This window comes from Fringilla coelebs, assembly GCF_963513975.1.
Source record: "Fringilla coelebs genome assembly, chromosome: 1".
In the NCBI taxonomy this organism is placed as follows: domain Eukaryota; kingdom Metazoa; phylum Chordata; class Aves; order Passeriformes; family Fringillidae; genus Fringilla; species Fringilla coelebs.
In genome coordinates this window covers 99040710-99617425 of record NC_140028.1, presented here as the reverse complement: position 1 = coordinate 99617425, position 576716 = coordinate 99040710, and the positions used below count along the sequence as shown (strand labels likewise).

General features: G+C 39.9%; 2 protein-coding genes across 6 annotated transcripts; one reads left to right on the top strand and one right to left on the bottom strand.

Moving 5' to 3' along the window:
* Window positions 1-121164: 121164 nt before the first annotated feature.
* SEC61G (SEC61 translocon subunit gamma) lies at window positions 121165-124122 on the top strand (the record flags this gene model as incomplete). 3 transcript variants are annotated; one of them, XR_014616338.1, is made up of 4 exons in its annotated part: window positions 121165-121269; window positions 122017-122116; window positions 123075-123177; window positions 124013-124122. XR_014616338.1 is itself a non-coding variant. In XM_084210249.1 (2 exons), the coding sequence occupies 2 exons, from the start codon at window positions 121999-122001 to the stop codon at window positions 123179-123181; spliced, it is 225 nt and encodes a 74-aa protein (XP_084066375.1). The 3 variants fall into 3 exon arrangements, 1 of the variants encoding a protein (XP_084066375.1); XR_014616339.1 differs by having other exon boundaries at window positions 121180-121297; XM_084210249.1 differs by lacking the exons at window positions 121165-121269; window positions 124013-124122 and having other exon boundaries at window positions 121999-122116; window positions 123075-123181.
* Window positions 124123-125514: 1392 nt separating this feature from the next.
* TPK1 (thiamin pyrophosphokinase 1) lies at window positions 125515-435824 on the bottom strand. Of its 3 annotated transcripts, XM_084212076.1 has the most exons (8): window positions 435482-435824; window positions 378433-378507; window positions 319900-319969; window positions 291104-291176; window positions 252208-252303; window positions 233768-233914; window positions 191962-192073; window positions 125515-125725 (listed from the first exon to the last, which is right to left on the bottom strand). In XM_084212076.1, exons 1-8 carry the CDS (start codon window positions 435522-435524, stop codon window positions 125607-125609), a joined length of 735 nt encoding a protein of 244 aa, XP_084068202.1. In that variant the 5' UTR covers window positions 435525-435824; the 3' UTR covers window positions 125515-125606. The 3 variants fall into 3 exon arrangements, with proteins under 3 accessions (XP_084068202.1, XP_084068203.1, XP_084068204.1); XM_084212077.1 differs by lacking the exon at window positions 378433-378507; XM_084212078.1 differs by lacking the exons at window positions 291104-291176; window positions 319900-319969; window positions 378433-378507; window positions 435482-435824 and adding an exon at window positions 266519-266653.
* Window positions 435825-576716: the final 140892 nt, after the last annotated feature.

Sequence of the window (576716 nt, the reverse complement as noted above, 5' to 3'; positions counted from 1 at the left end):
TGCAGCCCAGAAAACCAACCTTCTCCTGGTCTGCAGCAAGAGAAGCAGGGCCAGCAGAGCAAAGGAAGTGATTCTTCCCTTCTGCTCTGGTCTCCTGAGACCCCACCTGGAGAGCTGTGTCCGGGGTCATCAGCACAGGAAGGACATGGACCTGTTGGAATGAGTCCAGAGGGCTGGAACACCTCTCCTAAAAAAACAGGCTGAGAGAGTTGGGGCTGTGGAGCCTGGAGAAGTGAAGGCCCCCTGAAGACCTTACTGTGGCCTTTCAGTACTTAAAGGAGGCTTAGAGGAAAGATGGGAACAGATCATTAATAACGGGGCCTGTTGTGATAGGACAAGATGTCATGTCTGTAGACTGAAAGACTGCATAGATTCAGACTAGATATAAGGAAAACCAAATTGTGATGAGTTTGGTGAAATACTTGTACAGGTTGACTGAGAGGTTGTAGATATCCCATCCTTGGAAACATTCAAGATCAAGTAGGACTGGCCTCAGAATGCCTTGCAGGGTAAGAATTTGGAATTGACAGGTCCTAATAAGTGTACAAAGCTGAATAAGTCAAGACTCTTATAAAATAGGTGTTTAAGTAATCTTGAAGTAATTTTAAAATTTGCCTGACTTGTGGTAAGATCTGCAGAGAGTGTAAGAGAGATGTTCTACCCCTGCTTTGGCCCACCATGAGATGCTTTAAGGGAGGCTATTCTTCCATGTGTAAAAAGGAAGCTCTCAAAATAAGTCTTTAACTTGTATCAAAGGTGTTCTAAAAAAGAACACCAGACCCAGGAGCAGCCTGAGCAAGGAGACCCTGCACACAAGCACAGCACATCCTCACGGAGGGTCAGAAAAAGAACAGACAATGCTGTGTCTCAAATGCTTTCAGGTCTGCCTGGCACAAAGTTATCTCCAGCCTGAGGTGCAGACAGTGATATTAACCTCACTTGTGAAGTGTGTAAGACAGAGAGGCTCAGACAAGGCCTGAAGTAAAAGCTGTGGATACATTTCCTAAGAGACAAGTGTAAGAAGTGCCAGGAGCAAACCCAAGCAGCAGATCCTTAGCATGGCTCTGTTTTGTTTTACTGCAATCGGCTGTCCCCAAAGTTTGGGGCAGGGGTGTCCCCCACAAGCTGGTATGTATTTGGATGCACTAATTTTGATCCCTTTCACTCTGCACTGTGCTCCCAAACTATCCCAGCTGGTACCTTTAACTGTTTTATTGCATCCCCATGCCATTTATCAGGGCATGAAAGAAGTGCCCTCAGATGGATTACTGCTCTGGAGGAGTACAGTGCAGTCCTCACATTACTTCATTCCCTCTGAACACAAAAAATGACAGCCTGCAGTCAGGAGGGCATTGAATGATCTGCTGACTGAGAGTGTGGATGTCTCCCCACATCTGCACCTAAAACAGGCACAGGTGCAAGAGTTTCCCTTTGGAAAGAAGACATGCAAAGTTGCAGGGAGGTGGTACAACCCTCCATCAGTTCTGACTCTCTCCTCCCAGGGGGCAGGTGTACTTCCTGCACCTTCAGAGATTCCTCTCCTATAAAAAGACATCAAAGTTGGTAATTCAGCCCCATGTTTTCTAAAAATAATTTAAAGGAATTACTTCCCAATTTTTCCTTTTTTTCTTTATTCCTCATGCTCTACATCAAGTGCAGCACCTTCAAATGGTGGCAAGTCAAAGGAGACACTGTCAATCTTCCTGTTCTAAATGGGGAGAACCATTTCTTTAATGATGACCAGAGTGGGCCCAAGACCAGCTCCTTCCTTATTTATTTGTCACTGAGTGCAGCACTTGGAAAACATAAGTTGTGATGCCTGGTGCATTCCTGTGAGAGGTATATCCACTCCCAGTCACGGGGCACTAGCTGTGCTCAGAGATTGCAGTGTATGTGTTCTGAATTGCATTATTATGCACATACTCACACATGTAAATACGTTGCATTGTTTTTGTGATCATAATCAAGATATCTATGCAAAGTAGATATTAATCTCACATTCAGGCACTGGGGCAGAACTTCCATTGCAAAAACAGATCAGTCAGGTGTTGCACTGGGTTGCCAGGTTCCCAAAAGGCTGTAGCTCAAACAGTTGGCACCCCAGAAACATCCTTTTCCTGTTTGCTTCCCCCTCTTGTGCACTGCTGCCTGCATGCGTGTTTATGTGCACAGAGCACGTCCTCTGTAAGCAAACCCTGAGAAAGGGAACAGATCCATGACATGGGTATGTGCATGTAAGTGCAGAGGAAATATTCTCTTTTTTTCTCTAGAAAAGCAAATATCATAAGGGCCACTTGTTTCCTTTGGACTGTAACTAGTAAAGTACATTTATAATGTAGCAAAAGTACTGGAGGAATTTCTGTTTGGTGGCATGGATAGTAACGCATTTTAGATCTTTCTATCACTCATGCAAGAAACTCTAATGGTGTCTTCCTAAATACATGAATTTAAAAAATGGTAAAGAATGCTTAATGGATAATTCTTTAATTTCTGTGAATTCTAAATGAAGATTTTTGCTTGTTGAGGTTTTTTTCTCCTCAGATATACAGGTTTCTGAAATATTTTGCTAAAATCTGTGCGTAGTTTCTTGTAGCAAAAATACTGACTGCTCATCTGCTTGCAAACTTTTAAGAGATGAAAAGTCAGTAATTTAAATTTACTAGAGCTGAGTGAAAAATATTTCCTTGAGATTTTCTTTTTCTTTTTTATTTAATAGAACAGCTAAGGCCATGCAAACACACATGAACTTAATTATATGTTTAACCCTTTGCAAAAGAAAAGATTCTGCCTGTGAGAGCATGAGAATCCCATACAGTTCATTTTTCTGTACATGCATATATACTCACCAGAAGCTTTGGCTCTTCCTCCTTACAAGAAATTAGTTATTTGAGCCTTTTGAAATGATCTGTGGAAGATCAGTGTTCCAGAAACTCAAAGCTTTAATAGCTATTTAATTGTATCTTTTGGGTAAGTGACAAAGTGATGGATGGAGTTACCACAAACTACATTCTCTTCAAGTGAAAACACCATCTTTTGGGTACAGTAAGCAGCACTAATTTGGCCAAGTAATAGTTAAGTGACTTTATAATAAAGAAGCTGATACAAGCAAAGTCCCCAAAAGTACTGAGCTTTCATTTGCTTTTTGGGAGGACAGTGCAGAGACCAAATGTTTGAGGAGATAAGCTTTAAAATATAATCAGGTTGGAGATATTATGCTGGATATTTCTGGTGCAAATCAAAGGGAATTGTAAAGAGCTCAATTAACTCTTCTGTCCCAGCATGAAGCCTGTTCTCACATAAAGAGAATCGGGTGGAGTGGTGTTTGTTACACCAAGGCAGTTTCTTTTTAATGGCTGGTGCACAGCCACTGCTGGGGATGTGCAGGAAAGCCCATGAAACACGGATTATTTTGTATCAAATTGTAGTTAAATTTTTGCAGAAGGTATGTGCTGCCCAGAGAGCCTGTCCTCTCATCTTTGAGGTTGTGGCTCCATGCTTGCTACCAACCACAGCTCTGCTGAGCTCTTGAGGCAGGACTGCCCAATGCTGTACTTCAGGAAGGCTCATTCTGCCTTAAAAAGATGCAAATTAGTTAATCAGCATTGTAAGTTGGACAGCTACTTATAAACTTCTTTGCATACTCTTTGACCATCTTGCACTGTCCATGTGATACAGACAGATCTATGATAAAAATAAGGTCTGATCAAAGATACTGCTAGTGAGTGAACTAAAGCTGGAGTGTCAGAGGGAGTCTGGGGTGGGAGGAAGGTGGCAGGAGCTGTGTCCTCAGCTGCTGTCACGTCACTGAGCCCGAGAAGAAAGCCTAGTTCTCTTACAGCTCTTTGTACAGGCAATCTATAGCTTCCAGCTTCAAATCCCAAGGATTTATTTAAACTGGCTCTCCCTTATTGCACGTTCTGCAGAGTAACAGTCTGTAATGGAAACTCCAAAGGGAGAAAGATTCCAGCGTATTTTTGCTTGTATTCACAGAATGGGCAGAGACCAAGAAGCCCATATGGTCTAACTTTGACACCTCTCATCCATCAAATCAGTTAGTCCCTCTAGTATTTAATATACAAATCAGAATAACCACAGGCTGGGCAGACATGAACCTTCCTGCCCAGGAATGTTTGTGCTGTGGAGGAATAAATTCTGGCAGTGGACAAGAAAAGAAAAATCAGTACTCCAACAGAAATTGGAGATGTGGGGCTGCACTTGTCTTTTTAAGAGTTTGGTGTTTTCAAGAAGGTCTGAGAAGAAAGACTGGCCAAACACCTTTCAGATGCACAACACTACTGCCAGCCCTGGTTTGCACTGCTGGAACCAGGAACAACCTTCTAATCACACATGCTGAGGAGTGTAACAGAAGGCATCTCTCATCCTCACTGAAAGTTAAAGACCAGCAGAAAGGTCTGTCTGTTTCCAAATGAGATGGGCTTTCTGTGTTACTTGTCATCACATGTAAGACTGAATAACAGAATTACTAATTTTTGCAATTATGATACTACCATTTCACCTGAAATTTCTTAGAGGCCTCAAGCTCTCAACTTACTTTCTGGTGAAGAGTCAGTCCACATATTTTGATGCAGTTCATCAAGGTAGAAACTGCTTTTCTTTTCTTGTGTTCACAGCCTAAGATTATAATCAAACATAGGTGGCAAAAAGTTCTAATTAATTGCTTTGAGGTGCCTTCATTTAGCAGTTTGCATGGTATATCCAAATAATGGGGTACCTGAATTTTTCCCAGAACTGAGTTATTAGAATGAAGCCAGAGTTAAAACTATACAACAAAATGCTACCTAGACTATTTTTCTTTTTTTGGACTAGATAACCTCCAGAAGCCTGTTCCAATTTAAACTATCCTGTGCTAATGATTTGTTCCATGAGGTTCATTTTGTGCTTTCATGCACATTCAAAACACAGGTGAAGAATCTGTATTTTAGCTTTACTTGTGTCCTTTAGTTCCTTACCCCAAGAGCTCTGTCAAAACTAGCAAGACTCTTGATGGAGTAAAATCCTACTCCAGGTGAGTAAGACTGCCACAGGATCTGAGATCTGCTGTTAAAATGCAGCTTTGCATATTTGTGCACTGCTCTACACAAGCACTCTGTGTTTGGAGGCTGGCAGGATGAAAGCAGGTGTCTTACCTTCCAGTTACTCTGTGACTAAACACATTCTTTCCCCAAAGAATCCAGTCCAGTTTGCCATGAGTTTGTTATGACTATGAGCCATGACATCAGCACAGACACATCTATTTGGTTTGATCTAAAGTATGTGGAAATTAAAAATGTTTTTTTCAAAGGTATTCTGTTTTTTGCTCCTATGTAATATAAATAGTATTCTGTTTTGTTTTATTCAAGTATCACTCTTGTGGTATACAATCATTAGCACATGCATTGCTTTTTGGGCTGTACAAGAACAACACAATACTTTGGTATTCATTTGATAAAACTTATCTGGGTTGGGGGAGATATGAAGGGAAGGACACAAGGAAATACTGCATGGAAAAAGTAGTCAAACATGCAGAATTTCTCAAGAGAGGAATTGGAGCTTCTTTTTGCATATCAAGATAAATTACCATACTGTTTTCCCCCTTGTGCTTCTGAAGAATTCCCTTCAAAATGCCACTTACCTCAGAAGGGAGACATGATTCTTAGGAAAAAGTCAGGACCAGCATGAACAGGAAATTAGGTGAGAATGAGCAGGACCAGTTGTTCAGACTTGCAGAGCAAAAAACCCCAAACAAACCCCAAATCAGACACCCAATTAAGTATGTGAGAACTGGCTCAGGTCTTTAATGGGTTGTTTGGATTAACATACCCCCAAGAAAGAAAGAGACACCATTCTGTGTTTACAGTCCAAGTGCTCAACCCTCCTTAGCTCTGCACTGCTTTCACAGAAAGGATGTCTCCAGAAAAACTCAGTCTGGATGGAGATTGAGGGAGATCTACCAAAATGAACAGGCCTGAAAAACAAGGATGAGAGTTTGTGAAATATGCACACTATGTGAAACCTGTCCAGCTGTTAGAGCCATTTCCCCCAAATTTCTTCTTCGAAGCAGTAGAGCATGCAGGTCAACTTCTGAGTCAGTCAGCACCAAAACAATACAAAAGAGCAAGTGGGAAATTGCCCATTTCAGCAACCACTTTAAAAAGGGATGGGCCTTTAACTCTTCTCTTCAGAGGCACCTCTCCCTTTTGTGTAGTTTTGCTGTGACTACACACACTTATCAAATCTGTTGCTCACCCCAGTCATAACAAAATTGTCCTGTCATGCCAAAACCCCAAATCTCTGCCACCTGAGAAGGCCCTCCACAGGCAGCAGTTGTCCAACACTTGGCCATTCAGGTCTTGGAAAAAATCAACAGATAAATGAACATCTGGACCTGCCCTTGGATCAGCTTTTCCCAGTGACTCCCCCTGTCTCTCTGGGGTAAATCTGACTGGCCAGGTGCTGCTGAGCACTAACCAGTGGTGTCCTTGTTCTACAGGTCCTAGAAAGCAAGTGAAATTGTAGGTGATATCTCCCTATCTGCTCTCTTCAATTGAAGAGCAGCAAGAGACTCTGCTTAAAAGTTAAGGGGCTGTCTGAGGGAATGTGATTATAATTCAGTATAAAATCTATAATTCTTCAGAGACTAGCCATGAATATCTCGACATATGGTATCAAAGACTGAAGCATTATTACTATGAATCTTCTAATTCTGCAATCAGATTTTTTTTTTTTTTTTGTCAGTAACTATAAGGTGTGCTATGTTTTCTTCTCAACTTCATGTACAGGAATCCGACACATTCAACCTTCCACCGTGCAGAATTCAGAGATACTAAAGAAATTGTATGTAAAACCCCCCAGAATACATTATGTCTGCTATTTCTTCACAGCTCCCAGCTGTGTTGTTGAGAGTCCAGCTCTACAACACCAGAGCCTCTCCAGCTACCAGCTACAAGTGGCAGTACATAATTTATTCCCAGAAGTCTCTTCATGGCTGAGCATATCCTTTTTTCTCACCTGTCCTCCAGTAAGAGTTAAGGTTTTTAACTTCCTGATCAGAATTTCAGAGTTTCTTCACAGCATATTTTCACCAGAGTGTTTTTTCCTGCCACAGAGCAGTTCATCCACCTATTCCACTTGGATTTCCCTTTTTCTGGACTATTGTACCAGATGGAAATGATCACCAAGCTTTGTTAGCTCAGGACAAAAGATGACTTTGCTCAGATACAAAGTGGCTTTGGGGAGGAAACCTCTGTGTGCATGTTTACAATGCTTTCTGACGTTGCCTACAGAGTCACAGATTGAGAACTTCTTTAGCATCTTGAGAACTTCTTTAGCATCAGCAGTCTGCAGAAACAAGCTCCTCAGGCAGTGATGGAATTTTGCCTGCATTGAGGACAAGAATATGATTAAATATATTCCTGGACCACTGTGGATTGATTTATTTTTTCCCAGAAAAGCAGCTAATGATCATGGATGTCCCATCTGAGACATCTGACTTCCAGAGGAGAATGTCAGGAATTTCTGAAGAATCAAAACCCCATACCCAGCATATGTTTTGAACTGGGCACCCAAAACAAGTGGACTCTTGGAAGGAGGCTCCTGTTTTCTGAACACTCCCAAATAACTTTGAATACTTTGTTGAAGAAGTGAGGTGTCCACTGGAAAATTGCAAACTACTTAAAAATGCCAAGCACCAGAAGGGAACAGTAAGAAAAACCTATTTGGTATCTAATGGTAAATTAAAAAAATAATAAAAAATAATAAAAAACCCCAAACAAACAAAAAACCTCCACCAAAATAAAACAAAATAAACCACATCATTATTAGCTCTTAAAATAGTAAAAAATTCTGACTCACATTGTTCAGCAGCATGCCCCTGGCAGAACTGGGGTTAAGAGTGGCCCAGCCAGGGGTACACCACCAGCTCTCAGCAATCAGCCACTTCAGTATTTGCTGCCAAATGCCTCCTCTGGGATCACTGGGGCTATACATGTGCTATTCTTCCTAGAATGCCCCCAGGAAAGGACTGGGATAGAGCAGGAGAGAGGGGAAGAGGAGGAGGCGTGTCGTTGACTCTGGGGCCAGGACACAATACCTGGGCTCCACCAGCTGGTTACGGGCTCTGTGAAGTTTGACCTTTCATTTTGGCTCTCCCTGACTCAGACTGCACACTCACAGCTGGGCACTGGGCGAAAGCAGGCTCTGGACTGTGTGAAAGCTAAAACCGGAGCAGGGGAATTCTTGCCCTTGGCATGAACAGCTACCACAGCAGCTGGCTGAAAATGTTATAATACATGGGAATCTGGCAGGTGGCTCAGGGCTGCATAGCTTTTGTGGAAACATTCTGTATTTCCCCAGAAAGCAGGAGTCAAGAGAGAATGCAATTTGCATGTACTGCAAAGTGATGAATAAAAGATTTAAATAACTCAAAAGATACTGTCCATGTTTAATATTAAATATGAAGCCCACAGATTCCTATGAAATCTTCCTGTGTTTTGAACTCTCTAACTCTCAGGGAAGGGATGCCATGAACATACCACAAGTTCTCTGGATGGCATAGCAGTTCAGCAGGCCATCATGCTGCTGCAAATACTAGGAGAGGCACGTGGGGATCTGTAGGCTCTGAAGCTCTCTTAACAAGTGCTGTGTGCTGTGCAGGAATCACAAGGAGGAAATTCTGCACGGGCAGGGCTATCCCGAGCCTTTGCAATGTGTACAACAGGATTTGAAGCCTCACCTGACTTCTTGGGCAAATCCACTTCTTCAGAACAAATGTGGCACTTGCAGATGTTGATCTAGTTGAAGGTAATATAACAAGCAGGACTAAAATTCCCTGAGCTGAAGGGTCGAGTACATCATGGAAAGGATTCACTGTTTTTTTTCCCACCCTGCTACATACTTCTTCCAGAGAACTGTGAGTGATTTTGAAAGAGAAGTAGAAAAATAATGATGAAAGGTTTTGAATATCTGTACAAGTCATTAAGTTCTGAAGAATTCTCTCCAGAACAAGTTCTCAGATATTTTGGGATATTTTGCTGGCTGTGAGGATGTGATGCTCATCATTTAATACAACGATACTCATGAAATCAGCATGGTGTCATAAAGTTTTGTGCTGGTATAAGCCCCAAGAAAAGCCAACATTTTACAGAACATCCTTTCAAACAGAACTTAAAAAATACATGAATTTAATTCTGTGAGTTTGTCTGGGATCAGCAATGGGAATAAAAAAGGTAGATAGAACAACAAATTTAAACTGTGTCCTGGAGAAATGTACTCATATGCATCCTTAGGTTTTTTTACTCTTTTTTTTTTTAATTTAAGTAATCTTGTTAGGTTAGAATTAATACCAAATCAAATTCAGTAGTAGTTCTGTGACTAATCAGTGTACATTTCCTATATATCAGCATATATGAATTTTTATCCATCCATTTCTGTAGCTAGTCAGTAACTTCAGGGTTCACTTTTCTGTTGCATAGATGATGCCTGCAAGGCTCGAGTCCCAGTAAGTGCTTCTGTATGTACATTTATTGGCATGTGGGGGTTAACGTTAAGCAATTTTAGTGAGACTTACAGCTCTCTTTTATTACCCCATTTCTTGTTTCTGAAAAACGTGGTGCAGGAGTAGAAGAAAGACCAGATCCCCACCCCAAAAGGGGTGGAAGCAAGGCCAGTTCCCAGTGTAAAGTTACATGCCCATTCTCCTTGGCCATCATACCTGCAAGGTGGAAGACACTCAGTCTTGCCAAAAGCTCTGTTTTTAAATGGTATTTGGGTGCCTCATGCTTCTGAGAGTGTGTGCCTATCATGAACACCTAAGGGACTCTCACACATCATGTAACACTTTGTGCACGTATGTGAAAAATTGGACGTTTTGTTCTAGTTTCATGTACAGGCTCTGTGGTTCTTTTTTCCATTTTCCCCTCCTTTTTATTTTTCTACAAACATTCCTGCAAAACCAATGCCTTTAATATCACCATGTGTTTAGCCACGAAAATTGCCAACTTTTGTTGGAAATGCTGCTCATGATTCAACTGTTTGCCAATTATTTCCTTTAATGTTTTAATCCTATGTGGTTCCATAAAACAGTTTTGTGCGAGTTTGATTTTTTTCAGACATTTGATCAGTCCAGCTTGCCTGCTAAAAATGATGCTTGACTCATATCCTGGCAACAGTGTTTATTTGACGTGCACTGGTGAAGCACTCTAGAAAACTCTACTCAGTCTATTCCAAATTTAGCCTCCTGCATCTGTGTGTGTTTTGGTGTTTGGGTGCGCCTGAGTTATCGGCTGCGTCTAGTGGGTGACACAAGCTGATCAGTGCACCTTTGTTGTTTAATTAGAAGTTCAGTGTTGAAGAAGCCTTGAGAGAGAAAATATCTGCGTTCCTTGAGGACTTTTTTTAGGTCTGTTTATCTTGGGTAGCTTTGTGCTATAAGAAAATCCAAGTCGCCTTAGACTGTGTCTATCTTCAGCCAAATTCCAATTACTTTTGTATTTCTGTCCAAATAAAACTACTTGCCCTAAGTCCAAACTATGAAAAATGTGCAGCTGTGAAGTTACATCCATTCCTATGCTCAAAAATGTAAAACAATGGGACCAAAGTGCTTTTTAAGAGGGAGGCACACCTGAAGACTAGGCAAAGAGAGAGGCTGGCCACACGCTGGGTTTCACGTGGGAATACAGGACAGTAAAGAGGGGAATGTCTCCTTAAAAGTAGCTGGGCTAAGTTGGCTGAGTTGGTCTTCCTGTGCAGGAGGGGTGTCAAACAATGTGAGCACCTTGCCAAGGAGCATCCTCCCGGATCACAACATCTGTGGTGGAGTGGAGGCATCAGGCCGAGGTTCCAGCCAAGCCCCAGGCTAGGACTGCATGCTGCTTACTGAAAACTTCTTCCAGTTTCAGTTCAGTGACATATTTCTTACTCCTACTCCAAGAGATGGAAAGATCTGGGGGCTGGCTAGTTTGTCCTTCAAAAACAGGCTTAAAATCCTCTTATTCCTGTTTACATGAAGAGAGCAAACATGTAACTGCTCCAATAACCAGGCACTAAATTCACTTCACTGGCACCTCCTCAGCAACTGCACCACCCAACACAGACCTTCAGAGCCTGTGGTGCTGCATGCCAGAGCTAATTGGGTTTGCTCATCAGGGGAAGCAGCAAGCACACAGGGGCTGGCAGTGGGAGAGGGCAGGTGCCTTCACCTCCAGCCTTCCACCACTGCAGCTGCCTCAGACACCTCAGAGCACCCCTGGGTGCTGCATCAGTCACACCGTGGGTTTGGGGTGCAGACATCTGAGGAAGGCTGAGCACATCTCCTTTCTTACCACATCTGTGGTAAATTAGGCTGTAGTTTCACTGAGCAGAGGTGTCCCTGCCCGTGCTAGGAGGAGAAGGCAGCACCCTGTCCCAAGGAGCCTGGTGGGATAATACTGCTCCTTCAGGAGACCTGACTGTTCCTGTTTGCAGGGTATGCAAAGCTGTGGAGGATGACGGGGCTGCTAAAATTCCCTTCTGCTGATTCATTCCCACCTGAGACTGTTCACCTTCAGGGCTCAACATCAATCTGGTTCTGGAATGTATCAGATTGTGCCAAAAAAGAAATGATGGGGAAAAGGCAGGGTAACAGCAGGAGATTTTAAATCAAGCTACCTGCGGCCAGCCCTGCCTCTGTGCATGCCCTCCATTTCACATCACACAAGCAGGGTGACACACAAAAGCCTTAATGCATCCAGAATATTTCCTTTCAGGATGAAAGTTTTCCAGCCAGCACAGCAAGCTTGGGTTAGCTTGCCAAGATTTGCTGCATTTTTCTTTAATTACAGCAGCAGCCAATAGGTTTAAATTTGAGACCCAATGAGCAGAATCCCTGCCTCTCCTCCCTCTTCACTGATTGTTTGAATCTTTAAGGAACAGCTTCCCAGTGTCTTTGGGACAGTCGGGAGAGCCTTTAAGCACATGCTGATCTTCAGCTAACGCATTGCACTCAGCTGGGTGGTACATGTTTGCCAAGTTTAGTGTGTGCTGAAGTGCTCTCTGGGGTGGAGGCTGGAATACACTTGGTTCACAGCTCTGAAAGCATGGGATTGCAATGAATTTGTCTTGCATCAGAGAGGAATTTTTTTGGAAGGTGTCCTGTTTAAACAACAATCCACTGGTGTTTTTGAGGCTTCTAGAACAAAGTTGGTATTAAAACATGGAAGTATTTCAATGTTGCACATATGTAACATTATGTGTTTTATATAGCTTGCAAAGTGTGGGAGACTTCTGGTGGAAAAGTGGTCTGCACATAACACATCACCATCATCATTATGAATGCATTGAAGGCAGAGAAGCCTAAGCTGATCTATTATGGGCACCTGCCCTCTATAATTTTCTAACACTGCCTGCCTGGCTGAACTGATGAGATCTCCACTAAATTGGGGTAGCCTGTCTTTTTATTCAGATTGAAATGGATTTTCTTGCCTTGAATTCCTGGCAGAGAGAAAACAATCAAAAAATAATGGTTCACAGATAATAAGGCTGTGTGTCGAGCTAGGCATAACAGATACACAGCTGTCAACACTTTTCCTGCGCACGTTTACATCGTTTCATTATGAGCTGAGCAAGCCCAGGATGAGAGGCAAAACAGAGCCAGGGTGTTTACCATTTGACCTCCCTCCCACAAAAACCAACTTGGGATCCTCCTAATAAACCTGGTTCTCGTAATTTACAACAGCCAGAGAGACGGGCTCCCTGGCAGAAGGGTAGGCAAATAGTTTGCCTTCCTTCAGATAAGCAAAACTGATTATGTTCCACTGAAATGATATCTAATACTGGCTTTTGTATGTTTTGGCCCTCAGCATGGCACCACTTCTTCTGCTCTCATCTCTGGAGAGCTCTTAAAGTCCAAGTGACGCATTTTGTAGAGATTTCAAGAAAAGTACAGGCATTCTGGACAGCTTTCCTTTTCCAAGGCTACACGGGAAGATGTAAGTCAATACATAATGGCTTGTCTTGGCTGTCAACAGAGTCACACTGGCCCAGGACAAAAACCTGCTTGAGCCCTATGACTGCATTATATTACTGAGGCCAAGGCACACCAACTTCACAGCAAGCAGCAGACAGGAGAGGGATGTTGCTCTCACACCAGGCTGGCTCTGATGCCCCAGACTGGACAAAATAGTGACCCTTTGCAATGGGATGTGCCTGCAGTGTCTCGGTTCTCTGGTTCCAGAGCCAACTACTTCAGCTGCTCTACCATCCTGTCCATGTCACGTCCTTTTCGCTTACCTGATTCAGCCTGATAAACTCAGTTTTGGAGTATGAAAATTTATCTAAAAGATATGCTTGATTTGTCCCTTCCTTGCTGTGTCTGAGTATGTACTGCAAAACTGGAAGCAGTGGAGTTAGCAGCAGCTGCCTGCAGCTCATCTGTTGGCAAGGCTGGAGCTGAAATCACATTCTCAAAGTGCCAGAAAGATAGACCTTCTGAAGGGAAATGTCAGGTGAAAGAGCAGGAAAGCAAGTTTGCTTCCAAACAATAAACATGCAGATCGGAAATAATTGAGGCACTAGAACAAGGAGAAGGGAAAACAAAACAAACCATAACAACAGATCCTCAGATGAACTGGTTTTCCTTGTAGTAGGGAAGAAGGACAAGGGAGAAAAGGAAGAAACCAAAACCATCCAGCTTTAGGTAGCTCAAAACTGACCAGAATAACATTTTTCACTTTGTGGTAAGTCCTGAGGAGCTGCTATGTTCAGTGTCACAATGATAAGCTGGCATCCTGGTGGTTCTGACAAAACAGACAGTCTTTCAGGACCGGTCTGCCTGCTGGCTGACCTGCTGATGAGCCAGGAAACTACTTGCTGTGGCTGGTTTCCTTAAAAACACTGAAAAAATTGACCTGTTTCAACAGTTCATGTCAGTTCTACCAACTCACTGTCTTTCCAGCAGACTCCTGTCTGATGGGGAGGTTTCCAAACTGCTCCATGATACCAGACAATTACAGTTATAAATATTTTTATTATGGAATACAACAGTATCATTCTGCAGAAAGACATAAAGAACTGAATAAAAGCTAATTTCCTTTACCTCTAGACAGCACTGAATCTGTGTGAGAATGATCTCTCCAAGCTCCTAAGCAGATGGCCTGTGGGTCACTCGGGGTCCGAGGAGAGAGGGACAAAGGATTCTGGAAAGAAGGGGAGCACACACACAAAATCTAGGGCCAAGTAGGGTAAAGAGACTTTTTTCATAGCTACATGGGGTACAGTGTACAGATGTAAACGTACGTGACACAGTTTTCTACAGCACAAGAAGGATTGCTAAAGCACTGAATTTAGGCACCCAGCCTAGCTGGTTTAGTTACCTGGCTTGCCTCCCTGAATTTCCTTAATAGAGAAGCTCTCCCAGAGGCAATTCAGAACAGAAGCCTGACACAGGCTTACTGAATTGCTCCTGGAAGTGAGTCTCTCTCCCCCTGTTTTTCCATTGACTCCAGGGGGAACCTGGAGAGCCCAGCTGGCTAGCATAACCAGCCAAATTGGGTGGCTAAATTTGGGTGGTCTGAACACCTACACTTCTGCATGAGGCCTGGATTAGGCTTGGACCTTTAACACCTGTGTTGCTAGAAAAATCCATTGTTGCTCTTCAACCTCATGCTGCTATGCTTTAGATGGACTGTATATTTATGTTAGACATTGCTTTTCACTTGTACATTCACTTGTACATTCACTTGTACTTGTGAAAGTGAAAATCTAGTGGTGTGTTGTACTGAAGAATGGGAGGACTGGGGGAAGTTGATAAACAGCCTGGAAGCTATGGGAAGTTCACATTCACTTTGGGACACTGCCTCTACTGAAGACAGCATCTTCCTGCTGAGTGACAGTAGTGGATGGTGAATATCAGTGAGTATCAGTCCTGAGTGGCTGTATGAGCAATGTCCTGTTGTTCACTCCTTGCTCACCAGCTTTGTAATGAAATCTAAGTGTGTCTGCTCTCTGTCTGGTTTTTGCAGCCTTCCAAATATGAGCATGCCTACCCAGCTTCAGCCTGCATTATTGCATTCCAGCATACTAGCTTTGCGTGACATACCAGTTACCTTCAAACAAACTTTGGGCTAAGTTTGCACAGACCAATTCAAAGGGTGCCATTTAAAGAAGCTGAGCTCTCACCACACATTTAGTCAGATATTTCTTTCAAGCCATTGGAATAATATGCAGGCAGCCACCTCCTGCATTTCCAAAGTTGGCCTTCAAGAGTGCAGGCTCAGACCAGATTAGGAAGCTGAATTGTAAATTATTCCTTAAAAGAATAAGACAAGTCACTTTCTGTGGTCCCAGGAGCCCAGTTCTTACCCATGTGTGATGAGCTGCCTCTCCTGTGACAGAGTTTACAGTTTGAAAGTGGCAGTGTCTGCAAACCCTTGGCACACAGGAGGAAAAGCACTGGATAGACCTGGGCCTGTCAGTCCAAGCAGAAGCTTGGGAGAATGACATGGTCCTGCTCTGGAACATTGTTCCTTCCCCAGGTGATGCACAATCACCCAAAGGGTCACCTTTTGTGGCCCAGACCTCTAGTCCCTTTCTGAACAGACAAGAGAGAAATAGATATTTATTATCAGAGTAGTCCAAGCATGAACCTAATAGGCCAGAGGGCAAATCTTGTTGACAAAGATGGAGCTATCATTACTGATACATTTTTCAAAGCAGAACCACAAAGATTCTGTGTCATACATCTAACTTTTCCATATGGTGGGGAGGAGAAGTGGTGTGTTAGGAGGGAAGACTGAAATGTTTTTCAGTCTTGACATTACTGCTACTGCATATTGCTTCTTATAGTTCCTTCCAGCTGAAAAGGCATTAAAGAACCCATATATGTTTGGACTCATGAAGACAAACATCAGAGGAGAAAAAAAATTCCCATGCTCCTGTTGCCTGATTTTCACTATGCAGAACACAGACTTGGAATTGTGCTATTATATATTCCTCAAATAAGGGTAGGTCTGAAAACATCTGCCCTGGTCACATTGTGCTTGGCAAGGATAAAAGTTAATATATAAACTCTAATAACCAAGATCTACTGATAGGCAAAAAATGCTGAGATTTTGTTGTGTATACTTTGGGAGAAGCAATTACATTTTGTTATATAATCAGTTATACAACAGAGATTCTCCTCAAAGTAAATGGTAGCTCCATCCATGAAGACTTTTGATGTGTGTTCCAAGAATTTGTAATAAATCAAAACATAAATAGACTTTTTTTGGTGGCACAGATTGGATAGCTTACAAGGAAACAAAAGTTCCCTTGAATAAAACACGGCTTTTAATCAAACACTTCGTTTTCACTGAATTTCTACCAAATCCAAGACTTTGGGTCGTACATGTGTCTAGGGAGAGTTTGCTTGGGGCCAGTGGTCTTCAGGGCCTGGAATGCCTTGGCCTCACAGCACCTCACACGTGCACCTGGTCTGCAGCCACATCCCCATCCTGCTGCCAGAGCTGCTCCTGACACCTGAGTGCTCCTGGCTCCAAGGCTCACTCCTCCAACAGCTCTGCCTTAGGAAAGGGGGATGTCTGGAAGCTGCTTGCAACCACCCTGGGAGAGTAATGTTCTTGAATATTGTGAAGCCAGCAGAGCTTCCAGCTTGATTGCAGAAAATTAAATAAAAGTTGGATTCTCATCAGAATCCAGACGAGTTGAATTAAAATTAGAAATTATCCTGCAAGCCTCGGCATGGTGTGTGGCACTCTCAGTATTAAATGTCTTGATTTTCTCCAGACCTGTAAGCAGTTTTGTCAGCACACCAGGACAAACTATCAGCTGGTTCTCATGCAAGTCAGAGGGGACTATGCCTGATCAAATCAGTCAAGGGAAGGAGAAAGTAAGCATAAAGTTCATTTTTTGGGCTCATTAGTGCTATGTAGAAGTAACTTTCTCCCATCACCACAGCACACAAGATCTCACATTTCAGTGCTGCAAAGCATAAATGAGCAATGTAAGAAAGAGATACCGAATCCTCCTGGTTCAATCCAAAATCTTGTGTCTTCCTTAAAAGAAAATTCTAAATAATGAAGAAAAAACCTGGAAGCGTTTAAAAGAGAGTGTGAAGAAGGAAAAAAATGAGGGCACCTTTCTAAACTCTAGCACAAGTAGCTTGGCCCATCTTGTGTTACATGCCTGCAGGAGCTGGCCAGCAATAATCTTGGTATTTGCTCCTCAAGGCCAACAGTCAGGCAATCGCCAGAAATATTAGGCTGAGGGATTGGTGGGGAAATTTAGGCCACCTGACTTGACCCCCCCAGATTCATGCACAAGATTTTAATTAATTTCATTGTGGTTATCCTGACATTCTATTTCCTTTATTACTATGGCCTGAAGACAGTAATACACTTGAAAGTACATGTATATCTTTACCATAACTTTGAACTTTTGAGAAGCCCCATTATCCTCAATGAACATATGTGAGTACTTTCCTGGAGACTGGGCATGATTTTACTCACTGGTTCAGCAGGGATAGCCAAAAGAAGAGCCTCAATTTTTATTTATTTTTTTTTAATTAAGTAGACCATGACAATAAAGATTCTGTAAATTATGTCCCCCATTAAACCAATAGAGGTGTTCATTTGATGCAGTCATTATTTCTATTTCACGGCTCCAAACTGAAGCAACAAAGGCTCAAAATGACTTTCAGAGTTTTACACAACTCCACATGGTGACCTAGTGCAGCTGCAGCTGTAACTCAGAGATGTATTTAAGGTATTGCCTTGGTTTGGCTGTTCAGCTATGTCACTGCACAAGTTCAGAAGGTCTTTTATCAGGAGATTTTCTGCCAGTCTGTCATCCATGGATGTCTCTCAGGACTCAGTAGAACTGAAAATTTTGGTTGTAGCAATCATATAAATTTCCCCCAGTGCCTTTAATGTTTTTCTCAGAGGAGTGTTTTGTGGGTTATCCCCTACAGTCTGTCCATTAAAAAAAAAAACAAAAAAAAAAAAAAAAAAAAAGGAAAATCCCATTGCCAGCTTCAAGTTTGGATCCTTATGGATTAATGCAGCAAACTCAAACAGTGTGAAAATGTCTAATTCAGTAGACATGTTTGCAAACAGGACATTCTCCTTTCCTGCCAAAGTAATAACAAATGCATTTTCTTGCTGAATGACCTCTGCAAAATGGGCTACATTTATTTATGTGAAGTTAATTAGGTCATAACATTTACTTTTCCTGTCCACAGATTAACAACTTCTTATAAATCAAAACTGGAACTTTGCCTCATTTCCGTTATGCAATTTTTCAAATACCTCTGCTGACTATCATAATTATATTTTTTAGATTTTGAGATACTATTTTTATTACAATATTTACAATGGGAAATCTAATCAATTAAATAGAATTGTAGCTTTTCAGGCATCACACTTTTCCACATGGCAGGTCTCAACTCTTTTTGATGCTGAAACATCATTTTAATTTTTATTGAACCTATGTTAGAGATTTTTCTAAGGATTAAACCCACGAATTTATAAGTATGCATCCTGTAGTTAAGGTCATACTATCGATTTTCATCTGTATGTAAATATATTTATTCAGTGGATCCTAAGTCTTCAGTAAAAAGACTCTTATGAACATGTTTTCTTATAACAATTGGAATCCTGTTCAAGAAAATACCTTCAAACTCACCAGTTAAATGCATTCCCAGATATGTACATATTTATACATATGAAAATACATGCCCATGTATGCATGTAGATGTGTATTGCACTGAATAGCATTTGAGAAAGTGCCAATCTTTATGGGGCTGCTCTCTATGCCAAGAAAATAATTAATGGACACTTGCAATACTTCTGTAAATTATACTTACAATAATAATATATGGGCTCGAGAAGGGGCCACAGTAGCATTTTTGGCGCACTGTGAAGCTGTTCATTTCTATTTATGTCTCTGCAACAAAGTAATTAAGCACATGCATAAATCCCCAATAACCTGAGTTGAACTTCAAAATATTTCAAAGGGCTTTGCATAATGGGCCTGGGACATAAGAGGTCAGAAAGTGAACAGTTCTACTTCCCAGCAAATACTGATATTTTGACTCTTTTCCATTTTGAAATGGTGCAATAGGATGAAAATATTTTGCAAAAAGAACACTCCATAATTAATTTCTATAGCAAAGGTTAGCAACTTCAAAGAGATTTGACAGGTAAACCACTACAAAATAGTAATACATAAATTAAAAGAAATCCATGCAAGATCAATAGAAATGGAAAAAAAAAAAAAAGAGCAAAATATGTTGGTGCCCTCCAAAAAAAAAAAATTAATTTTCCATCTAAATATCTTCTGTTCTCAGCACTATAAAACCAAGACAATCCCTAGAAACACTTCCAGTTTCAAAAAAACTCAGATTACAATAATTTTGTTTTTGAGCTGTAAGCCAACCAAGCTGTACTATTTGTAGGTGCAGGCACATAAAATGAATCTTGATGTCTAACCTGCCTTCAGCATTCTGTTCAGTTTCTACAATGCTGCATAAATTGATCTTTGTGTTTCTTATACAATGACTAGAGCCTGGGTTGCATGTTCCATGGTTCCAGGTTATGAAGCAGCAGCTGGGTATCTGCATAATGGAATTTCAGTAAAACCACTCCTAGAAATAATGCTCATCATTTTGGGAGTAAATGAAAACTGGAAATACATCAACTCTTCCCCCTGAAAAGCAATGAAAAGACCCACACTTTAGGCTGGGGAATAGAATGTTCTCAAAATAAGATGTATAAAAAAATATGGCCCACCCATAAAAAAAATCTTAATTTAAAACCAACCAGTCTTGCTCACAGCAAGATATACATCCTCCTGTTATAATTCATGCTGCAGTAGTTCCTAGAAGCCCCGAGTCCCTGTCATGCCACACACTGCACAAACATTTATTTATTTATTTATTTATTTATTTATTTATTTATTTATTTTTAGGGCATTAGATTTACCTGCTCTTGAGTGAACAGGTAAAGCCCTGATTACTGAGGACACCACATACACCCAAGCAGTCAGCCACAGAAAGTAATTTCAGCCTTTGTTTTAAATAAACACCTGGATTTTCATATGGAGAAAAGAATTTGTTTCACAATGAGCTGTCACAGCATGTTTGCCTGCTAATGAACCAAAAGCTCTTTGAATTCTCTCTCCCATTCTTCCCACACTGCAATTTTGCCAGCCCTGACTATCCCTTTTAGTGCTTTTTCTTTTTCTTTTTTATTTTTTTTAATTTTTTTTTTCTCTTGAACAAAACATTCCTGCTTAGGCCTGCAGTTACTTTGTAATTCCCATTTCATTTACTACAGGGAAGGGCCTTGTTTCCGTTCACAGACAAAAGAAACAGATCCTTGTCACTGCCCTGTGCAGACAGGTAGTCTCTGGCTGATGGTATTTCAGTGGAAAAATATGTTTGGAAAAATACATTTATATAGACAGGGAGCTCAAGACAAGGTTTCTCATGGCACCCAGGATCATGGCATGGGATACTGTGCCACATACAACCCAACCTAGTCCCACAGTGCATGGAATCCAAGGATCAGGCCCTCCTCCAGTGTGAGAGTGTCTGGCCCGTGTCAAAGCACACGCTGCATCCCCACAGGAGCCAACCCCTGCTTCTAGCACTGTAAAACCAGACCCAGCCTCTGCTTCTCTCTATCATATGGAGCAGGGCTCCAGTGGGACTTTACACAGAAAGTTTGTTTTCTTTGGGCTCCTGGCTCAAGGCAGGTCCTTTGGCAGTTATGGCATTTAACCTTTCTGCCCCCCCAGATGCTCACTGGGGAGAAGCACATATTGAAGAAGTGATGTTATGCAAGCACAAGGCTTTTTTAACCCTGGAAATTTCTCATGGGGCCCATTATATCATATGAGGAAGAACAACTGAGTCATTTTTAAGTATAGGAGTTCAACATAAAAATAGCCAAGAAATCCTTAGCTGGAGCATCCGTCCCAAACTCACCCCTCCTCCCTTTCCTTCTGCCTTCCCATCAGGCGTGGGCTTTCCCTGAGCTCATTCAGTGTTTTCCTTGCCTGCCTTACACTACTGCATGTACCCCACCTAAGCTTTATTTCATGGCAGCATGAAAGGGGCTCCAAAGGTGCTCCCTTCTTCCCCAGCTTAGCAGAGGACAGCCTGCCTGGACAGCCCACCAGAGCGCTGGGAGAGTGGGGTTAAAGAGGGGCTCCTCTGGCAGCAAGGGCTGGGCCATGGGAGTGAGAGAACAGCCCAGGGAAGGGAGGGAAAGGAGGTGTGGGAGCTCTCTGCTGTTCAGAGGTGTGGTGATGTGTGCACATGTCACCATGGGACATCTTCACAGGGTGACCCCAGTCATCCTCAGCACTTCACTATTGGAAAAGCCTCTTTTTAAGCTCCTATTTTCCTCCAAATCCTCCTTCCTTGAGCACCAGACCCCACAAATCACACACTTTATTTTGAAATACACACAAATAATAAATAATATAGAAATAAAATGTTCAACAACGCTGTGGCACCTTTTGCAAGATAAGTGCTGAGAGTGGATAAAGGAAGGAGATGGGATGGCTCACCAAACCTCCCCCTCTTCCTGCTCTTTACAGGAGACAGCTGGGCTGTCCTTAGGGGCCTGACATGCACATCCCAGGTGCCTGGATTTGTTGGCACCAACAAAATTCCCCTGGAGAGAGGACAGAGTCCCAGCCCTGCCGTGCCTGTCAGGGCTAGGCCGGGAAGGTGAAGCACCTGCTGCCTGCAGTCCATATCCTCATGGCATGGTGTCACCCTGATTTTTTAAGATTTTCTAAACCTTCTGATGCTGACATTCTTGTAGCGAACTTTCTCACACACTTTCTGCAAATAACTCATTGTTTTGCATTCTTTTATGGAGGAGGAGAGATTTGATGGACTGTTGGTTTGTCCAGTGTCATTGGAGAGGTGGCACTGTCACCCTCCAATCCACTGTCACTTTTGGAAAGCTATAAATGTTGAAGTCAGAAAATAAACTTCCTTTTTTTCTCTTCACCTTGAGAACAGCCATGTGCACCTATGTTCTTTCACGCCTTATAGTGACAGCATGGTGGTGCTTCCTCCAGTGTCTCATCTTCCTCTGGTCTAGGGCCACCAGCACCACCTTCCAAAGCAGCCCTTCTTGGGCTGGCACACAAAACCAAACATGTTTAAGCTGAGGCTGTAGCAAGCTTTGCTCCTGTAGCAAATTCCTCCTCTCAGCAAAGTCACCCTCTGCTTTGTCAGCTGCACCTTGAAATTAGAAGTACTTTATAAAAACAAAATATAGGGAATATAGCAAGCAAGAATTGCCTAGGTACTGCACATCATATTCCCTGTGAGGCTGGGCTGCTGTTCCACTGTGCTGACTGAGGAATCAGAATAAAACCTGTGTTCATGTCACAGAAGATGGGGAGGGAGGTGCTTTTGGCCGGGAGGCAGAGGATGTGGGGCTGTGACCCGGTGCTCCTGCTGCCCCTCTGCCAGCTCTCCCTGGGTCCACTCCCTGCCTTCCCCTCCAAGTCCTGCAGGTGGACCTGACACACAGGGGTGCCCAGTGTGGCCGAGGCTTTGAAATTCCTCCTCTGCATAGGTAAGAAATACAGGAGAATATTTCCCTTACTCCTTGCCACGAGCCAGACAGAACTAAGGCAGATAGATATCTGATAAGCCTTCTCAGCTGGAGGTCTTTTAGACCCTTTTTGCCGTATGTGCTGTACTACACACCTGTTTTACTCTTCCAGGCATATCCAGCAGTTAATGCGAACAGAAAATCGTGTACTATCCCCACAGCAAAGTTAAACTAAGAAATTAAACAAGAATCTACCTGGCTTTGAATTGTGGCTGAATTTAACTGAAGGATGTCAAAGTCAGATTGAATTTAAAAAAAGCAAAAAAAGCAAAATTTCCTTATTTACAATTGCATATGCACAGTTGGGCTCACCAGGATTGAAAGGACCGGAGTGGTTTTCTTGCACCTTGATGAAAGAGAATCAACAGGCCAAAAGACCATTTTAAAGCTGCCTTGAAAGACAAACTTAAAAGAAATACTTTATAACCAGAGGGTAAGGTGGTAGGAGGGGAGAGCATTTTCTTCTCCTGTTTATTAAAAATACACCTTGGGCATGATTCTAATCTGATTTAAGCATCACGTGAGGTGCATTTATTACATGGGAAAATTGCCTCAGTGTGTTCACTGACACAGTTTGGACCCAGCCTGTAGGAGCTCCTCTGCATGCAGAAGACTCTCCAGCACACAGAGATGAAGTGCGGGGGAGGGAACAGCAGCCAAGAAGTGAAAATGGAATATCTGCGGGAAGGCCACCTGAAAAATGGCAGCAGGTTGAGTGAGCAAGGATATCCTGCTCCTGAGACCTGCAGGGCAGGGGCAATCAAGAAGGGTGGGACCACTGGCAGAGGGAAGGGAGAGTGTGTATGAGGAGAAGCCAGTGGAGTCTGAATGGTCTTGGAACCACACTATAAAACTGAGCAAATTATAGTTGGCAAAATAATGTGTGAAAAAGCCAGCTGTTCCTGAAAATGCTGGAGTCCTGCGCTGCAAGGTTTCAAGGTTTATAGCCTGGAGGCACAGAAACCCCAGAACAAGGAACAAGTAGTAAGACTCTGGTCTTCCAGATGGACCAAAGCTCATCTCTGGGGCACCCACTTCACAATACAGGCAACTAGAAAACAATTTAGGGTGCAGGCAGTGAATAAAAGTGTCTGGCCATGACAGCAATGGGGACTGATGATCTGAAGCACCTGACCAAGGGTGCAGTGAGCAGAGAAGAGCAGCTTTACACCACAGAGTTAACAGGCATTCCTTTGGGGAGGGCTCCCTCCATGCAGCCCAATCTTGTCTCCACCTCAATGGAACCCTTGGACTTGACATCAGCATTGCCATGTGCATGGGATAAGGGAGGCAGTCAGAGAGAAACAGCCAGGGTCTCATTATATAATCATGCATCTCTGCTCCAAAAGTACGACTTATAATTCAAAAATAGCCAGTTTCCTGGGCAATAGCCCAGGGCAGTACTTTGCCAGAGGTCTGTAGAAACCAAACCCATCCTTTTCCCTTTGCTGCCAAAGGAATTGTAATAGGCTCCCTATATCACAGCCACTCCTCTCTCCTAGAAACACAGTTGGAGAAATCATCACAAAGGTCTCCAGGGTTAAATTCCAACCTCTCAGAGTAAATCAGCTGGTTCCCAAAAGACTTCAGCGGGCCCCGGATAGAACTGCAACATGACCAGTAAGTCTGGAATGACTGTTTCGAAACTGAAGTGTACTCCAGATCCTTAAAAACAGACACTTCCTTTGGAAAACTCTCCCTACAAACCTCTGACTGCACAGAAAAGCACATTTAGCCCAGTCTCATCCTGACTCTCAGCTGGAAGAAGCTTTCTGAACTTTCAGAGTCCTGTCATATGGAAACTAGATGTGGAGAGGCTGAGGTTCTGCCTACAGCAGCTAGAGAAGGACGGGGGTGATGAATGTTTTTGCGAAAAATATCATAAAAGTATCTTTAATTATTAATATTCACCAGACCTTGTGAGGGCTTAGTGGGAGTTAGGACCCCAGAGTGCTGAGCACACCACAAGGCCTTTATCCCTGCAAGGGGATGGGTCACTATTGGAAACCAGGGCACCCGCTGCGCGGGATGAATGACAAGGAGGGCTCCATGGATATCAGAAGGCTAAATAATTACTTTATTATATTATTTTATTCTATACTATATTAGACTATATTACACTACATCTAAACTGAATCGGCTCAAGCACTCAACTCAGCTGAGCAGAATCCTGTGCCTGTCTGCTGACCGACAGTCTGCACACACGCTTGGCCCTGAGAGCCAAGGAAACAAAACCCCATCACTTTGGGTAAACAATCTCCACATTGCATTCCACTTTGGCACAAACACAGGCACACCAAATGAGATAAGAATTGTTTTGATGATTCCTTCCTATGCTTCTCTCACTGCTTCTCTCAGGTTCAGAGAACGTGAATCCCACAGGTCACTACATAGAAATCCCTGTGGCAACAGAAACCATGCTCTCGAAGCAGCAGCATCCTCTCAGTCAGCCACTGAAGAGCTCTTGGTTACCTTGGGCAAGGCACGCTGCTATGTGTCTCCAAAGCCCTGTCTGGCACATCAGTGGCTGAAGCCCTTGCCAAGAGTATCCAGCCTGGAAAAAAGCTGCCAGGAGCAATATCTTAAGATGCAACATTTGGATTTAACTCCAGTCCCACTCTCTCTGCCCGAGTCCAGAGCCCTGCAGCACAGCAGGTGCTGAGGAACACACCTGGTGCAGGCAGCCCAGTTTGCGAGCTGCAGTGTGAGATGCAGATCGAGCTCTGGATGGGAGCCCAGAGAGACAAGAGGCCGTGAGCTGCCAGCACTTCTCATAAGAAGGGCACAAAGGGCAGTGGCAGCCATTGAACAGATACTGAGAGACTCGGGAGGAAGAGCAAGACTTGTGAGCTGGTAGATAACAAGGGGAGAAGAGCCCAGGGTTCCTTTGCTGGGGATCCTCCTCAGAGGCACCAGCTGGGGCTGTTTGTGTGTTACTGTGCCCTGAATAAATGGCTTTATGGAATGAGACACCTGACACTGCCATGGGAAACCCAGGGTCAAACTGGGCAGCTCTGTTGAGTGATGGTATTAAGATCAGACCAGGAGTGATGAGACCCCTTTCAACATGGCATCATTCTGAAGCTGACCAAATTATTCTGGAACTTGGTTATTAAGCACAGGCAGTTGGATTTATTAAGAGTAGGTTTTCTACACCTGTACTGTCCGTTTTTCAGGATCAAAACTGCATAATGTCAATACACTACAGGAAATGCTTCATCCCAGACCGCAGAAAGCAATTTCAGTAGGTGAAACTATAATGGTAGCAGCATTTTCTGTCAGTCACTGACATAAAAAAAGCCACTCCTGTCTACTATCTCCTCAAAGTGACCCTCTGTTTTTCCTAAACTAGGTGTGAAATGTACAGTACATGCCACATTAGGATATGAGCTTCCTACTTCAGGGATAGAAATGTGCAGTCAAGCCTGCAGGTGACCAAAGCACCATCTCTGGCAAGCACAAACACATGCTGAAGGTATGGGTCATGATATCTGGTTCTGAGTTCCAGTCCTGTACATAAATTCTAAAGGTGAATTCAGGGCAATTACGTTTGCAAAAGCGTCATTCTCACTTCAGAAGCCACATCCATAGAGGAAATCATGGAAAAGTCAGTTGGGAAGGGGCCTCAAGAAGATTTCTGCTTTACCCCCCGTGCTGAGGACAATCATAGGTTCCGAGTTGGGGTGGTGGTTGGCTCTGTGACTGCGACAAATGCATAGTAGTGTGGAAGAAACCACATATTGACTTTTTACCATACCAGGTTACTTCTTAGAAGGCTGCATGGTCCAGGAGGGTAGATTGTGGTCGCAGCAGTGGGATTTGTTATTAATTAGATCTTTGGCTGCAGCTTAAAGGCTGCATTGTATCAGGTCAGACTTTCCTGCTGCCAGTGCCATCAAAGAATTTGTAACTGAGTCCTTAATTCACTTAAATTTTTCAGGCACTACATCGAGCACTACCTGACACTCCTTTCTACATAAGTTCCTCACAGTGCACACGGTAATAATGACTTATTTAACCCTTGCATATATGTATTTTATTTCCCATGCATAAAACATCTGTTGAAATCCAGATGATTATTTTTTTTATCCATAGAAAGCAACTATCTCATATTTCACATGGACTTCCTTGTGACTGCAAAGACATCCTGGAAGAAACCAAGCAAAGCGGGGATACTTGCAGCTCAGCTTTCCTTCTCTCTTGCCATAAAAAAAATTAATGATTTATTAAGAAATTGGTTCTGGCTCAGTTAATCTGACTGGCAAGGTCAGAACGGTGCCTTCCTGCCCGCCTATCCCATCCCTAATTAGGTACTCCTAATAGTTGCACTTCATGGGAAAAGACCTATGGTTTCTGCAGCTACTGTAGAAAACTCACTCATGAGCTGTCTACTGCTCCACCAGGAATTGTGGCTGGCATACACTGTGGTATAAATTCCATGGCTTAATGTCTGAGCATTTAATGGCAGAACTGCATGAAAAAGCAAAGAAATGTAATAAAAATAATTAAAGAGAAGGAATAATAATTAAAAAGAAATCCATATATGGTAGTTCAAATGTACATTACTACATGAACAAAATGAGTTTTCTTCAGATTCTTCTTCTCAGGCATGAATGAGTATTCCCCTTCTGATCAGGAGCAAGTACACCTAACATCATAGCAGGGCTTTATTTTGTTTCAAAACCAGCAATGTTATGTGACTACAGAAATAGAAATTACAGCTCCACTATGGAAGTACTCATTCCAAAGGCTGCCATTGTCTCTCCACAATGCAGCAGGAAAGTGGTCGTGTAATGGGAAGTGAAGTTGTAAACACTGTGCCAGATGTGGCTTTGATAAAACATTAATTCACTTCAGCTGATTTGGTTCACTATCTTAGACTCAGCTACTCTGTCAGCTTCCAGAGGAACAGCATGGATCATGAAGAGTTGTCAGTCACTGTTAATGCTCTAACAAGGAATACATAAGAGAGAGCTATGAGTTCCTCCCACTGTCCATGGGATAAATGCTTGATTGGTTCCCTGGGCTGGAGGATGTCAGAAGTGTGCTTTGAGGTGACCCTGCTCCACAGTATCACCATATAACCTTTCTGGTTTATAGGGAAGAAATCAAAGTAAAGTTGACTTGTCTGACATTACATGGTGCTAAAAACAAAATCTGGGTGTCCCAAATTCTGGTAGAACAGCAACCTTTCCATTTAATACCAACCTATTTCACCTCCAGCTCAGCAATTCCAGGAGCAAGATTCTGTAGTTGGGCTTTATGAGCTACTGGCTCCTTACTTTTAGTTTAGATGAGAAAAAAATGCCATGGTCTAGCCCTGAAAAAACTCAACCTTTCCCACCACCTGCTATTCTCCTACACACTTATATTAGCACAGCATTCCCTGGGTTAACAATTGGCAACTAAATTCATTCTCAGCCTCTTAACATTTTTTTTTTAGCCCTATGATGAGTGAAATTTCACTTTATTGACAACTTGATTTCTTGTTGACCTGTCATTCATGTCCTCAGAAGCACCTCATGGTCTGTGAAGGCTCTGGCAGACACAGACTGAAACCACTTCTCTGGAGTACTGCTTGTCAAGGAATTTTATGCCCTGGTCTTTTACACTGCAGCATAAATCCTACAGTAAACATAACACAAAATTTGTATTCAAGTGGACCAGCTTATTTCCAGAGTTTATTACTTCCTATCTTGTCACATCTTCACCTCCTTTGATTTACATAATACTTGTCATTCCTAAGGGCTTCAGAGGCTTGTGTCTGCTGCAGGCATTCCTGCTTTCCCAGGACAAAAACCAGAGCCACCCTCTCCCTTCAAACTCCACAACACAGAGGAAGGGAGTTCTGCTCTCCACTAAGGTCACTGGTTAAAAGCCATGCTTCAAAATGGCAAATACCACAGGCAGATTATATCTGTCACAGGCTCACATGAACTACAAAGTAGTAACCAGTAAGCAAGATTTCTGAGCTGATACCTTGAATGTCTTAAACAAATGCCTTTCTCTCCCTGGCACAGGCTGCTGCAGAAGGATGTCTCTGCAGGATTTCACTCAGAGAGGCAGCAAATCTCTGATTCCACCCACGGCTGAAAAACAACAGAGACATTTGGGAGGAGCTGAGCTCCTGGGCATGGTTTGCACCATCATCAATCTCAGCCCTGCACCAACTCCTTGAGCAACCCCAAGAAAAAAGCAGCAAACAAACCAACAAAAAATGACCCTTCTCATACTGCTGTCTGCATTTCATCTGCAAGGTGAAGAAAATAGTAACTTCTTGTCAATGTAAAACGTCTGTCAATCCATGAGGAGACCTGCAACTCTACAGATGTTACCACAGACTGCTGAACAGCCATTGGCTACCATCATTAAAGCAAAACTCCTCTGGGAGGAAAGCCAAAAATAATTGTAACAATCAGAAAATGCATTTCAATATAAATAGATTATGTATGACATTATTATTATTATTATTATTATTATTATTATTATTATTATTACTATTACTATTACTATTACTATTACTATTATTATTACTATTACTATTATTATTACTACTACTACTACTATTACTATGATTACCATTATTATTATTATTATTGTTAACAAAAGCAAACTGTAGTCATTTGATGTTTGGATTTTGTTCAAGAAATGATGCAAACTTTGAGGAAAACATATTTTGCTCAAGAAAAGAGGAAAAATTTTGCTGATTCTCCCCCTCTAAAGACATGCTCATTTTGGAAAAGAACAGGCAAAACTGACAATCTCCTGAATGCCAAGCAATAGTCTCATCCCTCTGACATTTCATCTTCTTGAATTGTGGCATTTCCACTTGTGATAAAGTATCACAGTCTCTCCAGCTTTGGGATCCCAGGCATCAGGTCTGGCAGAGCAGCTCCAATGAACCAGACATCCCTGGCACCTGTGGGTCTGGCCCTGCCCACAATGGACCAGCGTGTGCCTCTGAGCAAGGCTCCTCTTGGGAGGCACATGCTCCTGATGGCAGCTCCAGCTGGCATCCCTCTCCCTGCAGCAGGACCTTGAGGGCTCCTCCCAGGGGCAGATAAGGAGAGAGAGGCTTTCTCTCCCTTTTAGGAGTCACTTGCAGCACATGGCATGGAAGATGGTAAAAGCAAACAAGTCTTGAAAACGCGAGTCTGAAGCGCAACCTTGCTTGAGATAAGTGCTTGGATGTCTGGGTCTATTCAAACTCTCTTGGGTTTGTGGCAAATGGGCTGTGAAATTTCCAAGGCAATTGCCTGGTATGAAGTTATCACTACTACAGGGAGTGTAGGAAGGAACTCGGAGTTGTTTTTCCTGACTCCCTATGCGCAGAGAAGTCCAGCAGACAGCTACTATTTGATACACTGACTGCCATCAAAAATGTCTATCCTTTTTTCCCTGCTCCTTTCACTTTTTTCCTCCTCCTCAGCTTGGTGCCTTATGCTGACCTTTGAACTCCTGTGCAGTGAATGTGCCCCTGCAATCTGGTAGTGCTGTATATCCACTTTGCACAAGCATAAATTATTTAGCAGTGTTTCAGACAGAAGCAATTGGGCCAACACCATCCACCTTCTCACAAAAATGCTTTTTGCTCTTGTCTCATTTGCTTAATCTGAAAGGTCACTGCAACTGGAAGCATATGTTTATTGTTTTATATGGAAAATATAATACTACTTATTTCCTTCCTGAGAAGCCAGAATTGCTGGAATAACCATTTCTTTCACAGCATTACTGCACTTCTGCTTCTCGTCCTGTCGTAGAATTTCGAAAGGGCATAGCATAATAGAAAAGCTATGATGAACACTTCTGGAAAATAAAAAAGGGAAATATTGATTTGTCTCTAAAAGTACTAATTATTATGCATTTCTAATCAGTTCATCCCCTTTGCCTGACTTCGTGTTCCCAGGGGCTGTCAGCCAGAGCAATTGCTAAGGCTTCCCACTCTTTTGAAAGGATGCACTTTCTTTTTTCATCATCAGCTTTGTCTTATCTGCAAAATGATAAAGAAAGAAATCTATATTAATGGTGTGTACCCACACAATTAATCCATCCTTTACTTTTAATTTAAGCTGTCAGAGTTAAGTTGCAGAGCAGTAAGCAGTTCTATAAATTCTGTAATTCTGCAGTTCTTCCCTGTGGATCCCCTTAGTGGCTTTGCCAGAGCTGAACCTAAGCTCAGCTGCTAAGGCAGAAATTGCACAGGTCTGTGAAACAAAATTTCCTGGTGTGTGCCAAGCAAATACTTTGATTCATTAACAAGGTAAAAAACCAGAAAAATTACTTTATTTATGTAGTAAATGGTCTTTATTTATGTAGTTCTGCAAACTACACTTTGAATTTCTCAAATGTTTTCTGCATAGTTTGAGCTTTAACTTATTTTAGCTCTGAGTCTCTTATGGGGAATGCCTGGTTATTCTGAGAATTTCTGATGGGTAAAAACCTTGGCATTTCCCTGATTTCCACATTAGTCAGTGACCAGGAGACTCACTCTTTAAAAGCTCTGTGCTTTCTTGAAAATAGAAATGATATTTGATGCATGTGATACCTGGAGACCAAGGGTGAAACTCTGCACTTGGGAGTCTTCGTGGAACTTTGCTCTCAGTGTTATCTGTGTGATCAACAACGTTCCTACTCAGGAGTGATAGGTGAAAGGAATGAAAGGCACGAGGAAAAGTCTTTATAAAGTTTTGCTCTTTCACGTGACTTCTAGCATGCCAGGAAAAAAACCAACCAACCTTCTCTGACTCTTCAGACATACTCATTTTAGTATATTGATAATAAATGAAAAAAAGCTTTATTTTGCTTTTCCTGTTTTCTTTTTTCCTCAATTAAAAGCTTAAAAAGATAAATTCTTCCAGACAAAGAAATAATTCCTCGTTAAAGTGCAAGAGAACTCTTGCAGAGGTACTTCAGGTATGCCTGCTGTATTCTTACAGAACAGATTCTTCTTTCTCTTTCTTGTGCAGCATATTACTCCACAAGTTATGCCCTGAAAATGAGCATGAAATGAAGAGCTGGATGCTAGCTGGGTGAACAGCAACAGCCAAACTAGAACAAGAAGCTCAGGCACTTACAGTGCATTGTAAGCAGGTTTTTTTTTAACCTCTGGCAGGAGCTTGCAGAGCAAGTACCTAAGTTCAGTTTGAAGAGGAGTGGCAATGTACTTAGCCACCAAATAAAAACCACTAGATAGATCAGTAACTTGTAAAGATGCTGTCCATGGGACCAAGACATTCTTTTTACCTACATATATATGTACACATACATACATATATATATATATTTAATTTTTTTTTTTTTTAGCTAGGGATGTCATTATGACAGAAGGGTTTTTTTCCCTCCTTGGGAATTATATGAAAAAGAAATTAAATCTGTCTTTATTCATTATTTTTACATTTCTCTTAATAAAGAGGTCATCTACTATTCCTGCTTTTATATTTTTCATCCAAAGAAAATCACTTACAAGCCACAAAGAGATGACCTTGGAGGTCCATAAATCAATGTGACAGGTGATTCAATCAGCTGCATGCCTTCCCTGATTTAAGCAGCTGCTGACTCTCCTGGAGCATGCTGAGTGCAGGTCCCAGCGGCCCCGCCAGTGATGAAGAAAGCAGCAGGTTTGCACTTTTAAAACCACTGAAGCCTGGCTGAGGAAATCACTGACACAAGTGAAATAAGAGGGACTGAATATTTAATTTGCATGATCTGCTGGCACCGCGCACACCTCCACACTGCGCCTTCCATCCTACGTGCGCCGTCGGTGTCGCTGCAGAGACTGCCACTGCCGTGGGGATTTTCTCTCCACAAAGGGATGCTTCAAGTTCATGGCTACAATTTTTGTGCACCTCCCAGGCGAGCACTTTGTGAACTTTTAGAGAACTGCAACAAGGGTAGGGGGAATACTGCTCAAACTCAAATGGGAGATGCAGAACTGGACAGGCTGCTGAGTGCCAGCAGGAGGCCTTCACCTGGCTGGCCAGCCACGTTCTCCTTAAATTCAGAATGGCTCATTATATTGGAATGACTTACTGCTAAGTTTTTATGGCATTCCTTTGGATTTTTTCAGATAGATAAAATAAAAGGGCTCAACAGAGTTGCTGGGGTCTAAGCAAAGATATAGTTTATTCCTGAAACAAAAAATGTATACTTCGTCTACTCTGATAGCCCATATTTTTCTTCTCACTTAAAATTTATTTGCTATCTCAAAATACCCTGTAAGTTCAACAGTTCACAGTGCTTTCCCAGGAATGAAACCTGTCTTCTCAATTTTACTCCTTCAGGACACCAAAGGAAGCACAAAGAAAGACTCAGGAAGATGATCTATGAGTGCTGAAAAACCTCATCTTTGAAAGTAAGCTGCTGGTATACTCCTAACTTTGTAAAATCTACTTTGAATGAGTATTTAGCAAGCTTTTGGAACCAGGAGGTTTCATACAGTTACTCAGAATAACGTCACTGAGTCTCAGTACCATGGTTTTTTAGCAGAGGATATTGTACAGATAAATTCACTGAAAGAAAATGAAAATATGGAAGAAAAACCCGAAAACTGTCAACTTATCTTTATAAAACTTGCAAAATTAATCTCTTTCTTGAGGGGAAAACAATGAAAATGTTCTGAAATGTATGTGGAAGAATTCCTCTAAATCCTGGAACATAAGATCTCTCAGACTACCTCTGATGAAAGATCTGTCTAGCCCAGTGTCCCGATTTAAAAGTACAGACAGTGGAAGCTCAAGCTAAAAGACACATGAAAACCAACAGATAGTTGGTTAGAATAGCAAAACTATCCTTTACCTTACCACCTCCTGTCTCACTGCCTCAGCATGTGGCCACCATCCTGAGTGGCAACAGCCTTGCCAGGGCTCTGAATTGCATCAAATTCAAGCAATAGGATGGACCACGTGCACGTCGCCGAGAAAGAACCGCTGATTTTTCATGGGATGGCTCCTTTCTTTCCCTCCTCCACACATGGTTTTGATCAAAGCTTAATTTGGGAAAGTTTTGTGGCTAATGTTATGAAGGAAATCCGACTGATTTACTGCAATGGTCCATTTTGTCCTTGAAATGGAAAAAAATGGTGCGCAAAAAGTTTTGAAGGATGTACTCCCTTCCTCTCAGGAGGGAAAATGAGAAAGGCAAGGAAAGGGCTCTAATCCATTTCTCATATGAATTACTTTCCTTCTACTCACTGTGTTTTCCATCATCATTATTTTTTCATGGATCTGCTTTCTCCAATATCTTATTGTCATCTTTCCTCCCTCAAATAAGCCCATTAAGCATGTTCAACTTCAAAAGCTAATAGGCAGAGGTGCAAAAAACCACTGACACAGACATGATCATTAATAATGAGCAATGGTGAGCATGGTCTCATGCTTTTTCTCTTTAATTGCAGTGCATCAGCTGTATTAATGTATGTTGCCTAAACTCTATCCCACAAAATAATGCAGGCTTAGGGGAACAGTAGCCCGGTCCTGATTGTTCAAGGCAGGCTTCTTGTCGCCTTCAAATTGCAATTTTCTACTGAATCCTCAGCCAGCAGTAAGGAACGTGCAGGTGAGAAAAGTAAAATACTGAGACAAAGATCAGACCTTCCTTTGGCATTAAAGTGAAGTACACAATCCTTGCAAGAAATCCCTGAAACTAATCTGTGCTCAGGCAGGTTGCATGACAACTCTATTTCATGTTATTTTTACTTAGAAGAGATGACCAAAAGGTGCAGAAAATATTTAGGAAGAGAATACAGACCATGCCTCTCAGATGGAAAGCTAACCTCTGTGAAGACAAGGGGAATTTAAGGCTTGGAGAATAGAGACTACTGGTTGCATTAGGGCAAAGAAAAAATAAAAGAGAGAGGGAGGAAAGATTTATGGTACATTCACACTTAAGTCGATCTGAAACATAGGCAATAATTCTTCATTTAGAAGTTGAAGAACAGATTAAAGCCTACTTCCTTAGTTGAAGCAAATTACTTTAGTTTCATGAATATGAATAGAGGTTTACATAAGGCTTTGTATTTTTCCCAGTGTGTAGTAAATTTGCTTATTTTCATTATAATGCTAGCAATGAAATAATTTGAGGGAGAAAAAATTTCTTTCCATGGAAGAGTTAAAGGAAAAAACATAACATGGGAGCTTGTGCCAAGGCTCCAGCTGCTCTGAAATGACAAGTTCTGAAAGTTCTTGCTGAAGCTACAGTGAAACATCTCTGTCTATCATTTCATCTGCTTCAAGGATTTTCAAAGAAATACATCACTACATTAAAAAAACTCAGTCCTTTGCCTGGTATTGCTTCACTTCCTGGAATATTCTTGACAAGTCTCCCTCATGAAGTAAGTCTGAGAAAATAAGCAGACAAAAAAGAACAACTTTCTAATGAGTTAAATCATCAAATTATTCTTAGAACCACAGAGATGACAAAGACTAGGTTTTCTTTTATAAAATCCATAAAATATTAGTTACAAAAAAATTATAGTAACTTTATTATCACAATGAACTGTCCATGTGTGGTATTTTCTCCCTCTCCCTCTCTCTTTTTTGTTTTTTACCAGTAAAATCCCCAGTAACTGGGGTACTGCAATGTCACATTGTGGGACCTCAGCCCCCCCTATGAAGCTGCTCCTCCTCTGCTGGTCACTGTAGCTAATCTTCTGCTCCTCTGCACTGCCTATTTCTCCAGGAAGTGTGGAGTCAAGACTAAGGACAGGCATTTCAGAGAGGCAACACTTTGCAAGTGCTCTCTCATCTCAAAGATGTGACATTTTACAAACATTATCTTTTCTCTCAGGCTCCAGTTTTTGCACTCCAAAGGTGTAAATTACTGCCCTGCATTAAGATGACCCCAGAACTGCTTAGAAGTGCTTGCTTGACTGTCATTTTTACACTTGATAAAATTGCTGTTCTTTAGGATAGGCTTATATTTATTACAGAAATGCTGCAAGTACAAACAAACACAAATTAGACACTTAAGGCAAATCCACTAATTGTATTCATGCCCACTCCTCTCAACAAGACATCACTGGACTCTTCCCCTACTTTACACATCAGGAAACAAACTTTGGGCTACATTTTTTGTCTGAAATGTGTCTTTCATCAAGATAAAGGCAGCAGACAGAAGGGCAAAATGAGCAACCTATGCCACTCCACCTGCTACTGTAAAAGTCTTGTTCTGATGACTAGTAAGTCAGATGGATTTTTTTTTTCCTAAGTAAAAAAAAAATTAACTCTTCCATTATAGGAAAGAAAAATATCTTTATTTCATTGACAAAAGCAAATACTTCCAGACGCTTGATCCTGACTCTTACAGCAAGGTGTGTATGGAAAACAGGAATGGATTTCTATCTAAAATTTCTAAGGCACCTTGAGGATTATGTTTTCCATTCTTGGTCTTTGCTCAAAAGTACAAGCACAGATCTGTCAGCTCATAAACAGTGTAATAAAAATGAACAAGAGACAATGGTCCTGCAAATTAAGCCAACGATGCTGGAAGAAGAAACCATTGAGTTTTTAACTTGGCTTGGATTTAATTCTCATTAACGTCTTATTTGGTTTGGGTGCAGTAAGAGGCAGGAGTATGGGAACAAGGAGAGTGCTGGGGACATTCTGATCACCTCTTCTCATTGGAAATGGTAAAGTTCACTTCTGAAGGTGGATATTTTGAGCATCGGTAGACAGCAGATAACACAGCCTGCTTTTCAGAGTTGGATGAGAAATGTTAACAATAATTCCACTCTTTTGCATGACATGCTAAAAACCGTAGATTTCTCTGAAATTTTAAAGACGTTATGCTGACCCATTTTAAGGAGGCTTATATTTCTCTGTTTAAAAACTTGTGTGGGATATTTTTTTACTTTTCTTTCATTCCTTAAAAAAAATATGAAATGGGGGAAAATAATGGCAGTAAAGGCCATCTCTGAAAGCTCAAGTGACCAGGAAATGCAGTGTTTTTTTAAATCATGTTGAGGGTTTTGGAAGTGAGCATAAATCTATTTATTTCGATACAACCACTGTTAAACATGCCACACTTCTAATATTCAGAGTATTATTTTGGAACTCTATAGTTTCTCAGTTCAATTTTATCACCCTCGTATCAGTTTGAGAAACCTTGGCCTTTAGCAGTATCAGCTTTTTAACCCCTCAAACATCTCTGAGAGGTGGATGGTCATGTGCAAGGTCTTTTGGCTTTAGAGAGAAGCACAGTAGGGACAGGACATAAAACAATCTACTCATGGGCTGGTGGCAATTCAGAGCAGTCCACAGCCCTTGCCTCATGGATTTGGTGCCAGCTAAGGGCGTTCCTGGTCTTGCTCTGTAATGTGACACTTCTAAACTCAAGCATGCATGGGCTGGGATCAGAACTGCGTCAATGAACCATACTGCAGAAGATTTAAAGGAGTTTATTCCAGCCCCTCTCTGAGCTGCAACTGGTGTTGAAAAACAAATGTGTGCATGTAAGGTGAGGAAGGATAATGTGGGAAGAACCAGCTGGAATCAGCTATGACAGAAGGGAACAGTTTAGACCAACATAACTTCTGAACAAAAGGTCTGAGTTGGCAGAGCCAGAAGTAGAACATGTATCTTCCTGACATTTATTTCCAGAGGCATGTGTGATACATGTCATGTCTTGTTTCTCCCAGTTTACCACCTGAGTTTCCTACTCAGTTCTTAAGATATCTCTCCAGCACTAGATTTTCTCTTCCAGTTTTCTGCACAATATTTTCCTTGTTTTCACCAACAGCATCCAAAGGAGGCCTAAAAATGGTGACACAGAGCTCAAGAAAGGAGGGAGGAGCAAAAATGCCTCTTTGTGTGACAATTTACACATGGATAATAGTATGCAGTGTTCATCAGCTGCAATTTGAACCAGGTCTCTGGAGTTCTTGAACCAACCCAGTAAACTGGGGCCAGGTCCTGACCAAATCTGGGCTGAATTTCAAGTGATGTCACTCCCTCTCCATGGGCTTCACACAAAGTTTACACATTATTTCAGTATGATTTGGATAGATACTATGAAGGTGTGAGCAGATGCATTTTATTTTGTTTTTAAGTTAGAAAATATCTTAATGGATTTAAGTTATGAATGGTCCAAAGTGAATGCCAGCCCACAAGCCTCAAACTCAGGTTTTATGCAAGAAATGGTGCAACACTTATTACTATGATATTTGGGTGGCTGGTTTTTTTATCATACAATACACAAATAGTGCTTAGAATAGTCTTCCACACTAATACAGTGACAACCACTAGAAGGCCCCTGTTTCCTAACAGTTGTAAGGGTTACCATGAGTCTTTTGTACCTGAGTAAATGTGAGGAGACAACACATGAGATGCACACACAAGGCCCATGTGTAGACTGAACATTCTTGTGCTGCTTGGGCAAGGACATGGCTAGATGATATAGCAGGCAGAGAGGTATAATAACATTTTCACGTTTCTGAGAGTTTCAAAAGCAGAAACTAGAATAATCCATCACATGCATTCCAAGGGGGGCCACAGCAGAGCTATCTTTGGATGGGCCATGGCTCCCACAACCACAACTTCACACAGACTAACTACTGATAATTAATTAAGGATTATGATCCTCAGACAGGGACAATTGTCCATCTCCTGAACTTCATTCAGGGTCTTAGTCTCATGACTGAATGCAAAGAGAATGGTGGCTACTTCCATGAATCCACCTGCTTTCACCCTTTAGCTTAAAAAGCTCCCAAACCCAAAGCCAGTTATCTGACTTTGGATGTCTAACAAATTAGAAGTTCTACTGCAGAGCAGCATCACTGCACCCTTCTATAAATGTTCAACATTCTTGCAGGGATATGAGCAAATGCAGGGGCTGAGAGAAATGAGGGGAGGGTGCAACAACACCAGGGTGTGGTGCCTGGGATTGTTGAGGCTGAACCATTGGACACTGCAGAGATGGAGCCACTGACCTGAGCAAGACAAGCTGCAAATCCTATGCATGCAAAAAGAGATTCATGGTATGCCCTTTTTTCCTCACCTGACCAAATGACTCTGCTTCCCAGGACTGCCTGGTCGGAGATGCCAAGCTTGGTCTTTCTGCAAGGGCAGCCATGGTTTTGGGGACTCCCTCAGAGCCTATATGCTTTGGCAAATTCCCCAGTTTTATCAGGGACTTTTGTGGGCTCAACAAGGGAGGCAGAGAAGGTACTCCAAACCTCAAAATGGCCTTCAAGTAACAGCTGAGAAATTGGGGCAGGGACCAAAATCAAACACGCTCAGAGTTCTGGAGAAAAGAGTCACTCCTTTGACAGCTGGCAAGAAGAAAGCAGAGGGGACTGCAGCACTGAGAGGAAGATGACCTGCAAATTTCCAATTCAAAAAAATCCCTCAGAATGCATTTAAGCCCTTTGAACTGCACTCAGTTGATGATCATAAACAGATTGCACCTCAGTTTTCTATCACATTCCACAAGGTTTAAAAAAATTATTTCTATAGAAAGCTATTTATTTTATTCTTTTAATCTTTTGAAGTATATTTTCTGTGTCTGTTATTCAGTTCTGACCTTTAGATCTACGGGATTAAATTTGTATTGCAGAAGAGCCTGGGGTGTTTCTTTTCAGTTTTATTTATTGAGGGGGAAAAACCCCCCAAGTTTAAATTACTGAAATAAATATCGAATGACCCAAGCAGCTGTTCATCAAGTTCACACCACTACAAGTCAGAGCAAGCTATGGATTTAGAAAGCATGAACCATGAGAACAATTGCAACATAGATCCAGTGAAAACCCCAGTCCCTAAAGGATTGCACTGCTGTTTTAGGCGGTCCACATCTATCTTCCCTGGGTGTATGCTTTGATCATTTTCCCACAATGACATTTATTTCAGATTTTGTGACCTCTTCCTTAATTCTTTGCTGCCTCACTCCTTGAATGCCTGGTTTCTTCTTGTGCCCTATGCAAAGTGAGTCTGGGGTGGTTGTAAAAAGTCACTGAATTGAAACTGCTGTACAGCCCATGGGACATTCACTTTGTATAGGAGTGCGCAACTCTCTCTGTAGTTCTAGGAGGCAAAAAAATAGCGGCTCTTGCTGGGTGGTTTTCTACTCTACCCCTCCCCTGCCCTGTTTCAAAATCAATTTGTAATATGGTTCATGGCCCAGCCTCACAAACAGCTTTACTGCTGCAACTCAGGGAGCAGCATGGGAAAGCTGTGGCCTTAGCAGTTAAAGGAATCTGCTGAGTTACACAAAATTTCTTTTTAAACTACAAGGAATAAAAGGATAACTATCCTGACTTCAGCATGAGTGCATTCTCTAGGTTCAGTTTCATAGATTGTATATATTATATTGGCAAGAACTAAAAAAAATCCCCCATCCAAAAGAGGAATTCCTTGCCATGGGAGAAGAGCAAGTTCTCTGTACAAAAGGCCAATTTTTATGAGGCGACATGCAACTCTCATTTCAGTATCTTCTATCAGTATCAGTCTGTGAGAAAGTTCAGGATAACCCATTGAAAATGTGAGGGGAAAGATGCTTGGTGACGTTTCTTCTCAGCAGTTCTGTGTTGGCAGTGAATGAGTCCCCCTTGGCAAAGCAAGGAGATAAAAGGTCACGGATTTTGCCCGGTATTTTGCAGGTAATCAGTTACCAGCCCAGCTGACAGGATGTAACTCCCTTGCCCATGAAATACACCTCAGCTGACTCACACCAGTGCCTGATGCCACCAACCAGCTCATACCTTACTCATGCTCAAGTCCCACCAAGACCTTGTACCTGTTACCCTGACCCTCCTGTCTCTCATGGCTCACTCCAACCAAGCACGGCTAGAGGGAAAGAGTACACGGTGATTGTGGGGGTGATGTTCCCAGGCCCTGGTAAAGCAGCAATTCAACACTCTGACAACCTGCCATGTGACAGAACCAGGTTCAGCTCCTTCTCTGAAGAGTTGTGAGACTGCACCTCCTCTTAGACAAGGAAATATTTTAGCCCAGACCAAAAAGTTGCGGGCTTGTCCCTCAGTCCTCTTTGCTGAAGAGGACAGACAGATGATGCAATTATTGCAATTATTAACAAAAAGTACCAAATACTTCTAAATCCATAACTGCTGCAGCTCTTAAAAACAAATGCACAACTCTTGGCCTCATAATGAAAGGATACAACATAAGGATACCTGCTGTAACTGGAAGGGTGGCCTCTCACACACGTACTTGTTCAGCAATCACAGTTCTTTTTGCTGGAAGGGCTTGGATATTTGCTTTGAAGCTCAGCATGGAGCTAAGGGGAGCAGTTATCACTAACCATGGTTAGTGATATTCTTTTCTCATTTTTGTTAAATCCCTTTTATAAAATATTTCATTCTCTTGTAAGCTGCTGCTCTAGTAAGCTGCAGCAAGGTTTTTGTGGATGCATGCTGTGCTTTGAATACAGAGTAAGCAGTGAGGTTGCTGTGTCAGTGTTTGCCTTGTGTGAAGTAGCTCTTACTGCGTTTTCAGAGTTTGCTTCTTCTGTTTTCAAAAGCTTAATAACTATGGTAACAAGTGTTGTTTGTTTTGTTTTGTTTTTATATAAAAAAAAGATGGCACCATTAAGCAAGAAAGCAGTGTGTAGTGCCCTAAATAGGAACCTCTGAACTATACACAGTTTAGTCTAGCTACTCAGTTTAACCTGCTCTCCATCACAGGCTCTGTGAGAGGCACTATTTATCAGCAGTATTTTCAGTTAGGACTCTGAATGTGTATTGACATTATCCCTGGCAGCTTGACTGGAAGAAGAGGTCTTTTAAAAACTGCACTAACACATTAAGGTACTCAATAAACACATATGTGTTTTGACAATTGTAGAGCCGTATAATTTAACTTCAAAACTATCTATCCTTCAAAAACTTGAAGGAGCCCATTTTTTTTCCTCCTCAAAAGTACAAGGAGGTTGGGCAGTAATTATTAAAAGCACCTCAATGCACATTAAAATACTTCATTTCTTCTTAAAATCCATTCTAGAACAAACCCCCTCCTCATCAACTGTATGGATAGGTGAAGAATTATTCAGAAGAAAGGGAGAGGAAGAGCACCTTTCAGCAGGATTTAAACCTCACACTAAACACCTGGAAGCCCCACCAGTGCTAAAAGCCCCTCTGAGAGCAAAGGAAGACAGGCAGCAGAGGACACTTAGCAAATGCCCAAAAGACCTCCACTATAGTGGAAGGCTGAGTACAGACAGTTTCTCAGATGGATCCCAGCTCACAGACCACCTGGAAGTCCTGAAACAATGCCTGCAGAGATGTGCAGTGTGAGAAGGACAAGTGCCTAGATGCCCCTTAGAAAGAGATGCAGGGTTCCTTGGCTGCCCAGGCTAAGGAGAGAGAAATAGCAGGACATGGAAATTAGGAGCCATCCTGGAAAACCATAAAGACTATATTCTAAATCACCAGAGTATGAAGCCATTGCATGTAAAAGAATAAATTTATTTGGTGACAACCCCTCTGCTGCACTCCCCTCTCCTCACAGACTCTTGTGGATATTCATGTGTAGGGCAGGGTACTGGGGCAGGAACATAGAAGAGATGTAAATTTCACAAACCTGGGAGCATTTGCAAATGGTGCAAGTGTTTGCTCCCTTATTTGTACAACTGGGGTGCGTGGAGGGTGTTGCTTGATCCTCAAACACCACTGACTTACTGTCTGGAGTTTATGACCAGTGAAGACTTCTCTGGCAACCAGCAATGCTACAGCAAGATGAGATGCAGGAGAAAATGCTGTCTTTTAGATAATGTTTTTTTAAGTGATTGAGAAAGAAACTGTAGTTCACAAACAAAGTGCTCAGTCTTTTTTTGGTGAGAATGTGACACGGAGTGGTTCAGCTGAATTAGGGCCGTGGGGTTTGCCCTTCAGTGCTGCTCTGAAAAAATTCTTATCAAGAACTGAGCCTTACCATTTGTATTGGCCCAGCTCCTCCTGCTTTTCAGAGAGCAGTAATTGCACACAGCTTGCTTTACTTTGCTTCAGCTCTCCCCTGGGGAATCAATACTTCTCATTTCAGTGAACAGACCTGAAGCTGAGAAAACTAAGCCTATTGTTACTTGAGCTTAAGAGGCAAAAGTTGTTTGGAAATTTTATAAATTTGGCTTAGAAGACAAGAGTCTTTCCTACCCTCACCATCCACTGGGACTAGCTGAGCTACAGGCTCATGTTTTGATAATATGGAAAAATGCTCTCCCACAACTGCAGGGGCACCACCCTTCTCCAAACACCTTTGTCCACCGAGCAGACCTCTTTGGCAGCTCCCTCAGTACAATTACAGTCCATCTCAAGCACTGCATATATCATGTATCCTGATTTCCCCTAGGTGTTCAATTCAGATTGAGCATAAATGAGCTGTAACTACATCTCAGATGGGAAATAAGGCTTCTAACAAGCAGAGCAGAGAGGATCTAAAACTGGCATATCACTGGAGGAGTGAATACAGAAGGCTTATTTATTTTTAATACAGAACTTGATCTAGCATTCCCTAGCATTATAGGGAATAATTCTCCACACAACCATGAGGTTACTGCTCATGGCATCCCTTCTAGGCCCACAGTGTACCAATGAATTTGCATGAAGCTACTAAACCAGTGGGCTAATGCTCTGTGCTCTGAGCTAGCTAGCACTCACTGCAGCTGCATCTCCATTTCCCAACAACTAGCTTTGCACATACTAGACAGATCTTCTTAATCCAGTGGAAAGGTGTGCACCTCAGAGACTACAGAATTCCACAAGATATGCTGGCAAGCCTGTCTTCTGTTTGTCAGAGAGGCATCATATAGCTTCTGCTGCAAATCTTCTTCTTTGTACAAGCTAAGTCACCTTGAAGCTGCAGGACACCCTCCTCTTCCCTTCCTGTTAAAAAGGCATGAGCTGAGCCTTCTCTCTTTGCAGTCCCTACCACTCACACCTCTCATAGAGCTGGCTGTGATCCTGTGAGACTTACAGCAGGTGAAGGCAGTGTGGGCCAACCATCTTCTGAAACCAGGCCTTGCTATACTCCATCTAAGCACAGGTCTGGGGTGGACTGGTGCCTCCTAAGTCCAGTCTCTCTTTTCCACAACCTTTCCTACTTGGGAAAATTCAATAAGGACTTTCCCCAAGGAACAGCACAATGGGACCAAAGGTATTCTGCATTAATGTCCTAGATCCTGTGAAAGAAATCCCCTAATTGAAAGTTGATTTAAGGTGCAGGACTGGTTTTAAAATATTCCAAATATTTGATGCTTATCTTCCTGGCTTGGTGTGAACCTTGCAGACAAATAAATGATATTAGCAAAACCTAGAGGTGCCTTGACTGCATAGAGTCTTAAAACCTCTAAGTGTTTCTCACATTACTGTAGGTCATTCATCACTCACATTATCCTCCCACACAGAATCCCCAGCACCTGGGACTCACCTCTTTGGTGACTGATCCACCAAGGTTTTCAGATGCTGTATTCTACCTCATAAATACTCAATAAGTTTGACCAAAAAATGCTTAGGAGCTTCGTGTAGCACAGCTGAACCGAAGGGATCCACGCCTTTATAAGCTCCAGAAATGGCAAGGAAATCAGGCACCATAGCAGCACAAGCAAAATGTTGAAAATGGACCCTATCATGGCATTTCTGCTTCTGCTGCAGGAAGGCACCATTTTGCAAGTTTTTGCATTTGTAAGGGATTGAATTTTTCCAAAAGCTGCTCAGGAAACACATACTGCCAAAAAAGTCCTAACTTAGGGATTTTGCAAAACATTTATCTGCACATGGTGAAGTTTGGATTTCTGACAGCTCGTACATCAGGCAATTCTAAGCCTAGAGGTCCATCTTGTAAGAATTGTTTTTGTTTCCTTTTTTGGCCTTATTATTTGGCTTCTTATTCTAGACCTGTGATTTTAAACAAGCCTTTCTTTCAAAACAAGACATATTTCCTGCTGGAATTTAAACAACAGTCCTACAGTGCTAAATGAATTATACCCCTTAGACAAATGTCAAAATATATAGCAACTCAAAACAAAATAGTGTCTACTGTCTTCAGTTCAGGCTTACAAGCAATAAACTCCAAGAAGCTTATGTAAAAGAACTTGTAATTGTGTATTTTATATGAAATAGCAGAAATACTTTGGCACTAGAGTGCTAGCATAGAGAGTAAAAGTATACTTCTCTTGTACTTTATAGAGATCAGGCAAATGGGCAAATGGATGAAAGCAAAAAGTTTATTTTCTATGGAGAATTCTGAAAAGCTGAAATAATTCTCTTTTAGACATTTTAAACTTAAGTGTCTTTGAAACTTTTATATATGGGGAGGTTTGTCCAAAGCTAAAATCTTTAGGCTTTTGAAATGTTTAGGTCCTTCCCAAAGAAATAAGTCATCAGCAAAGCAATTATTTACTAAAATTTTGCTTTAATTTCTTTTCTTTTTTTCTTCACTTATTTTGTGAGAATGGCACCGATGAGAAAAGTCAAACTTCAGTATGTGGTGATTTGTGTTGTTATTCCATGTTTCCTATAGCTTCAACAGGCTATAAGATATAGGATTAAAATTATGTTACCGAGCAAGCACATTCCCCCTGAAACCATTGAGATTTAGGTTGAAATTCAAGAAAATGTCTTTCAGTGTATAAATCAGAGCTGTGTATGTGAGGAAGTAAAAGTACTGAGCTGACTTATGGCATTCACTGACTTCCGTGAGTGGCTTAACATTTTTTTAAAGTCTGGCTTCTCTTTTGTGATCCTGAATTTTGACATAGAGTTTTAAATATCCAGGCATTAATTTCTGTGGCTATAATAGCTTGTACATTTCATTTTAATTGTGAAGGTTTTGTATAGCTTTACACACACATATAGAAAATGATATCTTCAATGTTACCAGAGAATATTGTAGAAATTGAAGTTATATTTCCCTTTTCCAGACAGTGTAACCTCCAAGTACCATCACTGAAGATGAAGTTCTTCACAGTGAATTTCAGTGTAGCTAGAAACACAGCTTGGTCCACTCTCTCTTCAGGGAGTTGCAAAATGGCCCTATGCTACACCTTCCCTGTAACACACTCATAATTACTCTCTGGCCCTGATTTGGTCCTTGGAAACTAAGCAGATGGTCCTGCCACCCCACTGCCCCCTTTTCCATGAAAGACTGGTGTTGGCAAGTGAATCCTTTGTAGATGGAGCCCAGGAGAGGCACTCACAGTGACAGCTGTGGGACCAGCTAACCCTTGACTAATGGGGCATTTGTGATGGCTGTGCTTTCTGAAGACATTGACAGTCTTGGAAGCACACTGCCAGCCCTAGAGGGAGGTCTGGTATTTCACACACACTGTCCAGTACGTAATTTGTACATTTGGGGGTTATGCATGGATGCACATGAGCTGGCCTCTCCATTTTGAACTAGGTTCAACCATTTTGAACCTTCCTCCTGCTTGGCAGTGCAGGTGCATTTTCTCCCTATTCCTTAAAAAGAACCAAAACCAAAACACCAGGCTTGGGAGGCCAAAAGCAACAAAGCCACAGTTTTGACAAGTGATTATTAAATTGATGTTCTGGGATACTGTAATTTTGGGACAGGAAAGTTTATGATCATCACTCTTCTTGCTTCCAGGTCTGTGATGACCAAAAGCCAGGTCCTTCTGTCTGGCCACCTGTCACGAGGTGCTGCAGACTGAGTGGTGGCCTCAGAAGAACTTGTTCACTGTCACTGAATTTGTAGATTTGCCACATGGAGCTGGCTAGAGTTTGGGAGTCAGTGGTTTGCAAAAGAGCTGCTGGCAGTCAGCAGAAGCAAAGTGCACTTCTCAGCAGCAGACTCAGCAGGTAGGACAGACGGCAGCTCTATCAGATTAGGAAATATTGCTTTAAAACAGGCACTACTTCAGGGAAGGACCCATTTTTTAGGCTTTGTGTAAGGGCATTTTGATATATGTGATGGAGAGAAAACCTGGAGGTCTCTCATTTAATCAACCTATTCCAGCTGTTGCTGAGCTTCATTTCCTGACCTCGGGGACCTAACATTTGACACCTGCAAGACCATTTTTAGCCTTGTACCAGAAACTGAAATAATGGCCTTGTTCTGATGGGAAGCATGACCTCTGAAATCCTGCCCATGTGTAAACACCCATCCTGACCCAGTTTGTACTATTGACACAGCACAGCTGTGTGAAGCAGCAAATGAAGCTTCCTACACCTACAATACTCTTTCTACATAGAGTCAATCGGTAGTTGAAGCCTGTCTCATCTCTCACCTGCCAGCTACTTGGCTTGGGGTGCTAGTCAAGTGAGCTCTCTAATTCATCAGATGCCAAATCACCGAAATAATCTCCTTCTTAACAAGATCTAAGCTTAAAGTAAACGTATTTTGCAAGTTATTCTTCAATGTGTTATATCTGTTATTTATCAAATGCTGTTCCATTGGCTTACTTTATCTTCATGCTTTTCTGCTGCTCAACCACAACTCTTGGCACTTTAGCATCTCTTGCACTTCTTCAAAATAATGAGTGAGTTTTCAGAACAAGTGTTCAGTTAATTATCTTTCCAGTGCTATTCTTTCAGTTTCTATCCTTCCACTCAAACCAGTATGCAGCCTATCCAACTACTATTTAACATTCAAGGGAGCAGGGGTAAGGAATTTAAGGCTTTTACTCAAGACTTACTGGAAAATAGGAGAGGCCATTTTTTTGCTTCCTTGATGCATTTTTTTCTCCAATTTTTGTGTTATTCAGGGGTCCTTCTCTAAAATCTCTGAAAACTACAATCATCCAGACAGTTCTAAAATCTTCTAGGGTTAGAAGATAGGGATGAGAGATGCATACTGCGGTCTTTGAGCCACATAAATATATAGCTTCCCTATACCCAAACTAAAGAGAAGCTTTCTTTAAGGTTAGGTTTGAACAGAACTTTCTGAAATCAAATTTTTAGCTCTGAACTTGTTTAGACAGTCCTAATGGCTTGGCACCTCTTCCCAAGCTTGTCACGTGCTCTACTTTGGTGAAGGAGAGTTGATCAGCATAATTAAGTGCTTATAACAAAGATTCCAGAGCATAGGTCTCTAAAGAGGCATCTTCTCTCTGCTCACAAAAAACATGGATTACCTGACATACACACAAACTGCACTGCTAACATTTATCCTGCCAGTTTTTCTCCATCCTGAAGGGGACACACAGATGCTCTTGAACCCAACCTACATCTAATCTGTGTCACTCCAGATCTCACTCTTGGCAGAAAGCAGAACAAACAGTTTTAAAAAGCACAGTACTGCCATCTGCTTGATTTTATTTGGAAAAATTTGACCTAATGTTGATGAAAAGGCAGGAAGTTTCTCAACCTATTGTTAAAAACCAAATAAAGTAGATCTATGGATGTTTGCTAGAAGGGACAGGAGATCCATGTACATGGGGATCATGAAAGGATTTGGGAGATCAGATGAGAGAAGAAAAGCAGTGAATGGGTGAGATGATCGGGTGAACAATGCAAATTATGAGCACTGAGGTGTTTCCTGAATGTTCACATCCTGAGTAACGAGAAGACTGAGGCCCCTGGATGGACCAGAACCATGGCTCAGTAGGTCAGAGCACAGCAGGAACCAGATGCCCAGGGCCTGGAACACTGCTCAGTTTGATATACCCGGAAAGGAGATGAACCATCACTTGGACTTGCAGTAGAAGACACCAAGACATCAACAGCAATTCACTGTGAATAGTTTAGATGAATAAACTGGGTTAAGGGGAGGGAAAGTGGAAATGGTAGCTGATGGGGAAAGACAGACATGCCTCCCTTGTTTTTTTTGGTTTCTGTAACTCTGGAATAAAATGGCTAAGACTGGGATACAGCCCAAGACTGTGATTCCTCTTGGTTGGTCAGTTACAAGTGACACACACACAGAGTACTTTAAAGTACAACAATAATCTCCATTTAATGTCAAAGGGTAAGGGACGGAGAGGGAGAAGCAGATAAAGCAATTTAGTTTCTAACCATAGTAGTGTCTTAGGCAGATAAATTCATTTCCCATTTGGCTGTGAATATTTTCCCACGGCAAGAGGTTGTCTGAGGGCTATCACTGTTGCCACCTTTGAGAGGAGGCATCTGGAGCTCCTTCACAAAAAAAGGCTCCCAGGGCTCTTTGTTCACATGTGGCCAGGTGAGGCAGCAGAGCTCTCCTGTCTGGCACAGAAATATGGCTCAGCCACATCTTTTCTTGTCATAGCTAAACTGTGCTTCCTTATAAGCACAGCTCTCTTCTGACTAATACAATGGGTACAAGCACACAACCAATGCAGAAAGTTGCCACTGGCTCCTGGTGGCTGCAGGGACAGGGCAGACGTGGGCTTCAGCCTGATAGGGGCGTGATAACAGTTTTGTTATCTAGGGGTTTTCAGAGAACTGATCCTGAAACACGTAACTTTTCCACCACTCCAAAGGCGAGAGGTGCGCTGGACAGTCGGTTTCAGAAGGCAGTGAAACACCATGGGATCTCCTTCGCTGCTAATGAAGTCGGGTGCTAAGGAGCAAAGCTCTGAGGTGGCAAGATTGAGTTGCAATGGCAGCTGTACTCCTTGAGCCCTCAGGAGAGGTACCGTCTCTGCCAGCTCATCCTTGGCTCCTACCACTCCAGAGGCCTCACTTTATTAGCAGGAAATCACATCTGCTTTGCCAGTTTCCAGAGTCAGTTATTTTTCTCTGCTGCACCAGCTGTACCCTCCATGACACCAACACACAAGTGAAAGTTAGCTTCTATTTCTCTTGTAATTTATTGATGGTGTATCCATTAAATGGAAAGATAAGCACTGCACCTGGGAGGGCTGCCTGAAACCCTCATGCACATATGGCTGCAGGTTGGCTTACACTGGAGTCTGCTTGTGGTAATTCCTTCCATCATTTTGTTTACAGTTCTGTCTCTGCATTTTGCGTAACAGGCTGCGCTAGCAACTACTGCTAGGGATTCTCAACATGTGTCTGATTTAAGAAGACAGATACCAATGCAAAAGAAGCCAGAAGTGGCAGCAGACACTGCTGGCACTGCTTATATATAACAAGAGTAAAAACCACTGCTGCTTCTTCTGCTGCGCAGGAGAAAATTCACATAGGCAAATCCAAAGTACTAATCAAAGAACAAGGACAGACTGGACTGATGAGGAACTACTGGGCAAAACTAAAGCTTTTTACCCACTATATCTCTCTCTGTTTCTTAAGACTGTTTGTCCACATTCAAGTGCTCCATGAAGCCTTAGACCAGCTTATAATTTTCCCACATGTCTCTTTATTAGGGGGCTTGCACCGAAATACTTGTGATTTCTGGCTTCTCATTTATACCCACTTCAAAGCTTCTTAATAACAAAATTATTCTCTCTGAAGAGTTGAATTTTGCTGCATTTGAAAAGAATGAAAAATAATTATATATCAAGTAATGAAGGATTGGTCCTTAGACTCTTGGCCCCCGAAGAAGTACATGGTATTCATTCTGTCATTGAGACTAAAGTATTTTTTGTTGCTCTGAGTTTGGTATAAGCAGCTCTCAGAAATCCTAGTGGGAAGAAATAATAAGGGAGGCAATCAGCATGAAATGCTGTTGATTAAATCAGATTAACAGAGGCTTTTGTGAAGCTGAAGAGCAAAACTGTACACTACCAGCTTGGTCCCACTGACCCCCAAACCCATAGAAGATAAAAATGCCTGCAGATGTGGGGAGGCTTCTCTGGACCTCCTCTCAGTTCCTGCTACAGGCATTCTTCAGAGCCATTGTCACCAGATGTGGGTCCCAAACGCTGTCACTACACAGAAAGACACATCTCCCAAGTGGGTAACATGAAGATGGGAATTACAATTTATTTCCTATGCATCTACACAGTTCTGGTCACAAAGGCAACCATGATCAGAAGAGGGAGGCTATATTTAATGCTCAGTATGAAAACAGACAGACCAAACTGTTCCTACTCTAGCTGATGCTTTAGAAAAATTTGGCCCACCAAAGAATTACAAATTCCAGAGCGGAAAGCTGAGAAATCTCTTGGGTGACCCTTTTCTCCCCCTCAAATAAAAGTCAGAATTTAAAACCTAAAGCCATGATTTGCTTACAATTACTGTGAAGACCTTTCTGGGATTTCCAGGGAACTCTGCCTTACAATCCTCTCCTCTACAGTGAGAGATTGAACAATTCCCAGGATTATGAAAACAGAAGGAATTTGCCGAGTTATATCATATCCAAATGATAATGGAATCATTTCAGTTCAAGCGAGTCAATGTTTCCATTTTAGCATTCTCTTTAGGACACCCCACCCTTTTCTGCAGACTTGCTAAAATCTCATTCCGTCCATCTGAACTGCTCCAAGAAAAAAAATGGAAGTAACTATTTTCCTAAGCAAAAGCTGACTCGGGAGAAAACGTTATCCTTTTGAACATAGCACACAGCATGCTATCTTATCAGAAGCTGCATGAAAATATCTTGGAGGCATTTTCTTTGTTCAGCGCAGTCACAGGGAGCTTTAAAACTTTTCAGTCACTGACAGGCCATTTCTTTTCAGAAGGATTTTACTATCTGCCTTCCATTTGATCCCACACTACTTAGTATGTGGATGTTTCTGCACGTCCAACCAAGATATCTAGACACAGATGGCTCTGTCTCTAGGAACTGTGGTGGTGGCAAGATGAAAAAAGGCAAGTCATTAATTTTATTCCACTGTTGCAACTCTGTGTGCAACTCAGTGTAGAAAGCAGGGTCCATTCTGAAAGTACTCTTAAAACTGCCATTAGCTCTGGCATCTTCTTTAGAAACACATCTGGCTATTAAGCCTCAGATCTCTTCTTGCCAGGCAAGCTGCGGTGACCACTGCAAAGATTAATACATCTATTTGGGGGAAGCCATTGCCAGGTCAATCTGTATAACCAGATCTTTGGAAGAAGATTTTGGTTGTGGGGCTTTCCCCTCTCCTTTTCACTTCCGCAAGCCCTGTAGAAGGAATATGGAGAGTGCCTGGCAATGAATGCTTGAGCAGCCTGAGGCACAGTCCCTCCATTCCCATCTTCTTCTCCAAGATGGGCGTCAAAATGTGGAGCCTGACTCTGAACAGTTATATCATTTTTCCACATACTTCTGTAGGAGCCTTTACTGCTTTTCCAGGGACAAAGTTGATGGTGGCCTAAGAACAAGCTCATCAGCTGTCTTGGATGTCTAGAACATGTTAAACAAATTAGCTCATCTGATATCTGTCACTGTAGAAATTGTTGTCTGAATAAATAACCTGTTTCTCAGATGTACAAAGCAGTGTACCCCTGCTTTGAGCATCAGCTGGAGCCTTGAGAAACAGGGACCTTGGAAAATTAGGGCATTCATGGCGACTCAGAGAGCAGAAAAAATATTTGCAAATAGCAGCCAAGACTCCAATGCTTACTCAGTACTGGCAATGTTGAGGCTTGTTCATCTTCCTATAAACATTAACAGTGCTAAAAAATATCTAGGAGGGCTTTTTGCTTGGTTTGTTTTGAGAAAGAAGAAGAAAGAGAGAAGAAGGAGGAGTTGAGAGTATGAATACTTGTTGGTGCTTGTTTTCAGCATACTAACTGAACCAATTTTAGTAAAATTCCTCATTATCTCAACAAATGAGACTAGAGATACTGTCAGCTGATAGAATTTGTCAGGACCCACCCTAAAAATGGCAAGTGTTTGGCTAAGCCTCTTATTAAAGCTTCCTTAAATGTATATTCTGCTGTTTGTGAATGTTTGCTAATGTAAGCTAAAAATACATGCCATTCTGAAATGGACACTCTCTTGCAAATTCTGTGACTGGTAAAGGGAGATTAATACTTCTTTGCTAGAGATTTGTACCCAGATATGGAAATGTGTCTGCTTTGGATTGCCACCCTTTCCCCTACTGTGGTGTGCAATCCCTGCCTGAGACATTTCTTGAGCCCTTACCCACATAAGTACACAAACACTTTATAATGCTACAACCAAGCATCAACCTACACAAAAAGAACAGGAGCATGGGTTAGTTGCAATATTGGCACGTTTGTTCTTGTATCTCCATTTCTCTGAACCCCTGTAAAACAGAATAATAATGCCTTCCCCTTGCCAAGCTGTCTCTACGACCCACATGCACTCCTGCCTGCACCCCCCTGCTCTGCTGTAGTTTGGCTGGCATCTTTGTCCCCTGGACCAAACCCGTCACACACATTCCTTTTGGGAGTGACAGTCATCTGTTCTTCTCCTTCCAGTTACTGAAATCTCCTCCTGGTTCCATAGCCCTGACAAATTCAGGCTGCCCTACATGGTCTGTGATTTTGTGATTTACATATCATATGGCTGTTCTTCACACATGAATGACTTTCATTTTACTTCAGCAAAATTCATAGGTTAAACCTTGCCCTTTTTGTCCACGAAGGGGGAAATAGATATAAATACTCAGCAACTGAGTGGAGAGGGAGAAGAGGTTGAGGGAGGGGGAAAGAGGAAAGGCTTTATCATTCTTCTCTCATGCTGAGGTGTCTGTCTGATGTAAGGAAGTATCCAGCCAAGACAAAAATTAGGATAGAGTGTTAATGAATTTTATTCTATTGTTGCAATTTTTGTGTCCAATTTAACTAATGCATAAAGCAAGACCCTCTACAGAAAGTACTCTTAAAACTGCCATGAGGTCTAGCATCTTCACAAGAAATGCATCTGCCTACAAAGTCTCAGGCCTCTTCCTTTCAGGGAAGCTGCCGTAGCTGCTACAAGGAATGATACATTTTTGGAAGGAGGCATTTTCTTGGTCATAGACTCATGATCCTGGTTATCTGGTCTTGTTAGTCCACTGGGAACAAGATATGTTCAGAATGAGCATTGAAAAACAATTTTTTTTTCTTTTTTCAGTAAAATAGGTGACTATCTTACAGTCATCAGCGCAGCCTAAAGGCATTGAAGGTTGTTTAACAGCCTGGTAGCTTTCCTCAGTCAGCAGGGGCTGGAGTGAGGCATCCCTTTAGGGTTTGCCTAGCTGATGATGTGCACATTTTGACAAGCCCTGCTCTGCCAGCTCACCCCCAGCCACCTCTAGCTAACCTGCTCACTGGCCTTTCCAAGCCTGAAGTGCCAATATAAACAACGGGATGAGCACTTGCCTTGTGTCTGCTGGTGTTTCAAAGAGGAATGAAATATCATGACATGAATTAGCCACAAGCCAGAATTCATTGTTTTTTTCAGCTATTTATTTTTTTAAATAAAAAGTGGTGCTTCATTTCAGGAAAGCATCTGGAAAAGCATTTGGAGACCTTGTCTCCAAATAAACTGCTTTTAGACTAAACTTTGAATGACAAGCTTCTGAATGAAGTGAGCTCTTCTAGCAATGTATAAGAAAACTGCCAGCAAATAGCAAAATATATTGTTCAGCTATAATTAGAACAGCAGACTTTAACAATAAAGTTAGAAGTATTTGGGCTATGCCTGACAATTTAGAGGGACATTCAATCAGAAAAAACTGTTTCAGTGTGAGGATGAGTGAGGGAGTACTGATAAACCCATGCTACATTCAAACTAAGAGTATCTACCCAGCCTTGTTAAACAGAAAATTCCACCCCAAGTGGAAAGGAGCTTGTAGTACTAGGGCCTGTGTTAATGCTAGTGAAGTTAAATCACACAGACAGATACTACACATATGAGCAGCAGTATTGAAAACTCCAAGCTTCAGCTGGACTACAGCCATGAGCCAATCTGACCTGCTGAGCTATGCCTAAAATGCCACTAACCCACTATTAGGACACCAATGCCATTGTGATGTTAGAGGGCAATTAATTCAGCCTTTGGTTATCAACAGAGAGTGCCATTATGCCAAATTCATAGACCAAGCAAAATCTATAATGCATAACAGGAACATAGCTACTTGTGCCACTGTGGAGGTTCACTTGAATCCTGTGTGTGGGAAGGCTCTGCATCCTTTCAAATCAAGACATTACTCATGACTGTTTCCTTCCAAGTAGTTCATCTGCATGAACCACCTCTGATAGGTGTTTTTGCTTGCTCCTTCCTGCTCTGTCTTCCCCACAAAGGCTTCACTGACTGATTTTAAGAGGAAATGCTTTTTGGGGCTGCACAGCACAGCCTTCTGGGGCTGCTTTATCCTAGGGCTCAGCTCCCCTTGGCTTTGCCCGGCTGCAGGCAGATGGCAGTGGGGGTCTCTGGCAGATGACAGCTCCGGGTGTGCTGTCTGTCCAGCATGCTGCAAGGCAGCCAAACTGAGCTCCCCAGGGCCAGTCCTGCCGTGGTATTCTGAGGACTGCTCTAAATCTGGGAAGGACTTAATCAGACTCTAGCTGCCTGTGATGTGTCTGCAGCCTTAGAAAGCTGATTAGCATTTTCTTCAGCAGTAAGACCTCAATGTAGTCACTCCCAGCAACCTATTCAATTATTTTTTAAGGGCTTCAGTATCAGATATCTGGAGCATACAGTCTTACATTAACCAAATTTTATTATTTGTAGAAGCAGTGAAGAAGCAGTGAAATTAAAAGATACCATAGGCACATCAAATTGTAGAAGGTACCAAGCCATGAACTGCATTTTGTGCTGGTTTATATCCCAAATTGTGTCAAATCACAAGACCTTTAGATATGTAAGAGCAGGAATGGCCCCACTCTGGAGAGGCATGGGAGTTGGTTGCAGCAAAGGGATTTTAAATCTGTTTCCCAGAAGTCTGGGGATTGTGAAGATTAAATGTTGCTTTGGAATCATCTTTCTGTTGTCTGAGGCGTTCAGTCCAGTGCCTTGACCAGACACCACATGCTGCTCGCTCCCTGTGGCAAACCTTTCACACTTGGCAGCTTGGAGAAAAAACAGAATACATTTGCTGGAACTTTACACATACATTAATTCTTGGCCAGAGTTAAAGGAAAATCAAAACAATAATTTCATGGATAAAATGTTAAACCATTGAAAAGGGGGGCTGCTAATAAAACTGATGATTTAATCCATATCAGCAAATTGCCCATAGCTGGACCACAGAAGTGTCATGGCAAATAGTCCAGTGTGAAGAATTTAGCTTCTGGGTTAAAAGCACTGGTGTTTCCCCTCACCCTCAGAAGCACAGTGCATGGCTCAGAGTCTGTGGTAATAGAAGGACCAATCACTTCCAGGTGAGGGCATAAAGCACCTCAGCTTGCCTGCAACAGGGCAAAGGGAGACAGCACCCACTCAAAACCGGCTGCTAGTGAGGAATGCAGTCTAAGATACCCTGCTGTGAAAGTGGTTTGTTTGCACAATAGTCTTATGAAAGATGGCCTACTATATAGCTGTTGGGATTTCATTGTTGGTCTTCTACAGCCAGTGGGGATTTAACCTTTAGGTCCTCAGATACTCCCTAGTTCAGCAATCTTTGTCCTCAGTAACCTCACTAGCCATCACACTTCTCATCCAACAAACATTTGGAAATTCCAGCCTGATTTCTCAAGAACTCCTAAAAAGTAACTGAAGCTATGTCCCCAAGTCAGAGATAATCACAAATGCCTTCCTGCTTGCAGAAAGGAGCTTTAAAACTTAGTCACACAATAGTTCATGTAACTTGGCTGCTGGTGGGAGCATTGGGAAGGGACAGCCAACCTAAGTAGTGGTTTATTGTGGAAAGGAGGAGGAACTGTTGTAATCCATCCCAGAAAATTTGTGCTGCCTGAGTGGGGTCCTATGCATGAACAGACTCCCATTGTTAAGCTCTGGGGTGAAAAGCACTTTAACCTCAGGCAGACAAGGGAAAAATGCTAGACTGGACCTTTCTGCCTGCTGGTCTATGGGGTGAGATTCTACACTGTGTTAGCTAAGGAATGTTCTCAACTTGGGTTCATCAAGCAGAGATGAATCCGTACTATAAATCTGAGTTCATCCCAGACAAGATGACTTAACTCCTTTAGAGCTTGCTGGTATTTCTGGTTTTTATCTACCAGAGAGCATCATTCTTTCAAATTCCAGGCAGAAGTTTCCCAGAATCTCATCAATATTTCCTCCTTTCCACACTAGTAAACTCAAACAAAAGTATCTTCCCACATGTCTAGGTGCAAGGAGAACCAAGTGTTAAGTTGCTCAGCCTTCCAGCTCTGCTCTTACACAGCTGAACATGTGCTGTAACTGCAGATACAAACATCACTTCAACACCTACGTTCTTCCCAGATTCAAAAGCCATTCATAGTGGGGCTCAGAACAAGCCTGTGGAAGTTTGCCAATGCTCAGGTAAAATTTAAGTGAATTGAATAATGTTTCTTTGGGGTGCTTTGAAAGGTTTTGATTAGAACTGCTTAAACTAAAAGGATCTTTTCTTTAACTCTTGTGCATTGCTACTTCCTCAGGAGAGATTTGGAACACATTTTCCAGATATAGATGGTTATGTTTGTATTGGAGTGTTACGCATCTTCTACGTGGCTAAGAAGCGTAGATGTAGCTGGCATTATTTTCATTCTCCAAGCTGTTAAATACATCAACTTCTAGACAAAAAAAAAAAAAAAATTGGTACTTTGCAGCCCCTGTGTAAAAATAATCAGATGTCTCAACCATGAGAAAGAACTCAAGGCCGCATCCAAGTCTGAATTTATGCTGCAAATTATACTTGAAACTTCATGGTGTTGGGATCCTTATGATGGGTTCATTCCTGCTAGGCAGAGGGCTGGCTGCAAAGGTCATTTGTGCCAGGAGCTGTCAGAGCTCCCAAGTGGCCTTGCCACCCAGCTTGGAGGAACTAAATTGCACCAGGGGTAAGTTGGGAAGATGAGGAGGGATGACTGTTGTGGCAGAGCTGTTAAGCAAGAAAACTCAACACTATCAAATCCAGACAGCCAAAGTGGCAGAATCTGTTCAAAATGGGATTGATTTAGGAAGGCAGATAAAAGTACGAAAACATTTCCTTCTAACTATCATACAAGTAAGGCCTACTTCTGGGAAAGATTTCTCTTCACCCAGTCTAGAATTCAGCCCTTGTTTTGAAATGTAAAAAGAGGTGTTTTCTCACTGTCCAGGAATATTTTGCCCAGTCCAGAATTCAGGAAATCCTGTTATACAACACTTAGAAGATGGGTGTCCGTCTGACCTTTAGGAGGCAGAATTAACAGAAGTCATATCAGTCAGAGGTATTTAAAAGTAAAATTAGCAGCATGGAATCCTGTGGAGTGACCTGATAGGGCAGCCTGTGTTTGCTTTACAGCTTGACCTTCCGGCACTAGAAGTTTAAACAAATTCAGAGATTTTCACTGGCCTTGGTACTCAGCTTCTCTTATCCTGTGCCACTTCTCACAATAATTATATATGCAATGGAAAATTGCAATTTTTCTTCCCTGTGACTATTTCCCATAACGTAAATCTACTATTTGCCTAAAACCAAACAGGGAGCAAAAGTTATTTAAAGTTAGATTGTATTTTTCTTCTGTTCAGGGTAAATTAATTATCAATCAGAAAAACCAAGAGCATATTAAGTGAGTTACTCCTGAACTTGTTTTAACCATAATCACACATGGCACTGTAGGGAATTGCCAAAACTAGACAAGTAAATAAATGCACAGAGCTTTCAGAAGACAGTGCAAAGCAAAGGCATAAAGAAAAAAGAGATTAGAGACACGGTACCAGCTCTCCTGGAAAACTTATTAATGAAGGTGATAGGATTAAAAAGAAGAGAAAAAAGAATCTTAATGCTTACTTTTCACCCTCCCTCTCCCCCAGACTTCTTTAGGGAAGGTTTTTGAAAGTTTGAACACACTCAAACCTAAGGGGACAGAGTTAGGAATCTGATCTGGCATCCTGTTTCAGGGACTTTCTATGATCTATGGAGCTGACATGACTGCTCTCACACATTACATCTTACAGTAATATTATTGCAGCTGTGAAGAAATCCCAGTGTCTGTATTTCTGGATGATTACAGATGGACATCATGCCCTGGATATAACCTTTTGGTATGGCATGTAGTAAACTGTAAATTTACCATGACAATCAGGAACAGAACAAATCAAAAAATGTTGGTTTTAATTGCTCAACACCCAATGATACTGATAGGAATGTGGCAGTCAAAGCAGAATATAAAGCTCTGAATACATGCCAGTCCTCAAATCCTCACTATGCCAAAATCATCCCATTTTACTGAATTTGGCATTGGCATGGACAACCAAAACTATTTAGGCACACACACTCAACTCCAACTAAATCTTAGAGATGACTGCTGTCCAATCCATAGGATTTCCATGAAAATGCCTTCAAAAGATAGGTCTTTTCTCTTTCTTTGTTTAGCAACAAAGCTAGACATGACAATTTAAAAAATGCATTTGTCTCACTAAAATATTCTCAGATACAGTCATAATCTAGTTTCTTAGGCTGTGCAATTAGCTGGAAGAAAATAGTCTTTAATTCTCACCATTATCTTTGGACCTTCTCTGGGCACCACATTTGTCACAAACACTATTCTGAATGCGGCAGAGACACCGTTAGAGTACTTCTGGCGAATAGTTAACAATACCAAGAATTAATACTAGCAGGGATTTTTTCCCCCCACTGTTAGATCACAGATTGATTTTCTTCTTCTGCCTTGACTTTCTTCCTTTAATAAATATTAACAATTTTGAGCTACTGGGAAAATTGATTGGGAAAAAAAAAATCAGTATCCCCTATTGATGGCTTTGTTAGGATTGATAACCTCTCAGAGTGCAATTACGCAAAATTCAGACAAGTAATGAATAAGTAGGGGAGCTGAGAAGACCTTTTTTCTCCCCACAAAGTATTCGTGCACCCACAAATACAGAGAGTAAAATGTTCATTGCTTATCTCTTCTGCCTTTCTCATAAATGTAATTAAATATTTCCCTCATTTGTCCCTGAGAAAGATTACCTTCTCAGGCAGAAAGAGCAAAGAAGAAAAGCATGGTTGTACTCTTATATCTTCTAAATGCCTGTTATTTGAGCAGCTTAAAATATATGGAAAGGTTTTGTTTGGTTTTCTTTTCCCACTGTACTTCTGGCACCATCACTGTGGTGCGTCATTTCCACTCATCTGCTAAAACAGACACACAATGTGCTGCACACTTTGTGTGTCTGAAACGAAGGGCTCTGCTGGGCAACAAGGACACAGAGTACCCAGCACATCTATCCCATGCTCCCAGGAGAGGACAAGTGATACAACAGAGTTTTTCAATCCAGAGATCTAATTTCATCACTCGCTATTAACTGTACAGAGCTGATCCCTATTGTGTAATTCATCAATTACAATAATCATTCATTGAATTACAATAATAGTTCTTGATCCTACTCTCCACATCCCTCCCTTTTATTTTACAGCTAGAGAGTCTACCTATCAGCAGTTTTGGGGGTTCATTATTATTCAAAGTGAAGTTTAAGATAGAAAGCTGTTTTTCTTTTTGAATCAAATCCGGCTGACATTTACTCAGAAGTTTCTCAGATCTACAAGTAAAACAAGAGAAGTAGCTTTGTTATTTCAGCCTGCTTTTATAATTTTTCTAGTCCAGCTTGAATTAAAAAACAAACAGGAAGCCCATCTACTGGGCTTTGCAAATGAAAAGACCTTTGAAGAGCTAAAATGATAGACTAAATTCAGGGGTTCATATGTCAAGTGGTTCAAGATTTTCATCAGAGATAGATACTAGAGTCTGAAGCTAAAATCCCAGCTCTGCTTAAATTACAACCAAAGACTCATGATCATTTCAGCCCAAGATCGTGTAAACCAGTCAAGAAGAAGGAGGAGCTCATCTGTAAGTTAAGTTGGAAGGAGTCTAAATTAAACATCCCTGTGTGATAATTTGTTGTGAAAGATGTCCCCAGAAGGCGACAAACAACCCCAAACAAAGCTAGGGCTTTAGTGAGATCAAAGGTCTATGGAATTTGGTAGATAATAATAATTTTATAAAACATTAAAGTCATTTTTAGAGCACAATGAAAATTTCACCCTGTTACTATAATCTACAGATGGATTTAAAATTAATGGAATTAATTCAAGAGTTTTCTATTACATGCTGTAATTTTTCCACAACACTGTTGCTATTATCTAAGACTTGGCTGGATGACTCACAAATACTGGAAGTGACTCATGCTTTCCACTGAGATCACCATTAGGACAGGTAAACCCTGAAGAAAGGTGCTTCTGGCAGGTATGCAGAGACAGTGATTCATGCATGAAGGCAGGAGACAGATGTTTTCCCAGCTGAACGCTCCTGGTCATTTTGGCCATGTCAGAACAAGGCAATTGCAGCGATCGTGGTGCGGAGACCAGCCAGGCAAGGCTCCAATCTGTTTGAGGAGGCAAGGGTTCCTCATTTTTGCTGTTCTACCATAGCATCCAATATCACTTTGACCTTTTTGATATCTTTACAGAATCACTGGCCACTAATGATCTTGCTATAGGCATCAAAATTTTACTAGAGAAAAATGGTTGGCATTACCTCCAACTATGAGGACATGGTAGATGCAACAGAGAAAAGAGACTCGTGCTCACCTGGACATCATACTGGAAACTGACCAAGCCTAGCACGCTGTGCTAGCTCAGAAAGATGCCCTCCTTTCCTCTTCTCCCAGTAATTAATGCAGAAGGAGGAAAATAAGGACATGGATTATGATGAAGCCCCATGAGTTAAAATATGGACTCTATGGAAAGGGGTATAGCATAGAGGATCTATAACTTGAGAGGCCTTTTGTCCTGACCAGAATAAAACTACCATCTATGCAAGATGGCAGAAAAAACCCTTGATGTCAGTTGCTGGAACATGTAGAAGAAGACAGATACTTTCCTGTGGTGTAAATGGGTACTTCCAGCACCTGTCTTGGATTCCCAAATGGTAGTGGCTCAAGTGAGTTGCACCAGTGGTACACCACTTATAGATTTTGCCATATAGTTTTATTTTCCTATTGGCAGTAAAATATTGGTAATATAGATTAAAAACACAGTGAAAATATTCTCACATAGAAACTGAGAAACTGAGAAAGAGCAAGGCACATAGAAGACATATTTTCTGCATGAAGTAACTGCTCTTTCTACTTAAAAAAATTCTTTGGGGTTCAATGAGGAATTTCAATAGGAATCCCAAATGTTTGATTTCCCTTGAGTGTGTTCATTAAGCAAGTACAGGCAGACTTTCAACAACTCCTATTAAGAATAATGAGACTTGCTGTATGCTAAACAAATTTAAGATGTAGCAGGAACAGGATAAGGAAGCAAAGCCTTCACAAACACAGCAGTGCCAAGGATCTGCCACCGAGCTCAGCAGTGCCTCTTCTTAGCCTGTGTCGGTGCTACTGGAAACCGTTGTCAGATGAGGCAAACATTGTGAGCTGGTTTCTCATTGCAGTCATGCAGCACCTAACCCTGAGAAACTATGGAAAACTATGTCATTATTTGGCTTCATCATATTTACATTGATCTGACATGCACACAGAGGAATGGGAACCGGGCCCTGAAACTTCACATGCCGTGTGGGGAAGTAAAGTCACTTGTTGAACACCAACAGCACGTGTGATGAGTGCCAAGAATCACAATATATTAATAATATTTTCTCTGTGGCATTAAAAAGCTTGGAATTAGATCCAAAAGAGCAAAGAAGTTGCTTGGAAAAAATGTTGTGCACTTTCGCTGCTGTCGTATGTCACCCTGCCAGCATGACTGATCTTACAGAAGATGAGCCAAAATAAAGAGTGGGTGATTTCCTTTGCAATGAGGACAATAAAATATATTTGCTATTAGACACAAACCATAAAGATGAAAAGAAATGTGGAATGAAAAAAAAAAAGAAGAAGATTATGAAATATTTTAATTTCTTACAAATACTCAAAAATATAATGAAATAATTAATCTCTGATTGAAATTATCACCATAAATGGTGGGTAAGGCAGTCTGCTGACAGAAACTGTTTTCCCAGACTGACAGAGCTAAATTGATAGATGCCTCACTTAAGTCAAAACAATGCCCACCAAAAGTTTTGCATTATCGTAATCGAACTTGGTACAAGGGGGGAAGGGAAGAGCAGAAGAAAAAGAAGAAAGGTGACCACACTTTAATTAAATTGACACAACTATGCTCTTAGAAACGCCACCCTGAGGTCCTGGATTTAATAATCCTCCTTGTTGTACCTGAGTTTAGAAGAATACATTCATTTATGCCACCCAATACCCAGGCACAGTTGCTGCCGAAGCTCTTTAATGGACAACCTCAGAATGTTACTCAGTGCATGCTCCAAAGTGCCAAGTTCAAACAGGGTAATAAACCCTGCAAATGGGCAAAGGAGGAAGAGAGTAAACAATATTTTAAGTGATTAAAGGGAACAACAAAAAATATTTCAGATCAAATAAAGACTTAAATACATAAGAGAGGAGCCAATAGTGACAATGAATGGCAGTAATAAGTTGATCTCTGTGATCCTACTGGGTGTATCTTTGGGGAGATGGGAATATAAGTATCCCTTCACATCACAGGGTGGCTGTGAAGATAAGAATATTGCAATCTGCAAGGCATTCAGCTACAAGGATGATGGAGGCCATATTAACAAACAAAGATAAAAGTGTGGTAACCTAGAAAGTAACCCAAATAAACAAAAAACAGATCTGTGGTTGCAGCTGGTATGGGGCCTCCTCTGTAGCTACAAACTTTCTGCAAAAGAGTCCAGTCCCATAAGAGTGCCACCAGCTAATGTTAGCAAACATCCACTCTGTCCTTTACATTATGGATACAGGTGATTATGAGGGAGCAAGTTGGATCAGCAGTACTATCTAGTTCTTAGCTAGGCTCTGCAGCCAAAATAAAGCTTGTTAAAGCAGAGCTGCTTCAGCAGACCATGAAATGTGGAGTAGAAATTTTTTTGTGCTCCAGGTACTGGTACCTTCCTGATAGTTTGAACTCCTGGATTCCACCCCGCAGTGCAAAACTGGAACCAGTTTAATAAAAGCACTGAGTCAGTCTCATTGACTGAGCTGTTGAATGTGCAGTTTAGTGCTGTAATTACCTACTGATGCACAAACTTTCTGTAAGGTTTTCCTGGAGATCTGTAGGCTTGCAAAGACTGGTGTATTTTACACATATATGTAAATATGGATAAATACACCGGAGAATCCATTTATAGAATTTGAATTTAACTGGCAGATCCAATAATCTGGGAGAGGTTCTTTGGTTTTGCCATTTTACTTCTTTTACTGCTTTTTTGTGAGGGACACCCTAAAGTTGTGTACTAATTTCAGCCTTCCTTTATTAATTCCTATGTTTTATCTTAGTCCTCATCCCTGTTGCATAGAGAAAAAAAAGGACAAACATGTTAATAGCACTGAGAGATACTGAACGGATATTTAAGGTGATTAACAGGCACACACAGCTGGTCCCTCACCTTAATCCATATCACCATGTTCCATGAGGTCCCATTATACAACATTCCATAAAACAAGGTTACCAGGCCAGAACCCAAATTGCTAAACATTTAGGTCTGATACCCAGCTGTAACTCATACCAAGTCAAAATTCATTGCAGCAAGATGAAGTAGGGGAAAAGAATAGGAAAACCAAAGCAATTCAGAAAAGACACTAATTAGCTTTTGCAGTCCAAGCAGGGGAGATGCATAAGCAGGGAATTATCTGTGTTACATTCAGGGACAGTTTGGATTATAACTTTTTATATAAAAGGCCATAAGTTACTATGAAAGAAAATCAAGTAAAGAAAAAATCCATAATGAAGCTGCAATTATATTCTGGTTTGACATGGGTGTGGAATTGGGGAGAAATTGCTCATGGGGAGTTTTGGCATCTGTCTCAAAAATGTATTTAAAACAAAGATGAGTTTCAGCTGCAAAGCATGAACTTGGATTTCCCCAAAGCTCACAGATGTTTGACTCCAAGGTTTGGTTCAAGTGCATCTGTATGTAAAGAGTTGAATTAACCCATTAAGATTCACTTTAGCTGCTATTCTAAGCCTGTTTTGAAAAGTAACATAAAAAAGGAATTTGAGCATCTACAGTTTAAGACAAATTGTTGATCTCTAAATCAAATTGAGGTACATCCAACCAGGTCTGAATAATTACAAAAATTTGCACCCCTACCTCCCAAAGTCAAATAACTTGGCATGCAGTCACTGATTATTTTAATTTACACATTAAGATTTCCACAGTTGCTTAGGGGAGTGACAGTTCCTTTGGCATTGATTTGCCCTCCCCACAACACTCTTTATCTTTTGTTCCCCATATCCACTCTTCGGAGTGCGTTCAGTCTGCTCTCTGCTTCTTCTTATTTGTACCTTTCTTTGATGTAAAACGGGAGCAAAAAGCAACTACCACAAACATGTTTGATGTTCTGAGGAACAGAGGGTCGCACCTAGGAACAGCTGGGAAGGAGTGAGGAGAAGATGTCTCAGGGAATAACAAGAACAGTATTTCTTTTCAACCAAGCCATTGTCAGAGGGACTCACAAGCCCAGGAGTGTGCAGCAGCTGATGAGGGTCAAAGCTACTGCCATTCAGAATCCCAACCCCACCCCAGTGCTACAGAGATGATGGGGATTTCTTGCTGCTGCCCTCAGAAAAACAGTGTGTGCTGTGTTCAGAGACAAGAAATCAGGATTATAAATCAGAAATATTTTGAATAAAGCAACTGTTGCTTGTTCAGCCATATGGAGTTAAAATCTCTCTCTAGGTAACCATACAAACAGCTTATGGTTTTTCCTTCAGGTAATGGAGCACAGATCCATTTATACTCTGAACTGTTTTGAGTCACAAAGGCCTAGAGCCAAGGATTTCTCTTCCATTAGCCTTATCGTGGATGCAGGTCACAGCTCTGCTCCAAACATGACACTCCCATTACTCAAGACATGCCTTCCTCATGCTCCCATGGAATGAGTAAAAGCCTTTTCTTTAGCTGCCATCAGTCAACAAACAGCTGCAGTTTGCCATTCTTTTCTCATCTTACCATTTTCTTCTTTCATTTTGGCACAGTTCGGACCTTAGATATCCTCAAGGCCTCCATATGTGGCAAAGCGTGTGGCCTAATCCTCCTCCTGCTGCCCACATGCTGTGAACGTCCCACCATGGCATTTCATTTCTGCTCCTGGTACCATGTTCCTATGAATCACCCCTCTGAACACCTGTGGTCCATCTGCTGGTGGCCATTTACCCTGTAGATTTCTAAACCCAGAAAATATCACCTAAACATCTCACTGCTTGAGAGATTTTTAAGAAAACAGCATGGCCTCTGTGGCTACAACTACTCTAGGTAAAAAAAGATCATAGGGTCATTGGCTAAATGAAGTGTGGCAGCCTATTACTGAGTTTCCAGTGGATCAGTCCTGTCTCAGCATCAGGATACTTGGCATCTCTTATCAGGAAGTGGCAGAGAGCATTCAGGGAGCACACTCGATCCCACACACCAGCTCCAGCAGATACAGCTTTCCTCTGCAGCTGGACTCTGGTAAGCCCTCTGCATCTTATCCCTCACCTTCTGCTGTGGGACAGCAAGGATAGGCCTCAATCCCAGGACTGACATCCCAAGACCAAGAGGTCCTGGACGCTGGCACAGCCCTGCTCACAGGGTGAAAGCCATACAGGCACTCCCCTCATTGCCAAAGAGGATGGGCTGAACCTGTCAGATCATACTTCTCTGATACCACCACTCTCAGAGGAGTAGCCTTGACTTGTCACAAGTAAATAAACCTTGAAGAACTAGGGAATGGCCAGATGTGAAGCTTCCCTGCTTATTCCAGGCTCCATTTGTCTTACAATCTCACCAAAGTGTTTGTGGCAGCTTTTTCTGCACAGTACTTCTCTGCTCCAGAACTATTTGCTGTTATCTCATCCCAGTCCTCATGGCCTGCATAAGTAACTTCCATTAGCAAGGATCACTATCTTGCTTTGACACCTGACTGATTTTTTTTTTCAGTTTCTTCATTCAGTATTAGACAGAGATGTTTAGGAGCAGTACTCAATTAGTAGAGCTGTGTCAAGCTCAAATTCTTCATGACAGTCTTTATAAGTCACCTCTTGGTAATACTGAGTGTGGCATACTGTCTCAAGCACTCTGAAGAATGCAAATATGTGGATCATCTCCAGAGAAAGAAAAGATGACTGGTTACTTGTAACTTGAATTCTTTGAGGTATGCTATTTACATGTTTGTTCTTTTTCTGCCTCTCTGTCCTGGACTGCCAAGCAAATTGTATTCTATTCGCCATCTGTATGGCAGTTTTCTTCTCTTAAGTGGGCAGTTTTCCTTATCTCTTCCACAACCACTCCTCCCTCCAGGGGGACATCTGATGATAACAGGCTACTGAATGTCACTGCATGGCTGATAAGAACTACAGCATCCCACTGTGAGATGCTCTGCCCAGAGGGAGGAGCCAAGCATTCATACCCAGATATAATCTGGAGGTTCTGGAACACCAGCACAGCTTCTCCACTGGATTTCCCAGAGGAACAACTGCCTCTTCTGCTGGATCTTCAGAGGAAGACTACACCCTTCTACAGGATCCCTGCTCCAGCAGAACCACACCTGACACTCCAGGAGGACTGCAGCCACAGTTCCAATTGGACTGCTACCAACACTCTGACCAGCAGGGAGTCAGGTTGTGTTCTGACTCTGTCAGTGCTATTTTAGTTTACTGCATTGCTTATTTTATCTTTTTATTTTCTTCCCTAGTAAAGAACTGTTATTTCCTACTCCCATATATTTGTCTGAGAGTCCCCCTTAATTTCAAATTTTAACAATCCGGAGGAAGGGCGTTTACATTTTCTCCATTTCAGGGGAGGCTCCTGCCTTCCTTAGCAGACTCCTGTCTTTTCAAACCAAGACACTCTCTCACCTCACTCGTGACTATTTCTGCTTGACTCACACTTTCACAAGAGCTGAAGCTCACATGTACATATAACAGGGGGACAGAAACTCAGTCCGCTATTGCTAAAGAAAAAGAACAGCTTGAATGCTGTGTCTTCTTGACTCACAACCATGAACACACAAAACAGACACGGCATCTTAAGCAATTTTGATTACAGGAAAGTGGCACCACTTGGGCTTGAGAACATGTGATTTGCAACACACAGAGTTGATTAAATATCCTCAAATTTATTAAATATTTTGATTCCTATCCTACAAGAAGGAGAAATGATGCAAGGTTGTCTCAACTTTTACCACAATCTTTCTAAATTTGTCCAGTGTGGCTGTAAATGTCAAAGATGTTGCATATTTGATAAGATAGCTAAGATATTCCTGGCTTATGTAGCTATGTAAGCACAGATTTTGAAGAAAATATATTACATTTGGAGTCACTTCAAGTCTAATTTTTCAATGGAATGGTTATTTCTGGGTGAAGGAACTAAAATAGAAGAGAGGGCACAAAGCTGGCAGCATTGCTGACCTGTCATACCTATGCTTATGATTCTTACATATTTACATTACAAATATTTTTAAGTGCTCCTGTTGAAACCTTGTGTTTTGGAAACATCAGTACATCTTTACATTTTGAGTGAAAATAGAATCCCACTTTGACTGAATAAGTAATGGAATTACAGGAAAACAATCCTCTATGTCTCCTTTAGCTTAACTGACCAATTGCCAGACTTTTAACTTCCAGCTTCTCCTATTGGCATGGATGACACGCTGGGAAGTATAATTAGGAAAATGCTCCTGTGGAATAATTTTGGGTACAGCACCCTACTGAAAAATACCTCAAGCTTCTAAAAAAGTAACAAAATGGCATTTTGGCAATACTCTGTCTTAGGTATTGCCCTCCTTCCTTTTTTTAACCTTATCATAGGTAAGTACCTCTTCTTAGGTATTATATTACCATGCTTTCCCCCTTTCCCACTGATCTTGGCAAGAAAACATAGTTAATCCAGGCCTACAGCAAATCTTGAGAGGCTCAGACATTTTCCCAGAGGAACAACACTCTAATCTGGCTGCAGCACATGAAAGTTTGGGTATTTCTAGGGTCTCTGCGTTCCAAAAAAAATAAAGCAGCAAACTCTTACACACACCTGCTCCATTCAAGTGCAGGCAAATCATCAAGAATCTATTCTTGTAGGGAGACTTGGATAAGCAGCAGTCTTCTTTGGACTCCAGCTGTTCGTCAGGTAGAGGGTAAAGACCCAAGCACCCTACCTAGCTGCCAGTCCCAGTGCTGCGACCTCCAGTTCTATCCTGGAAACCTGCACGGAGAGTTTTTCTGCCTGACTATAGGTTTAGTCATCATCTTATTTATACTGCTGATGAGTAAATGAATTTTGTTTATGTCAGCGCCATCTCCCTTGCCAAGAGCAGTAACAATACACATCTATTGGAAAATAAGGACACACATTTCCATGGAAAGAAAAAAAATAGCTTGCTGTTGGCACCTCCTTATAATTTTGGCTACTTCATGGTAAATGCCGCACCCAATAATATGTGCAATAGATTTTGCCAGTTCCTGATCTTCAAGTTCTTGTAAGATATAATGTCCACTTGGAAGTTAACCCCAACTAAAGATATGCAAATAAATGGAATCTTCATTTTAATGCCTGCTTTCAGTGCCTTGCCCTTTGTTAAAAAGAAAAATAAAGAAAATAAATTCCTCCAGTAGCATGTGAGTTAGAAGGAAATATTTTGTTGCTTTTTCTGCGTAAAATTTTCCTGAGAAATTTTGAAAGAAATTGTTCAACATTTTAATTTTCAATAAACTGAAAACACATTTTGACTTTTGAGATTTTTATTTTCTTTTTATTGCTATCAAGTCCTTTTAATGAATAGTGAGAATCCTGTTTGAAACAGTACATTTGTTTCAAAACACAATTTATTGGGGATCACTTTCCCATGTGCAAAATTGCCTGGTGCAGACTTTTGCTCAATAGCAGCCTCCCAGTGGACCATACTGACTGATTCTCCCCAGTTCATATAGATACTACGGCAGAAGCTCACTATTGACTCAGGAGCCTTTTAATCTCTTTGTTCTGGAAGATTGTTTTATTTCCTTGTTGATCATGGGGTTAGTTTAGATGCATTCAGAAGTGTGGTAGCATTTTCTTCCTCTCAGTTTTCTAGACCAGACATAACCAAATAAATCACTGCTGAGAAGAGTTTGATATATTCTCTGTAACAGTCAGACAAGACTTACTAGAAAGGTTAAATTCTGTTTTCTCCCCTTTCAATAAGTATATCCCCCTCTTGTAAACTACAGCTTTTAATCCTTCTCACCCCCATGGGCTTGTGCACAGAGGGATGTACACTTTGGAGCATCCAACCAAGGGGGGCCAACCTTCTAACCTGAAGTCAATTCATTGCTGTTAATATCAAAGGCACTCAATGAAGTGAATCCCCCAGCACTGAATGCTAATTACACCCAAACCCCTCAGTTTCTGTTAACCATAAAAGCAGTTGTCACCTAGGTAGTGTAGCACTTGACCAAATTTCCTTATGAAGAAATAGATATACAATAAAATCTTCTGCACGCTTTGCAGGGCAACTTCCCTGGCAGAATAGGTATCAAAGATGAGTTATGAGATTAAATAGACACTAGCACTGTCATATACTTTCCTTTGCTGCACAGCCAAATTCAATTTTGTGTTGTTGACCCTTGCAGCCAAAATAAATGTACAGCTGGGATGAAGTTGGCTGGCGACTCCTGTTCACTTAGCTTTGCTGGGGTTAAGGATGCTTGGAGTACTGCAGAGGCGTTGCCTGCAAGTCTCCAGGGCAAATGCCTTTTGCAGAGGCATACTTGAGTGACAAAGTACACTGAGCATCAAAGTAAACAATGCAAAATAACTATAAAACAGACACCTGGAAGATGGGGAACAGATCTGGACCTGAAAAGAGACGCCCTTTCCTCCTGTATCCTTCCAGTGTCTGTGGTGTTCTCTCCCTGCAGTGGCACAGAGCTGGGTGTAGCAAAGCTGAAACTATGGATAATACCATGATTGTTAAAGTTCCCGATACTTGAGAAAACCTCATGCTCACCTATAGTCTTCTCATTTCAAGGTTACAACAGAGCTAACATCCCCACAGCACTGGATCTTAATTCTTGGGAATATATGCCTCACTTTGGTCCGTGCAGCTTTCAGCAGTAGTATTGCATCCCTTTCATGTGCCTCCTCTTCTCTAAAGGCAGATGGGCATGAGCCCCAAACCAAACTCAGTTTTCAGGCAAGGCATTTAAATTCACGAGAAGCAGCTTGCTTAATTGTTCCTCCTCATGCATATTCCAACCAGTTCTGGGAGCATCAGAAAGCTGGAGCCACCTGTGGTTTAGGTGGCCAAATAATAAAGGCTCTCTAGTACATTTCAGCTTGAAGAGAGTGCCAAAAAGAAAATCAGACAAAGACCAAGCTGATCTCATGACACTGCATCCCTCTGTGGTCTAGATTAATTCCTCACTTCCACTCTAGCCCAGAGCTAACCTGTCCACTTAGGTTGTAACACTCTGCCAGTTTGACACTGCAATCACAGATACAGATGCTTCCTCCTTCTCCCTGGCAATTTTACAATAGCAATTTCCCTTCAGCTGTTGGTATGGCGAGCATATGAAGAATACTTGACACAACAGGTTCTTTAGGGTGGATGATTAGAAACACAAGTGATGCTGTGGGGATGCCCTGAGACTCACTGCCTCAGCTTCTTTGAAAAGACAGCACTTTCCTTAGATTGCAATTACAAGGTACTCAAAACAGATAATGGGCAACAGCGCTGCACACAGCAGTAACTCATTTAGAGAGCACTCTTCCTTTCCCTGGAGCTAATGCCGCACAGAAGTTGTTCCATCCTTCTTTTGGATTGGTTTATTGTAATGCCCTTTTCTATTTTGATCAAGTTTATTGCCACAGAGGTAAGTTATTGTCTGAGTTATTTCACATGCCTAGTTTATACAGCACATGTTGAACCATGTCTTTGTTAGTGCTCCAGCATGTAGAAGCTTAGCTACAGCCCCAAGTGTTGCATCAATTGTTGCTATGAATTCTTTTGATCCAAAAGAGCTCAGTGTGTGCTCATCTCAAATAGCAATGTCATTGAAAATAGATAAGTAATGATATTTTGTGTTGCTCTTCCTTCCTCTTTGCTCTCCTTGGTGCTTTGTTTTGAACAGGTACAGTTACTCCTTTTTATGGTGTTGAGTAGAGACTGAAATGCGTCACCATTCCACCTGTCCCTCCTGAAGATGGAAGTCAAACTCCTTAGATCAAAGAAGCCTAGCAGAGAAACAGAGCTCTCAAATATCTTTTATTAGAAAGCATGGGGTACTGTAGGGCAGATTTGGCTTCAAAGAGATCAGTAACAATGGAATCCAGTCCAGAGGCTCTCTTCTGTTGCTCTTCCTGTGATGCCTACCCTTTCCAAGATGCCTAGCTACCTGCCCTGCTCTGACAGTGAGGAGCTCCCTGAGCACCATTAGTTTGGCCTCAATACCATCAGACAAGAGCACAGCCAAACTTTCTCATAGTTCTGAGCACAAGAGCAACCAACACAGGAGCCAAAGGATGTTTAGCCCCATAAAAGAAGCAACATAGCAAAGATTTTCATAAGGTCTATGTACCATTGATGAATAGTCTCACCAGGTTATAGGCTGAAGCCGGTGATCACACATGCAGGAGCAAGAGCTCCCAGAAGCACAAGCATTTCCCTGGCTAATTGTATTTCTATTATTACTCCAAATATTACTGAATTATTAGAGTCACTAAGCTTAATAGTCATCTGCAAAGAAAGACAAGCTATTAAGGCAAGGTGATCACTATTAAGTACCTTACAGCAATGCTTTGAAGGTTGTCATTGGAGAAGCAGAGCCTGGCTAAAGGTCCTGCTGAACTGGTTTCAAGGAACAGGGCAAAATCCAGAAAAGCATAAAAAAAAGGACTCTTGCTTCAGTGAGGACATCAGACTCTTGGCCAAGTGCAGAAATTGTGTAAATGTTTTGTATTATGCCAACATAAATGGAAGTCCTTGCCCCTCTTTATCTTGACCAGAAATGGTACAGCAAGACAAAAGTTCTGACAGATCATGAGGAAAGGAATGCCCTGATTTAAAATCCAATGACTTTGTATCAGATGATGGAGAGCAAGTTTGATACATGCATTTTTTAGCATAGGATCCCACCTTAAAGGACCTGCACTCAAATTGTTGGTCCTCTCTTCAGTCCCTCTGTGATCTTGGACTAGTCAGACACTGTGCTTCCCCTCTGGAAAAAGCAGCAGGCAGTGCTTCCCTGAGTCCTTCAGTGTTTGTGAGGATGTGTTCAGGCACAGAGCTACAGGCTGTCAGTGCTGGGGGAAGAGACACTTGTAAGGCAATGGATCTGGGTGTTCCATGGCACCACCAGCCTGTGGTTCCAATGCTCCCTTGCCACCTTCCACTCTCCAAGGCCCTTCTTAAGTGGAGACAAAAACCCCTTCTCTTGTAGATCGGATGTACTGATTACTTCAGGAGTTTTCATCCAGCATTTAAAACTCTGTTATCTGTCACTCACTAAAATCAAAAAATGAAATTTTAAGACCAATATTTTTAGTTATCTAGAAAAGCCAAGTAATTTACCGGCATTCTCAATACGACTTACGGTAAATGAATGTATTTTAACAACCAACATCACTTTACATTTTCTGTTGCAACTTGGTACATTAGTGAGACAGTAAATTCTGGAAATAGAACAGGCTAATCACAAAAGGCACTGTGATGTATGAGATTTTAATTAATACCAGTAATTGTACCTCACTCCTAGGTTACATGTGTGCTTGCTGAGTTCAGAAGCAAAAGTGTCACCAAGTGTAATGACAGCTGGTCTGGCAACCATTCACTGGTTAGTTGTGAGCCAGTACTTTGAGGGTCACAGCTACAGAAAGCCCAGCTTTCTGTGGAGTCCTTGTTCTTCATCCTGAAATGGTAAAGCAGGAGTAGTTAGACAGTCTTGCTATGCTGCCAGAGATCACTGGTGGAGACCAAGAGCACTGCATTCACCAAGCTACAAAAGCAACTTGCCACGAAGAATCAATGGAGTTTGTTTGTCTAAGCAAGAGTTTCTATGCTAATTAAAATGAATACATGCCATCCAGATCTGAAATTAAAAAGCAACACAGAAATCCAGTCTATCATTATATTGCTTTGTTACTTCTGAGAATGTATTCCCATTCATAAAAGAGTCTTTGACATGCACACATATCATGTAACACTCTCAAGAGGAAGATCCTGTCTCTTCAGAAACTGGTTGAAGTACTTAAGGATGCAGAAAAGTAATAAGTTCACCAAAAAAACCTGCTTTCTGCAGTTGTCTATGCATTAGCCTGGAGTAAAGAAGCAGGCATTCGATATTTGGAGCAATTCATCCCGGCAGGACAAAATTAACTTATGTGGAGTACGTGGTCTCATGTCAGTCACCTTCAGATGCACGTGATGGATAAACCCCTCAGAAAGGCTTATATGCAGTGAGGAGGGTATGAGGAGTGCAAATGTTAGGTGTGTTGATCAAACAGAATGCCCATTATAGTAGATGAGGAAGTTCTGAAAGCAAGCATTTGACAGACATCATTTTTTTCCTAAAAATTGTGGTTCAGCCATAGTTGGTCACTGGCTGGCCCACTTTGCCTGTGTGTTATCCAGGCCCTCAAATTAAAGGTTGTGGTTCATGGCAACACAATTGGGTGGGAAATCAATTCACTAAAGGGGTGAATCTTATCTTTAGTGTCTTAGAAACACACACATTTTAATCCTGGGCATGTTAGGACTGCAGGATATGGGCACAGACAGCACGCTGTCAAGTAGCTTAGCACAGCAGCAATGGCCAGCTCTCAAAAATGAAACAGCCAGGCCATTTACCCCGGCCAAGGAGTTGGTTTATTGAGGGTACAAAAGCTCTCTGCTTCCAAGCATGGCTCTTCTCTGCTCTCCTCCTTCAGAGTTTGCTTGCACACACCTCCAGTTTATACATGCCAGCCACACAGAGAGGCTGGGAGGTGGCAGGGAGCCAGATCTCCCTTCTTTCCTCCTGCACCTTCATCCCAGAGATGCCAGTGCAGGAATTCCTAAACTTCTGCTGAGCAGCTCATGCTGCTCACAGACCTCAAACACTGCTTTTATATACAAAGATGTTTGTTGGGAACTGGTTAGCCAGCATGAACTATGAATCAGCTTTATGCTGCTGTGTTTTCTCCAGAGGACTCACCTTTGGGGCAAGAACGCCATTCGTGTGTCTTGGCTTTCAATCCACACATTTGACAAGAGATGATGTATGAAAGCAGGGTTCCCTTGTGATAATGCCACTTTTTCCCCCTTCCACAGGACATCTAAGCTCTCAATAAGAGCTAATGCTCATCCTGCAAGTATATCGACGTGTTAGAAAGAGAAAATACAAATTTAATTTTTTCATTTTACAAACTTAGTTTTCTCATTTCTTGTTTGCACATGCCACAGACAAGAATAATTTTCTCCCAGCTGACACCACACAGGGTTTTTTATCTCTTTACACATATAAAGACCCAAGCAGTTCAACCATAGCTAATTTCCAGAACTGCAGGTGCAGAACCAGCCAGTCAGTACAACTAAAGCAGGGCTGTAAAAGCCTGTAAATTATATACATTTAGAGTTTTTTATATCTTTCAAAAAGCAGCAGGTTGTTTAAGTAACTTCTATCTAATCCCCTGGCTGTTACCTCCCACAAAACATTAAACAAATCCTTTATTAAAGAAGAAAAATCTCTTTTTTCTCTAAATGGCTTTTTTTTTTTTAAGGTGCTTCAGTTCACTGTATTTCACCTTCTGTATCTACTTAACAAATACTTGTATTTTAATTTTCATAGTGTGACCTTTCTTATTGTTAGTTGCTTCCATGTTAACACTGCACAACCCAAAGGCCTCTTAGGAAAAGTAGATATCGAATTGAACTTTGGCATACTTACAGAGAAGAAATGCTCTGGCTTACATTGTATGGATCTCTGTTGTACCCTCAAGAGATGCTGTCCATCAGTTCCCTCACCTCTCCTCCATCTTTCTGCACCAAAATCTATAGGTAGAAACCATTTATCGTTGGCTATGTCTGTCATATTGTTTCTCATGTCAAAGCAGGTCTTGCATGAAATCAACTTGATGTGTTCTGTCATTAAATAATCTGATGTTTATCCCATGCAAGAGAGGAGATAAAATGGAAAAGGTCATTATTGATCATTAGGCTTTTGGCCATGATTCCCTGCCTGAGCTAGAGCAATTGGGCTTTATTAATTTTTTAATTTATCTGTCTTTTTATTTACTGATGCAAGGTGCATTCCTATTAAACTATATAATCTGTGACAACACAAACGTATTACATTGATATTATAATACAAAATGAACAGACTATTTGATGAGTAAAAATTGCATCTGAATAGATGCAAGAAGGCACAAATCAAGGGTCATCCTTTAGATCCTTCTGAACAACTCTAAGCAAAGTTATGTTCACACCCCTTTGATGTTCAAACACTATCTGTACTATATACTATGCAGCACTATGGCCTGGGGGTAATTTGGATTTATGCAGTCTGCTAACATCTTCCAGTGCGTGTCACCCTAAATCTGAGCTATATAAACAACCAAATGTTGTTACTTTTTAAGCAAGGGCTATATCTGCTGGGTTTGTTGTCCCAATGCCTGTCTCCTGCCTGTAGCAAGAAACAAACTGTTGGTGTCCCTCACATAGACACAGAGGGCTTGCTTTGGGTTCTGAGTGCAGCAGCTGGGAAAAGGCAGTATCTGTTAACAAAGCAAATACAGATATTTCAATACAATCCATACAGAATACATACAATTATTTCCAGTATCGTGGGGACTTTGGAATTCATCACGTGCAAAGAAGAATGAAAATGCTTTCTGGTTAGGAGTAGTATTTGCACCATGTGAAGTTCTGACATCTTTGTAGGTACAGCAGAATTTTTAGTGCAACTAACTATATGCAAGACTCTACAAGTTAACACTGCTATAATTTCTTCCTAAAATGTTGCATTAGCTCACTGAAAACTGACTGAGAGCAAAGAGACAAGAAAGAAATAATTTCCCAGCAAATTAGAGTGTAAGTAATATGAAATATTGATCTGAAGTCATAAGCTCATGAGAATCTTATTTTAGAAAGCTGCCTGAACTGGACAACACAGCCTTCCACATAAAGCAGTACAATTTTTTCTATGATACCTGGTCTCATCAGCTCCAGTCTGGTTTATTATTAATTACTTCTTAGAGAAGCAGCTGTAGCTGGGAAAGCTAAATGTGGTGGTGTCTGGTAGAGATTTTTCCTTCATATTAATCCCTTTTATGTCTGAATTAAAGCCAGAGGCTATGGAAGTTAATTCTATGCTGGCCATGCTAGAACTGTAATAACCTGTGAAAACTGCAACCTTGACAAAGAGAATTAATCACTGCTTACATGTATGGGCTTGTGAAACCCAGCAAAGGTTTACATCAGTAGGAAATGCATTTTTCTTTCACTGATTGAAGGATGTGAATCTACGTGCTCATTCCACATCTTGGCACCATGAAAGAGGGATTAAAAAAATAAACCCTTTTACCACTTTTACAGAAGAAATTGGATTTGCCAAGACATTTAAAAATATAAAGTTGAAAGATTTATTTGTGCAGGATTAAATGAGACAGCTGAGAAAGTGAAGGCTGGCAGCAGGGCTGGCAGTGTAGTTACCCCCAACATGCCTGACTCAATCAGTGCCATTAAATTTAACACGGAGACAGTACAGAGCCAGAGAAGATTGTTGGTGGTCCAGGAAGCTCACAGTATGTCCTGGAAGCTGGTTACTAAAAACTTCTGAAGCTAGGTCAGGATTGTAATCTTTCTGGCATGCAGGTTCCTCCATACAATCCCTGATCCAGAGCACGAAGCCTGGCTTGGAAAGCATCCATCTGAGCAACAGACTAGTCACTCAATGTTAGTCGTAAGATCATAGTGGCTAGATTACCTAACAGGGGATCCAGATACAGATCCTTCTGCTGCAGATTCAAAATACTCTCCCACTTCCTAGGAATGTGCTTTCATCCACATACTGGTGGAACCATTCCTGTTTCGGTTGTGGGATGAAATCAGGTTGTTGTGCAGCTGGCAGGAGCTGTGGGGCAGAGGAGGCTGAGCAAAAAGGGAGACTAATGATAACCTGGCAGTGGCAGCACTTGAAGTCCTAGGGGGTTCATTCTGAGCTGTTGCTCCTCATACAGGTATATATGCTTAGCTTGCTTAATCCTAGGTAGTCAAACATTGAAGCGGCACAGTTCCAGGCAGCAAGCACCACCCGGCTTTGCACCTACGGTCTTTGCCTTTTCCCCTCTCCTTCCAGCTCCCTGTTTACACCCCTTGCTGTACATTAACCAAGCACAACCTGGAGGTGAGGTGCCTCTTTCAGGGTGTGTGGGATGTGCAGGAGTAAATCCCTTCGCCCTGAGACAGGAAGTGATGCAGATAGCTCCATTCATAGGTAAAAGCTCCAAGTATTAGACAATTGTACAAATCACAGGAAATAGAGCTCCTGCCTCGTTTTTCAGGCAAGAAGCTGGTTGCTGAGCTTTGTTCCCAATTACTTTCTGCCTCTAATGACATTAAGTCTGTTCAGCCTCATTAGCCCAGACCCCTCTCGGTCTCATTTCTGAACTGCTGTAGTGCTACATAAGGTGCTAAGTAGGCAGACCCTAAGTTCTTTGCAGAGAGGCTTGCCTGTTGCTCTGTATTTGGGCTGCCTCCAGATAGAGACATTTAAATCCCCTTGAGGATCTGATGAATCTAAGTTCCTGTTCAATATCCCAGAAGAATTCTCCAGTGAAGGAAAAAATCAAGTGGATAAATTTTCAGTCTTTAATACATTATTAATCTGTAAGAGCATCTACTCCTAAGAGTACCAGTCTTGTACTATGCCCAGGTTCTTATCTTTAATAATTCACTTTGGACTGAAGAACCCTAAATTATTAAGACGGGACCCACTTTTAATGCTCTGTATATCTATTGGGAGTTGCTTATCTTTGCTATGGCTAAAAATTATTTTATCTTGTTTTCCTTTAGTTATGCACTAAGTTAAATAGTTTATATAACCTTGATCTTTGCCCCTACATTTCCATTCAAATTCTGCTAAACATTCCCCATACTCAAAAAGCAAGCAAGGGCATGCACTTTTTTTTTCCAATTAGGAAAACAAGAAGATACAATCTTGACAAGAAATTATATTTCTATGACAGCACTTTCTATTTGCTACTGTGTAAAAATAATGTTTGTTAACCCTGTAACCAGACAGCATTTGCAGGTATTTAGAAGAACAGACACAGAAAATGTGATTGTTCCAATTCTCAGTGGCAGGTCAGGAAACTGCCACAATGTATTCCATGATGAATTAATTGACACTTCAGTAATTTTAAAGAAAGATTCCTTGCTTGAGCAACCCTTAAGTGATAAAACTCCTCAGAACACTTCCATGAAATCTCTCTCTGCCTCTGGATTTTGGTGACAGCAGCGTTTCCCTGCTCAGTCTCACTGCATTGGACTGCACAGGGATTTTTCTACAAGTCATGAGAACCTGTGTCATTCTACAACATGACAACCATTGCAGTCATGTCTCAGTGCCATTGCAGCACGCAAAGGAGGACTGGAAATCATCTCAGGTTAAACTGGCAAGTTTCTGTGGGCTAAGACTCAAGTTACATACACAGACCTCAGCAGCTTTGATTCATAGCCACTTTCATGAGCTGTTTTCTGTTACTGGAGTGACTTCCCTAAAGCCAGACCTTAAGTTCACATCACACCAGTCACAAGGGAGAAAGTTCAGTGGAGGGGGTTTACTCACCCTCCCAGGGCTGTCTGTACTTTCCACAGCCTCTGGGACAGCTTCATTTCTGGACAAGGGACTGAGATGTGAGTCACAGGTGAAGCACTGCCAGCTTGTGAATGGCCAAGGAATGTTCAGGATGAGTAAGAGTGCAGACAATGAGATGAAAGGAAAGACAGACAGAGGCTGAAGGGACCTGCCCCCCAGACTGAACAACTACATTAGGACACAAAAATCCCCAGGATCTTTACCAGACTCTTCAATAAATGGGCATGTAAACTTCCTTTGCCAGTCAGAGTAAGTAATAGAAATGGCAAGCAAACTGCAAAGCCAGAGAGGGTCTTCCTTCTATATAGGCCCTTAGCAAAAAGTGGGCAATGCCACTTGGGAAAAAGACAACCCAAAATCTCTTTTCATATTCTTATGAGAACACACACACAAAACCCCAAACCCAGTTTCTTTTTTTATCTCCAAGTGCTAGCAGTTGCCTCATGCCATGAGAATGAGAGATTATGCCCTTTCTATAAGTAAGGAATAACATTATGGGTTCTGTCATTATCTGTATAAACACCAAATCCTCTTCTGACCCCCACCAAAGTATTTTCTTCGTTTCAGGCTCAGGGCTTCCTGAGCCTGAACAGTGTAGTTGATTTCCATGTTGCACTTCACTTGTAACAGCTCATGTTCTGTCAGGGAGATATTATTTGGGACAGGTATGTTCTGACCATGTTAAGGCAACATTAAGCCTCTACATAGACTGAACAATATTACCTGCATTCAGATACAGCAGCAGGGGCCCCCTCTGCCAAAATGCAGAGACAATGCCGCATGACCCTCTCTCTTTCTTTAACTTCAAGTTCAGTTTTGTTGAGTGTTGAAAAGCTTCATTTTATTCCCCAGGGTTGATTTACATGGTGTCTGTACTTAAGAACCAGACTCAGAATATGCCCCATAGAAGTAAGATCCTTGATGTGACAGATCAGTCAAAGAACAGGAATCTGAAGGATTACTAAGAGGAGCTCTTAAGGATTACAAAGCACTTCTCAAAAAATCAGCATTTATTTGAAGAAGGTGACTTTCTGGAACTACACTGTCTTTACCCTTCCCACAGTGGATACTACTTTTCTAAATTAATAATTTCTACATTTTGAACTCTTTCCTAATACTTATTCTTTGTAGGCTGATCTAGCATAAAAAGATGAGTCAGTGATCAAAATTCTGCCTGAGACTCAAGACTCACAGGGTCCCCACTTTGAGATGGCTTCACCCTGGATTTTAAGCAAATCATGAATTTTATTTCCCTATTTGCCTTAAATGCATTGTGATGATAAAGTATCTAGTAGATAGGGATGTTAGAAAGATAAATTATTTGTATCAATGTAGTGATGTAAACCTGTAAGATGAAGGTAGAGAAGCTGTAATAACATTGTAGAGAAACCCTTCAGCTCTTCACACACCACTGAGGTGCACTGATTACTGGATATTGAGAAAAAGCCACAAGGAAAGAAGTTCTGATCCATCTGAAATTTGCAATGTGACTGAACTCACTGCAATAAGGATTAACTTTCTGTGTTTATAACAGGAGTAGTACAGTCTGAAGCAGGTTTTGAAATACTGTCCTGGGGACAGGGCTGTCAATTGGCAGGTGTGTGATAAATCTGCACAGCCCCGAATTATCTTATGCTATTATGTAACATCATGAAGCATATTCACCTTTCCACTCCAGAGCATGGAGTTATACAAGAACCCCTCCCCCACTGCCAAGGCATTGCCTTGTTAGTAGCTGGGATCATCTTTCTGTTACATGTCCAGGCTTTTCCTTTCTGATGTAGACTGGTTTGATTCCCACAAATGAGCCTGCAAGCAAGTGATTACACTCTTTACATTTCATGCAGAGGTATGGAAACCAGCCCGTTCCATCAAAAGTCTGGATGCTGCCTGGGGAATGTGTGGGAACTGGGCAAAGGGGACTTTTCTCGTCCTTTACAAAAGTTAGTGCTGGGTATGGTATGAAGCTCCTGGAGGAAATATGCCAGTAAAACCACACAGGCCTGAGCTTGATTAAAATCTGAGGGTTTTTTTAGCATCTCAATTGTCTTTTTATCAAAATAGAATGGATTAATTTACTTTTTTATTTATATTAAATAAGCAAAGATCAATGGCACTTGGGAGAAATCTAGAGCTTGAGCAGTGACCACAGAGTGGTCACTTCCAATAAAGTCAGAGCACAGTGAGGAAGTGCACACCAGGACACCATCTCTGACATGGTCTGCTGGCTAACAGATTTTATTTAGGGAGTATGGCATCCAGTCTTCTCAGATTTCTGTTTCTTTTAACCATTTATATACTTGGATCATCTTTATCCTTGCATTACTCGGTTGCATGCATTCTACCTACCCTGAATGCCCTACCTGCATGGCCTCATGATAACCTCTCAGACACTTCACAGCCCCAAGGCCTGCCTTGGTTAAGTGAACTTAATCACCATCAAAATGAGAAGCTGAGCAATGCTTTGCTAGATGTAGCAGCACTAACTGTTTAGTGCTAATTTCTTTTCCAGATTGTGTTATTAAAACACAGAGTGAAGAGTGTGAGGCAAGTCAAATAATTTCCATCCTACAGAAAGGTCAGAGCTGAGAAAAGATCGGCTACAGTGATCTGCGAAGGTTATTGACCCAAATACAGTTTGCTAATTAAAGATGTGGGGCTTGTCATTACATCCACTGGAACAACTCCCCTGATGCTGGGAGGTGTCAGGGTCATAAGACAATCTCACTCTTAACTTGGGCAAGCAGTCCTGGAAAGAAAGGGAAACCTTGTTGCATGGAGGATGAAATTGGCATGGAAAGCATCGATGTCTCCAGTCCGGAAGGTGGAGGTGGGACACCTCTACCTTACCCCAAGGCAGGACTGATGTCAGTGCTAATCTTGAAAAAAAGTCATGAGGAATTCGGTCTTTTACATATGAGAATATTCTCATTTTCTCGCAGGCTTTTTTGTTGGTGTTATTTTTTAAGAGTGAAGGGACTTAGTGTGTTTTTCTTAAAGCCTCAGCTCCAGGAAGGAAGTGATTATATGAGCAATTCAGCCATAAATTGAAATTATAAGGAACAGTTTCTAGCCTCATAGCTATACAGAGAAGAAAAATGGGAGGGAGAAAATAGAATCCCTAAGGTTCAAAATCAATAGGGCAAAAGGTCCAATCCCAAAAATATGCCTGACTCTTCAGTTTTTACATCTGTGATGGATAAACACTGATAACATAAAATTACAATAATGCCAGCTACAATCAAGATCTGTACAATACCTTTGTCAAGACAAAGGTATTAACGCAGCTGTCTTGGCACATTTACTGGCTTTTGTCTTCTCAGTCCTCAGCAGTTAAATACTTTCCATTAGAAACAGCCTTTGTCTTCCTTCTGCCAACAGAGACTGGAAGCTGACTTGGCAGAGCCCAGCACCCACCATGCTCTCTCTCCCTTTTGGCTATAGGTGAAGAGACCTCTTTACATACAGAGCCAACTCCTCCATTCACTTGATTTTCCACGGGTTTAAGTTACCCTGCATTCTCCCTGGTGAAAGAGCAGATATTGGCACAGGGCTGGGAAATGCTTTGCAACTCCTCAACATGAAAAATACAGTTAAAGAGGAGGTGTAATTATTAACGCGTGAGCTAGAGGAGACTGTCTGAGAACTTGGAAGCAAACCTAAAATTACAAGCAAGATCAAACTAGTCACCTGAGGGAGGGTGGAGGGGAACAATAAAAATTTATTTCTCAGGGCAGAAAGGCAACAGCAGTCTTGTTCGTGCATGCTAGCAAATGTACCCATTTCTCTCATTTCCTATCTGAAAATTAAGGTTATTATAAGGCACATATATCCTTTGTCACACTTCATGAAAACATCTGGAGCCAGACTCTACTAAATGATACTCTGCACCTCATAGCTTGTGCCTCTAGGTATGCCATTAAAATAGGTCCCACGTTTATTGGTTTATGCTTGCTGAGGTGTGAATGGCATGTTCGTGCATATCTGACTAACAACTGATAAACAATGTGAACAGAGTGAGCCTTTGTGGATGAAGACAATTTGTTATTTATCAGGTACATTTATCTCCAGTGTTTCTTGGAGCTCAGTTGTTCTCCCCCGGGGCTCAGAAACAGCGGTTGGGTGCCTCAGGGCTGGACCAGTCCTCCTCTGAAGCCTCTGTCTCGCAGGCAAGCTTCCTCCTTATGTTTTTCAGCATCACCTCAAAGACCCAAAGAGGATCAGCATCAGTTTACACCTTATACAAATTAAAAGGCACTCCTCAGCTTGAATAACCAAGGTAAACACCCCCTTCTTCCTCCACTATAATTTGCCAGCCTTCCAGCTCTGTGCCCACCCTTGAGCTCCAGAGAGCAGAGCAATGGACGGGCTTTCCAATGTCTACCTGTCCTAGCTGGATTCATAGACCCCTTCCCTCCTGTTCCTGCTCCTCTTCTGCACATACTCCTGCTGCTTCTCTGCCGATGAAAAATTACCATACAGGCTCTACAGGACTGAAAAACAGCCTCTTTGCCATGACCCACAGAGCAGGAGGCACATTTCCAGCAGGGGTGTGCAGGATAATGACACAGATTTGATAAAAGACCTTTTTTTTTTTTTTCTTCAACTTAATCTTTAGCAAATCTAGAATATCCTTTCCCACAAGAGCAATGCCTGTGCCTGCCATGGTGCCCTGTGAGACCCACAGCAGAAATGGCACATCACTTAATGAGGCATAATCAGCATCTGGAACACAGCTGGCCATGGCTATCCAGGTGGATGTAGACTGAATTTGAGCAAAAACATTTCAAAAAACAGATGAAAGGAGTGTACACTTTGATATAAAATGTAAAAAAAATGTAACAGAATTTCCTGTTAATTAACCTGTCATAGTAATGTTCGCTACGCCTTCTAAAGTAGCCACACGGATGAGTAAGTAGAAAAATAAAGAAAGGAAAAAAGAGATAGAGTAAACCACAAATCACATTGTTCAGATTTTACCTTAAGCAAAACTTTATGGAAATCTGACCTGTTTCACCCTAAATATTTTTCCTGTGCTTCCTAACAAATGGGAACCAGATCTAATTCCTTTGCAACACAGCTCTGATCTAGGATGAATTATAATTTTAGCTCCGTTAACAGCCTCAGCTACTACACTGGGTGGCAAATTATTCAACCATACTGTACTTCAATTCCTTGGTCTGTCCAATGATGATACTTTTCCCAGCCTTCTCTGAACAAGTTCCTCACAATGTCTTTCTGAGAAGGCTCATTTCAACATGAAGCAGAGCCTTCTGCCCCAGTTGCAAGTGGCACATGAAGGTTACATACTGTGGGTTTGGTGGCATTATTACAAAAGGGCACTGCAGAATTCTGAGATTATTCTATTCTAGACCTGCCATTAGAGAGAAAATGGGCAGTTGAGTGTGGTACAATGAGTGTATCTGAACTGATGACGAGTTCTCCCTTTGGAGCAGCAGAGACCTGCCCTTTCTTCTATAATTGGGAGCAAGAATGTCTCCTATGGTTACACTGAAATGGACCAAATTAAATAGCAACCCTCACTGTTCTTCATAATTAATATTCTTCCCTCACACTGCCTCTGCCTCCTTTGATGACCTAAACTCCAGCTGTAATGAGCCATCCTCTATGCTTAAGTTTCTTAGTCATAGCTTCAAAAAAACCCCAAACTATTTAGTCTGTTCCATGACTTCCAACCATATTCTCCCCCTTCTACAAAGCACATATAAATCAGTCAGAAACCACGATCGGCTCCCTTTAGGATAGAAATTTTGTGTCGTGACACAGTTACAACAGACTTGAATGGCTCTTTTTACTCAGTCCTTGGACTCAAAAAACACTTAAACATGGCACACTGGGGAGCAGATCACTAGAGGTGGTGTTTTTGTTTTCTGTTACCATCCACCACAATGAAAGAAGCCAACAACACACTGACAAGAGAGAGGGAAGACATTAACCTTTTATCCCCACCAGAAATGCTTCCTCCAGCAGAACGCTTGGAATGAAGCCACTGTTGTGTCCCTATCACCAATGCAATATTACTTAAAAATAAAATAAAAATCCCACCCACTGGACAAACTCCCTTAATGGGAACCTCTGTCCATCTGGATGGAGCTGCCTCCCAGTACAAGCAGCTTTTGTTTTACAGAGGCTGCCAGGTATTGCAAAGCTGAAATTCCTGTTTGGTCTTATTTGGATCACAAGTCCCAAGACAGCAGAGAAAAAAAAAAGAAGTAGCAAAAATAAATACTCCAAGGGTGACGTAAACATGCACTTATTACTGTTTATTAATAAACAAATCACAATAAATAATTACTTTTCCAATTGTTTTTCTTCTGAGAAAATAAAAAAGTTATTCCGTTACTCAAGCCAAGAAGCTATTACACTAAGTCGTCTTCTATTGTAAAATTCTGTTAGCTTCCCATACCCATCTCCCTTATTTTTCTTGCACCTTTTGAAAGCTGTGTCATGAATATTGATTGAAAAACCTTATAATAGTTATACAGCTAAAGAACAAACCAAGCAGGAAATACACACACACAAAAGAGTGTTTTGGTAAGCAGTGGAGATTTGTTGAAGAGTAAATGAGGATGGGTAACAGCAGTGTGCAAATGTGATGCTCAGACAAAAAGAGTGCAAATATTTTGGCACAGAAAAAGGTTCACTTCCTAGGAGATGTACAGGAAAAGAGAAAAGCACAAAAAAGCATAAAAAGAAATTCCAGGCTACAAATAAATTAATCTCACTTGCCTTTCCAGGTTCATTTCTGATTCACCAGAAGGCTTCTCTTTTTTATATCCCTATTTTCATTAATTTTATCTGCCCTCTTACTGTCTGAAACCTATGTTGCCCTTCACACTTTCATGCCTGATGAATCTCTCTGTAATTCTGTGGATTAACTGGTCAAAAAGAATGAGAGATTCAGGACATTTTTCTCTTCTGTGGAACACGATTACTTTTAAAAAAGTCTTATTCAAGGACATAATTGATTGCTTTTGAGCAAATAAGTGGTAGCTGCCTCTCAGGTGTTTCATGGAGAGGTATTTATTTCTGAGTGTTACAAAAAACAAGAAAAGCACTATCAACCACCAGTACACCCAGACATGAAGAAGGATATGTTGGCTTGCTCTGCAGGTTTGTACTGAGGAAGAAAGCTGTTCTGTTTACATGAACACCTCATCTGGTTTATCCAGGCAAAGAAATTCTTGACTCATGAATGCCTAAAATATTTCTCTCCCTTTTCCTACAAGCCAGATTAGATCAAATATACACAGCTGCCATGAATAGATGAGTCTCCTTCTACTTTTCCTAAAACGGAACAAAGAGACATTTTCAGGTGTCTGCATCCACTAACATCTAATTTAGTAGTGGTACCTTCTTCCTTGAATTACTGGTATGGGGTGCAAGGTGTTTAAAAAAAAAAAAAAAAATTTTAAGGGGGTTGAGTGCTCTTTTGTTCTTTACATTAAAAAACTGATAGAAAAAAATTGCAATTGAACTTTTTTTTTATTTAAACATACATGTTACTCAAATCTGATGGCTTAATGACATATCTTGTAAAATATATATATATATATAAAATATATAAATACATCATTTAGCAACCACAGGTACCCATACATGTCCAAATATTGTGACAGATACCGTCTATACTTTTACGACGTATATCATCACATCCTAATGAAGCTATCTTTAATATTCCAAATTTTCAAGACTGCTGTTAAAAATTAGGAAAGCTCTCAACAACATTTAGGAGAAACAAATAGATCAACTAGGGTGTTATCTAACATTCCTCAGAGCTTGAATTTCTTCTCCCTGTATTGTGTTTCTCCCAGATAAACAATGCTGGGAAACTGGTAATGGCAGATGAGGAGAAGGCTGAGGTACTCAACAATTTTTTTACCTTAGTCTTCAATGGCAACCTCCCTTCCCACATTTCTCGAGCTGATGGACAGAAGGAGGGACTGGGGGATAATGTGCTTCTCACTGTAAGTAAAGACCAGGTTCATGACCACCTAAGGAACCTGAATGTGCATAATGGACCTGATGAAATATATCCCAGAGTCCTGAGGGAACTGGCTGGTGTAGTTGCCAAACTGCTCTCCATAATATTTGAAAAGTCCTGGCAGTCAGCTAAAGTCTCAAGTGACTGGAAAAGGGGAAACATTGTACCCATGACTAGAAAAGGGGAAACACACTATCCATCTTTAAAATGTGTAGAATGGAGGTCCCTGGGAACCACTGACATGTCAGTCTCACCTCTGTGCCTGGGAAAATCATGGAACAGATCCTCCCAGAAGCCATGGAGAGACACATGGAGAATGAGACATGATTCAAGACAGCCATCACTGCATCACTAAGAGCAAATCCTGAGCGACCAGCCCGGCGGCCATCTATGATGGAGTAACTACATCAGTGGACAAGGGAAGAGCTACAGATGTCATACATCTGGATTTCTGTAATGCCTTTGACATGGTCACCCTCAGCATCCTTCTCTCCAAACTGGAAAGAGATGGATTTGAAGAGTGGACTGTTAGAGGAGAAGAAAGTGGTTGAACAGTCATGGTCAATGACTCAGAGTTGACCAACCTGATCTTGTGAAAGGTGTCTCTGTCCATGGCAGGGCAGTTGGAACCAGGTGATCTTTAAGGTCCCTCCCAGCCCAGGTCATTCTATGATTCCCTGCTTGTACATCAAGAAAAGGTTTATCCTGAATCAGTACAGATGTTTATTGCTCAGGGTCTTACAAATCTCCTTCAGAGGTGCTTGTGCAACTCAAGTGGTGAATCAGCTTTCAAATTCCTATAAAACCAGCCTGTTCCCATATAGAATTTTTGAATGTCTTTCCAATGGTATTGTTTTAACAAAAGATGTGTTTCTCAAAACAAAATAGCTCTCTGAAAGGATTTAGTGGAGATTAACCACAGTTCATTTCTACCTCAGTCAAGGCAGTCACCTTGAGCTGTACATCTTCAGCAGGGGAGTTCTCAAAAGCTCTAGTACAGCAAAATGGGCTGGGATTTATCTCTGCTGAGATTGTCTATCAAGGAGGTCATCTTCAGCTTGTTATTCTGTTATCAAAGTGGTCCTGTAGCACCACATGGCTGAGAAAGCACCTCAGATGCTGACGACATGGTTCTTCTCACAAGAATTTAGGTCTCATGTGATAACAAGAATAAAGCTTAAGCTGTGTCCATGTTCTTCACTTTGATAGTAAATAGAAAATGGTATGCAGCCAACCATACAACTGCTGTCCTGACAGAGAAACCCACACAGCAGTGAGCTGAACCTGAGGAAAGTCTGTGCTTCTAGATGGACACAAAACTCAGGAACAGGGGGGCAGACTGGGAGAAGTGTTACCCATAAATTTAATGCCACTAGAAGGATAGGGCACAATATATGCCAGTTGCCTTGCTAGGACTGGGCCATTGGATTGGATACAAAAAAACCCACACAGTTCTGTACATAAAAAAAGAGCTAATCCTGGGATTGTTAAGACCTTCAAATATGCATTGCTGATGACTTTTTCCTTCTTAAGAGTTCAGGCGATAGTCTCATCCTGGCAGTTCTCTACAGTTTAACAAGTCTAAATTAATTTTTATTTGTTTGGTAAATGACCCTTAATAAAAAGGCTATAAACAAGATGAATGAATATGGCTGAGGAAACTGAAAATCACATGCAACATGCTGTCAAACAAATGCACTCTAAAAGACCTCTCAAAGGAAGGCAAACCTAGAACAGCATGAAAACTCGCAGCAGGACAGACGCTTAGTATGGGGTATCTTCTACTGGACTAATGGAAGGCACTAAAATATTTTAATTGGTGAACTGCTCCCTTACCCAATGTGAGCATAGCAAGAAGTCCCTGTTACCAAAGAGAGGACTGAGACACACAGGTTGGCCTTCATTTGCTTTTCAAAAGAAAAGAAAATCTGCAGACTTTGGATGCTTGCAGACCTGTTGGTTAACATAGAATTTGTAGTCACAGAAATTGTTACATAGGATTGTCTGCCACTGTCTCCAGAAACATCCTCTGTCAGCAACACCCAGAAAGATGTAGACACAGCTGGTGGTACTGAACCCGAGTCCCTCATCCAGCATCATGAATCATGCTCAGATAAATCCTTTTCATCTCATTAGGTCATTAGCAAATGCAAATTGCTCAATGTGAACACAAATCAAAATGAACATACACAAAACAATAGTAGAAGAGTTAGAAAACCTTTCCAGCCTCAGGGCAAAGCAAGGATTTGTTTTCCCAACACTATCCACCGGCAGTTAATGAGGAGCTGAGCTGTGTTAGCTATGGCTGGGTTTGCCTCTGCTCACATGCTCTCATTTGAGCCAGTGTTTTGAGTATCACACTTCCCCTTCAACCCCGTGCTCGCATTTTAGGATATGCTAAAACACGCGAAGTGTTTTTCTGCTCATGTATTTACAGGCACTGGGAGAAGGGCAGCAGTCCTCTCAAGAGGCAAGAGGGTGAGCACTCGAGACTGCTTGAATGAAGATTATTGCCGTGGGGTATAAACGTCAGGTGACTGCTCAATTGGCTCAAATTATATTGCCCTGCAGATAGAGGTGAATGTGACAACCTCTTCCTTGGCACCTTGACCTCACACACAAGAGAAGCAGCAGCCAGGTCTGTTCCAGCATGGTCTGCCCACAGAACAACCTTAAAACCTGATGCAGAAATCCACACTATTTTTTGTGTTATCTGTTGAGGAAGATGAAAAGGTATCTGTTGCGTTAATCAGGAAGTCTTGGGTGATTTTTTCATTTTGTCATTAAAATTCAATTAAGCTTCTTTATCAGACCACAGTCTCTTGATTTTTTTATATAGAGAATTCGTATCTCACTCTCGTGCTACAGGGATGAAAACACAGAAACCTAGCTTGACTGAAGGCTTGACCTTTAAAAGTTTTTTAACTGTATCTAGCAGCATGAATCAGCAGTGCTCACCCACCCTCTGAGGTGAAAAAAGAAAAAAAATCCCAAATCCCACATTAACAGCTCCCCATCTTCCCAACCCTCAATGCATTAACCTTTGACAGAAACTCAGCCTAGACACTGAAACAGCTCTCAGTTGTGGAAGAAATTAGCACTGCTTTGCTGCACACAATACAGAAATATTAATATTTCTTAATAAAGCAACAAGACTGTTAATGTAATTCAGTATATTAATACATTAAATTAGATATGGAAATTAAAAAAAATATAGTGCTCACACAGCAGCACTGTTATGCGCCATATACATGTATATATGTATATATAACAAGAAACATGTCAATGTATATCCCTACATAAAAAAATACAGACCTTTGCCTGTGGAATTGCACACTAGTATCTGTAGGTCTTGCACTAGACTGAGCTTTATGGCATGCCTGGGGCTACGCAGGCAACATGGAATCGTGAGTACAGCCCAGGGATCCAGTAACTCCCAAGGCAAACACCCACGTCAAAGGAAATAGATGGAGAGAGTTCCTGGTTTGCCTAAAGCTTGTGACTGAATGCTGGAAAAGACAGATTTAGAAAAGGCCTCTATGACTGTGGCCTGTTATTATAGTCAGTAAAATACTTATTTTTATTCAAAACTGTGCAAAACAAGCAATCCATATTTTCCAGCTGAGGACAAAGGTAAGGAGCAGCACTTGTGGTGAGATCAAGGTCCATTTGCAATTTCAGCTTGCATTTTTTAAAATTTGTTTTCAGAAAGTTAGGGCCCTTTTTACTGATTGTTGGCAGGTGCTACTAGCAAACTGCAGTACCAGAGGGGGAAATAAACCCTAAAAGATTGGAGAAGATTTCCTAGGTCTATTCAAAATAATTTCAGAAGAGATGCTTTGAAAAAGAAAAGAAACCTTAAAATAAAATTTCAAACTCTGGCAAGTGCTTAAAATTTGAATTTGCTGAATATTAGGTATTCTTTTCATTATATGAGTTTCCATTTGCAGGTTTTATTTTCATAGTCTTCATAGGGTCAATAAAAGAAGAGTTATGCAAAACTCCCAACTCATTTGTTGTCATACTGGGGGTATGACATTTTTAACTTTAAGGATCAGGAGGAAAGGGTTGTGTCCTCATGCTAAAGAAGCTAATGAGGCCCATGGGATCACAGCTCTGCTGACTCTTAGTGCTATTTACATTGGAGTCACTCTTAATTTCCTGATCTTAGCAAGACTTGAAAAGAAAAACACTGCTGATCAACAGAGTTTTATCTTCACTCAGAGATAATACACACATCAATACATATTATAATTTGACACAGGACATGGCAAAACCACACACATTCATACACATTTATACACATACACATTCATACACATTTATAAAGATACAGATTCTGATAAATAACTTTGTTGTTTTAGAGAATGCCAAACAGCTAAGTGAAACACAGACTTTTGCTGCACCTCCACAAATATCTTTATGTATTTTTGTAGATTACAGTGGTTACATAAAACTGACATTAATGAAAGTAGTTTGATGAGGGTTTGACTTTTCCTCTTTAGAAAGGCGAGTGAGGACGACTTCTGATTTTGGAATACTGCAGTAGGGTAGGTATGGATAAACTTTCAGCTGAGATAAAAGCAGCCTGAAGTCCATTTTACAGAGGGAAGTGAAAACAACAAACAAAAAGAATGAAACTCAGTAAATAATGATTGGTTAGAACAATAATTTCTGCCCTGTTTGGGCAGAAGAAGCTGTGGGGAGGGGAAGTGTGGTGGAATTTGGACCTGAAAAGTAACAGATACGGGCTATAACAAGTCTGAGGGGAACTCCTGACTGCACAGACAAGAAGGGACAGTGCAGGGAGGACTGCTGGTTTTAAAATCCTTTATAAAGAGCACCTCTTCTAGGGAAGTACAGCGGAGCAATGAAACACTTGTTGTAGTCAAGGACAACCCTGTATTATATATGCATCTCACAGCACACACACACACAGCCTCTGAACCTGCTCTACCTGATCTTTGCAAATCTGAACAGCTGCCTGTGTTATCATAATTTTTACTCTGCCAGGCACGTATTCATTTGACCTTTTTTGGGAATTTCATGCTAAGGCTAGGCACTGCAAAAATGGGATTTCACGGTTTGGTGAGAAGATCTGCTTGTCTTGTCTCATCACCTAAAGGAAGACATGAAGTAGATAGGTGTGGAACAACAACAGCCAGACAACAAAGATTGGATGTCTTTGGCTAGGTGAAATATGGGACCAAAAATAAAGCCAACACACACATCCTAAAAGCATGAGCAGGCATATCCTGGGCTCAAAACCCAAAGGCAGATCTGCATATCTGAATCTAGGTACACATCAAGCTTGCAGAGGTTTAGAATAACATAAGACATTGCTGAAATACTTCAAAGGGCTCTGCAGTGCTTGAGAAGAATAGCAATGGCATAGCACAGCTGTGACCACAGGGGCTTTTCCAGATGCTAATATGAGACTTGCTCTTTAAAAACATAAACCAGAAGGCAGACAATATTTGGCAGGGATTCATATACTCTCAGAATAAGAAATACTTATCATTGGTTCACAAACTTTAGAGGAAAGTAAAAATGAAACAGAAATATTTAGTGGCGTTTGCCATTTCCAAAATGGCCTATTAAGATATTAGCATAAAAATTATATATATATATATATATACACATACATACATATATACACACATATACATATATACATATTTTTTAATATATATATATATATATATATTTTATATATATATATAAATGAATGCAGCATTGTGAGTCTTCTCTGGTGTAATTTAATATCACATCGTGATTTACACTAGGAGACAAACAGTCAGAGAAATGGTTAAGCAAAACAAATCAATGCCTTTTATGAGGCCTGGGAATTTAATAAGCCACAGGATAAATATTGACAAGCTGCAGACAGGTGGAACAGGTTTGTAAAGACATAAAATGACTGTTCTAAGGTTCAAGAAACCTTGAAGCTTACTAACGGGTTGTACAAGATAAGTTCCTGGCGTGTTCTCCTCCTGCTAAGTAAGGTCAATCAGGCTCAGTCCATGCAGAACTGGATGACTTTTAATGCTCTCCTGAAGTAACACTGCCATCTAGATGTAACCTCCTTAGCCATGCCTGCTGCTGCTGATCACTTCTAATTGAGGAGATGCTGCCAATCTGATTAGAGCATAACAAAAGCAAAGCATGCATGCGCATATATCGGCAACTGGAGGTCTGGGTTCAGCCCCAGGCGTGTGCTACTTCAGAAGGAAACCAAATAGTCTCAGATTCTTCAGTCTGCTAGGGCAGCAGAAGGGTAGGGTACCACACTGCCGTGGATGTCAGAGGAAAGCTCTAAGGCAATCTGAGTGGTGGACTGAATCCCATTTCATACTAACCTTCCATGAGGCTTTCCCCACACTACTGCCATTAGCAGTTGTAGACGTGCACTTTGGCATATATGTATAGAGACTGTGAGGTGCTTTGAGTATCAGTAGAAGCAACCTCTTTTGTGAGCAAGTACTTCTGATCCCGTGATCTAACAAGGGAGACAAGGGCAAGGAAATCATTGGTTCACCTCGTGAAAAAGCAAGTTCAGATAAAGAAACTCTGATATAACTACATGAAAATTAAACCAACACAGTTCTAAAGATTTGAGTCCTGTTTGACCCACGAGGTCTGTACAAGAATAGAGATTATATATATCCACTTGTGAGCTGAAACACCTGCCAATGAGACTCTTCATATTTACATAAATTGTAGCTTTCCACTACAAGCTGTGAATTTTATGGATCCTGAGAAAGTGCAGATTTGATTCCAGCATGAGTTTAAGATTTCTTAGAGTGTCTTTATCACCATAGTTTTAACATGCTCTTCCAGAAGTCAGCTGTTTTCATTCCAGGCACATGCACACTCCCTATATAGGCATAGATCTAGATCTAGATGGGAGAAGGAAAAGGTCACATTAATTTTTAGCCCTTACCCTTTATCTAAAGGGCATTTAAGATGACAAACAGCCAAGAACTTCTATTATGAAGCCCTGACACTGAATCTTTTAATGCATGTTTGCATTTTCTCACTTGCAATATGGAAATTGTGTCTAATCCTTTCAAGCCTACAGAAGCAGCTCCAATTTGCATTGCCTAGAACAGGGCGCTGGCCCATCCACAGGGTCCCACGCTGCTTGCACGCAGAAGACAGACTGGAAATGTAGGACCCTTTTAAAAGAATACTTCTGTTCCATGTACACAAGTAAGCAATGTATCTGGCCATTCTATTATGTTTATTTATTGTGGCTTATTCAAGTGCGGCTGGATTAGTACACCTAAGAAAAAGTTCTTTAGAGTTCAGAAAATTAGCAGATCAATCTCCAAATGTATGACTTGCATTGGCCTAAGATAGAAACAAAGTGTATTGATGAGAAAATCCCAGGCTTAGCTTGAATGGGTAACAGTTAGGAAAACCACCATAGTGCAGAAATTGATTTAAATGCATAACAGGATAAGCATACTGTCCCCAGAAAGCAGGGTCATTCTCCCAGAAAGCAAGGTCATTCTCAAAGTCTATTTAAAGGCATGTCCCTTTGGATGCACAGCAGAGTTCAAAATTGGAAAAAAGGTAGGAAACACAAGAGCAGAGTTTCAGAGTTGAATGGGAAAAAACCACACTAAAAAGGGGATGGCAGGCTGGTTCTTCAGCACCTCACAGCACTGCAAATTTGAGAGCAAAAATATTAGAGCCACCATGAATGCATTATTCAGGGTTAGTAGCATCCTTGTAAATAACACTGGAGCTGCTGAATGAGGCAGAACAAACCCACAGGCGAGCAGGAAATCAAAGAAGGAGTCTATTTGTTACTGGTGGTAGCACCATGTGGTTCTGCAAGTAAAAAATCCCCTGCTCCCCTGAAAATGCCAGTCAGTGCTGCTACCACTTTTTTTTGGGCATTCAACAGAAAGAACCCACAACAGGGCATCCCTTTACAGACAATGTGTGAAGTTTGTCCCTCTGCTGCGAGCAGGGCTCTGCATCTCTCCTCCTTCAGGCACTGCATTTATTTCCCAGCCACTGCTGGAGTGGGCTTGCAGGCAGATTTCCTGCCAGCATGGTCACACTCAATGTGGGAACATTGGATGCAGACAATGAGTGTTTAATAGAAGCTTACAAGAGTTGGGTGTTTTTTCCTTTTTTTTTCTTTTTTTTTAAATTTAACTTGAGCTTCTTTCATTGCTAATGCAATAATTGATTGCAGTTAAGCCCAGTGCAGTCAAAATTCAAATAAACCTATAAAAGCCCTTTCTGGGAAGTTACAAGGCATCTGAGTGACCAAAAAAATTTAAAGAATAACCCCCCATGTTTCTCAAGACAAACAAATAGCTAGCCCAAAGGTTGCTAAAGAATTCAGGGCAAGGCAGAGCAGAGCAGAGGCAGCCCAGGGCAGAGACAGCTCAGAATTGTGGTGAAACAAGAGCTTTGTCTACTTCTGAGCAAAACTGTGCCCCCAGCCAGCTCACTGCTGTTATCTCCCACCTGCTGTGACTATCTCCTGGCAGGGACCATCTAGAGGAGAGCCTTCTTGTCAGCTGTCTGTTTTCCTGAGAGAGGTTAGAGAGAGAACTGAGGCTAGCACAGGAATGGCACCCATCATCTCTCAGCATTCACCAGGGCAAGAGCCACACAATGTCCTGAGCAGTGCAACACTCTGTGTGTTGTGAAGCTGGTGCCACTGTAAGCTACAGGGACAAAAGCAGATTTCATGCTTCAGAGGGATTTCTTTCTCCAACTCCCTGTCTGGCTTCAGTGAAACTTTAGGGATTTTTCTCCTTATTTGGGGTTTGTGGTAGTTCCTTCCCTCTGTTTTAATTGCCTCCAGCAAAGTTATTTAATCCTCTACCTTCCTTCCCACACATAGAAATATGAAATTATGCTGAACACAGCAAACATGCATATTTTTCACAAGTTTTAAGATTAACAATTTTCCCATAAGAGAAAGGAAGCATCTGTAGAAGTCTTGCAACACCTTTTCTTGAGGTTATTTGAATGTTTTCAGATATTTTAAGAACATGTCTTCAGAGAAAGCACATTTCTCAGGTTTTCCTGTCACCACCTCTTGTTTCAGCAATTTATATTTTTCATGCAAGTAATTTCAGTGACCACTGTTAAATTAATTTAGGACTGCAATTCCTGTGAGCAAACATCCACATCACTAAAGTCACTGCTGTGACTAGTATTGACCCACCAGATGGGAACACTGTTTATAAGACAAAGAGTAATGCAATGCAGAAATTAAAATGTGGTCTGTCCAGAAAATGGTTAAAAACCCCAACAATGGTAGGGCAGTGTAGAGAAGTCTGTATTTTTACCATCAAGATGCATCTCTTCTTTGGGTAAATAAAAGGACAAACGGTCTAAGTCCAGCAGCCCCAAAGAAGGGCTTTGCTCAATTGGCAAAAACAGAACACAAGTGTGGAAAAATGTTGTATGAAATGGTATGTGTGTGGCAGGAGGTTGTTTTTCCTTCTATCAGTTAATTTGGGAGAAACATTCTTTACCTTAATATCAAGGTAACTCCACTCAAGCTGGCAAGTTCCTACTAGCTGGAGATGCAAACCTCTGGAGCCCCAGCAAAGGCGTGCTTCCGTCTGTGGCACCGTGGTTATTTTCCCAACAGCCTACCAGTAGGATGAGCTGTTTTCTTAATTTCCACCTCCCTTTTACCAGTTCCTGTGGTGAGGTAGAAATCCTGTGACTAGTGACCAGTTGCTGAGGCTGGATTTGCAGAAGTGATTCCATTAAACCTGACATGTTGCCGAAGTCCAGGTTCATGCATCCAGTGAAGATTTAGTCTACATACTCTTACCAAAGATTCAAATATTAGGTAAAGGTAGAGAAGGGCAGAATAAAAACTGAAACCAGAAAATTTCTTTGTGTAGAACCAGTACTGAAGTCAGTAATGTTATGTTCCTTTGATCATTTTCTTTTCCCAAAGACTGTGTGGAAATCCTTTCTTGGCATTCACCTACACACTCCTCACCACTGAAACTACCTGCTGCTACCTCTCCTCAAGCAAGATTGTCTCATATTCCACCCTTCCAGATGTTCTTTTGTGCTGTGACTCTCACTACTTTCATCAGGATTTTGTCATTGCGCATTTCCAGCAAAATATTTTGCCTTTCCAGCAAAGCAATACTCAGCATAGAAAACTTAGTAGATATGCAGGATCTACCTTAATATTTATTTATCTCTAGTTAAAAGAGTATCTCAAATGCTGCCTGTGCACCTTTCCCAGCTGATCCATCCCCTCAGCTCACCAATGTGAAGGGCAATGTGGTACCCATCACATTTTTGGGCAACTGGCATCTCACTATGAAGGCTGAAAAGATTTTCTGCTGCAAGATCCACAAAAGACAATGCACACACATTTTATAGAACATATTGTCCTTGCTCGTGACATTTTTCTCTATCCAAACCCAAAGCACCAAATAACAGATGGTAATGATACAAGCTGGCACCAAATTAAGAAGTCAGTTGATGTGGTAAAAGCACTGGTTCACAAAAGGACCCTGGATAATAAGACCATGAAGAGAGAGTGAGCTTGGGTGACCGCCCTGGATTACATCATACTCAGTGCATGATTACACCTGACATTTCATTTAACCTGTTTAATTCCTCTACTAAAGTAGGCTGTCCCCATGACTCAGGATCAATTTTTCTTCTTATTAGGTATTTTTTCCCCTTAATATTTAATCCAAAGTCTGTCTTACTCTTGTCACTACAATGATTAAAACCCCTGCTGCTATTGTTGCAGGAATGCAGATTCTTTTGTCCAACTGCAGTTATAGTTTAGAGATTAGGATGTCCTACCAACCCAATGTTCTCTTCTGCTTTCAAGGCAGTACAGTGCTTTTGTCCCAGGGCATGATGTAGAGCTGTATTACATTGCTTGACACAGAGATGCTGCCTTATAAAGTCAGAAGGCTATACAAATAATTCACGATGAAGAGAACAGTGTGCCCTGAAATCTGCCATACATTACAGTTAGTGCTGTCTGGGGGAATCAAAGAAAAAAACCCAACAAAAAAAGTTATCTGCAGAATAACTAGCTGGGAAACACCTGCCATGACTTTCCTATCTTAAGACAAAAATTTCCAATTAATTATTAGGTATAAATTAAAAATCTATTAAGCTTTCTTAGAGGGAAAATCTTTTAAATTTAACAAAACTTTCATTTTTCATTATCTAGAGGAGCCCACAAGTTAGATGAGGGGTCTATTTAATTATCCTTAGATGTGGCACTCCAGTTCTTCATCCTCTCTGGTAGAAATGGATGTGGAACAGGCTGGAAGACCAGGAAAAGAGGAAGTGGAAAACAAGTGTTTCCAAGAGGTGGCACCAAACTTCTGCCTGGGGATCCTGGGAAGGAACATGAAAGGTCTCTCCTTATACTCAGCCCTTCATAGGTTCCTCACTTAAAATCATCTTCTTATTTACAGCACATGGAAAAAGTAATAGGAGGGAAGGGCCAGTGTTTAGCATGCAGAGAGTTTCTGCGTAAAATCTGAGACACTTTATGGGCAAAAGCCTTCTTGGCATGCTCTCAATCTTAGGATTTTAACCTCATGTGAGTGAGTAATTTGCATGCCTGTGGCTGGACAGGCTGGCTCAAAAATTCATTCTTGTCCAAGTCAAAAACACAGAAGTGTTCTAGATTAGGTCTAAACTGAGTAGAATGAAAATTCAGTATGATTAGTATTTTAATCTACCCAAGTTTTGATGTCTCGGTACAGAAAGGAGACAGAAGATACCAAATCACACAGCTGAGAACATCAGAACAAACTATACTGAGGAATCTAATAGTTATTTCTCCCTTTTGTGGTGGGGAAATATCTAAATTAGGTATTTCAACTGTTGACAGAGTCAATAATTCAGATCTACTTCAACAGTGTATAGAAGTCATGACTTCGTGGTGATGTCCTTCTTCTTATATGAACAGTATTAGTTTACATTTTCCAATGCAAAGCCAACCAGCTGTTGGTTTCTGATGCAATTTTCTAACTCACAACATGAGCTATTATTCAGCAAGGCAGCCAAAATCCAATTGTTTCCATGATAAATCTTACCCACATCTGAGATTACACATCACAGTTGAAACTGTGACTTTATAACCACTAAAAAGCAGAATCAGCTAATGTGGTCAGAAGCTCAGCAGTGTGGTCTCTGTTCTCACAGCAGTATCTGTACCCAGCCCCAGGCACTACTGTGCCATGGGAGAGATGCTGGGCAGGCATCCTGCAGACCCTCCAGAAAAGCCAGCTCTGCCAAGGAGCACAGCTGGTTTAACAGAGCCCCTCCACTGCCTTAGCAGGATTATGGGATAATCCTTTTCCTCAGGGGTCACAGTTCATTTTGCCATCACAGACACATTACTGTCAGTCTAAGATGCTGGATTTACTGCTGCCTGTATCATGCAGCTTGTGAGATCTGACAAAGCACAGATCAGAAATTATAAGAATCTCCCAAAAAAAGCATAACCTAAAAAGGGCCTGTTTCTATCCAGCCAGACCACCCTCCTGACAGTTCAATTTAACTGCTCCCAAGGTATGCAAAAACTCTGCTCCATTGGTAGGATTGACTACAGCTCTCCCTTGGACCCTGAAAGCCTGAAGAAATAAATCGCATTTGCTTCACTGGAAATTCAGTTGTGTGCAGAGCTGCAGCTTTATCAACAAGGGGTTTTCCCCAAGACAATCTGTTAACCACAGAAGGATTAGAGCTCATGGGTGGAAGCAGAAAGGGGAGTGTGGGAAAGAAATGAGAAACTTTCTTAGTAAACTGTGAGTGTAAGTTGTCCAATACTACTAGGTCTGTGAAAGTCTCTAAAATGTGCACTGGCTGACTTGCTCCTAAAATTTTGTCCTCAGTTGGTCAGGAGAATTCTGATTCACTGATTGCTCATGGTATGGTGGTTACCTACAGGCTGCTTGAGAAAACTGACGCCCTACAGCCTCTCAAGATGTGCCTCTACAAGAGACTGGCTTCTTTTTATCCCACAGGCAGGAAGAGGTAGAGACGATTCCCTTCATCCCTCATTCTGGACTAACAGCAATCCAGATTGAAGCAAAAGGACGTCATATAATCTCACAAGTTCCTGTGAACATAATAATTATTCTACTCTTATTCTTCCAAATAATTCTAATAATATTCTTAATAGGTCTAAATTACTGCCCCCTGTACAACAGCTAGTACTACTGTCGCTATGGAATACGAAAGAACAAGCGCACACCGCTGCTCTCAAGGTGAAGAGCAAAAAGGGGAAGTTTATTTTCTGACTCCAACATTTATAGTTTTTTAAAAGTGACAGTGGATTGGAGGGTGACAGTGCCACCTCTCCAATGACACTGGACAAACCAACAGTCTATCAAAGTTCTCCTTGTCTATAAAAGAATGCAAACAATGTGCTATTTACAGAAAGTGTGTGAGAAAGTTCTCTAAAAGAATGTCAACATCAGAAGGTTTAGAAAATCTTAAAAAATCAGGGCGACATACTAGTGTATTACTCCTATAGTTATCTTGGCTTTTTCCTTTCCTTCCATATGAAGTGTTTAACTTGACACTGCTTCAGCCCTCTTCATTCCCTCTCTAGAGAGAGGCACGGTACCAGAACTACCAAAAGCAATATCAGAAGCAGTGCTTTATCTATGTTAATAAGGATGATTTGGCAGTGAATATTACACACATTTTCCTCTCTTTTTTAGTCAGACCACAGGTTTCATCAGAGGATGTCAGCAATGCAAATTTCTACCAAATGCCAAAAAACAATTTCTGTCTTTTTTTCTCTGAAGGTGGTCTTTCATTTGGGCTAACTCCATCTGCATGCCACATCACAAAGCCACACCGCAATCTGGAATCCAGACTAACAGTGAGTAACATCCAGGCAGTCATGGTATTTTTGGAGCAACTCAACGATATAGTTGCCTTACATCTACTTGGGGCCAACCACAGCCACAGCCCATGGCCGCATGCAAATCTTCTTCTTTGGTGCCCTCTCATCCCATCCAGTGAGCACCTAAGCTTTGGTACATAAAACGGTAACACCCATGTACAGAGTGGGTGTCAAGGAAGATACCTCTCCTTCACAAACATAAGAAAAAGGAAAATCTGTGTCCTTGATCAGGTATCTGCTTTCTCCTATCCTTTTTAAATGGTAAGATAAATGTCAGACTGCACCTGATACTAAATGCAAGGTAAAAATAAAAGGCTTCTGCTACATACCAGACTGATTATAGATCAGGGACTGCTAGTGATGGTGATTCGTTGCCTTGCAATGATTGTCTAGGAAAAAAACAGCAGGGATTATTCTCTGGCCCTGAGCATCGAACTAGATTGTCTTCCTCTCCAATAAAGTCCCCAGGCTCATACGAATACAAGTTTTCTCAGGTACCACACAGTCACACCCCAAAACCCAGTACCCTCAGCTAAGAGATATTTCGGTAATTTATGGCTTCACCTCAAGGCCTTTCACCATCCTTGTAGGCCTGTCCTGGAAGGTCTCTAACAACTTTATATCTTACTTCTGTTTTAGCACTCAAAAATGCACACAATATCCAAAGTGAGGCCACTCATGTGAATGACAGAGAGGGACAATCCCCTCCTTTGCCAGGTCAGTGTTTCTAGGTCTGATGTTGATACTCCTCGGGACACGGGTGGCACTCCCACCTGCCAGGGCATGGCTGACATTTCCATGTCAGTCAGCACAGCAAACTCAGACTTTCTAGACCGAGCCCAGACTTCTAATTTCCTCTGTTTCTCTTCCATCTTGTATGTATTTGTGTTAAATCACTTCAAATAAGACAATGGGCATGGCAGTGGGAAAGAAAACGGTCAAGTTCTCCTTGTCCTGCTGTCCTTGGGGGCACTCCTTTCCTGTTTCCAGTAAGTGACCTTCCTTTGAAGAGTCTCCAGGAAGATCTGACCAATTTCTTCCTGCACCTTCTGAGCGCTTCAAAGCCGGCTCTCCACCTTGCACAGGTCAGTCCACAAGTGCTCAGAGCCTCAAATATGAGATGTGTCCCACTAAATGAGGAGGCCCCCACCAGTGACAGACCCAGGCATAAGAGAGCATGTACAGCCTGAAGCCCCGGCAGACTTGAGAAGCTCCATCCATCCTTGCAGGGTTCTGTGCATGGCTCCATCTCCAGCAGCTGCTGGCACCAAGACCCAGGGCACGTCCCTGAAGTTGCTGGGAGACCTCAAGCTGGGCCATCCTTGACTGAGCACTGTTTTTATACCTCGGCCTGCACAGAGTGCATTCCAGCTCCCCAGATCCCTGGGAACCAGACCTCTTCTTTTGTTGCACTCCTCTGTTAGACAACTCCTCTCAAGGGGCTACAGAGGCTTTGGCCTATGTTCCAAGTTTGTGTTGCTTTCCTTCACACACTTCCTCAGACCTGTCTCAGCTGACTGCCTGCACTTGTTCTCTCCCTGTTCTTGTTTCCTGGGCAAGTTCCCTTGGATCCAGTCCTAGCCTTCAGAGATGAGTTCTGTCCCTTTTGAGTCCCATTCTCCTCTGCTTGGAGGGCTACAACACTTGAAGACACCTTGAGATTGCCCTGTTGTCACAGCAGCCACATGGCAGAACTGCTTTCCGTGTGCTGCTGACTGAAAAGCTCTTCCAGAATCCTGTACTTCAGGCAGCTACCAGTCTGCTTCAAATTTCCAGCCTCGGTCTTTTTCCCATTCTATTTACGGACACTTATTCTGGTACCAAGTGCCTCTTAGATGGAGTAGTTAGTTCCTGGAGGGATGCTTTCTTCTTTAAGGCAAATATACAAAGAATAAGGAAAGCAGCCCATTGCAATGGACCAAAAGTTGAGCAACACTTCTTGGCAAGGCCTCTGTTCCTACGTACAGGCAACTTACAGATGAGGCAGTGCCAACCTTCTCAGAGGTGGGCAAGGACAAGAGAGAGCAGATGGCAAGAAGAGGCTTAAGTTGTGCCAAGGGATATTTGGGTTGGACATTAAAAAGAACTTTTTCCCTGAAAAGGGGGATTCCATATTGGAATGGGCTGCCCAGGGCTGGGGTGGAATCGCCACAGCGGGACATGGCCAGGAAAGGAGAGCCCGGGTGGGACACTCAGCCCTGTGCTCCAGTTCCCATGGTGGGGCTGGGTCACAGGTTGGACGCCATGGTCCCAACTGGGCTCTTGCAAGGCGATGGATGCCGTACTTCTGTGACACCGCAGCCCCTGTGCAGTGGCTGGCATCCGCTGCCAGCCCGTGCCCAGAGCCCGGGCACAGAGCAAGGCCAGAGCCTGTGCGGAGCTGGCGGCTGGTGGCACAGCAGCACCATGGCCGGCCAGGGCTTTCCCCAGCTCCTGCCGCTTGCGCTGCTGGTGATCTTGGGCCGCCCCCTGGACGCTTCCAGCCGTCCTGCCGGGGACACGAGCACCTTGGCTGTGCTTGCCGAGGTCCCGGAGCAGTGGGATGTGGGCCCAGGGAGAACCCCCTTGGAGCCGCTTTCTTGGAGCTGCGCGGCCGTCTCACTCAGCTGGTGGCTGCGCAAAAGGCTCTGGAGATGCTGGTGAGAGGTCAGGGATGGAGGGAAGTCTGGCAGGTGGGATGGGGCCGGGAGGTGGGGCCGGGAGTTGTCCAAGGCCTTGGGCCAAGCCAGTGCCGAGCGAGACCTGAGCATCCCCATGGGGAATGTTATATATGTATGATTAATTCATGCTGTTAGTAAATATATGTATGTATAAAATATTACATTAATCCACCACATGTCCTTGACCACTCCGGCCAGGAGCATAGTCTCATTCCTATTCAAACACGCTAAAGATAATATCAAGTCTTTAGCCTAAGAATGGAGTCTTCTCGGGCCATGAATGTTGTCTTCCTCCCTAGACTATTCACTAAGGCCCAGGAGCTGATTACATCGGGCTTCCCAAACACCCGAATACATGTGAAAGACAGCTATACAGACATCGAGGCACGCCTTTTGCATCCGTATGGACTTGGCCATCCATGTGAAAAGAACATCCAGGAAGGACATAGAGGACTGTAGAAGCACCAGGACTGACTCTTTGCATCTCTATGTTTGAACTCTACGTATGAACAAACACAAGAGACATCCTGTCTCGGGGAGAATATAGAGTATATAAGCGGGCTGCATGAAGCGATCATCGGGGTGAACCTCCGGGGAAACACTGGCACTCTGTCAGTTGGATCCAGGTTCACCCAGCGCCAAATTCTGGAATTGACGCTGTCTTGGCTGTGGGGGATTTTTTTTCAATTTGTAACTAATAAATCTTTGTCAATTTTTTTTTTAATTTGGCTGCGGAGTCAATCATTTATAACAGGGAAGAAAAGTTGGGCAGGTCCTTGTGGTCCTGGGCCTCTTGGGCAGCCCTTTGGCCAAGGCCCGGAGGCAGCGGGATGGGCTCAGCCCCTGGTGCCAATCGGGCCTGGGCTGAGCCCCAGGGACACCCAGCAAGAGCCTCCGCCCGGGGCAGCCCAGCCAGGCGCGAGTGTCTCCTGCAGGGACCGAGGCCAGCCCGAGAGGCCTCAGCCCCCCGAGACCCCTCTGCCCCCTTGCATCAGGCTCCCTTGGCTGTGCCCTCCAGCAGAAGCACCAGGGCCCCTCGGCATCTGCAGGGACGGGCTGCCAGGGACATGGCTGCTGCAAGGAGCTGCTCCAGCTGCTGAGGGACAACCGTGCCCTCATGCGGCTGTGCTTGCTCCACCGCCCTCTGCAGAGGCCCGGAGAGAAGAGACCAAGGAAATGTGGCATTTGGAACAGGAGGAGACTCCACTTGTCCCCTTGAGGCTGCCTCTCCAGCCCAGCTCTCCGTTTGTAGGCCTCTGCTGGGGATGCATGAGCAGTGCTCAGCCCGGGCGCTGCAACATCCCCCACCACAGGTGTTAGTGAAGCCCCCAGTCTTAGGTATAGGGTTCCCAGCAGTCTGTTCCCCCAGAAGTTGTAGTTTCTCACAGAGTTCGAATTGACCAAAGCTGATGTAGTTTTAGGCATAAGGTTCTCTGCCCTGCAGTCTTTGCACCCCCTAGCTGTAGCTCTGAGGAGAAGTCCAAACCAATAAAGTTCACCTTTTCTTTACATTGTTGCTGTATAGTCTTTTATTGCTGCTGCATCTGAGAGGGGACAGCCATTGCCTGGTTTTGCACCTGTGCTGCAGAGCAGCTGGAATGGGGAGGCTGGGTGTAAGAGCAGTGCTTGAGAGAGAGTTTGGAGGGCAGGTGGGAAGAAGACTGTGGGCAGTATTCTCTTGCCCCCATCTTCAAAGGAAGCTTTGATTTGATCAGTGTCTGCACTGCGCCAGGGGGTCCCCAAAGGCACAGGGAGGTGTTGTCTGGGTAGTGTGTGCTGGGGAACTCCAAATAGTCATTTAGCAGGCAGAAGGTTGAGACACACACAAGGCTGCCTGGCATTTTTTCTATTCTTTTTCTATGTTTCTTCCTTTCTAGGAAGCCCTCCACCCGCTTCCATGCTAAGTAAAGAAAGAGAGGAGCAACTTTCTGTAAAACAGAATGTCCATTCTAAATTAGGTCCTTACTGCTCATAAATATTGAATAAAACAACCCTTAAATTGAACAGATGTTAGTACTCTACCGAATTACTGCAGCAGCTCCTATCCATTCCTTCACCATTCACACAGCTTCAGAAAATTCCATCCAACCCAAACATCTTTAATTCTCATCTCCACTTGAAAACAGCCTTACTGCTCCTTTCTCTTCAAATCTCCCTCCTGCTAAAAGGCATCATTTTAAGGGGCATCCTGACACAATGAACCAGTAGCTGGAGCCATAGTACCCGAGGTTCTGCTTTCCATGTGTGTTTGGGTATCTGATTATTCCCTTGGTTTTATTTTGAGCTTCTCCATTTATAATGCACCCAATAATATTTTCAGTCAGCTATTAGAATACTTGAAGTTTATAATATCCACCTAGTCTCCTGAATCCTTAATCCTCAAAATAAATTGCATTAGATGTTTCCAGCACTTACAGCTCAGAAATTTGAAAATAAAAAGCCATTTTGACTAAAAGCTCAGAATTTAAATAAATAAAGACAGCCAAAAACCAGTTCACAACACATGAATTTTAATTAATTTACAACTATCCCATTATTTGATTGGATTTACCAGAAAGGCTCCAATCCTGTTTAGCTTTTTAGTGGCTGCAGGCCTCAGCAACTGACTGTTCAGTAGGCATTTTAAGAACCAAGCCTAGAGTTTGAGTGTCAAGCCACTAACACAATGCGTGTACCCCAGGTGGCTGAAATACAGCACTTACAAAGGGACTTGCTGACATCAGAATGTCCTCCCTCTGCAGAGAGCAGTTTGGACAAGCAGGAATCCTTTTGAGAGCACAAGCAATTCAGTGATCCCCTCAAACTACCCTATGTCAGAAGCAATACACAATTTCATTTTTCCTTCACACCATGAATTCACTTTGCCATTTTTAACTGTCCGTTGAATGCCCATTCTTTTCCTTCAGCAATGATTCCTGACTTTTATTTAATGCCTAAATCTCTCATTCTCCTGGATAAGGAGCCAAATACAAACACAGATAGAAGGCAATTGAACCTGCACAAGAATTGAACCTCAACAACCGGGGTGTTTTTGGAGGGTCTCATGTGTGAACTTGTATGTGGGTCAAAATACTGTATGGGAAATGCTACAAATATTTGCTTAAAGAAACACATTTTAAAAGAAGCACCAATTCTGTGTGTGCCTTTGGAATTTTGCTTTAAAGGAAAGTGCACTTGCAGATGACTCCAAACTGAGTTCAGCTCTTCAACAAATATTTTTTGTTTGTTTTTTCTTTGGGTCAGACAACAAATCATACCTCTGAGAACCACTCTGATTTGGAGGAGTTCCAAAAGGTCTTTGCAGGTGGTCTCAGTGCACATTTTGGTTGGTCTGTGCTTTCCCCAGGGCTTAGCCCTTTCTCCAGGGCAGTTTTTGGGCCTCACATTCTGTTCCTCTTTTCCTTTCTCCCAGTCTCTCTCCAACTGCCATGAAGACAATTGCTCGTTCTTTCAGGTCATTCCTCTGAGATAATTCCAGTTCTCCAGAGTCCATATATCTGACAGATTTGAAAACAACCCAAACCACATGAACTTGAGACTACATTACTTTTATTTCAGTCCTTGAACCACCTTTCCACCATGCCAATTTAGAACTGGGTTTACACAATCTGTGCAATATTATTAGTGTGTGGATAGGAAAAACCAGCAAGCCTGGAGCAAAACTGAGCTGTCCATATAGGCTCAGGAATTAAAACGGAATCAACAGGAATCTGCTTAACCTGCCTCATCTGCAGGACCCAAACAAAGCACGGTTAATTCGCATAAATTGAACGAACTCTTTGGAAACTTCACCTAAAACCGCGGTCTGTGGAGGACCCTGTTCAGAGGGCAGCGATGCCATCTAGCGAGAGGAAGGACTCGCGGCACCACTTAGGTCCTGCAGCAGCAGCACAGATCACCCGGATTTACCTGCTGGAAAGGTTGAAATGTTGAAAAGGTGCACTACGGGAAATAAAATGCCTTCTCATGACGCCATTTTTCTGAAAAAGGAAAGAAACAGATTTTTTAGCAACACCTGAATATTCATTTATATGGGAAGATTTCTTTATGTCTTCTTGTCTTCCCTATTATACATATATATTCAAAATTACTGGAAATATTTTTAATTATGGACTTTTTTTTTTTTTAAATAAGCAGTAATTTTTTTCAGTGCTTTGCCTTCAAGAACTTATATGACAAGTGATTACAATGACAATTGATCAGATTAAAACAGGTTTCAAAGTTCATTTTAATCCTTTTGCTTTGTTGATTCCAAAGAAGTCTGACAGATACCCTGTCTGCCTGTTCGGTACTTTTAAAAATTCTTATGTATGATTACACACTGATGAATCTATGAAAATATGGAAGATACATTTGTATATTCAGGCAAGAATCCCAAAAGATGTTAGACCAAAGCTGAAAGGGCCCAACTTCTACAGAGAAAAAGTCCAGGCAAAAGAACAGAATATGTCTGAAAGAAGAAAATATGAGATGCCTTAATTTTCTGTAGAGGACAGACCTCAGACAAGTCAGATGTTGCTCATGTAACCCCTTTGCACACCTGTGTCTCATAGCCCAAGACTCAGTACCATGGGGGTGTACTGTGAACATCTTACTGTGAATATGTGTTCATGCATGAGTTTAGATGAGCTGCAGAAAGGTGTTTAGAAACCTAAACACCTTTGTGGCTCTTTATTCATGTTTTGCATCTGGTTCACCTGTTGTATATTGATCCCAAAAGTTCAGTTCACAGATTGCCACCTCCTTGTCATTATTAAATCTCAGTAGACTGAGAGATTTGGGAGGAAGAGCAAGACTTGTGAGCTGGTAGATAATGAGGGGAGAAAAGCACAGGGTTCCTTTGCTGGGGATCCTTCTTGGAGGCACCAGCTTGGGCTGTTTGTGTGCCCTGAATAAACGGCTTTATGGAATGAGATGTCTGACACTGCCATGGGAAACCCAGGGTCAAACTGGTGAGGAATCCTGGTCTGACCATGTGAGTGGGTGATGTGGGGAGTCAAGCTGGGCTTCCACTGGAGCCACCCGCTGTGGAGGGGCTTCTGTCCCAGTGGTGTAAGTCTCTGGCCTTGGGAATTGGACCAACAGAGAGGCTTGAGAATGGTGAGATCAGGAATTTTCCTTAACATTCTTTTAAGTTTTAAACCATGTGAGGTGACGAGTTTTTCCCTGAGACAGTGATACACTGTTCACCTCTTGACTCTTCCCAAGCAAGGTCTTCTGCATCTTCTCAGATGAACAAATTGTGCATATCTGGACGCCTTCAAGTTTGTTGTTGCAGCCTCTACAGGTCATGGTATTTGGCTCCATGAAAAGAGCAGGTATCAGCAATGTCTGAAACAAATTTTTGGCAAATACATATATATTTGTCACTCAAAATTTGCTCTTTCATTTTGACAAGCTGTAGGAAAGATCCCCTGACAGAATTATGACTTCACAGATCACAGCTGTTATTTATGCTCCATAAAATGTCACCAACATCTGCTATCGTAGTGAAATGCAAAGCAATCTGAAGTTCAGATGTAAACAAACAAAACCATTTTCCAAACAATGGTTTTAAAGGCAATAATGCTGAAATAGCCTAAGTATTTTAAAATCTAAAGGGGTATCAATCTGTTGAATTTTTATGGAATGAGATGCATATGAGAATAGAAAACTTCAGTTTCCCAAATGTAAATCGTATGGGACTCTCTGGATAAAGCCAAGGTTTTCAAAGGTTGTTTTCTGTGTTTCTGAGTCTGCTGTGCTGGCACTCTTGGTCCTCACATTTAATATTCACAGAAAGACAGGTGCCCCTTTACAAAGTGCCTTAGGATGTATCACTTCTGGGCAATTCAGAAGTGCCACAGGCACACTGAAAGGCACATCAAGAAAAGGATATCCTGGGACACTGAGCCAGACCTGCACGCACCTTTTCTGAGGCCTTCTGATGCACAGCAGCCCCCCTGACCTGGCTGGGAAAAGGAACATGCAAATTATTTGCCTTAGGGCAGCCAAATTGCTCCAACTGTTCTTTCAAGCATTTGGAAATGGCCCTGATCAGTGAAAAAAACATCAGTTCTTGCAATCCAAATACCTGAAACCTTAGAAATACCTTGTGAAACACTTTGTGAAAATATAACCCCTGCCACCAAGGATGCAAACCTAAATGTACATTTGCAAATACCCACAGTCCAATTTTTATGACATACAATGGATCTCCACACCCCATCTTTAGAATCCTTTGGTACAAAGAACTTGCTGACCCAGAGCAAAAGAACCTGTCCTGATCTCCTAAATGAAGTACCATCTTCACTTCTTGGGCTTTACTGAAAGGAGGCCCTGCAAAAACAATCAGCAAGGGACTCTGGAGAAAGCATTGGAAAGCTAAAGGCTGGACATCCAAACTACTCTGATAGTTTCTTGGGATATACTGACAGCCAGTCTCCTAAGCTAGATGATGAGACAATGATGAGAATAAGACAATAATGAGAACTTTTCCCAAATGTGCAGCTCCATTCACACCCCCAAGCTGTAGGCTGATTTCAGAAAAGCTTGAATCCAACAGACCTGCTCTTCCTGGAGTCATGTAAACACTAGGTATAGGATGGAGCTGGTGCCAAATGTCATCGAGATCTTGCAGGTGTTAAAAGAGACCACTGAGAAGGTTTTCTCCACCTATGGCACATGGAAGGACTCCAGGGATGGGAGCGGGTGGTGGTGGGGTGTGTGTGTTGCAGCCAGGGAGCCTTGCACAGAATAGAAGCAATAATAGACTTCCTACCCTGAAACACACACATCTCCACCAATGCTTTGAGATAACAAAAGGTGCACCTACAAAATTTCCTCCCAGGATCACAGTTTTAGCTTGGCATAGGCAACCTATCAGCAGGATCAAGGAAGTCACCATTGCTAGATGACCTTTAAAAAGTAACATTTTGTAAACTTCAAATTTTCAGAGAAAAGTCCAGACAGAAACAAAACCCTGAGGACTCACGTGGAAAAGCAAAACTTGAAGGTGCACAGGGGCTGATAAATTAACCTCTGTATTGCCTGTGTGTTCATAGAGGTTAGAGCTGTTGGATGCTCTGAGGTCGTCAGTCACCTTCCAAGGCTTTGACTCCCAAGCCTGGCTAGGACAACACTGGAGCTGGGGATAGCCAGAAGCTGGATTTTGAAAACAGTACTAGCTGGGGATAGCAGGGTAGCATTTCCACCTAAGGTTTGGGATTAAGGAATGGAATAAAACATTCTCCACTCCATGGACAGTTTCAAGGACTTTAGTGAGATATTTAATGAAAGTGCTAAGATTACAAGCAGCTTCAAGAAAGCTCAGGAGTCTAAGGACAGACAAGTAAAGATTATCCTGCTAAAAAACTTGTAGAGGCAATTAAGAACCAGACCACACTGAAGAACCTTTGCATCCTATGTGACATTCAAGGTGTGGCAGATAATATGACACCATCACAGACAGTACTGTAAGTGATTTAACAAAGGGTGTCTAATAAGAAAAAAATGCAGATACACTCTGCTTGACAACTAGCAGTAAGGTAGGCCAAAGCCACTTAACGGCAGACAAGTGGCTGAGCCAGGATCTAACACCCAGTAATAACATGGAGTCCTGGGAACTCTCAGAAAAGAAACCAAAAATGCTCCAAGAAAATAAGAGGAACTGAGGGAGAAGCACATTCCCCTCTGTTTCAGCTGCATGCTGGGTGGGTGCAGTTTCAGATCTAAAGGACTGGCCTCATTATTGCAGCCAACAAAGACACCCTGGCTCAGTGCTTATATGCAGGTAGCCCTATAGTGCAATGCATGGTGTCCAGAATTCAGCTGCATGCTGGGTGGGTGCAGTTTCAGATCTAAAGGACTGGCCTCATTATTGCAGCCAACAAAGACACCCTGGCTCAGTGCTTATATGCAGGTAGCCCTATAGTGCAATGCATGGTGTCCAGAATTATGGATGTTTAAGATTCACTTCAGAGGAAAGACAGGAGTTACGTATAAAACCTTTAATCTTATACTCTTTCAGTCTACAAGTCAGGCCAGACAAAATCATATTACAATTTTTCAGTGTCTTAACAATTGCAAGACTGGAGCAAGCTGGTATTTGCCATTTATTTCCAGAGTACATTGCTAGTCACAGGAAATCTTCAAGTGACTCCCAACTGTGATTCTTCATCATCTCCTGCAAGAGAGGACACGGAGCCTAAGACAGCTATGGAAGAGCCCAAATTTCTCAAGTCCTCTCAAATTCTCTATTCAAATCCTGTTCATCTAGAACAGCTTCACTGGATTATTTATGCTATAGTTCACATCTGCTGGCCTTCTCTCATATAGTAACCTCTGAGAAGTGAGGCATTCACTGCTCTAGGGTAAAAGGACAGAAAAAGTAATCTTGGGTGTTTTCTGTGAAACACATTTTACAAGTATTTTAAAAATCAGAAGTTTTATTAGCATCACCTCTCCCAATCCATGACAAACTACAGACCACCAGTAAGATTAGCACTGAAAAGCTGCTGATGCAATAAAAGACCATAACTTATGTAATTGAAGCTGTGTATTTTAAAGGCCAAAGGCATCAATAATGCTGAACTGACAATAACAAAGATTTGTCAGCCTTTAAAAGCCTTAAATCTGTGTGGTAGACAAGCCATAGATTTTTCAGCATTTAATATAATTTCAAACAGCTTAATGATTAACTGACAGTTGATTGGAGCATGTTCAGTGGTCAGTATGTTTTACAGGTTCATGCCTATAAGCTATTTGTAGGAATCTAAATACCAGTTTATCTGGACTGTGGCCCCAAAGGAATAACAAGAACCTCTGCAATGTACAGGTCAGACCCTGTAGATAACACAGTCAAAGCTGGAATACTACCCACCAGGTACCTTATCTTGCACCCAAGGTAGAACAGGAGCCATACTTCTGCCAACTGAGCTACCTAAATAACCAGAGGAGATAGGTTTAAACAGGTAAATCACACTTTTGTCCCTCGAGTCAAGGGATGTTTAGTTTTGCAATTTAATTGCCAAAGGGGCTTAATACAGAAGTGTATCAAGAAGCAGCAGAAAACAAAAAACAAAAAACCCAAAAAAGTTCTTGCACTTTGACAATGTAATCAGTCCATCACTGCTTTACCTTGCCTTTTCTCTGACTCCTCAGTTCATCCTTCCCTTTAGTTCAGATCTTTCACACCACAATGCCACGTCTTTCCCCCACTACTTACATTATGCACCACACCTGAATATTCCCTGGCTTCATCACTGCAGGGAAACCCAGAGTAACACCTCCTTATCCCCCTCCTACAGGTAGGATGTACTAAACAAGGTTTTTTCCCTAAGCACATGAATTCTCAGAAACTAAGAGTAGTTATGGGCAGACTATTCTTTTATAGTGAAAATCAGGCTTAGGATTCAGCGTGGACAAAGTCCTAAAGGAATGGTTGCAGAAAGGAGGGTCAACAGCGATTGAAAGACAGACCAAGGACATTTATTGACAAAAGGCACAGATATTTGTACTGTTTTAGCCACTGTTTTAGCGTAACAATTTCCAGTTATTCTGTCCATGTGTGATTTAGTACATAGCAGGCCATAACGTATGCTTGCTCTTCTGCACAATTACCTACCACATCAGGCTGTTCTGTTCTTTGGGAGGGGGACACAGTTTCTCCAGTTCCTTCTTTATGTATCTTTCTCAGTTTCTGCAGTTCCTTCTCACAGCTCTTGCTGTACAACCTTCAGCAATTTCAAGTGTACTGTTCCTGTCATTTAATTCATTCTGCTCTGCAACAGAGGGTCATAAGTGAGTTGGGATTGAACAGTTAAGAGCCTACTCTGTGCCTGGCATGGGTAAAAATGTAAAGAAACTATTTATAGGCTCCTCAGCCAAGAGAAACCTCTCAGGTGATGTTTATCAGCAACACTGCTGCATAACATACGTTTACTATTTCACAATTGTAGGTTCCTACAGGTTTATTTTTATGCAAGAAGAGTGAAATATTAAATCCAAAAGAACTCCAAAGATGAGGACAAAAATGCCTTTTTCATGGCTTGACTCAGCATTAGGTTCTAATCAGGATTACAGCTCTTAGAGGCCCAAAGCAGGCATCTTTACTTCAGCTGCATAAATTCAGTGTAATGAAAATATATTATTTACACTTATGAAATACATATGAGACAAAGTTCTCGTCAGGGAAAGTGCTGTGACTACTGCTGTTGACTTGAAAACTGTAATATTACAAAGGCCAGAACCAAACAGCTGGCAGGTGCTTTACAAATGAATTTATGATGGTGACCCAGATATCATTCAGATTACGTATCATGAATTTGCTAGCAGATAAACAATTCAGTAAATAGCATTACCAGAACAGCAGGGTGTCCACACATTGAGACAGATGCAAGGTTCAAAACTGCAGATATCATTTGGGGAAGACTATTTAATACTTCACTAATTTAGCAAACAATTTGAAAAAGGTGCTAATTAAAACTTGCCTGGGGCTGTCAGCTGCTGCCAAAATTGCAGAGATGCTCCATTGAAATGTTTCCACTTTGTTATTAAGACAAGTGCTTGGACTGGTTCAGGCAAACAGACACAAGCTTACCATGATGTTAGCAGAACTTTCTTTTGAAACTTTCTATATCTGATTATTGCAACATTTTGGACAGTTCTGCAATACTGAGTCCACGATTAAATGGAAGTGACGCCTGGGTAATAAAGCTAGCAGAAAATGCTAGATCTTCAGGTATTTATTTTTTAAACCAACACCGCCTTGCAGGATTCTATCTATTCAGCAATAATGGAAGTAATTGATTTTTATCTCACTAGGAGAGGAAGTGAGAGAAATTAGATTTACAAACATTTCATTGTCTGTTGCAGCAGTTACTGATAGGACTCGGGAACACTGGCAATTTTGTGTTGAAAAACTGCTGATATATTTGTACCACTTGAACAGGTGATTCCCCAAATTCTTTTCACTAATGCAGAGTTGGAGCAGTACTGGTGAGACAGAAAAGCAGAATAATGGACAGAACCTTACTATTCCTTCTGCAGGAACAAAACAAATCTTCATGAGAATGCTGCGGATTCAGACAATAGCAAGGAAGGCCTGCAGCATCTTCAGGTTGTGAAAAGCAGCTTTGTCCTGTTCCCACTTGCATATGAGGAAGATCATGCACTCAACCAGTGACCAAGAAAAACTGCTTCTCTAGTGACCATCCCTTTCAGTTCTCAAACCACTTTTAAAGCTGAACTGTCTGCAGTTCAGGGACACTGTCTCTGACTCGCTGAACAGCAGAACCTATCAAGGTTCTTCAGCAAGACCGGAATTTAATTTTCCATTTAAGTTTCTAACAAAGAGAGCAAAGATTTCTGAGGGCAGAAAGGAGGAAAGGGGAATCATTTAAAAATATCTTCAAAAGAGTAGTGAAAAGTACATTAAAAAAAATAAAAGAAACTTAGCAATTCTATCTTTTTGAAGTTCAGGAATGATTCCCATCCCTGTAAAACCTTCCATTACCCAAACTCCTCTGGATTCTTTTACACTCAAGTTATTACATATTTAGAATATGTTTCCAAGGCACCCTTTGAGAAAGCACATGCCGCCAGCATGCCTGAAGCACATGGCTCCTGTACAAATCAGTGACATGTCTGCTTTAGCACAGGCACTTGGCAAAATTCAGGAGACCTCAGCAGTATCAGAAAAGCTTAACCTGAGCCAAAGGGAAATGTCCTATTTAATCTGAAGGCATGAACAAAAGACAACCAACTCTATATAGATCAACTGGGGGAAAAAAAAGTTTTAAAAAATAGGGCCAGTAAGTTATTTTGCTTTTCAGTAGTAGGGTCTTTTCTGTCTGTCCAGCTCCATCCTTTCAGCTGCTCAATTTTCCCTACCCCTCAAATGGTTCTCACCCTTATAAAGCAGTGTCTCTCAACTTCCCTCAAATTTTTAGAGTTTTACAGCAGGAAAAAGATGAAGAAACACCTTTTAACTCACAAGAAAAAGAGCATTCTGGCCCACACTCCTAGCCAGCGCGGATCCTGGATCTCAGTGGGCAGAACCTGTAATGAAACAGCTTTTGCATCAAAATGCATACAATGATAGTGGAACTGGGGTCCAGCTCAGCCAACCCCAATCATGGGTCATGATCCTGTTACATGGAATGGAACACATATCCTGAGCCACTAATGGAGTAGAAGGTGTGCTGGAACATCACAGAAGAGAAAGGTTTAGTTTGCTCCATGTCCCAAAAAGGAGCATGGGCCATACTTCACAAACTAAGTGCAGATTTGCCAAAACAAATTAAAACAAGAATTTATCATGAAAAATTATTTTAAGGTTAAGAGTATTTCCAATTTTAATTTCCCCCCCCCTTTTCTTTTTTAATCTGAAGTGCTAATTAGTATTTCCACAACCACTTTTAAATAAGGATTCAGTGATTTATTTGTTAATATACACAAAAATTTTCATGTGGAAATGACAAAGTAAGGGACAAGGCCTGTATCATCTGCTGCTGTTTATTAGAGCAAGACGAAACAAATCTTTACAAGCACTGCATCAGAGAAATAGTAAGCATTTGATTTATCTTTATCTCTCTGACCTGAACAGCTGATGGAGGAATTATTATTCCTCTGTTAACTTCTCTGTATTTCTTTTGCTAGATAGAAACCTTCAGACATTTTTTTTAGTCTGAAGCATCATTTAGCAATGTCATTTTAGTATACTGCCCTTGTTTCTCTCCTATTTTGTCTATCATTATACAGTCAGAAATCTCCCAAGTGCTCTTTCAAATAAAATGGAACACAGGCTTTTTTTAAAAAGGTCATCTTTAAAATTATATACAATAAATTCAACACCGGGAAAAATCTATTTTGACAGCACTTCTCCCTCATCCCACATTTCATCTCCATTGAATATTAAGCAGCACAAATCAAAAGATGAGGCTTGTTGGCTGCTTTAGACTAGAGACATTCCCTTTCACAACCACAGCATTGAAGTGTGATCTAGTGGCATTTCTATAATTATCAAGGCTAAACCCCAAGACATGGACCACAAGCACTTGCTCATTTTCTCCTGACCCCCAAATCTGAGCTATCGTTTTCTTCTTAACAATTATTTCCCATTTATGTTCTTCCCCAGCATCTGAACAGATACTGAAGAGGGAAATAATCTTTCTTCCTATCGTAAATCATGCAGATGAGCTTATCAAGTCCAAACAGAGTCTCTGGATTGTTTAGGGGAATGAAAATGTAAATTTAATTTTTAAATGTCAGAAGCACATAGATATTCCAATGGCTTTTCAAGATATAAATTAATCAAACACATTTATGATAATGTAGAATTAAAAAATAAAAAGTCCCATATATCATTGCAATTTCAGAAGACTGAATTTTATAGTTATTTAGTTATCCAGCAACACTGACAGTCAAGCAATGGAGCATTAGCACGACTTCAGTCAATGGGGCTACTATGCTGCTGCCTCTGAAAATCTGAGAAGGCAGCTCCCTGCAGCACTGTTCAACAAGATGTCCCTTAACCTTTCCCAAAACATCACCTTGTTTCTCCTCTCTTTCTTCCTTCTCTACATTATTCCATTGTCTGGGCTGTAAATCTCTGCTATTGCGTGGTCTTTTTTATCTGCTGCTTTCTGACCCAGAGCATCCTCAGATTCCCACTGACCACAGTGACTAACCTTCCTTGCATACATGAGCCCACAGGAGGCCCCCTTCCCTCTTTTCTTAGTCTTTTTCTTTGCTTTTGCTGTCCCTCTGGATAACCATTTGCCCTTTAAATTCCAAAAGGAAAGTCAGATTGTCCCCAAATGCTACTCCTGTTCAGACAGTCCATCCGTCCCAAAAATTCCCTTGGGGAAGAAGCCAATGTTTTGCCTTGCCTCCTCCAGTTCAAATGCCTTATGGCCTGCCACAGGCTTAAGAGACCCTGGGCACAGCACTGGCTGTGCCTCCTGCCCACCCACTCATCCCTCTGGCTTCTCCTACACAGGAGCAGCTCAGTTCCTGCTGTCCGTCATGGGATGGCTTGGGATGGGAAGGAGATAGCTCAGCATGACTTCATATCCCAAAGTACCACTTTTTGTGCAGCCACAGGAAACCTGACGAGACCACTGCAAGTAGTTTCTTCTAGCACGTGGGGAGTAATCTTTCAAACAAGAGAACCAGACTGGCAGGTCTCTCCACTCTGGGACGCAGAGAGTAGAGGGCTGCCCCTGCCATCGAGCTGCTGCTGAGGCCAGGCAGCACCAGCCTCATGGGAACCTGAGCAGGACCTGCCTGGGGCTGGAGCAGAGTCAGGGTAGGGAAAATGGGGTTATACCCCACAGGGGAACAGAGAGGCTCGGAGACCTGTTCAGACAGAGCTACTGCTCTGTTTCCCACAACCACTTGGGGATCACACATGTGCCATCCTACCAGACAGAGGCTGAGCTGCCTCTCATACTGAAGTCTGTGTCTTTTCTCCTCTCAGCTGATCCCAAAATTATGTTTGCTGCAGCTGCCAGCAGCTCACTGGCTCCTGGCATCCCACCATGTTCTGCAGGCTGCAGTGGGATCTGTGCTGTGGCAGGCCGGCAGCATGGAATGGGAAAGGCTAAAGATGAGGCTGATCACACTGTCCAAGTGTCCAGATCCAGAGGGATGGATGTCATCCAACAGTCTAATGTGCCAGTGGTTAAAAGCAGAAATTTATTTTGCATGTCCTCAAAAGGACAAACTACAAACTACAAACTAAAATGTGCAAATATGCAAAGTGAAACTGTTATCAAAAGAAATCTCTCATCCTTGGAGCACACAGACAATGAAAACCTTCTCCCCCTGCCTCTTCCCCCAATGTGGCTCCAGCTTATGCAATATTCAGAAGCAAATCAGTGCTAGCACATACTGCATAGGATAACAATGGTCTTTTTTACTGTTGAGGCAATGGTTATGTACTGCTTAGATGTTGCCATAAAAGCAGACTTGAAAAACTGACATAAAAATTCACCTGTGCAAGCACACCACTTTCCTCCCCAACCTTGCAAGAGCCATAAAGAAGTAGAAACAAAACACCCTAGTAGCAGTCTAGCTTTCAATGAAAAAAATTTACACATGCTGAGGAGATGTAAACCTTTTCTTATCTTCTGTAAGTGAAATGGCTCTTTGTACATTTATTTAGAACAGTAACATAGTTGCCATGAAGACCCAGCGTAAGTAACCGTGTATTAGTTCAAGGACTAAAAACCCCATAAATGCTGGAAAATCCTGTGAGGAGAACAGCCAGTGCTTTCTGTGCATGAATCAGGACACTGCCTCTCTCCTAAGCTGCTGAAGCCCAAACTTGCAAATTGGCAGGAGCTTATCACGGCAGAGTGAAGAAAGCTAAGACAGGACAATGAATACCTTCTACCCCACCCTAGAGAACCCGTAGCACAAACTCATGAGAAAGCCATATTGTTAAGACAGGCAAGTTATGCTATGTTTCTCCAGAACATTTCTCCACAGGAAAAACAACTTAAAATAGAGCATTTTGGGGGAACAAAGATTTATTTCAGTAAATGCTTTTTAAAATAAAAATCGAATCCAACCAGAAATCTGTGTTATGAATTGTTTCATACACGTCTTCTTTTTTCGGGTTAAATTTTTTCCCAGTCAGTGCCTTTTGGATACACCCACTGTGGAGATGGTTCACAGCAAGGCTCCTCATGCAGCACAGCTGGAAATGTGAGTTTCCTCTGTTGATAAAGTCTCTGGCTGTGATACTGAAGGGAAAAAACCCAAATAAGTCAAAGCCCACCAAAATGCCTCTACATATGGAACCTCATTCAAAGGTTTAGCAATCTACTTTGTCCCATCACACACCATGCACTATGGCTATCAGGCCCTTTGCTGCTTTCCTTAGGGATCCTCCTTTGCTCTTCCTTCCATCCTGGCAGACTGCAGACTGGCATCAAAAACAACAGCCAAGCTATACACATATCTGCTGTGGGAGGCCTCACTGACACTCTAATCTTTCTGTGCTGGTGTGCCAATGGAAGAGGTCCAGCAGAATTTGGCCACCAAAATTATGGCCTCATCTGAGAAACAGTGCTGCAGGAATTTTCATTCAAAACAAAATCCAATCCAAGGCAGACTTTTGGAGAAAACGTGTAGAGGACATCAAGCCAATAGCCCTCCAATGCCAACTAGAGAGCTCATCTCGGAAGGAGGTCAGTAATACTGAGGGACCTGCCCTGTGGCCAGAAACAAAAACTCCATGGAATGACCAACAATTCCCTACTGTGATGTGATGGTACTTTACCTGTAGTGAAGGCTGTCAGCAAAAATTTAAGTCCAGAAAATATTTTGTGCACACTTAGTTGCCACAGGGAGTTGAGATCAGCAAAGCATTTGCTAGACTGGCTGCAGAGGCCCCACAGTCCAAAGAATAATTAATAAGCTTTGGAGACCTACTATAAACTCAAAGGTGGAGTCAACTCGGAACAGAGCTCCATAGAAAAATCAGTAACATCAAAAGCAAAGTGAGGATAAAAACAGTGAATCCATTTCGTCTTTGTTCTTCCTTTATCTGCTACAAGATGAAGCAGCAGGGAAGCGCTCCCTTCCCTCATGCCTCTTTTCCCCCTCGTTCGAAGAAGTGCCCTGTGCTGCAGCCATGGAGCTGAAATGGACGGAGCTTTCCCGCCTTTGAGACTGCACTCTTCTCTACACAACAAAAATCCTGTGCTTTCAAAGGTGACCAACTCCCCTAGTTCACAATGGCTCCAACATTCCTGAAAACCAAGTTTTACCCTGGGGTTTTTTTGGTTGGTTGTGTTTTTTTGGTTTTTTTTTTGGTGTGTGTGTGCGTGTTTTTGCCATCTTTTCACCGAAGAGCATTTGTTACAGGCATATCTAGAGAATCAGTTAGGTTGGAAAAGACCTCTGAGATCATTTAGTCCAACCTATGCCCTAACACCACCTTGACAACTATTCCACGGCACATGGAGTGTCGTGTCCAGTCTTTCCTTAACCACCCCCAGGGACAGCGACTCCACCACTTCCCTGGGCAGCCCGTTCCAACATCTAATCACCGTTTCTATGAGGAAATTCTTCCTAATGTCCAACCTAAACCTCCCGTGGCACAGCTTGAGACTGTGTTCTCTCATCCTTGCCCCTGGCTGCCTGGGAGAACAGTGGCACCTTCTTCCCTTTATTTCCCGCTGGGACGCATTGTCACCGCACACGGGACACAATCCCAAGGCTCCAAGGGCATGGGAAGCGCCTCCAGAAGCCGCAGAGGCGCGGCGGGGGCGGATGGGCCCTCACGGCTGTGCCCGCCCCGCCGGCGAGGAGGGAGGAGCGACAGGCCCCGGAAACCGGAAGGGGAAAAAAAAGTCCAAGTGCAACCCCGCCCTCAAAACCCTTCAATTTCCACCCAAAACCCGCCCCGCCGCCGCCGTGACGTCACGCGCTCCGCCGGTCAGTGCGACGTGTCCCTCGGCCGGCGGTGAGGGCGGCTCGGGGGGCCCGGGTGTTCTCCGGCCTTGGGAGACAGGGATAAGGGCTGGGCAGCGGGGATTGGGATGGGGCCAGGGATGGGGCCAGGGATGGGGCCGGGGATGGGGGATTGCCGGGACGGCGGCAGGCAGGGGGACCTCGGCCGCAGCGGGGGGAAGGGGGTCGCTGGGGAGGCGAGAGGGGCCGGCATCACAGCGGGAGGCTCCGACCGGGGGGTCCGTATGGATTAGTGCGAGCAAATCCCCCCGTTGTGTCCCGTGTGCGGTGGCAGTGCCGGCACACGACTGCTGTGTGGATAAGGCTCGGCCACAGCCTTCTCTCCGTGCTCACCAGCCCCCGGCAGCTTTTGGCATGGGGGTCTCCTCAAACCGGCGACTTTTGTCCATTTAGGCGCCTTTGGTGGTGTTCTCAGAAACACGACGTAGGACGTGAGCTGAAAGCCCAGCTGTGGTGGAGCTGTTTTCCTCTTCTAGGCTGAAAGGCACAATTTTCCATATTTTTTTCTTCAGCAGTCAGAAATAGGCCCTCGTGTTTATTTACTAAACAATATCTTCATTTCTTGCAAAGTGGAATCATATTAGGTTGGATTGTAGCACTTCTCTTAAGCCTTTAACAAATTTTGTAGGTGACTGTTAATAATGTAATTAAAAAGTCTGATTTTCAGTATATATGTGGAACCATCAATTCTAAATGTGTATGTCTTTGCAGGCAATCATGGATCAGGTAATGCAATTTGTGGAACCCAGCCGTCAGTTTGTAAAAGATTCCATACGACTTGTTAAGAGATGCACCAAGCCTGACAGGAAAGGTAAAGCACACAATGAACCAGAACACAATCCTTATTTTGTTTTGTATCTTAGCACATGCCTTTCCATATGTCACTTCTGTTGATTTGTTTGCTGTGGATGTTTCTCAGCTGCCAATATGAGATTTAAACTCGACCTTTAATTGTCTAAATGTCAGTGTGTTTAAAGTTCTGGCTATAATAAACACACGTATGTAGGTGTGTGAGTGGTACTAAAATTCACTTTAGGAGAGAGGTTAAGTAGCTGAAATTCAGTGCTCCACAGTTGTCAGTCCTTTTCTGATTGGGACAGGAGCAATTTTGTTGTTGGGAGTATGGAAGGGGAGGTTTGGGACTAGAGAGGCCCTGGAGAGAAGCTCTAGAACTAGAATGCAGCTGGTCCTCTGCAAGTTACAGTGCTTTATTCACATGCTCAGAGTGAACAGGTCTGTGACTTAAGTTTGCTATTGAGATCCATAAGGAACTTAATTCCTTGTCAGACTGGCAGGTTTCTGAGGGGCTGTTGACCTTCTTTGTCAACTTCATGGTTGCTGTCCTAAAGTAATTGAAAATATCCCAAGTATTCGATTTTTGTGGAGTCTTACAGTGCTGTCCTCCTGTGACAGACATAAATACAGATTTTCTATTTTTAATGCTGTATTAGAGATTACTTTCAGGGCTTGTAGGGATGTAAAGGAAACATAATGGGATAAATGTTCTATGAATTGTCATTGTGGGTATTTTAAATTCTGCTTATTTAAAAAAGATTTTGATCAACCATTCTTTGTGGAAATCTGCATCTTCTCTCTGAAAATCTCATCTGTCTTCTAAAAAAGTGGATTTGTTTCTCATGTGCAGACTTTGAAGTGTTTCCAGTATTAGCATGGTTCTGTAAAGAGAGATCTCTCCTTTGGTCTCTGCAGTGCACATATGTATGCCATACATGAGACATCCTAACAATTTTTTTTTGGTTATTTTGCAGAGTTCCAGAAGATTGCCATGGCAACAGCAATAGGCTTTGCGATAATGGGATTTATTGGGTTCTTTGTCAAATTGATCCATATCCCAATCAACAATATAATTGTGTAAGTGAATGTGGCCTTCAGTTTCACTAAATTTTTACCTGCTCAGTTTTAAACAGAGGACGTTAGTGCGCCCTGCGGGACCCATGCTGTTTTAGTGTCTGTGCATGTCACCTGTTAGTGTAATATGACAAGTAAGATTCAAAGGACTTCATGAGCAATGTTAATGAACTTTATGTTAATTCAGCATGCTGCAAAGTATTAGAACCATAGTTCTCAAGGTTTTTCCTGAGTATTCTGCTTCAAAACTGAATGTTAGATATTTTGATTTCCAGTTCCTCAGTGTATGTTTGACCACAGAACATTTACCCTATTTGGATCTTAAATGCTCTTACTGTTTCCAGTTGATAGTCTGGGTATCCAAAGTAAATGGATGGATGGTAAGGTAAAGAAAACTGAGTAGGTATGCTGTAGGATGACAGGGTACAGGACAAGGTTGGTCTTGTTTCATTTATGGAGCGCTAGATATGTTTGAAACATTGTTTTATGTGTAATGCATCCTGTAAAATCCCTTTTGGAATGAACACTACATCATGAAGAATTTGAACTTCAGGTTGACTGGCCTCATGGTACTGACATACTAACAGTACCATATTCTCCAAAGCTAATGTGATTCCCTCTCCAGCACTGGAAGAGGTTAAAGACCATTCTGTGTCCACAACATGTGACTTCCTTATACCTGTAAGAGTGGTCATCTAGGCAAGGGGTGTTTGAAAATGGGAGATAAGCTGTAATGGTTGTCCTAGCAAGGCAGTGCTGGGAGGATAAGTAAGACTTTAGGTGCGATCACTTGATCACACTTCATTAGTTGAAACTTATTACTTTGTTCTCTCAACAGAGGTGGCTGAATATTCATCATGAAGAAGACAGTTGTGACACCTGCTACAATGATTTCACAGCTTTAATTTGTTTGATATTAAACAAGCTCAGTTTGCGTTTTCAAACATTCTTGTCAACTTATTACTTTTTTAAAGTGTGTGTGATCGTACCTGTCTGCAGTCTTGCTTTTTTTTTTTTTTTTTTTTTCCCCTGTAGTTGTGTGCTTGTTTTGTAACTTCTTTTAACCATGGTAGAATCATCCAGGTGGGAAGGAAGCTTGGAAGATCTCTAGTTCAGTGTCCTGCTTGAAGCTGGGTCAGTGTTGCATTCTGATGAGGTTGCCTAAGGTTTTCTCCAGTCAAATACTGAAAGCTTCCATGGGGACACTTGTACGACGTCTCTTCAGGAGCTGTTTACAAAGCAGTAAATTAAGCTTTGGAACAGCATTGTTCTAGCAAAAGCAGACTGCAAGAAAACAGCCTTTCTCTATTCTTTCAAGTGGTGTAAAAGTGTGGGGGAATTCCTGTCACTCATTTTTGGAATCACCATAATTATCATTAATTCCTTTCTGCATTTGGAAGTCATGCTAGGTTATAGTATGTACTTGACAGGAAAAAAACCTCATGTCAAACAAAGACATTACATTGCCAGTCCTTATTCTGATGGCATAATTAAAAAACCCAGACATAATTGATTACTGAGATATGCCATTTGAGGATAATTTAGTTGGCAGAGACGCTAAGGAGTCCTTTAGCAAATCCACAACTTGCTCACACTATTGGATAGGATATATACCCATTTTGGATCCTGTTCTGTACATAAAATTGTATTGGCCCCTGCATGTTGACCTGGAAGTTTGTATTATTTTGTGTTATTGCATATTTTGATTTTAAGAACTAAGCCTGCAAAAACTCTGGTAGATGCAATGCTCTTCCTCCTCAGATTTAGATAGACATTTAATTCACTTCAAAAATATTACTGTAAGCTTTTGGTATTTGCAGAAGGTACAATGGTGCTTCTGTTACAGACTTTAAAAGCATTTAATACTGGGACATCTGATCCTGGTATTACCACAAAACTGAAGCTTCTTCAGTACACTAACCTGCTTCCTAAGTAGAAAAGTTCAGTTATTATTCTTGAGAAATCTTCACCAGCACCTACATATGTTACAAACCAGGAGAGAAAAATGAGATTTGTTAATCTTCATGCTATCACCTTGTGATACAGTTATACTATGTGCGACTGGATACTGTCTTTCCTTTTGGCAGGAGAGGAAAAATAGTTTAGTATTGGAATAAAATACTTTGTAAAAGTCGCCTGAACTAACCAGATAAGCAGCAGCAGTTTCTTTACACTCATCTCGGTTTGTGGTTGTACTGTGTGGCTGCTCATGCATCTTCTGATTGAGTAGTGTGATTTACCAGAATGAAGTACTCTATTACAGCAAGTAATTTTGATTCAGTCTCAAGTGACTTTTATTTCAGACTTGTTTTTCATTCAATACAGAAAATCAGTGCCTGCTTATATCTTGCAGCAGCTTTATTGTCTTAATTCAGTGAAATTTTGTAGTAATTTGAGTAGTGTCAGATCAGAAAATGCAGCTGTAGCTGATCTTAGCTCTTGATAGCCATTGTCCACAGCAAAGGTTTGTCTGTCTCGATGGTCACAATCCCGGAGTCGTCATAGGTGTTGGAAGTACTGACACATGTTCCAAACTTCAGCACCTGGTTAGCTGTGAAAAGTAAGGAAGAGACTGAGTGGTTCTCTACAACAATAAAAGGACATCAGTGCCTTTGATTTGAAAGACTACTCCCACAAGGAACAAAAAAGTAGCTGAATAAATTTAACCCAGATAAACATTACCTAGTTAGAAGGCTTGTATGAGATTTTTCAATGAACAGGCAATAAATTAATCTCCAAATTAACAGTCTGAGTTTACAGTAGGTTATTACAAAAGCAGTGTGTTTGGATAATCCTCAGCTTCACATCTGGAAATTTGTATTTCATTAGAATCAGTTCAAGTACTAGTGCTAGAAAAGGTATTTAATGTAAAACAAAGAGAATCTTACTATAGTTCTAAACTAGGGATTTGCTTTAGCTCAGCAACAAGCCTATAATCTTCTAAAACATGAACAGTTCTAGAACAAAGGCCAGCAGTTAAAAGTGACATTATTTAGTAACTTTGAATTAAGGGACTTGAATCTCTTCTTCTATTGTGTGTGAGGAAGGTGTTTGTGTACACTAGAAACCAAGTGGCATTACTCTAACAAATAGCAAACCATGCAGGTTAAGTTCTGCCTTTCATTTCTTCCCTTTTTGAGATAGCATTGCTTGCACGTTGCAAACATATCAACTTCCTCAAAGGTACTCTAGAACTACTCAGTTCTGTGGTAGTCCTTGCTCATAGAAAAGTTCAGAGTAAGAACTCTAATACTATCCTTTGCTTTAGCTTGTAAAACAAGCCAAATGACAGCTCTTTCCCACTGGCAGCTCAGAAAACATTTCCATGGAGGATACAATGACAGCTGCAGCTGGGGATGATTGTTCTGGAAGATCAGCAAGGCTGTGTGACCTACTAGAATTGCCAAATTGCTACCAAAGTAAAAATCCTCTGGATTTGCTATTAAGTGACCTAATGCGAAGGAAGATCTTGTGGTCAAAAGGAGTGCAAAACAACTTAGTAAGGTCTGTTTTGTGATTTGCACAGGAGACACATTTTCCAGTGCTGGATATGAATGCTGGCTGTAGTAAACTAGGGTGTAATGCATTAGTACAATGCATGCACTGTCTGCCCCTTGCTGGAAGCTGCCCAGGAGGAACTGATCTTGTCAGGCTCTACTGCTTTAATAGGAAGGACGTTGGAACAAAAGCCAGGATATGTAGTTCAGTGTCTCTTTTGCCAAATCTGTTCTTGCTCTACTTATTCCTGCTCCTACGCTTGTTACTAGCTTGACGTGAACTGAAGAGGAGGTTTCAGCTGCTAGCTGAATTTGTTGGCATGAGAGTAACACCCAGGTTCCACTACTGCAAATGGAAGAATCCTGCCATTTCAAGTTCAGGATCTGGGAGCGTAACTGCGATGCAGTGCAGAAATTCAGCAAAGAGAAAAGAAAAAAACCCAGTACTACTGAACTGTATCAATTGTGTACCTAAAATAAAGGTGCTAGATTCTGTCAGGATGCTTTTGGACACACAACAGTACCAGACAGGCTCCTAGACAATTGCCAGGATGGATGAGTTCTGCTGTTTGCCTTTGGAAGACACAGCAGAGGCCACAGGGGCTGTGTCTTGCCAGAAAACATAGATTTCTCCATTTGCAGGAAAACAAGTAATTTAGTGCTGAGGTAACACATGGGTAGAGTTCTCTGAGTAAAAATATTCCCAAAATACTGTGTTAAATGCTGTGGTCAAGCTATGAGTGTTTCCATTCAGTTTTACGTAGGAAAGAAGTTTGAATACTTTAAAACATTTGCTGACACACAAATTACCTTCTTTTGGTTACTATATATTTAAACTTGAGGGGAGGAAGAACTTTTTTGATGAACTGCTGCATAAACCCACTCATTTAGTATCATTTATTGCTTCTTGCTCAAGACTCAGAATAATACTTAATGTTTCACAGCTTTGCATATAAAATAATGGCTCTGCAGAAGGCAAGAATTAACAACAACATGGCAGCTTAATGAAACAAAATCTAAAGCCATATTTCTTAGTGCATAAAATCAAGTGAAAATGAGAGCTCTTTTTTTTCCCCTTTCAATAGAAAATTCTAGCCCACTAGATGGAGCCTTTTATCTTTATCAGGTTTTCTGCTGGGTAAGGATCGTAGTGTGAAATAGAGAAATGAAAAAAAAATGCAAAAACTTAAACAGTACTGCTGATTCACGTGGCTCAAATGGACCAATTCCAAGCACTTTATTTCACAACTAGCCAACATTTCAACTAACATAATTAAAAATGCATGTTTTCTACTCAGTAATTAATGTAAAATCCTAGGTTTCAGCTGGTAAAGGAAACAAGAGGATGTGCAAACTTCCTGCTGTGTCATGCATTATGATGGAAGTTTACAAGGTCAAAGAAGGAAGTTTTATCAATACACACCTGATCTATTCCCTTTTTTAAAAAAATTAATTTCTGTTTTATTTGTGAAGTCCTACCAAGAACTTAAGTATGGGGGAAAACCCCCAACCTATTACAACACCAATTTTCACTATTGAGATTACTTTTCAAGATGCAGGTTCTGAAGAAAACCACCATTTTTTCCCTACTATTTATAATTGGGAAGCAAATCCAAGTTTAATAAAGGATTCCACACTGCAATTAAAAAAAATCCAAAACTCAAACCCCTTGAAAATTCTGTAATTTTCTAATTAAAAGAAATCTTATTTTGGATCATTGAAAGCTTTCTTTTTGACCAACAGTAGTCTCTTTAAAGACTTGATCTGGATAAACCAATAAGTGATTAACTGAAATACCCCTCACCATTAGAAGTTTTGTTTAGTGCTTTGGTTCCAAGCAAACTGAGTTTACTGATAATGGATTGTTGATGAGAAAAATACCCAGCTTCTCCACTGTAGGTAGACCATTTTTCCATTACTCTCCATTTACCAAGTCAGCAAGGATTTCCAATACTAAAAGCAAATGCTGTTCCTGCCTTTTTTTGGAGGGGGAGAAAAAAACCCCATCAATATTCCACCCACCACCCATCCTGCCCCCCCAAACTCCCCACCCAACAAAATCTACCATGAGACAGTTTTTAATGGTGTGCCTTATGTTCTTACCAGTTACAAATTTCTGTCTGATGGATTGCAGCATACCACTTATTCAGATCTAAACATGGGCATGGAGAGGACTGAGTTTGATGAGGTAGTGAAGGAATGTTTCTCTAGCAGTTTTTGTTTTGTTTAGATGGTGTTTCAATCTGCCGGGTTTGAGAATGTTAGATATAATTTAAGAGAAGAAAACTGAGGGCACGTAGGTGAACTTCCCAAAGGAGCATAATCACAAAGATCATTACTTCTTAGACATCTGTTTTGCTGACCAAATTACATGACAGAAGAGATCTCAGTAACAACTAGACTGGCAATTTCCACTATTTTATTGCTCTTACTCTGATAATTTTAAAAAGATATACAAATCCTAGGATGCTATATGAAAAATGTTAATCTCAGAGGTAAAATTTTGAAAATTCATTAATCTTATGGATGCAGAACAGCATTTGGAAATGTTAACAAAATGCACCCTATAGGTAATTAAGTTACAGAAATAATAAAAAAGCCCAAATCGAAAAATTTATTTTAAAGTCTCATCCTATTTATCCTTCTACCACAGTAGGGAGTTATTTTTGAGTAGCTGGTACTGAAAATCAGTTATTTTTGAGTGGCTGGTACATAAGCCTTGCTTGTAATCCTTGTGCTGCTGGCTTTCAGCCTGGAAACTGAGAAAGAGTGTGGCCTAGTTATAACTAGATTGGAGGTCATCATGTCAAGTGCTGCAAAAATACTCTCAATATCAGGTAATTCCTCTGAATGAATGTATTCACAATCTATAGTAGACTTATAAACATAATTTCTATGTTCCATTATACTATTTAGGACACTTAAAGTTCAGCCCAGAAAAGAGAGTTCATCTATCTAAAAAAAACAAAACCATCAATCAAGGTTTCATGTACATCTTAGAAGCTGCACTTAAGCAGTGCTTGAGGGAGGCAGAGAAAAACTTCATCCTAAACTTGTCATATATGGCAAAACCAAATTGTGTCAGGGTCTCACTACTGTCACCACAAATGGCTAAGGACCAAAGACTATCATGTTAAGCATGTCCCACACAGACACTGTGATACTTATGCTATGCTGCCTTTTCTCAGCTGTGTCTCAATTACTTCCTGAAATATGTAAAGTCACACCTTGCTGGTTTTCACCACTGAAAATAGAAACAAGGAAAGGAATACAAGTAGATTGCTACTGCTGGCATGAATGTGGGGAATATTAAATTTATTAATTATTAATTAAAAGCTGTATTATAGTGAATGTAATACTCTTCCCCCTAGGCAAATGCTGCATCAAAATGATAGAAAATTAAGATCAATAAGCTGAAACACAAGCTAAAGTGAAATATTGAATCACCATTTGGTTTCCTATTACAGTTTATCTGGAGAGGATTTCCCTGAAGTTCTGTTAGGAACAAAAATCTGCATTTAAATGGAGATACATTAGTAATGCATGAGCTAGTACTTTGCAGGTCACCCTGTGTCTGCAGAACAGCAGCATTAATTTTGCTATTTACAAATAAAAATCCCAAGTAGATTGTAGACTGATCTTCCTTTCATTCCTCCTAGGTTTACACTTGTTAGGCTGACTTCACTGGAGTTAATCTTGATTTACACTGATGGATACAAAGGAAAAATTGGGTGCTTGATCTCTGTGCAGTAGGAACTGCGAAACTGGAAGTTGCAAATAACAGTAATTTACAATAAAACATGAACTATTTTCAATAGTGATACAACAGCAGTACCATAAAGGCTTGCAGGGTCTGCTGGGAGGGGCTGACTAGCCTGGTAGTCAGATTCCCTCAGGGCCAAGGGGAGTCTGGAAAAAGCAGAAACTGCATTGGGCATTTTTTATAACTACTGTAACTTTGGGTACCTGGCTTTGTGGCACAGAACAATGGGTTTATAATCTCAATGCATTCATACAAGCAGACTTAAGAAAGGGTTGAGAGGATATGGGAGGAGGGGGGTCCAGCAGGCAGGGCCAGGGGGTTTTTCCACTGGTTCAGGTGCTGGCAAAGACTCTTGGCCAGGGCTCTGCAGCACAGGCTGCCTGGCCTCACACTGGGGGGAATTTAGGAGGTTGAAACAAAAGTTTAAAGGCTGTCAAATCTTCACAATTTCATTTAAAAAAAGAAAAAAAAATATATTAACAGAACCGTGTGTTCTACCCTGGATAGAAACCACCCATGTTGAGAGAGCCTTCAGAAATGCAAATGAATGTCAGAAGTTTTCAAATTTATTTCCAGCACACTTTTTTCCCCACATATTTTTTTCCAGCTCGGTAATAATGGTGGTACTGCAAGAATAGCTCAAAGTCTTCCTGTCACATCACCTGCTTGGTGGCAATTTAAAATGATTAGCTGATAAAAATGATGCTAAGAAAGACTGCTTTTTGCACTAAGCTCTCTGCTGCTACTAATGCTTCACCAAGATCAACAAGAATCATTAACTGTATGGAGTTTCTACAGCTATTAGTAGGATTTTAGCACTACCAACAAGATGTGCTTCTGTGTTTGTTCAAAATCACATTAGCATCTTAACTTAATTAAAGGCGCCTGGAAAGTTAAACAAGGAAACTCTACATACTGTTCTCAGTAGTGCCTTTCTGGTCTAGATGTTATGATAAAGTTGTAACAGGAGTGATCTAGCAAAACCATGAAGTAAGTCAGATAAATAAGTGTCTGGAAGTCTGTCTCACTAAGCTAAAGGCAAAGCCAGGCTACAAAGTAATTTTTAGAATTGAGTTTAGCCAGTAAGAAGTAGGGTGTTTACTTAATTTTTGATGCTTTCCACTAAGTTTGTATGTTTTTCAAACTGCTAACAACTCTGAGGTGCTGTACAGGTGACAGGTACTATTAATAATACTGTTAGAGCACTGAAGAAACAGCTGCAGAAATAAAATGTAGCTTCAGTTTGACAGTCGCTGCCGTAGAGATTTTGCATATAAACTAGACAAAATAACTTGTTGCTATTTTGGTCTGTCTCTACTTTCTTGTTGTGAGATAAAGAACACTATTCTCATGAGAAAAAGGGCAAGAGTGGTACTGAGATGCATCAGCTAATGAATTGTCTTACTGCTAACTTGTCCATGAGACACCTCATAGCACACATCATCCTATTACATTGTCATCTTTAGAGGCATTACTTAGTCACACAAAGCTGAGGATGGCAATCTGGTGCAACACTGAAACCTGAGATTAGCTAAAAACAATGGTGTTCTGTCACAGCATTTAGGTCTGAAGCTCTGGTTTGACATGACAGCAAAGAACCTAAAAATACTTGCTATTTTGAAAGCTGCTAGACTGTCAAGTTGATATGATGCATGTAGCAGTGAAAGCTACTGAATTTGTTAGAGAAAGGTATCCAAAGGATCCTAGCAAGTGACCACAGACAGCGCTGCAGAAAGGAGTGAAATTCCCCCTACATTTCTCATGACTAGGCTGTTGGAGACAGGGAGGAGAGATGGGAAGAGGAAGGAGAGGGAATCTTCCTCACCCAAATCTCAGGTCTAGGTGACTACATCTATGTACTCAGGCTTTGAACAACATAGCACCCGAAAAGTGTTTCAGTGCAATCAGATCCAGGACTGACCAAGATCAACAAGTCACCACTAGCTACAGTAATTTTCCAGCTCTTCCTATACAAATTAAAAAAAACCTCTCTCACAAACCCCTATATATCCTTCAACAGGTTTTCAAGTGTGGTATTAGTTATGAACAGAACACAGTGTTAATTACTTTCTCTTCTATTCTTTGGACTCCTGCTAAGTCCTGTCACATTTAGATTACTATATTTGCAAGAAGAAACAGTAAAAGAGGTTTTTAAAACACATCCATAATACAAGTTTTTCAGCTTCTGTATGCATAACATTGTTCCTATCGTTTGCAAAATTGTGCAGACACAATGATTATTTCTGTATCAATCAAACTGGGCCTGCAGGTGAAATATTGGTATACGGATATTTGCTCAGTAAATACCTATACATGTTGGGTGAAATGGGGATCTCATTCAATCACTCCATGGAGGAGAACAGCAGCAAAGCCATAAATATTTCACAACAGTCTTGGCCAACTGCTTATGTCGCCTACCACTGTGTAGGATGAGTCCCCAACAGCAAGTCTCCCAAGAATTTAGCACTTCTCTGCTCTCTCTGATGGGGATATGATTTTCCTAAGGGAATTGATCTAAAGCCAGTTCCTTAGCCAGCCCTGAAAAACAAATTTAAGCAGGCTGTCTTCTTATTGCTGCTGCCAGCACTAGCTCAGCACCATATCCAGAGTCCTGTTCTGCTGCACACATTGCTCTATCACTGGGATTCAGTGCCAAAATTAAATTAAATATGATTTGACAAAGCTCTCTAAAGTCTCAGTCCTGCACTCCAACATGCAAAGTTACAGTGACAAAGATCAAAGTAGACCTTCTGAACTCCGGGAAGATATATTGGGTTTGCATGGCCAGATTTTGGTAGCAGGAGGCTACAGGGGTGACTTTGTGAGAAGCTGCTGGAAGCTTCCTCCACGTCCAACAGGGCCAACTCCAGCCAGCTCCAGAACAGATGCACTGCTGGCCAAGGCTGAGCCAACCAGAAATTATAGTAACACCTCTGTAACAACAGAGACAGGTTAAAAAACAGTTATTGCACACAGATATAATTGTGGTCAGAGAGGAACGAGAATGTGGGAGAGGAACAACTTCAAAGACAACAAGGTCAGTGAAGAATGAGAGGGAGGAGGTACTTCAGGTGCTGTGCCTGAGATTCCTCTGCAGGCTGTGGTGCAGAGCACAGTGAGGCAGCTGTACACCTGCAGCCCATGGAGGTCCATGGATACACAGAGATCCATCTGCAGCCTGTGGGTGAGTCCCAGGCCAGAGCAGGTAGTTGATCAGAACAGCCTGTGAACCTGGGGTAAGCCCATGCTGGAACAGGCTCCTGGCAGGGATCTGTGGACCCATGGAGAGGGGAGCCCGTGATGGAGCAGGTGTCCTGGTAAGGCTTGTGACCCTCTGGGGGACCCATGCTGGAGCAGCATGTCCTTGAAGGACTGCAACCTATGGACAGGACCCAGGCTAGGGCAGTTTGTGAAGAACTGCAGCCTGTGGGATGGACTCCTGGAGAAGTTCGCAGAGGATTGTCTCTGTGAGAAGGACTCCATGCTGGAGCAGGGGAAGGACTCCTCTACCTCAGCAGGGGCAGAAAGAACTTGTGATGAGCCAGCCATAACCACCATTCCTTGTGTCCCTGTGCTGCTAGTGGGGATGAGGTAGAGCCCAAGAAGGATGGAGGGGTGGGGAGGAAACAATGTTTTTGCAATTTATTTCTCAAAATCCTGCTCTGATTTTTTTAGTAATAAACAAAATTAATATCCCCAAGTTCAGTCTGTTTTGCCCATAACAGTAATCAGTGAATGTTATCTCCTGGTCCTTATAAATGAACCTTTCACTATATTTTCTCTCCCCTGTCCAGTTTTGGATGGGAGTAATAGAAAGGCTTTAGTGGGCACCTGGCATCCCGCCAGGGTCAACCCACCACAGAGGGGTCCAACACATTGCATATTTAAACCCTTCCCCTGCCAAGTCCAGCTCACACCAGAACTGACCTAGTTCACAGCTGCTCCATTCAGACTCCTGGGTGGCCCTCAGGAGCTCCACACTCTCTTGACCACCAAGAGTTACTTGCTCCAAGACCTCAGTCAAGCTGCCAGACCAGAGAGACTATTGAACTGTGCCAGAATGGTGGAATTGGTGCTCAAAGAGCTCCTCTGACCACAGGGAAGCAAACAGATGCCTTCACCTCTGAGCAATGGTCAAGGTGCAAAAAGAGATCCATGCCCTGCCACACTGAATCCCAGGACAGCTGTTTGCATTATGGCTTGCTCAGGGCAAGGGCATCGCCAGGCTTGAAAGCAAGCTGCAGCCCCTCTGAGCTGCTAGCACAAATAACAAACTTCAACCAAATTAAATCCCTGACAAACAATTTTATTATGCAAGCTTTAACAGCGAATGGCACCGTTTCCTAGCAGAGTTTTATGTAAATATGGTATTATATTTACACAAAAAATGAAGAGAACAAACTGGAATATTCATCCTTATGCACAAAAGGCACCCTTAATAAAGCAGCTGTGCTTTTGTCTAAAATATTTCTCTGGAAGGGGGTAATTATTATTTAAAAAAACCCACACTGATCTGCTTCTGACAGCTCACAAGGTACATGTTCATCTACTTGCTCTCCCTGACAGCTGATCTATTCTAGGCACACATAACTAACTAATAAAGAGTATTATACTTCTGACAGAAAAGTAATTCCATTTATCTTTACCCTTCCTAGCAGCACTGCTTCCTTTCAGTGTTGGGGAGGGATGCTGTATGAGGTTTCTAAAATCTGGTTATTTTCACCCCTACTATTGCTGTATAGTATATTCTAAGTATATATCTAAATATAATTCTAAGTATATTCTATACTTAGAATTTTAGATTGCTCTGCTTCCTTGAGAAAAAAACAATTCGACACAGATAGCATCACCCTGGGGATGAAGCAAAAAGCAATTATTTCTGTTACAAAATGTCCCCCTAGATCTGCACGTGAACAACGAAGCTTTTTGATTTTTCACTTTATTACTTTGCCTTTCTGTTAACAAATAATTAATATGATTACTAACACCCTATGTACCTCTAATGTCTATATGATTTCAATTACAAAGCCATTACTGCTGCCTATTAATTCGATTCCATTTATCTTCAAACTAGCATCTTAAACTTACAACATTTGTTGACATTCATGGAACTGCAGCTCCTCCAAACTTGCTCACTGGAGTCCAGCACCATTTATGTGTTGCAACCCTTGAGACAGAACAGAGATTCAACAGGACACTGCAAGTTACACTGTTTATAGTTCAGAGGCACTCAATTGGATTAGATGGCTCTCCATGTCCTCCAAAAATAAAGGATTGCTTTTGAAACAGTGCTGCACATTGCATCTTTCTTTCTCCCTTCTTTCTAAGCTTTAAAGTCAGCTTTTTCAGAAAAAAAAAATCCAACAAAAATGTAACTTATGGCACAGCACAGCCTATTTTAGGTAGTATTACCCACTTCTTACACTTCACCTACCATTAGAGCTCTTTGCTTCAGGAAGGCCATGGGAGGGGTATCTGCCCTGTATATGAATTAGTAAGTCATTGCATATGGCTCATTTAATGTTCCTGGCTGTTTGCTTTTACAGTGGCTTTTTTTGTGGATGCAAGGTTAAGATTTGTTATCAATGCTGCTGAATACAAACAGCACCTATATAATGTTTGTCCCAAAATGAAAAAAGAGATTTGTCATTGGAAGCAGGTCCTAAGTCATTGACTGTCAAAAACTTCATTCAAGTGGAAAACTCGCTACTGAGAATCTGTTAGCTGGCTGTGCACTCTTGAAAAAATCTGATTGATTTCCAGTAATGATTTCCAATATGAACAGTGCTCTTCATATTGGTGTGCTTCCTCCTCCTGACCTGAAAAGCCTTTTTAGCCCTGCCCCCCACCCTCTTCTCCCCACTGCAAACCAGCTCAGCTACTCATCCCTTTCATTCAGAAACATGCCGTGCACTTCTAGACCCCCTGCAAGAATCCAGTTGCTTGGGGAATCTTTTCTTTGGCTTCTTCTCTAGAGAGGAGTGCCTCAGCAGGCTGTAGCAGCTTTCTGCCCAGGCTGAGAGGAAGGAAAGGCTTCTGCATTAATCACACAGCGCCGTGTCAGGCACTGCCCAGCCAGGTGGTGGAAACCCTTGGACCCAAATTGCAGAGGCCGAATGCACTGCTAAATTAATGCAGTGCTACATGGTGCAGTCAAAGACATTAAAGTTTTAAGAGTGCAATTGATTATATGTAGCTCAACCTTCAAACACACTGGTCAAGATGGATTGCAACAGTCATGCCATGGCACAGTGATGCATGTCAGCAGGCTCTCAGTTTTACTGTACAGAGGACTTGACATTGGCTTTTAACTTACCAATAAGCTACCCTAACACACTGCAAGAAGTGGGAAGGAAAAGGAACTACAAATCCAACAGTCACATGTAAAATAAACGACTACACCAACTACAGTACAGCTTGTCTGCTGCCAACAGCACTTGGTGTTAAAAGAACATGATGGCTGCAATTGCCAAGAAGGGAAATACGTCCTCAAACAGGCTATTTTTTTAGGCTCTTGGAGCTTCCACAAGGTAAATCTGTCTTCAGCCTAGAACGTTCCTTATCTTACCTGAAACTACTGTCATCTTGAAATGTTTCTAATTCCTCATTAACTATCAGTGTCTGGGACATACTGTAGGAGAAACATTCCTATCAACATCTAAGAAAGCTACCCGTCTGAATTGTATTTTGAACTCAAAATTAAGTGGTGAGACACTGGGACAGGTTGCCTAGAGAAGCTGTGGATGCCCCATCCCTGGAAATGTTCAAGGCCAGGTTGGATGGTGTTTTGAGCAACCTGGTCTAGTGGGAGGTGTCCCTGCCCACAGAAGTGGGGCTGGAACTAGACAAACTTTAAAGTCTCTTCCAAACCAAACTGTTTTATGATTTTATGAAATATGATTGAATCTTATTTGACATTGTTTTTCCCATCCTAGCCATATGTCGCAGTCAATATTTTCCTTTTTGTTTGTTTGTTTTTTGTTTGTTTCGTAGACACTTCACAAAAAAATATCATACATAGCACAATTTAATTGACATAAACTATTTCAATGATTGCTTAAAATCACTATTTTATTTTGCAGATATGGAAAATTTTCCTGACAGCAAAATTTTTTCAGAGGAAAAGCAAACTTTAAAGTACTATTACAGATTTCTGTTCTGTTAATTCTAGAAACAATGCTAGCAGCCTAAATTCCTCTTAAACTGATATCTTCCTTAAAAGTATTGAAAAGGATAAAAAAAATAACACTTCTTTGCAGTACTATTCTAAACAATCTACAACACCCAGAAAACACCCCATCTTTGATGTCTACTTGATTACAAAGTAAACAGAAATACCTAAGAACATAGTGACATATCTGAAGATTAATCCTCAGATATTTCAAGCAGACTAGACACTTTAGCCAAATGTAGAAGTCTCGAAGCAAGTGAGCCCTACAGCTCTATTCCACCTCTTGGAAGATGTGAATATAGACACACATTCTTCTTAATATCCCAGTTTTAGAAGGACATTGTTACATACCACTACAAGACATCCAGTGACAGGGAAGAAGTTGGTGTAACCCTGAGATAAGCCTCAGAACCTAGAGATGTCTCATGCAAGCTTTGAACCCAACATCAAGCCTGGTGATCTCTGAACAGATACATCTACTTTGTAATTTAAGGCATGGCCACCAATCAAAAGGTGTGTCTGTTCCAGAATAGGCAGCACTGCTCCTCTAGAAAAAGGCAGGTTTGTTTCAAGACCATCAAAACAAAATCTCACACATGCCCACTACAAGGCAGCCTTCATGAGACCAAGGGAAACTCTTCACCACGAAGCCCAAAATCAGAAAGAAAGTCTGATAAGAGCTTAGAGCTTACTGGAGGGTGGGGGTTTAGAAAACACCAAATTAAACACCAACATTTCTAGGAAGAACTGGAGAACCTTGCAAATTCTGTACAGAACTGATATCAATGAGCCTTGCAGCACTGAGGTCAGGACACAGCAAGAGGTTTGTCATGTCACGTGCAAGAGTGGAACCTGGATGATGCAGATTTTGCAGGGCTCATTTATAGCTACTTAAGCATAAAAGAGACCAATAAAGTATCATGTTTAAAAGCTGTGAGCAAAAATGTAATTATACAACTTCTAATATCATTGGCAGCCGGGGAGATAAATCTCTGCTGCTCTGAAAGGGTACCCATAAATAGCCATAGCATTCACCAGCAAAGCACAGGACCTTTAAGGAAGGCCAGAATACTGCAGGAAGCTCTTACTCAATTATACTTGAAGTCAGTCAGTCATGAAGGACGCCTTACACGAGTCTCACACAAAAACTACAGTGGAAATGGACTGAGAGCTTTGAAAACAATGCTTCAGAACAGAAAAGTCCCTCAAATTTATCATTTTGGGAGAGGGAAGGAAAACTACCAAAGATTTAACAGTAGAAAAAACATGCCTTGGAAAGCTTGCCTTGCTGTAGCTGTCTAAACTCACTAAGTGCAGCTTTCGTAGCCTGACCTCTGCTGCCCACAGGTAAACACTCCTGTTAAGAAGTTTTGCTCCCTCTCTTGAATCGTGGGCTTCAGAAGGCAGGGGATACTGAACGCAAGACTGTGATTTGTAGCCCACAGAATGGACAATATCAGTGATGCAGTGTAATGAGCCATTCCCCCCTCCCTGCTGTGATTAATGGTGTGGACAGGAGGTCTGCTGGTGGAGCTCACGCACGATTCTGGCCCTGGAGGCATGGCCTATATAAAGCAACCTGCGTATGCTTGCATGAGAGATTGGCAGGCAGAAGCAGCTCTGGGAGCCTTTGTTATTGTCCAGTTTACTCCTTCCTGAGCTCCTCCAGCTTGCACAATCTGTGTAGCCTCTGGGAAGGCAGCTTTAGAATTGGCTTACTTGATGGAAAAACTTTGATGCATATGATGCAAAGTAATGTGACAAGTGATTGACGGCGAGGGGAGAAGAGGAGGGGAAAATTGAGTTAAGTTGGGTATTGTGTGAAGAAGCAGAAGGGAGAAGGAAAAGAAGGAGAATTCCTCATTACCACAGGAAGTGTACAGTGGGGGAGATAAGAGTTGCTGGGTTTTATAATAATGATCATTATTAAAGTCAGTTAAGTTGACACAAGTTTATGATGATATAAATAGTACCCCAGCAATTACTGGATGTTTTTCTTCAAAACTTAATCTTCCCCAAACAGAAAATAATTAATAAGTGTAGGAGGCTGACAATGTACTCCCACTTCATATTTGTGAACAGGCCATGTAATATGAATAGAAATCCCAGGGTCTGGTCCTATCTGCACTTCCACTGATACATTCCTCATGTATACATTTTAGGTGAGTCAGAACTTGCCTGCCAGCTTCTCATTTCCTTCTCCCTTACACTGTGAAGTCACTTGTAATTTTTAGTGAATGATGCAATTACATAGCCAGGTACCAGGCAAAAGTGCACTGATGCTTTAGTGCTTTTTGAGTTTGGGTCTGAAAACAGAAGAAAAGGCTGCAATTGATTCCATCAGCATGGTGGTTTGGTTTTTTTTTTTTTTTTTTTTTTTTTTTTTGTATTTGAAATGAAAGTTGAAACCCAGAGAAACTTCCTTCCACTAGAAAAATGAATTCAAAATGTGAAGTCTCTCACTTTTTTGCTTTAGGAGAGGTACATGCCCAAGAGACAGCCTATCTTAGTTTATATCTTAGTTTATCTTCAGCAGACTGTTAGGTTCTGGACCACTGGTATGGAAAGCTGAAATCTTGGGAGGAAAGAAAAAGGGAGGGGCAGAAATTATAACAACTTGAAGATGCTTGTAGCAAAACTAGAGATAGCAATTATATATGAAAGAGGAAAGGGCTTATTTGAACAAATCCCAATTGGCTCTTATTCTTAGTTATGAGTAAAAGACCCTTTTCCAGAGCTCCAGAAGGCATGCTAGAAATCACTACTTGTTGCTGCTTTTTGGAAAGTTTTGCAAGTGTCTCATAAGATATGCCATGCTTGCATTCAGCCTAAGGGAACTCCCATCATTAGTAAACAGGTTATGCTGTAGTTTTCCTCCTGCTGCCTCTATGCAAGCAGCTCAGTACAACAAAGTCATAGGAGATAAGGTTAGGAAATTACATGCACAGTAGTTGTCTGTCTGTCAATACAGAAACCTTTTCTTCCAGAACACGAAGAAATGTTTTGGGATTTTTTGTTTAAATCCCTATCTTCTACAGTTACTAATGTCAGACCACATGCCACAGCACACTCACTTTGATGTAGCATTAATATCGGTATTTTAACAAGTTCTGTCTGCAATCATAATGCACTAAAACAGCAAAACATCTCCTCAAAACCTTTTAATTGATAAGGGGACTAATTTCAGCATCTATCCCTCTGAAAATCTTAGAACTCAAACCTCTGTAATCCAGGGTCATCTCTGCAAAAGATCTGCAAGTCAAGATGGGTCATGACAGGTCAAACTTTGAATATATTTCCTGCTTTGAAAACACCTGGTGGGTCTCTCTATCATTCATTAGGGATATGGGGTTCAAATAGTACAAATCTTCTGGCCACTTGAGTACATTCACTACCATGTTCAGGGACAACTGCAACTGCAAGACACATGCACACATCTTTAGGGTAAATTCATATCTAATTTGGACCTTACCTACTCAGTCTATTTCACTGCTCATTTCTGCAGGCTACAATTCAGAGAGAAACTAAATCATGTGCTTAACTCACACTTATAGAAACATCAGCACCCCCACTGTGCTGTACTGAATCCAAGTCCAAAGAACTCCTTTTAAATCCAAGTCCAAATAACTCCTCTTAAAACTTCTGACCCTATAACATAATGGAAAAAAGACAGAGAAATTTGCAACCTCTCAAAATAACATATGGACCCTGCAGTGTCTTTAATTCTTGATATGAAAAGCTTTACATTTTGGCTTGCATACAGAACTTCCAACACCAAAACACCTCTGCTGAGAAAGATCTAGTGTTCAAAAACTACTCAGTCTTGACACTATATGGGCTCCTTCATTTTTGCTGCAACTTCATCATGAAGGAAGAAAGTTCCTTGTCAAATTAAGCCAAAATTGCGTTGATCTGACCCTAATGGCAATGAGCTGATTTTAGGAACACATGAAAGTCCCTTGCTAATTTTCAAGAAATAGTACAAGCAAGAGTTATCTTTTCCCCAATTTCTCAAGCAAATACTCTTTTTATCCATCCACTGCTAAAATGAGAGATGTATGCTTAGAAATTCATCCTATGAAGTGTTTAAGACATTCTGATGGCCACAATTTATCAACATAAATTACTGTACTTCACAGCAACACTCCTGTCATAAGAAAACACCATGTGCCCTAAATTGTCTGCTGCCCTCTCCAATAATCAGCCTACTTTTTAAGATCTAGAGATTTGCTGAAAAAGGACACTTCAGTGCATACAGCGACAAAAAAAAAAATTGAGATTTATACACATCACTGGAAATGTCCACACACTGCTCTATTAATCTTTAGATTGGGGTCATTTTTCTCTTGAGATGTGGCAATAGATTACTTCAAGAGAAAATGGGGAAGAGCACCCAGACAGGGGCCTACTGAATACTAAGCAAGTTTGCCTCCTTCCATCTTGGTCTAATCCTAAACTACATCTAATGAGCAAAGCTGCTGTTTACTCTGTACAACCAAACTGATGCAGGAGCACATGATGTTTAGTGCCATCAGCCTGCCCCTGCACCTCCTCAAGCACCCTCTGCTGTAAGACCTGGCATTGCTCCTCTTCTCTCTGTGATCACAACACATTTTGCTGGTTCCAGCATCATCACTCACCTGCCCTTGAGCTCCTGAAATCCCATACCCAACCTGCTTTGCAGTTCTTTTTTTTAATTTTCTCTGGGAATCAAAACCTACTCTCTTCTGGATAAGCACTCTGATCCCTTGTCTTTTCTCCTGTAGCAATTCTGTCTCTAAGTTATGGCATATAGCAAAGACTTTACCTCGTTCCTCAATCCCTCTGGATGAGTCCTCTGCAAGCTACTGGACATTGAGTCCCATATTTAGTGTTCTTTTGTTTCAGGACATTTAAAACTGCATGAGGAAAAACATACATGAAAGTGCCTGGGAGTAAATTATGAAGAGAATGGCATCATGTTCTTCAGCACCTAAAAATCAGTCTTGATTTTTACAGTATTCTTCCCACGTGTGGAAATTGTGATTACCAGCAGCATAGGAAATGCCCATCATTGTCTTTAGAGGCACACATCTCCATCCACAAAACAGAAATCAGTGGAGTGCTGTCACTATAGGACACAAAATAACACAATGCAGACACACCGCTCTTTTCAAGGTAGAAGAGACTTTTTAATTTCTGACTTTAGCATTTATAGATTTCCAAAATTGACAGTGGATTGGAGGGTGAAAGTGCTACCTCTCCAATGACACTGGACAAACCAACAGTCTATTAAATTTCTCCTCCTCCATAAAAGAATGCAAAACAGTAAGTTATTTACAGAAAGTCTGTGAGAAAGTTCGTTACAAGAATGTAAACATCAGAAGGCTTAGAAAATCTTAAAAAATCAGGGTGACAGAGTGCCCTTTGTGCAAATCACAGAATCACAGAACAGTGTGAGTTGGAAGGGCCCCAGATGGATCAATCAAGTCCAACTCCTAACCAAATGGCCCATATGGGGATTGAGCCCATGACCTTGGCATTAATTGCATCATGCTTGCACCAAATGACCAAGAGCAAGGGTGTTGTGCCTTTGCTCCTGAGGTTACGGTCCTGTATCCTTGTAGGATCCCTGCTGGATTCCTTCTCTCACTATTTCATTCTGCAGCCAAGTAGATGGTCCACCAGGCTGGAAGAAGCACATTGGGCTTCACCACTCCTACTCAGCTGAACTGCCTGTGGGGCTGTGGCTAGAGGCATAAACTAAAGCAGTTCCAAGCTGCCGTGTGGAATGCTGGCATCCAATCTGCCTCCTGAGATGGCTCAGGCACTCCTGCACAGGGAAGGACAATCAGTGGTTTAGTGACACCACTGCCTGGCATCTCTGCAGCTCCTCTGGTATGTTTGCACCTCCAGGTAGCCTCAAAACGAAATGGAGCTCTTCTGTTCTACTTCTGCCTGCTCATGGTAACCTCAGAACGCCTCCTCCTATGTAACACAGAATGCTCCACCCATGCAGAGGTTAAAGCTTTGTTTGGATTTCCCCTGCACCTTCCTCCTTCTAAGATATCAATGTAAGAATTTCTGTTATTGCCTGTACAAGTTTCCCAGGACACACACCTTTCAAATGATGACAATGTCTTTAAAGTTTTAGGCTCTGCATTATCAGCTAGGAAAATCTATGAAAAGGGTAGACACATTTTGAGTTTTTTGGGCCAATGAAGACTGGACTTTATTGAGAGAGAAGAAAGGTATTCTATGAAGACCAAGCTAAAGTATTACCAGGTAGGCCCATATATTATTGGACTGTATAACACCAACCATTTCTAATATATTCTCTAATGGTCCTGCTCTGTTTCAGTCTTGAATGCCTAAATGTCACTTGTCCTGTGAGAGACTGTTAGAGACCCTCTGTGATATTGATGGCATCTGCTTCACACAGCCAACAAGTCCCCAAAATCATGAGACAGATCTTTAGAAGAGGAGATATTCTCACTATAGTTAATCACAGACAATGTGAACTTCTGCCTCTCCACACTCTGAGAACATCACCCCAACTTCACACCAAGGATGACTTACTCACTCTTGCTGTTTAGATGCTACACACCTTGTTTTGCATAACCTTCCCCCTCCTTTTCATGGCTTGTGCCAGTATCATAATTTCATGGAGGAAAAAGAAGTTTGCTTCTTGGAAGAAGCTACACAAATGAATAATAGAAGTCCATTCTCTAAGCACCTTTCAAAAATAGACACTGAGAAAGATCCAGCACATATTGGTCCTACTTGGATGCTAAACCATAGGCAAAGCAGTTTTTGGCTGGCAACAGTGGTGTTGAGTGTCTGCACACAACCCTTTGAGCACCAACTTTGAAAGTTTTTTTTACACTAAGTGGGTCATAATTTTAGTTCCCAAGTCACTGTGCAGAGAGAAAGAAAAAATCACTGGGGCATCCCGTGACATTATGGGGGATAGGATGAAGGTAAAATGACAGTGCTTATTTCTTCATTAAAGCAAAGCATCTGCCACTTTGTTAATATTCCAGTATGCCCTGCTCCCAGAGAACTGTGAAGGCAGCAATGATTAAAGGCAGATCCGACTGGGGAAAACGCATGTTACACTGACCTCAAAAGTGTAATTCAAAATTTATGCTGCTGAATGGTCTACACTCTAATCTGAGGAACCATCTGTGTAGATGTAGGTGCAGTACATGCACAGTCTCAGGAGAGGCATCCCAGACTTACTGTCAGCATGACAGAGAACAAAAGATGACGGTCCACTGCCAACACCTCTTGCCTAAAAAAATATTTAGAGTGAAGCTTATGACCCAGGAGGTAGAAGGTTACTGAACCTGGTCCTCAGAGAGGCCAGTGCCCTGACCCATCAGCTGTAATTGCTCAAAGAAGCCACCACAGGCTGCTGAGGGCCATTTTGCTGTAAATAGGCAGCTGTGAACACAGGAGACTACAGTGGCTTCCTGCCAAAAATCTGCATTTTAATAACTTTGTAATTGCATATTTTTGCAATCTGTTGACTCTGACTTATTTAAGAACATCCAAAGAGTAAAACAGTATCACCACCAGATTTTCTGGTACTTTAAATTTCACAATGAAGTTGCATCAACTCAGTAATTACTGTGAATAATTCATAATAAAGGTTATAATGATGTGACACATTCTAGTGAATCCCTGAAATTTAGGATGTTGAAGTGATAAAAATAAAATAAAAATTAAATTCAATAGTAAATATTAGAAGAAAAATAATTAAATTCCATAATTAAAAAAAACAGATTGCAAATCCAGCCTGGGTGATGGTGTCGCTATCAAGCTTATGTAATTTCATTAGAAGTGATTTGCTTTAGAGATGAAAAATAATTTTAGCAAAAAGGGTTGTGATCCTGCAAATGCCAGCATCCACAGGCATAACCACGCATGTGAATAGTCTAATGCACAATGGGACCACTTGTGTGGAACTGTTTGCAAGACTGAGGCTCCAGTCAGAATTTCCGCCACAAAACACCTAGAAAATTATCATCTAATAAAAATAATGTGGAATTAAATCCACTTTTACTTGGTTGTGCTTTTCAGATTAGTGCTATCAACAATATATTGCATACAGGATATGGAAGAAGTTTCAAATTATCCAAATCCCTTTGCTTAAAGAAACAGAGTCAAACGTGTTCTGGCTCACCTTAGCTCACTGTACCCTTTCCATCCAATATTCTGAAACCGTGATCCCTACAGCAGACTTCCAGGGAGGGCCACAAGACACCTAGATGCAGTACTTCTTTCATGTACTTACAGGCTGAAATTAAAATTAAATCTATAACTTCCAGGACTATAAGCTATGTAAGGAACCACCTCATAATAAAGCAGACAAGTAATTGTAACTTGGAGTGTACGTCTCCAAAGGTTGATCAGGCTGAATGGGCTCTGACTGGCTCCTTTTCTTCCCTAATCCTAAAAAGTAGCAACAAAAGCCCCCAGTGGGGCAATTTGCCCCAGTATATCCTGGGAAGGACAGTGAGAGGCTGACAGAACTATGATTGAAGGTTTAGCTACACCAGTTCAGCCCAAGAGGTGTTGGGCTTTTTGTTGCCATCCTTCCCTCCGCCCCCGAGTTGTCATTCCTTGTCATTAGAGCTTATTTCCTCAGAAAAGGTGTGTTTGCTAGCAAGAGAGGGAAAGTGCTGGGTGACAGATCCTGGTGACAGCTTTGCCACATATAATGATATACAGATGTGATTTTCATTCTGATTTGCAAAAGGAAATGCAGTGTTTTTACCCAATTCTGAAGTATGTGAAAAATGCAAGGATTTTTTTTTTTACCCTGAATTTTTAGCAATACTTTTCTTGCAAGCTTGCTGCGATTATTCCTCTGTTTTCTCATTAATTTTCTTCCACAGCCACTACATGTACCTCAGCCTTCCAGTTTGAAACAGTATCGTGTAGCCCCAATGAATACACCAGTTTTTACCAAGAGTGAATGAAGTATTCAGAGAGAATAAACTAGAGTTGCAAGTATTTAACACTGGTCACTAAATGCAGAAGAATAACTATAAGATCCTAGAAGGATGGCAGCCATCATAGATGAGACAGATTCATGATATATGTGGAGTTAAAACTCCCCCACCTTCCAAATGCCACAACTTGTCTAGTGGCAAAGGAAACAGAGCAGTTGTTTCATCCCCTTGTCAGCTCCAAGAAGCAACCTGAAGAGCTTTATTCACTTAGAAATGTAAAGCAATACACACTGAAAGACCACACTTGCAACGTTCTCCATCACTCAGCCACTATGAAACCTTCATTGCCAGGCAGCAACCGCAACACTTTCTAGCAGGGGCCTCCAGTGGCTGCTTCGAGGCTCAGCAATGCCATAGGAGGAAAGTAACACTTAATTTTACTTCTTTATTGGTGGGTGGGAGGGATGGGAATGTAACAAATGACCCCTGACATAAGGCATTTCATGGAGAATTGACCAGTTGGGATTAATGGCCCTTGGCTGAATCTCAGCTATAAAATTTTTCAGGCAGCCATTAATTTTCAGGAAATGCTCTATCCCTCAGCCATTATTACTTAAATAAAAACATATATTGTGTATATGGTCAAATCAAATTACCACTAGAATTTTGTCAAGCACAGATAAGGGTGTAAATTTACTGTGTTATTAGGGTTTTTCCTTTTATGCTCAAATAACTATAGTTTGGTAGTGGGAATGACTCTTATGCATGCTCAGGGAAAACACCCTTGCTTTGTCCTTGTGTAAAGTGATCACGGGATTAGAAGCTGGGATAACTAATTTAAAAAAAATCATCATCAATTACCTCAATTTTTCTGTTATGATCATGAAGAAAAGCCGTGTACATATACTCACAGATGTTCACTGTAATTACACTCAATGATATGTATATTTATCACACAAAAATATATACAGTACATCAAACACATGGAAGGTGGCGTGGCATTTTTGCGGTGAATTTGGGCTGAATATATTAATCATGCACATGAGAGCTGTAATTGCATAGTGCAGATCATCCTAAAGAAAAGCTAATAAAACTATCCTACCACACATAGGAAACTGCACAGTGCAGGAGCACCAATTTGTGGAATGGAATTTAGCAAAACTTTATGGAAGCTATCTCTTGCAAGACTGAGTCTGTACTTCAGCTGCCACTGGTGAGGCCATACAGTGATTTGAGAAGGAAGAAGACTATCACCAATAAAATTTTAGAAGCCTTTATAAATGACTGAAAATAGATTTTCTGTGCAAGTGCCTTGACTCGAAAATGTCATGGTAAGGTCTGGACCCATGACAGGTATACAGTCCAGTATAGTTAGTATGAATGTATTATTTTACCAGTAGAGAGAAGGAATTTATACGCTTACAAAACATCTACGTAGGGCCAAGGATGACCCACAGATGTATGACTTTAAAATCTTGAATGCTTTTTATGTATACAGAAGTGATGTTCTCATCTGGAGATGTTTTACCTTTACGAGTTGCTCTGTTTTCCTCCCAGAGAGCCCGTCACAGCATGCCTCAGGCTGTACCCTTAGGGGTGGAGGACACAGCAGAGGGTGGACTGGTTTTGAGGTGACAAAGCTAAGAAAGGAGTGGTGAAGCTTCCATCGTCCCAGCAGGGACTAATGCCATTCCCTGTCTTTGAGAAGCAGTAGGGCTGGACATCCAGCCCCGTGCTGTCCCTCAGTGCCTGGGGCTGACAGAACCTCTGCAGTGCATGCCAGTGCCCCCAACACACCGGAGGGGAGGTGCTGGGTTCTGCACTACTTTTACAATGCCACTTGCAGAAAATAAAGGACATTCTAAATCCACAGCACAGAAGGACAAATATAGATCTTATTTATTCTGAAATGTGCACTACTGCGTGTCAGTTTGTGGGTGTGCAGTCCCTGGCCCTTGCCCCTCACCTCCCTGCAGCAGTGCTGAGCTCCCTGGCACCCCCTATATGGTGCCCTTGAGGTGCTCTGCCCATTCCTCTTCCCTCTCCCACGCACCTTTGGTCTTCCCCTTGTCTCCTGGGAGGGCTGGACAGCTCTTGCTTCATCCAGTAACTGCATTCAGCCACGTCCCACTCCCTTTCCCACACCAGGAAGGGCTTTGTCTTTTAGGAAAACAACAACATGAATCTTCCAAGCTACTCAGCACCTGCAGTTTGTCAAGTGAGAAGGAAGTGTGCCCCAAGCATGTGCAGACAGGGCTGTTCTAGAAAGAGTTTCAGCTTTCCAAATCATTTGCTATTCCTAATGTCTTCCACAGTGGTCTGCCTCATGCCTTGTTAGTTCTGTAGATTGCAGAAACACTTCCAAGAAGTGTGATATTAAATGCTCTAAAAGATGACAAAACCAGGACGGGGCCCAGTGTAATGTGAACTTTATACTAATACACAGTCAGTGAAATAATGACTTACTGCCTCTGCACTGCATGGCAACATTTGAAACAAAGGAAAATTAAGCTTGCACGTTCTGATTCACCTTGGCCTTCTTCAGTCTTGTACTTAATGTAGTCACTGATATGCAAACCAATTTTATCAAGTCTCGAGAGATTATTCTGGCTGGTACTAATAACTGAGCTAAAAAAATCAGGTTTGATCAGGCTCTGATGCTGAAGACTTGCATATTCAACTCTAAATTTGTATTTCCTGGCATTTACTGCCCATTTTCTGTGAACACATACAGCTGAATAAAAAAAGTGCTTTGTAAGGACATAACTCAGGACAAAATTTACTCTCAAATCCTGCCCATATGAGAAGGCAGCCAAGATCTTCTTTCTTTTTTCACTCTTTGTACTGAAATGAAACTTTTTTACCATACCATATTAACCTATAAGAGAATCAGAAAGCAAATATTAATTTCTGCCGTAAAAGCTACGAGCAAATGTAGCAAATATTTTATATTGTAATTTCTGTAATCAATACTATAACAGTTGGTGAAAAATGCACCACCACCTAAAAACACATTGAAACCTGTAATGAAGTTTAATAGTAATCATAATGGTTAATTCACCAAATGGATGGAGCATAAGAGATCATCCACTGTGAAAAATACAATTCAAACATTCTTAGAGCCCTAGAATAATGCAAAAACAATAGAAAATAAAAGTATATTTATATGCCAGAGATTGAAGTTCTTTTCTGGGTAGAGAAAAGGCAGGAAGACACCGTGAGGTGATATTGCCATGTTCCCTTGGTGTACAAACTACTTAAAACCAATTAGGTAAGAAGATTCATACTTTCTTTTTTCCCCCCCACAAACCAGTATGTCTTATCAGCATTACAAAGAAAGGTATCACCTAGGAGACAGAGCAAACAGCAATGCTGTTTAAATTAATAGTCCTTTTAAATTTTTAAAAGGAAACTGTTTTCCCTAGCTGTGACCCTTGGCTAATGCAAATCCACTTGCTTCTGTTGCTTCATTCTCCTTGCTTTATTTTCCTATGTCATTCAATATATTCAATTCTTTTTGTAAGACTGAGAGCCTTTAGAGGCAGGTATTATGCATATGTTATATGTTCATAGAATGCTTCTTTAAGCCTTTTTTATAGCTTCTAAACAAGCTTCAAAGCCTTGTTTATAGTCACGGCCATGACTGAAAACTGAAATTTCATCAGCTCAGAAATATAATCCATAAGATGCAACATAGATAGGTACCCAAGTAGATTGTTTGATTTTAGAAGTAAGAATCCAATACTTCCAAAAACTTCAGTAGATTTTTTAGTAATCTGTGCTACACCTAAACAAACTATGAGTGGATTAAGGGGTGATATTTTCAGGACTTTTGGATATTTTTATCTGTAATGGTTGCTAAAAATGGTTAGCAGAGGGAATTTGTTAGGTATTTCTGAAAAATCAGGACGCTTACTACAAGGCTTAATTTTGGCTTGTAAACATTTTGGTCACAGTGGCATAGAAAATGCATAATTAGGGGAAAAAAACCTACTACCTTTTTCAATTTAAAACCACTGTACTGTTATTCTCCATTTCAGCCAAAACTACTCAAACTTCCTTATGCACATGAAAAATAATACTGGACACTGAGAAGCAATTACCAGTGTGATGAGTCCCTTATGCTTGTAATTAATGTGTTTTAGCTTAACAACAAAACAAATCTGAAATTAGTGAGTATATTTTTTCACTTTCTTTGCTGCACAAATAAAACTCACCTGGCAGCCAAAGAAGAGCTATATCAACATATCTTCTCATAGTTTTCAAAGTTTTTTGGTATAGGTTATAAAATAGAGATGGTGGAGGAAAAGAATTGCCCATAATGCTTTGAATGGCACAATGATGTTGCCAGCTTGAAATGATTAGCTGCTCATTAATACAATGCTGAAGTGATTTTCCCATGTCAGTCCTCACATACGTGGATTTTGCATACACAGATACAAGATATGAAAGCATATCACAAAATAAACCAAAAGCACCATTAACAGTATCATCTAGGCACATTCAACTGATGCTAATGAGAATTAATTGCCTCCTTTTTTACTTGTACATTAAGATACGATTTTAAACACTCACACAGGAGCTATTTTTCCTCCATTTCCTGCCTCTTTGATACTGAGGTGTTTTATTCAAACCCTTGAATTACAATTCTGTGAGTGGTTTTTCCTGTGCAATGTTCTGGACCTGATTTTGTATTGTGTTTATTTCAGCAGTGATGAGAGGTTTTTGTCCAACACAGCTCAGGTTGTGGCGATGCTTGTGGTGATCCAGCCCTGGTGTCTGAATTGCTTTGAAATCTCACTAGGTGAGAAACAGCACAAGCTTGTTTGATCATGGTATTCAGGCCTTTTGTTCACCCCTGACTGAACAGGCACTGTGGGTGAGGATTTTGATTGGGAAAGAGAAATTCCGGGCCAAAGCCCTACAGTGAGATGTGGTCTCCAGAAAGGTTAACAAGTTCTTCAACACAGCAAAGATAGATTGCTGCTTGTCAGCAGCACTGTGATCCACTTAGCTGAGGCATTAAGAAAAAAAAAAATAAAAAAGAAAAAAAAATTTACTCCTTCTGCTTTCTGATGCCTTTCATCACTCTTTATGTAGGAAAGTAAATAGCTGATGCTAGCCCAGCACCTGGCCAGTCATTGCCCTGTTCATAAATCAGGATAAAGCAAACATCACTTTCTCCACAGTGTAATCAGGACACAAGTTCCCAGTGTAGGGTGCTTTCAGCTGTCAGCTTTCCGTATTTATCTTGTTTTTTGGAAATCAATCCTACGCAATGTGAACATGGAGAGGTGGAAATGAAGAAATTTGCACAGTATCACTCCTCAAATTTACTTATCTTGTAAATCCATAAGGCACCTCTCATGTCCATGTAATGAGCATGTTATAAATAAAAAAGAGAAAGAAATCACCTCTGCAAAGTAAAATCAACAATTCTAACACTTTCCCCCTAGTAAATGCTAGAAAAATGCAAGGAAAAGAGATCACTCCTTCTTAAATATTTTAAGGCAATAAATTTATGAGAGCATAATTCATTGAGTATGCTTCCAGTATTAATGACAAAACCAGTTTTCCTTAAAAGTCATGCTATACTGGAAAAGAAACAACAAAAACGTTATTTATGGTAAACCAAAGGGTTTCCCACATGGAATCAGACCTATAAAGATAAAATCATTGTATTATTGAGTATTAACTCAGTCGCAACTTTGCCTGTAACTGACATGTAGAGCAATCTATTTTCAAAGATGGTTTGCATCAGTTGTGTCTGACTACTTCCAAATGATGAAACTTATGGTTCAGCTTCCTTTTATGTGGCTCAAAGAAGATTTGGAGATAAGGCAAAGGAAGGACTTCAGGACTTCAGCCGGTGTCAACAGACAAAAATGTGTATATATTTTATAACACTTTTATAAACTCTTTAATACTGTTTTAGCTTTTACTTGGATCATGCTCTAGCACCTCACAAACAAGCACAATGCAAATGCATTCAAATAATGAAACTTCCTCTAATAGTCCCAAGAGTAAATATTCGTAAAATTTTCTTTAGATATCTAATTTGATGTCTAAATAATTCTGGAATTGCACAGAAAAACCCCAGCACTGCCTTGCACCATAGAGGAACTGAGCTGCCTAAATAAAAGCTCTTAAATCATACCTAAACTGGAAGCATAAAGTGATGCAAAACAGGTAGTGGAGATGCCCTAAAAGTGGTTTCTGGAGGACACTTCTAAGCCACTGATGATTCACCGCTCACGACCTTCTTTAAGACCATGGATCAGGAGCATATGGAAATGGAAGGCCCAACAACAGTGACACAGAGAATTGTAAATAATTGCAGTGTCCATCTTGAAAGTGAAGTAATTCTCTTCATAACCTTTAAACAGACCTGAAACCTGTATTCCCAAGAAGGATAGGCCAGAAGTGAAGAGGGTGACATTTTCTTTTCTGTTGCAGCTCACGTTTCTCATTTCAAGAGATTTCAGCTTGGTGTCATCCAGAGGGGCAAATTTCTAGGGGAGGCAGACCACTAAATATCTTGTGGTAAGAAATACCAGCTGATATTTGCTCTTGCCACCTCACCTGGAGATGCCGTGGAGCAGAAAAATGAAGAGAGAGCCAAAACATAAGTGAAGTTTAAATGAGACTGCTGTGAATCATGACTGCAATAACCAGCTCACCTGGGGCATGTCTCCTATGTGTAGGCAGGAGCTCAATCAAAGCAGTCTGGTATAAATGATGTGATTTTAGAGAGAATGACTTAAGCTAACTCAACCTGGTATGTGAACATTTTGTGTTGATCAAAACCTGAAAAAAAATCAATACAAAATGAAAATTCCACTGGTCAGGCTTTGAGTAGTGGCAGACTCTGACATTTAGATCCGAGCACCGCGGGCAGACATCTCTTTTCAGGTACAGGGCTGTCTCCAAATCAGATGCTCATTTCACCTGCTTGGCACAGCAGGCCTTTAAATTGACTGTCCCTTACTTCCTCTGGACACAAAAATAAATCAGGTTAGCTCAGCCTGACACCTGGAACTGCTAAAGCCATCCTGGCCAGCAGCAGATCAGGAACTGTTCAGATGCCCGGCTCTGGCAGCAGAGTGATGGAGCAGCAAGTCCTGCAGAGGAGGAGGAGGGAGTAGTGATGCACCTCTCTCATTAGGTTGCATCAGGTCCACAGGGGCCACAGCCTCAGGGAAAATGCAAGGCTCCACTTTAAGAGCCTGCTGTACCAATCCATCGTGATGGGACAACCTCAAGACTTCTCCTTCCTTGTTTGCATTTGGAGCCTGGGTAAAGCAGACCAGCCTTAGCTCCCATGCACACAGTCCAGGTAAATCCTTAAAGCCTGCAGACAGCCTTTAGTGAAAAACTCTTTTTCCAAAAAAACACAGAAGTACATAAGCAAGGAGCTCCAATTCAAATCAGCAGGCTGCTTCATATCCTTATGATAGGTGAGCAACAGAGAGACCCTGAGCTACATATGCGAACTTATCTAACATCACTTTACTAATCCTAGCAGGTAGGGTACTAATTACACACAGAGGGTTTTAAAAAAGTCTTTGTTAACAAAATGAGCAGCATATTTCCTGAAACAAAGGGTCTTTCAATACTCTTCATGTTCACATCACACTACCTGAGTTGCTCTTATGCTTCCCATCTTCTTTTCTCTCCTACCCTCAATCTATAGCTCATGGAGCTTTGGCTCTGCTCGGGTTAATGGACTCCATTTTCAGCCATCTTCTCACTTGCCAGGCAGAACTGAGCTACATCTTGGGGAGAACTGTACAAATACAAACAAAGTGAACAAAATTAAACAGCTTTCCTTTGTTTGTAAAGGCTTACATAGGATGCTACAACAGGTATTATATTAAAAACTAAAATAAATAAATGTAAGCTGTTCCTAGCATAGTAAATATGACATTATTTTCCATGTAACCCAAGGACTGAAAAGAGAAGAGGAAAAACCCAAACAAAAAAGGTGATAGACCAGAACAGTCACTACACCTTGGTAAAAGCGAAGTCCCACTAAAACCTAAAGCAATATTTGTACCCTTTGTCCTGGGTGATCAACAAGCAGTAATTATTTGTTCATTAGCTGCTCAGATCACCGTAAGCTGGTGATGTGCTCAGAAATGGCTGGGGAGTAGACAAAGAAATTTGTCTCCCAAGAAATCAATTTGGGTCCTTCAAGAAAACATGATTAATGTTTTCTCGGGATGCTGCCTGCACCGGAAGGGCAGCTATGTCTTTAGACATTATTAATATAGAGTGCACTCCTGCTATAAAACTCTCTCAGGTAAAGCCAGCTATGACAGAATTACCGACCTGTCAAACTTCACCAATTTGCTTTCTAACCCTGAGACCATCCAAACCATGTGAGGGCTTACCAAAGCTGCTATTTCTCACGACTCCTGCCTGGCAAGGCCAGCTGCCCACTGAGAGGCATGGGGAGGTGGACAGGGTTTTTCTTTCTTCTGCATAAAGGTGTGGAAACTTGGACAGCGTGTAACGAACCACAATCAATTAGGTGGTGAACACACTCTTACATCAGACATGTAAACTGCTCCAGGATGAGGGAGATATTTTGGTTTTCCTCTTCATGGTGAGAGCTAAGAATCACTGCATTTATCACATGAATTTACTGCTTTGGAAATGGCTATTTGAATAGTTTCCTTGGGTTTTTTTGGATATTTCTAGAAGTCTTCTCTCATTAAAAGCCTACCTGACGGCATGATGAAAATGTACATTTAAACCTTCTTAGTCACCAAGACATATACCTACACTGTACCTAGAAACGTTAGGACCTGAATGTGCATTTTAATGTATGCAAATATCCACTTATGTATAACGTAAGTGATCCTAGAACAGAGCACCAAGCTTTTTTTGTGTGTTAAAACAGAAAACCCCCACAAATACAGACCTCACAGCTTTTCCCTATGAGAAAAGACACTGCAGATGCCTATGGAAAAGTTTCTTACTACTACAAAAAAAGACAATTTATTCTCAAGATGTCAACTGAGCAGTAAAGCACAAGTAACCATAAAGTATTCTGAAACTTTTCTGCAGTTTGCTGTACTTCTTTATCCAAGATATTTTTATGTGTGTGCAAATGAGCACATACATTATCTGACTTGTCATTAGCTTATCTAAATCTTGACACGAAGTATAAATTGTTAATGATGTGCAGCTGAGAAATGTCAAAAGTATATAGCAGGGCCAAAAGTCAGCACAAAAAGGTAAACAGGAAAACTTTCCATGGCATCTTTTTTCCTGCTAAAAAATGTATAGTAATACCAGTTAAGCAATCTTCACACAGCACTAAACAGGCGAAAGAGTAGAAAAAGCCTTCTTTCACAACAATGCTTAAGGGAAAAAATAAAATTCCTAAAATGAATCCTGGAATTGTCAGTCCTAATTCTTTCATCAAAGAAACCTTCAGATTGCACTCTAGTGCCGTCCTTGATTTTATACTGCATTTGGATACACTGGTTCATTTAAACAAAGGTTTCCTGCTTTTGTTATTTATTTATCTTTTTAGTTAACTGCATGAGGAAGGGTGTGGGAACTCAGCGCACTTCTCCTGAGGGCCAGAGCTACCGAGAGAACCCTTGGGGAGCTCGGGAGCCTTGGGATGTTGCAAAAAGTACCTGGTGGCTCAACTTTGACCCTGCAAGAGATGTTCCACCTATATGTGGGGACATAAGAATCACTGGCGTGTAAAAGATATAGAAATAGAACATTTATAAGCTTAAGCACAGTTTTTAAGATTTGGTACAGGGGGGTTGGAAAAGAACAAGATGGAGGGAGTTAGGCCTGCCACATGGCTTTTCCTCCTTCTTCTTGTCTTCCATTTTCCGGGTGACGTAGGTATTTTTGATAGGTTTATAGTAAAGGTACACTTAGTAATAAAAATTATAAGTATTGGAGACAAAAGATAAATATAGTCTACGTAAACTTTGTTATAAAAGGAGGTGGCCGCCCTGTGGGCGGTCAGAGTGCCTTTGGCTGCCTTGCTGGTCAGACCCCGGCTGGGCAGAAAGAAAATTTTTGTAGATAAGAAATAATAAACAACCTTGAAGACCGAACCTGAGAGTCCAGCCTTGTTTTTGGAGCCCGAAAAGCGAGCCCATCTCACCCTTGTCTGGGCAGAGACAAATAACAGCCCGAACCCGGACATCTGGCGTCCCTGGGTGGGCTGCAAGGCTCCCACCGAGCCCTAGGGCTCTCGGAAGAGGGTCCGAGGGCTCCCAGAAGAAGGCTCCCAGAAGAGGACTCTCAGAAGACGGCTCAGGAGTCCTGAGACGGGGACCACAACTGATAGCCTGAAAGAAGCGGAGATTTCCCGGCCTGGGACGTGTGCCAAGGTCACCGCAGATAATACCTTCAGAAGCCAGCCAGGAGTTTGAAGCGACTGCAGCCACTGATAATCCACCTCACTCCACTCTCTGCCGAAAACACCTCGTATCAGGACAGCCTGAAACGGAACCAGAAAGGCGCCTCTGATTCCACCTCCTGAAAACTGCTGGCCAGAATCCAGGACATTTCCGGCTTCCCTGACGACGATTTCGGTGAGAGAATTCTTAATAATATACACGAAATGGGGGTTTCATATTCAAAGGATCAAATACAAATTTTGTCAGATTTAAAAAGGGTGGCAGATACATACACATTAGGAATATCAAAGTCAGATCTTAAACACCTGCTTTTGTGGACAAGGTGTAATTACCCTTCTGCAGAGACCCGGTTGCTATTTGAAGTGGGTTTCTGGCAAGAAGTGAACAGACATCTGTATTTATTAACAATAAAAAAGGATGAGACAGCTTTTAGATTGCTGTCTCCAGCACGCACTATGTTAGAAGCAATCATGGCTAAGTCAAACACAGTAGCCAAAGAGACACGTGATACACCCTCAGAGACCGAGGGAGGGGACAATGGCTCAAGACAGAGGCTGCCTTTAAGCCCTGTCGGCCAAGGGGACACACTTCCTGAAGAGGAAAAGCAGGGAGAAATACAACCTCCAGTCCCACCAGCCCAGCTGTGTGAGGGACTCCCGGAGTGCCCTGAAACCTCAGAGTCAGAAAGCGATTTAAACCTCAGCTCAATCTCTGATTCAGGCAGTGGAGTCGAAAACACGGAGGGTGGGGGCGGAGCCTCGCTCTCCCGCGGCCGCGCGGCGCGGGGGGGCAGCCAAGCTCGCAGCCGTGCCACTGATACGGGGGGCAGCGGCGGGGTGAGCGGACCCGCGGGAAGCGGCGGGAGGAGCAAAGCCGCAGTGAGCGGCGGGAAAAGGACCGCAAAGGACAGCGGACCAAGGGGTCATGGGTTGGCAAAGCCCGAGGAGGCGTTTGCAAGATCCATGGGGACAAAGGGGGAAACGGGTTCTGGGGAGATTTCTGCAAGCGAATTACCGTGCGAAACAGGGGTCCCCGGTGCCGCCGCGCCGAAAATAATCAGCTCTGGCAAGGGCTCTGTTGTAAATCCTCATGTCTCTGACCGAAAACCCAGAGATCGGGACAGCCCGGATCGCTCTGGAGTGCCGGTGAGGAAACATAGGGGTTGCAGAGTGATGACGTCAGAGCAGGAAATGCAGCCGCGGCGTTCGGCTCGAATAAGAGACCGGATGAAGGCTCAGGCGGGACGGGGAGGGGTCGCGCGGACAGGAGGGACGGACACTACATCAGAGGAAGAGGCAGAATGGGGGACAGACATTAGGGAAGAGAGTTCTGAGACGGAGCAGGAGGGAGACAGTGACGTCAGTTTAGGAGACACAGGGCTCCTGGGGACTGCGCATGCCCAGAAAAAACGTGGTCAGGGGCGGGCCCGATCTCCCGTGGCGTCAGGGGTGAGGCGGAGCCGTGCCCGGAGTTCGGCACGGCAAGGCACCACCCCCTCTCTGAGTTCGGCTCCTCCACTCCCTATCCCAATGGTTCAAAATACCCAAGCCTCAAAAAGATGCTTAGATGTCCAAACCCCATCGCTAGGATATCAGAAATCCACTCAAACCCGACCCCGAAAGGCACAAAAACCACTTTTAGCCGACACAGCAGACGAGCAGACCGAGTTTGTGACCTCATCAGAGTCAGCACGGCACGTGAAACCATTTCGGACGCAAGAAGAGAGCACTGATCCCAAGAGCAGCGAGGCGAGCACTCAGACAGAGGAGAAGGCTCAAGCTGCAAACAACGGTCCAGAAGAAACAAAAGAATAAAGACTTTGGGGATTTTGGTTGGGAATTTACCACAATGTTTCACCTCAAAGGGGAGGTCATGAATTTTGTAATGTTTATATGTCTTACATCATTATGCATTGTCTCAAATGAAAAAACAAATTTACCGGTTAACCAACCAAAAAAGAACGTTTGGGAAGCTTTAGCCCAAGCAGCGAATTTAGATAGCATCTGTCTAATACATTCTAGACCAGGAAAACCATTTTCAGTCTGTATGGTTGGGATGCCAGTGAATGCATGGCCAATTCCAGGACACACTCAGGTTGAAATCTCACAGGTCGTTAAGGATCCTGTGAATGAGTGGTGTGCTTGGACACATCTTCTTCCTGTGGCTTCTACCGAACCTCAGGAATTGGAAATTTTTGGGTCCATGACAATGGAGATATGCATACAGTTTCAGATTCAGGATGTGACAAGAACAAACAAAACCATCGATGTCACTCCGAATCGTGAGTTCTATAGAAATGCATCAACATGGTGCAAAACCACAATTACAATAGACAAAAGGTCACTCCAAGTACCTGTGCAATTGCCAAGGGGACTTTTCTTGATTTGTGGGGATAGAATTTGGTATGGTATTCCTGCGAATACCCAGGGAGGTCCATGCAGCATCGGAGAGATTTCAATGTTGTCACCAGATTCAAAATTGATGGGAAAACAAAAGTATAAAGAAAAAAGATCTTTACAACAATATGGTCCAAATTGCGATGACAAAGTGTACACTTGGGACAAGGCAAGAAGAATTGCAGTAGCAATTTTTTCACCTCAAACAGCATCAGGGGTAGCCTTGACTCAGCTGGACCATATGGGTTGTTGGTTAAGCAAACATGCCCATTCAGTCTCTCTTGCACTGAGCGACATGTTAGAAGACATGAGCGGTGTAAGACAGGCAACACTTCAAAACAGAGCAGCAATTGATTACTTATTGCTTACTCATGGGCACGGATGCAAAGAGTTTGAAGGAATGTGCTGCATGAATCTCTCTGATCATTCAAAATCTATTCACGAGAACATCAAAAGAATAGAAGATAGTATTAAAAAACTTGGCGAAGACACAGGGTCTTGGATCGATGACATGGCAAGATTTTTTGATCTTTCTCCTTTATGGAAAGAGATTTTGAGGATAGGGTTCATGGTTTTAGTGGTTCTTATAGTCCTCATGTTTGTTACACCTTGTATTCTTTTGTGTATACGACGTGTCATAAGTTCAGTCACGAAACAGGTGCTTTTGTGCAAACAGAAGGGGGAGATGTGGGAACTCAGCGCACTTCTCCTGAGGGCCAGAGCTACCGAGAGAACCCTTGGGGAGCTCGGGAGCCTTGGGATGTTGCAAAAAGTACCTGGTGGCTCAACTTTGACCCTGCAAGAGATGTTCCACCTATATGTGGGGACATAAGAATCACTGGCGTGTAAAAGATATAGAAATAGAACATTTATAAGCTTAAGCACAGTTTTTAAGATTTGGTACAGGGGGGTTGGAAAAGAACAAGATGGAGGGAGTTAGGCCTGCCACATGGCTTTTCCTCCTTCTTCTTGTCTTCCATTTTCCGGGTGACGTAGGTATTTTTGATAGGTTTATAGTAAAGGTACACTTAGTAATAAAAATTATAAGTATTGGAGACAAAAGATAAATATAGTCTACGTAAACTTTGTTATAAAAGGAGGTGGCCGCCCTGTGGGCGGTCAGAGTGCCTTTGGCTGCCTTGCTGGTCAGACCCCGGCTGGGCAGAAAGAAAATTTTTGTAGATAAGAAATAATAAACAACCTTGAAGACCGAACCTGAGAGTCCAGCCTTGTTTTTGGAGCCCGAAAAGCGAGCCCATCTCACCCTTGTCTGGGCAGAGACAAATAACAGCCCGAACCCGGACAGAAGGGACTCATTCATAAGCATTGTTACATATTTATACACCAAGATTTGAAGAACAGTTGCCATAGGCCTGGAGTTTGACAGGGATTACACATCTGATGAAAGAGCAAGAAAACTGCACTCTGTAATACCAAGGTATATCCCAGGCTGGGAGGGAGACTGCCTAGGAGGGAGGCTGGGAGGGATACCGCCTAGCTTCTTCCTTGTGACCCACTCAGATGTCACAAGCTCTGGGACAAACAGGAAGGTGTTGGTTTCCACTTTGTGTTGGTGATGTATCAGCAAGAGAGTGCTGCTCTTTCCTTCTAGAGAAGGGAAGGGTCACCACACATCTCCCTGCGTCAGGCACGCACGGATATACAGCCAGCACAGGTGCTCTTGAGCTGCTGCAGTTTAAACACTACCTCTTCCTCAAGGGTGCATAAAACAACGTCAGGCTCATCCTGGCTTCTCGTGGTTACAGCATAAACCCAAAGGTACCCTGCTGAGGTGAAGTGAGTCATTTATGATTTGTATCAGCTAAAGCAAAGCAAAGCAAAGCAAAAACAGTAACCTCTGTAGCCCACAGCTTATGTACTCCTTGTAAATACGTGTGACTCTGAAAGCTTATCCAACCTCTTTGTCAGAGGAAAGATTTACTTTGTGAACTGCATATTTCAAAGTCACATTTCACATCTAGCACATGCTCATGCTGAAGTCTGTACATCAGCAGACTTCCCCAGGTCTCCTACCTGCAGCATCCAGCTAGCAAAGCTGCCCGGCTTCCTTAAGGCTGTTAGGCTTTCCATCCATTTTATAGCTCTCTGACTGAGGTTCAACACACTGTAGAAGCTCATGCAGAGCATCAGCTGGTTTTTAACTGAGGAAGACATTTCACATCAGCAGTTTTCATTCAGTTTCCAGGAATGCCTAGATATCCCATGATAGTACGTGTTGTGTCCTCAGCTATGGACCATTGTCATTACCACTGAAAAAGTTGCTCACTAATACTTCATGAAAAAAATGCCTATTTTACTTATCCAAGGATTTCTAGAGTACTCTGGTACTCACTGGAGAAATAGGGAAGCAGGAGCACAAAGAACAGGGCTGAACAGCCAAACTAGGTGGCATCAAGCCATCATAAGAATATGTGGAATATGAAAATAGTAGCAGAAATAGAGACTTTCAAGTGCCAAAGTTTGATGTCCTGGAGTCTAAATTAAATCAGAACCAAATTTCTGCATTAAGGGAAAAGAACAAGAAATTTGTCCAGAATGTTGGATTTGGAAAACCTGCTGATGCAGCAAGTTAGGGTCTGTCAAATGATTGCTACACATAACATCAGTAATTAGCCTCCAGATATTAAACTTTTTTTTTTTGTATTTGCTGCCATTCAAATGCAGACGTGCAGAGTGCATTTTTTCTACTTCCTCTGAGGAAGCATGCTTAAGAAATGCTTAAGAATGCTTAAGAAATGAAAAGATTTGGTCAAAGGACAGGTTTAGGGCACAACATTTCATTTTATTTTAAAACTAGAATCTTGAAGTTTTAAGGACAGATTTGCCAAACAAGCATGGAAATTTCCAAGTTATCATGTAATGATAACTTAAAGAGAAAAAAAGATGTTGAAGAATACAGTGACATCTACTAATCCTGACCAGAAATCAGGATCATCAAATTACCTAAGTAAAGTAAGTATTCTTTTTGGTCCAAAAAACCTCAGAAAGCTGAAACTATAACTATGGCAAATGACTAACCCTAACATTTTGATAGCTGACTCTATCAGTAGTGTTGGTAGTTCAGAAACAGAAAAACTTGATATAATCCAGGTTATGGTGCCTAATAACAGCTTTTGTTCTTTAAATAATAAAGCTGCTAGAGAGACTGAGTTTCAGGGAAGGGGATTAAATTACTCCCTTTACTTTAAACTAACTTTGAGGACTGTTCCTCACCTCTCTAAGGAGGTGGAGCAGGGCACCAAACAGTGCTCATTACTTTCCAACAAAGCTGAAAATGAGGAAGGTGCTAACAGTCAGATTGCTAAATTAATTCTTAATTCCCTGTTCACTGGTCTAGTGCTCATTCTCATTATGCCCTGGATTAAAACAAACAAACTAAAAGAACCTACTAAAAATAGAAGAAAAATTACAATGCAGCAACTATTCATTGTAAGGAAGAAAAAGGCTTTAAAAAAAGTTGGGAAAAACAAGGGTCGGTCCCCTCCACACTTTTCATACAAATTATATAATTATATTTTCAAACTTTATCCCAGATTTCAATGCAAAAATCTTCTGAATTCAGAAATCGATTTTTCAAAGATTGACAGCTTTAATAACTATTCAAAATGACGAACAGCGCTGAGCTCGGAACAGAGGGGAGTCTAAGCAGGGCTGCTATTAAGCTTGAGCAATTAATTGACCTTCTGTTCTATAAAAAAATATTAAAAATTCAGAGGAATAAATTTCACATTATCTTGGAGTTTTTTTGTCTTTTGCAAGAGCGATCTTTAACATTTATTTAAAAGGCTCTTGATTAAATGATCTGATTTACAGGCAGAAAAAAAACATAGAAAAACAAGTGCTGTATCTTGGCTAGCATGAAAATGCCACAAGTGCACTCATTTTTCAGTTTTTTGACTTGCACCAATTATTAATAAAACACTTCAGAAAATAAGCAATTTGGACTAAGAAAACATTAAGAAAGAGTTTTTCATCCCAGTAATGGTCATCTTTAGAGTTCATCAGATGTATGAGACAGCAACCATTCCCCAAGCAGCCAATTTCAAATTCTACTGAGGACAGGAGAAGGAAACAGTTTGACCTTGGAAAAATCTCTAAATAAAGTACGGACTTACAAACATGCACATTTGCATCTGCAGTGAAAATCCTCTGACCATACAAAGAAATAAGAATGCAATTCATAAAATACTTCTCCTTCTGAAAAAAATACTTCACCCAGGAGAGGAAGTGGGGGTGAGATTCATCTAAGTAAACACAAACACCTACAATGCCCTAAGGCTGGAACTGTATAGGGGGTGTGACTCAAGCTAGACTTGGGAAGTAAATCAAATAAATGATACTTTCAAACTGCCCACTCATCTTCTGAGCTTAAAAGGAACAACTGTGACTTGCTAGCTGCAGAAGTACAATGTTTGGCAAGATGAATCATAGTTTTCCTAACTGCATCACTGAGTACAGACAAATTTGTCCCTTAATCCTCTGTACCTTCTCGGCTTGCAAATGTTATATTTCCTACATATTTTCCCAGTTATATTTCCAGAGAAATGCAATAACCATTACAAGTCTGAAATACCTACATCAAAATTGTTTGTAATGGATTATGTATGTGTGGATAGATGGATCTCTGGATCCTCTGCTGTGAAGTCAAGGATGCAGTAGTATTCCACCTGATTATACATATATCACACAAATGTCTAAAATATTGTTGAAAGCAGCCTGCAATATTCTGAGTAACATAAACTACAGCTGCTGATTTACATCCATCCAAACAGCTACTGATGGTTTGTGAGCTGTGTATTGATAGCCCTTTTATTAAAAGAGTGACCTCAGTTCCCAGAGAGCCCCTTTGTGTCTCCCGCACTAAGAATTACAGGCTCCTCCATTGGAAATGTCATTTCCACTTGTTCACTACATTGCTTATGTAGAACAAGTCCACAAGAAGTGTTGTGGGATCAGTGCTATGTCAAGGAAGAACTAAATCGTCCCCCAACTCTGCTGTTACCCTGGGAGCTCATCTGAAATTCAAGGAGTAAAAAGTCAGATTAATATCATACAAATGAAAGGAGAGTGATTACAGTAAATGTGACATTTGAGAAATTGTATGCTAAACAAACAGAGAAGGAAACAGAAGGCAACCCAAGCTGTTTTGCTGACCCTCACGTGCACATATATTTAACTCTCAACAAAACATTTTTATCATAATTCTGCAGCAAAGCTGTCAGCTAATTCTCAAACAGACTCCCTACCCTCCTTTTTCCTAACCCTGCCTGGTTGCAGAAGCACTTCTGCAGCTGGCCAGCTGCTTGCTGATTCATGTTGTCATAGGGAAATAATTATATTAAAATGCACAGGCCAACAAGAAACGGTGTCAATGTTGCTGAACATGTTGGAAAAGGGCAAGTTCCCCTGCTTCTGATGTAGCAGAATTTTACAGAGAGTTAACCAACTGCCCGGGAGGGCAATAATAATTACTTGGGAAAATTATAATAGTATGGGTAGAAATAGGAGAGTGCAATGAACACTGAATTGTCAAACTGCTGGCCGATGTTTCCCATGGTGACTTGAAGTCCCATCTCTCATTAAGTTGTGCATTGGCTTCAAAGAACACCACAGCACTACACAGGTCAATGTATACGTCTGTTAAAACCTGTGTCAAGAATGAACCTCTGGAAGGCCCTTCTGCAGTTGTCAGATGCACCCACAGCTGCACAGCCCTCTCCTTTTCCTTGCTCCCCTCTCTAGTCATCACAGTTAAGAAGACAGCTTAGAAGAAGTGCACAGAGTGAGACAAAGTAAATGCTACCCAATGCGACAGACGCCTCATCAGTCACAGTGACTTGTTAAACTATTGAACATAAAAGGTGACAATTAAATATCAGCACAATCATTTAGCTGCTGATCGTTTAGCAGAAATATCAAGTCTGTCCTACAATCCAAACTGCCTCCCACACAGTGCCAGATAGAAAATTGAATATTGCAACAACACCAGGGTAAGAATGTCTTTTTCTAGTCTGTGCTCTCATCTTCCCCCCTGCTAAAAGATTAAATTAAAAACTTCCTTTTCTTTTACAACTTGCTAGTATGACAAAAATTATTTAAATAGAATAGGAACTTGAACTAATACAGTTATTCTTACATAATTCTGCATATTAGCTGAAAGCACCTTCTCAGATTCAAGTCTGCGTGTGCTAGGACATAAGATTAGATTTAAAAGCTGCAGTTTGAAGGAATAAAAGCACCTAAAGCAGCATTACATGAGCAGTTTGGCTGTAGTGATATAACGAGCGAATACAGATGTTGAACAGACATGAAGTAGGAAGCCATGAAAAAGTTCTTAGGGTAGAAATTTGACTGGTATTTATATAAGAAGATTAAGTACAATAGTTGAGATTCAGAATTAAAGGCCATTTAGATCTAGTGCTTAGAGACATGGTTTAGTGGTGGTGTGAGGGTTATGGCTGAATTTCGGGATCTTAAAGGCCTTTTCTAAACTGAATGATTCAATGATTCTATGCAAGTGGTTAATGACACAAGTAAGAGAGAAGATGTATCTCCTCCCTATAAAACGGAGACACAAAAGAACAGGATGCTCCTTCCAAACATATCATGTCAGGTTTTCTTCCCAGGAGTGAGCTGGATACAAGCAGCAGCCAAGGGCCTTTCCAGGACCACTCACCTGGCAGTCCAAAGGCAGGAGCTCCCCAGCACCTCCTGCCTCCCACCTCCAACCATCCTCATCCCCAGTACAGTTCCTTGCCATCTCTGCACTGATCTTCATCTTTCCTCCAGCCTCGTGTCAAAACTCTACTCGTTACTCTCTGCATACTGGCAGCTTATCACTGCTTCTTTTGCTGACTGCATTTCTTCCTTGAGAGAAGCTGGCACCTGTGACAGCAGCTGCACTAGGACCACCTCTTTTGTGTGCAAAAATGACAGGGATGGGAGGGGCAAATCATTCAAGGAAAAGACTACTACAGCTTTTCAGGATGAGGACTAAAACACAAGATCTTTATTTTTTTAAAAATTTTTTTGTTATTTAAAAAATTTTTTTCTCCCCAAAATACAATTTAACAGTTATCAAACATTTCAGGTTCTAATGGTCAGGCACAACTGATGCCCAGTACAGAAGCTTAGGGCTGTCCTCTGAGCAAACATGTTGATTATTAATGCTGCTTTCTGTGTTGTGCTCCCCAAGAACACAAGTATCTTTGATGCTTTGGCAAGACTGCAAGTACAGATACCTTATTAAATAACAAATGGCAGAGCAGTCTTGCAGTCTTAAGAAGTACTTGACAGAAGGAAAACCAGAGTTGTATTATTTGTACAAGCAGCTACAAATGGAGATCCACCTGTGATCTGAGACAGCTGAGAGAGTAAAAAACTGTGAAAAGTCAGGTTCTTAACCCTGCAACCTTCATTGCTCTGTTAAAGCCCTTTATGTTTCTTTTTAAATGACATTTCTCCTACATATTTTTTGACTTTCAAATGAAACAATACCTCCCCACCACATTCAGTCTTGTCATTGAAAGATTGTGTTACAGCTGTTGCATCTCACTGAATTCAAAACAGTCTAGGTAGAAGCAATGAGAAAGAATTTATTTTTTTAATGCTCTGATACAACCCACTGATTGTGCCATCTGTCCAACACATGATGAAGAATCTCTAAACAGAGAATAGCTGTAGGGGACATAGTACAGTATTTGCAGATCTGTTCTTGGTAAGAGATAAGAGCTTGTATTAAAAAAGGAAATTCTGCTTTTTTTAACACAATATATTAGATATACAGTATGTTTCTGGCATGAAGTGAGGAAAAAATAAAACTGCAGATCTGTCCAGATGGAGGGGGGAAGTACTGCCAAAGGCAAGACAAGGAAAAGGTGCTTGATCCTGTGTGAAGACCATGTCAATGCAATCTGCCTACCACGAGTTCAAAAGAAGATGATGGGAGTTCTATGGATGCCTTTCTGCAATGCAGGAAGTCACATAAAGAATGAAAAATGCAAAGTTCAAGTTACATGGCATGAGTGTGCAAAAGTATGCTAATAAAAGTGACAGCTCTAAGTGCTCCAGTTAAGTATTTAATAGGATTGTAACAGCCACACCCATAAATCTGCCCATACCAAATATCAATTATGTGGCATCCATCTCACTGAAATAATTTCTCTAAATTGGCTCCTCACTGGCAGCTCTCCAATTATTCTTAGTAAGGATAGTATGTCTTTATCCTTTTGACTGGCATAGGAAAACATATCTTCAGAGAGTCTGATATATTTATAGCTCATTTCACCTCAGAAAAACCTGTGTGTGTCACAGGAATTTCAAAGACTCAGGGAATAGCAGCAGAGATCAGAGAGAGGCGAATCTTCTGCCCATTCAGCAGCTCTGCTTGGATGCCCCTTTGAAATGTCTCAGGCTGTGCTCAGGGCTCAGTGCTGCCACAGAGAAGGGGCTGGGGCAGTGCCAAGCACTGGGACTCCCTGGAAATGCAGGGCTGGGTGAGGAGTGCCCTCCCCCTGTAAGTGCAGAGCTGGCTGAGGGCTAGAGGAGTAGCTTCTAGGCTGTGGAGATTGATGGTCTGTTCAGTTTTACTGCCTGCAGACCCCATGGGCTTAATATTCTCCCTTCTAAAATTGCATACTCCAATCCCAATCCCTGGAGTTTGCAAGAGCCTTTCAGGAGCACTGCTCTTAAATCGGATGAGAACTGAAGCATTTTAAAATCATTATATAAATACCTGTGTAAACAGTGAACAGAAGAACTCTTTCATGTATGCCTACTTAATATATTCAGTGGCAATTTTTTTCCCCTCCCAGAATATAAATTATACGTAGGAATTGGAAGCACAGCCCATGCAAACACTGCAGTTTAAATAAAGAACAAGGTGGCTGTGGTTTGATTACAAGGTCTTAAAGAGTTTCACTTCAAAAGGCAAAGAAGCTTGTAAATTTAGCAAGACACACTGAGAAAAAAAATACCTAAGACCAGCTTTGTGAAACCAATGGAATCAGTATACTCAAAAACTGACCTATAACTACTGTGTTTTTTCTCCAAGTATTCCAGCTTCCCTAAAAATCAGCAGTTTCCATTCTACATACGAAGAAAACCTGCAAGATCAAAATGTCTTAAGTACAAAAATTCAACAAGTTAAGAGTGATCCAGTTCTGCGCAGGAGGGATTTACAGGCTATTAACATAATAACCACCCTGTTACAAGCTATTAACCTAACCATCTCATCAGCTTACCAAATTCAGTTTTAATTACCAGTGTAATAGCAGTCATTGCCTTCAGACTTCATTATGCTGGGCACTGTGCAAAGAAAAACTACACAATTGTCCCAGTCCTGAAAAAAACCCACCAATGTGAGGAACAGAGACAGTGAAATGCTGGGAAAAGAAACAAACCAACAAAGAGAGCAGCCTTCTGCCACAGTAACAAAGCACATCCAGTGACCCAGGCAGGAATATCAGTGGCACCATCAGCTCTGCAAAGAAACATTTACCAATAGATCTCACAGCACTTAAAGGATGGCCAGTGGCATTGCTCCTGTTTCTGAGCTGCAGAAAATGAAGCACAGAGAAGTATGCTTGGAGTAACCCGGCAGAACATGAGAAAATGCCTGTCTAGTCATTCCTAGCTCAGTTCCCCATTTCCTGGACTAAGATGTTTCTAATCTAAAACATAATTGAAAACTTTATTGGAGTATAAGAGAAAGGTCTTTTTCTTAAGAGGTCAAGTCCAGATAGAATATTGGAACAACTATCCAGAATACAGGCAGTGGACACTCATGACAACAGACACTCGTGTTGACATCAGCTCATAAAAATTGCAGAATTTTATGATTGCTTATGCTGTTAAACCCTTTGTACATAATGATGTCTGTCTACCCCACTTCATAACTGTGAGATGTATGGGAATAACCCAGTGCTGCAGACAGTACTACTTCAAACTGAAGGATCCTCCATAACTCATAATTATCAGAGCTTTCCCTCAGGTGACAAAACCACCCAGCAATTCCCAAGCCTTCAGCTGCCTAATTCTGGCAGTAATTCCTTCCTCCTGCCTCAGACTGTAGACCTGTGTCACAAATTGATTGTTAGTATCATTAACTAAGGAAGTTATACCTTTGAATATGTGTACATGAAACTCTGTGTGCAGTGGCAAATCATAACAAAACCAGATTTAAAGGTAAAGCTGTTGGTTTAAAACCAAAGCCGAACAAAAATGTCAGGCTGACTTTATATATGAAAAACTAATCTTCAACACAACCTAATCCAGATACTGTCTTTTTTTTTTATTAAATGTAGCTATAACAAGGAAAAAAGTATATAGATTTAGATAACTTAAAAAGGATTTCCTGGGTTTAAAAATATTTTGTCACAAATGTGAACCAAAGATAAAATTAACATCTATGCAACACAAAAATATACCTGCCTACTACTGAGCCATCCTGTCTGACATCTCTGTCCCTCTCCCTTACACACAGTGATAAATGTTTTAGATTCTCCAGTTAACTGAGGATGTGGTCTAATTTCAGAACTGATTAACAGTTCATCTTTAAAATAGCTAATAAACCAGCTGTGATAGCAACCTTTATGGGGATCTCTCTTGCTCCCCAATCTCCATTCCTGCTGAATACCGAGGCTGTGCAATGGTTTGCTTATTTTTCCTGCAATACTTCCTCTTGAAAAACAACATTCTGTAATGAGGAAATATAAACTAGGGAGACCTATCACAAGACTTTTAACAATCTTCCCACTACTTAGGCTGCCCTGAGTACCACTCTATTGCATAGTGTGAATTTATGTTAATACTGTCACTGAGGTTGGCCGTAAGTTTCTTTAAGCACTTCTGATTTATGCCTACTACTTCTGAAGGAAAGTAAAACAAACAAGGTTAAGGAAAGACCTGGTATTTACTTAACATTAAAACTTATTTTAAATACATGCTTTGGGTTTTAGGCAAACAGCAACCTTAAGTGTTGATTCTAGGAGGTGGAAAATCTTAAGAAAACAAGAAGAAACTAATTTTATGTGAATGTAAAATTAAAATGGAATGCTAACAGACATTCTGGATCTCTGAGATACCAGGTTTTTCTCAAAACTGCTTAAAACAGCAGCAGTGATACAATGTACTTGGAGTTTTATTCTCATCCTAGAATTTCAGTGCGCTTTTCTAAATGCTAATTAATTAAACTTCAAAAGGCTCCTGTGAGATACAGTAGGTAAGTATTATTGTACCTATTAAGCACATATAAACCAGAGTTACGATGTTTAATTATATTCAGAGTTGTTTCTTTTTAAATTGATTTTCCTCTATAAAAGAAGATGCTGATGGTCTATTACTTTTAGGACAGGTTTTTATGAGTTTAGTTTTTAATAGGCAACATTTCACTGCACCTATGCTTGCACATGCATACATTCATTTAGAGTTTAAAAATACACAGCCAACCAAGAGCTGGTAACAGTCTATACAATTGGTTTGAGAGATAAGGCTTAAACCAGAACTAGGAGCAGTTATGGGAAAAGGCACACTGATCTCACCAGAAGCCTCTTTTCCCCTTGGTTGTAATTTTGGTAACTTCCCAACCAAATTCAAGGGTAACAACAACACCTCCCCTCCACATAATCTAGACAGTCCTGACACAGCTAGAGTATTTCCCAAGGGAAATATTGCTCTTACCTCTAAAGAATGACTACAATCATGGAAACACAAAACTTCTGAAAAGTATTTGTGTTTATCCCATTTTAACGTTCTGTTACCCAAATAAATCATTGAGTTTCTTCCATCATTCTCACATCAGGAGCATTCAGGAGGGTTTGTGTCTGGGGTGGATGTTGCACACTGCATGTTACTATGCTATATGCAGCCAAGGACAAAGCAGTCAGGCAGGATTACCTGCTGCTGCTGAGGCACTCACTTTGAAGGAACACACAACCAGTGCTGGACAAAACCTGATACCACCTCAGCCCATGTGCTCCAAAGTGAAATTATGCACTGCAGAAAGTGGTGCCTCCTCATCAGTTTTCAATTTAGTTTGAAGTTCAGTTTTGTTGAGTATCCCCTGCTGGCTCCCAAGTCTGCGTTCTATTTAAGTTCCAGAAGGACAGAATATATTTAGTAATTATCTAATTGTAATAACCAATTGCTAAGCCCTTCAGGAGCAGATGGAACAATAAATATGTATGTGTTCCAAAACTAAAACACACAAGGCAATACAATTCCGCTAATAATTAAGTTTGCTTTGATACAATATGTCATCCAATAGTACCAGACAACCTGCATCAGGAGGATTTGATTTCTTGCATTTGGTTGTTCAAGAAGCAAATTCTCTGTGGAGCAGAATCTCAGAATCTGTTTTGCTTTGCCTCTGAGTCTCCAGAGGATCCAAGTAATTATCACTGTGATTGTCATTCCCAGCAAGATTAGTGACAGTGGAGACTGAAGTGTCATCTGCAGGCTATGGCAAAAGCTGTCTATTTGAATCAGCCTCTGCTAGCTCTAGTGAACCTTGATACAAGAAGGCAGAAGGTCTAAAATACTTAGCACCATAATGTAATGCATTTTTCTTTCCAAGACAAAACACCGTGTTTTCAAGAAATGGGATGATTTTTCGTTTTCTGAAGCAATACAATCAGCAGCTTGGAAATTTCCTGTTAGTGCAGCACGTTAGCTGAACTCCTGATTAGGAGGCAGGAACTTCCACATCATCTCTTCCCATCAATTTCTTTTCAATTCATCACATGGGAAAAATCACTTTTTTCAGGCCATTCATTGCATATCAATTTTCCAACAGGGTCAACTTGATTCCTGAAACCCAAGACTTTTCACTATCCTGCTGAGCAGAGCACTGCCTTTATTTCCCACAAAGGATCTCCTAACTTTCTGTAAGGGGTTCATGGGACTGAACCGTTCATGTTTGTTTTGTGACTTGCAAGTCACGGGCCATTTCTCTTCCAAGACAAGATTGTACCTAAATGGTGGCTAGACAGAGTAATTTAGGCTACAGAAGCATAAAGAACAGGCAAATATGTGCTGAGAATGGTGTTAGCCATGCAACTCGAAGTAACACTGCAAAAGGGCAGTTACATCAGAAGCACTACTTTTGGACTAGAGACTGGATCTGCTCAAGGTCAGCCACCACTCTACTTCCCACCTAGGTAGAATCACCATCCCTGAAAGTACTAAAAAAATGAGCAGATTTGTGGCCCTTTGGGATTCCATTCAGTTGGCACAGTGGTATTCAAAGGCTGGACTTTATGATCTTGGGCCTCTTTTCCTACCTTAATGATTCTATGATTCTGTGATGAGGCATTTCCCCTCAGGGGCTTAGCTTTGGCAAATAAGCTTTCTGCCAGAATTAGATGTTGCAAACAGAAAAAAAATTAAAAACACTATTATCTACTTCAAAACAATATTTAACATTAATTATGTGAAAGCACATTACTCAAAATATTATATAATGAAATCACCCTGATAATCTGTAACTCTGTAACTCTCATGCTATTTATATATATATACACACACACATATATATATATGTTTCCATCCACAAGAGACTATCTGGGTTTCTTTTCCTTTCGTTTTTCTTTTTGTCTTTTCTTGTAGATAACAGACTGCTCACATTCCAGACTGAAGGAAAAAAAAAAAAAAAAAAAGGCAGAACTCATATCCATAACACTTCTCTTCTGCATACAGGAAAAATTCACAACCCTTTGCTGGATATTACTTCAATTAATTTCTACATTAGCTCAGTAATGCTTTAGCCAAACCATCTGAATGAAAAATCAGGCTGAAGAGAGAAGGTTGTCTTTTGCATGGTGATGGCTACCCTTATTGATGTGAAGGATATCATCCACCTGATGTTCCCTAGAGACAAGGTGCTAAAAAGCAGGCTCCTTTAGAAAGATGTGAAAAATTACACACTTTGCTTTGTATAGCATAATTCAATTACCTTTCCAAATTTGAAGTAGAAATATTTGACAGATTTAGATGTAAACTCATGACAAGGAAGTTCAAGACAAACAGGATCTTGAAATTTTGGTCATAACACAACAGGCTAACAACCACAATGACCAATCAAGATGCAAATTAGGACATCAGATGGCCCCCCCCAAAAAAAGTGGTATTTCCTTCAGAATAAAAGAAAACCTGCAAATACTGGATATTTTTAGTAAAATGTGCAAAGATGTTTCACTCACCTTCCCTTCCCATTACCCTGTATATAAATGTTATGTAGTAACATAAAAGCCACAAAGTTATAATGGCAGCCATAAGAATTCTGGAACCTTATGCTCCTGCCAGCTGCTACTGTATCTGCAGCTAAAGAAAGAGACATTACAGTCTTCAGAAAGCACCATCAAGTGGCTATTATACTGTAGTTTTACCTTTCAAGTCAGTGATGCAACATGCCAAGAAGGTTTTGATGGAACTTCCAAACTGCAGTTTCAGTCTAAAACTGATTCACATAAAAGCCACAACTCTAAAAGCAAACATGGGCTAGTCAAGAGCCTAGTTGGTGGCTATATTCTGCCCAAAAGCATTCCCTTTGAGCCAGCAGAGATTATATATATATCAGAGAAGATACAAAAGGGATGAATTTGAAAAGAATTAAAAGTAATTTAATTCTTTCACAAAGAGGGCTTAAGGAAAGCAGTGAGGAGTTTCCACCTGTCAGGCAAGCTGCTATGAATGCACTTATGGTCAGCAGCCACAGCTTAACAAGAGCATTTAATGAAAAAGCAGCAGACAACTGCTTTCAGGTAGATGGACCACTACTCTTACAGCTCGAGACCTCAAGCACTCTCGTAGCTTCATACTCTGTGACATGTGCATTTACTCACAAGCCTCTGGCAGGGAAGCAACAACTGCACCAGTTTAAAAAAAGCCCAACCAAACAAAACCAACCAAAGGAACGCAAACACTTTCCCTTCTTAAAGAGTCTGAACATTCAGGAGAGTGTATGAAGGGAAGTCATCTTGTTCTCTACTTGAGAATCCACACTTCCATAAGCCTATTTCCACTGGTGCCCACAGATCTACAATACCGCCTTTAGAAAGCCTAACTAGAAAGCAGCTTTCAAGTAAAGGAGAATAGTCCTACTCTGAAACCTCTGTAGCCAAAGCCCATTTAAATGCCAAGGTAGACTCTCAATTGCCAACTGAGTTTGACAATTTAGCAAGCAATCAAAGGCTGTATTTTACAGCTGCACGAGCAGAAAGAGCCTAGAGATGGTAAAAAACATGTAGCTGGCTAGATGTTTTCAGCAGAGATAAACACATATTATTGCCACAGTACAGGTGGTACATTGTACAAGGGAATGCTCTCTGACATAGGGCATATAATTCCAGTCCTCTGTCTAAGGAAGGAGAATTTCAATTTAAAAGCTAAGTCCCTAATCTGGGTAGAGGACAAAACAGCTTGGAGACAAGCCCATATGGAAGAACATATTTGTGCTCTCAGAAGGGCTCTGTAGGTCAAAAGAGCACAAAAGCAGCCATTGTTGTCATCCCAAGGATTTATCTTGCTAGGACAAGAGGACCCTCAGACAATGGTCCATAAGAGGCATTTAGGAAAGAATTTTAAAAGACCAGGCAATATGGAGCAGTATTTTTCTCAGCGCACCCTTCCTCAAAAACCTGCAGCTTAGGGATTTCTTGAAGTGGAAACTATACCACTGTTTGCTGTGGTATAGTTGAACTGTGGTTCACAGCATCCTGTGGCAGTGCTTTCCAAAGCCCAGCTGAGCCTTGTGCAGTGGAGTATGGCTGGGCATTGCACAGCATGCCTCCCTAAAGGAGCAGAGACTTGAACCAAATGAGTCATGGACCTAAATTTCCCTCTAGGAATCCCCAACCCAAGATAATTTCTGTTCTTGGGCAACGAGTTATCTCAAAGCCTACCTGAGAATATGCTGGTAACTAATGGTTAAAGTACTGTTGAAGTGGAGACCAAATACTATGTTTGGCTGTTCAGCAAACCAATTTGAGCTCAATTTTAGACACCCTCTTTATGTTCAGGGATGAACATGCACAAAATGAACAACAGCGGACCAGATAGTCTAAGAGAAAGGCAGAGTTCCCAAATATGATTTTCTTAGATACACTTTGAAAATATCCAATATTACAAACATATAAGAACACCCCTAAATATGAAAGAATTAGTTCCTTTGTCATAATTTATTTCTATCATGATAACAAAATAATCCCAAAGCCCAGGATACTCAGATTCCTACATTCTGATTAGCTTCACTTACAATTTTGGAGGAGAAAAATGCTCTGCACCTCAGTTCCCTCAATCAAGAGATTGGGAATGGAGCAGTTTCTCACAAAGAAATGCTTTCCACTCAAGGCAGTGCACTCACTATTGGTAAAGTGCCTGTAGAGGTGGCTGGTGCAGGTGCTATGTAAGTGCAATGAATTACTTCTGTTTCTCCACTTCCTCCTCTGCAAAGGAGGAAACTTGTCATTCCTCCTTTTATGAGCAAATGCAGCTGGGAGCTAAATACTCTGGTGACTCCAACTGACTGATTTGGTAGTGTTTATGCAAGTAAGCAGCAAGAGGCACTAAATCAGAGCACAAACAAATCTTAGGCTAAATGTGCAGATGAAAACCTCATACATACAAAAAATGGTATGTTCCTGAAATTAGTATTCAGTTGGCAAAGATCTAAATTTTATTTTCCTGTTTAATTTTCAAATAATTTCAGTACTAAAGTATAACTGCAGACTGGATGGGGAAAAATACTCTAATGGTTATTTTCCCCAAATTTAGAAACCATCTGTTTTGAAGTTCTGTTTGGCTAAGCACATTACAGGACTCACAGACCAGCTAAGTAGTTAAACACATACAGAATACCTTTTCTTCAGCGCAGGAGAAAAATGCCTTTAGCTGAGCTGTTTTGCATGGCACCTCCATCCAATTTATCCCTTTTCAGTTCTCTCTGACATCTGTGTCTGGTGCCAGGGTAACGATCACATCGGGGTGCTCCACAAAGGTTAACACAGACAACAGCCTGGCAGCATTTCATGTGTAAGGAAACAGAACTACCATTTCTCTTGCATCTAAAAGGTCAACAAAACACAACCTAATTCCCTTCTTTTGTACAAGCCCAAGGGCAGGCACATGACAGAAAAGATGGCAAGTTCATTGTTAGTTCTACAACACCACAGGAAAAGTAACAGATGGATTTCAGCACTGCCAGTGAAATGAACGGAGCAGGGAGTAAAGACTGCTAATGATCTGGGCCTTTTCTTTGGTAATATCCTGCTTATTTTTTTCCTCAGTGAATAGAATAATTTACGTAGAATGAAGATTTAGCCTGTAATTTAATTACCACAGGTTACTTTTTGCATTGTATGATACACAAAGAGCTGATATTAAACTCAAGCTGCTGCAATAAAATTCCCTTTCGATTAATGTAACTAACAAATGTTGTTATTGTGATTAATAATTAGCAAATGGCAGGCGGCAAACCAAATAGAATTATAGCACCATTAACAGTGCACAAACCTCTTATCCCATCCTGTTTTTCTAGAGACATGCATGTTTATCTCCTTGTACCCATCAACTTCCAGTGATCCAAACACACTTGTTCTGTCCCAAATGGCTCCTACAACGTGGGTGTAACACAGTCACTCTGTGGCTGTCAAATAATACATTACAAATGTCTCATCCATCCACATCCATCCCTTCTTGTGAAAGAAGGCAGAAGCCATGGGAAGCAACAGAAAAATGAAGAGAAATGGCATCTCCTTTTGAGCAGAGGATCAGCGGGTCTTCCACACCATCATTCAACAGTGCTCAGCCTCCTCATCTCTACTTTTAGGCTCTCTCCTGTAAACCTTGTATGCAGGCTCTGTATGTCAGCTGGCAGATGTTTGGTGCTCAGCCCGATGATACCAATGGCAAAAGGGCACCAGTTCCTCAGGTAACAACTCTGTATTGGCCCTGAAATATTGGCCCTCTATACTCTTAAAAGCACTACAGTTTGAATCCATATTTCACCCATCATCAATTTTCCTCCAGACTCCATCCTCACTGAGTAAAAAGTGTTTACAACAGTATATAATGATAAACACATAAAGCCATCATCAATCATTTATCAGTTACAAATACTATTTGCATCTGTTTATCTAATCACAGTCTGCAGTAACTGCTGCACTTATGCAGTTCAAAACCGCTCTAAAGATGGAAATGTTGAGGATAACTACTACATAATTAACTTCACATTTTGTAGCACTCTGCTAACTCATTTTTCTATCCCTTTTCAGTTTTAATGTATATTAAATAAAGAGGAATTATTATTTACATACACCCCCATTCACCTACCCAGTCACATGTGCTGACTGTGACAGTGCAGGTGACAAATGGCAGACTAGTCTCATAAACTCTATTTAACGTGCAACTTCAGCTGTCTCAGACACTCAGACTCCCAGCACATCTCTGCTGCTACTCTAAATTCACTGAATTTCACATGTAACTATATAAGAAAACAAAGACCTTTCTCTCTTTTCCTCTCCCTCTTCACCTGTGCAAGATCATCTGCCAAAAAATTATTTTGTCTCAGCCCTGGATGTCAGAATCCATTCTCAGCCCTCCCTTCCCATTTCTGCTTTTCAAACCCACTAATTTGGAAGTGGCAAAAAGTGGGTCCTGAGCTAGTAACAGGTTAAAGATCAGATAACTTGATATGTTCAGGAGCCAAAAGAGGACAGACAACAGTTTCTTCAGCAGTGACCACAGGAACTCAATTTGCTATGTTATGTAAATAATGGATTCCTGAGAGTGGAAGGTGCAATACTTTGGTGCTCTTTTACTTCTTCCATCTTTAAAAATAAATCCAGTTCTCTGCATCAAAATTAACATTTATCTGAAGATCACTCTGAAGACTTTGGGGGTTTAATCCAGCTCTTCTTGCACTGTCATTCTAACCAGTGAACATGCAAACACACGACCACTGCTTAACAGTTTTCTCTACAGCATGTGCTTAGGTAACAATATGGGGAGACCCCCTGCCCTTGACCCCCACATTTAAAGTGACTCTAAACAGAGAGGACAGTTGATAAGGTGCCTTTACATACTTCATGTTCACACAACAAGATCATAGATGGACTTTTTCCTCTCTGGCCCCTTTCCTCCTTTTTCCACGTCTGCCTGCCTGTCGGACTGCTGGGGTAGGTCATGTGATTGCCAGGAAGGTTGGCCACAGATGCAGCATTTCTAGAAATAGTTGCATTTCAAAAAAGACACCCCCTCGCCCAACAACGTATGCTTCTGGGAGGAGTTAGGAGTGGCTATTGTTGCTGAAGCCTGGCCCATGGATATTGCTGATTATGACCAAAACAGATGAGAGCACAAACCCCTCTCATCCTCATCCCCCAATGCTGCCAGCATCTGACAAAAACTCTGCATACACTCTCTAGCCATTAATGCCATCTGGACTGTGACAAAAATAATGAAAGAAACTCAACAAAAACAACCCAACCAAACCCCCCCATATAATGTAAGAAGTGTAGGTTACAACATACTCTGTAGATGGCACTGTATGTTAAACAATGATGTTCTTTTTCTACAGTACCATAGTACCAGAAGAAGATAATAATTCAGATGCAGTCTCTTACACTCACAGAATATGCATTTATTTTAAATCAGGAACCATTCCATGGTAATAGCTTTCAACTGTAACTCCAGAAGTCACCTCCCATTTGCAATTAATTATGTTTATCCCTGTAGTATGTGACTAGCAGTAAGGACAGAGACCCTGTGTAGTCCCTGCCCCAAGGAGTTAACAAGATAAGCAGTAGGACAAGTGAGGCAGTACACTACTGAGACATAATGATGTATTCCAGCCACACTGCTGGATCCCCAGCCTGGTGTGCTACCCACTGAGTCAGCAAGTGGTGCTGTGCCATGACAACAATATAAGTTTTTGGGCTGATTTTTTTGTTTGCTTGTGGGTTTGTTAGTTTTTTTAAGAGACTGTCTTCATTATTTGTAACTTTTAAAGGATTTGTTGAAACTGGCATGAGAGCAGAGAGAACACAAAATTGGCAGAGGAACTCAGGAAGCATGGGTACAAAACCCACAGTGACAAACATCTAGGGAATCATTACTCTGGGAAGCTGGAGAATGGCATAAACTGGAAAGAGTGAATCTCTTCAGTAAAATTCTTTTGAGATTATGTCAGCTGGGAAACTAAAGTAATTATGGTATTAAAAGGAACACAAGCTAATTTACAAATTCACTGACAACAATGTTTTCTTGAGATATTTGGGATGTAAAATTAATTGCCAGCAGCAGAGCTCTCAAAAATCCAAGGCAAGTCTTAAATGGTCCAGAACTATGCTAACATAAACACACAGGCTAACAAAAGGCAGCAGCAAAAACAAAGTGGCACATACAAGCTCTGAATAACTAACCAACCTTCCTACTGTACATTGCAAATGAGCAGTATAAATCTCTACAGCAGGAACAATACCAAATTATTCTACTACAAAAAGATTTATGTCATAGTATTTCACATGATGGGGAAAGCACTCCCTGTACCCTAGCAAGGGCCTTGTATTGGCTGGATACATGGTTTTAATGTGGAAAATCTTGCTTCACATATGGCAGAGAATAATACAAAAGTGTGGCAAATTTGTATCACGGCTAAAAAAAAAAAAATTTAAAAAATCTCATATCCTCTGTGGTTGATTTACTCCATCATGAGTGTTTAGTTCTCTTACAACTACACGAGACATGTACCATATTCTAACATTTTTGGCTATTTATGAAAAGTTTATTATTTTTAAGGGTTCTGGTAGGTATCCAGAAACTCTTTTCTCCAAAATTCTCTTATAAAAAATTTACTTGATACATGGACTTGACAGCTGTACTGGTAGGAAACCACAACTGCTGAATTACAGGTAAAGAAACCAGATGTGAGGAATAGTTCAAAGTCATTTGTCTTTCCATATCTTCATACTTTGCCCAGGCATTCAACAGTAAAATCAGGAGGAATTTGTGTAAATTATTACAGTCAACCATCAATACATAAAAAATGAGCAGAACTAAAAAAGGGAGCTTTATAGCATCGGTGAGTGAGAGATTAGAATAGGTACAAGCCCAGGCAGCTAACCCTGGAAATCGAGATTAAAGTCAGTACCACCTTATTATACATACAGAAAAGCCTTTCAGACATTTTTGAACTTCCACTTCAGAGTCTGACTTGTAGTAAGTACTTCTGCATATTTAACTCTATCCACTGAATAATCCCTTTATATTCAATGGAACTAGTAACATGTATAAAAATGCATGAATGCCTAAATCTTCTGATGAATTCAGGGCTTAAGTAACTCTAGTAAGGAAGGGACAGAGGCACTTCCAGATTAAAATATTAATATTAAAGTCAGTGTGCAATTCTCCCACTAATTCCACAAGCTTGGTATTAAGCTCTAAGATTTTCATAAAACATGAATTTTTCAATATATACTGGATATACAGCCTAAAGAACTGTGTTTACAAGGTGTGTTTACAAGGGTTTTAGAATGATTACTCGGGGATAAATCTGGAAAATGTACTTTATTTGTGCTGGTCAAAACTATTCATAAATTTGTCAGGTCAAATGAAGCTCATCTTGTTAAAACCTCTTAGATCATATAATGAATTGCTTCCATGCCAGACACACTTGACCCAGCTTACACATGATTTAGATCATATTTTTTAAATGAAAGCTTTTCTATTATGGAACAAAAGAATGAAGTAGCTAGGAAGAAAGCATGGATATAATAATTAATTATTCTTTGAGTGGAAAATAAATGTGAAATAAATGGAAAATTAACTGTGCCTCCATTTCAACTGACTAGACCCAACAGAATATCTACTAGATCACGTATTCATCATTAAACAATGATTGGAAATGTAACACCTGTTAAAAACAAGAATGTTAATATTTAAGCTATCATTGTCCAGTTTCAAAATGCACAAAAGAAATACCTTGATGAAAGCTGATTCATTCCTGCCACAGCTTTTAATTCTATATTGAACTTCTGAAAGCATAATTCAGATTCATGAAATCAAAGCTTTCTATCTTTGTGTCATTTCTCTTTTTAATTTGCTTTTTTCCTGGTTTGTTTTTATAAGCAAAACAAACGCTATCTCTCCAATTCTGCTTTAAATCAAGAATCAAGCTCCTGATGAGTGTACACGAAGCTGATTAGAAAATTGCCTTATAAACAGCATCATTAAGTGGCCTGTCAATCAGCAGTGATACAGTGGTATTGCTGGTGCCTCGGTAAATTACAGTTATGCCCCATGCTTGGGAAACTTAAATGTACAATTCTGGGATTTCTCATTGGCAATTAGATGATAAATGCTGTGTTATAATGCTTATCAGCTTGAGAATATATTTATCACATACTGTATCTGCAGAATACAGAAAGAAAGAAAAAAATTCATTGAAGCAGCGTTTCTTAAGGTGCTGTTATAAAGGAATCCCCAAAGCTGAACTGAAAGCTCATAAAAGAGGAGCCTTTTTCAGGTTTTTCAGGAGTGATGCCATAGGAAAGCTATGTAGGATTGTAGGATCTCTTACATTCATTCCACTGCCATTTATTTGTAATTACTGGTTGGTTTATGACTTGTATTACACTTAAAATATACTAAAAATACCTGAAATTTTTGAAAGATTTAGGTTTTTTTTCATATTAAATACAAATAAAAGCTTCAAAATGTAAATAACAGGAAAGTCTGCTGCCACATGCTGACCTAAACTTCTATAGATACAATGGGACATGCTACATATGCTTTACCTGTCAATTGTATATGAACCCATATTCACCTGGAAATAATGGAAGGCAACTCTTGAAAAATGCTGAGGCTGCAAAATCATGGACTTGAGAACAAGGGGATGCCAGAATTAATGTTTGCCTGTGCAATTTTAATGCAGTGTCTTTGTCCTTCATCCTTTAACACAGCCCCATTAACCAAGCAGGCCAGATTGATTTTGGCAAATAGTTTTCTCTTAACTGACACCCTCTGAGTCCTAATTAATCATAGTGCTCCTATGCCTTATTTACTGTACAAACTGCATTGAATGCATGCATGCTGAATTCCTCAAGGGTTTGTGTTGCTCATTATGACAGAACTGATGATACCATTGGCCCATGTGAAACTGTTCAAGAGCAATGACACAGACACACTAACAACTCATGCAGTATCTTAAAGATGATAGTACAGCTTTCACTTTGGAGAATCCTGTGCCTTACAGAACCAAGGAGGAGCTCTTGGGAATGTTAGGGTGCTGAAAACACAGCTTGAGTGCTAAGAGAAATGCATAGCTAACTTGCAAGTAGATAAAGTACCTGCAGAGAGTAAACACTCCAGACAATCACCTGCCTGAACCACAAGAAAATCAGCAGTGCTTCACCTTATTCCTCCCAGGTGTCTCCATTCCTGCAGGGGGAAAAGCTGAGGTTGTGCACACCGGCATGTCTACTGTGACTGCAGATTCACTGCTAGAGAACATACCTGGGACACTGAGTGATGCCAGTGTCTCCAATCTGTAAGTACGATGACATCCAAACACTAATTCATTTTATTTCTCTGTTTCTGGTTTTTCCTTAGTTTCAGTCTTGAATTTATATCCATAGGTGTGCAAGCTGTTTTCAAATCAAATGTCTAATGCCATCTTTTGCTGTTGGATCAATAGCTAGGCAGATCCTAGGGACACTGGGATGCATCACTTGAGCTTACCAGTTTACTGACAGTAGAAGTAGGTTATAATGCCTGGACAACAGCGGAAAATGAGAGCGATCACAAACAGCAGAGAAATAACAAGACAAATTTTTGTCTCAATTCAGTGCTGCAAAAAGGAAGAAGGCACCAGTCTACTTAAAACACCCCCATTCTCATTTTCTCAGTCTCTATATTCATGTCTTTGTGTATTTTGATGTTATCTGCCTTTTCTCCAAAACATGTTTCTAATCCTGAATGCAATCTCACATTGCTATTCTGCCACTTTTTCTTTTTTCTTTGCCTTGACTTGGCTTGACTCCCCCCTGGCATATGAATTTACTGTCCCAAAGAAGTCACAGCTGCTTCCATGGCAAGACATAGAATCATCTATCGATAATTTGTATTTCCCAACTCACCTGAAAACAACAGCTTTGCTTAGTGATGTGTAATTGGTATGCATGTCTAAAATTAATAGTTCCACAGCACACTCACTACAGTCAGTTGTTAATGGCTTATAAATTACACATTAGGATGCCATAAACAACTTACAGCCAAAATGTAAGTTTTTACAACACACAACAAAACTCAGTGATGACATCCACCAGACTTTCATCATCTATGGAACTTGATAAAACAGCAGGAAAGAAACACCTTTTCCACAAACATCTAGAGCCAAAAACTGGGAGAGAGCAGTGACCCCTCAGATACAACATGCAAAATGTTTACAAAGGGAACAGTGAATGAAGAATTGAGACACTGTAGAAGAGATATTCAGGACTTTTTTGCCATTAGGGTACAGGAATAGATCACTGCAGAGAAAATAATTTCCTTCAGTGTCATATTTTTGAGAAGAAGAGATCAATCACATACACTAGTATGTACTAAAAATGTAAACAGAACCAAAAGGTCTACAAAAAACTTGCAAAGGAGGAGTCAATGCTTAGTGGCAATGCTTACTTACTTGAACAACACCCCAAAAATCTAAATAGCACACATTCATTAACTGAGTCGTCACAGATAAACACATTTCATTTTTTAATTCCAGAATACTCTAGCCAGATGTGATTGATTTGTCCTCCTACTGGTTCTTGCCCTTTTGTGGTTCTGCAGACATTGGGAACTGGCAATAACTCACCACATGCCTCAGAGAGCTTTTTTGTTTTTGGAAATTTCCAGGCAGCGTGACATTTACATTTATTATGGCTGGTTCTGGGCATTTAAGGATGAAAACAATTAAAGTATATTTGCAAGGGATGTGACAAACGGGCATTTGTACTCTGGCCAATTTTTCACTGACTTTCATTGAAGTACACCATTACATTCCAGCTTTGACTCTGCTGTTGTCTAAAAGAGATGATTTCCCAGTATCCATGTGGGCAGGTTGACTGATGAGAATGCCTTCAGGGTTAAATGTCATCAGTGTAAACTATGAGGTCTCTTTCTTGGACAAATTCAGCCCCCACACTCACTGGTGACAATTCAGAGTCAGTGCTGAAATCCACAGAGATAATTTGGAATCCAAAAGGCAGCTTTCTGGCTCTTGGCAGATCTGCCTCTTGCTCAGAAAGGTGTTCTGACTTTACAACAGGCATCCTTCAGTAGCAGCAGGTTGCTTTTGATTTGCATGTCACTTTTTGTACTCTCACCGATCTACAGCCCCCAGAGTGACGAGGATCATCTGCACCAATGCTGGGCTGAAGCAGAGCACCTATCTCTCTATACCTCTGGGTTAGATTTCCATCAGCAGAAGCTGATGGAAGGGACTGAACTAACAGAGGGGATGCAAGGGAGAGAGCAGCATTTTGCTCTCTTGACAACCCTCCCCCCTCTACATTAATAATGAAATTAGTTTCCATAGTTGCAATGTGCCACAACAACGTAACTGCACATATATAAGTGCTCTGGTTGGGGGAGGTGAGGTGAGTTAACTGGGGACAGCCGGGGCTGCAGCGACCACACACAGCTGGAGTTTGCAGTCCTGAGATGTACAGGTCAGGCAAGGAGTAAAGTAAAGCTCTGAACTTTAGGAAGGCAAAATCCCAGCTCTTCAGAGAGATAGTCTGTGGCAGATCTTTAAGGAAGTCTTCCATAGAGCACAAGAGCTGGCAATCCCCAGGAGCAAGAAATTAGGCAGGAAAAACAAGAGGTGGGCATGGCTGAGTAGGGAAATGTTGGTCCAATTAAAGGGAAAAAAGCAAATGCACAGGCAGTAGAAACAAGGACAGGAAACTGGGAAGAGGACAGAGATGAAATACAGCTGAGGAAGGCCAAAGGAAGCTGAACCTGGCAAAAGATGCAAGGAATAACAGAAATGGCTTCCACAGGTCTGTTAACCAGAAAAAGAAGGTCAAAGAAGGAGCACCCACCGCCAATAAACAGTGGTGGAACACGTAACAATGGATGAGGAGAAGGCTGAGGTACTCAATACCTCTTTTGCCTCAGTCTTTGTGTCAACCTCTCTTCCCACTCCTCTTGAGTGGATGGACAGCAGGATGAGGACTGGGAGACAAAGTACTTCCCACTGTAAGTAAGGACCAGATTCCTGAATATCCAAGGAACCTGAACGTACATAAGTCTACAGGACCTGAAGAGACACATCCCAGAGTCCTGAGGGAATTGGCTGATGTAGTTGCCAAGCCACTCTCCGTGATATTTGAAAAGTTCTGGCAGTCAGGGGAAGTCTCAGGTGACTGAAAAAAATGGAAACATCATACCTCTCTTTAAAAATGTAGGAAGTAGGACCCTGGGAACTACTGACCTGTCAGCTTTACCTCACCTCTGTGCCTGGGAAGATCATGGAACAGATCCTCCTAGAAGCTGTGCTAAGGCACATGGAGGACAGGGAGGTGATTTGATAGAGCCAGCACAGCTCCACCAAGGGCAAGTCCTGTCTGAGAAACCCCGTGGCCTTCTATGATGGGGTGACAACATCAGTGGAGAAGGCTCCCCAGAGAAGTGGTCAAGGCTACAGGTGTCATTTATCTGGACTTCTCTAAAATGTCTTGGACATAGTTCCCCACAACATCCTTCTCTCCAAACTGGATAGGGATGGATTTGATGGGTAGACTGTTAGGTGGGTAAGGAATTGATTGTATGGGCACATTCAGAGGGTGCTGGTCAATGACTCAGAGTCTCAATGGACATCAGTGACAAGAGGTGTCCTCTTGGGGCTCTCAGGGAGCCCTATGTAACTTTGATATTTAATGGAACCGTTGCTATTTAATGCCTTCATTAATGATGTAGATGAAAGGGCCAAGTGCATCCTCTGCAAATTTACAGATGACACCAAACTGAGTGGTGAAGTTGACACAGCTGAGTAATGGGATGCCACCCAGAGGGACCTAATTATAGCCTTCCAGTAGAAGCCCACAAGAAAGATGAAGAGAGACTTTTTCCAGGGTCATGCAGTTCAAACATTACTTGGACAACACTCTCAGGCATGGTGTGATTCTTTGGGTTGTCCTGCACAGGGCCAGGAGCTGGATTTGATGATCCTGATGGGTCTTTTGAGCTCATAACATTCTCTTATGTCTTCAGTTTACTTCAGGATGGTATTACGCAGGTTTTGGAGAGTCATCTACTCTGTGTACAGCTGTGCTGGAGTCTCTCTGGGATTTTTTTATTCTACTCCTTCCTGGCAACTACTGCCTATTAGTGCTGCATAGAAGGATCATATATACATTCTCTAGATCCCATTAAAGATGGCTTTCCAGCTGAGCTAAACTTACCACTGGAAGTGGCTTGAGCTTGTTCAGAACTAAGGTACTCATAGGAATCTTTGTGTAAGTGGAGTCCCACAGTTGTGATGTTGCCCCAACAGTGTGATCTAGAAAATCCTATCTGTTTATCCCCTTAAAGCAGCCTCTCCAAACTGAATGCCAGGGACCCTGCTACCTTGTAAAGATGTGTGGGATCTGAATCCCTCTCCCACTAATTCCAAACATTTACTGAACTATGGGGAAGGGAACTGAATGTGTGACCTCAAATCCCCATTTCAAGCCTTTTCACAAAGTCTGACTGAGTTTTCAAGCTGCTGTTCAGCAAAAAATGCAAATACAGGCTTAGAGGCCCAGCACAACTGAGCTCTGTGTTCATCAGTCATTTAATGTACACCAAATGGTCTTTGTGGTTCAAAACAATTTTATGCAATGCTAAGCAAGGCCCTCATTTTTGCTGACTTGCAGTCAGCCAGTCGGATGCCAGGCTGCCACCATCAGAACATCTGCTTCATTGGAAAAGGATTTCAGCAGGCCATGCCTTGTAATAAATGATATGACCCTGGAAGGCTGACAGCAGCACTCCTGCGGGCAAACAGCTTGCCAAAGGTCAAAGCCACCCAACACTTTGGGACTAGCAACATCATTTCTGTCCACTCCACCACTACCCAGAGTCTTAGAGCTGCAATGGATAAGTGAAAAAATACATCACTGATAATATATCTCCTGCCAGTAAAGAACAAGAGAAGGGAGGGAAAGAGAGGAAAGCTGAGGAGAATGGGAATCCAGCTGTGAAGCTATTTACTCTGCCACTGAAAACAAAGCTATTCCCAGAAGCACCACTTAGTTTGCCTCACTCAGAACTGGGGTAGCAAAATGTGTGATATAAACTATTTCAGTTATGAAACAGGTTAGAGAGTGCTTATACAAACAGCCTCACTAGCACAGATACCTGCCCATTCTAATTTACAACCTTTCCCAGAACAGCCCCTGACTCTTTTTCTTTTTTTTAAGAAGTTATTAATTTTCTTTCATCTTTTAGACTATGAATTCTCCTACAACACAAACCACAACTGCTTTTTGTAAACTTTTCACTCAATTCACAAAGCAACATCAATAAAACCCCAGTGAAGTAAAACAATGCAAACATTTCAACATTTTACCAACAATGTAAACAGCACCAAAAAGATTTGGGATCCTGTTCATCTACCTGTGACATTAGCAGTCAGTGGATGCTCTGTTGCTACAGTTAGAGAAAGGTCTTGCTCCCATTGTTGTTGCTATTGCCTTTTGAAGTGAAATGACAGTGGCACTCTTTCGAATGGCAGCATTTTACAGCAATTTCACTTCCTGCCTAAAGAAGGCAAACTGGCATGAAAATTATCTGGAAAGCACAATCACATATACACAGAGTTTATACAGATAGATAAAGAGGTTGATATAGATACACACACACACACACACACACACATGCTGGCATTTTCAGTACAGGCATCACATACAGCATATCAAAGGCCACAGGGATGAAGAATAAATTACTTGGCAAGATTATTTTCTAAAGTAACTTCACAGAAAAGGAACCATTTCCTAAAAAAGCCTACCATTACCCTCCAACCTCTTCTATGATAAGCACCACAGCTGATTTCTGCCTTCATTTTTATTTACCTTCCATGAAAGCACCACTGAGGACCTAATGAAGAATGTTGGTAGTTCTGGCATTATTGGATTTTTTGTTATTTATTTATTAGACATGAGAGCTGTTATCAGCAAGCAGTCAGGTGAGTCAAATCAGACAAAGCATTATCTGATTCCTGTGCTGTAAATCAGATTTTAATAGAGAAAAGATCAGTATCCCTTTGGGAATGGAAAGAATATGTTTATAATGTGTTCTGAGTATGTGCTACACAATAGCAAGTATGAATAAAAATATTTTTTCTAATCAATTTTCCACTTTCTACTCCAAATCCTTTCACCCATAAGATGAGAACAAAAATAAATGAAAATTCTGCTTGTGGCAAGTGCTAGCAAACAACGAAGATAAGCATGCATAAAAGCATGCATACATGCTGCATTCTCAAACAGACATACAAAAATAGTGAATTAAAAGCCATCATTGTTTCTCTGGCAGCAGAATAACTTCCAGCTTTCAGGTTTATCTAATTCAGCCATTAAAATGAGACTTTTGGTAGCTTATTCTTAACCTCAATACAGCTTTTGTCCTAGGTATTTATTCTTGTCTTTTCCTATTCAGAACCTATGAAGTATCATGACAGCACCTGCACATTGGACACAGATAATGTTTGACTACCTCTTGAAGGCTTTACAAATTTTAATTGGCAGAGTAATCTAGATATGCTCAGGCAGAAATTGGTGTTAAACATCAAAAACCTTGATGCAAAGCCAGCTCTTTCTTGTACTGCAGTGTTATTTGATTTTTGATTTGCTGGAAATTACTGTTTGCAAAAATGAGGGCTTCCCTACCATCTAATGCATCACTGTTTGAACTAAAATTCTGAAATTAGTTTACTGCCCAGATACCTAAATATCCTGAGAGCTCAAAAATTGCTTTTTAAAACCCAACTTGTTAGGTCACATCCAATTAATTCCATAACAAACTTGAGGAATAGGCCTTTCATGTCATGCTCGGCTTAAAAATTTAATTCCTTTTATGATTTAGACATGAAAATGAATTTATAACCACAAAAAATTATTCACTGAGGTTTGCAATATATTTACATGGAGGTTTACAAAGGTGTGTGCTCAGATTGCTGTTAATGAATGAACAGGTAAAGCTCTGCCATTGCCAGCCATTAGCAGCAAGGCTGACATCCATATCACACTTCAGTTTCCATTCTTATTATTCCATTTCCTCCCACTTGATCCTCTGCTTCTCCATCCCAATTTACAGAAGGATTAATACTTTTTGAAGTAAGTGCAAAATTTCAGGCAGCATAAAAGTCCAGCATCAAACTTTAACTATCAGGATGTAGATCCTATTTATTAGGGAAACAATTCAATCAAGTCACAACTAAATACATGCTTTATTGAAGATATTGGTTTCCCTTTTGGGAAATGTAATTGCACTTCAATTTTTTAATCAGTGTCTGAACAATAACCTAATTCAATGGTTATTCTACAACTGGATGAGTGATAAGGTTAGCTCTAGTGGCTTGGGTAAGAGAGCAGTTTCAGGTTGTAATGGCCTTTATGTCTCAGATGGATTGAGGCTCTTCAAGGAAGACCAGATCATTTTTTGATTTTACATATATATATCTATGATTAATATGGAGAAATAAATGAAAGAACTACAGCCTGGGAGAATCATGAGTACTGAGACTGAAAATAGCCTGTAACAGGATGCAATACATACATCACTAAGAGAAACACTGTAAAGGTCTGCTCTCTTTCCTCCTGGAAAATAACAGTAACAAGGGCAGGGAGAAGGAGAGATGATGGTGTCATCTTAAGATGAAATGAGCAGGAAACAGTCACATAAATACTTTTTTGCCACCCCCAGAAAAACAAACAAAAAAAAAAGATGACATTAACAGTATTAAAATCCCTGTAGGTCCAGATCCAGCTATGACCAATATTTAAGAAACTGATGTCTTAACATAACCCTAGAGAGAAAAAAAATATTTGCTGCCATATCATCTCCCCCTTGCATCCTCCTCCAGCTGGCACAGCTGACTTGCAATCCCTTTCTCTTCAGCAGATCAGGCAATCATAATTCAGTAGTAACAAAGAAGCAGACCAGAAAAACCATCTTTAAAATTACCAACTTTCTAATGAGCACCTCGTATATCTGATGAAATTTATGGAATTAAACTGAAAAAATTATGTTGTATCTGAAAAATGGCTTTTTCAACTAATAAAAATCAGAATAAAAGGCTGCAACCTCATTGTATCTACCATATTTTGATCCACACAGAAGCATTTTGCAATACAGCAAATTCAGAGACGCTTCCTTCATTAAATTGAGGCTGGTTTGAGCTTCTTGCACCTCATTCTGAAGGACAGAACATGTTCTGAGAAATTAGTACCTCAGTGCAATGGGCCACAGAAGTTGCTGGACAACAGGAAGTGAGCAGATGAAAATTCAGTATTGTATATGTCAACTGTATTTATACATACAAATGAAAATATCTGACTCTTTCAAATTAAGGGAATGTCTCTCATGCAATATATTCAGCTCTTTCAATCCAGTTTAAAAGGACAGAAATATTGCTAGCCAGACAGCCCTTCATCTGGCAATTCTCTCACAATCCAAAACTAATGCCACATTTATATATTTTATCATTAATGAGCTACTAATTCCCAGCACCATCCGAACTGCACGTGCTCAAGCTCTCAGTGGAGCCAGCAGATGTTCTGCTGGCTGGCACAGTGGGTCACTCACATTATTTCTCAGCCAGTGAAGGCACTGCACTGCAAACTGCGAGAACAGCATGCCCTTTCTGCATGGAATGGCTCATGTCAATCAGACTGAGACTAGAGCCTCTCAATTACTGCTTTCTCTCACTTAAGTTTTAATGAATGTTCATTGAAAATATCCCATTACTTTCCTGCGTAAATACATCCCAAATGACTCAGTGGGGGAGGAAGAGGGAGGAGGATGAAAGTTGTTTTGATTTTTTGGGTCATAAAACCTCCTTTCTCTACAGATAAATGTCCCTGGTTCTGGATCAAATGGACTCTTCTCCACTTTAAAGTAAGAAAAAGGATCTATTCATTCAGGCTTGAGAAACAGACAATACACATGAAGCAGTTCAGGCGAAGTGAGGTAGCTTTGCTAATCTGTATCCCGTTAGTATTTGTCTGTTGTAACTTTATGGCTTATAAGCAGGAGTTTAGACACTCATGGCTTCTTCTCCCTGGAGGGCAATGTATCAAGATGGTAATGTATCATGACCTCAACAAATGTTCTGTTTGAAGAGCACAATGAGTCCCAAATGGAAAATGTGTTTCTGCCTGTGAGATCTCAGGTTTAAACGCATCTTTCTTGCTTTATTTTTTTTTTTAAAAAAAACCCCTTCATTTCTAGGAAAAAACAGCCTGGCAGGGATTCAATGCCATGCTTCACCTTCAAACTTGTAAGGCCCTTCATGACTGGTCTAAAGGGGGGTCAGGAGCCCAGCAGAGCCCCTGTCCCAGAGACATCTCACTTACTGAGGTTCCACTTGAGCCCCGTCGTGGTCACGCTCTCGCAGGGGTTCCCGATGGGGATGAGACCGCACCAGGGGCCCTCCAGCCCCGTGTCCACATGCAGCTTGTGCTTGCCCTGCAAGACAGAAGTGTTTCTGCTGTCAGTGCTTGCCCAAATGGCATTTGATCCCAGGCCTTGCAAACAAAAGAGGAGGTACTTGGGGACAGCTCCAGAATGTCCCCCAGGGGCTCAGGAATATTTGGTTGCAGCAGGAAGTCAGGTCATTGATGTTTACAGAGGGAGGAGAGATGTGTGCTTAGGTTCCTGGCCTTAGGGCTTTTAAAAGGTTGTTTCTAGGCTTTTCTAAGCAGAATCTAGCTTTGCTCATTCTTCCCTGGCATTATTTGAATAGGTCCTTCTGTCAAACCTAGGCTCTATTCCTGTGAAATGAAGGCATCCTGATCCATTCATGCATCTTTTCCTCATCTAAACAGCTGTGTTTCACTTCCTAAACAGTGCTAGTCAAAGCACCACTGAAGTGCTTCAATTATTTTGACAACATCTCTGAAATTTCATGTACTTCTCCAGGCATGTATTCTACCCCGAAGGAGAAATACATGCAGAAATTTAACTAGGCACTAGAGAAATGAACCTAAATATTTAGAGTAACCTGCTCACACTAAATAATGAAAAAACAGAAATGAAATTTTTTTTTTACATCCAAGATACATTTATCTAGTAACTAAAACATCCATGGGATGCAGGAGAAACAGCAGCTATTAATGATGATGTATTTGTGATAAATCTCTTAATTAGCACTTACAGCACCTGTGTGAACATCCCATGAACAGTTACAAGGAAGAGTAGATGTGGAAATCTTTAACAGAATGAAAAGTGCTGAGTGTTACAGTTCTAGCACAATCTGTGTACTAAGAAACTAAGAAAGTGTTGATGGAAACTAGCTACAAGAAAGCAGCAAATAAAAGTAGTGACAAGATCAGTGGAGAAATCATCCTCTGGTTTCTTCTACACAGATAATTTATTCCTCCAAATGAGCCTGGGCTTCATGTGGGAGAAGCTTCTTTGAAACAGAGGATTTTTAAAATTTCATTTTATTCTCTTGTGGATGCAGGCAAGCAAAACTCTTGAGTGTGTCTTTTACACACAAATTCTTCATCACTATAAATAAAATCAGATATGCCTATTTATAAATATATGGACTTTGAAGCCCTATGACTATTCAGTCAACACTTTGTTTAGCATGAAACCAAGGTTTTATACCAAAAGAAATGAAGAACAGTTGAACCATAAAAGTCAACTAAATGTCCCGAGCAGCAAAAATAGTCCCACAAATTTTCTTAGGAGAATGCAGTTTTAAGCTTTTTCTCCTGCCCAGTCCTGTCCTATGCTCATTTCACATGCTCTTGCCAATACAAAGTCACTAGTTAGAAAGTCAAAACTGTAGGAAAAATATCTTATTGCTGAGGCATTGATGTCTGAGGCATTCTACAGCTTCTCCTGCTAATGCCAAATGCATTATGAAGAAACAACTTCAATACATGTCATGCTCTCAGTTAACAAATGAACCTTGGAAAAGCTGTCAATTAGGGAATATCAGATTGCATAGCTTAAGTCTATTTGATTGTTTGCAGAGCAATGAGAAAACCAATCCAATATTATCTGTCTTCTCAGGGTGTCCAGCTTCACGTGGCGATGAGCCACGTATATGTGTAGTGGTTGTGAATGCTTGCCTGCCAGATTCAGAGGTGTAACAAATTCAGGCTTGATAAGCTTTTAGCTGTGCAATATGCCATGCCACCTCTCTCTCACAGCATGGAGGGAGGAGGAAAGGAAGAGGAGAGCTGCAAGTACAAGCTCTCTCGTTGTGTGGTTATAGATATTGTCGATAATGAAGCTGATGATGAGTGAGAGATGAAGGGGTGGGACTGTCTGACCCCAATGAACCCACATACTGCTGCTCAGAGCTGCTGGAGGAGAGGAGCACACTCACCATATTAATCAAGCAGTAAGAGAATATGAAAAGCAGATGAGAAAGTAGCTGGCCCCACAGAGAACCGGACTGAGTTCCATATTCTCAAAGTCTGTGTCTAACTAATATCAGGTTTGCATTTCCTATTTTATGACATTCTGGCCCAGTTTGCAGATAGGGAATCAATTCAGTAGAAATTTATGCAGATAGCTGTCTTTCTGTGCCCATGAAATAAATCTTTAAAACAGAAGATGCCAACACCAGAGGCTCACCAATACCTAGGATTTTATCAGGAGTCTTTTAATGTCTGATACTTCATGAAAATCCCACTTCACATGTTCCAGCGATTCTGTGAGCACAATGATTTTCTTCCCTAAAAGGACATTTTCCATCACTCAGTTGTTAAGAGAAATTTCAAATAAAGAGCCCAAATGGCTAAACCCAAGTCAGTAGGTAGGTGAACGGGTAAATTGAAATGAAAATAATTATTTTTAAAAAAAAACCCCTCTCAACTGTCAGGCCAAACTTATGTTTTAGGGATTGGTTTGATAATATAACGGAAGTCAGTTTCTAAGGCTTTTCTTTAAATAAATCAATAAGGGATCTTAATATTACTGGGGATAGTGGGAGCAGAAAAGAGAAATGAATGTTGGGAAAAACAAACAAACAAACAAACAAATTACAAATAACCCACTCATTTTTGCCAAAAACCTTTAAACAGTCAGTGCATTTGTACAGTAAAGCTCTAAATTCAAAGCACTGTGAGCCTGCCATGAGGGAAATTCAGTTCCCAAGCTTATCTCCAATTTTTCAAGCACAGATCTCTCAACCAAGCAAGATGGAACTGATATTTGCAGGAGGAAGGGAGGATGAGAGCTTGTAATTTGCAAATACAAGTAATAATTTGTTCTATTTAAGTCTGCATGATTAAAGGAATAATTATATACCATCACTTAAAATATCAAACTGTTTTCAGTTTTTGCAGAACTCAAATTTCCAAAACTAGGTTTAAAAAGAAAACTGAACTTTGACTAAATAAGTCCCTCATTATATTTTTTTTTTGCCTCTGTAGGAGGTAACTGAAATATTTTCACATTTAACTTAAAAATCAAATATTACCATGTTTGAATGTTCCTGGTGATAAAAGAATGACAAATAATACAGCTGCATTGATTTTTATCTTATTAAGTCAGTTTTGAAAAACATTGATCAATCTTCAGCATTGATTTTTTTCCCCTTCATTTTGTTTTGATGCTGGAAAATAAGATCAATTTTTTGAGTTCAGCAATAAGAAGAAAATGTCAGAAGATATTTTTAAGAATGCTTTATCTACATAGGTTAAACTTTTCCTTTTGATTCTAATGCCTTGTGTTATAAGAAAGCATTTAAGAAGCAGTGGTTAAATATACACCCACTCCAACACTCTTTTTTGCTGAGGAAAGACCTAAAGACATAGTTGTTACTTGCCACAGCTAGCTGAAGTGAATAGAAGTCTGATTGCCAGGAATGCATACACCTCACCCCATTCAAAGCTGTGAGATGCTAAAATCCTTAGTCAGAAATCTGCAAGCTGAACGCACATGAACAGCACCAAGATAAAAGTGGGGGCTTCCCTATGTGCATGGATACCCCAGTACAGAGAAAATTACTTCTTCCAGTGCTTTTCAGACCTTCCTGAATAGATGTGTTGCAATAAATGTACACTCTAAATGGGAATCAAGGAGCAAAATGTTATGAGAGACAGAATGGGGACTAATCTTCAGTAATGCATGCAGAAGGGACCTGAAGGAAGGAAACCTGGAACTTGTCAGACTGAAGCTAAACACTGAGGAGAAGCATAAAGTCAGTTAACAAGATGCTGGGGAAGGATAAGGAATTAAAATTAAGCTTTGAAAAACAAATCTGGAAAGATATAGTACACAGATCTTGGAAACTGCTGAATAACTAGGACATATGAAAGGTAATGGGGAAGGAAAAGAAAAAGGAATGAGTTGCCAGATTGAAGGACAAAGCAAACTTACTCTGATTTAAAAAAATCAACTGAATAACTTCATTACTAGAAATCATTTATTTTCTTAAAGGTGTACTTTCAGCCATGCTTGATGTGAGATCTGGGACTACTGGGAAACAGGATTTCTGGAGATCTGGCCAACTGCTCTACGATACCTCCCCCACTATTCTAGATCTTGTTTTCCATGATCTTCTGATAAAACATCTTTTTTATACGAGCTTTATTTCTATGATTACTCCATAGATGGCAGCACACACTTGAAAGCAACAACAGCATCAAAAAACTAAATACAGATGTCATAGTGTTACCCAGGGAAAAGGCAAAGACCACAATCTGTTTTAGTACATAAACATCTGGGTGCAGAAAATGGAATGCAGAAAGAAGACTTAGGGAATGGGTGGAAATCAACACAATCACCAAAGACAGCAGCAGAAGGGAGGAAGAAAAAAGGAACAAGGATGAAACAAAGTTGAGAACATTTACATTTAAAATCAAATATGACTGGCAATAAAGTAAAAACAAAGTTCCAAAAATATATCTACTAATCATTAGTTGTGTAAAAGCTTGACTTAACAATAATAAAAGCTGTTAGGCTGAGATTTTGAGCAAGACAAATACAGCAAATTTTTCTCAAGGGATGTACTTAAGAAGAACCATTTCATTATAACCCTAAAATATCATCAATTGTCTTTTCACACAAATACACACAGTGCCAAGTAGGTATTATGTGAACACTTTTCAGAGAATGTTTTCTGAGCAAAACCAGTTTTTGGTTGCTGTTGAAAATAAAAGTATCCACAGTTCCAGCAAAAACTCATATGTCTAAAAGCTCTCATATGTCATATCAATGACTGCTTTAACACATAGAGAAAAACCAGCAAATTTATTATACTTCAAAATAATATTGAAAACAGTTGGACCCAGTCCTGCCAATCCCTACTCTCAAAGTTTAGATTGTTCCTGTGCTGAAATGGATAGATTTCAGTGTATCAGTTATTTGCAAGACAGAGCCCCACCAAGGCTACCCTTCAAGAGGAGCGCTTAATAAAAAAATGACTTTACAGTGAATAAAATCCCAGGTAGGGAAGACAGAATATATTATAATCATTATTAGACCAAATTAATGAACACATCTGTTTCAAAGCAATTTATGATAAGGGTACAGAAGGAATTCCCTGTGGAGGTGAGTGCCAGTAAACCAAATGTATACCCCGAGGTTATACATTTAAATGGTTGCTACTGTATATCTAATGTACAAATTATCCACAGAGAGCAAATGGTTCCAGAATTTCACACATTCCCACATGAACATCTACAGTCCTAGCAAAAACCAGCCTGAGAGAACATTTCTCATGTCTCTGAGCACAGGGAGCAAATCCCTTATTTGCCCATCACTTGTAGCAGCATGAGCCTGTGCAGGGCAGTCTATATGGGTGGCAAAACCCCAGCAATCACAGGTGCAAAAAATGTTAAAGTATATTTCCCTCAGAATGCTGCAAGCAGTTAAAAGTGACAGCAGCATGTGTGCTAACAGGCACACAAATAAAGGAATGAAAACACTTTTTCAATCTAAAAAGATATCTAGGAATACAAAAGACAGTTTAAAGGGGAGTTATATTAGTTTAATTCCTTTTCACAGACATATCTTAAAGATTGACAAATGTCATAAACACTAATTCTTGTTCTATTCTGAACACCACCAAACTCATTCTGTTTAAACTTCCCACCTGCAAATGAGATTCCACAACATTTTCACCAGTTTTCCACAAATCATGCAAAATACACCACAACTACAGAGTGAAACTACAATGACCAAGAAATTCCTGGTCCTTTTCTAAATTCAAGCAAGCATTAGACTGGCCCAGTGTGACATTTTATCCTTGAGCTTGTGCATTTGGTGCCCTATCCTCAGCAGGCTCATCATTATAGGCTTAATTAGCATTTTTAGTGATGCCTTAAAAAAATCAGAACCATTTCTTTATATCCATTTATGAGACTACAGAGTATAATAGATTGCAGATAAGAGTGAAAAGTAGACAAGCAGCTGAAGATTTCATATTGCCTGTATAATTATTATGCAGTGTTGCAGTTAAATTGTCAGCCTAGAGGGGCCTTTACTAAGGGCACTAATACTCTGCAATTCTTAAGTGATAAAAATGCAGCATAATCTTTTTCATTATGAATCAGTTCATAATAAATTTAGTGTCACTGCCCTTCCTTTTTTTGTGTTTTTCTACAGGGGAAGAGTCTTTAGGATTCCTTCGATCTAGACTATATTATTTTTCTAGGTATTACAGAAGTGTGTGAATTAATTTAAAAGACAGGTAATGTTCACCTAACTTGTGGCAAAGAACAATTTCTTCTTAGCACCGAATCTGACTGTCACAGAAAGGCCCCTTTATGTTACATAAGACTACACAAAATTAAAATCTGTTTATCTGTTCCTTGGAGTCTTCCCAGGCAAACTGGCAAATCTCTGTAGCTCTCCCACTCCAAACTCTCACTTGGAAATCTTCTATAGTGCATAAATAAGAATAATGATCAACAGGCCAACAAAAAAGAAGGTGATCAACACCTTCTTTAGTTTCTTGTACTTCTCAGTCTTGTACTTCTCAATCCTTATGATGCCTTTTTTAAAAAATGTTTTATACAATGGCAGCAAATCATGAGCCCACAAATCCTCTCATATACCATCATCCTTTCATCCTTTTAGTAGAACTGGCTTCATATTTGGAAGTTTCATGTTAGGATTAGGGCTTCATAAAAGCCTGGCCTCTCTAATTTCTTCAGTGCAATCAAACTGATGAACAGAATTCCTTTCATGAAAGGAGGGAATCTCACAAATGCTCTTTTCTCCCTTTTGTTTCTGACCGTAACTTTCATATACCTCTAGGCAAGAAGGATAGAGGCTGGAAGTAGCAAAGAAAGAACTTAGGAGACAATTTTACATTCCTTCTTGAGCTCTGCTACAGGAAGAAATAATTTGCTGTTATTATAAAGATAGTCATTGACCTAGGATAAAAAACTATATCTACTTTCAGTAGACAGGAAAATGGCTTCTGCTTGGTAACAGCAGGCTTTGAAGATATGTTATGCCCCAGATCTGGTGCTAGCAATGACTGACTGCTCCTTTCTACACTGATTGATTGACTTCTTTCTACACCTGTGAAATTCAAAGACATGTTTCTCAGATCAAGAAGAACAAATTAAAAAAAAGATTAATTAAAATTAAATTAAAAATTTTAAAAATTAAAATAAAAAAATTAAAAATTAAAAAAATCTAAATAAAATTCAAGTTGGCCATTCAAATATATTTTTGGTTCCCTCTTTTTTATCCCCACATTTTTTCTTTTCTCTTGTAAAGCTCAGTGTCAGTTGGAGATTACAGTTCTCACAAAAATCTATTATTTTGTTGAAGGACGTGGTGGGGAATGGAATGAACTTCCCAGAACTTCTGGCTGGTGACTGGTGACCAGTGGTGTTCTTCAGGGATTAATTCTAAGGCCAGTTTGTTCAATATTTGTATTGATGACTTGGATACAGGAGCTGAATGCACAGTTAGTAAGTTTGAAATGATGAAATTGGGAGGTGCTGTTGGCTGTCTCAGAGAAGAAGAGGCCCTGCAGGGGTATCTGGGTAGATTGGAGCATTGGGCAACCATCAACGGCATGAAACGGAACCAGTCCAAATGCTGGATTCTGCACCTGGGATGGAGCAATTAGACTAAACTGGGAGAGACATGAGACTGAACTGGGAGAGGAGTGGCTGGAGAGCAGCCCTGCAGGAAGGGATCTGGGGGTGCTGGTTGGCAGGAGGCTTGACAGGAGTCAGCAGTGTGTGTGCCCTGGCAGCAAGGAGTGCCCCAAACACAGCATCACCAGCTGGTCAAGAGAGGTGACTGGATGGTCACATCTGTATTTAGTGCTGGTGCAGCCCCATCTCCAGTAGCATGTGCAGTTCAATTTAAGAAGGATGTGAATGTACCCCAAGGAGGGGAGCACAGCAGACATGTCCTTGAGGTCTTTATATTTGTCTGGTTTGGAGAGAAGGAGGCCAAGGGGTGACCTGACTGCTCCCCACAGCTTCCTGAGAAGGGGCAGTTGAGAGGGAGGTGCTGAGCTCTTCTCCCTGGCACCCAGTGCCAGGACATGTAGAAATAGCTAAAAGCTGCTTCCATCAGGGAAGGTTCAGACTTGACATAAGCAAATATTTTCCTTACCCAAAGGATGGCAAAACCCTGGACCATACTTTCTTGAGAAGTGGTAAGTGCCCTGTGCCTGCCAGTGTTGAAGAGGCATTTGGACAATGCCCTTAAAGCCATGCTTTAACTTTTGGTGGGTCCTGAAAGTGGTCAGGTAGTTGGACTAGGTGCTTGTTGTGGATCACTTCCTACTATAATAGCCGACCTATTTGATTGTGTTCTATGAAATTCTTCAAATTTACTGGCTGGGAATAAAATAGAACTTGAACCCATGAAACAGGACCACAGCAGAACCAAATACAGGGCAGTATAACACAAGATGAAAAGCGCTGACAGAAAAAAAACCATAAAATGAGGGTCAACAGAATGACAGGTTGCTGTTAAAACTCACAGCTCACCCTCACAAAAGCAGAAAGGCTGGAACAAGTAATGCTGCAAATTTAGACCCCTTGACTTGTGCATATTGTTGCATTTTCTGTATATAAAAGTTTTCAGTCTCTTTCACACAGTATAAAATCAGGATGTATCTTCTGAAAAAAGAACTGAACCCTTCCATAAAACAGAAACTTGCTAGGTCAGAACTGTTTGTAGGCTTTATTAATGAGATAGAAGAATAAAAAATCTCACAAAAGTATCAAAAAGAATCAAAAACAATCAAGAAATAAAACATATAGCCAAATACTTGAAAAACCTAGAAGCGAAACTATCAATTTTGAGCTATTTTAAGTAGTAATGAACTTAATACATTATCAAAGATTGCTTAATGAATTAAGTGCATTACTCTTGCATCCTGGATTTCTTACCTTCCTAAACTTCTCTAGCTACATTTGCCTTTTGGAAAGCATGTGCTTTCATTGCTACTCCTGCTCCATGAAATGAGATGCTGTCAGGTTAGTACTAGGAGAGAATTGCAATCAAGACATCAAAGATTTCAGAATAAAAACCCTTATTCTTGCCTGTATTGGTTTAGCATGGCCTGGTTTTGGCAGAGAGAAGCTACAAGGGTGGCTTCTGTGAGAAGCTGCTGGAAACCCATGATGGTAGTATTTGATGAGTGATCTGTCTGGGTCCTTATCTCAAGCCATGATCCCTTCATTATATTTTTCTTTCCTATGTCCAGCTGCAGAGGGGAGTGTGAGAGAGGCTTTGGTGCGTACCTGGCATCCTGCCAGCATCAACCCACTACACTTAGCTCAAACCATTACCTGCCACAAAAGTGGAGTTTTGCAGAGCACGAGAACCTCTCACAGAATGGGTCAGGTTAGAAAGGAGCACAGTGAGTCTTCAAGGTCCCTGCTCAAGCAGGGTCATCCTAGAGCACATGGCAGAGGATTGCATCCAGACAGTTCTTGAATACCTCCAGTGAGGGAGACTCCACAAGCTCCCTGGGAAATCTGTTCCAGTATTTAATCACCCACATAGTAAAGAAGTTTGTCCCTATTCTGGTGGAACTTTCTGTGCTTCAGTTTCTGCCAACTGCTACCTAACAAGTTCTATTTCTCTAAGAAATCTACGCAGTAGCTGGGGAAGATGTTGGAAAATTCTTCTGACTTTAGCACAATAGTCTATAATCCCTATACTCATCATTAATGCTTAGAATTTACCATACGGAGCTTAGTACAAATACCAGAGATTAATGTGGCCTTGTGCTAACTCTCTACATCTGTGACTAATAAGTCTTGTGCCAGCCCATGCTTCCTTATTTACTTATATTAGTGATCACTATGCACTAGCAGATATCTTAGTTTTTAGAAAAAAATCAGATTGTGTGTCACAACAAAGCATGGTAAAGGAAATACATTACAACCTGATCCCATATTTGGAACAGTCTCAAAGAGAAAAGATTCACCAGAAGATCCAGAACCATATTAAAATAAGTCCATGGAAACAATTAGCATATATGCATGGTTGAGGAAATGTGATGAACATGTGCTAGTTTCAGGAATATAACCTGGTCTGTTGAGGTACTAGGCACGCACACTTTGAGGAGAATTCCCCATGCATCCAGTGCTGCCAATAGAAAGGTTGTCTTTCTAACCTAGTAAATTGGTTAGACAGTTTCTTTCTTGGTTTCTGATGACACTGCTGCCTCTTGTCCTAGCGCTTGGCACCACTGAGAAGTGCCTGGCTCCATCCTTTTCCCATGCTCCCTTCAGATACTGATAGGCATTGATAGAGTACTGCAGGCTCATGGACAGCTTGTTGTCCACCAGCACCCACAGGTCCTTCTCCACAGAGATGCTTTCCAGCAGTTTGGCCCCAGCCTGCACTGGTGCAGGGGGTTATTCTGCCCCAGGTGTAGGACTCTGCAATTGCCTTTGTTGAATTTCAGACAGTTCTTCTCTGCCTGCCTCTCCAGCCTGTTAAGATCCTTCTGAAGGGCTGCACAGCCCTCTGGGGTACGACCACTTCTCCCAGCTTTGGGACATCACTGAACTTGCTCAGTCATTGATGGATAAGTTAAACAGTTCTGTGCTCGTACTGAGCCTTGGGGACACCACAAGTGACAGACCTGCAAACAGACCCCAGGACACTGATTACAGCTCTCTGGGATCTGCTGGCCAGTTCTCAATTGATCTCACTGTCCACTCATCCACACTTCCTGAGTTTGTCTATGAGGATGCTGTGAGAGACAGAGTTGAAAGCCTTGCTGAAGTCAGGCAGACAAAGTCCACTGCTCTCCCTTCATCCACCCACATACTTGTCTCATCAGGTTGGTCAAGCAGAATTTCCCTAGAGTGAATCCATGCTGACTACTCTAAGCACTTTCTGGCATGCATGTGGACAGGCATGGTCTCCAAAATGAGGTGCTCCATCACTGACTGGTCAGTAGTTCTCTGGGTCCCCCTTCTTGCCCTTTTTAGAAGGCCAGGGTGACTTGTTCTTACTTCCAGTTCTCTGGAAGCATCCCTTCTGATCTCCACGGCCTTTCAAAGAGTGCTGTTATGGTGTCTGCCAGCTCTCAGCACTCGTAGATGCATCCTGTCAGGTTCCATGAACTTGTGGATGTCAAGTTGGCCTAGGTGTCCTTTAACCCAATCCTCCCTGACTAAGGGAAATTTTCTACTAATAAAAAATGGATTGTCTACAAAAAATCTCTGAGGACTACACATGGTACAAAAAGGAATTTGACAGTGCATTTTTGTCTGGTTTTGAAAGAACTAGCTAATTCTTGGGAACAGGAAAGGGAAAAGCTGGTTGTCAAATCTTCAGTAGCAGAGTTAGTATCCTCTTAAAAACATGTGTCTATTTCCTAGTGTTGATTTTGGATGCTCAAATATTACCCACTTAACTCCTCAATTTAAATGGCACAATATGATGAATGAAATGCAATACATACAGGTGTATTAATTTCCTCATGTTTGCGTATGCTTATGAACATTTCAGTCAAATTTCATGCCTTGAGAACTCTTTTTGGTAACAGCCATCTTCATAATATAAAAACAACTAAGCTTGGACATCTGTCAATGTACCTATCCATTTGTTCATGTCTCCATCTAATTTACAGAAAAAATCTAAATCTACCTTCTTCCGCTTTAGGCCACTATCCTTTGTCCTGTCACAAAAATCTTTGGAAAAACTTTCTCTGCCTTTCTTATAAGACCACTTATATATGGAAAACACCACAAGAAAGCCTCCCCACAGCCTTCTCTAGGGAGAGGTGAACAACCCCAACTCTCAGCTTTTTTCATAGAGGATATATGCAGAAAGCCTTTTAGCTCAATATGATCTGAAAACATCTAATGAGGAAGAAAGTTTTGAACTTTTCTCTCCAAGCCACTTAAACCCTATTAAAAAAAAATAAATTAATAGACAACTAAATCACAACTGATTTTGCAAGGACTCCGTAAAATCACAGCAATGAGAAAGCAAAAAAATTTCATTACTCTCAATTTTTTCCCAACTTTTCATTTCAGACCAGGTTTAAAACTATCTAGAGTACGTTGCAATGTTGACTTGGTCAAGTGAATTTCAATAAAAGCATCTCTAAAAACAAACAAACAAAAATCCTAACAATTTTAAATGTGTTATCCTACATCTTGAAACTGGCAGAAATGAATATTCCTGGCTCAAAATAAGCAGCCCTTGTGCAGACACTCATGCTCACACACAGGATTTGCAGAGGGACTCTTTCCAAAATCAGGGTAAGCAGAGATTACTGTTTCTTACAAATGAGAAGCTCAGGACATGAAACTCTTCTGAAAGATTTTTATGATGTGTGTCTTAGTCCCTTCCTGATCCCCAGCCACTCTTCCAACTCAGCAAAGCATTAAGAATCTGCTTCTTAACAACCATGACCTGAGACAGCTGTAGGGAAGCCTACAATGGTTCCCTGGAAGGAGAGACACTCACATAACCCTCCAGATAAAAACACAACCACTTTCATGGCTGTCTTCCTCAGGAGGTTTTGGGAAAAGGGTCAGAATCATTCCTGACAGGTCCCCAGAGTGGGAAACATTCCTGTAAGCATTCAGGGGCCACTGCTGGCTGCATGACACCCCTCAGAGCTGGGGACATGAAACCATCATCAGGAAACCTTTGCACTGAGGTGACCAGAATGAGCTCCAGCAGCTCCTGCTGCAGGCCAGGCTCTGCACAAACACAAAGCAACAATTCACTTTCCCATTTAAAACAGAAATTAAAGCCCTACAGTAGAGATACAAGACAGGAACTGACATATGACAGGCAGCTGTCAATCACCACAGCACTACAAAACCTTTCAATGGATGTTTCTCCAAAAAGTTAATAGCTAACAATCCCTGGATGGCACTTCAGGAGGGCTGAATGAAGATAATTAGCCACAGGTAATTAGCCACACGTTCTGGCTACAGGGCCAAGCACAGTGGCAGGATGAAACCAGAGAGAAATAATCTCAAGAGAAATCCGTTTCTTCTGGGGTGTTTTGGAGTTTATTAGCAAGAAGCTAAATGGAGACAAATGCAGTTTCAGACTTTGTTGAAGACTATACTGGTTAGTCAATATGGCTAAGAAATATTGAGCACATCATATTCTTAAAATGCCCTCAAGACAAAGAGAGAAACATAAGACATTTTAAAATGTAATTCACCTTGACTGGTGGGGAAAATAGTGTGTTTTTGTTAACAGACTATAAAACAGGCACTCCAGATTTCTTCTGGAAGTGAATGGAAGACAACCCCTCTCTAATCTGGTATTACTCTAACAAAACACTCATCCAACAAAATAAAACCTATACATTGAATCAATGTAATAATTTTAAATAGCAACAATACCCTTGGTCAGTTACTTGAGAACCACTTGCTTAGATAATTACTGAATATCTAGAGTAGGTGAAATGCACAAGGAGGTTTTATATGGAAAATTTGTAAAAGAATATTTAAATATAAATAATTTTAATAAATAAGGCAAGTTAATTTGGCTTTGCTTTAGCATGGTTAATGCCAAAATAGTTAGCTAATATGTTCTCTCATTCACTTGGGGCTGCATACTTCTGTATATTCTACAATATGTTACTAATTTAAACTACTTTTGAAATTTGAGCTTAATTTAGAAAATATATCTTGCTAAGTCCCCAAAACCGTGTCATTTCAACTAATAAATTAATCTCCATTAATGTTTCATATTAATAAGTATTTTTTTTAAATGAAGTTCATCAGAAGTTAAATCTGAGATTACATACAACAGGAAATGTTAGTGTCTGGACAATAATTTTTTATGTTCTTGTCTTAGCTTGCAGATACAATAAGTTTTGGAAAAGAAATATTGATGGCTATGTTCAAATGTGAACAACAACACATTGCACCAAAAAACTGTAACTTGACTTTTTGGGAGACAAGGAAGGAAAAAACCCCAAAAAAACCCCAGGTCTGTCTTCTAAATTCGTACAGCCTGTTTTTCTCAATTTCTCCTTCTTTCCTTTTCCTTTCTCAGGATATTTTCAGGACAGCAACTTATCACCCTCAAGGACTAATAAATTCCATTTTAATATTAGTGTTTTCTGTTAAACTTCAAGAAAACATTATTTTTGACAAAGGTGAGTCATTGCTGTCTTACCAGTAGTGGTGGATGAGGAAAACATTTTACCTGTTTGCTCTCAGCCACCAACCTATGAGTGCCCAGAGGTCCTAAAAGTGCCAAGAGGGCATCAAAAGCCAGTGAATTTTCATTTTCTTCATTTAAATACTTCCCTAGTGTGTTGGTAAAGACACTGTAAAAGCCCATGAATATGCATATCTGTTTAACTGCATCATTCCTGTTTTCACATCTGGTCCTTGAGTGCCATGCTAAATTTTATCCAAAATCCACAAATTTTCAATTTTAGCTAAGGTCCCTTTTGGTTGTGAAACTGGAGATGCAGTTGTTTCCCCCATCTACTTTATGTCAGTCTAACTGGAAGCTTGCACTCTGATTAGATGCAGAAAAAAAAAAAAAAGAAGAACTCAGATGTCTGAAATGCTTCCCATTGCAAATACAAACACAGACAGCAGAAATTTCAGACCTGACCAGTTAAGTAACACTAGAGGACTTAAAGCAGAGTTTATTGGGGCATCAGAAGTTTTGGACCAGCAGAACTTTTATCCAACTGGAGTGAAACTGCTGGCAAACAAAAATGAAAAAGCTTTTGAGAATTTAAACAAGAGTGAGAAAGAAGGCTGACAGGTGCTAAGAAGCACACAGGTCAGACAAAGACATCTGCCAGAGACTTCAACAACATAAAAGTAACTTTGAATCCAGTAGTGGAGGACAAGACAAAAAATTAGAGTTGAAATGGAGATGGTGCAAGCTGAAACCATAAAAGTAATTGACATAGAAAAAAAGCATCCATCAGGATTTAAAAAAATTCATTAGTATTATAATGAATTTAAATAAAAGTCTACCTACATGTGATGCTGTTTTGGCATGTATAAAATAAGAGAAAACTTAAAGGGGTTAAAGTTGCAAAATAGGAAAAGCTGTAAAAAAAACCATACAGACTAATAGGGTTTTACTATTGACAATTTACTGTATGTTTACTGTAATATTTTTTATTAATTTTTTAAAATACTTTGGACTGTCTCCACACTGGGATCCGCAGTGACTTGAGCACACACAGAAAACTCCTTCTGGACACAATTAAACTGTAAAGTCTCTTCAGAAGAGCACCTAAAGCACTCTACCCACTAATGGGCATTCACAGAATCACAGACCCAGACTAGGACAAGTCTGAAATAAACCCCTGAAAAGTGTGCAATGTGGACATCAGACACCACAAAGTGTTTCAGTACTAAGAGCCTCCTTCTACTGGTCTGCACTGCTTTTTATCAGAGACACAGGGTCTGGAAAGGTCTAAAACAAGAGTGATAATAGAGGCTAACACAATGTGTCTCCATAAAAAATGGCAAACTATTACATTCAGCAAGATTTTCGGAAGGCAAATTCTTGAAACTCCTTGCTGTCCTTAGCAACAATTTTTCAATGCTGTATAGTCACATGATACATTCTATGAATACTGTTGTTTTATCTTAGTATTTTTTACAGAAACCTAATCCACACATTGTATTTCTCCTCTATTTGATCTGTTCTCATCCTCTCCATATAAACAACTTTCTTCCCAAACAAGAAACAAAGTGAAACTAAAAAATATACTGACACACAGAAAAACCTCCAGTAATACATCATTAGATCTGCAATCTCTCTGCTACATAAGGTGGTTCCTCTCAAATTTATTACTAAAGCTGTGCACGGCTACTAAGACATGTTGCAAAAAGTAACCACTGTAGTCTTACTTACAAGTGTATATACAGATTTAAATAACACAATTACTGTTATTCTACATTCCAAGTTTAACTAAGGATCCAATAAATAACCGGATTAAAGAATAAATAAAGAGCTTCTTGTTTACTAAACTTCTACCCTCTCCTTTTCTCCTGAATTGTAACTGTATAACTTTCTTCATTTCAAACATAGCATACATAGTACTGACTTGTTCCAGAAGCAAGCTCATTCTTGTCTTAGGAAATGCCTATACCTATGTGTAGGGGAAGAGAAAGGAAAATATGGTAGAGTCAAAAAGTTCAAATCCAAATCCAACCTTAAATCCAAGCTTTCCCCAAACTTTCAATCCTAAAATACAGTTTTGGTTTTCTATTACTCCCAAACATGACCCATGACTGAAACCTGCTCTCAGAGCATCACAGAAGAAATATCTAGAAGACATTTACATCTATTTTAATTCTAGAGTAAATTAATGAAACAGAAAAAAAAGTGGGGAAAACGTCAGTGGTCCAGATTTCCATGCACAAAAATAAAATAGACATTTCTGTCCTACTGCTCCCATACAGCCTCTTTGTTATCTGCTGGGTATATGAGTAGTCCTTTCATTTCTTTAAACAGCTGCTGAAACTGAAACAACACCTGTATTAGAGACTGCCTTGCAATTTCCTGAGGTGATGGACTGCTCTCAGTTTAGACATCACTCATAAGAGACAGCTCTGAGGGCCCATTGGCATCTGGGAATTCCAGCTCTAAACCTAGTGATGATTCTGTTTTGCAAAGGGGTTAATTTTCCATACATCAGAATTACTAGCTGCTTCATTGCTTATGCCCCCTCCACTTGCTGTCTTTGCAGTTACACACCATGTGATCATTAACTTTTTCTCCACAATACATAAGTGGTAGACAGTTTGCATCAGAGCAGCTTCTCTTTTTGCAATGAATCTGAAAAAAATCCAGGTCTTTTTTTTTTTACCTTTTTTTTTTTACTTTAATCCTGGAAAACAAAGAAAGAGCAAGATCTAACAAAAACATAAATTTGAGTTATTACCCCTAACCTAGAGCTACTGCAGATACATCCAGAAGAAATGTGGCAGTAGTTAAAGCTTCATGCACAAAGCAGCAAGTTTGCTTTCAGCATTGCATCTTATATTCCTAATGGGTGAAGTCAAAAATGCCACTCTGTTTCCTGATGTCTGCAGCTAAGGCAGCCTAAATTCACTCTAAGTTTGGAGAGTTTGTTTTAAATACCAAGTGCTTGGGGCACAACTTTGATGCCTAATCTTTTTCTTTTCTGTGCTTGTGTACTTTGTGTCAATATGTGTAAGTGTATAGATAAGATTTAAATATTTTCAGACTCCATATATCTCATTTGCATGTTCAATGAAATGTCTATGTCGCCAAAACTTATGTTTGTTTTTAGAATCAGAAGAATCAGAAAGAGCTGCAAGTAAACATTTGCCTCTCATACTTTCCTTTGAACTGTTCCAACTGTCACAGAAGGTAATGTCACCTACAAGTTTATATACCAAACCTCTGGACAACTGCTATTGTGCTTTCAACTGGAAAGTTTGTGCACATAAGCACCTTCCCTTTTGAAACTTTCCAAAAGCAGACAGGTTTTGTGAACAATTACCCTCTTTCCCTGCATTCCAAGATCAGAAGTAAATGCATCTAGTGGAATGCATTACCTGAAATTACACTGCATATTTTCTGAATCACTCATCTTTCCACAGTGTATGCAGGTATGACACAGAAATGTGATCACATGTGTTTACTACCATAAATCTGTACAATCCATTGAATAAGGTATTTTTTTAAATGTATTGTCCAGCTCTGAACATTCAACAGCCCATTCTATAAATTGAGGGTAATTAAATCTGGGAAGGCAATCTCTCTAAAACCAAAGGCCAACTTTTGTAGTACAACTTTTCTGCACCATGGAGTAAGAGACCAAATTTTTGTCTATATCCCAAAAAGGACATGTGATAAATGGTACACTACCAAAATATGCTTTTAAAAAATTGCAAATACAGTTAATCTGCAATTTTAAATATTTAAAGATATCTGGAATGTCATTTGAGATTCTTATGAAGTCTAAAACCCTTAAGCATCTGTGTCTTATGACACAGATATAAATCTATAATCCCATTCACATTGCACACAACTACTCCCATGATGAAAAGAAAAAAATCTCATGCTCAGAAAGATAAATTCAAACGCTTTCTAAGTTAAAGATAAGCTGCTATGCTGTGCAAAAAGAGGAAATTCTGGTTACATCTTGAACTGGTTCACTGTACACTGAAGCTTAACCTGAACACAGATGTGGGCTGAACAATAAACACAGGTTATTACACTGGGGATGTGTAATGTGAAGCACAAGAGGATAATCAGGCCACCAGCTCATCTACAGACCTGAGAGACTGTAGAGGCTGGAGAGCAGCCAAAGGTAGAGTTTACCATAGGAATTTATTAAGATAAGCTTGCCCAAAAATTTAAAGTATGTTCTGCTTCATGGGTAAACAGGACATTGTTATTGTACTTCAAGAATTTCTTCTTCATTGCTGCTTTCATATCATCATGCAAAAACATTTCAAGACATTTCCAAAAATGCATAATCTCTTAATCTGCCATCTGCAGAGCCAGAACGAAATGAACAAATATGTCCTGACTTTGTGAATGAAAGATTCTATGTTTCAGTGACAAGACTATGCAGTAAACGCCCATTAACCATCCATCTGATCACGTTTAATTTTCAGCATTTCTGAAAAAACCTCATTAATGACTTCTGCAAATTACTGACATGCAGTAGGTCCCAGTTCATGTGACCAGTATTGCGTGTAGTTATGTAGCACAACTAACACCCAGCAGATTACAGGCCAAACCTTCATTTCATTGCAAAGCAACATTTCACCATATGTTTAGAGGGCTGAAAGATAGGGAGGTTCTTTTGTTACTTCCACAGATGTATCCAGCAATCATGGATTTGAATCACTACTGAGATATGCTGCAGAGGCTCCAGCTAACTTGAGGAGAATGAGGAAATGAATGCATCCTAGACCCTTATAGGGTATTTACATTTCTACTTTTGGCAGCCCCTGCCTAGCCCAAAGAAGAGTTGCTTATTGGTTTTGATTAAAAACCAAAATCTCCTTCCCTCAGAAAAGTCTCACAGGGATCCCTGGATAAACAAGAGAGTCAGCTGATATGTGGAGAAGCATTCAATCCCTTCCCACTTTCAGATTAGCTAGTATTACCGAGAGGCTGCAAACAGGCACTCCAGGCTGTTGCCTAAAGATCAGCTCCACAATGCCTGCCTGATGGGGGGAGCTCCCTTAGTCACTGGGAAATGAGACACACAAAACCCCAAACCTACTCTGAGAAACATGAATGACTATTCATTTTCATACTCAAATAAGATTATTGGTAATTGCCTCTGCATGCCATGAAACATGCTACTGCTGCTGCACCTTCTGCTTCCACGCAGAGCATGGGCCTGCTCAGCTTTAATCCCTTGCAGAAATAACTCTTTTGACCCAGGGCCTGCATTCCTGACAAAATCTCCTTCCATTGTCTGAGAAACAGCAGGTTTCATGAAACTATAAGCAAAAGAAGCAAGGAAAATATCAATCAGCAGCCTGACAACGTACTTGCTGTCAAGGCAATGCAGCATCTCTCACCAGCAGTCACGCGCCTTGTGCACGTTCTGTCCGCCTCCCACAATATTTTGCCGTGCTCCAGTGCCCAGCCCTTGTTTTAGCACCAAACAGCAGTCACAAGCACACCCTGGGCTGGGGGCCTTTATGGGAAAGCTGTCCATGCAGAGGGGAGGGCCTGATTCACACAGGCAGCAAAAGCACCTGGAACTCCCTCTCAGGTGAACTCACTGGCAGCCACAGCAGTAATTTTAAACGCTAAACCCTTTCACATCACCCTCTTGGTGTCCTTAAGGCGGTGCCACCTCTGCCTGTGCCTGCCCAGCCCCTTGGGGCTCCCCCTTCTGCTTGTTGTCCCCCTGGCCCTGCCCTGCTGGGCTCACAGCCTGTCCTGTCCCCATCCCCATCCCCATCCCCATCGAGGTGCCCAGTTCTTGGGGCTTGGGCTGCCAGGTCCCCCAGTCACCTCCTGGTGTCCAGGGAGCCCGAGCCACTGCACCTTGGCTGTCTGCTTTCATCTTACTGCTGAGTGAAAAAGGCTCAGGAAACTGGGACATACAAGGGGGGGAAAATTGCCATTCAAACTTTTACATCTTCCTGAGATCTAATATTTCTAAAACAGAAGATAAAAATAATTCAAAAACTAAGGTTCTCTTAGCAGTTGAACAGAAATAAAGGTCACAAAAAATGATTTGTTTTCTCTACTAGACCAGTTATCAGTGATTATCTAATAGAATATCACTATTTTATTGAAAAAGGACACCTCCCAAACCATCTTTTATTCATTCTTTGGCAGAAGTTGTTTCATTTTTCCTAATTTTTCAATATGAAAATGAAGGTCAAAAAGGACCATCTCTTGTCAGTTACAAAATTTTTCAACCAAGTCCATTGCCTTAATTACAGATTCTATATACTGCTTGAAATAAGAATGAAAGAGGAAAGCCAAATTAATGTGCAAAATGCTTATCTGAAACTTAGATTTCTCTTGAAACTAAGAGATACGCCTTAAGACGCCACTCTAAGAAAATCAATTTACAAAATGCAATTGTTTCTTCCTACAGTGAAAAGTAAGCAGCCAGCAGTATATTGGTATTTTATTGATGGGTACAGTAAAAGAACATATAAAAACATTTTCTGTAGACTCGTTTACACATGTTTCTTCATGTGCTGTTTCTTCAGTTGATATGAGTCCCACTTATACTTTCTAAAAATACTCTTTGTCTTGAAAGGTCTGCCTTGATTAAGACATCCTTACTTTTACTCTGCCAAAGTTAGGATTCCACTTCACCATGCCACAACTTTTTTTTTTTTTTTTTCACCCAAACCCCAGAATCAACTAAATTAAAAAGACATTCTTCCCCCAAACTCAGGTCCATGGAACTATATCTGCAGGTGCCTCAGTTTTACTAATCAATGCAGATGCACTGAAATGCAGAAATTAGCTTTCAGGTCACCATGTACACACCTTCTCCCTTATGCACCACACATTTTAAACGTCTGACAACAGTTTTATTTTAGGACGGTTAATCATCCATGAGTATTTACTTATAAAAGCCTGTTTTCAAGGGAACCTAACTAGACCATAAAAATTTGCTTTAGGCAGAGACAAGTACAAAACAGAAGTTAATGCTTTTAGTTTGTTTCCAGAATAATAAAAACACATTTGAGCACTCCTAAGTCATTGACATCAGTGGGTCCAACAAAAATTGCTTTCATTTTTAAGCCAAGTTTTTCTAACCAGAGTGTAAAGATGCCTAACTGTTCTGATATTTATTTGAGCTCTAAGATACTTCAGAGAATGGCAAAGTCTGGCAGAAAAGGCTTTTCTTGAGAAGGGAGGGGATGTTATTACAAAAGATTCCTTTTCACAAATCTCGCAGAGCAGAGCTGCCACTTGGAAGAAAGTTTGTTGTAGGTCATGCTATCACAATGTTTTTCTTGCACTGAAAAGTCAGAATAGCGTTTTCAAGGGCACTCAGTGCCCACCTACTTCTCCTCTCACTAATATTGATGCCTCAGGTTTTAGCTTTTATATTTTTCAGATTATGTTCTGCTTTAGTGTGTAAGTCTAGGCTTCATATTAGGAGACAGTAAGCTCTCCCTACAGAAGAGATAGACAAAACAATTCCTTCTCCAGCTGGGGACCCAAGGACAACTGATCCAGATCCCAGGCCCAAGAGCACAAACAATGGTGGACCAAAGAGAGAAAACAAGAAGGATGGGACTTCTTGGGCTAAAGCTGTGGATGGACAACTAGCTCCAATATGCTAATGGACCAAAACTCATAAAAGTGAGAGACCCCATGACGGTCGTCCATTTTTGTGGCCATTTTGGGTTGTGCTGCCCAAGGTGGATCTGTTAAAGTCTCTTAATAAATACTATTTTATTCTTTAGCTCCATCTAGTCTCTGTTCTAGGTCAGCCTTCACAAGGCATCAATATCACCATCACTAACATTCCCTGGGGTCCAGTGGGAGCTCAGGTGAGTCACACTGAATACTTGCTGAAAAGATGTTAATAATGACTTCAGAATATTGTTTAAAAATAGGAGCGTTCATCTTTCTAATGCTGCATCAGTCTGCCCTGTATTTTTCTTTCTTATTTCAGATGTATTGACCACCTGTCTAAACACTGGTTTCCTATTTTGTCCAGTACCATTATCTGTAGACAGCTACAACAGCGATCTTTAGAATCAAGCAGAATTTTTGTATTGTAATGTTATGCATACAGGGTATTTACATAAATGTATGATACACTAGCCTGCCTGCAAAACATTTTCTCCATCTATTTCTATCCCAAACTCAATCCTACCAAAATTCCTTGAAGAGCTTCTTTATATTCTTTAAAAATTAAGAAACTGCCACAATCAAAGTTGATTTGCTAGAAGCTGGTACTTACTTTCAATATCTATAAAGCATCCCTATGCACTGCTGGCAAATCCTACAGGGAATTTAGTCTATGCACAAGCACACAGGCAATACTGTTCCCACACCTTTAACCTCTCTTTTTTCCCTTAATTTTTTCTTTCTTTGTTTTTTTCACTATGCTCACTCCCCACTTTTCCTTTTTTCACTGTCTTTATTCTAAGCATATTTTTCTATTTGTCTGTAGAGTCAAACCATGCTAAGACTCAAGCCTACACAAATCCGTCTTACTCATAAATAAAAGAAACAGTAGGGATGGTCTTGGACTAAGCCTCTAAGCTGACCTCCCTGGAAGTTGGAGAAAGCTTGGATCTAACTTGACCTTCCCTAACCAGGACCATATATATACATGGAAACTCCAAGGAAACTCCATCACATTTTAGATGAGAGTTACATACAAAAAGTATGAGATTTGGAAAAATATATCAAGAATGAAGCACATTGGAGACAAACATAGAAGGGACTTTAAAAATGTAGGGATTTTTCTTGTCTACTGAGAGTACTAGAAGTGCCAATAAGACTTGCTATGCTACAGCACATCAAGGCAATGTTTTTCAGCTTGGCACATAACATTTTGACAAGTCATTTAAGGCCTTAAACTTTAATGAATATGGAAGCAATAATAAAAATGCATGACATACAGTGTGTGTTTGCTGCCTAAGAGAATGTTTTTCTACCAGAATGCGTTCTGCCTGTACCCGCTCAAAATGTGGCTGGTTATGCTGATGAACTCACAAATGCTCTTAAACTCAATGCTTTATTATAAAAGTCTATATGGTTTTGTTACTTGTGTACACAAACACACCCACATTCCCACCCATCAGAAATATCAATCAGGAGAGAAATAAGGAATTAAAATTCCTCCTCAGCCATTCCTAACAATAACCTCATTTTCAATGCTGTAATCTCATTTTCACCATTCAGTGCTCACACATACAGAAATGCAGGTGCTTATTTCTAGTATTGCTAAGATAGTAAGGTACATCAGTTGAGGGGTCAGGAACAATGTTTGGTAATTCAATGTTCGATAAAGGGTTCAGGTAGCCTTTTGAAAAATTAACTCCTGCAAATGAGGTCTTGTCCCCCTGCAAAGAGCTTCATTCTTCTGGGCAGTACAATTACGCAAGAGTCTTAGAGAAATGTAAGATTTCTCATCTGCATGGGCACCAAAGTTCAGATGGTGCTAAATACTCTCCTTCCACTTTCCAATTAGCTCTCTCATAAACACATGCATTTTCTTGCTGATGCATAAAACATGTCTGTAGGTCTGAGCAATGCCTTAGATCCAAAGAGTGTCAAACACGGAACAACTAAATCTTCTAAAAATTCTAATGAACTAACAGGCAGAGTACACAATTCTGAAGTTGCACATATATTTCTAGGATATATGTCTTTGGGATATTTCTGTTCTAAAGTCAATATTATATTTCTTTTTTCTCTTAAAAAACAGAGACAGATATTTGGAGAAGACTCTGAGAGTGTTTTAGTTCTGTTACTTTACAGATTGCACAAACAGACTCATCTCTGCATTTCCATCAAGATGAAAGCTGGATTTTAAAACCCTTACTCAGTTTTTACCTAATCTGTCTTAATATCTTAAAATGGAAACACCCTTTTTAACCAGCAGGAATATCAATCAATTCAGAGTAGCTTTGAAATAATTTCCAATAAATATCAATATATTGCTTTTTCTCTCCCATAACAATAAAAATAAATGGCACATTTGGACACACCATCCCCAAATGACTTACAATAATATACTGTCCATCCATCCATCCATCCATCCATCCTGGAAGCATAACAGTTATAACACTACGATTAATAATACCCCCTTCAAAAATCATATTCCATTTTTGGCAACATATTATGGGTCTATAATGAAACTAGGCTAAATGTTCTTTATTAGATAGCTTTCAATTTTTAGAACTATGTAATTTTCTCTAGGTACACAGGAGCCCACTCACACAGCAGAAAGAAAAGTCAGGAGTTTTGGAAGGGGAAAACACATGTGTAACTGTGATATATTTATAGTCAAACACACACAGTCCTACAATCTTTAAACCAAACTCTCCTCATTATGTATTACATGATATAATCATGTTTATGTGATGATTAGTCACAGAAATCACATCAGTTCCTCAGATACAAAATTACTTCTGAGAAGCTCTGCCTTTTACTCTGCATTTGTTTAACCCTCACTTATGACCAGGGCCATTCAATTGCAAGGAACAGACTGGAAGCAATTCTCTATTTCCTTGGAATACTTCTTAGGATGAAGAAAAGAAATCACAGTTATCATTTGCCCCTCAGTTACAGGTAATGACTATTAAGGCTCTAGGTAGTACCAGGTAGAGCCCATTTTGAAAAGGCTGGCATGCCTTGCATGACCTTCCCTGTCCTTAGAAACGGAAGAGTTTGTTTAGAACTGATTTGGGAAACTCATTGCTTTGTGATGCAGAAACAGAACTCAGGTAAGAAAAATGCTCATCCTTCCAGTGTATCTCCCTCTGTTTTCCAACTCCTTTCCAATCTTTTGTGGCTGTCTCCTAGCTGGCTGTATCTCCACCTGCCACACCACCTTGTCACAGGAACTTGCACAGTTCCTGGGCTCCAGAGTAGTGTACTATGAGTGTACTCATGAATATTTGCACTGGTCTAACATAAAATCACAACCAAAACCCAAAGCAATGAATCTCAAAGAATCACTCCCTTTGTCTCAAATAAATCAAACAGAGAAGAACTTTGTCCCTGACATGAATAAATTCTGCCTTGGGGAGCAGTCAACCCAACAAGCAGAGTGAGCGCATGTTGTGTGTAAACTTGCAACAGATACTCTTCTATGGACTTAAGAGACCATTTCAATTTCCTTTTCAATCTACCATGGATCCAATGCTTATGAGCATCTCTTGAAATTTTTCCTAAATGACAGAATAGGAAAACAAATGCTTCATATTTTTATCCCAGTAAATGATCACCATATCCTTACTCTGTTAGTTCTTCAAGTAATTAATTTCATGCTCTCCTTTTATAGCCTGTCTAGAGTCCATAGCACTCTCCAGTCCATATATAATTTGCAAGATCTGCATTGCCTCTTCTCTTTGCATCTTTTCACCAATTTCACTCCTGCAGTACATTAAGTACAAATGCTTTTGCTCCATTTGCAAAGTTATTGCTTAACTTGGCCTAGATTACCTAACCAAACACTTAAAAACCTTCTCCCTAGAGAAGGACAGGCATGATTCTGATTTTCTCATGGTGCATTCTGTTGCTTCCCTGTGCTGAATGCTACAATTCAATACTTTATTTGCCACATAAATTTTGAAGTGCCTTAATTTCAAGAAAAAGAAAGATAAAGAAATGTATATCAGTTCCGCACAACTGTGGTGAATAAGCATTCAATCACATATTTTTGAACGAATTTCAAGAAACTTGGCCTCCCTAAAAATACAGGCCAGCAGCAAGAAATGAAAGAATCAGCTACTTGCTTAGGGATTTATACATCTACATTTAGAGATTAGTTTGGATAAGAGAGGGGGAAAACCTGCCTGTCCATCCAACCACTAAAGATTGTCTGGCTACATACTAACAGAGCTACAACTTCCTGCTATGCTTGAGTAAGCTGTGCCCCTGACAGCTCATTGTGCTGGGACATGATATATGTATTTTACAGACACCTCAGAGAATGAGAACAAATCTTGCTGTAAGCTCTATTATGTGATACCCCAGGATTTTCTTTTGCTCACTCGCCTATGAAAGACTGTGATAGCTATACGCATTTTCCCTTCTGCATCTCTAACCTACACATCTCTAACACATTAAAAAAGGCAGGGGGTGAAAAATATTCATCCTCTGATGTCTCCTGTGAGCTGCTTTTTCTGATGGCGATTGAAATAGAACTTGTAAAATTCTGATGAGATGAGAAATGTTTTATTGCATGGCACAGTGGTCATGCACAGGGGCAGAAAGCTGAAAGATGTTAAAATGTAGAAGTTATTATTTCTAATAATTGTCTGCCACACTTTGGCTAACTCTTTGTTTCTTCTTTTCCTGGATAAATTGTTAATTAGAAATAATCAGCTGTTATAATTGGCATGTATATATTTGGCCACTCTAAGCCATGGCATTCTTAGATTCAAGCATAAGATTTTTTTTTTTCAGGCTTCTTAAGAAATGAGATTATTTATACAAATCCATCTCTTCACAATTTCTCCTAAGGAAGTTTAGGATGCATTTTACTATAAAAAAGTGAGCTTCTCTGATTTTTCTGAAAGGATTAAGCACTTTCAGTAAAAATCTCCCTCATCTCTAAAGGTCATTCTTAATAAAGTCACAAGGACCGAGGAGGTCCCAGTTGACAGGTTACTGGAAATAGAAACCTGGAAAACTGGATTCAATTTTCAGTATGGTATTGACTCCCTGAGTGCCTGAGCAAATAATTTCACTTCCTCATGCCTTTGTCTCTCTCTCTGCCCATCTGTAATATAGGAGTAATATACCCTGAGATCCAGCTAAAGAGTGTGACATGACATGTAGTCCAAGATTCACCAACGGAAGATCAGAGCCCATATGAAAAGCTAGGCAAGTTATTATTTGTCATCTTATGGATTCTTCTAAAAATAACTATTTCCACCAAAGACTTTGTACATCAGTTACCCTGCACAATAAAAAATGTTGAGAATACACAGCCACAGTAACCTGATTTCAGGAGTACAGGCTGAAGGAAAGGATCATGGTATGACAGTTCAGTACAGTATAACACTGTAGAGGCCACTATCAAGCATGTCTAAATACTAAGCTGATTTCCAGGTTTACTTCACTTTCCCCCTCTGGATGGCTACAAAGGAGGAGTTATCAAAACAATCAGCTTTTGCTGACTCAACATTGGATTTTTATCCCTCAGATGGGAAAAAAATAAAAAGTCCAATTATAAAACAGTGGCATTAAAATCACCCTGCATTTCCTGAGTTCCATGGAAAAATACTGCCAAACTTCAAGGAGGGACAATCTTGTTCTCACTCCCCCAGCTGAAAGTGAAGTTTGCATGGGAGCAACCAGATGCAGGCATTTGGCAGGCAGGTCCTTCCAGGAGGAGACACCAGCAGGGAGTCAGCTCCACTGAACTGCAGGGGTTGACTCAGGCTGTTTCAGAAACACGACCTCCTGCTGCCTTTCAAGATGAGAGATTTGAACATCATCACACATGGGTTTCCAAGGGCTACAGAAATGACTGATTGCATTCACTTCATTATCTGAAGGCTGTGCTTTGGGCAGGGACACCTTTCACTAGACCAGGCTGCCCAAAGCCCCATCCAGCCTGGCCTTGAACACTTCCAGGGATGGGGCACCACAGCTTCTCTGCCTTTTAACAGACTGCAGGAAATAATTGAAACTGCTTCACTTTCTCAGATGATTTGGAATAAAAAAGAAGGTTTAGTATATTATCTCCTTAAGAGTTTTTGAGGACTATGTTTGACAGTTCAGTGGGTTTCAATACTAGAAATACTTAAAAATTCCTACACTATTGCTAGAAAACTTGTTTTCTAAAACAATAGCTTCATAACACCTCTCCCCTAAGGAGACACAGAATGTATTTAGTACAATAATCTGGAACTAGGTTTAAGTAAAAAAGAGAATTTAAAAACAAGAGAGATGTTTATGAAGGGCATTACTATTGATAAACTGGAAATCAGTTGTTGCCCTGATATTTCTGCAACTTCACTGTGTGCTTGTGAACAGGAGAGGAGATCCAGAAGTCAGACAGATGAAAGACCAAGAAACGACACAAGCATTACTAATTCAGTTATATCATCAGGCTTACAGAAAATTGATGAAATATGTGTAATAGGGATGGTGAGCTCCTGCCTTTATCTGCACAGGTTCTGAAGTGCATCTCTTTAGTGGCATACACCATCTGGCACACCAGAATGGCTGGATTTGTTTATGAGAACTCAGGCTGCTGCTCAAGAGTAGTTCTGCCTCTGGCCATCCATCTCACTCAACAGGAAAACACCAGACTCTCCACATTTCTTCAAAGATTTCAAGAACCATTAAGCATGGGTGGGTTAAGGCTGCATGTCGTAGCTTACACACCTACAACATGTGGAAATAACTCCCACAAAATCCTGAATAGACAGGAGGGTCTATGACTTTATGCAGAGATATACCGGCCCCTCAGAGACCTACTGAGTCCTCTCTTGGTGCTCTTCTAATTGATTTAAAGCTTCAGTCAATACCCTGGGCAGAGTTAATATCTTATCACTTTTATTCTCAGTTCCCAGCTTCCTCTAGCATAAAGGAAACAGGCAGCTCTTCCTTAAAAAATCACTAAGCTTGCAGCTAATGAGACTGTCTGCCTGTGGCATCATTGCCACAGAAGACTAATTCCAGATCTTCAGCTGCTCTTGCTTCACTCTGAAGTGTGTCCTCCAGTTGAGGAAAAAGTGCTGATGGTTAACAATAGAAGAAAAATAGACCTCTCTCTCTCTCTTTTTTTTTTTTTTTTTTTTTTTTTTACCAGAGAGTCTTCCTCTTTTCTCTGCCCTAAAAGGAAAGTGATATCTGAGAATGAACTGAATAAAGAACTGAATAGTGTGCCCCCATTATTGAGAGATATATACATACTGCAATGCAGCTTTTAAATGCTTGCATCTAAAAACCTTTGAGGTATGAGGCAGAAAGATCTCAGACTCCTAACACAAGAGTACATTTCATTGCCAACACTGTGGTTTGTAGAAGAGAATTCTGCAAGCTAATTATTCTTCAATCTGATAATTTGTTCTTTCACCAGAATAAAAGGATTCCCCTCTGGGTGCACCTCCTTCTTTTCCCTCAGGTACCTGACATTGCTGAAATTGAAGGCCATAATTCAATTAATAAAGGATGGGAACTCTTCATGAAAATTAACCACTCAGAAACAGATGTTGATGACACAGAAATGTCAATACTCCCCATGAAGCACCACTGGCTGTCATGTGGGTGGGAAAATGCAGAGACATCTGAACTTGGAATTACATACCAGCTGAGGTAACTATATTTACATGCAGACCACTGTTCAAAGAAGTGCTTAAGCACAGATTAGATTACATTAATCTGTTTTGTCATATGCTTACATTTATTCTGTACAGGTAACATCATTAGCCAAAATGTATACAATTTCACAGTAGTGCTTTCTCCCTGACTGCTAAACCACCTTTGGATATCTGATTTCTTATGGCATACATGAAAGCAATGCCTAGATTTCAGAATTTCCAAATTTTTAGGGTTGGAAGGGACCTCTGGGGATCATCTAGTCCAATACCTCTGCAAAGGCAGGGTCACCTAGAGCAGGTTACACAGGAATGCATCCAGGAGGGTTTTAAATGCCTTCAACAGAGGGAGACTCCATGACCTCCCTGGGCAGCCTGGCCAGTGCTCTGCCACCCTCAATGTAAAGAAGTTCTTCCTCTTGTTGAGGTGCAATTTCCTGTGTTTTAGTTTATGGCCACTGCTCCTCACCCTGTCACTGGGTACCACTGAAAAGAGTCTGGCATCATCCTGTTTGCATGTGCCTTTGAAATATTTATAGGCACTAACAAGATCATCTCTCACTCTTTCCTCTAAACAAGCCCAGCTCCCACAGCATAAGAGAGATGCTCCAGACCTCAGATCATCTTTGTGGCCTTCACTGGACATTCAGTAGCCATTTGTCCAGACACAGCAATTCAGAAGTGGCCTCACCAGGGCTGAGTATAAGGGCAGGATCACCTCCCTTGACCTGCTGGCCACACTCTTCCCAATGCACTCCAGGACACCACTGCCCCTCCTGGCCACAAGGGCACTGCTGGCTCATGCACAATTTGCTCCCCAACAAGACTCCCAGGCCCTTCTCTGCAGAGCTGCTCTCTAGGAGTTCACTCCCCAATCTCTGCTGATACTTGGGTTATTCCTCCTTAGGTTTGGGATCCTAGACTTGCCCTTGTTAGTTTTCTCTCCACCCAGTGCTCCAGCCTATCAGGATCCCACGGAGTGGCCGCCCAGATTTCAGGTGTATCAGCCTCTGCCCCCCAGTTTCATACCACCAGCAAACTTGCTGAGGGTACATTCTGTCCCTTCATCCAGGCCATTGACAAACAAGTTCAATAAGACTGGACTCAGCAGATTCCTGACCACTGGCTCCAGCTGAACACAACCCTCTGAGCTCTGACACTCAGCCAATTCTTGGTCCACCCCACTGTCCACCCATCTAACCCACACTTCCTACAATTACCTGTGATGATGGCAGGGCAAACGGCGTATTTCCAGCTCGAGTAAATAAGAGGCCAAAGGAAGCCACATCTGTGAAAAAGGCTCCATGGGAGGGGCTGGAACTCCTGCTCACTGCTTACAAACCAGCACTGCTGAAAAGCTGATCACTGATCAGTACAGCTCATGTGACTCAAGGTTCAAATGGATTAATGTCACTTTCAAGCTTCATGTGTAAAAAGCAGCAAATTAAGGACAGGTGGAAACACAATGCCTACATATGAACAACTTTTGAAAGTTTTGTGTTCGCTTTTGGTGGGAATAGAGTTGAGGATGTAAAATCAGCATAGTGAGCTCTGATCATGCTCCCTCTTCCACAGTTCTCCATTTTGTAAACCTCTTGTGCAATCTCACAATCTCACCCGAAGAATGAGTAGGGACTTTTCCTTCTAATTTCATAGAGTCATAGAATCCCATGGGCAGGGGATTCTGCCATTCACTTCACCAGGTTGCTCAGGGCCCTGTTCAACTTAGCCTGGAACACTTCCAGGGATGGGGAAGTCCACATCCACAACTTCTCTGGGCAACCTGTTCCAGTATCTCATCAACCTTGCGACAAAGAATTTCTTTCTAATAGGAAAGAGAGGCATTTCCTTTCCTCTCTTTGAGCTTAAAACCACTGCATCTTGTCCTGTCATTATCTACCCATGTAAAAAGTCCCTCTCGCTCCTTTTTATAAGCCCCTGTAAAATACTGGAAGGGTGTTCCAAGGCTTTCCTGAAGCCTTCTGTTCTCCAGGCTGAATGACAGCACTCTCTCAGCCTGTCTTTATAGGAGAAGTGCTCCAGCCCTCTGAGCAGCTTTGTGGCCTCCTCTGGACTCACTCCAGCAGATCCATGTTGTGGACCCCAGGGCTGGATGCAGCACTGCAGGTGGGGTCTCACCAGAGAGGAGCAGAGGGGCAGAATCCCCTCCCTCACCCTTCTGGCCACGCTGCTTTGGAGGCAGCCCAGGACACGTTTGTCCCTCTGGGCTGTGAGTGCACATGGCTGGGTCATGTCCAGCCTCTCACCCAGCAGCACCTCCAAGTCCTCTCAGCAGGGCTGCTCTCAATAATTTCTTCTTCCAGCCTCTACTTTCGACTGGGACAGGGGCACTTGGACTTGTTAAACACCATGAGGAAGACTGTGGGCCCACTTCTCACGTTTGTCCAGCTCCCTCTGAATGGTATAATTTTTGATGGAAATGTATCCATCACTGGTTTAAAGGAACTTACTCTTTTGCTAACATTGGGCTTGAGCTTAACCAGTCCTGGTTTATCTCCCTGGCATTTACTCAGTGCATTCAGAGACAGTAATCATTTCTCCTTTCAGCATTTTCTTTTTTGAGGTTACATGAGAGTCTACAACACTTCCCCTTCTAAGGTAACAAAAACATAAAGAGATCAGAGTGGACAGAGCCACTATTTCTTGATGTGGTCACAGCCTCCTTCTGTATCAGGAGATTACAAATTCTTCTCAATAGATACTTGTACAATGGTTCTAACACACCTAGTCACCCTGCCTGTGTCTCTACAAGTGTCCCAGGATCACTTAGGTGGGAGGGAGTCTCAGGGGTGCAGCCTTCCCATCAGGCTTTGAACACTGTCAGGGACAGAGAGTCTCTGGGCAACCTATTCCTGTATGTAATTTGTAATTATTTCAGAGTAGAAACTTTTCTTTATAGTTACCTTGAATCTTCCATCTCAGTTTAGGGCCACTGTCTGCCATTTCTCTGCTGTGCATCTCATGAATAAGCCCAGCTGCATTCATCTTCTGAAACCCCCTTCACAGATCCTGGAAGATTGTTTCCAGACTCCTTTTCTTCCTTTAAACAGAAACATATTCACTCCAAATCCCTTGATTTTAGGATTAAGAGTAGGAAGCCTGTGCACTGCCCTGAAGGTCACTGGCCCAACTGCAGCGCTGACAAGTATTTTTGACTGGAGTTGTCATGAGAGTGACAGACACATTACAGCCTTAAAAGACAATGAAGAATTCAATCCCTGATCCCCATCTGCTCTTGGGATGTTCTTTTAGAGCATAGAGAGTCCTGAAGTAATGTAATCAGTTCTTATCAGCATGAAGAAAATTCAGATTGCCAAGTCAATCACTTCCCACGGCAAAGCTGAATAGTTCTACCTAAATCTTGTTTATCAGTGTGGTACAGCATTTTCCCCAGAACCTCTGATATTACCAAATATTATCATTCTTCTGCCCAGACCCTTTTTTAATATTAAGAGTAAATGTTGAAAATCCATACAGTTGACACCACTGCCCTGGCAGATGCAGAATTAGCAGTGATACTGTAAGGAATTTCATAAGCCTAAGCCATTTCACAAAGGGATTGAATTGAAGAGGTAACACATTTTCAAATATAACTGAGGCCAGAATACAGAGGCTCACCTTTTACAACTTTAACTATTACCAGCACTCAGATATGAACAGAAATGACCATTATTAAATTCACCTCTAAAGGATTCTATAAACCCTTCAAGTCAACAATTAAGAGTTCAGCATTTTTATTTTTTTGATTTAGTAGTAGAAAATAATTTATCACCTACTATCACTTTAATTTTGGCTGTTACTTACATTCAGGATAGGAACAATAATATTGATTTTCCCTGCTATATTTTTGATTGCATGAAATAAAATATTTTCCATAATTTTCTTTCCAGATAAGGTTCTGTCACATATTACAGACTTCTGATGCTTTTTAGTTTCCTTACAGAACTTTCTATAACTCAGGCAGGAAGTGAAAAAAATTGCATGCACCTAAACTATCACTGAAATCCACTTCAGAGGAAAGCTGCTACTGCAAAATTCTGGTGAAATTCACCTCAAGCAAGGCAGTAAGGTGCCCTCAGAAAGACACTGCCACTGAGCGGGTAGAACAGAATCTCAGGACTTGAGAAATTTGGGCTAGCACACTAAAGCTGAACAAAGACTTACAGCAGAGCAATTTCAGGGTGATGCAAAGGCACACTGCAGCAGGTATCACCCCAGCAGATTTCAGAACTAAATATGGGGCTGCTTTGGTCATTGGAACAATGAAAAAAAGATGAAACATGGTGAGACCCAAGAGGAATATGATTCTATGATTCTATTAATAGATGAAGTCAGAATGACTGGGCATTGATGAATTAATGCTTCATAGCACACAATTGTGACTGCTGAGAGGAGATAAATCCTGGGAAAAATCTTTAGGGTAGCAGTGGCTGCTTAAGTTAAAGACAGAACAGATTAGACAAAACTGAACTAAAAAATTAAGATAAGATGATGTGCTGAGAAAAGACAGTTGATAGGATTCAAGGAAAATCCAGACGGAAAAGAAAGGGAAAGTGGAAGAAACAAGATTCGATAAAGAAAGTAAGATCTTGCAGTCTAATGACTACTTAGTAAGGAGGATGGCATGTGATAAGGCAAGGCACTGAAAGTGTTAATAATTATTCCTCTGAGTTCTCTTACTTCTTCATGTCTAATAGTTGACCTTGAAATTCAAAATATTGCATTACTCCTCCCAGGTGTTAGATGATAGATAAATAATTTAAACCATAATCATAAAAATACAACAAAATCAAACTGCAAAGTACCAGTCTATGACACCTTCATACAGACAAGCATTTGCATAATGTTCCTTTTTCAAAGTATAAAAATATGGTACCTTGTAGAAATAGAAAGCTTATTGAATTATGTACAAAATATTTAAATGTTTTGGTCAAATTTTGAATCCATACCAACAGTCTTTTGAAGTGCTTTTGCCTTTTTTTTTTTTTCCTTTGGGCCAAAAATCTACTCACAAAAAGCTTAGAAATTCTGTAGCTTGCTAAAAAAATCCCCATATAGGAGTTAAGTCCTACCTGGGAAAAAAACCCAAACAAAACTGGAAAGAACACACACACATTCTCCAGCTTTGTTCCATTCAGTTGCAGAATAAAGATAAGGGAAAATACTGCTGAGATCTTCCTCAGTTTACCAATGTTGTCAAAACAAGATAAAGTTTTACCAGCTTCCTATTGATCCCAGTTTATGTATCAGCTCCTACCAATAAGCAAATGGCAAAGACAAACATTTTGTATTTTGCTGCTGACCATTTAATGGAAAGCAGAGGAATTGTTTTATAGTACACAAAATTATTACTACCACATTGCACACAAAAGCCCAAAGTATCAGGCCACTACAAAAAGACGTAGTTAAGGGATGGGATGAAAAGATGGATTAAGATTTTGAAGGAAAGAAAAGTAATTGACAAGTTTTGGAGAAAAAAACTCCAACAAAGCAGCCCTAAGATAATCAGCTTTGTAGCAAAAACTTCTTGTGGTTTCCATAAACCAACAAAATAGATATTGGTATATTGACAAGATCATATCACAGCAGCTAGGGGCAACAACAGAGAGCAGGAATCTCACTGGAAGAGTTTTATTTAGGGCCAAGGTTCTCCTCAATGATCATCCATCAGCAGCTGCAGTAACTAATTGAAAAAAGTTGCAAGCAGAACTGTTGACACTTACCAAGTGCAAACTATTGATTGAGAATCACACTGGATGACTTCAGAATTTAGAAACACCTAAGTAATCCAATTAGACTCCTTACATCATCTTCTCTTGCAGGCACCGTTAAGATGTGAATTCAAAAACAGCTGTGTGATTATCATACCCTGCTATAGAGTATGACTTGTTTCTTAACAATTATGAACAGATGAAAATTTCATTTAATAAAGACTATTTTTTTCACTTAGTAATGATGTTTTGGCACTTTCCTTTCCTCTCTGAATGATAGGTACCTTATTAAACTGGTTACCTGCAAGCTAACAAATTGATTTATGAATTTTTTGTTATCAGTTTGTCTTCCTTATAAAGAAGAAATCCATATTTATTACATGTCATCCATAAAGCTGATGCAGGTCACACTTTTAACTGATGTTAAATAAACTGTTTAAAAGGATTTGACTATTTCGAAAGGTTCTATATAATCTTGGTTCTATATAATCTTGGTTCTATATAATCTTTCATATTACACATCCGCTAATGCTGGAATAGAACAAAGTTACAAAGAATGTAGCTGTTAAGAGAAAATCCACCCAGAAGTTTCCTTTTGTAGCAGTGAGAAGCAAGATAGCAAGTAGATATTTTCCACGTCAGAATGTTATTGACAAATAGGAATTAATTTTGGATCACTAATATTCAGTAAAACAGAGAAATCCTGTGCAAAACCATGAAGCAATACCACTTCATAGCCATGAATTACCATGAAATAAACCTAAGTCCTTTAGACCTGTGGCCTTTTGTAGGTCACATTTAAAAAGGCCTATTACATTACCACTGGAAAAGAATTAATTGGTCCAGCTGGATTTTCCCAGGAAAGAATAAAAAAACAGGCTAGTTTAAGTCTTATTTTAAGAACAGAAGTTGAGCTGTAACCAAGTCCTCAAATTTTCTTTCCAAAGAAGGAAACTAAGGCAGCTAAACTGCCAACATAGCAAGGTTTTTTTATTTATTTGTTGGTGTGTTTGGAGTTTTTGTTTTGTTTGTTTGTTTGCTTGTACTTCCAGAGGTTTAGTATTACATTGAAGTGGCTTCTCAGCCACTTCAATGTAATACTAAACCTCTGGAAGTACAAAACCCGTTTCTGCAAGGTTTTCTGTGAAGGACTCAGGCTCCCAAAGAAAGGTTGGATTAAGACTTAATTAATACTTTTCCTCAGGTAATATTTTTGACATTGCAGTGTTTCTCTCCAGCTGAGTGGCTGGCTTTCTCATAGAAAGAATCACAAAAAGAGGTATTTATCAAAGAACAAGGAGTTGTATATTTGTGAATTCCACTAGGAGCTTGAGGCACAGAGACTGACTGCTTTGTCAAGTAGATTGAGTTCCAATAGTGTTCTTTGAGAGAAGGAATCAAACAGGGGAGAGAGTCTTTCAGGACAATAAACACTGTAAGTATTAAATGCATGTTTAAATATTAGATTTATGTTTAAAGGCCTTCCTTTACAACTGCAATGTTTTTGAAACTGAATTTACCCATCAAAAATACATATCTAGGAAAAGGAGACATTAAATTTCCAGATCCAAAATTATCCCCCATTGGAGGCCCATTCATCAGGGATTTTCTCCACTGAGCGCTAGCCAGATCTGCTTCTTATACACATGAGGCAGTACAGAACTGATTGGATAACTCATTCTTGAGGTTCCTGCAAATTTCAAGAACTGGCTGCCAGGGAAAACTCACAAGCTGAAGGTATGTAACCTGAACTTCTCATTAAACTTTACAAGCATGGACACAAACCAAATCAATAACATTGGCCCAGAGAATTGCAGCAACAAACCCCAGCAAACTTTCTGCTCTTTGTGCCTTCTCTCACATCTGCTGCAGCGTCTCCATCTAGGAGCACATCTCCACGCCAAGTCACTCTGTCTGCACCTGTAAATCAGTTCAGGTAACAGCTCTGCAACTCAAGCCAACCAGCACATCAGTGCTCATGTGCATGTGGCTGCTCTCTCTTGGCCCCATGACAAGGTGGTCCCTTCCAAACGCTGGGAAGCAGCTCCTGGCCTGTGCTAAACCCAAGGCATGCCCAGATGCCATCTGTGAGAAGGATGGCTGGCTCCCACTGAAGCTGTGCTCAGGACCATGCTGACTAATTATCTGCACAGCCTCCTCTATGGCAATACTTATGTTAATTAAAGGCCTTGCTAATACCATGATATTAGTTCCACCCAGTGCAGGGCAGAAGGTGTAATGGCATTTTGTAAATAACCAAAGGAGCCTTACAGTACCCACTTAGAGAAGGACATGGTTTTTATCTCATTTACAACCTACGAGAGTGTGGGACCAAAAGACTGCCCAAAATACTTCTCTTCAAGGAAATGATGGTAAAGAGCCAAGAATAAGGGATGGAATTCCTGATTCTTATTGCTCACATTTAGCTGCTGGGCCACTACCTATGATGTTAAATTATTCATTGTTTCTCACAGGGAAGGCAGGCATGCACTCAAAAGAGAAGCCGGGCACAAGAAAAAGGGTTATCAAAGTATTCACACACTCTTTCAAAAGAGTTAGTTAACTGACAAAAATATGCTGCTGTAATGCATTTTCATGTGCAGAGGAGCAATTCTCCTCTACATCCTAGGGCTGGAATCCTGTGTGGGGAAAACTGAACTGCTCAGTATATGTAAAAGACAGGCCTCATTAACTCTTGGACATCTTCTCATTTCTTGGTCATAAATCCTATTACCTTGTATTACAAACTGCCATAAAACTTACAGATAAAAGATAATTTATGCTCAGTGTACAGAAGCTAATGTTTCTGTACTCCTGAGAAGCACACAACCAGAAAATGAGAAAGTATGTATGTGAAACCTTAAGCCATTCATATTGAGCATGGCTAGCATGATAAACATGACTCTAAGGGAATTATGCTCTTCAGCCAGGGTATAGTCTAATGGTAATTGATATTACCAAATTTCTAACATAAAATGTATGAACTCTTGCATAAAATATCCTGCTTATAAAGACTGATTACTCCTTATTAAAAATTCAAGCTTTCCTCCCTCCCCTGCTACAGAATGAAATATGATATCTATTCAGTACACAGGTACATTTTTTTCTTTTTTTTCAAACTCCAATCATCAGATAAGAAAATGCTTCATAACAAGCATCACATCCTAGAATTCTTACAAAGTTTCCCTATTTCTGACTCCTATCTTAATTAGTGTTGCATGGCACACAAAAAATAACAGCCTTTGGAGTTGGCAGAATCAAAGGCAGCTCAATCTTTTATTTGCTTTTTCTCTGAAGCAATTTAAATTCCTTAGACTTTGGCACTGATTTTAACTGTATTGGTTATCTGCTCAAAGGAGTATTTTGCTTTAGTGAAGACTGAGCAAATGTCCTCATTTAGGATGCTTGTCATTAGTTTTCCTTTTCCATTCAGACAAAAGAAAATCTTTCACTGTCAATTTATAAATTCTGTAGCTACAAACTATGTTCTCATTGTGTGGGCCCTTCCACAGCTGCTACTCATTTCATGCCTGCTTTCTTTTCTTCAATATTTTATTAGTGGTTTGACATATATTGGAATTAATTTATCTAAATTTACATACTTACAGTCTATATATCTACATTTCAGCCTCCCACCCAGTTTCTCCACAGAGATCATGTAGACAGGTATTTATGGGATGTAATTATTCCCATCTTTTTCCTCATTTCCTTGCAGGAGCTCATCCTTAAAGGTCAGAAATGAACATGAGAGATTTTACTTCCTTGAGGTCTTCTTAGCTTTCCATGTCCAAAATTTTTATCTCTATATTTCAAAAACTTGCACTCTCAGTCTATTTCCCCAGAAATGCCTCAATACTCTAAGTTCTAATTACCCGGATAATGTGCTTGGATTCAGTACTTGGATAATGTCATTGGCTGATGAAAAAAGGCACTGTTTACCTGGTCCACCTTGCCTGGTAGTCTGCACTGGATCCCAAATCTAGCATTGTCCTTGCTGTCTTCCTCTTCCAACCCTGAAGACTTCTAGCAAGTCCATAATGTTTCCTGCAACACCGTGGACTCTTTACAAGTGTGTTAAATATTGATGTATTTCTTCCACCATAACCTTCTACACCAAAATTGTAACAGTGTGAAATCTCTCTCTTTCAAACAATTAATAGATTTTTGGTGGCTTTAGATATCTACTCACACCATCCTCCTCTTAGTTTCTGCACTGGTAACTATAAATTCACCAGCTTGACTTATTACTCCTCTTGTTATCCTTCCTAGGGCTCCTAAGGAATTATCAGTCTATGTACTGTATCAAAAATACTTTAGAATCTGCCTAGGTACACATGACAGAGAACCACTCTCCTGCTGCAATGAACCAAAGGCTAACATTATTAGCAAACAAAACCATAATTATGTTTTGCTCATATATTTTATCCAAAGAATCCAATTCTTCCCAAGAAAGAAAATTTCTGTTCTACATTTATAGAAATGTTTCTGCTCTACATTCATAGAAAAAGCAACATGTTCTCAAGTTTATAATTTGCATCATCCAAGATTTTGAATCTCAAAACCTTGCTTAATTTATTGCACAGTTTCCAGACTTGCATTTCAAACAGTCAGTGGGTCTCCCACTGTGTTAAACTCCCTCCTACCTTGATTCTAAATTACAAAGGGAAGAGAGGGAAAAGAGAGAATGTCATGATTGTGGCTGTTTGGAAGAGAAAAATATCAAGCTAAACTCCATTAGAAAAAAACTCAAAAAAACAAAAAAAAAAAACCCCAAAAAACCCAAACAAACAAAGAAAAAAACCCACCAACCCCCATCCCCCTCAAAAAGCCCCAAAAAACTAAACCAGCCAAAAATGAGAGAGAGTACTTCCAAACTTAGGATCCTTCTTTCTCTCAGCTTTTTAAAAGAAAAACAACTATCAACTATGCAGGATTAATGTTATTATCCACAACAGTTGACTGAAAATGCCAACAGTGACAAGTTTAGACCAACAATGGAAAGCGATTTTGTGTCAAAGTTAGCACTAAGGTTGATTAAATGGCCTGCCCCTATATCTGCCCCTTATTTCTGTATGCTAGAAACAACCTGAAGTTTCCTGTGGAACTTTGCCCATCTACAAAAAAATATTAAAAGCTTTTTGTACGGCATTATTAAAAATAGAACAAAGAAGTTTTCAGAAAACAAGACAATTAGCAACCTCCCATTTCTATTTTAAATGCACAGATGATGTTTTTTTTTTCAAGTTGGAAAGGCTTTTATTATTCATGGAAGACTCATGAAAGCAACCTCAGGCATTGCATTTTAAAGCTGCTTATGGAAAAGATGAATGAAAATAATTATAAATCTTTCCAGTCTTAGCAAGAATTTTGTAAGTTAAACTGTAAATTGTCCACTTTATTTCAGCTCTTCAACATGTTCTTAAAAATACCCTTAAAGAAATTTACAGTTGTCAGCAAAGTACTGCACTCACAGTTCAATTACAAGCAAGTTATTCCTGACTGTTAGATTTTAACCACAGTTATCCTTTATTTCTCATTCTCCCTCACTCTGCTGCCTCCATCTATTTAGTTGTGCAACTAATGATCAGAGTAATTCCTCATCATACAGGCAAAAGAGCTCCTGTGCCTACTACCTTTCCTGCAGACACAGTACTTCAAATTGTTAATAGAGCACCTGCTCCTGTGGCTTTAAATCTATAATCTCATAGAACTTTATTAATGCTTTTCTCAAATTACACCGAAGCACATCTGGTGCAAGGTTGTGTCAAATTTACCTGTGAATGTTATTTATTTTAATAGAATAAGCTTTCCAAGAGAAACTGGGAAAGTTAGGTAAGCTATTAGAAACCTTGCCAAGGGGAAAGCATATTTTCAAAAAAAATAAATGAATTCTTTTAGAGAACAGCGTTTGATGTTTAGATTTGCCTTTAATTTAAATCTCAGAAGCAGAAGATCAGCAAGATATTTTGTGTGTGTTGTTTTATGAATCAATAAATGCAATAACAGATCTGAAAAACCACAGAAATAACACATCTCAAATAAATTCCCTTGTTGATGCTAGATGGATTCCCATCATAATGAACTGCGCCATTCAGACCGCCTGGGAGCTCTGCTTGATGTGTATGTCAGGAACTCCCTCACAAACCCTCTCACATCTTTTTTTTGTTCCTCTTATTGAAGACATCCGTATTTCTACCCAACATGCAAAAGGGGTGTGTGCTAAATTTAGACTTACTGGAATATAATGTAAAAGGTTAATTTTATTTTTTCCTGTTTATAATAAATATTCTATATTTATCCAATTCGGTTTTTGTACTTTCTGGTTTTCTTGTTTCTCCCCTTTAAACAAATTTATCATGAGCAAATTAAACATAATCTTTTCCAAAGGAGGAATTCAGAGCCCATCATTTGCTGTCCACTTGCCTGCAATGTATTTTATATTTCAGCTCTGACCCTACAGAACACAGCTGATAAAGTGAGCATTTAATGGTACAAGACCTATGGTGTCAGGGTGGGTGGAAGGTCAGTTTTATTACAAAGTAACTTTTCCCAACACTTACGGGTTGAAGCAGGTAAATCAGTGAGCTCTCCTGGATAACTATCACTGGAGAAGGAGTGATACTTGTTGCATGAAAAAGCGTTTCCACCGAAGCCATTGTTTGGTCAAAGCGTCCTCCAAGTCCACCCAGAGCCACAATCACATCGACCTAAAAGACAGAACAAAAAGACTCACCAACAAAAGTCTCAGGAATTATCTTTGGATGCTGAAAATCCACAGTAAAATCATTTTGAGATAAAAAAAAAAAAAGAAGAAAAAAACCCCAAAAAACTACTGACTATAGAAAAGCAAATGTAAAATACACTTATTTACTCCCATTACTGACAAACACTGTTATGTGGTTTTTAAGGTGAGTATTAAAGCACCATAAATCCATGGCCAACATGCGGCACTTTTTAAAAGGACATAACCATTCTTCCTGAAATACAGGCCAGTCTTTGAAGGTACTAACCTGTCTGTCCTGAATATATAGTCTAGGATATATCACTCTACATGGAAACTCTTTGGGTAAGCTTGGTGTATCTGAGCCACAGAATCCCCAGTTCTTTGCACAATTTCATGACTATACTCACAGTTCACAAAGCAAATAAAGGAAATACCAGGTTAGGCCATTATGTGTCATTTTCATTCCTGCCATATTTCAATGTACAAGCAACACCACTCAAAGGCTGGCCCTGCTCAAGATTAAAAGTAGTTCTGTATAGAAAGTTCTGCCCCGAGTGACCAGGACATCACCTCCCAGCTGTCAGGGACAGACAGCCTCAGGAGCACTCTCCAGTCCCAGTCACACAGAAAACACCATCTGACAGCTTGCAATATGCCATGGAGTGGGACTGCTCCTGCTCAATTCTCTCACACAGGTGTTCCAGACTCTGAACACTTCATTTCCTATAAGCAGAAAAGTGGTATTCAAAAGGCTTGGTTAAGAGCTTTTAGGTACTTAAATAAAAGGTCACTGAGTGAAAAGTATTATTATTATTACTTCCATAATGTAGATCAGTTATGTTCAGTAATTGTATTTTAAAAAGCTAATGCTAAGTCATATCTAGGGCCCTAGGACATTGCAGCTCTGAAGTCTCTAGAAGCTGCTTTGACAATGGCCATCTGGTTAAGTTTCCATCTTTACAGAGCTTAAGTCTATGGTTTCTGTGATTAAATGAAATTTTACTCAACCCAAGAGCCACATAATGGTGCTCTGTGTATCTGGAATGATGTATTAATAGCATCAGCTTCTAATTTTATTACCAGGTCTGAGGCTTTATGATTCTGTTGAATATTGTTTTGCATGAAAATTAAGGTTTTGAAGATATATACCATCTTTTCATCACTACCTGGAAAATTCTTCAGAGGCCAGAATGGATCAATATAACACATTACACTAGCAGCAAACCCTGAAACAAAAAAAAACTATCCTTGTACTGCTGACAGCATGTATTTTCTGTGCAGATTATGGATAATACAGACCAAATGTACAACCAAGAGAATAGGGATGGTAAGAAAACTTACCCTTAAACAGAAGATGAAATAGCAAAAGGTAAAAAGCATTGTGTTTCCAGCTAAGCCATAATACCATAATATATTTTCTCTTTTATTGATTCCACTTTAGAAACAAACTGCTTTTGTTCGACTGGTGATGACTGTGAGTTAAAAGGGTGGATTGATTCTCTGAAAATAATACTACTAACATGACCCACCAACACCCATCAGTTCCCTACCAGACAGCCAGCAGTAAAACGCTCCTCTCCTTCCCCAAGGGAGGCCATGGAGAAAATCAGATTTACTAACCTGAAACCACAGTGAACTTAAGGTGGCTTGACAAAGGATCAGCATCCACATGTATGCTGTTTTTCTACTACACAATAGGACTGAAGCTCAAATATTAGCCTACATTAGTCTTCAAGTAACCAAGCAACTACTGTATAGTTTCTTGATGTATATATGCCTCACCATACATGAACAGGTAATTTTGGACTTTGATGATTGGTACCAATATAAAAGGAAATACAGAGTTCCTTTGACTCGGAATTGAAATGATGCAACAACATTCTAGAGGTGTCCTCTTTCCTTTGTAAACCCTTCTTTGTTATTACCACACATGTGCTTCCCATGAAGTTCAGTACCCAGCTCAAGTTATGAAGTGTGCAGAACTGCAGAGTTCTGTGGCAGAGACTGCCAGAGAGCTGCAAGTTGAAGAAAAATGTAGCAAAGAAACCACTTCTTGTATTTTCAAGTAATACAGAATCCTGCTCAAAGTCTTATTCCTTATTCAGTTGGAACGGTGCAGTATTGTGGATGGGTTACCAAAAAGTAAGAAAAAGCCCCCAATATAGCATGGAGTGAAGGCATGTTGAAAAGGCATTCATAAACCAGAAGTAGGGGGTTGAGCTGTGTTGGGAGAAGGATAATAAAGATATCTGAAAAGGGAATGTATCTATTATTTAGGGTTTGCATGGACTGTGAAAATGAAAAACAAGCATATGCAAACAAACCCAGCTGGAGTGTGAGAGGAACAGACAGAGAGAAAAGCTAAAATTCTGCATTTCTATGACAGTTCACAGTACCACCTTTCACTGGATAATCTTGGCAGAAGTGACAGGCATCCAGACGCCGTAGGACTTCTAGAGTCTTTATTTGAAGGTCTAGGCATTCACACTTTGCTTATTGAAAAAAACCACAAAAAGGCTAAGTGCAGCCAAATCCTCAAAAACCTTTTCATTCTAAAGCTACCACCTCTGTTAAAAAGAGAAAAACAACCTAAAAAACACAACACAAAAATCACAACCTAACAAAACAATCAGTTCCTTCCCTGCAATCACTGCTCTTGTCACTCTGCCAAGAACTTAAGAAAATAGATGTGCCACGAAAGCACGTACACAGCTCTGTGTCATTCTAGAACCTAAGAGAAAGTGAATACTCGAGGACTGGTGCATTTAGATATTCCCACACTACAGAGAAGAAAGGCCATTCATTTTTGCACTATGATTTCCTGCATACCACAGGCCACAGAATTAATCCTGTTACTGCTAATGAGCCCAGCAGGCAACATTTGACTAACATGCTGTACTTCAATTGAAATGTTCATGCTTCACATAAATGTCCCATCACCAGTCCCCTTACTCAATTTGTTTTCACACTGTGCCATTCATTTCCTAAAAAAAAAGGACATAAAATCATAAATAACTACAGAGAACAGCTTATATCATTGCAGGCACATCCTCTTGGGCTATCTATAATCTGAATTAAATGCACAGTATCTTTAAAGGCTATCAAGCTTTAACTTAGAAATAGTGGAAGATCTAAGGGTAGGATCCAGTCATCTTTAAAAGATACACCCATATGTTAATATGCCTTGAGAAAGTTTTAGAAGTCACTATCAAAGAGCAGGGCAGTTAAAAGGATAAGGAAAGTACAGAGTAAAACTTTGTGCTGGCAATTTAGGGATGCATTTTTTTGTTCTCCTGTAAACTGTAATTTAGAGGGTGCAATAACCAAGGGGAGCTGAGGCTCTCACCACGTCAGAATGAAGTTGCTCAGGTTTCTGTTTCCACTCTCACAGAGACTACCGAAACGGACAACCTGGTGTAAACTCTTTGCAGGCTTGCTGAATTAGACACAGTGAAAGCTGGCCCAGCTAACATTCCTCTTTCTAGTATAAATCACTTAAATACAAAGAAGATTTTCACTTTGTGACTGAGGAACATGCATTCAAGGACACAGGAAGCTGGGAACTGCCGGGAGTGGGAGAAAAGAGAGCAATACCTAGCTTTGAAATATCAGCATCTCCATGTAAGAGTGAAGTCCAACGCTCAAACTGACAGCGAATGATGCACACTCTTTTCAAAACCATGCTCATTATCTCTGATAAGAAATCCTCTCCCCAGGGAGAGGACAGACAACTCAAAGGACTTTCTTCACCATGAGTTCACTTTTAGCCAGACAACTTGCAAACAAAAATGCCTAAGTCTCAGGGAGGTGGGTAGATGAAAGGAAACAAATTTACTACCAGCAGTAAACAACTACCAGCAGCACTGAACAAACTGCAAAGAAAATCTCCCCTAAAGGAAAAAAAAGAAGGCAAGAGTAATCAAGACCTTGTAAAAGCTCTGGAGTCATGACTAAACCTCCCCCTGCTCTGAGATCATGGAGACCACCCATTACTAATATCCAAGATATTAGTATGCCAATTACAGGTTAGATATCTGATTGGAACATAGTGGGGTTTTAGCACCTTCTCACTTCACTGAAATCCTTTCATCTCCACAACCTTTCTTAATTTTCTAGAACTCATAAGATGATTCCTTTAATTTAATTTTTAAAGGAACATGACATAGACAACAAAATTATTGTAGTAATATGCATAGCATGTTGGAAGTTTATTATATGCTGATATATACATACACACATATATATATGTATCTTGTGTTGAAAAATGAAATGTTGAAAATGAAGTAGTAGTGTGAATGTTACATTTATTATTGCTTTATTGGTTTGTCACTTCATCAATTTTGGCCAGTTTACAAGAAAAGCATTTTTTTTTCTTCATAAGGCAATTTTTCAGCTCAGGATGTGGTTTAAATTATTTTCTGGTCTTTGCATCAGCTTCAGTACCAAAGACTAAAACACACCCAGCACTTCCCTTGATAACAAATGGGCCAGAGTAGTTTTTAACTCATTTGCCCATAGCAGTGCCAGAGCTCTAGTGCTGGTCAGATAAGTAATTTTTTATATCATCCTCAAAATTGCAATGTAAATTTCATGGACTACTAAAATCTAATAATCCAATGCTAAATAAGTAGCAAGATATTGTCCACTAGAGTTGATTATATTGGCTCCCTAGCTCAGTGTTTTACATAAAAGTATGCCATTCATTTCTGTAGAAATGAGATGCTGAACCGTACAGCAGCATCAGAACTTTGATCAGGTAGAATCCTCTTTACTTTAGCCAGAATTTTCTTGTTGCTTCATCCACGTGACTCTTCCTGGGAACAAGAGCTCTCAGTCAAAGACTACCATCCTGTGTGTGTACCTGAGATGATAACCTTCAATCAGCTTCATCCTCACCTCACTGACTCCACTAATCTATATATTATATTGTTCCAGCTCCCTCACAAAGCATTTCTTGATTTTTATCTTCATTTTCTTCCAGTTTCACCCAAGTGCTTTCTCTATTGGTAATGCTTTTTATTTTGAATAAGAGGTTAATTCTCTCTGGTAATGACAATAAGTATGCAAACAGATTGCACTTGTCTGCTTAAAGCAAGAAACATGTATGATGGTAAAATGAGAAAGTTAATCTCAAAATCCAGAAACAGACTTGAGTTGCTGGAAACATTTTAAGGTTGGTTTTACTATCGATTTGTGTTTACATTTCTGGTTGAATAACTATTTCATCTCAAAAAAAAAAAAAAAAATGAAGCTTTGGCTTTGCCCTCTTCTGCAAGTAAATGGAATGTCTGAGAGTGTATATGACATAAACCAGCATTAGTTTTGTGGAACATGAATTTCATAACTGACTTAATTCTTTATTACTCAAAGAAACCTAATCAACAAAATCCTTGTGGACTGCTGGGTTCCAAGCAATCTGAATTTGACTTCCTGCTTTCCTGCTGAATATTTGTGTCTGACCTTGGTCAAACAATGCTCGCTGTGCCTGAGGTAGAGAGAGGACACCAACAACTCCTCCTTTCCTACTGCTGGTCATCTGGAGCAAATTCTTTCTGCCTCTGAGATCAGGGTCAGTGGAATTCCTTATCGCCTAAGATTTTCTGTGTGAAGGGTTTGTCTGTACTCCTGACTGTTACCATGCTGCGCTGAGTAGGTAAAAGCACTACAACTCGTCAAGCAATCTGTTTACTGATGCTTTGGAGGAAAATGTGTGCTGGTTTTGATCCAGACATATTTATTTTGTGAATGAACAAGGATTCCAGGACTATCAATCACTTGTCTTCTGAAAAATCTTAAAATCTTTTCATCTTTTACAACAGTATGAAAAACATTCACAAGCTAATCTTTCTCTTCCCATAACTGAACTAATGTAATCCACAGTGTGCATTGTGGTATCACCCATACGGAAATGTGAAATCAATGGCTAAACTGTCATATCCCTAAGAAAGGAAGTCCTGGATTTGTATTAGGAGCAATGCAAAAGGCTCTTGAAAGATTATACCAAAATGGTCTAGCAAATATCTTCCATGATCTAATAGCCACAATTCCAGTCCCAAAAGCTGTGTTTGGCACATGCTGTGGTTTTAGTCATTCTGAATCCTGCCTCCAGGAGTTAAAATAAGATAATAACTAGAAACCCTCATCAATGAACAATTTAAGGAAGGAAAAAAAATCTTCTTCAAGAGAATCTGTTCAATGTGAGCTTTGTATCCTTCTTAACCCTCGCTCTCAGTCCTTACCATAGCAGCCTTCCTCCCTGTCCCTCCAATACATTTCCATGTTGTCACAAGATCAGCAGGGCAACACAAGCACAAGCCACTGCTTCTCAGGCAGCAGAGCCCCCACCCCCTGTGCTGATGCCTCATCCTCTGTGGATCTCACACTCCTCAACAAGAGGCAGCCTGCAGCCTGTGCTGGAAGTTAACCCAGTCCTGCAGCAGCAGCAGGTGGGAAGGACACTGCACAGGGAAGAGGCTCTTTGTTGCAAAGAGTCTCTCTTGAAAGCCTCTGTTCTTGCCCCAGTGGGTACAGATCATGATCCAAACCAGGGAGCCTTGCCTGGGACTGTGGCTCCTGCTGCAGCCTGCTTGGCACAGTGCTGTACAGGGAGGTCCCTGGCTACTCAGGACCTGATGGATCAGACACTGGAAGTTCTGCCTGCTGGCCACAAACACCATCTATTATCCTGTATCAGTGAGAGCGTGTGCACCTTTGCACATCTCCATGAGCCCTGACAACTTCCCTTCAATTTCCCCTACAGTTCAGTGCTGGGTTAATCTCAGCTGGCTGCCAGGCATTCACCCAGCCTCTCTCACTCCCTCTCCTCAACAGGACAGGGGGAGAAAATGAGACGAGAAAGCTCATGGGTCAGGACAAGGACAGGGAAATTGTTAATTATCAATTACCATCACAGGCAAAACAGACTTGACTTGGGGAAAATTAATTTAATTTATTGCCAATTAAAAATCAAATTAGAGAGGTGTTGGAAAGATGAAAGTTTGACAAGAAAGTCTCACAGATATGTAAGCTTGGCAGAAAGATTTTTGAATGTGGAGTTTGATGAAGGAATAGAGTTGGAAGCAAGTTTTGATATAGAAGAAAATGATTGCTGAGCCAGTCTTGCTGGATAACCAAGGAGGCAAAGGGTATGTTAGTTAGAAGGGGTTTTTATGACTTAGAGCAAAGGATAAACCCACCTCAAACAAGAAGATGTTTTTACCAAGCAGAAAGATAGCACAGGCAAACAAGCCTGCCGATGTGGCAAGTAGAAAAAAGGTCTCAGAATTTTCCACTGCAAGAAAACTGAATGACAACTTCTGGCTTAAACTGTAATGTACTGACTTTTAGTGATTGGAGAATAATAACATGAATATGGTAATGATAGCAGTTATGATAGGCTATAGATAATAGTCAAGGGATAGATTGGTTCTACTGTATTAAGATGCTCAGCAAAGAAAAGTATATAATGCATTGTAACAAAACCAAAGGGTCTCCAGGCCTGCCTGCAGCTGGAGCTGACAGCTGTAGGCACAGGCTCTGTCACCCACAACCCTGGAACTGCTGTAACCTCATGGATGGAATAAACTGCATTTTGGAGACGTGCCTGGAGTCCCACATCCCTCATTTCAGCTCTTACATAGAGGGGAAAAAAACCCCAAAACTAAACCCACCCTTTCATCACCCATCTTTTTTACAGGCCCAGCTTCACTCCTTCATTCCTTACTCCTCTATCTCACCATTCCCCTGAGTGACAAAGTGAAACAGGGGACTGTGGTCAGTTCATACCAGCTCCTCTCTGGGGCTCCTTCCTTATCATGTTCTGCTACAGTTTGGGGTTGTCTCCACAGAATCCAGCCCCTCAGGAACAAACTCTTCTGCCATGAGTGTGGGCTTGTTTTCACAATCTGCATCTTCCTTCAGGGCACATCCTCCCTGCAGGATGGCACAGGGCCCTCCACTGCCTGCAGTGTGGATGTTTGCTCCACCACGGTGTTCCATGGGTGGATACCTGCTCCAGCACGGGCTCCTCTGCACAGGCTGCAGCTCCCTCGGGAGAGATCCACCTGCTCTGCCCAGGGTTCTCCAGGGGAATCTGAGGCTGAAGCCCCCCCTTCTGCTCTCTCCTAGGCGCTGGCACAGACATTTTGTCCCCTTTTCCCCTCACCCCTCCCTGCCTGGGCTGAGGGGCTCAGCTGTGCCTCTCCTCATGGACACCTGTGCCCTCCACCAGCACCTGGGCACACAAACCTGACAGCTCATTATTATGGCTGTTCCTCTACTAGAAGGCTGAGCTGAAGAGATGATGTGCATTTCCTTTCCCACCACGACTTCATTGGTTCTGTTTCAGCTCCTGTTCAGATGCTGGTCCAGGACCCTTGGAAAGCCCACAAATGAAGCCAAACAAACCCATGATATTGTGAGGCAACGGGGTAGAGTTTCTGCAGCCAAGGGTGTCCATATGAAACAATGCCAGGTGCCCACAGACACATTCCCATGAACAGGGAATGCTCACTTCAACACTATTGAGAGTTGTGACCTTTTCCTGTCGCTCCCTAGACCAGCTGTGTCTTTTCTTTAAAGCTAACTTTCTGCCTGGTTTTGTTTTCAATTTTGTCATATTAAGTTTAGGTTTCAAATTTTAAGGAAAGAAGCATAGATTTTTAAGGAGAAATTTAAAGAACCTCAATTCCCTTTATATATATTTGTGTGTGTGTATATATATATACATACACGTGCACACACAGAGACACACTTTTTTTTTTGTTTCATCTGAGTTCAGAGTAACAACTCAGGCACTTTCTCACTGCAACATTTAGCAGTGAAGTCTGTATAAAAGATGTCACAAGTGAGGCAGAGCCTTGGAGGACCTTCACTCTCCTGCAGCAGCATCACAGAGGACATAACAGCCTGAGGCACTTGTGTCTAGCTAGGGTGAGCTGTTAGCTCTGCTATTTAAAATGTTTCAACTCAGGTTCACACAGGTCTGAAGATCTCCCAATAGGTCCCAAAAGAACAGTAATATTTTCAGCTGGTCTGAACATTAATCTTCATGATGAACAAGGGGATAATAACCTGTCCTATTATACTCCAGAGACGAATAGAAGACCTGAAACTAAAGATGGAAAATTTTTCCTGTGTCTCTCAGGCCCCATTCTGTGAATGGTTCCTCTTTTGAGTGATTTCACTGAATACTTGGGCAGTACACAATGACTTTTTTTTTCCTAAGGGAGTGCAGACTTGCAGAGAGAAGTCTTGAATTTATACTTTTGTTTCAAAGAAGCTGGACATATTTTTATACTGAAGGAAGTACATTATGATCTGGATGTCAATTTTCCTCGTCAGCGTATTTTCAGTATTTATAGCAGGTAAGTTAAACATAGCCAGAGTAATTATAGAATGTATTTTATTTTTCTACACTGTCCTCTAGAGCATATAAATTTAGCCACACACTTAAAAAGAAATGAAGCATGATTTCTTTAACTGGAGGCGCTTGTAAAGCTGTAAACATTTTATGCTCACATTTAATTTGCAGAAAATATTGAGTTTTAATTGTTCAGTACTTAGTTCAGTTGTTTAAAAGGGAAACTCGATGGGTTCTTTAGTCAAGTTGAAGAGACCATCCCCTATCAGTGGCAAAGTAAAAGGCAGGTGATTTAATAAGGAATAGCTCGAGCATCAGAACTAGCAAAGCCTGATTGCCAGGACAGCTCTGCTATGAAGATGCTTCAGTCAGTCCCTACTTTTGTTGAGCTTGTGGAGCTGCCTTATTTTACTGTGGGAATACTGTAGGGGCCTTTCATATGTTACCAGGCTGCCTCATTTTCTCAATATTTGCTAAGAGTTAAGTTAGTCTACACCCCTCTGCCCCTTCTTGAACAGCATTGGTATCAGCAAAGAGGTGTAGAGATAAATGTCAGGAAAAGCCAAAGGACTGCAGAAAACAATGAGGTCTCAGACTAAAACATTTCTGTGTAGCACCAGCCACACACTTTTACTTTCCAATGGTCTTAATACCTTCCTCTCCCCTCTGTGCCAATACTCCTTTCTAGGTAAGGGAAGCAAAAGAAAAGAAGAGCCACCACTGCTTCAAAAGATTTTACCAATATTACAATTTCACTGTTTCTCTGGGCTGTTCAAAGGCTAAACAACAAAATTATAAAAAGATGGCAAAAAAACCTGTAAATAATCCAAAACCAGTAAGGAAGAATTCTTTTATACATTACTTAGTTTATTTGAATAGCCATTTATATGAATATAGGATAAAAAAAGAAGCCACAGGAAAAGTTAATTTGTTGACTGATTCACCCTCTGCTTTAAGGACCAGATCACTGCAGCTTACGAAGTTATGAAAGTGTGCTCTCTAAAGCCAGTGTTTCTTAAACTTAGCAATGTAGAAAACTGCTAGAAGCTTTTATGAAACTACCTCTGCAAGAGCCAAAAAACCTGTCATTCTTGACAGGCATCTCAATTTAGTAAGAAGAAACCAATTTGAGTTGTAAACAATGCTCTATTTTAATCTGCAGTTAAAATTTACCATACTAGCTCAAATTTCTTAATATGCTTAACAATAAACTTACATTCCATTAACTAAACAGAATCTAATAAAAACGGTCGTAACTTATGGGAGATTTCATAACACCACAGCATTCATTTGTCAAGCAAAAATAAAACAAACAAACACAAGTTATTTATGAAAATCTCTGGCAACAAACTGAGGTCTCAGTCCTTGAACTGCAAAAAAAATTCCTGGTGTCAAAAGATATGGCTGTTCAAGATCTCCCTCTACAACACCCACGATCACGGATCATGACCGTGCCCATGCAAGTATGACAGTCTTTTGAGGATAATGACACGCCCTTGTAGCCCAACCACTTTCCCAGCACGAGGGCAGTTAGATCAGCAATAGCTGCCCTCATGGAAACTGTGCTCCTGCAAAGCAGAAGGGGCTGAAAGGGGGAGGAGAATCACGTCTCCTGTGAGAAAGTTACAAACAGACCAAATTTGGTGGTTGCAAAGGGAACAGTACATCGCCTGTAGTAACCACACGCTTTCTGCTTCAAATATATTTAGCCTTTAACTAAGTTGAGAGAACAGTTGCGGGCTTCCTCATTAGCTTCTGCAGTCTGGTTAATGAGCACATCCTTGATCTCTTGAATCCCTTGAACTGCCTAAATAAACAGTATTTTTCCCCTTGTTCTTCCTCTCCCCAAAGCTTGATATGGGATTTAACTTTTTCAAGCAAACAAACTGAAATCAGTGTGTTCTCCAGAATCCCTGCCCTGTTTGTGTCTTAAAAAAATTATCATCACAGGTCCAATACAAGACCCAGTAGAGCATACAAGGATTGCATAAGAAAATTTCTTGGTATGTGATGCACTGTGTTCTTGCAGACACCCATACTGCATAAAATTATCTGAAGGCAAAGATATTCAGTGTCTCTTAAAGCTCACAGCTACAGTGCAACAGGAAGACACCTTACATGATATTAGGGTTTCTCTTTGGCAAGTTCTGATATCCTGTATTATAAGAAATGGATTTTTCCATCCCTTTACAATGGGAAGCATTAAAATAATTAATCAGTGGGAAAGATGGATTAGATACTGCATTCCTTCAAGGTAGACTTGGACCTTAATAGTTAAAATAGTCTTCAAGGATATGTCTGATGCCCTAAAGGAGGGATTTACTCCTGTTGAAAACTATTAGGAAATTCTACATTTTAGAAGTGGAATTAACAGGAAACACTTCAGATTCATTTGTTTCTTTTGGACAGGAAAGGTTTATGAAGAAGATTACTATTAATAACTCATGAAAAATCTTTTGATGCAGCACTTGACAGAATAAGAACCTTTTCATTACACATATTTAACTTCCCCTAAAATATATCTCATTTGCATTTTTATTCTCCTGTGAAGCATTAAGAAGAAAAACTCAGTAGTGCCACTGAAACAGAACAGGTTTATTCTCAGCCCTTGCTTCTGTATAGGATTTGGTGATAAATCCACAAGCTTCAGTGTCCTTATGGTCCTTCAGGTCCAGTGGTGAAGCACTGGAACTGGTTCCAGGCAAAAGTTATGGGTGCCCCCTCCTTGGAAATGTTCCAGGCCAGGCTGGATGGGGCCCTGAGCAGTCTGGTCTAGCTGAAGGTGTCCCTGCCTGTGGCTGTGGGTCAGAACTAAATGATCCTTAAGGTCCCTTCTAACCCAAACCATTCTGTGATTCTTACAAAAGCTTCACATTTCAGCGTCATATCAGCTTTGGGATTTTCCAGTCTGCCTCTCCCCCCAGTTTGGTATTTTTGTAACTTCCCTGTTCTCAAATCCTGGTAACTGACGATCCTCATTCCTAGGCTTTGCTTTAAGAGCCATTCCTACTACTCTTCTGGATACCCAAAAGTCTTCAGAAATGAAAAGAAGTGGTGTTCCATCTTGAAATTACCAACTACCAATGTGAGCAGCAAAATTGTGATTTAGTGAGGAAATGAAAATGATCTATTTGCTGCTAAAAAAAGCCACATAATCAAGAATAACCTCAGCTGATAGCCAAAACCAAAACTAAACCAAACAGAGCCCAGTATTTGCAATAATTATATCCTTTCTGTGTGGGACTTGTCTTTGTGTAAAAAATTACTCTCTTTTAAAGGATCTTCTGATTTTTGTTTTAGGGTACTTTGGGTTTTCCTTCAGGGCCTTTTTTTCTCATATAAAGACAAACCAGAGAGGGCTTAGTAAAGTGTTTCAACACTGCATAGCTGAAGGTGATATATGAACATCACTATCTTCTCTTTGGCACTTTATAAACACAGGACTTCACTAACTTGTTTAGCCTTGCTCAACATAAAAGAAAATGGACTGATTTGACACTTTTTTAAAAGTAGAAAGGGAAGAAGGCTTGCATTCACTTAAAAGAATTAATACCCTAGACTGCTGACTGATTGAACCTCTGAAGCGTAATTCTAAAATGGAAACGTTAGTAGAGTATTCCTTTATTGCCAAGGGTTTTTAGCAAGAGTTGGTTTGGATATTTTCCCTTTTTCATACTGACACTGGTGCTTTTATCAATTTAAACACACTAACACTAAACCACTAAAAGGCATGTGGGTTTCAATAAAACTAATTTTTTATATCTTCAGCCCATATAACCAAATGAGCTGCTTTAACTTTTTTTAAGCAGAAAAGATAATAAAGCTAAATGAAAAGTCCCAGAGCTTAGTTTTAAGACTAAATGGTATTTTAGATGAAACAGTTAAGGAGAGTACAGTTTGTAACTGAGATAAAGATAATGGCTTAAATCTATCTTTATATTATGAGTATTCTTTTTGGAGCTGCAAAATTGATAAACACACTTTCAGTTCTCACTGGCATGAGCTGCTACAAGCTGAGACCAGAGATGCTGTTATTGAAAGAGCATTTGATGAATATTGGGAACTGGAGGATCTTTCCCAACTATACCACTAGCATGCTGGTAGGCTGTGGACAAATTGCTTTTGTACTTCCCCTTTCCAATCTGCAAATCAAAGATAATAGCATACACTTCTAATGCAAGATCTGTTGATCCCTAAATAAGAGATATTGTAAGCTTGCCTATCATTTTGCCTGTTCAGTTGGTTTGTTGAAATAGCTTATGTTAAGATGAGAGAAAATTAAGAACTGAAAGTAGTACCAGACAGACATAAGTTTATTTGAAGGTCTTGTAATGAGGAAAGGAAAGTACTCACATAACTACAGAATGAATAAAATAGTGATTAAAGCAGTAAAGCAAAATGTGCACACCTAATAGACCATAAACAATGTGAAAGACACACACAGCAGCAATAAAGACAGAGTTATTAAGACATTTAAAAAGCACCAATTAGGGCCAGGAAGGAACACTACCAGAAAATATGTGCATTTATATACATACGTGCACGTGCACGTGTGTCACAGACATAGTTTATGAAAAATCCTTTTGCCAGGATCTTTTCTCCTGAGAAGCTGAGAAGCTTCAGCTTCTCCCTGTTTTGCTGCTTTGGAATATGATTTGGAGAATTGTTTACCCAGCATGTGAAATTGTTTTTACTTGATGACCAGTGACAGCCACCTGTATCGAGGCTGTGAGCAGTCACAAGATTTTATTATCATTCCATTCCTTTGCTAGCCTGCTAATGAAATCCTTTCTTCTATTATTTTAGTATAGTTTTAATATATCATTTTCTTCTAATATAATATATATCACAGAATAAAAAATCAGCCTTCTGAAACATGGAGTCAAGATTCTCATCTCTTCCCTCATCCTGGGACCCCTGCGAACGCCACCAAATTTGGTGACCCTGAGTGAGGAACATCACCACACATGTGTGGGCATGCATACTCACAGCCATGCAGAAAGGGAAAGAAAAATATCTAACAGCCTTTAGGTTGGAAAGAAACTTCAGGAGTCAGATTCTCTTGGTGGTACTTCATGGCTTCACCCATCCAATAGAATGCAATCCACAAATGAATTAGGGCTGTGGAGAGGGAAGATTGAGACTGATTCTAGCTTGCACATATAAAGGGTACTGCCTTTTCTAAAATTCACTGCAGTATGTAATTATAAATACATATAATTAGGTGACTGAAATCTCACAAAATGACTGCAATGCTTCTTTCTGCATGACTTGGCTATGCAACCAAAATATGCAATGTAAATCAGAAATTTATTACCCTGAGGATTCAGAAGCTATTCCAAGACTGTTTATTTGAGAAATAAGGAAAAAAAAGTCATGAATTTGGCTTGTTATTCCAGAAGACAGATTTCCTGCTCTTTATATTGAGCAAGGAGTTCAAAAACTAACGAGATATTTTCTCTCCCTGATTTGTATCTCAGCTGGCCATCAACTCTAGCTACGTATTCCCTTGCGGTAAAGAATTTCTAAGGCTCTTATCAAACTAACTACTAGTAAAAATATAAGCTAACATTTTTTTCATCCTTCTTTACAAGCAGGGGCACTGAGTGTCTACCTCACCTGCATTCTCACTCAGCTTACTCCAAGAAAGCTGTTTGACACCGTTGTCTTTCAATATGCTATTCCTCTATTCAAAAGTTATTTCTTCAAAAGCTATTTGGATGAACAGGGAGAAAGAAAAGGAGGAGGATAAAGGCACAGAGACATGGAAAGTAAATTACACAAACCTAATCCCTTTGGAACAAAATATCACCTGCATATATTCAAGTGAGCTCAAAAACCTCCACGATATAGAACTTCCATAGAGGTGACTGATAAATCAGAGCAGAAATTTTAATCCATTCAGAATAGCAGGTAAATGCTAACTTATTCTCTCACCAATGGAGGGAAGCCTGCTTTAAATACCTCAGCTATTCACAATTGAATTTCATCCAGACAAACTACCTTGTGGGATTGTGGATCCATGGTATGCATTGAATGCAATTAACTTCCCAGCTTAACATATTGCTACCCAGAAATAGCAACAAACGCAGCATGACTGTGGCATCAATTTTTTAAAGATACTGAAGAGATACCTTCCTTGTTTTGTAACTTCAACTATAAATCATGGGAAAACAAATTTGTAGTGTCTCTTTGTCTTATTCCTCTTTGACAAGTGCTTTAAATAGAGTGGGGGAAAAAACAAAGCTGGAGACAAACATATTTTTTTTGGCACCAGGAAGACATATTCCACCTAGTTAATACTCTCTGCTAAAGGAAAAGCTTTTATGACATTTTACAGAAGGAAGATAACTCCACTTTGTGGCATGGAAGTTTGTCCTTGAGGTAAAAAAACACAAATGCAGATGAAAAACTCCTTCTTTATCCACTTCTAATTTTCAGACCCTGGACTCCCGTTTCCTCTCAGCTGTGTGCACCTCCCAGGTAACAACAGCAGCTTTCTTTGCAGAAAATACTTGCATTCTCCTCAAAGATTTTAGGTCTATGGCTGGAACAGTCTCTTGTCGTACTTGATATTTTTTCTGGCAGAATGTTGCCCATAAAGAAACCTAAATTAAGTGCAAATTTAGGTTTTTAAAGAGGCTAGAATTTCAGAAGAGCCAAGAGGTTGCAAGTATAAACCGAGGCCAGTGTATTTTGCAAATGCTCAGAATCTCTGTGTCATTCAGGGACCAGACATCAAGTTACTCTCTGCATCATCAGGACATTCTGAAGAACCAACAAACCTCAACTAAAGAATTACAATGCTTCTGAACAAAGGGCAAATTAGAAACGGAACTAATAATTTATAGAGTTCTGATACAGTTTAGTTTTACATGCTTAAGTTTCACTTTTTATTTCCCTAAGTGGAGCCAATGACTTCTTCAAATTCCTTAGTCAGAGAATGCAGAAGAGCAGAAGTAGAAATGCATTATGCTTCATCTAGAGTGCATGAATAAAGCAGCATCTTATTATGTTTTATGGAACGGGCACAGCAAACAAGAAGTAGCTAGCATTTAATGAACATGGTGCTTAGTTTCAGAAAATTTATCTGTGTTACTTCTTTCACCTCTGAAGAACTCAGTTTGTATTTAAAGCACATCTCTTACATGTAACAGCATACAATTATAACTGAACTGAAATTTTAGATTTAGTGCATTGGCATGAACACTGCATGATTACTGCAATTACACTCAGGCTTGTACTTTACAAAATATCCTCAAAGATCACAGTGTGGTATCCTTTAGTCAACTAAACATGGCTTTACTGTGAGAGTGATCACAGAACTCAAACTTTTACAAATAAACTACTTATTGTTTAAACACACCTGCTGTAGCTGTCATATTCCCATTGCTCTTATTTGAACCACACATTGATTATTCATAAAACATCTTGTAATAGCTTAAAAAATTTCCCTCTCTAGCAATAGCTGGGATTGGATAATAAACTGAATCCAAGAAGTGTTTAAATTCTTCTTTATTGAAAGACCATTTCTATTAAGAGAAAAGCACCTTGCCAAATTCAAAACAAATCCTAGGCATAGGTAGCTCGTCTGTTCCAACGGCACTCAGCATTCCTGTCCTAGATGCAAAGACACGCCTCTGAGCTCTTGTGATGATAAATTATAGGGGGAAAGAAAATAAACTGTTTTATAAAGAGTTTCCTGGCTCACAACCAGACAGTAAGACAAGTCTATAGTGAAACCACCCCATCTCTGTCTATACTGATGGGGGAAAAAAACCCTGATGAACAACAGCATTATATTGAGATGCAATTGCAGATGGGTATTGTGTGACAGCATTCCAAAGTGTCCCATGGTCATTTATTGTCTTTAGAAGAACAAGAAGTTTTAAAGCAGCTAAAGCAAAAACTGGTACATTTTTTATCAGCCTGGAGTGAGGAGGGAAGAAGGAGAAAAGGGTATTGGCATTTCAATCCCTTGCTGCTTTGTTGGAGAATGGTGATCTCAGGAAATAAGGCAACTTTCTTATCCTTCTACAATGAAAATGGGAAAAGAGGTTTGCACGTCTCTTTCTATGTTGTGCTATTGTTTTAATTTTCTTACAGGCTTCTTGTCCTCACTGTGGGTGAAGGATGCAGCAGCTGCTCACTCTCTTCACTCATACATGATGAGCAGAAGAGAGAGGTCAGCTCTTATGAATGACTGTTCCATGAAGAGGAAAGAGCAGCAATCCCAAGAGCTCATCTGCCGCCGACTCTTCCCATCTGAAATTCCCAAGGAATTTCACGTGCGCATCTCAGACACAAAACAAGGGGGTCTCAGAAATTCAACTGTGGAAGGGGAGAGGGAATGTTGCCTCCCTTGCCCTTCATGAAAAGAGATGGACAACTCCATATGGCTTCTTTTAAGTTTAGTGCACTGGTTGCTCTGCAAAGTCTGCCTTTGATTCCAAGGGAACATTTTGCAGAAGGAGGTATTGCTTACCATTTGTAATGTTGGTAGGACAAGATTTCCCCTCTCCATTTCACCTTTGAAAGGTGAGAGAAAGGGGAATGAACCTGAACATCAAGGCTTAGTGTGCCAAGACTTGAAAATATATTTACATGCCAGAGTGGAACTCTTGCTTTGTACACCAGCCACAACAGCCTTCTGCACTTTGGGTAGTTCATTAACAGAAATCAATACAAGCTGCCTTTTAAGAAAGCTAACACTTGTTCATCGACACACTTTGTAATTCCTTTTAGCAGAAGCATCAATGCTTACAAATGTGCAGTAAATTATGGCAAAACTGCAGAATGTCAAGGCTCCTGAAAATAGTTTCATTTCAGTGCAAACTTGAAAGATTAACCTAAATACAGTGAGAAAAAGAGTAATTACTAAGAAACACAGAAAAAAAAAAAAGTGTTGTCTTTACCTGGAGGCCCTTCTTCTCTATCTTTTTCTGGAGTATTTGAAGGCACTTGGTGAAATCTGTGAGGTCCTGATCCATGGTCTCAATTAACTCACATCCCTAGTGAAGAAACAACAAAACAGAGACAGAGAGGAAAAAAAAAGTCAGTCATTTTTCAATTTTGACAACTAATGACATTTTTGGTGAAATTAACAGAAGACAACCACTCAAGAGTCTCTGCACAGAGATGCAGGATTAAATAAAAGGCCCTGACAGAGCCCAATAACTGTAGGTCCCAGTTGAACTGGTTACTATGAATCAGCAGTTTGATAGGTCCAGGAGTATATACTCAAAGCCATTTGAGTACATCAGTGAGTTTGGATAAGCATGTTTTACAGTGGTCTGATGGATGGGCAAATTCTGGTGTAGTGAGCCCTGGGTGATTGGTAATTTTCAGGAAAATGACTGTCCTCTCTGGTGCTGCACTTACTGTGTCTCTGCTACATACATTCCAACCTGCATAAATGTGAGCACACAAAAGTGTTCAAGCACCTCAGAAACAGGGCAGCTGTACTGCAGTCAATTTGCAGTGGTTCAACAGCAATTTCCTTGCACTGGGGTATTATGGCTGAGAATATGTTAGAGAAGAGCAGGAGTTCAGATTTCTTAACTGAAAGCTAAGGCAATTTCTAAGCCTCTGACAAAAAGCTGAGTAAGGAAAAGTGAAGTGTATCTACCTCATAAAGTCACCATTCAAAGAGGTTTAAAGAATAAAAAATACCTAATACAGCATTGTGAATTAAAGTTAGAATCATACACATTGGATTTAGAAATTCCCTCTCCTACTACTTCAAGGTTTCCTTAAAAGCCTTCTGGCTTTGTCTTATTTGACAGATTTTATGTTTCTGCTATACACAATAACAACTGATAAGAGAAAAGCATTCAGAATACAGAACCTTTGTATGTGTGCCTCTGTGTATTAAGTACATTGCTCTGTTACATCAGAAAAAACCCCAAACAACAAAGCCAACATAAAAATGTTAAAGTTGCCTTTACCTTGGTGATAAAAATAAAGGTAGAGAAGACAAAATTTCCAAGATTAGCGAAGGCACGGAGTTTAATGAATAGCATACAACAAAGTAACAAGCCTCCAATAGGAAGACATTCACTACCACTGAAATGCTTCCCCACACAGCCAGAATGCATATAAAACCAAATAAAGTCATCAGGCAGTAGGGGATTTGGATAAAGTAGAAGGGAAAAGTGAGAAGATAATAATAGGTTTTCTATTACACTTCTCAAAAACTTCTGAAAGAAAACTGGTCAGAAGTAGCAGCCTTTCTGAGACCTGATATTGCTCTAAATATTTTTTCAGTAGTAATAATAGGCTTGCCAAGATGAAGCACCATGTAGCTGCAACACCACATGTAATCAGAGACCTCCACTGCAGAAGCGATGCTGCTTCCCCCGCAAAGCGGTGAGGGAAAAGGTACTTGAATTCTGCACTCAGTGCGAAGCACAAAACTCTCTGAAGAGCTGCCACACCTTCACTTTTCTCTAGAAAATACCAAAAATGTAAAATTGGCAGGGGTAGACATGACACAGGCCATCTGGAGACCATAATGAACATGTGAGTTTGGCAACACCAGCCAGAGATTCCCAGGGAGCCCAGGAAAGGTAGAGGGTTGTTCAGTCCCACTCAGCAAAGCTCAGTCAAATCTGAAAACTACTGAAGGGAACTTGTTTATCAAAGCTACTCTAAATGAAAAGGTGTCCCATTCACTAAGAATGGGGTGCTCTCAGACAGTCTTGATATCAGCACTGATAGTGGGAAGAGAGACCAAGCTGTGAGAAACTGTGAACAGACAGCACCTCAGTATTTTTCAGACAGCCTCTGAGCAGCTTGAGAGCATGACAGATGAAGACTAAATCAGTGGCAGGGACAGCTACTGCTGAGTATGGGAGAAGACACAACCTCAGCTGCCAGCTCTTAAATTAGCAGTAGAGAAGTCAAGCCTTTTATCTTTTGCCAGAGCCATTCCTTGGCTTCACAGCATTGGCAGAAGTAAGCGGTTTACAGATACCAATTTATGAATGAAAAATTTAATCCTCACTCTCCCTCAGCAAAATACTCCTTCCGGCAGTCATGAACAAATTAACAAGCCTGGTCTTGAACAGGCAGGTTTGTCAGCAGAAGGTAGGCTGCAATTCTACTTTCCACATAGGGAATATCAAAGTCTCTGAGGTTTTTTGCTTGTTTGTTTTTGGTGGGTTTTTTGTTGTTTTTTTCTTTTTTTAAAATTTCTTCTAAATTTAATTCTTGCCTAGCATCTCAGGACATTCTTTGACAAAAATTATTCTAGAGAAACTGCAAGGTACTACCAAGGCAAGATAACATTAACATAGTGATTGAATGGCACCGAAGGTCATTCTGCTCCAGGAGAAAACTGTGCTGCACCTTGCCTAGACAACGTATGTTCAGCCCTGCTACTGTCTTCTGTGCAAATTCACAACAAAAGGCCTCAAACAGATATCACTGGATGCAGTGTAAATAAATATGTGATTGGGATGTCAGATGCACCATTCATTAAAGGCGGTACCTGTGAGTACAGTAAGAGCTGGTGCTTGTAAGCGCCTGGAGCTGTTTACTCACTGCCCAGACCTTTAACGCTTTACACAAGTACTGCTGTAGATCATCATATCAAAAAATGTTGATAGAGTGCTACCATTAAAGCCACCACTTTCTTCAAGTTATACTGTGATTTCTCATTCTCTTTCCAAATCAAACAGATAGCCAGTTGTAGAATTGGCAGAGATTTTAGCGCTGCTCCTTTTGCCACAATGTCAGAGAGACTGGCAGGGTCAGATTAAACAGAACTGGAAGGAGCAGAACTGGATCCTCCATCCTCTTTACAGTCTTGATGAAATTAATGTCTGTGCAGTTCATGTTCACTGATGGTATAAGAGCCTCTGATAAATCTGCTGCTCCTGACATATCAAGTCCAATATTTTATGCCACAGAATTGAATGGCAATTGTAATGCAGTTCCTTTCAACCTTCACTGCATTATTCTGGAATGACAAAAATCTTCAAGACAGAGCTATCCAATGCAGTCAGAGCTTAATGAAAGGACAGTGCACCAACACAAGATAGGCAATAACATATGTAGTTTTATAGATACCCGCTCAACTTAATGACATTAACCTTTGGTAAGAAAGTTTAAAAGCCAAACAAATTTAACATTAGGAAAGGTTAGAAAAATCAATAGCACTCAGCAGGAAAGAAAACAATAGATTTCATCTGATGACGATACAGCTTTGGTGAAGGATAGGATGAGACACAGAGTATGAGGCTTTCGCTGTTCTGTCTTAGTACAGCAGCTATGGGAGGCACTTTGCTAAAGAAGGAGGAGTGTGTCAGACACAATAGGATTACTGAACCCTATATTTCAGACAGACACTGAAATGTCAATCTGAACATCTCGGCATTTCTCCGCATTTTTAGAAATGTTACACATCACAGGACATTGTGTGTTTGTAGGAAGCAGGGTGTAGTTGCCCATTCTCCCATGTTCTTCTTAATCTTTTATTAAGAGAATTTAATGCTTTTTTCTTCCTGTAACCTTTCTGAGTATGGGAACATAATTAGAACAGAATACATAAAATATCCTAATGTGTACTTTATCTCCCAGGTCTTCCTATGGCAAACCATTTAACACTATCTTTTGAAACCTGTATCTGGCTATGCTCAATGGGTGCACTAGTGGCATTCAGTTCAGTCTTTTAACAATACCTGAGCACAGAGGCTCAACTTTGAGCTATCAAACTAAACAGATGTGCTTGGGTATAGTGTTAATGCCACACATCCTCAAGCAAAACAAGGAGAAAGGAGACAGCCTGTAGATTCTCTCAAAATCACAGCACTGACAAATAAATTTTAAGAAACCTATATAAATTAAATGTTATCTCCAAACATTCTCCTTCCCCTAGACTTCACCTTCACAAACAGTAATGTACCCACTTTATCCTAATATTTCACTGACCAACTGGGTAAGAGCTACAGATTCTCAGAACTACTTCATTTGGAAGGGATTTTTCAAAGTCATCCGGTCTGATCTCTTGCTAAGAGTACATTAGATTTGCTCAGGTTTCTCAAGGCCCTTTCCAGTCCAAGTTTAGCTGGAAATGGAGTCCCATCTCCGGAAATGGAGATGCCACTTCCCTGGGCTACCTCTTCCTGTGCTTGACCACTCTTGTGAAATTTTCTTTCCCAGAAAGGAACCAAGAGATCCCAAACAGGGATCTCTTGTATTGCAAATTGTGGTTGTTGCTTTTTCTCCTACCTCAACTTCAGGAAGAATCTCTTTTTGCTTTCTCTCTGCCCTTCCATTAGGAGGTTTAAGACAGCAACGTGATCTGCTGCTCGCCTTTTTTTCTGGAGGTTCGAACAAGACAGTTCACATCAGCCTTTTCTCATGTCATATGTTCTAGATTTCCCTAAAATTTATTTCCCTCACTTGTACTGTATTGGCATGCAGTATTTCCACCTTGGAGAGCCTGAAGAGGTCATTTAAGAGCAAGGAGGCAGAAGCTTCCCAGATATCTCTTCGTTTTAAAGTAAATTTCTGTCCACAGGGAATTTCATTTTGCTCCTCTGGTATCCTTCTCCTCTTTAGCCCACTCAGAGAATGACTCCAACCTTCACATTCCTCATACACTAGCTGCAGCCACCTGAAAGTTTTGGCCTCCCCAACATTTTCATACACAAATGTGAAGCAGACAAGCACTTACATCCTGAATTGGACCTGATGCAATTGATACTGAAAAACGACTCTGCGGCATTCACATTCTCTGGGAAAATCCCTCCGCCCAGGATTTTTCTCCTGGGAAGCTGAGAAGCCTCAGAGAAAAAGGAAAACAACAATTATCTTATTTGCTTCTCCTGTGTTTTGGAGATTGCTTATCAACAGGCGGTTGTTTCATTTGTTTCCGCTGTGAATTGTTTTCACTCTTTGGCCAATCGGTGCCAAGCTGTGTCGGGGCTTGGAGAGAGTCACAACTTTTCATTATTATCTTTTAGCCTTCTGTAAGTATCCTTTCTGTATTCTGTATTCTAGTTTTAGTTTAGTATTCTTTAATATAATATAGTATGATAAAATAATAAATTAGCCTTTTGAGAGCACGGAGTCAGATTCATCATTCCTTCCTCTGTCTGGGGACCCTGCAAATACAACACAGCTCTCAGAAAAAGCATATATGGATTGAAGCAAAATACTGCTCTATGTACAGAAAGAGGAACAGAAATGGATTGCAGGATCTGACTGCAGGTCTTGGACCAGGCCTAGCAAACAAGATACAACATGTGGATGCATAACCCTGCAAGTTCAACAGATGACAGACACTATGTTCTACCACCTCATCTGTAATAGGAGGGTGGTTTTTGAGGCCAGAGCATTCAATCAGTATCAAAAAGAAAACAAAAAACCAAAACCATAGTTGGGAAAAATTTGTTTGCAGAGATGTCAGAAACCCAGACAGCGGTTGTTGGCCCAGTATTCCACAGCTGATCCAAAACACCTCTACCAGAATTGAAACCAAGTCTAGCATGGGATGAAGATGAGGCAAGCTAGAATGTCACTTCAAACATTCTGAAAATGTTTAAAGATACAGGATTGTAGAGAGGCAGGCAGAACCTCTAATTTGAGCTACTTCTAGCCATAAAAGTTCCATAGATTTCCTATAGGTGGTAAGATGGAGCTAGCATGATGACCAAATTAACATGGCTGGTTTATCTCTAGGAATTACAACCAGCAGGAAATTAGGGAACTGAAGCCTTTTGCATTTGGGGAGTAGGATAAAAGTAAGGAAAGCAAAGCAGTTAAGTTCACTGGCTTCTTTTGGGAATTTCAAATACTGTTGAACAAAAGTGTTTAACAGCTTCTCTTTAACTCAGTTTAATTGTGTGAATTGTCTTTTCATTTTTGAAATGGAGAACAAACCAATTGTTGAAAATTATTTTTGATATTTAAATAGCCAAAATACTTAATTAAGTGAGATTAATTTTCTTCTAGTTTTTGGACTCAAATTTGGCTGACTGCCTGGCATCAGTACAAACCTAGTACTGGATGGATTGCTTTGCCCCCAGTCCTAGGGTTCATGATGTTTTCACTCATCCAATTGCACATTAAGGGTCACTGCTATTCAGATTGACTAAAATAGTTAATTAATCATATTGAAACCTATGCTCTGAAAGCCAAAAAACTGAAATTTACATTCAGGTGAAAGCCCCATTACTAAAAAGCAAACTAAGAATGTCCAGGTTTGACTATTACTTACAACCTTATATAACATCACTTTATTTATTAAACAAGTACTATCTGGTGGCAGAAACAAAATCAGTAAGTATATGTAAACATATGCACAGTTCCACAACCCAGAAGCTACATGAACTTGTCAAATTTGACAAGCATTTAAAACAACAAGAACAACAACAGCTCTGTAGTTGAAACTGACTGCAACAGCTGCAACCTCTCCTCCCTTTCCCAATTTCTATTTTGATGTGATCTTTTTCACAGCAAATAAAATGTTTCCTGTTTTTGTTTTTAATAAGGCAGCATGTGGCTTCTGGTGGAGGATGTTTTTGGACATCATACATTTTATGTTGAGATCATAGGAATGAAAGAGTTCATCTGCATTAATAAGGTTGTCCCCTTTCAAAAGAAAAGTCTATTGTTCATGAAATAGCAATTACTTAAAATGAACAAAATACGAGTCAGTTTAGTTGGTATCTGACCAATACCAAAAACCAGATAACCAAAATACCAAAAACCCAAATGTTTCTAAATCTAAAAAAAACAAATGGGAGCAATCTGCCCCCCTGTTCCCAAAATTTAAAAAAAAAAAAGTAAACCAACAAACCCCACAAGCAGACAAAAGAAAAAAACCAAAAAACCCAGCACATTTGCTGGAAAAATTCCCAGGCTTTATCCATACTGGAGCAAATTCTTCTGATGTATGAAGTTTGGTGAATGAAAGCAAACAAATTCTCACAGGTCAGAAAGTGCAGTGATATACACATCACTGCAACACCTTTATCAGAAGGCCACTAACATCTTTTAAAACTTTTAAATAACTGAGCAGAGAAGTAAGAGTGTTGCGTGAGAAAGGTCTGTCAGGAGTTGCAGTCTCATATTAAACCCATATCTCTTCATGCCCATTTCTTGCATTTAAACAGCAGACCTACTTTTGTACATCCCTGTGCAACCCAAACATGTTATTTTTTCAATCTGATGATTAAAACTAAGCACAGTACAACAGTGACAGCCACCTGCTATTTTTGGATCTTCTCTGAAATTTCCCTTATGTGCCCTTTTCTGAAAAACAAAGGTTCAGAGAGAGGAGTTTTAATTGATGGTCAGTCTCTCTGTGTACTCAGCACTGTGAAAAGCTTTAGTCTATGAAGATGGCTTGGCCCTTTGGACCCTAACCTAGTAATGAGTCTGATTACAGTACCTTGCTTTTCTTGGAAAATAGCTTGAAAACAGTAACTGCCCCTCTGTGTGCATTTACATACTAAGATATGAGGTAGCTCTTGGAAGGGAAATCAGAGGGCTGGAATTGCACCAGAGTCTGACAAAAGGGAAGCACGTGCCACTGATTGTAGACAGCAAGAGCCACTACCCAGTTGTGCTGATGCCAGTCTTTTCTGTTGACTTGTATGCACTTTGAACCAAGACAAAGAACTGTATCATTTTCAAAAATAAGACAAATTCACTTAAAAACATGCTAAAACTGTTTTTGGCACTCACAGCAATGCATATAAGAGTCAAGCACTCTTCTGAAATAAAGAAGGAAAAAGAAAAGCTGCCTTAACCACAAATCCTATCTGTGCCCCACAAAGCTGAAGAAATAGAGCATGCAGTATTCCTTGCAATTCAGCCTTTTGAACTGGGAGGGAGCAAGAGAGGCCATCTACATTTCAAATATCCCATACCAACTTAATTGCAGTAACCAAACAAGTTTTTGTTTTGGCTTTTTTGATTCTGTTGTTGTGGTGGTGGTGGTTTTGTTTGGTTTTTCTTGTTTTTTAAATTAAAAGGGCTTCCGGTTAACAATTCTTGCTTTTTACCTCATAGGATGACAGACACTCTACAGAAATGAAGTTAATAAGCAGACACTGTATTTTAATCAACTTCAGTTTCCAGACTAATTGCCAATTCTCAAGAACATCTGAAGGTAAGAAAAACAAGGAGAAAACAGCATAGCTTGTACTTGGGTGCTTTCAAAGATCTGGTCTGATAAATTTTAGACATCCTAAACCCTATCTTAACATGTTCCTTTGCCGGCAGCCAAGAAACCCAAGAGCACCATGACTGTGAAAAACACATAGAAAATAGCCAAAGAGATGTTAACTTGGAACTTGGATGCCATAAAATTCCCTGCAAGGCATTTCTAATAATTAATCTTAATTAAATATATATGACTAGTACACCTTGTCTCTCTCTCTTGCATTTGAACAGACTTTATGCAACAGAATTTTTGTTCCTTAGCTAGTATTTCCCAGTATGTCCTTACTTTCAAAGGTATGTAATTGTTCTGAAAAGAATTTGGATTTTGAGAGTAGAGCTGCATTTTAAATATTGATTACTGGACAGATTTTATTGAGACCAGGCTCCAAATGTGTGCTGAGGGCAAAAAAACCCATAAGGGTATTCTTACACAACTCTGTCTATGAGTACAAGATGAGTACAAAGGGATTTGAAGATTTTGATTATCTGAAGACAGCAAATTGAAAGGAGAAATATTCTCCTGTCATGGATAAAAGTCGAAAAATTGTGTTATCAAGATGATTCTGTAGCTCCTCTTTTCTTTTTGGTATTGGGATATTAATAAAACCAGCAAAATTAGTCTCAAGACTGATCCATCAGGAAAGATGCTAATTACTTCCCACTGCTTGTTGGTTTTCTTATGAATTGCTGCCTGCTTTTAATTTGTGTCTTAAGCTCTAACTTGGCTAGATATGTGACTAGATAACACTCTTTTCTTTCCCTCTTATTGTTCTGTCTGACAGTCTTTAAAACCTCTCAGCCTCAGTGTAAGAGCTGCATATCACAAGGAATAGAAGAAACTTTCTGTGAGGAGAGTTTATTCATTGTCTGTAATACCCCATCGTTTCAGGATCATTTAATATAGATCAAAAGGAGAATGCCAAACTCTACAAATCCTCAACACAATGCAGGTCAACTTCTGTGTTCCAAATTTTAAATTATATTCCTGTCCTCTCTTCCTCCAGTTTTTCTTTCCAGTCTTTTCAATGAAGGGAATGGCTAATTTAAACTTATGGAAATCTCTCTTGCTTTCTCTAGGCAGATCATGTATGACAGGCAGATTATATACCATTTCCAATAACTTCTGGTGCCTGAGAGAGGCAGGAGTTTTACATTGCTGAAAACTGGGCATCTCCCCACACTGCCACACCAGGTCTACATCCTGCTTGCATATGTATAGGATACCAGAAAAAGCATGGCAGAATGAAGAAATATTTGCTGTTATCCATACATACGCCATGTTAACTACAGGTAGAAAATTAACACACCAAAGAGATGTTGCTTTTGGGAACTTACTGGAGGAAAGTTTCTAGCCATACCTCCACAGCTTCATGTCAGAAGTAACAATGTTGTAAATAATGCCAAACTCAAAGGCACATTGCTATTAATTTAGTTATATCTTCTGTATTGAAAAGAATTTTGTGGCTCCAAGAATGAGAATGGCTACATAGGTTTGGCAAATGCCCAATCTTAACGTAGAACAGTGAAAACAGGTTTCACAAACTCAAAATAAAATTAAATTGTTCAGTATTTTAACAACTATAAATATTGCAAAGCTAACAGCAATGAAAATATATAACAATAATAATTATAATAACAGCAGCAGCAGCAGCCACCACTCAGCTTTACAATCCTTTTCCATCAAATCAAAGATCATCAAATTATCTAGGAGCAATGACCAGAAATAATTGACATGCTGACATTTTGACAGACATAAGGGAAAGCTTGGGAAATTAAACCACTGCCCAGCAGAGCAGTTCTGACTTCATCACTAGCAAGTGTTCCACTGAATATGAACACATTTCCAAGTGAAATGCAGGCTATTTGCTGTATTTCCACAGAACTGAGGTCGATTCTTGAATAATAATAGGTCACACATCATATTCACACAGTTGCTGCATTTTCTATTTGTGGAGGATTTCAAATCTCAAGTGAAATTGCTGAACAAATGTTCAGTACTTAGATCTGAGAGCACTTGATTACTTGCTAAGTTGGACACCAGTTTCATCTTCAAGGCTTGCTTTTTGATAAGCAAAGGTCATGAGTTTAAAGAGAACACCTAGAAACTGGGCTGTATATCCTTCTCCCTGTCTCTCTTTTCCACATGAAATATAAACAACTACTCAGGGGACTGTTCAATTAGAAATCAGAAAATACAAGCTTAGTGTACTGAAAATACTTCCATTACATGACATGCTTCAAGCTTTGAACGGGTGACAAATATGACATCTAATAAAATAAATAACATATGTCCAACTAACTGCAATTACTCTGCAAGTAATACAGAGCTTTGCAACACAAGATTTTGCATTGGTATACCTTAGATCTCTCCTAGTGGGATATTCCTTTGCTCTACATAGCAACAGTGATTCCTGAAGTGTCACTTCTAGCTCTTCTTACAGACTGCTATGATCCCTGGAAAAAAGCAAGCTAGCACAACAAAATTACAAAGGCACTATATTGTCAACTTCTTGTTCTAACAGGTTCTGTTCAAAACCCACTCCACTAACTATTCTGTGAGCACTGATCACAATCCCCTGCACAGCCTATATATTAAAGGGATAAATCACAGAGCAACAGAATGTTCATCTCCAGAAAGCAGGGGTCCCATTCTCATGTTTATTAATGCTCTAGGGTATGCCTAAAGCAAATTACACTGAACTGAAATCTATATGAAAAATCAGATCCCATGATCTTCCCCTACATGACTGAGAACAGGATTTGGCCTCCTGCATCTTCTGTTGACAAAGGGCAACGAAACAGTCAGGCATATTCACAATACAAAATGCAAACTACTGCTGTTTGTGCAAAGAGCTGGAATGGGTTTGCAGTAATTGAATGCAGCAAAAAAGCTGAGTGTCATATCGTGCTAAAACAGAAATGAAAGTGAGAAAATGAGCTGGGTGCACACACAGGGGCAGCCTGGTCTAACAAACTACCTGGAAGATGCAAGGATGCAAGACATTTCCCTGACTACTGCCCAGACAAAGCATAAGGCTCCAGAGCATCCAGCTGTGCTCTGACCTTCTCATCAGCTACCCAGGCTTACATGATTGCTGAGTGAACCTGACCTAACACTCACTGATACCAGTACTCAAGACAGTAATTCTTTTTGTATTAAAAATAAATATAATTTAAAAAAATTTCCATAACGCGTTACTCTAACACATAATCAGATCTCTAGGGATCTGGGAGCTTCTGCTTTCCTTCATTCTACCCATACTCTATTTTAAACTACTGCTGTTAGAAAGAAAAGAAAAAAAATATCAAGACATGCTTGTGCATTTTGATCAGAGACCTAGAAAAACCTTACAACTTCAAAAAGCTGTGAGAAGATGCATCAGAAGCTAACCAAGGCTATATGTGCACATTTAAAAATTTTTGTTTTAGCTCAATCAAGTCTTCCAAACATCATATTTTCACTAAATTCTGCCTGAATGTTAAGTTGGAAGCAGATCCACATGGAGATAACAAGACATGAAGATACACAGTCCCCCATATTATGAAGTTTTCACAGTATTTGGCACTTTACTAACTGGGGTTTGCAGACAATGGTTATGTCTCCACCACAGCCAGTGCTGGGACTGGAAACTGTAGTGGACCTAACCAAGCTTTAGTGGACAACAGAGCTCAGCCTAGGTTGTGCCTGAATGCCTCTTGTCTTCTCTGGTGGGTCTCACAATCTAACCAGGTCTAAATCCTGCCACTACTCCTGGGAGGCCAGCTGGCTGGTTCAGAGCTAGGAAGGCTGGTCTTGATGCACTGCAAGGCAGGTTATGTCTGCATGAGCAGGCACAGAACAGCCTTATGAGCCCTATTGCCACACTTTATTCTACCACTGAAAAAGCTCTCCATGCACAGCAGTTTTAAACAAAGATGAAAACTAGTGACTGCCCTTAAAACCATTCTGTTGAAGATCTGTCAGACCCTTCTGAAGATATGACAGTTGCAAGGAAAACTCTTCCTAACATTCTCCAGGGTTGGATTTCCTGTGAGAAGGCAATATATACACACTAATCAGATGATAAATTATGGAGATTAAACTAACCTTCAAGTTATCCTGTCCATACCTCTAAAGAGAAAGTTTTTCTCTATTCTTTCTCAAGTGTTGTGTTCAGTTTAATTAAAAGATTTTTCAAAGCCTCAGAAGCTTTACTTCTTTACAGAAAAAAACCCCAAACTACCACACCACAACTGATCTCTCTAGGTATTTTTCCTGATATTTACTAAAAAGTCTTTTATTCAGCCATATCCCTCTTTGCACACAGGTATTACATATCTCCCCAGTCCATGTGATGCCCTGTTATACTCTCTTTCCTAATCTTCCTTCAAATTCATGCTTTAAAATCCCTAGCACCCACACAAAATATAAAGGTAAAGCAAATACACAAGCAATACCTGCTATATAGAAAGCAGCCTTTCTCTACTGACAAAAAAGCATGAGAGCTGCTTTCCTTTTTGCAGGAACTCATTGTGCTTTTCCTTACGTATTGGAATGGCAATCCTGTGCCTGAATTGTACTACAAAAATTATTTTTTAAGAGGCTTTGCTTTTCAAGCTGCAGATCATGTTCAAAAAAAATTCCAACAGATTATAGCACATTCAGACACTTAATAGTTTTCCCTTATACATGCAAAAACTCACCCAACACCTTTCATTCTATATCTAATTAGCAGACGTCCACACGCGGCTTATGTAGACAATGCCCTGCTTTTACCACACATTGCAGCCTGCGGCTTTATAATCCACATCCAAAATGTTCTCAAGGAAACTGCCCTGAGATCAAGGCAGCAACAAAACATTCATCAGGTAAGGGATCAGGCACTTAGGCTGCCATGAGAATCTGGTGTCACCTGGGCAAGCAGTCAGTGACATTTGGGCACTAAATGGTTCCTAGCTTCTGTGGGTCTTAGGTTTGATTTTGGCCTCTCTTCACCTCAGTTCTGCAAGGTCTGGTCTCTCTCCATCTCAGGCTTGCAGGTTTTGGTCTATGTCAGTCCTGCTAGTGTGCAATAAATTAATACTTTTGGCATGCACTAAGTGAATAAGCACTCAAGAGGCAATCTCTGGCACATACATGTAAAGTGGCCGTTTCCTAATTGGGTAAACAACTACTTAATGCAAACACCTACCTCTTCTCCACAATTTCTGAACACATAGCTATGCATATACATCTGTGCTTTCTCTATACTAAAATTCCTTAAATATTTAGTTTCTTAACCTTGACTTTTGCAAAAAGAAGTTAGGCTAAAGAGGTAGCAATCGTCATCTGTCCTGCCTCCTCATTTTATCTACCACAAAAGCTTTTCCTTCCTTTGGAAATTCAAAAACTAAGCGTTCTAGAATTACATGCTGCATCAAGTAAAAATAAAAATATCACCACAGAGGAAGTATGCAACACACTTATTTCATTTGAATGAATCACATTGGAGATGCACAGTGGAAATTATTTTGCAGCAGATTTAAAGCAAAAGCTGAGCTTTTTTGATTAAAATATATTATTACTAAGTAAAAGAAGACAGTTATAGTTATTTAATACCTTCTTGTAAACTTCACAAACTAGTGTTATATTTCCAGACATTGTATGTGGTCAGTATTTCTATTCCCTTTAACTTTTTTCAACTCTTTTGCATGTAATACAAATGAAATTCAAATCCACACCTTTAAATCAGGTTTTTTTGAATGTGGCAGTCTAAAGGTAAGACAATAGCATTAAGAAAAAACTTTGTGTTCAGTATGTATTGCAAAAGACCATAACACATCTCTCCTGACAGTAGAGCATTTTCCTTTGCTCTCAGCAAGCTCAGCCAAAATTTAGCTAATATTAAACATCAGGCAGTGTTATAGTTCCAGACATTTTAATTAATGACTTATTTGCTCCTAATAATTTGTCTGATAGTGAACAGAGCTCATTTTTAAAGGAGCCAAGATTATCATGTGCGAGAAGAAATAGAATTCCTCATTCAAGAAGAAATAGTAGGTCACCATAAATGATATCTGCATACTTACTGTAAATAATTTTGGTGACAGAAGGTACTGCCATGCAGTCTGATTAACATTACCAATGAAGCACAGCCAATTTTGATATGTTTGTATGACAGATTGCTGTTATTAGTCAACATTAGGATGTTTGATGTAGTTGCGTAGGGCTCTCAGCCGCCAAAATTCTTGTTTTGTATTCTCAGAAAAGCATCTCTGTAAAAAAATTAAATCGACATAAGAAATGGAGACAAGGATTTTATTCACTTGTATACTGTAAAGTTCAACTTCAAGCCACATCTTTTGTAACTCATCTTGAAAATCAAATTCTCGTGCCGTACTCTGAGTGCCTCCAGGGTCTGCAATCAGAACTCAACCAACACCTATGCTCTGCATGATGCAACATTGAACTGAGCCCTTCTCCTGCTGAGCTGGAATAACTAAGAGCAAGATCTCCTTTTGCTTTAGGAATTTATTCCATTTTCTCCAAGTTTCTTAGCTAACAAAGTAGAGTTTCTTTATGTACAGATCATCGCAAGGAGGGCACAGTAATTCTGGTCCCATTCAGTTACTGGTCTTATGCCAACACTGATGTAAAGAGCAGGCTCTAATCTGGGAGACGTGAGGCATCCATGTTCTTTGAAAGACCTACTTAGACTTGAGGGCCAAAGAGCAATATTTCAAGGAATTCAGCCGCTTCTTTCTGAAGACATGGAAGATTAGAAACAGTGTATGTAAATAAAGAGTGAGTCAGTAAGTATACAATAGCTACATGCACTGGAAGGCATTGCTGTGCAGACTTTTCTAGGGCTGGCAAAGCAGGGGACGTTACCACGAAAGTCCAAAGGCAGTGTGAGTTCTGAGCACTACAGCTGGATTTGCTACCAAGGTTTACATAATTCCACATTCTTCTTCTACTTAATTTTTCATGTATCACCCCTGCTTTGAATAAATAATGAATTATTGCCTCAGATAATTATTTTTACATATCACAGTCCTCTCAGTAAGAGTCCTGCAAGTGCTCCCAATCACTGTAGAGCCCATCTCCGAGAAGGCTGATATACTGTCTGCTTCTCTTACACAAATTCCCTTCCTTTAAAAGTCACAAACCTAATAGCTATTTAACCCCTTATTGCCCTGGAAATCTCCAGTGACTAAGACAGAAATAAAATTATCTGAGTGGATATTCCTGCCACACCACCCAGCACTTGATTTTTCCTCTTCTGTTCCAAACACTCAGTAATTTGATTCTCCTCATTTTAACTCACTAACCACCTTTCCAGATTTCTAGCTCAGAAAAGGAAAAAAGACAGTATAAACCACAAATTGTTATGAAAGTAGCTTGTAATTCTTCCCAAAGAGGTTCTTTCCCTATTCACTAGCAGCTCATTTCTGTTTCTCATAATTTAGTTTTGTTATAGATGGATAATGAGATGATTGGCTCTTGCAATTAAGGGATAACTATTATATGTTATTGTGTGAATATTAGGAAAAGCTTTATTGATGTACAGTTATGTTATTGTATTTGAGATGTCCTCTGTTCTCCCCATAGTTCCCTTCCTCCCCCGTATTGTGACCGTCAGACAGCCGGGTTGTCCTGGACAGGTGAGCAGGAGGCTGCACACGTGTCCCTTACCTGGGGCAGTTGGGAATGGAAAAGCTGGGGGCTTAGGGGGTGCGGCATGGCAACACCTGGCCTCCAATCAAGAGTTACAAGAAAGCAGTTTGCACCGATAAATGGCAAAGAAGAGCTGACTGACAGACTTTGGGAGGGGCCAGGGCTGGCTGATGCAACCCCCAGGGGTATAAAAGACTGAGCACCCATCTTGAAGATGAACTTGATGACTGCTTGGTACGCACGAGGGACAGTCCCCAGCACTGCAGCTTTTTCCTTAGTTAGTCCTTTCTTGTATTTTTGTTAAGGTCTAATAAACCTCTTTACATTTTCAAAGTGAGCAGTTTCTCATAGTTTCTCTGCCTAAACCTTTTGGTCACGGGCTGCTGCAAACAGGATCCAGTTGCTGTACTTCAGCCCTCCAGCCAGGCTGTGGATAAAGCCAGCCCCTTTGTCAACAACTGCACTCCAAAGCAAAACAAAACATCATTAAAATGACATCCATTCTCTGTGCCCTGGCTTCCAGTTGAAAGCTGTCCTTCCAGCCACCCTTCTGAATTTCCCATGCTGGTGCCTCTTGGCCTGACAAGTAACTGGGATAACCTAGATTCCCAGATTGCTGTCTCTGACAGCAGGAGAGTCACATCCTCACAATAAGCTCTGAAACAAGATCAAGCTTTTTTAACACTGTCCTGGTTTAGGACAAGTTAGGGGAAATCTCCAAAAGGGAGTCCCCTAAAAACAAACCTCCAACCACCCCTCCCCCAATACCGGGTTCGGGAAGGAATTCCTCGGAGGAGCAAAGTGGAAAAAAAACCTATTTATTGACAAATAATAAAGAAACACTCCCCAACACAAGAAAAGAAAAAGAAACCAGGCGGTGCTGTGGAGGGCGCTGAGCTTCTCTCGCAGACTCCAGGGGTCCTGGACGTCCCAGGTCAGGTCCGGAGCCGGTACAGTATCTTCAGGGGAGGGTAAGAAAGAGGGAACGAAGGAAAAGAAGGAAAAAAACAGCGCAGAAAGCAAGCGAGCAGCGGCCGGCCAAGGCAAGCAGCAGGAGCAAGCAAGCAAGCAGCTACGCTAGCAGCCACAAGCCAAAAGCCAAGGTGCCCGGTCACCCTCACCCCCTCCCTCCCCGCCCCGCCGCAGCAAGACGGCCGGGGGAGGGAGGGGGAAAGGCGCAGATGCCAGACACAACACACGATATTGGGATAAAGGCTGTCACCCCACGACACTCCACCCCTTATCCCATATCGTGAACATACAGTAAAAACTTTCATTTCACTTACTCACACCTTTGACACAGTTTCCTTCTGTCTCACATTCAACAAATAATGACATTCATCCATGAGTCTCATCCTACAATCAGGTCTCCCTGAGGTACACACCGTGTTGTTCCATCTTTCTGCATTATCCACCATGTATAACCTGGTCCTTGAGCAAAGACAATCCCACGGATGGGTTTGTCTGTACTCGAGGCAGGGTTGATCCATACTGTCTTTCCCAACAAACCTCTGACATGGGCCACTGGGGCTTTATCCCCATCTACTATATTAAGGAGCTCAGACTGAGCAGGACCCGCTCGGTTGGTGGAACCTCGAGTGTTAACTAACCAGGTAGCCTTTGCCAAATGCTGCTCCCAGTTTTTTAAAGACCCCCTACCCAATGCTTTTAAGGTGGTTTTTAACAATCCATTGTACCTTTCCACTTTCCCTGCAGCTGGCGCATGATAGGGGATATGGTACACCCACTCAATGCCATGTTCCCTAGCCCAAGTATTAATAAGATTGTTTTTAAAATGAGTTCCATTATCCGACTCAATTCTCTCAGGAGTACCGTGCCTCCAGAGGACCTGCTTTTCCAGGCCCAGGATGGTGTTACGGGCTGTAGCATGAGACACAGGGTAGGTTTCCAACCATCCCGTGGTGGCTTCTACCATGGTTAGTACATAGCGCTTGCCTTGGCGGGTTTGAGGCAGTGTAATGTAATCAATCTGCCAGGCCTCCCCGTACTTGTACTTAGACCACCGCCCCCCATACCAGAGGGGTTTCACCCGCTTGGCCTGCTTAATGGCAGCGCACGTCTCACAGTCACGAATAACCTGAGAGATACTGTCCATGGTTAGATCCACCCCTCGGTCTCGTGCCCACTTATAGGTGGCATCTCTACCCTGGTGGCCTGAGGCATCATGGGCCCATCGTGCTAAGAATAACTCTCCCTTATGCTCCCAGTCGAGATCTATCTTCAACTCCCCTATCTGTGCAGCCTGATGTACCTGCTGGTTGTTTTGCTGCTCTTCATTAGCTCTACTTCTGGGGACATGGGCGTCTACATGGCGAACCTTCACAGGTAACTTCTCTAACCGAGTAGCGATATCTTTCCACTCTTCCGCAGCCCAAATTGGTTTTCCTCTGCGCTGCCAGTTCGCCTCTTTCCATCTCTTCAGCCATCCCCATAGAGCGTTTGCTACCATCCAAGAATCGGTATACAAATAGAGCCTTGGCCACTTCTCTCTCTCTGCAATACCTAGGGCCAGTTGAATAGCTTTGATTTCAGCAAATTGACTGGATTCACCCTCTCCTTCAGTAGCCTCTGCAACCCGTCGAGTGGGACTCCATACAGCTGCCTTCCACCTCCGTTTCAGCCCTATGACGCGACAAGAACCATCGGTGAATAGAGCATAACGTGTTTCTTCTGCTGGCAACTGATTGTATGGCGGGGCTTCCTCAACCCGGGTCACTGGCTCTTGTTCCTCATCCGCGACACTAAAGCTTTCACCTTCGGGCCAATTTGTAATTATTTCCAGAATCCCAGGGCGATTTAACTTCCCAATTCGAGCACGCTGCGTAATGAGGGCAATCCACTTACTCCAAGTAGCACTGGTGGCATGGTGGGTAGAGGGAACCTTTCCTCTGAACATCCATCCCAGCACCGGTAGTCGGGGTGCCAGAAGGAGTTGTGCCTCTGTACCAATAACCTCCGAAGCGGCTTGGACTCCTTCATAGGCGGCCAAGATTTCCTTTTCTGTTGGAGTATAGTTATCTTCAGACCCCCTGTAGCTCCGACTCCAAAATCCCAATGGTCGGCCTCGGGTCTCGTCAGGCAGCTTTTGCCAAAGGCTCCAGGACAGACCATGGCTCCCAGCTGCAGAGTAGAGCACATTCTTCACATCTGGTCCCGTCCTGACTGGACCAAGGGCTACAGCATGAGCGATCTCCTGTTTGATCTGGACGAAAGCTTGCTGCTGCTCAGGGCCCCAATGGAAATCGTTCTTCTTGCGGGTAACCAGATAAAGGGGTCTCACAATCTGACTATACTCAGGGATGTGCATCCTCCAGAAACCTATAGCACCTAAGAAGGCTTGTGTTTCCTTCTTATCAGTTGGTGGGGACATAGCAGTGATTTTGTTAATAACATCCGCAGGAATCTGACGCCGTCCGTCTTGCCACTTCACCCCCAAGAACTGGATTTCTCGGGCAGGTCCCTTGACTTTGCTCTTCTTAATGGCAAATCCGGCTTTCAGGAGAATATGAATGATCTTCTCTCCTTTCTTGAACACTTCTATTGCCGTGTTCCCCCAAACAATGATATCATCAATATAAATGTTCTGGAGCCTCACCCTCTTCTAGTGCAGTCTGGATCAGTCCATGGCAGATGGTTGGACTGTGTTTCCACCCCTGGGGCAATCGGTTCCAGGTATACTGCACTCCCCTCCATGTAAAAGCAAACTGAGGCCTGCATTCTGCTGCCAGAGGAATGGAGAAAAACGCGTTAGCAATATCGATGGTCGCGTACCACTTTGCTGCCTTGGACTCCAGCTCGTACTGCAGTTCCAGTATGTCCGGTACAGCCGCACTCAGCGGTGGAGTCACTTCGTTCAAGGCACGGTAGTCCACAGTCAATCTCCATTCTCCGTCAGATTTTCGCACAGGCCAGATAGGGCTGTTAAAGGGTGAGTGGGTTTTACTGACCACCCCTTGGCTCTCCAGCTCTCGGATCATTTTGTGGATGGGAATCACGGCATCTCGATTCGTCCGGTACTGCCTGCGGTGCACTGTTGAGGTGGCAATTGGCACTCGTTGCTCCTCTACCTTCAAGAGTCCTACTGCAGATGGGTTCTCTGATAGTCCAGACAACGTATTCAATTGTTTAATACCCTCTATCTCCACTGCAGCTATTCCAAAAGCCCACCTGAATCCCTTAGGATCTTTGTAATAGCCATTCCGGAGGAAGTCTATGCCCAAAATACACGGAGCCTCTGGACCAGTCACAATCGGATGTTCCTGCCACTCCTTCCCAGTCAAGCTCACCTCAGCTTCTAACAAAGTCAACTGTTGTGATCCCCCTGTCACTCCAGCAATGGAAACAGGTTCTGTCCCCACATGTTCCGATGGCATTAAGGTACACTGTGATCCGGTGTCAACCAGCGCTTCATAGTCTTGTGGCTCTGATGTGCCAGGCCATCTGACCCACACCTTCCAAAAGACCCGGTTTTCCCGTGCCTCTTCCTGGCTAGAGGCAGGGCCCCTCTAAGCCAGATTGTCCTTCTTTCCTTGGGCGTATGCCTTAGAAGTTCCTTCGAGGGGATCGGACACGTCATCGTCATCATTATACTTAACATCTCGGCCACGAGCAACCGGAGCTGCTCTCTTTTTGGTGATACTTCCTCTTTCCTTCAGATCACGCACCCGTTGTGCCAAAGCAGCAGTGGGCTTTCTATGCCATCTCCTCATGTCTTCTCCAGACTCGCGCAGAAAGGCCCATAACTCAGCCCGTGGGGTGTACCTTCTCTCCCCATCAAAGGAGTGCCAGCGTTGGATACCAGGGCTTCTAATTTGTACAGCCGAGATTTGAATAAGGTCCTCCTTAATCTCTTCCCGGAGTTTCTTATGATTCTCCTCTATTTTATCCTCTAGTTTCTGCAATCGGGTTTCCACTGCTGCAATTCTGGCATGAGTTGGGCCATGCACAGAATCTGCATACGCTCGAAGCTTCTTTGACATATCGAGCACAGTCTCATATGTATCATCCCGCTTCATTATTGCTAGGGCAGAAGCATATTCAGGTGGCCCAAGTCGCACAAGTTTCCTCCACATTACAGGTGTGCATGGTACCAGGTCCGGATTCCTAGTGGTTATATCATCTGAGAAGATGAGCTCTGCCACCGCCATCTCTCTCAGGCGTTGGATTCCCTGTTCTATGGTCTTCCAACGTGTCTGCTGCATATAGAGATCATCTGCACATAGGTATCGTTGTGCTACACTATCCAGGACCCGTTCCCAGAGGCTGTGAGGGCTAGCCCTGCTCATCATACCTTGATCGATGACAGGATCATGTGACAGGGATCCCAAATGCCTCGCTTCAGTACCATCCAAAATCGTAACCTCCCCTGCAGCATCCCAAAGGCGGACTAACCAACTAATGATAGATTCGTCAGGTTGTCGTCTGTAATCCTTTCTTAAGCCTCTGAGGTCCTTCAGAGAAAAGGAGTCAATATTAGCTCCAGAATCTGTGCCCCTTGATGTGGCCTCTGATTTTGGTGAGGGTCCTTCTCCTGGATCATCATCATCATCCTCCACCTTTCGATCGGTCTTGCCTTTACACTTTCCACCTCTTGTATTAGCTGCAACAGCCATAGGTTGAGGCCTATTGTCTGATTCAGCTGCTAGCCTGGAGCCTGGGATGTTAGCTGTAGCCTGGGTCACTGGGATAGTAACTAACTTATCTCCCTGTTCCCTTTCTGCTATCTGCTGCTCCACAGTATCTAGCAGAGTACGGTAAACAAACGCCAAGGCCCAGCTCACTGCAGTGATCCTTTCCTCCTTAGTATTACCATGGCACTTCTCCCTCAAATACTTTGCCACCTCGACTGGGTTCTGAATTTGATTAGATGGAAAGTCCCAGTCTATAGGGTCCGAAAATTCCTTTAAAGTCTGGCCCATATCCTCCCATTTTCCACTCCAGTCAAGATTTTTCCTGCTTTGTTTTACTCCTGAATCAGGAGTCTCTCTAACCCCTCTCGAAATCTCAGCTTTCATTTTATATACACTCCAGACAGTATAGGAAAAGCTTAATAAATTAAATGCCAGGAAGATGGTTTCTTTTAAACTCAGGGGAAATTCAATATTTTCTAAGAGAGATGTCAACAACTCAGAGGAGAAGAAGGAAGACGAAAGCTGAAAAGCGCCTTCCCCTTCTTCTCCCCAAACAAACTCAGTACACAGCCATGACAACAATCTATACATTCCTGAAATAAAGTCCAGCATTTTAAACCCCCGACAAATCATCACACATAAGGCCAGCCCACTGACTATTCTGGTTAATGCCCCTCTCCTACAAAAATAACTTATTAGAGATAGCACCAGAGCTATTTTTGGGTAAGGAAATAACCCTAGGGACCACAAAGGTATTAACACTTCAAAAACCCCTAGGGACCAGAAATAACGGCAGGCTTCCACCCCAAATGACATTATGAATTACCAATATGCCCACAAAAAACCAAAACCAAAATATTATTGTTATAGGTTTTTTTCCACTGTCTTTGGCCTCCGTTTCCCGGCCAACGCACCAAAAAGTTAACTGTCCTGGTTTAGGACAAGTTAGGGGAAATCTCCAAAAGGGAGTCCCCTAAAAACAAACCTCCAACCACCCCTCCCCCAATACCGGGTTCGGGAAGGAATTCCTCGGAGGAGCAAAGTGGAAAAAAAACCTATTTATTGACAAATAATAAAGAAACACTCCCCAACACAAGAAAAGAAAAAGAAACCAGGCGGTGCTGTGGAGGGCGCTGAGCTTCTCTCGCAGACTCCAGGGGTCCTGGACGTCCCAGGTCAGGTCCGGAGCCGGTACAGTATCTTCAGGGGAGGGTAAGAAAGAGGGAACGAAGGAAAAGAAGGAAAAAAACAGCGCAGAAAGCAAGCGAGCAGCGGCCGGCCAAGGCAAGCAGCAGGAGCAAGCAAGCAAGCAGCTACGCTAGCAGCCACAAGCCAAAAGCCAAGGTGCCCGGTCACCCTCACCCCCTCCCTCCCCGCCCCGCCGCAGCAAGACGGCCGGGGGAGGGAGGGGGAAAGGCGCAGATGCCAGACACAACACACGATATTGGGATAAAGGCTGTCACCCCACAACAAACACTTGGAAGATGCCTCAAACCTCTGGCTTGGCTTAAGAAGATACAGCTGGATGAAGTAGACTGGGCCAGATGCTGATTAGTCCAGTACTGAACCTGTACACCCCAGTGCAAGGAAGAGCACATACAGACAGTTACACTCCACATAAGCCCTTAGGAGGTCCTTTGCTCAGTTAGTCCAGTGACTGTGAAAGAACATCAATGTGTGAATTGAATCTTAAGAAGCACTCAATGCAGCAAACAAATGGTAACAATACAGGGAAGGCAGAGTGCCTGACCAGCCTTTATAAACCTCTTCACAAGTAGTCTTGTGGAAGCCAGAGCCTTCACCTGTATGAGTGAGGAAGAGGGGAGAGGCAGGGAATAAAACCTAAACGTATGGGGCTTACAGGTGTGACATCACAAATGATTACAAAAACATCATGTATTTGACTCCTAAAGTGCAGGATGCACAGTGAAATCAATAAAGCAAAAGGGATGAGGGAAACAAAGTATTCAGAAACACATGGACATGGATCAATGAGTTAATAAATTTGCCTTGGAACGTTGGGCAAAGGTTTTTTGCAAAGCATCTCTGCTAAACTGAAATGCTAGTGAGAATCTGCACTATCCCATTTCCACTAACTGTGCCTAATCCCTAAACTAACACCATCCCTTCCTCTGTTACTGATTTTTCTTGGGCCATCCTTCTTCTGTAGAGAGATGCAAAATAGCACTGACAAGATTAAAGCAAGCACCTGCTTTTAAGTAAGCTATTAGTAACACTCAAGGGATGCAGGGGGCAGGGAGCATAAACACTGTCTGATTGTAGTACAACAGTAGCTTTTCTTCTCAGTAGTTCACTTACAGAGATGGCTTTTCCAGATGAAAAATTAGACACAGCAGATTTTATTACTTTCCATAATACAGAGTGATAAAGACGACTATTGGAATAATTACATTATGCTATAATTACATATAGCAGCCAATTGTCAAGGGCATGGCAATGCTCTGGAAGTACTTTGAATTCTAAACACTTTGTGTATTTCTCAGGCAGCTGTTAAGGGTTTTTTCCTTCATTGATAATTCCAGGCCTACGAGTTATCAGCATATGACAAGTGAAACCCAAGCACACAAGCAGTGATCCCTCCATGACAGCTCAGTGGAGAATTGTTCCAGAGACAATTCTGAGAATTGTCATTCTCGAGGTTGGGAGCACCCTGGGTCATGCTGCAGAGGCATTCAGGTCAATCAGGATAAAGACATCCCAGGGGACACCTCAAAGTTGGCCTCAAAGTTGGAAAGGAAGCCTGCGCTGGCAGCAGAAGAGGAGTCAGGAGGAAAGACAAAACATCATAGTGTCTTTGAGGGAATTTAGCCAGGAGCACTGCAACCTGCAATTCAACCAGAAACCAGACACATCAGACTGACTTGGTTCTGGAACCAGCATGACAAGGAAACTATATTTGCTTGGGTAGAAATAAAAGGAAACAAAAGGGAAAAATCAGTATTTCTGTCATTGTCTTTCTTATCCTCCTGACCACTCTTTAAGCAAGTCCTGCCTTAATTAAGGAAAACCAATTCCCTCTCTTTGCACTGTGTTTTTACAGTGGAGAAAAATTAACATCAATTATAAATGGCATTAAAATATCAGTCACAACTGCAGGCTTGCAACCCACTCCATAACCACAAACTGGATGCTTGATGTGGAAAGCTGCTCGATATAGAAGGACACAAGAGAGCAGATAAAAATCTGCATCTCTTTACACCAAAGATGCATCTCCACTTAATTTTGAGTACAGTCTGCTCAGGATACTTATCTAGAATAATCAGATTAACGTATCTATGGACTGTCCTGTATGATGGATTGTCTGAATTTCTTACCTAACATTTGCATGAAATGTAGTGGCTGGTTTGTCTGGAGGTCAAACAGGAGATTTGATCTGAAATTTTGTTTGTACTTTTTGTAGTTCAAAGGCAGAAATGTTGGAAGTTCCTCTGAAAAGAACACATTCACTGTAATAATTGCTCACCTGGATTGGTACATACAGCTAAGGGAAAAGCAAGCTTCAGCTCTGTAAATATAAAGATTCTTATTTTCCTTGAAAAATATAATGTTATATCTTGCAATGCACATATCAGCAGTTTGGAAAATGCAGGACCAATTATTAAAAAGAAAAAAATAGTGTAAAATTTAAAATTTTCAGTTTATTGAATATACAGAAAACAATGCCGAAGATGTCAATCTATGAATCAGATATACATTATGTAAAAAATTAGGACATTTTTTTTTTTCCTATTATGTTTTGCTTTTGCTGTATTCCTTAAAAATCACCAAGAGAATCATAATATGGTTTGGATTGGAAAGGATCTTAGTGACCATCAGTCCCAACCCCTCTGCCACAGGCAGGGACACCTTCCATTACAGCAGGCTGCTCAAATGCTCATCTAACCTGACCTTTAACACTTTCAGGGATGGGTCCTCCACAATTTCTTTGGACAACCTATTCCAGTCTTCACCACCTTCACAGAAAAGAATTTCTTCCCAATATCTAATCTAAACCTGACCTCTTTAAAGCCATTTTTCTTGTCCTATGAATACATGCCCTTGTGAAACTTCCTCTAGAGAGGAACTTTTCATTTGGAACTTTCAAGAGGCCTGGATTTGGGGGGAAAAATCCTGGAACAGTATTAGTGACAACAATCAACTCAATATGCCAATACTGAAGAAGGAACATTGGTATCAAGATTTGATTTAGGCCCATTCTTATACCATATTTAAAACCAAGATTTAGTCTATCAATTGTCAAATTTACCAATGAAGTCATTAATATGAAATACAAGCTCTCTCCTCAACAGATGCAAATCACATCAGGTCACATTAAACTGGCTATTAAAAACAATCATAACCAATGATTGTAAAATCCAGTTTTGCTTCTAGACTATCTATTATTGCAGATTAAACAGGTTTAAAAAGGTAGCAAACAAAACAATCACCTGTGCTCTTTATGTCTAATCATTAGAGTTACAACTTGAGAACCATATGCTTGGGTTCTTTCTTCAGAGTTGAGCTGGTTTCATTAACTTTACAGAAGTATCTAAACTGATCATCCAAAAAGGAAAACAAAATATCATCTAAAAGAAAAGCTTTTTCTCAGTAGGTACTCAGCATGAGCTCAACGCAAAAAACAATTTTGTTATTATTCTTAAATGACACATTTACCTTTCCAGAAAACTCTAAATATGCTTCTAGTCAGTTTTTTAATTTTATGCATATTTTTATTCTTTTAGAAAATGGTGAATAATGCTTCTCAGTTTTTGGAGGTTTTTTTTTTTTTTTTTTTAAATCAAGCTGCTTTCAGATGGAAATTGGAACCAAAATAAAATGCCACAACCACTATTTCCTGTTTTTAAAAGCAGCTAAAGATTTTAGTTAGTTAGATTTTAGTTTTCCTTGACTTCCCCTCTTATTCTCTTTCCCAAAGCTTTAGGCAGGTTTTGTTTTGCCATGGAGTGTTCTCTTCAATAACCATGCTGCCCTCGTGAGTCAGTTTCACTTCACCTTTCTGCATTTTCTAGGTAACTGAAGTACCCATTGCTACATGTGGAGCTGACAGAAGAGAGCTCTAATTCACCTGTATTTTTGCTCATCATCCCTCCTCCTCTTCCATGCTTCACACTTCTTTGTTTCCTTTCAGAGTTCACATGGTTATATTGAAAATCTTCCTTGTCCTTTACCTTTTCATTACAAACCAGTTCCAGGTAGAAGTTGTTGAGACAAAAGGAATGAAAATTTGCCTTCTTTTTGTTTACTGCAAAAGCTCCTCTACAGATGGCCTTCTGTTTTCAACTTCTCAAGGCATTTTCCTTTTGAAATACAGTTAAATAAGATTTATAAATAAACCCCCAAAACTGAAGTACAGTACAGACCTCACAGACTTACTGTTCATCTCCACACTTCACAAACCAACTTCTTATCATTCTGTCCAGAAATTACTTTGGTCCCCAAATGTACCAGAACTGTTTTACTGTCTACCAGAACAATACTGAAAATACCACTAATCTCATTTCTTCAGAGACTGCATGCTGAAATATTATCTGCCATCCACCAATCAGGTATACCTGGGTTTTACCATTTAAATTGCATTTTTTCCCCTCATGCCCATAAACATGAGTTCAAACCAGCTGACCTGATTTTTAGTCCATCATAAACATGCAAAGTAATTTCACATTAACCTTCTTTTCTTTTTAATAACGTAATATCTCTATTTAATCCTTGCCTGCCACTTCACCGTATTTCCAGTAAAGATGTAAAAATCTATCTGCATAGTAATAATAATTGGCTTAGTAATTCTATTTTGCTGCCAAGTTTCTTGTACAATAGCCAACAAAGCATTGTAGTTAGTCCTTGCTGACTTCATCCAATTTTCTAGCTGGGTTACATATACTGAACAACTACCACTCCAATCCACATATTAATGTACTTCCCTCTGTTCTGTGCTCTGGCCCCCAGTTTGGGTCTTTACCCTTTACTAAATAAAACAATTTTATATCCTACAGAGACATAAATATGCTACAGAGACACAAATATGCTTATCTAACCACATTTTGCATTTAAAAAATAACTGATTTACTGGTTGAACTCAGGAGCTAGAGATAATGTTGATCACTTCTCATCACCAAGTACTTTATTATCATCTCATAACTCATTTTTATTTATACACTGAAAGAGAAAATAAACCATTTTACTTTTTTTCAAAACTAAGCATGGAACTGAAGTTAAATGACTACAATAAAATAATAATAAAAAAAAATCTTTGACTCTACAGTAATCCCCCATCAAAAGCTTTTTTACCTTACTCTATGTTCAAATGCTGAGATAATAAGGACGCCAGTTCTGTCTGTCCCCCTTAACCTTCAGTAGTTCACATTTTAAAACGCTTTTTTTACTTTGTATGATTTTAAACCAAACTGACATATTTATCAAGAAAGTGCCACATTATTAATTTCAATTAAGTCTACCTTTCCAGAGAAATGCATGAATGTAGTGAAATATAAAACCTGTGGTTTTATCTTTCAAATCAGGTTTGTTGTTTTAAATTTGTGATAGTAATACAAAAGGCAGTGGCTACATATTTATTAACTGCTGAAAAGTAGGTAGATGGCACAGTATGTTTCTAAATCAGATACTCACAAAAGTGTCTGACAAGCAGACTTCAACAACTGTCTTATCTGCCAACACAGCAACTGGAAGAGACCTTCTGTCCCATCACACTTGCTGCCTGCAGTCCTGGTTAACTGCATCCTAAACACCCTTCCACTGAATCATCCAAGCTGGGCTCCCTACTCTCAGGCACACAATTTGGGGTTGAAATGTCTGGGATTTCATAGCCTCAGCAATATAATTTTCAAGGATGGGAGATGTTTAGAAAGCATGTCTGTGTACTGGTCCCCTCATTATTACACAAATACTTTCAATGAATGCATTTTTGACGGTGCAATTTAAAAGTCTGGCTCTCTTGTCATGTTTTAATTCAGATTTTGTTGTCCAGCTATAATGCTTTTACTTTATTCATACCTCAGACAAAACTCTCAGCAAGAGGTCTCAGGATCCATAATTTTAAACTAGGGAATCATTGGAAATAGTGAGGAAAAAAAAAGTTGGAGAGTGAGATGGCCTCTAGTGAAAAGAAATAGTCAATCTATTAACAGATAACAGGATTGAAAGGCATTGGACCTTGCAGTACCTTTTGTGCAACTTATTTAAAAGAGAATTTAACTAAAAGGCAGTGTAAACACCAGTTATATGATATGGGAACACCTCATCTTTACAAATTTTCCCAGAATTTATCAAACCATATAATATTTACCCTAACCCTTCAAAACATCTTGAGTTTGCCACTAAAAGTACATCACACAAGTGATAAATAGTGATCCCTAAGGGACCTTAAACTTTTCCTACTATTTCATTGCCAAATCTAACCAGTCCACCACACTCTCCCTCCTCCTGCCACAGGGAGTTCTGAGTTATCCCAAAGCATCTATAAGCTGTCAACCCACACTTATATTTTTCACACTATATAGAACCAAGTTCAAGAAGAACCTGTCAAAAAATGTCAAATGCAATTACTCTCTCTACATCACTTTCATTCTCACCCTATGAATCTGCTCAAACTTAGGTCTGCAAAGGCATTCAGACATGGCACTGACACATCAAAATGTTACACAGGGCTGTCCTGTATTCTGTACAGGAGGACACAACCACTGGAGAATCACTGACTTTCACTCTAAAAGCTGTGTAACCTATTTCCCTGTACAAAATCCTGAAAGCATCACCATTTGTCATAAATCTGTCTTAAATGATTTCTTCTTAATCAGCTGAAAATTTATCAGTTACCTCCTTTTATTAACTCTAAGAGATGATCTGAGATCTCACCATGGCTTTTGGCTTTCTCTCTGCATATGGCTGGCTTGGGGAGGGATCCATCCTGAAAATCCTGCCACAATCAGAGCACTGGCATTGACATGGATGGGAACAGCCCTTCACACCAGGACACTGCTGCATGGCATTACACTTGATCTGGAAGCCTGATGCTAAGGAGCAATGAACACTTCATCACAAATTGCAGTCAGTTGGAAGAAAATAATTAATTTTGATGAAAAAGTGTTTGGAAAGACTGTCCAGTAAAGCAAGAAGGTTGTTTTGCATTCATTGCACTGAAACTCGGATGGCTGACAGCTAGAAGTGAGCTTTTCTACAGAAGGGGAGCAAAGTGAAAAGAAACTGAGTCTGGCCACAATGAGCTATTTGCATTTCAGGATATGTGAAAACCCATAGAAATGGTAAAATGAGAGGGGAAGGCAGTCTCTTTTGGCTGGACTGTTTCTAAGTGTTCCTGGATTGCGGGAATGCTCTTTGGCAGTCGCTGTGTGCAGCCCAGAGCTGCAAACCACAGCCACAGCAGTCCCACGAGGGCAGCACAAGGACTGGAGCATACAGAAACTCAGCAAGCAAAGGAAAAGCATGGGCTTGACTCTGTACCTGCCTGCAGAGAGGAGGAGCTGGCTTGTCCAAACACAACCAATTACAAAAAGTATTGGAAAACCCCTGTCTGAGATCAGGCCAAACATATTTTTAAGCTGGAATATGGGACTGTGTGTGAATTGATTCCACTGTTGTTGAGAAAAGTGTTCCCTGCAACACCCTGCCCCTTGCATCACACACACGTACCTCAAGATCAGGTGGGACAAGAGCTCTTTTGGAAATCTCAGTGGAGCTCTTAAGAAGGAAATACACCTAGAGGAGTGTCACATCTCCTCTATCTTCTCTCTTGTTTTATCTTATGAGTGGGAGACTATAACAGAACTTGACCTGTGATATTCACAGTTTTCTCCTCCCCTATGGCCCACTTCTAGTCTGGGATGAGCTCAAGATATCAAGAATATAACCTTATTGAGGAAAAGATTTTGTTGAATCATTCTAGAGTGCTTCCCCACATTCAGCTGTAAAAGTAGCTGCTGCCAGACCAGAAATGCACTTCTGCAAGTATGTTAGATATTCATGAGTACATTTATTTGCTCCAAAAAACTTGCAAAAAATAGAGGATAGAGAACATGCTCTGAGGCTTGAGTGTGCTCTACTACTGTAACTGTAAATATTTCCACTAGGAAATGTATCTTAAAATCCCAAAGACTGCTAACTGGTTAACCGAGTTCTGGTAACGTTAACCAGCAACTTCTGGTGACTTGACAATTCCTTACTTGAAGGGTTATTATCAATTAACTGCAAAATAAATTTACACCTGTAAATTTACTGTAAATACATTCAAACTTTCATTGTAATTTGTTACATTTTTAGCTTCTTGTAGGATTTTTTATTCTTCACAGCTAACTCTCCCATCAAAACCTAGTCAAGGGTGGAATAAATATATTTAAATTCCTATTTTAACTTCAAACAAAAAGATTTCAAAAACAAAAAACAGCACCGCCCCAAAAAAAACCCTGAAAACCAAAGAAAACCACCAAAACCAACCACTCTGCACTCCTTTCTAATAAACTGAAAACCTTACTTTTAGATTAAAAAAATATGGTGTCCATGCGTGTGTGCTTATTTTATCCCAGTCACTTCTTCCCAACTGTAAAAAAGTGACAGCAGATTTGATTTGTTGATGTGCCTGGGAATTTTTTCTATTTCTATCCAGTTCTGTTTCCTGCTCTCTGCTCCTACCTTTATTTTTCTCTCTTAAAATGCTTACCTTCTCCTAACTTTTTAAAGAGTCTGGTTTTTTCCTCAGTTTTCATTGCTCATTTTCCTCTCCCCAACATTATTTTTCTTTCTTAACTCATGTCATCACATAGGGGACTGTTTCCATTTCTAATTATAACTCCAAATCTATTTCACTTACAGAACTTTTTATCAAAGACCGTCATAGCTTCTTCAAGGGAAGGGAATCCAACAGCACACCAGAATGCAAACTCACTTAGTCTTAAGACTGGCCAGATTTCAGCTGATTTTCCTGCACATCAGCTTATCAAAGCTTCATCCAAGAGCTGTTTACTGGACTCTGCTGAGCGCTCAAGGAAAACAGGAGAATTGAAGCAGACAAACAGAGCTTCAAATGAGCTTGCTGATGACAGGGAAAACAGCAAGGGTCCAAAAGTATATTGCAGTCAGAAAAATAAAAGGAGAAAGTACCACGAAAGGTAAGTATGAGAAATACTCCAATTTGCAGAAATTTCCCTGCCAGCTGTAATTACAGCTGCCAGAACTGAAGTTCTTTCCTTCCCCTCCACCCCCTGTAATGGTATTTCTCTGCCACTAATATCTTCTTTCAAAAATTACATCTTAATTAAGTTTCCTCCTGGTATGTCTGAATGTAACTTTTACCATCTTGCACTGAGTGCAGCTATAAAACAGACCTCGTATTTTGCATGTTTTTGACCAACTCAAAATTCAATTAGTAAACATAACTATCTGTGCTCCATTACCTGCACTTGAATTTTCCTGTTGGACTCCACCTCTGTCTTCATTTGTAAATAACCTTAAACTTCCATGGCTTGGTGAACTAACACAGGTAAGTGCAAATTTGGCAGCTTTAGGTCACTCTTTGTCTCACTGTAAAGCTACAAAGCACTTCTCTACTTGGACAATACACATAATTTTCTTTCTTTTCCATTTGGTGGCTGGTAGAGCACTCATCATCTGTGCGAACACAACCAGAACAAATCCAACCTTATTCCAGCTGGACTGTCATCCTTGAGGTATAGTAACTGTATTTCTGTATGTGAAGTACAAGAACACTTGGGCAACCTCATGGAAAGGTAAGACTTGCCACCCCTGGGTCATGTGTCCCAATTTATGGGGCTTTTTAAGTTCATAGTTGCAGCAAAGATGAAGAAGCAAAGGCTATGGTGGCCTTGGTGAATCTGCCTCTGGAGTCTGGGGGTGAGGGAGAATGATCCTGAGTAGCCCACACTCCTTTTAAAGCAAGGGAACTCACTCTCCACCACACTTACTACAGGTCCCTCAAAGCATGTCAGAAGCATTCCTCCTCATCTTCCTCCTCCTCCAGCCCACCCCCAAACCTTCCTACTTCAAAATGAGCAACAGATTGCATCGTTTCACTCTGCTCCTGAAATGAGAGCTGACTGCTCTTTGACAAGATGCACAATGGCATCATTTGCACAGGCTGACAAGCTGCTTCTAAAAATACCTAAAAATGGGAACATCAGGATTTTGGGCATCGCTTTTCTGGGTTAATGATCACGTTTGAGTACCTGTGTCTGGCCAGACTTGTGCTTTGGCTGGCTCATGAGCTGCCACACAACAGAGTGAAGCTCAGAAATCCCACAGGACATTTGGGCCCAACTTGAGCTTGCAGCAACATTTGATGAGCTATGAGGTTGTGGGTTCTGCAGCTTTGCTGGAGTCTGGTCTAATTAGGAGTCCATAAGCAAGGGCACTGAGCCCTGTGCTCTGGGAACAATTTTCTCTTAAATTCTCTAAAAAAAAATAAAAAAAATAGATGTATAAATCCCATTTACATCTAAAATGACCTGTAATCTGAGTCTTCAGCCTCTAGTACCATATCAAAGTTGTCTCTTTTGTGTGAAGAGGCTTAATCACAAAATAACTGCTCAATTTCCTTCTCCAGATTAAGCTGTCATTGTTTAAAGTACCTTTTTTATTCCTTGCACTGAAAATGAAGTTCATTCAATGCATTTCTATTTTTTAAACTTTTCTGTTATTTTCTCCATCACAGGCTGACAGATCAGAGTAATGACTTCTTTCAGAGATTAACACCAGATTAAATTTTTTAAAACTCTTGAAAGTAACTCAAATGTCTAATGCAATATAGATCCTACCCTTTCCCTTCCTCGGGCCATAACCAAGGGAAGGGAGAAATAAATCTTATACTGCAACATAATATTAAACTGAAATTGGATGCAAGACTAAAATACCACCACCATCATTTTTGTTATATGGTGCACTGTTTTCTTCCATATTCTACTGTCAAGCAGTTGAACTCCAGCTGAAGCACTTACAAGAAGAAAGCAAGCAACTTGTAATGAGGAAATGATTGTCATTTCAAACCTAAGCAAAAGAAAGACAAACCATCTCAAATAAAAGTTTGATCTCTTAATTTCTATATACTGTATCCAAAAACTAAATTACAAGCTGCAAAATACTGCAAAGGAAAATAGAGTAATACTTTTTTTAAGGAGTGAGAACTTGGCCAAATTAAATTCTCAAATCTCCTGTGTAAATTAGACTCAGGCTCTAATAAACATATATAGTAGCTCTCAATAACCTCAAAACTATGAGAAGCTCACTGATATTACATCTTACAACAGAAGTAGGACTTAGATATTTCTTCAGGTTCAAAAGGAGCGATGTGAAGCTCAGCTAGAAAGAGCATACATTACTTAGAAAGATGCAGGCCTGCATAATTGAATTTATTTTGACTTCCCCACCCACTCCTCCCAAATCTCATCTGCATTTAAACAGATACAGCTTTTTGTAAGCTGCTACCTTAGCAAAAGCATAAAGAGTGATCTAGAACTGGACAGATATTTTTGGAGATTGTTTTTTAAAGGCACATAAAGAACAGCTCAGTGCAAGCTGAGAGTCCTGAAATCCTTTGCTAAAAGAAATATTCTTTTCAACAGGACTTTCCAGACATTTTATGTATATTAACTCAGCAGGACATAAAATATCTGTACAAGCTGTACTTAATTTTCAGCTGTAAATTTGATGGCATATGCCATATTTCACTGGCTTAGTTGTGCACACACCCCTACATACCCAAGGGAATGCTAGACACTAGGGACAATCATTCCAATACAAGCAGAACTGCACTGAAAAGGTGGTTGATGTATATTTGTCCACTCTTTAGCACAATACAAGAATTCAGGATGCTCAAATATAACTATGAAAATGTAAAGCTCAGAGCCAAAAAAGCATCCAAAAGACAGAATTTTCTTAACTGCAAACAAACTAGGGAACACATTGCCAAGGGGGTTTATTTGTTTGGTTTTTTTTGGGGTTTTTTTTTGTTTGTTTGTTTGTTTTGGTTTGGTTTTTTTTTTTTGGGTGGTTTTTTTTTTTTTGGGTGGATACTTGCATTCTCATGAATGTAGTGTGAAGAAAAGGGAGTAGACTAATTTTGGGGAAATTTAAAGCAATCTATGAAGCTATTAAACACAAAGACGTAGGAAATCTTTAGGCAATACATTAGAGCATGATGAAAAACTGTACCAAAGTAGCCCCACTGTGCATACTTTTGCTTTCAACAGTTATCTGTTCTGGCCCAGCTGAATGAACCTTTGATCTGACCTAGTGTGACTGTCTGTCATGTTCACCTTTACAAAAATGGCACCAAGCACAGAATCCCGTACAAATTTATGACATATCTGGAACATTGAGATATTGTTACTTTCATTTAGCATGAATAAGAAATCCACATAACCAGACTCACCTAGACAAGTCACTTGAAAACACAATCTTGACAAGACCTCTGACATACTATTCAAGAATGGAACCATTTGTGAAGGCTCCTGTTGAATAATTGCATGACTAAGGCATCCAGAAAGCTTCCAGTCTAAAATCCTAAATTGCATAGACAGTAATATACAGTTTGAACTATTAATAGCAGGACCATACCAGATTTACAAATAATTTTGATTTGATGGACCTCTATCGATATTAAGACACTAAGACTCTTTCAATAAATGAAGTGTATGTCAGTAGAAAAAAACTACCACTTGGATCTAAGTCCAGGTGGCACTAGGCACACTCAACACATCAGAAGTGGAGCTGAGGTAGTCACTTTTTGTGCTTGTCAAAGACGTCATCAGCAGAACATATAAACCAAGGGATTGCTTGGAAGCTTAAGTAGTGAATGGCAAGCAGAAGTAACCAATACAACAGTAAGACTGAATTGTTTCAGATCCACTTGCACAAATTTTAGAGTTCCTTCTAAAACCTTAAAACATTTCACAAAGGAACCAGGCCCTAAAATAAACTATGTTTTTCTTTGATAACTGTTCAGTCCAACAAGAATGCTGTAAATGAGTCAAGCATTTTAATATCTCAAGTCTCATCCTGTATTAAAAATTTGTACTAGAAAAAAATGTAACATTCACGGATAAAAGATAAATTGAAATAGACACATAAAAACTTAATGGCTTTCTTTGTTTTAAATTATAGTAATATAACTCAGGCAAATGAATTAACACTGTGATTTCATAAAATTATTAAAACGTTTGGCCTTGGAAAGCAAGCAGGAAACATGGACTAAAATGTGCAGTTTATCCAGAAAGTATAGAAGTCAGAGAGACATAAAAACACTACATCAGTGTTACCAATGCATTTTGTAAATCTAATTATAGGTGCATCATCATAGAACAAAAAATACAATACACACCCTACCTTTTTACAGCCCTGATAACCATTAGCCCTGGAAATGAAAATAGGAAAGAGAAAGTGCTACAGCTGCAGAACTGCCTGCAAAAATAAGCAGCTCTACTGGACTTGAAAAGAAAAAAGAATAGGAAAAGAAGTGGATTTGTAAATAAATTCACAGCATTTAATTACAGATCTGAAGTAGAGCCTGTTAAGTCTGCAGCACCCTTCAAGGCACACGAAGTTTGCTTGGTGGGAAAGCCAAGCTGGATTTTTAATAAATAGCATAGCCTGGATTTCAAAGAACATTGGATTCAACCTGCGGCTTCTTGGCATAAGTACAGATTTGGTGTAATTTCAGATAATGTCTTTGGACTTATAACTTCAGAAACAGAACCTTGTTTGAGGCATAACAATACAAATGGCTGCTTTAACTTCAAAGCAATGTTTAAAAGGTTTCAAATAACAGAAACATTCAGCTAAAGCAAGAAAAGGATGAAACTCCAATGACAGAAATATCACCACAAATCCCCCCTGCTTTGTGCAGTGTCATTTCCAATGCACTTCAGACTATACAGAGAAAGAATGCCAGTGCATCTATTATGGGATCACATGAACATGCATATTTATCATGAAAGTTCAAAACCTCTTTTCAATTTCTATTTTTAAAATGACAGAAAATACACAGAATAAAGAACTCTAAACTGCTATTCTTTATCCTTCACTTATAGTGCAATATGATTTTAAAAAGAAATTTTAAATATGACATTTAATTTTCAGTTGTGGTGCAGTTTTATCCAGTTTTTACATTATTTAACTCTAAGAAATAGGGGGAAATAATCTCTAATATTTTAATAAATTTTAATAGAAGACTACAAGTATATTGTTGACAAGCCAATGAGGCAAAACCAAGACCGCAGAAAATAAAAAGTAAAGCTGAATAACCTCTGACACATGCTTACTTATTCTCTCCCAAAAGGAATGCCTAACTCCTCACTTACACATCCCACTCAGAAGTCTGGTACACAATTACTTTCCAAAACAGAACTTTTGCCTTTAGGTCTCTTCACTGTGGCATATGACTCCTAACAGAGATAAAACGGATTTATTTGTTTCATGCTTATGAACTTTGTTTAAATAAGGTTCCCCAATACAATAGTGATTGTCCTCCTAAAGGGAAAATGCAAACACTTGTCTTGTAATCCCTGCTCAAATAAAAACACCAGAGCAACTGGTTTAAATATGGCCCATTCAGTAAAACCCCTTGGCTTTGGAATCTGTATGTGATGTCTTCCTGCAGTGACAAAAATCTCCTTGCTTTCATCACTTCAATGAGGTAGAAAACTTTCCAAGTCCAGCAGCAACATTCTGGCATGAAGCTGGTGTGATGAAGAGTCAGGATGTTGCTGTGTCGTGATGATGACACAACTGCTACGGACAACTCTTCCCACAGCCATTAGTTTCATGCACTGAGTTTAACACACCCCACTACTTACCCAGCACTACACTGGGCTGTCTTTGACACAAACCCTTGCACATGATTATGTTTTATAGCTCAGCAGTTAACATCCATAAGCTTTACTACGAAAAACTAACTCTTAAGCAGTGGCAGGATATCTTCAGATAGGCAGAAAATGTCATAATGCATTAATTTCTGCCAATATAGGTACCTTTTATAAAATGATAAACAAACAATTGATAAAAGAGAATACTTGAAACAATACAGTAATATTATCTAATGATAGTGGCTTACTTTGGGTTCTGGGTGTAATCTGCACATGGGTAAGGAAGGACGGTATGGGAAGCAACCCTAATTGACAACATGATGCTTCCCTAAAGTCAATGGTGCTACACTGATCTATTCACCTGAAGGTCTCCCACAGCCTGTTTTAAGCAGTGCTAATATATTTTGGGTCACTGTAATTTAGATTCCTGAGCATTTTTCTTGAGTGGTTCTTTTAGAGAAGAACAGTCATCACCCATTTCTCCATCCTAAAAAATGGGGTAGAACATGGAAATAAAACCCCACAGTGCCCAGGGAGGGAATATAACCCTACTCTACACACTCCTCTAACCCTCCCCCCACAGTTTGAAACATTTTGTTCTAATCATTTGATCCCAAGTCCATCAGGGAAGATTTTAGGCAAATTTCATTCTTATACATGAATCAGCAGCAGACTAAGTCAACTACTTCAGAAGGATCAAACACTCCTCTTGCAAGTGCAGCCTGCTACAAAGGTAAGCTAGCCTGTCAAGGCAATCTCTGAATTTGGAGAAGCCTGCTGTCCAGATGCTAGGGTGAAGAACTGTGCTCATCACAAAAGCCTAAACAGGTAGGCAGGAGAAGTGTTAAAGAGTAGGTAAGACAGAACTTTGAGCCTTAAGACCTGAGAAAAATGAGTTTATATTTATGCTGCTCCCTGGAAATAAATTAACACATGCAGGAATTTATCCAATAACTCATTAATGAGGGCACTCCAGCAGTGTAGCAGAAGTAGTTGACTGTAATTCAGTGCTTCAGTGGGTGAGGAAAGAGACAAATTTCTCCATCTGTAGCTTTCCTCTAAAAAGGTAAAGTCATATCCTACAAATAGCACACCGAGAAACTCTCTCTAGAAAGTATGTGGATAATCACCAGGTGGGAATCATGGTAAATTAATCTTTATTTCTCTGCAGCTCACCATGCAAAAGAAGTCACTGATTTTTCAGGAAGTTTTATCCTAGTTTCTAGATGCTGTAATCTCTACCACCACATGATCTATTTCATCACCTGATACTATGAAAACTCCCCCAGGATTCTGGCAGTACTGCACCTCCTGTGTTTATTTTAGTACAGTACCACAAAGCACAACTTCTGAGCTTCTCAGGTGTTTACAACTGAAGCCTCAAAGGAAGCAACGAAGCCAGAATCACTTCATGACCAACTGGAGCACTAACGGCTTGGATCTTACAATGCTCTATCACAGAAAAACTCAAAGGGATTTAATTTACCTTGACCTTGTAGTACTCCTTGACTTCAGGCTGAATGGAATCAAAATCACCACTGATGTAATCAGGCAAGAAGCTGAAAGGAAAGCAATGAGCAGTGAAATGAAAAATTAATCCATCTTACTATATTTAATATTTATTTTCTCAAGAGTACTATGGGCTACAAGCATTAATCTTCATAAAGGAATTTGAGTTCCTTAAAGGCATGTTCAAACAAGTTGATGCGAGGTGATACAAAAAAAGGTAACAAACAAAATGTAAAACTGATAAATCTATTGTCCCTTTGCTGAGGGAGCTGCACATTACGTGGATGCTTATATGCCTCTCTGGGTCAGTAAGACTTGTATTTGCCTGGTCCTAGAAAGACAACTTTCAAATATCTTTCAAAAGTATCATTCAGTCAGCAAAGTGTTTGAAATAGCATATCTGAGTGCTGTATATCAAGCCTCAGAGGATATCATTTGTCAGAAGATGATGATGATGATGCTTCTTGGACAGCTGGTATGCCATAAATGTTTCAAGGATTTGTATTTTAGTTTTTAGTGATGTCATCTTGTTTCCACTCTTCTGGATTATTAAAAATATTCCCAAAATATGAAGGCAAATGCTCACATTTTTAACTCACATGAACCCCTAACCATCATTTGTATAGTAATATTGCTGCAAAGCACATAGAAATAATTTTGTAATATTTATCTTATCTTGCCACATGTAGCTTTTTAATTGCAGAAGACTTAAAAATATTTTTTGCATAAATTCATGTCCAATTCCTAATGAAACTTCCCCTGTGCTATAGAAAGAACAGTGTAAGAACATCTTTTGAAAGAATATCAATGCCCTCCCAAAACACTCAACACAGCTTTCCATCTTGCACAATTTCTTGAGTTTTATGAAGGAGCTGACAGGTGAGAGAGTGTTTTCACTATTTCAAAAGATAAGGCTGCACTGAGTTCTGAAAGTAAAGCTGTGATTTCAGTTAACTCCATGGCTACCATACTTTACAAGGGGGATGACAGTTCATCAGCAAATTAGTTTCCAGTTTAAACTGTGTTACAAGGAATTGAGCAGAGTATATTGGGACATATTTTTTCTGCCACATGATTTCAGAAGAATGCTTCAGGGTGTAGAAACTCCTCATATCAGTAAAACTTATAAGAATCTCATGTTCTGTGTCCGTGCAGAGATTTCAGTAAAGACACGTGGTCACTGGCAACCGTTTTCTTTGAAAACTGAAAGCTGCTGCAGTAGAAGCTGGTACGTACAGGTGCTGTGAGTTAGGTCATGGGCAGCTATGGCATTTCAAATTCCCTGCTCTCCAACATGACTAAGGTTGGTATAAAAGGATATGTTCTAAAAATAATCCCTCCAGAAGTGGTGGTCCCACACTCACTGCAGTGAGAAGGGCAGTCCCTGCTGCACTGGGTTTGACTGAGGACACAGGAATCAAGTCGGAGAAATGCAAATGCTCTGTTTTGTATGCCTCCATCTGTATGGTTCAAAACTAAACAGAAAATTAGGTTTGCTCCTTCATTGTAAAGACTAACCTTTTCAATGTACAAAAAAATACCACATTTTCAAAAGTTAAATAGTTTTTTTTTACCTTTCCGTAAGTTCCCTAATGAAATATTTACTGAATACAACAAGCCTGAAGACTTGCAGGTATTCTCTTCCGATTTTTTATTTTAGAATTATTTCTTCCTGAATGAAACAGAGCCATTAAAAGTCATAAAAACTCACTCTAGGCATTTCAGTGGTGGCCCTGAATGTAAGCCTTGGAGGTGTTCCAGCAGGTTGGGCAGGAAGAACAGCAGCCAGTTGTCATGGAATGCCAGCAGCTTGGTATGACATCCACTGTGATGAAAATGCTGTTTATCTTACTGAAATGCCATATATAAATCCAAAAGTGTCTTTTTTTTCTTCCCCCCCCCCCCCCCTGCAGCAGCTACAAATCACAGTGCTTTTAGATAATCAACTATTTCTCCTTAATGCTTCAAGAGATACAAGTGGGAGAAAAACTAGCCAAAAAGAAAAAAAGCATCTTCTAAAAATCAAGTGCTCATTCACAGCTTTTGTTCTCATCCAAAGTGAAACAATTTCCAATCAAAAGCTCGTTTGAAGTTTTCCAAGCAGACGGAACAGGCATTTTAGTTGCACCTTCCATGAGCTCTGCTGGGGCTCCTGCCTGTGCTTCCTGAACACGTCTCGTCTGCCAGGAAGCTCTAGGTCCATTTTCAACATAGCCTCTCTAAATCACTCACTTGGAGCAACCACAAAACCAGAAGTGACTGAAGGGAATAAGGAATTATGACTGAGGACTTCAAAATTTCAAGATGTCTAAGCCTCCCATTAATGATCATGAAGAGAAGAATTCCTCCTTCTTTTCTTCTTCCCTTTTAGAAACACCAGAAACAAGGAAAGTTCAGAAAGTCACGCCTGATGAATTAAAAAAAAAATTATTAAATCTCAACTCCGCTGTCTGCCTCACAGACATGAAAAAATGTTGGCTTTATCTTCAGAGGGAGGATGGCTGCTCTTTGTAGCTCATTGACTATGCAAACCAGCAAAAGTGTGGAAGAGGTTTTACAGCAACTTTTGTGAGCCAGAGAGAAGTTTGATAAGAGGATTCATGTTTACCCTGAAAGTATTCTTTACCAAGGTCGTTGACATAGAAACCAAGAAAGAAAGAAGGATAAATAAGAGAAACATGCAACTGCCTATTCCAATACGCACTTTGTCTCCCGTGACCAATGGGTAAAGTGCAAACTTATGAGTTTTGTCAGAATGTATAAAAAGCATGTATGCTATAATAAAACCAGGTTTGAAGCCCTCTGAAAAGAGTGTGTTGCTTTGTATTGTCTCTGTCTCAACTATGACACAAAAGTAAGCCAATGTTCAGTATAGAGTCAAAGGCTGCATTTGACACAGTCCTTTTTGAGTTCTGTGGAACAAATTTCTTGATCCAGGTGAGCAGATTTGAGTCAAAGCTCTTTCCAACAAACACAAGTGAACAAAGCTCATTGTGTGAAGAATTCTTCTTGACTGACTAACCTCAAAGATCAGCACTGATATAGAAATAGGGGAAATAGCTGAGAGAGAGTTCTATGGAAAAAAACTTCACACTAAAGTAACTCAAGAATATTTTGTAATTATTTGGTTTCATTTGTTGGCTTTCATATAGTTTTGTATTTACTCCTGAGTAGAGACTCTGGTGCAGGAGAACAGGCTCAGGAGAATCACGCATCAAGCTTACTTCTATTTGAGTGGAAGAAATGATGTCAGGAGAAAAGTAACAAGAAAAGCATCTCCATAAAAGTTAAAAAGGCTGCCCTTATTTAAAGTACAGATTAAAACCGGGTATTGTATTAGTCTAACCCATGTTTTCCTGCCCTCTGAACTAAAATTAATGAATAATTCTTATTCTGATGCATAACTGTATTGAAGATTACATATTTCAGTGACATATCTGACATACATCCTTTAGTGAAGGAGTTTAACTTATTGCCCGTGATGGCAAAATATGTCTTTAATTCCTAGTGCAATTTAAAATTTTAATTTCTAAACAGTCTACTGCATTTCAGAACCATATTTTATCAGTCTCATTAGCTATTAATTACCACTATGCATATAAGGTCATGGCCAGCTCAGCTGGCTTGATTTTCTGCTGCTTTATATTGACATTTATCAGGAGTGAGCCAAATCCTTAATCCTAATGTGACTGAAAGTACAAAATTCATGTGAGATCAGCCCAGTCTACAAAGTCTTTTCTTGAGCTGTCAAGAAGCATAACACAAGGCACTGGGCAGCAAAAACTCTTCAGAGGTTTGGGCCAACTGGAGTTTTTCCTCACTCTTTTCAATCTCTCTTGTTTTTTCTGTGTGTTGAGGGGTTTATTTTGTTTGGATTTAGGTGTGTGCTTTCTGCTGTTCTTTGGACTTGCCTTTTTTGTTTCCTCATCAGGGTATTTTAGAATCATACTGCATCCAAATGAGTATGGAGTCACGAGGGCCAGGATTACTTTCAGATAAAGACCCAAAGGCACTTCCATACCAGAGTGCTTATCTTTTATCTAACTTCTTTTTTTTACATAAAACCCCCATAGTTTCCACACGAAACCTTTAAAAGCTTAGCTAGCTTAGGAAGGAAAAACAGGGGGGGAAAAAGGAGAGATTCCAGCAAGTTTGACATAGTTTCCATTTACCCCAATAAATTTTTAGTCACCAGTACCATAAAGCAGCAACTGATTTTTATCATAGACAGATTACAAAATAAAAAAAAGCTATTATACTGTGAGGTTCTGCAAACAAGCACAACTGTGCCTTTTTCCTCCAAGTAATACATCTAACAGACACAGAAATATTGTTTTTAAATATTCAGCACTAATGAACACTAACATTTAGCATATTTCACACCAGTGTTAAATTTAAAACATCAGAATATTTGCTTCTTTATTCACTCACTTTAAGAATTCAGTGTGAAGTGTAAAATATGCGTTTTCACACAGTTATGAAAAAGAAAAAAAACCCCACAAAAACCCACACAAAACCATCACACTGTAGCAGTTTATACTAAAAAACCCATGCTGCCTTCTTAAATAAAATGCTTGGGCATAACTGCTCAGCTCTATCATTAATTCAAAGTTACAGTTTCCTAGTACTATTGACTTTTCTTGTGATGCAGCTCCTTTAGCACATAATTGCATGCAATTAACCTTTTTTAAACAAATGTTAACATCAGAGACATGAGCATTTAAAGGCAGTATCTGCACACCCTTTTATTCCTCCAGCTACAGCACAGAAAATAATCCCATGCAGGCAAGCTGTATCATCTGAGGGCACAGAGTGGGTTCCCTTTTTCTTCACTTCTAAAAATAAATTTGAAAATTAGTGTCTTTTACCCTGGACTGATAGGCACACACAAGCTACATCCCTGTGGAATAAAAACCAGTGAGGATAAAATGCTGCAGACTGAACATGAAGCAAAGTCAGCTCTGATTTTTGTAAGCATCTAGTACGTGGGAATACAGAAGATAAAACTCTCTAGCACTACTTTGTGATAAGCATTAAAATCACAATTTAACAAAAAAAAAAAAAAAAACCAGAACCAACAAATAAAAGTTAATGGTCAGAACTCTCTATTTGCTAACTGTTAAGGCGCACTTTCAGCTTGCTCTCCTGATGTCCTGACAGAAAGAGTAAGTGAGGGCTGTTCTCATCAGTAAGGTGTTAAGTCTGTTTAAATCTGTCAGAAGTATACTGTTATCTGCTGCGAAGATCAAAGTGACTTTTTGACTCTCAGAGACGTACAGCACAAGCAAGTGCCTTTTATATATTGTCTCAGAGCAGCATATTTGGATGCTCCAAGTAGCTGCACAGAGGTGAGTTCCTGGGTAAAGGAGAAATGTCAGATGGTGAGATATATTCAGAGTTAATGTCTATTCAACCTATAAATACCTTCCTGAATTACCTGCAAGGTTACCAGAGAAAGGGTCACACCTGCAGCTCAGAAGCCCAACGCTAAAATACCAATACAATTAATGAATTCAAACTGACCATAGAAAAGAACTTTGGTTTGATTGATCTTGAATAGATGACACAAATGATTCCATAACTTATTATTATCATGAGGCTTTAAAAAACAGCTAAACCCCAGTCCTTAGCTTGTCCACTCTCTGCTTCCCAAACAAGACTCTCTTGAAGACAGTCTGGCTTTTTTTGACTCCACGTTCCCATCACTGCTCTTTCGATCCCCAAAACCTCCCTTATCACTATACAATGTTTGTAGTAGGGCGGCACTGACAATGATGTGCTAGTTCTGGATAAATTTGGAGAGAAAAAACAACATCAACAAAAAAACCCCAACTGTTTCCCACACCTTCTTCAAACGCCTTAATAAATCCTAATGTTCATTATGCAATTGCTTCACAAAACAATTCCTAAACAGAACACCTCAATAAACCCAGATGTGATTTAATAAGACTTAAGAAAAAAAAAATTAGAAAAAAAAGGGAGGAGGTACAAGGCGAGCACTGTAAACACCAATTTAACAAAGAAAGCAGGTGTATGCCTACATCAAACTCTACACAGTTAACCTAAACTCTTTGCACAGACTGTTAGCACATCTGCATATTACAGTCAGTAAGTTATGAGGTTAAAAGTACTTGGAATATTAGGCAACCTTGAAAAACAGCCTCTTTTTTTCCCCTAACTTTTTAAGGAGCTTAGTGTTAAAGAGCATGTAAGTATTATTTCATTTGCAAACCCTACGATTTAAAGAAAAAGATAAAACTGTGTGAAGATATGAAGGCAACAATGCATTCATATCTGCTTGCCTGGTATGCAGTGTCATCTTGCAAATAATAAAAAAGTATCTAAAATAAACTGAAGAACAAATTACCTTCAGCTCAAACCGCCATGCAAAGCACACATCAGGGGGACATCTTCCAGAGGGGAGAGCCAACTTTCTCCCATTATCATTACAAATCCAAAGAAGCTTACACCCTGCCTCAAAACCTTGTCCCTGAGTGACAAAGATGAGAGTTAATGATAGCTACATCTTGCATTTCTCTTTTTAATAGTCAATATTTGAAGCTTTTCTCCAGTTGCAGTTGATACAGCATGAAAATAAATCATGCTATGAGATTTAAGAACTACTCACTTGTTTGCCATGGTGCTGAACATCCTCCTGTGTTCAGGTAAGTACATGTACTTAATGAAAAACTCAGTATGCTCAGAACAAGCAACTCCCAGGGACTGCTGCTAAGTACCTGTGGTTTTGTTTATACAACTCATAGACTGAAGTATTTCTTAAAATAAGGGATAGCTGACGGCAATACATGATCTTAGAGCAAATTAAAGCTGAAGCTATTCAGCTCAACTCAGCATTGCACAGGCTCAAGCACCATACCTTCCTGTTGGCTCCTTGGCAAAAGGAATTCAAAGAAAGGGAGCTGAGCTGTGAGTTTTCATCCTTGCACAGGGCAGCAAGGATAAAAGGATGGCTCAGGGATGCACATTAACACAGGGGCAAAAAATGTTCCAGTGCCTCAGCACGAGTCACCCACAAGCACGTGGTTTTGAATGCGAGCAAAGCACAAATACTTTTCTGGAAGTGCCAGACTCCAGTCTTCTAGGACTCAAAGCCAGAGGAAAGGGGGAAGAAGATTAGCACTGCAGCCTCTGACAGGTGAGGGCATCTGACTCACTGAGAAGATAGAGGCTGACAAGAGCCTCAAAACAGTTTTCCCTCTTCATGTCAAAGAAACAGATGGCAGAATTTGCTCAAAAAATTGAGAAAAAGCAGCCGTTACATTAAAGAAACATAAATTATTTCTTAACATTTTATTCTGTGCATGAAAAATCAAAAGGATGTGACCTAAAGCGTAGACCAGTCACAAACTACACAAACAGATTTAGAAACTAGTCTCAAAAAGATGTCACTAGAAGCCACAGCAGGCTCAGGGCTTCATGAAGTGCCACCCAAGTTAGATGTTGCTGCTACAAGGCAACAGACTTTTCCAAGACAAGATAAAAAATTCCTCTTCTTTCCCAGAAATACTAGAAACATGCATATTATAATTTTCCACCTAATCAGAGAGTTACTAACAATATCTTCAGTGTGGCTTGAGAACTGAACTATACAATTTCAAAAGTCAGTTTGAATGACTAGTATTTAAACTCTGGGTGTCCTTTCTGTGAACTTTCACACCACTAAGAACACTTAAAAGTCAAGCACACTCAAACACTAAGAAGTTACATGTGAAAGATGGTCACTGGGATTTCCCTGCTTCCATTGCTTTACTTACTCTCACTGGAGTACCTTAAGTACCTGCTGCAAGTTTAGCATCTGTTTATATACTTACAAAACCAGGGAAGGACAGCTTTGCAGGGGAGGTTGAGCTTGAAGAAGCCCTTTGCTTTTAGAAAGTAGAAACTGAAGTAAGTAGCTTGCAGCAGAAATCCTCTGGAGGCCTTTCCACATGAGGAGTCATAAGTACAATGAGAAGAGATTTATCCCCTTACTGAGCAATTTGTTTCAAGCAAACAAGAGGAAATCTGCAGGTTTTCAAAGGTCTATATCATGCTGCCTCTGTTTGGGCCTGCATTTTCTTTTCTGATTTTCACATACATATAATTTTATAGATGGATATTCTGTCTTGGGGCCACAAAAGAGACACCTCTACACTTAGCTATGAGTAGGATGCCATGAAAAATGAATTGTCATATAAACATTTGTCGTCTTAGATATCATGAGTTCTAATGTCATTATAGTGCAAGGATTTCGTATCACCAGGGCTTCATACCTCCTCGAAGTTTCTGGCAGTGCAGCTCCTCTATGCACTGACTGTCCCTGGTCCTTGCAGCAGTCATCTGACTCCTCTTTCGCCAGATCCCACCAATCCACTCTTTTATACCACTTGTTCTTGTTGGCTACTGGAGTGGCCTGTTAAGATCAGGCCTGCTTCTAATCTTTAGTAATTGGTCCAGCTGCAGCTCATTGGGGCATAAGATTACCTTCCATACCACCTTCATTTACCCATACTGTATCCCCCTACAAACATTTCTTTAAAGGACACCTACTCATAGAAAAAGTCTTCAGGAGAAAACCAGAGCATCTGATTACAACACAATTATTGAAAGGCAAAGTTAATTTTGTACAGTTATTGAACATGCTTCTTTATCCTAGGCTCTGATTGCCTGTAGAGCAGCCACTGAGCAAACCATTTTTATTTTTGGTGAAGATGTGCTTGACTACCTTAGACATATTAACAATATTCCTTCAAGTTTCAAGCCCTCACACTGATAAGGTTTATAATAATTTTCAGGGAAAAAATGCATTGAGGATCCTGAAAACACCCAGACTACACAGAGGAACAAAACCTATCACTTCATGTTTTTAGGGGTTGTGAGCCCACGTGGCAAGGAATGGAGAACAGACCCAGAACAGAACAGCTGTTTGAAGTCTGTTGTCTCTGTATGACTGAAACTGGGTAAGTCACTGGGAGGCAGAAGTTTTATTAAACCTTTTGCTGCTGACCTCTGCTGCAGCTTCTCCAGAGCTGACAGACAAGCAGGATATTCCAGCAGAGCATTAGCATTTCAAAAGGTACCTGCACCTCTTGCCTAGCACAGCACCGCAGCATTAATTAGAGAGAGCGCAGAAGATAAATGCGCATACACAATGAGACTTGGGCTCTATTTGATGCTGAGCAACCTCTACCAAAAAGCACCCTCCCTTTCATCAGATAAACTCAAGGGAGAATTCTCCCATTTCTCCACAATTTAGCTGTACAATGGATGACTGTATTTCATTTTCTGGAACCCGTGATTTAGACAGCAAGGTATTGAAAAGTTTAATAGAAATTCTTTTAAGGTTTGTACTAATTGAAAAGATGAAAGGTAGGCTTAGAGCTCTGAAGGAATTGGTGGAAAACTGTTTAGTATACCAGGGTTTCTGTCTTCAGTGGGCTGGAGCATCACAGCTCTGTAAAGCTCCTGCAGCTCCTTCTCACTTTAATCCTTGTTTTGCTCTTCTGCCTCTGTCACAGCCTCTACACAGCGAAGGTACCAGTGCCATATTTTAGTTCGCAAAGTCAGCAGGTTTACAGTTACGAATGCACGCAAGCAGTTCTCTCTTTCAAGAGATTAAAAGTGTTTCCAATGACTGTTTTCATGAGCACAGCTGCAATTAAAATACCTCTGATGAAGCTCTAATTAAAGAATAAAACCACCTTTTATAGTTACTTGACATATGGGTGAAATTAAGAAACAAAATAAAGCTGCTACTCTCATGTATCAATAAATCTGCCTTCTGATCACAGCCTGATTTACTCAATTGAAATAGTTTTTCTACCAGGTTTTATTTGCTGAAGTTTTTATAAGGGATAAAGAATGAGGGACTGACAAAATGTGTTCATCAAGGGAAAAATCAGCTCTCTTGACATTTTCTTCTGTAAAACATTTAAACTGCTGTACCAAACAGGTAAGTTCATACCTATGCTCTGCACCTCAATAGATGCACAAGAATGTCTGGTTGACAGTGACTTGGTTGACAGACCTAAATTTTTATTTCTTTTCACTGCTCATTAGTGAACAAACCTACTTGCAATGAAATACAGTAATGTAAGGAAACCTGCTGCAGTGTCACCCTGGCTACTATATGAACTGTCTGCTTTCCCAAAGACTCCCAAGTACAAGGAAATGCTATTCTAGCTGTTAAAATTCTCCATTAGCTTAGCTGTGGTTAGGTTCCTCCTCCTGGCAGTCAGCGCAGCTTCCAATGCCTCCTGAAAAAAAGCCTGTTTTAGAAGTTAGCCATTACCACTCCCAACTCCAGAGGGAAGCTCCCTGCAGCTCCCTGGATGGCTAATCTGAAAAGAAGAGTGTAATTACACAGCCATGGTATCCAGTGTAAGGGTGGGAAATACTTGTTAAGGGAAAAATCCCTAAACTTTGAACTGACCAAAGTACCATGTCAAAACCTGAAGTCCTTTTGCTTCTCAGAGCTTCCTTCACCACTTAAAAGCACCAGCTGTCACAGAGATATTCAGAAGATAAAATCTTTTCCCATTTTCAGCTGGAATAACTGATCAGCAGCTAATCAAGCCAAGGTAACTTACAAAAGCTGAAGATCTGGTTTAGATTAGTATTTCACAATTTAGCTCACAGGTGATAAATATCAAAAGGATGAAGCAAGCCATATCCTTTCAGACCTCTCACACCTGGGAGATGGCTAGTGTGGACACATGGTACTCTCATTTGACCACTAAAATGTCACCTTCTGCTTATTAAACTAATTTTAACAAGGAAATACTGATCCTCAGCTCAACATACAATGGCTTTCATAATCACAGGAGTCTGTGCTGATTTTTATGTTTGGTACAGACTTGGCTGTCCTAACTCAGGAGAAAAAGCTAACAGCAATTCACAGAATCATAGAATGATTTACATTGGACAGAACCTTAATGATCATCTAGCTCCAACTCCACTGCCATAGGAAGGGACACCTTCCATGACATCAGGTTGCTCAAAGTCCCACCTATACTGGTCTTGAACAACTCCAGGGATCATAAATACATCAAAGCAGCAAAATTCTGCAAGAGGTCAAGGTATGCAAGTAATCCTTCCTTCAGATCACATTATATTTCTACCACTGTGAGGGTTTAACTACAGCTATCACTGACAAGCACCAGAAATCTGAACACATGTGCTACAATCCTCACTAGGTCGCAGTCCTTCAAACCTGCACGTGTACAGCCCCACCTGGCACAAACAGCCAGCATCTCTCCTCTCCAGGGAGAGGGAAGCTCTGGATCAGCTCAATCTGAAACCAGCACAGCTACACACAACACAGCTGGCAACACAGCTGGTGAGTCAGAACACACGAGGAGTCCAATGCAAAACTCAAGCTCAGAAGCAAATTCATCACTGCATTCAGAATTGGTAGAGCAGAAGAGGATGTAAAATTATTTTGTTATATTTTAATGCATTCAAAACAGAGCAATTTTCCACATAATCTTTGCTAAGGAAAAAACCAACCGCCACCAACTAAATGCAAACCACACACACATCAAAGGAAAAAAATCCAAACCCCACCCCGGCCCCAAAAACCTGCAAGCATGACCAAGAGAAATGTAAAGGGCACTGTGAAGGGTCTCCAAGGCTACATTGAGAACTTGGTTGCCTGAAGTGTATATAAATCTGAGCTAGCTTTAAAACTGCTCAGAGACTGGTAGTAGTTATAATGGCAGTGCTTGCTGTGCTTGTTTCCAGAACACTGCCAGCTTCACATATAAGGGTCTTAACTGTCTTCAAGAAACAAATGTGTGTGTCTGTCCATCTCTCCCCACCCACCAGTCAGACTAGGGTGCTACAGCAAATTTTCAGCTGAGAAAGTAGTTTGTGTTACTCCTGCTATTAAGCTTTTAATACCCAGGCTGTGACTAGGATCTACCTACCAAGCTCCTACTGCCTGTTACTTAAGCTGGCTGTCCTTATAAAGGTTTCATCTAAAGCAAGGAAATTGTACTGTGGAGGGAAAGATTGAAGAGAACCTGAGGCAGTCTTCCTGTTTGTGTCTGCAGCATTTAGTTTACTGCTACTTCAGAGCACAAATGAAAGCACTGAGATAACTACCTACCTGACAGATATGAGATGCAGGTCAATGTATAGATTTGTGCTTATTTGTAAGTGGCAATCACAGAAAAAAACTCTGTGCACTGGATTGAGGCATTAGAAGCATTACAAACGTACATGTACCTTCTCAATCCTCCTCCTTTTCCTCTCTTTGTCTATGTGGGCTAAAAGCACTCAGACAGAAAATACCTCATTCTTGATAAGTAACACATATTCAAAAAAAATCCCTGTCTTGGCCTCTGCACAAGTAATTTTCTATCAAGTAGAGTAGCTGAGAATAATTTAACGTTAACACTGATGCTGTTGGTGCCTGGCTTATTATAAAAAAAAAGTAATAATACCCCCATATGAACTTCACAATTTATTGTGATTAAAGAAATTATATAACCCTTAACTGCTATTCTACTAAGTTCTATTATTGTCATAATCACTTTGACTTAATCTTTTATTAGATTTCTACACATTAATTAACTTTTCTTATAGGATGAGAACTAGATCTTAAGGACACAGATCTGCCTATAAATAATACAAGTGCAATGATGAGCTCTTATAAAAAACTATTCCTTTTACATACAGTTATAGTAATTTTTCCTCAGGGAAGACATTCAGAGGTCTAATATCCCTGCTGCCATCTGCACCATGTGCACTACAAGAAGGGAAAGGAGAACTCTGAATGGATGCAGCATTGGAAATGTTTTGAAAAAGACTGGACACAGATGAGCTGTGAATCAGACACACTGAATCAGTGTGCTCTGGGAGTAGCCTGAAGACTACCACAGGTGACATGAAGTGTAACCATCATTAGAAATGTCATTCAACAGAAGATATAATTCATCTGAATGACAGTGTGACCCATTCCTTCAGTCTAAAATTCACTACTAGATAATTCTTTCCACACATTTTTAATACCAGCAGGACATTAATTCTCAGGTTGATAAGTTTTTAAAAAATGTGTAAAGTTAGGAGGATTAAACCTATCTGCCTGATAATGAGGTAAGAGATACATATTTTACTGGCAGAAAAACTGTTACTGAGATTACTTTTGTAATTGTTCTTGGAGAGAAATGGAAAATCCTCCTGAAGAGTAACAGAAAACTCTACTTCATTGTAAGCAAGGCCATTGCCTAAATCCTGTTAAATACCTATTAAGTTCCAATGCAAAACAAGTCTGCACCAGCCAGCTATAGCCAGCCAGCTGGTAATAAATTGAAATTTGGACTTACATGCTGATAAAAAGGCACCAAGATTTTGGACCATTCTCACCTTCAAATCCAGCTCCATGTACTCTAGGAAGTGCAGCACACCCACTCTCTCTAGGTAGCAACAAACCTCAGGTGCACTTCACACAGCAACAGTTTTTGGGGATCCCATCTGAAGTGTTTCAGGCTATGTGGCTCCCTAATTCTGAAAAACACCATTCCTACCTAGATAGGTATGTCCATGATAGAGAGGGAGGTGGAGAATATCTTTGATCCAAGCCATGGGGTCACAATTGGGTCTAAGGCCCAAGAAGGGCATGCTGCAGCATTCATGAGCCAATGCAGCTTTTCCAGAGGCCAAGCTGTGGAATGAAAGGGCCACTTCTTTTCAGTTGTGCTCCTGGCTGATGGTGGTGCAGGGAAGAGCTCCAAGGAGGAGGAGTACGTAGGAGCAGTTTTCCCCATTTCTGTCTTTTACAATGTGGGAAAAACAGTTTGCAAATGCAGCTTTCAGATGAGGAAAAAAAAAATTACTTTTTAAACACAGAAGTAAGGAATAAAAAGGTGCAACCTACTGGTAACTCATGCTTTTGTTCTTTAGATTCCTATAATATGTTTAGAGATTACAATAATTAACTCTTCAGAGACAACAGAGTGGAACAAGTCAGTGTGAGAATGCCAGAATTGGTTAATTTTCAAAGAAGGTTGGGGAAAACAAAGGAAAGGTACACTTGGATTGACAACTTGTGTATGGTCCTGTGTCATGATCCAGCCTAATGCACTTGAACAGGCTGAAATATTAAATCCCAGAAGCACAAGAACTAAAAGGGAAATTTTGATGAACTCTTAAACAGGGTCATGAACATGTCTGTATTTCTGCTGGCGCTACTAAAAGAAGGCAAAACTTGCCACGGCTTTTCCAGTGTGAATGTGGCAAAGGAAGCACTTTCCCCTCTGATTAAAAATGTGATCCTGCAGAAAGGAGAAGGCATCAACTCCTGATGAAAGCCCTCTTCAGCATACTGGGAATGCTATTAGAGTTCTTGAAACCCGTACTGAGGTGTATTATGATCACATATATGCATGACAGTGCTGACCACTTAATCCCCATTCTGTCATAGGCAAGTTGGAGAATAAAAATTACACTGACACCCAAGGGTATTTTATAATAGAATACAAAATAAAACAATAAATTTGCAGATGATTTTGGCTTTGCCTCCTGGTACTGCATTATGCACCAAATATTCCTGGCCTCTCATTCATTACTATTTAATTACAACAGAATACCTTTCTTTCAGACTTAATTAACCTCTGAAAGGAGTTTGTGACCTTGGGACCCTCCTGCACATTTGCTATGTGCTGTTGGAATATTGCTCTGCCTGGAAACACTTTCTTGAATGCTGAGATTTAATGAAGTGCACCGGTTTTTACAGGGAACACACAAAATACGAGAACCCTGCATGTGGTCACTTAATGAACAAGAGCCAGAGCATATCAATTAGAATCATAAATCAATACTAAATTAACATTAAAAGATGCCACAAGAGTATCCCCAGAGGAGAGGGTCATTACAGTAAACATGATCATGAATGCTCTTCCCGATTACTTTCACTGTGGGGCAGAGAAGAGGGAGTAATGAAATGAGGAGAGATTTGTCCATTTAATTCCTATTTGTTTAAGCCAGCAGAAGTTTAAGTATCCCTCTAAACCAAATGACAGCATAGTACAGTTCCAGCTCCTGTCTTTGTCAGAAAGTGCTGTTCAAGCTGAAACACTGTGACTCTGAACGGAAATCGGAGAGCAGTAACCCCTTCACAAGATGAGAGGCAGAAACACAGCTTGTACAGCTCCTTTCATTGCTTTGCTGCAAAGCTTCCAACAATGGATTAATGTTGGCCCCTTGGTGCCAATCAGAGCAGACTGGTGCTTGCAGAGTAAGTGCTGGTCCAGTAACTCACTTGCTAGGAATGTTAACTCCTCAAAATGGATTCCTCACCATCCTGAGAATTCCTTCTGAGAACTAAAAATCGCATCAATCCATGCATGCTCCTCATACAATTCCCTCCTGTACAAAACCACCCCAAAATCACCTTATGCACAGTTTTCTTCTTTTCCTACAATTGAATGCATCAGAAAGAAGAGATATTGACATCCACATCTGTCACTTCATTAATTACAACCATTTGTTGTCAAACCTCACAGATGATGTTTTAGCAAAAAAGAAAGAAAAAGGCGCTGAATTCTTTACTGACTATTTTCAGGTGTCTTTTTGGGACAGCCTGTCTTTCTCTCACTACTCAAAATACCTTTACGTGCACGATTCCAATCTGATCTGCCACCAATATTTAACACCCCTGCTGCAGCTTACAAAATTAGAAAACATCAATCCTCCCACAGATACTGCTGGAACTTGCGGAGGAAAATAGCAAAGCCTGCTTGCTTCTTTCTTTCTTTCTCCCTTTCTTTTCTTTCTTTCTTTTTAGAGAACAACAGTTGCTCCACTGGAGTCATTAGCTAGGTTTCTTCCAGAGACTTTTCTCCTTCTCAGCTTTAGTATCGAAAACATTTTCACTCCCTTCCCATCTTTTGCCTTGTGCCCTGTTTTTCTCCCTCCCTTCCAATTCTTGCCTTTTTTTGATTATGTCTGTCCCTAACCTATTTAGATCCTCCTAACACCAAGGCAAAAACCCTGCTGACAAAGAAACAGAGATATTCTGAGTTCTGTGGCATTGGTGCATAAAGACTCTGTGATTCCAAGCCTTTGTAGAGTGGCCTCACTTTGTGCAGAGGGAATGACAGCCACAGGCACTGCTCTGGCCCACAGCTGCATGCCCACCACTGAACAATGAACGTCTTTGGATTTGTAACACACACCAATTGCAGAAATCAATCAATCAATCAATCAACCAATCAAACAATCAATCACTCTACTGCCCACTTAAAAGCTTAAAAAAACCCCTGAAAGAACAAAAGCTGACCCAAAAATCCTACTGGTCTCATAGAAAATATTTTGAGCTACACCCACATACCAGTCCTCTTTATGCTGAAGAAAACGGGGAAGTCCAAAGGCAGGCAGAAACTTTTATCTACTACCATTTTTCCTCCCTCTGTCATTGCTTTATACATCAAGCACTCTAAAAATACACCTTTTCTAACCTGCTGATCCTTATCAATCTTCTTCACTGGATCCTACTGGGTCTCTCCACACCAATGGGTTAATCCAGTCTCAAGCTGCCAACCCCTACATTTCCTTTCACTTAGTCACTCTAATTTGTGCAAAACACTTCCAATGAATAAATGAAGGGGAAGAGCCAAATGGATTTTTATTGCTTCTATTCTTTTTTTTTTTTAATTTGCCAGATACCTTTTACACAGAGATCAAAACACTGGAGAAAACGAAGACCAAACTGTATGCACGTGTGCACTCTGTGATACAAAACATCTTATCTACACATCCCCATTAGTCACGTGATGTATCTTCAACTCCCCAGTCAGCTGTACTTCAGAAGAAAGAAAGTCATTCCAGCTGGAGTTTCTTAACCACCAGAGAAAGCCAGGCAGTTTAAGAGTTAAGCACTCTGTGTAGGTGGGATATCCCTTAAGGGTTAGACCAAGAATAAACCAAGAATTATTCTTAGACCAAGAATAATTTATTGCTACAGAATTAATTTCATTCTTGATCTTACTGCTACTATTTTAAATAATCTTATTATTTTGATCACTGTGTGGGCGCCTCAAAGTTGCTTCACATACAGTAAGCAGTAAAAATTTCCAACTATTGCCAATGCTGGAATCAGAGTAATAGATGATTAAACAATATTTACACAGTAGAAAGTTTTTTTGTTTGGTTTGGGATTTTTTTTTAAGCAAAAGTGATAAAAATGGATGATATCCCAGTCTCCGGAAGATGTGGTTACTGACAAAGCAACAGTAGGAATCTCGCTGTTGTTCCATCCATTTCACAGGCTGTTGGAACAATACCAGGTTGCTGAAAACATTAGATCCAACTGTGGTGATTTCCCTGCTTGCAATCACCATGGAGAAGTGATGCATTATGTAAAACATTAGTTATAATGCAAGAATTCAGGGCCATACATGGAGAGTGTATAATTGCTTAGGCATCTAGTGCTTAATATGTCACCAATTAAGTCAATAGAACATCATGAATTTGTACTAAAGGCAATCTGTGTCCCTATTCAACAAGCATAGGCCCCATCTACTTCTGCATTGTGACAATAAAGAAAAATACCTAAGTAACAGTAAAAAGATAACAAGACTGACAAGCTTGCGTGGAATTGCAGTTCCCCTCATTCCCCAGGTTAGTTTCAAAATCCTGAAAAAAGCCACAACATAATTTCTACAGGATCTTCATGCTGTGTGCCCACCGAGATAATCATTGGTCAGTCTTGGTTTGTTTCTTCTCTCTCTAGAATAAAACATAACTTTCAACCATGTTCAGCTGTATTCTTTCTCAAGCATTATTTGTCTAACCCTTTTTATTTTGTAGTCAGTTTAATATTCCTTGGTACTCAGAGGAACAAAGAAAGATATCGCTCCTACCCAATAGAAGCTGAATGTGTCTCTTCCTTAGCTCACTTCCATAATTTCTTTGTACAGTACATACACATGCCCCTATTTGAGCCAAAAAGAACTAGTGCAGGACAGATGTATTTTTATTCTGAATGTTTCCATGTTCAGACTATATTGCAACATACAGGTATTTTGGTGGTGTGCTAGAGTTGTTGTCCAGCCCTTTTTCTACTGCTCTCTTCTCTCATCTCTCTAAAGTTCACTCTTCTATTCACATCCTTGCAGAGCTAATCTTTCCTGAGGTGCTGATACGAACACAAGTGCTTACAAAAAGATAAGAAAAATGGAAAATATTCGCGAGTAAAGGCAATGCCCACAGCACACAGAAGATGCTCATGCTGGTATCAGAAACCATCTTAGTGCCTTAGTGCATATTTGAGTTGAAACACTCCCTATTTCACAGCTGAGTTAATGAGTCAGAGTGGAAGGATGTGCTGATACTGGTCCAGGCTTCTGCAGAGACACCAAAACCTGTTTGCAAATAGCCTCTAGACTTATTCGTGTGGAATGTCCCACACAGGTAGAAAAGCATCAAAACACAACACCAGTGGACCTTAATCCATTTTCATTAATTTTAAGACACTGTAATCTTGGATCTATCTGCTGCATGATCAGACATTATTCTGTTCATTTATTTATTTTGGTACAGCTTATACAATTTCCAACAGGCTTTTGACTATCTTTTAACATTAATGCCTGATGTATTTTCATTTTATCTGTTATCAAAAATAGATCTTCCCTCGCTCAAAAAACAGAATTCTCTACATTTATCTATAACTGACAATCATTACATTTTCAGGTATACCGACTAAAACTTTTTTTTAAAAGTCTGTATGCAAGAGAGAGCAATTTATCTCCTTTTTTATTTAACACAACTAACTCAAAGCATTACAAGATTTTTTCCTCCACCATTTTGCAAGAATGTAGCCCAGGCTGTTATCTAAATAAAGCCAGCAGTATGGTGGTTGGAGAGGAGTGTGCACACCCAAGAGTGTGATTTTTTGTATGAACTATTAGTTGAAGGAGTTTTGAGTTTCCCTGAATATAAGTGTATCCAAGGGCAGCTTTGGAGGTACCACTGCACGCATTATCCACATGCTTGAGCAAGTTATTTCTGGCAGCAGAACAAAACTTATTCTGTGACAGCTCAGAGCTCCAATTTTTTAATAAGTATTAACCTTAAATGATGGAATTTTCCAGGCTGTCTGGCAACCTTATCTAGTCCAACTTTCAATCAACCAGCAATTCATTGATGTTTAACTCTTCATGAGGATGGCTTTGCAACTGGTTCTGCAAGTTTTGCTCTATAGTTTATTCTTGTCAGAAGAGGCACAGGGTATTCATCTCTTGACCTTAAAAAGTAAATTTATTAAATATTTTCAGTTATCAACTGTAATAAGCAGCCTTGATCACAGTTTTAGAACACAGTTCCTTGTTCTTGACAGCATTTTCTGTGAAAACAACTGTGGCACAAAACAGTTTTAAATTAACAGATGAAAAGAGTCCATTTGTAAAATGAAACCATTCTTGGAATACAATTAGATTTAAAAACAAATCTTACCAGAACAACTAGAAAAAATAAAGATGAATGGATTTATATTATCAAGTTTTACTTCTCATATTCAACAATACATAAAGTCCCCCCCTTCGCAAGATTCTGGCTTCACTAACACTAAATTTAAACAGATTTGAAGAATAGAATCATTGGTTCTGAAAATAAAAGTGTCCATTTGAATGCAAATTGTTAAAAGTCAGAATTTCTGGCATTCACATATTTATAGAAAGAGAGCAGAGTCTACTGAAGAAAGAGAATAGGAAAGAAAACCAAGCAATAAACACCCAGAATACGTTTATGCTCCAACAATCACTAATAACTTTACTAAAAGAACATTTTAGAGGTGGCAAAAACTAATCTGAATAATTTATCTATAGGTATTTTTTGTGTTCAGTCCCATTAGGCAATATACTGTAATTTAAAGTCGGCTGAAAGGGACTATACCTGCTCTTCCCCAACATTTTCCAGGCTATGGGAAAAAAACACAACCAAAACACAAAAAAGAGAATGGGTGTTATATCACTAGTAATTCCTCCCTAAATGTCTGAAGTGCTGCAGAGCAGATTAGTCAACTTCAAGGTCATTTGTTAACATGCATTCATTTTAAGGCATTGATAGCACATGGATTTCTGTGCTCCCTAATTGAATACTGCTCTTGGCATTCTTCTCAGGTCTTAACAGAGCTTCTTTCAAATCTAAGATCAATCTTGACACGTTCAACAATAAAATCTCTACTTTAAATTTTAAATTACAAGTACTATTGCAGCAAAGACCCATCTTGGTTCGAGGCTTGTAAGGACTTTGTAGTTTTGCTTTGTTTCAAGTACAGGAAAACTCCCAGTCCCCTGACTGCCCCAAACATCTGTAGAAAGAATTGCTCCATAAAAACAAGCATTGCTGGCTTAATCCTTAATTTCTATTGATAGTCAGAGATACAAAGGAAGCAAAGGCATACATTTCACCCTAACACTATACACAAAGCCAGCTTCTCCTGAATCCTGAGAATTACTCCTTAGGCACAACAGACCAAACCACTATAAAGTGCTGAGTACTCTTTAGCCAGCTCAGAAGTCTTTTCAAAGCTGTTTGCTCCAGATGTGACTCAATGCACGGATATTTTATCACTGCAAAGTCCTAACCTCTAGCACTGGGGTGGCCATAAATGATTTTTACCATGTCATAAAGCCAGAAATCACCCAGATGGCAATGACATTCCTCTACTTACAGTACACTGGGGCAGAGATGTAGCTATTTGAAGAATATGATGAAGCAGTACAGACCCTCTGATTGAAAGACCTGGGATTAATTGAAAGTGTCCCTTTATTCTCCTTTTCTTAGCCCCTTTGTTTTCCCTGCCATTTTTTTTTTTTTTCCCCTCTCTCTAGAACTACTGTTCTGGACAAATCATGACCCTTTGATTTCCTGGTTGGAAATTTAAACTTGGTTTATAGTGCTCTTACTGGGACAGAGCAGTTTTATGGGTAAAACACTTCACTTGCAGCCAGGAGACCTTGTTTCCAAAGTTGAACTGTTCACCTGTTTCGTATTTGTTCATCACTCCATCTCCCCAGTCTTTTGTCTTGGTCCTTTTTATGTACTTCTAAGCAAGATTAGAATTATTCCAAAAAAGCAGAGATTCATGCTTAGTGTTTGTCGAGTGACTGAAACAGGGTCCTAATGCCATCTTTGAATATCTTGAGGTATGCAAAAAAGGAAAAAAAAAAAATCAGTGGATTTATGCCAAAGCACGAAGATCCCTGCAGCACTCATGGAGATCAAGTCTGCTTCCACCCAGGATTCACTATTCATCATTAAATACTGATCTCATGAGGAATGATACCTGGCCCTTTGATAGGCTCATCTTTTAACAAGGAAATATAAGAAACTCTGATGATATCATGTCAACAAGGACAGCATTTCGTTTATTATTAAGAACTATTTTCCTGCATTTTAAAGGTGACTAACTGAGAATGTGAGATGATTTTGTAACTCAATGCATGACTTTGAGAAAACTAATAAAGGAACAAAGTAAAAGTCTTGGCTCCCATTTCTCCACTTTAAGCTGCAGACAATACTCTCACTGTTGCTTGACACAAAACCTGGTACATCTACATCTGCCTCTTGTGAATCATATCCAGAGGTTCTACTGAGCACAGCTTTTTCTTTTCTACCTTCTCCTATAAAGAAAGCATGTTCCTGTAGTAAGGTAGTTACTTGCTTCCACTGTCTCCTGACATGAAAGAAACAAGGCAGTCATACATCTACACACACACATGTACCTCAGGGATAAAAAGCCAGCCATTTCACAGCTTCTGCAAGGGCATGATGCTACCAAGCCTTCTTTCTATTAGACATCAAAATTTCATGGGTCACAACAGGCAGCGCTGTCACCTCCCATCAATTTTAGTCATAAATACTACTATGATTCTACAATTACCATCTTGACTAGCAAAAGCAATAGAAATTCAACATGAAGAGCAATTCAATCTCACCTAGATACTGCTAATATTTATGAGACCATATGTTTTATTATTATCTGCCATTTGATTTTTCAGTTTGAGGGAATGATTAAAAAACAAACTTGCCCATTTTCTGTTATGGTTTATGCAGTAAGTTCACTTAAAAGCAGCTCCAAGCAAACTCAGTTGCTGGTGTCTCTCTCAAAATATATCTCCACTTCTTGTGATATGCAAAAGAGTACTTCTGGCCCTCCTAAAATTCTCAAGTGAATCCCAACCAATTGTTGTCTAACTCCCAGATTTTTCCTTTATAGCATAAGATAATTAAGTGAATAGAAATAACTTCTTTACTCCAGAAGAATACATACTCCTGGGTCTGGTTTCTACAGCTGTTTAATATGAAGATGAACCTAGCAGTAAAAAAATAGACCAATGATTTCCAACTCATAATTTCTGCAAGCGTTTGATTCAGAGACCAAAAAAGTCTGATATGCCTAGTGATATTATTGGCCTAATACTTTCAGGAAACCCCTTCCAATACAGGAAGCTAATTTTGGTTTAAATTGAGGACTGAAACTATGCATATTTCATTATATTCATGCCTTGCTACCTCAACTCTTCACTGTTTCTGAAACAAATCTTAACAGTGCACAGCTACTGGAATATAAATGTATTTGAAAATGCAATTGAGTGAAAGTAATTAAATTGAAGATATAAATGAAAAAAAGCAAAAAATTACATGATCCTAAGGTATCTTGAGAATTTCTCATCTGTATTACCTGAAGCAAACACATTATGTAACTTCAAATGTATTAATCCTTCCAAACACTTAGAGATAGATTCCTTTGGTTTCTTTAAATTTGTTGGTGCCTGTCTATTTTCTAAAAATTTAAAAATGGATCCCAAGTCAGGTATTTCCTAAAGGAGGAAACTGTGGATAGTGAGGTCTTTTTCTGAACACTCCTGAAGAATTTATTAGGATAAACACAAGATTCTAATTTTGATCTGTATACACTGCTTTAGTTTTTATGTCAGGCAAAGATGTCTGATGTAAGAAGATCTCCTTTAAGCTGTCTGACAAATAAAGCACTGCCTGAGCTTCCAACTTTCTTGGCTTTTGGATTGTGATCCCTCAAATCAAAGAACTCTTCACCACTAGCAGCAAAGGGGCTGGCTTTGACCTCACAGTTTCAGGGGTTATATTCTTTTTTAAACAGTACTAAAACATATTCTCATATCAACATGAATAAAACAAAAACTTTATGAGTATAACTGTCTCACATCCTCCTGAAGTCATAGAATGAATAGATTTTAAAGACAAGAAAGGATCATTGTACTAGAACTCTATACTCAGATAATCTCATTCAGTGTTTTCTGCATCAGTGCCCTAAATTTTGCCTGAATATAAGATGTCTTAAAAACAATACTCAATTCAATCTGAAGAGTTCAAGCAAAGAATTCCTCTCAACTGTACATTAAGTTATGTCAATGGCTAATTACCTTCATAAGTACTCTATTTCTAATCCCATATGGAACACAGCAAAGTATGTATGAATTTCTCAGTCTAATAATCTTATTAGGGACCTACTTTTCCACTAGTAGAAGATTATTCAGGAAAAATAGATCTCATTTTGCAGATGGGTTTTGCTAGCTGTTGTCCAGAGGTTTCACTTTTGGTTGTCTTGTCAATGGAGGCACTGGTTCTTAGACTAGCCAAATTCAGTGTAAGCTATAAATAGCCAATTGAAGCAGCCAAGGCACTACTAACCCTCACTAATTACTAAAATGCACACATGAAACCGTGAAAATATAAAGACACTACAATTCATCTTTCCACTTTTCACACAGGCAAATACATGATGATGACTACCTTTCCTCATGGAAATGATATTAGCTTAGTTTTCCTATTCAAAGGTTAAACATTTTTTTAGCTTTCAAACTTTGATGCAAAAATAAACCCCCTGAAAAATGCATGCAGCTTGGGAGAAAAAGAGATCTGTGAGCAGTTGCAGAGCTACAGTCTTGTTGGGATCACTGAAACATCACTGGGTGCTGTAATGAGGGTATGCAGGCTTTTTAGGAAGAACAGGATAGAAAGGTGGGGAAGAAGAGTTGCCCTTTCTTTAAGAGAGAAGCTGGAGTGCACAGAGCTCTGCCTGGGGATGGATGAAGTTAGGCAAACTAAAGCTGAAGTGGAATTGCATCATGACAGGGATTTCAAAGATATAAGTTGATTGTAAAAAGATATTTTTGAGGTCTGTATTTGAAATTAAACAGCTGCATCAACTGGAAATGGCTACAAAGTTTGTTCCTAATTTTTAAAAACTCCCATAGAGCTTCCTGAAGCTGCCTACATTTACGGCCAGTTCAGAGAAGAATTGTATAGTAGCAGCTGCATTTTCATACATTACCTGAGTTCACCTCATTTATGTTTAATATGTAGAAAATGCTACCATTTTCCAGTTTTACTGCTACTCTTACATTTTATACAGTTCACAGGGAGAAACTGAAAGGGTAGTGAAAGTAGTGTTCTCTGTGACTGACGGCAAGCCACCTAGTGTCACACAGTCTGAAATACTAACCAGAACTCCAGAAACACAGTATTTTTCATGACTGGTTTATCCTTCCTCTTGTAGAGCTCACCACTCCCCTCTTTAACCTGATGCTCTTAACACTGCAAAACCTGAATACACATTGGATGTGACATCTCTCTGGGAAACAGCATCCAAGACACAAGAACTAATGACTGGTTTTAAAAGTTCCAATGCCATGATACTTTCCAATGCATTTTCACCTTTGTATACCCCAAAGCCAGTGACACCCAGGTTAATCAATGCCCTGAGATGTAATCACAAGGTGTTGAGAAACAAGTTCTGCAGTGTGATACAGATAAACAACAGCTTAATGCTGAAGTGAAAAGCAGTTCTTCATAATGACTCAAGAAAATTCAAAACTGGGTAGGCAAGGCAGACAGAATGAGGCACAGCAAAGAACCCATAAAGATCAGCAACTCACCTGTAACTCTGATTAGGAGCAAATGTTTAGCAATCAAGAATGGTTTAGCAGTAATTCTTATTTCTAAGTGGGAACTGGTGTTAACAGTCTAAGGAAAATAACCTTTCTGGACTGCAGAGTCTGAGAGAGAAAAGCACCAGCATTCAGTCCTTTTTCACTCCTGCCTTTCCCATGCCCCCAGCACTGGCAGCTCCCAAGGACCAGCCTCTTGAAGGGAAAGTTATCCTCCCCTTTTAGCTATTCTTCTTAGCCCTCATGCTCTAGAAGGCAATTTGTTTTAACATATCATTGAAAAAAACTGGCATGGTTTCTCCTTGTTAGCACTTACAAAATTAAGGTTTTCTTGGACAGGTTTGTTTTTAAATAAAAATAATCGCAATTCAGATTTTTTGAGAAAATGCGAAAACCAACCAAACATCATAAAAATGACACCACAAAAACAGAGGAAGACAGATAACATCTTAAATATGTTAAATTCATGACACAAGGCCTCATTGCTATGTCAGCCTGTGCAATGCTATAGAGAGCATTTGCTTGATGGGTCTAGCACAAAAGCAAGTCAAGATATCAGTGGAGAAAATAGGAAACAGATGGAAACAAATGACTCTTGAATCACCCTTTGCTGCTTTTCATCCACTGGCATAGGCCAACATAATGGAAAGCAAGTTAAAGAATTGTTCAGCACTGAGGAAGAACTACAGCAACCATGGGAGCAGCAAAAGGAGACCTAAGAGGGAATATCTCAATTAAACACAAGCATCCAAAGACACAACCAGTAGAAAGACTGTGCATCATCCCTCTGCATCCCTTCTGGGATATTGACACAATCAAATACCGCTATAAAGTGCCTGTATGCCAACACACAGAGTGTGGGAAACAAACAAGAGGAAGGATAGGTCTGTGTGCAGTCCCAGATCCCACTGGGATTAGGGAGATGTAGGGGGATAACTCTCATGGCTGGAATGTTGTCATCAAGGGCTGTACACTATTTAGGAGAGAAAGACTGGGAAGGTGTGGTAGTGGCGTTGTCCTCTGTGAGTGAGGTAACACTTGGAATGCATTGAGCTCTGTCTTGGTGAGGATGATGAGTGAGTTGAGGGCTTATGAGTTTGGATAAAACGACAGACTGGTAAGGGTGATGCTGTTGTGGGTGTTTGCTACAGGTTGCCTGGGCAGGAGGAGGAGGTTGAGGAGGCCTTCTACAGGCAGCTTGAAGCAGCCTCTAAGTCACAGGTGCTGGTTCTTGTGGGGGATTTTAACTACCCTGACAGCTACTGGAGAAACAACACTGAAGCACAAACTATCCAGGAGGTTCCTGGAAAGTCTTGATGACTACTTTCTGACACAAGAAGCGGATGATCCCACAAGGAATGGTGTGCTGCTTGATCTCATACTGATAAACAGAGAAGACCTTGTTGGAGATGTGAATGATGGGCGCAGCTTTGGCCGTAGTGACCATGAGACTGCTGATTTCAGTATGGGAAAGGAGGAAGCAGGGCAGTAAGATTGTAACCATGAACTTCAGAAGAGCTAACTTTAGCCTCTTCAGGGATCTTCTTGGAAGAATCCCATGGGGGTTCTTCCTGCAGGAAATATAACTCCAAGAGAGCTGGTTGATATTCAAGGATCACTTCCTTCAGTCCCAAAAATGTTGCATCCCAGTGAGAAACAAATCAGGCCAAGGGGAAAGAGGCCTGTGGATGATCAAGAAACTCCTGTCATTACTTGAGTGTAGGCAGGAAATATGGAAAATTAGAGGCAGGAAATGGAATCAGTGTCAGGACACTTGGAATGAATACAGGAGGTTGTCACAGTAAGTATACAGGAGATGAAGATGGTCAAGACCCATCTGGATTTAAAGCTAGCCAAGGCTGTCAAAGACAAGAAGGGCTTCTTCAATCCACTGGGGTCCCTTCCAACTTTACCTATTCTGTGATTCTGTAATATGAACTTATCTCCAAAGTAAGAGCACCACTACATACCACTTACCTCCAGTACAAGAGCACCATACTGCAAGCTATTCCTTTCCCAAAGTATTATCACTATTTCCCATTCTAAAGGATTCTTCATAAAATTTAGTGTCACTGAGAATCAAGCCCAAAATGTCAAATTCTTTATTTATATCGGCTGTATACTCTAATATCCCTAAAATTAAAGGACTGTTGTTTTTTAGGTTTTGATACAACACAGTTAGATATCAAGGCTTTGAATAAAGTATAGTTTTAAAATGTTAAGAGAGCATTAAAAAATGATTAGTATGTCAGTAGAGTCTGAGCAGACAGCTCTTTAATAACAATGGACAGGGAATTTAAAGAAAAAATACTTCAGAGAAGTAAATGGATATTCTTCCCAGCAGAATGATTTCTTTAAAGACAAAAATCCAAATTATGCACTTCTTTTTTTTTGTTTCAAAAGAACTACTTTGAAGGTAAAATATACCCAACCAAAGCAATTAAGATGAGAAGAAGAAAGATAGTGGAAAAAAATACTCCAAAGGCCAAGTATGTAAGACTGAAAGAACTATTAAGTCAAAGTATAATCATCCCTTTTCCCCTGAATTATATTTATTTAATACAAACATAAATATGTGCAGAACAGATGAATGGGTTACCAGAGAAGGTAAAGCAAAAGCTCTCAAATGTTGTTCTTTGGAGAGCATCACCATTCTCAGAGAACTGTTTGCTCCAAGTCAGTCTTGAATTCAGACACCTGCCTAAGTTTTCCATGGCTCTGCGAGCAACTACTAGAAAAGGAAGACTAGAATGTTATAAAACACAGTAGTGCTTCTCAGACTCCAGTCTTAGCAGCTGTAGAACTTTAGATAAACTTTTCACAGGTGACAAAGGAAGAAATTTTTACTTTAATTTTTAATTTTGGACTATGGCCTTCCTCTCTGACTCTTGCCTTTTTTTCTGAAGAAGAAGAGGAAACTGAGCTTACTCTTGTTCCCGTCATACACTTTCCATGAGATGAAAAGCAAACTATGTGTCAGATTTTGCTGTATGAATAAAACTGCTCATAAGCTTGCAAGTTCTACCAGATGCCTTTCTCATTCCTTTGCTCCAAGAGTCAGTGCATCAATTCACTTTTATGGAAATACTTATTTATGAATTCTTGCTCAAAACCCCTGAAATGCAAAAGACAAGCAAAAAGAATCCTTAGTAAGCTAAGTTTGCACAATCTTTCATGGTTCCACTACAACGATAAGAAATTACTTGAATGAAGTATTTTGCATCACAATCCCTGCCCAACACCTGGGATGTTTTGCAACTTTAAGTGCCATTGCAGAAAACAAGACCATAATCTTTCAGTCATATTTCCTCACCTGGTGTACACATTTATAGATAGTGTCTGTACTTGCCTTCGGTCATTTATAATGCCCTGATGCTATTTAAAAAATAAATCACAAAGAAGACTTCCTAGGAAGTCTAAGTAAGTAGATTTCCTTTAAGGCCTCATGAAAAATGAAGAGGACATACTTTGTTTCAGCTCATAGTGACAAGCATCAGATGTTCCTCTAGGCAACCCTTGCTAGGGGCACAGCAAATTTTTTCAGAGGCCTAACTCTGATGGATGCACAAAATAAGACAGACTGAGGGCAGAGCTTTCGAGAGGAAAAAAAGACCAGTGGGCTTCAGGGAAAATGGTGTTTCAGGCTACCTGTGTTTTTATAAACTGTAGCAGGGAATAAAAATTTAGGATAATGTGGAAAAAATATTATAGTACCTGCCACAGTTCATTAAAGTGCCATGCACAGAGCAAGCAGCTACTTAAGTAACTGAACAGATCCCGCTCCTCCACGTTTTACTTTCATTGAGAAAAGATGACTTCAAATGTATTGCTGACATACCTTTCCTGGCTCCCTTCTGTGATGTGGTAGAGAAGATTGGCACCTCCATCAGCACAAGCTCTCAGGGCAGCTGCAAGTGAAGAAAGAGAACATCAGCACATTTGCATTATAAATAAAAACCCACAACTAGTTGACAGTGCTGTGTAAATTAATTGTTCATAGTGGCATGGGGAATAAACTTGAGATCTTGTATGGCTTTCAGCTTCTGGTACTTGACTGCTTTTCCTGTTTCTCTAAATAGAAATTTGAACTGTTTTGATCAGACTAATGCCAATCTTCATCTGGCTGTGCCACTGCACTTGCAAATAGCTTATTTCTGTTATGAATAAAGTTTTATATGTCTAATTCAACAAACAACAAGGTTGAATTTAGCAACAGTTTTAATTGAGCAGCAATTTTATATAAAATAATACAATAAAATATAATCAAGCAGATACAAAAATTATTTGGCAGTGGTTTGGACAAAGCATAGGCAAAACCAACCAGGCTGGGGTACGGGGCGGGGAGGAGGGGGGAAGAGGGGGGCGTTTCTCACCCTGCCTCCTGTATGAAAAACAAAGGAATCCAAACACCACTTATATACTGCATATTCATCAATATTTTCCCATAAATCTCCTCCTGCTTTTGATTCTTGAAATCTACATCACTGTACTGCACAGCCTGTGCTCCGCTTGTTTCTAAGGGGTCTTCTGGCTCTTTGGTGGTCGCATCTGATGAAGGCTTCTCCTCATCGTCACTGTTCTCTGAACAACCCCACAGGTTGTACATGCACCCCAAGTTGTGTTTTATAGAAGCCAACGTTATATTCCAAAAATAAGCCTTATTATTTCATAGATACCTGGAATAATTTCAATTTTGTCCATTTCAAGGCCGATTCCTTAATTACCCTGAGGCCTATTCCGTTTTGGGATGTTAGTTATCTCAAATACATCCTGCATCCTATTTTCTCATGAACATCTGAAAACATTTGTTTTGTGACACTAATGACATATTCTTTTTCTCTATTACTGTTTAACAAATATTTTGTAAAATATTGATATAGTTAAAATTGCAAGCACAAATCACATTTATTTATTACATTTCTATCTATCTGAACCTGCTGCCCAGCCAGCTTAAAATACAAGACAGGCAAGTATTTGCACTGTAAACAACTATCTTCTCACCCAGGCAGAAAGTCCCCTATGGTGGCTCTACAGCAACCTGCATAACAATTGGGAAAGAAAAATAACCAAGAGTTAATATTCACAATACCCTTTTTCTCTACCACCACCCCCCCCCTCCCCCCATGACACAAAAATGGTAACTTTATTACAGTTCCTATATTGTTCCACAGACTGTTTGACTCTTCTGATATGAAGTAGGTGGTTTACATCTTAGCTTTAAATCTTGGACTATCCTGGTACAAAACCACAATAATTTTCAGCACTTCCACCTAACTTGGGGGCCGCAAAGGTCATGTCCCACTAATTCCAGTTGATTTAAAGAAGCAGAGACATGTTCTCTTTTGATCCTTTTGTTTATGCAGACTTAAGTCAGAGAAAAGAGACAAGTCTAACACTATTACAAAATCAAACATTAATTGGTATCTTTTTTTCATAAGCTTCCCTATTAATCATCATTTAACTAACACACAGCTCTTTCATGAGGTTTTAAAAACCTGATAAGCTATTAAAGATTGAAAATGACCATCTTGTCTTAGCAGTCTTTATCAGTTTTGCTCTGAGATGCACAAGTTAGATAACAGAAGCTGTCGCTTCCATGCTAGGGCAGAGTGTTCCTTCCAGGCACAGAGAGACTGACTGGCAATACCCAAAGGGCTGGAAGTCACAGGGCCAGGGGGGAAAAAGAGGAAAGATAAGTAAAAAAAGGTACAAACAATCAGATCAGGCACTTGCTGCTAAGAATCCAATTTTCAGCCAAAGCTGCTTTCCTTCGGTGTTTATTTTCCAGTCAGAACCACCAGTCAGCAACAATACAAACTTGTATCCTTGCTTCTGGTGTTCATTAGATGGGCAATCCACCTCCCCCCTACTTAGCCAGCCTATAAAATTGGGACAACAGAGTTCACCTCTATAGCTGTTCTCATCTTTAAGTCATTCTTCCCATGTGGGTGCTAAGATCCCACGGGGAGTGTTTGTAAATAAATATCTACTGTGCAGTACCAAGTGACCTGGGCTGAGGATTTTTTTGGGGGGCAGGGAGAAAGAAGGAAGCAGTTCAAAACAGAAGCTACCAGTCCATCACAGGTGACTGTGGGTACCTCAGCTATTTTTCATACAGGCTGAAGCCATGAGCAGAGCAGGAGAACAAGCACTGTACTCCTCTGTATTGTTTCTAGCTCAACTTCTGCTGCTGCTCTCTCCAGTACCCACCATGGCAAGCACTACTGCCCTCAGCCTTCTTGTACAGACCATGCACTTCTCTGTCCCCTTAACCACTTCACCCACTCCTTACAGCATCCACCCAAACCCAAATTAACAAGCCAAGGTCAAGCAGATTTCATCCTGAGAAATCTTATTAGGTGAAGAATTTTCTAGATTATTCTAGAAGCTTGCCAGCCACTTACTATGGTGATTCCCTGCTTCAGGCAAGTGTCTCACCCAGTATCATGAATACAACATCACAAGACAAGAACACTACTTTTTGCCTGCTGTGTTTGACTGGAAGATTTTAGCTTCTCCTTTCACTGGAGGCTACGGCTGAAAATGGATTGATATACTTCCCTTCACCTGGACATACCTGTTCAGTCAGGGAGTTCAGCTCATACAGAACATAGGAATGGCCCATTGCAAGAAGAGTGTGTAATACCTGTCCTTAAGTCAGCTATCCTGTTCACTGGCTTATTTAGCAGATAGAAGGCATCGAAGCAAGTACATGACCTGCTTACAGCATGTTTCCCAGACATTTCCAGACAGTCACAGCTTTTTCCTTCTGAAAATGGTGAGTTTTCCATCTATTCTCCCACATTAGAAAAAAAAAAATATAAGTAGCTTATAACTTCTGGGGGAAAAAAAATAATGGGATGAGATACATTAAAAGAGATTCAAATCTGATATTGGTCTCAATTATTTTAACACAGCCAGAGCCTTACCTATTGTATATTCTCTGAATGGACTTACCACTAGTGAAGCCTGGCCCAAGATCTCTTCATCTAATCTTACAATTTTAAAACAACACGACCAAAAAAACCAAACTAAGCAGTACAAAACTGTCCTGGTTTAGGGCAAATTTGTGCTCTAGAAAGTAGATTCAAGCGGCCCCTCCCCTAACTGGTTCAGGAAAAGATTTCCTTGGAGAAAAGGGGAAAAAACCTGTTTATTTAACAGGCAAAGCATTCACCAGCACAAAAAAATGAACAATATTAAACAATAAAACCCCTTGCTGCTCTGAAGAGATGACAAACCCACAAAGTCCCCTCTGTGGGCTGTAGCTCAGCTCACTCAGTCTCTTATCAGTCCCTCTGGTGCTGGAAATGCCGTGGCTCAGGCCCAGCCTGGTGGGACACAGGTGGGAGCTGCCGCTGCTCTGCTGGGTGCTCAGTCCAGAGCAGGCTTAAACAGGTCCAGGAAAAAGAAAAACCCCAGTCCAGGGAACTTCTCTGCCCCAGCTAGCTAAAAACTAACTGAAAGCAAAGGAGAGCTCTGTCCAGCTGTCTGTCCATCGGCAGACAACACAGTCCAGGAGCAGGAGGGGGGGGAGCAAGGGCAGGGTCTGATAACGAACTCCGCACTTCTTCTCTTCCCCTTCACTCTTGGAACAAGTCTGAAAGCTGTGAAACTTATTACCCAGCATAAACAGAACAGGCAACTGGGGATACAAGCATCATATAGCCAACCCAAGACAAAAACAAACCAGTTTTCAATCAGTCTGGTACATGTAAAACTACTGAGATTCTCCCAAAGACAGGAAGGTGCCTAAGGAACAGATCTATGACATTTGGATGTTTCTCACACAGATATGGTGCTACTATTTGATATCTCAAATCAAAAGAGTTGCCTTATATAACTGCAATTTAAAGCTGTCCCTCACAAATTTATTCTTATTTGTTAAAAAAAAAATAAATTCAACTTCTGTAGCATTGTAAAGTTATTTAGAGAAACAATTTATGAGGTACTGATCCTTTACCAGCAAGTTAATAACTTACCCTGAAATCAAACAAAGCCTCAATTGCATTAAGGAACAAGCAGGTAATTAATAGATTGGCTGGAGGCCAGTAAATCATAATATTTGTACAGCTATGAACTAAGCTTTGCTTGACAAAAACTAATGATATATGTTAGCTGGAAGAATAGGTATCATTATTACCTGGAAGCGTTTAAGGAGACGGTCAGCAATTCTAAGCTTACAGTTTGGATCTAAATTTCTCTATGAAAAACAATAGGAACTGATTTTTAACAGTGACTTTTTTATTAGACACAAAATTGCTTTACAAACAACTATTTAGCCAAGGTGCACCATGGCAACTGTGTAGGCAAATCTAAGAATCTCTAGGCACTTTGCAACAGCTCACACGAAACCTCATTAATTATTTCAGCAGAAACTGAAGGACTTGAACAAGATTTGGGCTTTGTTTTGCTTGGCTTGGCATTCTGAAAACAGAAACACCTTCTTCTGAGATATTTTCCATTTAAACAGATGAAAAAAAAATAAATTAAAAGGTGGAAAATGACACAGATGGATGAAGTGCTAAGGGTCACAGCTGGGTTAAAGGCAAGTTATCTTCCAGGGTGACCAAAGTGGATGGTGAGGCTTATAAAGTGAAGAATAACTTAAGCAGCCAGTAAGAACACCAAAGGTTTTTCTCTTACCATCTCTTCTGCCCCAAAGGTACCATCACATTACAGCAGACCCCTCAAATTTGCTAGGTGGGCTGCACATGGAAGTATGCTCTTGCTTTTGTTTGTCAGAAAAAACTAAGCCACCAAAGACATTATCGAAGGGTTAGAGGGGCAGTTAACCTGGCCTCTGTGGAGTGACACGTACCAAGGAATGGTTCCCAAGCAGCTCACTGAGCTCTGGTGGGTCAGGAGGACCAACACCTCCAGAAAAAATGTCATTGTATGCAATTGGTAGCTGTAGCTTTTTCAACCAGCACAACTGGAAGCAGAGGAGGCCTGTGAATTTGGCTACCCAGCTCAGCTGCAGAGCCCCACGTGCCCTTTCATGCCTCTGTTATTAGAAGAGATGATGCTAAGAGGACAAGGACACAAGTGCACTGCAGCCCTTGCTTAGCATATGAATTTGCACTCCTTGGCATTACCACAAATGACCATCTTTACAATCTGAATATTCTGTGTTAAGCTCCACTCCTCAGAAATAGCTCTGTCTGCCAAATTACCACCTTTTCTATCTGCTGGATTCCTTTTTCATCTAACTCCAGCGTCAGTCAGGGAACTAGGGCATGGAGATATAAACAAAAAATCAACTGTTTTATTGTGCAGGAACTCCATGCCACTGTCAATCACTGCTTCCCAAGTTATTGGGAGCCGCTTCTGTTCAGTTCAGTCCAACTCTTGCCATGTCTGAAATTATGGCACGAGTTAATATCCCTCAGTCCCATTTATGGCAAGGAAGAGTTCCATAAAGAGCATATTATCGAGCCATCCTACCTAAGAGTTTCTCACAGAAAGTATGAATGAAGAAACAGAAATCCTTCTGAGCAATGCCCTTCCTTTTAAATGGTGCATCTTCTGCTAGTAACCAGTGAAGTATTTCCCTTTAGTGACTGAGTTTGAGGTACCGTTTTAGTGCTAATTATTAGCTTTTACAAAAATTATTCTAACACAATAAAAACACTGGAACCAGTTTATATTTACCCCTTTGGCAAATATAAAAATCTTCCTGTCCCAGTGAGATAGGATATGAGCAGCATATGAAACACAGAAAAGGGAGGTCTTGGCTGTGAGCTAACAAGTTCTGATAGTTTTTGCAGAAAAGGAGCAAGTATATGATTGTATTCAACAGCCCTGCAAATTCAGGTGGGGCAAAAGACTCCAAAGAAGCGATGCAACTCTTGCAGACTAAGATGAGTGCATAGAAAGGGAACACATTTATAAACACTACTGATATCTGGGAAAGAACAATCTTATTATTCCTATTCTATTATTTCTTTCAATTAGCATTTAAAATAAATTATTTTCCAAACAGATATTGAAATACTTCTCTTTTTTTTTGCTTAAATTCAAATTTGTGACAACAGCATCCTTAAACTGCTTCAGTATAGCCCCTCTGTTCCTTTTCTAATTTCACACAACTTCTTCTAGGTATGCAATCTCTTTCCCTCATTCCTTTATTGATTCAGTAGCCTGGTAACCATAATTAACCTGCCAGAAAAATCTACGCATAAGAGAACTCCGCTTAATTAATGACTTGGAGTGCTGGTAGTAATACATATGTGAAATAAATGGTAGAAACACAGAGAATTGCTTGCTTGGCTTGATACATAGGGCCAACACATTTTTGTCCCAGTATTACTAAAAAATAGCAGTTACCAACAAAATAATGCATAATCTGTATTTATGTGCTGTCTCATTTTCTCCTTTGTCCTGCAGAACCTGCAAAAATAAATTTAACAAACCCATGGCTTTGTACAGCTGCAGATTGCTAGAAAGGGTATCAAACTGCATCCCAAACTATCGCCTCCCACCCATGTGTTTCCACCTGTGTTATCAGGACTGTTTGTAACTGCTATTCCATTTCAATTACAGGGCACTGCAGACATCCCTTTTCTGTCAGCTGCAGCTCTGTTTAGCAAATCAACTACCAGTCCATAATAGTTTTCTACTTTATGGTTGGACACTGGTCGTGCTAAGAGACTTTTTAACTATTTAAAGTAGGTCTAGCCTTAAGTTGCAAATGAGTGGTTCGGCTACTTAAAGAAACACCAAAGACATTGGTGAAAGCAGGGTTTAATATGAATTTGTGAAAATACAACTTTATATAGTTTGATGACAAGGTTCACCCTACTACTTGCTACAAAGATGAAAGCATACAAAAGAAGATCACATTAGAAGCAATTTGAAATTTTTTACATGGAAGCCAGGAATACTAGAGGGGGTAAGGGTGCAAAGGATCTGGATGCAATGATAAGGGTGCAAAAAGGCTTAGCAGCACTTATTCATTTAGTAATTAATATTTACAGGGCAATTTGATAATGTTCCCTGCAATTATAACAATGATTAGCTATAGATTTGCGATGGTAACATTCATACTATAATCAATTCACATGCACACTGATAAAATGATGTGCACACCCTTTTGTATTTGTGCAAAGGTACCTATCATAAATTCCCCCTGAGTTCAGTGAAATGCTAACATCAAATCTCTTTGTGTTTGCCAGCAGGCAAGGCTGCACCTCGAGAAGCTGGAGATGGGGTGGGGGTACCAGCCCAGGCCTCATTGTTAGTGACAGTTCTTCAAGTATCACAGACTTGAGGGCATGCAAGCTCTGAGGTGTCACACTTGGAGGGTTGCTATTCTAAAACTGTTTGTGTATCCAAGAAAGATCCACCACCTACAAATCTCTTATACCTAAACCATGACTCCTAAACTATCCACATCAAAGACCATAGGTAGCCATTAGTCCTGAGGCAAATGGATCACCAACACTGGAGCTATGCTCCTATATGGACCAGACTGGATCTCAATATGTAAAATGACTGTACTTTTGATAAGGTAATTATATGTTTCCTATAAAGCTGCTATGCTTCTTTAATTACTCTGCTTTGAGCTGTAAACATCATAGAGATCTCAGCCAAGCAGAGGCAAGATCCATTAAACAATTAAATATGAGAAGACAAGGAAGAAACCAATATGAGAATGAATTAGGAACACTATTCTTTTCCAGTGCATTGGTTCAATATTGAGCTAAAGCCACACAGATAACACTTCTCTTTAAAAAGTTAAAAGAAATTAAACACATTGAAAAGGAAACCATTTCTCCCACAGACAAAAACTACCACTGAATTTTAGCCAAAAATGTTACAGTCATGAAAAAAAAAAAAAAAAAGAGACAACTTTAAAAGAAAATTCAGACTTTAAAAGAAAATTCTAGGAAAACTTATATAGTAATGCTCACTTTGGGGGAAAAAAAAAAGAACAGAGCAACCCTTAAAAAAATAAATTCCTAAGTACCAAAACCCACAAATTCAAGCAAAAAAACTTGAGTACCAGTAAACATAGTAGCAGTAATGTGCTGTCAGAGACAGAGGCAAGGGAGCAACTGCGATTTTACTAAAAGTGAGCTCTGCACTGTCTTCAGGAGCACTTCGATGCAGAGTTCATTATGATGATTCATATTCAAGGCTTCTGGGTTTGGAGTAATCTCTTGTCAGGAGTTAGATTTAATATTCCTACAAGCCTTACTTAAGATATGATTTTGTCTTCTCCGTCATTCTCCCATTCTGTCAAACCCAAGAGCTCTGGTACTTGCTGAGCTGCTTTAACAGGCTCCACAGGCAAGGCAGCCCTGTGCTGTCTAACAGAGAAAACCAAGAGGAGAGAGCTTAAACATAAAGTACTTGCTGCCATCATTTCCATTAAAATCTAAGTGACCTTTTCATGACAAGACCATGTGGCTTGATGCCACTGGGGGAAGAATCGGGAGAGAGAATATTTTCTCTTTTTTTTTAAATTTGCTCTCTGTTTGAAAAATGACAGCTAAAGCTATAATACAACATTTAATCAGCTTTTCTTTTTGCCCTGAGCACACATCTATCATTACTAGGTAACAGTAAGAAAATGCTTATTAGGGCACAGACAAAAAAAAAAGGAAAAATGCACTGAAGTGCACGATACTAATCCTGACTTTTTTTCCTGATAGACTATTTGTTTTGAATGTATTTAAAGAATAACTCGTCAAATGTAAGATCCTCACAAATCAAACGAGTTGCTGAAGCAAGAGCAGGAAGTCCTACCTGGGCCTTAAATCTGTATTTTCCAGAGTGAGAAGGAAGACAAGCTCTCTACAGCCATATATTTGCATTTCACTGAAGTCTGGTCTGATACCAGGAATTCTCCAGAGATCCATCCACAAGCCCTTCCTGTAGTGCCACACGTGAGCCCCAGGGTTGGGTTGCATCCTGGCTTGCAGCCCTTGCCTCTGGAACCCCTGATTGCTGATGAAGGATCAAGCAAGTCTCAGACATCAAAGCCCTACAGACACAATGCTGCAGACACAGTACACCCCATCAGGCAGCCTTTCAAACAACACTGCTTTCATTGCTTTGCAAGTGCAATGCACCTCACTAACAAAAATTTACTCTAGCCTGTCTACCAGGCCCCTACACCTACAGCAAACACCTCCATTGAAATATAATTGAAGGTGAGGTAGCTGCAAGAGTGTGCAGCTAGCTTTTTCTGCATCCCTTACCTGGTTATCAAGTGAAATGGAGAGGCTTCAACATTGATTTTATTTCTGAAGTTTTAAAATCATATTGTTTAATAATATAATTGACCTCAAGCTTTGAATGCAACTTTTTATTTCTTCATTTTCTATTTTCCATTGCTGCAGCATTGATTTCTGACAGAAGGAAAACAAACAGCTACAAACATGATGGAATACCTCAACTGCTTGCAATTTTAATTGCTGGTCAGCACTGTCATCAGACAAACTTTAGTAACAAGCTGACTCTATTCCTATATGGAAAAAAACTTGACTAGAAAATTAGTCACCTTTATTGGCATTATACATCTACATTTGCTGCACAGAGAAAAAAAAAAAAAAAGCTTTTTTTTTTTTATCTGGCATTGCATCAGCAATAACAGACTTCATGAAATCACTGCTCCCTACCCCAGCATGAGAAGGATGTGGGGCAGGCAGGGAGGCAATATTTGGAAAAAGGTGGTCAGCTGTGCTAGAACAGCAAAGAAGAAGAAATTGTCTCCTACTGCTGCTAGCAACCAGCAACTCTATGCTCTTCATCACAACCAGATCAGTGCTACTGTCTCTTCTGCTTCCCCTCAACAAAATGCATTAATAATTCAAGCCAACCTGCAAGTGTAAAGCAATGAGCATGATTAAGTTCATATTCATGTCTATGATTAGATATTTTCAGCTAATGCATTTATATTTCAAATTTTGTTTGCCTGAATCGGATTTGCAGTAGCCGGCAACTCATAAAAAAATTAATCACACAGTTATTTGAATTGCACAAAATTTATTCATTCTCCTGCTACTAAAACACACATCTTTCCTTAGAGCACAGAATAGATTTCCACACAACCATTTGATACCATAGTCTAACAAAAACTTTTGTGTGCCAAGGAAATTTCAGGGCTCATAAAAGTCAGAAACTCCAATTTTGTTAAAAGATAACTAGACTATTGCAATGGATAAATTCCTCAATGAATCAAGCATGCTTTGACACCTGCTTGAAACATTATTTAAAATATTAAAGAGAATAATCTTGGTCTAAAAGTTGTTTGGAAATAAGTCCCTAAAGGAGGGACAAACAAGAAACCAGACAAGGATGGTAGATATATTTTCCTAATGCAAGTGGAACTGATCTTTATTTTCTAGTGTCTTGATAACATAACCTGTGCCCATGCTACATACACTTGTGTATTAGTAATTTTCCCTGCTTTTCACAGATAACTGCTCAATAGATTTTCAAGCAAACAATTGTAACACCATCCAAAGCAATGGCCAAACCCTCCCCCAAACTGTTATTATTTAACTTCTGACAGGTTCACTCTTGTTTCTGACTGACCCCCACAGCTTTTCTGTTGTCTTAATTCCCAGATTTGGGCAGTGCTAAGCTGCAGTAGAAGTTTCTTTGAAGAAACTGGAAATGTAAAATTACAAGAAGGCCTGATCTTATCTACTTTACTTCATATTTGGAATAACTACAAGTGCACATGCCCTGGCATTTACACTCATGTACACCAGAGTGGTGTCAAGGAAGCAGTGGATTTGGATTGCTTTTACTCTAGTACTGGCAGTTCAAAGGATGAAAGTAAACACAGATATTACAATGTATTGCTCCTCTTAGGAAAAGACGAGTTTTGGCTACTTGCATCAAGACTAATCTTGATCTCCAACATCTTCCCACACAAAATAGATCTAAAATTAAAATAATATTCTTTTTATGCACTTCTTTTTAGCTAAGTTTTCCAATAGTCAAGAAAGTAGGTCAGCTAGCATACTGATATAAAAGATCAGATCGAAGATATAATTTTCTTACACACATTTCTTTCATTATTTGTTATTTAATAAAAAAGTTGAAAAACCCCAAAGGACACAAAAAATAGAATATTTTCATTCTTAAAATAATATAGAAGGTGTGAATTAGAATTTTCAAAAGAAATAATCAGCACCAACAATAATTTTTATAAATTTTTAGCTATCTTGATGAAATAATGTGTTAAATCATCACAGGACACAAAGAAAGCTCATTTGGACCATCAGAATCAGCTTCAAACCAGAGTAGAAGCTGCATTTCTGAATGCTAAATGGGATTTCACATCTGAATTCTCTTACATAACACAAATGCAAAACCAATGCTGTCATCCTTGAAAGAAAATAATCAGCATCTATATGGAAAGTCTGGTTATGAACAAAGATGGCATAGCAGTAATGTCCCAGGTCATAAAATAGATGAAGAAACAAGTGCATTGATTTCAAACCCTCTCTTTATTAACGCTGTAAAAGAACTTTCAACACAAAATTTCCAAGTAAAAATATTTGTAGGAGGCAATCTAGAGGTTACTGTACAAAACTGACTGTATATTCTCAAGGGGAATAAACTTCTGTCTGACAACTCTCCTCATAGCAAGGCTGCAAACAGGTAATTAATTTATAGATCTCTGCATGAAGTAGGAACAGCTCTTGTCCTCTGGCAGTTCCCTAAGGCTTCAAAAAGGGAAAAGGGCATAGAGTGAATGGAAAAATAGAGGCTCAGGGGGTATTCCAGACCCCAAATTTGGGACTGCTCAGTGTTCTAAACTATTCAAAATGTGATTTTAGTAGCAGATTTGTCCATGTCTAGCTTCCAGTTACAAAGATAATCAGTCATTGCACATGACTTTTATCAAAATGATACAGTTACTGCTCCAGGCCTTCCATTTCCATGTGTTACACACAGGCCTGAAAGTGCAAAATCAAAGAACTTTGCCCTCTCATTTTGGTCTTTATTTTTCCTTTTGAAGAAGAGAGACTGGACTTTAACATACATTGAAGTCTGCATTCAGAAGTGAATTCATGCAAGCCAGGTATGAAGTCTTTGTTTTCTTTAAACTGCCTCCTATCTAACTGTATTATATCCCCTTTTAAACAAATGCTAATACAGAAGCATTTTCTCATTCCCTGAGGATAAGCCAAACCACTTAAAATGTTTATTGACCAGAAATATTGGCCTGTTCTTTGGGGCCATTTTCCCCTTGTAGTTGAAACCTGTGTATTCAATAAACAAAATCTTAGATTCAGTGCACCTGAGCTTACTCTGAAAGACTGCTTTTAGAACATGTTCTCTGGAAACAAACAAGCAAAAACCCCAGGACACAGCCTTGTTCAAATGGTAATACATTACATGTTGTATCTGCTGCTCTTTGTTCTCCAAATGGTGCAGTGAAAAAGAACCCCAAGAACTATGTAGCAGCTGTGAGCACTACTATAAAAAATGTTCCATTTCAACGCTGCTGTTTAATTGCAAATTATCACCCTGTTAAATTTTCCCAAGAAATATGGCTTATAAAAATGTCCTAAGTATATCTAATATATCCTTATTTAAATCAGCCAAGTGTTGGCCAAAAAGAATATCAATATTCTATTTAATTTACAAGCTCTGTCCATACTAAACACTTCATTATCAGGAACAGAAAATAATAGAAGACAGGATGTTCAAATGTGATTTGAATTACTGTACCAATCCCATGCTACCTTATCTGCCAGATGTGCTGGAGATTCCAGATTAGTACACAACATTTTCATTTAAAGTAGTGTGTTCCTGCACTCAGCCTTGTTTAAATCAGTATTGATAGTGAAGAGCTGGTAAAATAATTAATAAAATTTTATTTTTACTTGCTTAATCTGGATTCATCTTTTGTGACCCTACAGTATCATTACCTACTTTCAAACATAAGAATCAAACAGAAGTCAGTCTTTTCATCTGGCACTTATGTCCCTGTTTTAAAAGAACTCCTGTCTTCTCCAGACACCCAGTTTTCTTTCTCTGTGCTCATCAGTTCTTGACTGAGGCTCTGATAGTATCCCCATATAGGGGGACTACCAGGCCTGAGCCTTAAATATTGAATATTCGAGAGTTACAAACAAATAAACAAACATCCAACCACTCTACATTAAAAAAAAAAAAAAAACAAACCAAAAAAACCCCAAAAAACTAAACTAAACTCCAAACCAAATCCAACTCTACAACAAACATATATTAGTATGTGCAAGAAAGGACTTTCATGTAAAATACCTATTTTCTCACTGCTTTTCACTAGTTTACTTCCAAATGTCTCTGTTGGTCATGCATTAGCTAAGACACTCAAGGTCAAGCTGAAAGATCAAGGTCAAGATGAAAGAATTGCTCTAACTCATGTGACAACACCTGAGTGAGCCCCTGTGGCAGATGGCTGCTGTGTGCAGGGTTGATCATCCAGCCCTGGGGCACCGTTCTCCCTAGCAAGGAACAGGAACAGCAATGCCCTGATTTCACACGTGACACTCACACAGACCTGGAAAGACACCTCTGAATCGCTGGTTTACAACATGCTACAAAGGTACCATAAAGGCATCAAACATGGTTTTGCCAATGTAGAAAAAGATTTGCATAATGCCTCACCAGCTGCTTGGTACAGTGACCAGAGCTTCTAATGGATTTTGCAATTTGAAGGGGGTTTTTGCTTAAAGATGCAATGATTTCTCTGAAAGATTAAGAGGTGACCAAACTGCCACCTTTATAAACTAAAATGATGCTTAAAAAGGAGAACTAGAGATTCTGGTTCTTTCATTTATCTCGTCCACAGGTCAAACTGGGTACTATCAAGTCACAGCCTATCAATAGTCCCCTAGCAGAGAAAAGACATCTCAGAAATTTGATTTTACAGCTGGCTTCCCAGTCTCAGAAACATTTGATGCTTTTTCACAAACCATAATCAATAGCTGTGACTAACTGAAGAAGGTTTTGTTTATGTGATTAATTTCTCCTCTAGTCAACCCAACACCTAACTTCTTAAAAGGCTTACCTGGAGGAGCAAGAAACAGTATTTGCTTTAAGCCATAATTTGAGAGGTTCCTGCATGCAGCTAGTCCTCACCCCTCTCTGTTCTGCCCCCACTGCCGCTCCTCATCCCCACTGCCTTCTATTCCAGGATCTGCTTTATGAGCCACATAGTTTCCTTAAAATGTAGCAATTGTGAGAGAAAAGCAAAAAATGTAAGCAGAAGAGTACGAACCTCCTTGGGTTCTGTAGAAAAAAATTCTGAAAACAAAGCAAAGAAGACACGTTCTTATACCATAATCAAGAATAAAAGGGGTGAGGGCCACGCTATTTCTCTCTACATGTAATAACCTCATGCACTGTCCTGTCACACCACCGAGGATGAGAGCTCCAAGCCAAGCTGCTCCCACGCCAGCAGTTTGTCAAGGACTGTATCATACCCTGGGCAGGTTCAGAGCGGAGACAATAAGGCCTTGGAGGGAGGGTGTGTGCCCAGGGAGCTGCAGACACAGCGCTGCTGTCACTCTCTCCATTTGAATGGCTCCCATGCCGCTGGAGAGAAGGGAGCTGCACACTACACCATGCCTGGGGCAAAGATGCTGCCTCCTTCCAGCAGCAGACCAGGGTCACACCGAGCCATCACTGATGCTGCTCTCCCAGCCACCACAAAACAATGGGAAAGCCTCTGCAGGGGGAGAGGACAACCACTGGCCCCCAGGGAGGCATTCGTCTGGTTTGAAAGTAAAGAATGGGACAGGTAGGAAAACAAATTGTATCTCTTTTCTTCCCAGGCATGAGGGGTGCATTTCCTCACGTACAGTGAAAACAACAAGCAGATTTAAAGAAACATTTGCTCCCTAGCACAGCTGAATTCACCAGGTCATTCCCAGTCTCTCCTCTTCTAAAGAGGAATCACCACCCATTCAACAGTAAAATGATGCAATATGCATTTGGGGAAAAAACCCAACAAAACCTAAATAAGAGAACCAACAAACCACTGGTCTGTTAAACGTAAGAATACTAAGAAAGAAATGCTTTCTTAGTATATATATTTCTTCTACAAAAAGAAATATTTAAAAGTAACCACATAGAAAAATAAATTTAAAAACCCCACAACAAATAATTAAAGGTAACCTTTAAATTACTGTAGCAGTCTATAAGAGATATCCTGCAAATTTTAATAATATTGTTTGGAATATCAGTCATTTTGCTCTTGCTGAAATTCATTTTTGATAATGCAATAGTAACATCTCAGGAATGATATTAAATTTCTACTTTGTATTAAAGTAGAATTGTATTATTAGCATGGTACAGTGTGTGCATGTCTGCTGGGATTACATTCATGCTGAAAAAAAACAATGTTATTTTTCTATTACTGATACACGTTATCTATTTTGACACTGGAAAATATATTTCACTAAACTATAAACTAAAAAAAATCTCTCATCTAAGAGGATATCACTGAAGCTTCCCTCCTGGTGTATTTTCAATTCCTAGCCAGCAGACATTCTGCTAATTTTTTTTTTTTGCACAAATTCCTTTGATTTGCAGCATACCTGTGAGCCCATATACTACAGTTAGCCTGTCCAGTCCAATTATTCTTACTCAATCTTTGACCAAACTATTGGGAAATCTGCCTGCAGGAAGAACAAAAGATTGCAGCAGGCAGACCTATGTCTTTCTGGACAAAACTCAAGTGGCCTCTTCCAGGATCTCTCTCCATTCAGTCTTTCCATTTGTCTATCAGCACCTTGAGAGAGTGCTGATGCACCCATGGCAGATTGGAGGGAGAAAGAAATGGGGAATTAGTGTTATATTTATATTCAAACATATCTGTACTTTACTGACTTGATTTTCCAAAGCACTCAGCCTCATCCTAACATTTTTTTCTCAGTTTAGGAAGTGGGATCACTGGTTTCTATTCACCTTTCACACTGATGAATCACCTTGAACATCCTCCAGTTGGCCCTAACCCTCCAATTTCTCATCAGGGTACTGAAGAAAGGAGCTCTAACAGGGATTTAAAAGGGGAATAGAGAGGACTCACCTTATCTGATAAAATCTGCCTTCTGCTAATAAGCTGCAAACAGTTCCAGATATGAATTAGGGAGGTTATCAAAGAGAGGCCAGGAAATCATGCTCCTCACTAATGGATCAATCCCCCTACTAATGGATCAAGACTGTGGTTAGCAGATACTGGCCCTTCAGCAAAATTCAGGTTTTAGCCACATAATTACTTCAATTCACTGCAGCCAAACACAGCCCCTAATTTGCTGTTGCAGAATGATGTATAATTTACAGGGCATTCTGTACTGGTTCTGAAACCCACCAACACACTCCCACGTGCTGAAGTGACACATCCCATCGCACCTGCACAGGTTGAGTGCTTTGGAAAATCATGTCAGTAAAGAGTAGATATGTTTGAATATAAATATAACAATAATCCCCCATTTCTTTCTCCCCCCGAGCTGCCGTGGGAGATTCCATAAAAAGAAATTAAATTCTCCAACAGTTGGTGAGAAAAGCAGCCATGAGCATTAAGTTTGGGACTGGTGGTACATGCACACCATGTGGGTTTAAACTGGTGCCCTCAGGGGCATTTTCTTTTTCTTTTGCAATAACACCAGGATCTGGAAGAAGACACAGAACTTGAATATAGACTGGAAAAGCTACTAGCAATCACCTGTGGAGCAGCAAATGACACCTTTGGGCCACAAAGCAGCTTTCTGTGAAGCCTGCCCTTGGCGGCAGGTGTCGCTGCAAGGCAAAGGCACAGCAATTAGTAAATTATTGGGACACAGACAAGAACAGTAGCAGGCAAAGATGCTTCGTGGTACACAGGGAGAGCATGCACATTCCTGACAGCTGGTAGCTGTGCACTCCTCTTGTGCTAAGTGTTTTGGCTGCAAACATGATCAAACAGCAGATTGCTATTATACACCTGCCTGAAAAAAAGCATGGAAACTCTTACTATTAAGGTAACAGCTTGCATAGCAGCATTCTCTATGTTTAGTTTTCCACTTACTGAGTGCTCAGTCCTCTCGACACATTAAAGAGTTTACTGCTACTCAGTACAAAGAGAACTCAAGGCAGCATCTCGTTTAATCCTCCAAGACCAGCTGCAAACTACCCAAAGCCTGCCTTTAAGTTCCTGCAGTAGGCCTTCTAAGGATGAATTCATGCATAAATTCCTGTCACTCTAGTGTCCAGCCATCCCAGGTTGTGGATATTGCATCTTCTAGGGAGCAGTGTCAGCTGGGTTACATCCAGCACAAAACAAGAGGTAGACGCCCCTGCTCAGCTCTTGTGTGTCATTTCAGCCACTGGCTGATATTAGGGATCACCATTTTTGACCCTCTTCAAGTCCTTTAGGATTCTGTAATGTGTTTCTCTTCACACTGCAGAGAAATTGCAGAGGCTGATGTCTCTGTGAGAGGAGAAGGCTTTTTCCAGAAGGGTTTTCAGCCTGCTGTCAAGTAGTCTCCCACTTCTACTCTTTCATGCCTGAAATATTAGCCTTCAGCTGCCACTGACACAAAAAAAAGCCATTTTCTGCTACAGCATTGAGCCATTTTACAAAGAAACTGCCAGCTAAATTAAGAGCTAGTCTTTTACTACAAGTCTAACAAGGCAAGAGAAGTATTTAAATAATGACAAGGCAAGAAAAATACTAACTCATAGTCCAGAGATTCCTAGAACTACAGTGCCATGATTTACTTTGAAAAGAGGGCTGTTGCTGCTAAGAGCAAATCCTACAAGGTCTTGACTTCCCCAAATGGCTTCAAGCCAGACATATAAAAGTCACTGCTCTTATCACCACCACCAGAATCTACTGCTAAAGGTGCTAACTTAGTTTTAAAAGAGCACTTAGAAAGCAGATAGACACTATAGTAAGCAAAGGTTGTGCAGAGACCTGAAACGGGCACTGGGGCAAACTGTGAATGTGCTGAGTACCTGCACTGCCAGCCTGGCAGAAGGTGCAGATCAGCAGAACTGCTGAGCAAACTGAGCAAGCAGGGGTTTCCAGCCATTGCCTGGAAGAAGCCAGTAAAATAGCTTTTCATCAAGGAATGCCCTTAAAGATGCATGTGGGGCACACTTGTGGATTTTTTTTTTGTTTTGTTTCTTTAACAAACTGAAACCACTTCTACAGCAAAGGTTTTTTGCCACCCTCTCTGAAGCACACTCACAGTTTTCCTGCAGGGAGAAGTATAAGAACTTGGAGTGTGAAAACACGAGTTGCTCCTCCTCCAATGAGGCACTGAGGTACAATTTCACACTGCCACCAGAGCTGATACCACCATGCTGTGGTGGTAGTTAGTGACACTAAAACAAACCAGACTGCAGGGCATCAGGCCAGCAAAGTACCTTACTACATCTTTTACTCCTCTCTTCTCTCTCTTCCACCCCCACCCCACCAATTTAATATGAACAGGAGCTTGGCCTAAGACTTTTTGTGCTTACAGTGACTGGCACATCAACCCTCTCCAGGCACTACCTTAATAAAACCAAGCCAGACAAAGCAGAGAGAAAATGGATAACATAATATCTATAAAATACACAATACCCACTGGAAGCAACCTGTAGGTTGCTAATGCCAATCCCTAATGCAGCAGTACTCTCTTATGTCTGCACAATATCTAATAAAATACAACCTCTGGGAAAGAAACTCATCATCTCCTTCTGTTCCTCTGTGCAAGCAAGACCTCTTGTTTGCCAGTTCAGCAAAGACCCTGAGCTGTGACCAAAAAAAAAGGTGGCAAAATTATTTGCTGTGCTGTGGGCTGTACCCAGGCTGTGACCAGCGAGGCAGGAGGCGATGGGCTCACTGCTCCACTCCTGCAGTCGTTTACCCCAGCAGTACTTGGCCTGTGACCCAAGGAAGGTGTGCAGCCACAGCAGGGTGGGTGGAGGCAAAGCAGGCGCAGCAGAGCCCTGCAGACAGTGCTCGGGCCTGGGGAATGGGACACCTGACTGCTCTATCCATCTTAGGAGGCAGAAGCCAAACCCAAACTCTGAAAATACAACCCGCACCAGGGGAGACACAACAGCAGCTTATATAAACCTGCACTCTGAAGCAGCTTTAGGAGGGGAAAGAAAACCCTGGAGAGACTGCAGTCAGGGAAGAATGAAGTTCTAAAAGGCCTTACTTCCCATAAAGCATAACATCGAGTTAGTGATTATAGTCCAAACAGGCACTAATTTTATTTAAAAATTGAAATTTTACTGTCTGCCTTTTTTTTTTTTTAATGATAAAAGAACTGCATGGCCTGTTAAATTTGATTTTTCTTGGGCTTAAAAAATGGTCATCTGTATACACGACAGTCTCATATTGATTACAATATGCCTCTGACAGACAAGTTTCAGGGAAATCTGTTTCAAAAACATATTTAGTAGCAGAATCAAAAAACATTCTCAAACTGAATGCTTCTGTTTTAAAAGACATGACTTTCAGAGAAGTGTTTGTGGTAATGTATGGAAATGTAGTCACAATGTAAGCAAAAAAAGGAGACCATAATGTGTGCAATGAGAAAGAAAGGATCGCTGAAAATGTTCAATATGCTCAGTACACTGTTGCTTGAAGTATTCAAGAATATTAAATTACCACCTTGACTGTTGAGTCAGGGATGGAAGGAAGACTCCATTCTTCAGGTGGATCAGAAGGCAAAAGTGTTTAATGGAAATAGCAGGTCTTTTTATAATGTGAATCGCTAAGGTGATACTTGATTGGTCTCAAAGCAGAAACATCTCACATTACTGGTGACTGTGAGCAGCACACTCTGGAGAACAATATCTATAAACAATGGTTACAGAAAGAGAGACAATAATTGTTTCAATTCTTTCATCTAAGTTTCCCACAGCTTCTACACTGCTTCCCAGGATTTTCCTGGGAGAACCATGTCTCTCTGTGTAGAGAATATGTAATTACTACACCACCTGGGTTTTTATTTACTATTTCATGGCAATACTAAACCAGTCTTTTTAGTTGTTTTGTCATTTAAAAATATTTTTATTCTCCCCTTTTCTCAGGTAGAATGGACTGGTTTAGAACCAGTTAGTTTTATGTGATCAAAGAGCAAAGCATACCTAAAAGTGAAGCTAGACTTTGTTACTGTCCTTGCCATACTATCAGAAATGTGCCTTGTGGGTGGCCTTTAATGTTCTTGTGACATACATGGTCCATAGCTTGGCCCATGTCTGGACCCGACTGGAGCTCCATAATAAAGAGAGTAGTGCTGTGTTAAATGCAATTCTCCTACAAGTTTGTTGTGTGAAGATTCCAAGGCTCTGCTAGAACAGAGAAGTTTCAGCTTCAGCTCATGTGAATCCATACAGCTACAGCTATTTAAATTCCCACTGCTGAGAGGCACATGTGCACTGTTTGCTCATACTGCACGGTTTCCGCTCTCATTTTTAAGCCATCTGTTATTGCACCAAAGTCCAAATGATTTTTAACAAAGACAGAATGTTCAAACCAACAGTGAAAAGACAGCTGAAAAGTCCATAAATATGTATCTCCAAGATATCTCCCTAGCCTGGAAAGACATGTTAATAAAATTCAGAAGGACAAGGAAGGTACAAGAGGCTAAAGAAACATAATTTTTTCCCCACAAAATCATCTTAAAATATCAATTTAAAAATTGTTTATCTCAACTCTATTTACGGGTATACATCATCTGTATCAAAAAGCTGCTATGCCATTCATGCTATGAACATCTGAGCACGTGTGGCTTTTAGTATCACCCATGGTATCTTTCTTTAGTGAGGATTTTATGTTATTTACGTTCAGTTGAGATCAGTTACTTCAGCTGTGTCTTCTGCACGCACTCAATAGTCTTCTCAGCAAGCATATACTCCTTTTACTCAATATTAACATAAATCAAATGCTTTTCTCACATAAGTGTTAATTCTGGTGCCATAACCTGGCTACATAAATGCCAGAAGTCAAGAAGCATCAGAAATCACTGGTTTAGAACAAGCATTTTTCTTGTTATATTTGAGATACTACAAATTGAGCAATTTCTTTTCAGTCTTTAAACTGCATTGCAATTATACTGCACCTCAGTATAAGAGCTGGGCAAGTAAAACTTAAAAAACTTTACTTTAAAAACAAACAAATTATTACAAAAGTGAAAGTGACTGGGAAATAAAAGCATTTGTGCTATAAATTTTCTTGCAGAAACTCTCCTTTGCTTTTCAACTTAAAACTGAGCAATGAAAAACAGACGGAAGGATACACTCCATATCTTTTGAATGCAAAACTAAACAGTAATTCTGGGAAACAGCCAGAGTCAAGCTTTAACCAAAGATCTCAATTTCTTTTGATAAACTAAGCTATGGAGTTTGTTATTTGGATCAAGTGGTGGGATATTATTGGGCAAAGGAGGAAAGGAGTTAATCCAATTCCACCTACTCCCCTTCAACACAAATATATTGCAAGCCTCAAATTACCCATGTGTGAACCCTATAGTACTCCTAGTTTTCAAAGGGATGCCACTGAATTTCCCCTTCTTCTCTATAACATTCAACTCACCTTGAAGACAAGAGAGCTTGTCAAACCACTATTAACACAGAAGGAAAATAAATATTAAATCTCACTCCTGCTAATCAGATCTGAATAAATAAAAAGGCACCATTTAATCATCTGCCTGAAACAAGAATGACAGTAATACAGACACTAAGGAAGTCTAAGTAAATAATTTTATTTTTGTTTGGGATTTTTTTACCTTCCCCCAGCTTAAGGGGGACCATTAAAACCCACTTTCATCTACCATTTGAGAGTTATGTGGTGATCCCAAATACATGGAAATAAATTCTTTATTCCACCTCTTCTTCCTCCATGCTCTTTGCTTTTATGGTGGTTGTAACTTTGCTACTCATAAAGAGCGACAGAGAATGCAGTCCAAATGCAGCAAAGTCAGCATTAACTAATAAAAGGAAATCTCATCACAGAAGGGAAAGTTATAAGCAAGCTTAAACCCATCTAAAATTAACACACAAATCCACTTCCCAGCAGTCCTGCAGTACACTCAAAGCCAATTCCCTCAAGGATTGCTCAACTTAGAAAATGGGATAAGGGAAAGAGCAAGGAGAAATAAATAAGGTGAGAGTTTCTGTGTGCACATTTATGCATATAATTTATTATTAGCATAGTCACTGAGCAAGAAAATTCTGATGGATTTAAATATACAGCTTTAACATGTTACTTGTGAGTTTTAAATGTAGAATTTCCACCACAGCTCTCAAGTCATTAATGTAAGCATCTAAAGGAAGAAAATAAAAAATACATATATTAAGAACTATATCAATGAGAACTTTACTAAAGACCCATTCCAAAAGAAACAGGATAATCCAGACAAGTTTAGCAGTCAAAAATTAATTTCCAAGTGAAAAAAAAAAGGAAATTATTCTTTCATAGCTCATGTAGATCTAGCAGCATGTTTTACTGTCCTCTCTCCTGGAACATTCTACTAAAATTCTGATACCCCCTTCTTTGGGAGGGTTAGTCTTTTGACTCAACTAGAATCTTTAGGGAGTATGCTAAATAAACCAACAAAAACAAACAAAAAATACACCAAGCCAAGTTCCGCATTTTTTAGTTATACATGTACATACAAATTGATTCTATGCATATTTACATTGTATATACATATACACTAAGTTAAAATATTTTAGGCATTCTTTCTAACAAGAGAAAAACCTTTTTATATTTATGTAAGCTTTTGGTGGAAGCAGAGATAGATATTTATTGTCAATACAGTATCTTTTTCAACAGCAAATGTTCTTTCAGAAATATTTTGATTAATCTTTTAGGCATATGGATCTTGCTATTAACTGTGGTAAAATTCAAGGTAATTGATTATGCTAAACTATTTGAAGAACATTAGTATAGCAATATTTATTTATGAGGCAGCAAAACAAGGAAAACAAAGTTCTCAAGTGAAAGATCTGTTTTTTCAACAGTGTTCCTGACAATTATTTTTGAATCATACATATTCAGCAGGGTGGTTAAACTCCCCAGTGTGACGCCAGTGAGGCTGGTTGGGGCTGGAAGAAGGATCCAGGAAACTACTGTCCTGTCAGCCTGACCTTGGTGCCAGGGAAGGTTACGGAACAGATTATCTGAGCGCGAGCACATGGCACTTACAGGTAAAACAGGGGATCAGACCCAGGCTCAGATCAGACCCAGGTTTGGGAAAGTCTTGCCTGAGCAGCCTGATCTCCTCTTATGACCAGGTGAGCTGCCTGATGGATGAGGGGAAGGTATGAAAGTCGTCTACCTAGACATCAGGAAACTTTTGATACTGTTTCCCATGACACTCTCCAGGGGAAGCTGGCACACCATGGCATGGATGGGTGCACTCTGGATTTATGAACCACCTGGATGGCTCAGCTGAGAGGGGCACAGCAAATGGTGCTGCATCTGGTGGGTGGCCCCCAGGGATCTGTGTTGGGCCCAATCCTGTCTAATAGCTTTACCAATCATCTGGATGAGGGGGTTGAGTATGAGTTCATGGATGACAGCAAGTCAATCTGCTGGAGGGCATCTGCAGAGGGATTTGGACAGGCTGGATTGATGGGCCAAGACCAACAGTATGAGGTTCCACACAGCCCAGTGCCAGGTCCTACCCTTCAGCCACAGCAACCCCCGGCTAAAAGTCGACTGCACACAGTGCCTGGAAGGCTGCCCATCAGGGAAGGACCGGGGGTGCTGATCAACAGCAGCTGAACACGAGCCAGCAGCGTGCCCAGGTGGCCAAGCAGGCCAAGGGCGTCCTGGCCTGGATCAGGAACAGTGTGGCCAGCAGGAGCAGGGCCAGAACCAGATTGTTCCCCTGTACTTGGCACTGGTGAGGCTGCACCTCAAACCCGGCGTTCAGTTTGGGGCCCCTCACTGCAAGAAAGATAATGAGGTGCTGTAGCACGTCCAGAGAAAGGCAACAAAGCTGGTGAAGGGTCGGGGGCTAAGTTATTAGGAGCAGTTGAGGGAGCTGAGGTGGTTTATTCTGGAGACGAGAAGGCTCAGGCGAGATCTCGGCACTCTGTACAGCTGCCTGAAAGCAGGTTGGATACAGGTGATGGTCAGCCTCTTCTCCCAGGTAACAGGATGACAGGACAGGATAAGAGAACATAGCTCTCAGGTTGTGCCAGGGAAGGTTCAGGCTGGACATCAGGAACAACTTCTTAATGGAAAGGGTTGTTAAACATTGGAATGGACTGCTCAGGAAGGTGGTGAGGTCACCACCTGGAGCTGTTCGAGAAACGACTGGAAGCAGCACTTCCTGACATGGCCTTATTGACAAAGTGAGGACTGGTAGAATGTTAGACTCAATGATCTTAGAAGTCTTTTCCAACTTAAATAATTCTGTGATTCTCTCTATTAAAAATTATTAAAAAATACTTTAAGCCATCAGTGCAAAGAGCATCCCCCACAGAGCAGTCACAAGCAGGGAGTTAGAGTTTCCCCATGATGCAAGGGAGCAGAACTGGCTTAAAGGTGCACAGCTTCAAAGGGTTCATTTTGCAGTAAAGCATTAACAAACTGCCACCGCCATGAAGTCAAATTCAGGTCAGACCTTGAAAATAGTTCACATCAGTACCATTTGCACAAATACAGAGCCTCACGGAATCCTCCTTGGGATGATGTAGGCGGAGACCTCTGCTGTGCGCTGCAACTAACACAGTGCCCAGAGCAGACCAGCACAGGGGCAGAGTACCCAACACAGGTTCCAGATGAGGGCACAAAACAGTCCAGTACCTAAGCAGCCACAGTCATTTCACGCTTTGCCATACACATCAAATAAATGCCATCTTTAATTAAGGTCATACCAGAGAAGCAACACCAAGTCATTTTCATGCTCTCTAGCAAGCTTAGATGAACTATGCTCTCCATCTGTGATTTGGAAGCAAGGGACAAAAATAAAAAAAAGATCATCTATTATTAAGTTCAATAAAAACACATGAATGAACATAACTTCAAGAGCTCCTTGCTGACTTTAAAGCAAATATTTTTTTATGAGCTATCATGCCTGTTTAGGAAACTCAAGAGTTTGTTGTTGCTGTTAGAAAAAATAAATATATATAACCACAATTCCAAAACAAACCCTAGTAAGCTGAAACTTCTTCCACCCAGCCCAACAGGATATTCTTACTGGGTGCCAGGGACAAGGGAAGCACAGTTAAGTCCCAAACATCACCCACTCCTTTCCAGCTCTGCTGCCGCAGCCACACAGTTAATATTTGGCTGCTGGTACTCTCTGATGGAGATGTGGTCATGCATCTTTTCCATTCTTTTCCTTTCTTTCCCACTTCCCCCACCACATCATTCAATTCTGTGTCATGAACATTTTGTTTGTTTGTATGAGCACAGAGCAAGTGAACTGAACCCACGTCGTCAATTAAACCAAAGTCAATTTGGAGAGAAATACAGAAGGTTAATTAACTGCTAATGATTTTGGCATTTATTTAGGTTAGTCCCTAAACTTAATTTATTGATGTGACAGTATATCAATGTGCCATGATTTATAAAAGACACTTGAAAAGCAAAAAGGTTGGTCATGCAGCATTCAGGGTTGCGCACTAAAAAAATGTACAGGTGTAATAAAAACTCTTTTAAAGGAACACTCTCAGATTACAAACACTGAATTTCACACCTGAAACAACATATCAGAGGAGACTTGCTCTGAGAACCAGCTAAGCCAAACACAGCCACAGAGCATTCTTCTCTGCCTGCAAAGTGTAAGTTCCTAAATACAGCTTTAGAAAGTTAGTGTCAGGCTGCCACTTCCAAAGCCCTCTTGGAGGTCATTTTATGGTGCACCCTGATGCTCTGTTTTTTCATAGCTGCTGGTAGCACTGAAAATCAGGGACATGCAAAATCAATAGATTGGAATGAAAACTGCTCTTTCTATGAGTACAACATAAGCTATGGCACAAACAGTGCAACCTAGAAAATTTACTTCAAGTTAACCTTCCTGTAAGAAATTAAGCCACCAGTGACAACAGCATGAGAGGATAAATAAATACATGATTCTCAACCACTTTCAGTCATAGGTCAATCTTTTAGTCTGAAGTACTCCAGCACAGTCAGGTCAGGCTTCTCAGAAGCTCAAGTACAGATCACAGCATGAGTCAAGGAAAGCACTTCTTGTTGCTGAGGTGGGAAGGGAAAACAGCGTGACTTGGATGAAAACCTCAAAGTTGGCTTTGTGCAGCATGTAGAATTTAAAAAAAGAGCAAAATTAAGATCCAAAACTAAGTAAAACTAAATTTACTCCACAAAGGGATACAGGTACCCTCTTACCAGTTTTAGACTTAATACATTTACCTGCTATCCACAGAGGTCAAAGCTGAGATAAACAGGTAACACGTTGGTGCTCAACACAACAGGGAGAAGGAATCACACTGCCATTCATTTATGCACCAAAATCTTAATTAAGCTTCTAAACAAGAGCCTTTTGAGATTCTAGCTTAAAATGCTGGAAGGCACATGTGGATATTTCCAATAATAAGGGTCATGCAGAAGGAGTACAGGAGACATCCAACCTCAGGTAGAAACACTTGTCTGACTGCAGCCCTTTTCTCACTCTAAGACCAATATTGCATTGTAAATGCAAGACCAACTCCACATTGTAAATTCTAAAGGATTGACTCAATCATGAATACTGTAGTCAAGATATTCAGAGCAAACTAAAAAAAAACTTTGGCACATTTTAGCGGACAATCTGCAGTGCAAATGCAGAAAGCATTAGAAAGAGACTGGTATAACAATCAGCATTTATTGCAGCAATCCAGTGGACTGAATAAAAGATAATTAAGTCAGTAGTGAACTTTCACCCAATCTGTCACTAACAGGCCACAACCAAAACAAAGGTAAATGGAAGATGATGATAGAAAATCATTCAGTAAATTACTTCAAAAATAGCCCTATTGGTACAGAGCACATTCAAAGATGTGTTGTTGCTTATCAAATGCCTTGAATCAAAGGGTACAATAAATATATGATTAATAAAATTTGTAGTTATTAGGAGGAAGACCTCAGAGAAGAGGAGCTTTGCCTTGTGAGAAATAATTTAAGTTTGTAGCCAGGCCAAGAACAACTGCAGGAAATGAGCAGAGTGATCCTGGGAGAATCGGTGCATATGAGCTCGGAACACTGATCATGCAATTAACACATGGATAGCAGGAATATACACATTTACATCAAAGCCCTGTAGACAGACCATACCTGTTTAAAAAATATCTGAACACAAAGAACAACAAGTTTGCTTTCACAGCATGAGGATGAAACTGTGAGTACTGAGCTACAGTCCTCTACTCTTCTACAGCTGTATTGCCTGTGTGACTCCAGGGAATAATTTCACACCTTGACCTTTTATTGTCCTTCCAATTCAGAGTACTTAAGCAGCTATCCTAAGCAGTAATAACAAATTCTTGTTATTTAAAATGCACTGTTATGTAGCAATAATTATCCCTGAAATGATGCATACACAAAAAGCCTTAATACATACCATGCCATAAACAAGTTTTATTGGCCAGAAACTTGTGAAGGATTAGCACTGCCCCAAATGCAGCACAGGGGCTGAACAGATTCCAATTGTCATTTCATTCTGTGGTATCCCAAGGCAACTGTCAGGAAGAGATTCAGATCCTCCTTTCACACTTGAAGTTTCTACCTGTTGGCCACCACAGCTTCAGTGTTGCTCCTGTGTTAGTGATACCATGCTACACCTAACACTGACTGTGCTGCCACAGTCACACATTCCAGCTGCTAAGAAAGCAGTGGTGGCTGCTTCAACCAAAGTGTTAGGTCATCCTGAAAATAAGCTGCACACCTGCTTACTGCTGTCTTCACTGTGAGAGGCAGAGTCACTGAGGGATCACTGCAATATTCAATGTCATCAACCCTGAACTCCCTCAGATGCATCTTGTGATGCTCTGCATAGAGAATTTGTGGGTTTGCTTGTCAGGTGAACGCAGGATTTTGTCTGAGACAATTAGGAATAGATGTCACCCATTACCATTCCCACATCACCAGAATGACACACGCTGCAAAACTTTACTTCTCATCTTCCTCAGTGCCCTGAATCCACTGCTACCCAAACCAAACCAACCCCTGGCTCTTCTGTGACACTTCACATTTAATACAGGACACAGATGTGAGCGAAACAGAGCTACAAACCCAGAGAAGTGTCTTGTCAAACCCAGTAACTACTGTCTTGTTCCCTTCTGGAAGTGAAGGAATGTGGAAGAAAAGACAAAGAAAAAAAGAGAAGAGGTTACTTTTATGATCCTTATCCCCTCCTCTTCCAGCTGTCTCTGGTAAATTCTCTCCCTGAGAGAAATCCCTGAGGTTTTCATGCCAGGCTTTTACACGTTGTTTGAACATGGTCTAACTTAGCCTCTCAACACACCCCTGAGTGCTCCTAAGTTTCATAACAGGCTGTAGTAGTGGACAATAACATGCCTGAAAAGAAACCAAGGTATAGAAAAGGTGAAAGTGCTTTGTTTGCAGGTTTCAGACACTATTTGGTATGTTTTATTGATCCAGCTATGCAGAGCTCTGAGCTGCTATCAGACAGCAGCCACCACTCAAGGCCAACACCAAAAGAAATTGAAAATATAATAGCTTTAAGATCATTTTGCCATTTTGAAAATCCTTCAATTTAGGACTCCAACCTCCTACTTGCTACAAGCTTATTTTGTAAACCAAAAGCCATTTTTCACTTGCTGCTCCTGCCTCTCTTCTCCTTTTGATCACTGCACAGCAATAGCATTCCAGATCCACTGTTCTCAAATGAGTAAAGGTGATGCTTCCTTCTTCTCAGACCTACAGTAACAGGCAAGTTGACTTCTAGCTTCCCTTTAAAGACAAATGAACAAAAACTCCCCCAAAAATACTCCAAAGCAAAACTCACAAATCTTGGGGAGATAAATTAGAAGCAGTTTGATTTATCTCCCTCACTCCAATGCACACTAGTTTGACTACTAGTAAAACTACCTCCTAGCAAAATGATGAAAAGTGCACAAAGAAGGCTGTGGCAGAAATATGCAACCTACTTTTGAAGTTTAGTCAGCTGAGGAAAAACTGGCAGCCAAGCTGCAGAAGTAAGTGATATGGCTTTTGTCATTACACTCACCTAGCCACCATGAATATTTATTTTCATCTGAAAAACTTATATCTCAGATGTTTAAGGGAAAAAAAAAAAAAAGCCCAGCAAATTTATCCTTAGCTGTAATTGAAAGCGAAACTTCAGACATGGCCAGCCAGCCAGCTCCACAGCAGCTGAAGCTCTCCTGGAGGGAGGAAATCAGATACTTGAGACTGCCTCAGCAATTACTATCTTTACATCACACAGCAATGAGACTGAAAACACATCACCCCCAAGGTATATCCTCTGACAGCATTTAACTGGCATATACTACCACCTGCTACAAATTAGTCATATAATACTTCTGTGTTACTGTGTCCTCTGGACTTCTGATCCCAGTACCTTCAACAGATCCCTAACAGAAATGGAGAGCAGGAACCAGGACTTTGATATCAGACTGCTGTCAGGTTTGCAGAATGGACATGAGGGAAAAGGAGGAGCCTCCAAAGAGATGTGTGAGACTACAGCTCAAGAAGGTTTATTAATTGCATAGCTATGCTGGCTCTGCAAGAGAGCATCACACACAACTACAGTCTTCCCAGCACACCAAAAGGTTTGATAAATCAGCAGTCAGCTCTGCCAGTTTATTTAAAAAACAGTATTAGCATAGAGATAGTCACCACAACTACCTTCTGATCTATTAGCAATTTCTATTCATTAGGATTTATTGGATTTCTATGGGTCCTTGAGAAGTAGCTTGAAAAAACATAGAATGTTTTAAAATCATGTATCCCTTTTCTTGAACATGATAATAGCAAAAAGACCAAGCACAGAAAGTTTCAGGGGGGCTTAGATTGGTAAAGGAGCAGAAGTGTGGAACTAGAAAACAAACACAGGCTGATTATAGAAGAGACTGAGACTCTGCTCTTCAATGAAGCTCATTTTCTCAAAACTGGCTGCTTAGAATAATCTCTTATTGCTAATGAAACCTTGCCCTTGCCCCTCTATTAATTTTTTAAAATGACACTCAATCCAAAGTTTGCTATTAACAATTTCTTGCTAGGTACTAATCTTCCCTAATCAACACTAGCAGACACCTCCAGTTTCCTAAGTGAAAGCACATACTTGGAGGTTATAGCTGGGGCCTTTCTGTCTCAATTGTCAGAGCACTTAGTATCCTCTGATCCTCTTGAAGATATCATCCACCTAAATTATTGATCGAAACACTGACACTTTTTCCCTTCTCCTACTCTTCATCTATCAAGTGAAGGCAGCCTAAGGCTATGTTGCAGATTTTGTTTTCTTACTTTTTATGAAATATGAGGTGGCTTTTTTTGGCAAGCCATATTAACCCGAGTTGCTGAATAAGTCATAGAATGGTTGGGGTTCAGAGGGACTTGAAAGATTTTCTAGTTCCAACCCCCATGCCATGGGCAGGCACACCTTTCACTAGATCAGGTTGCTCAAAGTCCTATCCAACCTGGCCTTGAGCACTTCCAGTTATGTTCCAGTTTATGTTCATAAATCTCTGGGACCAGATGGGATCCATCCCAGGGTGAGGAGGGAGCTGGCAGATGAGATTGCAAAGCTGCTCTCCATCATGTATCAACAGTCCTGGCTCACCTGGCTCAGATGACTGGAAGCTGGCCAATGTGACAGCCATTCACAAGAAAGGTGGGAAGGAGGAAGCTGGTAATTCCAGGCCAGTTAGCCTGACCTCAGTACCCAAGTAAGGTTATGGAGCAGTTTATACTGAGCATCATCACGCAGCACTTACAGGATGGCCAGGGTTTAGGAGGGGTAGGTAGTGTTTGACCAATCTGATGTCCTTTTATGGCCAGGTGACCTGCCTGGAGGATGCAGGAAAGGCTGTGGATGGTGTCTATTTGGAGTTCAGCAAGGCCTTTGACACTGTCTCTCACAGCACACTCCTGGAAAAGCTGGCAGTCCCCAGCTTGAACAGGAGCATTCTTGCTGGGTTAAGACCTGGCTGGATGCCTGGGCCCAGAGGGTGGTGGCGAATGGTGCTGCATCCAGCTGGGGCCAGTCACCAGTGGTGTCCCTCAGGGCTCTGTGCTGGGACCAGCTCTGTTCAATATCTTCAATGATGACATGGATGAGGATGTTGAGTCTTTCATCAGTAAATTTGGGGGCAACACTAAGCTGGGAGTGTGTGTCGATCTGTTGGAAGGTAGGAGGGCTCTGCAGAGAGACCTGGAATGGTTGGATGGATGGGCAGAGTCCAATGGGATGGAGTTTAATAAATCCAAGTGTCAAATCCTGCATTTTGGCCACAATAACCCCCTGTGGCATTACAGGCTGGGGACGGTGTGGCTGGACAGTGCCCAGGTGGAAAAGGACCTGGGGATGCTGAACACGAGCCAGCAGTGTGCCCTGGTGGCCAAGAAGGCCAAGGGCATCCTGGCCAGTATCAGGAATGGTGTGGGCAGCAGGAGCAGGGAGGTCATCCTTCCCCTGTACCCAGCACTGGTGAGGCCACACCTTGAGTGCCATGTCCAGTTCTGGGCCCTCAGTTTGGGAAGGACATTGAGATGCTTGAGCACATCCAGAGGGCAACGAGGCTGGTGAGGGGCTTGGAACACAATCCCTATGAGGAATGACTGAGGAAAATGGAATTGTTTAGCCAGGAGAAAAGGATACTCAGAGGTGACCTTATCACTCTCTACAACTTCCTGAAAGGCGGCTGTAGTCAGGTGGGGGTTGGTCTCTTTCTCCAGGCAGCAGCTGACAGAACGAGAGGACACAGCCTTTAAGCTGTGCCAAGGGAATTATAGGTTAGATATTAGGAAAATTTTTTTATGGAAAGATGATAAAGTACTGGAATGGCCTGCCCGGGGAGGTGGTGGAGTCACCATCCCTGGGTGTGTTTAAAAAAAAAATTGGATGTGGCACTCAGTGCCATAGTTTAGTTGAGGTGGTGTTAGGGTATGGGTTGGACTTGATGATCTTGAAGGTCTCTTCAAACCCAGTGATTCTGTGATTCAGTGATGAGGCATCTGCAACTTCTCTGGACAAACTGTTCCAGTGCTACACCTCCCTCCAAGTAAAACATTTCTTCCTAATATCTAAATGAAGCCTGCCTTCTTTCATTTAAAACCTTTGCCCCTGTCCAGTCACTATCTGCCCTTATAAAAAGTCCCTCTCCCCTCCTTTTTATATGCCCCTGTAATGTGCTGGAAAAGCTGCAATGAGGTCTCCCTGATGCCTTCTCTTCTCCACACTGAATGACATGAATTTTGTGCCAGGGGAAAGTAGAGGAGGAGGAAGACAGAGCTGGCATCCAGAACTGAAAAAGCTCTTGCAGAGAAACAGGGTAGTCAGTCCTCTCATTGCTCAGAATTGAAGAACAAGTACTATCACTTTTTATACCATGTCCAGACAGAAAAATGGTAACAGACATATATATAAGCTGGAAGAAAATACCCTTCATGGGCTTGCATCATTTGCACCTTTGCTTTACTATCTTTAGCTCTTCCAGCTGCAGAAATTCAGGGACAGATAGACAGGTGAGTAGCTATGAAAAAGAACTAGCACTCAAACCTTCATAGCGGGTACTGTCATTCAAAGATTCTCAGTGGGGAAAGAAACTAAATAAATTGAATAAAAAGCTGCCAAAAGGTTATATATGCTTTTACATCCAATGGCAGTGGTCATGCCTGAAGTGTGTCCTGACCCACCACAACAAGTGAGCATATTTGCTCTCCAGATAGATTTGTCTCTTCAATAGGACCACATGACAGCCAGTAAGGCAACTAATGCAGAAGCTGATAACTTAGGAAAAACGTATTTGTGAACTGGATAAAACAAGACAAGATGCCGACTAGAGATTCAGCTGTTACACTTAAATACTGAGATCTACAAATGCTAATTACATCTATATTCAAGTCCATACTAACACTAGAGCATTTCAAGCTCTCAAGGCACCTTGCGGTGGAAGGTCTGTGGATGCTTAACAAGACAAATGCAGCCTGTTTGCTCTGGCTGCTCTATACACACAGTCAATTTCCCCAGGTCCCCATTTTAATCTCAGACCCATTTTTTCCCCTGCAGACAGCCATCTGCTCCTATCATTAGCATGTTTCTCTGCATCTAAGGACAGGGAGTCTTTAAGATACAAGTTTTTCCAGATGAATGTTTCCTCTATGCTTGCCCCTGGTTTTGTCCTCAAGGATAGAAAGTGTTGATGAGAAGAGTGTGAGGTGCGCTGAGTACTAGCAGGAACATGCTTTTGCCCTGAGTACTGCAAGAAAAACACCAAAATCCTCAAAGACAGCCATTTTTTGGGCATTGGAGCTGCCTTAGAGAGAATTTTCAAAACTTTCCTGATTTCACTGCTGAAGTTTTCTACCCTTTACCCCATCTCTTTTTCTCTGATAATTTTATACACCCATTTTGACAGTCCCTCAAAAGATATTAAAGATGAAACCAAGTTTTATGTTCCCTCAATATCATATACCCAGTTTGATCTTAGCAATGATCAGGGATTTTACACTATGCTATACATCCAATGCCAACATCTGTAACCACAGAGTCCTGCTTCTTGTCACCCAGCCTTCACATGTTGGCAATACTTGTACCCAAAAGACAAATGGCAAAGTCAACTCCAAAAACTGAGTACGTCCTTGTGTATCACTGGCATTAGGGCGAAGGGCAATTATTCCAATATGCTCCCACAATTCAAATCTATGTACAGTTTCAAGTAAGAAGTTGCCAGTCAGCTTCACTCTTACGGAACTGCAGGTTCCATTGGAACCCACTCTTCATCGAAAGCACATGATAGATTGGTTACTGTGCATGTAAAAAACATAAAACTTCTCTGAAATACATCTCAGCTAAAGCATAATCCCCTCCATCAAAGCCAAACACTTTGTTCTTTGTATGTTCTGAAATATCTTCTCAGTACTGCCAAATGTGACTCTTCTCGCATCAGAAATTCTTAGAACACTGCCAGTTGGAGACAAGGAGGAATATGCCTTTTTGTTGCTCACTCTGCATATATTTCTGATGCCACTGAATGCTTATGACCAGACCTTGTTTAACACTATCATACAACCACAAAAGACCCTTGAAATTCCTCTGAGAGGAATTATGAGAAATAATTATGAAAATTCTGAGAGAATTATGGAAAATATAAGCAAATGCAAGACAGTTTACGATTAAAGCATTCAAGCAATCAGAATTACAGAATCTAGGTCTAATATTTGAAAGAAACATTAACAAAGAAATACACTGTCTTGGTCTCAATATGTTTGCTTTAATTGTGCCATGCTATTTATACTATTAATATGTTACAAATAAAATTTAGTGCTTGGCACAAACTAGGTTTGAATTGATTATTCAAATTGCACATATTTTATTACATAATTGGCTAAGATTTACTTACTTATGTAGTGTCTAGCTGAAAACCTGGGCACTCCCTCTAGAAGAGAAAGGTTATAATTTTTGTTTGCCTTTATCGGCTATGCTACATAGTATTTCCATGGATGCTCGTATTTCCTGATGTTACCATTTTTATGCCATTCACAATCTGAGATTATGTGGATGCCATCAGTAAAGAATCAGGTAACCAGCTCAGTCCAGCCATATACTTAAGTTAGGAGTGGGACGAAGATGTCTGTAATCTTCTGCTTCTCTTACAATGAGAACCTGCACAGTTGTCTTCTGCCACATGAGAAACATTTATAGTATTCTCACTCCTTCTCTTCTATGTTACATTTCCTGCAGAATTGATTATTTGAGTTAATACCACATCTGGGAGCCAGAATTTTTTAAATCTAAGTTCCATTAAATTTGCTTCCTACAAAAATCAGATTGACTGAGTCACTCGTTACATTTCTATTAAATCTGATACTCACTTATTCAGCATTGGCTTTCTATATAGCTAACTGGAATTTAGTCCCTTTGTACAGCCATTAAGCTGTTCCCACGAAGATTACAGCATAAGTGGAAGTAATAGGGTATTAGCACACCCTACAACTCACTCCACCAATTTATGTGCTGAATGTGAATTTGGAAACTCCCATGAACTTGAATGTGTACTATGCACACAAACATCCACTGTTCTGACAAGATATTCAGCCTCCTTAAATGGCGAAGGCATAAATCACCTGCTTCGGCCACAGAAAACCCAGCAAACCCAGTATTCCTGAAATAAGTGGAATTTGTATTTCAATTTTATCTAGATGGCCCACTAAAGTTATGGTAGATAAAACCAGCTGGAAGGGGTGAGCTTCATGCATGGTTAGCAGACTGACTGTAGTCCCACACTTTTGGCAAAAAAAACGTGATTAATTTATGTATGAATGCACATTTTGATATTGTGCATATTAAGAATTCATTTCTGAGGTCTAGGTTGCCTTATTTTTTCCAGAACACTAAGAGCCCTCAATACTCAATAGCATTAGTGAAGAACTATTAAGATGTTTTCCACTGCTACCAAGAAATCAAATTAATTAAGGTCAAAAAACCAAAGATGATGCTCTGCTAGCTGCTTCAGTTACCAGAATAAGCAGGAAGAACCAGCATGAGTCATTCTTGCAGTAATACACTTTGGCATGTTTAGTAGATATACAACTTCCTTTCCCTCCCATTTATCTCCTTCAACCCCTATATTTATTTCAAAAGAGTTTATTCATTGCAGATTAGGTTTTGTCATTCTTGTGAGTCTTGGTCTATTCAGTGATAACACTGACAACATACATTCAGTATTCACTTATATATATAAAATGTACATAAGCTAAACCAAGATATTTGAAAAGCAGTTGCATTTTCGCAAACACCCTACTCACTGCTCTAACATCTCTTCTACATTGCCAGAGAAGAGGAGCATTTGATTTATACTACATTTTCAAATCCTCTTCTCACCAGGCAAAATGCTGGAAATGAATCTTGGTGAAAGAAAAAAAAATCTTGACTGGAAGTTCTCCTATGGTTTTGAGTCTGGAAGCTGTGATAGTATCTTCATACCTTTGATAAAATTAATTACTATACTGCAAAGTTGCAATTTTGCAGATGTTATTCAGTGAGTCTGAAAAAAGCCTTCCACAACACCTACATCTACTAACATGCTTCTTTCTTAACACCATACATACAAGTCACTATAAGCAGATGTTTTCCTCCAATGGTTCAGTAACATTTCTAGCACTCAGTGGGACACAGCACCTTTTTGAGAACTAGTAGGCTAACATGATGCTCTTTCAGTAATGATATTAGCTGCTCAGTGTTTAAGTCCAGCTTCATTGCTGCTTGGCTTCCACCACTCTGTCAGAAAAATATTAAAGATATTATTCTCTTCCGAGCCTTAAAGAAGAAAAACTCTCCCAGGAGTGACAGCCTTATTGCTGCACACATACAGGTGCATGATACCTGTTAGTGAAGCCCAGCTTTGCCAGCCCCATGAGAATCAAAAATCGTTTAGAGGTCAAATTTCCAGCTATAGCTGCTTTCAACAGATTCTCAACAGGGAGTAAATTCTATTATAATTTTAAGTGGAGAAGACTCAGGATGGAGACTGAAGGAGAAGAAGGAAAGTTAAGAGCTCCTTCTGGGTTTGGCTGCCAGCAAGGTCAGAGCAAAGAGAGGTACACAACATTAGCAATGCAAAACACTCAACTCCAGAAGTCACTTCCCTCACTGATCTGCACTTCAGTCTTCAAAAATCATCCCAGGTAACATCTACTCATTCACTGCATTGCTTGAGACTTGCAGCTTGAAAGGATGGCATTTTAGAAGCAGATTAGAGTGAATTAGAAAAGAGATTTTCTACTACTTCTTGGTTTTGTTATGTGTGGTTTTATATATAGGAACACACGAAGCCTTTTTCATTCAAAGCAACAACATCCAGGCAGGAAATCCAGGCAGAGTACCATTCCCTCTTGCTCCATAGCTCCGAGGGGTCCAAGTGAGCACAACCAGCTGCTTTTGTGAGTGCAGGATATTGTCTGATGGCACACTCATACAGCTTCTGCCAAATTCAGCCAGTGAAGGAAAGTGCTAGAACACATTTAAAATAATAAAGTACAGTGAAAGTGAGCCAAGGGGGGGCATAAAATTTTCATGTGAGACATTCCAGTGGGCAATAGCAAGTTTTAAGGGCCTGTCCATCAAATGACCACCAAAGGAGCAATTATCTACTATGCACAGAATCATATTAAGTTCACTTTATTTTTATATATATTGGCAATTAATAAATCTTCAGGTAGCACACAAGCATTCTTCCCATTGTACATTCAAACCCCTAATGAACTGTGAAATCTTGCTTGAATTCCCCCTCAAAAAATTTAACCCACAGAATAAATTCTAACACAAAAGACTTAGACAGAAACCAACCACATGCCGTACTGTCTACTATGATAGTAGCTCACTAGTAGTAGAAATTAAAACAAAGCACTTCCAGATTTCACATGAATGAAAAAACTTCATTTAAAAAAAAAAAAAAAGAAAAAGCCAACTCCCTTCCTATGAAGGGCACACTCAGTTTTAGTTAAATTACAGAAGCACACACCATAAACTACAGAAGAGCACACCATATCATGATATTTCCTAAGCCAGGATTGGTGCCAGCCCTCCATGCTCTAGGCCCTAACTTTAATTTTCACTTTTTGTCACAGAATTAGAATAAAAAGGAGTAAATAATCAAGGGTACAATCAGTTTTTTGTTTTCTTAATTTTTTTTCCACTACAAGGTTTATTTTTGCTAAGGAAGCCTTTTGCAGAATGGAGAAGAATCAATCAGGTAATGTACAATAATATGCAACGATATCTAAAAGCCTACATTATTGTACTCTATTATGTTATTGTGTCCTAACTTCCATTATGACCTTCTGCTATGGGTTTTAATTATTTCCAGCAACAATTAATGAGATCAGAGACCACAAAAAAACCTAAAAGATTGATCAGCCTTCTTTTAAATTAGAGAGGTTTTAAAAGGGAGCTTTCCATTTCAGGAACAGAGACCTCTTCTTTCTTTTTCTTCTAAAGAGAACATGCACATAATTGTTATGGGTTTTTGTTGCCATTGGTCATGTTACTCAAAACTTCATTACAATACTTCACTCTCTCTATCCATTTGCACTTAGCACACATTGATTTTCATCCCATCTTTTTAAAGGAGACTCAGCCATTGTAGCTCTGTTTTATTTATTTTCATCAATACTTGTGTGAACACGTATCACATTTGAGAAAAACAACAAAAAAGGATGGGCGGGTTGTTGACTGTAGAAAGAGTGAAGAAGAAAATGGCAACCATGTAATGCTGGTAGTTTTCTTAAGGAATAAAACTACTAAAATCTCTTTTACATAGCCGACAATGTGTTTTGTACAAGATGGGTTTTCTGGTGTCCAGTTGAGAACTTCTGCTATAATTTCAGTGAGACACTAGATGAGAAACTAGTGGTAACCACTCCCCCTATTTCACCTAGCTACCTATACTCACAAAGCCTAGTGCACCTTATTATTTTGATACTTCTATCCCTCTCTCAAAATAAATATAAATTGATCAATCAATTCAAAACTTACTTTGAAAGAAAAACAGCATAATCAAATATCTCTTATGTGATGTAACTTTACATGGATATAGAAGGAATAGACTATTCTATCAATTCTCAGCAGTTAACAGGAACTGGCACAAAGAACTGCAATGTCATCCCCACACACAAGCACAGTGCCCCTTGGCTTGTACACCTGGATTAGTCTTGTGGAGCAACAGCATTGCTTATGTGAAAGGATGAACTGTGGTGTGGTCAAGAACAGGTTGTAGATAATTTTTTGCACTGAGCTATGGTCAGATCAACCCAATGCTTTACTCTAACTGCAATGTTTCTGGGCAGCTAACTTTGTGGGGATCTCTTTTTTGTTTTCTTTAACAGACATATATCAGACAGCGTTATCCACTATTCCAAAACTTCCAAGTACCAGACTTCCTTCTCATTTTGCACTGGGATTCACTAACAATGATCAATTAAGGAAAAAGTCCTGAATTTGTAAATAAACCAGCTAGGTTCCTTAACAGCCTGCTCATTTGCTCAATTTCAGCTATCATTAGCCTGTCCCACATTGCAACTTTTATTTGAGTTTATTAAGAACCTTTCAATGTATTGCCTAGTGGCTTTTCACAAATTTATTTTTGGCATTAAGCAACTGCTAGCCAAAATATAAGGATCTAAATTATTAACATCTCCAGGTCAGAGAAACTTTACATCATTAAAAGTTGACTATCTTGCGATTCTTATCTTAGATGTGCATTTCACCTATTTTCTTATCTGTTGATGTTGTAAATATATATAATGTAGAAATTTTCCACGGCTGTAAATTGCTTAGCAATGGAAATTACTTGGACCCAAGGAAGGAGCACTTTAGAAAGCTGCTTAACAAAAGAATGCTCCACAAGTGTATATAAGGATTGCTAGTGTATGGAAAGCCTTATGCTACCCTGCCACAGTATGGACATAAGAGAAAACATAAATGAAAACTGTACATTTATATCCATTGAAATACCCAGTATTAAAAAAAATTGTATCTCAAGCACCACTGACTTAGTAATCAGATAAATTATTTTAAATTAGAAATTTTCTAAGTAATTACTGCATTCATTATATGTGGATTCATGGAAAAGAGTTTGCACTATCCAGTGTATATCCTTCACCAAAATATTTTTTACAAATGCAGGAATATGAAGTGCTATGTTAAATACATGCACAGGTTCTGAATTGCCAGTGTTCCAACTCACAAGCTGCTGAAGTCACCCAAGCACTGGCCAAAATTGCAGGACAGGTGCAAGAGGGAACTGAAGTGTAAATTTGATCACAGCACTCTGTGTTTGATCAGCCTTTTCTCCAACAAGGCTGTCTTTCATAATCCCCAGCCCTGTGTTCTTGTGTAAAATGACCATTGTCTACTGGCATCAGACAAGCTCATTCAATATTTTACTGAGTTAATCCAGGTGCATAAATAATCTACACACACTTCCTTCATCATGGAGGAAAGGCAGACGCAAATCTGTGAATAATTATGGTTGCATAAATTATGGTTGCATATAGTGCAACAAGATAACCATAAAAGTCCAATTAGTTCACTCATGATTTCCCTGTGGGAAATCTGTTCATTTTTGGAAGCAAGACTGTGCTTCTTTATAGAGGGTGTAAGCATTATTTTAAAGCTGGCATTAAAAGTCCCACCCACTGTAATAAATACCCTTTACAGTGACATAGTGACTGAGAAGCTAACAGCTAGTTGAAAAGCTGACTACATTCCTGAGAAGCCCATTTAAATATGAATCCCATCTTCTTCTCCAGTTATCAATTAAGATGCAAGGATCTGACCTTAAGCAGAAGTCACGGTCACCTCTGGTGTAAGCATCCACTGACTATTCAAGCATGATACCAATTTGTGAGTAAATTCTTGGTGAGTGAATGCCAGGTTCTCCAGAGAGAAGCTTGAAACATCCAGATATTAACTATTTATGAAGTATAATGTAAATGAAAGGGTGGCCCTATGTGAGGAAGAGCTGCATTGTCAGAAGCCAGGCTGAGGGCATGGAGGGGATGTAAAAAAAATGGATGCTCTTGGCAAACCTCTATGTGTCAGATGGAAGACAAGCAGAAAAAAACCCTGCTCTTACAAGTATCCAGGGGAATAGCGGTTCAAATAGACATGCTGACCCGGATTCATCCTGCCTAACTGATCCTAAAAATCTCTGCACAGCAATCAGAAGGACGGCCCAACAGGGTGAGCTGGGTCAGTATGTTAGTGTCAGCACTCTGAGCCACCTTTCTGGAGATGTTTCTGCCTCCCCCTTCAACAGGAAAGACCTCCTGGACAGATAATGCAGATACTTCAAATCAAATGGTGTTAAAAAATGGTATTTTAAAGAATTTTTATTTTAGATAGCTATTTTATACAGGTATTTTACAGTGCTTCTGTAGCAGTAATGTTCTTTGTGATTGCCATCATCACAAATGATCCTACTGCAAGATAGAAGGGATAGTTCAGTAATACCAGTACAGGATCACAGTGATTACAACAGCAAATTGGAAAAGACAAAAAGAATCACCCTTGTGTTTAGTCTTGCTATGGTGCGGCAAAGCCGGATCGGCTACGAAATAAAAAATATCCAAAAGCCAGAATAAGGTTGTTTTCACCCAATTTATTTTCTGGAGGGTGCAAGCATTACCTTGAAGCTGAAACTAAAACTTGCACCCATTTTAATGTATACCCTTCACAATGACATCGTGATTGAGAAGCTACTAGCTTTCAGTCAAAAAGCTGACATTCACAGCAGAGCCATTTTAACCTACATGTTCTATAGCACTGTTTCCCAAGGTTGTTTTCTTTTCCATACTAAAGGCCCTTTCACCCTGCACCATAAGTTTGCTTCACATGAAAACACTAAACTAGGCACTTAATGTAGTACTTCTCCCACAATCTCACCTGAGAAGGGATGGTAAGAATGACAAAAATGCAGCATTAGAACCAGCAGAACAAATGAGTTTAAGGATCACAGCATCCCTGTAAGCCAGTTCAACTCACCAACCAATGAATCAAAAAGCTCCTGCTTAAAAGACATTCCCCTAAGGCTGGAGGTTTTTCTTTCTCACACAGTAGCAGACACGGACATTGGATTCTTCCTTTATTCTGTGGACATGCAGGTTTTCTACTAAAATTAATTTCTTAACCCAGCTGCTCAAGGATAAAGTAAACCTCCTTGTGTCCCCTCCCTTTCCCCAGAAGTATGTCAGTTCCTACTACAGAACTCCCCTCTTACCTGAGGAAACCAGCTAACCCAAAAGCTGGGTTAAAGAGGTAATTTTTCCTGCTGCAGACCCAAATCCCATTGATGTCCATGTCATGAACTTGTGTTGGTAGCAGAACAGGAAACCCAAAAGGCCCATTTGAGCACACAGGACCCATTTCGATAGAACAGAGCAGATTTTGGTCTGGTTTAAGCCAGGCTTACTTGTCTCAATAAAACCACAAAATTCTAGCACTGCCTCTGTCCTCCTTCTTCAAGAGACAATGTTTCCCTACTATTTAAAATTCTTCATCCAGTTATCCTTTCATTATTACTTTTGGATTATGTTCTGTAATTACGTTAGGTGCTTGTTTATTCAAAACACCCACCAGGTCTCTAAGCCTCCCTTTGTGACAAGCTGCCAGCTTGTCTCTCTGTTCAGCTGATTCCCATTATCTGGCCTACCCATCATCTGAATATATTTAGTCTCACCCAAGTAGTTTTGATTATCAAGATTTTACTACGGTCTAATTAGTGACATTTTTATTACTAATTTGTCACTCAGACACTTTCAGTCACATTAAAAATTCCTGCCAGCTTCTCTGAAATTGCTGTGTGTCTGCAGTCTTTTTCTTTTCACACAAGATCAGCTAAGCATTTTTATTTTGCTGGATCTTTGGAGGACTTTTAAAGAAACACTTAGGAAAATAATTTTAAGTTGAAGGAGACTTTTGAGCACCACAAAGAGGATGCACAGCCCAAGGAAGTAGTGTGTGGTATCCCATCTCTCAAATAAAGGCTTGAATGTCACCAAGAAGGACATAAAAACATTGATACCTTTAGGTCCTTCTCATTTTATTTCTAAAGGTATGAAAGTGGTTGAATCATGACAGAGTGACACTTCCTCACACACAACCTATCAGTCAGCAGCAGCTCTGTGGTAGCTCCTAAGAATTTTAGACATGTGTGGCTGGCTGTGCCATGTGAGTCCCTGAGGAGCTGCAACAGTATGCCAAAACAAGCAGGAGAGGTGAGGCTGGACTTGGTGAAAGGCTGCCAAACTCTACCCAAAACAGCCCTGCGTATCTATAGAGACATCAGAACAAACCACTGCCTTCTGTATCTCTGTCTTGAGCTCTCCAAGTGTGTCTGTCCTTCCAGCTGAAAGGAAGATGAGGTTTACACCCATGCATTCTATAACCCATTGCTCTGGCTGACCAAATTCAGGCCCTATTGCTGCATCATCTGCCTTCATCAAGTTCTGCTGTTTTCAACCACTAGGTTGTAAGCCTTCCAGAACAGCACACACTGGTGAAGGGAGACAATTTCTGGAGACATGATACAACTGTAAGTGGTATTTAAAATTATTAACTCAATATTACACTTGTTTTAAACAAAATCTGTCCTGGAATTTAGAATGCAGCCACACACTGCTTGCAAAGGATTAATAAACAATGGCCATATGCATCTTATAAAACTAACTGCTTGTGCCTTTAACTGTTAATTACATAAATAGATCCTATTATAAATAGTTCTGAAACAATCCATTAACCAGATGGCTTTTAGCAAATCAGAATTTATTACTCTTTTATGAGCTACTTATAAAAATGTAACTTCCAGATAAAGAATGGGAAACAGCTGAAGCAGTTGACCATATCTGTTTTCCATTATAGCATCTTTGAAGGTAGGTTGAGGGAGGGAAGAAATAAAGTTTTATTAATGCTGTATAGACAGCTCATCCTATTGGAAACTTCTCCCTTCTTCTCCTAAGGAAGGATAACTCACACAAAGACTTAACTGCTCTGGAGAGTGATGAGGTCTATTAGCAAGGGCAGTGAAGGCAGCTGAGATATTCACTTCTTTCTGAAACTGTGACTGAAGTCAAGGAAACAACTACTTTTAACGTGAGTAGGAACAGGACTTCTGTCTCAAGTGCCTATGGCTGCAAATAAAAGCAAATGCTGCAAAATATCTGAATAAATACCTTGGCACCAAACATTAGTTGATTAATTACTTCCTCATGAACCTACTGAAAAGAATTAAAATTCTGAGTGACAGAAATGTAATTTATTTTCAGCCCAAGGCATCAGTATTTGTTTACATTTCTAAAGTTTTTACAGCAGAGATTTTGATAAGGCCTATACATTCAGAGGCTATGCACGGCACAGGAGCATAGGAGAGGGTTAACTTTCAAATGTGTCAATAAAATCCATTTCACAAGTCCTACGGTCTAAATAATATCAGTGGGCAATGAACTGGAATTCACACTCATTTGGAACTTTAATAGATTAAACTCCAACAGAAAGTTGGCAGATAAAAAAAGCTGAGATTGAAAAATGGCTCCTTACATTAAGGATTCATTTTACTGCATGCCTCCAAAGAATTCTTACCCAAGGGAAGTGTTACTTGGGAAGGTGTTGCTGTTTGGGGTTTTTCTGGAGAAGCATTTTTGTGGAAACCTGAGATTCTACCATCGTGCAAACTAGTGATTTATGCTCCTACACAAGCTGACATCCAGAATGGAATGCCAGCTCATCATCCACAGCCCACCATACTTTAAAGAGAGAGGCACAAAGCCATGATTTAATGAAATCATAGAAAAGTTAACCAATGGCTACAAGACTTGCAGTCTTTTGCCAACAAAGGCTCAAAGAAGATTTGTCCACCTCTATCTTCTGAACAGAAATAACTCATACAAAAAAAGAAGACTACCACATAGCTGTACACAACCTTCACAACTGATGAAGGCTTTTGGCCTCTTTCCTTATCACACTCGAACACTCTACATAAGTCTTGAAACCATAAACTTTGATAATCATCACTACTTGAACAGGTCTCAATAACCACCATGCACAAAAAGATTACTCATGATATATGGATACTCACATCTCAGCATGACAGGATCTTTTCCCAACTTTCATTTGTAAATCAGGAAAAGAAAGTCTGGGGACCTCAATTAGATAAACATGTATTTTTTACATGATTTGAGTAGGATTTCCCAAAGAACTGAAGGCGAGGGAACTTGCCAATTTTGAATGGCATAACTTCTCCAGGCTACTTTGAAAAAGTATTCCTTATACTGACTTATGCTTGGGTATATTGCAACTTCAACATTTCTCCTGGAATGCTCAAATGCCATATATTCTCCATGAAAAGACACTGTGTCAAACTTCACATTCAGCTTCTCCCTCAGCTGCTTCTAGCATGGATTCAGAATGCCTTTTCTAAACAAAAGAAGCTGGTGCTGCAGCATTACCAATAGACAGAAACAACATCCTGAACAAACATTGCTTTAATACAAATAAATGAATGGTTGGTTTTCAGTCTCTAGCGACACTATGGCAATTGGTTTATTTTAGCACTCTATCTCAAATGCTGAGTGAACAGGAAGATACCCCAGTAACATGCCATCACAGTATTGGTTGCTCAGAACATGTATGTTTCAAACTTGAATGTGGTGCCAGATGCTCCTTTCCATGGCTTCTGCCAATGTCTGGAAACATTTGGCATTTCAGACATATTAAACGCAGGGTAGGTACTTGCAGTATGATTTGAAACACAATTCTGATTCTGGTGATGAATTCCAAACAGAAAATGAGGTATCACATGAGAACCAGAAACACCTCTAGACTTAGAAAAATCTCTGAAGTGACCTAAAGAAACATGCAGCTAAACAAACACTCCTCCATGTTCAGAGAGAGGACTTCTTCCACAGAGAAGTCAGGACTCCATGCCCTCATGCAAATCTATGTCCCACTTCCACATCCTACTTTTTCTAGCTTCCTTGGGGCAAGACCAATTGCTCCTAACTGACTGTAGAAAAATAAATCACTGAACTCCCAAGGGAGCAGACTCAAATGACTTTTGACCTCTTCACATGGAGGGGTCTCCTAACCCAGAGCTCAAAATTCTTCAATCTGTATCAGAGGGGTTTTGACTCTAACGAGAGTAATTTTTCTTACCATTCTCTGATCCTAAAGACTTCAGCATGAAATGATCAGATCCACTGATATCCAGAATCTACTACGGTCTAAAACTTACTTTTACCTCCCATCTGAATGTTTACAGTGGCTTTGCCTTCTCAGTAAGAAAAAAACAACACCCACACAAGTTCCTCTTTTCCAGGTTCAACAACCGTGTCTATGAATGAAGGAAAACACATCATTAGGCCCCCTTCAGACCACTATATTAGTTAATGGGAAACAGTGATAGTCTTTTATAATACAAAGCTAGGAAAAGTATTACAAACAAACTAGGAGTAAAGAGATTAATAGGCTTTGAAGAGCCTAAACCATTCAGAACAAAATCTTTTCTTTTTAGCAGTGCATGCAGTTTGGAGGCAATGATTGTGCCATTCTTCTGGACCTGGGAAGGAGCTGGATACTTCTTTACTGCAAACACAACATAAAAAATGTAAATTTGTTACCCTGAAGTGTCTCAAAGATCCTTTTCCCCAACCTTTTATGACTAGTAATATGGATTATCAACTACAGCATCCTGTGCTGCCTTCATAAAGGAGTGGCCTAGACAGTTTGATGCTACTGCACCAGCAAGGACAAAGGTTCAGTGTGCAGTTATTCATGCTATTGGGCTATTATAAGCAGTCCCAGTAGGATAAGGTAGGACACTCACAAAAGAAAAAAGGCTGCACACACAAAAAAAAAGGACAAACAAAAAACCTCAAAGCCCCCACAAAAAAAATCCCCCCAACAACCCTGCTAAGACTTGCAGCAGACTTCAACAAATTTTTCACACCTCTAAATTTAATATCTAAAAGTGAACAGCAGCATGCCCTTGCAATATAAAAGAAAACTGTTTTAGTAAAGATTTATTATGCTAATAACACTAGAGCCTCCCTATTGTCCCACACATTTTTAAAAAGGACACTGCATATGTATATTCAAATTGCCAGAGATGAACAGTGGGTCACAAACAAAACTTAAAATGTTGAACTGTGTCAGCCAAATTGATAGTGCATTTATTATTTCTACCCTTTCCTATGCATTTTGGCATAGTCAGTTCTGCTGCCAAAGCATTTCTAGAAGGTGAATATAAAGGATGTGAAGCACTATAGTCACTAATGAAATATAAGTAATGCATTAATGCTCACTCAAATCTATAGATCTAAAGAAAAAGCAATAAAAATTAAATGCGTGATTTAGAAGTAATCTTAAACACTAAACAGATCCTAAATTCACCAAGGAAAGCAGACTTCACAAATCACTGCTAAGAGCATTAGCAATCTCCCCACCAGGCAAAAGGTCAGCTCTGGATGCCTTGTTAATATGTATCTGGGTTTTACAAAGTCCTAATGAGAATGTTGCTCTCTGACAAAGGTTCGTGGGCCTACAGAAAAAGAGGTGGTCAAGGAAAACGACAACCACAGCATGCTCAGAATTAGATGATAGCTTTGCAGTCTCCAGGGCCTTACCCTTATTGTCCCTCTCCTGTTGCTAAATAGAGAAAAAGAAAGTTTGACATGGCTAATGGGAAAGACTTGAGAGTAGAAGACAACACTGAGATTAAACAGAGCAGACTAACTACAGACTCCCACAGAATTTGCTTGCCTCGTTTTTTTGTACTACACTGACAAAGGAAAAAGAAGAGAAAATAACCTGACATCTGGGCTCCTATTCAGGCCTCCACATCTCCTCAATTAAGGGTACCTAGCAGATATATCTAAATTTCTGTGGTGACCCAGAAGACAACTCAGATCTCTGTCCATTGACTGAGGAAAATACTGGCATCAACCTAGGAAACTAATAAACTGCAGCTAAATATCCCAAGTTAAGAGAGAGATAACTGGAGGAACCAGTGCACTACTACTTAAGCAACTTTACACCTTGTCAGTGTGAGATTAAGTGGACATTTACTATGCCTCATGCACCCTCTTAAGTTTCCTCAGCTCCTTCAGGAAGCAAAGGGAAAGAGAGGTCCACAAAAATAAAGTTTTAAAAAAAGGGAAACTGTGACTTTTGCCAAACAGTTGATAAGATCACAGTTATTAATAAAATACTACCAAGAACAATGTTTAGACAGATTTGAAGACCCAATCTACTTCATTAATGTGTTAATATTCTCAGGAATTAAAATTGGCTACAATCCCACTTGTTCTGACCTTTTTTTTTTGCCCGAAAAGTGATGGATTATACAGTAATTCCCTGTGTACTTGGACATGTTGTTCAACCTTCTCCTTCTGTCCATGTCTTTTCTCACTTTGTCTTCCCACCATAACTCCTATAACAGCTTTTCAATTTTGGAAAACAAAACAAAAAAGCACAGTCTCTGAATCTCTGAATAAGCACAGAAGGGAACCAAACCAGACAGTTCTGTGAGATATTCAGAGGGTTCAACCTGCTCAAAGTTCTTTGTAAAATTATTACTGCCAACAGAAGCTTCTTCTGATTGTCTAAAGCCTTTCCTGCAATGTAAATACACCCTTTGATACCTTAAGACAGCCTTACATATATTTGTCAAAATGATTACACAGCTCAGTTAAACAGAGTTGACACATGATCTATGCCATGCTAAGGGCAATTCATTTGACAACGACCAAATTGTGTGACTCCTTGAGCACACTTTCCTGTTATTAATCACTTTCTCTAGAAACCTCATCAGCAATCATGTTCCAGATCTGCAATTACTGCACATCTTTTCAGCAATTAAAAGATTTAAGTCTGAATGACCACAGAGGTGCCTCCAAATGAAGCATCCACCATAGACATGATTTTCCACATTTACTTAAAACTGGGATTGAAAGAAAATAACTGCAAAAATTAGAGAGAAATAATTTCTTCACTACTTTTGTGATACAGGCTTATCTAGAAAATTCTTCTGACTACTAAAATTCTTCATGTTTGGAAGGTTTTAGAGAATGAGAAACTCTACTTCACTGCTGCTTTGTAAAGCTTTATTCATAGTCATGCTCTGTGTAAGGAATAAGGGACTTAATATTTATCCTCCTAGGAATAGAAGGTATAATTTTCATTCCCTTTATCTTGGATTAGCTGTCAAGACCATAAGTGGACTTTCCAAACATTCAGTGTTTTCAGTGGTTTTAAATCAAGATGAAACATAGGCCAAGCTGTTAAGATGTGCCACATGACTGCATGTTTCAGCTGCTCAGTGCTCAGCTTCCCTCCCAGTCCTAGAAGGGTAAAAGGGAAGGTTGGGAAACCAGAGTCCATTTCAGGTGGCAATTTAGGCATCCAAAACCAAGAGATAATCAAAGTATTTTACTTCTGGTATGATTTGGACCAGACACAGCCCTTACACCACTTTTGCCTTGTACCTCAAAGTACTTCAAAATCCAATGGACCCACCTTAATCCTGTACTAAAACCTGAGCTTGTTGTTTTGTTGAAGCATGTATTTTCACAGGCTAAATAACTTACTCATGATTATTTGTAAAAATCTGAAGTTTATTAGCAATGTACAGAATTAGCATATCCCCAAGTTAATTTTAAGTCACTGTGAAAGCATGTTACAAGTTTTTGTTCTTAGGACACTTATGTTGCCAAATAGGTCAGTCTAAATGTATTCTGAACCTTTCCAATTCTTGCACTTCAAAATGGTTGGGGCCTCTTCAAAGACTTGCAGCATCAAATCAGCCCCTCTTTCTCTTTTCTCCCCCAAAAGAAACACATTTCAAGTGTGCTGTTCTGTTACTATCCAGTTTAACCTGATAATTATTTCAGAGTATTAGTCATAGCTTCTTACACCTCACAAACACCAAGCTAATACTATGGACAGCTATGGGCCTCTGGAAGCTAGTGCCTAAAGCTAAGGGTTTGTTGTAGGTAACATCAAGAAGCTTGAAAGACAAGTGCACGTTCAGACAAGGAAAAACATAGTTACCTGCTTAATGACTTCCACTGCCAGAAACAGAACTCCCAACGAGCCAGACCTTGGGGTCTGAACATAAGCAGCAAAGGTTTGAAGGAGATGGGGTTTTTCAAAAGAAAATCCAACAGAATTGTACTCACACCCCAAAGTACCAAATTATTTCAGTGCTAATGCAGCTGACATTGAACTAACGTTGATTCTTGTGGTCACACCTTCTCCAGGACATCCAAGTTAACATCAAGCTTTATTTCAGTGAAAATAGAGGGAGGCCCTCTTTAAAGAAAGAATTTTATGGAGGTCTGAACCAAATTAATTCAAAGTAACTGAGGGAATATTGATATCAAGAGCTTCTACATCAGGCAGTGCTAGTCATAAAGCTTCTACCAATGGAAGATGATAATAAAACACCCCTAAAAATTATAGTTTGTCCCCATTATTTCTGAAGTCAGTGGAATTTTCCCCAATGAAAAACCTCTGACAAGGTTTTGTTTCTGTTCCAATATGATTCATTGTAGATGAAACCAAAGATACACTGATATACATCACCATTGTCTTTTCAGAGTATTAGATGAATTATTAGCTTGCAAGAAAAAATGATGTTAATAGCCACAATACTTGTAGCACTTTCATGTGCTACATTTTTGGCTAACATCTAACCAATTACACATTAAATAAAATAATCCTACTATGCTGTTTTCTAAATGTAAATGCACATACTATTTTAGTAACACATTTATATAATGCTGAAATTTAACAAAACAGCCTACTTTACAAAAGAGAAGAGACAAGAGTAGAGCAGAAAAGCTAGCTATTTTATGACTATATGAATTTACAGTTCAATTTTAATACTTTATAATATGGGTGAGAAAGACAGCATGTATACCATTTAGATGAGAAAACCAGCAGTCCAACATCCATATTCTCAAACTACAGCTGTCCCTTCAGGCACTGAACACAGTGAAGGATGCACACTCCACCAGTCAAGTAGCTAATAAATACTAGCATAGTCTCAACATATTACAGAAGAGTTAAACTGTTCACTGGCTGAGTTAGTCAGAATTGCAATCATGGTAATAAAGTAATAAAAACTTTTAAAATCCAAAATATGGAAATACAACAAGACTCAGGCAAATTAAAAAGAAAAAAAATCCACTTTTAAAAAGCAATCATCATTTGAAATCACCACTGGATCAAGGTGAGCTATTTGTACCACTGTGGGCTTCTTGGGACTTTTTTTTCTTTAATTTTCTTTTTTTTTTTTTTAATTTCCTTGTTATTAAAAAAAGGTTTGTCTGCCCTAAGGCAACCCTGGAGTAAGAGAAAAAGGAAGACTATAACACAATGGTTTGATCCAAAGGCCATCAGAGCCAGTGAGAAGACCCTGTCACTGACAACCCTAGATAACATCCATATTTTACAAGACCTTAACACTTCACCCTAGTAATGCATTCATGCTAAGCTCTAGCTGTGAAAATAATACTTTTGCCCTGTAGTAACTCCCAGAGAAACAATGTTTTTATATACTTTTTGCTATGTAGCTTGAGGCAGTGAAAATCCAAGAGTTACTTTCATAGGATTAAAACCTGCTCTTTTCTGACACAGGTCTTACTTATGTTAACCTCATGCATTCACCTCTGCTCCTCGAGTTCATTCCCAGGACAATTGCTCTTCTTGAAATGAGCCATGAATAATCTTTTTTGCCTATTGTCTTATGCTTCTCTTTCTGCTTGGGGTGCTCCAAAGCACTCTCCTGACAGTATTTTCCAAAGCTCCTTCTTTCAACAGTCCTCTGGGAAACATCATGGTAAGCAGATATATAGCACGATGCTATCAAAGGCTTCCATACAGCAAATCTTGTAACAATAGAAATCCCCTAATGGGATTTGCATCCTGGCTTCATAGAAAAGGCACTGTAATAACCTCCCATTTTTTCCTTGTGCTGTAATCATCTGTTATGCTTCTCACTAGTACTTCAAAGTAATTCTCTATTGTTCTGTTACTCTGAACTTCAACTCAGCGGGGTTTAGTTTTTCAAAGCATCACAGAGGGGAATCTTAATTACTCTATTTTTTTTTTTTTAATTTTTCAAACAAAGTCTCAAATCCATAAAACAAACAAAAAATTATTTTAGATCTCACTTTCCTGCTGCTGGATTTGCAGAGAACTAAAATCAACAACAAAGAATATTCAGCTGACTATGTCTCAATATTTATCTAGAGACCTCATTCTGTCACAGCTTCTACTATGGTGAGGGAACTCAAACCATGCAAAGGCCTAGAAGATCAGCTCTGTCCTCAGCTTTGCCAATAACTATCTAAAAAATTCTCAAAAAACACCAAGACCTACCTTCTAAATTGTCCTCACACCTAGGCTGTGTCTCTCAAGAGCTCAAATTCTGAACCAGAAAGGCACTGACAATATATATGTCACAAATGGAATAATTTTATCATATTTCTGGAGTTTTAAGCTTGATTTTTCTAAAGATAAATTTGAGCTTCCAGTTCACCCCTGAAAATCTGGTTGGTATCAAGCTTATACAGAGTCGTAGGGAAAGTGCAGTCTACAAGAGCTCTCTTCCCAAAATCCCTTCTAGTGCAAACTACTGTACGTCCTGAGATCCAGATCCTACCTCATACCTTGAGTCCTGTGTCCAGTTTTGTCTTGTCTCATTTAAAAAAAAAAAAACACTGAGGTGCTGAAGCATGTCCAGAGAAGGGCTACAAGGCTGTGAAGAGTCTGGAACACAAGCCCGGTGAGGAGTGGTTGAGGGAGCTGGGGAGCCTGGAGAAAAGGAGGCTCAGGGGAGACCTCATCACTCTTTACAGCTGCCTAAAAGCAGGTTGCAGCCTGGTGAAGGTCAGCCTCCTTCCCTAGGTAGCAAGGTACATCCATAAGAGGTTAGATCCTCTTATCCACCAGATGAGAGGATGTAACCTCATACAGCTCCAGGGAAGGTTCAGGCTGGACATAGAAGGAATTTCTTCATTGAAAAGGTTGTTAAATACTGGAGTGCATTGCCCAGGAAAGTGGCAAGGTCACAGTCCCTGGAGATGTTCAAGAAACAACTGGATGTAGCACATAGTGCCATGTGCTAGGTGGTGATCAATCAAAGGTTGGACTTGGTTATCTTGGAGGCCTTTTCTAAATGATTCTGTGGTTCATGTCCAAGCTTAAAGCATGGTGCTAGCCAGCCCTAGAGAGGGCCAGATTTTCTTGTTCCTAAAGTACATCATAGATTCCCTACCCTTATGAACACTTGAAATAACTTCTCTCAGGCTCCTGTAGTTGAAGGACCCCTGTAGTTGGAGGACCTAACTCATGCAATCCAACAACAGGCACGTCACCATAACAAAATGTTGTTTAAATTAAGTGCCAGAACATCAAATTTAAGTTAATAAATACAAACTGGAAATTATATTCCTGTTTTGATTCAAATGTGGAAAAATGAACTTCATATTGATGTTTTAGAAGTCTAATAGAACAGAGTCCCTCTGTTCTCAGTAGAGAACAGAGTAGTTTAGCTGAGGCCAGCAGTAAGAGTTACTGCTAGTCTGGATGCCTGCTCAAAAGTGCAATAAAGCATACAAGTCCATGTGACATCCCAATCACCATTTTTATGAACATTTTCCTATTTATTAATAGTAGCTGCTCTGAATTCCCTCAAGTTTTATGCCAACTGCCAATTCTGGGTCCAGTACAAATTTGAGATATATTACAAATAAGTTCAGCTAGAAATGAAAATAGAAGGTGAGAAAAAAGCTCACCATATGCCAACAAGGCAAGTTTGTTGGATGACAGGTAAAAGGGCAAGTGAATGGCTGCACACACTAATAATTCTGGAAGTGTAGGTGAGTTCAACCCCTAAAGACTAAAGGATTATTAGCCATAGAGAAGAAAAAAATAGCACCTGGGAAAGTCAAGTTATTTCTCCTCCTCTTGTTAAACTACAATCTTTTCGTCTGCTCTGAGAGATAAAAACTGTTCCAACTGATCTATTACCTTCCCCTCTGTATGTCTGAACTGATACCTGAACTTTGTATTGTTACTTGTATCTTACTGCCCTCTTAAACCTCAGCTGAAGGCATTCAAAATATCAATCACATTGCAGACAAAAGTATATGGAACATAAAATGTATGGGAACATGTGGCATTCAAAGACAGATGACTTGGAAATCGTTTATACAAAGCAGCACCTTTTCTGATCTCATCTGATTGTTTAGTAAGGAGAGATATTTGGTAATGCACAATCACCTGTAGGTGCTAACCAACCATTTTGCCATTATCACCAAATTGCCATTTTGGTGATATTGCCATTTTCACCAAAGAGTAGGCTGGCCTTGACAGGAAAGTTGCCTGACATTCAAGAGCAGATTTAGAATGCAACATCTGCTTTGATTGAGAAGCTGCAATATGGGTATTGATAGACAAAACTCAGTTTAAGGATAAGCCATCGCAATATAAATAGTCTAAGAAAATACCATTTGAAGACAACAGAGTTTGGATTTGACTTACTACACTGCTGCTGTAGAAGAATGCTGTTATCTCAGTAACTAGACCCCACACACAATATAGAGCCCCCAGGATGAGCAACATTCCTCTTTCTGGAGCTCCTCCATTTTCATGATCTACAAGGTGTCATAAAACGCCCATATACGATGCACATGAAGTGGCTGGTCATGTTGCCTGTAGAGCAGCATAAGAAGATGCAGCTAGACCCCAAGTTCCTTTGCTGGAAAGAATTGTCTATGGAAGAGACTGTTTAGGGATGTGCCCCTGAAGGGGATTTTTGCAGTCTGGTTTCAAAGACGTCTCCTTTCTATCGACTTGTCCAACATTGCACACACCTCCCACAAGTCAGGATTCAGTCAGCCCGTTCCAAAGGGATGCTGGTGGCTTATTCTAATACATTAGCCAAGGACATTTGGTAGTATGTATGGCTAATATTTGAAGTTGTTCAACATGTTTTATTTGATTAAAAGCTCCCATGGGAAGTGTTTATTTGTGGAAAGAAATCACAATCCTTTTGAGGAAGGCACAGTGGCCAATGTATCACAACCATTGTGAGAACTAAAAAATACACATGGACACATTTTCCTACTATAAATCCCAATGCCATCAGGTTGCTATAGAATGTTGTCATTTCACTCTTTTTAAATAATAATCTTATTTTCCAGATCATAACTCCTTGTTCTTACAGCTGTCATTGTCAACATTTAAGAGTGGAAAGCACTCTGCAATGTATAGTCATTTAACATCCTATCATAAATCTGAAACATAAGAAAATTCTGGATCATTTGAGTAGCTTGTAAGGGTAATGTTTTCAGAAACAAGAAACAATTTTCAGTTCCTGAACTTAAGACAAATTTCACCGAGGTGATTTCTCAGCACTTCAATAATTCTGCCTCTTCCCTAGGGAGACATCAAAAACTCAGAGCACTCAGCACTAGACATGGCTGTAATTCTTGGCATAAGTAAGTCATTGCATTTCTGATTAAAGAGATTATTAAAAGCAGAATCAAAGTCTCAGGAACTTTCATTTACTCCCCAGAAAGCCCATTCTGGGCTTCTGTAAAACCTGGGCTTCTGTACTTTTCAAACTTAGCATAAAGACAGCTTCAGACTCTCAACTCACAGTCAATTCTGTCAAAGATATATTTACATTTGAAATCACTTGAGAAGTAGCCCGAGAGACTAATTCAAACTGGATTTTTTCACAGCCATATTTTTTTTTATTAAACAGGATCCAAACCAGGAGCTAGAAACTTTGTATAAGCAGGGATTTAGGATGCATGACAGTGTTGTTAAGTAAGGCCTACTGGATCCAGTCTTCCTTACAGAAAACTCACAGACAGAAAAATGTGCAGCTCTGAGAAAAGCAGGGTCCTGACTCTTCAACATATTTTCCACATTACCTCTTATTGCCCTTTACTGATCTATTCTCTTAAATTTCTCTTGCCATTTGGTTTTTCCCTTTCTCACTATATGCATCCCAATAAATCCTTCAGGGAACAACCAGTGTTGTCTGCCATATTTAGTCTTCATCCTGCTTGTGCAAACTGTCCCTTCTCCAGCATTTCATCCATCCTGCTTTTAGGACAGCACTAATACTGCATGACTGTACCAAATACCAAACAAATGAACATATTCTAGACTGATTCGTTACAGTAATGATATATAATAGACTAAAATCATATAGTCCTTAGCTTGTACTCCTTCACTATTGTCACTTATCCAGCTTGTATGGTAAGAATGGTAAAAGAAGTCTCTTGGAAGTGAAGAAATGTGATTTCAGTGTCCTTCACAAAGAAGTAAGTTCATGCAAACTTGTACTAAGTGAAATAGTTCTTTAGAAAGTATGTCAGTAAAAATAGATTTCATAAATGTGAGCAAAAAGACAAAGGTTAATTAGCTGTAACCACTTTTTCTCAAGGTCAAGAGGAGTTACACCTGGGATGATTTTAGCCTAGAATAGCCACTTATTGATGTTATTTTTTTTTTTTTTAACTTAGGACATCTCACATCACACCACTTTTTACTTGATATTAAACTGACAGGACGAACAAAATAAATTATTTTGATGGGTGTCATCAGGTAACTCTATGATGCTTGTATCATTTGCTTTCCTCCCAATTTTGCCCTAAACCAGGACAATAACACATCTCAGAATTCTGTACTGAGTATAACAACCCAAGATTCCTGTAACTCAGAGAAGTGGGACAATATTTTATCTTACTTTTCCTTTGCATTTTTCTCTTCCTTTCTCCCCAAGTTTGTGCAGCTTGCAATATTCTGTGGATTAACAGCCCCATTATTTCCATCTCCTTTCTCCTTTATGATATCTCAAGCATATACACCTGGTCATCAAGCATTGTTCCTAAGGATGATTCCTTCAGAACTTCACATATCAAACCCCCCAGGTTCTCCCAGTCCTGCAACAGTCCCTGTGCTAACGCTTCCGCAGAAGCAGGAGCCAGAAACTGCTGACACCTAAAGTGGTCACACTAGCACTGTAAGCCAGGCATTACCAAAACCTTGTCCTGGATTCACCAAGGTTTGCTGCAGCTGAAGAGATGCTTTGAAGAAAAACATTTCAGGTTTACCATCTAACCACCTCCATCTGTCATTTTACTTGGAAAATATCCACCTATTTCTTAAAGTAATCCCTTAGCAAAAGTCTTAATAGTTTAATTAGGACTTTTGCTTACACACAAATTCTTTGGAAAACTGTTTACAGCACCAGTGATCATTTTCAGAAAACAGTTATGCTCAGAGAACAGGGACACATTCAGGTAGCTTTGAATTAGACAGTGTTTGGCCTACCTGATTTTATTCAGCTTCTTATTTCAGCCCTTTACAGAAGCACTACAGTTTAAAGGCTCATTAGTGTTACAGTAAGAAAACTGTGGCCCATGGTTTGATCAAATGAGAAAGATTTAAAATTATAAAGGACAGACAAAACAAAAGTCTGATCAACAAAATACAGCACTAAAGCAACACATGCAAGGTACTACAAGACGCTAAATACTGCCATTCAGAAACCCTGCGTGTCTGGTTTACTGTCTCTTTTTTTAACCCCAATCCTGAAAACAGGAAAGGTGGGACAAAGAAATGAGATCAAATGCTTCACCTTGTTTCCTTGTCTCTTCAATACAAAGCAGGTGTTTCAGTGTATCTTTTTAAATGAAAAAATACGTAGAATCACATCTATAAAATAACCGGACAGCACTTCCAATGAGCACTTGCTACTTTCTTGCTGATTATGCAAATGAAAATGAGTCTGTTTGGGGTACAGCACTTGTTCAGATGCTTTGAATCATCTTGCACAACTATCTTCCTTTTTTTATCACTCCTCTGGCTAAATGGGTACCTAATTTGGGTTTATTGGAATTAAGTGCTATGAATATATCCTGCTCACCTCATCCCTCATTGCAATTCCTTTTAACTGTACAGCTACCCCCTGCCAGCCCTTATGCCTATGCAACCAAATAGCTCTATCTGCTCCAGTCAGTTAAGAGGAATCTCTCTGCAAGGTTCCCATCCTGGGAATAAGTTAGAGACAGTTCCTGTGGCTTTTCAGAAAGCTTCTGAAGGACTACGTTCCTGCATGGAGGAATTAATAGCTCCAAGCTTGTAAAGATTTACATATCTCCACAAAATGTCAGCAAATCCGAAGTTATCATACCAGAGATGATGATTAGCACTGTGCATATTTAACAAAGGAGCAGTGAAATCTGATTTGCATATTTCTGACAAGCACGCAAATTCCCCACCGCTTTCACAACTTAGTATCTACACGGTTCATTTTATTTTGATTAAATTTAACACTTTTCACTGATGACCTTTAAAGAAATGCTCACTTCCAGACTCTTAAATGCACCATTGATCTGCTACACTTTGTCAGCAAAACAATGATTGCTCCTGAGAAGCCTCTGAAAAGCTACAGTCTTACACAGATCAGTGCACAAAGTTCCCTCTGACGTGTGCAATGCAGGGATACAGAATTTGCATAATCAGCTCATTTGCTGCATTCAGCAACAAGGGACGTACTCTGCCAGCTCACACCCTCACCAGAAGGTTGCTCTAGTAAAGAGGAAATCACCACACTGCAATTCAACAGACATGAAGTACATTAGCTGGGTAACAGCTAAGAAAATAACCAAATGAAGATGTATGTAAGTTATTATTACCTCTGCTCCACAGACAATGGAAATGACCTTTGTTGAAAGGCTGGTTCAGAATCAGAAGGCAAAACTTCAGGTTCCCTGTAAGATAAACGTTGGCTCTCATTAGCAAGAATATTGATTTTTTTTGTCCTTTTTTTTAAATTTTATTTTTGCCAGATGCATTTTAGTCCAACCACATCAGAGTAACTCCAATAATAGCCTTGCTTCTCAGGTTTTACCTCTGTCAGAGTGAGAAACTGTTGGAACTTCATAAGATACCTTTTACTTGGTAGGGTTTTGCTACATGTTTAATTTATAAGTGACTTTTACTTACTGAAGGCCATCCTCAACAGGACCCCACATCTATACAGCTCTCTCATTTAATCTCCCACTTGCTACTGCTGCCTGGATGCAGCAATTATTGATATGAGCTTACCCTGGTCTCTGTTAATGGGGAAGGCTGGAGGAGACTCCATATAAGATATCTCTAACCTATACCCAATATTCCACCTCTCTGGAGGATGCAGAACTCTGGCTGTCATCAGTGGCTTCTGTGCCTGTGTTTTCATATCATGTATAGGCTCGAATTGTAGTAGACTGAGATGATGTAGTAGAGATGAGATGATGTAGTAGAGATGAGATGATGTAGTAGAGATGAGATGATGTAGTAGAGATGTAGTAGTGATAAAGAATGAATGGCCATGACCCAGAAGCTTAAAATCAAAAGCTAGCAAAAGCAAAAGTGTACTTTAGCCTGTGTTATCTAGGTGATACTGCAGACTAAAAATCTCAGTGGATTTACCAGCCCAACTTGATTAAGCTCATAAAGCCTTCTGTCCCTGCAAAACGCGCATGCCGAAGGTCAATAATAAACCTACAGTTAGAAAAGCCTTAAAAGAAAGGAAGGATGTATGATATGACACGCTTTGAATTCCAAGAGTAAATACGTAAATCTTTGACGGCTGCCTGCAGTGGGATTTGCATTATTTCACTTCCTAATTATCTTGCCAAGCATATAGGAATACAAGTTTCCCCTGGAGCTTGATATCCTGAGGCAATCAAGTTAATGAATAATATTTGGTCATGTGAAGCCACTGTAATTGAAAAAAGAAAATCTCTATCACTAGAAAGTCTTTTGAGCAGTATAGCAGGAGGCAGAAAGCTACAGTAGAAGCCTGTGGCTTAAGCCATATCATGTTATCAAAGAATATACAGCTGGTCAAACTGCTGAAGTTGAAAGAACATCAAGGGATGGGAGTTGGAAGGGGCAGTCTTTAAAATAACTAATTAAATGCGTGATTAGGAGAACAAAGTGAAGGTTAGCAGACTGCAATACCACTATTCTGCATCTGAGACCCATTTGAGGCCTCAGTTTCCTAAATCAGAAGCAACAGTATTGTCCTCCTTCATAAGTATCAAGAGAAATAGAAGTGAAGACCTAGATGATTTTTACTCCAGTGAAAAGTCCACATGATTATCATAGCTATCTTCTGCCTGGTGCTTTCAAATACCTTCCCTCAAGCCTTCTGCTTCCATCTTTGCTGACATTGTCCTCACTTCCATTTAATTAAAGTATATATAGGGGAATTAATTTTTATAGGGAATAAATGGAGAGGTGGAAAGACCAAGTAAACAAAAGAAAGTGAGAAAAAATTTTTTTTTCTCTGTGCAGTCTGAACAGTTTTGCCTTGTCCTTGAACTTTAAGAGAAAGGTAGAAAACAATACGTTCAAACTAAGTGCCAATTTCCAGCTGCCTCACAAAATGGGACGTCAGCAGCAGATCTCCTAATGATTGTTAAGTGAGAAAGGCTGCCAACTCCTTGTATTAAACATAATCATCTAGTGATGCTCTCCACTGAAAAGAGCCAGCAAATATTCTGGTTCTGTTACTGGTATAGTAATACAAAGCAGGCATGGGTGCTGTAAGCCTATTCTTGCTGGTGAATCACAAAAGGCATTTCTGTGCCTGTTTTAAACCCTTAAACCATTTCAGCATATGAAAACAGCCATAGATTGCAGCTTTTTTTGCACATCAGAAGTACTCCTGTTACATATATATTAGGGTAGATTTTTGAAGCCAAGGCCTGGCTGTAGGCATCTACACTGAGATTTCAGAGGCTGAAATCCTCTGAAATTTTCAGAGATGACACTTTCCAGGCCCATAAGAGCTGCTGGGTCTTACATGTTCAGTTGTTGCAAAGAAGTCAAGAAGTAGATGCCCACAGCACACACAGTTAGGAGAACTGGGGGGCTATGTTTTTAGGGTTGTTTGTTATTTGGGTTTTTTAAACTACAGTTATGGGTTGAAAAAGTAGAGAAATGGAAATTATTGTTTCACCTGCTTTTAGTGAAGTGAACACACCAGTCATTTCATACAATTACGGCAGGATAAAATGCTATGATTAATGGTATGATTAATGCTGCCAAAATGAGCCTAAATGTCAATATTTTAATGGTGCCTGCTGAGTTAATATAAAGCTGCACACAAGGCTCAGTCCTTGGTAGATGTAAAACAGTAATAAAATTGGGCTGCAATAATTTACAACCATTGCCCTAAAAACTATTAATATACTGGGACATCTGATGGCAAAGACCACGTCAACAGACAGAATATGCAACATTCATCACTCTGAGAAAAACTGATGAGAGCTCACCGTGCCACTGCTCTGAACACTCTACTGGCTATTCATTTGAAAACAAATCTACTTCAAGCCCATTTATCTTTAAAAGCCCTCAACAAATTAGGACACATCTATCTCCTGGACTGTCCACCCATCTATTTTTCACAAAGATAATTAGCACCCTGACCCAACTCTTACTGACATTGTGCTCTGTTGGGACTAATGGGAAAGAGGTTTCTGTAAGCAAGAAATCACCAGCAATATCCCCAGATATGGATATCTCCACTGAAGAAACTTTTGTGAGCCTTTTGCTAAAGGCAGAACAAGTTTCTCTCTTGCATAGTTTCTTCCATTTTTAGTATAATTTGCTCTTTCATTATGTACTTTTGCAGCTCTTGAAGCCTGAGAAAATTCAACCATCTGCAGCAAAAGCAGAAAATAATAAACTGCTCCCTACAAAACCTGCAGCTTATTCTTGATATTTACATCAACAAAGAGAACAAATGGAGTCAAGTCCCACAGCCAAAGTCCTCCTGCAGAAGAATTAGCCACTCAGTAAGGCCTGTGATGTACAGGCCTACAGAAAAGGAGAATGACTATAGAAAATTTTTACCTGCATTTAAGGAACCAAATTCTCCCCACCCCTCTTGTTTTTCTATTTGATGCTTATAAACCTTGCAGTCTTACAGGCATAACTTACTGAGTAAGAATGAACATGTGTACAACTGTGAACAGGCAGCTACATGAAAAAATATAGTTAAAAAATCTTCTAGCAGACTTGGAAAAACCCTAATCTTTGAATAAAGCTGGATCACTTTTATTCCTGTTGGAAACCTTTCCTAAGTTACAAATCAGTCGATCAAAAATGCCTACAAGTTTCTACACTGGCATCATCACCTCATTCTTCCTGAAAATTGTTTTCTTTTCCTTCTTTCCAAAATTATTTAGCTGAACTTCTTTGATTAAACTTCTCATGCTTGCTTGGAAAAGGACTTGTATCAAAATGTTGTGAATATTCCTGATAGCTTATGCACTGCCTATGCAGCGACTTTTTTACCACATTGTAACTCACTCTGAACAATTACAATGTATTTTAAGCACAGATTTGCTGTTCTAAAAGCCTTCTCAGCTTCTCCCTGTCATATTGAATTTATCTTGCTATTTAATACATATTTATAATATCAGTATGCAGTTTTAATTATTTCCCTTTGCCCCATGCCAGTCTTCAAGACAAAGCACAGGTAAAAGGCACATATATTTTTAAAGACAACCTTTGCTTTGGTAGCCAATAAATTAACATATGCCACTTTGCTTCCTTTCAGTGTTAGAATCATATCATTAAAGAGTTTTTCTGCATACTGCAAGGATGCTGGTATTGAGTGTTCTGAAGTGGGGAAAAAACATTCAAGGCTTCAAACAAGAGGGCCTTTGGGAAAGATCACTGCCATTCCCAGACTTTCTGACATGATGCAAGTGGTAATACACAATGGGGGGACATGCTGTGCTAAGATACAGGCACACCTCAAGGGGCTGACAAATATGACTTCTAATTCAGAGTTTCAGCCAAAGTGGCTTCCACTAAACAATTAATGTTTTGGGTTTGTTTCTTTGTTATTTGCATTTTACCATTTCCCTGAAGAGGAGCCATTCCTTTCCTTTCCTTTCCAGTGACGTATCAAACATTAACAAAGAAGCAGCTTCAGTGCAGAGGAAGAAGTAGGAAAGAGACAGGTACTCTAAGGGCAGAGCTGAAAGTTAGAAGATGGCTATAAGTTTCCAGAAAATTTGTGCACTGATAGAAATATATCTAAATACCCAAGATACTAACCAAGATCCATTGAAAAGTTACGTTTCTGATCATATAGGTGGATGTCCAAATATACAACAGCTTCTGAGAGAAAAAGCTCTGAATGATCTTACTGAAAATTTCTTCCTGCTAATGTTTCATCTCTCACATCAGTCTGCAGATACACCATGATATAGATAAATATACCATAACAGTGAAAACAAACAAAACACCCCACAAAAAAATAGCCAAACAAGAAAACCCCAATGAAACAAAACCTCCCCCCCCAAAAAAAAAACCAAAAAAAAAATGAACCACCACGCCCATCCAAAAAAAAAAAAAAAAGGTGGTTTCCAGTACCATAACTTACTCAGAAAATTCCTACCCCTCAGATTAATTGTAAATGAACAGTCACTGCCTACTTAAATGCCAAGTACGTAGGAAGGGACAAGGCTGTTTTTCACAGTTCCAAAACTGACTGATAACACCGGAGAGAAACAGGGCTGAGGCAGCTCATGGGGCAGTTGACTGACATTCTTTCAGCTCCACAGGAATTAACACCAAAATTGTGATTCTAAGAATTCCACATAAATTAGATTTACTGGGATCCTATCATAATAAACCCTAGAGAAAGCAGTTCATGAAACCAGCAAACATAACAAAACCACAGTGACAATCAATCTGGTTATTGCTACAGATCACCACAGCAAAATTACTGTGGTAACTTGGGGTTTTCAAACTAAAACAAAGGAGTTTGGGGGATCAGCACCAAATCTACACCATTTTTTCTGCCAAGTAAGAACCTGTCTCCAAGTGTTAAGTCAAAACTGATACTCTTCTTATTGAAATGGACCATTTCATTCAGGGCTTTTTGAAGAGCTACAATCCTCTTCCCCAAAATACTCAAATGGAACAATCTCAACACCAGGAATGAAGTAAACTATTGATTAGAAACTAAGGGAGGATGGGTCTGTCAGACTAAGGAGCATTTCTCATTTCCTCAAAGGCTTTCTTCATCATGGTTGTTTGCTTTTTTAGACATTGAAAAACCCACCAGTAATTTCCTACATGCTACACACATATAATTCTTAATTTGCTTGCTGATATAGCACTTCTTGAAAGTTGGCTTCTGATTCACAAGACAAGATTCTGATTTTATCAGTTAACATCTTTGGCAGCTCCCTATGAGTAATACGTGCTTCTACCTTGGCAAGTAGCATGGCAGAATGAGTCTGTAAAGCAAAACTGTTGGTACTGAAGGTATGATATTCACATTACACATATTTTGAGAGAGAGGGAAGCTACTTCAGGTTAAGATTAGTCTGTTTTTCTAGACCCACTAGCAGTAAGAGAGCATTGTGTGCACTCCTGCAGCAGATTTTTATCCAAAAGGAAATTAGTTCACATATTCCAAAACCACCCTGCAAGGTAAAGCAAGCCACAGCAAACAGGCAGGACCATGAGACTTGCTTCAAAATTATATTCTTGATCCACAGTAAAATACTAATGTAAATGTGCCAATAGCCACATAGCTTTTGACTTCTGAATTTTTATTTATATTTTATGCCACAAGATTAGTTTAACTTACATGACACTTTTGTTATTTTATACTCATCAAAATTTGGCTCTAAACTTAGATAAAAGTGTCAGATTGGCTCTTAAATATAAAAATCCTATCATGTATGGAAGGTGTGAGGGGGACTTAAATATGGCATTGTAAACTCCTGAAAAAGCACTTAACATCAAACCCTGAGATGCTACTTTCTAAGGTTATCTTTTAGATTAAAACCTCCCTTTGAACAGAACAAACAGTGCACCTTATACAAAAACACTCCTCATTCTGCTGTTCTCTTTCTTGAGCCAAGATTTCCCCCCACAGTGCTTCCTTTCATGGGGAAACCCAGCGCTCTGCTGTGATACCAAGGAATATAAAAAAAAATAATTTCCTAAGATCATTATGCAGACTAAATCAACACTCTAAACTATAAACATTTCACATTTTAAAAGTTTCACAACTTTTGCAGAACTACTACTCTGAAAATGGGAAAACTTCAAGTCAGTACAATCTACTTCCTCCATGTGTGCTCTTGCTGAAAAGGTAGCTTTAATTCAGAGAAACAGTTTAGCTTAGACTACTGTATTAATTACAGCCACTGCTTATAAAACATTGTGTAGCTTTTTTCCACACTGAATCCCAAGCCTCCAAACAAGCCATTTAATTTTCCTCATAACAGTGACAACTCCAATAATAAACCTGCACAAATTATGTAAAAGGATCACAGACCTTACAAACATGTTCTCAAACTTCTTGAATGAATAAATCAAACATGCATACCCAACTGATTTTTGTGCAAAGGCACTGTTATCCCTGTCAATGCATTTTAGTGTTCATTTTTTCATGTAAATTCTATTGATTTTTAAATATTTTGCAGCTCTTAATTCTCCAGGCAAATTCCAGCAAGAATAGTAGGAAGAAAGGGGACTTGTGCCAACATTCTTATTGAAAAGCCGCAATGTGTTACCCTCTGGAGAACACTCTACGAGAATTTATGTGGATGAATTCAAACCAGCTAATTTCTCAAAATAAGTTACAAACGTGGCCATACACATGGGATAATTTACCCACATCATCAACCACTGTGCCTAGAAGGGTGCCATGCCTTGCAATGAAATTTGTCAATTAATGCTGGGGCTTCTCTGGAGAATGAGAGCTGCATCTCTGATTTCAGTGTGTGATGGGATGCTTCTTTTCATCCTAAGTCCTACAGTCTACAGCTGCATTTCTGAGTACCTGGGACTTCTGCTCTTTATGTGTCAAACATCTCAGTCTGGTCAAGCAGAATAAGGTCACACAATCCCCAGTAGTGAATCTCCAGCTTTAGATAACTCATCCAGCATCACAAAGAAACTTCATGACAGTTTTCAGCTCTCTAGGGCCACACAGAACTCAACTGAATCATGAGAACTGATATTTAAATAGAAATCCTAACCACACTTACGATCATGTACATGGAAATGATGCCTGTGTCCCATTGCCAACTCTCATTTGAAAATTAACACAGTGGAGTAATCAGTCACTTTGTGGGGGGCAGCAAGGTACACAAACCATAAAACAGGCAGATGCACCATTTGCCACTGCAAGGCCTTCGGTTTGATTTACCTCACACCCCGCAGCTTGTCTCGAGGGATGTGGCCAGACCATACCCATCATTCTGCACCTTGTGCAATCTGGACTTTCATTTCCAGCCAAGCACAGCAAAGGTCAGAATTAACTGGAAGCAGCAGTGGTTGGTTTAGCTGAGATATTATTGCCTGTTCACTTACATTCTTCCAGTTTTCAAGACTAGACTCCAATTATCCAACAACCCAAAAAAAGAGAGATTTCTGATATAGGCACAGACAAGTAGAAGTTTACAATACTATTAAGTTATGTTTTATCCTGTGGCATGGAAAAAATAGCCAAGTGATGTTGAAGTGATGAACAGGAAGCAAAATAGCAGGAGGAAAGACAATTTTGTGCAGAATGGGAAAACTAGGTTGTGTAATCAGACACAAATGTCAGACTTGAGGTAAACTTTTAAAATGCATTAATTTCACTACAACTACATTATAAAAAATACTAAATTATTTCCTTTGTTATTCACAGGTAAATCATCATCTGAAACAGTACCCATTTGATATTTTTTAAGTTTGATGACAGTTGGAAGACCTTAAGAGACAAGAATTAGACAAACAGTCTAGCTATAAAAATATTGATAGTCTTATGATAAAATTGACTCCGGTGTTTAAAACTTCTAGGCACAGACCATTAGATTGGAGCTTAAATCTGCATCAAAGTGAAAATGAAAGCAAATATTGAGAAAATATAAACAACTATTACTATTCAAGGAAGTTCCAACCTTAAATGAAAACCAAAGATATGTGCTCGCTTTCTCGCTCTGTAATAGCCAGGTCTAACGTAATGCCCTCTGTGCATTTTAAAACCACAGCATCAACACTGTCTGAATACATCACACTAACAATACTTGTTATCTGGGATGTCTCTATTTCCAAGGAGACAACCAGGCATACAAGCTCCCCTAGCAGTCGATACTGTCAGCTCAATCTGCACACAGCAAGGGCAAGGTGACTTCAAGGAACCACAAGGCAGAGCAGGCAGATGCCAGTAGTCTCTCTGGGCAAACAGGTACAAAGCACAACCCCTTCAGCAAACATTCAGCTCAGCAAACAGTACAGTGCCATTTCTATGGTCAACAGATACCTTTAGGTATTTTCTACGGGATTAACAAAATGTAATATGCATTTAATTATTCATATATTGGAGTAAGAACCATGGGAACACAAAAGGGCCTGACTGCACAGCATTTAGAACCCCTGCCTGCTGCTACCAAGCACTCCACTGAGCCTTCAGTTCCTGGCACTAACATCTCCTATGCACATAAAAGTCTGAATTCTATTTGCACCAAGATGCACTTAAAGAGGCTGACAGAACCTGATGCCTCTTTTGATGTCAAAGCACCGCTCCTATCCACCAACGAGACATTTCTCTACTGATCTCATTGGAAGCACATGTTTCAAGCAGCTGCTTTTGGAGCATACCTATTAGATCCTGCTTCACAATGTCAGCTATCTCGTTTTTAAAAACTGGGAAGGAGATATACATTTTATCAGCAGGGATACAGTTAGTGAGTGCCTTCAGGAGACTGATGACCCACATTCAGGTTCCCTCTCTATCAAGAGGGAATTCACATCCAAATTCAGTCAAGACAGCGCTCTCCTCCCCAGGCGTGACATTATTCTTGGGGAAGAAGATTCTTCCCTCCCTGCTACAAAATTAAATAGATTGATGGGACTCTTTTCATAAAACAGTTAAACATGAGTAGCCTGTGGAAGTCTGATTCCGCAGTCCACTGAGCTAAACAAAGTTTATTCTCCAATTTATTCAAACCTCTCTTTTCCACTTTGAATACATCCTCCACTTACTTCACCATGGTATGACAGGATTATATCCACTGCCTCCTTCCTAATGTGTGACATGCTGTTGGAGAACAGTGTAACCTCTGGTTTTGCAGGATAATTTTCAGGCAAGAAGAGTGGTTTTCTATCTTCAGAAGACTTGACACTAGCAGTCATAAAAGGAGGGAATAGCTTTCTGCAACGCAGCATAAAATGTCCAAATCCAACAGAGCAGGATTTTAAATGCTTCAGTCTTCCCACTTCTCATGGTATTCCCACTGCCAAACTCAGCTTGATTCCTCCTTAGTACATTTACACTGATGGATTGTATTCTTTGTACACAATTTCTCCCTCTTCCCTGTATATACAGTCCCACTACCATGCTGAGTACAAGTGCACCATCATTAAAAGTCCAGTGTGCATCCACTGAATAGCCCAGGGGCTAAACTCCAGTATGATGTTGTGAAGGCACACAGCAAGGTCCCATCTTCAGAAAGGGGAAAACAGGCATTATGTGACTGTAGGAAGATCACACTCCTATGCAGCACATGAGTCAATACAAAAAAACTAAAGCTCCTTTCCACTTCTCAGCTTTATCTGATAAGACACACTACAAATCACAAATGGCTTCTGGCCAAACTCCAGTGTGGACAATTACAGGCTTCCCATTCCCTACTTCTGTTCAGCCATCCAAATGAAATACACTATCTTTCACTGTCCTGGACTCATGTGTACTAATTAGGCACTGATTTAAAAGCACAAAGCATTCAATCAGGCAACAATGTACTTTGGAGATGGCTGGATTTCATATTTACTAAGTTCACCGAGTTTAAAAAAGTTGAGCAACTTGTGACCCGTGTAACGTCAATTATTTACTCCAGATATAATGGATGAGACAGATGAGTCAACTCCCAGAGACTCCCAGGATTTTACCTCATATGCTTTCATGAAAATCCATGCTGAGACAGTTGGTTCTGCAACACCCCAAACCCCTTAGGGGTGCACATCAGGAAGGACATTTGTGCCCATACCACCTTTTCAGTCTCACTGTTTTCCCAAAGCAGATTATTCTGGACTTTGAAGGGAGTGGATCTGAGGTTCAGAAAGGCAAAGAGGCTTTCCAGGTGGTTGTAACAACAGCCCACGCTAGCAGTGGTGGCAGTGGGAGGGTGTTTGGGCCGCTGGAGTAAGATTCTGGCAAAGAACGATGAGCATCTTATATTACAAAAAAAGTTTTTAACAGATATAGGAAAGAAAGACAATGACTAATTTCCCAACCTTCAAAAACATTTCACTCCTAAAATTATGTCTTCTGATTTCATGAGCTTTTTATTATTTCTAGAGTTAAATTTTTTTTTACCTTATAAAGGCAGCTCAGTTTTGCTGCCTGTTTTAAGACATTCTATAACTTTATATCCACCACTGGCTTCTTTTTTTAACAAAACATTTTTAAGACCGACCTGTATATATTTTATAAATAGATAAATCTACACTTGGAGAAAACAAGGTAAAATAAACAATAAGAAAGACAAAAAACCACAAAGGTGATGAAAATTGCATTTCATTATCAGTCAGGTAAGGAATTTTTATGTAATCTGGATGAAGTTCCTCTCCCCATTTTATTCTGTAATATGTCATTGCACTGCATCTGGCAGAAAAATAAGGCCTAAAATCAAAGTTCTGTGGACTGAATAGCTACAATAAGCTTACTTAAATCAGGAACTAACACCTGTCTCTTGGAATAAAACTAGGGGGTAATAAAGAAACAAAGAGAGAACACTATCAGAATATTGATGCTTCTTCCACAGGTAAAAATAATTACCTAATGTAGAAAATTTTGTAATGAGAGCTGTTTAACGTTCATGTACATTTTAAGCAAGATTGAAAAAGCTGTTTGCAAGTAAATGGTGTGATAGCATTACTGGGATCACTGTAGTCTGGCAGAACAGGACACCATATCCAGCAAAGATCAGCTCACAAAAAAGTAGATCATGCCTGTAACTAGACTACTCACTCAAGCAGACCCTCCAAATCATTATGACAAACTGTTTCCATAAGATACCAGTCACACTAATAAAAAAGTTTGGTAGGTTTAGTCCCTACACAAAGCCTCTGATAACTGCTTTTATTGTAAGTCACTTGTGCTAGTTTATAGTCCCTTGTTTTGACATGCTGCACATGATATATAATTAAAGAGAACTGTTACTTTCTTCCTTTTCTCACAATACAGTAAAGCCTGTAAACAAACACAAGCTCTGGGACCACTAAGAAAGGCTCTTGTTTGCAGACTGTCTTTTCAACCAACTACTTCAATTCCAATGCTAAAACTGTCAAGCTTAATTAAGAGTTATGAGGCATAACCATTTCAAAACCATAAATCTATACAGTAGAAAAGTATAACGACTACCTCAGTAAACATGTCTTTTTAAATAAGCAGTATCTCTTATCAAGACCTAATTTAAGTTCCTTATACACACCATTGTATTGTAAATAACTTTATTACTTCTCCTGAAGTGCATATAAAGACTACCATAAGGTATTTTCATCCTGATGTCTTTTGGTTTATTTGACTATTTAAAGTGGACATCAAAGCATATTCTAGTGCTCACACTGCTACTCCATCCAAATGCGCCAGAGCTCTTTGTGATCCACCAAGTTTGCAGAGAACTGCCTTTCTCTCCAGCTTCTTTCAATATCTTGTTTTCTAAAGTCTCGTTGGCTTTTGAGTGCGCACAGCTGTTCACACATCCTCACAGCTTCAGGCAGAAAGGTACAGAGAAAGAGGTATCAAGAGTTCACCATTTAAGCATTCCCCTTTTGTTGTCATCTTATTACCAAAGTTCCATACTTCTCAGTGATTTCTCATTGGCAGCTCCTCACAGCACTGACTCCTTCTTCACAACCAACAACTACAACTCTCTTCACAGTACAGCCAACAAACTCCAGCTCTCTCCTCCACCAGCTCACCCACTCTTTTGTAGCACTCTTCTCCTTATTGGACACAGCTGTGGCCTGTAAAGGGCAGGCCTGCTCCTGATCTTTGGGGATTAGCACAGCTGCAACTCCTCAGCTGTGAGACTGCATTCTGCACTATTTTCTTACATTCTATCCCTCCACATCCTTTAAAAACATCCTTAGCATTCAGCACACCCAGTCTGAGACACCAGTGACACCAAAACAGGACCGTAGGGCAGATGTAGATGTAAATCTCAAAGCCACTTTATCCATTCCAGAAGAACCACACATTTATTTCCATTTTAACAGTGGTTATGGTCTTCTACCACAACCTCTGCAGAATCAGTGCTCTAGGGAGCGCCCAACCCAGTCAGAAAACCTAGCGCAACCTGAGTCACATTGGTACTTTCAGCCAGAAATTAAAACTTAACAGATACCTGATTACTGTGCTTCAAAGGCTTGAACCTCACAGTACTGGACAGATTCTAAAGTCAATTGAATGTTGCCACTTTCAGGGTGAAAAAAGTCCCACATACAGGCTTACCATTAGCTTTCACATAGTTAAGGTGATTTTCTGGACTTTTCAGCAAAGGAGTTACTCTTAAAAACGCAAATCCTAAAGGCTTTAACCTTTAAGGGTGATTGAAACAGTATCATGTTTATTACTAATTCTTAATCTAATGACTTTTGTAATATGATTGCATGAGGAAGCTTTCTCCACCTGCTTCACGGACGAACAATTTATAGAACTGATGATCATATAATAGTTAGTCTAGTGGCACCTCCTTAAAATAAAAGTTTTTAAGGAAACTTAAATTATTTCTATCCTGATGAGCAGTTTTTTATGTGTTAAACAACATTTGGGTAAAGATCTAGAGCAAATAATGGCTGAATATCTAAAGGTATAATTTATGCAGACTCAACATAACTCTTATCAGCTGTAAAAAGACTCAGCTGTTTATCAGATCCAGAGAGGAACAAAAAATACACCATGGTCAGCATGTTAGTGCATTTGAGGAGAGGATACTTAGAAAAGGAGCTACACTTCTCTCTTCTTCATTACCCTATCTGGAAAATGTGGTTAATAATAATAATGCTTTGAACTTACATTTCCATTTGTAGGTTTAAAATCACTTTATAAAGGTGCATAAGCATTATTATTCTCATTTCACAGTTGGCCTCACTAAGTACAGAGATTTGTAGCAATTTGTATGAGAAGCAGGATGCCCTACTGAATAAGTTAAGACTCTGAAATTATGTCCCCAGGGTTTTCTTCCCAGCTAAATTGTAAACTTCAGACTACACCTATATCCATGTGGCAAAACCAGACAGTCCACCTGAAATTGGAGGGTTTCTGCATGGGAATAGGCACACAAGCCAGGAACACATAACAGAGAAAAAGAATTTCTGCCTTACATTGATCTAGTCACTTAAAATAAACTTCCTGGAACCATGGGGAGATGGTCATCACAGATGCCATCAGAGTGTTCAAACACAAAAAAAATGAAATGACATCTTTCCAGAAGAAAAAAGGAAATAATAAGATATATAGCAGTGGGTAGCTTGGAATTTAATCAGAACTCCTTAATACCAGCATCAAAATCTTCTCCTCTCTTGTTGACAAAAGATACCTCATGCCGATTTCCTGCAATAATGTTTCTCTTAATATTCCTCCTCTGGAGGACAGCTCCTGCACATGCCAACAACCTTACCTATGTGTTTTAAATTTTGCCATGAAAAGCACTTCTCTGTGGTAAGGAGTTGAGAAAATATTGAGTACATCTTCTCTGTTAGTGGAAAAAATTTCAGTATATTTCATTCTCAAATACCAGTTGGTCACTTATGTTAAACTTTAACCAACATTTCCAATTTCACATTATACTAAAGGCTAAAAGCTAGGCAGCAATATATTTTTTTAGAATTATGGGAATGATAAAAATCAGGCTAAACGGCTAACAGGTAGATAGAAATATTTTCAAGATAGCAAGCTTAAAACTATTATCCTTCAAAAAGCTGCTTAATTTTAGAGAAAGGCCAATAAAGTCAAAAGAATCTCTCATCAAAACTACTCAATTTTTTTTCCCCAAATATCAGTTGGCCAAGAAAGAATACCAACACAGTTAGGAGATTAATCCAAAAACATGTTTGCAGGCTTTTAAATTTAAATAAACAGAGGCCTTAAGTAGTTGAAAAACCGGTCTATTACAGAAAAATTACAAGAGTTGCCACTGAAATTAATCTACAATAGCTTGTACACATGAAACTTGACAATCAATTTTGGACACATGGGAGAAAAACAAACAAAAGTGAGCTGTCAAAACAAAAATAAAAATGTTACATGTTTTTAATGCAATTATAGTTTATGAAGTTTTATACAGAGTATGAGCATAATATAGTTAGATCAAATTACTTCTCCAAGCATAATATGTTGGACAAAAACCAGGAGATACTAAACTAGGGTTACAGTAAATCACAATTTTGCCACAGATGTTGACACCCCAGCAAAATTTTGCAATTCATAAGCAAGTGGTCAAAACAACTATTAAATAATTTAAATTTAGTAAGAGAATAGTTTTTTCCCATTCTTCTATACTACTTCTTATCACAGAAAAGCCTGTTCAAATTAATCAGAAAAAACCCAGCTGCATCAGTTCTCTCTTCTGTTTCAGTTTTGTGTAAAGGCATAAATCCATGCTGGATTCATGGTAATTTATTCCCAGGGCAACACCTGGTATGCTGTGTTTTTGGAGAGTTTAGCAGCATTTGTTAACACATTTACCTCTCTAACACGCCTTGACTACAACTAGAGTTGGTCAAACTAGAACACAGGAATGCGCATCGACGATGGTGGCAGGCAGAGCAGAACCTCTGGGCGATGTTCAGAAAACCAAAGATGTGCAGTTTGACCACCAGTGTCAAGACCTCCTGATCAGTTCTGCAACACAGTGAGTCACAGTGAGTGACTCTGAAAGGAGGCAATCTCAGTGAAGGCACTTCTCCCTCCCAGCCAGGGCACTACAGGACCCCCCCACCTGGGAGTGTCTTCCACACACAGGACTCATTACATCGGGGAAGAGGATGCAGGGGAGCCTTGAGCTCTCCAGAAAAAAAATCACCATGGAAGTACTTCTGTATTAACTTTTGCTTTAACTCCACTAGAACTGTACGACAACCAAATCAAGGTTTCCTGTCAGCATGATGTACTGGGAACACACATTTCCTCCAGCTTAACAGCTCTTGGGCTTCTTATGCCACCTCCCACTGCCTCCCTAAAGCCACAACAAAGATCACTATCGACCAATATGACAACACCTAACAAGGGTACAGCTGATACACTCTAAGTTTGATCCTGTCTATAAAGCTCATATGCCTCCAGCAGATGATTCATCTGTCTGATTTTGAAACAGGAGGTAGCATTACAACTAAATGCAGATGAACTGAGAAACACATATCAAATGTAAGTTTTTACTTTAGAAAGCATATTCAAAGAGCACCTCTAAATATAGGTAGAATGAAATAAAAGAAGCATGAACACTGATCCCATCAAGACTGGGTTGGTTTTCTAGTTTTACATGTGAATATAAATGAATCTTTAATCAGCATTTGTAATTTCTGCACCAGGACAAAGTTAGAGGAAGCAGAAGTTAAAGGAGGAAAATAAAGAAGGCTGAAAGCGTAAAAATATTCATGCACATACACATATGTGCACACTCCCACACATCCAGCAAGCCCTACTTTGCCATATGGGATTACTGCTCTGTATTTAGCTAATGGATTAAGCACCAATAATTTAAAAAAAAAAGATATGAATATTACTTTTCCAATAAAAATAAGTCAAGGATTTAAAATAGAAAAGCCTTTTTAATGAAAAACAAATGGCATTTAAAACTTAATAGCCTTTAGGTCTGATAAAAAAAGTCAAAGCCTTTATTTAAAGAACAGAAACTTTCTTTAATAATCACAGGCACTGCAATGCACAAAAGGCACCACTTGCAATGCAGTGAATGCTACCCATGGTGGCCTAGCTATGGCAAATAATAGGATACTAATGGAAGAAAAAACATGTGCCTACAAAAAAGATGGAAAATTGTTTAAATCAGATGAGAGCCCATTAACTTTTTCTTTGAAGAACACGTTTAAAAACATTAGCAAGTGATGACAAGTCAAATCAAACAGATCTTCAGGAACCCCTAACTAAAGGAAAAAGGTTACAAAATTTAGGACAACTTTCCAAGACTAAGCACACACTGAGCTGGCACATAGCATTTGCTGGTACTGACACTGCTGTCTGGGGCCCCACCAGTGTGATTTGTGGGGACTTAGGATGCTGTCACCTCAGTGCAAAAGTTCCATACCTTCCCAGTGATCTCTCATGGGCAGCTCCTCACAGCACAACCAAGAACCTCCAACTCTCTTCTTAACCAGCTAACCCACTCTTTTACAGCACTCATCCTTACTAGACACAGCTGTGGCCTGTTAAGGTCAGACCTGTCCCTAATCTTTGGTGATTAGCACAGCTGCAACTCCTCAGGGGTGAGACTACCTTCTACACTATCTTTTTTTTCTTACATTCTATCCCCCCACATTAGGAAGCACTGAGACATACCCAAGCTGGCACTCATGACTGGTATCTCATAACCAGATAAATATTTCACTGCCACAATCAGGTATTAACAAACCTGAATTTAATGGACACAATCCCCATCCCAGGGACTGCCACAGTGTTCAAATGACTTGCTAAGCTCGACCCCTTTGGGGAGCTCCTAAACCCACAGGTGTAAATTCTCTCTTCATTTTCTAAAGGGCCACAATTTCACCCCATGTGCCAACTACAAAAGTCTGTGCCACTAACTTTATTTCATCTTCATGCCATTTTCCTGAACCACAGTAAAAGAACAGCATGTTTTGACTACTAGGATAAAAACCAGTGAAAGAAATTCTAGATATGAAGTGTGCCCACAAGTATTTCACTTTCAAAGAGACAAAAACAAGTAAAAGCTTCGGCAAAGCAGCTGTTATGTTGCGGTACCTCTTCCAGCTTTTCTGCTGCTGACTTTTAGGTTTATCCTATCCCAAGATTCCTCCCTGCATGCAGTCTTACCACCTTAAGCTTATTGAAATAATCATTACCAACAAGACCATCCACACACTACACTCACCTTCAATAGCTGCATTTGAAGGGCTTAAGAACCACTGAAAGCCAGTTTCAGTCTCCCTTAATATTACTTTTTAAAAAAATGTATAAAGTTCTTATGTCTTATATATTCTGAGAGAATGCCTTCCCTTACTTTTTTGCTATAATGATGATCAGATAAAACCAGTGAGCAACACCACTTTTTTTTTTTTTCATTTTCCAGAGAGAAGATAATGGTTTAGATGGATGTGCCCTATCAACTGCAGTATGCAATTTAATGAGGAAAGTTTCACACCTGTAGTTTTAAAATCAATGAAGTTTCAATGGTGAAAAAACAAAACAGCAGAGTGCAGATGAAGGTTTACTTCTAACTCTCGATTCCTTAGAAAGCTAAAATCACCACCATATACAACACAATAAAACTACATATGGTGCTTGCCCTGCAAAAATCCTGCTGAGGCTTTTTGGATTTGGTTTGTTTTGGGTTTGTGGGGTTTTTTTAAATAAATGTAATCCTGTACTTCTCAAAGCATTTTGAAATTCAAATGACAATTCAACGGACTGGTAAGTATACCTCTATAGACACACATATGAATATTTTCTTCTAATTACCTTATTTCTCTGATGTGGAATGTGAAAAAAAAATCACATAACTTCAGCATTAAAATAAGAGATTAAAATGCCTCATTTGGTACCAAATGCTATCATCATAAAAGAAATGAGGGAACCTGAAATATGTTTCACTTTTTAAATATCCAGTTCAAATCCAAAAGCCGTGAATTTCAAAATAATTCGGATCTGAACTGAGTAACCATCCAAACATTCTTGAGTGACAACACAAAAATTGCTTATAACATGTTCTGACCTCCAAAAATTGAAAAACACTAGCACTCTAGTGGAAACTTGATGCTAGACAGCTACCTAGAAGAGGGAGTGCCTACAAGGTCACCAACGAGCCAAGCAGCCAGCCTGCTGCAGCGCTTGCACAATGAATTAGGCTGGATCAGTTAAGTAAATACAAGATAAAAAGTGCTAATTTTCCAGATGAGTAGGGTTAGGGAATTTCTTGGGTATGGAAGCGTATCACTTCATCTGCTTTGCATCTTCAAATCAAACTCCACCAAACAAAACCAAAGTCACCCACTAAATTAACTAAATGGACAATGGCACAGACACCACCTGGCTGAGACAGCTGTTTCCACACCAGGAACAGTTTTTACCAGAGCTGGATACCTGCACCTGGCTTTTGGGTACCTTTTCTACGTCCCAGGTGAATGAAATCTATGTACAAATACACGAAAGGGGTGGGACTGCTGAGGAACGCATCCCAAGCTGTTTGATTTTCCAGCATCAGTCTCATTACATGGTTATGACAATGAGAAGATGCCAACAGCTCACACCCCTGGCAGCAAAGAACTTAGTGTTACAACTTACTTTAAAAGTTTTTTAACCAATCACACAAAGCAAAAGCGTATTGACAGTAGTTCTATCCAACCACTATAAGCACACCTACCTTTTGTTAAAATAATGCTTACTTATTTTGAATACAATACCTACTTGTAAGCCTTAAACCCAATACACAGAGCTCCATTACTAAGCTTAGAACTTCCTAATATCTTACTGGATATATTTTTCTGTAACTTAGGCAGTTATTCTAAACAAGTGTTAATACACAGACCATTGTTCTATTTGTCCTTACTTTTCTACTTCTTTTATAGCTTTTCTATTGATAAATCTTATAGCTACTGCTTAGCTCTAATCTCAGTTCTGCTGTCTCTGAGGGCTGCCTTTTACAGCTTTCCCCAAACCCTCTGATTTTAAAGATTCCCACAACTGACAGCCAAGCTGCATAAATTGACATTTTGGGTGCACAGCAGCAGTCCCAGGGTGCCAGCTCACCATAGACAGGGACAGATGTAAAACTGCCTCTCAGCCAACATCTCCCCTTAACATCTGAAAATGGCACTTCAGCAGCATTTATTCGACAAGGTTCAGGGTCTCTCCTTCCAAATGCCACAGCCTTCCCTTCCACATTTAGGCCTACCCATTATGCAGTACTTCCTCCAGCCCTCTCTACATTAGAAGAGCCTATGAGGCAGTTACAGGAAATTCTGCTAATTAGGGCTTACCAACAGTAAGATTCTTTAGAAGTGTGGCTAGCAGGGTGATGGATTTGGCAAGCTGCTGTCCTGAAAGATTGCTGAATCCAGGAAACATTTTCTTAAGCCTTATTTTCCAAAGTTCCCTATACAAAGACCTGTTCATATTTCTGTCAAGCTCACAGTAGTTAATGCACTCACCATACCAAAGTTTTCCTTTTGCTAAGCAGATGTTAGGAAGAGAAAACATAATAAAATCTTTGAGAGAGGAGATGTAAAACCTACCCCACAACCTACCTCCCATCCTCTTCCTAAGCCAGGTTCCAAGTATGTACACCTCCAAATCTTTATGGAGTTTGGTTTAGAGAAAGCAGCAATTCTTGGAGAGGGTTCTGGGCAGAAATTTGGTTTTTAGGTAACCCAATTCACTGCCTGGGTCAAATGCAATCTCCAGGTATGCACAGAAACAGAAGACAGCTGTCAAATCAACAAAATTAACACCAAAATTCCCCCCTCACCAAACATTAGGAAATTTTAGTTGCAATTCCCTGGGTTTTTATTAGAGGCTTTTGTACCCTGTCTATCAAAATATCATGGACATACTGTACACATAAAACCAGCCCAGATGGAATGACAATAAACGAGCACATATTTACTAGCCTCTGGTTCTGCATGCATAAAACACATGGATAAAAAAAATAAAATAAGGTAAAATAAAGATATTGACACATCTTAAATAATGTTCTTACAAACTGGCAGAAGTACTGGGCTTACACAGAGCCAGATGTGACAGAGAGAGGTAATTGTGAGTTGTTGAGCTTTACAGTGAGTGCAGAAGCAGCATTCTTTTTTAACCTGAACTCTCCATCACACATGTGTTTACTATGTCTGATATTCCAGTGGAAATGTGATTTGATGTCTTTTGAAAACAACACTTCAGTATGACTTTAAATTATTCCCCATGGGGGACCATTTTACTGCAACGTGCTTTGTTTACTAGCTCTGCTGCTTCTAGCAAGCTGCTTGATAGATGCCAAAGATGAAGATGAGCTCTGTAATGCACATTTTTGGATGACTGAAGACAAAATTCTCTGCTTCTTGGCATAGTTTTCCAAATGATCATGATTCTTAAAGCATTCATTACTGTGTAGTAAGGCAATCTATATTTCTGTCAAATCCTGTTATTTACAATTTATGGAGAATAAAGATTAGAAAGGAGAGATACTTCAGTGAGCAAAACAACAGACACAAGGCACACTTTCTGTTCTAATTTTTATTCTCCCCAGTGACCTTGTTATCCCTGTCCTTAAGTGACAGAGGGGTAATAACAAGTCACACACTTGCAAACAGGAGTGGCAATTGTACAGTAAAGTACTTGGATATAAAAAATAAAAGCATTCCAAGATTATAGGAAAGGACAGCCTTTTGGAAAAAAGATAAACAGTTAGCACATTCATTTTGTATTATTACTGGTTTTAAAGTAACAGCTATAAGCTGCAGTGAAGATCAGAGTTTCACTGTAATGGTACTGCCCAAGAACATAAGAACAGGTGCTATGGATTGGAAGAGCTGATCACTAATTAGATCCAATTGCCAAAAGGAGAGAGAGGGGCTGGTCAAGCCCCTTGTACACTTTGAATCATGCTAGCAACATACACCGGCATGAAAAAAAAAAACCAACATCATTAAAAAACCACTCTGAAAGACCTTATCAAGACAAACTTGTCATGCTTCTCAAGCAGTTGGTCAGGCACATAGAAAAGAAAAACAAGAAAAAAGCCATAGTAATAATTTGAACACTGCATGTTAATCCTACTGTTTCTAACCTAATGCCTCTAACACCTAAACATCATGACTCAGCTTATCCATAACTACTGTCAATGGTCACCATTCTCAGGCTGGACTCTTTTTGACACAGAACCTTTTATTTGTGCTTTCTTTATCTCAGCAAGGGAATACTAAGCTTGTTGGTGGAAAAAAAATTCCATTTTCCAGAAGAAACAATTTTTTATTTTATATAAAAAATCATATGATGATGTCAGATCTACTCAATATAACTTTACAAAAAGGAAACTTTTCCTGCCACTTGATTCCCCACTGAGAGTTCTAATTAAAACCAATCAGCTTTCACAACTTATCTAACTGTTTTAAGATGCATTAAAGGTTACAACTATCCTGGCTTGATGCAGGCATGCCAGTTGCCTGACAGTTAGATAGTCAGCTCCAGTCTATATCAGAGCCTCCAATTATTTGCCATTTCAGTTCTTTCAGAAACTTGGCAAATGCGTAACACATCAGTGACAAAGGCACAGACCACAAAGTTACTCTGCAGAGAGCTGCTAAGAAACATCACGTACCTTATCTGCCTGATCTGCTTCTGTGGCCAACACCAAATACTGGCAGAAGCTTTACACTGCACCTTCCAAGTCTTTTTGAGGGAAAATCAGGTGGGGAAGTCCAACCTACTGCTAACCCAGCTGTACAGAAATAATCTCAAACCAGTTGCATAACAACCAGAATCAGAAGAAAAACATTTGCGATCTAATTATCCCTGGGATCACTTCCATTTCCACCCAGGATTATAAGCTGACTGCAGCAAGAACCACATTTTTTTCACAATACAGGTCAATGCAGATACATATACATGCAGATTTAGGCACACCATCAGTTTCCTGAACTGGCACCTGAAGTCCTGCTAACAAATTGATTTATTTTTACATGTACTGTACACTTGTTTACTACATCCCTAACCAATGCAAGACTTTCAAGGCTGATCTTGGCTTGAAAAATATTGACTTTATTGAAAATATTTATTGAAAAATATTGACTTTATTTTGCTTTCAGTCCATTCCTTACTTATTCATGAACCACCTGTATTTAGAAACAAAGGTTGAGTCCACCAACCCTTTCTCATCACATGTATCTTAAAAATAGAACTGCTATGACAACGTTAATTCGATCTCACACCCCACTTCAGGCAGCCGATTCTGTCATCTACAATTCCCAGTCCACTGTGGTGCTTCTCATTCCCCACAGTCCTCAAGCATCACTCTTCTATAAATATTGGGAAGTATCACACATCTGGCACCAACCTAATCACTGTTTAGCAACAGGCACTTTTGAGAATCAAGGGTGACTTGAAACCTTTCTCAGTCATTTTCACTTACTTAAAAACTGTGGTAAAATGAGATGCTGTTATTTTGAAGTAATGCGTGCAATCAAGATTTGTGTCAAATTCTGCACCTATAAATAATTTGCAAGAAAAAGTATTTTCTTACTTAAAGCTTCTCATAACTCATCATTAAAAGATTATGTAAACATTTTTAACTATTATTTTCCATGTGCTTTTATTTAAAATTAGAACTCATACATTATTAACTGATTACTAAATAGAGACTCATCTGCCTATTTTCAAAAGAAAAGTTTCTCCTGTGTTTCCATTGATTATGTTCCACTTCCCCAGATTCTTCACCTTGCACAAGTTTTTACTGTAGCAAAGTAGAACTGGGCACAGAAATAATTTATGTCCCTGAAAATATGCCATATAACCCTAATGGAACACACGACTCAGGAAAGTTTTGAAAACAAACAAGAGAAAATGAATAATGCTTTTGGAGAAAAAAACAAAACCACAGACAAATTAGAACAAAACCCCCAGGCTTCCCCCCAAAAAAACAACAACACCCAAAATAAAATTTAAAAAAATCACGAGTAAGGAAGAAATGTTTGGAACCAAACTGCTGAAGCTCATTTGTGAGATTTGGTGAACTCAAGCAGCAGCCTTAAGGAACTCTAGGATGTTTGAAATCTGGTGTTTGTCTTTTTTATCCTATAAAACATAATCCTTATAGATTCTAGAAAGCCTAGGCCAGCCTAGATACTGAAGTACTTTCATAGTTCTCACATTATGCACAAATGTGGGTAACAAGGACAAACTTTGCTTAATGCCATCCCCTGCATTAAGCCCCAGGACTGTGTGATGCCTCCCAGCACCTCCAGCAGGGTACACAAGGAGCACCTTTGGCTAAACAAAAAGCTATGCACAACAAGTATCTTGGAAAATATAACAATGCAATGGCATACAGAGCGAACGAAAAAATCAATATTTAGCGCAACATTAACCAGAAGCAACAAATGGGTCAAAACCAGTGTAACCATTGTAAAGTGAGCTCAAGTGCACAGATTAGTGTTCTTCCCTAAAAATGCTTAATTACTTTATTTCTCACTATTTTACACTTGATAACGTGGTGGGTCCCCACGCAACAACCTGTACTCGAACAGAGAACACAGAGACAGAGAAGTAGACTAGGCAAGGAAGGACACCAAGCATGAAAAAGGATTACACAGATGTAAACATGTTCAGTGATGTGGGTGAGTCTCTAGGAAGCCAGCGGAACATGAGTTGAATCAGAAAAGGTCACAAAGACACTGACAAGAAAGTTGAATTTGATGCAAAGTGAAGGCACCTGGAAGTTTCAGGATGGAATATGGCACCAGGATGGAATATGGCACCAGCTGAGAGGGAGGGAACTCTTTTTAACACCTACACACTGCCCTTCACACAGACACTCTCTCGGTATCCTTTTGTTAGACTGCAAAAGCTCTCTGTGAGCAAAGTTCTCCTGCAAACTTCTCTCACAAGATAAACCAATATAGCTCTGATCTCCCCACATCTTGGAGGATGCGTCATTTCCCACCGCCCTTGTCAATTAGTGTACACCGGAACTGGACATGGTATTTTAGTACTGAAGGGCAAAAGCAGAGGTAGCAGAAGATTCCCTTGCACAGAAATAGTCTGCCACAGAAATTTGTGAATTCATATTCACTAGAACCATTGTTTCCCACTGTGAAGTCTTCCCTCTCTGAATTCATTTTGTGTATAACATTTACACTGGATTGTATTTTAATCACTTAACCCTATCTGTGTATGTGCAGTTCACCCAGAGATCCAGATACCATTGTACTCCATACTCTTCATTGCTATTTCCCACTCCATCAGTCTTTGTGTCCATAATCATTCCTACTGATGATTTTGCATTTCCTTTCATTGCAGACAAAATATTATGAGATATAAAACCCTGCTAGATTTCTCAGGGTGCACTCATATACAGGTCTATTTTGAGATCTGTCACACAGTCACACTATAACCTACACACATGCATCATGCTTATTTTGTGCCATACCAGTTTCTACATCACAAGTGCCTTAAAATGTGTCTTACAGAACCATACAAACATTACATGGCTTCTGTAAATGCTCTATCCAAACTCTAGTTCACTTAACAGTACCTGTGTTCAGAACCCCCAGTGAATTTTTTCAAAAGAATTTGGCTTAATTGTAGATTTAAGGCTATAACTATTTTCAAGGTATGCTTTTTTTATCTATATACAACATTACACTGTTTCTATTCGCCTTAGAGAAGCAAATATATCTATTTGGTTTCAGAACTGAGTTAATTTTTGTAAGACTGTTAAAATGCCCCAAAAGTATGTCCAAAGATGTGTAAGTTGGACTACTAATACCAATAATATATCTGAAATAGATAGTTCAACAGAATTCTCATCTGCTTTCTCTACTGCAAAATAGATCTTTAATTCACAGAGGAAAAAGGTTGAAAGCAGGGAATTACAAAAAGGACGTAGAGGCTCCTTTTACATTTTGGTTGCAAAAATTATTTAATCTGAAGGAGTTTTTTTAGGTTGAACAATGAAGAGCTTCACTGTGATCAGCATTACGAAGGATCCACAAGTTTTCTACAGAAACAATTGTCCTTTTCATCAGAGGAATAATAACCCAGGTTTGCTATTTTCAAATTCTGTCTGTAAACAATATTTGCCAGAACTATACACACAATCTTCTGGGTGCCCAGCGCAGGACCAAAGGCAATTGGCACACAAGTGAAACACAGGACGTTCCCTCTGAACATCAGGAAATGCCTTTTCACTGCGAGGGGACTGAGGACTGGCCCAGGTGGCCCAGGGAGGTGGCAGAGTAGCCCTCCTTGGAGATACTCTGAAGATGTCCTGGGCCACTGGCTGCAGGTGGCCAAACTTGCACAACAGGGCTGGACCACAGGATCTCCAGTGATCCTTCTTAGGCTAAACCCTTCTGTGATTGTGTGATGCAAGTGTCTTATCTACACTGAAAAAGATTATATTACCAAAACTTAAAATGCAAAGAGTAATTTCTCTTCTAGATAGAAATGCTGTTGTATTTGCAACAAGAGCTCATGAGGTTTTATAAGAGACTGACAGAGTAAATTGGAGTATGGGATTAAACACTGGTGTTGTTACACTGCTTTATTCTGGTCAAACACCTCTTCTGCAGTTGGTTTGTGTATTTTGTTTGATTTCCAAACAGACTGTAGAGTTTAAAAGATTGTTCTGAAGAACAGAATGAACAGAGCCATGGTCAGTGCATGAGGAAATATTACAATCACAGAGCAACAGCAATCCCATGGAATACCAGGAAAGTATAATTTGGATCTCAAGATTTCACAGTTATGTCCCATGGCAAAGAATCCCTTAGCTTTGTGTTATATGCCATCAGTTTGGCAATATTTTGAAGTCAGTCTCAAAAGAATTTAAGTTTATTGACTCTGCACTGTTAAGCAGAGAATGTCATCCATCTCTTCTAAAGAGGTGATGAGTCCAGAGTTATATAAATTCAAAAATTAATACAAGAATATTGAAAAGGAAGCTCATGGGGACTCTTTTAGTTTATTTTAAAAGGTTGGCAAAATTTCTTTAGCTTTTAGTTTTAAGCAAACACTACCAGGCTGAACAGGTCAAAGAAGGTTGAATGGAATAATTGAGTAGTTTAAGAACATGAGCACTTTGTTCTTGCTGATAAATTAGACAGCTGCTCTGAATTACATTTCATGCTGTTTTCACACAACATCTAATTTCCTCCTGCTAGTTCTAAAGCTACTTGGAACTGTACACAATTAACTCCACCACCTTTCTTTTATCCTTCAAAAAGGATAAATTTTGTTTGCTTACAGTTCTCTACATATTTTCCTTTCTCCTATAATATCATAAAAAATAATACACATTTGTAATAGAAGAAATGCATTAGCAGCATAATGCAATAAAAATGAATATGATGTATGAACAATTAATTGTAAAAGAGTGCATATTGTTTTATTACAGAATACTCGTGTAACTGCAAGCTCCAACACACTGGAGCTTTTTTCCTGTTTTCAATATATTTTGAACGCCTCAAAGTATTTTTCCCTGTATTTGGAAATACTACAAAAAGCTAACTTTTTTGTTTTCTGAATACAATTCACACTTTGTCATCAGCCTACTTTCAATTATGCAAATTGCAACATGAGTGGATCCAAAATGAAGCAGAGATTTTTTTTACTGAAAAGAAAGGAAAATAGTATTTGTAATAAAAATATTTATAAAAAATAAGGTTGCACAAAACCAGCTTTATACAAAGATTCAAACAAAACATGCTTTTAGGAAGAAGTATCTCTTGACAGTGTAAGAATAATGCATAGCACAGAGATCTAGAGTACCTATAAATACTCTTTACTGAATGCCCTAATGTCCAGGTTCTGGAAAAGGAAAAGCAGTTTTTGCAAGGAAAAACACTTAAGGCACACCCTCAATTTTAAACACAAGCTTAAGTTCTCCCTTATTGCCCAAGCCTGAATGGCACAGGTACATGAGCTGCACAGTTTCGCTGAAAAGAATGGGCCATATTTGCTTCTTTTTAAAGACACTGCCGAGAAATTTATGCCTAATTCACAGAAGTCAGCTGTAATTCTTTCAATTACTTCAACAGGCTATGTTTAATAGTTGGGTATTTAAAAAAAATGCATTAAAAATACATTCAAATTGTAAATACATTCACTGAATTTAAAGCCTTACACATACTTCTCACCTACAGGAGAAGTAAACCAGCACAAACAGCTTATTTGACATGTTCCATGAAGTTGTTAATTGTCTTATGGTGGTATTTTTTAATGATGGCAAAAATATTTATGATTTTGGGTAATAAGTTGGCAATAAAATTCTCATAATAAATAAAAACTAGGAATTTCTGTTATTCTTGCAGGTAGTACGAAGCTAAAATAATGCATTACCTTGCAATTTAAATTTCATTTTGACATTCCCTCTAGCAAAGGAAGGTGCAGGCTAATGTTAAATCAGTTCCAAACAGACTAGATTCTGAAGGATCAAACAGATACTCCCATTACAAATGCAAACTGCTCTTTTTCCTTCTCTCCTTACTGATCCATTTAAGTTTGGCTTTTTATTTAATTTGCTTTAATAAATTTTTGATACTAAAAAAATAAAAACAAGGAAGAAGAAAAAGAACCTAATTTTAGATTCTATAAGGTTATTAAGAGGTATAATACTGAGTTAAGAGCACTTACACCAATTCATTCACCGCATCCTCTCATTTCAACCAACTTTTCCAGGAGCTAGTAGCATTTGAGTAGCATTTGAGTAGCATTTGAGTAACATTTGTTCACAGCAGTTCTGAGTCACACCAGTACATAGGTGATTTTTTTTTTCTTTTTACTTGCTCAAAATGCAAAAAAATAATTTATTAAGTTTGGGGAAAAAATTAGCCCTGAAGAAACAGGCAAGTATCTAGATAAAGTTATTAGGAGTTGTGCTTCCTTAAGTTAGACTAAATTTTGACCTTAAGCATTATATGACAGTTGTCAGACCAAACACCATTGATGTACAAGTATTTTTGATAAAACCATCTATAGGCTTTGGCAAAAAACACAGGTAGAGTGGATTTCTAAAGTGTTAATTAAAAAAAACCGCACCAGACTTCGCATCTATTCTGTTAAAGTGATTGTGTGGATACTCTTGACTCATTATAAGACAAAATTACTCATCTTAAGCCTTTTATGCACTTATTTCAATTTATTTATTTTAATCCAAAGTACTCAATAATATTCCGGATGAAGTCACCATGAGGAGTCATGCAACAAATACGGCAAAAGACTCCACTTTTAACCTCACATATCTGTGATTTATTGATCCCTCACAGAATCTGATGGAGGATGAGAGACTTTTAATTAAAAGAAGTGATTAAATGCAAATCCTTCACAAGCCTTTCATGAAAATCTTGCTTCAGAGAGTGATTTGAAGAGCCATAGCAAAGCTGAGTCAGTATGCTTAGAAAGAAAAGGTGTATTCCTAAGGAGATTGGTTGCACTGAGGTAAGATACTATTGAAGATAAGGTTCCCGGTAGGAAACAATTTCTAGTTCTCAATATGAAACAGCTGACAAAACTAGCATTGAAGAATACTTTTTTTGCCCTTGCAAAATTAGCAAAGTTGCTATTCTTATGTCTTTCAGAAAATGTTATTGGATTTTAAATTACTCTGGCATGTCCCTTTGTTTTATTCACTCTAATGACAAAGAATTGAATCTTGTTTAAGTGAAGCTGTTTCCTTAAGTGAAGCAGGGGAAAGTGTAACAGGAACAGATGACAGTGAACATTGCCATCTTACTTCAAGGTGATACTTTGGCTCTGCAGAGTCCTTCTGCTAGAGAGAAGGCTCAGCTGAGTCTATTAAATATATCACTGATGTGACCTCCTTAGTTTCAGGGAATGAGCTGAAAAGGTCTTTTGTAATTAAATTCCATTTTGTCATAAGTGAGCCAACACAGAAAGAATTTAGTTTCATAATTTCTCATTCTTCTTAAAACAGCCATAACAAGTTGGAATCTATGACTTTCTTAATGAACTTTTCCTAAGTATCCTCTTTCTCCTTGAATTTTTCTTGAAATTTTCCTTTGAACATATTTATATATATCTTTAAGTTTTTCTCTTTTAATTTCATTTTTATTTGCATAGCAATTGACATAAAACACTAAGGTCAAAAATATAATCCCAGAAATAAATTTCTTAATGTAAAAGCTCAAACATGAAGAAAAAACTCCAAAACCAGAGAATTAAGGCAGAAGGAATCTTAAGAAATTATTCAATAAGTCTGCTTAATCAAAGCCAGACACAAATACACCTAATGTGAAGAGGGCGGAAAGCACACAAATAGTAAACTGACTGAAACAAACCCAATATTTAGACTTCATATGAAGGACAAGTACTGTCTACACTGGGATGAGGAAGGAGAAATGTGTATGCAATTACATGGAAAAGAATAAGAAACCAGAAAAACTGAAAAGTAGAAAAGTAAGTAGAAAAGAATCACAGATTCACAGAATACAGCAACTTGGAAATGACCCACAAGGATCACCGAGTCCAGCTCCTGGCCCTGCATGGGACCATCCCTAAGAGCCACACCATGTGCCCTAGAGTATTATCCAAATTCTTCTTGAACTGTGCCAGGCTTGGTGCCATGACCACTTCCCTGGGGAGCCCATTCCAGTGCCCAAACACCTCCTGGGGGATGAACCTTTCTCTAACATCCAACCTACACCCACCCTGACACGATTTCAGGTCATTGCCTTGGGGTGCCTGCCTTGAGTGCCTGCCCCTCCTGCTCCCCTCATGAAGAAGTTGTAACTGCAGTGAGTCTCCCCTCAGTCTCCTCCAGGCTGAACAGACCAAGTGACCTCAGTCCCTTGCCATCTGGCTTCCCTTCAAGGCCCATCACCATCCTTGTTGCACTCCTTTGGACCCTCTCTAATAGTTTAATATCTTTCTTATATTGTTGTGACCAAGACTGAGGCGTTTTACAGAGGAATATTTGGATAAAAGTCAGACCCAAAAGAAAACTAGTACAAATCCATGGGGTTTATGTCACTCCAGAAACACATAGCAGATACCCATTTGTAAACCCCTTTAGATCAAAATGTGCAGATACAAAACAAAGGTTCAGGAACCACAACTCAGAAAAACTAGGAAAATGTCTGTCACATTATCAGTACCCAGGCTAGGCAGAGCTGAACCAGAGGTATGATTAAAGCTTCACACATGCTCAGCTGCCTCCCAGGCAACAAGCAGGCTCCAGTGAGGCTCCTGGCTAAGGCAAAGGTCAAGACACGTATCAGTGAGTACTGTGCAATCCTCCGTGTGGGTCTCTCGGAGCTCTTCCGTAGGGTATAAATAAATAAACCACTCTTGTCAAGTAATGACTGGATTACTAATCTACGTATTATTCGAGTCTCACTTCTCTTGTTCTGGCAGGAGTTTTGACCTTCCACCTCAGACTACTCTCCCTTCAAAAATATTTTTTATTATTACACTCCATTTTCACCTAAAAATTCTCCACTATCTCTAGCTAATACCTACTTCATTGGGCATAATGAAATACACAACATTTTTGTTAGGAAAAATTTCAGTAACCCAGTAGAACTTGGGCAAAATACAATGTCTTGTTATTGTTGTGCAATTATTAGCGATAATTGCATTCTAAAACAATTCTGAAATATGAAGCTACTCAAATGGCATTTTTCTAGAGCATGATAATATTATATTTTAAAATCTTCTTGGTTTCATACAATTTTCAACACGGTAAATTCACAGATTCCTATTGAGTCAGTCCTGATTTACGTAGTTAGAAAAAATTTGCAATTGTCTGACTGAAAATCACCTTGTGAGAACTTTTTCAGTTGCACAGCTAATAGTGCATTATCATAAAGGAGACTTAAAAGCATCTACCAATGCTGTCTGCAGTTATTTTTTGAAATACGCATTATCAAGTGAAGAACTCGAGCATATTTTTGGTGAATATGAATTCACTGAAGAAAATCATGTCAGAACAAATGTTTTAATTTTTTTCTTTACTAGTTTTCAGGAGAAGGAATATACCATAAAATCTGGAACCATCATAAAGCTGTGCAGGGTTTTAACACTAATTACAGAAAAAAAGGACCAGAAGAAGAGGCTAAATAAGGCTAAATAAGACAAGAAGTTGGCTAATAAGCAAATTATACTGATTTTTTTCCAGAAGGAAATGTACTAAATTGAAGACAAAGTTAGTAGGATAGATCCTCAAGGATCAGTGCTAGCACTAATCTTAATATTTTAATAACTGTGGCGTAAGACAAAGTTGACTAATGATTAAGACAGAAGGCATCATCAACACAAACAAAGAGATGGACACCTCATGGAATTTAATGCGTGGCCTTGTAGCACGAAATAAAAACAGGATGAAACTTAAAAACATGAGAAATGCATTTCTGGGGTAATAAAAAAACATGCTATGCCCTGGGAGCTGGTGAACTGCCAAAGAACCAAAAGTATGTAAGTATGCAACTGGTCACAACATCACTCTACGTCACACAAAGACAACCAGGTTGTATAAATAATAAATACAACCCAATGTTGCCTTCAGCACGTAGAGAACAGCAAAAATTCTGTGTCAAAGACAGAAAACCTCCTATGGAAGATTCCATGCAGAAATTCACACATGAATGAACTGGTATACATTGCCCATAAAAAGGGAAATTAGAAGAAAGTTCCTTGTTATTAGAACAAAGGCCTGTTGTAGTGTCAGCCAAATAGGGGAGAGTAAAGAAGAAAATCCACCTGCTGTTACATAAAGAGCTAGTTGAAAGCAAGAAAAGGATTACATTGTGTGGGATGAAATTTGCCAACCATTAGATGACCCAGCCAACCTTTTTCATTCCTCTTACCTCTACTTTCTAGTTTATCAAGTAATTGCAAAAGTTGCACTCACCACATATCCAGAGAAATACATTATTTAAAACCTTCGTTAGCAGTATTTTTGTTTCCACGACAGATAGCATTTGCAAAGTACAAAACTGCCTGATCCATATCTAGTGTAACATTATCTAATCTAATAGTGGAAAAAAAAAGACAATGTAATTCTTTTTTCTCACACTTGAGAATATATGTACTATGGTGAGAACTACTGGGGGAACCTGAATCCAAACCAAACAAACAGTCACTCTGGAAAATGTCCAGTGTTCCAGCTCTGCAGACTGGGCTTTGTGAGGTACTGGACTTCAATAATCCATCCACTTTTTGACACAAGGTCAAGAGACTTTCCAAAATTGAGAGCAAAAGAACAACCATTTATTAACTATACAAAGTGTCAGTCCCTCTACAGAGACACAAATCAGAAGTTGGTTTTGTTTCTTTCTTGAGGCCCAATATTGCATTCCATGGTTCAGGTGAGCACTTCATGAGCTGTCATTTTTGGGAGTTCTGAACAACAATTAAACCAAAGAGGACATGATGTTTTGTCATGAATTCTCTTGAGATCTGCACTCAATACAGCTTTTTCCATAGTTAATGCACAGTGTTGACACATAGTTATGAGTATATTTACTCGGTTTTTACTGGAAGATTGGTTATCAAACAAGTTTTTATCACTCCACTCTATTGGGAAATTTGTATTACAAACTGAAATGCTCCATGGCTCAAAATAAGCTTGTTATTTTTTAACATGTCTATAATTACAGCTGTTTTTTTAATATAAGTAGAATTCTCTGTGTTGCAGCTAGTTTATTTGATTTATTTTTTTCTGAGTTCAGGTAATGAAGTAGGCATTCTGCAAATATACTGAACTCTTGAAAGTTAAATTTCTACACTACACGCTATGAGCGAGATTTGATTTGTTTCCACACAGCTTTCACCTCTCAAGTGATAAAAAAATACCCAGAACTATTCAGTCATTGAGTTTTGGTTGGTTTGGGGTTTGTTGGGTTTTTTTTTTTTTGTAAGGCAGAGAAGAATCTAATAACTTTCCTCTATCATTTTCCTCAGCACTTTGCCATAATCATCATTAATATAATTACATTGCATTTCCATGCAAGGAGCTCAAGCACTTTACAAAACATCACAGAGAGAAATGTCTTCTGTCCTTTACCTTGCTATAAGATGTGCTTTAGCTCCAACAAGGGATACTTAACATCTGAAATGAGGTCAATATGAAACACTGTACTAGTCAAAAGACCCTTAAGATCTCAAATACTGTGTATTTACAGATGACAAAGAAAAAAAAAAAGCAGCAGTGACACAGTTCAAGTAACAGAGAAAAATAGTGCATTTCATTGCATCGAAAATTATTCTGATAGGATTTTATTCGTATAATAAAACTATGGAACATCTGGATTTGGAAGGAGCGTGACAAGGACAGTCCAACTCAGCCCTGCACAGGACAGCCCCAAGGGTCACACCATGTGCCTGAGGGCATTTTCCAAATTCTTCTTGAATTCTGTCAGGCTTGGTGCTGTGACCACTTCCCTGGGGAGCCTGTTCCAGTGCCCAAACCCCCTCTGGGGGAAGCAAACCTTTTTCCAACATCCAACCTAAACCTCCCCTGACACAACTCCGGGCCTTTCCCACAGGTCCTGTCACTGGTCACCAGAGAGAAGAGATCAGTCTTTGCCCCTCCTCTTCCCCTCAGAAGCAAGTTGTAGACTGTTCTTCCTCCAGTTAAGCCTCTGCCTTTAGTTCATTAGAAATTAACTACTAGGTATTGAAAAAAAAACCAAAAAACTTGGGAAGTATAGAGAAATTGTATATGCATGAAACAACATTTATTGTTATTCAGCATCCAGTGCTTAATGAACTGAACCAAAGGCTGCATCCAGGCTTTTAACAGCAACTGCTGTTTATTTCTCCATAAATTTCTCTAATCTCTTTGAAAATCTTAATACTTTTAATTGTCCCTGTATCTGTGGCTGTAAGCTTGTACAAGTTAATTGCAATCTGCACAAAAATGAGTTATTTTGCTATAAACATGGAACATATTTGATATTATACCCTGAGCTTTGGCATTAAAAAAAAAAAAAACCAAACAAAAAAATCAACACAATAACAAAAACCCCACAAACAGAAAATACTTGTTCCTGGTTTTTCTTTCTTATAATTTTATAGGCTTCTACTATATTTTCTGTCTTTTCTTTTCCAAGCTGAAGTCCTAATCCATTTAATCTCTTTGCATAGAAACACTCTGCACCACTGATAGTCATCATTACCTATTCCTATTCTTTTTTTAAAATCTAGCTGTACAAAATTGCATCTGTTTGCCCTGTACAGTCAATTTGGTCTGATCTCATTCAGCTTTCCTCTAACCCTGTGGCACACAAAACATTCATCAAGTTCAATGATCTAAATTCAAACTCCTAGCTATATTTATGCTGCAATACCTGTATTTGAAGTATTTTAACATCTGATTACACACCCTAAAAGAAAGGTAGAAAATACAGAACTGGTGCTAGCACAAGTGGGCACAACATTAGCAAAATGAATAAGAAAATACCAAGGTGTATCAGGTGAGAATCTGTCACTAGACACATCCTAATTTGTAAAAAATAGCTTAATTATACATAGTTTGAAAGAATCACTTCCATCTTAAGATTCCCCATAATGTATTTCAATGCACAATAATCTTCTGTATGCCAGGATTGTTCAGCAAACTTATAGAAATTAATATAAAAAGTGTGCCTATCTAAATTACCTTACCTTGTTTTGCCTTCCTTTTTGAAGTGTAGGTATAAACTACTGGTTAGATTTTATGTAAGAATTGTATTATTTATCAAAGTAGTCTTTCCTTGACTGTCATGATTTTGTTGTCTTACAAAGAAATACAAGTAGACATAAAATTTAAAGAACATTGGAATGAAAATATTTCTGTAAGAAGCACATTTATTTTATCATGTGGAATGATAAAAATTTGAGTTTACAGAAGAAAAAACGTGCAGCCGGATAGAGCAAACTGGGACAATTTTTGAGAAAACATCTTCATCTTTTTGTCTCAGAATAGTCATTAGTAAAACTGCTCACAGGAAAGATGAGGTTTGATAAACACATTTGCTTTCAAAATCTCTGGAGCTGTTCAAATATCCTAACTCATAATTCTCCAAGTGAGATATTTCACTGAAAAAGAAAGTTAAGATCAACCAAAGAATTTTCATTTAAATTATATAGATATAATTTAAATGAAATATATATATGTGTATAGATATAAATTATATATTATATAAATATATTAATATATATTTTATATATTATATATAATACATATACATATAGTTATATATGTATATATAAAATATACATATATATGTAATATATATATAAAAATATACATATATATGTTTATATATATATAAAAAATTTAAATGAAAATTCTTTGGTTGATCTTAACTATAATTTAGGAATATCTCTGAGAATTCAGCTTCTTGTTCCAATTTAGGACAAAGACATATTTTAAAGATTTGACTGTTTTTCCAGGACAAATTAATCTTCTCTCAGCTCTAGATGTACAGTAAAGGCACAAAGTATCTGTGAACACAGGTGCTTATCTAACCTCACTCTTCTGAAAATGACACATAGTGAGTACAGCAGCTTTCTTTTAGGAGTGAGGCAGAGCTGATTTTCTAGAACGCCACAGGAGCAGGCAACCTGCTCCTTTGGATCTGCTGGGTGACAGGGAACCATAATTTTTTGGAGGTTTGTTTGGGTTTTTCCCTCAAAAAAAACCAAAACAAAAAGGTGTTGCAATTTTTAGCTGCACCAGTTTCGATGGAATTTTTTTTTGTTTTTACTTCACCCACATCTGTGACACATATATAATAAGCACTGCACTAATAACTTGACTTTTCAGCGCTTCATCCCTCCCAAAATAACTTGCAACAAAGAGCTTAAAGTGTAGTGAATAAATGTCTCAACAAAATAATTTTCCTGGCAGAACTAGACCCTGTGCAGAAGCACTGCACCTGCCAGCAAGAGCCTCTAGTCTTCCCATATCCACAGGTGACCTTGGTGGCATACTGCTAAAACAACAATGTGAAAACCAAGGAACATGTCACAATCTACAATGTGTTTTGCACACATACACACAGAAGAAAACAATATTCCCATTAGAGATGTTAAAGGAAGATAGCCAAAGCTGGTGGGGAAGTCTATCCTAACTTTATTATATTTCTGCTACATAATTTCAATGAAAGGAATGCGATATTAAAGAGTATTTTAAAAGCTACACCATACATGCTTGCAGCACCTGCTTCCAGTCTACACAGACTAATTCTTTCTGATGAATGTAACCAGCAGAGAAGGGCTATAAAATACTCTCTTAAGGGAAACAATCACTACACTCACCAGTTCTCCTGTAAAACTACCAATCACATCTGTTGTTTGCACACATCAAAAGTTTATTGACAATTTTAATTTTGATTTAGAAAACAGCACTCAGTTATTGCATGGCAGTTGGGGTTTTTTGGCTTTTTGCTAGGTCGTTATTTGGGTTTTTTTTTAAAAGACCTACATAACTGCTAAGCTCTTTCACCAACAGGGAATTACCCAGATTTTTTAATAAAAAGGTCTGGAAAGACCATGAACTAGTGATATTAAATTTTATCAACAGGCTTCTCAGCTTAATTCTTACAGACAAGAAACCAATACAACAATAAAAATGCTAATTGAGAAAGTTTTTGGAAAGATGCTGCAGACAATACAACTACATGCATGGGAAATTAATTCTGTAGATGATGTGTAAAAGATGGGTTATAAAGTTAACGAGATATTACTTAAGGCAAGAGAAACAATTAGACTATTAACAGTGAAGATAAAGCAACATTTTGCCATCAAATATAATGAAACTAATTAAAAGTGAAATGAAAATTTAGATATGAATATGAAAATAAAACTGAACAAATTAAAAGGCCGAAAGAGTTCACAGGCTCAAAATCCAAACAATCTGTCCAAAACCACAGAACCTACAAAGAACCTGAACAGTCTGTTAGTTTATCATTTTTGCACATGCTAAAAATCTGAAAGATCCATCCTCCTTCAAGGCATGGATTGGTCTGCTATTTTTTTAAGACTAGAAAGAGATTTTATGGGCACCAGAAACAAAACTAAAAGGCATGGGTGTAATTGCAAACAGAATGAGTACTGAAAAAGCAGTAAGCTGTGCTATGCAGGTAATCATTCTGAAGAATCTGTAATGCTAAAAGGAAAGATTCTTCTCCAAGGAATGCTACAGGCACATGCAACAATGGAGCAAACGAAATCTATGGCTATTAGCTTGTATTATTTCACAAAATACTTCTCTGACACTACAGAAGCATGACAGATGCCAAGTCCAATTCTGCTTACACATTTCTGTTCAATTCACATAACCTGATAAAACAACAGGGGATTTAGACTTAAAGATAATGTATGCAAAGTCATTCTCACTCTGCCATCACCAGGTGGGACTGCATACTCACACTTGCCTCCCCTTGTTTCAGAAGGGCTTTTGAAGCATAGAATTGAATGGTTTCAAGACTCTGGTTAACAATGCCAACATGTTCATCATAGAAGTCACTCACCATGTCTTACGTATCTGCCTCCATTTTTTTATTTTGCTTTCCAAGTATTTCCTTGTTTTTTCTTTACTGCTTTTTCACTTTCAAAAGTCTGAAGGCTCTCTGATGACCCCTCTCCTCCCACTGTTTTGAACAATCCCACTACTAGCATCATTATCAGATGATGATGCTGTCCTTACCCTCTGCTGCTGGCTCCCCTCTGTCAGTCCTGACATCTTGTTAATGTCTTGTTCATGGATGTCCTGCAACGATTTCAGCCTAAAAAACTTATGAGCAACATTTGAATTTCAATGCTTTTAGTTAAATCATCCCACTTTTGTGAGAAGTTCACTGTATATTATCCTTAAAAATCTCTCAGACTCACCAAGTGCCACAATTGCACAGGCATGGACTGGCAGTTAAGGGTTTGCATGTCATATTTACTAAGCATGGTGCTGACCACAAACATCTCACCTTCCCTTGGTGCTTCCCATTGCTCTTTTTTTCACAGTTTGTCCTACAAATATTCTAGCTGTTGTCTTGGAACTAGTATGTGAATTCTTTTTAATAAGAACTAGTCCACATATTCATTACCCCTATCCTGGAGACCTCATCTTTCAGGAGGTATTTCAATGCAAATACAGGTTTTAATTCCTTTTACATAGCACTTGCTAGTCTGTCTTAATAATGCATGCTCAGAAAAATATAACAAGATAAGATGGAATGTCTTTGGAAAATTTCCAGAAATAAGGAGAACGACAACAAGAAAAGTAATAACAGAGCATCCTAAAAGCAACGTTCCCTAACTGTGGAATGTACAAGAAATGCAAGCAGATAACGATACCTTCTCCTGTTATCCAGAAACATCCCTTGCTAATTTAGCCTTTGAAAAACTTACAGCATTGTCCACATAACATCAAGCAAACCTGTAACGTTGTATAAAATAGAACTGCTTAATAATGACTTTGGTGAACAGTGTGTTCTCAAGAGAAAAGGAATAAGCATTTTCCCAGTAATTACCCTTTTAATTGCAATTAGCCAGCCTATACCTACTCTGTATGACTAAGTCTATTAGCCAGCCTATACACTTGCTCTCAATGACCAGGTCTGCAAAGAGTAAAGCCTCAACCCTCAGAAGTGTGACAGTTACTTTGCTAATCTGAATTACAGACAATCACATATAAATCACTACCAAACTAGTCACAGAAGCACAATGTACAGGGGAATCCCCAGACCATCTGGTGCTACAAGCACTGGTCACATGTTTGTTGAATCACATGCACTTCTCTGAGAACTGCAAGGCACAGAACTTAGTTCCATGGACTGAAGTGGAAGTGAGACACTCAAAGCAGGGAGCCAGCGGCTCAAATCTTAAGTTTTCCAGTGACAAGCCATGTATGTGAACAGTTACCAAAATTTCAGTCTATTATTCAAATTTGGGCCAAAATGAGACCTTTCATGATTTTTCTTCTGATTTTGATGATATGAATGCTAGCATTGGAAAATTAAAGACTTGCCCCTCACCTGTCCAGTCCCAGTAAGGGACTGTCTCCAAGAAAATGCTGAATACATATCTGGAAGATATGATTTTCAATCAACTTAATTATATTTGGATAAAAAGCTGCATGGATATTCTTTCTTCAGCTCCCAACAGTTTTACTTTAGTTGGGTTTTTTTTTAGTTCTTTTGCTTAGGGACACATTTAAGATGAATGGAGGAAGCTGCTTTCACATAACAAAATAGAGTCCATAAAGGGATTTGTAAAAGTTTACTTACTCAGTGGGGCTCATGCCTTTTAATAAAACTTTCTCATGTGGACAATATCAAACTGCCACTTCTCTCCAAATTCCCCAAACAAATTTAAAAGCAAGGTGCATTCTCTCCTTGCCAGCACAATCAGTGCTGAGTGATGCCACTTCTAGACAATGTAATTTTTATTCTTAGTATGCTCTTAAGGGATTCCCCGGGGAAACTTACTTATTTCTAGCAAACTACGGGAGCACACAGCTGGAATTTTAGAAATTTTTTTTAAGAACCCACTGAGAGAGAAAAGATTTGAAAGACAGTACATATTTAATGATGACCCAGCAATGCCACAGTAACTCACTTACCAAGAAGATTAATACAAGTGTGGACAATAGGTGCACCCCAAGGCAGCTAAGGGGAAAGATCCTTTAACATACAATCATGGTTGAAAACAGACATGCATTTCATACTTCTAAAAGGATTTGATAAAATCATAGCTATAGAATAAAAAAATAGGTTAAACAAGGCACTGGAGGGATTATCAAGTTTCCAACAAAAGAAACAGAGCTTTGTGATTTAGTTAAATCCTGTGGACCCCTGGGAGGGAAAATAACGACCATTTTCATGGAATGGTCTGCATTAGTTAAGTTATAAGTGGACACATCAGCTAAGCAAGCACTGGAGTGGCAATGTCTACTTTCAAGTTCTTTGACTTTGTTTTCAAGAAAAATCAAATGCCATCTATCACAGGGGACAGAATTAAAGACCTAAGACAGAAAGGTGACATTAAGCAGGCTGTATGCTCACTGGACCCCATTCACAATCTCAAAAGAAGCCGGATGCGTTTGGTAAAAAACGATTGACATTTATGTTTTTCTCAGTAGGCCTAATTAGGTCTGACATACATCCATTCACACTCAAATAGGCACAGAAACCTTCAAGGTTATTTTCCAATTATTTCCACCTACAGTGCCTCATTCTGAAAGGACTGGGAATCTGAACCTTCAAAAGAGGCTACAGGTGCTGTTCCTGCATTCTCTCTCAGCAACTGAATGCTTAATAAGAAAAGTACTTATTATTTAAAACTCATGATTTTCAAAAAAGGATTTCTAATCTCAGCATCTTTGATCCCATCTCAGCTTGTGATTGACAGAATTTTTCATCACACAAATGGTATAAGTACTGTTCTAATATTGTAAAAGCTTTTAAAATATCCAAAAAGTCAGGTCTGTTCATAGTACTATTATTAATGTAGTAACATAAATATCCATTTAAACAGCATAAAAGGTGCTATAGGATGGTAAAGTAAATTTTCACACATGAAAGAATCAGATAAAACAGCTTCCCCAAAGAGGCTATGAAATATTAAAGTTAAGATAAAGGTCACTCGAAAAGACACATCACGTTTAGAACTGTGTCATGGGCTGGTGGTAGAATCCCCAAATCAAATTAATCTATTCTCTTTGCTTTGCTTAAAAAAGCAGAGCTTGCTCTAGGCTTATATAAATATTGTCATGAAATGCCAGAGGCCCATCAGCAGTCAGCTGCATTCCACAATGGTCAGATTACCATGGAAAGGACAGAATTCTTAATTTAGCTCCTAAATATCATAATATTCGGAATGATCTTTCCTAAAAATACTTTTTTTTGGTGATTTTGTCACAGATGTTGTAATCTGCTGTATCATGAACTGAAAACAGTAGTCAAATCAACAATGTTATGAACAGACTAGCTCAGAAAAACAAGCCAAAAAAACCTCTTGGTAGGACCTCTATATTTTTTAATACCACATCTGTTGAAATGTATTTGCTGTGTTTCTGATGATGGCATTCAAACTGTCAGAAGCAGAGGCTTTAATCTAAGAAATAGCAATGACATCCTTTCTGCAAGGATTTAAGGTATGTCCTTTAGGTTCTAAGCAAACATTATTATATTAGAACCCACAACTGACATGAACATTAAAAGAAAGGAAAAAAAAAGTGCCCTTACTATTGGCTAAACTTCAGAACTTTTCAACATAGTATTTCAGAAAGTATGATTGCCTCCAATTTGTTGATGAGGAGCTAAGGCAAAACAAGGTTAAAAGCTTACCCAGTATCATGCAGCATAGGACTTGGGAAAGAAACCTATGTACCTTCAGGTTCATGATAACTGGAAATGAAAAAACTGACAAAATGCAACTGTTTGTGCAGCACACAAAAGCCTTTTCCAGAGAATTGCAGAAAAGTGGAATAACCAGCAATATTAATGTTTAAGGCAAAAAATAAATTTCATGGTTATGAAGAAAAAAATGACAACTTTGTACTTAATAGCTGAGAAACAGTGAACTCGAATGAACATCTGTAGTGTCAGAACAAACCCTCCCTAATACATACAAAATGCGGTAAAGCACTAGGATGTCAAAAATGAAAATGAATTATCAGGTTTGTAGAACAACATATACTGTTTCAGCTATCTTTTGAATTTCTATATATGTGAAATGATCTGCAAAATACCTCTTCTGTACCTATGCTATTTTAGCTGCTCTTTTTTGGCTGTCAGTGCTGTGCCTCTGCACAGGCTCTGGGCACCTCCACGTTGAGTAGACACCATGAAGTGCCAGGCTCAGACAGGAGATTCTGCAAGATGAGATGTTAAAGCATCCAAGACAGGAATATTGTTTTGTCATCTACCTCCTCTACCCCAGGTGTCCTCTGTGAGGACTGGAAGGTGTGAAAAAATACGGCAATAATACATTTAAAGTTCACCCTTCTAGTTAAACCTAAACTTCAGAAGTATTAGGAGCATATACATGCCTTCTTAATAGAGACTTTTCTTTATTACATTCAGAGAAGTTTACTGTGTCTGCATCTGTAATATACCCTAGGTATCTCATACTGTTCCCCATCATCTTATTCAGGAATTCCATCATCATTTTAGGATTTGGTGCCAATGCGAGCACATTTCAATCCTTAAGCAAATTCCATTCAGGTTTCATTCTCACCAGAGACAGGCCATTTGCTTCTAACCTCTAAGGAAGCCCATAGCACGAATGACAAGATGTCAGGAATAATCAGGAAAACTAGTTTTATGCCCCTAAAGAATGAAACATCATCTTTGTTCTCTCAGGCAGGATGTTGTCTTTTCTTAATAAAAAGAATAGCTTTTGGCATCTACCAAGTAAATCCAAATCATCATGCCATTAGAGATTACTCATATTTATTCCTGCATCTTGCTTCATTTCCTCCCTCAGTTTTATGACATTACCTTCTGTGCCATCTACGATCATAGCCCACTGTGACAGAGTGGCAGAAAAACCAGCACTACTGCTACCTCTTTCCCCGCCTAGGGAAATCAACTGTAGCTTCTGCTACTCCAGACCATCCATGAACTAAGGATATAACAGTCCAGGAAATAGTCTTCCCCAGGCTCCTGCTCTCCCCTTGTGATCTGTAAGCATTTAATTTCTACAAAGCAGTTGTTGTGATTACTAAGCACTGCCATTTCACAGACATATCCAGGGCTACCAAAACAATTTAAAGAGTTAAGCAAAAATCACAATGTAAGCAAAGCACACATCTCTTGATGTGAGGTATCAATGAAAACATTTCAGTGCCATACCCTTCCCCTAACTGCTGCAGGTTAGTAGCTCAAACTTTATGTATATAGCAACTAAAAAAACACAACTAACAAAAAAACCTCCCACCAAAACCCCCAGCTGTATAGTAAGAATATAGCTTGTTTCAAAGCCCCAGTTTGTGTGCCAAGAATGTGTTGTGGAGCCAGTGGTTTGTTGCACACCACCCCTCAAATGCTGACATGTTTTGACAACGCTGCCACCAATTCTGATTTTTAAAGCTGAAGAGAGGGTAGATGTTCACCTCAGCCATCTGCCAATGCAGCAGATGAACACGATGCAGACATTCCATAACTGATGTACCTCAACTCAACAGAAATCCTGTGACTTGAGACATCCTTTCTCACTGGAGATAATGACTGTAGAAACTACAGTGACAGCAGAATTTTTCTCAAGAGTGATATGCATGAAAACTAAATATATTAACTCTTTCACTATAAAGTAGATTAAACAATAGAAGAATTATTTGCAGATGCATCGCCTTGCTGATTTTTACCCTTGGAAACGCTTAATTGGAGCTTTTGAAAAAAAATTAAGAGTTATTATCTAAAAGAAGCTTTCTTTTTGAAAATTTATAGTCCCTTTTGGACATCAAGAGAAAGCATATTCCTAGAAAATTCATCACAGCCTATAGAACACACTTGTGTTTCTTATCAATATGAAAGTTCGTCTCTAAAAACTAGTAATATATGAGAATTTGTAATTGTTCAGGGCTTTTTCCAAGTTAATGCCTCTGAAACCTCTACAAATTCAAGTGCCAATTATCAGCAGTATGGAAACAGATCAAATGAAATTACAGAGGCAGATTTCACCATCTGGAAAACTCAGGAATTTCTAAACACAGTTTTCACTCCTTACTTCAGAACTTACGGAGCTTCACTCCTCATACCTCTTTTCACATATTTGTGAACTTTTGACATCAGCTGTGGTTTAGCTAAAAATAAATGTTATTACAGTACTGCAGAAGAAAGCATCGTTAATTTGCAGTATGAAAACTATAGACCACAAGAACAAATCCTGCTGGTCTGAGCAGGCCAGGTGAAGCCAGTCTGACTACCTGAGTGAGATGTGTGCAGAAATGGCCTGTCCTCCCTTCTGAGATCAACATGCACACAGGAAACTGCCTCTGACTCTACAGATATGATTCTTAAATTCCCATCTCAGTCTTCTACAGTTTTGTACATTGAAGTTTTGTACATTTGGTTTATTCTTCTGACCCTAAGTAGGATCAGTTCTCTGATCTCATTCTACTTCATTCTTCTTCATGTACCCTTGAAAAAGGAAAAGCTCCTAGCAACAGGGACTTCATCTTCTCAAATAATGTATTCCAATACTTCCTCCTGCTACTTAAATGTTTTTCCCCAAATATCTAACTCAAGCCATCTTTGCTATAGCTGAAAATCATTTCTTACCCAACTGCAATATAATTGGTGCATATTTCCAAGGTCTGTTATGTATGCTTTTGGGGAAACCATGAATAGGACAATTCTGTACAGATACACTGTGAGCTGCAAAGGTTCTTCCACTGAATAGAACAGCAGGATCTCCTTCCTAAATTCTCCTCTTTTCATGGCTCCTTCTCTCAAGAAAAGTCACAAAATTCCTTTTACTAAGTATTTGTATCATAAAATGTGCATTTTCCATATGTATTTGCTGCTTGGGGAAAAGAAGAAACAGCAAAGGACAAGATTACACAACCAGAAGTTTATAAACTCTCACAAAATATTACTATCTCTTCCTATGTATTATCTTTAGATTTCCTCTCTACTGTTCTAATTTACATTATATGGGCTGTATAACTACACTAGTTTAGAGTTCAGCCCCCTTGTTAATACTCAGAGGCCTTACATTTATTCAGTTCCAACTCTGCTCTCAAAGGAAACTGGCTATTTATTTCAGCAAATGTATTCAAGAAATGTAAATCCAGCAAGAAACAGAATAGTTGTGCATAATGTTATATAAGTTTAGCATAACTATTCATTTCACTGTCTAAATCCAAGCTTTTTTTTTTCTCCTTGTGGGATTCACAATTATAATATTTATAGATAAATAAGAATAGATTCTATGGAAATAATTTCAAAGCTTTTGATAGCTCAGGGTAACCAACAGTAAATTCAGCACAGTGTGTAGTAAAATCTTACTGCAGTAACTTCTTCTTGCTACCTAGGAACAATAACAAAATATTGCAGGGGTTTTGGGTGTTTCATTTTTGGTTGTTTTTTTCTTTCATTTTAAAAACACAATTTACTCAAGACATAAGGAAGAAGTACTGCCCTCTAAACTTCTGAATTGCATTGCAAGAGCTCTGAATTCTGCTCCTTATTCTCCAACCTCCTTTGTTTCACATGACTAGCCACTTCATACTCCATACTGCAGGATATGCCCATCCCCAGATATACCCATTCCTCTCTTTCTTCACAAGTCTGTCCATTCTACTTAAAGAGAAAGGAAAATAAGTTTCTCCTTTGGCAGGCCAAGTGTTTCAAATTTATAGACTAAGAGGCCAGAAAGGATCACTGTGACAATTTAGTTGAGCCTTTTGTATAAAGGATAGCCTGAAACTCATTCTGGTTTCAAGCTGAGTTACAACTGACTTAGGCAGATCCTACATCAGTGTTCCTCTAGGTACAGGATTCAAATGGTTGGTTATTCTTTCCCATGTTAAAGATCAGTACAGATTCAGGTATGAATTTGTTTGGCTCCTATGTCCAGCCTCTGCATCTTACAAATACTTTTGTCTGCCTGACAAAAAACAGCTAAATCCAATGCAAATGACAGATTATACTGTGTTACCTAAAGAGCCTCCCTCCTTAAGTGCACCCTGGGACAGCTCTAACACCCCCTTCCTGGACTGGCTGACACAAAGCTTTTGGCAACAAGTATGCTATCAAAACATCTGCTGTGACCCTCTTGGAAGCGCCCCCTCTCCCAGACCATATGGCCATCGGCGACGAGTGGTACCCAAGGCCACAACCCAGCTCTCATCGCTCCCTGTCCTCTCTGGGGATGCCAGACACTGACAGATAATTTCACACACACTTCACACTTCATCAGCAGGGAAGACAGCCTGCTGCAGTGAAAGGAGACATGCCAAGCATGTCCATGTTACAACACACTCTGTCCATGTTGCTGTCAGAAAACCCTGCTCATGCAGTACGTGTTGTATATGCTAAAGGAAGGGATTTTTTTTTTTTTGTCTAGCACTGCTATTGCTCCTCCCAAGTGGCAACTGCCTTCTGTGTAACTGGGTGTACACTTGGGGTTTTGTCAACACAACTATGGCCATGGTGAGTGCGAGGAGAAACAAATCAAAGACAAACATGGTCACAGAAACACACCAAAAACATTATACAACAGATCAAACTTCCTACTGACTTAAAAAGTTTTGCTGGCACAAAAATTTAACTTATGATCTTATGACAGGAAAGCAGTCTAGGAGAAAATAAGAAAGTCTTCCACAAGGTCAAGTGATGAAACCTGCTACTGTTAATCAGGTAAATACAGCAGCAGCATTACTACTCACCAGTACATTAGAACAGTAATGCAAACAGAGGCACAGGGAACTAAGAGATTGAGTTTCCAAGCAAAAACCCTACCAACAAGTCAGTTCAAGGAAGAACATCTGGTATCAGTGATTTTATTTCCCACAGCTCCAAAATGACCATTTAAATCCTCTGTTCACAGTTACCACAGGCTCAAAGCCCATGCATATAGTACTAAATGTCACTCCCACAGTGGATTCTGTGCAAAGAACACAGAGCTAATAGGAAGGCACTCTTGATAACAGCAGGAACACACCAGCATCTCAAGAAGACAGAATTGAAGATAACACCAATCTATAGTAAAAGTAATGTCACAGAAGGGTTGAGGTTGGAAGGACCTTAAAGATCATTTAGTTCCAGCCCCACTGAAATGGACAGGGACACATTCCACTAGATCAGGTTACTAAGAGCCTCATCCAATCTAGCCTTGAACACTTCCAGGGATGGGGTACCCACAACTTTTCTGGGCATCTTATTCCAGCGCCTCACCACTGTCACAGTCAAGAGTTTCCTCCTCAAATGTAATCTAAATTTACCCTCTTTCACTTTAACCCCATTCCCCCTTGTCCTATTACATGTCCTTGGAAAAAGTCCCTCACCAGCTCTCTTGTAGGGCCCCTTGAAGTACTGGAAAGCTTAGAGGTTGCTCTAAGGTCTGCCCAGACACTTTTCTGCTCTAGGCTGTACAATTCCAGGTCTCTCAGTTTTCATACGGGAGGTGTTCCAACCCCTTGATCATCTTTGTGGCCTTCCAGCAGATCCATGTCCTCATTCTGGGGTCACCAGAGCTGGACACAGTACTCCAGAAGGGGTCTCATGACAGTAGAGTCATTAGATCAAAGGCAAAATCTCGTGGCTGTACCTTTCAAGAACACTGCTGTGCAGAGTCCAGAAAGCCAAACATTAACCTGCACTTAACAAATGTTTCCTCAGTATTGTCCCCTTTCCTTCTTTCTTTCTCTGTTTTTTTAAGAATAAATCAAGCTCTTCTTTAGGAAACTTAAAAGGCAAATTTTCCATTTGTAGCAGGAAATGGCAATATGGAGACAAACACTTTCATATCAGAGCTTAATGACCTCCACTGTGCCCAGGTTGACTCATTATGAAATTAAGTGATCACACATTGCCCAAGAGCTATTTTTGTTGCACCCCCAGCAGCTAAGACACTGCCCCACTTCTTCTGGCACTCCAAGTGTCCAAGCAGGGGATCTTTAGCTACTTGACTCCCAAGCTGCCCTCTAACATGTTTTCTCTTTTGGATTTATGGTATGGTAAAACATTGCTTAGATGCTTATTAAACATATTTGTAAACTGAACAGGGAAACAGCTCCATAGGAGGACACCAGCTATACTCACAAGACTGTGCTTTGCCCTCTGCAGCTTGTAGAACACTAATTTCCTGAAATGAAAGTGTTGCCTGACTCAAAGTATCTGCATTAGTGGCTGTCGGTTACATTTAAAGCACACAGAGATCTTGATGCCTTGTAAGCATTACTGATGCACAGGTTAAACTCCCTGGTATAAACCTCACTTCAGCCTCCAGGATTTCCTCATACATGACTCTCACCAAGAATACAAAGTCTCAAAATGGAGCACCTGGAGATCAATGCTATTTTCACAGCTGCTCTGTGACACATGTCAACCCCAGGAATGTTTTGAGTGATTTAAGTCACATCACCTGCTGAAAAACTGCCCAGGTGCAGTTGCAAACCAACAGCCTTCCAACTCATCCTGAAAAACTAGACCTTTAGCCTTAGCTCTGGTCTGTGGGTCAATGCTTTGCTTGCCACACTTAAATTAGCTGTAATTACAGAAGTAAATAAATGTCACACACAGATTTCATTGACATACCAATGCCCTTCTTCTACAAAAGCTGAACCACAGAATCATTAAGGTTGGAATGGACCTCTGGAGATCATTTAGGCCAAGCCTCCTGCCAAGGGAGGGTCACCTAGAGCAGGTTACACAGGAACTCATCCAGGCACAATTTGAATGTCTCCAGTGGGGAGACTCCCCAGCCTCTCCAGGAAGCCTGTTCCAGGTTTCTACCACCCTCAATGTAAAGAAGTTCTTTCTTATGTTGAGCTGGTGTTACTTGTGTTTTAATTTATGGCCATTTACTCTTTTTCTGGCACTGGGGGCCACTGAAAAGAGGCTGGCATCATTCTCTTGGTACCCCCCTTTGAGACATTTATATGCATTAATAAGATCCCCTCTTAGTTTCTTCTTTAGATGAAACAGGCCCAGCTCTCACAGTCTGTCCTCCTAAGAGACACTTCAGACCCCTGATCATCTTTCACTGGACAAGTAGTTCCATGTTTTTCTTGTACTGTGGATCCCAGAACTGGACACAGCACTCCAGATGTGGCACCACTGGTGCTGAGGAGAGGGGCAGGATCAACTCCCTTGACCTGCTGGGCACATTCTTCCTAATGCACCCCACAATACCATAGGCTCAACCTGACATCCACCAGGACTCCCAGATCCTTCTCAGCAGAGCTGCTCTCCAGTAGGTCAGCCCCCAACCCACACTGGTGCTTGAGTTCTCCTCTTTCATCTGCGCTTATACAGAATACATAATTGTGAATCGTGTCTGTGGGGGAAAAAGAGAAACAAGAAATAGAAGAAAGAATGCCCTTCCTGACACATTTTGCTGTGTCTGCACCAAGCAAGTCCATGGAGACCCTTACTGGCATTGTCATGGAAGTCAAAGCTTTTCTAGTTGATTCCCCAATGCTTTGTAACATCAACATATTTTCCTTCTGCAGTAAAGCCAACTTCCTTCTGTCAGACACACAGACAGTTCTTACCACCAAAGACACTGAACAATTTGGTCAAAAACTGTACATATAAATACTTCTTAACTACTCACTTATTGCTGCATTGCCCAGTATCAGTATTGACCAGATAATCTGGGGTAAAGGACTGACCAGAAAAAAAGAGCTACAGTAAGAGAAAACACGAAATAAAGCCAAACAGAAGCCACACCACCAGTCACAACTATAGAATAAATAAATAAATGGTGAGGGTACAGGTTCTGCTCCTAGTGAATTCACTGGCCAGCTTCCTATTTATTTCAATTGTCCTGATAAACACATGCATCCCTCCAGCTTCTGTCCTGCCAGAGAGGAAGCTTGGCAGACTATCCATCAACATAAGCTACAAAGAATCAGCACAAGCACTGTGAAAATTCAACTGCCATTCAAAATAAAATTCAAAGCTAGGAAATTACAGGAAAAGCCTTCCAGCAGCTTCAACTGCTGTTGGATATACAGCAATAGATTTAATTTAAAGCAATCCAAAAGCTACTAAGTGTGCTTTCTATGTAAAATTTAACTAACGGAACATTCCTGTAAAACTTTAAATTCTCAATTCTCTTTTTAATTTTGCAAAGGCAATACTACACAAACACTGTTAATCATATTCCTCATGTTTAAGGTCAGACCTGAATGGAATGGAGAACCTGTTTCTATAAACTCATATCTAATTCACCACAGCTATAATTTACAGAAAAATGTAAGGCAAAAATCTGAAGAACTGGTTATATTTCAGCTATACTCTGGTGGAAGGGACAACTGATATTCAGTTCTTTTCCATCTTGAAATTATTTGGCTACAGATCAAATTAATTAGCCTTGCTGGACACACTGCAAATTCCCCTCTCTGTGTAGAAATCAGAGATAGGAAATGTTCTGTGCTGTATCAAAAAGCAGTTGTACACATCTGAGTTCTCACCTGTTGATTTACTACATTTTGTACTGGATAAAATCTGCTACTGGGTTGTTGGGATTTTGTTTGTTTGTAGGTTGATTCTGTGGTTTGTTGGTGTATTTGCTAATCTGGGGTTTTTGTTTGGTTGGAAGGCAGAGGGAGAGAAGCGTCCCCCCTCTTTTTATCCACGTTTTTCAACAATGGTACTTTGAGACTGGCATGGTTATTTTTATGTCACACAGATTTAAAAAAAAAAAAAAAGTTACATTTGTAACTACAAAGTTCACAGCATTGTTCTTAGAGGTCCTAACCCCTGAGCTTACATCCAAACCTAAAACTCATTAGAAGTGAAAGCTGATGAGAATTGACTAATGAAAAGAAGCTTCTAATCCTTTAACTTGTTTTTAGGTGGCTTCTTTACTTGGGTTTTTTTTAGTTTGCATTTTTTAAGACTTTGATTTTGAGTTTCATTTTTGATGCTGCTATTTTCTAAAAAGATTAAGCCTTGATTAATATCTCAGGATGTCCAAACCTAAAGCAAATGCACAAGGATGCCTGGGATTTGTTATTTTGGATCTTGAAAAATCTGAAATCTACCAGTGTTATGTTTTCTCCTGAGTAAATAAAGCGCTTCATTTCTATGTTTCATATTCAATTTCTCCATAAATCAAACTTAGATGAGCTTTGTAAACAAGATAAAAAACGAAACAAAGCCTCTCTGTTTTCCACTTCTAGAAAGTATAACTAACTTTTATATAAATGTATGCACACAGATTTCAGATACAGCATAATGCTGAAGGTGCTGAGAAACTGCTGTAGTGTTTTAAGGATTGATGAGACATCAGTGAATACACAGCAAGTGAATACAGCAGAGGAGAAACAAAAGGTGAAAGTCCACTATTCTCTTCGACTACCTGTACCTTCTTAAGATTAATATTTTGCTCTTGTAGCACTAACAAGTTTAAATGGTTTTCAGTAGTCCTGCACACATGTAATTGGATACAAGCAACATGAACATTTGATGACTGCAACAAGTGGATTTCACATCTCCTTAAATCCTTAAATCACAGGAGGAAAAAAAAAGAAAAAAAAAAAAAGAGAGATGAGAAAAAAGAAGAAAAAAAAGGCTACAGGAGCTCAGCTAGTCTATTTCCTAGCTTTAAGCCTCAGCTGATGGAAAATAACAAGACCTTCCAAAAGGAATTTAATTTATCCAGGTGCTTTACTATCTGGGCAAATAGTAATGAATGTTTTTGTCTCAGAAATTCCAGTAACATCATTGTTGCTCTTATACTCAATGGCGTCTTGAAGATTTTTTTGTTTGTTTGGGGTTCTTTTTGTTAGGCTGCTTATTTGTGGTCCTTTTGGAGGTGGATTTTGTTTTAGTTTTTGTTTTTTTCTTTTTTTCTTTTTGCCTTTTGTGTTTTTTGAGATGACCTCAGACCCCTCCACCATCATATTCCCACTCAAAAGAGAGCTATGCCCTATTCGTGACTACAAGGTATGGAACTATAAGTGCAGACACTGCAAAACATGAGAATCCAACATCCACATAAACAGCAACTGAAGTCAACACATTTCAAAAGGTGGCCCTGTGTGTGTACAAAACCAAGTAAAATTAGTAAACATCTCTTAATTTTTCTATTAGCTCCAATGGTTAAATGTGCCTCGTTAAAATGGTTAAAGATGCCTTGTTACCCCATTCCAAATAACACACCTGCACAGAAAGCATTACAAAATATATATAAAAATAACTCCAAAAGCTTTCCATGAGTGAAAGCAAAGATCTAAAAGAAAGTGGTGAGGTTAACAATGAATGTGTCTTCTAAATGTCATTCTGCCTGTAACACTTCACTCATAAGTGCACCTTTAATAATACTTACAAAACAAATGCTGACCCAGCACAGCAGATTAGCAAGCAGCAGGGTCTGAGTAGCTGAATATTAACAGCTACTTCAAAAACAAACTAATGAGTTTCAGGTAACTAGACTAGATTAATGATGCTGCTACTTAGATGAAATGAAGAATAAGAGCAGGTCAGCCACGTTCTCAGGAAAATAAAAAAGCATTTTGAAAGTATTTAAGTTAAAAAGACAGAACAATGTAACAGCCATAAGGAAGTGCTTCCTAATTTTATTAAGGAATGCCAGCAGTAGTCTTAGAAGAACTGATACCCCTGTTAACACTTTTTCAGTTTAAGTGAATTCAGTAACAGCTTTTGAATTACCTGATTCACCTGAAAACTTCACTAGTCTGAACCAACAGCTGCGGCACAAATCCTGCAAAATTGCAGAGCTATCCAATAGTTTGGGACTCCACAGCTTTTCCATACACCTTTAATATTCAGAAACTAACAGAGACCATCAGGTTGATTTTCTAGCCCCACAACTGTCTTAATTTCTAGCACAGAGTTTTGTGAATTAGATGGTAAAATAATGCCATGCAGATACCATGCAGAGCTCTAGTAAAGGGACATTCAAACAGTCATTGGTACCAGGCTGGAGGTCATTCACTGAATGGCAAAAATGTCGCTGTTTCACAAAATAACTTTGAATCCTTAGTGTCAGGTTAAAGGGAACATCAAGGAAGAAGTTCAAGCTCCAGGCATTTGAAAGGAATATGGTGATACAATCCTTTCAGAGGTAGCTCGTTCACAGCCAGTAACATTTCCAGAAGACATAGAGTAAAGCAAGAGACAATCAAGCTTGCAGAATGATGGAAGAGCATTCAGAGCACATTGTTGCTTCCTCTTGTTCTCTTTGCTTTAAATTCAATGCAGTATTTTATAGTCCTTTTGCACAAAGAGACGACTATATATTTTCTCCATAATTCTGAAGCAGTCTTTGTCCTATACGTTGTGGATGTGGATCTGTCTCTCATGGCATATAAATGACCTTGCTTCAGTGAGATAAATGCAGCACACCCACTCCTGAGCAAACCACGTCTTAACCACCAGTTCTGAATACAGTGTAGTTCAGGAGTGCATTTGACTTGGGGCATGGAGAAGTGAGGACAGGGAAACCAACTTTCACTGATAGCACAGGCTCCCTGTCACTCAGAGCAAGCTCAGCTCCAATATACCCTCAGCATGGCACAGAAGAGAGCAGAGGAATAAATAAGATTTGCCACTTCTTTGCAGCCCCTCCACCTCTACAAGGCAAGACACTCACATTGGGAGCTGTTGGATTATAAACTGAGGAAGATATCCTCCTTCTGCACCACTCCACTTGATAAAATCAATACTGAGCCACACTTTAAGGACTCTGCAAGGCAAGGAATGACTAATCACATCTGGAGATGAGCAAGAATCCAGGCCATGCTACGGCAGGCAATGTAAAACATTCCCTGTGAGAAAACACAGCCTGGCAAACTGGCGCTCTGCCCTTCTCAAAATCTCAAGTGGTATTCAGGGGCAACCTTATTAGAGGATGCTACAGTACTTCCACTGTTAAACAGTCACAAGCACAGCACACTCAGCTCCCAAAGTTCATGGTATTAAAATAATAAATTAGACACACTTGTCTCTCTGCAGAAGTGTCTGCAGCACAGTCTGGAACAAGCAGCAGGAGGCAATGACAGTGCAAGAGAAGGGTATAAACAGCGGGAGGGAAATGTCGAGTCTGTCAAAGGATGCTCCAGATAAACAAAGTTCTTGTCATGAACTCACAGGCTGTAGTGTGACATCATTATGAGCCTTCTACAAGAGCCTTGCCTGTGAAGCCTCTCCCTGACCCTTTCACACAGCGTGCAGGTCTCTGTGGTGGAGCCTTCTGTGAGACTTTTTAAAGGTTTCCTTCCATGAGGAAATGAAAATATTTTTTTTCACTGTGCAAGACATAAATTTAGACTCAATCCTACTTTAAATTCTATCTTGTTACTTATTCTGAACTACGTTAAGCAAATCAACATAGTTCTAAAGTCCACAGCATGGTGTTCTAACTTAGTACGGTGATTTTCAACTGCACTCCAGCTGTTTGACTGAATAATGTTCAAAGTCCCTGAGCATTCTAGTTAACACAGCAGTTCTCAAACATCTACTACTTGAACATTAATCAGGTCAGATAGAGAGAGATGTACAATTTAAGATCTCACTCTAACTACACAGACTAAACTTACCAAGGCCCTGAAATTCCAATTCAGGTATCTAATATTATAATGTTCTAAAACCTAGTGTTTTACTCTATCCTGTATCAATAAAAGAATAATTTCTGAACAACTTCAAAAGGAGAAACAAAGTAATTAACAATTTTCAAATGTAGCTGATGAATCTTTCACAGTGTCCCCACCATAAACACAGTCACACATTGCTATACATAATACTATTTCTAGTATTGAAGGAAAGGGGCAAGGCCCGGAGAGGTTCAATGGCCCCAAAAGGGTTTATTTTGTAAGCTCATGTTCAGCTTCTAAGAAGTGCCATGCTCTTCATTGATTAGCTTTATACTATTTGGACACTTAAAGACCTATCACAATGAAGCAAACGGATGGAGGAACTGGTAGCTACTTTCTCCAGAAGAAATTGGGAGGCTCATTTTAGCTATCCAATTTTGAAAACCTTATTTCTGAGTTCCCCAAGCGGGATACCAGAGTTTAACTGGTGGAATTGCCAAATAAATCTGCTCAGCATTGAATACTTTGAGCAGACTAATTCACTTGGTAATGCTGGTAATGAATGTTTGTAATGATGACAAGGATCCTGATAAAGTACCACCATGCATTTTACAGGCACAGCCTGTATAACCAACTGATCTGTAGGCAAGTAGCAGACTTTTCTTTCAGAGAAGCAGGCTTCTTTACATCCTGCTGGAGACTCTGGTATGAGAAGGCTGTGGGTCACAAGAAAACTGAACAAACATCTCCCATCTTCAAATCCAACCAGACATAACCAAAGAGAAAGACAGGCAACTCCTAGAAACTGAGGACATATGGTAGCCCTAGCATTGTACAATGTCTATCAAAGGCAACTATCTTATAATACAAACAGCAATGCTGGTACTTCCACATGGATAAATTTATAGAATCATAAAACGTTCAGGGGTTGGAATGGACCTTATAGATTACCTAGTTCCAATCTTCCCTGCTGTGGATAGGGAGACCACCAACCAAATCAGGTTATTCAAGGCCCTATCCAACCTGGTCTTGAACAGAGTCAGGGTTGGGGCATCCACAGCCTCTCTGGACAACCTGTTCCAGTGTCTCACCACCTCACAGTAAAGAATTTCTTCCGAATATCTATAACCTAAATTTCTCCTCTTTGAATTTGAGCCCATTACTCCTTGTCCTATCACTACAGCTCTGGATGGAGAGTTCCTCTCTGGCTTCCCCATAGGCTCCCTCCACACGATCTCACAGCAACCTCTTCTCCAGCCTGAATGGCCCTATTTTCTTAGCCTGTTCTCACAGGGCACGCTCTCCAGCCCTCTTATCAACTAAAGGAGGCTTTTTTTTTGGCCTTATTACATACTTAATAATCACTTATTGTATACAAGGGGACGTCGTGTCACAATGAATCAAAGTTCACCCACTAAAATCTCACCTACATGCTCATTCCCTCTTTCCCCCCACAGCAACAGTGTGTCTCAAAGTCCACATCCACATATTGTAAAATACACATTTCTGGCAAGAATACCTAGAGTGCATCTTTACCTGTTAGTAGTTTGACCATATCCTAGAAGTTTTTAAGAATCAGAGTGAAGCATGACTTAAAAAAATGTATCACAGCGGAATGAATTTAAACATGCTCTTAAAATGCTAGCTGTAAAAACGTACTGAATTGTTGAAAGTGTGCATTCTGTTAACTGTGCCCTTCCTACAGATCTTACTAGTAAATAAATAACAACAGTCACCTCAATGCAGCAGCTGGTGTCTGTGCCACAACAGAGCAGAAAAGAGCAGTGTCAGTTAGAATTCAGCTGCTATGCCAAAAAGATTTTTATGCAGCTTTAAGGCCACGTTATAGAAAGACAAAAATATTTACTGCTTATAATTGTATAATTGAACAACAAATTGGAACCTACTGAATAGGAGTCTATGCAAACACAAAGTGAAGTAGAGGTGCCTGTTCCAAACTGTGTACAAGCCACTTGGACAAGTCTGTGCTTCTTACAGGTGCTCCATCCTTTAGACACGTAATAAGGTTAATGATGCACATTAACAAAACTCACCTCTCAGGTCTCAAGAATAGTATCAAAGCCACAATACTGTTGGATAGCTCGGGAAAACCAAAGAAAACCCTGAATACAAACCTCAAAGGTTTGCTGTGCAGAACTGAAGGGCAAGGCAGGGTGCGAGGGTGGCTGTAGCGCAAAGCACAGGGCGGGAGGCGGGGAGCCAAAGGCACACGGGGGATGGATGCCAAGCCGGGGACCCCTTGCCCCAGGGGGCAGGCAGGAGATGCGGGACAGACGGGCGCCACCGGAGCGCTCTGCCCGGCCGAGCCGAGAAAGCGGTGCCAGCAAACCGGAAAGCACCGATTGAACCCGAAGGGCTCGGGCTTGAAATGACAATTTGGACTGCAGACGGGGTTAACACGGTACCAAACCGCTGTAGAGAGCCCAACACAGGCAGACACACGGCGGGGCAGACGCACGGCGGCTCGGGGCTCGGCGGGAGGCAGGGTCGGGGCGGGAGGCGCGGCCGCCCCGCTGCCCTCCCTCCCTCCCTGCGCTGCCCGGCGCGGCTGGGGCGGGAGGTACCGTACCGGCGGGCAGGAGGCATTCCAGCGGCGTGAACGCGCGCTCCATGGCCCCGCGGCACGGGCAGGCACACGCCAAAGGCACGGAGAGCCGGGCGGGACCGGCGGCGGGGGGGCAGGCGGGGAGCAGCCGTGCCCCTTCCCGGTCTCCCCAGGAACGCCTACAGCCACACGGCCGCGGCGGCGGCTGCGCCCGCCCTTGCAGGCGACAGGCGGCGGCGCTGCCCGGGTACCTTCGGCCGCGCGTCCTCCTACATCCCGCGGCCGGCACCGGCACCGGGACCGGCACCGGGACCGGGACCGGCACCGGGATGTGCTTGGCACCGGGGCGGCAGGGCAAGCCGAGGGAATCGATGCACGCCGCAATCCGTTGCTCGGCGGTCGATTCAGCAGGGGGGAGGAAAGGCGGGACGCGTTGATTGGCAGCGGCGGAGGCCTATGGGCCTGTACCGAGGGGGCGGGGCTAAGGGGTGGTCCCGCCCCCAGCAGCGCCTGTGCGCGCCCGAGGCGGGAGCGGGAGAGAGGAGCGGGAAGGGACAAGGACGGGGCGGGGAGCAAGCGGAACAGTACCCGGCCTCTCTGGGCACCCGAGCAGTGCTGCCCGCGGTACAGGGACGCTCAGGAGGCCAGGAAGAGCCGCGACCTCCTGCGGCGCTGTACCGAGCGCTTGGCTTGGAGGGAAAGTGCTCAAATGGCTTGCAGCCCGTGGAAACTGGAGAGAAATAAAAACTGAGCCACGAGTGCTCATGGCCTCGCATGCCGCCTGTGTGCCGGCGCTCTCGGGATGCAGGGAAACCCGTGCCGGAGGGCTGGCAGCATCCCGGCTCTGCTGTTCCCGCCCGTGCCCTTCCAGCTCGCCCGGAATGATGCGGCATTCTTAGGTGCAGCTTAAGTTTCAATATCATTTCAGTAACATCACAAAACTTGTCAAATTCGTAGCTTCTCCTCCCTCAGAACTCTTAATTGGGGCGTTAATCATCTTCAGGCATAAAATGGACAACTGCTAAATTCAAGTTTGCTCTGGGAGCATAGGGGGGCAAGTTTTGACCCCTCAAATGTGTCAATAATGTGTTTTCGCCTCCTAGACCGGCCTTTGTCCCTGCAGGTACCCCTGTTCGGCCGCTCCATCAGGGACAGCGCGGCATGGCCTCGCCCCAGCGGCGTTCCCGGCTCCCGGCTGCGCGGAGCTGAGGCGGCACGGCGGCTCTCCCGGGAGCCGGAGGGAGCGCGGCGGCGCGGGGCCCCGCAGCAGAGGGCAGCAGAGGAGCGCCGCTCCCTCCCTCCATGTCTCCCTCCTCCCTTTCTTCCCTCCATCCCGTCCGTCCGTCCGTTCGCCGCCCCGGCAGCGCGGCTCGGAGCGTGCCCTGCGCCGCGGGGTGGGACGAGACGGGAGGACAAGGCCTCCTTCTCCTGGAGAAGGCGTGAGCGAGGTCCGTGGGCTAGATGCTCACAGGGGTGTTTTCCAACCTAATATTTTTGTGATTGCCTGTCAGTGAGGGTTTCCAGTCAAATCGAAGGGAAATGGGACCAACATGCCAGCCCACCCTTCAGTCCGTCCTGTTAGTCTGAGACTCACACTCAGATCAGCGGGATTTGAGTGACTTCAGTGGTGGGCTAGGCTGGGCCACATGTTTAGGGCAAGGGGGAGTGGCCTCCCCCTTTTCAAACTGAAAGAGGGCAGGTGTAGACTGCCCCTATTCGGAAGGAACCCTTTATGGATTTGCGGTGTGGTTAGGTACTGGAACAAGTTGCCCAGAGCAGTTGTGGTTGCCCCAACCCCGGAGTGTTTAAGGCCAGGCTGGATGGGGCTCTGTGCAGCCTGGTCTAGTAGAAGGTGTCCCTGCCCACGGAACGGGGATTGAAATGATCCAGATGACCTTGAAGGTCCATTTCAACCCATACCATTCCAGGATTCTGTGGTTACAGCTTTGACTGTAGGTGCACCTTTGGTTTTAATGGTGCAAGCACCAAAGCTTTGCTTGAACCTTTCAGATAAGCTGCCCTACCACCTATAAGAGACTACATTGTATAAGCAATTCCAGTCCATAAAGACTGATAGAAATTTAGAAGTATTGGCAGCATTCATGCCTTGGCAATGAGAGAAATGAGAGATTATTGGGAAACAAGGAAAAGATATTAAGGGCATCAAAAAATTACTGTTGTTTACACTATAGAAATAGAAAATGGTTTGTTATGCTTTTGTGCCATTTAAAATTTTATTTCCTCTCCATTGAGGATATGAATTTCAAGGGCTCTTAGGACCGTTGGTATCATCTCAATGTCCTTCTTCAAGCAGGTTAAAAAGAACCTGCATTAGAAAGAAGCAGCTTGCTGTCATTTCCAAGAAGGCAGACCATGTGGGGGCTACCTTGCAGCTGGCCAATGCTCTTCTCTTAATTATATTCTCTTCCACTCTGTCTCCCCACCCTGCTTCCTTTCAATTTTGACAGGCACTTTTCAGTTGCCTGGTGATACTATTAAACCTTCTCCAGGATAGCTTGATTTTCTTCTTCGTTATCTTTCAGTGTCACTGTCATTATTTTTTTTTTTATTGCTTTTGAGGGGGTACCATCTGCTACAAAGAGTTGCTGATAAGCAGGTTCTTATGCATGAGAAGAGTCATACTTGCTTGGAGGGAAGGTCCAATTCAGTCACGGCCCTGTTCCTGGTAATGTTCATTTACAGGTCTTTCTCCTCCTGTTCCCCTCTTCAATTTCTTTTTTCTCTGTTTATTTTTTAACTGTAAATGCAACAGTTTCCATCTCTGCATTCCCTTCATGTCTCAGAAGATGCTTTTTCCACCTCTGTCTCATCTGGGCTTCCGGGCAATCCTTTACCAGCCACGGCTGCAAAAAAGTAATTGTACCTCTCTCTGCTAATCATAGTAATGCATGATTCATCACAATAGCATTGCAGAGAGAAATCAGTCTTGAGAGACCGGGCTGGTACTAGTATGCTTTAAATCTTTTCAAGATGAGCAAGGGTCTGCAGGGTAAGGCAAACTGCCAGCCCACTACACAATTAGGCAAAGGGTAAACAAGGCAGATACTTCTTCTCTCCCTGAACCCAGTTGTTCTTTCACTTCTCTTTCCTTCAGACAAAAATCTCTCTTCCAGAGTATAAAGGTCTTTTTCAGAATCAGCTCCACAGCTATTTAATACTGTTTATCAGAGCCTAACAAAGGTATCTTGTAGAGGAAATGTAGAGAGCAAAATTAATAACTCCATGCAGACTGGCACGTTGTCTTATGGATAGTCCCTTAAGAACACTGAGCAGTCAGGAGGCTGATATACTGTTTTGAAAAATAAGCACTTTCAACTCCTTTTTGCACTTTACATCTGTGCTAGGACATCCATTGAGTTATCCTGTGAAAGGCTACCATTTCATAAACTTGGTGATATTTTTCTTGTCACACATGAGAAATTCCTCAGTAAATATTACACCTGTTTTTCCAGATAGCATATAGATTGAGCAGTACTTTTTTCCTCTAGCTGGATCTCAAACTAAACCTTTTCCCCTGTTCTTTTCCTCTGCTTGTACATGTCTACATTACTTTGCAAGATTTGCAGAGCAGCGTACAGAGAGACTATTCAAAAAAAGACATCCCCGGAGCACAGATATTGTGCTTTGATTACTACTGTCTCCTCTGATTAGCTAAAAGGAGGGCAAGTGACCTCAACCCCAAGTGAGAAAATAAACAGGCAAGCAGATGTAGTTCCTGAGTGACAGATGGGGCTGTCTGACAGAGAGAGTTTCAGAATGGCAGGCAGGAAAGGTTGAGGGAGCGTTCTCACCCTTTAAACTTCCTCTGGTAACTAAGCAGCCAGTCATGCCTCTCACCTGAGATATTATCCACTAAGTTTGTACAGGCTTGGTGACTGGACTGCACAGAGAGAAAATGCAATTTATATATATTACTATGTACATTTATATCTATAAAAGCTTGTTCCTAGCAGACTCCAGATAGCTTCCTCTTTTTTAGGAAAACTATACTGAGAAGTGGTCAGTTGGGCAGCTTCTGTGGGGACACAGTTATGATGTTACTGGCACTGCTTTTCAGCACCACTAAAACTGATAAGGTGGGAAGGGTCGAAGGGTGATTAAGAGGGCAGCAGCTTTTATTTACTCATAACATCTCCTGGGACTTAGCAAGGAAGGAAAAGGGAAGTCGAATTGCTAGGGGGTTTACACAGCATGGCTAAAGCCTGCAATGTTTGCTGTTCTTCCTTAGGATAGTCAATCTCTGTGTATCCTGGTACAGATACACTGCTGAGGCTAACTTGTAGTAGCATTAGTTGCTCTCAGAATGTTTTTTCCTTCTTTCAGATAGATTAATCTAATGGAGACTGAAAGATCTAGAGGTATTTGGGGACTTTGTCCAGCAAAATGGCAGGACATGTCTCTAGAATTCAAAGCATAATGCCTCTCTCCCAGAGGAAAGTCAAAAAGGCCCGTAATGCCACATGATCAAAAAAAATTAATTTTTTGCCTCCCACCCCCCTCCCCCCTTACATTTTTCACCAAAATGAGAATCATATCTCTGTGCTTGACTGAAAATACCTTAAGTTTTGTTCAAGGGCAATGGCAGATTTCACTAATTGGCATTCTGAAGCCTTTTGATTGGAAATTATGTAGAATCAAAACTACCCAGGTACCTCCAGAGGTCCCTCTTGGTGATGTCTGAAACAAGCTGCTTGTAAAGCAGGGGGCATTTGTTCCTCCAGCTACTCTAATTTTATTGCTAAAAGAGAACAGTCTGTACAAGGCCGGCAATCAGGATTCATGGAACATGTAAATGTTAAGAATACTTTCTCCTTCTCCCCACAGCTTAGCTTTATACTAAAGGGAATCCGGAGTTAAAACTAGCAAGCTGGGATGGTTCATTCTGGTACCTATTCCAGCATTTATGCAGAATAATAAGGTTGAGAATGTTTAGCTAACTCAGCTGTCTGATTGTCTGTACATCCCTAAGTGCTTGATAATTCAAAAAACTCAGGCATAAGTAGATAAATGGGATGCTTTATTATAGACATTATATCCTTGCAGTTCTCCTGTGCCAGCAATTTAAGTCCTCACAACATTTTCAAAACTCAAACGCCAATTTGAAAGGTGCAGTCATGGAGGGAAAAAAAAAACAAACCTGCAAACACAGGCAGACAGAATCTAACACATATACTCGTTAAGTCCAGGTCCTGTAACAATTATTGGAGTCAACTTCACATTTGTTTTAAGTCCTGAAGACATTATGAAACTGTAAAAAAAAATATAAGTGCAATCTGATTCTGAAATGGTATAGAGCAGGCTGGTGATAAAACATATGAATTATTTTAGGCCACAGAGTAAAGCAGAAGAAAATAGTGAAATAATCCTGTGGCTCACTAGGCAAGACACTGCATTTGGAAGACTTGGGTTTTAATCCTCTCTCTACTACTGGCATGAGTAGACAGAACCAAACCCCATGGATCCATAGCCTCTTGTGTACATAATGGCTTAGGAATTACCTTAGCTTCAAAGAGATCTAGCTCATAGCATTCCATGCCTTTGTGGCCTCATCTCTAGAATGGCATCAATAAGGCATACCCATACTTTTAAATCAACCTAAGATCAACAGCCAAATACAAATGATTTTGTATTACTAATGAATAGACAGATGGCATTTGTTTAAGAATCAATTCCATACAAATTGAGAAGAAGATTTATTACGATAATGAACAATATTCTGTCATGAAGATGGATGAAAGATAAACTTTGGAAAGAGGATTGTGTCTTGAAGTGATAACTTTTAGAAATAACATTTGCATCAAATCAGCTGCTATCAAGACACTATGGACAGCAGTAAGCAGAGATTGTGCAGGCTAATACCTTTGATTATATTCTTGACTTCGTCAGGTCAGGAGACTGTGGATTCTTGAGATGATAGGCAAACTGTTTGACTAACCTGGCAAGGAATTCCTGGGAGGCCTTGGCTGTGGTGACCTGGCAGCACAAGAATTAAGTAGGAACAATCTAATGATTTGCTGCACTCTATTCTGCCTGGAAGAATTGTTCTTTTTTGACTGACATGTACAGGAACCTTCATTGTCTTACCGGAACTTTCATTGTCTTATTGGTGTGCGACAACCAATGTGGAGAACCGCTCCACAGATTCCTCTCAGGATCTTTTCTCCAGCACAGCCTAATTTCTCTTGTGGGTGCATTCCACAGCACTAAAAAAGGCTGTGTTTTTAGTTCTTGATGTCTTATGTCTTTACCCTGAGTTTTTTTAACTCTTCTACAAACAGCTCTTTCAGTAGGTGACCCAAGGAAGCAGCATTTGGGAGGTGAGTATTGTGTGTTTGGACTGGGTGTGAGGTGTGATGAATACTGTCCTGGGTCACTGGCCATGTCCAGTGCATTAAGTGATAGAAAGCAAGTTGCAGTAGCTCCACACAGTGGTTTATGAGGTTCTCATCCCTGTCCCGTGAGAGTGAAGCAGTCTTGCAAAGGGTAACATTTACCATTAGTCATTTGAGCATGCAGCAAAGTCGAGGTGACCTTAAGGCTGTAGCAATCTGAAGGTGAATAGTGGCTCAGGATAAGAACAGGGAAAGGTCCCACTCACTGATCATTGTTGTCACTTCTGCCTTGGCTGGGCTGAGTTTGGCCAAGGACTGTATGGGATTTTCCATGGTGGTGACTTGCTGGAGTGATGGAAAGTATGGCCACTGCTAACTGGCATTTACATTTATTTGTGTACATTTACTCTATTGACTTCTCCAAGTTACTGTTCTAAGTCATCAAAGTAAGGGAAGAAATGTTGAGTCCTGAAAGGACCTAAATCTCTCAGGGCTAGTGTTATTGTGAGGGGGAGGAACTCAGAAGGATCTCTGGAATGGAAATGATGGGAGGCACCCAGCTGCTTCCGTGTCTTTGTTAGGTTCCATAAAAGTGGCAGTACTGTCTGAGGAGCTGTTTAAAAGGCAGCAATAGAGAAAAGATAATGGCTGCAATTCTGTCCCGCTAGTGTGAGCAAAGCTGCCTGAGCCTGCCCTTTCCTCAAAGGCTAAATCTGTTACAACTTGCTTGCTAATTCTGTCGTTGGGTCCCAGGTGGAGAGAAAAGGACATCCTGCTGGGACAGAGGGCAGCCCTCAGATATACCTACTGGAGTTGTTATGTGAAGAAAACAAGCTCTTCTCTCATTTGTACAACCTCTCTCAACTAGTGCATGCCTAGCTGGAGATGCCTGCTATTAACTCTTCTTTAATTGAGAGGAAAAAAAAATCCTGAGACACCCTATGAAACAATGAAAGACCCATAGCAAAAGAGCATTGCACAAGGCACAGTATGTAATTTATTCACATTTTTAAGATGCTACTACTTGTGGACATGCATACACGTATGCACATAGATAAATATGGTGCATCTTCTTTTAGTTTTGTTGCTTAAATTAGCTGTAGGCTGACATATGATAGAGTTCAGGTTTAAATCTTCCAAGTAAAACACTTTGAAAGCAAACCTATTAAGGCTAATAGAATGAACTTACAATGCCCATGGTTAAGAAGGAGGGGGAAGGGAGATACTCAGTAAATTGTTCACCAAATAGCCTGTCACCTCTTAGTCTGCAGCTGAAGGCCTGCCAATGGATCATTCTATTATCTTTAATAAGCTTAATTTTAAAGTGGTATGCACATCAAATGTAAAATATCTATGTCAATTTTTTATCTGTGATCCTGGATCTATCTTAAATACATTAATAAAAAATATATACAGTCTATGAAGGTGCAAAAGCAGTATACATACATTGCTCATCTAAAAATGCTTGAAATTTAAAAAAAAAAAGGTATTTCTGTTCTTTAAGCTACTCCATGTATAAAAAACACTGCAGGCTTACAAATGTACAATTTGTATTTCTAGAAAATATCTTTAAAGTAGAACTTACCAAGTCAGTTGTTTGAGAGTTTTATACCACTCCATGGTAGCCATTTACTTGAAGCATAAACTCAGATTTTCCAAGCCCCTAATACAAATTAGAACCCTATGAGATTTTTGCTGTACTTGATTACATTCTTCCCGTGGGCACTTTGTCACCTTAGAAAATTCATGCAAGCATCTTAAGACCTTTTAAGACAAACTACCACTTGCAGCTGGGCTGCTCATGCGTTTGATGAAACATGCACTACATTTCTGTTCCTGCCCAACCCCTGCTTTTCCTAGCCTTCCCTTTAAGAAACTGCTCAGCTTGGCACAATATTAATCACATTTGCTTGACACCATTTCATAGAATCATAGAATGGTTTGTGTCAGAAAGGACTCCAAAAATCATCTAGTTCCAAGCTCCCTGCTATTTCAGATGCTTTAATTCCAGCGTCCATTGCTGAAGTAGCTCCTACCCCAATAGTTCCAAGCCATGTCCTGGCTTCTACTGCAGAAATATTCTTAGTTTTATCAGGGACCTTGCTAGGAGGTTTCTCACCATGAAATACAAATATCAATGAGGAAGATGTTTCAAACTGAGATTCAGTATGTGTCAGCCCAGTCATGGGAATACAATCATTAAAAATCACTAAAGCAACATTATTATTCACATATCAAGGCTCTGCCTTGATGAACCGTAAAGGACAGACAGAAGGTTGACAGCACAGCTGGGAAAAGGAAGATATGAGTAAAGTTACTGGCACAGAGCTCAGGGGTATTCTCCCCCTCTATGAAGTAGAAGTCAATTGGGAAGACCAAACCTAACAGTAAGCTACGGCAGCTTGCAACTGCACAAGTACCTAAGGATAATGTAATTTTGGTGAACTTACTTGTAGGTTGATGTTAGCAGATGCTCATTTGTAAACTAAAGTTTACCACATCCAAAGCACTCCTTGTGAAAACGCGACATGTACTTTTGCCTGATTAAAAAAAAAATTAAAAAAAAAAAAACAACCCCCACAAAAACCCAAATCAAATACTTTTCCACAGAGTTGCCCCTTGCTGATGGAAACTGGCTAGGAAACTGTTTAAAAAAAGAAATCCAGAAAATACTGGATGAACTCTAATTACCTTAGCAGGCAACCTGGCCCCTGATAAGTCACAGATGTACTAATTACCAAAGCAGAGTAAAGATAAGTGTGAAAAAAGGGGTAGGTTGGCTGGCCAGGGAAAACATTGAGGAAAAGGACCTTGAGAAAAAGGTTCTTGAGGAGGTAGGAGAGCTTCTTCTATCCTCTCCTCACCTCGAGTACGAAGACCCATTTGGAAATGGAAAGTAAGAACCTTGCCCCTCTCCTCTCCTAGAGTATGAGGAGCCATTTGAGGGAGATGAGATGCGACGTAGGCAAGGTTCTTACCTTCCGTTTCCAAATGGCTCTTTTTATTCGAGGACGGGGGCAAGTTTCTTACCTTTTGTTTTCAAATGGGTCTTTGTACTTGAGGGGAAGAGAGGAATAGTCAAAATTTTTGCAGTGCCTATGGTAATTTAAAATCATCTTGTATATTGAAATACAAGCTTGCCATCAGAGCATAATATGTTGCCTCAATTGCGAATCAAATTACAGAAATGATGTGGAAACATTTTAAAAAGTCTCTGTTATTCAGAAACCTTAGTCATATAACACAAGATGAAGAAACAACTTCAGTGCTATTTTTTTAAGGTTAAAATTATGTTTTAGCCTGTTTTTCAAAGGAAAAGGTGCTTTTCAAAATTTCAGAAAGTAAATAAAAGGGATCTGTGTACATGACATCATGGGGAAAGTTAAGAAAAAGAGCAATTGGTTATCCCTAGAACTTCTGAATTTGCAGCTGAATTTTTGTTAATGTTAAGAGTGAAAGAGATTTCTTCCAGTTTCATGATTAAAAAACATGATGAAAAAAAGAAAATCAAGACTCACATGTTAAAGACACCAGAGAATCTTCCTGGTCCTACTCACTTTCTGAGCTTTTCAGTATGGAAGTATTTACAATCATTATGACTATTTTAGCATTTCAGCCAAGTAAAAGAGAATGGAGTTTGGGGTTGAAGGGCAGAGACCTAGTAAATGAAATCTTTGACTAGGAATGTCAAAGAAAGGGAAATACTCAATCCTTGAGTAACAATGTGGGTAATGTCTCGCTTCAGCTAGTCAGAGGGTGAGGCACAAAGTTTTGTTTTGCTTCAGCTTGTTAGAACAAAAGGCAAGTCCAAATATGTTAGTTCAGCAAAATATTGTGCATCAAATTTACTTTTCTTGGGTTATTTTTTTAGTATAAAAATCTTCTTATGAGCAGAAGTTCACACATTGCCAATTGAGCTAAGAAATAATTTTTACTCCAGTTACTGTTTTAGCAGTCCACAATGATGTCATTAATACAGAAAAACTGAATTGATTATGCAGTTACATTTTTTTGTACAAAATGGACTAATACCAATCCTGTCTACTGTTTAGGTGTACCTCTGAGTCCTAAGCTTGACTGTTTCTGTCCCCCTCATCTCACAGTGATGGTGGGGAGTCACATCAGTAATTTTCTGAAGTCCTTGCTGGGAAGACCTTGACAGTGGAATTTTGTTCCTGTTCAGCCTTGGGTCTTCTTAGGACTAATCTTGTTCATTTTCATCTCCCAAAATTATTCTTTGTCAGCTCCCAGCCAAGGTTTGGAAGTTGCACGATGGGCTCACTTAAGCAAAGGGCTGCTCTTGTGTAGACAGGGACAATGGGGTCTGTCAGTCCTTCACTGTCCATGAGGCTCACAGCAGAAGCCCATCAACTTAGGTGGCTGCAGGCAAGCATTAAGCTAGCCACAACAAGCCTAGGCCAATGCAAACCCAGTTAATTCCTGAGACCCTGTGCTGTCAGGTCAGCATAAATCTGTAGCCTTTTACTAGTGATTGAAAAAAAAAGTCATATTCTCTGTTCTAAAAGAGCCCAAATAATTCTTACTGGGCTACAATTTATGCCATATATAATTGATTAATGTATAAATCAGCCAGTATGAAGATAAGACAGCCGTTAAAGACTGGCTGTTTGGAGATGTTCCCCAAGGTGATATCACAATGGCTGTCATTCACATTATCTCTGCATTGCAGCAGGTGGGATGCCCAGGAAGTCTGTGTCTTGTTTGTCTATAACTGAATTTGATTTTAAAAACAAAGAAAGTAGCTCGTAATACGCTTTTCCCCCCTCTTCTGTTGCAAACACAGCTCCTCTTCAGTAACTTCATCTGCGACTCCTGTAGAGGGATGGACATAATAAATACAATGAGCTAACTTGAAAAATGAGCAATAGTAATGAGAAGTGTAAGTTTAATGAAGTAGGAAATCTGGCTTCATTAGTTGCAGGGTTCACAAGACTGTTTAATGTATAGTACCTCAGGCTGGATAAAAGTTGCCCAGAGCCTTTCCTAGAATGGTTACAAAAATTAAGATCCTCAGTATGTTTGAAAATCCCCTTCCTCTGATGATGGATCTCAGAGGGCTGCAGTGTGTAAAATCCAGTAAGTAAAGAGCTCTCATAATAGGGCATCTTGTACTGGATTACTGTATGATAAACGTGATGCTTGTTTCACTAAACTCTTTTGGTAGTTAAAAAGAAATCAAACCTCCAAATTAGTCCACCTCAACCAACAAAAATGGATACAATAGCTGCCAATCCAAGGGAACTGCAGCCCTTCACAAAGAGCTGAAATTTCATTGTGCTCATTTCCTACCTTCCAGCTGACAGCGCATTATTAGTTTTCTCTTTTGATGCCTGATTGAGAAGAAAATTCAGGCTGTATGTAGAGCAGTGTCACTAACAGTACTATCTAGCAGGAACTCTACCAGCTCTGCAGGATCATAAAACATTTCTTTGCTTACCTAGTGGGAGTTTCAAGACCACTTCCAAGTATTAATTCCTTCAGATAAAATGAATGGGCAGGTTAGAAAGAGGCAATTAGCCACCAAACAATATGAAATTGATTGAAACAGGTCATATCTTTTCCCAATCTTTTATGCTTTAAGCACTGCCTTTGAAATGAGATGACCAGGACATGATCAGTGGACAGATCTCTGACATAGTCCAGGAACAGAGATGTTTAAATCATATAGAGAAAAGGCTGGAAAGTACTGTTTAACCCTCGTGAGCACAAATTAAAAAAAAAATAAAGAGACAGAAGACTGTTGTTTGTGTTTTAAAGATGCATACACCAGGAAGTCTGATCTCCTGGCTGTTTGTCTTCTGAAATGATGGTATTAAAACTTATTTTCCCCCTCCACTCTCCATTCCATCCATTCACTTCAGATCTTTTCAGAGTCAGAAGCTATACTACTATCTAAATCGGCAAAACACCATGTGTTGCTTTTTCCCTCTTCTTGGCTTATAGCCAACACTGATTATTTTGGACAAAGCCCTTCATACCACCATTGCTCCTGAGAGAATAAATTATAATCGCTGTTCATTTGTCTCCTACTATTGGAGCTGTGTAAATTGGACCATCACACCATTCAAATTAAGACAGATTTTACCAGTTCCCACTTATTATTCATTTCTACAGCAACTTCTCATCAGAAAGTTGTATGCACATGGTTATGATAAGTGGGATTAAACTTGGAATTTTATTAGTATTTACTTAAAAGGACTAATACCACCGCCAAAGACTATTGGAAAGGAATTAATTCTCCTCCCAATATATTTTAAAACCTGTTTCTATAGTAAGCAGATCATAAACTGATTTAAAACAAGTTCAATTTAGTCAACCGTTAATTTCCAGCAGCAACAAATCAGAATTTAACCCCTTAATTAAGCCTGCACTCATGATCCAGAAGAGGATCTGAATAATGCAATAACACTGAAGCTGCCTATGAGGGTACTCAGCTGGAGACTCAGCTTCTCGTCTGTACTCCAATGAATTGATCCGTTTTTGAGTGATTTAGACAAGATTCTCACCGCTTAGGGAAAAAAAAAAGAAGGAAACATCTGTTAAAAGTTTCTACGTAGAATTACTTTTGGCATAACAATCTATATAGTATAAGTAAAGAACTTGTTAGTTCTTTGCTTTGTCTCGGTTAATCTTTTGTGTCTGGTCTTCATGCTTAATATTATATCACCACTTTAATCTGCAACCACCTAAGATCCCTTCTGCTCACCAAGGAGGAGGACAATCAAATAACCAGTTTCAAAAAGAGCTTTCTATATGTAGTTCCATGAGGCAATTCCTTTTTTCCCCTCTTAAAAAGTTAGAATTTACTTATCCAGTGTTTTAAAAACCTAAGGAAATTCTGATGCAATAAAAGGTGGGGCAACTGGCATGTCTGGGAAAGTGAATCCTTTTGAGAGAAATTCAGACAAGTGCTTGAAAGGGAAGGAAGTCAAGAAAGTGCTGCGTAAATCTACAGTGTTCACAGGAAAAGAACAAAGTCACAAAGTATTAGTAGATTTAAAATAACTGGAAGGCCCTCAGAGCAGCATTGTGAGTCAGAGTTCTTGGTTACCATAAGAATAGTGGTAACAAGAAAATATAAGGTAATTTGGTATTTGTTTAAAACTGTCGAATCTTCTCATCCAAATCAATCTAGATAGGTTCCACCAAGTTCCCAATCAACTACCCCTCTTTGAAATGCATCTTCCTTGTCTAGAACAGTGAACACTGAAACTTGTGATAAGCCCCAACTGACCTTGAACAAATAATGATCTTTCAAACCAGTGAATGCTCTAGATTCCAATACTTTGTAAAAACCAATAAATCATTGATACACTATTCACCTATAAACCTAGACACTAAAAGAAAGATGCATCTGGAACAGCATACAGAGTTTGCTATTTGTATTAGTTTAAAAAAATGAAAAAAATCCAAAGTCTTAAATCAACAAATTAAATCTAAAATAGATAAAAATTAGTATAAATGCTCACAGAATAGAGTTATTACATCTGAAACTCCCTGTTTATCAGAATAGTAATCTTGCATTTTACAAAAGGAACAGTAGAACTGCCTAAGAGCAGAGTTCCTCGTGTATGTTGTCAAAGATCTGGTTCCTCAACATGTATTTTCACTGTGATTTTCTGTAGTTCTCGTCCCTGATTTAGAATGAGGAGTTCCCTTGTAGTCCTGAAACACTGTCAGCACCTCAATCTCAAGTACCCATCAAGGCAGAGTGTCAATTCTGTTGCGGAGCGTAAATGGAGATAGGTGCAAATGGCAAATTATGGTTTGCTAAATAAGCAATGCCTAAATGCTCTCTAAAATGAAGACCTTCCCACGCTTCAAAAAATAATCTACTTTCATTACTTCTATTGCTACAGCAAACTGAAAAGCAAAGTAACACCAGTCTACCACTTCAGAAGATGGAAATGCTCCAATGGATTTAGCTGGATATTAACAATCACGACACCAGAGCTCTTCTATTCATATATCTCACTTAAAGCCGTATTTCTCACCTAAAGCCACATAACAATTCTGGGCAAAACTTCCTCCCCCTGTTTGGAAACAATTAAGATCAAACTGCAAAAAATTAAGATCAACGATGACAAAACAACAAACCTCCCACCCAGAAAACATCCCAAACACAAAAAAGGCAAAACCCCAACCAAAACAAAACCAAAGGACATCCCAAAAATTTAGGAAAGCTTAATTAACACTTTGGAGAAACAAATTTGAAGGTGTTACATTCTGTAAGGATTTGTTGTGTTCTGACTAGTCTATGGAGAAATAAGGCCTCTAATTATATTAGTGATGATGTTCCATGCTGCATATATGTGAACATTATTTCCTCAAACTCTACCCTTCAAACCTACTTGAGATTTTTAAATCTGTGCAACTTGAATAACAGATCTTTGTTATAAGGTGCTATCAAAAGATTTATGCTTTAATATGCTTCCAAGCATTTTTCTTCTAAACTGTCCTCAATAAAATTTTTGCAGTATATTTCCTGAGAGAATTTATTTTATTCCAAGGTGGGAGCAAACACAATATGCCAGCTAACATCACAAGTAGAAAATTTTGTTCCAGCCAGCAATCTGAAATGAGGCACTCTAAAGGTACACAAGGTTTGCACAGGAAAGAAAGAGTATGAAGCTGCCTTGTGAAAGCTCTTTACTACTTCTTCATACAAATAAAGGTGGCTGTATAGAAAACATATGCTAGAAAAGCCAGTTTTCCTTCATGTCATGCATCAGTAAAGAGATTTTTTGAAACCAAACAAACCATAGACCCAGAGCTTATTATGAGAGACGCCTTCCTAGCGAGTGAGTAGTAGCTATACTCATTAGTGTTGTCTTCCTACCTTTGAAATTTGTTTTGTTCCTCACAGCACAGACAACAGAGTTCATGAAATCTTCGCCAGTCTACAAAAGCTTGCCAGTTAAAGCCAGCGTAGAAATATTATGAAGAGAGGAACAGTTATCATAATGACAGATGGACTGTACATAATAGATAGCAATTTACTTCTTCAAGGGTAATTACAAAAGTTGTTGGAAAATAATCAGGCCCTTATTCACCAGCCAGGAAGATAGAAGGCAGCTGTACAAATATCAGTGTTCATTATGAAGTGCAGCCAAAAATGAGAGCTGGGGATGAACTGGGCATCCTGGAAAAAGATGTCTAAATGCATCATTGCTTCCTGATGAAAGTACTCAAAGGTGGTCACAAGAGTATTTGGAAAAGGAGAGTTGGAGAGAAACTGCCTGGCTATTGATGAGGATGTACCAAGGAGGGTTACAGGGTTTTTCCCTGGGCCCTTTCAGTGTTTGCACAAGTACCAAGAATGATGAAATGGAGTAGAAGTTTGTTGCATTACCTGATGAGCTCAAGGTGCACGTAACTGCAACACACTAAGAGACTGGGACAGAATTACAAAAAAACCTAAAGCAAGAAACGACAAGAAATAGATGATACTGTTTTCCAGGAACAGTCAAATCCCACCCATAAGACAGAACCTTATGTGCTTAACCATGGGGAAAAAATGGATATTAAAGTAGATTTTAAAGATTCGAACCAATAGTGGTCTCTCATTACAAATAAGAAGACATGGAAATAAAAGAAGTGCTGCCTGTCAGCATAGGGACATATTTTCAGATCACTCAGAAACTGAGATAGATGCTCTTGAGTGGAGGTTTTTGGGCAGTTTTGAGCATGTTTGTTAATGAAGATGGAGACCAGCTGGGCATAACAGAGGCCTAGAAAATACATCTGGACAAGAGGGGATTATAAAGACAAGAGAAAAGACTTAACACCATAGAGCTAAGAGCCTAACTGTTCTAATACATAGTAGGCTGTAGAATAGAGGAGAAGCATGTCCTGTTTCTCCTTCTCTACAATGAATAGGACATGAATGAAGCTAAACTACAGAAAGTAAGATTTATAGCAGCTGTTAGGAGAGCAAATAGTGATGGTTAAACAGCATAATACACTTCCAGGCAAGGCTGGGGGTCCTTCATCAGTGGCAGTTTTTAAGAACAGGTTATCTCACTGAGAATGGTTCATGTGCAACCAATACAGCCTCGGGAGGTGACAGTTTTTATTTTCCTTGATTCTATCCTTCTTATGTGCATTCACATACCATGCATCCTATGCATATTCATGTTTGAAAAACTAATTAACTTCATCAAATTTGATCAAATTAATTTGTTCACAATTCTCCTCTGCTCTTTCAAATATTCCTGTGCTGCTGCTCACTTTCCATCTCTCTTGGAACCTGTTGCGTTTTTAACTTCATCTTTTCCATTGCTGCTCCCTTTCTCCTTCCTTAAATGCTGAAATCCTTTTTCTCCTCTGAAAATGTCAGGAAATTGCACAAAAATTAGAGGCTGGTAATTTTTGACCTGGAAGAATGAAGAGTAGAAACATAGGATGCATTTGTCCAGTTTGTTCTATCCTTCAAGTCACATTTTTTTAGTGTTCAGTAATGTTTTTAAAAGTAATTTCCAGCTGTGTATTCCTCTCCTTTCCTGTTCTTTAAGTCAGAGCAACTTCACTGCCCGTCACTTCATGACAAGTCTGATCAGAGGCTGCTGCACCCCCACCTGGCAGCTCTCCTGCCAAACAAAGCCCTTTTGGTTGCTCCACTTCTCTGCACCTCTGCTGAAGCTTTAATCATCTTAGGCTCCTGCTACAATCAGGAGAAACACAGAGGCATTTCCAGAGGACAAGTAAGCCTAGCTGTGGCTCAGATCTGCCCTCTGGAAATACCTCTCTCCCCTGAATACAGAGGGCTCGAATTGTGAACTTGCCTCTGGGAAGTACCATACCCTGAAGAAAAATACACTGAACTGCCCTCAGAAACCTTCTTTCTTTCAAGACAGAAAGTTTCCCCTGAGGGAAAACCGTCGTGATGCCAGTTAGTTGGCACATGCTAGGTGCAATAGGGAGAAAGAAGACATCTACATTTCCAGAAAATGTCTGGCCTTATTTACATAGCTCCTACAAATAACATATATACTGAAAAAAGTATAGCCCCCTAATGAAGGCCTTCTGATCAGAAATTTGTCCTCACAGGTGAAAAGGCCCTAATGTGGGAACTTGAGAGCTGCTGACAGCGAGCATTGCCTGGAAAATAGCAGAAACTAAATGGGGCTACTAGGCTTTGGAGCATGGAGCCCTGGAAGAAGCCCACAGTGATTCAGAATATTAACTGTCGTCTCAGTAGAGAGCAAGCACTTAATGAAATGGCAACATTTGATTGCCCAATAGACAAATAAATAAGACAGGCAGCTACAGATTACACAAGTTTCTGGTGACATGATTAATCATGAGAGCACAGCTCATCTGGATAAGGACATTACTAGAATCTCTTTGTTTGTCTTTGTAATTTATAGTGTCTGCATTATAAAACAGAATTCTCAGTAACACACAGTACCAGGAATTTTTTTGCTTCCTTTTTATTATTTTTTTTGCAGAGCTGTATCAAACAAAAAATTGTGACTTTTTTTTTTGTGATTTTTTTTTTTTCAATACAAGAAGATGATCCTTTAGTTATTCAGATTCTTTTTCCTTGATGACTGAGTTGAAAAGTTTAGCTTTTTGGATTAAAAACATGTGTGTAAAGTTAGAATTTCTCATTGTTGCCATGTTTCTGAATGACACTTTTCATACCCAAACAATAAATAATTCTTGGGGCTATATATAAATATTTTTTTTTTCTCTATTGAAAGGAAAACTGGAAGCACATTCAGCAGGATATTTCCATTTCTCATGAAGCACCACATGTTCAATCTACACTGGAATGAAAACATTCTAAAAATTTCTGGTCTGCTCTTGCACTACTATTTATGGTGACTGCAAAATAAGCATGGTAGGGGTTTTTTATGACTATCACTTTCACTATTCTTAAGAGTAATTGTGGCAATAGGCTAATTTCAAATGACAGCAGCCCAAATTACCAGATTTTGTTAAAACTGGTTGCAATGTCTATGCAAACATATGACTATAAACAGTAAAGTTGAGGCAAGAATTATTCAGTTGAACAGGAGCTTTGAAGTTTTATTTAAAAATTCTCTTTGAAATTACCTATAAAAATGAAATCTAATTTTTGAGTCATAAAGTTTTCATGTCATCAATGAAAATTAGGTTGGCACAAAAAGACTTACAAATTAAACTATCAATAATTTTGACAGCTAGAAAGGTGTGAACTGATCTTTCTTCAAAAGAAATCTAAACCACTCTAATCTCCTCATCTTGTTTCAACTATTGTTTCTGATCTGGTCATCAGTTTTCTTTTGAAGATGTTTGCCTCGATTTGTCATTTTTTTCATGACAAATAACATAAATAAATAAATTTAAGAGCCAAGCCCAAGCTCCAATCTCTGGCAATGATTACATTTTATGTCCAGAAAAGAAAGCTCTCGTGCCATTGAGCGTGACAGATGACACATTGTCATTTCAAATATAACTGGTCTGCCAGCAGAGGAGAATCTGCCCTGCTTTCCTACACAGTTGTGTGCTTGCTAGGCATAATTGGCTCCATGAACTGACAGTTTAGAAGCAGAGTTAATGCCTTTATTTTTTGTGGTTTTCTCATCATTTACAGCATCTTTGTTGTACCTCTAAATGCCCACAGAACTGGGCTTTCATCAGAAAACACCCCAGCATCCCAAATTTTTGAAGCTTAAAAAAAAACCAACAAAAAAACCCAACCAACCAACCAAAAAAAACAAAACTGAGAAGAAAAAAAAATCTCTTGCAACCCGTGTTAATATCCCCAAAAGATATTAAGAACCACTCTACATCTCAGATTTACAAAGTGATAGTTTGTGCTTACTGGTCATGACATCAAATTGCCTCATTTACATCCACTGGAGAACTCTACTGCCCATAAACTGCTACAAGTTCTTTGGAAGTTTTGCATTGACATTTTGATATAATGTGCTTTGGAAAGTGAGTCTGTTAAAGACAGAGACAGACAGAGGGGGAGAGAATTGTGTATTTTATACATATGACACAAATACATAAACACAGATACTTATGTACCACAATCCAAAAAAAGAAAAGTCGGCTGCGGATTTCATTTGAACAGAGATGGTTTTGTGCTCTCTGATGACTCGAGAGCTAAAAATACAATGTTTACACGCTGTTTTCAACACTCAGGTTCATGGGTAATTTTTTGTTGTTTTATGACCTGCATTCATTCATGTATTTTGCAGCAGTTTTAATACCCGTAATTACCTAGATCTTTGCATTTTGTAGTTGTCTTGTTCTTGCAGGGAAGTGAAAAGAACACTGATATGATTAGAAATACTCACCTCTTACATTTTCAGTAGATCCTCTTCAGCTGTAGCATTCTCAGCTACAATGTGCAAACACAGAGTTCATGAATTGTGTATTGATATAAATTATTGAAATCACAAATGATTACAGTTGTACCATCCTCTGCTGCAATATTAATAAATGGCATAGCAAGTGCAATGAGAATGTGTATTTCTCCAGCAAGTTCTCTCCTAAGGCAAAGCCAATAAACTGTTCTTCCCTTTCCTATCTGCATTTTTGTTGGTACTCCTTCCAAATTCTAATTAAAATGCATTGTACCTGAACAGAACAGCTCTAAAGGAAAATGCACATTTTGGAAACACCCACTTCAGGTCACTCCTGGCTTGAAGTGCTACCCAGGCTGTGCTTCGTTGTCTTTCAAATATTCTTGATGGTCACCAATCCCTGTCTGCTCTTCGCATTAAAAAACACACAGATATGAACCTCAGCACCCTTTGAAGAATCTAGGGAGACAGGCATATGCCTGAATGGAATTTGCTGATAATTATTCCTCCAGGGCTGGATCTCCTGAGTATAGCAATAGCAGGCCAGCAGGAGAACAGTACTGTTGGAATTGTGCCACAGATAAGGTTGGGCAAGTCCTTAATTACCCACGCTTGAAAAGCTGGCCAAGTTCTTGCGGAGTTTGTGGCATTTTTTGTGCTTTTATGTTATATTGTCAGTCAGGACCATAAAATAATTTATTTTTTGCTATACCCAAAGTTAATTGGAAGTTTAAAGTGCATATGGGCCATGAGATGCTCATGCTGTACGTACAGGATCAGAGGGAGTGCATGCTGCAAACATTTTAGCTTCATGGTGTTTTGTGGTGTTTCTTTCACAATTCATGCTGCCTGGAGACACTGGACATGTCAAGATGCAATTGTTCAGTTGGCCAGTGGGTAGTGGAGTCTGTGTGGCTACATGAGTTTTCCTCTGAAGTCCTACTAACCTCAGAAGAATGATAAAAATAACTGAAAGTGAGAAAGACTAAATGAGACGTGTAAAAAAAATTAAAGGCAAAAGGGATGAAAATGTACTATAAAAAGAATAATGACAAAAATAGAAAATGCATTCTCTTCTGCTGCGTGTGTAGCTTGTGTGTGTGGGTGCATCACACATTCAAGGTAACTGATGAACATAAAGCTAGTCCAAAGAGCAACCCCCTTTGCCCCCCACAAACTCACACTGTGAACCAAGCACAATGGGTTCAAGATGCTCAGCATCAACTCTTCTATCCCACACATCTACTTACTTTACATTTGAGTTACTTGCTTTACCTGTTGAGGTAGATGTAACTTTTGTTGAACTGACATTTTCTTGAAAACATCATTCTGTGGTGGTGTCCTCAATGCAAATAAAGAGTTTCCTTTCCAGATAGCAATTTGGATGTAAAATACTTGTCCAGAATTGGATATGTGTTTTTTCTATCTTGGTCAAGATCAATCCTGCACTCTGGCTATAGCCCCTGTGACCATATCCTTTCTATAAGTCCATTACCAGTTGCTTAATAGAAATTGAACTTTTGGATTCCATATCTTTTAAATGCATTGGTCTAAGAATTGAGGCCCTTCAAGTCTGGCATCTGAAATGCATTTCCTTGTGTGTATCTGAGCACTGACAGATCTCTAGAAGAAACATCACATGGTCCAGTTACTTGGGACCTTTAAAGTCAGAGCAGAACTGCTGAGGAAAAGATAAAGTAATCACACCATTTTTCTTTAAACCCAGATTTAGATGCCCTCCATAGGAAATGGAGAAAAGTAGATACTCTCTAATGATTAATTTTGCTCAACTAAATTAGGCTCCTTTTCTGAACTACCCTCCAGAGAAATACTTGCTTTCCACTGACAACAGAGGGAGTCCAGGAAAAGCAGCTGGCAATGTAAAATCAGCAGAGTCATGTTTGAATATCCCTCTGTATCAGGGTTAAAGCCAGAACCATGCACAGGACCACTGAAAAGTGACACATGCATAAAGACCATCTTCTCCCTTTATTGCCCTGTCTCTATCATAAGGTGTTTTTCTTTCCCAAAGCATTTCAAACCATCATACCTCTCCTCATTTCATTTGAGAATCCCCCTCTTTTTCTCTCCCCCACCCCACGCTTTGTCTGATGGGGGAGATTCACTGAAAGTCACTATCTGACCACTTATCTCACCTTGTTCAAATTTGCTCAGCATGAAACTCTCAAGCACTAGCTCTTTCACTAAAAATAAGGATGCAGCACAATGGTTACACTTCCAGCTGGAAAAAAAATTTCAAGCATGTTTTTTACTCTCTAAAAATTGTCCACCTTGAACTAAATTTACCAGCAAATCTGAAGTGAATTTTCTCAGTTGTTTTCATTGAAAAATCAGACGGACAAAACAAAAGCCTCTGCAAATTTTTCTACTAAAATGAGCCTCTTATGATTTATGTAATGTGTGGCTTTTTTTGCTTCACTGGAAAGCCTGCAAGTTTGGCTTCATAATCAGCCTGAAACAATTCACACTGATGTGGTTTACAGGTCTAGCAGGTCACCAGAAAAAATCATTAATCCATTTTCCATTCAAAACTGAGACGGAGATATAATAGGGCTTAAAAAAAAAAGTATGATTTTTGAACCAGTAAAATATAGACAAAATATCATAAGCACCCACTTGCATGAACAACAATGAGAGAGAAAAAGGCAAATGTCTTCATGTGTTAGAACCACTACCTATCTGTTAGATTGTAGTCTCAATACAAAAAGACAACTTTGCAGAGAAGTCTAAACTCGGTTCAGTAACAGCATCTCATGAAAAATGAGAATAATTTTGAAATTATTTCCCTGCTTCTTATCCTTTGCCTTTAGCAGAAAGAGGTGTCAAATATTACATAACTGACAGAATTTATACAAATCCTATGAGTTTAAGGGCAAATTATTTCAGTATTTGTACAGTGTGCTTTGTAGTGAGGACCTTCAGCCCCTCTAGTAAACCGGCAAGGCTGGTTCAACTTTTTGTTTTCATCTCTAAAAAGAAATAAATAGCATAAATTGACCTATGGCAAAGTTCATTTAATTATATATACAGCACTTGAGCATCCCCACATGAAACCTACTGTAGAACTTGAGATACTCTTGACCCTTTCATCCAGTGAAAGATGTGCCCACATCTACTTGTGGTTCTGCAGGGACAAACTGCATGGTAAAATCAGTACAAACACCCCAATGCTAAGCACAGAAGTCTTACAGAAATCAGCATCCAAGAAATGCTACTTTCTTTTTGAGCTCCTCTGGATATAGGTTATTACACAGCTCATTAAATCCTGTTTCTAATAGAAAGTTACAAGTGTAAGTTCTGAACAGTAAAATTTAGGTAAAATCTGCATATCATTCTAGTTTCCTTGTGAACTTTTTCAAAGTTGGTTCAGTACCAGATCAGGAAAATTTCTGGTGATGTTCAATAAACTCCTTTAATTTTATCCTTCCTTCCACAAAGTAAAATTTAGAACTAAATTCATTCTACATTTCTGCAGGGTTATAGCAGAGATAAATTTGGCCAATATGTATTCATTGCTCTGCTAAACACATTACAGTAGTTTTCTTGTGATATTGCAGGGAAGAACCAAAAATAACTTGTTTTTCCAGTGTCCTCATCTACTTTTACAACAAATATAGTTGGTGAATGTAAATTAATGGTTATTACAGCATCTGCTCTGCATTTCACTTATTTTTATAGTGAAAGGCTGACTAGACTTTTTATTTTGATATTGCAATAGCGACACACCTGCTGGAGCCTGCTATATTGCTACTCTAGGGAAATATGGTTAATTGCATTTTCTGCCTATTAAAAATAGAGGGATTTAGATTTATTATTGTTTTCCATAAGGTTTCTTAAACATATTATCAAGGCTATCAAAAAAAAATAAGCAAATCAGTCCTCCTTACTGCCCACCAAGAAAAGCTCTGCCAAAACAAACTTATTGGAGAATGAGTCCCATGTAATGAGTATATTTTCTATGTTGAACAATAAACATTCCAATAATTACAGTTAAAACAATAGCTTTAGGTATGACTTTCTTATGTGTACTAAAATGACACTTCAGAGGAGGACTAGAGCAGTGACCAATGCAGTGTGAACTGTAAGACTTAAATCTAGCTCACCAACTAGAAAGAAATTTTACAGAGGGAAAAACTGCAGGCTGTAACTACTGGCAAACTCAGAGAAGGGTCCATTTCTCTTCATTTCAGCAAAGAATAAAAAAAAATTAGAGGCCAAAAAGTTAAGCTTACAGTTGTTTTATGAGCAGAATTTTTTTGCACGTACTCACTATAAAAGCAGGTACTGAGAATGCTGTTGACTTGCTGGTGGGTGAGTGGCTAGTGGGTTGGCAAGGGAGGACACTCTTTGTAAGAATTGATAAAAGGTGATAAAAGAAAAGGACCAGGTATTTTGCCCTCCTATGATAGAAGAGGCTGGAGGAAAAAAAGCAAACCCAAAAGACACAAGAAAGAAAGGCAAAAAGGAAGATAATAGAGTTGGAGTTTTAGTCTTTGTTTACCTTAGAAATAGGTAATTTCTGTGGATGACACCGAAGGATCTGGTTAATGTGGCTTTTAGCAACCACCCAAAGGAATAAGAAACAGGTGTTGATGACATGAGAGTCCTGGAGGGACTATGGAAAATGAAAAGCAGCAGTGATCAGGCGCCCACACTAGGAACAGCTGCTTGATGAGAACCATAAAAAAAAACCAACCAAACAAACAAAAAAACCAAACCAAACAAAAAAAATCCCCCACCTGGACTAGGGGGAAGAGTAATAAAAGAAAAAGAGTGAAATAAAGGCAAAATCTGGAAATAAAGTGACAAAACCAAAGCCAGCTTTTATTGGCCAATGTTACAACCATCAGTGTAGCCGCTGCATAACTCAGAGTACTGACTGTAACAGCTTTGCTCCATTTTCCCAGGTTCCTGGGACTCCCTCCTCTTGCTCAGACTCTTGCAGCAGTGGGTCCCTGTTCCAGCACGCCTCCTACCACCCAGTGTGAATTAGGAGCCTCATTTCACTGCCTCCACCTAGACAAGAGGGAGGGTGTTTATGTTCTGTGTGTGGGAGAAATCCAAATTGAACTGCATAAAATTGACTCCCGTACAGTTTGAGGCAAGTGCTTCCTTCCACTGAAGGAATTGCATTGTGTAATCTATCTCAGAATAACAGACCCACCGAGCATCTTGGGTACTTTGGGCTAAATCGAGGGGAATAAAAATAACCAAACACAAGCACATTACAATCTTTTTCAGCATCTGAAGCATACAATTTGCATTCCAGTATATCCTCTAATGGCCATGTCCTGTAGTGTTTACCTGTATAATGTGTTATTTGCATTTATTCCTCTTATTGTTAATGCTAGCATGAGACATAATTCATTTTTGTCAAAGTGTATGGAATTACATGGCTATAAAGAGAAAGTAAATAGAGATGTAGGATTGAGTAAGACAGTTTGTTTTCACAGTGAAACTAATATAAAACTAGCCTAGCTCCATTCATATTCATATTCAGGCACAATTCCCTCTTTAAATAAACCCACCCCAGAAGCAAGCCTATATCTTAAACAGTAAGTATTTCAGGTTGGCACAGTGGTATTTGTACAGTGCCAGCATAATATAACTGCTGTTTTCAAACACTTCCGTGGTAGGGAAGAATCCTGTGAGTAAAAATAGCGAAGTAGAAAGAAGAATAAACTGCATATGGATGAGAGGGAAAGAAGAAAAAGTAATGAGCATACAAGTCAGGCAGCTAACAAGAAGGTTGAGGGCTCTTCAGGGATAGGAATGGTAAATGGCATCTTACTGTTTGTCTATAATATCTTAGTGTAATACAAAGGCAAGATCTCTTAAGAGACCTGAGGATGTTACAGTAATAACAGATAAGAACAGCTTCTAGTTCAAAGCTCTAACCATTAGTGATGATTTTTTTTTGTAAATAAGCCTCTAACAGTAGATGTTATGTTAAAATAGCTGTCCCAAAAATTACAAAAAAAACCAAAAAAAAAAGCTTTATCAGCAGAAGGCATTTTCTGATGCCTATAGTAGAATTGTATTATAAAGCATAGGGTAAAGAAATATGAAAGAAAAAAATCCAGGTTGATTCTTCTTGAAAGGCAACCTACTGCATTATAAAATATCTGAGCCATGACCAAAATTAGACAAAACAAATGTTTGGGGACAAGGCATTTTGCATGATAGAACAGTTAGTTACCACCAGGAACTATTTTGCAAAGGCTTATTTTTCACCAGTCCTGAGTAGCCAACTTGTTTTATTAATGCAACAATGCTGAATGCTTCAGGGTCTTTTACAGGGCCACCAGCATGTTCCCGAAGTCACTGTCCAAGGCAAAACCAGAAATTTCAGAGAAACAGTCTCCAAGGACAATGACTTTGCTTGTTGAGGTGGTGAGGATGAATTAAAACATCTTCTCAAATGCTGTAGTTCAAAGAAAGTTGATCTACTAAAAAATAATTGTGAAAATTGCAGTTGAAAGAGAATATGTGATGCTATGAAAGAGACTAAGATACAGGAACTGGAAATGAATGCAGTGTTCTGGCTCTCCTGGGGACTTCCAGCTACTGCTTTGTTTTGTTTCCATTCAGACATCTGTTAAATGGGTATAATTTTTCTTACATACATCACAGTAATGTTTAATTACCTGCTTAAAAAGTGACCACGGATTGTAAGGTACATTGTGCTAGAAAAGCACATTCTGTAACTAAAAGCTTAGTCTATGGCTCTCCTGAGTTGTCTTCTATCCAGGACTTGCATTTCATTTACAAAAAGCTATATTTTTATGAGCACTACCTGGAAGATGGAAAACATTTGGGGGTTTCAAGAAAATGAAGATTTCTGCTCTGCTGAGCTACATGGGAGTTGTAGCTTACCAGGAATATTCCATCCATGAATTACTAGGAATATTCTATCCATGAATTGCACTGAATCACCAAAAGGTGACATCTCACAGAAGATCCAGTTTGGACTAGAAGTTTGTTTTAAAGGAAAGGCAGACCTTGGGGAGCATCCACCTAAATTTCCAGACAAAATGTTTGGAGTGGCGGAAACTTGCTTATATTCCTTCAGGGTAAAAAATGCAAGATTTTACGCACACAACACACATATAAACAAATCAGTTTTTGCTGTGTGCATGCTGCATGTTATATTTATATATATATATATATGTGGGCAATTGTAATAAAAAAACCACAAATAATTCAGACAGTTACTTACAATAAATATAGCAATGATTAATACATCATGTAAGGAATAACTATGTCAGCATATTTCTGCTGGTGAACTTTAGACTGGCAGCCTTGTACCTTAGAGTGGTGTCTTTGGATCAGCTACCTTTGCAAGCACCAGCAGGAGTCATCCTTCTAGAGACATAATCCTTATCTTAGGAAGTAAGAGATTACTTTATCAGTTACACAAGAAAAGTCTAATCAGTCCAACTGGGGAAGTAATTAACACCTTTTCTCTTCTCTGGTACACCAGGAACACAGTAAGAATTGAAATTTTGCTGAAGTCAAGTTCTACTTGATGTGCAGAAGTAGTTGAGCTGTGGTAGCCCTTTCTCCATCTGCCTTGACTGAGTGTGGTGTAACATATGGTAAACAAACAGGAATGGATGTATCCTGTTTTTAGCTTCATTCAGGGTCCCTTTTCCCACTGCCCCTGCAGGGACATGCAGCTGTGGAGCTTACTTTTCCTAAATCCCACCTTCTGACAATATCAACACATCAGTCTTAAACTTTATGTGCCCCAAAAGTGATGTGATGTTCAGACTTCTCAAACACTCAGGAATCCTACTGATTTTAAACAAACTTGACCGGGGGAAAAAAAAATCAAATAAAAATCAGTCTACTTGTTTAGTGCTTGGTTAGTGCTTTAAATATGTAACTGCAACCACCAGATTAGGCTGTTTGGCCTAAATAGCCTAAGACACGCTGAGAAGAGCAGTTAAACTTCCAAGGAGACAGCTAAACTGCAGCAAACACTAGAAAAAAAAACCCCAACCATATGCTCATGGTGCTTTGCTGGGGAAAGAGAGAGGCTCTGTTGTGCAGGCTGGGGGATCAAACATAGTACACCTGAAGTGTTTCACCATACCAAAGCTTAATCAAGAGATCCCAGTACAGCCTGAGCCCATTAACTCCAGACAAGCATGAAGTGTGCAGCTACTGCTGCAAAAAGTGGTGATTACTGCTTTGAAATGCATAAAGAGTAACATCACCCAGTGAGGAATCAAGGCAGCAATAGAAGCACTATTTTACATCAACTCTGTGAGGCCAGGTCTGCATTTGTACACACCACTCTGGTGCTGCCATTGCCTTTGTTTCTGTTATGCCAAGATTTATTTTTTAAGTCAAGTCGGTGCTGGTGGAAAAGCACTGGCTTTGACCCAAAATATGAAATAAATCAGAAAGAAACCAATGAGGGCAACTAAAGCAATAAAAGACTGAAGAAATATGTTCAGTGCAGACTGCTAGGAGAACCAAGTGTGTATCGTGTAGAGACAACAACTTGATAGCAGGCATGTACCTGGAAAAGATTAATTGTGAGTGCAGTTCATTCCCAGTCATGAACATGGACATGAAAGAAGAAAAACTTACACTAGTTTCTCAATATCAGAGAGAGTAAATCCCTGTTTTCTATGGATTCATGGACAACCATTTATGTGGACTCACTGTTAGTAAAAATCACAGTTACCTCATTTCTCCTCCTCAGTCTCCACTCACCACAAAGTTTGAATGGACTTCATATTTATATGGGGTATACCCATCCAAAAAACTGCATCTGAAATTAGCAAATATTTAAAAAACACTAGGGCTAAAGTGGAAAATGACAGAGAACCAGCTTAGTCAAGACAAAATTAACAATAAAAGTACATTAATAAATAGCAGATTTCTTTCAGCGATAAACCAGTCTAGCTAAATTATTATCCACCTAAATTATGACAGGAAAGGAAATGGATTATGGATTCTGGCATCTCTTTATGTCATCCTTGTATTATTACAGGAGGAATACCTAAGAATAGAAGTTAAATGGTCCTGTCAACTCTGTTTACTTCTAACTCTAGATCTCTGACACTTGGCAAGACACTTTTTGAGGAGGGTAAATTTTAAGGGCTGCAACCTTGAAATTGCAAGACCTGAGCTGTTCACAGCATCAAACTTTGAAAGGAAAGTGCAAAACATAAAGACATACTGACTGAATTTTGAAAATGTATTGGTAGCACAAAGCACAGAGCCTTAATGTGACCATGTATCAAAAGCCACCAAGCAAGGCTTTAGAAAGTCGAAGGACAACAGATCTTTTTCTCTTTGACAAAACAGTTTTATAACACTTGCCACTTTATAGAAGTACATTGAAGGAATACCTCTGTTGTCAGTGACATTTTCCATGGGAAATAGTAATAAATAGCTAGCTTCAACTTCAATAGGGAAGCCCTTTTTTCAGACAGTTTAACTTTATTAGATGAGGTCCAGAATAACGAGTCCACCCATTTTCCAAATCAAGGAAGTTATCAATGCTGTAGTTCAAGCAATACCTTTAAATGCAGTGGCTTTATAACAAAACTGAAATGCATACCAGTCTCCCTGTAGATTGCATTCAGGAAGTTACTCCTGATATCTGTATATTTATTGCTTGGCCATACATACAGACAACACCAAGTTGATTTGCTGGAGGGCAGGAAGGCTCTACAAAATAATCTGGTTCAATAGGGTGAACTGCCTGATCCTGCACTTGGATCACAAAAACCCCAGGCAGCACAACAAGCTGGGGGAAGAGTGATTGTTGGGGAGCTGCCCAGAGGGAAGGGACCTGGGGCTGCTGGTTGACAGTGACTCAACATGAGGCAGTGTGTGCCCAGGTGGCCAAGAAGGCCAACAGCTTCCTGGCTTCTATCAGCAATAGTGTGGCCAGCAGGACCAGGGTGTCACTGTCATATTTTCTGAAAAACCCCTTAGCCAGGATTTCTTCTCCTGGGAAGATGAGAAGCCTCAGCTTCTTCATGTTTTGCTGCTCTGGAATATGGTCTGGAGATTGTTTATCCAAACATGTGAATTGTTTTAACTTCATGGCCAATCACGGCCAGCTGTGTCGGACTCTGCTGAGTCAGTCACGAGTTTTTATTATTCCTTCTTGCTAAGCCTTCTGTCTGTATCCTTCTCTTTCTTTAGTATAGTTTTAGTATAACATTCTTTAATATATTATAATATCATAAAATAATAAATCAGCCTTCTGAGAACATGGAGTCAGATTCCTCATCTCTCACCTCGTCCTGGGGACCCAGCAAACACCACACCAGGGAAGTGATCATTCCCCTGTACTTGGCACTGGTGAGGCCACACCATGAGTATCTCAGGTTCTGGGCCTCTCACTACAGGAAAGACATTGAGGTGCCAGAGTGCATCCAGAGAAGGGCAACAGGGCTGGTGAAGAGTCTGGAACATAAGTCCTCAGGCAAGAGGATGAAGGAGCTGGGAATGCTTAGCCTGGACAGAAGGAGGCTCAGGAGAGATCTTATCTCTCTCTACAACTACCTGAAAGGAGGTTGTAGGAAGCTGGAGCTTGGTCTTTTCTCACAGGCAACCAGCGACAGGACAAGGTAAAATGTTCTTAAGTTGCACTAAGGGAGGTTCAGGTTGGATATTTTAAAAAATTTCTTCAGTGAAAGAGTGGTTAAGCTTCAGAAGTGGTGGAGTCACTATGCTTGGAAGTGTTAAAGAACAAGTAGATGTGGCACTTGGTGATATGGCTTAGTGGGCATAGTGGTATTTGGTCAAAGATTGGAATCAGTAATCTTGAAAGTCTTCTCCAATCTTAGTTATTCTATGATTCTCTTCTATGTATTCTCTGATGAGTTATAGCTCATATCAGTTTCCCAGGTTGTTATCCCTGTCTCAGTCCGTGTTAGCCAGACTGCAGGTCAGCTGGGGGAATCTTCTCATTTTCTTGTTCTTTGTGCTCTGTGTATGTTTCTTTAGTGTAGAAGAGTTAATGGGTTTCCACTTTGTGCCAGGTTCCATATATAAGCAGAGAATAAAAAAGAAGTCAAGTCACATAAACATTAAGTAAGCCGAATGTGGTGTAGAGCACGGTCCAAATGTACTCTGGGTTAAAACAGCTGTAGGATTGTTTCAGGAGGGGTGCTATTTTCCAATTACTTTTCATCCCTTGTGAGTCTATTTTGAGTATCTCCTTTCCCTTGTAAAAAGAAATGGAAGAAGGCACTCACCTGGAACTTCACAGGCTGTCATTCATAAGACAGACCCTAAATGAAAGGAATGCTGAAGAACGGCAAGATGGCCAGCCCTTTGAATGCAGACAGATGAACATCAGTTGTTGTTATCTGCCAAATGAATGTCAGATTGGACACAGGCTTTTTTTTTTTTTTTTTTTTGTAAGATTCTGGCACATTGTCTGGTTTAAAGAGCATGTGTTCCATCAGATTAACATGGTGGTGGGCTGGATCTAAGCAAAATGTTAGAGATCTGGTGGTCACAAAGCTTTCCTTGGCACATACAGATTTAACAGCACTGTGTTTACTGTAAATGCAGTCCTTCAAGTCATCCTTTGTTATGCTTACTGGATCGAGTCTTTTAAATTCTACTGCTAGTCTCCCTCGTTCAAAACCAGTCCTTCACAAAAGTGATGACATATTTAAAAAATTTGGAAGCACAGTCTGGCTCCTTTCCTGCCTAGGTTTTGCAGGCTCAAAGGACTTAAACCTGACATTCCAAGTACCTCTTATATAAATCTGTCTTGGTTTGAAAAGACAGGTGTCTGCTAAGGAAGGCAGAAGCCTCCCTTGAAATCAAAAATGTAAATGCCCTCCCTCCAAATTATTAGAATTTTGAAATTAAAGGGCTTTCAGGCAAAGATATGGGAATAGGAATAACAATTCTTTATGAGAAAAATTAAAAAATAAATGCAGCAGTACAAAAAAAACAAAAACCCAAACTACTGACAGAGTCAGAATACGACCTTACGCCCTGTTGGTCAGGGTGTTGGTAGCAGTCTCATTAAATGGTGGCTGCAGTCCCCCTGCAGTGACAGATATGGTTCTGATGGAGCAGTGGTCCTGTAGAAGGGTGGAGTTTTCCTCTGAAGGTTCAGTGGTGGTGTAGATGGGCCTGGTGTTCCTCTGGGAATCCGGTGGAGAAGAAAGCTGCTCCTCCAGGAATCCAGTGGAAAAGGCTGCCTGTGGTGTTCCAAACCTCAGAGTATATCCAGGTAGGAATGCTTGGCTCCTCCCCCTGGGCAGAGCATTTCACATTGGGATGATGTAGTTTTATCAGTCATGCAGTGAGATTTAATGGCCCATTAGCAGATCTTTCCCAGAGGGAGGATTGGTTGTGGAAGAGATAAAAACTGCCCAATTAACAGAAGATAACTGCCCCACCTCTAACAGATGGTGATATAATAAACACCCCCAGCCACATCTTGCAACCTAAGACAACATCCATTGTATGTGTTTGTATATATTACTTTAGTTTACAGGAAAAATATAGCGATGCTTTTTTTTTTGATTGGGAGGAAGAACGGTTACTGGACAAAGAGGATGGATTTTTTTTTTCTTTTTTTACTAAACACAAGCATATCCTGAAAGAAATTTTAGTAACTGATGACTGTTTTCAAAAATTGTGAACATTTGCCAGACCCAACATGGCACCATAACAAAAATGCTTTATTTTCTCTGTGATCAAGCTCACGGATTTGCAAACCTTTTCGAGGCAGAGTTACTACCCTAAAACATTTATTGTGGGCTCCTCTGCACTTCTTTTATCATGCTTTTCATTAAAAGTGCAACAAAGCCAATGCAAATGATAGACTACTATTTAATAACCACTGGCTTTATTGCTTGTGATAAAAGAATTTCACTTGGTTGTATTCACCTCACATTTGGGAATAAGGAGGAAGGGAAAAAGCAGAGCTTCATAAGTAGCATAAATGATCAACAAAACTTTCTTGTTTGAATACAAAATATACAAAGCATTAAACTTAACTGGATGCTAAAGAGCAATTAGGGATTGTTTGATAAACTGAGAGGAATTTTAAAGTGAAAGCCCCTGGGAAAGAAACTGCAAAATCATAAAGAGGCCTTGATTTAGCTAAGTGTATTTGTGGCCTTGTTTTATCTGGCCAACAAACTGCTTTCTTAAAATCAGAGAAAGTCTTGGGAGACTACAGGAGTATCAGAAGGAAAAGCATACGGCCAGAAGTGAATTAGATAAAACCAAAAACCCGATGGTTTTATCCAAAGGAATGATAGACAATTCAAATCTAGGGCTCTGCAAGGGCGCCTTTATTTTTTCAAAACAGTCTTCAGGTATTTGTCTTCTTTTGACAGTAGTAGTATTGCCATAGCAGTGATATGCTAATGTATAATGAAGTCAAGGCTGGAAGGAAAAGGTTAACAAATAATGGGAAGACAAACTTTTAGACACAAATATTCTTTCTCCAAGTCTGAAACAGAAGCAGCAAACTACAAAGTCAAACTCAAACTAAAAAACAGCTCCTCTGAATTTTACTCAGATTATATCTTTCACATTAGGACACTGCCTATAGAGAAGAGAGAGACAGGCATAAGATTGTCTCTGCAGGACAGAAACAGAAAGATATTTTTTGTTGAACACAGGTGGGGCTTCAGAAATAGGGAAAGTTATGAAATGCCATAAAACTAGTATCACTAATGAATAGATGTTTTTAATGCCTAATAGAGTAAGGAGTTTTTGATTTGTGTGTGTCATTGGGAGATATTTTGCATGGTGTGTTTTTGAATATTTATTTTAGCGAATGACAAAAAGATATGCAATGAAAGAGATATATTCTGAATATGATGACAGTTCATTTCTGCAGGAAAAAAACCCTTATCTTCATCTCTGTAATATTGTTTCCACCCCTTACAGAGCAAAGAAAGGACATACTCCAGGTAGCAGAACAATTGTGTTACCAGTAAAAATATGCAGATTACAGACAGAATACACACATGTATTACCAAATTTAAAAAGTAAATCCAGCTATAGTTGTTGATGCAGCTACTTTTCCCACAGTGCCAAGCAGCTAAAGAACAAGGAGTGAAGAACACTTGGCACTCAGTTTCAGACTCTATCTAAATTAGAAGCCAGCCACCTCTTTTTTTGTCCATAAGAAGTTATTTCACCCAATCAAAATATTTTCTAAGGAGATTCTAATAGGCTTTACTATAAATAGTCTGAATAAATAGAGATTAGAATTTACTGAACTAGTTTTTAAAGAACTTTACAGGAAAACATTAAGCAGACTCAGGTAATTATTCTACCTCCTCTGTCCTCCTGAAATATCTGTCTGTGGCCATAAATTAAAAGAAGAGAAAAAGAGTTAGTTAAATTTATTAAATGGATAACACCTTTCTTAGAATGATAAATGCAAGCTATATTTAATTGTCAGTCACCTGAGGACAATATACTTAAGAGAGATGTCATAGAAGCATAGCAAAAGATTATACATAAACTCAAGGCATTTCATTTAGTGTCCAAAGAAAGATGATTGAACACCTTCAAAGTTGCCACTGAGAGCCATAGAGTTATCTGAGAGATTTGGAACTTTTTGATCAAATGAAGATTCAAAGCCTTCCCAACTCTGCTGTATTTATGGAATTACTACACGAAAGGATTTACTGGTTTGGAGGCGGAGATCAATAACAGTTTGTGGAAAGCCCAAGTCAGAAACATCTTGAACTAAGACAAGCGTTCAATATAGAGTTCATTGCTACAGGCTTTAAATTGTCCAGTATAAAAAGAGGGACTGATGTTTGACCTTCACCAGTTCCTCTGTGAGGAGGCAAAAAAAGGCATATTTACGGGAAAAAAGGGATGAAAAAAGGCCCTAAAACTGAAGTGGGAGATTAGGCACACCAGTTAAAGGTGATTGATGGGCATTTCCAAGCAGGCCTTGGCAAGGCAACACAAGGCCTGATGCTCATTTATAAATAATTTGTTACTGTTTGACTACATTAGCCTTTCTCCAGAGTCCAGGATTCTGGAGAAAAAATGTTGTATGGTTTAGGTACTAGCTAAATTACTAATCTATCTGTAGGTGCAAATTTTGAATGCAATTAAGGACTTAGGTCTTCTTTTAGCAAATGAAAAGGCTGCTAAGGACTCTTGACCTTTGTGTGTTCTTATGGGACGAGATCTTAGCCTCCCTTATGGGAGTTTTATGCAGCAATTTTTGTGAGGCCAGAATTTCACCCAGTCTTTGGTGAAAGTAATGCAAGCTTAACTGGGTATCACCAACTGGTACCTCAGCATTAAGAGTTGTTTTTTGGTGAAGAGCCTCTATGTCCGAAAGCAAACTAAAAAATTCAAAGAAAAACTCCAGAAAGTGACAAGCCAACATCAGGTGAATTAGAGTGGGTGGGCTAGGAGTTTATTACAGGTGTGAGATTTAAGGACAGTGATTAACACCCAATGCCTATCCAGTGGCAAATCATGTTCTTCTGGGAGTGGCTCCTTAGCATTTTCCAAATCCCATCTCTCTCCATCAAGAAGCAGGTTCATTACTGAGCATATTCTGGAGTCACAGGTCACAAGTGTTTCCTCCTTCATTTTCTTTTCCTAGGAAGTAAAAGAACAATTCTCATAAAAGTGCAATGTGTTACTCACACAATGCCAGTGAGGACAGGGGATCCCACAAACAAATAAAAAAGGCAAAGTTCACAGTTTCACAGAGGTGAAAGAGCTTGCTTTGGACAGGATGTTGGATATTTCCTTAACACAGACAGTAGAGTGACTAGGGAGATAAGGTGGACCAACCTGAGATTTCATCAGCAGGGACTGTGGCAGCAAGAGCTCAGACTGGTGCCTATTGTCCAATTCAAGCATGGACATGGACAAACCACTAAAACTTAAAATTAACAAAGAAAGAAGGACAGGAAAATATGTATGTTAGCTTTACATGATACAGATAGATGTGTGAAACTTTCTCTACTGTCTTGGACTTTTCCCCTCCATGAAATCAAGCTCGCATCAATTATTTCACTATCTTGTCTGATATTAAACTATTAGCTTTTGGAGTTAGGGCTGTAACCCCTAAAGAGAATAAACTAAAGGAGAGATTTAAGAAGACCTAAATGATTCAGGAATCTCAGGCTTACTGGACTTGAATGAGATTTAAGAGACTCAAAAAGCAATTTAGCACTGTGGGAAAATGTGTTCAGTGCTTAATTCAGTGAGTTCTAATTCCTATAAAAATTCAAAGTACAGTATGACAAAAAAATAGCAAATCAAGACCTAGGTAATGAGTTATCTAATGCAAAATCTGAACACATTAAAATGGGGCTTGACCAAAGTTATAATTATTGTGATTTTTCTCATTTACTCATTTTCTTCACTACAGCACAGAAGCAAATTTCTAACGTCGTTTAAAACTGTCCTGAATACTTAGCCTCAGAAAGAAAACCTTTCCTTAGATATGTGTTTCAGAGTTGTTTTCATACTTCTTTAGAGCAGTCATAAAGCAACTACATGAATAGGAAGTTACCTTTGTCCTTTCACCTACAACAAACTCGCCTCTAAAATCACCATTAAATCATGGGAGGCGTTGGAAAACTGTCACAAATGAAAGAAGTTTAAAACCACAGTCATGAGAGTACAAACTTCCCTGAATTTTGGGTAGTTTTTTTATGAGATGCCCCTCTATCACTGAGAAGATCATTGCTTTCTTCAGGGTGATGTGAGAGCAGGCCTGGAGAGAAAGGAGAAAGCAGGGGAAAGAGTGCAGTGCAAGAAGTAAAAAAACAAAAAAACCCAAAAAAACAACAAAATAAACCTACCAAAACAAAAGCAGTTCTAAATTCTGGCACAAAAGTGTTCTAATAACACCAAAATATTTTGCTTCCTTTTCCTAAGACATTTTCCCCCTTCTTCTTATTTAAAATAACACAGATGAGATATTTCTGAGCAGCCAAAAGTGCAAAGGTTAATGAAGTATCTCATTAATCTTTCATGATTGTAGCATGCCCTTGTGACCCTTGGATCCATAGTATAACAGCAGCATTCAGGTTATGATTCAGAAGAGCCAAAAATAAGATCAAAATCCTGTAAATAAACCCTCAGCATGCCTCTGAATACTAGGTGTAGAGTGCCATGCCCTCCCATGGCTGGGAGGGTAGCTGGCTTCTGGGAATATGCTATCCCAGCTGTTGGGCTGTATGGCTCGACACGGAGAAGGCAGGTGCTTTATCTCTTCCCTTTCCACTTTATTTACCATGGTGTTTGGGATTCAGCAGCGGTGAAACACCTGCTAGGCAGTACCACAAGTACAGAGGGGGAGGACAAGGTGCAGGACAGCCAGGGTGGGCTGCCATGCAGATTTCTGAACCAGCATGACTCTCTCGCCTAAATCGCATTCTTTGGATAGAAATGAGAATAACTGCAGACGGCTAAAAAGAGACAGAGGGAGCCAGGTAGCTTTTGGTGTAGGGAAAGCACTCATTGCCAAGCTGGAGGCAGAAATCACTATAAAGGCAGCGCACCCTGTCTTCTTCCCTTGTTAAGAAATGCCAACCTGCAGAGGTTCCTTGGGCTCACGGGGACAGGGGCCCCTGCACCACCTTGTGACAGCTAATGGGAAGGCTTCCAGGCCAGCCAGGTGCTCTGGGAAAGAGAACCAGAGCCAGTGGGTTGTTTCCTGGTGGTCACTGTTTCGCTAAGTGATATTCTGTCTGGTTTTCCTTCTTTTTTTTCTCCTTTAATTTGTCTCACTAGTGGAACAAAACAGTTCATCCAGACCACTTGAGATGTCTGATAGGTGATACAGATCCTGCTATCTTTCTTGAAAGATTAATCCAATCTACAATCTTATCATTCTACCCACAGGCTTACGTGTGTTTTCACTCTGAAGGGTGTAAAATTGACTTGCTATCTCTGTCTGATAGAGCAGTACAAGCAAATAATAGCAGGTCACTCCTTCTGTTTATTTGTATCACACTGTTGGGTACAGATTATGACATCCATTGTTAGGTGCCATCCAAACATAGCATGAGAAATAGCACCTCTCCTTGCAGTTCTTCAAAAAAGCGTGATCAGAAAAGGAGGATTTCATAGAAAAAGGCTGTAGCATGGAGCAGATATGTTTACAAATACAGTGCAGCTCTGAGGATACTCCAGCCTGGAAGGTACTCAGCTTTTCAGTTAGGGGGTTAAGTAGCCTAAATGGAGTGCTGTGTGAATAGCAGCCCCTCTTCTTGGTGCCTAGCTATCTTGGGAACATTTCCACAGCATTGCAAATTACCTGGTAAGCATAGCTAAAGCTGGTTTAAAAAGCTCGTGAAGGAATTCTGTAGCATACCTGGGACTTGATCCTGATTCTCATGTCTCTCAGCTTTGCACAGACCACTGCTTGTCTCATTTAGCTCTTCCCTCCCTCCCTGCCTCCGTCCCTGCCTCCCCCAACTCATATTTAGAAAGCAGTGAAGAATAACAATTTGTGTCTGGCAGAGCCTGGACCCTCCCTGAGAGACACCTCCGGTGTGAGAGAGTTCTTGGTCTGTGCCTAGTGAAGACAAAGCAGCCAAGGGTGACTAACAGAATGTAAACAACAACTCTTAATATCATGCAAGCAACTGAGACAACCTAATGTGAATATTAAGACCTGATTCACTTATATAAAAAATACCCAACAACATAAAGCAAAGATTGATTTTAAGCTAAAAGTAAAACTGCATGAATTAATATTTAAAATGTATAGTACTTCAGATAAAAAGGTGACAGCCCTTATTATTAAATGAAACTCCAGCTTCAGAAGAGAAAAAACCCCCAAAACCTCCTGGCTAGATATGAAATTACTTGCCTGTAATGTTTCACTTATATTGATAATAAAGCCTTTGGTATGGAGAATGTTCTTTCTTTATCCACAGGTGTAAATGGGACTGCAAGCTGCTAGATCATGTCCCCAGTCACTACACCAACAGAACATCCAACAGCAAATTCCCCACCAATGCACCCAGCCAAAAGCAAACAACTCCATCCCAAAATGCATACAACCTGCCAAACCTAAGCTATCCTGGCGTTCATTAGAAAACACGGAAATCAGATGTCACTGTTCCTCAACTTCCAAGCCCGCTCTCATGACCTGGCATTGCCTTACTTGCTTGATAGGACAGAGAAGAAAGGAGAGGAGAAAAGAGGGACAGGGAAAAGAAGGAGGAGGAGGAAGAGGAAAAGGAGAGTTATGCCATGTTGAGCCCAGAGCTCTGCATGACCAGGTCTGACCAGGTCTGAGAGCAGCTCTGCAGTGCAGGTCCCCGGCCCACCCAGCAGACAGGGGCAGAGATGGGCACACCCTCAGCAGGGCTCAGGCAGGGACTGAAGGTCCCAGGCAGAGGTGGGACACGTCCCTGCGCCCTTGGCAGGGGGTGGAGGGGCTGGGGGTCCCAGGGCAGGCTAGTCCCAGCCACTGAGGGCTGTGAGCACCACCAGGACCCTGTCAAGACTAAACTTCAGTACTCCTGTGCTCTTCTTCAGACACTTTGGAGAGCACTTTCCCTCCTCAGGAAGCTGTAGGGAGCAGTGAGGTCCCTCCTCAACTTCCTCCTCTCCAAAGTAGACAAGCCCAGTGCCCTTAGCCACTCCTCAGAGAACATTCCTGCCAGCCCCTTCCCCAGCTTTGGTGCCCTTCTCTGGATGCATTCAAGCACCTTCCCATCCTCTTAAACTGAACTGCACCCAGTACTCAAGGCTGCACCAATGCTAATTACAGCAGGATAATTGCCTCTTTTGAACCGCTGCTGCTGCTGTGTTTGATGCACTCCAGGATGGGGTTTGCCTTCCTTGCTGCCAGCACCCCCAGATCCCTTCCTGCAGGGCTGTTCTCCTGCCACTCCTCTCCCAGTTTGGTCTCACATCTGGTCTCACTCCATCCCAGGTGCAGAATCTGGCATTTCATGCCACTGGTGATTGCCCGGTGCTCCAATCTATCCAGATACCCTACAAGGCCTCTTGTCCCCTGAGACAGCCAACAGCTCCTCCCAGTTTGGTTTCCTCTGCAGACTTACTAACTGTGCATTCAGCTCCTCCATCCAGGTCATCAGTATAAATATTGAACAGAACTGGCCCTGGAATTGTGCCCTGAGGAGTGCCATGGTCACTGGTCCCCAGGCAGATGTAGCCCCGTGCACCACAACCCTTTGAGCTCTGCCCTTCAGCCAGTTCTTCACCCTCTGCACCTGCTCATCCCAGCTGGACAGCTTGTCCAGAAGGACGCTGCAAGGGACACCGTCACCTTCCAATGAAATGGGGTTTTACATACGGATGTGTGCAGGAATTATTGCCACCTCCCCTCTCTGCTCAGCTTGCTCACATCATAGTCTTGTCTCTACATTTATTACTTCTCATCTACAGTCTGAAACCAATTGGCTGGGGTACAACTAATTACCACTAGGGATCCAGCACTAACCTCAAGATCCTCTAAATAATAACAGCCATAGAAAGGTTAATAACCATAATAATGATGTGTTGTTGTGGGGCAAAACATCTTCATCATTTCCTGTAATGTTTGCAACGTTTACTTGGGGACACTAGGGGAGTCCTGGAGACTTCAGTACAGCATATGTTCCTGCCACATTTCTGCATGCTCAAAGGCTGGTGAATATATAAAAATGGTCTCTTGCACCAAAGACCAGTTGCAAAATCATTTGGGAGTTCAGAAGACTTCCTAATGAAAAACCCATGTAATTCACTGAAGGCAATATTTTTAATTATATCATATCAGAGCTGCAATAGAGCCACATCATTTGCTGGTAGGATGACACACAACACACCAGCATATCTAGTCCTCAGGGGTACCAGGCAGTAACCCATTTTATCAGGAAAAGCAGAAGGTGACGCCACATTCAGAAAAAAAAGGCCCTCATTTAGAAATTAAATAATTTTACACATTCTAAAAAGAGAAAAAACACAGTAGAAAAAGACAGGAGTAAAATAGAAATTGTGTATTCTGCTGTGAACTCAACTTAGGTATTTCACAGATTCATTACAAAACATTCAAGACATACATTTCTAAGAGATAATAGCTTCTGAATTTGTTAAAAAGCTCTTATTACTCCAGGTTTATAAGAAAGTTCTTTCAATTTAATCACTTTTGAGACTAATGGAGCTAATTTGACTTTGTCCCAAAATCTTCTAGCTGGTTTAATTCAATATATTCATCATTCATATAAAAGTCTCTGAACAAAAGTCTTTGCCAATAAATGGCTTTCAGAGATTTACAGCCACAGTATTTAGGAAAATTAGACATTACCAAAAGTTACTCAAATCTCTCCCCATGCATTCTGTTGTGTAGGTGTTTTTAATACCTGGTTCGAAAAGCTAAATATTCTGGATTTGGGTTGCTTTTTATACCAGCTTCATAATTTTTCTGGTTTCAAGAAAATGCACACACGTGCTTTGTTTTGTATCACATAATTAATTCACTGTAGTTCTGTAAGTTGAGCAATGCATCTGGGCTGAATAAATTATTTGAGCATGAATCAAGGAACATGTCTTCTGTCCCTTTTATCTGGAAGCCTTTCAAGTAAGCTGTCATCCTATCATGTAATGAATGAAAAAATTCCTTGACATTTAACATCATCCTGATCATAGCAGTTGCACAATGGAGGGTTAGATGACACAACAAGGATTTATATGGCTTATCATCTAAATAGCTAGATTAGATGCATCTGAGAACAATTTGCTATCCTATTCCTACTTGTCATTCTAACTTCATTTGTTATTGCATGACAACCTCCTCACACATACAGCCTGGTGCAAGCACAATGACCCCATATGCATTTTTCTTTATGCTGCATTTTGTTTATTTTTATGTTTATTTGAACACTCTGCAATTTCAGCCAATTGTAAAAAAGCTCTGACTGATCTTTCTCATATTTACTTGCACATTGCTAATCTTTGCTTAGAGGCTCAGGGTTTGTTTGCTTATTTGTAGAGCACTCTTACCCTGGCTGGGATCATACCTTAACTCATGGGCTGGCAGACAAACTGTATCTAAGATTTTTCACAAGGAGGATTGGTGAAGTAGCAGCAGAGACCTTGCAAGAACCAGGTCGAACAATGAATTGACACAGTGTTATGGTTTAATCCAGCAATCAGCCAAGCCCCACTTCTGCTTACTCACTCCTCTACCAGTGGGATTGGGAAGAGAATCAGAAGGGTAAAAGGTAGAAAGCTTGTGGGTTGAGATAAAGACAGTTTAATAGGGAAAGAGAAAGGTAAGTAGAGAAGCAGAGCAAAACAAGGAATTAATTCACTGCTTCCCATCCAAGAGAGCAAGGTCCCATCACATGTAATTCCTTGGAAGGACAAACATCATCAGTCCAAACATTACCCCTTCCTCCTCCTTGCCCCTGCTTTATTTCCTGAGCATGATGTCATATCAGTGTGATCAGTTTGGGTCACCTGCCTTGGCTGTGTCTCCTCCCAGTCTCCCATGCACCCTGAGCTTCCTGGCCAGTGTGGCAGTACAAAAAGCAGAAAAGCCCTTGGCTCTGTGTAAGCCCTGCTCAGCAATAATAAAAATATCTCTACATTATCAACCCTGTGTTCAGCACAAATCAGAAACACAGCCCCATATCAGCCACTGGGAAGAAAATAAGCTCCACCCCAAGCAAAACCAGTGTATATGGACCTGACATGATATTTTTTTCTCAGTAGTACAAGACCCAGAGTGATGTTATTTAATCTATTTCAAGCAACTTTTTTGAGGTGCCAGATGGGAACATAGTAATGAGAGATACTGATCCTAATAATGCTGTTTCAGAAGTAATAAAGATCATTGAAGTGACTGACACTGTTCCTTTGCGCTTTATGTTAAAACACTCTTAGCTCATTCTGTCCAGCTGCAGTTTCTGCAAGGCAGAAGAGCTTCACTTTATCTTAACATTGCTCTTAAAATAGGAACTGGGAACTACATGCTTCTTCAGAATGTAGAAACTGTCAATATAAATTAATTTTATGGTTCTATCTGAGTTTCTGTGGAGAGGTTCAGTGCTTGCAGATGTAATTTTAGCCTGGGAAATAGGATGCCTGGGAAACGGGACACATGGGAAATAGGATGCTTTTATGCATGTGGCTTGTGTGGACTTGCCTATCTGTTCATCTTTTCTCCCTCACCCCCATGGGGGACTTTTGCCATTGGTGGGTTTCTAGATGATGTGACAGCAAAGCATGTCCTCCAGCCCCCTGTATTGCATCCTCACCCGCCTTGGGAAAAATCAAAGGCTGGGTGGAGGAGACAGACCCAGATTAGAACTGCACTGATGAGCAGATTGCATCACAAGCATGATGCTGCTTGTCAGCAGGAGGAAGCTCTGAATGAGCTGGTCCGATGGCACAGATAACTCGGCTTGAGTAGGAATTTGGACTAGAGACCTCCTGGGATCCCTTAAAACCTGGGTTGTCCTATGGCCTCAACACTCAGCAGTAGTTGGGAATGCTGATGATACTTCATATTAGCTAGCAGAGGGGACAGATTGTTAAAGAAATTTAATGAAAGTCTAACATGATTATGATTGTGGGGAAGGTATACAAATGGAGGATGCAAATCCAGAGGAGACCAGACTTCATTAGCGTTGATTTCTTCCCCAAAATACTTTTATCTTACATTTCCATGGGCAAAGTTGCCTTAATCTTTTTAGGGTTTTAAAAACTGAGGTGCATCAACAGTAAAGCTTGCAAATTATGAAGAAAATGAGCTCATTTCCCATTTCTACTTTTATGCAGAGAGTGACATAAACCCAGCAATAACCTGGCACTTTATTTGATAAACTTTTTTCTTAAGTATTTCAAAGAAACCTGACTTGCAATGGTACACAATCTGAAATTAGTTCCCTGACAGTCCCTCATGGTATCAGTTTCACTTGGGAAAAACTAATTAAATGTGAGTTCTCTTTGATGCAGGAAATAAATGTGTTATAATCGCTTACCCTACAGGCAGCCCCCGTGCTTAATTATACACACCATATGCATGGCATGACCAGAATCCATCAGTTCTTCCATGGGTGAGCAGTAGCAAGCAGGTCTGGCACCAAACTGAGACCAAAAGGGAACTGCTGATGAAGGACTCTTGGGCCCATATTCCATTTTTAATGATGTTTAGGCACGGATTATCCCCCAAAATATGTAGGAGGAGCAAAGCTAAGAATATGGTCACCAGAGGCAGTTTCTGTACTCAGTGTAGACAGACTCTGCAGCACTTTCTCACTGAGCAGGGAAAGGAACTTGGCCAACATTTTAAATTGCTAGTAGAAAACTTCATCTGGGTTCCTTAGATGGACCACAGATTCGAGGCAAAGTCGGTAAGGCTGCTTTCCTCTATGTTTCATTTGAAACATGCCACACAGAAAACAGCATGCAATTCATCTGCTTTAGAAGAACAAAGGGCTGAGTCGGCTCCACTGGATTGCTCCCTCACTGCTGCTTCTTAGGATACTGCGTGGTAAGCTGATATTTGCTTACTGTGATTTGGCTTTAAACAAATCCTGAAATTGCCTCTTTCAATAAAATATATGCATCTGCCATTGAATGTAACTGATCTATGAGAACAATTTGAAAATTTCAGAGTCACTTCAGGTGCAAACATAAATAGCAGATAATGATTTTTTCTTTTTTTTTTTTCCTTATTTGTAAATCCTTGATATGGCCTTTGCTAATGCTGCATCTATCCTTTTTACTACCCACTGGATGTGTGAGTAAACATAGCATTGACTTAAGCAATAAATTATTCCTAATCCCCTATTAAGAAACCAACTAGGCCAATAAAAAATAGATCCAACTACTTTTTCAGTCACAGTCAGTTTCAAACTATTTTTACACCATAGTAGCCAGATTTAGACAATGTCCATTTCCAGTCAGCCTGCGAGAGCGGATTATCCCTTTTTTCAATCCAGAAAGCTGGCACAGGTGGGTTTTTCTGGGCTGTAACATGCAAATGCTTGGACAAATCCCTTTAACAGAAGGACAGAGACAACAGCTGAAAGGTCAGCACCTCAGGTCATTAACACAGACATGGAGAAATACTGACTTTAGGTTCAAGGACTTGGTTCTGTTAGTAACCATCCCAGTGTTACTAGGCAGTACTAAGAATTGTTTTCAGTAGATTTAGAATCTTGTGTTTTGTGCAGAAATGATTAAGAAAAAAATGCCTCTTCCATTTAAAGCCACAGAGAGGAGAGAGGGGGAAGAGTCCAGTCCTACCCCCTTCAGGAGAGAGTCAGGTGGGGGGAAGCAAGTCCAGAAAAGGTACAAGGTGCAACACTATACAATTATTTTCAAGATGCAATAAACTCCAACCAGCGAGGCTCAGGGTTGCATTTTGCTCATCACCTTCATGGTTTCACTTGTTCTCCTGCCTGTTCCTTCAGCCCACCTGCTTATCTCCTCCCCCATGCACCACTGGCATACCCTGGTTTGCCACTTGCACTTCCCTTTCCTCCATCTGGCTGTGCCAGTCAATGCCTGTGACACCTCATCTCATTCACAGCCTCTGGCATTGCTTCCATCTCACTTTCTGCCATCTCTTACTGTATCTCCTGTTTCAATTCTGCCTACCCTTGCTAGGCTCACCCACACACCTCCACCACTACTTCCTTCTCTCTGTCCTCCTGTTCATAATTTCCTTATTGTCTCTTGCAGCCTCATCAGTCCCTGACTTGCCCTATTTCTCCTAGTGTGCCCTTACCCAATTCCCTTGAGTAGCCCTCCCCTCATGACCTCACCATCTTATTTTACTGCTTCAAGTGCTGTTTTTCTGTCCCATTGTCACCTTCCCCTATGGTCCCATAGCTTTGTCCTACTCTTTGCCACTCACTTTCAACACCTCTCTGCTTGCCTCTGCTTTCCCTTCTCCTTACTGCTGTTTTCCACCACACCTTGCCGCTGCAGTTCCCTGTTTGTTCTGACCGGCCCCATTTACTACTGTTTCCTCTCCTCCTCCTCCTCCTCTTTTCCCAGCAGCCATGTTTGCTCTCTACACACAATATTTTTATTTACTGTTCCACTTAGTGATTGCTCTTGCTCCCCAAAGGGCCAGGACCTTTCTCAGATCACCTTGCCAAGCCATTACTTATTGCCATTTGCCATCCTGCCTGTTCTTGCTGCTTCATTTTGTCTCCACCTGTCTGGAGCTGCCCTGTTTGCAGACAGCCCTAACAGCTTCTCCATTTCCCATCTGCTGATCATGCTTGTTCACTCACTGCCTGTCACCACTCACTTTCATCACCAAACTCCTCCTCCATTTACTTCTTCTGATACCTAGAACAGAGGCTAGGCAGGGTTAAAGGACAAAGGTAGGCATTTATTGAAAGGCCTTCAAAAGGTACAACTTGGGCAGCACAGGAGTCTCACAGAGAGTCTTGCGCCCAAGATGCATGACAATCATGAATTTTTCAGACAGAAGTTTGTCCTATTTGCATATCAGAGGTTAATTTTTGAATTACAGCTTCAGGTAACAAAATCACTTGCTCCAAGTTTGCAGCCCCCTTATTCCCTGTTTACATTTGTCAGGGCCTTAGACAGTGAGGTGTCCTTGAGTTTCAGGCCTAGAGAAAAATTGATTTGTCTGAATAAAGTGGGAGAACAGTAGCTGACAGGAGTTTTAGAGTTATACACTAAAGCAGTACTAATCTGAAAAATATAAAAGCTAAAATTTAAGACATCACTTCTTCCTGCCACTTTGTGCCCCCTGCACATCCCACCTGTCCTCATTGACTCATTTCCATGCCACTAGCATGTATTGCTGCTTGTGGCCACCTTTACACCGAATTAGCCCCTTCTTTTCTTTCTTGCCTTCACCATTTTCCTGAGCTGCAGGTTCTTACTGCCTGTCCTGCCAGCTTGTTCTTGCCACTGCTTGATTCCTGTGCTTGTAAACGTCCTTCCTACAGCTTTTGAAAGCAACATCTCTGTATTGAACTGTCAGCCTCTTGTTTCTGTATATCACCATTTCCCTACTTTGCTTCATCCTGGCTTCATCACATCATTTCAATACCTGACCTGCTGACTGTGGTCAGTTTTCATGTTGGACCATGTTTGCCATCTCTGTTCAGGAGCGTGTTTGCTGCCTCCTGCTATTGCCAGCACCCCGCCTCTGCTTTGCACCTTTTCTGCACCCTGTGCTCAGTGTCTCCTCTCAAGCCTTGATCTGCTGCATACATTCCTCCTCAGTTTGTTGCCCCAAAGGCTGACTGCTTTCTCCTTATTGTCCAGAAGCTGCATCTGCTGTCCATTTACCCTTATTCCTTGCTCTTTCTCACTTGTTACCCTGCTTGTCCCCCTCCTCTTCCCAGCCTGTCCGACATGCGCCTTTCCCATTGCTGCACAGTCTGCAGCTTTGCTCTTATCATGTAACCAGGACTTTCTGCCTATGATTGCTACTTCATTTCCTAGCAAGCCTCCTCATTCTCCTTACTGACTGCTCTCAGAACCCCCCTTGCCTACAAGCTTGCAGCTGTAATGCAGCTGGCCTTTTACCGCTTCGCAAAGCTGTTTCTGCTCCCGACTCAGCTGCCTGCCTTTGGTGCCTTTCCGGGCAGCAGTATTCAGCTCCATGGTGGGTTGACCCCAGCCAGCAGCAAAACTCCCACACAGCTTCTTGCTTATTCCTGTCCCAGTGGGGTAGAGAAGAGTACAAGAAGAAGGAAGGCTAGAAAACTTGAGATAAGGACACTTTAATGCAGTTAATAAATGAAGTTAATATGCAAAGACAGTTTTATAAGCAAGGGATAGAAGCAGGGGAAAAAAAATGCAAAACCAAAAACTTACCCCCTCCCACATGCTGGCTGATGCCCATCCAACCTCTAAGCAATAGTTACCTTGGAGGTCTCTCTTCCCTCTTCCCTTCTCCTCTCCCCTGTTTTGTTGCTGAGCATGATGCCATGTTGTATGGATATATCTTCATCCAGTTATGTCAACTATCCTGACTGTGTCTCCTTCCAATCTCTTTCCCACCTCATTGGAGTGTGAGGAATGGAGGAAGGCTAGGTGGGAAATGGATGAAACCTTGAGAAACAGATAAAACCTGAGCAAACATTACTCAGCAATAGCAAAAACATTGGTATGTTACCAACGCTGGTTTAGTCCCAAATCCAAAATGTAGTACTGTATGGGCTGAGAAAAATGGAGAAATGAACTCCATCCTATCCAGACCCAGTACAATTCCCTTCCAAAACAGCCGATCTTAATCTGTGATTTTATATTACTGCTAGTTGTTGCTCTTTCCTCCCCTTGCATCCTCCCCCTGCCCTTTCCTCACTGTCCTCCGTGCCACCGCGACCTCCCTGACCCAATGCCAGCCCTTTCCACACAGTAACTTGCCCTTTACCACCCACCCCTCAACTGTAGTGCTCCACTGCTGTCCTTTTTACCACCAGTGCTTCTCTCATCTTCGCCTTTTACTGCATCTCCTCACTAAGGGGGAGGAATCTTTTAGGTACACATTAATCTCCAGGCTTTGATTCTTCCTTAGCTCTATCCTTCGCCACCATGATTCCCACCTTTTCTTACCGCTTTCCTTTTTGACACCAGGCTGTGTGTGTCCCACCACTCCCTTTTGCCCTTTCCCTCTTCTTTATACTGATCTGTTTATCATTTGGCTTCACCTGCTCATAAACCTGGCCTCTTACAAGGTTATTCAGCCCATTAGCCTTGCTTCCAGGGTTTCTGGAATTTCAGACTCCTCCTTCTCACCCCACTTGCTAGTGTCTCCTCAAGATACTCACCACCTCCTGCTCCTCCTTCCTCCTCACCATCCCTGCTGCTCTGTTCCCCGCCATGACCCTTATTCCGTACCTGCAAAGGAAAATTCCTGCCAGACCACAACCGGGTCGCTCACACCTGTGTCACCATCCCTTCCCTCACTGCCAGAGGTCATCACAGCCTGGTTCTGCTGCCTTCTCCACCCCTGGCCACCGCTATTTCTGTCCCTGCCATCCATTGTAGCACTTCATGCATAATGCACAACTTCCGGAAGTACCCATCTGATTTATTTTCTCAAATTCTTCATTTTGGAAAACAGAATCTCTAGCTCTTAACAGCTTAGGTTTTATTGCAAGTCGATGAAAACTGAGCTACTAAATGCCCCATGTCTGAATTTTCAAAGCTGTTCAAGCATGCACAAAATAGCCTCAGGGAATCAGCTTAATTTTCCACCATATGTGGGACACCTAAGTTGGCTTTTGAAATTTCTCTAGGCTGGTCTTGTAAAAGGCCTAAATACATGTGAAAATTTGGCCACAGATTCCCTTTGAGGCAGAGGAAAGAAGGGGAGAATATTCTGAGTTTCTAAACAGCTTGCATGCTTTTAAAAAATGTACCACTAGGTTTTTAACCCTAAAATAACTAATTATCAGACTAAAGAGTTAATTTTAGTACAGCACCTTTTCAGAGAACCTTTCAGGAGAAACATGTCATATAAAGGCTAAGTATTAGGAGTGGAGGTGTGAACTTCTTTTAAAGCATTCAGATCATTGCTCTCTCCCACGCACACTGGGCTAAGCTCAAAAGCAATTTTGTACAAAATATATCTAGGGGGTAGATTATAGAAGGTTACATTTAAAACCTATGGTACCTGAGTGGATCTGTTATTTATTAATGTGTCTACAGAAAAAAAAAAAAAGTAAAAATTAGAGGCTGAGACAGAGTGAACTAGAATTGTTTGAATGAGCTACATATCTAAAATGTAACATTGTGAAGTATTTCTTATGCAGAGGAACAAGCATTTCATATTAAGTATACCTACTTGTAACATTTTATCTACAAAAGCTTAATATCCACGTTTCCACATGTGTATTCCTGCAAGGGAGAAGAAGAAGGACCAGCCATATTGTAAACATCCAGGCTTGGAGAAGTTGAGTAAGCAATACCTTATTTTGAATAGGAATAAATGGAGGGAAGTTGGGAAAAGGCCAGTGGACTATTAGTGAAACATATACCACCTTTTTGTTGCCAATCTTGGGACTAGGTAAGGCTTTTCTTGAGAAATGATGCAGGTTCACAACCTGCCCTTCAGACTGAAGGGCTCAGAGAAATATTAATGAGACAAAGTCTGCAGAATGACAAGAATTTCCTGCTGAATGGTATCAAAGTATAGCTGCTTTATTAACATCCTCTGTGGTGGGCTGACCTTGGCTGGATGCCAGGTGCCCACCAAGCCCCTCTCTCATTCCCCTCCTCAGCAGGACAGGGGCAACAGAAAATAAATAAATAAAAAAAAAACAAAAAAGTAAAAGCCAAAGCTATAGTTGGTCAGGATAAAGACAGTTTTATAAAGCAAAGTAAAGGTCATTTGCAGAAGGAAAGGAAAACAAAGTATTTATTCTCTATTTCCCATCAACAGGGATGTCCAGCTACTCCCTGGAATGTAGGGCTTAGTGGTTGCTCTGTGAGACAAATGTAGTAAAAAAATGGCCCTTCCCCATTCTCTTAGCTTTTATTGCTGAACAATAAAATGTGGAATATGCCTTTGGTTACTTTTGGTCAGCTGTCCTGCCTATGTCCCCTCCCAAGATTTTGTCCTTCTCTGGCCAAGTGGTGTGGGGGGCAGATCACAGGAGAGACTGTGCTGATGTTGTGTGTACACTGCTCAGCAGCAGCCAAAACACTGGGGAGTTATCAGCTTTCCAGCCACCAGTGCACAGCACAGCTCTGTGAGGGCTGCTGTGGGGAAAGGGAACTCCGGCCAGTCAGATCTGATGGATGTATCCTCTCCATGGGACCGCAGTATAAAAGAACAGCGATACTGGAAGACAAACTCCAGGCTCTTGTTTAGCCATAGAGTACATAACTACAGTGAGGTAATCTTACACAGGTATGAACAGACCCAAATAATTCTCATTTGGCTGTTTTTATTAAAAACCATCTGGCAGACTTAGCTTAGGTTTCTCTACAACAAATAGTGTAATTCAAGGATGACTGGTTTGGGACTCCACTTAATAGGCAGAGCTGGATTGCCCTTGGGATGTTCTGCTGTATTCTTCAAAAGGTAGTACTTGTAATTTTACTTCTCACCTTTATTTGCTACACTCACAGAAGGAAGACTTAAAAACAGAAGGAAAAAGAATCTGAAAGGGAAAACTCCTCCACTAATCAGCAATCCAAAAGCAATTGCAGCTCTTCCTCCAGCTAGTTCTACTTAGGGACTGTCATTACCTCTGTCTCTCCTGTCTGCTAAGCTATTGCAGAAATATAATGATCTGCAAATGAGGAAGAAAAGTGTGAAAAAAGAGAAAAAATGCAAAAACCTGTATTTAGCAGAATCTTGCTTTGACTGTTAACACACCACTCCTAATTTTGTCAAATTCCAATGCAGTGTCCTTGTCTCTTCACAGAACCTGAAACAGCCCCGAATTAATTAATTGTCTCTCCCATTCTAGATGAAAGAATTGAGCATATTCTTTTTCAACGGACCTAATTTTGCTGGGTTATGCAGCTTATTTTTCATCTTAGCTTGATCAGAAATCCTGCATCCAAATAAGCCTCCACAGTTTTAACCTAAAATGGAAATGCTGGTGCTTTTTGTATTGACTGTTTCTCCAAATTTAAATACGCAGTAATTAGCATAAATAGAAAAAAATTTACAGAAGCAGCTGTAAATGAGAAGGTACTTTGCAAACACTGTTTGTATTTAGCCTTTATATACAGCTTATTAATGAGTAGGGCTCTAGAAGTGTGCACAGAACTGAAAATGGATCAACTGTGCCATAAAAATAATAGGTCATTGCCCCAGGTGGCTGATCCTTGGAAGGATTATGAGGGTGCAACAAAAGCAATCAAAACTACTGAGCCACTAAATTATTATGCAGTTTCAAAAACTCAACATACATTAGTATAGTTTATGTGGTGTTAGAAGGGCTTTCTATACAGCCAGCATGCACAGGCATGGTCCTCTCAGTAAGAAGCACATAATTCTGATGCCCAAAGTGCCTGCAGGCCAATTAAACAGAATACTTTTCTACGTAGTATTAGCACCATCTTGATTTTTTTTTCCTGTAAATCTGTATCAACAGAAACAATTTCAAGAAACACCAAAAATGCTGTATTAGAAATAAGCAAATCTCTGCTTCACCCTTCTGCTATTAAGTTCTTACTACTTGCACTTAGGATTTTTTTATTAGGGAATAAAAATAAAAACAACCTGATGCTCATCCAGCCATCTGGCATAAAAAAAATAAACTGTAATTAGAAAGGTTATAGAAACTCTGGGGCTTGAGCACATATTATTCAGGAAAATTAAATATGTAGAAAATTAGAAGCATCTATGTGACACAAAATTCTTCCTAGCAGCTTACCAAGATCTAAGATTTCATCTGCTACCAAAAGCATAGACTACTCCCCTACACCGCCACTATACTTTTAGATTTAACCTGTCTATGAGTCTCAAGGTATTTTTTTCTGTTAGAACAACAGTATAGTCAAGACTTGGGCTTAAACCCTGAATGATTTCCCTTGCATCTGTGTCACAGCACATGTCACAGTTGAGACAGCCACAATACACACAAGATCACCATCCAACATCAGAGAGCATCAGCCCAACACCACTTCAGAAGGCTTCAAGCCTCTACCCTTTATGGCTCTTCAGTCCAACCTTTTATACCCTTCATCTTACATGCCTTACACCTGTGTGTCCTCTCTACCCTTTTGTGATTGGTCAGTGCACTTTATTCATAAATACTGTGACCTTCAGAAAAGTCACTTATGTCTCATTACCTTCAATACTCTTCACCTGTCCTGCACAGCTGTAGCTCACTAGGGATGAGGCTCGGCCTCAGCCCCACTCCCAATTACCACAAACTGTGTGTCTGCTGGTCTGTAAATGTAACAAAACTTTTTGTGCATAATTTCTCATATATATAATAATGTAATAATATGTTATTTATGATCATGTTTATTAACATAACCAACATATTATTTCAGCCATTTAAACACTGTGTAAAGTAACTTTCAAAGATAAAAAGTACCCTAACAACAATGCAGTAATCCTAATAAAAAATCAGTTTCAGACACCTAAGAACCAGATATAAAGCCCTACTAAAACGACTTAGTAAACTACATATTTATTTAATAAGTATACCATTTTGTCTGCATGTCTTTATGGGAAGTATAATTTGCACTCTGCTCATCTTTAGAATCATCTGCCTTCCAGTGTAAGGACATTTCCAGTTTTTAAAGTTCTTTAATATCTTTTAAGAAAAGATAAATCCCCAAGTCTCCTTCACTTGCCATGGACTACAAAGTGGGCACTTATTATTGATCAAATCCAGCCATAAGAAAGAGATCTAAGCCCCAAGTCCCACTTAACATGAGCTTGAGGGGCTTTGGTTCCCTCAAACAGAGCCAGTCATCCTGATCTCCTCCTGTGCAGGATTTGCTTTATGGGGTTAAGAAAAAGCCAAATGTCAGTTGATTCAATTCAGTGATGCTGGTGGAATGAAATCTGTTTATATCAGTTGAAAAGGTGTAGCTCAGGAGTCTGATCTTTTACAAGGGAAAGTTGATCCTTAAAATACTGCAGATTTGTATTAGAAAAAATTAAAAAAAAAATTAAGAGTCTATTTGGCTCTTAATAGGTTTTGCATCTGACATTTCAGTATTCTCTATTCTAAATATAGGTTCCTGGAAAGAACAGAATATTTCTCGTATGAATATTTGTTCCAATAATTTGAACTACCAGTAATTCTATGCTTTCAGGGAACAGCAATGATCTGCTCAAGCCCATTTCCATTTCACGACCTCTCTGTTATTGCATCTCCTCTGGCTCCTGATTTGTGAACCACAGCCTTTACCTCTTAGAGTAGAATTTATGATGCAAGCAAACAATGAAACCAAAAAACAAACAAATGAAGAAAAGAAAAGAAAAGAAAAGAAAAGAAAAGAAAAGAAAAGAAAAGAAAAGAAAAGAAAAGAAAAGAAAAGAAAAGAAAAGAAAAGAAAAGAAAAGAAAAGAAAAGAAAAGAAAAAGTATTTTTTCTATTAAAACTGTAAGATGAAACAAAATATTTATTTTTTTGCTTGACATTTCCCAGGAAAAATCTTTGTCTGCAACCAGGTGAGATTCTTCTGACATTCTTCCCTTTTCCTCAGTATTTTTTCCAGTGAAGGAAAATGGGAGAGAAGCAAGAGCATTTTTACCTTTTGCAAAGAAACTGCTTTTGAGGGAGTTTACCTCTCTTTCACCTCAATAATAGAAAACTAAGTATTTTTACACAGATGGAGAAATTCCATGTTAAAGCTGTGCTAGTTGAGAAAATCTCAGTCTTGACCAACATGATGAAATGTTTTCAAAATGTTTATTCCTTTATATCAAGCTTGATGCATTCAACTTGTAGAAGTGCATGTGCTGATAGCTTCTGTTACACTTAGTTCCTCTTTCAATTGGAAACATAAAAACATTTCCTTTTTCTCCCTCATAATGCAGTTTGCTGTTTCTGTAGATGTACGTTTTGATATGTTGTTATGCTTCTCTCTGATTATCCAGAAATAAGACTGATTCTAGACTAATTTTAATTGTAGAAGTTTATGCCTTCTCCTACGAATCTAATTTCTCCACCATTTCACATTTTTTTAAAGTTAGAATTTTAAATGCAGTGACAGGAATTATTGTAGCATTCTTTTCTTTCTAGAAGGTACAAATCCTTTAGGTTTCCTAATTAAGAAAAGCTGTTGGAATGATAAATTTAGCATTAACAGCAAATACAATACCTTAAGGCTAAGCCTCCAATATTCCACCTATTTTAGCACAGGGAAAGTTTGATGACATGTAGTTAAGTCAGCTATCCAATACTATTGTTTAAAGCCCAAAAATCCAATTACAGTCTTTGTTGGGTCTAATTAGTGACACATCTTTGGTACGTTTTTAGCTGGGGCTTTAAAAAGTCCAGTAAAGAATCTATTGTCATCAGTCTTATACAGGAATAAGATTATCACCTCAAAAAAGGGACATAGACAAGGCAGGGATGTTGAATGGTTTTTTTGCCTCTGCTTTCAACACTAACGATGGGCTAAGGAGGTCCCAGTGCCCTGAGGTTGCCTATGAGAAGCATCAACTCTCAGCTGACCCTGAACTTGTGAATTATCTGGATCCCTACAAGCCTGTCAGGCCTGATGGGATGCATCCAAGAATACTCAAAGAGCTGCCTGATGAAATTGCAAGACCTCCCTCAATGATTTTTTAATAGTTTTGGGAATCTGGAGAGGTTCCAGTTGGCTGGAAGCTGGTTAATGTTTCCCCAGTTTTCATGGAGGATAAAAAGGATGATCTTGGAAATATGGGCCTGTCAGTCTCATGGTAAAATTATGGAGGAAATTATTCTGGAAAGTATTGAAAAACCTGAAGAACCATACAGTCATTAGTCACGCCCAGCATGGCTTCATGAGAGGAAAGTCCTGCTTGTTAAATTTTCTTTTGGGAAAATATAACCCATCTAGCTGATCAACCAAAGCTAGTTGATGTAATCTTTATGGATTTCAGTAAAGCTTTTGATATCTTCTCTCACAGGATCCTTCTGGACAAAAACATCCAGCATACAGCTGGATAAACACATCATGCAGTGAGTGGGTGAGCAACTGGCTCACAGGTTGGGCACAAAGGGTTACAGTCAATGGGGTGACATCAAACCAGTGAGCTGTCACTAGTGGGGTTCTGCAGGGCTCCATCCTCAGCCCTCTGCTCTTCAGCATCTTCATAAATGACTTGGGTCTTCAAAGTATGCTAAGTAAGTTCACAGATGATACAACATTGGGAGAAGCTGTTCACTCCCTTCAAGGCAGACAGACCCTGAAGAGAGACCTGGACAAATCAGAGGACTGGGCAAGCACCAACCATATGAAGTTTAACAAGGTCAGGTGCCAGATTCTGCATCTGGGATGGGGCAGACTGGGAAATGAGACACTGAAGAGCAGCGCTGTGGAAAGGGACCTGGGGGTCCTGGTTGATGGCGAGTTGAACATGAGTCAGCAGCTCTCTGGCAGCCAGGAGAGCCAACCATGTCCTGGGGTGCATCAGGCACAGCATGGCCAGCCGGGCAAGGGAGGGGATTGTGCCGCTCTGCTCTGCCTCACCTTGAGTCCTGGGAGCAGTTTTGGGTGCCACAATATAAGAAGTATATAAAGCTATTAGAGAGCTTCCACAGGAGGGCAATGAAGATGGTGAAGGCCTTGAGGGGAAGGCATAAAAGAAGTGGCTGAGGTCACTTGTCTTGTTCATCCCAGAAAAGAGAACAGAGGGGAGACCTCATTGCAGTCTGTAACTTCCTCATAAGAAGAGGGCAGAGACTGCTCTCTTCTCTCTGATGACCAGTGACAGGCCCCGAGGTAATGGCCAGAACTTGTGTTACTGGAGGTTTACCTTGGATATAAGGAAAAGGTTCTTCCCCCAGAGAGTGGCTGGGAACTGAACAGGCTCCCCAGGGAATTGGTCACAGCACTGAGCCAAGTTCAAGAAGAATTTGGACAATACTCTTGGGCAAACGGTGTGACTCTCGGGGCTGTTCTGTGCAGGGCAAGGAGTTGGGCCCAATGATCCTTGTGAGTTCCTTCCAGCTCAGGATGTTCTATGATTCTGTCTTGATTTCCCTATTTTGTGAAAAACTCTTCCTTTTTTGTTCTCTACCGGGCAATGGTCAGGAGAACTGGAGACAATACACAAAGTAAGAAAAGCTGTGTGGAATATACCTCATCTCACATATTAACCGGCCTTTGCTCAGCTGTCAGCTGAGACTGCTAACATCAACTAAATTTTGAAGTGAAGGACACTCAGGATAGTCTAGTCCAATCTCCTGTCAAATCAGACTGTAGACACTGGCCTGGTAATTCCTATGACAAACCCACATCACTTCCTTGAACTAAGGTGCTCTTGTTGAATATTCCAAGTAGCATCTCTATAGCTACAGAAAATGACCCAGCAAGAAGAACAAGAAGTTAAACAATATTTACCTGACCATTTTTCTGTCCCTTATCATCACTGTATCTCATCCTTTTTGAAACTACTGATAGATTGTGTTCTCAAAAATGCTCTTAAAATTGAGAATTACTATTTATAAAATGGGCAATAGAGTTAGATGGTAGATTAAGTGATTTTTCTGAAGGTCACAGTATTTATGAAGAAACCACAAAATGAGCTATAGTTTTCCGCAATCTGTCTTGACACAGAATGCAATTTCTCAGAAAAAATACAAAGCATAATTTTTTCTGTGCTCTAAGGTCAGGCAGAATTCATATCATTCAAAATAGCTCAAAACAGTAAAAATAGCCACTCAACATAGTCAAAGTCCTCTCATGAGTTACGATGAGAAAACAAGCGCTCTGTGAGCAGCATAGGCAGAGTCCATTCATCATGGATAACAGGTTATCTGGATCTTCCACCCTTATGATACAGACTGGCTCATTTTTAGTAACAAACCACACATTAATCTTCATTCCTTTAGACAGACTATATTTTAATATCTCTTAAAGGGAAATCTGACAATAAGAGGCCCAGCTATACATACATTTATATCCATATACAACAACTGATTGGAAACTAGAATATTCAATCTTACAATTGAGCAATTTAAAAAAAAAAATTCAGGTGGGGATTCTTGCATGATTTCTGGATCCCCACCCTTACAAGAACTGCAAACTTTTTTCTGAGACAAGGCTTTATATATATATATTTATTTATTTATTTATTTATATATATGTATGTATGTACGTATGTATGTATGTATACACACAATAGCTAAAAAGCATTTTTTTTTCAGCAGAGAAATACTGCATAACATAATTGTGATCTTAGAATAATAATGTCATAAAAGCTACAGTTATGCAACTGGGCTCAGGGTTTTCAAAATTCCTCCGTTTCCAACATGCCTTTTTCTTTCAATGAAATGGAATTGCAGTGGCAAACAGTGCCAGTGGTGTTTTGCATCCATATTGAAGACTTCAGCTGTGAGTTTGAAAACAAACTAATGGATCAGATGCTGTCGCTTCCACAGGATTTTAAAAGGCCTCTTGTTTCTAAAATTTTAGCCAAATTCCTGAAAGTTTTATTAAAACATAAGTATTTTCAGTCTCCATTTGAGACTGCTTCCTCTAATGTAATTGCATTTTTTTATATAAACGGCAGTTTCACATTTTAAAATTCGATTTCGTTCACTCTTTATTTGGACGTGCTATGACACAATAGGTATAGAAATCCTAAAGGACTGGTTTAATAGATCTAGGATCCCTTATCACATCCCTTTTTAGTTCTTATTTGACAAATGGCTTTCAGATGAGCTCTCCTGAGGAGATAAGTCAGAATCTTTTTATCAGTTCCATTGCCCTTTTCATAAAGGTTCTTCTAGCTAATTTTTTTTACCATGTGCCTTTTTTCCTCTCAGCATTTTATTAAGCCTTTGCTTTACATTAATAAGCATTCTGTATCACTTTGGATTTCAGGTAGTCTGAAGAGCTTCCTTTTTTAATTCAAGAGAAGTATTTTTGTTTAACTTATTAGGTATATCAAGCAACAATTTTCAAATGATTTCATTGGCCATATCACATAAGGCAAATCATTAGTGACTTTTTATTTTTATTGAAGGAAAACTTGATGAGCTTTTCTCAGTCAGTCTCTGGGATGTCTCAGGAAGGGCTATGAAATGTTAATGTTATCTTCTTGTAACTTTCAGGGATTTATTTTAACAGTTTATGCTGCTAAGCAGGGTGCCATTTCTGACATAGCTGCTTATCACATTTGATTTGGCAATTCCCATTAATGCATTTTCCCCTGCTACAAATGGCAGCTGGGTGCAGGTGCCCAGGTTCTGGCTGGCAGCTGCAGGGGTGTCCATGGAAAGGGGGGATGAGCTGCCCCATGCTGAACACAGCCTGTTCCAGCGGTCCCAGAGCTGGGATGGGGTGAGGGGAGGGTGAAGGGAGCAAGCAGGGTGTTTTAATGACAATCTTTCTATTTCACAGTACCCACATCCATTTTATATGGCAATAAAATCAAATTTCCACAAGTCAAATGTTCCTCACTGGAAAGGTGAGTGAGCCAGCAGCTGGTGGGGGAGCAGCACCTTAGCCAGGGTCCTCTCCCAGCTCTCCATCATGCTGTTGAGTAGTTCTCCCCAGAAAGAGGGACTGTCACTTTGTCAGAGGCAGCAGCAGACCTGGGAGATGGTTAAAGATGGCTCTGACCAGAAGCATGTGTTTGGGAAGTTGCTTTCTGCATGGTACAAAGCTAATTTGCAACAGGAAAACTTGCAGAGCCCCTGGGCCACGATTCTGTTCTTCGGCTGCCATTAAACCTCATGGGATATCTCTTTATTTAGGGAGGCTGTTTTTGACCACCCCAACACAGTCCCTTCACCCTCCCTGTTCTCTGACCTTCATAAAGTGCAGACCTGGTATCCTGTGCTCCACAGTTAACATCTGGCTCTAGGGAGATTCCTAAGGCCCCATCCCCCCTCGCTGCTGACCTAATTCCTATTTTCAGTAAAAGATCCTTTATAAAACACTGTCCGTTCCACTCTGAAGATAGAAATTTCTCACCCTGCGGATATGGCTATGTCTCTGCTTTCCAGGAAAAGGAGTCTCTCAGACATACACAGACATGCTCACTTTCACTGGTGCATAGAGAGACAGATATACATGAAGGCTGGTCCTTTCTGTTTCACTTAAGAAAGAAGTTGTTTGCAGTTTTCAGCTCAGCTAAAAAAAAATTAAAATCAAGAGAGATCTGATTGCACTTAGCAGTACAGTTTGGAAGCAAGTTTGTAAGCATATTAATTACAGAGCTGGGGTAGCTGAAGGAAGTAGGCTGGGATAGTCTCAGGAAACGTGAACAGCATCCTTTCAAAAATTTACATAAATATTACAAAATTGGAGGCATCACTCTATTTATCCCTGAAGGGAAAAAGAGAAAATTCATGCCTCCATCCAAAATGAGTTCTTCACTTTTTCTACAGTTTTTTTTTTCATTAGTTTTGACTGTGTACACAAAACACAGGAAAAAAGACAGGAACTAATTAAAACAATTTGAACTGCTTGAGCAAGAACCAAGAAATAAACACCTGAAGGAGTACCTGAACTGTCTATTAAAGAAGAAATATTCATAACATAACTCTCCTCGCAGGTTCTTCCACCTACCATGTGCCTTTAACCACCTCTCCCCCCGTCAAACAGAAAAAACCCATTAATTTTTCTTACCATAAATCCAAGGAATCCCCAGCTTTTTTCCATTTCCCAGTAAATGCATATACAATAGCTTTTAATATTTCTCTATTCAAATATGTAGCATACATGATTTTAACAAAAATAGAAAAATTACTCTTTTACCCTCTTACCCTAAAAAATTATAGACATGGCATAATTCTATGTTTAAACATAGTTTTTAGAAATTCTACATTTAAACATTATTTTTTCCCTTCATCATTTACTGCCTATCTGTAATTTAAAATAAACCTAGAATAAAAATTCAAAAAGCCTAAGTATATGAGTGCTATAAGAATGATATGTTGGATACACAGATTAATTGTTATCATTATTTAGATTATCTATGCAGTCCCATATTAAATTACTTCACAAGAATTTTAATTTGTGGGTTTTTTTGGGGAGGATTTATTTTTTTAAATGAAAGTCTTACAAGACTTCAAAGAACAAAGAATATGCAGATTTCTTTCATTCTGACTTATTTGAGAGAGTACAAGTATTCTTTTCCAAGGGGCATCAGAGAACTTCGTCATGAGGATTGCTGTGGTCCCAGTTAAAGAGAGCTCATTAATTCATGGCTTAGAGACCAGATAATAGGGGAGTGTAAATGACTGAACTTCACAGATTTGGTCTGCCCTGTATGGAAATTCAACTTCTGCACTCCTTGCAGTTTTTCTTCCCAGAATAAAGTAGATTCATTATTAATCTGGAGGAGCTACTAGGGCAGTTTCTTTACCAGTTTTGGTATCTTGATCAAGAATTTTGATAAAATACACAGAGGGCCTTGTGATCAAACCAGTATTCTCTGGGCTATTTATATCCTATCAAAAATTGTAATTTAAAGATGTATTTCAGAAAGCTTCTCTTTTTTCTAGAGGCACTTAAACTACTAGTTCCACTGAGATAAAATTACAGTTTTTCTTTAATAAATGCAGTCTTATATCAGGCTCCCAAACAACAATCTCAGTTTCAGGCTAATTAGCCACATAAGCAACCTTGTACCAGTTTGAATAACTGGGTCAAAAATTGGCTTTTCATTTGTAAGCACTCTCAAGCTGTTAATTTCAAGTACATGTAAGAAGTTAACATCTAATCCAACAAAAACATCCAAGTGCATTTTCTTTGGCAAATTAGGGTCATACATTCTGGTCTTGAAGAGCACTGAATATCCTTCTGCAAGTTGTGATCATTCCATATTAAGAATTCCTAAAGACACACCTGAAATGCCAGCTACTCTGGGAGACAGCTGTGTTGTCATTCCAAGCAGTGGGCTGTGCAAGGCAGTGTGCTAGCACTAAGGGAAAGGATAACCTTGCTTTGCACACAATTTCTTCCTGCAGGTATTTAGTCAAGTATTTATCCAGGTACTACCATCCCCCTACTTTTTTTTTTTAATTATGAAAAGTATTATTTCCCTCAATACCAAGGCACAGACTGAAGTTGTTTAGTATGAATCACTTATTTCTGAAGAGCCTGGAGCTAGCACTCAGTTCTATAACACTGCAAACATGACACATCAAGCAAATAAACTCTATGCCTACATTTTCTTCTCGGTAGGTTACACTAGTGGTAGAAGGTTATTAATTCTAGATGAAATAAAAAAGAACAATCATTGAATCTACCCATAAATGTACTGCAATAGTTCTCATTTACATTCACCTCCTTCTACTCCAGCAGTGAAAAGTCATCTTACAGTAGGCAGCTCCTGATCACTAGCTTGTATTCTGTCAAGCAGTTTGTAATTAGAGAATAATCTCATAAGGCCATTCACACGCCTTAGAAGGCTGTGCATACACAATAAATTCCAGAATCAACCTGGCCCTAGGAAAGCATTTTTGCATGACAGAGGAGAGCTTTGCTTACAGGTCCCATCACTCGGCACGTCAAGAATGTTACAGAAGTATAACATCCGAAACTGAACTTGAATTTAAAAAATTTAAATAGCCCACAAGAATGTGATGAAAGACTTTTCTAAACAATAGAATGCAAAATAAAAGACTGAAGAGAAAGCCCAAACCAGTGGAGAGAATTTGCAGAACTTGTTGAGCACAATTTAATAAACGCAAAAAAGAAACTCAGTCATTTTGACAGCTTTCAGCAAATATGCAAACAGCATTTGTAATTAGCCTACAGTCATACCTACTTTGACATCTGGATTAATTAGGGCTTCCTCAAGACTCCCTTCTGGCTTAGGGCAGATTTCAAATGAATACTACACACATGCATGTTGTCCCTGAAATACATAACTCAGGTAGAAGGCTGGCTATGTGTGCCATCAGCTGCACAAAAATGAGCACTTACTAAAGAAATTATATGAGAACTTTTATGGATCTGAAAGAAAAAATATTAGGGAAGTGCTAATACCAATTCAACACTGCCCTATTTTGGACATAGAAGTCAAGTACTGGATCCTCAAAGCAGTCCTCTATTTTTATTTAATCTCATCAAAAGTTGGTGTTACGAGATGAGAAAATAGATGCTTATATGGCTGCAGAAATGTCTTCAGTCTGTGCCCTGAATGCTGTGACTTTTAGAGTCTTAATTCTCAATTCTTCTCTATAACAAAAAGCTCATTTGTTTATTTCTAAGAAAACCCAGGTTCTCAGTGAGCTGATATTTTAATATTGATAATAAATGTCATGACACTCTCAGATCATTGAGAATTGGCAACTCTGCAAACTGTAGTGGTGCGTGGAGTTGTGCATAAGCATGTACATATTAATTGAAGATTTGGGCTGTACTTTTCAGGCATGCTAGTGCAGAGGAAAGGTTATAGTTCTATGCATTCATGCTTTCATTAGAATTCAGGTAGGCTGTAGCTTGCACTTTATTTGCTTAAAAAAAGCACAGAAATATTTCATTTCTGGTCTTGTCAAGAAATTCATGCTGATGTCAAAAGCAGATCTTTTTAAGGTTATCATTTAGCAGAGTAACACCAACAGAAGATGGAGGAATATTTAATATCCTTATATTCTTTATTTATTATTTTTCTAAGGAAAAAAATAGTATTTTGAATTCTTAGCATGAGAGTTATATTTCACAGGAGCTTATTGTTGTTTATGAGTAAAATTTTGTAAGTTTATATAAAAAATAAAATGCATGTCAGCATTTCAAGATCAAAAGGTTAAGCTATCTCTTACTGGGGTTTTAACATCACTGTTTTAATGTCTCTTATTACTGATTTCCAAACTGAAAGTTGTCAGAAGCCTTTAAACTCTCCAAATTACGACTCTGACACCATATTCCCCAAGTGAAAAGCTTATATCAAATTGTGGCACAAGCTCTGAGGAGAAGATGTATTTACCATTTACGCTAAATATGATTATTATGAGTCATGATGTAGAATGCATTAATCCTAGTGCCTCCTGGATATCACGGCTCTCTATCTCACACAATACCGTATCTCTCATCCCAAAGATCTGACCTTTTAAAAAGCAAGTCCCTTGTCATCATTTTCTGTAGAAGAGATGGGTTCTTACAAGGCAGCTTAAGGCCTTTCTGAACTGTCACTGCCGAGTTTAGCTTAAAAAAATAAAATATTTTTTGCACATCTCCTTAAGGAGTTTGCGCTTCTTCTGGGCTTCCAGTGACTGTGTCATTTAAAATAAAAAATGAGGTGAGGTCCAGAGTTGCTTTTCTTACCCAGAAAAACCAGCAGATTCCAGTCTTTTAGTGGTTTGTGACAGCAGAAGGATATTGAGGAGTAAATTTTTAAAGGACTAGATCTTGAAACAAATCACCAATCTGGGCATTTTCTGGAGAAGTTTCTTCAGCCAAGCCACTCATCTATTTTTTTGACCCTTAACAGTAAACATTGTCTCTCCATGTCGATTGGGGATCCATAGGAACCAGCAGGTGGAGAAGAGAAAGGAGAGTTGCAAGTTCAGTAGCAAGAGATGGAAGACACCTCAACTTCTGGGTGATGGCCAAAAAGGATAATGAATAAAATCTGAGGAGATTACACCCAATTCCTCCCCTCATTAGGGCTGCTCGTGAAATCACACAGGTCTCTGGATTTCCAGCAGGCAAGATGCAGGGCTGCCAGCTGCCAGTTCAAGCAGTGCAGTAAAATGGTGAAGGCTGATGACTTTGGACACCAGTTTTGAGTCTGGCAGCTCTGACAGGAAAGGCTGTTGGGATGTTTTCTAATGGAGAGACCAACGCAGGCATCCTTGTTGGGAATAACTGAGTCACCTTAGCTAAGGTGTTGCCTCACACAAGGTAAACATGGCCTTGATATTGTTTGTCAAGAGTTAGCAAATAGGGTCTTACCTATTCATGCAGTCTCTGTCCAGTCATTGCAACCACTTGTAGGCAGATGTGCACACAAAAACACATGTGGATGCACATGCATTCGCTGTATTTCCAAAGACCTTAGCTCTTGCTGGGTCACAAAGATATAACTTATTGTTAACAGATATTTAAAGCCCACTGAAGGGGAAAAGATATCTAAGAACTGAGTGAAAAAACCCTCTTTCAGATTTTCCTCGATTATGAACAAGGTTTAAGATTTAAATGAAATATATTTCATGCCCTTGGACATCGTTCTGGAAGTGAAACCCTTTGAATCCATGTTATTGAAACAGAAGCTTGCTTTCCCTCCAGGAATTACGAATTACTGTGTCTGTTCAAGTCTAATTGAGCCAAATGGTAGACATATGCCCTCCAAGTGACATTTTTCCTACTATACAAAATTAAAAGTACCACAAGTTTGTTATTTTTTTTTTTGAAATATAAGAAATGATATTAGTATTTGGCAGCAGCTAGCTAAGCAAAGCAAAATGAAAAATCCACCTGACCAACCAAAAAAACCACCCCAGAAACAAAAACATAAACCATAAAAAACATAAACAAACAACCCTCCTCCCAAATCCTAATCTCATTATCAAGATAATAACATTTTTTTAAATCAAGCTATTTTAAAATTCAAACTGAGGGTTAAAAAATTTTACCTCTGTATATCTTTTTATAAACATATAAAATTATAGAACAGGAATGAAACCTAGAGTTTACGAAAACTAGGCACTTGTCACAGAAAATTTTTATCAACTGTAATGATACCACCTCAGTCCTAAAGTTTATGCTCTTTTTTTTTTTTTTAAATTAAGATTTGGTCAGTAGAACTTTGGGTTTTGTTCATTGCACTAGTGCTGAAGGAAAGTAGATAACATATAGTGAAAGTAGAAACATATAGTGCATACTTCTACATAAAGAATAATCAAATTTAAGGGCTAGGTTGTATATTTAAGCAGCTAAGGTCGGGAAATACAAATGTGCACAGTGCCTTCACAGTCCTAACGCAGCCACTGAGATCCATATACGTGTTTACACCAGGCTATGTGGAAGCTTAGAGGATGGGTGTTAGCAACAGTGAACAAAACAGGGCTGTGCCTCAAACAGAGCTGTTGCCCTCAGAATTCCTGGAAGCATGTAGGCATGGATATCCATTGACCTGGACATCCATGCCTACACACATACATTTCAAACCCAGCACGGCTGGCTGTGGCACTTAGAAGTTGCCAGAACAAAAGCCAGGCCAACACATTTTACCTACAAGCTTGACAAAGCCTCGGCACTGTGTGTTTCTGTAGCTGTGTCTGCCAGCAAACGTGTGCTGAGCCCTTGTGCCAACAGTGGGCTCGATAACAGGTCCTTGCACCCTCTGGCTCTGCCCTATCCCTGGCACCAGAGGAATGTCAGGCCAGGAAGATGTTTGCAGGGAAACCCAGTCAGCCTTGTCATATCCCAACCAGACCCCTCTGCTGGATGACCTCCACATCCTCAGGTTCTGGGAAGCAAGGACTCTAGCAACATATTTCCACTTTCTGGTTCTAGTGCTGCTATAAGTTCAGAATTTCTCATCTGGTAGTGAGATGAGCCAGATACCAAATGAGAAGATTCTGCCTCCATCCTCAAATCCATCTCCCCCTAATTAATGTGGGGATTATGCAGTTTAATCCCTTTCAATATGTTTTCTAGCCCATTCTATAAGTGATTAGATTTCTTTCTTATCCTTCTCTGTACCTATATTGTGAGAAGGAACTTAACTAGAGGAAATGTCATGTGGTAATGACAATATCCTGTGTCTAGGGGAAGCTGACGTGGCAGAATATATTGGTATGAGGGCTGAAAGTAAAGGAGGAGAATGATAGAACAGTGATATACCATCCATCATGTTCCTGCAGAAGAACTGCTCTCTTCATTTTGTTGGGTTTTTTAATGGTTGCTTATTGTCCTAGGAAGCTGCATTTCCAATTTAACTAGGGCACAACAGATTGCCAGGAGAGGTTCTAGATGCCCCATCCCTGAAGCATTCAAGGTCAGCCTGGACAGAGCTCTGGGAAATCTGATGTGACTGAAGGAGTCCATGACCTGGACTAGATGAACCTGGACTAGATGACCTTTAAAGGTCCTTTTCAATACAAACCGTTCTATGATCCTATGAAAAGAAGGGAATTCAATATATTTTTTCATTTGAAGAACTTGCACATTTTTCACAAACACAGAAAAGAAATAATTGATCAATATTTTGATTACACTGACGCCAAGCAGCAACACTCACAATATTAAGGATGTATTCTTAAGTGGAACAAAATAAAGCCTTTTCACAGGACTGCTGTAGCATTGCTAACAGCCAGAGGTAAATCTGTCAATTAAAATCTTTAGTGAAATACCCTGCAGAATTTTATCAAAGTCTATGCTACAACTGCTTAAAGAAAATTTCCCCTTAGTAGAAATGGAAAGACTTTGAAAGAAAAGCTAATAAAACAGAGAACACCATTTATATAAATAATAAATGTAAACTTAAAAAAAAATCTTTTAATAGACTTTTCAAGAAAAATGGATCTTTCCACTTTGGCCATTTGCACACAAACAATCTGTACATAAGATACATCTGCAGAGAAACTGCATGGGAAGGAACAAAATCATGATATCAAATTTTTAGTTCAAGATACAAATATCAAAATAGTTTGGTTTACCATTTCCCGAACAGTTTCCCCATTTCATCTGGAGACAAGTTAGAATCTTATTGGCTATTTATGCTCAGTGCTTAAGGGTAAATATGCGAATGAAGGTTGCCAATGGATATTATAGGAACTCTATTTCCCTAGCAATGTGTGCTTGAAAATGGGACACATAAAGAAAAACACACAGAACTAGCCAAAAGAAGCAGTCAAAGGAAGAGAAAAATGTGTTTTGTGTTAGTCAATATACATGTGCTGGAAATGCCAGGAGACAGAGAAGAGCAAATAAGACCAGTGAAAATGCTCAAGTTAAATGAAAAGGTGCAGAAGCAGGTTCAGACTGGAAGCCACTACAGACTCAAAAATGCAGTATGAAAGAATCAAGACAGCAGGAGATTTTGCATGGCTTCAGGCACTGGAAGGAAACACAGATAGATTAATTATTTCCTTCATAAAGAACCAAGGAAAAAGTATGTACCAGGTGAAAAAAAAAACCAAACACAAATCAAAGGAATGCTTAGAGGGGCCCTAAAAAGCAAATAAAGAAGTTGACAGAAGAATGATATATGCAAGTAAATAAAGCTGACAGTTCCTAACAAGGAGTCATTGAACTATAGAATGGTTTGAGTTGGAAGGGGCATTAAGGATCAGCTAGTTCCATCCTCTTGCCATGGACAGAGACAGCTCCCATGAGCCCACATTGCACAAGGCCCCTTCCAGCCCAACCTTGAACACTGCCAGGGACAGACACAGAAACACAAGTCCACCACTTCTCTGGGTGACCAGTTCCTGGAGTGAAGAATTTCTTCCTAATATCTAATCAAAATCAAATTTTAGTTTAAAGCAATTACCCCTTGACCTATCACTACAGCCCTTGGTATGAGGTTCCTCTCTGTTTCTGATGACATCAGTTGTCCTTCCTTTAAGTCACAACCTGCCCTTGAAGGGGAGGATAACTAAACCCTTGTTAATAGACCCCTTGGGGCAGATTAGAGTGAAATGATACTGAATGCTGCATGTTCCAAAAGATATATATAGGTTAGATTTGTATTAGAACAATTTGGTTGCAATGGAAAGGAGACATGTAGCCATTTTGTTTATTTTTATCTATAGCAGTATATAGCAATATAAAAGCATAAAAATAACACTTAAGAAAATGTATAAGGAAAAGAAAGAGAAAAATGATGAGTATAAAGATACCACCACCCGTGGATCCAGCAACAAGATTTGATTGTTGCAATATTGCTGTCTGGTCAAAGTGATGGTCACAGTCTTGCTCCATGGGGCGTGGGGGAAAGCCATAAAACACAAAGTTCAAACATTTAGGTTTAGGTGGAATGCCCAAGCACCTCCCCTGTCCAGGAGAGTTTTACACTGTCTTTTGCAGCACTGTGGATGTGTTGCAACACCATGGATCACATGCAGCCCTCCTGTGGAAGGCCCCAGAAATTATTCTGGGGGCACTTTGGACATCTTTGATGATTTATGACCTGCCTCTCACATCAGCATGCTGAGCCAGTTATGCTCCATCTGAAAGGATGGATAGATATCCTCAGGCCTATGCATGAATGTGAATGTTGTGTGTGAATGTGACCTTCCAGGGGTGAGGGAGAGTTTTACAGCTGAGCCAATTGTGTAAGGAAGGACATTGACATGATAAAAAACACCATCCCACCTTGCAGGATCTGCTTTTTATAGGATGTGATAAAAATGTGCCCTTATCTGGCTCAAAAGCCAGCTTGTAAACTCCAGGGCTAGGCATGCACCTCCTCTGCACCTGGGTCGTGACCTTGCACATCAGCAAAGCACCTGCTGCTTTTGCAAATGGCTCTTTGAATCATTAACATTCCAGTCTCTCACACTTGATCCCCCAATGCTGTAGCTCCATCCTAGAAGGCCAACAAATTTGTCAAGCATGACTTGCCCTTAGTGAAGTCATGTTGGCCGTCAGAAATAATTTCTTTGCCTTCACTATGTCTGAGCATATATTCCAGGAGGATCTGCTCCTTGACCTTGTAAGTCACAGAGAAGAGAGTGGCTGGCCTGTAGTTCATTTGGTCTTCCTTTTTTTCTCTTCTTAAAATGGAGGTTATGTTTCCCCTTTTCCACTCAATAGGAACTTCACCAGACTGCCACAACTTCTCAAACAGGATGGATAGTAGTTGAGGTACTTTCCTGCCAGTTCCCTCAGGACCCACAGATGCATCTCATCAGGTCCTATAGTTTCTCACTGTATATATCCTTAGATCTTCTCAAATCTGATCTTCTCCTACAGTAGGTGGTTCTTCATTCTTCCAGTTCCTTCCTCTGCCTTCTGCATCTTGGGCAGTGTGGCTGGAGTATTTGCTGGTGGAGACAAGGACAAAAACATCGTTGAGTACCTCAAGCTGCTCCTTATCCTGGTTTACCAGGCTCCTGTTTCCCTCCAGAGAGGCCCCCCATTTCTCTAGTCTTCTTGTTATCACCAGCATACATCTAGAAGCTTTTCTTTTTGCCCTTGACCTCCTTGGGCAGGTTTAATTCCATTGAATCCAAGGAATACAACCTCTCTGTATTCCTTCCATGCTACTTGTCCTGGCTTCTACCCTCTTTAAGCTTTCTTTCTATGTTTGAGCTTTTTCAGGAGCACCTTGCTCATCTAAGCAGACCTTTTTTTTTAACCTGAGTTTTTTTCCTTGTGATGCATTGCTCCTGAGCTCTGAGGAGGTGATCCTTGAATATTAACCAGCTTTCTTTGGCTCATCTTCCCTACAGTGCTGTATTCCATGGTGCTTTACCAAGAAACTGAGGCCAAAGCTGGTTGTGTGCCCTCTTTGCTGCTCTAAGCACCTCCAATTCCATAATTTCACAGTCACTGTGGACAAGGCTCCTTGAAGGACTACATTCCCCACCAGCCCCTTGTTAAGAATAAAGTCCAGCAGAGTACCCTTCCTTGTTTTCTCCTTGGAGAAGGAAGTTGTGATCAACATCTTCCAAGAATCTCCTGGATTGCTTATGCCCTGCCCTGTTGTCCCTCCAACAGATGCTGGGGTGGTTCAAGTCCCCCATGAGGAACAGGGCTTGTGAATATGTCTGCTCCTATCTGTCCAGAGAGGTCCTCATCCACTCTATCTTCCTTGTTGAGAGTCACCTGTCCCTGCTTTCCCTTTAATTCTGACAGATAAGCTCTCAGTCAGTTCCTCATCCTGGCAGAGATCCAGCTGGTCACTTACACAGAGGGCACAACCTCTTCCCATCTCCCCTGCCAAATACAGCAGATATGCACACACAGACTTGGATTCATTCCAAATATGGAAATAACAACCTCATAAAATTAGCAGAAAGACATGGGAGAGATGATGTTGTAGGGAAGTAGTCTGTACAGTGCAGTCTTTCTCTGTATAATAAAAAAAAAATGTATATCCATTTAAGCCAAGAAGGAAACAGCACCTTTGGCATGAAATTAGAAATGTACTTATGGTTGCTTCAATGAAAAAAAATCCTAGCTGACCCCACATTATAAAGGAAGCTAAACTATCAATTCTCATGTTCAGATTACTTTCCTCCTACTTTTCTGGATAGGGCACCTGAGCTCAAAATATGCTACCAAGTGATGCAATTCTGGCTCAGCTTATTGTCCAAGGAACAAGGCTGTTGGGTGACACAAAAGAAGGGTTCGGCTGCTGTGAAAAGGAAATTTCTAGAGATGTTCTCAAGAGGCTGAAACTGTCTCTAATCAGAGTAGGAGATGAATAAGAGGCTGCTATTCTGTAACATAAGTGTTCAGGACACCATCATGTTTCATTGATTATTACAGTGAGAAGAAAAAAACAGAAACAAATAATTAAAGTTACTCACAAAATCTCAGCTTTAGCTTCTCTTCCCTGTGCAGTGGGCATCTAGCTCGTATCATCTTACCTCTAACCACCCCGTTCCTCTCTTTTCATCTCCAGTTCCCAGTACCTTCATGTCTCTGCCCTAGCACCCTTATGCACCACTTCTACCTCCACCACAATCTTGTAGGTTGAGCTCACACCTCCTCTGTATCTCTTCCTCCTCAGGGCTAAAGGGTGGAAAGCAGGGGAGAGAGGACATCTGAACCCACAGTGTCGAAAGCTGCTTCCACCTCAGCTCCCCAGTCCTACCAGGGCTCAAATATCGGGGCCACACTTTGTCACACAAGACCGGAGAGTTTGAAACAAGGTGATCATAAAAGCAAATGTTATCAAACAGGCCAGGGTGTAATGAATGCTCATCCTGTCTGGAGAAATCTGGTGCCCTGATGAAAAAGCTGTTTGGCTCGTGCTCAAAAAGTCTTTTTCAGAAGCTTTTGACGTGGCTAAAAGTGGGTTGTTTTTTATGGAAATAAAGAGAACATTTGCAGGTAATGATTCACCACCTCAAGTGCTGGCACTAAAACATGGGGTTTGGTGGATTGAGAGAGGGAAAGAACACTGCTGGTGGTTCTTAAAAATATTTTCAGATTTATTCTTTCAAGTGAACTAAACATATTTTCCCCTAATCATCATCTTATAAATAACTGTGCCATGTTAGTCTGAAGCTTTCACAAAAAATTGCTGGATACAAACAGCTGGAGGTGCATGCACAGCACGGAAAACTCTATCCTGAGGAGTTTAGAGTTGATAAAATCCTCCAAACACCAAAAGCAAGATTATGGGAGACAAATCAGGTTGTTCTAAGGGTTACTTAAGTCTAGACTGTGCCACCCACAGCCACACAGATTATACAGGACACCCACAACATGATCTCTCAGAGTCTGACTGATGCTTTCCTGTTCTGTTGGTCTCTGAAATAGAATTAAAATTCAGTCAGGCTGAAAGGAGCTTTTTACTCTGTGTATGAGGGGAAATAACAATAACCATGCAATTCATAAAAACCTTCTAGTGTGTATATACACATGCATGCCTCCACTGATAAATCCAAAACAGAGGTAAACATAGAGGAGGCATTAAGTTGTCTTTTCCTGGAGGGAGAGAAATTTGCATGACAAGTTTATTGAAGCATTTTACAGAAATCTGGGATACTGTTCAATATACACAGCAAGTTCTTATTACAGGCTGCAGTTCACCATAAACAGCAATTTTGGATGACAATGTTGTGCATTCGTCATCAAACATTGTTGTTTGCAAACAGCAAGAGGATTCCATCTGCTGTTATTTTTTACAATTATATAAATAGGAATATTTAACCAGATAGACGTTTTATATATAAAATGTATCAGCTTGAGGAATGCAAGCAAGAAAATAAAGTTAAAATGAAATGGAAATTTACACCAGAAAATATGGCATTTTAAAGTGAAATTTAAGGCAAAGAATAAATTATGTTGTGAATAAAGTAAATTCTGATAACAAATTTAGCATACTTGTCGCTTTCTAATAAAGAAAGGAAAAATGTTCTGTGGAAATGCTTTAAAGCAAAATATGAAAGCATCTGCTTTCCAAAGGCTTTGCCAAAAAAATAGAGCATCCAAACTCATGGCAGAATTGAATAAGCTGTCACTGTGCTACAGAGGAGTTTTAGTTCAACTGTTTCAGAATACCCACTCTATTTTATAGGATAGGTTCTCTGGCCCTGAGACGCTGGAAAGAGGGAAATAATCTGGGGAAGATGACTCCCAATGAAAGAGGACACAGACTTCCAGTGCAACTCCTTTAAATTATCCTTGTGATGTTTCAGGATCATCATTATTTTCTCTCTTTGCTGAAGTTGATATTTTCTATGAGAAAACCCCTTCACAATTTCCCAGTCTCCCTGACTCCTTGAGAAACAGGCCATTTTCTGACCTGCTACTTCACTTACTCTCTGATCATAAGGCTTGACAATAAAAGTAGTGTAGCACTTCGGGCCAGGATCAGTGGAAGTCAACTGCTGTTCATGGATTACTTTCTTGCAAAGATCTGTCAATAGACCATTAGCATGTACATGTTGGCAATAAAAGTTTTAGTTGACACAGAAATATAAGTTTCTCTCTCTTAATTTTCTGCTGAGGTGTATTGGGTACTTAAATGCTGTCTGAGTGATGATTCAGCCCTTTGAGTGGTGCTGTGAAAGTATTTGGAGGCAGTCAATCCTTTCATATCTTCTATTTCTCAAGAAGATACTGCACAGATTCCTCAGCTTTACTCCATATTCTGTTCCATGAACAGAATGCCAAATTACAATTAGGACAAAGCACAGTGTGCTTGTACAAAGCAGGTTCACCTCCTCCCAAAAGCACAACTTATGCAAAAGTCTTGTGGGAAAAAAAAAAATACTTTCAAGTCAGTGAATGCACATGCTGTGTGATTCTGTGCTCTGGGGCCTGCCTCAGAGCAGCAGCTCATCCTCTAAGCATGAGAGTGATTACAAAGTTTCTTGCTATGGTTGCACGTGTTTGCCAATTAACCGCATCTAGGTGTTTTAGTAGAAATGTACTGCCAAAATGTTCAGAAGACCTCTTGGTTTAGCTTAAGACCTTGTTTCTTGCTTCAGAGAAGAGTGCAAAATCTGTAATTTTCACTTGCAAAATCTGTAATTTTCACTGCAATTAATAAAATATCAGCTTCCATACACAAAAATGTAAGGACTGCTGGTTGTATACATTACTCTATTAGTTCCTAAGCTATGTCTATTATGCATAGACTTTTATATATTCTTCAGGTGACAGTGGTATTTAAACACCAAGATTAGTTCTTGCCTTACTGGAAGAGTATCCCATCAACAGAGTAATACAGTATATTTATGGTGCAGCAGCAGCCATGAAACTCACCTTCTGCTACCCTCTTTGTGTTGTCAGAAATGTCCCAAGTGTGGGTTCCCCCTGAGAAAGAGCTGCAGCTGGAGCTGAGGTCATTACTAAGGACTCTTCTATTCCCTCAATGATAGTACAGGGCAAGAAATACCACAGAATTAAGGCCCGTAGACAAGTTGCTCCCCCAATAACAGAAGGATTGCTGCTACCTTCAAAGTTTAAATCTGTCTGTGCCTTTATATAAAATTCTGTGTTTCCTTACTTTATCAGAAGCATCAATTGGCATATTCCACTTTTTATTTCTAATTTTAGATGAGAGCTGGAGGGAATAAGAATTGAGCAAGTCAACTCCTCTACAGTCTTACAGTTCCCAAAAAAAAAAAAAAAGGAAGTTCCAGATAGAAGACTTACTGTTAACTTAATTGCATCTTTTTCATTCCTTTGCCTAAGTAGTATTTTTCTCTAAAATATATTCTGAAGTACTTGACTCAATCTGACTTTAAAAGGTTTAAAGCAGCTTTTAAAGGTTAAAGCAGTGCTATAAGCGTTACTAGGGAGCTGCTCCCAAAGCCAGTAAGGCTTTTAACTGGAACTGTTCCTCAAGGTTTGATTTCTATGCAGTCAAGAAATTATTCTTTCTCTTGATAGCTAAAAGATGCTACCATCAAGACACTGCTTTTCTTAGCACAGAAGTCACAATACTGAGCTTGGGACAGTATATTACAAGTCACAACCAACTTCCTTTTATCAAAGAGATAAGACAAGAATCACTTCTAAAGTTTCCTTTCAATTCTAGCATGGCAACACAGAATGGAAATTTTTAAAAAGACCTTTCATCCAATTTCCTGCTGCATATCAAGTAATTAGACAGAAGTTAAGTTTATTTCTTTTGATGGCGCTTCAAAATCTGATATTCAGAGTGATATTTCAAGATAATGTTACCTAGAACTGACCAATAGGTAACACACAACATCCTTGTTTTGTGAGCCAGTCTGTTTTCCTTTACAGATGCGCTGGTATCCCAGGAACTTTTTTCTAATATGCCAAAGGTTCCCAGGCTTTTTCACCCAGTCATAGCTATTGACTGAAGTACAATTTGTCCTGCTGCATTTTTTTCTTTTTTTCCCCAGTGGATGATGCCATACTGGTACATGCTGTGCTTACAGAAATGAGCATCATAGTACACCAAAAACGGTGGGAAAAGCAGGCTCAGTCAAAACCATCATTTTACTGAAAGAGAACTTGATGACATATTCAGTGCCATAAACATGCTTAGAAAACCAAATTTACAGATATCTGAATGCCAGATATATGTGGAGGACTTTGTGTCTAGCAACAGGAACACAACTTCTTCAAAATAATATTTGTGATCTTAGGGAAACAAAAAAAAATTACTCATGAACATACTAGCTCCTAGTTCTACAGAAATGAACTGTGAACAGTGAAATGGAAAAATTAGCCAAAATATATTACTTTTTTGTCCAAAAAATTTGTATTACATTTTACTTCTGATATTTTTTCTTAAGCCTCCAAGTGTCTTTTATTAGTGAAAAAAATGTTCCTTAACAGCTTTTCTTCATGCAGGAAAAAAAAAAAAGGAGAAAATTGAACACACACTAGAAAGATCCAAGAAACAATTTTTCTGAGCTTATAGTATACATACAGCTAGATTACCACACAAAGATTAGGTGAGTTGGTTAGAGCATGGTGCTAATGATGCCAAGGTTGGTGCTTCAGTCCCTCGGGCCATTCGCTCCAGAGCTGGACTTGATGATCCTTGTGGGTCCCTTCCAAATCAGAACACTCTTATTCCGTGAAACCTCCATCCTAAAGAGTTCTGAAGCTAACACAAGGACAGAAAAGAAGCATCTCTTAAATCCCCATTTGCTCCACTGCCTGTTCTCTTTTTGTACACTGCTGTAATATCACAATACCTCAAAATGAGCTGGTCGGTGTTCTTGTTCCTTCCTGCAAAATATTCCTGCTGTATCCACCACCTGGGTCATTCTGCATGCTAAATCACACTGTCTTCTACTTCCAGATCTGTTCTCAGCACAAAACTCTGCAAAGTCTTGCAGAGATTTTGATCTGACATGGAAACTATTGTCAGTGGCCCATCTCAGGGATCAAGGAGAGTAAGACTAAAGACTACAGATTAAAGCTGTACTGCCTTTGACAATATAAATTGACCATGTGAGACAATATATTGCATTTGCTCACTCACATGTTAATGTGAAATATTTCCAGCAGTCAGTAAACTCATCATATTTTTAATGTAGCTCCCAGAATTTAGCATAAAAACAGTAAACCAGCAAAGGCTCAAATCCTTAAAATACTTTTCTACTTTTTCCCCAATAATCTCAATGGAAAAGCATTTGTAAGCCCAAAACCAAGCCTCCAGCTCTTTCTTTTGCTTACTGAAAGCTGGAGGTTTTGGCTGCTAGCTTTGGGATTAAGAACTGATTAGAAATTTTTGCCACTAAAAGTATCAATGTGTCTTATCCCCCAAAATTTCCCCACTGAGGTACTGAGCAAGTTTGTCAAAATTCATTCCTTTACTGTTCTTTGCAATGTGCAGAGTTGCAATTCCAGAGCAATTTTTCTCGATGAGACCAAAAGGGGATTCATTGCTAAAAGCACTCATTAAAGACTCATTAATAATTATGTCCTTTTTGAGGGAAAAAAAATAGTTTTCATTGCTGCAGCAATTGCATCTTGCATGACGTATGGGCAGTTTGTCTATGTTTTTACTCACAGCCATCACAATATGATTGAAATTGCAGGTATAATTGTAGGTATAAGCTGTGTGCTGCCTCTTCCCTGATTATCTCACCTGTGTCCTGTTTCTTGATTTCTTTGTTTTGGCTCATTACATGATCACACATTAATTCTTTGTTCCTTATTAGCTTTAGCTTTCAGAGGGTGACACAAGCTACACCAGATCCCACAGAGACGTTTCCCCACACCATGCCCTCCCTACTCCAGCTGAGGTCTGCCATGGTGATGCCTGAACAAAACATTCTGGCTCCACACTTGAAATGGAGCAAGAAGTAGAACAAAGTTGTCTGAAAGGATCATTTCCTTTTCATAAGGAGCCTGAGAAGAGTGGAAAGTCAACAGGGAATAGGAACAAGAGCAGTAGTATTAATTGGAGTGGGCATAGGAAAGTGAACAGGGAGAGACTTTCAGCTGAACCTTCTGTGGGAAAGGGACTGTCTTCCTTTCTAACATGTTTGTGCAGCCCTTGCCATGGAGGTGATCTATCTGATGCTCTGCAGGTGCTATTAGGTATGCAGTGTACATCCCTCACTGCCAGTTCATAGGTGATGAAGTCTTGCTCCAATGCCCTTCCACAGCTTTGGCGGTTCAGATTGAGATGTTCTTTTTCTTCAGTGTTGAATGAGTTCAAACAGAAAAAGACAAGAAAAACACAGCCAGAGAGGAAGCAAGGAAAATGTACAAAGATCTTAAGTGGGACATTTAGCACAAGTTGTTGTTTATTGTGGCTATTTGACTGAAGGGTGAAGAGAATGTTAGACTAATCTGTTCTGTAGGTTTTTGTTAAGTTATTAGCTTAGATGCTATGATTTTGATGACCCAGTTATATGAGTGAAGGTAATTTTCAGATTGTAATGAGTATGCCAACCAATGCAATGGTATCTGAGTGAAGCTGCTCATTCCAAATAATGTGTGCTTATTCCTGCTGATCTGAACTGCTGTTAGTACTAAACCATAAAGATATTCTCCCCCACAAAATAAAATGGAAGGAAGGAAGGAAGGAAGGAAGGAAGGAAGGAAGGAAGGAAGGAAGGAAGGAAGGAAGGAAGGAAGGAAGGAAGGAAGGAAGGAAGGAAGGAAGGAAGGAAAAAGAAAGAAAGAAAGAAAGAAAGAAAGAAAGAAAGAAAGAAAGAAAGAAAGAAAGAAAGAAAGAAAGAAAGAAAGAAAGAAAGAAAGAAAGAAAGAAAGAAAGAAAGAAAGAAAGAAAGAAAGAAAGAAAGAAAGAAAGAAAGAAAGAAAGAGAGAGAAAGAAAGACAGGCATTGACATGGCATGATGATAGGCCTATCTTGAAAAGAAAAGTATCTGTTTAATTAGGCAGGCATAGGTGAGATATGGTAGGATGTCACTGATTCTTGACAGAGAGGAGAAGAGGGGACCAAAAGACTTCAAAATATGATAATTTCATTTTCTTCTTCACATTTTATGTCTGAAAAATTTCTAGCTTGGGAAGAGATGTCAGAGAAATCTGGCTCTGAAGTCCAGGGAGAAACCATGTTGGGTTTCTGACTTGTGCAAATTTGCTGCTCTTGCTGTGATGTACTGTCCAGCTTCCCTGGCAGGTGTGTATTTGATGTTCACCTAAGGATCAGAAAAGTTACACTGAGAGTTTAATAGGTTTATTTTCTTCAGATCAGATTGAACAAATATGACTGACAGAGCCACTGAGAGCATACACATCTATATAGAACCTGTTTGTTCTGTTCTTCCTTCCTTCTCTAACCTCACTCATTCTTTTTGATCAACAGCATAAAATGCCTAAAAAGATTTTTTCCATTTTGTACTTTTTCAGTTGGAAAAAAAATCAAAATGGTTGCTGTATCAGTGAGAAATATGTGGTCTTATTTACAACTGAGGTTTGTTTTTCTCTACACAATGGCAAAAATCAGCCTTTAATTCAATTTTTTCCTCATGTTTTTATAAAATCTGCTGCCAGAAAACAGTCCAAGGAGTCTTTGACAAGTTACTTTTAGGATATGTTATTACAGAGACCAGGAAAGCAGGATCAAAGATAGTTTCACTTTTTTCTAGGGTATAACTGCCCTACATCAGATTTTATCTTTCTTTTACCCCATATTTCACATTTGTCGTCGATATCTGCAAATAAACAATTTTTAAAATACAAGCCTCTGTTTGAAAATTTTTATTCTATCCACTCTCCTCTCTATTTTCCTATTTTCTGGCCGAATCACAAAGCAATTAAATAATTTTATTCACAAGTCAAAGGTAAATTGCTAATGCAAAATTAATCTGGTTTACAGACTTAAGGTTTAGGAGTATCAAAGCAGAAGCTATGGTGAAGAACAAACTAATGAGGAAAATAAAAATTACCACAAGTGCATCAAAAAAGCATGGAAATAATTTTAACCATAGTCATTGTTAATGACTTGAACAGTGCCTTCTTGAACTCATGCTTCCCAGCTAACAACTTGACACCTTAAAATACCAACAGACTTTAATGATATCAATATTTTACCTCTTTCTACTCATCACCTGCAGAGCTAAAGAAACGCTAAAGTGGTATCACAAAATGAGCTTTCAATCCAAGGCATTAAAATCCAAGCCCACAAGTACAGGCTGATAAGAGATCCTTTCAGGTCAACCTCTGGACATATAATATTGCTTTCTGTGGAGTTTAGGGCAGCTCAGGCTTGCTGAGACCTCCCTTAGGTTGCATAAGTGAAGGATTTATGTCCATGCCATCCATTTAAAAACCTCTCAGGGGCATTGAAAGATGTGGGATTAAGAGAGATTTTTCAATATGGGGTTTATATGCAAAATGGTGAAAAAGACATAGTACAATGAATATATACATAGTAAAACCTACTTAAACAACAAACGTGCAAACTTGAAAAAAGTATACTTCATGGCAGGAAGAAAGTAGGAGACAAGAGGAAAAAATATAAGGAAGACTAATGCCCTTAGACACTCAATATAGAAAAGATATTGTCCTCATATACATTCTTATTTATCTTCACCCTCCTGCAGTTGGTGTATTACCTCCTTACACACAGCAGTTTCTTTCTGTCATGGAGGCAATTCATTCCTTTCCTGTCAGGCTCACTTTTTCTTTCCTAGTGTCTCAAGACACTAGTTGCTGTCAAAGCAGTTACAAAAAGAACCCAAGAGGTTTTTTTGCTGACACCTCCCGAAGTGTAGTATCATCACATCAGATATATATTTGGGGTTAGGAAGACCAGCTTCTGTTATATGACCTCATCCAGCCAGAGCTTTCTCTAAATCCTTGTCAAAAAAATGTTTATGATCCCCAGCCTGCCAGGAGAAACACTGTTTGCTCTCTCAAGCCCAGCTAACTTGTTTTCTATTATCTCCTTATTAAAGAAAAAGATTGTGCTTCATAAAGCAGTCCTGGATGTTGCAGAATTACTGCTTGAAACATAGAAATTGGAAAAACTCATTTTTATTTCAATATTGGTATCCTATGCCTTATGAGTCTTTCTAATGATTCCCTGTTGCCTTCTGTGCTTAAAGAAGTTAGCCATTTTCAAAGCTGTTAACTAAAGCCACAGTGGAATTAAAAACACTTCTGCAGAAAAGCACAAAACACAGCTAAAGCAGACCCTTACCTGGCCTGTACTAATCTCTCTTATAGCAAATTTTGGAGCCATCTGGTTCTGGAACCATTCAGAACTATAGCAGCATTTCTGGCTAAATAATCGTGCATAGTTACATTTGTCCACTTGTTTCTTTCCTTTTTAAAATGCATTTACACCTTTGTTATTAAGGCACACAATTCAAGGTTGCAATCCTGACAAAAATTGTGTGGGTGAACAGTTCTATGGACCAAGGGAGACAGTGAGTGCTGATTACCAAGATTTGTGTGAAGGAGGTATCCCCACAATTAAACAAACAAACAAACAAACAAAAAAAACAAACAAAAAACCTCAAACCACTTTGTTTCCATCTCCCCTTTCTCAAGAGGTATTGCTGTGTATTGATTATCTGCAGTGTTTTTAACTTTGATCAACACTGACTCTCCATAACTGGGGGAAGTAGCATTGGGTACAAAAGGTATTCCCCCCCTGCTTCAAATAAAAGCAAATTTAAGTCTAGTGAGCTCAGGAGTATGTCAGGTTGTGTTTGGGTTTTTTTCTTTTTTGAAACCAAAATAAGTATAAAAGGTAAATTCAGCACATTAATCTCATGAGTGGATATTCATAAGTGAATATCTGCAGTGAAATTTGCTTTTGAAAACATAACACCAGGGACCAACTCAAACCACCATAACTGAAACCAGGTTGATTTTGATTTTCTGTTAGCGCAAAATGCACACATACACTTTGCAATTTGCAAATACAATTCACTGCAGCTCTAGAATAAATCAATCTGAAAATACATATATACATAAATAACAGTAGTTTAATATTACCAGTGAGAAATCTTGACAACTCAGAAGACTTAAAAACTTTGAGTCAAGGCAAATTCCAGCAGTTCCAATATTTGAAATATACTCAATTTTATTCCACAACTTATTTTCTATTGTGTGCCTCTATCTCTCACTAGATGTATGTGTTTATATGTACAGAGAAATATATACAAACTAACATTTTTTAAATACTTAAATTGCAAAACAAGGTTTTTTTTTGTAAGATAGCTACCCAGAATTAAAAGATAAATACTCCACAGTTCAATAATTACCTCACTAAAGTTAGTTAACAACATTTTGAGGCATATATGGACGTGGGTTTATTTAGTTTGCTATATACTGTCCAGAACAGCTGCAAACATGTGCCTTTTTATGGGAGTTCAGGATTCCATGTGGTTCAAACACCTGGCATTTGCTTTTTACAGTTGGTACTGTTCAGGCCATACTTCCTGGCCCACCCCCCCATTTCAAGTTGCCAGGAGGGTGGTGGAAGAATGAGAAACCCTGGAACCATGTATTTTCTAAAGCAATATAAAAGACTGACCTTGGGTATTCCATCACACAGTGGGGTTTTGTCACATTTTACCTATTAGCCGGCTTTCCCCCTTCAAATCAGCTTCATTGTGATCTAGTCAGAGTTGAAAATTGAACAATAAATAGCCTGTACGTACTTGTTTTATTGTGACAGTATTAATGGATGTTTTCATAATTTATATCAAAAAATACCAATGTTTTCCAAACAGAAAGCTGTTTGTATACAGAGAGAAAGAATTCAGCACTTTGCAAAGAGGACTGCTTTGAGGAATTGAATACTTACCTAAGAATTCCTCTATTCTAAATCCATATCAAATCTGCAGGAAAAGCAATAATTGCAACCAGGTTTATTTGAATCTGTGTGCCAGCTAGAGAGCTGCACAGGAAGAACCATGCAGCTGCCAAATGTATTCATGTGCCACAGCAGTTCAGCAGTCCATGGCACAGCTGCTTGCAGGGCAGAGGCTGGAGCACGAACTGCAAACGCACCGCAGGCTGTGTGACCAGACTGAAGCACAACACAAAACTTTCACAGTTTGTTTAATGCAGAGCTATTTCTCAAGCTTCCTGTCTTTCATAGCATCCCCTTCTTGCACACTTTCTCTGCCATGTGTGTATCTGTTTCTGAGACAAGGCAATGCAAAGATTTCAGGCTGAGTTTCTTTGCAGACATCACATCTACTGACCGATCTGCTGACTGTACTACACGTCTGATTCTCCTCTGCTTTTCACCTTCACTAGCTCTCAGTTGCAGGGTGAGTTAGTTGTACTTCTGGGATTACTGCACTCCAGATGTCGTACTCCTTCCTTTTCCAAGGGCATCCATTTGTTATCCATCATATTTTCCACTCAGTAAATAATTTAGATGGAATTATTGAATAAATTTTCAAAACACTATTCTGAATATCACTCAATGGCATTACTCACACAAAATCTTATGGAACTAAACATTTCCATTCTGAAGGTTAAATTTGATTTGTGAGCTGTGCATTGCAAAACTGAGCCACTTTTAAGAAAGTCAGGTTGATGAGAAGTCTCAATTTGACTTGAATCTGAAGCCAGTTCTAGGAAAAGGAATTCAAAGGACATTGCCGCAACCTGCAAGGTCACGTATTTCTGTCAGTGCCTAAAGTTTCATATTAGTATCCTGCTAGAACAGTCTTAAGAATTTTAAGATTAAATTATTAAAAAAAATCTCTTGAAGATAACTACAAATAGATTAGACAATTAGGTATTTAACATCAAACACTAATTTTTTGCTTATTGTGGCTGTCTCATCCATTATCTCATCCAGACAGGAAAGGATGCAATAAACAGCCTTCTCAACAATGTATCCTTGATATCTTTAATCTTTCTTATTGTATTGGTTTTGCATAGCAAGGTTTTGGTAGCAGGGAGGTTAAAGGGGTATTTTTTTCTGAGAAGCTACCAAAATCTTTCCCCTGCATCCAGTAGAGCCACTGCCAGAGCCATTCCCAAGAGGGACCTGCTGCTGACCACCAGCAACAGTGGCAGTGCTCCTGGCTAAAATATTTAAGAAGGGGAAAAATGTACTGTGTGAGAGCACTTGCAGCCACAGAAGAGAGGAGTGAGAATAGGTAAGAGAGACAGCCCAGTTGACAGCAAGGTCAGTGAGGAAAGAGGGGCAGAAGGTGTTCCATGTGCCCAAGCACAGATTATCCTGGAGCCTGTGGTGAAGATCATGGAGAGCCAGGCAGCTCATGAGTTCTACAATAGAGCAGAGATCCACCTGCAGCCCATGCACACAAGAAGAAAGTTTAGAATCATTAGTAAGTAGAGAGGTGCAATCTCAAGACTTGAAGGCCTGCCAACAGCTACTTAAATTAAGCATCTTCAGTAACAGGTAGAAGTGCTTCAAACTATTTTTATTCTTGTTTCATTGAAATTGAAACTTTACCTTTTGTTACTCCATCTTACTAGTAACATATTCTTGTGTGTGTTTTTTGAAGTTTCACTTCCACAAAGTTGCTTTCAATAAAGTGTCACATGATTTACTGTACAATCCAATCTTCAGCTTGGGTTAAGGCTTGGGAAAATCTCTCTTTCTAACTATGACAGGAACAGGCATTTTACCTGTATCATGTTGCTTCTTTTGGCAAAGAATTGAAACTTAATACTGTGAAAAAATTAAAAACAACAGATTGCAATTTGATCACTCTATTTCTCTATCTTTATCTACCTTAATAGCATTATAATAAATTAGATTAATATAACATTTGATCAACACTTTTTGTTTGAAAAATCTATAGAGGTATATTAAACTGGTTTACTGTGCCAAATCCTAACATGGGTGTGTGTAACACCAGGCAAGAGTCCTGCAGGCTACTTTGTCACTATAGGATATGAAATAACACAACACGGACATGCAGCTCTTCCATGGCGAAAAGAGAGTTTTTTTAATTTCTGACTCCAGCATTTATAGATTTCCAAAAGTGACAGTGGGTTGGAAGGTGACAGTGACACCTCTCCAATGAAACTGGACAAACCAACAGTCCACAAAATTTCTCCTCCTCCATAAAAGAATAAAAAACAATGAGTTATTTACAGAAAGTGTGTGAGAAAGTTTGTTACAAGAATGTAAACATCAGAAGGCTTAGAAAAAACTTAAAAAATCAGGGAGACACTACTTGGCTCTTCTTCCAAGAATATCCAAATCCTCACACTGGGGTATTTTTCTATAAGGGAACATATTTCCCACTAGTACTTATTAGTGTCAGTTGCCAAAGGGTTTGGTAGAGAACATAGGTTTCTGCTCATCCTCCAAGAAGCAGAGCTCAGGAGTGCGATGCTTTTAGGTAGGGAGAAAACAACAGAGCACTGGCCTGAAAAGCAGACATCTGCAACTGCCAGTATGGCACAGTGGTCTCAGTTAACTGATTAAAGAGAAAAAGAGCACTGGTTGGAAACCCCCCAAGCTCTTTCTTCACTGTAATGCAACACATTTTGCAGGTGCATCTAAACAGTTTAGTAACATCAAATTCTGAGTAACTCCATTGGAGTTTAGGGCCTGTAATGCTTTGGGCTCACTAGACACCTGTTTGTCAGCCATGCAGTCTGTTCCCTGCACCACAGAGCTCTAGGTGTAGGGCAGCTGTAGTCAGCAAGCACATAAAGGGCTGGCACCCTAGGGGATACTCTATGTTCTGTATACTACTCCTATATGTTACTTTTGCTAAGGGAATTGATGGCCCAGCAGTGGGATTGCTGTTGGTGTCGCAGGGTTCATGGCTCTGATGCAAATTCAACTATGTGTACAGGCATTGTAGGTTGAAATCAGTATAACTAATCCATAGACTCATCTATAAATGTGTTATTCATAGGACAGCCTGGTATTCTATTCACTTTGAAACAGTCCATTCTAAAAACAGTATCAAGCCTATTTACAGAATAAAATTGGACAGACACAACTAAACAGAGGTATCAATAGGAAACTTTGGAAGACCTTTATCCTGCTGTGTTGTTTTCTTACATGAAAGTTTTTCAGATACAACAGTCTGCCTTTTAGGATTTTATAGTTTATTTGCAGGAAAGCAATATGCTTGTTTTCATTGTCATTTGTCAAAGCAGTTTGGGCTGAGCATATCTTTTTACTGTTGACTTTGCATTTCTAATCTGGAATTAAAAAAAAAAAAAAGAGTTGTTTTTTATATTAAAGGATAGTGTAGTTCCCTAATAGTGAGGCTGTTGGAAGAAGACTAATGGATCTATTCATATTTAATAAAATAGCCATCCAGCTCACTTTGATGGAAGGGGGATTACGTATGACTTCTGTCTGAGCAGATTCAACACTCTTTCTTACTGTAAGTGCATGAAAAAAATTTATTATTACATTGTCTCATATTATCTCATGAACAAAAAGTCTTGTCCAGTTAACTGTGAAAGTGTGGAAGAGCATGTAGAATAAAAACTGGAGTAAACCCTCCAAAGAACAGTTTCATAAAGGTCTCAGGATGTCACCCTTTATCCAACTGTCTTGATCAAATTGTCTCTCACTAATTTTTCTTGTGTTCCCTCAGTTGTGCTGCAGCTAGCATGAAATCGATTAAAACTGGAGATTAAAGAGAGTTCCAAACAAAGTATAAATTTTCCAAAAATTCTGTTGCATATGCTCAGCAGGCACCGGGGTGGGGGGGGGGGGTTGGGGGGGAAGAAGTCAACAATTTGTATAAACAAAAGGCATGTAAGAAAATCATCATGCTGAAATATTGCAAACTAACAGCAGGCTAGAGTAAAACATCCATATTGCCAGAGCTAATTTATTTCTTTTAGCATTACCTTTATAATCCTTCACCAAGAAGGAATCTTTTCTCCTTTTTTTTTTTTTAAGCATGACAAATATATATTATAATCAGTTGGGTGAGATTAGTTTTTCTTTTTTTCAGAGATGGATTTTCTCTCCCTGAATCTTCAACTGTGACTGCAATGAGTTTCTTCAGAGAAAGAGAAATATTACAGGAGAGAGAGATTACAAAGAAGCACTTGCCATCTTCCATTATTAAGCCATAAAAAAAAAGAAAAAGAAAAAAGTAAAATGAAAACCCTAGGAGAAAGCTGTTCCCTGAGTTGAATTGACAAAGTTTGTAAAACCTAATGTAGACTTAACAGATAATGTCATGCACTGAGGAGGACAAGAAGCAATTTGGGGAAAGAAGGAATCAACCCAAATAGTCTCAAGGAGAATCAGACAAGACAGAACACTACCAATCAGGCTTAAAATATCCACAGACTAATTTAAGGGTGAAAATATTTGTGAAAATTCTGGTTGGGATCTTGTGAAAGACAGATCATTAGGAAAAACAACCTCAAGTGAGCGGGCTAGACTTTTAGGACATTCTCTTCACAGCATGAGGAGTGGTCCATCTGATGTTCAGAAAAAGTAGCAAACGCAGGAGGAGAATGGCTTTATCAAACAGGGACTGAGCTCCAGCACAAACTAACCATATACAGGAGCTGGAATTAAGGCAAGAAGCAAAGAAATATAGAGGAATCTCCTGGCCACGCTGGGGTGGTGTTAGAAAAGCTGAAGCTCAGCTGCAGTTGAAAGCAATGAGGAACATCAAAGGGCAACAAGAAGCCCTTCTACCTCTGTAGTAGTGGCAGAATAAACAAAGACAGGGACCTCTTGTTCAATGGGCAGGTGACTTTGTGGCAGCAGATATATTTAAAGTGAAGTACTCAACCCCTTCTCTTTGTGTCAGCCCACAAATGAATCTCCCAGGACTCTGCCAAGAGAGATAGTTCAAGAAAGGGAGGTACAATAATGAAAACTGATCAAGTCTGGAGTCTGTTTCAGAAATTCTTGATCCATATGTGCTTCCCAGTACCAGAGAGATAAACTGAGGCAAGAGCTGACTGCAAAGACAGTCTAGTCTGGAAACTCACATGCCTTGGGAACAGAAGCTGAGGAAGTGAGGCTTTTCTGGAGAAACCTGACAGCAGCCTCCTCCTGCCTGCAGGGGAATTAAGATGGGAGACCCAAGATCTTTACAGAGGTGTATGTGGGACACTAGGATACAATGATCCTGAGTTGAAACAGAGAAGGTTTTATCTACATAAAAGGAACAAAAAAAAATCACCAAAAGGTTGCTGAAGGTTGACACATGCTGGGCAGTGTTCCCTGGAAGTTTTCAAGACCTGGCTGTACCAAAGGCCTGACAAAGCCAGTCTGAAATCAACACTGATCATGGTTTAGAGTGGGAAGCTGGATAGGATGACCCGTCAGGGCTCCTGTCGAGCTGAATTTTGTTATTTTTAAGACTTAGTCCTAAACACAGATAAAATATAAAGAAATGTCCACCCTATACTGAATTTACAACTTGTGTGTGCTAACAACTAAGCTAATGTAAGTTTTAGATGATTGATTTTATATGGATATTTAGGCCCATAAATACATTATTTGATATTCAGAATAAGTTGCTTTAGAAGTTCTGGGTGTTGTCCAATATAACTAACCAGAATTATGCATTTTACAGTGCATATAGAACATTTATCTACTACTTTATAATAGTTATATAGAATACTTTATATATCTTCCCATATTTACATAAAACTTAAAGGTTTACTGTGAATATGTAACTGATCATCCTAATAGGGGTGTAAAACTGGAAAAGACTAAAACACTGAACAAATAGAACTTATTTTTACCTTCTCTTTTAAGATTTCATCAAGCATGCTAGCACTTGAATTTCACAAGATGCCCAAGGCTTTAGGAGCTCAGTATCATCTTAAGCTCTTGGGTGTGAAGATATTGATCAAAATTTATTGACATACCCAGGCAGATCACATGTCCCTTTTCCAACCACATAATGAAAATAACTGTGTGAATAAATATTTTAAAAATTCTATCCTGGAGATTCAGGCACATGAGAGTACATCCTCATTTTTAAGAAATAAAGAGAAAAATGAACTCATTTACAACTGAAGAACAAGAATGTTTAGGCAAACACTGGAAGAAAACAAATATCAGCACATCAGCACTGGTATTGAGTTTACTGAGGTTTAAACTTCTTAAAGTCTCACTGAAATTATAATTTGCTAACCATGACTAAACCATGTTACAAATCCAGGTGGAACATGTTTGCCAATCACAATTGCACACTGGCAGAAAACCCTTATAAAGGCAAACAAATAGATCAATAGAGTATGAATTGAAGACAATTTCAATACTTGCAATTATGAAGGGCTTAAAGGCATTGATGGACCAGGGGCTGCATACTTTGTTATGACTGCAACTACCCACCACAAAGAAGATCAAGGAGACAAGGATGCATGTTTAAATGAGAGCAGCATGAGGGAACCAAAACAGACAGCAGGGAAGAAGGACCAGTTTATGTTAAGAATAAACAACATGTAGGGCCCTATTTCTCCTTTTGCTGATGCCCTTTGCAAGAGATAAAGCGTTATCTAATAACTTTCTGCCCTACAGAACTAAAGGTCTGAGGCGTCACTAATCTCAGTTTTAGACATTGACCTTAGTTTTGATGCACAAAGGCTGACTCCAGCTTTGGGATTCAGTTTGCCACAGAAGTTCAGTCCCACAGGCAGAGGCGGAAGAAGGGTGTTTCATGAAAGCTACCTTAATGCAGATTTCTCTAGTGAGCAGAGAACATTGCATTGCAAGTGGGAAGGTGTGCATGTCTGAGTATCATTCCATACACCTTTATTTATTTTTTTTGGGAGCCATTTGTCTCCTATAGATTTCAGCATCTTCCAGCCCTACATCACACATTTTCAACAAGTTGAAGAACGGTACCTGGTGCTCAGAATTACAAGTAATTTCATAAAAGTATAGAAACTTTCAACATGCATATTTGCATTGATCTTCAAGACAATCAAGCATTTTTATTTAAAAAATCTTAAAAAAAAAAGAGAGATAAATACTCTAATTTCACTGATCTTAAAAATCTGAATATTCAAAAACTAAAAGTACATTTTACTACATGTGCATTTTTTAAACTGTAAGGCTATAAACTGGAAAGCACTATGCATAACATTGTAAAAACTACCAGGATGTTTAGGAGCCAAAGGCTAATCCACTGTGCTATAAATTTATTGTAAATGAGTATGTGAACTCACAGTGCACAGAATTCCCATATAGATAGAGCAGACATTAGGGAGACTGACTTGTAAGGTGGACAGTCCCCATTTTTTACTGCTTTTCTTCAATAAAGGCTTCTGTACTGGAATGCTTTGGGACACATATGGGAGGGAAATAAACCAGAGGTGGACTGTGCTGAGAAGAAAAGAGATTGTGAAGGAGAACACTGGAATTCAGACAAAAGGGGTTATGAGGAAAAACATGGGAGAGAAAGTGCAAATTAGACTCAGCACAAGAAGCAGAAGGATGTGAAGGTACAGAGAAATAAAAAAGATAAATAACACTAATAGTCAGGGAAGAATAAACACAGCAGCAAACACAAAAATCTATGCTAGAGTGCAAAGGAAAATTCAGATAAAGCCTGTCTGCAAATTTTCAAACACAAACCAGTAAATCCAGTGTGGCCAGCTAAAAGCTGTGTATTTTCAAGGTATGCATGCAGCTTCCTACATTTCATTAAGATGAGCTGACCTCCATGTATTTTTATGGATCCCACTATAGACACAGGTGCCCACACCACATTTCCTCAGATGCACTGAGGTCCTCTCTCAAGAAGCCATGCAGGTCTGTTGGAGCTTTGGCATATCACAGAGGGCAGAGAGCATGTCCCAGCTGTCACTGTCATATTTTCTGAAAAACCCCTTTGCCAGGATTTCTTCTCCTGGGAAGATGAGCAGCCTCAGCTTCTCCTGTGTTTGCTGCTCTGGAATATGGGCTGGAGATTGTTTATCCAAGCATGTGAGTTGTTTTAACTTAATGGCCAACCACGGCCAGCAGTGTTGGACTGCTGAGTCATTCAGGAGTTTTTATTATTCATTCTTGTTAAGCCTTCTGTCTGTATCCTTCTCTTTCTTTAGTATAGTTTTAGTATAGCGTTCTTGAATAATATAACATAACATAACATAACATAACATAACATAACATATAACATAACATAACATAACATAACATAACATAACATAACATAACATAACATAACATAACATCACATCACATCACATAACATAACATAACATCAGCCTTCTGAGAACATGGAGTCAGATTCTTATCTCTCACCTCATCCTGGGGACCCTCACAAACACCACACCCAGCTGCAATTCAAATTAGACCACAGCAATGTAGCCCACCACAAGTTATCATCACACTGCCCTTAGTACAAATATCTGGCTTCAACCTGATTCACTGGCATGCTTAAAACAGAGCTTTTCATGACACTGAAAGGTTGTGTTTGAATTATCATCCCAACACAGGAAGAAAATTAAATATCTGAAAAATTCCCCTGGGACAGACATTCATTTCCCTTTAGCTCCTAGGGACCAAACCACTACCCAGCCTCAATGCAAGCATACAACCACTCTACCATCACTGATTGTTTATTCCCTAATTCTGATAACACTTTCTTTCTTTTCAACTCCCTGGATTTTTGTTTTTGCTTTTTTTTTGACTCAGTCTGACACACATCCAGTTGTCTTTTCTGTTCCTCACCTTGTTTTATTTAATCCTCCTTTTTTAATTCCTTCATATTCTTCCCTATCCTGTTGATTCCCCTTGTCTCTTGGGTCCCAGCTGAGCAACCTCTTCAAGGCACAGAAGTCCACAGTTATTTCACTTGAGGGCTGATGGTGCCAGCCTTGGCATAAACAGCTGATTTGGGAAAATATGTATTTGCAACTCCTGAACTGGATTTATTACAACACACAAAGAATAAGTGTGTCAAGTATTTTGCCAGGGGTTACTGCCTGTCTAAGCTTTTATATAGGTTCTAGGATTCATATAGTTTTAAAATGTTCACTTCTCTAGTGTACAAATAGTACCTTTTCTTCACCAAACTAGTAGAAACAAATTCAACACTGTTGGATACTTGAGTGTACATATATATATAGTGTGTGTGAATATATATGTGTATACATATACACATACACACAATCCCCTAAATCTAGAAGCACAGTTGTAAAAGTAAGGGAGGTATATATTTAGAAGGCTTTATTGATCCCATCTGCTTGGTGAACACACAGCACCTGCCAATAACTGAACTCCTAAAATCTTGTCCCAGCATAAAACTTTGAGGGCAGGCTCTTTTGTCACTGTTTTTAACAGGACATCTTTTTTAGATTCCTCAGTGCTCAGTGTATTTCAATTGCCTTTCCACATGCAGCTGAGAGAGAACAGTTCTGTGCCATGAGGGGAATAAATGGATGCAAGATCTCAGTGACTGGAAAGTTCTGTCCAAATTTTTCCTTTGCTACAGGAGCTCCTGGACCAAAAAGCTGCCATTACACACATATTGCATAGTGCTGCTAGCTAAACAAGTTGAAAATCAGTGAAGGGGATCTGAATTTAAACAAATTGAAGAATGCCATTTCTAACAGAATATATGTACACTTGATTATGACTTCAAGTGCTAAAGAAAAATAGACTTGAATGAAGAAATGCAGTTCTGTGTTTCTTTGCTACCTTTTTTTTTTTTTTGTGTGTGTATAAATCTGAAGCAGAAGACAAATTCTGATATCCTGGTAGGAAAACAGCCTCCAGGTGTCTAATTGTCTAAGAAATTTCATGTCAATAAGCATAAACATATCCCAGGTGGCTTTCAGTGTGTTACTCTGGTCTAATGGGAGAGCAGTGCAGTTACCTCAGTGACACCTTCAGTTGCAAGAAAACACCAGACCAAATCTTCCTGTGCTTGTGTCCAGACCTGCAGGCACCCAGGATGTGGCCATTTTCAGACCAGTGATAGAGAGGTCTTTGTGTTTCATGACATACCAAGCTCTTGCAGACAAAGCACCTTCTGTTTCTGGAGGTCTGCATCAAGACTCATGGGGCAAGGCTTTTTTGCTATCAAGTTAATCAGAATAACACTGCACTGAAGAGCAGCACCTCTAGAATAAGACTTGATAGGACTTTATAATCTTCTTGATGATAAGCTTTTCATCTCAGGTAGCTGTGTCCTTGTTTAGTCGCCTTCATTCAGTCTTGTGCCCTTCTTCACACAGGGCATGCGTTTTAATCTTATGATGAGAATAAACCATCAATCAGGCAGCTGTGGAAAATGCAGCCATCACCAGAAGCAGCTCCTAGCACTCTGGAAAATGCATTAGAAAGACTTTATGGAATGTACAGTTTGGGTCAGCTGCATTGGAGAGGGTGAGAGGAAACAAAAACATCTACTAGGGATACAGATATTCAACTTTGTAGAAGAGAGTGAGGAGTATCTAAGCCAGAGCTACTTGAAAGCAGAAGCTGGTACTGGCAGGAGAACAAATGGCTTTGAGCTAGTTTTATTTGTGAATTAAGTCTCCAACGATGTGAGCAGCGACACTCTTGTACAGCCTGTAACCAGCAGAGTATGTACAGGCAAGAGTAAAACCAACTGTAAAATGAGGCTTCACATCAGAAAGAAAAGAATTTATCTTCTGCCATTCAGTGGCTCAGAAACTTTACTGTGGCTGCTTTTCTGAGTTTTCCAAAGTTTATCGGTTGGTCTTCTCTGCTGCCAAATTCTCTCATTGACCACTTCCTTCCTCCACTATCCAGCAAGGCCATCTTCATATCCCCCCACTTTTCAATCCAACCCTGCTGACTTCAGCTCAGCTGCATTGATAAGCTGGCATCTGCCTTTAGTGCTCTCTTTTGAGGAGACAGCTGTTCAATCTCCCCAAACTTTGGCATTTGCTGCTGATAAAAGGAGCACCAGTTCAGGTTTTTGGCAAAACCCTCTGTTCCAAAATAAACTTCTTTTATTCATGGTATGCTGCAGTGTTTGAGGAAATCCCATAAATATGCTGACTTACTCCATTATAAAAAACATCCTTCAGAGCAAACGTCTGCAGTTTGTTTAAATTAACTGGATCCTGGATCCTAAGTTTTTTGAATTTCTGGTTCATTTATCTGTTAATTTCCCTCCCTACACACAAAACTGACAAAATTATTTTTGTCTTTACCCTCATTTGCTTCCCTTTTTGCATTTTTCTTCTATAACACTTTCCCCTGAAACAAATATTTCTCATCTGCTCTTTTTTTCCTCTCTCTCTCTCTCTCCCACTTGTTCCAGTTTTTAGGATGCCTCTTACCTGCTTCCACCCCTTGATTTCCCTGTTTAATATCTCATTCTCTTCTGGTTTACACATATGACTCCCCATATTACACAGTGAGTATTATCAAATAAATCATGTTTAGTTCCTGCCTACTGTCTCTCCTGTGACTCTGCTGATCTCAGAATTACTTTGTATGACCTTGTCCATTTTTATGAAATACACACTTTATAAACACTTCCCCAGTTCCAGGTTAGACTCTCTGAAGTCTGCCTTCTGTTTCTTGAACTTCACTGAAACAGTCTTTGGCCAGGAATTCCATCAAACCTAAGATGCAAATGTATAATCTTTCATATTCTGACTTTATCAGCACTTTCAACACCAACCGTTTCTTTTTTTGGGTTTTTTCAAACATTGGATTCTACATTAACAAGATTAAGAAGTAACAACTAATAGAACATTTTCTTTGTAAAATGATTTAAAATTCACTAGGATTTCCTTAAACCACTGTCAAGGGCCCTGTCCCCTTTGCCAGATATACAACTAATACTTGTGTGTGCTCCTGTGGAGCATACTTGCATCCTAGAGAGAATATTGGTCTAAAAGTAAAAATAAAATATGGCTGATCTTTGCTTGTATTCTGATCTTTCAGAGAACCAAGGGATTGATTAATAATATTTTTCCCTATTTATGAATTCTCCAAGCAGTATGAAGAATCCTCTTATCCGTAGTTCATTAAAAGTATTCTCAAATTGCTTCAGTAAATAATCTCAGTCATGTAAATACTTTCAGCCCTCTCTATTATAACCAAGTGCTGCAATACAAGATGCAACCTTCTAAATTAACTTGTAGAACTAGCACAACTTTTAAAGCACAGTGTGCAGCTGGTTGCAATACACATTTTCTGTGATATAAATTGTATTAAGCTTTCAAACAGGATCCAAGAATAATACTTTTTAGTTTACATAACCCACCAAATATGAACCATTACATGCAGATTCTTAATTCAAATATTCAGTTATTATTATTTCTGTGAATACACAAGAATTTAAAATGAATGCTGAGATTTTCATGAACATGGGCACAAATTATTCTGGTTTTGAACAAACTATAGAAAAATACCCATTGGCTGTTCAAACCCACTACTTGGGCCAAAAAAACTATTTTATTTTTGTAGTATAGAACTCCAGATGTCAAGTGATTAGGAAAAATTACATTATCTGTAATATAAAACAATACAATATGCTGGTAAAGCACTTAGCACAGTGGGGTTGCCATCTCTTGTGGTCTGTGAGCACTGCCCCAGGAAACATGATTAACAAATTGGAGTTCAACTGCAGCACTCATGTTACTGCTTTTTGTTTAGCAAGTCATGGATTGAAATGGGAGGAAGATGCACATTTATCATTGGTATATGACAACACACTATTTGCTTGAACTAAAAGAGAGGTGGAAGTATCATATTTAAACTCATTTATATTTGTGACAATTTTAAAATTGAATCAGGAGCAACCTTATTCCAATTTTGATGGGAACAGTTTTGCAGCAATTTTCTTCACTAGTAGAATTATAAACATTTCTTCCCATTCTGGAAAAACAAACCCCAAAAAAATCCATATTACCAAAATTTTGATCAAGTTCTGTATCAAACTTTAGCACAATTTTTCAGAGAGTTATTTAGATTGAAAAGAACTTTCAAGTGCCATCTAATCTCACTTTATGCTCAAAGTAAGGCTGACTTCAGAGTCAAGGGAGGCTACCAGCGCCTTGTCCAGTCAAGCTCTTAAGAGTTCCAAAGCCTCACCAGATATCTTGTTCCAGTGTTTGACCACTGTCATACTGAAAGTTTCGCTGTACAACCCACGATTTTCCTTGCAGCACTTGGCAATAGCTAACCATTGTCCTTTCAATTCTTGTGCACCTCAGAGAAGACCCTTTCTTCCACCTTCTCTAACAAGACTCCTGCAGGTAGCAGAAGATCCCCTCAAATGCCTTCTCTTCTCCAGGATGAGCAGACCCAGGTCCTTCAGTCTCAGTATGTCACATCACCCAGCCCCTTCACCGCCCTGGCGGCTGTCTGCTGGGCTGGCTCCACTCTGTTAGTCTCTGCTAGTGGGAAGAGACAAAACCAGGCAGAGCACTTTCAACACACAAGTGCTGGAGAGTAGGGAACAGTCCCTTCCCTCCACCCAGCAGTTCCATCCTGGCCAGCACAGCCTCCTGCGGGATCAGCTCTGACTGCCCCAAGAGCACGCAGCAACTTCTCCAGCTCCATCCACCCCCGTACTATTGTACATGCAGACTTATTCCCTCCTAGCCAGGGGTTTTACAAGACTTACAAGGTTTCTGACAATCCACTCCCCTACCCTTTGGAGGTCCCCTTGGGTGGCAGCCCTCTGCAACTCTCATGAGAATACATTTAGCCCTGCTATCCATTAATCATTTGAGACATTTTTGTATTTAGCATTATTATGCTGCATTATAACTTTGTACAGAAATCAGAACAAAACTATTTTTCCATACCTAAGAAACCTGCTTTTGTTATTAATCATCTTGACAAAGCTATTAAGGATGTTTCTAATATTACCAAAAATCAGCATTCTTTGACAAAACTATTCTGACAGAAAAACATCATCTCTTCTTTGGGTTAACACACATAATACTCTGAGTCCTAGCTTTAGCAATATTTGGGATTTTGAGATGAGTACCTGTCAGGAAGCTGATACATCAGAGGGAAATGAAGAGCCTTGAGGGGAAGCTGTGTGAGGAGCAGCTGAGGTCAGCCTGGAGAAGAGGAGACTCAGGGGAGACCCCATTGTAGTCTACACCTTCCTTGTGAGGGGAAAAGCCAGGGCAAGCACTGATCTCTGCTCTCTGGTGACCAGTGACAGCACTTGAGGCCTGAAGTTTTGTCAGGGGAGGTTTAGGTTGGATATTAGAAAAATGTTCTTCCCCCAGAGGGTGTTTGGGCACTGGAACAGGCTCCCCAGGGAAGTGGTCACAGCCCCAGCCTGACAGAATTTAGGAAGTGTTTGGACAATGCTCTCAGGTGCATGGTGTGACTCTCGGGGTGTCCTGTGCTGGGCCAGGAGTTGGACTCGATGCTTGTGGGTCCCTCCCAACTCAGGATGTTGTGTCATCCTGTATCAGAAGGACAACTGCAAAACCTGAAGGAATTTCCAAAGAATCTGAGGATCTAGTGCCTATGTTTTCTATGTGAGAATTGCAGATTCCTCCTCCCCACTCTACCAGTAGGAACAGTGTTGCAGATCCTCTAAAATGGCTGAAAAAGGGCAGTGCAAAACAAGCTTTATCGTATCACCCTAAAGAAAACAAGCCCCCTCTACAAAATGCATAATAATCTGTTCCATGTTTGTCAAAGTTTTGAAAGTGATCCTCTCTCATAACTTTATTCTATGAAAGAACACAGAAGATAAGCCTGATTTTTATAGGCTTATCAAGTTTAAGCAACCATCTTCCATTTAATATGGAAACTGCAAATGGAAGAGGGATTTCCGATTTTCTGATGCTAAAGCATTCATAATACAGGTATGACCTAGATAAAATAAGCTTTCCCTCCTGGTAAATTCAGTGGGATTTAACATGTGCTGATCTCAGAAGTGCCATTACTTTCACATAAAAGAGCTCCAGCTAAACATGTGGTGAAGCAGCTAAGCTGGGGTCTATACTGATTCTCATAGCTGTTGAAGGAATTGTGTTACTAAATGTAAACTGATTTCTCCATTCAATTTGACAGATACAGAGAGTAATTGGTATTATCTGTTTTTTCAAGCTTCCATACCCTCCAACAGAGTGCTACCCATTCCCTCTAAAGCCCTTCATATGTTACAAAGGCAGGAAAGGGCCCCCAGAAGATCATCTGTTTACATCAGCCTTGTAGAGAACAGAGCTTTCTGATGAGAAAGGTGGGAAATGCATCAGCACTTTATTATAGCAGGGGTTATGATAAAGAACTTTCATTCAAGCAGCAATCTATAAAATGCCTGACGAATTCAGTAGTTACTAACTTCTGTTACCAGGGTAAATGGCAGCATGTTTCTTTCTGGTTAAAGGTGTAAAATAAGGAAACCAAACATCCAAATTGCCAGGCAATGCTCAACTAAAATAAAGGACTTTTCACATATATTTTCACTTGACAGATCATAAAAGAGAAAATTGGTTCACTAAAAAGTGATAGTAGGGAATTGGCAACAAGGAAGATGACAGATTTGTTAAACAGTTATTTTACACCAAACTTTCCAGAGGACAAAGGAGACAGAGCTTTGTTTTCTCTTCACAGGACATACTCCAGAGGACTGGAAAACAGGAAACCTACAAATGCTATGGAACTAAAAAAAGCCTCAAAGTGTATTATGGCAAACAAATTACAGCCTGGTTAGCATAGTTAAGGAAAAAGGGTGATAGGTGAAGAAATTATATGAAGGACATTTAATGAAGACTTTCACATGAATAATTTGATTCTAGATACCCATTGTGGATCCTTAGGAGTCCTGCTTAAACTAACTTGCTTTCATTCTTAAGAGATAATATTGCTGCAGCAGGAGTAAGGGAACTGCAGTGTTTCATACACTTACATTTTCAAAGAGTAATAAGATTCCACACTAAAGATAATTGAATAAGGCAGAGAGTTATGGTACACAGGTTAAAATAATAGCTTTAGGATAGAAAATTGGCTCAAAAATAAGAAACACTGAAGAGGTAATAAGAGGTGTGAAGGAAAAGAGTTTACTAGTGAGGTACCTCAGAGGTCAGGTAGCTTTTAACTAATGCATGCGAACAATTTAGGCAAGAGGAAATCTCGCCTTTTCTGTGCCTGCTGCAGTTGTTTTATCCACAGGGACTGGACAAGAACAAAATATACAGTGGAGACCCGGGATATACAGAGAAGAGGTGAAGGTTGGTCTTATTTTGTTGACCAAAAAAAAAAAAAAAGTAAATGCCGCACAACCTTGATTATGCAGAGGTATACAAGGATATCTAGTGCCTCCAGACACCAGGGAGTGCAGCTAACGGGAGAGCTGAGACAGCCTCCTTGCCAGCCTTCAATTAACAGAAGGAAGTCAAGTCCTGTGGTAGTTACTCAAGTTAAGGTTTATTATAACTGTGCTACAAGATAACACTTACCAGCTTTCTCATCCGTAGATGGACCATGAGCAGTCATAAATTCAGGTCAATATCATGGTCCTCAAAAACCTGTGCTGGGGGAGAAGGGAGAGAAAAGATAATGAGCAGCAGATGGAACCCTTAGGAGCTCATGTGCTCCCTATATGAAATATGCTTGTGGCAGAGATGAGGTTAGAACAAGGCTGGGTTACTCAGCCGTCCCAAGATTTATAATGTTGGTGTTCAGGAGATTCCTGACAGCATTTTTCTGAACAGAAGATTCTTTGCTTTCCTCTAGAGGCTAATTCAGGTACAGAAGCCTTGAAAAAACATGGGGAGAAAAGCCCAGTAACCTAAAAAGCCACATCAAAATCTATAGGGAGTATGGTGGGAGGTGGGAAGTGTGAGGAGGGAGGAGATGCTGCTGCTCTCTTTTAAGATTTTACTGGAACCTTCTGGTGTGACAGGAGCTCCAGACTGAATTTTTGAGGCTAAAGTCCTACAGGAATAATCAGCTCTTAAATTTCTGTTGACTTACTGGTTAACAGTGCCACCTACACTGACATATCAGGGCAACTTGAGTTCTTCTCCAAAAACAGAAGTTCAGGTGAATTCACTCCCCTTATGAAGGCAAAGTGGCTTTGAAGCAGCATCAGTTTAATCAGAGAGGAGATGAAGCAGGCTGTGCAGACTCAGATAGCTGTAATTCATACTGAGGAAGGAACAGCCCAGAAAATGCTGAATTCCTTCGTGTCATGGTTTAGGAATGTTATTCCCAGTTTAGTGTTCCCATTGAAGCACTCTAAACCACATGCTGGTCACTCACTCCCTGCTGCCTCTCCTTCTACACCATTCAGCAGGCTGGAGAGGAGAACTGGAAGCAAAAAGGTAAGGATCACAGGTTGACATAAAGCCAATTTACTGGTAACAGCAATGAAATAAGAGAACAAACAATAACAGCAGCAATATTAATACCAGTGTGTACAAGAGAAGCAAATGATACACACCTGAATGCTCACCATGTAGAAAACCAGGAATACATCAGTCACAGCCATGCTGCCCTGACCAAGGAGAGACCCCTTCCCCTGTCCCTGGAAAATGATGTGAGGTGTTATAGAGTGTTACTGTCATATTTTTTGGAGAAATTTCTTTGCTAGGATTTCTTCTCTTAGGAAGCTGAGAAGCCTCAGAGAGGAATGAAAACAATAATTATCTGATTTGTTTTTCTTGTGTTTTACTGCTTTGGAACGTAGTTTGGACATTGTTTGCCAACTACTCATTATTTCATTGGTTTCATGTGAATTGTTTTTACTTAATGGCTAATCACCGTCTAACTGTGCCGGGACTCTGGAAAAGAGTCACAAGTTTTTCATTAGTATTATGTTAAACTTTCTGTAAGTATCCTTTCTGGATTCTTTAATATAATTTTAGTATAGCAATATAATATAATATAATGTAATGTAATATAATATAATATAATATAATATAATATAATATAATATAATATAATATAATATAATATAATATAATATAATATAATATAATATAATATAATATAATATAAATTAACATAACATAATATAATGTGATAGTAAATTAGCCTTCTAAAAACATAGAGCCAGATTAACTTCTTTCCTGCCATGGGAAACCCCGAAAATACCACAAAAGAAAAGCCTCCAGGTCCTAGCCATGCCCCCTCCTGCCCTCAGTAAAAATTAACCCTGTCCTAGCTGGAACCAGGACACTTCTGCATTAACTTCCTAATTGAACAAAGAAGCCTGAGAATTCCTTTAGGCAAGGCACAGAAAAAATATGAACTCCACTTATGCCCTTTTTTCAGAGTCCTAAAAGCAGGAGGAAGTGTCTCAGCAATGCAGATTTGACACTTGTAGAAGGTCAATGATTCCGACCTGCATCAGAAACAGCACAAGCAAGGGAAAACACTTCAGCATGTCTACAGTGCTGACCAGGCTGTGTGAGCAGGTACTTTACAGCTGGAATTTTCACAAAGTTGTTACAGAAGAGAGATGAGATACAATGATTTATTAGAGAAGCATTCGTGCCTTCAGTTTCCTCCCTCACCAATGAGGATATTTAAAATCCATTTAGTTTGCTAACCAGTGTTGGCTCTGAAGTGTCTTTACACTTCAATTCAGAATTACTCAGCCTACATATTAAAGTACTTATCCAACAAACAGACACCCACTGGCTTCCATGGAAGGTTGGTCTGGGTGAGGACAATAATTTTCAGCAGAATATGGACCTTTGTATAAACTGGCTAAAAACTATTTTATTCAGTGTCATACTTCAGTAGATTTATATAATCAGCTTGATAATAGTGTTTTATATTTAAAAAAATAAATTCTCTTTCCCAGGGTGAGAAATAATAATCTTATCTCTTATTTAGCAGTGCTGAAGGACCATACAGTACTTTTTCTGAGAAGAGCCATAAGAATATAGTCTTCAGGCTTAGTCTGCTCTCCAAGGCAGTGACCTCCCTCCTAGATTTTGATAATTTTTGATCACTTTGATGAAGGGTTCCTAGGTTTAATAACAGCAAGTAGCATTTCCTGTTTTCAAGCACTGTGAATTCAAACTATATGTTCAGCCTAATTAAAAACATTGTTTTATCCTCAGAACCTGTTCTAATCAATTGTCAGAAGAAGACTTTGAAATAATTACTGTGCTTAGGCAAATTTTTGAAATTAGTGATATGTCAAAGTGACAGAAAAAGCAGCAGTTTCATAATCTTAACTTTCTTAATCCATGGGATTAAGAAAGTTAAACAAAAATGTCCTAACATGTCTATTTCTACCATAGCTTCTTATGTTAGAAATAGCTGAGGAGAGAAAATGTGTCCTCCAAAACAGAGAGTAATTGCACATATGAATTTGAACTCTCTTCCCTCAAGTCATGTGTCATTGATCTCCTCTACAATAAACAAGGATATTTGAATATTTTTTTTTCCTGAGGTTTGCAGACAGTTTCAAACAAGAAGGAGTGGCAGTAAATTGTTGGCACTACTGTCTTCTGCTGCTGAATATTCTCATTAATGGATACATGTATGAATCAAAGAAACATGGGTTTGCAATAAGCTCATGGCACATACTTGGAGGCAAGTTTGAATTGTAGATATTTTATATGGAATTATTAAGATTTGTACAAATGAAATATGAACAGCAGAGCATGTGTGTTTACAAGTACCTGAAGTAAGGTTAGAAGAATAGTCTGGAGAAAAAGAAGCCATTTCCTGAGACACTGCCCTCAGGAGTAGGACTGATGATTGTTAGTTAATATGAAGACCAGAAGAGCCGTCCTCTGGTAAGGCCACAGCAGAGATGTGTCATCAGCAGGAGATCCTGCATCACAATAGCAGGAGGACAGCAACAAGGCTGCAGGGCCTCTCATGCCATTCCCAGTCCTGGTAAACCCTTGGGAACAGACATATTCCTACCAGACAAGGGAAAAAACAGGGAAGGTTACTCCTCATTGCCCTAGATTCCTGAAGGTGCAAGCAGATGGGATCCTTAAGCAAAAGATCATCCTCTAACAACTGCTGCCTCATAAAAAATAGGAAATCTTGGTTCAAATATCAAGAACCAAAACAACTTGGTTCTGTATCAAGAACCACAACAATAAGTTTTCACTGAACAGTTGGCATGCCTCCCTTGTCCTCTCTGTAACATTAATTATCTTGACTATAACATTTACAACATGCATCTTGTATTTCACGTACAGCAATGTGAATCAATGAAGTCTGAGGAAATGAATGGGCAAAATCCCTTCACTCACAGATTTTGTAAGCCAGAATTACATTTTGCCTCAGAGAGGGTTCTGAAGAAACTTCTTCACCAAATCTAGTTACACCTGGGAACAGGTTTACCTGATAAATGGAGTCTCCTTTACTGCAAGTATTTAGGACACAACCTGATGGGGTTCTGGGTTAAAGATTCTAAGATCTTGTTTTTAAGAGAGTGCTGAACTGCACAAGATCTGTAGCTGTGCTCCAGTCTTGACTTGACTGTATTTTATTATTTATTCATATGATCTCATTTTGGCTTTTATTACACCAGTTTCCAAGTGTGTTTAGATTATTTTAGCCAGATGCTATGGACTTCATATTGGATAAAGTACCTGGAATTAGTTAAAAGAATGAAATATGGATGGGCTTTGAGATGGGAGTTTTTGTGAAGCTTTGGATAATGCTGAAGAACATGCTTTTGTTCTGAAAAATGTAAAAAGTTGTATTGAAAAAAAAAAGATTTTTTTTAGTTTAGACCTTCTGAGTCAGATTCCTATGAGAATGTTCTGATCTCATGTCACAGACCCATATATAATGGACTCACAAATCTGGCCACAGAAAAAATTCTTATAGACCTTAAGTCTGTGCTAGAAGGCTCCTATGAATTTCAGTATCTCTTAGGCAATGTCTTTCCTGAGCATGGAAAGAATGATGGTGAAAAAGATGAGAGAACTGATAGCAAAGCTTTCCCAGGAGTGTGCTCAGAAGGTCAGTGGTGTCACAAAAGTGAAAGACACTGCAAGGGTGGAATTCCCCTCTGTGCTAAGTAGAAGTGGCCAGAGGAAGTAGTAGAGTCATCAATGTAAAGGTACAATGATTCAGATACAGAAAACCAAGATTCGCTGGGCTCATTGTTATTCTCAGAAATAAACTTGTTTCTGTTTATTTTCCCCTCACCATACTTCCTATTTCTGCCTAAAAATATGTACTTCTGAAACAACCAAATGAAAGGCTCCTAGGGATAGGAAGTCTAGGTACAAAGCTTGCAAATGTCAATTTTCCACATGAATCATATTTAAAAATGACTTCAGAAAAGATTGTACACTTCTCAAAAGCAATAACTATCACCCCATGCTATGTTCTGTAAACAGCACGAGTGACATTATATATAATTATGCCTGTCAGGAAATTCTAGGCAAACCCACTCTACCAGAGCCTTTCAGACAGAAGTTGCAGCAGCCTCACTGCAATGTGCATTGGCCAAAGCTCCTAAAGAGTTGACTTCTAATTACATAAGACTGACATGGGCATAAATCTCATTTTCTTCAGTGCACCCCAGCAAGGGGACTAGAACTGCCTACCAGATATGAAGATATTAACCACTATGTCATGTTCATCCCCTCTCTAGTAAGAAGCTGTTCTGTTGTGATGGATGACTGTTCAAGAATCATCCCAAAGGCTGTTTGTAACCAAGAACCTGGCAAAAAAAAAAAAAAAAACAAACCCAAAAGAGCTTTACACTGAGAAAAAACCAAACCCAAAAGAGCTTTACACTGAGCTGTGCTGATCCATGATCAAGTTGAATAACTGAGGGAAAAAACCCATCAGACAGACCATGTTAAGTTACTTCTGTGAAGCTCCTTCTCTCTGCACCTACGTAAGGCATGAGGCAGCCTCTCCTGCATCCTGAAGGTCCCCAATCTCAGCCAAGGGGGCTTTGAGTGTAGCCAGGTACAGGGGGGCACGGCAGGTAGGGCAGGTACCAGCAGTTGTGTGATGACCTTCTTGCACTCACAGGTCACACTGCCATTGCAGGCATCAAAACCGTGCAGCACAGCTGTATTACTCACGCCACAGTAAGGCTGCTCTTTGCATCCACTTCCAGAAATCATCTGGCCACTAGTGCTGGCAGTTTTGCCTCCTGCTCCTTTGAGCATTAAAGATTAGTTTGCAAGGGAACATAAAAAGAGGCATTGGCAAGTTCAGATGAAGTGTGTTCAAAGCTGTGAATAAATCTGTCAACACAGCACAGTGCTGCACTCTGTAGAGATACCTGCACTAACTCTGAAGCAATGTCATGCTATTGTAGCCCTACTCTTATGGAGAAATACTTCCAGCTTGCAATGCTGTCCAAGACATAACTAGAAAGCACTTTAACACCATCCCAGGTTTGTCTTCAATCATTCTTAGCTCACTCTTGCAGTGCAGAAGACTAATCTTGTTACCCTGCAGAATCTGGGCTTTAAAATAAGATGCTACAATGAAATAACAAATCGAAACAGGTCAAAACTGCAATACTTCAACATGACTAAAGCATATTGCAAACACTTCACAGAGAAAATACAGCAAACTACATCAGCTATAACTGATCAAAACAGAATTGGGCTTTATCACTTTTTTTTGTCCTCAATTAGAAGTAGTCTATTTTATGCATTCAAAAACTTATTTATGGGAAGACCAGGATTAGGTTCCAAATTTCTGTGGTAAAAAGGAACCTGTTATTTAAGTTAGTCTGTCTTTTTCTGCAGCTATAAGTGTCTCCTTGAAAAATTAGGTGCAATACTTTCTGCTGTTTGTTCTCACCATTCAAAAGAAAATCTGCATGAGGGTGTATAAATCCCGTTCATCAGATTTCTTTTTTTTTTGCTCAGAAAAAGCACCAGCAGAGGTTTCAATATTTGAGACAAAGCAATTAAGCAAGACATTCTAGAATGAAGGATCTGCCATAGCATGCTTTATATCTAATTGTTTCTCCAATAACTGTTCTTACACTCTAATTGCCAATCTCTAGCTATTTAATTTTAGTGTCATCTTATAGCAATATAACATCTGACCTCCTCTATTTCCATTACAAATTTATAAGTACAATGCATAAATAATAATAAGTAGGTCCAAAATACCTTCCTTTTACTGTTTTACAATGGTCTGGGCTTAAATCTAGCTAGTTAGGTATTGAAGTTACTCAGACTGTCTTCGGGTACCATGAACAGCATCCCTAGCTTCTGAAACTTATTTTCAAAAACTTTCACCTACGTACATATGGACTCTGTACTTCATGAGTGGTAATGCTCACCATTTGTCTTTTAACTATTTCTTCTTGGGACACTTCACAGTATCTGATCAGTGTCATGACTGTGGACTACTTTTATTGTTTATTTGCCATTGCTCAGGTTTGACTACAGGTTTCATCACGGCAACTCAAATTAATGCTATTGAATACTTATAAAAATTACAGCAAAATTTCTAGAGAGCTGATCCAATTTTATTTATTTTCTTTTTAATGAAGGTGCTACAGTTTGTGGGTACCAGGAGGCCCAGAAATAAAGCAGTGAATGGGATATAGCAGAGAAAAGGACAAATCAGAAACATTTCTCCAATCCCATCTGCCATGCCTGGAACCTGTGGTAGAGTCTCATACTCCACAGGACTTCAAAATTTTCAATAATTTTGTCAGACACTAGAAGTTTCATAGTATTTTTTAACGGAAGCAAACCATTCATGTACTCCTGGAAAGTTTTCAAGTCCTGCATGGCTTCATACTGAGTAGATGAACTGTACATAGACTTCTGCAGGAGTTACTGCATGTAAGCCATGCTGTGTTTTTCACTCTTATAAGGAACCACAGGAGATTTGTGGCCCTAATATTTTCATATGGAGAGCACTGGACCACTCAAAACTCCTATTCAAATTAAAGATGAGGTTAAGCTGAGGTTTATAACACAATATTCTTTAACAGTTAGAAGTATACCTCTTTCAAAATCTGCTGTCCATTAAGGTACAACAGAAAACCTAAAGCTACTTTGTAGCAGCTGCAGCAGATTAGGAAAGTAAAATAAATACTTATGAAAGTAATTATTACCCACACTACAATGCACTGTTCAGTGTCACTTCCTCTCTTCTAGATTAAAACAACCCCAAAAAACCAGAAGAGCCAGTTACAAGCTGATCCAGGAAATCTCCCCTTCTTTCTAGAACCTGACATAGTCCCAGTTGCAAGAAGTTGCTTTCTACTGTTCCCAAAAATGTCAAGTTCCTATGTCAGCCTATGTAGTAAAGTAAAATTATATTTTATACACTGAGGGATCTAAAGCAAAGTGCTGGGGCTGCAGACCTAAAGAGTCGCCCGTGTTTCAACCAGCCACAGATGTGCAGATGAAATTTCAGTTAGCCAGGTACTTTATAAACATCCTAATCTTTAGCTAGATTAAGCTATTATTTAAAAAAAAAAGAGAAAAAAATGTCAATGAAGAGTCAAAAAGGCATAGGAAACAAGGTAAGCTCTTGGGGCTTAACTCCAGTGGGCAGCTAAGCACCACACTAATCAAACTTTATCCCCTCCCTCATGTCCAGTGGGACAGCAGAAGAGAATAAAGAGTAAGAGAAAACTTATGGGTCAAAATAAGAATGGTTTAATGAGTAAAACAAGACATGAAAGAACAAAGGAACAACATAAGATGTGACAGTACTCATTCACCTCCTCCCGTGGAGGGGCTAATGCTCACTCAGACCATGAGCAAAATTCTGTAACCTACCCTCCTGTCAATATTACTGCTGAGCATGATGTGACACAGCAAGATGAAGCTTTTTGGTCAGTTTGGGATATCTGTCTGGTTGCATGCCCCCCTCCCCCAGCCTCTTGCCCACTCCCAATCTCTTCACTGGGCGGGGTGGGAACAGGGCAGAGTACGAAGAAAAGTCCTTGACGCTGTTCAAACACTGTGCAGCAGTACTTACAACTGTGTTATCGGTGCCACATGAGAGGACAGCAGCTAAAAATGCTATAATCTACTGCCCTGCCTCGTACTTCTGCTTTAACTTGCTCCCCATCAGAAAGGGGAAAGGTTTTGTGCTTGTTGGTTTGGATATTTTTCCTCCTTTCTACCCTTCCTTTTAGGAACTGGAAAATCTTTAGCCCAAGTGCTTTAATCAGTGGAAAAAGCCATGTGCATGTCCCAGCATGGAACATGCCACACCCTGAAACTTCCATTTTATGTAAAGACATTTTGTACAAAAGCATCAAAGAGATCAATGGGTGGAAGTATAAAACCATTGTAGGGTCTTGAGGCCAGTTCTGATGGCAGCCAGCCGTGTGATGAAAATGGATTTGAGAATCACTGACTCCTAATCATCCCTTGCAAGTGTGCTATGCTACAGCCCACATGTACAGATTTGGGCTTTTGCTCCATAGTCTGATTCTCAGCTAAGAATGAGTGAAATTTTATGAATTATGATGTTTTACAGGCTGCAAATTTTTTTATCATCCTATATTTATTTGATTTGCTTTTGAGAAAAATTATTCTAGGTGCTTTAAGCCAATTTTATCCTCCTCCAAATACCCACATAATACATGATGTATTTCACTGGATACACATATGCAGCTGTTATTTCCAGTGTTCCAAGGTCTACAATGTGATACCAAGCCTGTTTCTCTGAACAGTCCCACACTTAGCCTGCTCTTAGAGAATGATCTCACTTTGGGCTAGTGCTCAGCATAGCCTTTCAAAGAGATAGCACCTGAAGCCATTAATCTATGCCTCATATGAGCAGAGGAGGGGAAGACATTGCAGGAAACTCTGGGTCAGACTGAAGTCCAGATGAGGAACTCCCCTTATCCAAGGACAGTACAGGCTATCGAGATCCTGCAGTCCTAGAAAAAAACTTTAACTTTCAGACTCAAAGTAGGTAAGAGTTGTCTCAACTGATCCTAATCTTGTTCCTTTCTTTAAAGTCTGTCTTTCTCCAATCAGCCATGCATCAGTGACAGAAATATGCCACTTCACTTGGCAATAGGGAACTGTTGATTGATTGCTGTACAAACTGTGCTGATTTACATGATTTTACCATAGAGACTAAAGGTAATTTATTTTAGGTGCTTGGGAGGACATCAGATCCTTATAGCATGCTCTGAAGTTTGCTTTACCTGTCTTCAAAAGAGATTGAAATAATTTCATTTACATAGTTATTTTAAAATTGGGTCTCGGTTAGTTAAATCCCTCATTCTGACAAATTGCCAAGTGATTTCTTAAAATAGGTAATTTAAAGACAGACTTCTCTTTCAGTCCACTCCCTACAATGGCTTTTTCTAAACCAGAGATTCATATTTGCTACATTATCATAAGAACTAAAAAAAGGTCATTAAGCAAAATCAATTTCTTAAAGGAACATATTTAAAAATGTGTGAAATGTACTTTACTGTCATTGGCTTTCAATTAAAACTGACTGAAGTCTACAAAGGCTATGTTTACAAATGTGACAAATTCAAGTGCAAAGGGCAAGTGAGATTAACCAAAATTCATAATAATTAAGATTGAATGCTGCCTTGCTTAATATTTTCCTGCTGTGCTCTTTTTGAACTTTCCATTATGCTTAATAGGATTTGTTTGGGATTTAGGATTAAAGGATTTATGGGCATTCTTACAGGGATCACCTGAACTTAGTGGTAGACCAAGACATAAAACTAATATCTGGAAGTGCATCAGGTTATGCCACATTTTAGAATATTGTCACATGGAGCTTGTTTTCCAGTTGTACTCAAACCTAAGCATTCAAACCTAGAAACTGGAAAGGAGTCCTTCAAAAGATTAAATGAAATTTGATCATATGGACATACAGGTAGTCATAATTTTGCCCTAAAAAGTCCACTATACCAATAAAAGTCAGTCTAGTCTTGTCAAAGTTGGAGACATTAAATGAAAAAGAGCTGAGTGCCAGGTGGGATGCAATAAACGGCAGCAAGACAGCAGGTCTCTGCAGCTGACAGGCTGCCTGTCCATGGAAAACAACTCCAAGGAAGAGAGAGGACAGTGGCTGTGCCCAGAAAGACCCTGCTCTCAGACATCTTGGGCTGTCTCTGCTCTTTTAACGAGTCTGGAGTCAGGAAAATTTTATTAGCTTTTAATGGGTCCCCTGGAAACAGGTGTAAGGATAGATGAACACCAAGACCAGCAGAATTGCAGCTGCCTGTCTCACCTCAGACACAGGGAATTGGATGAAGCAGAATTACCAAAACCCTCCAGGAGAAGATAAGAAAAAGGGAAATATGGAATGAATTGAGTGCCAGCTGCAGTGAGAGGTGCTACTATTGGGATCAGTCTGCAAGCATGACAGTACTCTTCAACATCATGTGCCCAGTGCTATTCCCCAGTCATCACAGAACAGCAATGGAATATGACAAGACATCTCACATGTATTTAAGCTTAATAACTGTAATGCTGGTGACAACAGAGCAGCATTCTGACTGCACAGATTGCCACAGTCATCATTACACTCTTCATAGCCTTATATTTAATGACAACTGAGTTCCTGCATATTGTGTGGGAGTTCATCAAATAATTTACCTTATGTTTATATGGAATACTTCTTCCCCTCTGCGATGTAGGCAAAGAAAGTTATGGAAAGGAGCCTGAACTGCTTCAGTTGCAGTCACAAAGCAGTACTGAAATTTCCCTTGTTGCTCTATAAAGTGCAGGCTGTTGTGGATCTTCAAGTTGTCAGAGGGCATAAGAGGGAAGTGTGGAGCTAGCACCAAGAGCGTTCTGCATGGGGGAGCAAATGCTGCAGCAGCTGGAAGTTCAGCAGCACCTGAACTCCCAGGGGAGGAATATTTCCAGAAAACTCACCCCCTTTTCACCTTTACCCATGCCAGAGGGAAATACAGGACAGCAATGCAGCATCACAGACTGTTCATCCAGACACACTGGCAAGGGGGCAGGTGTGACAAGCTAGCTGGGAAATACACCTGCAGAAAACCACACAGAAAACCACACGCAACTCCAGGCTGCCATTTTTTCCTAAGCCTTGCATTATCTGGATCCACGTCACCAATAAGTACAAAACTTTCCATTACAATCTGAGTCACAATGCTCACACTTGTCTCCCACCTTCCCAGATTTACAGCAGCTGAAAGGAGGGGCAGCTTTTAAACCATGGTGAGATGGCTTTGACTATCAGCACACTGTGCATTTTCTGAAAGACTGGCTCTGCTATTGCACTCCTGTTTATTGAGATTATATGGCACTATTTAATTTTAAGAGCAAGTTTCTTGCTTTCTTCCAGTGCTCTCATACTTTAAATCTTTATATGAACCTTAGGATGAAAATATTTTCTTTTTTAAAGAGCCAGGCTTTGTACCGCATGGTCACCAAGACTAATGCAAGTTATCTCCCCCACCCTCATGTGCATTTACTATTAGGTGACAAACCTCCCTGTCCAAAGCTCTGCAGTATCTCTCATGCAATGTGTTCTGTGAAGCATAGAAGGTAGCCAGGTACTGAAGTGCAAAGCTGCAGTTTTTGTCCTTGGAAGCCCAGCACAGCTGTATGGGCACAACTTCCAATTTCCATCTTTGGACTAGTACAGCTTTCTCTGCCTCCATATAAAGAGGTGTATCTGTGGCACACAGGCACCAGTAGCCACTGCCTGTGGTGGACTGGCCACACTAGCAAAGCTAGCCACTGCAGATTCACACCTCAAGAAAAGCTCCTACAGAGGTAATGCTGCCTGCAGTGTAACCCCAGAGTGCATGCAGAAGACCCAGGCAGTAAGCTAGAGCAGCAGAAAATAGACCCAGCTGTATGTGCAGTCACAGCAGAGCTGTAAGGACTGAATTGCCCAGTCTGACCTAAATAGAAGCCACAGGGCCCATGGGCAGGTGTAGGTTGTGGTCCCCTGTGAAGCCTGGTAAGGGCAACTAAGGGTTAATAGAAATTTTAGGGGCCTGTCAACAGAGTTGCCAATGTCTGTTCTTTCTGGAAAACTTGGCAATAGACAATAGAAAGAGTTTAAACATATAGAAGGTTGCCTTGAGAAAGCTAGCAGTGGAAATACTCTTAGGGACTTGCTCCCTGCAGGCAGGTCCTTTCTACAGGGCTCATTTCAGTCCACTCACAGCTTTCTGAGTGGCTGCAGACACTGTGTAAAACCACTTGGCTCAAAGCTCCTCTGAGATGAGGCTGCTTACTCCCCTTTCCACCCAGCAATCCTGTGCTTTCCCAAGCTCTTTGCTTTTTATCTGGCTGTACCCCACTGACCCTTCAGCTCCAATAGATAATTTTTATTATTATTTTCTTCTTGGTTACACAGAATTGTCACCTTTCCTCTACCTTTTTCTCTGACTCTATAAGAAACTTCACCTGTAAGCACTTTCCACCTGCATTCATGTGAAGGTTCTCCTGGGTCCCCTTGTTGGGCTTTTTCTGGTTTGCTTTATGCAGGGTTTCTGCTCTTTGGTCTCCACAAAATCTTATGTCATCTTTTTTGTCTTCTCTGTGTCATTCAGGAAAGCTGGGCTCACGTGTAATTTCTGCTAGCTCTCTATCTCTGCCAGCTGTCTCTATCTAGATTGAGACTCCCTAGGCTTTGGCTAAATTTTATGCTTGCAGAAAGAGAAACATTCCCAGGCCTTGTTTCCCCGCGGGGGAATGGCATAGCCTGTAGTCCATCACACACAGCAGGCACAGTGACAGGGTGCCTGCCCCCTACTTATTGCTTTACTGTTTACAGTTTCACTGCCAAAGGTTAATGAACACATTGTTCCAGGTCTAGAAAATACATGGCTGCTTCAGCAGCTGCAGCCCTTTCTCCCTCCAACAATTTCCACAGGAATTCTGAAACCAGTATCCTCTTGACAGGTGCTATCCTCTTTCATTTTCCTTTGCCTAAATCTTGGACCACAATAGTCTGACTTTATTTCAGACTGTATGGCAAGGCTTTCTTCACTGTGCTATAAACTTTGATGTCCTTTAAAAAGTGTTGTTGCCAACTCTTTGAGATTTTAGTAGATAGTAGGTAATTATCCTTTTCCTGTTCCTTAGCTCTGAATATCAACCAAAACTTTTTGCTGGCATTAAAAAAAGGTATTGCTAAATTATTTTCTTTAATATTTTGGGGTATAAATTGCAATATACACCTCAGTATTGAAGACCCTTGCAAGAAAGCTTCTTAATAGGATTTCAATCAATATTTTAGGGATAACCAACACCAAAGTTGGACATCTGAGGACACTAAACTGCTGAGTTCAGCTTAGTCCAGCCAAGAGTCTGGTATGACTGGGTACATACAAAAGAGATTATTAGGAACCTAAATAGCTACTTCTATAAATAGGTGACTGCTTGTGATGATGTTAGCTTAATGTAAGAGGTTACTGCTTTCTTCATCTGGAAATCGTTTCCTCAACAGAAAGTAGCTGATGGTTACTATGATCTTCTATACTGCAGACTAATCAAGTTCACTTGATAACTTTTCAGGGTTATTGCACATTGTAATAGAAAAAGAGCTGCTGTTGTGCCTCAGCTGGAAGGAAGGGACTCCCATTAGGTGTGTAATAAGTTGTATATGTACTTTTGTCTGAGAGGTCAGGGAAGTGGACAGTCATATGATTAGTTGAATAAAGTGGTGTGGATTGCTTGCTTTTGGACTGGGAAACTTAAATTCCACTGCTCTTCAATGTTAGGCACCAAAGTACTTTTCTTTTGGATCTGGCTCTTGCTCCTAGTCTGAATTTCAGAATTTCAGAATCTCATTGGGGAAAGGAGACATGTTTGAAAGATGTAAGAATTTTCAGTCCTCTCACTGCATTGTGTTATACAGAAAACATCAAATATATTTCATTGCAAAAGGTATTAATGTGACTTACATACAGTTAAAGTTGCTATTAAGCCTCAACAGAGAAGGACATGATGTATGTTTTATTTATTCTTAGGGACAGGTTTCCTTCATAAATGTGAATGCCTTGTATATATTAAAATTTAAGTTGCTTCATTTCATGAGTCATCTTCACCTTCATCCCTCCTAAAACTTCCCATTTAGAGATACATTCATGACAAAGAACTGAGCTGACTTGCTTCAATACTCTCACTCTCTAAGTATGCTGCATGAATCTAAATCTAATGATCACATGTAAGGAGTTACAAGTAAACTCACCCACATTTTTAGAAAATTGGAAAATTAGGAGCCAGGAAATATAGTTAGACAGCAGTGAGGGGGAGGTAATAGATTCCAAGCTGGTTTGCTCAGTCTCAGCAGCACACTGCCCATAACCATAGTACTCCCAAGTGAATGTTTTGAGCACAAGCTGAACTTATGTCCATATGGAATACATTGGAACAGCTCATAGGAAGGCCACAAAAATGACTGTGCAATAGAAATATCAGAACCAGCTCAAGGCAGAAGAATAATATGAAAGCTCCAATTTATTGCCATAGATACAAATCTTAAAGGCAAATCAACTTTTATTACATCAAAGGAATAGGGATGTACTGAAAACCTTCTGTAAAGGAAAGGGGGACAGCTAAGGCCACCCATTCCCAAAGACTAGCCCAGCCCCAACAGATAATATTTCTAAATTGATAGTAGTGCCCCAAAAAGGTGTTCAACACTTACATCTGCGCCTCAGAAGTTTGCAGGTTCTTTTGTAGATCCCCTGACACGTCTTGCATGGTAGGATGTTGCATTTTACAAATTATCTCTTGTCCTTTGCATCTGTGGCTGTGCCATATTCAAGCAGCAAGTGCTGCTTTGAACTCGTCTGCTCAAGACACAACCCAGTGTGATCCAAATGATGGATCTTAAATCCTACAGATCCCCAGTCTCCCCTCTGGACTTGCTGTGCCGTTGCATTGCTGTTCACTATTTCCAGTCAGCTACATACAGCATGAATTGTGAGTATCCCCCTCCTCTGGTGTCTCTCCACCTGCTCTTCAGGCACACCTCTCCAGTCCTGTCTGGGTTGTCTCTGTGACTGGAGTGCATGGATTTGGGGTCTCTTTTTCAATACAACTATTGAGAACTAGAGCTTTTTCAGTACAACTGTTGTCCAGAAGCAGAACTGATGTCTCACAAAGCCAGTGCTGCTCATGGGCCTGCTATCAATCACACCTCCCCTGCAGAGGTGAGGGCACTATCTCAGCCAGAGCTCTCTCCCTGCCCGTGGGAGCAAAGCCATAATTCAAGCCTGACAGGATAGATGGACATGCAACACATGGGAGTAAAACAGCACTTTGTACACAAAGGAGACATGGAGGTTAAGCAATGCAAAGAACATAAATGTAACAAAAAGTATGTAGTTTGGAGGCTGAACCATGCCCTCCCTGAATGATTCCATGAACATCATTTCTGGTCATCCATTTTGCTTCATTTTTTTTCTCTCCTCCTGCCAGCAAAATGCTGCCAGTTGCAGCACCAAAGTTCATAATCTTAAGTGATGGTTTCCAAAAAAAAAGGTGTTTCCCTTTTTCAGGACTGGTTGTTGTGTCTTCTTTTACTTTTCCAGGGAACTGCCAAAGTTGGCTGGAGAGCTCTGCACGTCTAAAGCAGTAACCACTAGCATCATTCCTTCATTAGAGTGCCTCATTCTGTAGCCTGACTCTTCATTAGTGCCTGATTCTGGAGCTCTTGATTATGGAAATAGTGCTTTGACGTCTAGGGCCAGCAACAGATGGAACCAGCCAGCACCTCGAAGGTGTGAGTGCCCGAGGCCATCGGGGACTGGGGAGAGGAATCACTGCTGTAATTCTCCTGAGGTTTTCCCTGCCGGTACAGGGACAGCAAACATCCTTCAGTGAGCAGTGTTAGAGCTGTTTGCTCAGCTCAAGCTGACAGAACTGGATCAGAAAGCTTGTTACAGACAGACAGCCCATGTATCACAGCTATTGTTCATGCATGTTTTGTCTTGGAATCCTCCTTTCAAACTTAACTATTAAGTGACCGATTTATCTACATAGCTGTGTTATGCTATGTAGATTTATTTATTTATTGCTACTCTGGTGGGCTTCTCATTGTTGATAATTAGATTCACTTAACAAATGCAGAATTCATCAAACATCCAGAAAGAATGATTTGTGTGGTAGGGAAAGACAAAAAGGGATATTAATTTACAGAAATATTGTTAAATCCTAATTATAACTCCTTGAACCTCTTTCTCTTCATATCTAAACTTTATAGCATAGTACAAGGTACAGAATTTCTTTTCATATTCCAAGTTTACAGCTGAACAAATACATATTAATATAGAAGCTGTAATGTATTCTGAGTTAAGCTGTCATAAAATCTAGGGCTTTTCACATCATCACTTTTGAAGGTCAATGCCACAGAGAAGAAGAAGCATCTGTACTGGATCACCATGAACGTTTGTAATACATTGCAATAAATACTGCAATATATTTCATTTTTATACGTTTTTGATGAAGAGGCAAAAGTGCATCTTCAACAGTAGCTTTTCAAAGATTGCTCATCTGTTTGGAACGGCTGTAAAAGAGATTGAAGCTAAGCATTATTCATAGATACATTACAGCTCCTCACTGAGACCAGAGCTGAAATGAGAAGAGTTTTCCAATGATATTTCATTTGGAGTATTGATTTTTCTGAGCTTGTCCCACAAAGCTACTGCATGAGTGTTCCAGGCAAGTATAAGAAGATGTAGATTATCATCGCTGGCTTTCTTTCCTAAGTTTGTTTTTCTTCTCCCAACTTGGTTGTAAACATTTTGCTCATTTTGGGCTTTAATTCTCCTAGAACACTTTAAAAAGAGGGTGAAAACTGCTCCTTTGCAGAATTTTTTTGAAAGTGAGACTATCATTTGCTTTTCAGAGAGTGCCCGAATCAATTCAGAAGCGATGAGTGGAACACTTTTGCCCCTCACTTTTGCCCAACAATGAAAAGTAGCTTTTTTTTAACTGTGAAATATTTGCTAACAGATTATGTTGCTGGGTTCAGAAACCTGGAAAAGTCCAACCAATAGGTTATAAACATGGCAATAGACTACTCCATCTGGGAAAATTTACTCTGTTGAGAAATCTGACCCCAATTTTTTATTTGCAGCAGATTCTCTAGTACTTAGGCTACTGAATTTACTTTAGGGTTGCCTGAGGACTGGACTGTCTCTGAAACTCCCCTATGGTCTGGTCAAATGATCTCACTAGGTCACCACAAGGCACAGTGACAAAGGAGCAAGGGGACTGTACTGCTTTTACTTCTTATGAAGTCTAACCTTGAGGAGCTGAAGTCAGTCTGACTCCTGTAGGGAGCACAGGCAGTGTAGGGAGCTCCTGGAGTAATGGAATGTCCTGCTTTTAATCTGTGCTCCCATGTGCCTGGGGGCTGCTGGTAAAAACACAACTGCAGGTTTTCAGCAGTTTCTAAAATGAAAAAGTCCATGGAAAGAAGAAAGAAATAGAAGAAGAAAAAGAAGACTGTGGCTTCAAGTTAGGGTTCTGTCTGCAGAGCACCAGGACACAGAGGGTGATGTGAGTGCCAGCAGCCTCCATGGGCATCTTCTACATGCTCCATCTTGGCACAGCTCAGTGTGCACTGCCAACAGGGAACCAGGGAATTCCCTGCTGGCTTGTGCCATCCCACTCTCTCTGCTGCCTTACAAGGGCTTACACAAAGTTGTCATTTTCAGCTATGCCTGTGGATTGCATTCTTTGAGGGCATTCATCCCCTCCTGTGCAGGCCATCAGCATATAAAGTTTTCAATCAGGTTTCAAATAGGTTTTATGGGGGACCTCTCCCTCACAGCAGCTCCAAGCCTGAAACAAAAAACTGAATGGAAGTGTCCATTTTCTTTTTGGATGCCATACCAGTGTTAGTTGAGTCCCTAAGGGAAGCACTGGCTTTCCATTCCATAATGACTTATTTCACTATGCATTGTATTCTGCAAGAGCAGCCCATTAATACAGAGTATCAACACATTGCACATGTTCCAGAGGAAAATGCATTAACAATAACATAAAGTAGTTGCAATCTTATGAACTCACAATCCTGTGTGATCTTTTATTAAAATGTGGCAGGTTGAACAGTGGATATTATATTTAGATCTGCCTTGGATGAATAAAATGAAAATGTCAAAAAGGCTGGGTTGTTATATTTTCGTGAAGTACTGAAGTAGTTTCTCAAACATTTCACAGTATAATATGAAACACACCCACCAACCAACCAAATGAAAATTTCTAATAAAACTTGGAAGTTCTACCTTTTTCTGCTCCACATTTTAAGGTTTTCCAAACTCAAAGAATCTTATACCATGATAGGGACCAAGACCTGCAAGTATCTCAAATTTGGGGTGCCTGTATCACTGTTAGAACTCTTGGATGGGATTTTAAAAAGAATCCCTTGAAAAAATGCTTTTGTGAAAAAAACTTGTGGAAACATGGGGCTTTTAGCTAACTTCTTTGTCACAAACTGATTGATGCAGGGTGTGCTTGCTTACCAAAACTACATCAAAAAGAATGGCAAAATAGCCAACTAACCCCAAACTTACATTTTTCAGCTAGGATATTATTTGTAATAATTACAAAACATATTTTTGAGCCTTGCTTATTTTACACCTGAGCCTACTACTTTAAAGGTATGTCACCACCAAATTAATACCTTGCCTGTGCGGCTTTTCACAAAAAATTTCAAAGACATAGGCTTGAGCCCATGTAAAAAGTGAAAAATCATTTGAATTGATTAAGAACATTAAAAGATTTTCATTTCTTAGATTATTTTCAGGTTTAGGAAAAAAACCCACAAAAAATCCAGAAGGGAAAATAAGAAATCAAAGCAAAAAAAAAATCCAACTTTGAGTTAGCTACTCTAACTGAAGGAACTCCTAAATTACCATTTAGTTATGAGAACCTATGAGGAGCAATTTTTCTGGGTTTTTTTTTCCTTACATTTTTGCTTGAAACTGCATGGAAGGAGCAGGCATAAGTGGAGACAATAAGCAGGTAAATATTGAGCAGATTTATTTGAAAGTTTGTATCTTCTCCCACTGATGGCAGCGATAAAGCTTTCAGCAGTGTAAAACTCTCAAGAAACATTCCCTGAAACTATGGCCAAATGGGTCTATTTTTCACTCAAAGTGTGGACCATGTGGGGGCCATAAACTGCCACAGGGTCACATTTAACAGGGGAACCAAGTTAAATAAAATAAGAACCAAGCAGGTAACTTAGTCTCCAACCTTCCCCACCTCCCCACCCTAATATTAATCTTAGTGATTTGAAAACTGAGTTAGTTTTGCTTTATAAATAAATAAATCACTTGCTTTGACACTTGGTGAATTTAGCTGGAGGCAAAATGAGATCTTTTGAATACTGTTTTTTCTTGCAGAGTTTCTGTCAGAAGCCCAAAATCTAGGAGTAATGAAGTTTAAGAGAGACACTTTCTTCTGAGATCTATAAGTAATAAATAGGTAGAGCATACATTGAGTTCAAAAAGGCAAAGAAAACATCCAATACCATGCAAATGGTAGACATAAGGTGGGAGCTTTTAATCCTGTTGGACTGTTCTCATTGTTGTTACACAGTTTCTGAACTGACTTGCCACTCATGCCATTAAGACAGATTCAATTCTTTCCATGCAGTGACCACAGATAACTAATGACTTTTGAATTACATTTATTAATTCACTTGTTTCAGTTGCTGTGTGTGTTCAGACAGAGGAAACAGAATACCCTCAGATTTTGTGTTTGGTTTTCTTCCTCCTTTCACCTTGACAGACTTAGTATTGAAAAAATAAATAAAGAAGTCTTTTTTCAAGACCAAGAAAAAGCTGTCTGCAGCACCTTAGGAAATTATATTCAATATGTCATTTATTCAGTTTTACTGATCATATTTTCAAAGCATATGGTGCAAAATTAATGCAACATTTCAATGCAAGATTTAGGAAAACATAAAACCCTGGAGTCAGAATTCCAACATATACACATATCTGTTAGGATCATAAATATTTAATTAAGATGACCTGCTTCAAAGTGGCAAATTCTAGTGCTGGAGATTTTATTCTGAAAAGCCTTTGACTGGCCAACACTTCAGTTCTCTTTCAGCTAAAAGTCATTAACCAAAATGATCAAAAATAATCAAACCCTTGCTCTCTTTCAAGGAAAGAAAATGATCCTGTCCTTTCATATTGCTCCAAAAATGAACCAAAAAAAAAAAATACTGCAGAACATAGAAAACTCATGAAGCTTCATTTCCTATTAATGGCTATTGTTGTTATAATATCTTGTGCTGTTCATCTAAATGTGTTTATTGCAATGTTTAGGTGGCACCAGCCTGAATATCAACACAGCCTGAAGGCCAATATTTCTGCAATGGTTGATAGTAACAGAGACATTAAAATGTACTAGGAGAAGTGCAGCCATTTTTTTGCCTTTCCTAGTCAATATTTTAATTTCATTTTCACATAATCCTGAAGATTTTCTTAGGTGGAGCTCTCAAAAATGTTGCAATTACCTTTCATGAGAATTCAAGAACCACTGACAGGCCCAAAAGAATAATTGTTGCAGCAATGTGGGTGGTGAACAATAAGAAGGCAGATCATGCCAGATACAGATGATATTTTTCTTTGAGAAGATACTGGCTTTCTGTAGAGAACTGAAATAGTTGGATCCAATTTGCCTGAATTACAGTAAGGCATTCAGGGGAACTCCTGGAGTAAAGAAATCAGGAATTAGGAAATGATGTGTAAGATGGGTTAGGAAGTTAAGGGGACATGAGTAATAGTGCAGTAAATAAGGAACTTTCACAGTAGAGGGGAGCTGTTAGGAGAACATCTCAGGTTTTAGAAAAAGCCATGGTCAGCTTTTCTTTAGTGATCTTTATGCAAGAAAAATACTTCTAACTCTAATAAGGAAACGTGAGTATGTTGCAGACCTGGAAGACATCTCCAGAAAGTATAAAGGGATGCAGAGACAGTTTGGAAAAACAAGAGACACCAATCTGATGTGGTCAGAAAGAAACAGCTAAAATTTACCAGAAAAAGTCATTTTAGCAAAGATGGATGGAGTGAATACTTCCTTACAAAACCCTGTTAAGAGTTTATCTAGAATTCAAAACACAACTCTAATCACAGTTCAAAAGAAATTAATTCAGTGTGGCTAATAAAATGGCAGGAGGAATAAAGAAACCGTGCTGCAGAGTCAGAACAGAGGTGTCTGCCTTGGTGAGGGAACAAAAATCTGCGCTGAAAGAGAATACACTTTCAGTTTCAAAGTTTTGAAAGTTTGGGCTATTCTCTGTTTCTGTTTCACATGGTCAGGCATTGCCTTTTTTCCTCCAGGGTGGAGGAACTTACTCTCTGAAAGTGCATCTTAAAAATAATCAAAACAAAAATCAATCAACTCCTCCCTATGATTTTGTGAAGCACAAACAAGAACATCTTTCTGTCTGGTAAATACTTTGAGTAAGGCTGGCCTGCAAAGCCCATTTTACTGAGTCCATTTGTGTTCACAGTGCAGAACCACCTCATACAGACTTACAACAAGCAGAATACATTACAGAAATACTCATAAATAAATATTTCATACGCTCCTTAATCAATGTTTTTCCTTCCTTTTCAAATCCAAGCAAATGTCACTTCATTGCAAATTGCTATCCAACACATTGTGACATACATTCTCATTAAATGATTCCTCATTACACTACTAATTCCTTGAAGTCTTCATCTATTTTATTTCGAACCTTGGAAAGAGCAAGGTTTCTTTTTAATGAGCACCATAGCTTTCTGATTCCTTTAATTTCTTAGCTATCTTTACTGAAATTTATTTTTCCACTGTTAGAATAATCCAACACTGACAGCATAAATCTAATAAAGTTTTTAACTTAAATTGCTGAAAAATTCACTCAGATATATATCCAAAAATCAGAACCAAACATTTTTCATCTCTCACTTTTAGTAAGGGTTGTCTATTTAAAGGTGTGTCTATCCATATACATGTTCAAATACGACATTATAGAGAGTACAGGGCTACTTCCTTTAAAGAAATACTTTCTCCATTCCCTGCCCTCACTTCTCTCTTTCATTGTATATATGCACTTTTCCCTCCTTCTCATTTCTTGTCTTTAATCCATGAGGTTGTAGGCACTTTGCACAAAAGTCAGGAATAGTCTTCCTGATGTTTCATGCACTCTATGTTGGGAAAAAAACAAACAAACCACCTTCTTTTGGCAAGAGCCAGGCTTCTGAAGCTGTCCCACAGAGTACCAAATGACAATGATGCATGGCAAACATTCCCCTGAAATTAATTACAGATTGAAAGACATGAAGAGAGAAAAGAAGTCATGAAATCCACAGAATGCCTTCTAAAGAATCAATGGAATAAATATACCTGCTTGTGAGACAACTCAATGCATCATCTTGTCTTCTGAAAATATGCAAAGCCATTTTCATTCCCCAGTCCTGAATTTCCTTAACGAGTTAACAAGGAGTTCTGTTAAATGAGATCCTAATATACAAGCTAAAGACCTAAACAAGATTTGGTTTTAAGTGATTCACTATCCATCATCTTACTATTCAAAATTCAGCTTTAGAAAATATCATGGGTAACATCTCTCAAAAAGGAAAATTTGCAATTCCTGTCTTGCTCCTCTCCTTACTGCTTCTAATGTGGTTTGCAGTCTGCCAACCAAATGTAACATAGGCAGGCACACACAATGGCTCTGACTTACCGACTGACTGACTGACTGACTGACTGACTGACTGACTGACTGACTGCTGAATTATCCATTCCTTTTGCTCAGTTTAGTCACTCACAGCATCTATCCCCAAAATGTGGTGGGAGATCAAATGGCCTCTGGTGGGCTTAGTTTTAGATCCTCTGGATCTGCTACTGGTAGTAGCCCATTATAACCAGCTGCAGGATTGCACTGAACACTGCCCCAAACTGCCAAACAAAAGACTGTCTTATTCATGTGGGAAAGACATCATATCCTAATGGAGACCTTGGAAAATACATGTTAATTTATTGTGCCACAGAGTCATGCAACACTCTAAAGAAAAAAAGGATGTTGTGGCAGAAGATAATGAATTAGGTCTTACATGACTTCAAGTTATGACATGCTTTTTTGTATGACCCCAACAAGTGATTTACCTCTCTATGCCCTTTTTGTAAAACAGTAATAAAATGTTTTCTTATTTACTTTTTTATCTCTCTTCCCTGGAGTGTGAGCCAGTAGGATATGAATTGTACCCTTTGAGTACACATAGTGCACAGCAAGACTTTTCTGCACCGTGTCATCTGAATAAAATACCTAGTAACATTCAATGAACTCTGACGTTTGGAGAGCACTTTTGCTACTTTGAAAAGGCTCCTGTTACATTCTAATTTCTAAACAATAGCATGATCCCACTCATTCTAAAACTTGAAACTACTCCTGGGGAAGATGGGCAAGATTAAATTTATGAAAAAAATTATCTCCAGGCCTACATACACTTAGAATCATGGGATAGTCTGGGTTAGAAGGGATCTTAGAGATCTTCTAGTTCCAACTTCCTTGTGCTCACCAAGATCACCTTCCAGTGCCACCTACTATGTCAACCTCTTTCCTGACATGTGTTTCATAAGCTGCCCTTAAGCTTTCCTAGCCATGGAGTCTTCCCAGCACCATTTAACAGGGTGCTTATTCCATTGCTTCATTTCCTGTAGGCTCAGCCATGAATGGCTGTGCAGTTGCAGATTGCCTGAAATATCAGTATTCCACTCTTCTTCTCTAGGGACATGTTCAAAGCTGCATTCAAGATAAATTCTGTATTAACTGCTTCTTCCTGATGCTCATACAGAAGAGATTCTCTGGCAACCACCTGGTGAAAAAGTCCTTTTGAATCCCTCCTCTGGCCTCCTGAAGGAACCTCTAGAACACTTCCCGTCTTCAGCTCTTCAACTCTGCAGTACTGTGCCTTCTTTTACTAAATTCTCTGCAGCTGCTTCTGTTTCTTCACTTATATTTTCAGAATTTACCTCCTGCTCCTTCAGTTTCTTCCTGAAGTGGGGGAGTTGTCTCCAGTCCATCCTGTAAATGCAAGAGCAGCCTCATTGGAACAGCTTCACTGAAGACCACATTTGCTGTTCGCTCATGTCCATCTGGCATGTATGTTGTCCCACCAATGTACAGGCTGCGTGATAGTTTCCATTCCCCAAGTGCACTTTGTGTTTCATTTTTGTCTTTTTCTAACTTGCCTCTAAGTGAAAAGAAGATGTTATGCAAAATGTCTAGCTCTAAGTTTTCAGTCAAATCCTGTTTCAGTTGGTGACAAATAAAATTTAAAGGATGTTGCCCTGAAATTCCGAAATGTCAAATTGGAATCTGATTTTTGTTTCAGCTTTTCAAAGCATTCTTCTGTCATTTTCTACAGCAGTATCCTTAATGCTATTGAGCTTGGACACCCTGGACTTGAAGTAAAATACTATTTTTTTATTTCTCAGAAAACCATTTAATCTCATAACCACTTAATGTGGTCTTTTAACCACCATAACAATTTTTAATATGTCCCATTTAGTAAGCCCTAAAGTTTGACATCCAAAACCCTGGTTTTCTTCTGATGCCACTTCTAGATTAAAAAAAAAAAAAGTTCAGAAGCTCATTACTCTTATTTCATCAAAAGAACCTTTTGATACAACTTGGCTTGTTTTTTTTTTTTTTTTTTAACCTTCTTTCATGCACATATACACTGTGAATTATTCTCTTGCTCTCTTCTTCAAACATTCCCTATTTTAACATGGCTAACTTTGCTCCAAAGCTTTTGTTGCTGCTAGTGCACAAGGTTGTGCACCAGGGTTTTTTTTATAAATTATAAAGATTTCACTACTATTTAAGCTGATGTTCCAGTTTTCACATAAAATTCTTTGAATAGAATTCACACAGTGACCTACTACTTTTAGTTATTGTCCAAAACTGCATTATTAGCTTAATTTTAGACGCATCATCCTCTATTGTCTTTTCTAGAAGTTGGTTTTGCTTCTTCTAAATATAATTTGTCTAAATACCAAACACTGCTTAAATCTGATGTTTTTTCCTCTATCCTGCACAATTTTTCATCCTGTTTCTTTTGAGGAAATTCCAATTCATTATTTAGACTTTGATTGCTTGATCTTGTTCCATTTCTGTATGCTCATAGGAGTTTTAAGACTTACTTTTCCAATACATTAATTTTTCTTGTTTTGTCCCCTCCAAACATATGGCCTATCTTGGTTGCCTTCCTCAGCCTGCCAAATCTGCATTTGTTTTTTATGTACAAAAAAAATTATTTCTGAGAATACTTTTTTCATTTTGGTACTCCTGGTCTCTGTGATAACTTGATCTCAAATTAGAAATTGATCTAGATATCTGGTCTTGAATCTGTTTCAAATGTATTGGCATAGAAAGAAAGCTTTGGTTTTTTTCTTGGTTTCCTGTGTCAGATATCTTCATAAATTTAATTTTTCCCCCTTTCTTAGGATGGTATTTGCTCTATCTCTCCTTAGAACATTTCAGCACTTGCTCAGTTTCTGTTATCCTACTCAAGTCGTCCACTGTCTTACAGGACAGCCTCTATTGCTCTGGCCCACCTGATATGTTACAGTCAGAAAAGAAGAATTTGGCACTTGGGACAATACATTTGGCGCCAAATTTCTTTAAATGTCAATAAACCGCAGTTACATAAAATTTAAAACTGGATTTTAGTAGACGCTTCATTCTGTGAACTGTACTTTTAGCATTTCACCTTTAAACAGCATAACTAAACACTTCATAAAAGAGAAAAGGTCATTAAAAAAATATTATTTATTGTAATGCATAATCAAGGTTAAAGAAGAAAATCTCAGAGTGAAAAAATATTTTTTTATAAGACTGACATAAAGAATTGCAAAACCAAGAATGTATTTTCTGGAACACAATTCTGGAAGTTTTCTCCCATATTTTCAAACTATTTCTGTTTAAAACCTTTGCCTTCAGCTGCCTGCAGCCAGAACTTCAATAACTAGAAAATAACACAGGTCAGATTGTCAGTTGTGTATTCCATTAATGTAAAATTTTGAGTACATACCAAGTTGCTATACACAGCTGGAGGCCCTGTTGGCAAGAACCAAATGACAGTTTTTTTAAGGAGTTTAGTAGGAGAACAAAATGTCATAGTCTTCACATTATTTGTTCCCTCCCTGCTTGAGAGGTCTCTCTTCACCTCCTATTCTTTTATATTTCCGCATTGAACAGAATCTGGATCACAGTCTGTGAATTGTCAGGTCTTTTGTCTTTCTGTTCAAGGTGAATCAAGCTTCATCCAAATTGCTTACTGAAACAATCTAGACTTGTCTATTAATCTGCTTCAAATGCATGACCTGGAAACAGCTCTGAGGAGAGTGATTTATGATTGGTATTGATCCTCATTTGGCCTTTTATAACATGGGTACTTTCCCCATTTGGGTACTGCTTGCTCTACAGGTTTTGTTTGCTCAAAATCCCACATGCCAGCATCAGACTTTGGGATGGAGGTCCCACAACATTTCCATTTTGTGATCCAATTCTGTCCCTTGTTCTGATAGAAATTTATTTGGATTTAAGTCTTTCTCTTATTCTATAAAATCTCCATTAAAACAATAATTAATGTTAATTTTTCCTCCTACTTGCCCACTTGGGGACTTCTCCAGGGATTGCTCTAATTTGTCCAAGCTGCTAATTCCTGCTAAAATACCTCAACCAATTAATATATTTCGGATTACTTTTTTTTACCACTAGATATTTCCACCAGCATGAGCCAAATTTTGTTGTACTTTGGGTCATATTAAGAGTCTGTAATTTAAATGAAGATGAAGCACAATTTCTTCAATCCAAGTTAGAGGAGCTATTAGTGGTGGGAGGCACTATTTAGAGGAAGCAATGGCCTGATCCCCAGACTTTGGATTTTAGTAGTTATTTAAATCTTCCTTTTTCTCCAATAACTTCATCATACATTGATTAAACATTTCACATTTTATATTTTAAAATGTGAAATATAAAATATATAAAATTTATATACTTACTTGATAGTTTTTCTAGTTCTTGCTCATAGAAAGCAACACACATAAGACTGTCCCTTAGAGCAAAAAGCATGATGACACTTACTGACGAGGTTACAAACCTTGCTTTCTTGCTAGTCTTCCAACATTATCAGTCTGATCAAGGAGCTCAGACAAGGTGTATCTTTCACCCTCTGTTACCATATTTTGTTTTAAATAAACTTCTAGAGATACACAATTCACAAAGAACAAATGGGTTTCTTTATTTTGATTTTGGTATGCAAAATTCTTCTATTTATTTGTAGTAATAAAAAGGTAATATATAGTAAACAGCATTCTCCTTATCTCTACCAAATTTCTTTTCTCCTCTGTCCCATGGGAAAGGGGTGATTTTCTATTTTATTTAAATCATAGCAGAAGTTCAGATTATTGATTTTTGCTTACATTTTGACCCCGATGTGTAAGTTTCACACTTTGAACTGCAAGGGAGAGAGCATCTGTCAAACAGAAATCTGTTTCTAGCATTTTTTTTTACTACTTCACAATGCAAAAAGTGATAAACATACTAGAGTTTAATTATTCATTGCTACCATGATGTACACATAGATATAAAATAATAAAGGTGAAACTGATTTTATGCTTTAGAAATTTACCACCAATTAAAAAACCCTAGTAAATGTTTATTTGTCCCTTCTGTTATTTCCCATATAAAGCTTACACTTTAATGCTTTAAAAACATGCAAAGAAAACAGCTCCGCTTTGTAAAAAAACCACTTTATAAAATTATGCAGCTTGACATTGCCTTCTTAAAAACAGACCTTTGCAGACATTTTGTGCATGCATATCTTATATTATTTGAGGCATAGCATTCCCACTGCAATGTTGCAATAACCTTTGGTTTGCTTTTCTTACCTCCTGCTCCAGCAAGCTGGCTTTTTGGGGTTGTGCTTATTTACACAGAAAGCTTATTCTTGGTGGAAGAGCATATGAGCAATAGAGCTGCCTGCAAAAATAGAGGGAAAAAGACTTTGAAGATACATGTTCTGATTTGAAAGTTGTGATTCCTACCTAATTTTTCAAACACTTCTCATGAAGGGTTACTGTCCTGGTTCTGGCCAGGTTAATTGTTTCATAATAGTCCTGGGGGGCCATGGCCAGGACCTTGATGTTGTTCTACAGCACCTCTTATCATTGCCAGAGGTGGGGGAAAGAGACTCTCTCTTTTCTGTGGGGAAGGTACTCCTTCAGGTTGAGAAAACATTGCTGACTGAACAGTCTGGCATTTGTTTATTGTCAGGGGCTTTCTGTGTAATTAGTTTCTTCTTCTTACACCTTCTGTTATTAATATTTTTCTGGTTACTGTTTTTTTTCTTGTCTCTGTACTGTTTACAGTAAATTGTTTTTATCTCAACCCATTATCTTTCCCTCTTGTGCCTCCAGATGGAGGGTGTGGAGGGAAAGGGGTGGGATGATTTTCATTGAGAACACTAAATTGTACAACACTGTTCCTAAACCACAAGAACAATGTAAATCTATACCCAGATATTTTCTTTCACACAAAAGCCAAAGATTGTATTACTTTGGCTCCAACATTAACACCAAAAGTGGCAGCTTTTCCTTAACTGGGTCTCAGAAGGGACAGATTATTTTCTCCTAGAAACATATCTAACAACTTTCTCCAAAAGCAGTTGCCACTCAAAATGTCTCATGCTTATTCAGAAAGTCCAGTCCTAAAAACCAGTGTATGCCTTGTCTTTATGACTAGTATCTACCAATATTTAAATACTGCTCTCAGCTGTGCCTTGCATTTCCTACACAGATGTTTTTCCCGTTCTTCCTGGTGACTTGGTTAAAAAAAAAAGTCTTTTTGAGAAGAGTTGAACTGTGAATCTTCCTAGCTGGGTAAACCCCCAGGGAGAACACTGGCATGCACAGTCAGCCAGTTTATCCTTGATGTTTTTCACTTTCCATATGGGTGTGGTCTGCAGTGGAAAGGATTATTGATGCAAATGACTCCTTCTTAATGGGACTTCAATGGAATCCTTAAGGCTGGAAAAGACCTCTAAGACCACTAAGTCCCACTATTGAGCATCAAGTCCAATTCACATCCAACCTGCACGTGTATTCACTATGGCCATTCACTAAAGAATTCAAGATCCCAATGCTGGGCTGGGTTGACACACAACTAAAGGTTGTCAACCAATTAAATATAAATATTATGGACATATTAAAAAGAAGTAGCTTGGAAACGTCAAGCTCTCAGTTTCTCCATCAGCCTCCTCAGATGATGACAATGTTCACCAAAATCCTCGTAGGTACGTTGGTACTCACAGTACATAGGTGCTTCAAAGAGAAAATTTAAAAATTGATTCTCTTCTTCCTTGCACTCCCACGAGCAATTTGGAAAGGAGACCAAAAGATCACACATTGTTTCTAAAAGTAGTGAAGTCATTTCATAAAAACAGCTGTCCTGGGAGCCTAGGAACATCCCCAAGAGATCGATTTTCAAGGAACTCTCCAAAATGCTGAAGGAAAAAAGAAAAAAAAAAAAAAAAAGAGGAGGTAAATGAAGAACCTACACTTGAACATCATTTACAAAGTGCTAGCAATGGAAGTCAAAGATGTTTTGATGACCAATGAGTCTAAGAGTAGGGAGAGATAATGAGAATTATAGGCTGCAGGAACCCTAAAGAGCCAAGAGGAGCAGTTCCATTTGTAACATCTGTAAGAGAGACACTTTCCAACAATATGAGTGCCTGCTCTGACCTTACACTGTGGCAGAGAGCGCATTTTTGTCAATGTTAAATTTTGTTGTATTTCATATGCTTTCCTTAAAACCATAGATTATGAAAAATTTGGGCTAGAAACAGTGTCTGAAAGGAGATTTGTCTAACTCAGTGTGTAGTTATAATATACAGCACATAAACTACTCTCTGATTGATCACATATTTTTGACATATAAGATACTCATTTGTGCAATAGGCTTTATTCCAACTATTTTATTAATTTGATTGTTTTGCTCCTTTCCCAAGGAAAGCATTTCTCCAAATGATATCAGTTTGTTGTATTTTATATTAGTCCCAAAAGGATACTTTGCAGTTCACAGAGCAAATACACATACCCACACAGTGTCATTCACAGCTTCTGTCACCTAACCAAACTGGTTTCATTGACTTCAGGGAAGACAATAGAATCAAGACCAACTTATACATACACAAGAATAAAAAATCTAAATATATGTATCTACACACTGTAGATAGATATTTATTTTTTGAAACAAAATCCAAATCTAGTTGGACTATTTTTCTAAGTTTTTTAAAAACTATAAAGAAGAGAGAAATCTGATATCACCTACATTTTATAGCACAGTGCAAGTGTTTGCTGGAGTATAAAAGTGTGTGGTAAGGGACATTAAAATATGGGACTACTGTCATCCAAATACAAGGGCTAAGTTAAAGGGCAATAAATAGGATATTAGGTCCATTACTGCAGGCATTTTTGATACAGTACTATCTTCTTGAATTACTTTCATTGTTAATAAAATCCATGATATTTTGGTAACAGTGTGCAAAGCGGGCACTTGAACAATTTTTTTTCTGAATGATGCATTATTCCACATCTTTTACTCTCTGGGATTTCAGATGAGTGGGTAAATAAACAACATGACAGAGAAAAAACTTTGCAGAACTGGAGACTAGGGATCACAGAGGCTCTGAAATAATCATTACAAAATGAAAGCAGGCCCCGGGATACAGCAGCTGCAGCTGGAGGGCAGCTGGAAAGGAGAGAGAGGAAAAAAACACTGAGACAGAAAGAGAAAGAAGGAACAACAGAACCCTAACACCTTTTGCAAAAGAAATGGTGAACTTTCAGGTGTGCAGAAAATCCTTCACTTCAGAGTCTGCTGGGGAATGCAAACCTTGATGACAGCACAGTAGCCATTAGTGGTTTGGAAAAGTGTATCCAAGATTATAATGAATTTTAAAATGTATGAGAGGTGACATTAGGAAACTAAGGGTCAAGCCTGTCTGCCACTTCTGAGCAGGAAAAAGGGGATTCTTAATATAGCATGAAGCTGTCTGAAGCAGGTGCTGGTTTTTCTGTATGAATCTCATGGTTTTTGACAGCACTTGTGACCACAATGGCGCATATATATCCTTTACCACCCCCCTTTCAAAAGGAGTGAGAGAAACAAACTCAAATCCTAGATCCTAGCCTTTGGGCTTGCCAGCATCACAGCTGGAGCAGAGAGAAACTTCTATTAGTAAAGAAGGCACAAAGTTTCAGTTAGCTGAACTTAAACAATTTTTTACTAGCAACCTGTGGCTATAATACTATGCATGGATCAAAACTTATATTTTCATTTGTCTATCTGCTAAAGATTGATGAGAGTTGTCATCAGTAAGGAAGAAAAATTGTTTGGCTTCTGGATAAGTGTACAGCAAATCTTAAGATTTCATGAGAAATTTATCATTTTTCTTACTGTTTAAAGTCATATATTTAATCCAAGAAATGGGCCACAGAAGATGCTAGAACCTCAAGCTGTAGGATAAGGAAAATAAATGGCAATTTGTCTAATGACTCAGAACAACGGAAAATTGCATATTTGACTTTTTTTTTGAATATAAAAATACACAATAGTTAAGAAATATTTAAAAAATATACTAAGACCCACGTAGTGCTTAGAAAAGCAACTTTAAGACTGAATTCAAGCTACAGCTAACATAAATTCTGTAACAAAACAGAGGAACAGCTACCTTATTTTTGCAGAAGCCACAAAATTTACTATCTCTCACCCAGACATGTCAACACAGACATCTCTCATTCCCCATCTCCCTGCTGTCAGCACCCCTGGGGAACCTACAAACCAAGAAGGCAAAGGTCTGTGATGTCTCTTCCTTGCGGTGAGGCTGCTGTCACCAGTATTTGACAGGCCTGTAGGTGGTTTTTAGAGCTCAGAAGGGAAAGCCCCAGCAGACAAGGAGAGTCTGGGTCCCTAAGCTGGAGGGTGAGTAGCACTCAGCAAAGCTGTGCAGGGACAAATGGGTTCTTTTGTGACCCTGTTAAGGAGGGCAGACGGCGCTACGAGCCAGCACGCGGGACTGGCTGATGCTCCGAGTCTGCAAGGGATGTGGGCATCTCACAGCTACCTTTCATCCATCCTCACCTCTGAATTCGCAGTCATGCAGAAGTTCTGGAGGGAGTAAACAATGGAAAACAACAAGCTCCTTCAACAGAAAAATTACCTCTTGGAGTGTTTCATATTTATTAATACACGCTGCTTTTCTGGGGCCTTTACGACTCATCCTACGACATGAAAAGCAAAAGAAGCCCCTCTTCCTACTTGGCTTGAACAATACTTCAGTTCTGTGTTTCACTCTTAGTAAATAGCTGCTTAATCCAATCAGCTCTGGCTGATTAAATCCTTCTCAATAGGGAAAAAATATTTACAAAAAAAATACCCTTCACCTGACACTCACAGGCACAGTGCAGAGTGTCTTAGGATATTCTGTTTTCAAGAAGGTTATTCAGCATCAGATGAATCTGTTATTAACCTACTGCTATGTAGAAACTTATATGCTTTAACTAGTTATGTCTCTATTAATGCAATATGCAAAGCTCAAATTTTTGAAATTAAATTTGTGACTTTTAACAATAAGTTAAAAATAGTATGCCTTTATATTTTTCACATGCAAAAACTGGCTGCACTGGAATGAGGCTCTGAAAAAAATCTGGCCTTTTTTATATATATGATGTCAGGGACATGAGGCATCTTTTTTTCTTTTAAGAATTGTGAAATAGCATTTATCAGCAACAGGCATTGCATGATGTTGTGAAACTACTTTTATTAGTTGAAATATTATAAACTGTAACCAACACAGCTATGACAGAATCTGCAATCTTCTGCTGTCTCCGAACTAAAATCTTAAACAGACAGTGACTTTCACAGGCCCTGGACAGAAAGACCAGAGGTTCAGCTTACATGCCACAGAGCAAGTAGCACAGGGAAAAAATGAGCTCCTAACATCTCCTACAAAGGAGGGAACAAACTTCAAGGGTGGAATTTTAGTTGTCTGAGACCAGGTCACTTACTAGGTTTCTTGACCAGAGAATCATAGAATAAATCAGAATGGCATGAGTTCAATGGGTCCCTAAAGGTTATCTTATTCCAAACTCACTGCCATGGGCAGGGACACCTCACACTAGAACAGGTTGGTCAGGGCCCCTTCCAGCCTGGCCTCGAACTTTCAGGGATCGAGTACCCGCAACTTCTCTGGGCAACCTGTTCCAGTGCCTCACCACCTTCACAGTAAAGAATTTCTTCCTAATATCCAATCTAAATCTACCCTCTCAGTTTCAAGCTATTCTGCCTTGTCCTATCACTGCATGCTCTTGTAAAATTCTCCATCTCCGTCTCTCTTGTAGCTTCTTTCCTTAAGGCGCTGGAAGGCTGCTCTAGGGTCTCTCTGGAGCCTTCTCTTCTCCAGGCTGAACAGCCCCAGCTCTCTCAGCCTGTGCTCATAACAGAGGTGCTGCAGCCCTCTGAGCATCTTCATGGCCCTATCCACTCACCACCCAGCCTGTGCTTGTGCTGGTGCAGACTTTCCACTTGACCTTGTTGAACGTCGTGAGGTTTGCATGAGCCTACCTCTGAATCCTGTCAAGGGCCACAAAAGGCACAAAACAACAAAAGGTAGCTGACAAAATGCTTCAAAATATTTTCAACAGTGGCTTTTCAGATTAGTTTTTTTAATGAGAAGCGTAGATAGAAACTTATTCATTTCTTGTCAGAATAAAGCAACTCCTTCAATTGTTGCTAATTGCTTCCAGCAGTAAATGTCTAGTACAATATTGCAAAAGACAGAAAATCTGTGATTTTAAAGAATTTAAGAGGAATTATTTTCCTACTTAAAATGAAAGGAGGTGTAATATTACAGATATAAGGTGTGTTTTTAAATTAAACAAACTATAGTCAGCAGGGCAAAATGTTATCTGTGTATCTTGAAATTTTTGTTCTTACTGCTTATCATAGAAGAGCAAGTCCTAAAAGATATATTCACCCTTTTTCATCCTCACTCAGACAAAGCTGCCATTTAACATTAATGATCTGAAAGGTCCTGTTGCCTTTGCAGTGAATATTTCCCTTTCATAGCTCCTTGCTTCCCTCTGATAAATCACAAAGCTAGAATTTTTGCCCATCTACATTCATAGATATGGATCTTAAAAATGAGCAAGTTCAGAGCTGGACAACTCACTTATGTAGGGCAGTGCAAGTATCCCACATGTGGGAATGGGCAAATAATTACTTGACATTATTGTCAATTCACAATTCAAAGGGACAACAATGAAATCAAGTGGAAGGGGGGCATGTCTGTGGGAGTGTCTTCTACTAATTTTTTTATAGGATTGTTCATAGGAGACTTTAAATTATCATGGTGTCACTTACTATTCTTCTCAGGGTGAATATTTCCCTTTCATAGCTCCTTGCTTCCCTCTGATAAATCACAAAGCTAGAATTTTTGCCCATCTACATTCATAGATATGGATCTTAAAAATGAGCAAGTTCAGAGCTGGACAACTCACTTATGTAGGGCAGTGCAAGTATCCCACATGTGGGAATGGGCAAATAATTACTTGACATTATTGTCAATTCACAATTCAAAGGGACAACAATGAAATCAAGTGGAAGGGGGGCATGTCTGTGGGAGTGTCTTCTACTAATTTTTTTATAGGATTGTTCATAGGAGACTTTAAATTATCATGGTGTCACTTACTATTCTTCTCACTAATTGGAAATTACCACTGCTTGAAGGTCATTATTGTATGAGAGTATGTAATTTTGTGATGGAACTGTGTTTTAGAAATTTAAAATTTGATTGAGTTGGGCCATTCAGTCTTAGAAATCTGATTGCTTAAAATACCTCTTCAAAAATACAGTATTTCATAAGAGAAAGTAGTTTTTTAATTCTTTGAAACACAATGCTTGAATCAAACTGATCTGAAGTTTTTTTTTTTTTTTTTTTTTTTTTTTTGTTCAAAATGCCTAAACTTCTCTACAAATATTCCAATTTTCAGTCAGTACTCACTGTGACTGAACAGCAATTACACGCATTACCTGACCCATGTCGACAGGAGAAGACAGCAGCTTCTGAAGTCAGGTTGGTTACTGTTATTCAGACTCTAACATGCTTACTTCTTAAGGACAAACTAGAGTAATCATACTCCAAGTACACAAAGGTGCTCTTGCTTGACAAAATGCAAGTCATCTTGCTGCAATCCCAACGAGTTTGCATTTGACTGTTTTCCTTTTAAAATTCTTCATGATATATTAAATGTTTGGAGATGTGAAAGATACAAGACAAATGTGACAGTACTTTTAGGCAGCTTTAAATCACATTATTCTGAAGCCCCATTAATATTTTTTTAATAAGCTTATTTGAAAATTTCCCCTTTTGTTATAGAGGTAACAGTATTCTCCCTATTCTCCCTGTTCTTTAGGACAGAAAGCTTGATCTCAAGTGGGGCCGTAGATTTTTTTTTTAAATAAATTCATATTGTTGAAAAATATTAAATAGCTAACTAGAGACAGGCTAGTTTTAAAAGCCATGTGAATGCAAAGCACTGATTTATGGGTGTCATCTACTGTATTCTATCTTTCAAATAACTTTGCCACCTCCTCTAAATTTACACTACAAATTCTTACTATTACCCACTTTGCTGAAGCAGTTAGCCAATACATCCTGGCACTTGTTCCTCTTAAGATGAAAAATAGAAGTCAGGTATATAATTTGGTGTAATCTTGTTTATTTGCAGAAAATAAGCACAAAGTGCAGGTTTCTTTAGAACAGTAGGATAAACAAACAGCAGGCAGCTCAGCATTTCAGATAAACCTACATCTGCTGCTCAAGTTTCATCGTTCAAGGAGTCTTGGTCCCTGTGTCCCCTAAAAATTATTCTCTTGTTTCCTTTTTTGGATGCTCCCCACCTCCAGCATTCAAAACATCCTTGGTCTGTAAAGCCCTCAGTTCATTGCAGTCAGCTTTGAGAGAAGCAGCTGCTACTTAAAATTCCTCAGTTTACTATTCTCTCTTTTATTTTTAGAAAATTTTCAAAAATCAGAACACATCATCTCCCTTTTTGCCGGCTCGTAGGGGAAAGGGAACGTCTTTTCAAATCTCTGTCAATGGCATCTATCGATATTGTTGTAGCAGAGTTTCTACTAGGGTGGGCTTGGCTTTGCTCCACAGTTTCCCTTCACAGTCTTTTTCACTGCCTGCTGTTTTATTTGTAGTTCCTAGTTTGCAAATGACTTGAAATTAAGGACTAGATGTGATAGACATCTGCTCTATGCGATCTTTATTTTAATGGATTAGCATTACTTCCTATACACTATTAACTACAGCAGCCGACCTATTAAAAAGTGCCCAAAACTTACTTACAGGAGAAGCAGAAAATAAAACTTGAAAGGCTGGTGTAACAATTATTTAAACAAACAAAAAAGTTAAAAAGCCCAAAATAACTAAACCCTAAAACAATCAAAAAAACCACCAACAAAACCTCACCTAAAACCCACTAAACCAAAAAAAAAAAAAACAACCTAATCCGAACTACCTACTCAAGTTCTATTAATTCAAAGCAGAAATTTGATTAACCAGAGTCAGAAATTTTAGCTAAAAAATGCTTCAGATATGAAGTTTCCATAAAGAACAGATAAAGTGAGAACACAAGAAGAAGTAGGTAGACATGAGATGTAGAATATAACCAAATCAGAGCCGCAGGTAATTGAGCTCTAGTGCAAAGATGGGCACAAAGCTAGAGTACACTGACAAGGGTACAGAAATAGCAGTAAGATAATTAAAAAAAGGAAGTCTGGTGATAAAGTGAGAAAAGAGATGTGGTAGTCAAAGTGGATAAGGGAAATGAAAATTTCAGAAAGCAATGGAAGATGTATTCATGAACTGCAAGACTAAATGCAGTAAAAGCAGAAGAACAAAACTTTTTGCTGGATTAGTAGAAGTAAGTATCTGTGACTATTGATGTAAGTGAATGCATGAAACCAGATAAGGACAAAATATTGAAAAACAGGTGAAAAAAGTAAAGAAAATATAGTCAAGAGGAAACAAAATGATAGAAGAAATTGATGAATTTGATGCATTGTGGGAGATAAGACATCCCTCATCTTCTCTAGACTGAAATGCAATACCTTTGTTTACTGTGAGAAACAGTAAACAAGGGCACAGCATGGATCCTATTGTAGGGGTTTTTTTGGGGAAAAAAAAGAGAAACCATGCATGACTTTCTGTAAATGGTACTTCAATTCTTGGTGTCTGCAGCAGTTCCTCTAAGACTTATAGTGAATTCATAAAAAGTTATCTAAAAAAGAAAGAAAATTGAATATACCAATACTATTTATAATCACTCCTCTCCCGATTAGACAGATTGTTCCACTCTTTTCCACTCTTTCTTGTTATTATTTCACATAGTCTACAGCATTGTTATTACTACTTTTCATCATCAGGGATTTAAATAAACTAGAAAGGAATATAGTTAAAAGGAAGCATTTACACAACTGGAAGCCTGAAACCTTCTGCAAGTTGCTCAAAGAATTGGTTTAGATATGATTTTGAATACATAAATATCAATTTGCACAGGAAACACATACCCTGTGTAGACACAGAGGCTCCCACACAAGCGCCAGTCTGTTGAAACTTGAATTCTCTCTTTCTAGAAACGTATTTTTCATCTCAAAGAAAAAGAAACGTAGTAATAATTAAATAGCTTCCTTCTTTTTTAATGGTATTTCTATAAAAGAAAATTTTTTCTTTTAAGGCAAGAGATGAAGATGTCCTATTACTGGCCAAATTACATCCTCTGACTCTTGACAAATTACAGAAAGCACTTCTTTTTTTACCCATAGACTGCTCACAAGTCTGACAGAGCCAAAATGAAACAAAACCAACAAAAAACTGAAACAGACAACCAAACAAGTGAAAAAAAAAAAAACCAACCAAAAAACCCAAAACAACAAAACAAAAGAATAAAATAAAAACAAAATCAAGAAATGAACTCTGTCCTTACCAGAACTAATTTCCATTGCTGCATGACTAAACATGAGAAGAGGTCTCAGTTGGAGAGAGCAAGTGGAATTAAGGAAGGGGAGCACAGGTGGTTTTAAGTAGAAGAAAATTCTTCAGGTATGTAGCCCAAAGATAGTGTTAAATTTTGCTTCCAAAAAAAGAACATTCCCAGACTGTGAATGGCTCTTAGGTGTAGCGAAACGCCTGGAGGAAATAAAAATGTTTAGGTTTAAAGTCCTTTCCTGAAGAGAAGCATTTACCCTCAGCAATTAAGAATCAGCAGTAGACAACTATTGCTGTAATATCTTTGGGTGATTATATGACAAACCCTGCAGAAAGGCCTTGATATGTTATAATGTTGAAATCTGCAGTAACAGCAGTATGGCTCCACAATTATTGCAGCTATTGAATAAAACCTGTAAGAGTCTTTTCTTTCATTTTTGAGTTCACATGGCTGGGTATGTTGTTTTGCAACCATTCACACTGGCAAACTAAAGAGAAGCTCTCTTCCTTAAGAAAGCAGTGGGAAAAAGTGAGCTGAGCTTTAGATGAGACTGGATGTGACCCCACCTCAAGTCAGAGGATCACAGACTAGTCTCTGCAGAGGTCTACTGTTCAAACAGCCTGGCAAAGAGAAAGGGTCATAACATAATGTAAAAGCAGTAAAAAAATTCCCTACATGACTTGACATCAAAAGCACACAAGGGAGAAGAAAACAGATGAATGACACAAGTGAGATGTGTCACACTCTTGCTTTGTTACATTTTTTCTGTTCTGTACCAGTAAATGTAAAAATTAACAGTACTCTGCCAGAAACCAAATCCAGCATTCCTATAATTAGAGTTTAATGATTTCAGATCTTAATTTGCATTGAAAAAATTTGCTGGTTTACTTAAATGAATAGAAGAGAGTAGCTACAGACTCTCACCTTGCAGTCACTGAGCCAATGCTTGGTTGTGCAAGAAGTTCCTTCCCCCAGCTGTGAGGAATTACCCTGCAGTGAGGGTGTACAGGCAGAGCATGTGCCTTCCTCTTCATTCTCAGTGCATTTTCCTGAAAAATCGCACAAATTGGCAGCTTAGGCTGCACTGTGGTTTGCGGGACCTGAACAACAAGCCCAAATCCCCTCCTGCTGGCTCTACTTTTGAGACAGTCATGTTGGAATAAAGAAAGACAGGCACTAGGGATGGAGAAAGATCCTCATCCTCAGGAACACAAGTAACTGATGGAAAGTCAGATCCTGGCAAACTGTGGGTTTTTCTTTCACAAAACCCAGGGAAAAGAAAAAGAAGAACACAATTCTGTGCTTACTTGGCTAGGGGTAGCTTCAGTTGTAGTCTCTTAGATGAGAAAACATCAGAAGCTTTCCTTTGCTTGCAGAAAGCTATTAGCCTTTTCCTGGCAGCTGCCACCCCTGGGGTAGAGGAAAGCTCACACCTTTTGTACATGGCAGGCTCCAGCTCCAAAGACTTTAAAGATTTCAAAGTCCCTGAAACTGAAGTGCAACTGTGCTACAAGAGAAGCAACAGAAAAAAATGAGGTGGCAAATTTTTAGATCTACCTTCTTTTTATTGTACAAGGCAAGAAAACAAAAAAACCTTCAGAAACCTAAAACCTACTGTTCCCTATCAAACGCTGTTCTCAGGCAGCAGGCAGAATGTTCTCAGAATTGCTCAAAGGAAATCTGCTCCAAAGAGCTTCAACCTCATAGGAAAAAAAACCTCTGACATTGCATGAAATGTCATTTGTTTCTTGTTTTGTTTTTTGCCCAGATCTCAGAATACATTTGATTATTCTGAGAAGCTGGATATCCTGGATCTCTACAAATGCTGGAAAATGTGTTTACACTCAAATTCCTTGTGTTTCTCAGCATGCTTTCCTGTGCCATGTGTTTCATGCTGACTTGTCTAAAAGTCTTTCTTCTTTCTTTTGATACAGAGTGGTTACTTAGAGTTAAAGCTTAACAGGGTAATTTTGCATTTTTTATAACTCTATGTCACCTAAGTCCATGTATAATTATTTGAAAAAAGCAAGTAAAAAAAAAATTTAACAAAGTAGTGTGTGCATCCAGTTACAGGAAAACTGCAAGACTAACAAAATAGTAAAGGGGAATATTTTCCTTCTAAAATTAAACCTAAATCATGGTGTGCTGCAAGTAATCAAGCTCCAGTTTATTTTAATATAAAGCTTTCTGTGGCTGGGATATAAAATTAAATTACCACTTCCCTTTCCAGCAAGAAGAAACTGTCTTTGAACTGACTACAGATCAGGTTTTGCAACCATTTCATTCCTTTTCTCCCTGTTTCTTTTCCCCCAGATGAAATCAAGTGATGCTGTACATCAGTGGTAGTAGTAGCTTTGGCTATTTCAAAATTTAGCAACATGTTCTGGATGAGATGGGCTATACCTCTTTGGCAAGACTTACTAATAAAAATGACTATTCCAAATAAGCTGCTTCTATCTGCAAAGGATAAAACTAAGCTTTCTCTTGCTCAATCTCCATAGATAACTGATCAGAGAATAAATAGATTGATGTTTTAGGAAGATTATTCTCAAGAAATCAACATTGTCTGTTTCTCCACAGCTTATGTAGCTTATGTAGGTTTATGTAGCTTATGTTGGTGACCATTCCATTTTGCCGGCAGAGGTTTACAGCTCTGCCAGTTCATTTGCCTCCTGCCCCTGCTCCACTGGTAAGGTTTTCCGCACAATACTACATGCTGGAATTGGTGGCTGAGTCCTTTGTGTAAGTAGGCTTCACACACAAAACTTTTGGGCTGGAGATCTAGCTACATTGGGCCACTACACTCTTCAATTTATTCAGCAACACCATCCAGCAAATACTTTGTCAGATGGTGTTGAACATATCCTTTCCACCTGCCCTTGTTTAATTACCTGAAAATGTGGTAAAAACTGAACACTGATCTTTTGAACCTTGGAAAATTGAGGGAATTTTATGGCCATCTGGATTTTCTTCATGCTGGCCTGGCCATAGGGAATTGAGGTGGGCAAGAAGAATGTTAGCGCTGTGCCATGCTGGGAATTCTCTGACCACACTCCTAGAAGCAGCTTTGAGTCCATACTTCTGTGCAAGGTTTGCCAGCAGGTATAAAGTCCTCTGACTTTCTGGTCTGAGTCTAGATGGGTTACTGCTGAGAGCATGTGGCAGTTCAGGGAAGGGGTGAAAAAAATCCAAAAGTAGGTTTATATTTGGCAGCCGGAGTTGTGTCTGTCAGGACAAAGACACGACCTTAGTCTGACACATATTGAACTTCTAGGGACAAAGAAGATTTCCGAGCTTTGCCTTCCTCATTATAGAGTTATAAATTACTTGATCCTTTGGCTACTGTACAGAGAAGACAGTCACAGGATACTAAACAGATAAAGGATCTGAAACAGTAGTTTTCTTAAGATTTTCATATCAGCTTTCTAGGTTTCTCCCAACCACTGCTGTGCTGTCTGCATTTTCAGAAATGCCCCCAAGAAAAGTACCTGATAAAGGCATATTACTTTTGTGTTGAGTTATGGTTTTGTTGTGGTTTGTTTTTTTTTTCTCCTCCAAAGAAGTATCACTTTGCTCCCTGACATTCAATCCTGTGCTTCTGAACATCAAAAGTTGTACTTCAGCTTCCCAGCTTTGACAGCTGAAAATAAAAGTAGAAGTTGACTGAGCAGGCAGGTGCAGCAACAAAAAATGTAGCTCTGCTTTCTCCTCTTGCTATGTTTCATTTCTTTATGGTTTTTGTATCCCTTCTTATTTCTTTGTGCATTATTCTTTGCGCATATGAAAAATTAGGGGAAGTTGTGATTGCCTACTGTCACCCCCGGGTTCTGAGTGGTAACTGTCAAATGTGGAACACACCAGCTCTGCTAGAGGTGTGTGAGCAAACACTCTTTTCTCTCTGCTTCTGGCCCAGATACGGAGAGGGGCACACACAGAGCAGGACTAATCACTGTCTGTTTCTAGCTGTGGTGCAGAAAGGGATCTCCTTGGTAAGAAATGTTTAGATTGTCTGTACTTCATTTTTAATAACAGAATAAAAAGAAAATCAAACGCTGAGAAGGGTGAGAACTTCTAATGAAAAATATCTCTGAACCCCCAAAACTTTCTACAAAAGCTGCTGCTATATGAAGTCTACTTGACATGGTGGTGGCAAAGACTGCAAATTTCCCTCTGAGAGAAATTTCCACAGGATCCAAGAAACACAACAGGTCAAAACCAAATAATTCTCTTCACTTTATGCTATCAGTTGCCACTCTTGGAGCTGTAACACAAAACTCAATAGATGTATTTTTTTTAAAGTTTTTAGTCCTCTGGAAATTACTGTAGGATTTCTACCAGTGTTTAGCTTACTGTCAGAAATTCCTGGTCACCAGCCCTCTGAACATTGCAGCTTCCCTATGAACCTGTCAGGCTAAGGAAGGCTGATGGCTACCAGCAGCTGCTGCTATGCAAAGAAAGACCAAAGAATACCTGAGATGTTAGTAGGTGTGCTAACCACCATAAAAAGCATTTTAGCCTAGTGCAGAGTAGGACAGGTGAAACAACAGGGACATTACACAGAGCTTTGGGCAGGATGAACAGAAGCTGAGCCACAGGATCCATGGGTTTCTGGGGTTGGGGCTGCAATATGACAATTTTGCTTTTGAG

What these genes read in the sequence shown, in the direction of transcription:
- TPK1 (XM_084212076.1), bottom strand. Translation starts at nt 435,524, where the DNA reads ATGGAGCGCGCGTTCACGCCGCTGGAATGCCTCCTGCCCGCCG. An exon ending in GGAATGCCTCCTGCCCGCCG is followed by an intron (nt 378,508 to 435,481) that starts GTACGGTACCTC and finishes TTTATCTTACAG; the next exon opens with GGAACCTGAAGTTTTGCCTT. An exon ending in TAGAGAAGAAGGGCCTCCAG is followed by an intron (nt 233,915 to 252,207) that starts GTAAAGACAACA and finishes TCTGTCTTTTAG; the next exon opens with GTCGATGTGATTGTGGCTCT.